The sequence below is a fragment of the Schistocerca serialis genome, chromosome 8, assembly GCF_023864345.2.
Source record: "Schistocerca serialis cubense isolate TAMUIC-IGC-003099 chromosome 8, iqSchSeri2.2, whole genome shotgun sequence".
Lineage (NCBI taxonomy): Eukaryota > Metazoa > Arthropoda > Insecta > Orthoptera > Acrididae > Schistocerca > Schistocerca serialis.
The window spans coordinates 486,053,129-486,629,844 of NC_064645.1; the positions used below are offsets into that span (position 1 = coordinate 486,053,129).

The 576,716-nt window shown below is 43.3% G+C and overlaps 2 protein-coding genes, 3 non-coding genes and 1 pseudogene across 5 annotated transcripts; 3 read left to right on the forward strand and 3 right to left on the reverse strand.

Moving 5' to 3' along the window:
* Positions 1-16,386: 16,386 nt before the first annotated feature.
* LOC126416109 (cholinesterase 1-like) lies at positions 16,387-362,415 on the reverse strand. Its single transcript, XM_050083619.1, has 12 exons — positions 362,192-362,415; positions 197,355-197,525; positions 124,688-124,876; positions 106,998-107,142; positions 83,474-83,659; positions 72,957-73,153; positions 62,263-62,449; positions 52,636-52,719; positions 52,452-52,546; positions 34,967-35,084; positions 34,718-34,838; positions 16,387-20,925 (listed from the first exon to the last, which is right to left on the reverse strand). The coding sequence occupies exons 1-12, from the start codon at positions 362,213-362,215 to the stop codon at positions 20,688-20,690; spliced, it is 1,755 nt and encodes a 584-aa protein (XP_049939576.1). The 5' UTR covers positions 362,216-362,415; the 3' UTR covers positions 16,387-20,687.
* Trnat-ugu (transfer RNA threonine (anticodon UGU)) lies at positions 61,341-61,414 on the reverse strand. The gene has a single exon. It is a non-coding gene; the product is annotated as a tRNA-Thr (tRNA).
* Positions 69,761-69,879, forward strand: LOC126417769 (5S ribosomal RNA; annotated as a pseudogene).
* Positions 362,416-388,578: 26,163 nt separating the features above from the next.
* On the reverse strand, positions 388,579-388,652 carry Trnat-ugu (transfer RNA threonine (anticodon UGU)). Its single transcript has one exon. It is a non-coding gene; the product is annotated as a tRNA-Thr (tRNA).
* Positions 388,653-495,179: 106,527 nt separating this feature from the next.
* Positions 495,180-495,254, forward strand: Trnas-uga (transfer RNA serine (anticodon UGA)). Its single transcript has one exon. It is a non-coding gene; the product is annotated as a tRNA-Ser (tRNA).
* A 6,717-nt stretch (positions 495,255-501,971) lies between these two features.
* On the forward strand, positions 501,972-525,520 carry LOC126416242 (structure-specific endonuclease subunit slx1). The gene is made up of 4 exons (XM_050083856.1): positions 501,972-502,169; positions 513,008-513,059; positions 513,426-513,611; positions 525,028-525,520. Exons 1-4 carry the CDS (start codon positions 501,991-501,993, stop codon positions 525,379-525,381), a joined length of 771 nt encoding a protein of 256 aa, XP_049939813.1. The 5' UTR covers positions 501,972-501,990; the 3' UTR covers positions 525,382-525,520.
* Positions 525,521-576,716: the final 51,196 nt, after the last annotated feature.

A 576,716-nucleotide genomic window follows, 5' to 3' on the forward strand; every position in this document is an offset into this window, starting at 1 on the left:
ATTCAGTGAGGTACAAAAAAGGTACATAATAGGTAAGCTACATGAGATTGCACATCATGCGTGTACAGTAATTCCATCCTGTATGTCTGATATCATGCCTATCTTCACACAGCTGGTAAGTACATATATGACCAACTTTGACTTTAGAGATGGTGTTCAAAATGATCATTTGGATCTGCAAACACTTTACTACTCTCTGGATCATTCTTTGCTGGACACTATGCAGCACACCTGCATCCACCATTACTGAAGCAGCATGCATATGAAATATTAGGTTGTATATATCCATGTGTGGAGTACTATAAACTCATTCCTTTAAGTGTCCACACAAATAAAAATCTAGTGAGTTAAGGTCCAGGGAATGTGGGTGCCAGAATGTTGTACCTCCATGACCAGTCCATTTCCCTGGAAACACTTCATTTAAATAGTTACACATGCTCATTCCAAAGTGTGGCAGTGCACCATTGTGCTGAAACTATAGCTGTTGCTGAACACCAAGTCAAATGTTTTCTAATGTGTCAGGCAAAATATTGCAAATGATACATGGACGCATTCAAATTGGCCAGCAATAGGTAAGGCCCCAAAAGCACAATAACAGCCCACAGGTTTATGCCAAAGCATGCCTGAAAGCCATGTTCATGGGTGACATGTTTGTCCTGTTTTGACCAAAAATGATTGTTGTGTAGGCTGAAAATACGTTCACAAGTGAAGTTAGATTTGTCAGTCCTCTTCATGTTACTTATGAAATATTCGTTACCTTCCATTTGGTGCAACAGCTGTTCGCAAAACTATACTCATTGAATGTGGTCTTTTGGCTGCTGGTGTTAACGTACAATCATGGCCCTTTGGTTCTGAGTCGAGTGCAAGGACTGAACAAGAGACTTCAAAGGTTGTGTGGCAAGCTAGGTTGCAACTTCCTGGGCTTGTGCCATAGGGTTGAGAACTGTAGGGTCCCTCTAAATGGATCAGGTGTGCATTTCACATCAGAGGCTGCTAGTCAGGTAGCTGACTGTGTGTGGGGTGCACACAGGGGTGTTTTTAGATTAAGTGATTCTCCATTCAATCCAGATAACAATAGCTACAGGAATCCCAGAAGCATCATTGTAAGATCAAAAGAAATGACTCCCACATGTGTGAGTATTAAAATCATAATGATAACCTGCCAAGGCATTTAAAACAAAGTGCCAGAGTTTGAAGCACTCTTAAAAAACAGTAAAGTTCACATAATACTAGGTACAGAAAGATGGTTGAAATGTGAAATTGATAACAGTGAGATTTTTGGGATAAAATTTAAATTTATGTCAAAAGGATAGGCAAACAGGAAATGAATGTGGTGTATGTTTGGTGGTAGGCAATAAACTCAAATCCACCAAGATAGGAATTGAAGTTGCATGTGAGACTGTTTGGGCAAGACTCAGTATCAGGGGTTGGCATAAAATGATAATTGGATCCCTCTATTGCCCACCAGACTCATCTCCTGATGTAACAGAAAACTTTAGAGTCACTTTACTTGTGTGTTAGTTTCCTGAATCATACTGTAATCATTGGTGGAGACTTTAATCATCTGACAATTAATTGGGAAGATTACTATTTTGTTAAAAGCAGATGTGATAAAACAACCTGTGAAACATTACTAAATGCCCTCTCCGAAAACTACCTAAAACAGATAATTATGAACCCCACTCATGGTGGAAGTATACTGGAGTTAATGGTAACAAATAGACCTGACCTCTTTGAGGATGTCCACATGAAAACTGGTATCAGGGACCATGATGCGGTTGTGGAAAAATGATCACCAAAGTACAAAGGATAACTAAAGCAAACAGAAAGATGTATATGCTCAGGAAACTAGATAAAAAACCAGTAGTGTCATATCTCAGTGAGGAACTTGAAACTTTCAGCACAGGTCAGGAGCATGCATAGGAACTGTGGCTTAGTTTAAAAGAATAGTTCATATTGCACTGGATAGATATGTACCCAGTTGAACAGTCCTTAATGGGGGAGAAACTCCATGATCTAGAGTCACCGTAAAGAAACTTCTAAAGAAACAGAGATTGCTGTATAACAGGTGTAAAACAAAGCATAGGTCTATAGGTAGAGACATGCTGAATGGGACACATTTGGCTGTCAAGAGAGCAATGCATGATGCCTTCAATGACTATCATAGCAGAATGTTATCAAGTGATCTTTCACAGAACTCAAGGCCGGCTGCTGTGACCGAGCAGTTCTAGGCGCTTCAGTCCGGAACCGCGCTGCTGCTACGGTCGCAGGTTTGAATCCTGCCTTGGGCATGGATGTGTGTCATGTCCTTAGGTTGGTTAGGTTTAAGTAGTTCTAAGTGTAGGGGACTGATGACCTCAGATGTTAAGTCCCATAGTGCTTAGAGCCATTTGAACCACAGAACACAAAGAAATTCTGGCCATATGTAAAGGCTTTTAGTGACACCAAAGATAGTGTCCAGTCCCTGGTGAATGAGACAAGAACTGAAATTGAGGGTAGCAAAGCAAAATCTTTGTTTTCAAATATTCCTTTAAAAATGAAAATCAAGGAAAATAGCACCAATTTAATTCTGTCAGATTCTATACTAAATTTGCCGCTGAACTAGTCCCTCATCTAACTATAATCTGTCATAGATCCGTGGAACAAAAACACCACACCCATTTCTTGGAAAAAAAGCGCAGCTCACATCTATCTACAAGAAGGGTAGCAGGAGTGATCCACAAAAGTACAATCCAATATCCTTGACATGGATGTGTTGTAGAATCTTAGAACACATTCTGAGCTCAAACATAATGAGGTATCTTGAACAGAATGACCTTCTGAACACCAATCAGCATGGATTCCAAAAACATTGGTCATGTGGAACTTGACTCTCACTTTTCTCACATGACATACTGAAAGCTTTGGATCAAGACACTCAGGTAGATGTAGTATTTCTTGATTTCCAAAAAGCATTTGATTCAGTATCACACCAACGCTTTCTGTCAAAAGTACTGTCACATGTTGTATCCAGTGAAATTTGTGACTGGATTGAGGACTTTTTGGCAGGGAGCATGTAGCGTGTTATCTTGGATAGAGTGTCATAGACAGGTATAGAAGCAGCTTCGGGTGTACCCCAGGGAAGTGTGTTGGGACACTTGCTGTTCATGTTATATGTTAATGACCTTGCAGACAATAGTAACATCAGGCTTTCTGCAGATGATGCAGTTATCTCTAATGAATTACTATCTGACAGAAGCTCCATAAATATTCACTTGGGTCTTGATAAGATTTGAAAGAGGTACAAAGGTTTGCAGCTTGCTTTAAATTTTAAGAAATGTAAAATTGTGTACTTCACAAAATGAAAAAATATACAAGGGTGGCTTGAAAAGTTCTCGGAATCACCATGAGAGTCAGTGCTAGCGCAACGAGTTGTTCACATGATATTCATTGAACTGTTGCCCGTAAATATATCCCACGTCAGTGCTCCTGGAAGAGAGCTGTGGCGGAGATATGGTTCTGTTGTTGTTCCCACATAGTAATTTGTGAAGATGGAAAAAATTGAGATTTGAGGAGTGATTAAGTACTTTATAAAGAAAGTTATGAAAGCAAAGGACATTCATGTTGTCTTCCAGAATACACTGGGGAACTCTACTCCTTCATATTCAACTGTTGCCAAGTGGACAAATGGATTTAAATTTGGTCAGGAGTGCTTAGATGATGATCCACACAGTGGTCGATCAAGATGTGTCACTACTCCAGAAATCATTGCAAAAGTGCACAAAATGGTCATGGAGGATCATCAATGGAAAGTGCGCAAAATTGTTCATGCTTGCCAGATGTCATCTGAAAGAGTATATCACATTTTAACTGAAGAATTAGAAAAGAAAGAATTATCTGCAAGATGAGTGCCGTGACTCTTGATGCTGGATCAAAAACGCATGTGCCAATGCCATGCAACGTTACACGAACTAAGGTATGAATTGTTGCCACACCCACCTTATTCACCTGATATGGCTCCGTCAGACTTCCATCTCTTCCCAAAACTGAAAATTTTTCTTGGTGACGGAGACTCACTTCAGATGAAGAATTGATGGCCGGAGTTGACAACTATTTTGCAGGCCTGGAGGAATCTCATTTTCGCGATGGGATCAAGGCACTGGAACATCATTGGACCAAGTGCATTAATCTACAAGGAGATTACTTTGAAAAAAAAGTTTCAGTGATCTAAGTACTTTTTTCTATTCCGTTGCAAGAACTTTTCAAACCACCCCCATAGTATCCTATGATTATAATATCAATATGTCACTGATGGTATCAGCCAACTTGTATGTAACACTTTGTAGGGATATTAAAAGGAATGATAACATAGGCTCAGTTGTGGGTAAAGTAGGTGGTAGACTTCAGTTTATTGGTAGAATACTGGGGAAGTGTAATAAGTCCACAAAGGAGATTGCTTACAAATCACTTTGCAAGCCATCCTAGAATATTGCTCAAGTTTGTGGCACACAGGTTTCAGGTGAGTGTCCTGGCACTCACCTAAAGATGGCTGGACAGTTTTCAGCTGAAATATTGAGGCAGGATGTCAACATGATCCAGCCGCAATCCTGAAACCTCATAGAATATTCAGTACAACAGGAAAACTTCAAGAAAAATCAAAATGGTTGCAAAAAGACACTGATCAGTATCTCTTTGTGTGTATTCATCCAGATGGAAACACGTAACCAGTATTTTTAAAAGTGCCAAAACTGAGATACTTAGATGCTTCACTTGGTGTATATTATATGCTTCTAAGTAACAATTCATCAGTGTAGTAGTAGATGTTATCAAGAGTAAACCTTTTTCAGTTTGCTTTTAATGTTACCTTTACTGAGTTTTGGCCATCTACCATTGTCACCAGATATTTATATAACCACAGAACTCAAAAATCTTAGCAGTTGCCCAAACGCTTTTAAGTCTAAACTGAAGAGTTTCCTCATGGCTCACTCCTTCTATTCTGTTGAGGAGCTCCTGGAAGAGCTAAGAAATTAAGCAAATTCCAGTGTTACATTCTTGATTCTCTTTATTTAAACTAACGACGCGTCAGCTGAATATGTTTCTTATATTTCATTTTATCTGTTTCTACAATCATGTTATAATTTCATGTATTGACTCGTTCCATGACCATGGAAACTTCTCCTTAATGTGGTCCCACGGAACAATAAATAAATAAATAAATAACTCTTTTCTTTCTGAGTGACTTACAGCTTTACTGAAATAGTAATGGCCATGTTTCTTTAGTTGCTATGAATGTTAATATTCCTCTTGGGTTCTGATGAGGTGTATAAAAAAATCTGTTGAGATTAAATATGAAGTGTTAATTTGTTGTCAAAACCCTTAACTCCATTAAAGAGGTATCCAAGAATTGGTCCTGTGTAAGTTTCACTGTTTCCCTCTCACATGTACAACAAATGCTTCTTTCTACTTAATAGCCAAATACAAAATACACTCAGATGTATATCACCAAAATTTGCAATGACCCTAATAGCATAAGTAGCTGAACTCAAACGTTTCAGCAGATCCTCAGTGTGTTTTTTCCAGTTCAACCCCTCATCAATTTATACACCTAGAAATTTTGAATATTCTACCTTAGCTACCAATTTCTGATCGAAGTCTATATTTATTAATGATGTCATTCCATTTACTGTGTGGAACTGTATATACTGTCTTTTGCCAAAGTTTAATAAGAGCCCATTTGCAGAGAACCACTTAACGATTTTCTGGAAAACATTGTTTACAATTTCACCAGTTAATTCTTGTCTGTTGGGTGTGACAGCTATACTTGTATCATCGGCTTAGGGTTGCTTGGGTTTAGCATTGTTACCAGGCCTGGTAGTGTAACACTTTCAGTTGTTGGGTGATCACTGTGAGGGATACAAAGGACTCACATACTCTTGTGAGGCAGCATTATCAGCACCTGACAGAGTTTGAAAGGGACCTCATTGTGATCTCCACATGTCTAGTCCATTGAATTGTGCAATAACCAGATTTGTGTGTCATTCAGATGTGGGCAGTGGCCCAACGTTGGACTGCATGGGAACAAGAAGGTAAGCATACTTGTCACTGAGGTTCCAGTCAACCATTTCTGACTACCATAAGGGAGGATAACTGTATTGTGCACCAAGCCCAGCATAACCCCTTCACTTCTGCGCCAATCATCCAAGAACAAGTGATGCACATCCTGCAATGATGTGTCATTCTGCACCATTCATTGGAGACTAGCAGCACCCTGTGGATAGACTACCATTAACACCACAACGAAGACAGCTGTGTTTGGAATGGTGCTATGACCTGGAAGCATGACTGCTCAAGAATGTCGTCATATTGTTTTCAGTGATCGATCACAGTTCTGCACTACTCCAGATGACCAGTGTTGGCAAGTATGGTGGCAGTATTCGTGAGTATGGAAGCTACCTGGAGAGAAGTTCCATTTGGAGGGGGACATTGATGTTACTCCTAGTGTCATGGTATGGGGAACTATCAAGTATGACTGTAAGTCACTGTTTGTAATGACTGAGGGAACTCAGATGGCAGAACAGTACATCACGGATACCCTGCATCCTCACGTCACCTCTCTGTCACCTCTCATACTGCTGTTTTTCCTTAGGACAGTGCTTGTCCACACATGGCATGTTTATTGATACACCATGATATATGTGCAGGTAAGTGTTCATAGAAAGTATAGAGTGTTAAAAAATGATTCATCTGATTTCATAAGACTATAATATCTTCTACAAGAATGCAGATAGGAACTTCAGGTGGAGTTTAACACACACAGGGCCTAAAAGGTTTTTATTTTCAAAAAACCTCCTGAGAATTTATATGTGAGCACATACAACCTTGGGGTGCTTTTTGCAGTTATACATAGGATGGAAGTTGCCGTAATTTGTCATTTTTCTTTCACAAATGTTCAATGTGCACTCAGCTGGATGCACAGCAAACACACAGACAATAGTCAAACTTACACCACACTTTTGAGAGCATGTCCGTAGCTACTGTCTTCACGGCTGTTATGCGGCGTCATAGTTCACACGAGTTGTTGACAGAGGAAGCACATAGATGGAGTCTTTCATGTATCATGAGATCAGGTGACTTTGGAGTTCAATGGTATAATCCCAAATCACTGTTTAGGTAACTCATTGTTAAGAAATGCTCTTACACAGAGATGCCAGTGCAGTGATTCTTTATTCAGCTGAAATCTTTGGCATGTTCTCATAACTGGAAAAAGTCGGGTCTCCAGGGTGTACATGTCTGTGATTCCTGTAGCCATCATATTTGCGAAAAAGAATGTACCGTAACTCTTTTCTTGGGAATGGCACAAAACACATGCAGCTTCGGAGAGTCTCTCTTGTGGTTGTCTATCCTATGTTGTGTCTGTGTTTCATGTATTCTTACTTCATTTAAATTGAATGCAACCTCACCACTGAACACCAAATGTGAAAGGAAATTGTCATCTTCCATCTTTACATTCACAATTAATTAAAAAAAAAAAAAAAAAGAAACACTACACATTGTTCTTTATTACCATCACGAAGGACTTGCAGCAGTTGAATCCGGTATGTGTTGAAACACAGACTTGCCACTAAGCACACACATGAGGAATGGCTAACTCTCAGCTATGACCAAGAGTATAGGTCTGCAGACTACGTGCAAAACTTTGTTGAATATGCTCCGTGTCTTGAACGAGTGCATGGGGCAACCAGTGTCTTCAGACTGATAGTGGCATTTTCAAATGCTTTGCATTGTAGGAGTTGCAGTGCCGTACTGTTCAGTTGTAACCGAATTGCCCTTGTTGAAACAGAGTATCCAAAACACCAGTTGTTTCTGTGGAGAAGTTTTCCATCATTGTTTCTACCCTAATGAAGAAACATCGTGTGTGTGTGTGTGTGTGTGTGTGTGTGTGTGTGTGTGTGTGTGTGTGTGTGTCATATAAGTGAGTATGTTTAGTACTTGTGTAGTGTGGAACTGTTAAGCATCTGCAGCTGTGGTAATACAACTTGCAGAAAGAATACCGTGTACAGCTGTACGGTAATCTTTAATGAAGCACAATCAGTTTTGTAGTGTAGTGCCACATCGTCAGGTCTACATCTGAACAGAAAGAATCTGAATGATTGTCCATATAGTCCATAAGATTACAGTCACAAAACTCTAATAATGACAATCACTAAACATACTCAACAGTACTTTAAATCATTAAAGAAATTGATGTAGGAAAGAAGGGAGACCCAGCATTCACAGGTAAAATGGCATTAGCTGGCAAACGCATATAGTCATTTAAAAAAGGGGCCTAATTGTACGTATGTCATCAAACATAAAAGAGAGGAATACCCTACAACCAAGAACAATAATAAATGGAATAGATGGACCCTGGATAATAGCCCATGCCAAATCAAGTATTCATATTTACAGATTCTCCGCCACATCCTAGTGACAGCCCCCATGAACAGTAACAATGCACCAGCCACACTGAATGCAGTGCTCCTTTTGCAAGAATTTTTGAAATGCTTGTTAGTAAGTGTTGGGGAAAATGCAGAAACCATACAATGCTGACCTAGTTAAGATCCAAGTGCAAAAGATTATTTGCCATTGGCTTCCTCAACTGTGTTAAGAAATTTAAAATGTTGCATGCATACACTGTACAATGTGATGTACACTCACACATAGTAATGTTGCATTTGTGTTGCTATTGCATCAGTGGAAGGGAGAGGGTGAAATCCAGTGCCATTGTGTTGTCTGTGATTTTCTAGTAGCACTGACTTGACTGCTGAGCCTTCTTCTTATGATGGCCAGATCACCGCCAACAGTGAGATAGTCTCACATCATTAGACACTGAGGTGTGGTTCAGGATTCAGTACAGGGTGTAGAATGGGGAGAGTAAATTGTTCTGTTACCCTTACTGGTTACACTCTGCTAATGAAAATTTCTTACACTTCTTGGACTTTATTCATTTGTGGGTTGGATGACACCTCATTTATGTAACTGAGTAACCTGAAGCTTGGATACGACACAAGAACTTGACATTTTTGAATAACCAGTATTTTGGCACTGAGAAAAAACTACAACATTACAAATTTTACCATCTGGTGAAAAATGAAACAAGGTAAGAGTTTAACCTCCAGTTAATGACAAGATCATTAGTGGGAGATCATATGCTCAAATGACAAGGATGAGGCAGGCAGCCTTTTCAAAGTAACCATCCTTTCGCTAATCGTGGAATGAGAGTTCACAGCTCTAGCTACTTCGCCGTGTCACTCATTGCAGTCTGAAGATGAACTTAGGTCCAAAACAGTCTACTGCAAAAGAAGTTGTTCATTTAATAAACCTTGACTGATTGAATTGCATACATACCTCCTCATGAAGATAGATTTAGGTATTAAACTAATTATGCCTACATGAATAGTTCATGCTACGAAACAGTGACTGGCAGCACTGCTGTTATTGTTGTGATAAGTCAAAAAATCATGGATTTTATCAGTGAGCATGGAAGCAACCTGCACTACTGCTAAAGCGATGAATTTGCACATATACTGTGCAAGACACCTTACAGTTAGTAGCACTGGTCGATCACCATTCTCATCCTAGTCAAACTAGATGTGTATGTATGAAGTACATTTACTTTTTTTTTTAATGTATAGCACAACGTGTCCAATATATTTGTAAAAGTGATCTAGAGATGAGAAAAACTGCTGCTGCTGCTGCTACTACTATTAATGCTAGTATTACTATTGCTATAATTACGTTACAGGTCATGATGTGTCTTTATTAAGCATTGTGGGTATGAGTCCCCTTAATGATGAATCACAGGATCTACATATTAATCTGAGTATTAATATCGCATACATTGAGTTTTTTTTTGCATCAGATTGTCAAAATATGGGCCTAGGTTGCTATCATAAGACAGCAGCAACAGGCACGCAATGGTTCACATCTAGGCTTCTTTTGTTGACAACTGAGGAAGGTGTCATTAGGAGTTTCTGTAAGCTGGACACAGTTATCTCTTGTGAAGATCCTCAATGCTCATTGAATGCTGTTACCTACGTTACTGAACCAATCCAAATGGTAGAGGGTTTTCACAATGTCATTTGAAGCCTATATGATATTACGACTAAACTAACAGTAACAAGATGGCCTTCTTGGAGGAACCAGTTGGTAGTTGACAGAGAAGACTACCGTATTTACCCGAATCTAAGCCGCACCTGAAAAATGAGACTCGAAATCAAGGAAAAAAATTTTCCCGAATCTAAGCCGCACCTGAAATTTGAGACTCGAAATTCAAGGGGGAGAAACGTTTTAGACCGCACCTCCAAACCGAAACAAAGTTGGTCCATTGTAATATGAGACAATTTAGGTCGAATGAATGACGATACAGCTACAGCAGTTTGATGCGTATGGTAAACTTTACCACGTAGTCATTGCTATGCTTCAGGTGCTCCGTCCGTATTTATACTAGAGAGCCTTTTTCACATGCTTCATCTGGTTTGAATTGATTGCTTATTTTTCTTTGATCTGATAAGTGCCGTTCTCTTTGTTATAGGTGTTTCCGTCACTCTAAGCTCAAAATGCATAATTGTACTGTGCCATGCATTGTCGCATTCTGATAATGCGTGTTTACGGCCTGTCGCCGCTCGCGTCATGGCTTGCTTTTGTGCACGCTACCGCCGCTTACAATTTAAAAAAAGAGAGGAATCGTCTCATTAGCGAAACAATGGCAAGAGACTGCTATTTGTTGTTACTTACACTGCCGCTTTCTTTGATAATGATCAACAAAAACCAAATAATAGACTGCATGATAGATGTGCTGAACGAAAGTTTAGCGAAAAATTTTCTCCGTTTGAAAATTTTTGCAGACGCCACTTTAGTACATTACACTCTGCACAGAAATTAGTCATCTTAGATTTAAAAATCTAGTCAGTTGCTGTGCTTCATTTCTAACTGTATTACTATTTGGCATAGGAATAATACGAATATAAACATGACATGATATGTACACTCCTGGAGATGGAAAAAAGAACACATTGACACCGGTGTGTCAGACCCACCATACTTGCTCCGGACACTGCGAGAGGGCTGTACAAGCAATGATCACATGCACGGCACAGCGGACACACCAGGAACCGCGGTGTTGGCCGTCGAATGGCGCTAGCTGCGCAGCATTTGTGCACCGCCGCCGACAGTGTCAGCCAGTTTGCCGTGGCATACGGAGCTCCATCGCAGTCTTCAACACTGGTAGCATGCCGCGACAGCGTGGACATGAACCGTATGTGCAGTTGACGGACTTTGAGCGAGGGCGTATAGTGGGCATGCGGGAGGCCGGGTGGACGTACCGCCGAATTGCTCAACACGTGGGGCGTGAGGTCTCCACAGTACATCGATGTTGTCGCCAGTGGTCGGCGGAAGGTGCACGTGCCTGTCGACCTGGGACCGGACCGCAGCGATGCACGGATGCATGCCAAGACCGTAGGATCCTACGCAGTGCCGTAGGGGACCGCACCGCCACTTCCCAACAAATTAGGGACACTGTTGCTCCTGGGGTATCGGCGAGGACCATTCGCAACCGTCTCCAAGAAGCTGGGCTACGGTCCCGTACACCGTTAGGCCGTCTTCCGCTCACGCCCCAACATCGTGCAGCCCGCCTCCAGTGGTGTCGCGACAGGCGTGAATGGAGGGACGAATGGAGACATGTCGTCTTCAGCGATGAGAGTCGCTTCTGCCTTGGTGCCAATGATGGTCGTATGCGTGTTTGGCGCCGTGCAGGTGAGCGCCACAATCAGGACTGCATATGACCGAGGCACACAGGGCCAACACCCGGCATCATGGTGTGGGGAGCGATCTCCTACACTGGCCGTACACCACTGGTGATCGTCGAGGGGACACTGAATAGTGCACGGTACATCCAAACCGTCATCGAACCCGTCGTTCTACCATTCCTAGACCGGCAAGGGAACTTGCTGTTCCAACAGGACAATGCACGTCCGCATGTATCCCGTGCCACCCAATGTGGTCTAGAAGGTGTAAGTCAACTACCCTGGCCAGCAGGATCTCCGGATCTGTCCCCCATTGAGCATGTTTGGGACTGGATGAAGCGTCGTCTCACGCGGTCTGCACGTCCAGCACGAATGCTGGTCCACCTGAGGCGCCAGGTGGAAATGGCATGGCAAGCCGTTCCACAGGACTACATCCAGCATCTCTACGATCGTCTCCATGGGAGAATAGCAGCCTGCATTGCTGCGAAAGGTGGATATACACTGTACTAGTGCCGACATTGTGCATGCTCTGTTGCCTGTGTCTATGTGCCTGTGGTTCTGTCAGTGTGATCATGTGATGTATCTGACCCCAGGAATGTGTCAATAAAGTTTCCCCTTCCTGGGACAATGAATTCACGGTGTTCTTATTTCAATTTCCAGGAGTGTATATTTTTCCGCGTTGTCTCACTCTAGTTTCGTAGTTTATTAGGAAGACAGGATTTAAATGAGATAGCAGGAAACACGAAGGAATACATGGCTAAATGTTTACATTCGTATTATTCTTATGGTGAAGAGAATACTGCATGTGATTCACAATTCATAAAAGTTCCTATTAGCAACCATCTCTTGTCACAGGTAGGAAAAAATTCAGAACGTAGAGTTGGCCATAATGACAAACATCCCAGTCGGATCTTCGTAGTACATTGAGAGGCTGCTACATTCGAAGATGAACAATACGGGATTTGTATTTGCTTCGTTGGATAATGTATGAAAATGCAGTGGTCGAAACTCGGTGCAGAGAAAAAAAGTTAGTTGTGGCGGCACCTACCAACATTTTTCAGAACCTCCGCTTTCTTTGCACTCGATTCTAAGCCGCAGGCGGTTTTTTTGGATTACAAAAACCGGAAAAAAGTGCAACTTAGATTCGAATAAATACGGTAACTTGCAGGAGAGTGGGCAGCACAGTGTCAATAGGAATTTTGTAATTGGGAAAAATACCATTCACCCTATAACCACAGTGCTGATCTGATTGAGTGAAAGTCTGCGTGTTGTAGAATTTTTTGAAGATGTTCTATGGGCAACTAAATGGGAGTTTTGTTTAGAAAGGGGTGTTGAAGTTATTTGAAATCCTGTCAGGTGCATATCCAATGTCTGGGTCTGGAGTAGGTCACAGTGTGATCCCCTCTTCGGGCCCCCCTCAAATGTAACTTCCTTTTAGCTCCACTTACAACAAATTGCAGATGCACAGGATTTTGATAATAATAAAATAAAACTTATAAAATGAACAATGATGGAAAAGACAGATTGCTACTTGCTGTAAAGAAGACACATTAATTGCAGATAGGTGTAATTAAAAGACACTTATATAAAGCTTTCAGCCACAGCATTCATCAGTCAAAGAGAGACACACACCATCCACACAAACAAACAAGCACATCTTGTGCACACATGACTGCCAACTCCAGCATCTCAAGCTGGAATGCTGCTTGCATCCCACATGATAGTAGCATTGTGGCCCGAGATGCTGGAGTTAGCAGTCATGTGGGTGACCTGTGCATGCTTGCATGTGTGAATGGTGTGTTTTAATTGTGCCTGCCTGCAACTTAATGTGTCTTCTTTATGGTAAGTAGCAATCTGTCTTTTCCTGCCAGAGTTTCCATTTCTTAAACTTATAAAATGATTTAATATGGTAATAATATTTTGTTTATATCAGTGGTAAGAGCATCACTTTACCAGAAACTTCCTGGAAATTGCAATTAAAAGAAATGCATCATTTGAAATGCAGTCATCCAAAAATTTGAAAAGACCATGTTTCAAGCAATTGATTTAAGAACTATTATAGCAACACACACTTAAAATTTCATCACTGACATACCTGATGTGATATAAACATGGAGTGAGCACTCAGAGTTATCGGTAATTCGGTAAACACTACTGTTGTGTACAGATGTCTGCATACTATTGCTATGTGAAAGTATTAATCTGGAGTGGGATACTGGTCTTTTACAGTTGTTTCTGATTATGTTCCAGAAAGTTAGTCCTTCTCTTATTATTATTTTTTTCTCAGTGGATAGTATTTCCCTTTCTGCCATGCCTCACTGAAATGCATGTGGTTCACCAATTCAGAAATAATTGTAAATGCATCTACCGATTGTAACTTCACACTTTAAGCTTAATTATTTACCACAACTCTATGGTGGAAAAAGGTGTCTTTCAAATGCTAATCTTCACTACTATCAACCCTGTGGGATGCAGGTGTGGTTTGAAGAGGGTAGGGGAGGGTGGAGGGGGCATTGCCATAGGGTCATCCACATCTACACTGATACACTGTCATACACAGTACAGCACCTGACAGAGAGTACCCTGTACCACTACTAGCCATTTCCTCCCCTGCTCCACTCACAAATAAAGTGAGCAAAAAGCGACTATCTATATGCCTCTAGAAGCTATTAGATTGCCAACCTGCAGGTAGGTTACTGGAAATTTTCCTCACTGACATCTCCCACAAAATGATGAAAGGCAAGAAGTTTATCAGTTACTACATTTTCGCTGTTCATGCAGTAAAACTTCATAAGGCATAATATTGTCATTTATTAATTCTTGACTACAAACTCTATCCACAACACATTTTGCAGACAGTATCCATATATACCACTGAATGTACCTGCTAAATTACATCATTGTGTGACACACAGTTCAGGATATATAATTCCATAAACATTGAGATGCATGAGAAACTAGCTTTTCTTAAAATGGAGCTGTTATATACATGGGAGTCTAATTCTTTAAAGAACTGGGGTAGATATTACTGGCAATTTTCTGAATTATTATTTCATGGACATTATGTTAAAGCAATTTATTATTCACTAATGTAAACAAATTATTATTATTATTATTATTATTACTGTACATTAAAGTATCTTATTCTAACTGTACAATTTATTGTCATCATATTAAAACATTGTATATATTTTATTGCTGTTATTACTAAAATTCCACATATCTGTGGCACATTAAAAGTGGCAGTTGTGAGCAGAGAGGGCAGGGGTTGGCGGCAATACAGAAACAAACTATGACCCCACCCACCAAATATACACCCTCGAACTTAATCCTGGATCCACATGTGTAATTAGTGCACAGTAGAAGTAATGTATGAAACTGGCATGCTCCCAATTAAACTGAGCTTGCACATGTAACTAAAGTGATACTGTTTGAGTGAAACCACTAAATCTGTATGTGCAATCATCCATATTGTGGTGTTATAACTTGAGAGATGTCACTTTTGGCTGTGCCACTAAAAGTTGACTTATTTCAACTTCAGATATTACTAGTCAATCTGAGTATAGAAACTAATTTTCCCTGGCCAACAAACACCACTGATGTCATGGCTGCATGATTGACTATTGGCTGGAGGGGGCCAAATATTTTTCCCATTCACAATTCAACTAATATTAAAATTGCTAATAACAAATTTTCTTAATGTTGGAGCCATTATTTTCAAACTGTCCAGAAAGCGTGCCAGTATGTAAGAACATCAACTGTCCATGAGATTCAAGGAATTGGTACCCAAATAGGCTTGGTAACCTAAACCTCAAAGGCTGAGCTGCATTGCTGGTATGGGGCCACAAAAACTGTTAACGCTTCTCTCTAAATTATGTTGGCCTCAGGAACTTTTCCGCCTACCACTGTGAGGTGGTACCTAAGGAACAGGAGCTCAGATCTGATCTCCAGATCTCAGTGCCTTGAAGACAAAGATGTAGGACATTTCTCTTTGAGTAGTTGCTGCAGCATGGAAGTAACTGCCATCTTAAAGTTACTGCCACCTTAGAACACAGTTGTCTATCCATGACCTCGGAAGCCACTATGTTTGTGCACCAAGTAGCAGTCGGGTAACATGACAGGTGACTGATAGTTTGTAGCACATACAGTAGCTGCTCTTGTTCAGTCACATTGAGGGCATCAGGGGTGAGGGGCGTCTGTGCTCTCCACTCCGCCTCCCCCTCCCCTTCCCCCTGCCTCCAAATTCTCAGGAAAAGGAAAAAAAAATATAGTGTAGTCAGGTTTTTTTTTCTTCAAGAAAATGATTTAAAAGTTGCTGTTACACAGTTTTTAACTTTTTTGTGGCTACTTACAAGTTGCCATTTGTACTCCAAGATATTAAAAATACTCCATACCCCCAAGTCTTGCCCCCCACCCCCAACCATCCCTGTTATGAAATACATCAGCAGTTCGACACCATCCACTGCAAGTAGGTGATGAAGATGAATGCCTATGTCGTCATTGGACAGCGGCTGAGTGACACTCTTGGCATACTTCATTCTTGTTATCATGACTGACATGATGACAGCCACAATTGCTGTAACACTGCATTATGACTGAGTGATAAAATTCCAGTCACTGCAAGTTGGACAAACGTTTAATTTATTATTGCTGCATTCACAACCAGTACATAGAAATGTAAACATTTTACCTTGTACAATAACATTCTAGCAAACATGACAACAAAATGATGGGATTTATGTTATGGTAACAGAAACATGATATTCTCTTCTGACCTTTTATTTATAAACTTGCTGACTTGTCATTCGTCTTATGGGCCCATTATAATCAATTCGTGCAGTGCCCTGTGGAAAAGACATGCTCCTATATAAATTACATTTTAGTTAGATAAGTACAATTGATTGGCATATAACAAAGACTGTTTGTAGTTTCCCAGTCTCTTCTTTTTTAAAAGAGGAGAAAATTAAAGAACTACAGTGACTGAGACCATGTTGTTCACTACTGGGAGAATATCTAATTTCTGATAAAGGCACTTCAATCTGCTCATAAATGGAGTATGCAGACAACTTTCTGTAGGCTAGGTGCACAATAATTTCAATTGGACTTACCATCTTATTGGGACATGAAAATCTAAACGCCATCTGTATTTCTTACTTAGTACTTAAAGACAAAATTAATGAATGGAGATCTGTTTTTATAAATTTGCATAAAACATTATACCCGTAGCTCCTTATTTGGTACAGAATAATTAACAACATTGTTGATAATAGTGTTTAATATTCACATGTTTGTGCATGCCATCCATTCTTGAACACTATATTTTTTATTTATATTCTTCCTATTTAGTCCTTAGTGCAGCTTTACTTCTATAAAGTATATGGCATTAATTGTTAAAGTAATTGATTGCCTGAGGGGGTAGCGGAAAGTGGAGGAAAAGAAGCCCGGCTCCCGTATATACTGCAATGAGGGGAGAACGAGCCATGCCTGCCTGTGTCGATGTTAGTACCCCTACCTGCCGTTTATGCTTCCATGAAAGAAGTAGTCAGAGAATGAGGTAAAAATTGCTTAATTGTTATTTGTAATCGAAAGTGAAATTGTCTTACATATTAACATGTTTAATAAGATCGTAACTTCAACAGTTATGTACACTTATCACAAGGGAAGGAAACAGTTTGAGGTACAACTAATTAACAAGCAGACAACAATGGATATCTCACCCAGTACTGCCAGCTACCTAACACTGGCTATAACCAAAAAAGCTGACTATCAGCCAAGCACTTCCAACTTCTGTAAATTTCTACCAGTTCAGAACTAGGAAGCTGATACACCAATTTAAAGTTAACACACTGTAATGGCAGGCAATATATTTCCAGTTGAGGCCATATTGAAAACTGAGTCACTAGAATTTTTAGCTCAGTTGTGGAAATCAGTTAACTCAATATAAACTGGAGAGAGAAATCACAGGTGTAATCTTCCAGAAAAAAAAGTTATGGATGCGTCATACTAGTGAGGACCATTTTGGAGTTGTTAGTAGTGTTTGTGTTAACAACTTTCAAATGATTGTTACTCTTAAATTTGATATAAAAAGTCAAGATGTGTAACATATAGATGCAGTAATCAACAGATAACAGGAAGTGATATTTATGTCCACAATGAAGTTCCATATGCTATATAACTGCAAGAAAATTATCTTTGAGAAAAACAAATAATGCTATTATGAAATGTAAAATATTTTTAGAAATCCTCATTTGCACCAAGAATTAAAAACAAAACAAAAACTATATTCATCCTGTACTCAGGGAATACTGGAGACCATCAAAATAATATGACATCATTTGTAATGATCATTTTGTAAAATAGAGCTACTTACATACAATAACCAACAGTTAATTTACAGCTGCTGAAATATGATGATGCAGCTAGTTTATTCAGTTTTGTCGACCATTGGCAACAGAAAATCAGTCAGACTAGGTAATTACATTTGCCAATGTTTGACACAAAGTTGTAATTAGTTGTGTATTGCAATGAAAAAAAAAAAAAATTCTCTCTCTCTCTCTCTCTCTCTCTCTGATCACATCCTTCTGTCCCTCTCTCTTTCCATCAGCACCTCTCCTCCACTTCCTTTTCTGCCCGCTCACTACCCGTCTACACCTTCCACCTTCCACATGCATCTCCCCTGCCCTCCCTCCTTTTGTTTGTCCATTTCGTCCTCTGCCTCACACTGTCCATCCCCTCCTTTGTCCTTCTCAACCTGTCCCCAGCTCTTATCAACCAAAGCGTGGTTTTAACACCACAGTGCTTTATTAGGCATGTTCCTACTGGTGGTTATGTGGTTATGTGCCATTGTCTGCCTCTGGCCTTTGAACAGATGGACCCAACCAATTACAGAGGGATCTACAGCTTAATATGGTCTCCAAACAACACTACAATTAGGCATTTTTTGCATTAAAAAATATTGCCAAACATGAAGGAACTGATATGTTACGAGTAAAAATTGTAGGAATAACTGAGGATTGAACCTAAGACCTTTGGATCTGTTATTGTATTAACATCAAAGCATTTTTCATTGTTTGCAACTAGTTTGATTTATTATTTAGGTTGATTATTTAGGATTATGTATAAAGTAGGCACTGGAAAATAAGCAATGATTGAGTAGTTTTGTTGCCTAATGACATATACAGATATTTTTTGTAGGCATAGAGAGAGAAATGTTTCCATCAGAAATGACTATCAGGATCCAAAGGTGGTCACATTAAAATGATTTATTGAATCTTCACAAATCATTTGGTGAAATAATCATATGAAAAAGTTATGAGGTTACTGCTTCCCCCATTTGGTATTGATATGCTGTCTCATGACTCCGATATGTAAAGTGGAAGGTAAACTCTCTTGTACAGAAGTAAGATTTCTGAGGAAGTGATTACAGTAGATTTTCAGCAATATAATGAAAATTACATCTGAAAATGAACATAACAGTTGTGAAACTGATCTTGCAGAGGAGAACTCGCAGATACAAATCAATATTAACAGTGAACTAGAAATTAAACTGGGACATTGTTGGATAGTATCAGTAAAATCAAATTCACTGCCATCAAGCCTTTCTCCAACCAAAAAGTTTAACAACATATAAAGAAGAAACAACATAATACACAAGTGAAATATTTACAAATGTTTTTAAAATTAATTAAAGAAGAATTTGCATAGTGGTACATCCATAAATTTCACTGTAAACTTTCCCAATTTTTGCTTTAGATTCAAAAACTATGAGATACAAAAAAAGATATTTAAAGACTTGGCAGATTGCTGCTGATCTTAAAAAGAAGCTCTGTGCTTTCATTAAAACTGAAGGAGCTCCACTAGAGAAATGTGTTTAATGGATGGGAATGTAAGGTGTTCTGTAGTGTTTTAAGATGTGTGGGTATAAGCAGAGGGATCAGGTGGACAGAGATGTGAATAGGTGTTGGAGTGGATGGTGGGGAGACAGAAAGGGAGTAGGAGTTGGTGTGTGGACAGTGCCATAGTGTGAGCAGGAAGAGATAGGGAAGATGGAGAGCAAAGGGGAAAGGAGAAGCCACACCTGGGAGGAAGAGGAGGGGAAGGAGATGAGTGTATGCTGCAGGAGGGAAAGAGTTTTAGTTAGTAGGATGGATAATTACTGGAGTGAGTTTCATTGTCTGGGAAGAGATTATGACTTGAAATCCTGTCAACAATGAGGTAATTAGAGGTGGAATGCAAGCTCTGACTAAGGATATCAGCACTGGCCTGTCAAAGGAACCATCCTGGCATTCGCTTTAAGTGCTTTAGGGAAGTCACGGAAAATCTAAATCTGGATGTTAGATGAGGAAACAAACTGCCGTTCTCCCGCATACAAGTCTAGTGTTTTATCGCTGCGCTATCTCACTCTGTCATTCTTTAGGAGAGGTAGTCGACTGAAATTTTTGGTACGGGAGTGGCAGCATATTGGGATTGGAAATTATAGGCTATGCAATACAGTTGTTAGAGTCAAGTTTGCAGATAGTAGTGTTCAATGTGAGGAGAGTGGGAATTCAGTGAGATGGTAAATGGACTCATGGGGAAGGTAAAGGGATGAGGAAAGTGAGGTGGAGTCTGTCGTGTTTAATTATTTGGATGGAGTGACAGAGCTTTGGTAGAGTGGACATCTGTGCAACATTGGCATAGGTAGGATATAGGTTTTGTAGGTGTGGAAGGATGCAATCCCACATCGACGTCGTGCGTAACGGCATCTCCTCGTGGAGTAGTCTCTCCAGTTTAGTACTGAGCTCCCTGGCGTTAACTACAGCTCACGACGCCACTGCTGACTGAGCCTTCACGACACTCGCTGCTGTGGATCTCCGTCTCCAGACGCTGCGAGACTTGCGTACGGTGGCGGGCAGCAGAGCCGCCCCATTGGCTGCGTTGCGCCGGTCACCGCGAGAGGAGCTGCCGCAGCGCCCCGCACAGCACGAGCACGGCGACGGTGGCGCCAGCGCGGCGGCTGCCGGACCTGCCGATGCCCTCGGCGCGCGTCACGTTGAACTCGCGCGCCTCGAAGTCGCGCTGCACGCGGAACGGCCAGTCGACGCGCAGGTAGGGACCGCCCCGGGGTTCGTACGGCGGCCACTGCGGCACGCCGTCCACCCGGCTCGTGTTCGGCGTCGGGTCCCTGCACAGTGGGGATGGGCCAAATTGTCACTTTCCGCTATGTGAATGCTACCTTCCGGTCACTGATTCCTAGTTGCGATTTGTCACAGTTTAAAATCGCAGTTCACGAATTCTGAAGTTGTATCCCTCCGTACCCTACCAACGTTGAAATGCGATTTATCTGATTCTGACCACTGTGAATGGTTTTCTTGAAAGCCTGCAACTGTGAAAGCCATGGGTTTGTTTATAAATAACTTTCTGCTACCAGTCACGATTTTGTTTTATTTATGTTTTACACGACGCGTTTCGGGAAATGGTTCTCATTGAAATAAACAGTTCACATAATATGCAAAAAACTGGTGATTTCTTAAACTGGGGAACAATCAAGAGTGGGGTGCCGCAAGGTTCGGTCTCGGGTCCTCTGCTGTTCTTAATAATGTATTAATGACTTGCCATTCTATATTCACGAAGATGCAAAGCTGGTACTTTTTGCCGATGATACAAGCATAGCTACCACACCCGACAGACAAGAATTAACTGGCGAAGTTGTAAACGATGTTTTTCAGAAAATCATTAAGTGGTTCTCTGCAAATGGGCCCTCATTAAACTTTGACAAAACACAGTATATACAGTTCCACACAGTAAATGGAATGACCCCATTAATAAATGTAGACTTCGATCAGAAATCGGTAGCTAAGGTAGAATATTCAAAATTTCTAGGTGTATGCATTGATGAGGGGTTGAACTGGAAAAAACACACTGAGGATCTGCTGAAACGTGTTTGAGTTCAGCTACTTATGCTATTAGGGTCATTGCAAATTTTGGCGATATACATCTGAGTAAATTAGCTTATCACGCCTATTTTCATTTTCTGCTTTCGTATGGCATTATATTCTGGGGTAACTCATCATTGAGTAAAAGAGTGTTCATTGCACAAAAGCGTGTAATCAGAATAATTGCTGGAGCTCATCCAAGATCATCCTGCAGACACTTATTTAAAGAGCTAGAAATATTCACTGTAGCCTCACAATATATATATTCACTTATGAAATTTGGTATTAACAATTCGAACGAATTCAAAAGTAATAGCAGTGCACATGGCTACAACACTAGGAGAAAGGATGATCTTCACTACTGAAGGTTAAATCTAACTTTGGCTCAGAAGGGGTAAATTATGCTGCCACAAAAGTCTTTGGCCACTTACCTAATAGCATCAAAAGTCTGACAGATAGCCATATAGCATTTAAAAGGAAATTAAAAGAATTTCTTAATGGCAACTCCTTCTACTCATTAGATGAATTTTTTGATATAGTAAGTGGGTAATTTCCCAACCCCCACAAAAAAATTATTGAGTGTATTGTAATATTTTGTCTAATGTAATGTCTTTTATAGACACCTTTTATTAACCTGACACGTTCCACATCATTACGAAGTGTCGCATTCATTATCTATGGAACAAGTACTAATCTAATCTAATCTAACCTAATCTATTTTCAGGTGTGTATTACTCTGTACTATACCATTTTTTTTGTAATGTTTTCGATGTTTGACGTTCTGCTTTGCTTTGTTGACTTTATTGCAATACATAAAAACCGCTCAATTTTTAGTTTAACTACATATTACCATCAATACCTAACGAAAAATTGCGCATTTGTTTATATATTGCAGTAAGCAACAAAACAAAGCAGAACCCCACACATCGAAAAAATTGCGAAAACCAAGAAATACACATTTGAAAATGGGAGTCATATCCCGAAACGCATCGTGTAAAACATAAATAAAAGAAAATCGTGACTATTACCAGAAAGTTATTTATAAACAAGCCCATGCGATTTATCACCATAGATGTTACTGTGTGGTTAGTCACAACTCGCAATTAACACGTGCCTTTGCTTGTATACACGGTACGAGAGGTACTGTGTCTGCGCGGGTCATGTACGTTTCACACTACTTTTTTGCAGAAACTGACGTAATCGTGACCTAGTGGCGCTGTGAACGAGACCCGGCACGAGACTATTTGTCGATCGCTATAGCGCCGAGCTGATGTTTACGGACGTGAGAATCTCACAGCTGTAACGAGAACTCTTTGTAGGAATGTGTTGGTGATAGCGCGACGTGCGAGTATACTATGTGATTAAAAATATCCAGACACCCCAAAAGGATACGTTTATCATATTAGGTGCATTGTACTGCCACCTACTGGCAGGTACTTCATATCAGCGACCTCAGTAGTCATTAGACATCGTGAGAGAGCAGAATGGGGCGCTGCGCGGAACTCACAGACTTCGAACGTGGTCAGGTGATTGGGTGTCACTTGTGTCATACGCGTGTACGCGAGATTTCCACACTCCCAAACATCCCTAGATTCACTGTTTCCGATGTGATAGTGAAGTGGAAACGTGAAGGGACACGTACAGCACAAAAGCGTACAGGCCGACCTCGTCTGTTAACTGACAGAGACCGCCGACAGTTGAAAAGGGTCTAATGTGTAATAGGCAGACATCTATCCAGACCATCACACAGGAATTCCAAACTGCATCAGGATCCACTGCCAGTACTACGACAGTTGGACGGGAGGTGAGAAAACTAGGATTTCATGGTGGAGCTGCTGCTCATAAGCCACACATCACGTCTATAAAAGCCAAACGACGCCTCTCTTGGTGTAAGGAGCTTAAACATTGGACAATTGAACAGTGGAAAAACATTGTGTGGGATGATGAATCACGGTACACAATGTGGTGATCCGATGGCAGGGTGTGGGTATGGCGAACGCCCGGTGAACGTCATCTGCCAGCGTGTGTAGTGCCAACAGTAAAATTCGGAGGCGGTGATGTTATGGTGTGGTCGTGTTTTTCATGGAGGCGGCTTGCACCCCTTGTTGTTTTGCGTGGCACTATCACAACACAGACCTACATTGATGTTTTAAGCACCTTCTTGCTTCCGACTATTGAAGAGCAATTCGGGGATGGCGATTGCATCTTTCTACACGATCGAGCAACAGTTCATAATGCACGGTCTGTGGCGGAGTGGTTACACGACAATAACATCCCTGTAATTGACTGACCCGCACAGAGTACTGACCTGAATCCTACATAACACGTTTTGGGATGATTTGGAATGCCGACTTTGTGCCAGGCCTCAACGACTGACATCGATACCTCTCCTCAGTGCAGCACTCCGTGAAGAATGGGCTGCCATTCCACAGAAACCTTTCAGTATCTGATTGAACGTATGCCTGCGAGAGTGGAAGCTATCATCAAGGCTAAGGGTGGGCCAACACGATATTGAATTCCAGCACTACCGATGGAGGGCGCCACGAACTTGAAAGTCATTTTCAGCCAGGTGTCCGGATATTTTTGATTACATAGTGTATTTGTGACAAGGATGAGTATGAATGTTATTGTTCGTCGTTTCGTTTTCAGCAATCTAAGCTGTCCTCTTAGGCCCCTCCCTGACCACACAGTCGGAAACCGACACGTGTTCGGAAATAAACAGCGAAGTATCTTTGGTTCAAATGGTTCAAACGGATCTGAGCACTATGGGACTTAACTTCTGGGGTCATCAGTCCCATAGAACTTAGAACAACTTAAACCTAACTAACCTAAGGACATTACACACATCCATGCCCGAGGCAGGATTCGAACCTGCGACCGTAGCGGTCTGGCGGTTCCAGACTGTAGCGCGTAGAACCGCTCGGCCACTGCGGCCGGCAAGTATCTTTGACGAGGAAGAAAATGATTTTTTTCTGTTCGTTTCACATGCAGCGATGTAAGGCTGTCCTCTTATGTTCCTGCGTAAACAAACTCTCAGTCGGAAATCAGCAGCTAAATACTTATTTCATCTTTCGTCCTCTAATCCGACGGAAATGTTAAATCACAACACACTTGTATTACATTCGTAACAAACTCTCAGGCTGTGTTAGCAAAGCTAAGATGAAAAAATGTTAGCATGTAGCGGGATGCGAACCCATACCCTTTCACTGCGGAAACCATGACGATACCCATTACAATGAGGCTCCATCATACGACTTTTATCTCAAGTCTTCATTATCGTAATTTTTTTCAGGCGTTGTATCGTTGTTGCGTTGTGAACTGACATTTAATGATACGAGTGACTTGTCTGTGATACATTTTCATTGCGCCATTGCTTTAAACAGCATACTGGGGCACACAAAGTACGAACAAGGGAACCTCCCCATCGCACCCCCCTCAGATTTAGTTATAAGTTGGCATAGTGGATAGGCCTTGAAAAACGGAACACAGATCAATCGAGAAAACAGGAAGAAGTTGTGTGGAACTATGAAAAAAATTAGCAAAATATACAAACTGAGTAGTCCATGTGGAAGATAGGCAACATGAAGGACAGTGTGAGCTAAGGAGCGCCGTGGTCCCGTGGTTAGCGTGAGCGGCTGCGGAACGAAAGGTCCTTGGTTCACGTCCTCCCTCGAGTGAAAAGTTTACTTTTTTTGTCTTTGCAAAGTTATGATCTGTCCGTTCGTTCATTGATGTCTCTATTCACTGTAATAAATTTAGTGTCTGTGTTTTGCGACCGCACCGCAAAACCGAGCGATTAGTAGACGAAAGGACGTGCCTCTCCAATGGGAACTGAAAAAAATTGATCGCAAGGTCATAGGTCAACCGATTCCTCCACAGGAAAACACGTCTGATATATTCTATACGACACTGGTGACGGCATGTGCGTCACATGACAGGAATATGTTGTCGACCCACCTAACTTGTACACTTGGCGAATGGGTAAAAAGATTCTTCTACCTTGCCCGATTTAGGTTTTCTTGTGGATGTGATAATCACTCCCAAAAAAGTGATGAAAACATAACGGACGGACAGATAATAATTGTCTGAAAATAAAAAATTGAACTTTTCACTCGAGGGAAGACTTGAACCAAGGACCTCTCATTCCGCAGCCGCTCACGCTAACCACGGGACCACGACGCTCCTTATCTCATATTCTCCTTGATGTTGCCTATCATGCGCATGGACTACTCAGTTTGTATATTTTGCTTATTTTTTTCATAGTTCCACACAACTTGTTCCTGTTTTCTCGATTGATCTGTGTTCAGTTTTTCAAGGTCTATCCACTGTGCCAACTTATAACTAAATCTGAGGGGGGTGCGATGGGGAGGTTCCCTTGTAAGTAGATGAATAGCCGGAATGCACGCAGTTAACACAGGGGTCGTTCACACGAGCTCGAAAAGTTGAAAGTCCTCTAGTCATGTAATAACTGCAAAATACAAGGCCCAAGCTTTGGACTCGTACAAACAGTAATGTGAAGTCTACCCGACCTGGGCTGCGCTCCTTCCAAAGAGATAATTTGGCTTTATCGAAAGCATCGTCGTGATCGCGGTAGCCATTACAGCAGACGAATTAAAGCAGAAGCTTTTTATATGTTCAGCTGATTCGTTCACTGCAAATCTGGAAACTATTGTTGTCCTTTCTTTTTTTTGAAAGTTTGAAGCTGCCCACTTCGTACTCGTTACTTACATTGCGGTATGTAGTGCGAAAAGTACTTACGAATCTCATCAGATGCTAAATAAATATACTGGTTGCGTAAAGTATGTTGTAATTTGTGCTAAAAATTACAACTGTTGCTGTATTTTCTTTCTTTAAAGGTGTGAACCTGTCAACTACATACTAGTTATTTACATAGTGGTATTTATCACATAAAAATCTTGAGAGGAAGCTACCTCACTGAGAAGTAAATGTGCTGGTTGTGTGAAGTATGCTCTAATTTGTGCGAAAAATTACAGTTCACTGCCAGGAAGGTAATTCTTGCTTTGCTCTCGAAAGTAAGTGGAACAATGAGAAAAAATACCAGCGGGAATACGCCTTTACCACTACCAGAATATATTTCGTCTGCATATTTGCTTAATTTGAAGACATTCTTGTTCGGGAAAAAAATCTGCTAAAATAACTAGCTTGTAAATTTTCTTTTATACTTTATATGCGGCTGACTAAAGTCACATTTTAATTTTTTCTCCCATGTGTCAGTCCTTTTTATGTTTTTTGTTCTGACAATGAATGGTAGCTTGTTTTTTCCAGATAATCAACTCGTTTTGAATATTCAGAATTGTAAATTATTGACGATGACAAGTCCCAGATGCTCTCAGAAACGTGAAAGTGAATAATAAAATTTTCCCCGGTGGCAAGACAAGAACCAATATTTCTATAAATACAGTTCCATCTCTTCATTCCCTATATAAGATGCCGACCATTAAACCACAGTAACAGAAGAAAACTTGACACTTTGACCTGTGCCGTACACCTCATGAGAACTGTATACACAGATAACTCATTATCTAAAACTTAACATCAATATCTTTTCGAGAGATCCTCAATGTGCTAGAGTATTGGGACAGCATTTATTTATAGGACATAAATTATAATGTGGCTATAATACGAAACAAATTAAATATGAGACTGACGAAATCCAGTATGGCTTCAGCTGGGTGCTTCAGCCAAAGTTTATCTTTGAAAGGAGACACAATACCTCTCGTACCATATATGTAGATAAAAATACGTGCTAATAACAGCGACTGGCAATATATTTGCTAAATGGTATTTCTGGCCAGGTGAACTGTATCAATGCAACGGAGAGTGATATGTTCTCGCCAGTAAAGCGCGCAAATTGTCAACAGTGTGTCATTGAAGCCGTTATGCAACTTGAAAGAGGCGATAAGTAAATGTGAAATACTCCTAAATTTTCTGCTAAGTGGTTGTATTAAAGACTTCGTTACGTGTTTTAAGGTTGATGATATGCATGTGGAAAGAGTGGGAAGTACAATTTAAAGTTGACATTGGGAGTAATTTGAGTGTAGTGCTTGAATATACATACAGAAGTTTACCGTTACCTGTGTACTGTAGTGCTATAAAAAATGCATAAGTTATGCAGTGGATAAATCCTGGTACGTTTCGTCGTTTATGTAGATTTATTTGTATAACACACATGAAAGTACTGGTCTGAGTCTTGTAAAGTACCTAAAATATATTTTCTGAATTTACATTGCAGTTTTAGTTTTTATGATGAAAAGTGCATTGCGTGTGCTTAAATATGGCAATGTTTCTGATGTTGCTCGTATTAATTAAGGGCGAAACGGTCAATAAAACTTACTGGGAGAGACTTGTGTCTGCGTTTGGCCATATGATTACATTTTCATTTATAGAATGTCCCTTGTGTCTGTATTCTGAATTACATTACACACTGACAGGTTAAAGCGTGAACAAAATTCTCTACACATCTGAAATGAAGTCTCGTAACTGCTTCGTATTCTTCACTATCAGATTGTCATAGACCGACGTAATTGCCAATTTCTTTTCAGTGTCCTATAAAAATTCATATCAGTTTGCATTATAAAACACAAAGGATAAATATCATTCTTGGAAAGCGTGTTCATATAACATTTTCAAAGTCAGTCTGATTATATACGGTACATTTGATCAGAGATTCCTGTATCAGTTACGTTACAATCATCGATATCGGCGATTTATGAATGAGGAAAGAAGAACAAAAAAATGTTTTCGGAAAACAGATGCCATAATCTTTTTGCACGAAAGGAAGGCTTATCAATCATGTAAATTTTATCTACAACGATATAGACAACAACCGTAAATGTCCCGGCACACAAATCGTATCAAAGGGAAACGTGAAAGTGCTGTGAATCTTCAGTACTTGACACCTCTACAGGAAACACGTAGAACGTTCCGTATGTACAACTGCGTGTTGTACGGCGCAGTTCCCAGGCAACAGCTGCAAATATGTATCAATACAAAGCGCTGTCACTATGCAGAGGATTCTTCAGTACTTTTTGAGGAATGTACTATTAATCATAAAAATGGAAACAACTTCACCAACATGTAGAAAGTACCTCAGCAGGAAAATTGTTCTGAAACACTACCAATGATTTGAGGATGAGCCGATAAACAAAATTTGCAATCTTACAGTAAGGTGCGACACCATTCGGTATTGGACCCACAAATCAACAGCATTAGCATTATCAATGCTAAGCACGTTTCAAAATCACACACAAAGAATGTGACTGCTACCCAATTTTGAACAACAGTAAGAAAACACCAACTAGGGATGGGAAAAAATGGACCGTTTAAAACAGATGCCATTATTTTAGTTCTAAGCAACCAATACTTTACGATTTTGTTTGGTCTCGGTTGTAATTGTCTTTTTTAATATTTTACTAATAACTGGGTAAAAAACAGGCCTATCAATTTGCGACAGCAGTGCAAAATTTTTTTTGTTTCCGAATGATTTTTTTTACAAGTGATTAATCGGTATTTGTAAAATTTCCGTTTCTAGAAAATGGGAAAAGCGATCAGCACTACTTTAATAGATACGACGACAGTTAGGAACTAGCAACAAACAGATGGCATAAGAATCAGGGCAGCATTGCGGAAATAATGATGTTCGGTACACGTGTACGCACAAGACTTGTTTCCGCCTGGTTTAGATGGTTATCTCCCCGTCGTCACTGGACGGTGGCTGTGTTGCAGAACGACACCATCCCTAGTTTCGAAGTATTTTAAGAAGTGTCGTAGCAGTGGAGTAAAAATGTTCAAATGTGTGTGAAATCTTATGGGACTTAACTGCTAAGGTCATCAGTCCCTAAGCTTACGCACTACTTAACCTAAATCATCCTAAGGACAAACACAGACACCCATGCCCGAGGGAGGACTCGAACCTCTGCCGGGACCAGCCGCACAGTCCCTGACTGCAGCACCTAAGACCGCTCGGCTAATCCTGCGCGGCAGCAGTGGAGTACAATGCTTCATTTACTGTAAATGAGTAGAAAAGGGAGGGGCACAACAAGCCTGCGACGTCTTATAAGGAGAAAGCATCCACAATGTTCCTTGGAAGGGAAGGGAATTTTATTGATGTATCATAAACTTGGGATAGTAGCCGAACCCTTAAGTTGAAGGTGAAAAACTTACACCATTCAAAAGTGGCGATGGAGGACGCTTCCTTCATCTTCACCACCTTTACTGGAGACAGTGAGACCGATTTCTGCCACAACCTCAACCCCATAATGACCGAAGCCTCCCACTCCTTTACTTTCATTAGAATTTTCCAGTCTTTGTTTGCAGTCTACGTTTATTGGTGGAAATAACGGCAATAAAAAACCGAAAATCGGCTATTTCAGAAACGGGTAATTTTGAGCGGTTTTAACAGTCAGGTTAATCTGGAAACAAAAAAAGCGATGCAGCTGAAAACCTATTGTTTCAGCTATAACCACCATCCCTAGTATCAACCCAGTACTGGGCTTCCACATTTATATAGATTACTCTAATAATCCAGTATTTAACAACACCAGTTTAGAAACCCATCTGCAATGACGGTCAAGTGCTGTGTGTATACCGATGGGTCCATATACACCGAAGCGCCAAAGAAACTAGTATAAGGATGCGTATTCAAATACAGAGATATGTAAACAGGCAGAATACGGTGCTGCGGTCGGCAACGCCTATGTAAGACAACAAGTGTCTCGTGCAGTTGTTAGATCGGTTACTGTTGCCACAATGGTAGGTTATCAAGATTTGAGTGAGTCTGAAAGTGGTGTTATAGTCGACGCACGAGCGACGGGACACAGCATCTACGAGGTAGCGATGAAGTGGGGATTTTTCCGTATGACCATTTCATAAGTGTACCATGAATATCAGGAATTCGGTAAAAAATCAAATTTCTGACATCGCTGCACCCGGAAAAGGATCCAGCAAGAACGAGAGAAACGACGACAGAACAGAATCGTTCAACGTGACATAAGTGCAACCCTTCCGCAAATTGCTGCAGATTTCAGTGCTGGCCCATCAACAAGTGTCAGCGTGTGAACTATTCAACCAAACATCTCCGATGCGGACTTTCGTAGTCGAAGACCCACTCGTGTGCTCTTGATGACTGCACGACACAAAGCTTTACGACTCGACTGGGTCGTTAACACCGACATCGGATTGTTGATGACTGCAAACATGTTGCCTGGTCGGACGAGTCTCGTTTCAAATTGAATCGAGCGGATGGGCGTGTACGGGTATGGAGACAATCTCATGAATCCATGGACCCTGCATGTCAGCAGGGGACTGTTTAAGCTGGTGGAGGCTCTGTAATGATGTGTGGCGCGTGCAGTTGGAGTGATAGGGGACCCTTGATACGTCAACATACGACTCTGATAGGTGACACGTGCATAAGCATCCTGTCTGATCAACTGCATCCATTCATGTCCATTATGCAATTCGACGGACTTGGCCGATTTCAGCAGGACAATATGATAGCCCATACGTCCATAAACGCTACAGAGTGGCTCCAGGAACACTCTTGTGAGTTTAAACACTTCCGCTGGACACCAGACTCCCCAGATATGAACATTATTGAGCGCATCTGGGATGCCTTGCAACCTGCTGTTCAGAAGAGATCTCCACCCCGTCGTACTCTTACGGATTTATGGACAGCCCTGCAGGATTCATGGTGTCAGTTCCCTCCAGCACTACTTCAGACATTAGTAGAGTCCATGCCACGTCATGTTGCGGCACTTCTGACTAATCGCGGGGGCCCTACACCATATTTGGCAGCTGTACCAGTTTCTTTGGCTCTTCAAAGCATAATGACCGCGTTGGCTGTGTTTATGTAGGCTACAAAAATAAAAGGAGCGGACTGTTCCGTATACCGAAAGAAATGTCTGTTTACACAGAGGAATTCTTAGCCATTGAAAGAGCATTAAAATGCTGTAAGATATGTTATATGATGATCCAAGTTGACCATTACGTAATGATAACGGACTCTCTCCGGCTTGGAAAAATTAACATCAATTGTAAAGACAAAGCAATCTGCTATTTGCCATATCAGATACCTGCTCCTGTATCAGAATTACGAAGAAACACTACAGAATTTGTATGCCTGATAGGAGAGGGAGTCTTAGCGTAAGTAAAAGTAGGTCGGGTCGTGACTCGTGATTGGATAGCTCTGTCGATGGTTGGCTGCAAAGGGTAAAGGTCTCAAGTTTTAGTCCTGATTAGGTACACAGTTTTAATCTGTCAAGAAATTGCATCAGTTATATGTGCCAAAGGTCTTAGTGGGATTGTGGGGAGAGACAAGGAAGGTCAACTGCTAAAGAAGACAAGAAGGAATGAAATACAAGACATGTGACCTCTAGCTGGAGATCTTACTGCTGCAGACAGCTACATAGCAGAAGCAAATGGAGTAAGGAGTGGAAGATTGGAGATCTGTATAAGAGCGTCTGTTACAGGCCCTGTACCTGGAATGCACTATGGTCTGCCACAAAGTGGAATACGGAACGTAACTTCGCTGGCTAATGGAACAATAGGCTGTTCACAATGAGTATCAGTAGACCGAACGATAGCCGCTATCGACAACATCTCCACAGAACTCATGTCATACCATCACCATGCTGATCCAGGAAATCAGTCACATATTACTTAAGCCGACCTAAACACGAAACAAATTAGAGTGGCTACATACGAAGCTGTTTACAAGAAACAAGAACATCTCCTAGAATGTATTGGTACTCTCGATAACAGTGAATTTATAAACTTCGTATAATTCTCGTTGTAAGTAAGCATTAAAATCTATCTGAACAGTTCGTCTGTGTGTGTGTGTGGGGGGGGGGGGGGGGGGAGCGTGCCTGCATGTTTATTTCGCTTATTGAGAAACTGGTTTGTTAACTTCAGATACGGAACCATTTGGTCACTTAGCTTGCTTATGGACTATAGGAACTTGTTGAAAGGAAGTCCTGTAATTTTGAACAGGCTCTGCTGGTGTACCCAGAATAAAATAGAAGATTATGTAAATTTACTCCAAAGGATTTTATAGGTGTGATTTATTACACTTATTATTACAACGTCATATAGAACAATCGAGTTGATCATTGAACATGTGTTAGATTAGAGGGAAAACAAACAGTTGAAGGAACAGGCAAAGATGCGAGAGAGGGCAAGGTGTTTGATATATGACAGCCAAAAATCGCTTGATTTTAAGACCTTTATTCCAATTACTAATTTCGACAGATTGGCATTATACTGTATAAAACGAAAGTAGGTAATCGGTAATCTGCTCAAGATACAACTGCTCCCTCGCCTTGGTTATTTTGTTTGACTAGGGTTGGATGGCTCACTGAATCGTATGTTTAGGATATAAATAAAAAGATCGTCGTCTACAGTGGGCGAGCTCATCGGCTGTTGTGGTGTAATTAGAGCCTTGTAGTACGTAATGACAGTCTAAGAGAATTACGAATGTTTGTTACCACTACGTTTTTCCATACATGTAATTTACATTGGTGAAATGCGCCATATCTTTGTATATGAATCAGGCGTAAAGATTTACCTTTTTGATTCCTATAGTACATAATATGCTTTCTAAATTATGTAAAAATTTTCAGGAGAGTAATTTAAAAATATTTCGATATACTGTCAGTCAATACAATGGTGTCACCTGACTTCTACATGGCAAATTACATGGGCTCTGCAGCACCTCAGTTTCGTTCACGTGAGGTCGTCGACATGGCTTATAGATTTAACCCTATTGGTGCTATGGACGTTGTACTTTTACCTTTTATTCATTTCACATCCCATATGGGAGCATTCTGTTTTCCAAGCGACAAACCTTATGGAGGTTTTAATGTATTTACACTTTGTTCTCAAACTGTCGACGGCACATTTATGTGAACATATATGCAAATCCTTGAGCACCATGCACTGCGCCTTGCTTATCGCATCCGTCTCCCGTCCCCCACGCGGATCCTTTATGACCTGATTCCCTTCCCCCACCTCCTCCTGTTCCTTGAATGAATACAGATCCTATACGTCTCCCACAAACTGGATTCCCCCCATCCTTTGGTTTCCCCCATCCTCTCCCTCCACAGCCCGTTGCCGCGCCTGTATCACAGTGTCCCGTTTAGTCTCCATCTCCACACGTTCCATACCCTCACCCAAGGTGGCTTACCCCAACTCCCCCTCCAGGATGATGTCTTTGTGCCTTCAATCTACCCCTCCTACCAGCTGTAATCCCTCCTTCTTCCCCCCCTCCTCAGGGCTCCCTCTCTCCCTCCCTCTCCCCGTTCTCTTCTTCCTCATTTTCCCCTGCTGACCACCTTCTTTCTCCTTTTCACCCCCCCCCCCCACCCCAGGCTTTTGGCTCTTTCTTTCTCCTCTACACCGCCCCCCTCTTCCCCCCTCCTGGTTTCCCCTACTGTCTCCCCCCCTCCCTTTTCTTCCCCCCCCCCTCTTACCTTTCACCTGGTGGTAGGTCCCCTTCGGTGCAGTGATTTTTAACATTTACGTTGTGGTGTCAGTGTTTCTCAAGTGCCGTGTACAGTGCTACGTTCCACCAGCACCGACAGCGTCGCCAGGATCAGTCATTTTTGTTCCCACTGTGGTGTTTCTCTGTTTTCGTGTCGGCTCACAGTCTATGTTGTTTTTAAATCTACCATTTATACTCATCTATTTTTGTTCTTGTTTATTCACCAATTTATACCATTCTATGTTATGTGTTCTTTCCTCATTTGACTATGTTTGTCTGTAACTCTCTTGGCTGAAGAGTGGCGTAATGTGCCATTGCCAGCCTGCCCCATTTTGGGGAGTGAAATAACAATAAAGAAAAAAAAATTGGAGGTTTTTGTAACATTTGGATCATCCCAAAAGATGGTTGTTTCTTGTGAAGATCGCCTGTTTTCATTTTATGCAATGTAATGCTAATCTGAAGATGAGAGCAGGTTTCTGTTGAAACTAGTAATTCGATTAAAGGTCTTAAAATCAAGCAAGGTTGGTTTTCATAAAAAAACTTACCCATAGATGATGAAGTTCGCGTGCAGATGAACGAGCCTCCTCGAAACCTTTTCATCTTCTTCAGACAGCCTGAAGTCTGACCTGGGTGAAAGGTACAGCACATCCATACCATGTTCGACAGCTGAAACACAGAGTTTATCCAGAACTGTGTTAAACATGATCAGTGTGTGGAACATGAGTTTGAGGTATCATGTGAAACTCTGAAACTACGAGGAAAATGTGTGATCTACTTGTGAAAAAAACCCTTACCTTGATTGGGGAAATGGCCCACATGATTTAGCGTGTACACATACGTCCTTCCACCGTGGTTTGTGTTGCAGTTGGCTGACTTTATCATGGGACCTTTAAATTTAGCCGCACCGATGAACTGAAACACAGAAAGTGATGAATATGTCTGTGTTGATTGTGTCGGTAGGCACAAACGTAATTAAGCTACAAGATCACGAACTACAAAACATTCTAGGCACATTCTATGTGGAGCACAATCAGATCTTTAAGCCAGTTATCTTAAGGGTTTATATGGGTTCAGATATATGCTGGAGTGGTTCCAGCAGGCAGTATCAGAGCTAATAATCACCCACTCCTTTGTTGACCTATGTTAGTGCGCCATCTGCAATGAAGGATATTTTGTTCTGCGAAATATTCTCAGGAGTGCTTTTGACCAAGTTTAAAGCACGTCATGTCCTGGATGAAGGCTAGTCCAAAGGTAAGGTCCGATGGATTGCGAAATGGAAACCACTGCCAAAATCCGATGAAGCTCTGCACACGTGTGTTGGACACTGTTTCTGGTATGCCAGTCGATCGTGTCGCTTTGCTCGTTTCAGTTCCGAGCGCAAACGTCCACGTAAAAATATCTTGAAAGTAGTGCCTCCCGCCAAGTGTGAGTGCCTGTGAGAGATTTTGCCTGATTTCATGCAGCCCATACAACACAACTGTCAGGCGTTTCCTTCTTCGTGACAGTTCTTGGCTGCACCCTGCAGGGGTAATGAAGAGGCTCCTGCCGCGTTTTCGATGGGAAATGTTTGATCACCCACCATACAGCCCAGACTTGGTCCCCTCTGATTTTCATTTCTGCTCACACGAAACGTCGCCTATGAAGACAACATTTTGGCATAGACAAGTTGCAGATCAATGTAGTATATTGGCAAAAAGCACAGGCGGATGCCTTCTATGACGAGGGTACTGGAAAGTTGGTACAATGTTACGACAGATACCTCAATCGGAGCGGCGACTGTGTAGAGAAGTAGCTGGAAGGTATAGCGAACTGCTGCAAATAGAACATTTTGATTTTCTCTACGGTTTCCATTTCACGACCAATCGGACCTTACTTTCCGAAAAGCCCTAGTATGTCAAGTAAGATGAAAGCATTGCAAAGATTCACGTAAAACAATGAGAGATTAAAGACTGATGCAGATTAGCTTCAAATGAAAACAGGGGGAGACTGAAGGACAAAATTTAACAGTAAATCACACATCTGTAAATCTAATTCCTCCGTCGGCAAAGGGTTTTTGAAATTACTCCAGAAAATTCAGGTTCTTTGTCCAACAGCTTAGAGAACTGAAAAGTTCTGAGTCGAGTTCCTTCACCAAAGAAGACGCAGTAAATATTCCAGAATTCGAGTCAAGAACAGCAATCAACATAAGTAACTTAGAAGTAGATATCCTCAGAGTAGTGAAGCAGCTTAATCACTCTACAAAAGCAAGTCTTCCGGTGTAGACTGTACACAGGTAGGTTCCTTTCAGCGTGTGCTGACGCAACAGCTCCATACTTAACAATCATATACAACCACTCCCACGACTGAAGATCCGTACCAGAAGACTGGAAAGTTGGACAGGTCACATCAATATCCAAGAAAGGCAATAGGAGTAACTCATTAAATTAAAGCCCCAGATCATTAAAGTTGATATGCAGCGGGCATTTGGAATATACACTCATGCTCACAAATTAAGGATAATTGCAGAATGTGGTACCACACAACGTAGCACTACACAAAACTGGTGCTAATAGCATAGGCACATAGGGAACACACGCGACACAGATCTGTAAGTCCACGGTATTGGTGATAATTGGGAAAACCGTCCCGAAACACATGCGCTACAAAATGCCACTGTTTCCTGCGCATGTACCCCGACATCAATATGGGATATGGTCACCATGCACACGTACACAGGCCGCACAACTGGTTGGCATACTCTGGATCAGGTGGTCGAGAAGCTGCTGGGGATTAGCCTCCCATTCTTGCACCAGTGCCTGTCGGAACTCCTGAAGTGTCCTAGGGGTTTGAAGACGTGCAGCGATACGTCGACCGAGAGTATCCCAGACGTGGTCGATGGGGTTTAGGTCTGGAGGACAGGCAGGCCATTCCATTCGCCTGATATCTTCTGTTTCAAGGTACTCCTCTACGATGGCATCTCGGTGGGGCCCGCGTTACCATCCAATAGGAGGAAGGTGGGACTCTCTGCACCCCAGAAAAGGCGGACATACTGGTGCAAAATGACGTCCCGATACACCTGATCTGTTACAGTTCCTTTGTCAAAGACATGCAGGGATGTACGTGCACCAATCATAATCCCACCCCTCACCATCAGACCGAGTGCCTTTCAATCAAATCGCGTGCTTATGGAATAGAGTCTCAGTTATGCGACTGGATTCGTGATTTCCTTTCGGAGATGTCAGTGTTCGTAGCAGTTGACGGACACACTTCGAGTAAAACAGAAGTGATTTCTAGCGTTCCCCGAGGTAGGTCCTCCGTTGTTCCTTATCTATATAAATGATTTAGGAGACAATCTGAGCCGCCGTCTTAGGTTGTTTCCAGATGATGCTGTCGTTTATCGCGCAGTAAAGTCATGAGAATATGGAAACTAATTATAAATAAGATACACTCCTGGAAATTGAAATAAGAACACCGTGAATTCATTGTCCCAGGAAGGGGAAACTTTATTGACACATTCCTGGGGTCAGATACATCACATGATCACACTGACAGAACCACAGGCACATTAGACACAGGCAACAGAGCATGCACAATGTCGGCACTAGTACAGTGTATATCCACCTTTCGCAGCAATGCAGGCTGCTATTCTCCCATGGAGACGATCGTAGAGATGCTGGATGTAGTCCTGTGGAACGGCTTGCCATGCCATTTCCACCTGGCGCCTCAGTTGGACCAGCGTTCGTGCTGGACATGCAGACCGCGTGAGACGACGCTTCATCCAGTCCCCAACATGCTCAATGGGGGACAGATCCGGAGATCTTGCTGGCCAGGGTAGTTGACCTACACCTTCTAGAGCACGTTGGGTGGCACGGGATACATGCGGACGTGCATTGTCCTGTTGGAACAGCAAGTTCCCTTGCCGGTCTAGGAATGGTAGAACGATGGGTTCGATGACGGTTTGGATGTACCGTGCACTATTCAGTGTCCCCTCGACGATCACCAGTGGTGTACGGCCAGTGTAGGAGATCGCTCCCCACACCATGATGCCGGGTGTTGGCCCTGTGTGCCTCGGTAGTATGCAGTCCTGATTGTGGCGCTCACCTGCACGGCGCCAAACACGCATACGACCATCATTGGCACCAAGGCAGAAGCGACTCTCATCGCTGAAGACGACACGTCTCCATTCGTCCCTCCATTCACGCCTGTCGCGACACCACTGGAGGCGGGCTGTACGATGTTGGGGCGTGAGCGGAAGACGGCCTAACGGTGTGCGGGACCGTAGCCCAGCTTCATGGAGACGGTTGCGAATGGTCCTCGCCGATACCCCAGGAGCAACAGTGTCCCTAATTTGCTGGGAAGTGGCGGTGCGGTCCCCTACGGCACTGCGTACGATCCTACGGTCTTGGCGTGCATCTGTGCGTCGCTGCGGTCCGGTCCCAGGTCGACGGGCACGTGCACCTTCCGCCGACCACTGGCGACAACATCGATGTACTGTGGAGACCTCACGCCCCACGTGTTGGGCAATTCGGCGGTACGTCCACCCGGCCTCCCGCATGCCCACTATACGCCCTCGCTCAAAGTCCGTCAACTGCATATACGGTTCACGTCCACGCTGTCGCGGCATGCTACCAGTGTTAAAGACTGCGATGGAGCTCCGTATGCCACGGCAAACTGGCTGACACTGACGGCGGCGGTGCACAAATGCTGCGCAGCTAGCGCCATTCGACGGCCAACACCGCGGTTCCTGGTGTGTCCGCTGTGCCGTGCGTGTGATCATTGCTTGTACAGCCCTCTCGCAGTGTCCGGAGCAAGTATGGTGGGTCTGACACACCGGTGTCAATGTGTTCTTTTTTCCATTTCCAGGAGTGTATCTGCACAGTGCAAAACTTGGTAATAGATCCTAAATAATGAAAAGTGTGAGGTCATCCGCATAAGTGTTAATAGGAATCCATTAAACTTCGAACACACGAGAAATCAGTCAAATCTAAAGACCTTAAATGCAACTAAATACCTAGGAATTACAGTTACGAACAACTTAAATTGGAAAGAACACATAGAAAATGTTGTGGGGGAGTCAAGTCATAGTCTGCGATTTATTGCCAGAACACTTAGAAGATGCAACAGATCTACTAAAGAGGCTGCCTACACTGAGCTTGACCGTCCTCTTTTAGACTACTGCTGCGTGCTGTGGGATCCTTACCAGATAGGGTTAATGGAGTACATCTAGAAAGTTCGAAGAAGGGCAGGACGTTTTGTATTATCAAGAAATGGGGGGAAGAGTGTCACAGACATGATACAGGATTTGGGGTGGACGTCATTAGAACAAAGGTGTTTCTTGTTGTGGAGGGGTCTTCTCACGAAATTTCACTAACTTTCTCCTCCGAATGCGAAAATATTTTGTTGACTCCGACTTACATAGGGAGAAACGATCATCGCAGCAAAATAAGGGGCGTCAGAGATCGCACGGAAAGATATAGGTGTTCTTTTTTCCCGCACGCTGTTCGAGAGTGGAATAACAGAGAATTTTTGCGAAGGTGGTTGGATCAATCCTCTGCCAGGCACTTAAATGTGATTTACATCATAGCCATGTAGATGTAGGTGTAGAAGAAGTAAGAAAATTTAAAGCCTAAATGATAGGTTCTGAGTTTCACAATTTTTTTCCCGATAACTATCACCCTACGGTATCTCTGCCTGACCGTCATTTTCATTTAAAAATCGGGAACTGGTTAGGAAAAATCATGTACTAAATGGGAGGAATCTAGGCCCACGCTGACGGCATCAACCCAAAATGAGCGTATTAAAAATTTACTCTCGGAACTTAACGTTCTTTTTGTGAAACCTTGCTATATTATTTAATAACTAACTATTCCATGCAGATTGTAACCATTCTGCAATCTCCATTGCGCAACTAACGCATGAAAACAAAAAAATTGAGGCGGGGAGAGATATTTGCCTTCGTCTTCTCAAAGAAAATATCCAGGCGTTCCCCTCAATCGATAAACCACATAAATTGGAACGAGAATTTGTACCCCATTCCTCTCAAGTGCGAGTCTTGCGCTTTAATCACTGTCCCACCAAGCTTCATAGAAAATCATCGTGTGTGTGAAAGTATTCAATAAGTTATTTTATTGTCACACCATTTATCAACGAAAGATTTACGAAAGTTACCCCAATAACAGAATGTATTTTCTTGCACATTGGCTTGCAGAGTATATCCGCTAAATTATTTTTAAAAAAATTGGCAGCTATGAGCTCCTTCTTAAGCAACAGGTGACAGTTTATATCAGGATAAAACAGATATTCCTCAGTGAAGGAAGATGGAACTGGTGTGCCTCAGGGCTCGATCTCAGTCCATTTCTTTTCATCTTAGGAGTAAATAATTCTAAGATTAATTAAAGTTGAAAGACTATAATCTGTCTGGCTTTCCTTCTTCAATTAATAAGCTAACACTGTCTGATCATTGTCGTGACTGGAGATATGAGGAACACTTGATCCTCATAGCTTTATTTAACTCTGATTACCGCGCTTCATTCTGAGTATTGTATTTGATAAAAAAAAGTTGCAGGTGTTGTCCGAATGAACTTATATCGCTTCGGCCAAGGGAATTCATGGGAACGTTGCAGTACGTTTCGACAGGAGTTGTGGAACGACCGAGGCACACAAGATTGGGAATAACGGGACAGTCTGCTCGCCTCTCACACTCAGAGGATTAAGTCACTTTCTGACGCGGATGACAGAGCCACACGAGTGAGGCTTAAGGGAGTCTCGTATCACTCAAAGGAAGTCGGGGTTCTCGGAGTTGTGGCTTACGGTACTGTCCGGTGCCCGGCCAATTGGTTTTCGGTCTTGGCCCACCACCTGATAACAAATGGGCATACCTCACTGTTCTCGAAGAGGTCAGGCCAACTGCTGTGGGTACGGGACCTGCTGGAGTTCCCAATGAGTTCGTTTGCCTCTCGCCTCTTGACGTAGGGCGGGAATTTCTGCAACAGAGCTTGAGAGACGGGTGTACCCTGATTGGTCCTCTATTCCGCAGCGGGGAATTATTTACCATTGTCGTACCACTGAACAGATGTAATTAACGTTTTGCCTGATTGGTGTTTGCTGGCGCAAACGGGGGAGTCCGGTGCAGAGACGCATGATCGTGGACACACTTTGGTCGGTCGTCTTAGAGGTCACTTCACACGCTCGATCGCTGAGGGAGCGACCATTCTGGTGTTCTGCGGTGGGACGTCGTGCTGACGACTTAGCCCCATGCGCAGATTTCGGGCTGGTGCAGATTTCGTGCTGCCCCACATCTTCACGTCCAGCGAGACGACAAGAGACTGGCGAGCGTTCCGTGCACCACCAGCTCGTTAGGTGGGAGTTCACCGCTTTATAAGGCTACATCGACACCACAGTGTCGTTAGGTTCCCGTTACAAAGCTAGGTTATTTTCAGTTTAGTTCGGACAACCCGTCACTGCGTAGCCAAATTCGGATTCGTAGTGTTTATTCACGTCACTGAGGGAATATACAACTTGAATCCCTTATCCTCCCCTGCACGTCATACTTGAGCTGGTTAATTGTTTTTCATGTTGTTGTTGTTGTGGTCTTCAGTCCTGAGACCGTTTTGATGCAGCTCTCGGTGCTACTCTATCCTGTGCAAGCTTCTTCATCTCCCAGTACGTACTGCAGCCTACATGCTTCTGAATCTGCTTAGTGTATTCATCTCTTGGTCTCCCTCTGCGATTTTTACCCTCCACGCTGCCCTCTAATACTAAATTGGTGATCCCTTGATGCCTCAGAACGTGTCCTACCAACCGATCCCTTCTTCTAGTCAAGTTGTGCCACAAACTCCTCTTCTCCCCAATCCTATTCAATACCTCCTCATTAGTTATGTGATCTACCCATCTAACCTTCAGCATTCTTCTGTAGCACCACATTTCGAAAGCTTCTATTCTCTTCTTGCCCAAACTGTTTATCGTCCATGTTTCACTTCCATACATGGCTACACTCCATACAAATACTTTCAGAAACGACTTCCTGACGCTGAAATCTATACTCGATGTTAACAAATTTCTCTTCTTTAGAAACGCTTTACTTGCCATTGCCAGTCTACATTTTATATCCTTTCTACTTCGACCATCATCAGTTACTTTGCTCCCCAAATAGCAAAACTCCTTTACTACTTTAAGCGTCTCAAATCCTAATCTAATTCCCTCAGCATCACCCGACTTAATTAGTCTACATTCCATTATCCTCGTTTTGATTTTGTTGATGTTCATCTTATTTCCTCCCTTCATGACACTGTCCATTCCGTTCAACTGCTCTTCCAAGTCCTTTGCTGTCTCTGACAGAATTACAATGTCATCGACGAACCTTAAAGTTTTAATTTCTTCCCCATGGATTTTAATACCTACTCCGAATTTTTCTTTTGTTTCCTTTACTGCTTCCTCAATATACAGATTGAATAACATCGGGGAGAGGCTACAACCCTGTCTTACTCCCTTCCCAACCGCTGCTTCCCTTTCATGTCCCTCGACTCTTATAACTGCCTTCTGGTTTCTGTACAAATTGTAAATAGCCTTTCGCTCCCTGTATTTTACCCCTGCCACCTTCAGAATTTGAAAGAGAGTATTCCAATGAACATTGTCAAAAGCTTTCTCCAAGTCTACAAATGCTAGAAACATAGGTTTGTATTTTCTTAATCTAGCTTCTAAGACAAGTCGTAGGGCCAGCAATGCCTCACGTGTTCCCATATTTCTACGGAATCCAAACTGATCTTCCCCGAGGAGTTTTTCCATTCGTCTGTGAAGAATTCGCTTTAGTATTTTGCAGCCGTGACTTATTAAACTGATAGTTCGGTAATTTTCACATCTGTCAACGCCTGCTTTCTTTGGGAGTGGAATTATTATATTCTTCTTGAAGTCTGAGTGTATTTCGTCTGTCTCATACATTTTGCTCACCAGATGGTAGAGTTTTGTCAGGACTGGCTCTCCCAAGGCCGCCAGTAGTTCTAATGGAATGTTGCTTACTCCCGGGGCCTTGTTTCTTTCAGTGCTCTGTCAAACTCTTCACGCAGTATCGTATCTCCCATTTCATCCTCATCTACTTCCTCTTCCCTTTCTATGACATTGTCCTCAAGTACATCGCCCTTGTATAGTCCCTCTATATACTCCTTTCACCTTTCTGCTTTCCCTTCTTTGCTTAGAACTGGGTTTCCATCTGAGCTCTTGATATTCATACAAGTGGTTCTCTTTTCTCCAAAGGTCTCTTTAATTTTGCTGTAGGCAGTATCTATCTTACCCCTTGTGAGATAAGCCTCTACATCCTTACATTTGTCCTCTAACCATGTCTGCTTAGCCATTTTGCACTTCCTGTCGATCTCATTTTTGAGACGTTTGTATTCTTGTTTTTCATGTCAGGTTCGTACTGTCAATCTGTTGGTTTTCTTGTGTACGAAGTCGAACTTTTCTAATAAATCACTAGTTTATTTTGATTTGAATTTCATTTAAAGTAGGTAGTGTTCCCTTCATCTCCCTTTCATGGTTTTTAAAACATATTAAACAACTGATTTTATAACAATTCTCTATCTTAGGATCTCAAATTTGGCCAAATTTCAGATGGCGTATTTCCATTATGTTAAGTGTATCAACATTGGGTATTGTTGTGTTGGAGCCTAGATACACCAGTAACGATTCCTAAGTTCACTCGTGCAGGGTATTGCAAAGTAACGTAAAGGAAACCAGTACAGTTGTGAGTCAAAATTAAACTGGGAGGAATATATCAGGTATTCTTGCAAGAGAATAGGTCAAGCGTATCATCTCATGAGGAAACTGATAGATGCATTCCGTAACGAATATGTGATGCTTTGCTCTTTTCCAGTCTCACACCTCCTCTGACACTGATAAGAGGACAATCCTGTTATACCAGTGAAATACAACAAAATTAGAAAAACGTAATCGGAATACCGAACAAATTGAATCCTGCAGAAAACCGTACTCCACTCTGTATTAAGTAGAATGTACTGACTGTCATAAACCCATATATCTGTACAGCATTACTTTATGACAAAAGCAAAGTGAGTCTGACTACAAAGATCATTTATCATCACAACACTAGAAGTAAACTGGACTTCGATAACTGTGGAGACTGACTCACAAAGAATCAAGTGAAATAGAGGGTTCAAATTATTTAATAAAATTCTAAAATCTGTTAGATCCTTGTGATGTAATGTTTTTAAAGTTAAAATGCATCATTTGTTGCTGCAACACTAATCTACAGAGCAATAGAACTTTCTGACGTAATACAGAAGTTGGTTTTTACAATATTGATAAGGAAGTTGGTATTAAATTTTAAGATTTTTCCTGTAAAGAGATCCTTTTATTTAGTTGTTCATTTAATACCTAAACGTATATAGCTCTAAGGGGTCACTGGTTGATGAAAAATCTTGAACCCTGTATCCAGACTCAGGTTATAAGTTGGACGGTGCATCTATGTGTCATCCAGCCTGCAGAGATATGGCGCTCGTACAAGCTTAGCAGAGCCCTCTGTTTTGTGATTAAAATTCTGTGTTCCGCAGAGCTCAAGAAGAGAAGAGTCAAACGGAACGAAACTGTTAAAGGAAATGCCAGAAAGTCTCGTCAACGTCAAAGCGTGCAATACCTACACACGAGTTCAAACGGACCAGTCGAACTCTTTACGTAAAATCGGTTTGTTGTACTGAGATATTTCGGCTCGCAGGGCATGTTACTAGAACAGTGATGGAAATGTGGAGGCAGTGGGTAGAAGAGGGTCATACACAGAAATAAAAAAATGGTATTGGACCACGCAATGTGAGCGCACACGAGATTACTGCACCTCTGTCACAGTTTTGATGGAAACTAGAGAACTGAAGAGCCTGTGTACGTTTCTGTGTCGACTATTCAGAACCGTCTGCCTGTTAGTCTGGCGGCGAGCACAGCAGTGCCTCCATTCTCGTTGTTCCGAAACTACAAACACGTAAAAATGCAATGGCGAGGCTATTCTCGTCGCTTGTGTGCAAAATGCAGTGTTTGTAGACGAAACCACAGCTCCGCACTAACGTGTAGTGAACAAAATACGAACTTAACATGTAAAAGAACAGATTTATGTCATGATCCAGGACTTGCGAGGAGAAGCACAGAAAAAGAAAAAGTAACACCCTCAAAGACTGTTGTTAGAAAATGAAACACCTACAACCGTCCTCGCGCGACCGCTACGGTCGCAGGTTCGAATCCTGCCTGGGGCATGGATGTGTGTGATGTCCTTAGGTTAGTTAGGTTTAAGTAGTTCTAAGTCCTAGGGGACTGATGACCTCAGTACTTAAGCCCCATAGTGCTCAGAGCCATTTGAACCATTTTTTTACAACCGTCCTTATTTTCTTATATACTGTGTAGCTACCAGTCCCAGCGCTTCAGTGCGCCATCTTTAGGCCTTAGTTGATGCTGAAGGGGTTATCACAATCCATACATACGCTGCATCGGTGACCAACATAACTGGTGTTATGCAGACTATCTGTAACTGTGATGTCTGCACTCCAACCATCAACTGACAACTGTGCTGAGATCACAGTTACAGATAGTTTACTTAAACCAGTTATATTGGCCACTGATGCAGCCTATATATGGGTCGTGATAACGCGTTCAGCATCAACTAAGGCCTGTAGATGGTGCACTGAAACGCCGAAACTGGTATCTACACAATAAATAAGATCATAAGGACGGCTGTAGGCCTTTCATTTTCTTACAATAGTAAACGGCTGTGGTTCCCAAGACCTCCAGTCGAAAGGGTGGACGTACAAAAAACTCAAAGTGTATGTTCAGTGTCACCAGGGTATAATATGCCCTGGCTGTAATGTTAGTGATTCATTTGTCACGGTCATCGCTGTCAGATGGCGTTCAGGAGGACTGTCTGTGCGCCCTGTTTCGACCCTGCAAGCAGTAACTGTGCTGAGTTTGGAGATGAACAGCGTTTGGGACGTCCATTCTAGGTTACAACCATGCCCCAACGGCGACTATGTACTACTGTTGAACAGCTTCAGCTGTTTGAATGGGGGCTGGCTGTGGGCCTGCGAGAAGCTGTATGGATGTATCGCTGGATTGCTGCACAAGTTGGGCGCAGTGTATCGATGGCGTATCGCTGCTTTCGACAGAGGTCTGTGGAACATTTCCGCACGTGTAGACCAGGTTCTGGACGCCCGCCGTCGGCGTAGTACAGAGGCACATCAAGATCGACGCATAGTACAAGCAGCGGTGGCTGACTGAACATCATCGAGGGACAAAATCCAGGAATATGTTGCACCTGCTGAGCAATCAGGGACCGGTGGGAACCGTCTGCATGGAGGAGGATTACGATCATTTGCGTGTTTGGCGAGGCTACCACTGACGAACACCCCGACACAATCAAGCGTGGCTACTCTGTTGTCGTGAAAGAGTTGACTGGAAAGTGGACCGGCACTCTGTTGTTTTCCGTGATGATAATGGGTTCTGTCTGTATGCCAGTGGTGGACGTTCACGCTACTACTGCTACCGTGTGAAATCTGATGGGACCTAACTTCTAAGGTCATCAGTCCCTAAGCTTACACACTACTTAACATAAATTATCCTAAGGACAAACACACACACCCATGCCCGAGGGAGGACTCGAATCTCCGCTGGGACCAACCGCACAGTCCATGACTGCAGTGCCCTAGACCGCTCGGCTAATTCCGCGTGGAGGACGTCCACGTGTATTGCGTAAAGCTGGTGAGCTGATTATGTTAGAGTGCATTCGCCCACGATACACAGGTCAGGTCCCATCCCAGGCCTCATGGTATTGAGGGAGGTGGCATCACTTACAACTCGCCGTCACATCTGGTGCATCTGCAGGGTAAAGTAACGAGTGCCCGCTACATTGCACTGGCTGTTATCTCCGCGCTACTGACATTTCAAAAAATGGTTCAAACGGCTCTGAGCACTATGGGACTCAACTGCTGTGGTTATCAGTCCCCTAGAACTTAGAACTACTTAAACCTAACTAACCTAAGGACATCACACACATCCATGCCCGAGGCAGGATTCGAACCTGCGACCGTAGCAGTCGCACGGTTCCGGACTGCGCGCCTAGAACCGCGAGACCACCGCGGCCGGCTACTGCCATTTCATCGACAGAGAGACGATGTGCTTTTTCAGCAGGACAATGTACATCCACACACAGCTGCCGCGACACAAAATGCTCCCCATGATATAAGACAACCGCCCTGGCCAGAAAGATCACCAGATCTATGGCTAATTGAACACGTGTGGGACACAGTGAAGCGGGCACCTTCTCGTTCTCCAGGGCCCGAAAGAGCCACTGCCAAATTATAACAAAAGTCGCAAGATGCTTGGGACAGTCTATCGCAATATGCCATCCGGCACATTTACGATCGTTTGCGTGCTAGAACACACGTCAGCACTGCCGCCAGAGAGTGGTACACAGTGTATTGATGCGACTGTTTGGGCCCTCTTAACTGTGACATGTGTGGTTTCATTTGGCCTGAGTTCGTTATCATATACTCCCACAGTGATGAAGTACCTACTGCGGTATCCGCCGCTATCCGGTCGGCCGCACTTTCAAATTACGCCGCCGCGTTTCCAACAGCCGCCACCGCTGCGCGAGGGCGCTGACACGGACAATTACGCCTCTGCCGATGAGATGCGAACATAACCTCTCCAGAACTCCAGCGGCAGGTGAATTTAGGTTCGAACATTCATTTACTGAGCCTTTTATGCGTTTACCAGTTGAATAACATTTACAGACTATCGTAGTGGCTGGGGCTTGTGATCTACTGAATAATGATTGTGTTGAAGTTTTACTGATTTGTGAAACCGAGCGAGGTGGCGCAGTGGTAAGACACTGGACTCGCATTCGGGAGGACGACGGTTCAATCCCGTGTCCGGCCATCCTGATTTAGGTTTTCCGTGATTTCCCTAAATCGCTCCAGGTAAATGGCGGGATGGTTCATTTCAAAGGGCCCGGCCGACTTCCTTCCCCGTCCTTCCCTAATCCGATGAGACCGATGACCTCGCTGTCTGGTCTCCTTCCCTAAAACAACCAACCAACCAACTGATTTGTGAATCTGTGTTACGCGTCCATGTGTATAGCACAATACTAACATCTCATCCTCTTTCTGAGCTCAACATCTCACTCATTATAGGGGGATGCTGACTCAGTTTTTCAGGATAGCAAATGGGAAGTTGCGGTACAGGAAATGGCCGAGAGATCTCCAGTGTGTGTGTGTGTGTGTTTGTGTGTGTAGTGAGTGAAGTGTTATGAAATAATGCCTGTATACCGCGTGCAGTGACTGATAGTGAGATATGAATGTACAGCGTGGCATTACTTAATTTAATAAGGTATTTGTAAAAGAAGTACTGTATACCAGGAGTAGATCTAATGATTATGTCTAACAAGAAGTCTGTAAATATATGTGTATACGAATTAGCTTATTTTATATTGGTCTAAAGTTGTAAATACTTTGACATGTCCTATATCCTTGTAAAATGAGATCTACAGATGAATAAAACTACTACTACTACTACTACTACTATGCATCAACATTCAAAGCTACTATTAGCAACTGACGCTGCAACTACAGCAACAAAAAGCATTCCGTCTTCAGGCCACAAGCGGCCCATCGGGACCATCCGACCGCCGTGTCATCCTCAGCTGAGGATGCGGATAGGAGGAGCGTGTCATCAGCACACCGCTCTCCCAGTCGTTATGATGGTTTTCTTTGACTAAAACCGCTACTATTCGGTCGAGTAGCTCCCCAATTGACATCACGAGACAACAGCGCATGGCAGCCTGGAGGGTCACCCATCCAAGAGCCCGAAATGCCCGAGAGCGCTTAACTTCGGTGATCTGACGGGAACCGGTGTATCCACTGCAGTAAGGCCGTTGCCCACAGCAACAAACACGTGTCTTATTTTTACTATTTGATATAGTATGTAGACTAAAACAATATCTGATTTCTCTGCTCATGAAGAGCATCTGTTCCTCGCTCCTGTATCGACTAAAGAACCACGCGGCGTGCAAGGAAGTTACAACACCTGTCATCTCACGTGTCAGTAAAATGACTTGGTCCTTGAAAGTTTTGCATTTTTACGGGCAGTGTGGACCTCAACATGTTGTTCTTAATGAGAAAAAATCGTCAGATATGGTAAGGATAATTTTTGGGAGTACTACAGCACCGTTACTTTTTACATATAAATGATCTACTGAGTAATGTCGAAGAGTCCTTGAGGGTGTTCGTGGACGATGATGCTGTCTAAATATTGCAACGCTAGAAGACTAGCCAAATATAGGAAGACCTGCAGAGGATCGGCCATTGCTGCAGAAATTGCGCGTAAACAAGCGAAGCAATTCGCTACTGTTGATTACCCTATTGGTGATAAATCGCTGGAAACGTAACGACCGTAAAATACCAAGGAGTAAACGTCCAGAGCGACCTGCAGTGGGATCGCTACATAACACTAGTTGCAAAAGTGGAAGCTAGTCCTAGATTCATTGGAACAGTCTTGAAGAAACGTAATTCATCGGGGAAAAAACTGACTTCAAAACAAATTTAAGAGAAATTTGTTGCGTCCTCCCAAAGAAAACCTCCATTTGTTTAGGATTTGGAAGAGCTGCTTGGAACATACAAGGCAGATTTTAGCCTAAACAAACTTCACTCAAAATGCTGTAAACCATTACGACCGATCTACAATTGTGAAACATGTCATTTATTGGAAGAAAACTTATTGCTGAACTCGGACGGATTAAAAACCTGTTTGAAGACATTATTTGCGTCATCGTCCTAAGTATGACATTTCCAGTATCCCCAGTGTCCTCAGAAGCGTAATTAGGCATCTTTCGGGGACTTATAACTTGCTTAATTCAGATCAACAGCGACGCAATCGAGACTCGGCCATTCACTCATCGATGTTTACCAAGACAGAGCTGCGAAAAATAACGTTAGGAACGTTGTGAAAGAATTTATTTCCTAAAATGTGGAAAGAAAAACTAAGGTTGGAAAATTCTACATAACAGTTTTCAGGCCTATAAAGAAATAAAATAAATGTCTTCCTCTTTTTGAAAGAAATGATGTTTATTTTTTATCAAAGAACAGTGTTTCTAAAACAGCACTAATATAATAATAATAATAATGATAATCAGAGTTAATACTATGGCGAACTGATATTCCAGTGCAGAGTAAATCTGACGTCTATTTCATATGCAGTCTCACAGCAAAAGATAAATAATGTTCCCCAAGATTTATGACGATTTTTTCTTGAAAAATGTAGTTACCAAATAGGTTATATTGCTGAAACAAATACAGGAGGCGGACAAAAATTTGGAACCACCAAAAGCACTGCACATTACATGGCTAGTACGGTGTGGGAAGCCTGTTGATATACAAAACATCTACCACGCGTCTACAAATGGACAAATAAAGGTCCTGTGTTGTTTTTCAAGAGAATCGTATACCATTCTTCCTGTAAAACAGCGGCAAGTTCAGGTTACGGTGCTGGAAGTGAACAGCGATGACGCACCTTTCTCTCCAAAGCATATCAAAAAGGCTCAATAACACTGAGGTATCGTGACTGTGGTGCCTAGAGGAAGTGCTACAGATCATCCTTATGCACACAAAACCAGTCCTCAACGAAGCGAGCTATGTGAACAGGAGCCCTGTCGCCTTGAACACTGCATCACCATTGAAGAAGAAACATTGTAGCGTGGGATGGACTTGATCAGCCAAAATGGTCAAATAAACCTTGACAGTAATGCGATCTTGCACAGTAACCACGGCACGCATGGAATACCAAATTATGGCCGCCCAAATCATCATCCAACACACGCCATGTTTCACTCCTGGGACGTAAAATTGTCCAGGAGTTGGAAACAGTGTGAAACAAGACTCATCCATCGAGCGAGGGGGCGCAGTGGTTAGCACACTGGACTCGCTTTCGGGAAGACGACGGTTTAAACCTGCGTCCGGCCATCCTGATTTAGGTTTCCTGTGGTTTCCCTAAATCACTTCAGGCGAATGCCAGGATGGTTCCTTTGAAAGGACACGGCTGACTACCTTCCTCACCCTTGTTCCCTAGCCCGATGGGACCAATGACCTCGCCGGCCGGATGCGTCCGAGCGCATCTAGGCACTACAGTCTGGTACGGGGCGACCGCTACGGTCGCAGGTTCGAATCCTGCCTCGGGCATGTATGTGTGTGACGTCCTTAGGTTAGTTAGGTTTAAGTAGTTCTACGCTCTAGGGGACTGATGACCTCAGAAGTTAAGTCCCATAGTGCTCAGAGCCATTTGAACCATTTTTGAACCAATGACCTCGCTGATTGGTCCCTTCCCCCAAATCAACCAACCAACCAGGATTAGTCCGACCAAATGACTTTCATCCATTGCCCCATAGTCCAGGTTTTCTGGCTTCGGCATCACGTTTTCCTATTAAAGGCATTTGCATCACTTATGAGTGCCTTTGGAATTCCAAATCGTACTCCAATTGCCTGCTTATGGAGCTCCCTTCATGTTGCTTTGGTGCTGACAATGTTCTCGAGTGCGACGTACAGTCCTACAGTGACGTCGTCAGTTGTCGTTCTTTTATTTTTCGTAGCAATCCTCTTCAACGATCGTCTCTCACGATCACTCAGCTCACATTTTCGTCAGCGTCGTGACTTACCGGATGTTGTTTTTCTGCTTTTCCTGTATGCAGTATAATCTTCGACATGGTGCCTCTCGAAACACTAAACTCGTCGACTACCTTGGTTACGGAAGTACCCACCGTATGGGCACCAACAATCTGCCCACGTTCGAATTCACTCAGCTCCGACATAACGCGCCCACAACGACACAGAACACTGTTCTGACCACGACTGACACTAGCAACGTGTTGACGAGATTTCACAGGTTTTGTTCGTTGTAATATAAAACAGCGCAACCCGCAGGCTTGTCTAGCAACTGCATTTATGTTCAAGCATGCATATGTCGCGGCGTTTCCATATTTTGTTCCAACTCCTGTCCGTCTAATTCATATTAGACGATATCAATTGACAGGGCTGCTTACTCACTCTAAAAAAATAGTACACTACTTTATGGATGCCTGGATAAATGGGAGTTTAAAGGTCTGTAATTTTGAATGGTATGACTGTGAATTTGGACGAAATGTCCATTTACGATTAGACATAGAAATTATGGATAGCCGCAAAAATAGTTACGCCTGTTGTGCTGGTGGACATTCTTAGTGCGTGCGAAGCACGACAGTAGAAGTATCTTGACAAGCTCTGTACTCACGTCCGTCAGGGCGATGAATATGTCCTCGGTCCTGTTATAGCCATTCAAGTACTTCTCGTACAGGGCGTCCGCGATCACCGGGTCGTACTCAGTTTCTGCATCAGAAAAGTGTGCTGCATATCATCGTTACACATCGTGCTAGCAACGCGTTCGTCTCGCTGTCCGAGACTTGTAGTGGACTTACTCAGGCTCTCCATTAGGAAGGACTGCATCCGGTATAGCCGCTCTCTCTCCGTCACATTTGAGTTCATCCATACGTGAAGGCCATCTGAAAGGGAAAAAAATGCTTTTATCATGCAGTGCAGATACTACATTCGTACAAAAAGAAAATATTGCACTGAACAGAAGTGAAGTTGTCTACTTTGTGATGCTTATTAGACTTTGAGAGACTTTTGTCTCAAATCCTGATTGGTATCGGTATTTCACAGAGGAGAAAACAGCATTTCTCACAAAAGATTTTTGTGAACTAAATGGAGGACATAACAAATGCACTAGGTGTTTCGTGTACAGACAGTCCCTAAGTGAACAGTGAAACAGCAGAAGAGAGATCCAGTGCAGCAGTCATCAAACTTCTTTTCTCACGAGCCTCGTAGTTCCATTACAATACATTCCAATACACGTAGATCTATTGTGGGATGCAACCTCGGGACACTTGTGCACCGATCTTATTACTAACTGCTAACCTAAATAAATAACAATGTTACGAGCCGCCTACAGACTAGTTATTCTCAATGGCGCGATAAGTTGGCCGACTGCCCCCAAGAAATGATCGTTAAAAGTCGGCATCTTCAGGAACACTTCGTGTCGACTGCTCTCTGTTTCACAGTTGTGCCACCTTCAGCGACTCCACGTTGTGCTACTGTACTGCCTGACGAAGTGCTGTTGTGTTGCCAGTGTGACCGGATGAGTAACTGATCAATAGCAGTAACTGTGCATTTATTTAAATGCATTATGCAATCTGAAACACGATCGCAAACGTTATGAATTTCATTTTTCTTCTACACATCGTGTTGTGTAACACTAGTCTTAATTTAATTTTATATTCCTTGCTACAAACATGTCTCGAATTTGAACATGTCCCTCTCTATACTGCGCAATCATGTATCCATCTTTCTTCGGTTTGAAATTTATACCACAGCTCTTGGATGGTACGAGTCGCGCACGCCCGCAAGTTGTCAGCACTGGAAGACGAACAGCAAAGCATTAGCCCGCTCACACCTTCTAACTACGCAGTAGCTGCGCTACTTACCCCTTTGTCTCTGAGGTAAGCTGGTAACTTTACTTTCCTAACAGCCGAATTCAAGAACGGCAATTAAAATTACGCACGTGTAAAATATTATGGGGTATTTATTTGTTACTGAGCAGGAAAACTATACTTAAGAATATCTTAACGTTGGTTGACATTTTTGAATTCGGCTGTTAGCTGCTAGATTCAAATCTCTATAAAATACGACTGATAACCGCAAGCCTCACCAATACTTGATTCCGGCTGCAGTTTGATGACCACCGTTCTAATGGATGAAAGTTTCGGCAGGGTCTTATCAGCAAAGAACACAGTAATCCCTCCAGAGTTAATGACAGTAATCTTACAGTTTTTTAAATACACTCCTGGAAATGGAAAAAAGAACACATTGACACCGGTGTGTCAGACCCACCATACTTGCTCCGGACACTGCGAGAGGGCTGTACAAGCAATGATCACACGCACGGCACAGCGGACACACCAGGAACAGCGGTGTTGGCCGTCGAATGGCGCTAGCTGCGCAGCATTTGTGCACCGCCGCCGTCAGTGTCAGCCAGTTTGCCGTGGCATACGGAGCTCCATCGCAGTCTTTAACACTGGTAGCATGCCGCGACAGCGTGGACGTGAACCGTATGTGCAGTTGACGGACTTTGAGCGAGGGCGTATAGTGGGCATGCGGGAGGCCGGGTGGACGTACCGCCGAATTGCTCAACACGTGGGGCGTGAGGTCTCCACAGTACTTCGATGTTGTCGCCAGTGGTCGGCGGAAGGTGCACGTGCCCGTCGACCTGGGACCGGGCCGAGGCGACGCGCGGATGCACGCCAAGACCGTAGGATCCTACGCAGTGCCGTAGGGGACCGCACCGCCACTTCCCAGCAAATTAGGGACACTGTTGCTCCTGGGGTATCGGCGAGGACCATTCGCAACCGTCTCCATGAAGCTGGGCTACGGTCCCGCACACCGTTTGGCCGTCTTCCGCTCACGCCCCAACATCGTGCAGCCCGCCTCCGGTGGTGTCGCGACAGGCGTGAATGGAGGGACGAATGGAGACGTGTCGTCTTCAGCGATGAGAGTCGCTTCTGCCTTGGTGCCAATGATGGTCGTATGCGTGTTTGGCGCCGTGCAGGTGAGCGCCACAATCAGGACTGCATACGACCGAGGCACACAGGGCCAACACCCGGCATCATGGTGTGGGGAGCGATCTCCTACACTGGCCGTACACCACTGGTGATCGTCGAGGGGACACTGAATAGTGCACGGTACATCCAAACCGTCATCGAACCCATCGTTCTACCATTCCTAGACCGGCAAGGGAACTTGCTGTTCCAACAGGACAATGCACGTCCGCATGTATCCCGTGCCACCCAACGTGCTCTAGAAGGTGTAAGTCAACTACCCTGGCCAGCAAGATCTCCGGATCTGTCCCCCATTGAGCATGTTTGGGACTGGATGAAGCGTCGTCTCACGCGGTCTGCATGTCCAGCACGAACGCTGGTCCAACTGAGGCGCCAGGTGGAAATGGCATGGCAAGCCGTTCCACAGGACTACATCCAGCATCTCTACGATCGTCTCCATGGGAGAATAGCAGCCTGCATTGCTGCGAAAGGTGGATATACACTGTACTAGTGCCGACATTGTGCATGCTCTGTTGCCTGTGTCTATGTGCCTGTGGTTCTGTCAGTGTGATCATGTGATGTATCTGACCCCAGGAATGTGTCAATAAAGTCTCCCCTTCCTGGGACAATGAATTCACGGTGTTCTTATTTCAATTTCCAGGAGTGTATATAAATCAAGGTTGAGACTTTTACACTCTGTATGCAGTAATATAGTATAGTGAGCCCACCTTGTTTGAGCTTCTATAGCTACGAGACCTGGTCGAGCAAACGCTTTAGTTAACCAGTACTTCCCTGAATCTACTGACGACAAGAACAAATGAGAAACCTCGGTTAGTGATACAATAATTCCATCACTGGTCCATGGAACACCCAGTTGGGTGTGTGTGGCCTGGTGAATTCCCGGAGAAAGGCTTTTAGCTGAGTGGAGACCTTATTGACAATGGTGTGAAGCAATGTACATGTTTTTGCTTTTTTTGTACTCGTAATGTTGTCAGAATGCACGCAGGTGCTTAGAAAAAGATTTTAGCCACACGAGATTTTTTGACGCGCCTTGGCGCAAAACACTGTTTTTTTTAATACCTAAACTTATTTTGGAGGGATCTCTACTATCAACAGTGCACCATTATCATGAAAAACTCGTTAACTAAGCATTATGATATGTTGAAATAACGTTTTCCTCTTTTGTCCCTTTTTGCATATCACCGTACATGCTGTGTTTCTGCATAGAGTGTGGCACCTTTAACATTAGCGCCTTGTCTAATTGCAGATTGCTATTGCTGTCTATTTTTTAATTTTTCGGGGAAACTGTGAATTTTGACTGTAAAGGGTGCTTAGGCGACTGTAAAGAGAAGATGATTTGTCAGATCTTTTATAACAGGTGTGTTGTTACTGTGAACTGTGTCATCATTTATTACTTTTGGAATTCTACTGATGCGTTTTATATATATACCAATTTTCGGCCAATCATTTCCACTATCCACTGTTTCTTCTCTCTCTCTTTTTTTCTTTTTTTTTTTTTTTTTGCACGACATATATATCTGTTTCAATTGTGTTTCGATGGTGGGTCTGTTTCATTACATATTCTGTGAAACTGGAATATGAATGTCACTCCTTAGTGCTCTCGTGTCACCTGTGTACCTGCTTATGAAAAACTTACATGTTTGACATGTTTGTCCCACCTAGTGAGAGTGGTTTGTTCCTGCATTGCTAAATTTGTCTGCGATTCTATTGTTAGCCCTTGGACTTGCACATGTTGTCTGCTCTTGAGGCTAAGGTAAGCTTTCAGAGGCATTCTGTTTAATCTGTCAAGTAGGAGTGTAAAGGTAGATTATTTATAACGAGATCCATGTGTAGTGAACGACTGTTCTATTGTCTATGGGCTTCCTGTAGACGAAAAACTCAGATTAATTATTTTTCTTCGTTTTCCATGAAATTCGTATTCTTACCATTTCCTTTACAGTATAAAGCATATCTTTCGTTGAGGCATGTCTTCTAGCGGTTCTGTATTTCACATAAGAGACAAATTATCTCATTAACAGACTGGTACAAGTACGTTATTTTGTGTTACATTGGATTCACACTGTTGTTAGATATTTTGTTGTCAATTTGCTCCAGAAAAATTCTGGCATAGCTCCTATTAATGTAAGATACCTCAGGGAAGCAGCGATTGCTCTGGGCTTGCTCATCTGAGTCTGCTAATACCAGGACGCGTTAGAGATAAGATGTGTAATTTGAAAGCAGATGTAGTTTTAACTTAATAGCGTATAAAAATTTGTAAGGCATATTCCAAGTAGATCAGCAACGTACACGATCTGAACTGTTCTCATCAAATACACTGAGCGAGGTGGCGCAGTGGTTAGCACGCTGGACTCGCATTCGGTTCAGTCCCGCATCCAGCCATATTGGTTTAGGTTTTCCGCGATTTTTCTAAATCGCTTCAGGCAAATGCCGGGATAGTTCGTTTGATAGGGCACTACCGTCTTCCTTCCCCATCCTTCCCTAATCCGATGAGACCGATGGCCTCACTGTTTGGTTTCCTCCCACAAAACAACCCCCTCATCAAATACACTGGGGTGAAAAACTTAAGAACTAAAGTAAGTTTCACATTCTGTGTCACTACCACGTAACACAGATCGACGAAACTTGCCCCGTACTTAGAAACAAGTGCTATAGTGTAGTACAGAAGGTAACAGAAAGAAATACGCAATGAGACGAACAGAAACGACACTCTGATTCAAAGACAATAATTACACTGAAGTCATTGCGATTTATGATGCTCCCTGGACATTACAAAAGGCGGAACATGGTTGTTAATGCGATGTGTGATCAGAGCGGGCATGCTCTGAAATGTGCTCGCATGCTGGCCACAGAGTCAGTTAGGAGTTCTTGCGGTAGGGCGTTCCATAGCCCCAGCGCGGTTGACAACTGGTGGAAGGTATCCCCTCGTTCCAAGATCTCCTTGATATGCGCTGTTCGATGTCTCATATTGTCATAAAAAAATGAAATCAGGGCTAAATGCACCCCTGAAATGGAAATGAGCGTACGGCATTGCGGGCCAGGAGTCCCCCATTCGGGGAAGTTCGGCCGCTGAGGGCAAGTACTTATTGCATTTGACACCACATTGGGCGACTCGCGTGTCGGAGATGGGGATGAAATGATGATGAGGACAACACCCAGTCCCTGAGCGGAGAAAAACTCCTGCCCCAGCCGGGAATCGAACCCGGGTCCCTTGGTGTGGCATTCCACAGCGCTGACCACTCAGCAAACGGGGCCGGACAAAATGCACCTCTTAAAAGACGCACACGGGAAAGGGGTACACGGTAACATTGACCGGCGAGTGTATCGAATTCAGAGATTTGGTGGTAGGTACGTCCATGCAACACTTTGCCTTCCCACGCCATAACACCTCGAACACCGAAACGATCACCTTCGATATTGTTCCTGGGTGCAATACGTATCCTCAGCTGGCGAGAGGTGAACACAGGTAATGAACCCAGGAACACTGTCGAACCTGACAGTTTTTGTGGTGCAGGTGTTGTGGTGTAGGGAGACTTCATATTCACGATCTTGACAAGTTGTAACGGGACATTCTCCTAGCATTACGTTTCCTCAACAGTAGTTGAGGTTGTCGATACCAGTATTATTTTCTTTCGAATTTTGCACAGGTCAGTATTATCTCAGTTAATTTTCTGAAAACTTTCATGTAATTTTATACACAGTATGTCATATTTCAAGCTAAAATTTATGAAAAGGAATTACTTTATCAAATATTTTAGTTTCGATGCCATAGTCGATAAATACTAGTCCTGAAAGTACAATTAAAATTATTTTATTAAGAAACATTCGAAATTACGAATTATTTGCACATTTGAAATTTCTATTATTAACTACACAGTCCTGTACTGTTTACTATGTTTATTTCTGGATTCATTTATGAAATAATAATCGAAATTAATAATGTAACGAAAACTAGTAGGAATTCATTCTTTAAGAAAAGTTGTAAACCCTCTGGAATATTGTTATTTTCGCTGAGTGAGAGAGTAGTAAGCTTGCCTCTGACGTGATGGGACGTATCTTTGTATGATAGGTGCGAACAATGTAATTTCGATTTTGTTAATGTGAAAAATCAAAATACCGTATGGATATACTAAAATGTGAGAAAATCAGTGGAAAATATATCTACAAAAAAAAAAAAAGATTCTGCAACAACAATCTTCCAATTTATTTAGTTCAAACCAACCGTGAGGACCTGATGTTAGATTTTTAGCTTCAAGAATCAGACCCCTAGACAAGAAGAACTGGAGCCATCTCAACATGACAAGGTAAGTAAACTCGAAAGTTTATTGTAATCTTCGCTCCTCTGAAATCTTCATAAAAGACATTGCTTATTAATTACTTGGACTGGGCATTGTTTAATGTGGAGAACAGATGGAAGGAGGGGGGGGGGCGAGATTACAAAATCAAGCTACAAAATAATTCTTTGCTATAAGGTTGTTTCAGAAAAATCATTTGCAGAACATTAGCAACCAAAATTATTCCCATGCAAGGAATACTATGTTGCTCTTCTCGCCATTGGATGTGGCAGTACACTTGCTTTTCAACATCATTTATAGTTCACCATTTTAATTTAGCTTTGCTGCTTCTTTGCTTACTGTGCTCCACTTTCGAAAGAACGTTTACACTATCAAGGTAAGTGCAAGAACAGTTCAGGGCCATAGTCATACAGCTACACTATATATACAGAACAATGTTGTTACACGGTTAATCATTGATTAGGTCACATAACTTGCATTCAGTTTGAAAGTTAATTTCTTGCTATACAAAGTACATTTCAGTGAACAGAGTGATATATCCGTGTGTGAAACTTTTTCCATACTCCGAGTCTTATTTCGCAAGTTAGGTAAGTAAACTAGAAATGGACTTTTATTAAAGTAATTTGGATAATTTATTTGACAAAATTTGGTAGTTCATTTGATGTGTAACTTTTGATGGGTTTTATTTTGGCTTATTATTGGGAGTTAGTTAATTAGTTACGTGTTCCATTGATCAATTTTACGGTAACCGTTATGATGTGAAACGTGTCAAGTGCATAAGAAATGGACACATGAATGAAGGTTCTTTTTTTATTTTTTTAAGCCTAAAATTTTTATTACCTACCCCATTCCCTGAAATGGCACAAAATGCATATATTATACCTACAGATTTATTCAAGAATTGATCTGTGGTATAGAAGAAGTTTTCAAGGAGATAAGATTTCAATTTCTTTTTAAAACTGTTGCTAATGTCTATCATCTGGTAATTTATCGAAAAGATTTACGGCAGCATATTTTACTCCTTTCTGTGCCAAAGACAGGTTTAGTAGAGGATAGTGTAAGTATTTCTTTCTTCTGGTATTATAGTCATGAATGTCACTGTTGTTTTTAAACTAGTCCATGTTGGTGAGAGCAAATGTCATTACTGATTAAATGTACTGTGAGGCTGTTGTAAGGATTCCTAACCTTTTGAAGAGATGCCTACGAGATGTGCAACTATGAGTCCCACAAATTATTCTAACCACTTTCTTTTGAGCAGTGAATGCCTTTTGCCTAAGTGTTGAGTTACCCTAAAATATTATTCCGTATGAATCCAGAGAGTGAAAGTATGCAAAGCATGTCAGCTTGCTAATTTCTATATTCTCAATATTAGCAATTATTCTGATTGCAAGAGTTGCTGAACCTAGTAGCTTTAGGAGATCAAAAATATGGATTTTCCAATTACGATTCTTATCTATATGAATCCCCAAAAACTTAATATCCTCTACCCTGTCTACTGACATCTGTTGACGTGTTATATTTATTGAAGGAACTGTACTCCTTGCAGTAGAAAATTGGATGAACTGTGTTTTTTCAAAGTTTAGAGCAAGCCCATTCGCAGAAAACGAATCAATAACATTATTTGCGTCATTTTCTATTAGAGTTTATTTTACTGGATTAGTAATGATGCTTGTATCATCAGCAAACAGTGTCAGTTTAGCTTCTTGTTTCAGATGAGAAGGGAGGTCACTCGCATATATTAAGAACAGCAGGGGGCCCATGATCGAACCCTGTGGAACACCTAATATAATTTCACCCCAGTTAGATGAAGTGGGAAACTTCCTTAAATCACTTAAACCATATAAAGAAACTTTTTGTTTGTTGTTGTGTAGGTATGACTTAAATCACTCATATACTGTTCCAAATATACCATAGAATTGTAATTTCTGTAACGTTGTGTCGTGGTTCATGCAATCAAACGCTTTGGATAAGTCACAGAAAATTCCTATTGTAACATTTTACAAGTGTCGGCTGTGACGTCAGGCAACACACCACTGTTCACTCGATTTCGCAATACAGGCATAAGTAACACATTTTTAAGTATATATGAAGATAGTAACTGTTCTCGAAAGAACAGATATCATTGAAGACTGTGCAGCTTCTCTAGAATAAATGATAAAACCCTCAACCGCCGACAGGTGTTATTGATATACCTCGATGGTGACAGTTGAAAATGTGTGCCCCGACCGGGACTCGAACCCGGGACCTCCTGCTTACATGGCAGACGCTCTATCCATCTGAGCCACCGAGGACACAGATGAATATCGCGACTGCAGGGACTTATCCCTTGCACACTTCCCGTGAGACTCACATTCCCAGCTGTTCACAATCTACATACGTAGTGTACCTAATAGATATTTGCCCATCCACTCATTACTCGCAACCACTAAGATGACGATTCCCGCAAGAGTCCGGGCAACCTGTGCGCATTCGCACAGACGAAGGTCAGTGGCCTGGTAGCCTTTAACTATACATGAAGATAGTAACTGTTCTCGAAAGAACAGATACCCTTGATGACCGTGCAGCTTCTCTAGAATAAATGATAAAACCCTCAACTGCCGACAGGTGTTGTTGATATACCTCGATGGGGACAGTTGAAAATATGTGCCCCGGTGGGAAGTCGAACCCGGGATCTCCTGCTTACATGGCAGACGCTCTGTGTGCTCGGTGGCTCAGACGGACAACTGGCACGGTAGCTCAGCGTGTTCGGTCAGAGAGCTGGTTGGCCTCTGTAATAAAAAAAACTGAGTCGAAAGGTCAACAAACGAACTTTAACGTACGTCATGCGACGTCCGCAACGAACAAACACAACGATCAACAATGAACAAAAATGAACAAAAATGAAAAAATAAAAAAGATGGATAGAGCGTCTGCCATGTAAGCAGGAGATTCCGGGTTCGAGCCCCGGTCTGGGCACACATTTCAACTGTCCCAATCGAGGTACATCAACAACACCTGTCGGCAGCTGAGGGTTTCAATTAATTATCATACATTTTAATTAATTTTGTGTACACCCACTCACAGTCCACATACATATAAAGATCTTTTTTTTTTAAGCAGAAAAGTTACAAGCGGCAGCAGTGAATCAGAGGTGACGTACGGCCCACGAAGAAGTGTCCGTCGTGCTTGGTGACGCCGACCATCATGGGCCGCCCTCGGTAGGCGCTCCAGGGCGCGCACAGCTCCCGCGGCGAGGCAGGCAGCACGGCGGGGGAGCGCAGCCGCCTGTCCTGCTCCACCGGCGTCACGCCCACCAGCGTGTCCACGTCGTTGTCCCAGAACGACATCTGTGGAAACAGCAGGCGAGCACGAGGCCCGCGTGTTCATCAGCGAATCACACAAGCACCGGGGCTGTGTTTAGGGTCGACAGGTCACTGAGCTGCACCTGTGGTACGGGCCCCGCCAGGGGAAATCACACTGATGAGACAAAACATGGTGACCAACTCGTTAATAGCTTGTTTGTCCGTCTTTGGAACGAAATACATCACTGTGTCTGCTTACCAGGGATCCAACAATTTGTTGGTTTGTGGGGGTATTGAGGCGCAGCGCCGTATAACGATCCTCCCTTGGAGGCGGTTAAGTGGGAGATGTGTCTCAGAGCCGGATAGTGACAGATGGTGACGCGAGACTGGACGAGCACGTAGTTTATGTATCAGCCGATAGAGGACAATATTGGATAGGGGGACTGTGATTTTAGTTTCGATTGTGCCCACTAGAGTGCACTACAGTAATTGAATGTTTTTCATAAACTGTTCTAGTATTGTATTATATCTCTTTTTATGTATGTAAAATGTTGTAAATGTGTTTTAGCAGTATGAATGATACGTGAGTGTGGTTTAAGGTTAATATGGAGATAATTGTTTAACGAGTTATGTAGTAGGATATAGTGTGGGAACATTTCGAAGAAGTATGGATATGGACAAAGGGGATTTTTGTAGAATAGATTTGTAAAGTAAGTTTATGGTAAAGGGAAAGTTAATTCAGGTATAAATAACAACATTAAATAACTTTATTCATAAGCAAAACTTCAGCATATTAGATAATAACGTCGGTAAGAAGTGCAGTCGTGAGGTTTACTATTTTGCGATTGGTTATGGATGAAAAGCGCGGACTGACGCGGGAGAGTGTTGTTTTGCTATTGGCTGTTGAGTAAACTGACCACTGGTAAAGCAATATTCTTCGCGCGCCTTTCTCCGCTGGTAGAGAACACTTAGAGTATTCTAAGGAGGGGTCGAAGGCTAGCCATGAAAGAGATCGGACGTGTGCAGTAGTGGTTCCGATGGAAATGATAAGTTGCCGGATCTAGCTGTGTTTCATACATCAAAAGTGTTGGAAAGTGACGGAATAATTATGCCGATGCGTGTGTAGATATTTCGGAATATTTAAGTGAATTTTGTGACGAGATAAGACATATATGCCGCGTGGCGTATTGAGCAGGTCGGTGGCTAAAAACTGTGACTGCATTTGGTACCGACAGACTTAATATTTGGCGAGCATTATCAATCAAAAACGATCAGTATTTTTGTAGCTATTACGTTTTCGGGAAATGCAATACCATAAACTTGCTAACGTGAGTGAAAGGGATTCTGGTCATACCTAAAGCACACCAGTGGCAAGACGCAATCAATAGCTTCACTACGCGATAACAACGGTGAAGTCACTGATGACAGTACCACAAAAGCAGGGTTATTAAACACGCTTTTCCGAAACTCCTTCACCAAAGAAGACGAAGTAAATATTCCTGAATTCCAATCAAGAACAACTGCCAAGATGAGAAAAATAGAAGTAGATATCCTCGGCGAAGCAAAGCAGCTTAAATGACTTAATAAAGGCAAGGCCTCCTGTCCAGATTGTATACCAGTCAGGTCCTTTTCAGAGTGTGGTGATACAATAACTCCATATTTAGCAATTATATTCAACCGCTCGCTCACAGAAAAATCCGCACCCAAAGACTGGAAAATTGCTCAAGTCACACCAGTACTCGAAAAGGGAGATAGGAGTGATCCGCTGAATTACAGGCCCATATCACTAACGTTGATTTGCAGTAGGGTTTTGGAACATATACTGTGTTCGAACGTTATGGATTACATCGAAGAAAACGATTTACTGACACACAGCACGGATTCTCAGAATATCGTTCTTGAGGAACACAAAAAAATGGCTCTGAGCACTAGGGGACTTAACATCGGAGGTCATCAGTCCCCTAGAACTTAGAACTACTTAAACCTAACTAACCTAAGGTCATCACATACATCCATGCCCGAGGCAGGATTCGAACCTGCGACCGTAGCAGTCGCTCAGTTCCAGACTGAAGCGCCTAGAACCGCTCGGCCACTTCGGCCGGCTGAGGAACACAACTAGCTCTTTATACTCATGAATTAATGAGTGCTATCGACAGCGGATGTCAAATTGACTCCATATTTTTAGATTTCTAGAAGGCTTTCGACACCGTTCCCCACAAGCGTCTTCTAACCAAACTGTGTGCCTATGGAAAATCACCTCAGTTGTGCGACTGGATTCGTGATTTCCTGTCAGAAAGGTCACACTTCGTAGTAATAGACGGAAAGTCATCGAGTAAAACAGAAGTAATATCCGGCGTTCCCCGAGGAAGTGCTGTAGGCCCTCTATTGTTCCTGAACTATATTAACGATATAGGAGACAATGTTAGTAGCCGTCTTAGATTGTTTACAGATGATGCCATCATTTACCGTCTTGTAAAGTCATCAGATGACCAAAATGAATTGCAAACTGATTTAGATACCTGTATGGTGCGAAAAGTGGCAATTGACCCTGAATAAAGAAAAGTGTGAAGCTATTCACATGAGCACTACACCTACATCTACATCTACATCCATACTCCGCAAGCCACCTGACAGTGTGTGGCGGAGGGTACTTTGAGTACCTCTATCGGTTCTCCCTTCTATTCCAGTCATGTATTGTTCGTGGAGAGAAAGATTGTCGGTATGCCTCTGTGTGGGCTCTAATCTCTCTGATTTTATCCTCATGGTCTCTTCGCGAGATATACGTAGGAGGGAGCAATATACTGCTTGACTCCTCAGAGAAGGTATGTTCTCGAAACTTCAACAAAAGCCCGTACCGAGGTACTGAGCGTCTCTCCTGCAGAGTCTTTCACTGGAGTTTACCTATCATCTCCGTAACGCTTTCGCGATTGCTAAATGATCCTGTAACGAAGCGCGCTGCTCTCCGTTGGATCTTCTCTATCTCTTCTATCAACCCTATCTGGTACGGATCCCACACCGGTGAGCAGTATTCAAGCAGTGGGCGAAAAAGTGTACTGTAACCTACTTCCTTTGTTTTCGGATTGCATTTCCTTAGGATTCTTCCAATGTTATCTCAGTTTGGCATCTGCTTTACCGACGATTAATTTTATATGGTCATTCCATTTTAAATCACTCCTAATGCGTACTCCCAGATAATTTATGGAATTAACTGCTTCCAGTTGTTGACTTGCTGTATTGTTGCTAAATGATAAAAGGGTCTTTCTTTCTATGTATTCACAGCACATTACACTTGTCTACATTGAGATTCCCTGCACCATGCGTCAGTTCGTTGCAGATCCTCCTGCATTTCAGTACAATTTTCGATTGTTACAACCTCTCCATATACTACATCATCATTCGCAAAAAGCCTCAATGAACTTCCGATGTTATCCACAAGATCATTTATGTATATTGTGAATAGCAACGGTCCTACGACACTCCCCTGCGGCACACCTGAAATCACTCTTACTTCGGAAGACTTCTCTCCATTGAGAATGACATGCTGCGTTCTGTTATCTAGGAACTCTTCAATCCAATCACACAAATCGTCTGATAGTCCTTATTCTCTTACTTTGTTCATTAAACGACTGTGGGGAACTGTATCAAACGCCTTGTGGAAGTCAAGAAACACGGCATCTACCTGTGAACCCGTGTCTATGGCCCCCTGAGTATCATGGACGAATAGCGCGAGCTGGGTTTCAAACGATCGTCTTTTGCAAAACCCATGCTGATTCCTACAGAGTAGAGTTCTAGTCTCCAGAAAAGTCATTATACTCGAACACAATACGTGTTCCAAAATTCTACAACTTATCGACGTTAGACATACAGGTCTATAGTTCTGCACATCTGTTCGACGTCCCTTCTTGAAAACGGGGATGACCTGTGCCCTTTTCCAATCTTTTGGAACGCTACGCTCTTCTAGAGACCTACGGTACGCCGGCGGAAGTGGCCGTGCGGTTAAAGGCGCTGCAGTCTGGAACCGCAAGACCGCTACGGTCGCAGGTTCGAATCCTGCCTCGGGCATGGATGTTTGTGATGTCCTTAGGTCAGTTAGGTTTAACTAGTTCTAAGATCTAGGGGACTAATGACCTCAGGAGTTGAGTCCCATAGTGCTCAGAGCCATTTGAACCATTTTTGAACCTACGGTACACCGCTGCAAGAAGGGGGGCAAGTTACTTCGCGTACTCTGTGTGAATTCGAACTTGTATCCCATCAGGTCCAGCGGCCTTTCCTCTTTTGAGCGATTTTAATCGTTTTTCTATCCCTCTGTCATCCATTTCGATATCTACCACCATTTTGTCATCTGTGCGACAATCTAGAGAAGGAACTACAGTGCAGTCTTCCTCTGTGAAACAGCTTTGGAAAAAGACATTTAGTATTTCGGCCTTTAGTCTGTCATCCTCTGTTTCAGTACCATTTTGGTCACAGAGTGTCTGGACATTTTGTTTTGATCCACCTACCGCTTTGACATAAGACCAAAATTTCTTAGGATTTTCTGCCAAGTCAGTACAGAGAACTTTACTTTCGAATTCATTGAACGCCTCTCGCGTAGCCCTCCTCACACTACATTTCGCTTCGCGTAATTTTTGTTTGTCTGCAAGGCGATGGCTATGTTGATGTTTGCTGTGAAGTTCCCTTTCCTTCCGCAGCAGTTTTCTAACTCGGTTGTTGTACCACGGTGGCTCTTTTTCATCTCTTACGTTCTTGCTTGGTACATACTCATCTAATGCGTATTGTACGATGGTTTTGAACTTTGTCCACTGATCCTTAACACTATCTGTACGCGAGACAAAACTTTTGTGTTGCGCCGTCAGGTACTCTGAAAAGTGCTTTTTGTCACTTTTGTTAAACAGAAAAATCTTCCAACCTTTTTTAATATTTCTATTTACGGCTGAAATCATCGATGCAGTAACCGCTTTGTGATCCCTGATTCCCTGTTCTGCGTTAACTGTTTCAAATAGTTCGGGTCTGTTTGTCACCAGAAGGTCTAATATGTTATCGCCACGAGTCGGTTCTCTGTTTAACTACTCAAGGTAGTTTTCAGATAATGCACTTAAAAAAAATTGTCTGGATTCTTTGTCTCTGCTACCCGTTATAAAAGTTTGAGTCTCCCAGTCTATATCCGGCAAAGTAAAGTCTCCACCCAGAACTATAACATGGTCGGGAAATGTACTCGAAATATTTTCCAAATTTTCCTTCAGGTGCTCTGCCACAACAGATGCTGAGCCATGGGGCCTATAGAGACACCCAATTACCATGTTTGAGCCTGCTTTAACCGTGACCTTCTCCCAAATTATTTCACATTTCGGATCTCCGTCAATTTCGTTCGATACTATTGCACTTTTTATCGCTATAAACACGCCTCCCCTTTCACTGTCCAGCCGTTCTCTGCGGTATACATTCCAATCTGAGTACCACCGCCGGCAGGTTTAAGCCTCACTCGGCTCCAAACCAGAGGACTACGATCGGTTCTGGGAACGATACTACAAATAGTTAGCTCAGATTCCACCTCGCGAGTGAGGCTTTCAACCTTCACCAACTCCGCCAACCGCCTGTATGAACTGAGGATGACCTCTGAACCCAGACGGTAGGAGTCATTGGTGCCGACATGAGCAACAATTTGCAGTCGGGTGCATCCAGTGCTCCCTATCGCCGCCGGCAGGGCCTCCTCCACATCTCGGATGAGACCCCCCGGCAAGCAGACAGAGTGAACACTGGCCTTCTTCCCCGACCTTTCCGCTATTTCCCTAAGGGTCTCCATCACCCACCTAACGTTGGAGCTCCCAATCACTAATAAACCCCTCCCCCCGTGTGCCTGCTCGGACCTTGCTGAAGGAGCGGCCACATGTCCACTTACGGGCAGAGCGGGCGATGCCACACGGCCAGCCTCCACATTGACCCCCCGCCTCGTGCGCCGCGAACGCCGCTGAACCCAACACTCCCCTTGGGGAGAGGGTGGGCCAATCGTGCCCGGTACCCACGAAGATGTCTCGACAGCAGGGAACGTGGGTGAAGCATGTAACACCTGGGGTGTACCATGCGACGCACCAGACTCCCCACTGCCGCTACACTCCGCGGCAGCAGCCTGAAGACGGCCATCAACACGTTTAGCTGTTCGTGAACATTGGCGAGCTGCGTCTGTACACAGCAGTCACACATCCTATCCATCCTAAGAAATCAACAATTTACTGTAGAGAGTTAATCAACTTTTAACTAGACTGCTAATTCACTAAAGGCGGCTGATAGCTGACTAAACTGTGGTTACTTGACACTTCTTGTTGGAAACAATGAACATAAGCACTATCTGTCTCTGGACTGTATTCAAAACAAACACGAAATCTATGGAACACTATAACTAGTACTCGAAAATTAAAGCTTCCTAAAAGCAAAAACACACGGAAGAAGAAGTGAGAAGTAAGAAAAACACAGTTAATACTTAAATTAACGTAGCTCGGTGCACGTCAGATGTGAAGCAGACGGCAGTTACGGCGAAAAAAAAATCCACTAAATTACGCGATAACTCACACAAATCTGAAGGCTGTAAATTCAACTGAATACTTAAGGACTACAACTACAAATAACCTAAATTGGAACAATCACACAGATAATTTTGTGGGCAGAGCAAACCAAAGACTGCGATTCATTGGCAGAAGATGCAACAGGTCTACTAAAGAGATTGCTTACACCACGCTTATCCGCCCTGTTCTGAAGTACTGACGTGCGGTGTGGGATCCGCATCGGGTGGGACTGACGGATGACATCGAAAAGGTACAAAGAAGGGCAGCTCGTTTTGTATTATCGAGAAATAGGGGAGATAGTGCCACAGCCATGATAGGTGAATTGGAGTGGCAATCATTAAAACAAAGACGTTGTTGCAACGGGATCTTCTCATGAAATTTCAATCACCAGTTTTCTCCTCCAATTGCGAAAACATTCTGTTGGCACCCAGCTACATAGGGAGAAATGATCATCACGATAAAATAAGAGAAATCAGGGTTCGCAAAGATATATTTAAGTGTTCGTTTTGCCCGCGCACCGTTCGATAGTGGAACGGTAGAGAGACAGCTTGAAGGTGTTTCATTGAACCCTCTGCCAGCACTTTACTGTGAATAGCAGAGTAATCACGTATATGTAGATGCAGATGTAACAAGACCCTACGAGTTTTGATACCATTTGCAACATCCTACATATGTGAGGTCGTTTTTCAGCGTTGGGAGTCATCATCACGAAATACAGTTCTCGACTGAATACGCAGAAGGAAGTGCTAGACGTAATTTCCAATATGGCGAGATTTGAAGAGCTCTTGATTATGAAGAAGCCAATGGCCTTGCCACAGTAGTAACACCGGTTCCCGTCAGATCACCGAAGTTAAGCGCTGTCGGGCTTGGCTAGCACTTGGATGGGTCACCGTCCGGGTCTACCGAGTGCTGTTGGCAAGCAGGGTGCACTCAGCGCTCGTGAGGCCAATTGAGGATCTACCTCGCTGAGAAGTGGCTGTTTGCTGATATCGACGGAACTGATTTGATACTATGGAAGTTCAGATGGCTATGAGCACTATGCGACTTAACTTCGGAGGTCATCAGTCGCCTAGAACTTAGAACTACTTAAACCTAACTAACCTAAGGACATTAACACACATCCATGCCCGAGGTAGGATTCGAACCTGCGACCGTTGCGGTCGCTCGGCTCCAGACTGTAGCGCCTAGAACCGCACGGCCACTCCGGCCGGCTACTATGAAAGTGGGCGCTATTATTTGCAGTGGAAGAGCAAACAGTGTGGGCGCCAGAAACCGACGGTGCCACCTCGTCTCTATTTATAATGTTATCTGCCAAGAGTCTCAGCTGATCCCATTAAAACTGTCCCAATAACTAGACGCATCATAAAACATTCCACACCCCTCATTAAGAGAGTGTTCCACCACTACGTATTTCGCATATTTGTCAGGCTGCATTAATCATGTATGGCGATAGTACTCAGTACATCCGTCGTGAATGATGCGAATGATTTAGCTAATATACGTTTTCACACAATGAATAGATTCTTGTAAACGTCGGGCTTCCTCAATCCTAGGTCATCTTTTACTGAGCCAAGGAGGGCTCTAATATTGGCTGGCGAACGAAATAAATTTTGGTATTATATCATCCTAAAATCAGTTCTCTCCTGAAGATATTCCCGCAGCATATGGTAAGAAAGCCGCTGATCTACACGCATCTTGTACTGTTTCCGGCGAGGGTCAAATCTCGAAGGCACGAAGGATCTGTTTCTCTATGTAGCCATTTTGCACTAACACGTGCTTGATGTGCTGCATCTCTTGTGTCAAGCCTTCTGCGTCTGATATGGAGTAAGCCCTCATTTCGAACATCCGCAGGACTCCGATACTTTGGTAAATAGAGACAAGAGTTACGCTTTAAGTAAGATTTGGAACCCTGTTTTATCTGACAAAACAACGATCGAATGTATCGGCAGTGGTTCTCGATAACCATTCATCGTTTTTGCTATCACTTGCGCTAGAGGGCAGCAGCGTCGATTTCTGGCTCATACGCTGTTGTGCTGGTCTTCCCCAGCATAAAAGAAATGGCTGCCATTGATGGCATCGATCACTTCTAGCCAACAGCGCTCTCACGTGAAGCTCATGGCCAGATGGATCGTGATAGTGTTAGGTCTAGATGATTGCATGACCTGGCTGCAAACGTGACTAGAATATCATTGTTGCTTTTTCAGCAGTTTTCTGTTTAGATACTAACCTAAGCAGAGGGGACAGTAGATCTTTTAGAATGACCACCATGCAAGTCTGGGTGGGGAGTGGCTGCACTCAATATCTACAAAAAGTGCGAGTGTAGGCTTCAGTTTGAAGTGGCACTTCCCCTCCAGGGCTCAGCATTTCCCCTACAGCGCCTGTCTGCAACCCCCACCACTCTCCGGTGCTCTCCCCATGTGCCCTACCGATTGTCTACCAGCAACCTTACTCGTCGTCAAGGTTCCAATGGACCACAGCTGACCCTAACAAGGGAGAACCACTGCAATGTGTAGCACACACATCATAACCCTTTCACATCAGCTTCTGCCATCCGTTAACAGGTAATGGATTCCCTGAAACTTTCAGTGTCATCCTACCCCGCTGGTTACAGACAGGCAGCAGCCAGTGTAGGGAATTACCATCCCACATGTAGGCTGTCGTTAAAACAACAAAACAAACGGCTGCGTTTGGTGTCCTGCCTTGACCGGGAAGCATGGTCTGCTGACGAATGGAGTTGCACTGTGTTTAGCTACGAACAACGAATCGTCATTCTGCATTTTCCTGGACGACCATTGCCAGTGAGAATGTCAGGGCCCCGGGTAGGTCCCATTCTTCCAATGCTTTGCAGAGACATAGCAATGTTAGTCCTGCTGTCATGACATGGGGTGCCATCAGAAATGTCTTCAGGTCAGAGCTGATAACGATTGAGGGAACTCTGACAGCACAATGGTACATCCTGGACATGGTGCATCCTCTTGTATAATATAACCTCTCATGTGAAAGTATCGTGATGCCATTTTCCAACAGGACAATGCTCGTTCATATGTGGCACATGTCTCTAGGAATTGTTTGCGTGATGTTGAGGTATTCCTGTGGCGGGAGGGATCCGTAGACCTGTCCCCAATAGAACGCTGGTGGAAAAGGAGCAGAAGTTCAGATTAGGAAATCATGGGGAAGGAAATCGGCTGTGCCCTTTGAAAAGAACCATCTCGGCATTTGCCTGAAGCGATTTAGGGAAATAACGGAAAACCTAAACCAGGATGGGTAGACGTGTGTTTGAACGTTGTCCTCCCAGTGCGAGTCCAGCGTGCTGACCACAGCGCCACCTCGCTCGGCCAACACGCGGGGAACCTGCTCGGATGTTCACTCTGTCGCAGTGCCAGGACTTCGAGGAACAGCTACAGCAGTTGTGGGTCAGCTTACCTCAAGAGAGGATACAGTGGCTTCTGATACCTTTCCCAAACGAATCAGTGCAGGCCAGAGGGCGAGCAACGTAGTACTGATCACTGCAATCATACTGCCAAGTTCTGTGTGAATTTGACTTCGATTTTGTGATCACTGAAATAACATCACACACCCTCTCAACGTCTGAAGTTTCATTCCGTTTCGTCCCCTCCTTTTTTCAGCCAGTGTATTTTATGTTATGATACCACCTGCGACTACGGCCTCCTTCACTGTGATACTACTAAAACCGTTTTAAGATGGCGTGTACATACGTGGCATTGCTCTTAAGAACTCCCACTTTCTCATACTATACAGATATGCATACAAGACCAGCAGTTGCCTAGTGCTACGCATGAATCAATCAGCTGGTTGTACGAGACAATTTAACTTCATAATTCGTGAACACTGGTAATAGCCCCACTTTTATGGAGTACGAACTACTTTAATGTTGTTTTACGTGCAAAACGTTTCCAAAAAAATCTAAAAGCTTCCCACGTTATCTTTTTTTCGAAAAGAAGACCATAGAAATGACAGTTAGAATAAATACTTGCTGCGTGTTCCATGTAAATATCGGAGAGATTTGCGATGGGGACGGAGCGCAGACAGCCGACCATCTCCTCGGGTCTGGTCGAGTTGCAGCCCGCGAGGCGCGCGATGTTCTTCGCCGCCCTGATGGCGTCCTCGGGCTTCTCCATGGCCCACGCCGCGTGCGCAGACCCGCTCATCGGCAGCACTTGGTGGAACAGCTCTGCAGGCAGAGGGTCACAGGGGTAATGTACGTACTGGGAATCTCGCTGCAGACTTGCAAAGGTAATCAAGTACGGGGTCCCACAGGGTTCGGTCTTGGGTCCTTTACTGTTCTTGATATACATTAATGACTTACCATTCCACACTGATGAAGATGCAAAGTTAGTTCTTTTTGCTGATGATACAAGTATAGTAATAACATCCAAAAACCAAGAACTAAGTGATGTAATTGTAAATGATGTTTTTCACAAAATTATTAAGTGGTTCTCGGCAAACGGACGCTCTTTAAATTTTGATAAAACACAGTTACAGTTCTGTACAGTAAATGGCACAACTCCAGTAATAAATATAGACTTTGAACAGAAGTCTGTAGCTAAGGTAGAATTTTCAAAAATTTTAGGTGTGTCCATTGATGAGAGGTTAAACTGGAAGCAACACATTGATGGTCTGATGAAACGTCTGAGTTCAGCTACGTATGCTATTAGGGTTATTGCAAATTTTGGTGATAAGAATCTCAGTAAATTAGCTTACTACGCCTACTTTCATTCACTGCTTTCGTATGGCATCATATTCTGGGGTAATTCATCGTTGAGTAGAAAAGTATTCATTGTTCAAAAACGTGTAATCAGAATAATTGCTGGAGCCCACCCACGGTCATCCTGCAGACATCTATTTAAGGATCTAGGGATCCTCACAGTAACCTCACAGTATATATATTCACTTATGAAATTTGTTGTTAATAATCCAACCCAGTTCAAAAGTAATAGCAGTGTGCGTAGCTATAACACCAGGAGAAAGGATGATCTTCACTATGCAGGGTTAAATCTGACTTTGGCACAGAAAGGGGTAAATTATGCTGCCACAAAAGTCTTTGGTCACCTACCAAACAGCATCAAAAGCCTTACAGATAGCCAACCAACATTTAAAAATAAATTAAAAGAATTTCTAGATGACAACTCCTTCTACTCATTGGCTGAATTTTTAGATATAAATTAAGGGGGAAAAAAACTTAAACATTAGTGTCATGCAATATTTTGTGTAATGTAATATCTTGTACAGACATCTTTTATTAACCTGACACGTTCCACATCATTACGAAGTGTCGTATTCATGATCTATGGCACAAGTATTAATCTAATCTAATCTAATCAGCACACGGAGAATAGAGATATTATGCAATAACTCACTTATCTTGCTAAATATCTGTACGCTAAGGTGAAAAAAGTCGTGGGATACCTGCTAAAATTATGTCGGACCTCCCTTTTCCCGACGTAATGCAGCAATTCGATGTGTCTGGACTCAAAAAGTCGTTGGAAACCGCTGCTGAAACATTGAGCCATGCTGCCGCTATAGCCTTCCTTAACTGCGAAAGTGTTTCCGGTGCTGGAATTTGTGCACGAACTGGCATCAAGATTATGTCTCATTAGTGTTATATGAGATTTACGTTTGGTTACTTGGGTAGCCGAATCATTCGCTCGAATTGTTCAGAATGTTCCTCAAACCAATCGCGAACAGTTGTGCTCCAGTGACTGTCACTAATAAAATAAATGGCAGTAAATAGTATGCAAGTGGCCGAACATAACAATTTTCAGTCAATGATCGGTTAACTTAGACCAGAGGACGGAGTTCATTACATGTAAACACAGCCTACACCACCATGGAGTCACCACCAGCTTGCACAATACCTTATTGACAACTTGGATCCATGGCTTCGTGGTGTTTGCGTCACACTCGAACCCTGCCCTCTACTCTTACCAACTGAAATCCACATCTACATCTACATGGTTACTCCGCAATTCACACTTAAGTGCCTGGCAGAGGGTTCATCGAACCATTTTCATACTACTTCTCTACCATTCCACTCTCGAATGGCGCGTGGGAAAAAGGAACACCCAAATATTTACGTTCGAGCTCTGATTTCTCTTATTTTATTATGATGATCATTTTCTCCCTACGTAGGTGGGTGTCAACAAAATATTTTCGCATCCGGAAGAGAAAGTTGGTGATTGGAAATTCGTAAATAGATCTCACCGCGAAGAAAACCCCCTTTTGTTTTAGTAGCTACCACCCCAACTCGTGTATCATATCAGTGACACCATCACCCCTATTGCGCGATAACACGTAACGAGCTGCCTTCTTTACACTTTTTCAATGTCCTCCGCCAATCCTACCCGGTAAGGATCCCACACCGCGCAGCAATATTCCAGCAGAGGACGGACAAGTGTAATGTAGGCTTTCTGTTTAGTGGATTTGTCGCATCTTCTAAGTGTTCTGGCAACAAAGGGCAGTCTTTGTTTCGCCTTCCCCACAATATTATCTATGTGGTCTTTCCAATTTAAGTTGCTCGCAATTGTAATTCCTAGGTATTTAGTGGAATTGACAGCCCTTGGATTTGTGCGATCTATCGTATACCCAAAATTTATCGGATTTCTTTTAGTATCCATGTGGATGACCTCGCACTTTTCTTTGTTTAGTGCCAATTGCCACTTTTCGCACCATACAGAAATTCTCTCTAGATCATTTTGTAATTGGAATTGATCGTCTGAAGGTTTTACTAGACGGTAAATTACAGCGTCATCTGCAAACAATCTAAGGGGGCTTCTCAGATTATCACCTAGATCATTTATGCAAATCAGGAACAGCAGAGGGCCTATGACACTACCTTGCAGAACGCCAGATATCACTTCTGTTCTACTCGATGATGTACCGTCTATCACTACGAACTGTGACCCCTCTGACAGGAAATTACGAATCCAGTCACACAACTGAGCGATACTCCATATGCACGCAATTTGACTAATAGTCGCTTGTGAGGAACGGTATCAAAAGCCTTCTGGAAATCTAGGAATATGGAATCGATCTGAGATCCCTTGTCGACAGCACTCATTACTTCATGGGAATAAAGCGCTAGCTGTGTTGCACAAGAACGATATTTTCTGAATCCGTGTTGGTTATGTATCAATAAGTCATTATGTTCAAGGTGATTCATAATGTTCCAGTGCAGTATATGCTCCAAAATCCTGCTGCAAATTGAGGTCAGTGATATGGGCCTGTAATACAATGGGTTACTCCTATTTCCTTTATTGAATATTGGTGTGATCTGTGCTACTTTCCAGTCTTTAGGAGCAGACCTTTCGACAAGTGAGCGGTTGTATATGATTGCTAAGAAAGGCGCTATTGGGTCTGAAAGGAACCTGTTTGGTATACCATCTGGACCGGACCACTTGCCTTTCTTAAGTGATTTGAGTTGTTTCGCAGCTCCTAAGATATCTACTTTTATGTCACTCATGCTAACAGATGTTATGGTTTCGAATGCTGGAATATTTACTTCGTCTTCTTTCGTGAAGGAGTTACGGAAAACTGTATTTAGTGACTCCGCTTTAGTGGCACCGTCATCGGTAACATTTCCATCGCTATAGCGCAGTGACGGTATTGACTGTTTTTTTGCCACTGGTGTACTTTACATACGACCAGAATCTCTTTGGGTTTTCTACCATTTTTTGAGACAATGTTTCATTTCGGAAACTATTAAAAGCATCTCGCATTGACGTCAGCACTAAATTTCGAGCTTCCGTGAAACTTAGCCAGTCTTGGAGATTTTGCGTTCTCCTGAATTTGGCATGAATTTTTCGTTGCTTCTGCAACAGTGATGTGACGTGTTTTGTGTACCATATTGGATCAGTCCCGTCTCTTATTAACTTATACGGTGTGAATCTACCTATTGCTGTCGATACTGTAACTTTGAATTCGAGTCATATCTGGTCTACACTTACATAATTAGCTTGGAAGGAATGGAGACTCTCTCTTAGGAAGGTATCAAGCGAATTTTTATCTGCTGTTTTAAATAGATACATTTTGCGGGACTCATCCGACTGGGCCACGATTTTTCAGTGGTCTAGGATCCAACCGATTAAGTCACGACACCAGAACAGACGCTGCAGCAATTTCGTGCTGCACTCGCATCGATCGTCTGCTACCACAGCCCATTAATGCAAAATTTCGTTGCACCGTCGTAACGGATACGTTCGTCGCACGTCGCACACTGATTTCAACGGGTTCCCGGGTTCGATTCCCGGCGGGGTCAGGGATTTTCTCTGCCTCGTGATGACTGGGTGTTGTGTGATGTCCTTAGGTTAGTTAGGTTTAAGTAGTTTTAAGTTCTAGGGGACTGATGATCATAGATGTTAAGTCCCTTAGTGCTCAGAGCCATTTGAACAATTTTTTTAACTGATTTCAACGGTTATTGCACACAGTGTTGCTTGTCTGTTAGCACTGAGAACACTATGCAAACGCCACTGCATAAATGAAGTCAGTCTGCCACAGCGTTGTCTGTGATAAAAGGTATTGCCTGAAATTTGGTATTCTCGGCACACTCTTGACATTGTGGATCTCATAATATTGAATTCCCTACGATTTTCGAAATGGAATGACTCATGCATCTTAACTCCCACTCCGCGTTCAAAGTGTATTAATTCCCATCGTGCAGCCGTAATCACGTCGGAAACCTTTTCACACGAATCACCTGAGTACAAATTGCAGCTCCGCCGATGCACTACTCATTTATACCACGTTACGCGATGCTACCGCCATTTGTATATGTGAATACCGCCAACCCACGACTTTTGTCAGCTCAGTGTAAACTGAAATTTCAAAACGTTACAATATATTAAATAAATTACAGTGATTTTGGAATACCAAAATGTCTTCCTTCAAACAATAATAATCATCACGATCAACCACAAGTTATTAACAGCTTATTAAAAACAGACAAAACGATACTTGTAAAAATCTACTAATTAACGGCAATGAGTCATTGATTGAAATTCAGTGTCTTTCCATTAAATGAAATATTTGTTATAAAAGTAATTTGATATCATAAAAATGTTCGTAAAGTATTCCGAATAGATATGTAAAATAGCATATAATGTCCAGTAATCACCAGAAACGCTAATGCTATCTGGAATGATTATAAGATCTGAATTTTGCCTGCGGACTTACATATACGGGTGGTAAGAACAGTGAAATAATTACGGAAGTTAAAGCTTGACAGTTGCGTCGTGAGATCGTAACTAGAAATTGAGTATAATTTTTTTAAATTACAGTCTAGAGACATGGCTTATTTCCGGATGGAGGGAGAACATTGATAAGGTTAAACGGTATGATTGAGTACGTATTAACAATTACGGTTGCTGGAACAGAGATCTTAGTAGGCGCACCATTTCCAAGACGTGTTTTAATAAAAAAGACGTTACTACTAGACACGACGTGAAAACCTTTCGTTTCTACTATCTATATAATCTGATACCTTTCTGCGACTGTATAATAAGTAAATTGAAAGGTAGTCTTGCACGTCGATTTATGCGTTTATCAACAGACCTGCTACACTTTTGAGCCCAACCTTCCTAATTTGTGCAATATACATAGAATAAAAACAAACTACCAGACGAAACTGAAGAAAAATTCGTAGAGTGGAGCGTCGTATGAAAGTGTGACATGAGCGTTTGAAAATCAGACTGTGGTGCTACTTGTGAATCATATAAATTAAATGAAGAGATGCAATGTAAAGTGAGGCAATATTAGAAATACTGGCCGGAGAAAGAAGTATGCAGAAAATCTGTATGGGAGGAAGAGAGAAGTTGATCATTTACATGCTAAGGCGGCCATGAAAAGTGAACTTCCAGTCATCACATCAACGAAGGACGTAGAAAATCGCTCAACAGGGGAAAGGTGTGTGATAGGATACCCGTACGTATCTATATAGATTATGGGAAAGTCTTTGCTCTAAATCTAGCAGAATTTTATCGCGCGTCGCTGGTGCGACGATGCACCCTAAACAACTGGAAAATGCGTAGGTCATTCCCATTTTCACGAAGGTATCTTGAACACATGTGCATAGAAAAGGCCTGCACATTAAGCACAGCTGACTGAGGCGCCGCTAGTAGTTTATTATATACTTTTCCGAAAGGAATGATTGAATTATAGTAAACTAATCATGTCAAAAAAGATTCGAATAAAACTTTCACGAAATTTGACGGCATTCGTACTTGCGGATTACTGTGCATTGCTATTCCGAGAGGCAGTCGTAAAATTCAGAGCACTACTTGGTTTTCATTCGAATACTTCCTCCGACCAACTGTTGGCTCTCGACACGTCTGTAGATTTCACTTTAATGACTGACTGCCGCGCTGAAGATCCTTTAAAAAACCGCTAACCGTAAAACTCATTGTCGAACCCAGTGGTGATAACGCAAAGAGGTTTTATTTGTTCTTATGAAGTTCAAGAGGTAGTAACGGTGACTCACAAGGTGAACAGGTAGGTGAACAGTTAGGCGCCTTTTCCTAGATGACCTTGAGGCACTTGACTCTGCACCACATTGTCGAATACTGAACAGTGTAAGTTCACACGGAGTATCCCAAGCTGGTATGTTGTTGCATCGAGGTATAGGTGAGTTAATAGGACACAAAACGTTATGCTGGACGACAAATGCGCAATAATAATGACTCAGGACAATAATAATTAATATTATCGATCGAGAATAGACGAAAATAATACCTTTCAACTACAAAGTAATCATTATTGTGGATACCCGCAAATATATCTGTAGATAGCTGCATCGGCGCAGGTTTTCATCGACCAAGTATGAAGGGCGTTCAGTTAGTATTGCAACAGTTTCTCTGCTCGAAGAATTTCGAATGAAGATATGTAGACCTTATTGTGGGACACTGTGGAGTATTCCCGCTTCAGGTCCTATAGTTTCATGAAGTTCCCATACGTAGCGGCGCCATATGTAGTCTTCACAATTACATTTGTAAGAGAGGTGCTTTCAAAGCAGAGAGCGCCGGCCAGGGTGGCCGAGCGGTCCTAGGCGCTACAGTCTGGAACCGCGAGACCGCAACGGTCGCAGGTTCGAATCCTGCGTCGGGCATGGATGTGTGTGATGTCCTTAGGTTAGTTAGGTTTAAGTAGTTCTAAGTTCTAGGGGACTGATGACCTCAGCAGTTAAGTCCCATAGTGCTCAGAGCCATTTGAACCATTTGAAAGCAGAGAGCTGTCATTGAACTTCTTTTGGCGGAAAACGCACATATTTTTAGGCGCTTGCATAATGTACGCGGGGACGTGGCAGTGAAAAAAAGCACGGTTAGTCGTTGGCTGAGGCGCCCTTCATCATCATAACAGGGCCGGGCAAACCTGTCCGATCTGTCGCGTGCCGGACGGCCGCCCAGAGCTGTGACTCCTGAAATGTTGGAACGTGCGGACACTCTCATTCGATGCGATCGACGGATGACAATCAAACATCTCGCTGCTCAACTAGACGTCTCTATTCGTACTGCTGACACACTCGTCAACTACTCAAAGGTGATGATGTTTGGTTTGTGGGGCGCTCAACTGCGCAGTCATCAGCGACCGTACAATGTCCCAATTTTTACACAATCCAATTTTTTCACAATCCAATCTAGCCACTGTCAGGAATGATGATATGACGAGGACAACACAAACACCCAGTCCCCGGGCAGAGGAAATCCCCAACCCGGCCGAAAATCGAAAGAGGCAGCCTGTGATCCAGGGACAGCAACGCTAGACACTAGACCACGAGCTGCAGACCTACTCAAAGGTGTGTGCCCTTTGGGTTCCTCGCTGTCTAACAGAAGACCCTAAAGAGCAGCGAACGACCATCTGTGTGGACTGCTTGCACGTTACGAGGCTCATCGTGATAATGTTTTCGTTGAACATCGTAAAAGGTGGTGAAACATGGGTTCAGCACATCGACCTGGAAAGAAAACGGCAATACGCTCAATGGCGCCACTCCACCTCTTCTCCGAAGAAAAGTCGCATCCTCAGCCGATACAATCACCGCGACCGTCTTCTGGGACTCTGAAGGAGTTATTCTGTTTGATGTCCTCCCTCATGGTGCAACGATCAACTCTGATGTGTATTGTGCTATGGTAAAGGCCATTTAATTTTTAGTTCTGGGCCCCGGTTTCTCTACGGCGCAGCTTATAGACCTTTCTCCAGGTCCCTGTTTTTAGCTGCCTTGTATTCCATCGTCCGCCCCCGGTAGCCGAGTGGAAGCCGGCACGGTAGCTCAGCGTGTACGGTCAGAGGGTTTGCTGCCCTCTGTAATAAAAAAAAAAAAACTGAGTTAATGGATCAAGGACGAACTGAAACGGGTGTCTTGCGACGTCCGCCTTGAGCAGATACAACGAACGAAAACGAAGAAAATGAGATTAAAAAAAACCGTGGTCAATGCGACGGAATGTCAATCCTAAGGGCCCAGGTTCGATTCCCGGCTGGGTCGAAGATTTTTCTCCGCTCAGGTACTGGGTGTTGTGTTGTCCTAATCACCATCATTTCATTCCCATCGACGCGCAAGTCGCCGAAGTGACGTCAAATCGAAAGACTTGCACCCGGCCAACGGTCTACCCGACGGGAGGTCCTTGTCACACGACATTTACATTTTATCCTCCGTCGACTGGGATTGACGTGTAGTCGTTTTTAACTCCTCTTCGTGTCTTAGTGTTCCACAGTTTTGACAGCGTATGACCCTAGTTGTTTTTGCGCCCGAAACCAAAAGAAACAAACAAACCCTCAGGAAACAGAAACAAAAACGCAAACGAAATTCTCCTTCCCCATTACAACTCAAGGCCTCACGCAATTTTGAGCACCCAAGAGGAGATCACAGAGTTTCAATGGGCTGTTCTTGCTCATCCACCCTACAGTCCTTCCAACTTCCATTTGTTTGGCCCGATGAAGGACGCACTCTGCAGGATGCAGTACGTGGATGATGGGGAGGGTGTTGATGCAGCCAGACTTTGGTTCCGACGTCGACCAGTAGAGTGGTACCATGCGGTCGTACAGGACCTCCCATTAAGGTGGCGTTAGGCCGTCTACATCTACATCTACATCTACATTTATACTCCGAAAGCCACCCAACGGTGTGTGGCGGAGGGCACTTTACGTGCCACTGTCATTACCTCCCTTTCCTGTTCCAGTCGCGTATGGTTCGCGGGAAGAACGACTGCCGGAAAGCCTCCGTGCGTGCTCGAATCTCTCTAATTTTACATTCGTGATCTTCTCAGAAGGTATAAGTAGCGGGAAGCAATATATTCGATACCTCATCCAGAAACGCACCCTCTCGAAACCCGGACAGTAAGCTACACCGCGATGCAGAGCGCCTCTCTTGCAGAGTCTGCCACTTGAGTTTGCTAAACATCTCCGTAACGCTATCACGCTTACCCTGTGACGAAACGCGCCGCTCTTCTTTGGATCTTCTCTACATCCTCTGTCAACCCGACCTGGAACGGATCCCATTCTGATGAGCAATACTCAAGTATAGGTCGAACGAGTGTTTTGTAAGCCACCTCCTTTTTTGATGGACTACATTTTCTAAGGACTCTCCCAATGAATCTCAACCTGGCACCCGCCTCACCAACAATTAATTTTATATGATCATTCCACTTCAAATCGTTCCGTACGCATACTCCCAGATATTTTACAGAAGTAACTGCTACCAGTGCTTGTTCCGCTATCATATAATCATACAATAAAGGATCCTTCTTTCTATATATTCACAATACATTACATTTGTCTATGTTAACGGTCAGTTGCCACTCCCTGCACCAAGTGCCTATCCGCTGTAGATCTTCATGTATTTCGCTGCAATTTTCTAATGCTGCAACTTCTGTGTATACTACAGCGTCATCCGCGAAAAGCCGCATGGAACTTCCGACACTACCTGCTAGGTCATTTATATATACTGTGAAAAGCAATGGTCCGATAACACTCCCCTGTGGCACGCTGTGTTCTGTTTGCTAAAAACTCTTCAATCCAGCCACACAGCTGGTCTGATATTCCGTAGGCTCTTACTTTGTTTATCAGGCGACAGTGCGGAACTGTATCAAACGCCTTCCGGAAGTCAAGGAAAATGGCATCGACGTGGGAGCCTGCATCTAATATTTTCTGGGTCTCATGAACAAATAAATCGAGTTGGGTCTCACACAATCGCTGTTTCCGGAATCCATGTTGATTCCTACAGAGTAGGTTCTGTGTTTCCAGAAATGACATGATACGCGAGCAAAAAACATATTTTAAGACACTCGCAGATTTTGTTGTAAAATAGGGTTTTGTAGCCAAATGAGTGGGGAATAATATGGTGTACTGGAATCCAGAATAAAACCAACCTGCTTTCAGAAAAAAAAGTGTTGCACTACTTATTGAACGCCCTTGTAGTTACTAGTGCGTATGTCCGCCGATACATCCGCTTCGACGCAGGTCTCTAGCCGTGGTATACGTTAGGACGGAACAGGTGGAGAGGGAGACTCACGCGAGGCGACGGGGCTGTAGGCGAGCAGTTCTACGGCGGCCGCCCCCGCGCTGCCCCCGGAGATGGTGACCCGGCCGGGGTCGCCGCCGAAGCTGGCGATGTTCTGCTGCACCCAGCTGAGCGCCGTCGTCATGTCCAGCAGGCCCATGTTGCCCGGCGCGTCGTCCGTGCCCACGTACAGGAAGCCTGCGCCAACCACACTCACTCACTGGCTGCCACTCACTTACTTGCTGACGGCATTACACACTAAATTTGTGAGAATGTTTGAAAGTTGCTTTCCTAAAAAATTATCCAAAAGATCCATCAGACAAACAAGTAAGTTGTGGATAAATAAGGGAATTAAAATATCATCTAAGAGAAAGAGAAAAATTTTCTGTAATGGTTTGAATGAGTCAAGATCTGACATTACTTGCATACTACAAAGAATAGCCGGCCGGAGTGGACGAGCGGTTCTAGGCGCTACAATCTGGAACCGCGCGACCGCTACGGCCGCAGGTTCGAATCCTGCCTGGGGCATGGAGGTGTATGATGTCCTTAGGTTAGTTAGGTTTAAATAGTTCTAAGTTCTAGGGGACTGATGACCTCAGCTGTTGAGTCCCATAGTGCTCGGAGCCATCTGAACCATTTTTGAACTACAAAGAATATTGCAGTATTTTAAGGAAAGTTATTAAAATAACCAGAAGTATGCTTGTTCCGATACTGATAGAAATAAATACAGCACTTAATAGGATTAAAACTATTGGGTTGTCTCATAAGTTCGTTAGTTTTTCTCTCGCGTTCCACCTATGTTGTTGTTGTGGTCCTCAGTCCAGAGACTGGTTTGATGCAGCTCTCCATGCTGCTCTATCCAGTGCAAGCTTCTTCATCTCCGAATAACTACTACAACCTACATCCTTCTGAATCTGCTTACGTATTCGTCTCTTGGTCTCCCTCTATGATTTTTAACCTAAACTCTTCCCTCCACAACTAAATTGGTGATCCCTTGACGCCTCAGAACGTGTCCAACCAACCGATCCTTTCTTCTAGTCAAGTTGTGCCACAAATTTCTCTTCTCCCCAATTATTTTCAGGAGTTCCTCATTACTTACGTAATCTGCTCATCTAATCTTCAGCATTCTTCTCTACCATGTGGGTTAACGAGCATTTCGCTCTCATTTAAGTATGTGGCCGAAAGAGTCAGCCTTCAGGAATTGTGAAACGAACCCAGTAGAAGCCTTTTGAGGCCAAGGAGACGTAGCAGACGTATCGGAGTTGTGTTTCGCGATGATCGAACTGTGTCAAATGGATATGCGCTGGAGTGTAACAGTAACTCTAAATACGACCACTTTCGCTATTAGTTTGTTCTCTGAATAAAGTTTATTCTAACCAAATCGCAACTGTGTGGTCTACATCATTTATGGTCGTTAATTTAGTTCTCGATATTATTATTACTGTTACTATATGTTATATTAACTTCGTATTTCGCAAACTTGCCATCAGGCAGACAATTTAACTAAAGGGTCACAACTGTCTAATTTGGGACGTGTAATGCGACACGTGCGGTTCACCCCATAGACGAGTTTGAGCAAAGACATTTAGACGAAGAGGAACCGCATGTGAGCTCGAACATCTTTGGGATGTTAGCTCGCAAGCACCACATTTCGAAACCTTCTACTTCCTTCTTGTCTAAACTAGTTATCGTCCATGTTTCACTTCCATATATGGCTGTACTCCATACAAATACTTTCAGAAAAGACTTCCTAACACTTAAATCTATACTCCATGTTAACAAATTTCTCCTCTTCAAAAACGCTTTCCTTGCCACAGCCAGTCTATACTTTATATCCTCTCTACTTCCATCATCATCAGTTATTTTGCTCCCCAAATAGCAGAACTCATTTACTACTTCAAGTGTCTCATTTACTACTCTAATACCCTCAGCATCACCTGATTTTAATTCGACTACATTCCATTATCCTCGTTTTGCTTTTGTTCATGTTCATCTCGTATCCTCCTTTCAAGACACTGTCCATACCGTTCAGCTACTCTTCCAGGTCCTTTGCTGTCTCTGACAGAATCACAGTGTCGTCGCAAACCTCGAAATTTTTATTTCTTCTCCATGGATTTTAGTTCCTACACCAAATTTTTCTTTTGTTCCCTTTACTGCTTCCTCAATATAAAGATTGAATAACATCGGGGATGTCCCACCTATAGCGCCTGCATACCTTTCACCCGCCGTGCCTGCCGGGGTAACACAGCTGCCTAACCGCACCTACGACGCAGAGGTCAACAAGCTGATGCGCCATTGGATACGTCAGTGTGTGTTTGTGCCTGGCGTTGCATGGAACAGCGTGGACGTTTGTTTACAAGCTGTGGAATGCAAGAAGCAACATTTTCCTCATCTCATGCTGTTTTACTATAGTAAGGAAAAATGGTATAGTCGATTCCGAGCTGAGAATTTCGCCGTAACAGACAAACCTCGACCTGGACGGCCAACGGCTACACACGTGGAATGCCATGACACGATAGTCAACAATCCACGAAAGATGACGCTGGTGTTGGCATTGGATCTCAGTGTCGCTTGTGTTAACTGTAGCCAGGAACTTGAAGAAGCTGGGTTACGTAAATATTTGCGCTGTATGGGTTCCTCATGAACTGAGTGAAGTAACTTAGCGCGTGACCACCTGTGACTCACTATTGAGACTCAACCAGGATGCTCCTTTTCTGGAACGGCTGGTAAATGGAGATGAGAAGTGGATCGAGTACAACAACGCCCGGAGTGAGTAAATCGTGCCACAAGACAGGGCAGCCACCACTGACCGTTCCTAAACCAGGGATGCATCCGCGAAAGATTCTGTTATGGATCTTCCGAAGACTATCACTTCCGAAAAATACTGTTCGCAATTAGATCGTCTCAAGGCAGCCATTGTTGAGAAACGACTGGATTTGGGACAGAATGTCGTTTTCCACCACGACAATACCAGACCACTTACCTCTACGGTGACCCATCAAAAGCTGTGTTGTTTTGAGTGGCATATGTTACCCAATCGCCGTATTCGCCAGACATTGCCCCTTCCGATTTTCATCTATTCACTTTCCTGCAAAATTTCCTGAATGACAAACACGTCACCTCCTTGTGGAGAACTGCAGACTGAACATTGAAAACTTCAACTTGAAAACTCAAAAATTTTGGAAGAATGGCGTTTATAAGTTTCCAGAGAAATGCCAATGTATTGTCGACAATAATGGTGTATATTATAGGAAATAAATAATTTATTTGCAAAACCGATCTGCCTTATTTAGTTTATTATGCAAGGCCTTGTGTGTGAAGTGCGTAAGCAGACAGTCTGGCAACGACTCTGTCGTAGATGTGCTGCAGGGAGGTGTGTTTCCAGGAGTTCTGTGTGACTGCACTTGTTACGAAAAGCAAACGAACTTATGAGGCAACCCAATATATATGACATCGTCAAACCGTAGACAGAACAGCCAGTCAGTGTAGAAGATCCCATAACAATCGTTAAATTGTAATGTTGAGACTGACAATTCACAAGTTACAGATACTTTTAAAAAATCGCTTTCTAAACGTAGCAGCAAATATAGGATTAAATGGTTAAGTCGAAGAAACAAGAGAATATATTACAACTTCAAGCCATTAGCAGTAGCACAAACATTCTTCACTGAAATTAATATAATAATAAAAATTCTAAAAAACAAAAGCTCTTCTGGGGTTGATGATATTTCAAACAGAATTCTGAAACTTTATTCCAACTTCATAACTAATGTCCTTATTGATATATGCAATGCACGTTTGGTACAGGAAATTTTTCAAGATCAGTTAAAATATGGAGTTATTAAACCACTTTATAAGAAATATGACAAGAAAGATTTAAACAATTATCGTCCAGTTTCTTTACAGACATCTTTTTTCAATATATTTGAGAAAGTAATGTAATCAAGAATAGTCACACAATTAAGTGGAGACAGTTTACTTAGCCTATCACAGTTTGGACTCCAGAAAGGTTGCTCGACAGAGAATCCTATACATTTGGTCATCAAATAGTACAAGCCTTAAATAATAATATATCGCCTGTCGGTATTTTTTGTGGTGTCTTCAAGGTCTTCCTTTGTGTGGATCATGATACTCTCTTTAAAAAACTTAAGTCTTATGGAATTAGTGGCTTTACAGACAGCTGGTTTGAATCATACTTAATGAACAGAATGTAAAAATGTTGTACTGAATAATTCAGCCAATGTGGAAAGACCGAAAATTTTAGTTACTGGGGTAAAATCACAAAGAGAGTTCCACGGGTTTCAATTTTGGGTCCATCCTTATTTCTTATATATGTGAACGATCTGCCATTTAGCATTCAACAGGCAAAATTGGTACTTTTTGCAGATGATACTAGTGCTACAATTAGTACTGTTACAGAGAGAGCAACAGAACAGTTAGTAAATGTTTTTTTCCAAAGAATTGTAAAGTGTTTCTCTGAAAATAGACCCTCCCTAAATTTTGAAAAAAAAAACACGCTACGTTCAGTTCTGTACAGCTAATAGAGTCATACCAACAACTGATGTAACACGTGAATAGGTGTCAGTATATAGAATAGAATGCTCCAAATTTTTGGGTGTAAATAGTGATGAAAACTTGTTTTGCAAGAAGCATATCACTGAGCTTTTAAAATAATTAAGTTCTGCTACTTTTGCTCTGCATATAATAGCTAATCTTGGAAACAAACACATCAACCTCCTGACATATTTTGCTTATTCCCACTCAATAATGTCATACAGAATAATCACTTGGAAAGAAAGTAGTGACTGCATAAAAGCCTGCAGTAAAAATAATATGTGTTTACCTACGGATGTGATGAAGGTACCTCTTCAAGGAGCTACGCATTTTAACTGCGCCGTCACAATACATATTTTCGCTAATGAAGTTCATCATAATTCGAGAACAGGAAAGTGCATAACTGCAACACTAGAGGGAAAAATGATCTTTATTACCCATTGTTAAAGCTGTCGGTGGCTCAGAGAGGAGTTCAATATGCAGCAGCAAAAAATTCTAATTATTTGGCCAATAACATAAAATGTCTAACACGTAGTCTTAAATCTAATTTAAAATCAATTCTCCTGGACAACTCCTTCTATTCCATTGACGAATTTTAGTTAAGAAAAAAACTTGTTTTAAGTGTAGTTGCATGAGTAGGAACAAAATGATAACGTGTTTATTAGTAGTAACACTAATCACGTACACTTATCCTGTAAACTGACTCGTTTCACATCTTTTCGATAAAAATAAATCGTTCGAATGATATATGGAACATGTAATTAACCAACTAAATGCTCTATTATCAACGAATTGAAATACACAGGCTGTGGCAAAAAATATGGAAACGCCAAAAACACAGCACATTACCATATCTAATACGGTGTACAAAAACCGTTGCCACTGAAAACAGCTTCCAGTCGTCTGGAAATGGATAAATATAGGTCCAGTATGGTTTTCAAGGGAATCTTATACGATTCTTCCTGCAAAATAGTGACACGTTCAGGTCCAAATTGCTCTGAGCACTATGGGACTTAACTTCTTAGGTCATCAGTCCCCTAGAACGTAGAACTACTTAAACTTAACTAACCTAAGGACATCACACACATCCATGCCCGAGGCAGGATTCGAACCTGCGTCCGTAGCGGACACGTTCAGGTAACGATGATGAAGATGGATAGCGATAGCGCTCTCTTTTCTCCCAAGTAGACCGCAAAGGCTCAATAATAGTGTAATCTGGTGACTATGATGGCCAGGGGAGGTACGACAATTCATCCTCGAGGTCACAAAACCAGCACTGGGCGATGCGAGCTATGTGAACAGGGGCCTGGTCGACTTGGAACGCAGCATCACCATTGGGATGGACCTGATCAGCCGAAATGGTCACACAATCCGTGGTAGTAATGTGACTTGGCAGAGTATCCATGGGGGCCCCTGAATACCACGAAATAGCTGTCCATTTCATCAGCGAACGCCTATCATGTTTCACTCTTGGCAGTAAACAGATTGTAGGCTTGGGATGGCGTACGCCAGACATAAACTCGGTCTGAAATTGGAAGCCGTGCGAAACAAGATTTATTCGACCAAATGACTTTCTCCACTTGCTCCACCGTCCACAAGTTACGGCTTTGACAATACGTTTTCCTTTTAAGAGAATTTGCAGCACTGATTTGTCGTTCTGGAATTCCAGCACGCTCTGCGGTTCCCACCTTATAGAGCTTTATGCATATTATAAATGAGATAGTATACAATCTTTTAATTGTTCTACTTCAGAAGAAAGGTGGCAACAATGGGCAAAAATGTCTACCAACCTCCTCTCCGCAATGTACAAGTTGTTGTTGTGATGGTGGTTGTGGTCCTCAGCCAGGAGATTTGTTTCATGCACCTCTCTGTGCTAAGTCAGTCCTGTGCAAGCCTTATCATCTCTGTGTAACTATTATAAACAACATCCAACTGTGCCTGCCTACTTGAGCGCTATCTACAGTTTTTACCCAACACTTTCCACCATCAACAAACTGACTTCCTTTAGTCGGGTTGTGCCATAAGTTTCCTTTTTCCCTCAGTTCAATTATGGACCTCTTCATTAGTTATTCCATCTTTCCAACAAAGCTTCAGCATTCATCGGTAGTGCCATATTACAAACACTTCTCTTTTCTTCTTGTCTTAACTGTTTATATTCCCCATTTCGCTTCGGTACAAGGCTACACTCCACAAAAATAACTTAAGAATGTATTGTCTTATAACAAAATTTATGTTAAATGTTAAAATAATTCCGTTTTTCTGAAAACTCTTCCTACGCATTGTCTACATCTGCCCCCCCCCCACCCCCGCCCCCTCTTTCCCCTGGTTTGGCCAACGTCACTTACTTCACAGCCCGTATAGTAAAGCTCAACTACTGTTTTTAGTGTCTCAGTTCCAAAACTTATTCCTTCAGTGTAGTCTGATCTATTCGATCACATGCCCTAGTTTTTCTTTTTGTATATTCATATTACAATCTCTTTTCAGTACTCTATCCATTTCGTTTATCAGCTCTTCGAAGTCCGTTGCAGTCTCTCTAAAATTACTATCTCCCCGGCGACCCGCACACATTTAATTTCTTCTCCTTGGATTTTGATTCCCTTCCCAAATTTCTCCTTGCTATCCTTCACTGTAAGCGCAGAGTTCAGATTGAATAACATCGGAGTTCGGTTATAACAGTGTCTCCCAGCTTCCCCAACTACTGGTTCCCATTCATATCAGTCGACTCATATAAATAAAATCTAGTTGCTGTATAAGTTCTAAAAAAAGGTTTCGCTCTTTGTATTTTGTTCCTGCAGGATTTGAAAAGCTATATTCCAGTCAACACAGGCAAAATCTTTCTCTAAAGCCACAAACGCTGTGAACGGACTTTTATCTTTCTTCGATCTGGCTTCTGATACATGTCATAGCGCCAGTATTGCCTAGCGCGTTCCACCATTTTTTTTTCTAAGGATGGCTTTCATAGGACTTTTCATTCTTCTGTAAATAGTTTTTATTTAAATGTTGCAGCTGTCACTTGTTAAACCTCTCTTGTTTAAGATTTACTCCGAAGCAATTCTCAGGAAAGTGTTGGCGGAAGAAAGCAATGGGATCATTATATATGGAAAGCTAAGTAACAGTATTACGTACGCAGATGAGGATAGATAATTTAATCTCGCGCAGTGATGAGTTTAACATGTTTGTCAACACTTCCAAGTCCAAGGTTGTCGTCTTCTCTAAGAGAACAGTGCAACCAACCTTGTCAATAATAGGAAATAAGATTGAACAAGTATCCTCCATGTAGCACTTGGGCACTGTGCAGTCTGACCGCAAGAAAGAGATCAGATCTAGAATAGTACAGGCCAGGAGACAATTTATTAGCATCAAGAAACTTTTCATAACATCTGCTCTTAGTCTGCAACGGAGAATGCGTGTTCTCCATTTTTCTCTATGGATGCGAAAGCCGGATCCTTGATCTACAGAAAAGAACTGATGCTTTTGAAATGTATCTGTATCGCAGTCTCTGACGCATACCTCGGGTGCTGAAAAAGAAAAAGTCTTTCATTCTATGGAAAATCAAAAAGAACTACACTCCTGGAAATGGAAAAAAGAACACATTGACACCGGTGTGTCAGACCCACCATACTTGCTCCGGACACTGCGAGAGGGCTGTACAAGCAATGATCACACGCACGGCACAGCGGACACACCAGGAACCGCGGTGTTGGCCGTCGAATGGCGCTAGCTGCGCAGCATTTGTGCACCGCCGCCGTCAGTGTCAGCCAGTTTGCCGTGGCATACGGAGCTCCATCGCAGTCTTTAACACTGGTAGCATGCCGCGACAGCGTGGACGTGAACCGTATGTGCAGTTGACGGACTTTGAGCGAGGGCGTATAGTGGGCATGCGGGAGGCCGGGTGGACGTACCGCCGAATTGCTCAACACGTGGGGCGTGAGGTCTCCACAGTACATCGATGTTGTCGCCAGTGGTCGGCGGAAGGTGCACGTGCCCGTCGACCTGGGACCGGACCGCAGCGACGCACGGATGCACGCCAAGACCGTAGGATCCTACGCAGTGCCGTAGGGGACCGCACCGCCACTTCCCAGCAAATTAGGGACACTGTTGCTCCTGGGGTATCGGCGAGGATCATTCGCAACCGTCTCCATGAAGCTGGGCTACGGTCCCGCACACCGTTAGGCCGTCTTCCGCTCACGCCCCAACATCGTGCAGCCCGCCTCCAGTGGTGTCGCGACAGGTGTGAATGGAGGGACGAATGGAGACGTGTCGTCTTCAGCGATGAGAGTCGCTTCTGCCTTTGTGCCAATGATGGTCGTATGCGTGTTTGGCGCCGTGCAGGTGAGCGCCACAATCAGGACTGCATACGACCGAGGCACACAGGGCCAACACCCGGCATCATGGTGTGGGGAGCGATCTCCTACACTGGCCGTACACCACTGGTGATCGTCGAGGGGACACTGAATAGTGCACGGTACATCCAAACCGTCATCGAACCCATCGTTCTACCATTCCTAGACCGGCAAGGGAACTTGCTGTTCCAACAGGACAATGCACGTCCGCATGTATCCCGTGCCACCCAACGTGCTCTAGAAGGTGTAAGTCAACTACCCTGGCCAGCAAGATCTCCGTATCTGTCCCCCATTGAGCATGTTTGGGACTGGATGAAGCGTCGTCTCACGCGGTCTGCACGTCCAGCACGAACGCTGGTCCAACTGAGGCGCCAGGTGGAAATGGCATGGCAAGCCGTTCCACAGGACTACATCCAGCATCTCTACGATCGTCTCCATGGGAGAATAGCAGCCTGCATTGCTGCGAAAGGTGGATATACACTATACTAGTGCCGACATTGTGCATGCTCTGTTGCCTGTGTCTATGTGCCTGTGGTTCTGTCAGTGTGATCATGTGATGTATCTGACCCCAGGAATGTGTCAATAAAGTTTCCCCTTCCTGGGACAATGAATTCACGGTGTTCTTATTTCAATTTCCAGGAGTGTATTATCATTGTAAAACAAAGAAAAACTCAATATCTAGGATATATTATAAGAGGCAAAAGATATCAGTTCTTATAACTCATCATTGAAGGGAAAATAAAGGGGAGAAGGTCTGCCGGAAGACGAAGGAACTCGTGGCTGAATGACATTCTGAGATGGTACAATTGCATGCCAGAAGATGGCTTCCATCCTCCAGCGTCACATCCAGAGCTGGATACGTGGACCGCTAATTTCCTCCAGAAGAACGCGCCTTAATAAAAAAAAAGGAAGGGATATTGGTTTTAACTTCTCGTCGACATCGAGATCACTAGAGATGGAGTACGAACTCGGACTGTGTCAAACACGGGGGGCAAATCGGCTGTGCTCTCTCATAGAAACCATCCCGGCATTTGCCTGTAGTGATTTTGGGAAATCACGGAAAACCTACATCTTTATGAACGGACGCGGGCTTGAACCGTCGTCCTTCCGAATCCGAGTACAGTGTGCAAACTACTGCGCCACCTCTTTCTGTACGCGCCTGAAGACGAAGAACTTATTAAACTGATGCTTCGGCATTATTCACACCTGTCAGCACCTGCATTCATTAGAAGTGGAACTATTATATTCATCATGAATATCGGTATTTCGCCGGTCTTATATATCTTGCAGACCACGTGGAAACGTTTTGGATCTCAACAATTCTGGGAGAGTATCACCTAATGCAGGAGCCTATCTTATCTTCATGTAGTTTAATTCCTCTTCCCTTTCTAAATAATGTCTTCAAATCCGTTTTCCTTGTATTATTTTCTTACATATTACTTTCACCTCTAAGCTTTCCCTTCTGTGCATAGTACTTGCTTCTCATTTGGGCTCTTGATATTCATACGTCCGCTTCCGTTTTCTCCAAAGGTCCCTCTAATTTCCCGACAGGCGGCATCTATATCTCCAACACTCATGCGTGCTTCTACTGCTTTTCATTTCTCCTCTAGTCATTTCTGCCTAGCCATTTTGCACTATCTGTTAATATTTTCCTCTATCGTCTGCTTCATTTGTTATATTTTTATGTTTTCTCTTTTCGTCAGTTACAACCAATGTCAGCTGCGTTATCCACGTGTTGAACTGGGCGTTGCTTTAATGAATGGCGCTGGTGTTAACTTTGTGCTAGGTCGGTTGGTGGCTGTAGTTATTTGCTAAAATTGCTGGCAAATGGGATCGGATCCATTTCATACTTACAGGCATAGAGGTTTCATTCTAGAACATGATTTTGGCTGGAATAATTGCACAGCAGAAAATTAGAGAACACCAGGATAGCAGGTTCAATAAATTGACAGAAAAAAGTCATACACTTGGAAAACAAGACAGTTGTATTATTCAATAAACGACGAGATTTTCACAGAAAGAAATCAGTGACAAATGACAGCACTCTTCACTGCACTAAACAGGCCGAAATATTGGAATGGTTGGAAAGAGAAAGAAGACATAGCAAGAAGGAGGACTGTTGTGGAGAACTGAACTTCCAACACAGGTTCTTTGCGTGGCATGAGTGCGAGTTCTGGAGGGGAAGTGACGGTATTTGGTGCTGCGGCAGCTGCATCGGCGGCGAATTACGAACAACATCGGGATGCGGTTGGTGAAATTACTATTCTGTAACACATGGCTTAATGTGCAGAGGTATACTTGACATCCTCAGCTCGCTAACAGTTGCTAAACATTCCTGTATCATAAAACAGCCAAAGATTGATTGATTATGCTAACGCTTTGTTTTAACGGTCCATCTTCTTTGTTGTATAACATGTCACCACCAAGATGAAGCGTAGCCACGTGATCTAAAGGCGAGGTGTGCTCGCTGTTTCACTAGGTCAGACTCCAAAAAACAGGAGACTGCCTAGCTCTGCGACTCTCTATCGACGATGGTGCCAGCGCCTATAGCTTCCCTATGGTCCTGGGGGACCGTTTTATGGTGCAAGGGCAGCTTGCCTGACAGACCTGCAACCCCTCTCACACCTGTGATATGCAAGTGGCCTAAGATGGAAGGGGTTATATCAGCCGACGACAGAACTTAAAGCAAGTGCGATGACTAGGCAAGCAGGTAGCAGTGTGAGCTTCGCTAGTGGTCGCCGGCAATGTGGACCCGTTTGCTTATGAGGGCCCCGTGATCGCAAATAGTTGCTCTAGTATCACTACGTGGGCTGGATATTTAGGACCGTCCGTTGTCAGTGTCCTTCGCCACCAGTACTGAGGGTTGGCTTCTGAATCAGGAATGACTGGGGCTTGGGCATCAGCTGTCAACCTTATCTTCATACAACATTCTTCTACAAAATGAACCATAGACCTTGTTCTGTTTCCAAATGAATAGTAAAGTTTGACTGTTTTATCATTCCAGCCTTTAGCGTAAGTTCCGTCTGATATAAATTCCAAGCTAATCACGAACTTTCACAAACTATTGTAGTCATCAGATTTTCTCCGACAGAGGAGTATTTTGATTTAGGTAGTTTTCAGTACAAATGTTCTGTATCATCTGCTTGGTCTCTGTTCTCATGGCGCCTCATCCAGCGCGAGACACATCTGGTGCCACTCACAGTGTGTAATGAAGAGGACCTTTTAACGAAAGAGCCACGTTCAAACCGCACATTGGCCCCTTCTCGTTAGCCACCATCTTGTCGATATTAATTAGGCAATAAACAACTAATGCTATCAGGGTGTAACTCCGAGCAGAGTGCTTTCTGTACCCGGAGAAGTCTTGATAACTGTATCACAAATTAAATTACATAACAATCTTTCTTTAATTATTGCTGATTAGACGATACGAGAATTTACGGAAAGCTCTCGATATTTGAGGTGCTGCACAAGGAGTTATTGAGATTTGTCTTTTTCCTACTTGATCCTCTGCTTACCTCAAAATTTCATCTCTCAAAGTTATCCATTCGCTTCTGTTTCCGTTCCGCTGTTTCAATCAATATTTGTCTAATACTTTCAACATCATGTAGTTATTTCAGTCTACCTCCTTAATTTTCTACCTTCGTGTCATTCCTTCAGTTATAAGGTGCAGTACCTAACCAAAGAATTATGGTCAGAGTCTTCATCTGCTCCTGAAAGTGTTTTGCAATTGAAAATTTGGTTTCGAAACGTCTTACTGCTGAGTAAGCTATCTAAAACTTAAGTGTCTCCACGTCTCTTGCACGTTTACAACTTTCTTTCATGGTTAAATTGTGCTGTTGCTGTAAATAACCTACGGGTCAAAATGAAAGTGCCGGCCGCGGTGGCCGAGCGGTTCTAGGCGCTTCAGTCCGGAACCGCGCGACTACTACGGTCGCAGTTTCGAATCCTGCCTCGGGCAGGGATGTGTGTGATGTCTTTAGGTTAGTTAGGTTTAAGTAGTTCTAAGTTCTATGGGACTGATGACCTCAGATGTTAAGTCCCATAGTGCTCAGAGCCATTTGAACCATTTTTCAGAACGAACAGTGATCTACACAATTACGATAACAGAAGAAAAAATTCCATTCATTGTTCCACATTAAGGTTGTACTTAGCACAAGACGGGGTGCACAATGCTGCAACCAAAATTGTTGATTAACTACACAATGATATAAAATGTCTAAGAGATAGTAAAATTTATTTTGAAAACAAACTAAAAAAGTTTCTACTGGATAACTTCTTCTATTATGTAGAAGAGTTTCTATTTTTGTAATGTGTCAAGGTGGTGCGTAGGAATTAGTAATACAGATCTGTATTAAAGAAGATTGTAAATTTTCAGCATGTAGCCATATCTGCGTATGAATGTGTGATGTGAATGTAAAATGACTCGTTCTACAACATTACGATAAATCGTACTAATGATCCTTGGAATATGAAACGAAATAACTAATTAATTCTGTGCAAAATTCTACCATACTCTTTCCCTTTCCACTCATATTCCCAGTGCACATTCTATTACCCTGCGTCCTCTTCTTTTATCCTACTTTTGAACGTCAGCCCTCACCACAGTTAAATTTTCGTCAGCCCTCACCACAGTTAAATTTTCACTTCCTTAACTATGTGAATAATTCGTTTTATCTCTCGTTTGTTCTTTCAGTCTCTTCTGAGGAGAAAGTAGACATATGAACGTATACTACCGAGGTGGCAGTTGGTTTTGCATCTATCTCATCTATGGTAATGCTTTCATTAAGTTTTATTTTTCAAATATTAGTTTCTTATCACCAAGTACTCTACATTAGGCGCCCCCACATGTTCAGTAACACGGTCAAACCATCAATATATTGACTGTCTGAGGGGGTGTATTAACGTGTTATCAATATTAGAAACTTCCGTACCAATATTCTCAGTATTGTCAATACGTACTGAGAAGTGAAGTTCAGAATAGATGGTTTGACAGTATTCACCATTCAGATGCTGGTAGAGCTTCTTCAAACAGCCACATTGCGTTTGAGTGCACTGTTAATTTTTTTCAGTTTGTTCTTATGCGCATCATTCCTCAGAATCCGTTTTCAAGTAGTATTTTAACGAAACTGGGTTATGTAGGGGTAATCACTATATTTACCCCTTTAGGGTGGTCAGTGCAGGATTCGCTATGCCACTCCTTTCTCTGTTAATCTGAAAACGTAGTAGACCTATTAGCTTGTTAAATTACAGGGCGGTGTGGAAAAGGCTTGCACTTCGAGAAGTATGTCATATTTATAGAATAACTGGTAAGACATCTGCGAAGTGCATGTGAGCCTCACTACATTATCATAAAATGTAAAAAATATTTTACGTTCATTAACTGCATACATAATTGCAGGACAGATATAATTACTTCACAGGTCTCAATATCAATTCTGCTAATTCTGTTTGTTGATATTGCAGCACTAAGCTTCAAGTAATCCACTGACCTGCTCGTCACCAGGCTGCGACTGCAATGTCCACTCCAATTAACTTATTTTTATTCTCCATTTTATGTCGTATCAACATTAATAATTTGTCATAAAACGCAGGAATCATCTGAGAGTAGTTTATGAAATCTTTTGGGTCCGTGGTTACGTTTTCATTCAATAAATTAACATACGAGAAATTCGCTCCTTTTTTCAGCCACTGTTGGGCCCATTTCATCTTTGTCGTCGTTTTCTGTTGTTTACTAACTGTAGCTAATATAACAGTGGCATATGTTTTCTTTTGCGCGTTGGACATTTTGTTGTCGTTGTTGTTGTCTTCAGTCCTAAGACTGGTTTGATGCAGCTCTCCATGCTACTCTATCCTGTGCAAGCTTTTCCATCTCCCAGTACTTACTGCAACCTACATCCTTCTGAATCTGCTTAGTGTATTCATCTCTTGTTCTCCCTCTACGATTTTTACCCTCCACGCTGCCCTCCAATGCTAAAGTTGTGATCCCTTGATGCCTCAGAACATGTCCTACCAACCGGTCCCTTCTTCTAGTCAAATTGTGCCACAAACTCCTCTTCTCCCCAATTCTATTCAGTACCTCCTCATTAGTTATGTGGTCTACCCATCTAATCTTTAGCATTCTTCTGTAGCACCACATTTCGAAAGCTTCTATGCTCTTCTTGTCCAAACTATTTATCTTCCATGTTTCACTTCCATACATGGCTACACTCCATACAAATACTTTCAGAAACGATTTCTTGACACTTAAATCTATGCTCGATGTTAACAAATTTCTCTTCTTCAGAAATGCTTTCCTTGCCATTGCCAGTCTACATTTTATATCCTCTCTACTTCGACCATCATCAGTTATTTTGCTCCCCAAATAGCAAAACTCCTTTACTACTTTAAGTGTCTCATTTCCTAATCTAATTCCCTCAGCATCACCCGACTTAATTCGACTACATTCCATTATCCTCGTTTTGCTTTTGTTGATGTTCATCTTATACCCTCCTTTCAAGACACTGCTCTTCCAAGTCCTTTGCTGTCTCTGACAGAATTACAATGTCATCGACGAACCTCAACGTTTTTATTACTTCTCCATGGAGTTTAATACCTACTCCGATTTTTTCTTTTGTTTCCTTTACTGCTTGCTCAATATACAGATTGAATAACATCGGGGAGAGGCTACAACCCTATCTCACTCCCTTCCCAACCGCTGCTTCGCTTTCATGCCCCTCGACTCTTATGACTGCCATCTGGTTTCTGTACAAATTGTAAATAGCCTTTCGCTCCCTGTATATTACCCCTGCCACCTTTAGATTTTGAAAGAGAGTATTCCAGGCAACATTTTCAAAAGCTTTCTCTAAGTCTACAAATGCTAGAAATATAGGTTTGCTTTTCCTTGATCTATTTTCTAAGATAAGTCTTAGGATCAGTATTGCCTCACGTGTTCCAACATTTCTACGGAATCCAAACGGATCTTCGCCGAGGTCGGCTTCTACCAGTTTTTCCATTCGTCTGTAAAGAATTCGCGTTAGTGTTTTGCAGCTGTGACTTATTAAACTGATAGTTCGCTAATTTCACATCTGTCAACACCTGCTTTCTTTGGGATTGGAATTATTATATTCTTCTTGAAGTCTGAGGGTATTTCGCCTGTCTCATACATCTTGCTCACCAGATGGTAGAGTTTTGTCAGGACTGGCTCTCCCAAGGCCGTCAGTAGTTCCAATGGTAGTTGTCTACTTCCGGGACCTTGTTTCGACTTAGGTCGTTCAGTGCTCTGTCAAAGTCTTCACGCAGTATCGTATCTCCCATTTCATCTTCATCTATATCCTCTTCCATTTCCATAATATTGTCCTCAAGTACATCGCCCTTGTATAGGCCCTCTATATACTCCTTCGACCTTTCTGCTTTCCTTCTTTGCTTGGAACTGGGTTTCCATCTGAGCTCTTGATATTCATACAAGTGGCTCTCTTTTCTCCAAAGGTCTCTTTTAATTTTCCTGTAGGCAGTATCTATCTTACCCCTAGTGAGATAAGCCTCTACATGCTTACATTTGTCCTCTAGCCATCCCTGCTTAGCCATTTTGCACTTCATGTCGATCTCATTTTTGAGACGTTTGTATTCCTTTTTACCCGCTTCATTTACTGCGTTTTTATATTTTCTCCTTTCATCAATTAAATTCAATATTTCTTCTGTTACCCAAGGATTTCTACTAGCCCTCGTGTTTTTACCTACTTGATCCTCTGCTGCCTTCGCTACTTCATCCCTCAGAGCTACCCATTCTTCTTTTACTGTATTCTTTCCCCCATTCTTGTCAATTGTTCCCTTATGCTCTCCGTTGTTGTATTTTAAGCTTGTAAAATCTCGTTGCCAAATGCCAATATTATTGATATAAATTAAATGTATTCGCAATTGCGAATGGGCAACCATCAGCTGTATAATGAAAGGACGACAGTAAAAATCTGCGCCGGACCGGGGCTGCCCCTGGATTTCCCGCTTGTAGGAAGTAGCCTCATTACAGCCTGTCGGAGCTCGTCTCATGGCCAGGCTCCATCTCCCACATGTCCTCAGCCATACGTCTACAATCTACCGGGTGATCAAAAAGTCAGTAAAAATTTAAAAACTTAATAAACCACTGAATAATGTAGATAGAGAGGTAAAAATTGACACACATGCTTGGAATGACATGGGGTTTTATTATAACCCAAAAAAAGCATTGCTAGACGCGTGAAAGATCTCTTGCGCGCGTCGATTGGTGATGATCGTGTGCTCAGCCGCCATTTTCATCATGCTTGGCCTCCCAGGTCTCCAGACCTCAATCCGTGCGGTTATTGGATTTGGGGTTACCTGAAGTCGCAAGTGCATCGTGATCGACCGACATCTCTAGGAATGCTGAAAGATAATATCCGACGCCAATGTCTCACCAAAACTCCGGACGTGCTTTACAGTGCTGCTCACAACATTATTCCTCGACTACAGCTATTGTTGAGGAATTATGGTGGACATATTGAGCATTTCTTGTAAAGAACATCATCTTTGCTTTGTATTACTTTATTATGCTAATTATTGCTATTCTGATCAGATGAAGAGCCATCTGTCGGAAATTTCTTGAACGTTTGTAGTTTTTTGGTTCCAATAAATCCCCACGTCATTCCAAGCATGTGTGTCAATTTGTATCTCTCTATCTACATTATTCCGTGATTTATTCAGTTTTCAAATTTATACTGACCTTTTGATCACCCGGTATAATCGTGCATATATTATGTATAGCATATTCCCGTACAGAGGAGACTTTTTCTTGAATGTTGCTTGCCCGGTGTGGGCGGATAAATACGCGGCTTGCACGTCTGAAGGAACATTATATTGTAATTAGATACACCACAGACACTGCAATATCGTGTTTATCCGCCGACACTGTGAATATACATAATGGATGTACGAGTACTGGTCGTGAACGCATGGTTGACGACACATGGAAGATTGTGCTGTTCGTAAGTCGTGCTCGGATAGCCAAATGTAAGGCGAACACTCGCGATACGCGGGAAATCCGGGTTCGAGTCCATTTACGGCACAAATGTTCATTTTTGTCATTCCATTATACTGCTGATGGCTGTCCATATTCGCAGGTACGAATACATTTCATGTGACTTCGTAGGCTTTCCTGGCGTAATAAGTGTTGAAAATCTCTTCAGTTTTCCTAAAATCAACTCGATTCAATATTTGGGGGATCCAACTGCTAGCCATCTTCACGAGAACGCTGCTTCTGCTGATGAGTCCCGCTGAGAACTGACGTCAGGCTTTTTTTTCCCTTTATTGTCATTTCAGCTCCCTACCAGGGGCAGGTTGGCAGCAGGATAGGCGCTGCTCTTCAGCCTAGAGGTTTTAAAATCAGATAGGAGGACATTTAAACCAATAAAAAGGAGAAATGGTTGAACATAAACAGGAGGGAACATAATGGGAGAAATTTTTTAAACAAAAACCGCACACTGTCAGAATTAAAACACAGAGCCAGACACAAGTCCAAGTGTGGCAGGAACATGAAAAATTTCATAACGATTAAAACAGCCATGTGAATTTTTTAAACAAAAACCGCACACTGTCAGAATTAAAACACAGAGCCAGACACAAGTCTAAGTGTGGCAGGAACATGAAAAATCTCATAACGATTAAAACAGCCATGTGACGGGCGGCGCAGCGCAGAAAAACTACTGACGTCAAAACTATACACAAGTCGAGCGCACGATTAAAAACCACACTACTTGATGACACTCTAGAACTTCACAGAACACAACACTGATGCAGCACACATGAAAATTAATAAAATCTGGGAGGATACGAGAATGATGGGAATAGGGGGGGGGGGGGAGGGACGTTGCATCGAAAGGGGAAATAGAAGGGGAATGTGGGATGGGGTGGGGGGCGCACCGAAGGGTACAGGGAGGGAAAGGACGTGTGAGGAAAACAGCGAAGGGAGTGCAGAGATTCAGAGGAGGGAGGTGGATAAACCGCTCAGGGGGAAGGAGGGGATGGGAAAGGCGAGTCCTGGGGAGGGGGAAACAAGGCTGGGCTACAGTTGGGAGGAGGGATAGACATCAGAGCAAAGTTCATTATCTGGGAGTGAGAGGTGCTGAAATTGCCCTAACAAAAGATACAGAGGTTTTGGAGGTGGAGAGAGGCAGGGATACAGTGATAGAGGTGCAGCAATGGACAGGGTGTGGAGAGGAAGGGAGACACCAGGGCAGGCAGTGTAAAGGATTCGGATACGTTGGAGGAAAAGGAGCAGATGGGGGAAGGGGAAGAGTTCGTACAGGATCCGTGTGGAGAATGGAAGGCGGATATGGAAGGCAAGGCGGAGTGCATGGCGTTCAAGGATTTGGATGGCTTTATAAAAGCGGGGGGGGGGGGGGGGGGGGAGGGGCAGAGATCCAGGCAAAGCTGGAAAAACAAAGGAGATAGGACGGTTTAGGGATTTGTAGCTGTGGAGGATGGTGGAAGTATGCAGTCGCCAAATCTGGTCGAACAGGAGTTTTAGGAGGGGGAGGCGGGGTGCAAGCTTTCTGCTGGATGTCACATCTGGAGTCCAGGTCAGGTGACGGTTGAGGGTGAGGCCAAGCTTCAGGCAGCAAATCGACGTCGTATATAGGCCCCCATACCGTACACGGCTCATGTGGCGCCGATCACGGTTGCTACCCTCCAAGACTGGGCAGGTGGCGCCGCCCTTAGTAGAACACCGGCGGCATCGATATATCGAACTCAGAGACAACTTTCGAACACTCGGAATGGCCAAACCGAAGAACGTTCTACTTTGATGCGGGATAGTACAGGATTGTCTCTATTAATTAAATTATCCGCCAACCTAATTTCAACTGCCTCTTTATAAACACTGTTCCAAAAACCGGAAGTATTGGCAACTACCACAGTTTCATCAAATTTCATACTGTGTTTCCTATTTAGGCAATGTTCTGCTACAGCCGATTTTCCCGACTGTTGTAGCCACGTGTGAAGGCGACGTTCCGCACACCTGTCATGAACTGTGCGAATCGAACGACCGATGTAAGGCTTCCCACATTGACACAGAATTTGTATACACCGCGTTTCCTAAGCCCCAAATCATCTTTCACAGAGCCGAGTAGTGCCCTAATCTTGGAAGGTGGACGGAACACACTCTTAATGCTAAAATTCCTTAAAATTCTTCCAATCTTAAACAATATGCCGCCAGCATAAGGAATAAAGGCCACCGACCTTGGTTCGTCTTCCTGCACCTCTGGTGATGGTCCAAACTCTATAGCGCGACGAATCTGCTTCTCAGAGTATTCATTTTCCTTAAAAACAGCCATCAAACGCGCAAGTGCTTAACTGTCCACATCGGAAATGGCATATGCTAAGGACGCCACTGCGTTGGTGTGGTGGATGACAACTCTTAGAATTCAGATACCGATCTGTGTGCGTAGGCTTTCGGTGAACACTATCCCCCAAAGTACCACCTGGTTTTTTGTAAACCATAACGTTCAAAAGTGGAAGCATCTCATCACTTTCAACCTCCATGGTAAATTTAATGCTGGGATGAAGACAGTTGAAGTGGTCCAAAAATCTATTAAGAGCATCACGTCCATGTCGCCAGACGAAAAAAGTGTCATCCACATATCTCCAGAAGCACATTGGTTGCAAAGCCAAGCTCCTCAGTGCCATATCCTCGAAGTCCTCCATAAATAAATTGGCGACTATGGGTCATAAAGGACTACCCATAGCAACTCCGTCATAGTGTTCAAAACCGTTGCCGCCAGATAAAAAATACGTGGATGTCAGTACATGGCGACTACACCAATTTAGAATTATATTAATACCTTCATCTGCTAACGGGCGTTGATATATATCAACGGGGACAGGTGAAAATGTGTGCCTCGACCAGGATTCGAACCCGGGATCTCCTGCTTACATGGTAGACGCTCTATCCATCTGAACCATCGAGGGCACAGGGGACAGTGCGACTGCAGGGACAATCTCGCCCACTCCTCCCGTGAGACCCACATTCTCACCTTGTATGCCCACACACTACATTCGTAGTGTCCCACATCAACACACTCATTACTCGTGGAAGACATTCTTACCAAGTCCCGTAAGAGTTCGGGGAGTATGTGTGCATCCGCACAGAAGAAGAAGGTCATGGTCGGTATTGCCTGAAATATATAGTTATATGTCCCAAAGAACAGACACCATATCCATATAAGTATATAGTTATGGCAACACCTGCCATGACCTTCTTCTTCTGTGCGGATGCACACATATTCCCCGAACTCTTACGGGACTTGGTAAGAATGTCTTCCACGAGTAATGAGTGTGTTGGGGTGGGACACTACGAATGTAGTGTGTGGACATACAAGGTGAGAATGTGGGTCTCGCGGGAAGAGTGCGCGAGATAGTCCCTGCAGTCGCACTGTCCTCTGTGCCCTCGGTGGCTCAGATGGATGGAGCGTCTGCCATGCAAGCAGGAGATCCTGGATTCCAGTCCCGGTCGAGGCACACATTTTCACATGTGCCTGTTGATATACAGGGTGTTACAAAAAGGTACGGCCAAACTTTCAGGAAACATTCCTCACACACATGTAAAGAAAAGATGTTATGTGGACATGTGTCCGGAAACGCTTAATTTCCATGTTAGAGCTCATTTTAGTTTCGTCAGTATGTACTGTAGTTCCTCGATTCACCGCCAGTTGGCCCAATTGAAGCCGGCCGAAGTGGCCGTGCGGTTAAAGGCGCTGCAGTCTGGAACCGCAAGACCGCTACGGTCGCAGGTTCGAATCCTGCCTCGGGCATGGATGTTTGTGATGTCCTTCGGTTAGTTAGGTTTAACTAGTTCTAATTTCTAGGGGACTAATGACCTCAGCAGCTGAGTCCCATAGTGCTCAGAGCCATTTGAACCATTTTTTTTGGCCCAATTGAAGGAAGGTAATGTTGACTTCGGTGCTTGTGTTGACATGTGACTCATTGCTCTACAGTACTAGCATCAAGCACATCAGTACGTAGCATCAACAGGTTAGCGTTCATCACGAACGTGGTTTTGCAGTCAGTGCAATGTTTACAAATGCGGAGTTGGCAGATGCCCGTTTGATGTATGGATTAGCATGGGGCAATAGCCATGGCGCGGTACGTTTGTATCGAAACAGATTTCCAGAACGAAAGTGTCCCGACAGGAAGACGTTCGAAGCAATTGATCGGCGTCTTAGGGAGCACGGAACATTCCACCCCATGCCTCGCGACTGGGGAAGACCTAGAACGACGAGGACACCTGCAATGGACGAGGCAATTCTTCGTGCAGTTGACGATAAGCCTAATGTCAGCTAGAGAAGTTGCTGCTGTACAAGGTAACGTTGACCACGTCACTGTATGGAGAGTGCTACGGGAGTACCAGTTGTTTCCGTATCGTGTACAGCGTGTGCAGACACTATCAGCAGCTGATTGCCCTCCACGGTTACGCTTCTGCGAATGGTTCATCCAACAATGTATCAATCCTCATTTCAGTGCAAATGTTCTCTTTACGGATGAATCTTCATTCCAACGTGATCAAATTGTAAATTTTCACACTCAACATGTGTGGGCTGACGAGAAGCCGCACGCAATTGTACAATCACGTCATCAACACAGATTTTCTGTGAACGTTTGGACAGGCATTGTTAGTGATGTCTTGATTGGGCCCCATGTTCTTCCACCTACGCTCAATGGAGCACGTTATCATGATTTCATACCGGATACTGTACCTGTGCTACTAGAACATGTGCCTTTACAAGTACGACACAACATGTGGTTCATGCACGATGGAGCTCCTGCACATTTCAGTCGAAGTGTTCGTACGCTTCTCAACAACAGATTCGGTGACCGATGGATTGGTAGAGGCGGACCAATTCCATGGCCTCCACGCTCTCCTGACCTCAACCCTCTTGACTTTCATTTATGGGGGCATTTCAAAGCTCTTGTCTACGCAACCCCGATACCAAATGTAGAGACTCTTCGTGCTCGTATTGTGGACGGCTGTGTTACAATACGCCATTCTCAAGGGCTGCATCAGCGCATCAGGGATTCCATGCGACGGAGGGTGGATGCACGTATCCTCGCTAACGGAGGACGTTTTGAACATTTCCTGTAACAAAGTGTTTGAAGTCACGCTGGTACGTTCTGTTGCTGTGTGTTTCCATTCCATGATTAATGTGATTTGAAGAGAAGTAATAAAATGAGCTCTAACATGGAAAGTAAGCGTTTCCGGACACATGTCCACATAACATATTTTCTTTATTTGTGTGTGAGGAATGTTTCCTGAAAGTTTGGCCGTACCGTTTTGTAGCACGCTGTATATCAACGCCCGTCAGCAGCTGAAGGTATTCATATAATTCTAAATTCGTTCTAGACGACTGTAGGTCATCAATGGTGTCTGTTCTTTTGGACATGTCCGAAAGAACAGACACCATATCCATATAAGTATAAACTTCACCAACTCTTCATCCAGTTTTTCATGTTTTCATAACGGCTGTTGTTGGAATAATTCAGAATAACGCAGGCACTGCGATACAGGAATGTTATTGATGGAGTGACAGCCGCTTAACTGCGTGGAAGGTTTGATAAGCAAGTATTGTTTGTGCGTGCCCCTGTAGGACGTCGTGACTGACCTGGCACGAAGAGGCGGTACTGGACGGTGACGAGCAGCAGGTCGTGCTCCAGCATGAAGCCGGGCCGCGCCAGCAGCGGCGACCCCGCGATGTAGGAGCCGCCGTGGATGTGCACCAGCACCGCCATCCGCGCCCCGGGGTCCAGCTGCAACACGGCGAGCGGCGCGGGTAGCGAGCAGTCTAGGCGCAGTGCAAAGTGCGGCGAGCGCGCTGGGCAGCCACTGCGACAGCTGACGGGTAGCGCGTTTGACGTCACGAAGCCACAGCGAGTCTTGCACGAAATCCCCACGAATTCTTTCACATCTAGTAGGCTACGGCCGAGTTTTTTTGTAACGTCTTGCATGTTTCCCGCACTCCATCACTAGTAGAAAATATAACGTAAGTTTCAAGAAAATATTAGGTACTAATTCTATGAGTAAACTCATTACGTAAATCCTAAGAAATTTTGGTCTTATGTCAAAGCGGTAGGTGGATCAAAACAAAATGTTCAGACACTCTGTGACCAAAATGGTACTGAAACAGAGGATGACAGACTAAAGGCCGAAATACTAAATGTCTTTTTCCAAAGTTGTTTCACAGAGGAAGACTGCATTGTAGTTCCTTCTCTAGATTGTCGCACAGATGACAAAATGGTAGATATCGAAATAGACGACAGAGGGATAGAGAAACAATTAAAATCGCTCAAACGAGGAAAGGCCGCTGGACCTGATGGGATACCAGTTCGATTTTACACAGGGTACGCGAAGGAACTTGCCCCCTTCTTGCAGCGGTGTACAGTAGGCCTCTAGAAGAGCGTAGCGTTCCAAAGGATTGGAAAACGGCACAGGTCATCCCCGTTTCAATAAGGACGTCGAACAGATGCGCGGAACTATAGACCTATATCTCTAACGTCGATCAGTTGTAGAATTTTGGAACACGTATTGTGTTCGAGTATAATGACTTTTCTGGAGACTAGAAATCTACTCTGTAGCAATCAGCATGGGTTTCGAAAAAGACGATCGTGTGAAACCCAGCTCGCGCTATTCGTCCACGAGACTCAGAGGGCCATAAATACGGGTTCCCTGGTAAATTCCGTGTTTCTTGACTTCCGCAAGGCGTTCGATACTGTTTCCCACAGTCGTTTAATGAACAAAGTAAGAGCATATGGACCATCAGACCAATTGTGTGATTGGATTGAAGAGTTCCTAGATAACAGAACGCAGCATGTCATTCTCAATGAAGAGAAGTCTTCCGAAGTAAGAGTGATTTCAGGTGTGCCGCAGGGGAGTGTCATAGGACCGTTGCTATTCACAATATACATAAATGACCTTGTGTATGACATCGGAAGTTCACTGAGGCTTTTTGCTGATGATGCTGTGGTACATGGAGAGATTGTAACAATGGAAAATTGTACTGAAATGCAGGAGGATCTGCAGCGAATTGACCCATGGTGCAGGGAATGGCAATTGAATCTCAATGTAGAATAGTGTAAAGCGCTGCGAATACATAGAAAGAAAGATCCCTTATCATTTAGCTACAATATAGCAGGTCAGCAACTGGAAGCAGTTAATTCCATAAATTATCTGGGAGTACGCATTAGGAGTGATTTAAAATGGAATGATCATATAAAGTTGATCGTCGGTAAAGCAGATGCCAAACTGAGATTCATTGGAAGAATCCTAAGGAAATGCAATCCGAAAACAAAGGAAGTAGGTTACTGTACGCTCGTTCGCCCACTGCTTGAATTCTGCTTACCGGTGTGGGATCCGTACCAGATAGCGTTGATAGAAGAGATAGAGAAGATCCAACGGAGAGCAGCACGTTTCGTTACAGGATCATTTAGTAATCGCGAAAGCGTTACGGAGATGATAAACTCCAGTGGAAGACTCTGCAAGAGAGACGCTCAGTAGCTCGGTACGGGCTTTTGTTGAAGTTTCGAGAACATACCTTCACAGAGGAGGCAAGCAGTATATTGCTCCCTCCTACGTATATCTCGCGAAGAGACCATGAGGATAAAATCAGAGAGATTAGAGCCCACACAGAGGCATACCGACAATCCTTCTTTCCACGAACAATACGAGACTGGAATAGAAGGGAGAACGATAGAGCTACTCAAGGTACCCTCCGCCGCATACCGTCAGCTGGCTTGCGGAGTATGGATGTAGATGTAGATGTTGATCAAATGTGCACTATGCTTACCTTCTTATGTTTTGATGATTCCATAATGCAATACAGCTTGACTTTTTTGGGGTAACCCATCAGGCCAGCTAAAGTTTTGCGAATCTAAAAATCGTTTGATATGAATAATTTATGGTGTGAAATCAAGGAACATTTTGCAGAGGTCTGTTTAGGACTGGGGTACTAACTACAGCTTCCCACTACATGTATTCCTTAAAGGTTCGCTCTAAATTAAAAAAAAAATTCTAAGTTAATGCGGATTAGTAGGAAAAAACCATTCTGTAACATTCCAATACAGCATTAGTAGACTGCTCCTTGAAACAATCGCATCTACCAAATATCTAGGAGTAACGTTGTAAAGCAGTATGAAATTGAAGGAGTTCATCAGGTTGGCAATAGGGAAGGTGGCTGGATGACTTCTTTTTATTGGGATAATATTTGACGAACTATAGCTCATCCATAAAGGAGACGGCATTTAGAACGGTAGTGCCACCTCTTCTTGAGTACTGTTCGAGTGTATGGGATCCCCACCAGGTCGGATTAAAGAAAGACATCGAAGTAATTCACAAACGTGGTGCTCGGCTTTTTACCGGTAGAGTTAATTAGCACGCAGGCGTTACGAAGATGCTTCGTGAATTTCCCCAGCAGCGAAAACGACATTTTTTCCCGTCGCACTAGTGAGGAAATATAGAGAACCGGCATTTGAAGCCGTCTGCTGAACGATTCTACTGCCGCGAATGTACTTTTCGCATGAGGACTACGAAGATAAGATAAATTAGGGTTCGCAGAGAGGATTATGCACACTAGTTTTTCTCTCGCTCTACTCGCGAGCTGAACAGGTAAGGAAATGGCACCCTCGGCCATGCATTGTGTGATGTATATGTAGAAGATTCAAAGTCACTTAAGCTGTTGTAAAGGTGTCAATTAATCGTAACTTTGGAGAGACTCGTTGGGCAACGAGCTGTTTTGGTAATCAACAATAAAATTTCTCCTACACGCGTTGCAGGACTGGCATTATGAGAAGAAAGGCTACAGCGGAGAAATGGCTTCTTCTTCCAGGAGAACTTGTGCGAGTTATGGAAGGTGGGAGATGAGGTACTTACGGAAGTAAAGTCGTGAGGTAGCTCGTAAGTCATGATTGGATAGCTCAGTCGGCAGAGTTCTTGCCCACGAAACTTAATGGTCCCAAGTTCGATTCCCGAACCGACACACACTTTCAATCTGCCAGGAGGTTTCAACTGAGAAAACTGTGTAATGTGTACAACACTTTTCGAGATATTACGAGTTACGTTTGAAGCTATTTTCCGCACTGGGAAATTTCACCCATTTGTTAGAACAGATTTTTGTCGAAGAGTCACTACAAATATATGTGAACTTCTGTGTTCTTACGTGATTTTTGTAGGAGATAGACAGTTCCGAGCCTTTTTCGTGGTCGCCCATAAGGGAGCACTCTGGCATAAGCCTGTAGACAAATGGATCTCAAACCTCAGATGCCAGCTGATTTAAGTCAGACTGTACGCTCAGGACGAATAAAATATTTGTTTCAAAATGATTCATTCGAATTCGCAAAACTAGATCTTCTACATCAATGAAGATAGACACTTGAAGTGATTCTTAGCTTACGCATGGAAACTGAAAGTATACTATGGCATCAGTTATAGGTTGCCATTTCATGTTGTTGGTGCATGAGTCTGCCAGGTGCAGCTAATTCGGTCACTAGTTCATTACCCAGTGTCAAGTCGAGATGGTGCTCACACCCAACAATTGGTGTTTTGCGTTGTCCTTTTCAACAGGTACAGTTAACTTACAATTGTGCAGCATGATTTGCGTCGAGAGTAAGGCAACAAATAGTACGTCAGCATAGCATAGGGGGTGATGGCAGCTTGTCCGAAAGAGAAGACCTGCCGAAACTAATAACGAGGCAGAAAAATCTGCTTACAATTTGGGCGCCAGACTGGAATAATTTAGTTACGAATATTAAACAATATAGTCAATAACCACAGACGAGGACAAAGGAATAAATCTCCTTATAAATTTCCTGTATTAATTGTGTTTTAATAACCTTAAAAGCAAAAGTTTATTTATATGTATAAACTTTTGTTGCTGGCGTGTTGCTGAGCAGGAAATAGAAGAAGATGGCATGAGGCTTTTCGAAAATCTAACACTGAAATTTGTTACGCTAAGAAGTACGTCTTGGCCACAGTTTGGTATGGGACACGTGACGTGTCGCTTATGAACTTTTCATTATACGAGGTACTTTGATGTTGTGAGTTGATAGGTTTGTTTATACTTGAGATAGAGAATAGAGACTTTAGAACTATGACACATCACGATTGTTTTTTAGTAATATATAGACCTGAAGTGATGATCAGTTTTTAGTTTTGTACTTTGCAGTTCTAGAGAATGGTACACTTGGCTTGCTCAAATAAATATCGATTAATGGCATCCCTCTTTATTACTAATGACAACTGCAACATAACCCAGAAGTCAAATAATCAGCTTCATGCAAATAATTTTATTTTCAGCCAGTAAATGCTATATATGTGACAAGGAGTAACACAATGAGTGGTATGTACATCGCCGAGACCAGACCAACGCCAGCACAAGGTTTTAGCACATATAAGTGCTTTATCCAAACCGCAGCTCCCTTTAACTTCGTGGCGTCACTTTTCTTCCCCCACCACCCATTAGCATCAGAAGAAAAACAAACCGCCATCATCTTGATTTCAACGCTTCCGAAGATTTTGATAGTTTTCGTACATATACTTGCAAATTGCGAAAATACGCGGTTTCAGTGAGACATCACATTCAAGATTCCACAAAAATGCGTCGTTTTTAGTACAGTTTGTTGTACTACAGTAGCCGGAAGTGTAACTTTTGTACATAAAATCTTCATGAGCACATAATAGTTAATTTATGTTCTATTAAATGAATTCATGTTTCTATTACATGATGCATGGACAAGATTTGTGTATAGGTAAGAAAGTGTTACTGAGTAATTAATGAAAGGTAATTTGTAGTTTCACGGAAAATCTCTTAATTCGAGAAGTGGTGAAAATTAATGCAATACTTGCAATATATTCAGAGTCTAGTACTAGCAGCTTTAATGCTCTTAAACACTTGTCCAATGTGTATGAGAAAAGAAGTAACATATTTTCCGTTGGCAGTATAATTACAGATTGAGTGTAGCTAAGGAAATCAACTAAATTACAATGTCTTTTAGTGCACTTGCACAGAGCGTAACTCCAAAATTCAGTAAAAAAGAAGTTCCATATTTCATGGTATTTAGACGATGTGGGATGCAAGAGTGAAATGAGACTTTAGGGTGTCGTAAATAGTATCCAACATGTCACTCGAGAACTTTAAATTTTTACTTTTGAGAATGTTGTATAAGTATTGGAAAGGTGATAAGTAATCGTTACATGTCAAATATCAAAGTATCACTTCTAGTTTCACTAGGGCCAGGACTGCCTCTCAAAAGTATTAGATTTTTTAATAGAGTTTAGAGCCCGAATCACAGCCCTACGAGTACTTGAAACTGGCTTTTGTTACTCGAAAGTGTTTCAAGAATTGGTCTTCGTACTCGAATGCTACATCCTCACAAGTCTGTTCAGTGCCACAATGTTATCTGTGCGTAATGTCCACTTCGAAATCCAACAGTTGTGCATTCTCTTCTTAATATTATATTCTGAGCTCGGTTCTAATACTGTGTCCGTAAAAACAATCCCAGCTGGGGCCATACTGAATATTGACAGGACCGTGCGAAAACAGTAGCGCCACTGCCAATGACGTGTCAACCGTCATACCACCTACTGTGGCATCACATTTGTTATCTGTGGAAACCTGGCTTAAGATAGAGGTAGATTGTACAACTCTGATGCTTGTTGCAAGTACACTAAATACTGCAGGGTGCACCCGGAACATGGCTGGATTCATTCAATTACCGTTTTCAGTGCTTCAGGTGGATGTGTTGTTTCTAGCAGGCAACAGTGGTGCACACACGTCTGGTTTTTCCCAATGTGCTCTCCAAGATGTACGCCAGTTTTTCTGGCCAGCAATTTCACAAAACCCGGCTTCCACTGATTGCGATGTGATGCACAATGGGATAGCTCGTGACCCCATCAATCTAAGTGACAACATCCCTTTCCCAAATTTGTAAACACCTCGAAGTAGTGCGTGACACTGTGTTACAAGATGACATCTGATACATGTGGTGTTGTCTCTCTGGAAGCTGCGTTGGCTGCCGTCGACACGCTTCTAGCTAATGCTCAAAGTTGCGGTGACGTCGAAGCGCCAATGACGAGACCTGCGACACCTTTGGTGCCGCTGGAATCCCCTGGTGACCCGGACGTCGCTGCGGCTTCTGATACGCAACATCTGACCTGTCCGTCCTCACTCTAGAGTGGGTGGCAGACAGTGGTGGGTCCGCGTGTCACTGGGCGGAAGTCGAAAGGGGGAGGAGGCCGTGCGGCTGGCTCCCTACGTCTTAGCAACAGGTATGAGTTGCTACCCAGCGTTGATGATAACTCTGAGCCAGCGGTCGATTTTGCTGTCCAATCCAGACAAGTACAGAGGGTGGATTTGCTTGTCATTGGGAGCTCAATGTTAGGCGGGCGATGGAACTCCTCAGGGAGATAGCAGGCAAGGCGGGAAAGAATTCCAGTGTGCATTCGGTATGTTTGCCGGGAGGTCTCGTACGTGATGTGGAGGAGGCCCTTCCGGCGGCTATTGAGCGCACTGGGTGCAGCCGCCTGCATGTAGTGGCACATGTCGGCACGAATGACGCCTGCCGCTTGGGATCTGAGGCCATCCTAGACTCCTTTCGGCGGCTGGCTGATTTGGTGAAGGCAACTAGCAACGCACGCGGGATGCAGGTTCAAAAATGGTTCAAATGGCTCTGAGCACTATGGGACTTAACTTCTGAGGTCATCAGTCCCCTAGAACTTAGAACTACTTAAACCTAACTAACCTAAGGACATCACACACATCCATGCCCGAGGCAGGATTCGAACCTGCGACCGTAGCGGTCACGCGGTTCCAAACTGACGCGCTTAGAACCGCACGGCCACACTGGCCGGCCGGGATGCAGGCTAAGCTGTCTATTTGTAGCATCGTACCCAGGGTTGATCACGGCCCTCTGGTTTGTAGCAGAGTGGAAGGTCTAAACCAGAGGCACAGACGACTCTGCGACAGTATCGGATGCGAATTTATCTACCTCCGCTATCGGGTGCAGAACTGAAGGGTTCCCCTTAATAGGTCAGGCGTGTACTACACGCAGAAAGCGGCATCTAGGATAGTGGAGTACGTGTGGCGTGCACATGGGGCTTTTTTATGCTACTGAACCCCTCCCTTGGGATCAAAGACGACCTCGGAGAATCTTGGTCCTCACAGATCAGAGATAGGAAAGATTAATATGATTTTAGTAAAGGATTTAGGAAAGGTCCCAGAATTAGTATCGCATACTGAAGGTGATAACGCACAGATAGTATTGGGAACAGAAAGTTGGTAGAAACAAGACGTCAATTACAACGAAATCCTAAGTTGCAAATTTCAGAGTATCTCGGCAGGCAGCATCAAATATTCGGTGATGAGGACGAAGATGTGGAGAATAAATGGAAAAAATTCAAAGGCTTAATATGTTCCAGTAAGGTTTTAAGGGATGGGAAAGATCCACCATGGTTTAATAGCCGTGTTAGAAAGGCGCTGCGTAAACAAAGAGCGCTTCTTCTCCGATTCAAAAGAAGTAAAAACCTAGTTGATAAATAAAAGCTGAACAATGCGAAAATGAGCGTAAGGAGAGCAATGAGAGAAGCGTTCAATGATTTTGAAAGTGAGACGTTGTCAACCGATCTGAGTAAAAATCCTAAGAGATTTTGGTCGTATGTAAAATCAGTAAGTGGATCAAAATCATCTATTCATTCTCTCAACAACCACACCGAGACATAAACGGAAGATAACAGAGAGAAGGCCGAAATATTGAATTCGGTCTTCCGAAGTTGTTTCATTGCGGAAGATCGTAACACTGTGCGAACGTCGGAATGGCAGATATTGAGATAATCGATCACGGAACTGAAAAGCAGAATTTAAAAGCAACTATAGTCTCTTAGTAGTGGAGAGGCGTCAGGACCAGGTGAGACACCTATAAGATTCTATAAAGATTATGCGAAAGAACTTGCTCCCCTTTTAGCAGTAGTTTATCGTAGATCGCTTGAGCAAAGAAAGGTACCTAACGACTGGAAAAAAGCGCAGGTCATTCTCGTTTTTAAGAAAACCCTTAAGACAGATGAACACAATTATAGACCTATATCGTTGGCGTCAATCTGTTGTACAATTATGTAACATATTTTATGCTCAAGAATTATGATCTTTTTGAAAATGAACATCACCTCTATAAAAATCAACACGGATTCCGGAAACAGATCCTGCGAAACTCAGCTTGCTCTGTTCCTCCATGACATCCACAGCGCAGTGGACAACGGCGTCCAGGTTGATGCCGTGTTCTCAGAATTCAGTAAGGCTTTTAGCACCGTCCCGCATTGCTTACGGAGTATCGGAGCATACTTGCGATTGGTTCAAGACTTTCTTGCAGTATAACTCAACACGTCGCTCTTAGTGGAACTAAATCGACAGAGGTAAAGGTAATATCCATAGTAACATAGGGAAGTGTGATAGGACCGTTGCTGTATGTAAACGATCTAGTAGAAAGCGTCGGATGCTCTTTAAGGCTATTCGCAGATGATGCAGTTGTTTATACCAAAGTAGCAGCGCCTGAAGATAGTAAGAATCTGCGAACGACATGCAGAGAATTGATGAATAGTGCAGACTCTGGCAGTTGGCCCTGAACGTAAATAAATGGAACATATTGCACATACATAGGAAAAGAAATCCATTACTGTATAGCTACACTATTGATGACAAACAGCTGGAGACAGCGTCTGCCGTAAAATATCTAGGCGTATCTATCCAGAGCGGCCTTAAGTGGAGTGACCACATAAAACAGATAGTGGGAAAAGCAGACAGCAGACTCAGATTCATGGGAAGAATCTTTAGGAAATGTACGTATAAGGCACTTGTTCGCCCGATTCTTCAGTATTGCTCATCTATCTGGGATCTCTATCAGATAGGACTGATAGATGAGATAGAGAAGATCCAACGAAGAGCGGCGAGTTTCGTCACGGGATCGTTTATCTGGTGAGAGAGCGTTACGGAGATGCTAAACAAACTCCACTGGCAGACGTTACAATTTCGGGACAGCACTTTTCAGAAGACATCGAGCAACATATTACTACCCCCCCACATACATCTCGCGTATTGACCACGAGGAGGAAATTCGAGAAATTAGAGCCAATACAGAGGCTTACCGACAACGATTCTTCCCACGCACTATTCGCGCGAGGAACAGGATTGGAGGGATTAGAGAGAGGTACCGAAAGTACCCTCCGCCACACACCATTAGGTGGCTTGCGGAGTATGATATAGATGTAACAGCTCTTCCTAAAATTACATTTAATTTATGGCACTGTTTGAATCCTCGGCAAACTAAACAAAATTAGCATCTGGTAAATAACACACTGGTGATGGTACTAGATGGAACTTGCAAACGCCGCATGTATATTGACGACCTCCAGTTATACCCTCATGTAAAACTATTTTTAACTTGAAGACAGCTATCGAGGATTTCATTCTAACCTGGATGCACTATCAGAATGGGCATAGAATATAAGGGTAAAGCTCAATTCATCCAAAAGCCAAACCGTTCTGGTAAAACATTCTAGGCTCTTTAGCCCGAAATATCTGGACTTCATACCATCCTTAATCCTAAATGGGACAAATATCAGTTTCTCCAGGAGTCATCATAGATGAAAAGCTGAAATGGGCTGAGCACATAGCTGCAGTGTGCCAGAAACCGCCAGCTCCCTCCATGCCCTACCAAAATATAAAAAGCTCTTCCCTTTTGACCTGAAAAGGAAATATGTGCAAAAAATTCAAATGGCTCTGATCACTATGGGACTTAACTTCTGAGGTCATCAGTCCCCTAGAACTTAGAACTACTTAAACCTAACTAACCTAAGGACATCACACACATCCAAGCCCGAGGCAGGATTCGAACCTGCGACCGTAGCGGTCACGCGGTTCCAGAGTGCAGCGCCTAGAACCGCTCGGCCATCCCGGCCGGCGAAATATGTGCAAAAATTTGTAGTTTAGATTTTTCATTACAGTAATATAACACTGTAAGGTAGTTTGACGAAAGCTCATGGCTTCTGAAACTGGTGATGAACGCTTGCGTTCGACATATCTGTAACGTATGACTTTTTGATTATATTTTACAATTTTACACACAGTTATCCAGGCTATATAAAACAAACGCAAAGCTTTTCATACTCTCTGTCACCTCTACGGTGCTAATCAACGTATACAGTCCCTTAAATCTCTCCTCGACCTTAACGCTGTTGTCTGAGAAACACAGAAGAAACATTCATTCTCATCAGAGCAAAATCCTTTCCGTAGCACTCCACCACTCAGTCACTTCCTCGAAATTCGTTTCAGTAGGAGGAACTCGACTCTGAAATGGCTGTCCACATTATATCAAAGAACGTTTCAAAAGACAGTTACTGTCATTTCTCCTAAAACAACACTGTCTGCCTTTGTGCTGGTTCTAACTGAGTATCCTTCTTTCCACCCTGATCTTCCCATTTCTTAATACAGTCTACCTAAATTCTCTCCCTCTCAGAAAATGTGACTTTTGCACACATATAAATGCATTTTGCATATGCTATGATCATAATAATAATTATTATTTTTTCCCCTCTCGGATGAGCAAACTAAGGGCCACATGCCAATCTCAGTTTTTTGTTCCTTGTTGTCTTTTTAGCGTCCCGTACCCTAGTAGGTGGAAACGGGGCAGACTTTGTTGTCAGTCTGCCCTACTATCAACAACCACTTTTCAGTAACAGGTAGAGGTGTCAAATTAAAGTTCTTATCATATACTAAGGTCATCTAGCGATGTAAAACAATTGAAGCTTCTCAGTCACTGCTGTCAAAACATACGGTCTTCTATTTCGCGTGTTTTGAAATGCCCCAAACCGCTTCTCAAAACCTGTAGGGTACTTCTTGTTGACCTAGAATCATGAAATGTGGCAAGCAGCAAGCTTTCACAGTAAAAGTGAAGGGAAGAATCCGAAAATTATTTATCTGTGTATATCACAAGAAAAAATATTTTTTTGTCGCTTGTTATCCGACTTCAAATTTAAAATGAAAATATTCTCTAAATTCTTTGAATCCCCATGACCGATATCTTGCCAGTATCAGAGTCGATAACAGGTAAAAATCGTGTAGATTCTCGATTCCCAGGTTGGATGACCTGTCTGTATACGTTATAAAATTTGTACGGAGCACTAAGAGCGCAAGTCCTACTAGCCCTGGCCACTTTTTTTTCATCCGGTACGCTTTCATCTGTTCACTGTATTTTTTTTTTTTCCTTTTCGCCTTCTGACTACTTCATACATATTTCTTTCTCTCTTCTACCTGGGAATGCAACCACCATATTTAACACTTCTTTCCTAAACCCTTCTCTGTCAGTCGTTTCTGCAGATTTTATATTTTTCTTTTTCTAAATACTTTTTTTCCTTCACGGATTGAAATTGTTTACTTCTTATCCCACAAATACTCGAAGATATTTTTATTTAATATGCTGTCTTGCATTTGATATAAATGTCGAAAAAATACCAATCTTCTTTTTCTCATTTCTTCTGATATGTTTTCAATGTTTCTATAAATTCCATCATTAGTACGTAATCTCCAACTTTCCATAGTTTTTCGTGGGCTTAATATTATCCTAATGATCCGCTTGTCTACTATTTCTAATGTATCTAAACTATGATTTAATATTAGACATTCACCTGCATATACAGGGTGTTACAAAAAGGTACGGCCCAACTTTCAGGAATCATTCCTCACACACAAAGAAAGAAAATATGTTATGTAGACATGTGTCCGGAAACGCTTACTTTCCATGTTAAACTTCATTTTATTACTTCTCTTCAAATCACATTAGTCATGGAATGGAAACACACAGCAACGGAACGTACCAGCGTGACTTCAAACACTTTGTTACAGGAAATGTTCAAAATGTCCTCCGTTAGCGAGGATACGTGCATCCACCCTCCGCCGCATGGAATCCCTGATGCGCTGATGCAGCCCTTGAGAATGGCGTATTGTATCACAGCCGTCCACAATACGAGCACAAAGAATCTCTACATTTGGTACCAGGGTTGCGTAGACAAGAGCTTTCAAATGCCCCCATAAATGAAAGTCAAGAGGGTTGAGGTCAGGAGAGCGTGAAGGCCATGGAATTGGTCCGCCTCTACCAATCCATCGGTCACCGAATCTGTTGTTGAGAAGCGTACGAACACTTCGACTGAAATGTGCAGGAGCTCCATCGTGGATGAACCACATGTTGTGTCGTACTTATAAAGGCACATGTTCTAGCAGCACAGGTAGAGTATCCCGTATGAAATCATGGCGGTGAATCGAGGAAGTAAAGTACATACTGACGAAACTAAAATGAGCTCTAACATGGAAATTAAGCGTTTCCGGACACATGTCCACATTACATCTTTTCTTTATTTGTATGTGAGGAATGTTTCCTGAAAGTTTGGCCGTACCTTTTTGTAACACCCTGTAGACATTCTGGCTTCACTGCTGTATTTTAATGCCTTATACTTACATTTTTAGACATATAATTTTTGTAGGGGTCTTTGGTTATGCCAAAAGCCCGTCCCGTTTTATGTATCTTTTCCTCTATAGCAGCTTTTTCCAAAACATTTTCTTGGATTATCTCCCCAAGATATTTTAATTTTTTACCGTTTTCAATTTGGCCAATATCTGTTTTCATCAATTTCGGTGCAATTTGAATGTTTGTAAATAAACTGATTTTCTCATGCACAAATTCTTAAGCCGGTCCTACTGGGAATTTCTTCTAAAAGATTCATTTCTTTCCAGCAGATTTCGCGTTTTCAGAAGATATGGCAAAGTAGTCTGCAAATTATATTATTGTTTCCGAATAAGCCTATCACGACTACGCAAAGTACATAGAGGTGGTAATTTGCCTTCCTTTGAGCCCGAACTTGTTTCATTCAGACTCTGTTGTTCCAGTCCTGTTCTTTGGTTTTTTCTTCTTGGTCACTTGCCATGTAAATGCTGGAGATGAAGCTTTCATGGTTTTGGACACTCACTGGACTAATTCCTGCCAATTTCAGATCAGTTTTCATCACGCCCACTGATTTCAACGTGTGTGCTACTTTTGTCGAAAGAACTGACTGTTTCTTTTGTGAATCTGTCTGGGTTCATTCTTTTACTGCGCCCATAGAATCTAACGTCTCTGTGAATATTTGAGTATTGTTTATTTTCCTGATTACTTTTCAGTCCGTATTGTTCATGTTCGCCGGCCGGAGTGTCCGAGCGGTTCTAGGCGCTACAGTCTGGAACCGCGCGACCGCTACGGTCGCAGGTTCGAATCCTGCCTCGGGCATGGATGTGTGTGATGTCTTTAAGTTAGTTAGGTTTAAGTAGTTCTAAATTCTAGGGGACTGATGACCTCAGAAGTTAAGTCCCATAGTGCTCAGAGCCATTTGAACCATTTTTTTTTTTTTTTTTTTCATGTTCAAGTTTTGGGCCTGGCATTTTTCTTACGATTTTGCATTCGTTTTCCTCAATGTTTTCAATGTCTGTTTTCCTCTTCAAAGTAAGTTCTTCTGATCCGTAGAGGCATTCTGGCTTAATTACTGTTTCTCATTGTGGATATTCTCGGTAGGTCGGATTGCAGTTTCCATCTTTTGGCACCCAATTTCGTTTGCTTTTATTTCGATTTCATTTTCCAGAATGGTTTCGCCGAGTTTTATTGTATTTTATTTTATTTTTTTACAAGTCACGTACTCTGTCTTTTTGAGAAATGTCTGAAGACCGACTTTTTCTGCAGTTTCTTTAAAGCGTTCAGTTCGATTTTGGATTGATGAAATGTCGCGAGTTAATATTGCTTAATAGTCTGCCACTGCTAGGCAATTTATAGATAACTTTCCTCTGCCTAAAGTGATTGACTGGCCAATTTTGAGGATTGATTTCTGTTTGCTGCCGTTCTTGTATCACTTTCTCAAGAACTTAGTTTAAATGTAATGGGAGATACCCTATCTCCTTCTCTTATTCCCGTTTTTATTACTGTTTATTATATTAGAGAAGATAAACTTCTTTGCCAAGCTAGCTGAACCTTTATTGTCGATAACCGGTTTCGGTAATCAATGTTACCGTCTTCAGATCTCGACAGTCAGAGTATTGCATCTTTCTTAAAATAGCAGTAAGACTACTCTTGGTGAATTGGCAGCGACGTAACAGACTAGACCACTGATGCATCGGCATGTCAGAATTAAAACAATTATATACACAGTTTTTCATTACATACATCTGTCTTATGCCGTAAGAGTTTCGTATCTGCTAGTTCATGAGAAAGACTACTCTTGCTGCTGATGAAAAGCTCTCGGGTTTCCAGCAGCGTGGCAGTATTATAAAACCGCGACGTTTTGACGAGTGACATACTCATCAGCTTCTGGCGAAGTGTCGAGATTTTGCCGGATGCCGTCCTACTTACACTGCGGTGTTCCCCCTCCACCCGGTTTCCGTGGGCGGGTAGGAAGGGAGGGGGTGAGGTTGCAGGTGGTGGGGTTTGCGGGCGCTCCGTTCGCATCTCTGTCAGAGCATTCCGGCCCTGTCTCGCGATAGGACGGTAGTGAGTGCGTTTCGAACCAATCAGCCGGTCGGGGTGGACGAGCGGTTCTATGAGCTACAGTCTGGAACCGCGCGACCGCCTCAGTCGCAGGTTCGAATCCTGCCTCGGGCATGGATGTGTGTGACGTCCTTAGGTTAGTTAGGTTTAAGAAGTTCTAAGTTCTAGGGGACTGATGACCTCAGAAGTTAAGTCCCATAGTGCTCAGTGCCATTTTTTTCGAACGAATTGACACTTTCGCTGGATTCCAGGACCCACTCAGCTGGTATCCTTCGTCTCTGTTTACAAGATTTTCGTGAATCCAAATTTCGATGGATTATTTTATGACGCTGTCCCAGTAGTTGGCTGCTCGGCAGGGCACCTTGGTGTTCTCGAATTCAAATGTTTGGTCTTCCTTGATGCTGATTTTTGCTATCGGCGATTTCTCCATCTGTTCCACTCTCATATGCATGATATGTTCCTCGCAGCGTTTAGAAATACACTGAAGCGCCAAAGAAACTGATATAGGCATGCGTTTTGAAATACTTCAGACGTCGAGTCCATGCAACGTCGTGTTGCGGCACTTCTGCGTGCTCGCGTGGGCCCTACACGACTTTAGGCAGGTGTACCAGTTTCTCTGGCTCTTAAGTATACATCACTGCATTTGTCCAATGTACTGCTGATTGCATTCGCAGGTGATGCTGTAAATACTTCCTCGTATCTTGAGTTTAAATGGTTCCTTCACAGAGCCAATCCACCCTTTCGTCTTCGACGGTGGTCGGAAGACGGTTCTCATGTTCGATCCAGAAGCCGTCTTCCGACCACCATCGCAGTTTTATAAGATTGTCACCCGGCTGCAAACACGAGAACTTTTCATATCAGCGGCACATACTGCGAAAGTCTACATTCGCAAGGCTCTTACTGCTATTTCAAGCAATATGTAATATGCTGCGTGTCGAGCTCTGAAGATAGTGACATTGATTACCGAAACCGGCTTTGTAGAATAAAAGTTATTATTAGCGATCTTGGCAAACAACTTTATCTTCTCTAATCTGTCATCACAGATCGTCCCTTGCGGCTCAAAATGAGTAAACTAAAAAACTGTTTGTTATATTACAATTATTGTCAGTTCTTAAGTAACTATGATGTAAAGCAGACAGTACATGTAAAACCCCGCTCTGATGAAAGAGAGTGCCTGAAGGCCGTAATTTGATGGCGTTGAATAAGAAAACAAAAATAAATTCGTTTAATAAGTTTCTCTTCGGATGAGGAGGGATAGCGTAAGCCGGGAATCTTTCCTGGTTACATTTGGAAGAGTCTTGTATTGATTAGATTAGATTAGATTTACTTTCATTCCAATTGATCCGTAGTGAGGAGGCCCTCCAGGATGTAGAACAAGTCAGAAAAACAACAATACATGACAAATATTTACAAGTCAAACAAATAAGGTACTGTACCATTCCACAGGTCCCAAGGGGCATGGTCGTCATTTTTTAATGAACGCTGTATGAAAGAATCAATTTACACATACTAAGGTATTGAATTTAAAATAAAAAAGTTTTTTATTTATTTATATGGTAATAAACGTGTAATACAACCACTAAATACTTACTTACAATGAACACATTACTGCACTGAAATTGTGCAGAAGTTATCAGTTGGTTCTACTGAGAAATTTATCAATGGAGTAGAAGGAGTTGGCCACCAATAAATCCTTCTCTTAAACAGAATTTCATTGGTTGTTAAGGTTTTTATGGGTGCTGGCAATTTATTGAAAATGTGTGTTCCTGGCCGGCCGGGGTGGCCGAGCGTTTCTAGGCGCTACAGTGTGGAACTGCGCGACCGCTACGGTGCAGGTTCGAATCCTGCCTCGGGCATGGATGTGTGTGATGTCCTTAGGTTAGTTAGGTTTAAGTAGTTCTAAGTTCTAGGGGACTGATAACCTCAGAAGTTAAGTCCCATAGTGCTCAGAGCCATTTGAACCATTTTTTGGTGTGTTCCTGAATAATGCACACCTTTTTGTACAAGACTAAGTGACTTTAAATCCATGTGAAGATTATTCTTATTTCTAGTATTGATTCCATGAATTGAGCTGTTGGTTTGAAAAAGTGATATATTTTTAATGACAAATTTCATTAAGGAATAAAAATATTGGGAAGCAGTAGTTAGTATCCCTAGTTCTCTAAACAGGCTTCTGCAGGATGTTCTTGAGTTCACACCACATCTAACTGTTACTGCACGTTTTTGTGCCCGGAAAACTTTAGCTTGGCTTGATGAATTGGTTCAAATGGCTCTGAGCACTATGGGACTTAACTTCAGAGGTCATCAGTCCACTTGAACTTAGAACTACTTAAACCTAACTAACCTAAGGACACCACACACATCCGTGCCCGAGGCAGGATTCGAACCTGCGACAGTAGCGGTCGCGCGGTTCCAGACTGTAGCGCCTAGAACCGCCCGGCCACTCCGGCCGGCCTTGATGAATTGCCCCAAAAAATAATCCCATATGACATTATGGAATGAAAGTAAGCACAGTATGCCAGCTTTTTCATTTTTATATCCCCTATGTCTGACACAATTCGCATTGCTTCAGCAGTTCTGCAGTTCTGTAAAGCATCAGCCTTCGTGCAAATAGCAGTAGGTGCGCGATCGTGTGATATAGTGTGTTACCTGGAACTTTGTTCAAGTGGACCATTTCTTCGGGCTGTACGTTTTTGTTTTCGACTAGTTTGCTACAAAGCCTGCAGGCGAGTTTGTTCGCACACAGCGGCGCACTCACCGTGGGCGTGAAGACGTTGAGGAAGAGGCAGTCCTCTTGGTCCTCGTCCTCTGCGGGCTGCCGCAGGTTGGCGAGAACTTCCGGGTCGGGGTCGGTGAACCAGTCGTTGGACCAGCTGAAGGCGGGCGGGCAGGGCGGTGCGAACTGCGTCGCGTTGTACTCGCCCAGCGGACCCACCGGCTGCGAGTGCTGCGGGCACACACACAGACAAGTGTCTGGGGGACTGGCCTTTGAGTAACTGGATGTCAAGAACTTTGCAAAGCTGCGGCGTCATTCCTCAAAAACGACGCCGCTACTAGCAACTGAAAGCGTCGGCGGAAGAAACTGCTAACCAACGAGAGCATAGTTTTGAGTTATTTCTTGTTATACGAGGCCTGTTCAAAAAATTCCGGAACATTCGTAATTTCGCTCCAATGGTGTGGTGGAACGAAACGCCGTTGACAGCCCTGAGCACCCCTGTGTTTAATGCGAGACTGCCGGAAGATCCACTGTCGTATGTTAATTAGTTATTGTTCAGTGATGTATCGAATAGAACGTTGAGTAGCGCAGTTTGCGAATTTCGAGATGAGAGAGTTAGAGGAGCAACGCGACCGCATTAAATTTTGCGTGACAGATTAGAAAACATACATCTACATCAACATCTACATCTGCATACATACTCCGCAATCCACCATACGGTGCGTGGCGGAGGGTACTGTGGTGTCACCGCTTGACACCACACTTGCTAGGTGGTAGCTTTAAATCGGCCGCGGTCCATTAGTACATGTCGGACCCGCGTGTCGCCACTGTCAGTGATCGCAGACCTAGCGCCACCACACGGCAGGTCTAGAGAGACGTACTAGCACTCGTCCCAGTTGTACGGACCACTTAGCTAGCGATGCAACACTGACGAAGCCTCGCTTATTTGCAGAGAAGAGAGTTAGAATAGCCTTCAGCTAAGTCAAGGGCTACGACCTAGCAAGGCGCCATTAGCATTATATTGCATGTATCTAAAGAGTCTAACTTGTATCGTCAAGAGCGATATACAAATGATGGATTAAAGTTAAGTATTCCAGAAGCTACGTACTTGTCTTTATAGCATTCATTACGTATCCTGTTTCAGACCTCACGCCATCCTGCGTGAGCTTATAGCGCGTGCCTTTCGGCTACTTCCGAGTGGCGTGGCTGTCTTACTACGCCACAACAGGCACCTCGTACCACAACTAGCATCTCCTCTCCCTGTTCCACTCCCAAACAGAACGAGGGAAAAATGACTGCCTATATGCCTCTGTACGAGCCCTAATCTCTCTTATCGTACCTTTGTGGTCTTTGGGCGAAATATAAGTTGGCGGCAGTAAAATTGTACTGCAGTCAGCCTCAAATGCTGATTCTCTAAATTTCCTCAGTAGCGATTCACGAAAAGAACACCTCATTTCCTCCAGAGACTCCCACTCGAGTTCCTGAAGCATTTCCGTTAACACTCGCGTGATGATCAAACCTACCAGTAACAAATCTAGCAGCCCGCCTCTCAATTGCTTCTATGTCCTCCCTCAATCCGACCTGATAGGGATCCCAAACGCTCGAGCAGTACTCAAGAATAGGTCGCATTAATGTTTTATAAGCGGTCTCCTTTACAGATGAACCACATCTTCCCAAAATCCTACCAATGAACCAAAGACGACTATCCGCCTTCCCCTCAACTGCCATTACATGCTTGTCCCACTTCACATCGCTCTGCAATGTTACGCCCAAATATTTAATCGACGTGACTGTGTAGAGCGCTACACTACTAATGGAGTATTCAAACATTACGGGATTCTTTTTCCTATTCATCTGCATTAATTTACATTTATCTATATTTAGAGTTAGCTGCCATTCTTTACACCAATCACAAATCCTGTCCAAGTCATCTTGTATCCTCCTACAGTCACTCAACGACGACACCTTCCCGTACACCACAGCATCATCAGGAAGAGACACCCCAAACGATGCAGGAAGCCTGCGGTGATTGGTGCTTAATCCGTATTCGGTGTTACGAATGGTTCACACTGTTTAAAAATGGCAGGACGGAAGTTAAAGATGACCCTCGTTCAGGACGCCCTTCGGCGTCTACCGACGACGCTCATATCACGAACGTCAACAAAATTGCGCGTGCCAATCGAAGGCTGACTGTCCGAGAGATTGCAAAAGAATGTAACATTTCAGTTGGATCATGTCATGAAATTCTGACACAGCATCTTGGAGTGCATCGTGTTGCCGCCAAGTTCGTCCCACGGCTCATGAGTCAAGACCAGAAAGACCTTCACCCTGCAGACTATGAAGAGCTTTTGGATCACGCAAAAGAGAAAGAGGTGTTCCTTAAGATAATTGTAGTTGGTGATGAGACGTGGGTCTACGGTTATGATGTTCAGATCAAGGTTAAGTCTTCACAATGGGTCGAGAAAGGTTCTCCAAGACCAAAAGAAAGCTCATCAGGTCAGGTCAAATGGCATATCCAGGTTGATAGTTTTCTTTGACTTTGATGGTTTCGTTCGTAATTAATTGGAGCCACAGGGACAAACCGTTAATCGATGGTACTATCGAGACGTGTTTCGAAGCCTGCGAGAAAATGTGACAATTCATGGCTCTTGCACCACGATAACGCACCCATACATTCATCCCTGTTGGTGCACGACTATCGCACAAAAAACGAAATCACTGTGCTGCCTCACCTCCGTGCTCTCTAGACCTGGCCTCTGCGTATTTTTTTTTATGTACAAAGTTGTAACCCCCGTTGGACCTGGCCTCTGCGTATTTTTTTTTTTTTATGTACAAAGTTGTAACCCCCGTTGAAAGGACGTAGATTTTCAACGATAGAAAAGATAAAAGAAAATTCGCATACGGCGTACGAAGACTGCTTCTGGTAGCGGAAACGGCGTTGCGAGCAGTGTATTAATTGCGGAGGAGAGTATTTCGGAGGAGACCATGCACACTAAGTAAAAGGTAAGTGCAGAAAAATTTTATGGACAAAGTTCCGGAATTTTTTGAGCTGACCTCTCATGTTTGGTTAAATCTGTACATCGCAAATCACAATTCACTTACTTGTAACTTTTTCTACAAATAGTTACACTATTCGTTGAACCATTCAGTCTGAAATATGAGTAAAAAACTGTTAATAAGTCTTACAAAATTGTTTGCTTGTAATCTTGTCCCTACTATTGTGGGTTAGCACTGTCATCATAAAAAATTACCTGGAAAAGTTTTTAGAGTGGAGAGATTAGTACTCTAGCGATGCTAAACAAAAGAATGAAAAAAGACTGTTATAGTAATTTCGGGTGATTAACCATGTCAATTTTTCTGTAGTGACTGAATTAATACACTCAGTGCTTCCCAGGTTTCGCGTTCGTTTTCTTTTGCAGTAAAAACAAAACACTAGACAATCAAAGTTTCTTCCATAAACTACAGTCTGACGATTTCAGAGTTGAAACTGCAAGTCAGTGCAGTTGCAAAAACGAAACGGGGGAAGATTATGACAGTTTCCAAGTTCACAGAGGACACGACACATGCTGTGAAATTGAATTGGGCTTAAATTCTGGTGGTACACAATTTGAAAAAGGACCATCAGCAATAGAAGCCGCTTCACCACCGACAAATTGTTCTTCTCAACTTCAAGATAATCAGCAAAATGCATCTTTTACCAATTATAGTGGATGATTCCAAGGTAATGAAGAAATTAAACTAAAAAATTATAAATAGCAGGCCATGCAAGCCTCACGGCCCTGTCCCTTGAGACACTAAGACCAAATCATCGTTTAGCTGGGATTAATATTGTAATTACACTAAAACAGGTTACAAAATTGACCGATTCTGGCTAGGCTGTTCCACTACTCTAGATGCAGTATACTGTGCAGCGTGCTGCTTATTCGAATATGGAGAAAATGCATGGCTTGGTCGACAAAATAATTATTGTCAAGGTCTAAGCAAGAATATAAAAGTACATGAAACTTGCACTATACATATAAAAGCGTGTATTACATACAGCATGTGGAAACACGGTAAAACAATGAACACTCTTTTCGATGAAGGGCATGACCAAATGAAAGCTATAATTTCTAGATTACTGGATGTAAAAAGGACATTAGCTCTATGTGAAATTGTTTTATGCGGCTATCGTGAATTTGAAATAGGGAAACAGAGCCGAAATTCGTTAAATATGGTAGACCTCCTCTCCAGATATGATCCTGTTCTGAGAGTACATCATTTAAATGAAAAAAAAACTAAAATAAAATATCTGAGTCCATAAATTTGGACCGAGGTGAAACAACTATTAAGAGATAGTGTTTTAGAGTGTACCATCGGTGAAATTAAACAGCGCCCGTTCTTTTCATTATTGTAGATTCAACCTGTGTTGTTGTAAGATATTTGCACCTAGATTTAAGCAAACCAAACAAAAAGGAGTTAGAATAAAGAATTCGTTTTTGGGAAGCTTTGCAGTAAGGGCCCATGATTCTGAGACCTTTGAAAAAGAAATACAATAAACTGTAGATTATCTGCAGTAATTTGGTAGTTGAAAATCTTGGACAATCGAATTCTGTGGATAATCTGCAATTAAAGTACACAGTATCGTACCATTAAGACAATGCAACACAATTATGTTTTCCTTGGTTGAGTACAACCAGGTGCAGTAAATTCCTGAAAATCATTACAAAATTCAGAACCATCCTCATTATCCCCACTTAACCTTTCTCCATAGACTGCTATATTCTGGTTACTATGACGCTGTTTAAATGTTGTTAACCAGCTGGAAGATGCATTAAAATCTCCAATATCCATTGGTTTGAAGAAAATGTTACGGCGTGAAGTCAGCGCCGGCACGCCAGTCGGGAACGACAGAGAAGAGAAGACTGTGAGAAGAGGTCAGAAAATCGCACGCTGATCGACCTCCCTCCAGGACGACAACGCCACAGCAGCGGCCCCTAGGTGAAGGGACATAAGCGCTGCTTCGGACTGGTGGCAAGCCACTTCGATAGCATCTTCAACATTAGCCAGTTCGTTAGCCGACGCATTGTAGCCTCTTCATTAGCAATCTCTACGTAGCTCAGAGATCAGCAGTCACTGCAGTTCAGTTGACAGACTTTTGGTAGTAGCGGTCGCTAGGACCAGAAGTGTTACTTGTGTTTGTCTATTCTGAAGAAGACTGATTATTTTGTATGTCGCCCTTTTCTTGCGACACATCTGTGTAATTGCACTTGTTGATGATCATATATGAAGGACTACAACAATTCTCCGATCAAAGTTAAGTATTTGTACTTGTCTTGTTGTAATAAAACTCATTAATACAAGTTGTTTGATTGTTTGTCTGGCGAACCGAGTATGCAGGATTTCTAGACACAACAATATGGCGACGAGATGGTGCCGTCGATATAGGAACAATAACATAGCGACAAACTGTCCATCTTTCGAACGCAGAGCCACCAGCTGCCACAGATTGTCTCTGTTTTGTTTTTTCGTGGGGTTTTGTGTTTCGCTGCTGCCTTAGTTCTAACTTGTCTTTTCTTTGCAGGGGTGTGTCTACATCTTTTAACAGTGTCTCTTATAGTGTTTTTTCTATTCAGTTTTTTCCAGTGGGTGTTGCAGGTATTTTCTTTCCTTGTGGCTTATTTTTATTGCTTGCATTGTCTGTTTATTGCATATGCCTATTCCAAAATAAGCACCCCACCCCCTTCTCAGGCGCCTCAGCTGAAAGCGATAGATGCAACGCAGCTAACGTACATGTTTCAGTTTCAGACGCAGCAGATCGCCCTTCTAAACACGGTACAGCAGTTACCGTCTAAGTAGCCTGTTTATGTGTTTGTATGTTGGCAGCGCTATGTAGCGCTCTGCATTAATAACTCTGACAGCTCTGTGCTCACTCTCTAAGAGACTCTGTGGCTGGTCGGACTTCTAGTTGGAGGTGAACAGCTAGCAGTGATGGAAGTTGGAGGTGAACAGCCAGTAGTGATGGAAGTCGGGAGTGAGTAGTCAGCAGTGATCGAGGTTAGAGGTTAATAATTAACAGTGTTGGAGGTTCGCAGTATTAGCGAGAGCACATGGACTGAATGTATATCAGTCATTGACATTTGTTACTGATGATTATAAAGTTTTTGACCTGGTTATCACATTCTTAAGGTAAATACATTGTTTGCTCTGCAACAAAATCTTTTCTTTGCTAACCACATGCCTATTAGTAGTTAGAGCCTTCAGTAGCTGGCTGTATTGGCGCTTGCTGTATTGCAGTAATTGGTGTAATGCAGATTTTTGTGAGGTAAGTGACTTATGAAATGCATGAGTTATTGTTAGGATTCTTCTAATTCAGGGCCATTCTTTTGTATTAATTATATGAAGTCAGGTTATCAATTTTAAAGCAGTCAGATCGCATTATCCTTGAATATTGTGAGCAACTAATGAATAGAATAAGTTTGAGCTGTATTAATCAGGACAAATTCTGTAGATCAGAAATGGAATGATAAAGATAAGCAAAGAGACAGTACATTCTACTTCACTCAGCAATATAAGCAGTTTCAGAATTAAATTAAGAAGTTTCACCTTCTCAGTTATTTCAATTTAAGTAAAAAACTTTTTTATAAAGAAGTTTTAACTGGACAACCAAGCAACAAACGCAGCGCGCCCAACCGACCAACATGCAACAACTGTAGCTTCAAGTGCCATACCACCTTTCCGCCAGTTTAACGAAAAAGAAGAGGAGTGGCTCGAATGGTTTCAGACTTTTGTTAGTAGCTGTCGCTAGAACCAGAAGTGTTACTTGTGTTTGTCTATGCTGAAGAAGACTGATTGTTTTGTATGTCGCCCTTTGCTTGCGACACACCTGTGTAACCACACTTGTGGATGATCATGTATAAAGGACCACAAGAACTCTCAGATCAAAGGTAAGTATCTGTACTTGTCTTGTTATAATAAAACTCAGTAATACGAGTTGATTGATTGTTTTTCTAGCGAACCGAGTATGCAGGATTTCTAGACACAACAGAAAAAGTGGTCCTATTTGTCGCGTATCGGGATGGATACTTGTGTGCCCTCTGCTCTGTACTGTTGAAACCATTCCAACATGGCTTTATCCAGTTCCGCATAAATAGACATTTTCATAGCCTTCCGTTTTGACAAACTTCTAGACAAGTCAGGCCAGCTAGCCAACTGACTTATTTTGTCACTGTTTTTCTGAATACCAAGGATCGTAGCTTCACCTAGATTGAGAAATAATGCCGATATATGTGTACGAATACTGCCTTCTTCGACCTTGTGTATCAGTTCCAATTTCTGCTGTATGAATTGTTCGGCTGTAAAAATGACTATATCTTCCGCAACAACTACTTTCTATGCTGGGAGTGTTCGAGTAGCTCATTGCTTACTACACCGATTTGAAGGAAAAATTTCAGCGAAAAATAACTGTGACAAATAGGCTACGGATAATCCGCAAAGCAGATAGTCCATCCGCAGGAAACCGATAGTTTACTGTAATAACCGATTTAGAGAAGATGAACATACAACTGGGTAAGTGCAGAGTTTGAGGATATTATGGTGCTACGTCTATGAGTGGCAAATACTCAGGTTTTCAGTCAAGAGTTGAAGCATGTGTCCCAAACGGTGAGCTTATCCATTATTCAACACGTAATTTAAATCTGGTACTAAATGATTCCGTTATGAATATAGTGGTATTGAAACAGTTTTATGAGAAAATACATTCCATTTATGTTGTCTTTAGTAATTCTGTATTTAGATGGCAACAGATAAATGAAACTATGTCAAATGGCAGACTCTAAAGCAACTGTGCGTAACTAGTTGGTCTTCCAGATTTGATTCATTGTTATCAATCAAATAGAAGTTATACAAATTTTGCAGTGTCTAGCCAGTATCTTTTTAAAGATTAAAAAGGAAGCAGCGAGGAAAGAAGCTTCTAATTTGATAAAAAATATGGAAACTTTTGATTTTGTCCTGCCTTTCGTAATTAAAAGTGATGTTTTGGAAAATATTAACCTAATATCCAAGCTACTGCAGTCCCCTATTCTGATGTGCAAAATGCATTTGAACTCCTTCGAACTTCAAGAAACAATCCAGTGACACTAAGAAACAATTTTGAAGTTTTAGTAGCAGAAAAGAAAGTCTTAGCGAAAGTTGAACTTAGAACGTATCCATACAGTGAAAAAAGTTTTTGACGAGCTGTCTGGAGATCAGAGAATTGTGGTTACACTAAAGTCTTTTGTAGTCACAATTATCAGTGCTTCTGTTGATATTTTAATTCATCAGTTAAACAAACGGTTTATCAGCCTACGCGATGTTAACGATTATTTTTCTTTTTTACATATGGTTCAACTTTTTAAGTTAGAAAAAGTTGGTAGAAAGCACGAATCAGATTTAACCATAAATCTACCACATGAACGTATTAGCCTAGAAACACTCATAGCGAAAGAATATGGAAATAAAGGAAACATGTTGCCAATCAAAGATGCAGCAAAATCTTTGTTTCTTAAGAATACATTTCTACCAAGTGGTCTCCCCAATTTATGCATAGCTCTTCAGCTCTCTCGGCTCTGCCAGACACTTCTGCTAAGGCAGAAAGATAATTTTCTAAATTGAAGCTAATCAAAACGTTTCTTACAAAACTCGACTGGCAGCATGGCGACGGGCGTTATGGTGCAACTTCGACTGCACCGGTCCTCTGGTCGTCGAGTTCTTCCAGCGTACAATGACAATCAATGCTCAGAGCTATGAAGACACTTCGCAGAAACTGTTACGCGCCATTGAGTCATAACTCCCGTTGGACGGAACCAGAAATTGCGCGATAGCGCCCGCCTCGTCACTGCCAATAGGACGAAGGCTACGCTTGACCTATCTGGTTGGGAAACACTGCAACATCACCCACATAGTCGCGAACGCTTATCTTTGGCGACTTGAAGAAAGACATGCACGGACGTCGGTTTCCGTTGGGATCACGAATTTACTTCAAACTTTGTACATCTTTAGTAGACGATTAAAGCAAGATAATTTGCAGTTAGTGAGGTCCTCTATTCTGGAAATTCCGAGAAAATTGCAAGAGGAGTTTTACGCGTCTTTCACGTACCTGATGTATGTTTGTGTAGGTACAGTACGTTAGAGTTCAAGGTGGTCAAGTGGTTAGCGTTCAAGCTAGATAAGACGAACTTCTATGAGGTGGCGGTTCGACTCCCTCTGAAAACTTTACTTTTGTAGTTCAAGTGAAAATTCTGTGACATTAAAAAAATTGCACCTACACTATTCGTTCTTGCTACATTAGCAACGTTTCACCGCTACGCAGGTTAACTGCCAAATGAGGCCTGCCTCTGTGTCTGCAGCTCGAGGCGTCGAGGTGCAGAGTGCTTCCGGGTACCTGACCAGATTGCATGTATAAGGGATTTCGCAAACCACGACAGGCATACATTTTCAGGAAAACACTGTGCGCTTCTTCCTTTGCTTATTGATAGCTATAAACACATTCGTCCTAATAATTAAATTTAATTACACTCCTGGAAATGGAAAAAAGAACACATTGACACCGGTGTGTCAGACCCACCATACTTGCTCCGGACACTGCGAGAGGGCTGTACAAGCAATGATCACACGCACGGCACAGCGGACACACCAGGAACCGCGGTGTTGGCCGTCGAATGGCGCTAGCTGCGCAGCATTTGTGCACCGCCGCCGTCAGTGTCAGCCAGTTTGCCGTGGCATACGGAGCTCCATCGCAGTCTTTAACACTGGTAGCATGCCGCGACAGCGTGGACGTGAACCGTATGTGCAGTTGACGGACTTTGAGCGAGGGCGTATAGTGGGCATGCGGGAGGCCGGGTGGACGTACCGCCGAATTGCTCAACACGTGGGGCGTGAGGTCTCCACAGTACATCGATGTTGTCGCCAGTGGTCGGCGGAAGGTGCACGTGCCCGTCGACCTGGGACCGGACCGCAGCGACTCACGGATGCGCGCCAAGACCGTAGGATCCTACGCAGTGCCGTAGGGGACCGCACCGCCACTTCCCAGCAAATTAGGGACACTGTTGCTCCTGGGGTATCGGCGAGGACCATTCGCAACCGTCTCCATGAAGCTGGGCTACGGTCCCGCACACCGTTAGGCCGTCTTCCGCTCACGCCCCAACATCGTGCACCCCGCCTCCAGTGGTGTCGCGACAGGCGTGAATGGAGGGACGAATGGAGACGTGTCGTCATCAGCAATGAGAGTCGCTTCTGCCTTGGTGCCAATGATGGTCGTATGCGTGTTTGGCGCTGTGCAGGTGAGCGCCACAATCAGGACTGCATACGACCGAGGCACACAGGGCCAACACCCGGCATCATGGTGTGGGGAGCGATGTCCTACACTGGCCGTACACCACTGGTGATCGTCGAGGGGACACTGAATAGTGCACGGTACATCCAAACCGTCATCGAACCCATCGTTCTACCATTCCTAGACCGGCAAGGGAACTTGCTGTTCCAACAGGACAATGCACGTCCGCATGTATCCCGTGCCACCCAACGTGCTCTAGAAGGTGTAAGTCAACTACCCTGGCCAGCAAGATCTCCGGATCTGTCCCCCATTGAGTATGTTTGGGACTGGATGAAGCGTCGTCTCACGCGGTCTGCACGTCCAGCACGAACGCTGGTCCAACTGAGGCGCCAGGTGGAAATGGCATGGCAAGCCGTTCCACAGGACTACATCCAGCATCTCTACGATCGTCTCCATGGGAGAATAGCAGCCTGCATTGCTGCGAAAGGTGGATATACACTGTACTAGTGCCGACATTGTGCATGCTCTGTTGCCTGTGTCTATGTGCCTGTGGTTCTGTCAGTGTGATCATGTGATGTATCTGACCCCAGGAATGTGTCAATAAAGTTTCCCCTTCCTGGGACAATGAATTCACGGTGTTCTTATTTCAATTTCCAGGAGTGTAAAAATAGTAGGTAACCAAATAACATGAAATTCACTGAAACTTCATGCAAATACACGTGTTTTTAAAGTATTATACCTCTCAAATGTTATGTAAATTAAATAATATGACCAGTGATGGAAAAATATAGATTAAAAATACTGCTTGAGCGGTAGTCGAACCGTCGCCTCATACACATTCGCGTTACGTAGCTTTCTTTTTTTCCATTTTTTTAAGGAGCCTTCCCCGCGTCTAAAGGGAGGTCTGGGGCCAAAGTGGGCCACGATATCTCGTTCCCACCCTCCAGGAACCAAGGAAAGCGTAGGTAACGTGGAGTTGAAGTATAATGAGCATCATTTATTTATTTATTTTTATTTTCGTTCTTTTTTTAGTTTTCTATTTTTTTGTCAGTAACACCACCGAGAAGATCAGGAAACCGGCGTCATGCGAGGAGAAGGGCGCAGCAAGACGTCAGACTAAGAAGAACATTCCGATTACCGGTTAAAAGTGTGGAAGGGACGGGGATCAACTCTTCATGTCAGGAACACCCCAGCTCTGGGGTGGATTAAGGAAAACACTGCAGAGGAAATCGGAGAAAAATTGTGTGTATTGTGGATTGCGGACAAATGCACAGTGGCGCTCATTAAGGAACTGCCAAAAGTCGAGGCTACATTTCTCGCCATCAGCAAACAATTAGTGTGCTGCGTGTCTACAAATCCACCTCACATAGTTCGTCTTTTCTTGCGGGAAGTATCCCGCGTCCGGAAAGAGGAGCACTTGAGTAGGTATCTGATGAGGGTTCGTATGGGTAATTAGGGACAACATCTGTCGCACCGAAAACCAGACACCTCTCGCCAATCTGCACACCAGGCGGTGCTCATCTGTGTCCATGACGTCACAATCGACATACAACGGGGTGTCTGCGAGGTGAATCCTGTGTAGGCGTGATCAGCATACTTGTTTCCCATTGACAGTAAGGTACCATGCAGACTGGACATCAGTGTCAACATGAAAAGCACACACCGATCGCCAAACTGCACGCGAGTCTACGTGGGGAAGCTTCGCCGACCACAGTCGGTGGCCTGTGCTGCTGCAGCAAACCATAGATAGCCTTCGTGGATGTCAGTTGCACCTGCAGTGTCACGGTACGGACGTAGCTCAGTTCAAGGAAAAAGTGGCGGAAGTAAAAGAAGGGCGGCGCGACTTCCGGAAGTTGGATAGGTGCTGCGAGAGAGTGTGGTGCAAGGGCCTCCAGCAATAAGCTAGTAAGGCACGTAGGACTACGGCGCCACAACGTCATGTGAGAACCAATGAAAAGGGCTACCGCTTTGTCAGGCACATGACACAGACCTAAACCGCCCCTGCACCGTTGGAGGGTGAGGGTTTCGTACCTTATCTTGAACAGCAGGCCGTGGCAAATAAACGAACGCAATGCTGCCACCATGCGGCGGGCCATGGATGGAGGAAAAGGAAGTGTCTGTGCCGCGTGGGGGATACGTGACGCCAAATATGTATTTACGTATTGTGTGCGTTGCAGGAGATCGAGTGCTCGTAAAGGGTGATCTAAGAGCCTAGCTCGTAGTTGGGAAAGTAGACGTCGGCAGTTGAGGGCAACTGTCCGCCACAGATCACTTGCGAATCGAGTCCTAAGCATCGGAGAGTATCAGCTACACGCAATGGAGTAGCACTGTCCGCAGGAAATAGCTTGAACGCTAACCACTTGTCCACGAATAACTGCAAGGTGCGGCCCCTACCACAAATACATGAGTTACGCAATAGACGCGTAAAACCTCTCTTGAGATTTTCTCGGAATTGCCAGAATAGTGGACCTTACTACTTGCGCATTACGTTGTTTCAAAGGCCTACTAAAGCTGTACAAAATTCCAAGTAAATCCGCGATCCCAACGTCGTGGTCCCTCTTGTTAGACGGTTTCGGTCACAGCTAAGCAGTGTGTCTGCCGTGTTTGAAGATGTCGGTCATTTGCGCAGATGAAGTGACGGGGGAATTTCACGATATCCAATGCCTCGCTCGAGAACCATTTCTACGATTAGCCCGTTGGGAAAGCCTCAGGCAACCCAAAACAACATTCAAACGGGATTTCTGAATGAGAAACCAGCTGCGTAATCTTTCCGTCTACACAAGGTGTAACTGACGTTACACCTACATATTTTGACCGGTGCGGTAACTGCTAATAATTTGCACATCCAAGCATGAAGTAAACTCCGTACTAATTTGACATTTGTTGCACGCCACCATTGTTGTTGTTGTTGTTGTTGTTGTGGTCTTCAGTCCTGAGACTGGTTTCATGCAGATCTCCATGCTACTCTATCCTGTGCAATCTTCTTCATCTCCCAGTACCTACTGCAGCCGACATCCTTCTGAATCTGCTTAGTGTATTCATCTCTTGGTCTCCCTCTACGATTTTTACCCTCCACGCTGCCCTCCAGTACTAAATTGGTGATCCCTCGATGTCTCAGAACATGTCCTTCCAACCGATCCCTTCTTCTAGCCAAGTTGTGCCAACAAGTTGTGGCACAACGCCACCATTATTGTTCTGAAATTTTTAATGGCCAGCAGCGTAATACTGCCGCGTACTGCTGCGAATAGAAGTGAGAGTCCTCGTGAAACTCTAGTTCTTGCTAGACATTTATCTCGTTTGTAACGCTCGTTACAAACAAGTGTAGGAGCAGCGGAGGCAGGCCGAGATGGAATAAAAGCAGCAAAGACGGGGCAGATTAGCGCCGTCCTACACGGGTGGCTGTTGTTGTGCGGCCAGCGGTCTCACGTTTCTGGCGGAGCGACTGTTTTCTGGAGGGGGGTCAAATGACTAAATAGAGACATCCGATGTGGCGCAACACTTGTCTTAGCCGCACACGTGTCAGCTGCCAATAGCGCTCCCTGTCTGCGTAGTCGCTAATGTGTTCTCAGACTGCAATCTAAAACACGTCCTTAAATGGACCATGCTCTGTTCTCCTTAATTCTCAATTTGTCACCCTCATAATGTTTTCCATCTTACTATCAACCATTCAACAGCAAAAATGTAATTTTTGTGGCGTATAGTGCAGGCTATGGCTGTCGGGTTTGGTTGTGTCCCATAAACAGCCTGGAATTAGTTTACTGAAAAATGGACATGAGCATAGCTTAATCCTTTCAACAGACTGAATTTTTTTCTCTATAGACAGCTGAAGCTCAATTAAACTGTTGATAACCTTTTCATGTTTTGGGTTCACAGTCATTTAACCCTTTCATGGCCCGTGAGAAACATGCTTCCCACTACAATGAACTCTCTCCTAGTCCCGTGGGATTCACAGTTCCCACCTCTGTACGGTGCTACCACCTAGTGAACAGTATAGGGTACTGCTTCCAATCGGAAGTTCCGCCGTTTTTGCTGTACCTTCGCGCAGAGGCATTGTATAGCTGAGTGTTGCTCTGTAGAGGAGCCTTTCAGTGCTGTTTGCGTGACATGTGATTTTTTTCCTCAAAGCTATAGTATAAGGTAAATACTTTTGATTTACCCAAATTTATGAAGGAAAAGGTAAAATTGGAACGAGGAGAATTCCAGTTTGAAACAAAAGGAGCCATTTCTGCAGTTAAATGGATGGATATCCTTCCATTCGCTTTCCTGTCCTCAATTCATGACCCATGAGAAACAGCAACAGTGAAAAGTAAAAACAAGGATGGTACTAGTACAGAGATTTCTTGTCCTGGATTTGTGGCAGAAAACAACAAAATAATGTGTGGTGTCGATAAGTTTGATCAGTTACGAGAAAGGTATGTTATTGGCAGACGTTCTGTAAAATGGTGGCACAGAATATTTTATTTCCTGGTGGAAGTTGCTGCAGTGAACAGTTTTATCCTGTGGAAAATAAGAAAGAAAGTGGACAGCATGATCAGCTCACATACAGGATCCATCTAGCCAGACAATTGATCGCTGTCTTCTCATCCCAAAAAAGGCGTGGACAAAAATCTGTCTTCCTGCAAAAAGGGGTAAAGTACCTGAAGATTTTCGTCATGTGGCTGTAGGGGAGCATCAACCCATTTTAGGAGAAACCTACTGGACGTGCCGTCATTGTAGTACCAATTCTGCGGAAAAGAGCACTCGCTGTGTATGTACATATTGTCAAATACCACTTTGCATAGACCCATGTTTCAGAAAATTTCATGGCGAGTAATTGTGAACAATCATTGTAACAAGAGAAGTAAATTTATCAAATAAATATGACATATATTGAAAAAGTTGTTTTTGTCATTTAACTCCAAGGAAGGGCGGTGGGAAGAATACTTCCCACCTTGTTGTGTGACCTCACATTCACAGTTGGAGCAAATTTGATATTCTGTATGATAAATATACCCATCTGTTAACTACTATCTGCTCTTCATTCATTAAATAAAACTGCTCAATAATTTTGCCCACGAAAGGGTTAATAATATCTGAATGATATTTCCGTCGTTTGACTATACAACTTCTTTATTTTGTACACTAATCAGCCAGAACATTATGAACACCGACCTACTATCGGTATAAACCCGTCCAGGCGATAGCAGCATCACTTGGCTAGGAATAACTGCTAGTCAGGCACACGCATGGTGCATGTAGTATCAGTGAGCGTGCCGTACTTATGTAGAATTGGGAAGGCGCACAATCAATCTGAGTTTGACCGAGGGCAAATTGCGAGGGCCCGCAGGCTCGCCACGAGCATTTCGGAAACTGCACGACCTGTCGGGTGTTCGAAGAGTGCTGTGGCGGGTGACCTCAGCGCTTGGCGAAAACACGCCTTGGGATTGGGTGGCCACCCCTCATTACAGACGTCAGACGTTGCAGGCTCGGCAGGCTAGTAAAACAGGACAGGCGGCGATGTGTGGCGGAACTTTAAAATGGTTCAAATGGCTCTGAACACTATGGGACTTAACACCTGAGGTCATCAGTCCCCTAGAACTTAGTATTACTTAAACCTAACTAACCTAAGGACATCACACACATCCATGCCCGAGGCAGGATTCGAACCTGCGACCGTAGCGATACCGCGGTTTCAGATTGAAGCGCCTAGAACCGCTCGGCCACACTGGCCGGCGTTGTGGAACTAACGTCATACTCTAAACTGCGATGTCTGTAAGTGCGTCTGAACACACAGTGCAAGGAACACTCCCTAACGATGGGCTTCCGCAAGCGACTATCCACACATGTGCCATTGTTAACAATACGACATCGGCAACTACGACTAAAATGGGCACATGACCACCGGAATTGGATGTTGGCGCAATGGCAGAGCCTTGCATGATACGATAAATCCCGATACCTTCTTCATCATGGCGATGGGAAGGCACGAATCTGTCGTCTTCCAGGGGAACAGCTCCTTGACACCTGTAATGCGGGACGGAGACGAGCGGAGCCTCCATTACGCTCTGGGGAACACTCACGCGGGCATTCATGGGTTCAGTGGAGCTCGTGCAGTACACCATGACGGCCAAGGAGTATCGTACACTGGTTTCAGACCACGTACACCACTTCATGGCAATTACGTTTCGCGATGGGAGTGCCATTTTCCATCAAGATAATGTGGCATGTCACAAGGCCAAAAGTGTGATGGAGTGGTTCGAGAAACACAGTAGTGAGTTCCAACTGAAGTGCTGGCTCCCCATCGCGCCAAATCTGAACCCGATCGAACACATCTGGGATGTGACTGAACGTGTCGTCAGAGCTCATCGCCCGGAATTTACGGGAATCAGGTGTCTTCTGTGTGCAGATGTGGTGCAAACTCCCTCCAGTGACCTACCAAGGCCTCATCGCTTCCATGCTACGACGCTTCTCCACTGTTACCGGTGCCAAAGGTGGACATATCGGCTATTGGTTAGGTGGTCATAATATTCTGACTGATGAATGTTGACTATCACGATTTCGGCCTTAAACCATTATCAAGTACAACTGAGTATAATTAGACTGTGTTAAGTGAAATCATCGTCAAGATCTATTGAACTGGGTGTCCCAGCGTGTAGATAAGTACAAAATCAACGAAACGTATAGCAGACAGGTAGCGAACATGTTTTCCAGCCATAAAACAATTGAGCCAATTGGGGAAGGATGGGGAAGGAAATCAGCCATGCAGTTTCAAATGGACCATCGCCTTAAAGTGGTTTTGGGGCATCGCGTGAAACCTAAAACCAAATAGCTGAGAGAGGATTGGAATCTCCCTCCTGAATATGAGTCCACTGTATATCTCACTCGGTCAACATTTTTTTTTTTTTTTTTTTTTTTTTTTTACAGTAGTTTGACTAACGTCGTATATTCAAATGGTTCAAATGGCTCTAAGCACTACGGGACTTAACATCGGACGTCATCAGTCCCCTAGACTTAGAACTACGTAAACCTAACTAACCTAAGGACAGCATACACATCCGTGCCCGAGACAGGATTCGAACCTGCGACCGTAGCAGCCGCGTGGTTCCGGACTGAAGCGCCTAGAACCGCTCGGCCACCGCGGCCGGCTTAACGTCGTGTAGTCTCGCTGCAACGGTGTAGCGAAACAAAGGAAACACAAGATAACAGCGATATACATTTATTCACTTTGATTGGCCACTATAAAATTTCAGTAACATTAATAAAGTGGCTTGAAACTGTCAGCTAAGGTATCTTTCTGAAGTGACCGAAGCGTTGACAACACACGTCTTTGGACCGCCTTGAAATACGGCGCAGGCAGCTACGCTCTGCACAAAGTCTGACTCTCTGTTAAGGTGTTTCGCTGAAGAGATGCCTTTCGTTCACAGGCATCGGTGACATTTTCCTAAGTGTTCCGTTGTGTTCGTCACTCAATTTATGTCGCAAATACCTGTAAAAGACACGCTTTTCCAACACTCTGCGAAAGATGCATCGACACTGTCCTGGCTAACACCAAATCCTCCATCAATAGCCCATTTGTTGGCAGCACTTGTGTGTTATCTGTTCGATGTTGTTCGCCATTGCCATTTGTCAGCAGACTTATTTCCCCACTGAAAGCGGCTGGACTAACAAATACGGTTCGTTCTCATAGCTTTGGTTCCATGCAGTTGCACCAACATAGCAGATGACTCCATCGACGGGTCTTTCGTTTTCTAACAAACCAGAGTGTTTATTAGTTGCTAAATTCCTCTATGATGCAAGCCTTCATTCTGACTGTGTTACGTTGGCCTCAGCTAACGAATCTGTCCCACGGTAGCGTGTTCGATGGATCGCGGTTCTTCACTACGCTTCTCTCCGTGAACATATGTGTGCATACACTTTTAAAAACGTCGTCATTTACATATCAGACCAACAATCGAAATTTTAAACTCATTTTAAGAAATTTTTTCTTATTCTCAAGAAATGTTTCAGCATCAAGAAATGCCTGCAATTTTCGTCATGATACTGGTCTATTCTTTCTTGCTGATGCTGCCCTCCATATTGTCGAATTTATTCACTTATTCTACAAATAATTACAGTTATTTACAAGATTCTCTCCGCGTTAGCTAGTTTAAAATCCACGAGCTTTCGACCGAGTACTTCTCACCCATTTGCAAGTGGTGACTGGCTTTTGGTTGCTTGGTTGCTGCTATCGTCGTTATACAGCCTCGCAGCCTTCTCTGACGTCACTGGTGCTCGCTCCAGCGCGACATAAGGTAATGTTTTCGTTGGGCGCCCGCCGCGCCGCCTTCAACCTTCCGATAACCGGGACCCAAGCCGTGCTTATTTGCAGGCCGCCGTCTTTATTGAGCGTATTGTCACAAATTTTTATCTCGATCGCCTCTTTTATTATGGCACACAAAAAGTATGATAACGCGAGAGTGTGCTTAAACAAATGCACAAAAGGGTCGTTTCTTGTATGACGGAGAATATTTTAATCAGACGAACGGCTTCGCGATGCGAAGCCCATTAGCTCCAGTTATAACCAACCTGTTTATGAAGTACGTTGAGGACATCGCCCTGACCAAGGCTCCTGCAAAGCCTGGTTGCTTTTATCGTTGCGTCGACGACACGTTCGTTGTTTGATCTCACAGACGTGAAACACTGTGAGAATTCTTGCACAACGTCAACAATACAAAATCAAGTTCACGATGGAGGTAGAGACAGATAGTACCTCGCCGTTCCACGACTTCCTGTCTGAGCCACAGAGTTTACCGAAAATTCACTCACACACGGACCGATATCAGCACGCTAACAGTTATCGCGATCCGTCACAGAAACGTTCTGCTCTGAGGACGTTGGTTCATCGAGCTGAAACCGTCTCAGACTCTGAGAACCTGCCGAACGAACTGCGCCTCTTACGGAAAGTACTCAGGGACAACGGCTACAACAACCGCCACATTTCGCAATACACCTTTCCGAAAACACGTAATCGGACGACCGCGAGGAGGACTAAAAGAAGCTTGCGGTTTTTGCCGTTCTGTGGCTCAACAACAGGAAAGATTATCCGGCTCCTAAAGAGGCATAAAGTCGGTTCTGTCTTCAGGGCTACAGCAAAAATTCGATAACTAATGAGGCCTGTGAAAGACGATGAAGGCCTCAGAATATCAGAAGTATATAAAATACCACATGGGATTGGACATTTTTGTATCGGACAGACTGCGTACTATTGAACAGCGCTGTATAGGTATCCTGGGAAATCAATAGTGACAGAGCATGCTGTAGGAAACCGACGTCCTGTTGCATTCGACGAGACATCTTTTGTTACACGGATTAACAGTTCCTGGGATAGCGTTATAAAAGCGCAGCAACCAAAAAGACAGTCACCACTTGACAATGGTGGAGGAGTACTCGCCCCAAGGCTCGTCGCTTTTAAATCACTTTACAATTTCATTTTTGTAACACACGACAGAAACACAACTTCACTGATCTACATTTACATTTATACTACGCAAGCCATCCAACGGTGTGTGGCGGAGGGCACTTTACGTGCCACTGTCATTACCTCCCTTTCCTGTTCCAGTCGCGTATGGTTCGCGGGAAGAACGACTGTCTGAAAGCCTCCGTGCGCGCTCTAATCTCTCTAATTTTACATTCGTGATCTCCTCGGGAGGTAGGGGGGAAGCGATATATTTGATACCTCATCCAGAAACGCACCCTCTCGAAAACTGGACAGCAAGCTACACCGCGATGCAGAGCGCCTCTCTTGCAGAGTCTGTCACTTGAGTCTATCAAACATCTCCGTAACGCTATCACGGTTACCAAATACCTCTGTGACGAAACGCGCCGCTCTTCTTTGGATCCTCTCCATCTCCTCCGTCAAACCGATCTGGTACGGATCCCACACTGATGAGCAATACTCAAGTATAGGTCGAACGAGCGTTTTGTAAGCCACCTCCTTTGTTGATGGACGACATTTTCTAAGCACTCTCTCAATGAATCTCAACCTGGTACCCGCCTTACCAACAATTAATTTTATATGATCATTCCACTTCAAATCGTTCCGCACGCATACTCCCAGATATTTTACAGAAGTAACTGCTACCAGTGTTTGTTCCGCTATCTTATAATCATACAATAAAGGATCCTTCTTTCTATGTATTCGCAATACATTACATTTGTCTATGTTAAGGGACAGTTGCCACTCCCTGCACCAAGTGCCTGTCCGCTGCAGATCTTCCTGCACTTCGCTACAATTTTCTAATGGTGCAACTTCTCTGTATACTACAGCATCATCCGCGAAAAGCCGCATGGAACTTCCGACACTATCTACTAGGTCATTTATATATATTGTGAAAAGCAATGGTCCCATAACACTCCCTTGTGGCACGCCAGAGGTTACTTTAACGTCTGTAGACGTCTCTCCATTGATAACAACATGCTGTTTTCTGTTTGCTAAAAACTCTTCAATCCAGCCACACAACTGGTCTGATATTCCGTAGGCTCTTACTTTGTTTATCAGGCGACAGTGTGGAACTGTATCGAACGCCTTCCGGAAGTCAAGAAAAATAGCATCTACCTGGGAGCCTGTATGTAATATTTTCTGGGTCTCATGAACAAATAAAGCGAGTTGGCTCTCACACGATCTCTGTTTCCGGAATCCATGTTGATTCCTACATAGTAGATTCTGGGTTTCCAAAAACGACATGATACTCGAGCAAAAAACATGTTCTAAAATTCTACAACAGATCGACGTCAGAGATATAGATCTATAGTTTTGCGCATCTGCTCGACGACCCTTCTTGAAGACTGGGACTACCTGTGCTCTTTTCCAATCATTTGGAACCCTCCGTTCCTCTAGAGACTTGCGGTACACGGCTGTTAGAAGGGGGGCAAGTTCTTTCGCGTACTCTGTGTAGAATCGAATTGGTATCCCGTCAGGTCCAGTGGACTTTCCTCTATTGAGTGATTCCAGTTGCTTTTCTATTCCTTGGACACTTATTTCGATGTCAGCCATTTTTTCGTTCGTGCGAGGATTTAGAGAAGGAACTGCAGTGCGGTCTTCCTCTGTGAAACAGCTTTGGAAAAAGGTGTTTAGTATTTCAGCTTTACGCGTGTCATCCTCTGTTTCAATGCCATCATCATCCCGGAGTGTCTGGATATGCTGTTTCGAGCCACTTACTGATTTAACGTAAGACCAGAACTTCCTAGGATTTTCTGTCAAGTCGGTACATAGAATTTTACTTTCGAATTCACTGAACGCTTCACGCATAGCCCTCCTTACGCTAACTTTGACATCGTTTAGCTTCTGTTTGTCTGAGAGGTTTTGGCTACGTTTAAACTTGGAGTGAAGCTCTCTTTGCTTTCGCAGTAGTTTCCTAACTTTGTTGTTGTACCACGGTGGGTTTTTCCCGTCCCTCACAGTTTTACTCGGCACGTACCTGTCTAAAACGCATTTTACGATTGCCTTGAACTTTTTCCATAAACACTCAACATTGTCAGTGTCGGAACAGAAATTTTCGTTTTGATCTGTTAGGTAGTCTGAAATCTCCCTTCTATTACTCTTGCTAAACAGATAAACATTCCTCCCTTTTTTTATATTCCTACTAACTTCCATATTCAGGGATGCTGCAACGGCCTTATGATCACTGATTCCCTGTTCTGTACATACAGAGTCGAAAAGTTCCGGTCTGTTTGTTATCAGTAGGTCCAAGATGTTATCTCCACGAGTCGGTTCTCTGTTTAATTGCTCGAGGTAATTTTCGGATGGCACTGTCAAGAATCACGTGACGTGATGGCTGTGCGGAGCTGAAAAACGGCCTGACCATCTGGAAGGGATCAGCACACTGGTCTATACAAATGGAATAACACAGCGTTGTCAGATCGCTCGTACTGCTGTCAGTCTCATTAATTTTGTATATACGGTGTACAAGCAGGTAACGTGCAGGTACATACTGATAATTTCCACATTCAAATTTTAATGGTTTTTGATAGTCTCTGGTAACACGAGGAAAAAAATTGTAGGTACAGCGTTATTCATACAGTATTTGGGAGTGAGACCACTTAGCGACTCCCCACAAACTTTGCAGATAATTGCAAACCTTCATGAAAAATGTTGTCGCTGACACGCCCACAAAATGATGAAAACAAATTAGTTCCGCTCTTTCTGCATTTTTGCTGTTCATGCAGTAAACCTTCAGTATCAGATATGACGAATACCAGTGACTGCACCTGCAGAATTATATCATTGCACTATACATGGTTCCACAGACATGGCGCCGTAAGTAAGGTGCGTGAGAAACTAATTTTTGCTTAAAAAGAAAACCCATCAGGCTTCTCTGTTTTATGCAGAGAAGTCCCAAAGTTAGAAAATTGCAGCGAAAACCAGGAAGAGCTGCAGAGGATCGACGGTTGGTGCAGAGAGAGGCATTTGACGCTAAACATGAACAATTGTAGGGTATTGCGTGTACATAGTAGGACTGTTGACATTTTTAAAAATATCCGGAATTCGATATATCGATATTTAAAAAGAATCATCATTCTCGGCTCTCGATAAACCGTAAAAAGTATCGCTACATCTATATATCGACGGAAAAAATATCGACGTGCTGGCCTATAAAAAGACCTGCTGCACACTGTTAATGCATTGCCGGTTTTAGAGCAGTAAATTTAAGTATTGATTTATTATTAGATATTCTGTACATCAACAAGCTAGCAGCCTGCCTATCCCTCTCAGAGGAAGAAAGGAAAACATGCACATTCACGCTTGTCGCTAACCTCTTTGCTGAAAATGGTAACTGCATGTAAGTGGCACAATAAAAGGTGTGTGGTGGGTGTGTCGTTCGATTTCGTCACATCTGGATTTGTCCGGAACACTTCATGTCGACTTCCTTCATTTTCATTTCCACCAACGGCAGTGATCTAGCTGCTGCAGTACCAAAATTGCGTGGTGGAGCTAAACGTTGCAGTTTCTGTAGCTAGTGCCGAACGCCGATTGTATCAGATTTTCCCCTCACACGTCTCCGCCCACGCAAAGAACAGTCTTGTCATTTAGATATTTGATCATCATTTTTAGCAGCTGTTATTTGAAGAATGCCTGTGTGAAGAAACAGCACATTAGCTGCAATCGGACTTCTTTTGTGCCACCTATACTTGCTTGCTTCACACATTCAAAGAGAAAGATTGGACGTTATGAAAGCTGAAAAAGTAGTAAGACTCCCTCAAACATTGAAAGTAAAATTATGTTCTGCTACAGTTTCAAAAGAAAAGCTCAAATATTTACCGAAAATTGTGAAAAAAATGTAATATAAAATGAAAATACCGGCACCTGATGTTGCCTGTTTCTTATCGATATGTCGGAAGGAGAAATATCGCCAAAATATATCGATATCTTCTGGAAAATGTATCGATGTATTGATATTTCATCAATAGCGCTAGTACATAGACAGAGTGACCCTTCACTGTATATTACACGCAGAACAATCACTGGGAGCACTTCCTTCCACATAATTAACATCTTGGAGTATGCGATGGTGAGCTTAAAGAGTGAATGACTCAACGATACGCCTTTCCTATTTACTGAGATATTGAAGCAAACACTATTTTTATTCTAGATAAGATTTTCTGGCGAGACGTCGGCATCTTCAGGTGCGCCGTACACACTGTGTTTTCCGCTCCTGGAGACACCGGTCAGTTGCGCCGATGAAGCATTGTGCAAACTGCACAACGACATCCGATGTCTCGCCAGAGAACCATGTTGGGAAAGCGTCAAGCAGCACATACATTTTTATTGTTTTTGTACGGAGCTTTGCCCACTTTAAGGGCTATCGAAAGCTGTTGAATGAGTAACTATACATCGATGAATAATGGTTTTCGTAAAACTAATCGCCTCATGTGCTAAATGTGAAAAGCTGGTGACACAGTTCACTGTAACTTCTGTCGGAATGTAAACGATACCCAACGATGCTCGGACAGTTTCCTTGCCTGTCGCGCCCGAAACTTTTCCTTCAATTTTTGCAAAAAGCTTATCCGAAAAAATTAAAGTGTGTTCAGCTGTTGTTGTCTACTTTTCAAGAGATCTAGAATTTAGTGTGAAAGTACACAGTCTAGCAAAAGTGCGTTTGCTACAAAGTCTCCACAGACAAAAATTCTGAAGGTTGAAAATGCAGCGAGATATCATTTTATGTCCTATCACCTACCAGAAACTCACATTTCGATACCTAAAACCGTTTAAGAAATATCAAGAGTTGTTGTCATATGTAGGATCTTCTTCAGAGGATGCATGTATGAAAAAAGAGCGTAAGATTAATGTTATAGCAATATTAAATAGGACACTGATATTGAGGAAAATGATACGTAAGTTCTACCACACTTCCTGTGTAATCTTCTTGCTGACGCGCAGTTGAAACGATCGTGAAAACAGTAGACAATTCAATGTTTTTTTTCTCTTTCTTGTCTTGTGAAAAAAAGTTAAATCATTCAATTGTCCGCACAACTGTACTATTCTGACGCAAAAAATACCTTTATCCAATGTTATGGAATGGAAGTGACATAAAATTACATAAGCAGATACGAACGCAGATGATGATGATGTGACGCATCAAACCAGTCAGAATAGGCTTTTGCAGCCAATCAACCATTGTCTCAGCCACTTTCTTATCATATGATAGCGATCACAGTTCCTGCAGTTGGCCGTTAGAGGTATGACACCTTGCGTAGTGTGTATATTGAAACGTGTCTGGACTTGTACACCGTTATACTAGTTATGTTCCTGTCAGATTAAATGTCAGCAGACACGAGAACATTTCAGATCACAGACTTTTACTCAACACGAACTTACAAGAGAATTACTTTTGGATTGTTGTATTCATCAAATGCTCTTGGTGTCATAAATACAGTACTGGCCATTAAAATTGCTACACCACGAAGATGACGTGCTACAAACGCGAAATTTAACCAACAGGAAGAAAATGCTGTCATATGCAAATGATTAGCTTTTCAGAGCATTCACACAAGGATGGCGCCGGTGGCAACACCTACAACGTGCTGACATGAGGAAAGTTTCCAACCGATTTCTCATGAACAAACAGCAGTTGACCAGCGTTGCCTGGTGAAATGTTGTTGTGAAGCCTCGTGTAAGGAGGAGAAATGCGTACCATCACGATTCCGACTTTGATAAAGGTCGGATTGTAGCATATCGCGATTACGGTTTACCGTATCGCGACATTGCTGCTCGCGTTAGTCGAGATCCAATGACTGTTAGATGAATATGGAATCGGTGGGTTGAGGAAGGTAATACGGAACGCCATGCTGGATCCCAACGGCCTCGTATCACTAGCAGTCGAGATGACAGGCATCTTATCCGCACGGCTCTAAGGGATCGTGCAGCCACGTCACGATCCATAAGTCAACAGATGGGGACGTTTGCAAGACAACAACCATCTGCACGAACAATTCGACGACGTTTGCAGCAGCATGGACTATCAGCTCGGAGACCATGGCTGCGGTTACCCTTGACGCTGCATCACAGACAGGAGCGCCTGCGATTGTGTACGCAACGACGAACCTGGGTGCACGAATGGCAAAACGTCATTTTTTCGGATGAATCCAGGTTCTGTTTACAACATCATTATGGTCGCATCCGTGTTTGGCGACATTGCGGCGACCGCACATTGGAAGCGTGTATTAGCCATCGCCATACTGGCATATCACCCGGCATGATGGTATGGGGTTCCATTGGTTACAAGTCCCGGTCACCTCTTGTTCGCATTGACGACACTTTGAACAGTGGACGTTACGTTTCAGATGTGTTACTACCCGTGGCTCCACCCTTCATTCGATCCCTGCGAAACCCTACATTTCAGCAGGAATGCACGACCGCATGTTGCAGGTCCTGTACGGGTCTTTCTGGATACAGAAAATGTTCGACTGCTGCCCTGGCCAGCACATTCTCCAGATCTCTCATCAATTGAAAACGTTTGGTCAATGGTGGCCGAGCAACTGGCTCGTCACAATACGCCAGTCACTACTCTTGATGAACTGTCGTGTCATGTTGAAGCTGCATGGCAGCTAGGCGTATCAAGGCCATTATTACGGCCACAGGTGGTTGTTCTATGCACCCAAATAGCGTGAAAATGTAATCACATGTCAGTTCTAGTATAATATATTTGTCCAATGAATACCCGTTTATTATCTGCATTGCTTCTTGGTGTAGCAATTTTAATGGCCACTAGTGTCTATGAAGGAAGGGAACCCACTACCACCGAAAGCACTTGCTGCTCTGAAGTGGCTTTCTTGCACGCGGCAGCCTTGTCACAGGGCCAAAATGCGTTAGACAACATCCATAGCAAAAAGTATGGAAATACATATTATCATGAATTCACAGCAATTAATTTATAGGAACTTCGTACTATATTATTGAGTTCTCTCCTTCGATCTGGGATTCCTACCAGGATGGATTAATGAAAGAGATAATGAAGATCCAACGAAGAGCGGCGCGTTTCGTCGCGGGATCGTTTAAGCGGTGCGAGAGTGTTACAGAGGTGCTCAACGAACTTCAGTGTCAGACACTACAAGATAGGCGTTGTGGAACACGGAAATGTTTACTATAGGAAATTGGAAAGTTTGGAAATTTGAAGTTCCTATGGGACCAAACTGCTCAGGACATCGGACCATAGTCTCTCACAGCACTAAACTAACTTACGATAAGGACAACACACACATCCATGCCCGAGGGAGGACTCGGACCTCCGACGGGGGGAAGCCCCGCAACCGTGGTAAGTCGCCCTAGACCGCGTGGGTACCCCGCGCGGCGCTATCGGAAATCTGAGAGAGTATGTTCCGGGGAAGAATCGGGCATTCCGTCTCTCAAAATGAACACAACGAGAAAATCCGAGAAATTAGAGCTAATACGAAAGTTTATCACCATTCATTCTTCCCAAGCGCCAGCCGGGAACGGAAAATATAGAGATACCAGGAGTATTCTCTGCGGTACACCATAAGGTGTAGAGCCTTAAGAAGGAAGTTAGCCTGATGGGATTGCGTTTGGCGCACATCGGAGGCTACCAATGTGTTACTCCAGGACCGTCACAGACGAAAATTATTCGGTGACAGTCTTATGTTAAGGGGCTCCGGAACGTCCTATACTTGCAATGTTAAAATAACGCTTATAAATTACATCTTTCCTCACAAAGTATTTGAGGTAGGAAGTTGAACTTTTTGCAGATTATTTATTGGAATAAGGGCTACAACTTAACACAGGGATTTTACAAAATTTTAGTTCAGTTATTAAAGATGATTTTTTTTCAATTGTAATGAAAATTCACAACATTTTTTTGCAATTTTTATTTATATATTCAAAAATATACATTTTTTGCAAAAAGGCCGTGTTAAATTATGCAGAAGGCACTGTGTAACATTTACTGAAAGTTTGAAGCAAATATGTTTGGAAGATCCTTAGAAAACATGTAATTAGTATGCGAAAATAAAAGTTATGGGAATTGAACGACAAAGATTGGATTAACTTTTTAGTGCATTCCAGGTCCATAGGATGGATTATCTTCATCCTCTGCAAACTCCTCCTCCAGCTTCCTCTTGTTCCTCCTCCTGTTTACTCTTGCTTGTATTTCTAGACTCTTTACAGCCCTGTCTGCAGCCCGAAGGCGTTCCTTGTCTAAGGCAAGCATCACTCGTTGTTGTGTTCGTAGATTTTGCTACCATTTTCTTCAGTTGCAGTTACTGCAACACTGTTCCAAAAGGTGGTCATGTATGAGCACTTATCACATTTCAGTTGTATTTCACTAGCAAGTCCTACGTGCTTTATTATGGAGAGTTCCAGACCAACTTCACTATAATGAATACATCTTACACAGTTTAAAAAAATTCCTTTGAGAACCGACATATCAAATATTTCATTCACATCCGATTCGCCCATAAAACATTCATAGTTTTCACTCATTGAACCAAGCTTCTTCTGTGAAGTATTTTCTTTTCCACTTTGACTGCTATGGGCAGGTGTACTTAAGAGGTTAGGTTCACTCACTTGGTTATCGTCTTTATTGTTTACAGTAATAACACATACCTTTGGCTTTCCAACATTTCTCCTTTTCTTAAAAGCCTTCAGAGGATTTCTAATAACTTTACTTTTACTCATTATTATACTTCAACAAAACAGAGACTCAAGAAACAGAATTAATTACGAATATTTTCGAGATAACGACAGAGTAAATAAACATGAAACAATCGACAATCACACCAGCGATATATATTGAACCATCACAGGTTAGCCACAACACATACTCTATCTCACATCACTAAAATGTACCTGATGAACACGGACGTTAATAATAACACCATTTGACAGCAGTTTAACAGCGCCACAGTGGGTCACGCCCATGTAGAGCACATTTCAAAAAAAAATTAAAAATATTTGTAGTCTTCGGAATTGAATAAATTATATATCTATTAAAAGGTAATAGTCCGCAGATCCAGAAAACGCAAAAAAGTAAAAATTGAACTTTTCATGATTTTGAGCCTTTCCGGAGCCCCTTAAACTTGTTGCTGTCATCACTTTGGGTGTCACCCAAAAAGTGGCACTGAACATTTACCTTTTCTGCTTGCTATGGTTAATGGTTTACTTCTGTGCTTGTCAATATAAGTGTGAGTGATAGCAGTTACCGATATTTGCCGTATATGCCTTATCTTCCGCTGGATCTGCTGCTTACTGTTGAGTACTGTGCTTAATGTATTTTAATTTATTACCTCCGCCGCTTATTCAGATAATTCAGGGAGTCAATTGAAGTGGATCACTGCTGTCTGCCGCAGCGGGATTAGGCGGAATCAGCGGCGACGAGTGAAAATATTTACCGCACTAGGATTGCAACCAGTGATCGCCTGCTTAATAGGTTGGTGCGTTAACCACTGCGCCATCCGGAACACAGTGTTATTGCAAGTGCGCGGAATACCTCGGCACCCCCCATGGCCGACCCACATTCCCACCGAGCTCGCTGCTCTGAGATTCCCACAGGAGGTCGGACGTATTTGTGCAGCCGCACTGAAGAAAGTGGATCTATTGCCCAGCTAGGCGTATCAATTTTACGAATGTGTGGTGTCCGTTCTTTTGGACACGTCCGAAAAAACAGACACCGTGCATTCATATAATTCAGAAAAAAATGGTTCAAATGGCTCTGAGCACTATGGGACTCAACATCTTAGGTCATAAGTCCCCTAGAACTTAGAACTACTTAAACCTAACTAACCTAAGGACATCACACACACCCATGCCCGAGGCAGGATTCGAACCTGCGACCGTAGCAGTCCCGCGGTTCCGGACTGCAGCGCCAGAACCGCTAGACCACCGCGGCCGGCCTCATATAATTCAGGAAGTGCCAAAACAGAACTAAGTTTTAGTAGTACTTAACTACAACTATCTTTTATTTATATTCTGCTGTAACGTTTCAAATAGTTACAGAGAGAGGCAATTAAACCTTGGGAAGAATTCAACAGTATTCAGATCAAAAATGCCAGCAAATTTGAAGAAAGCAGTATTTGATCAATGCATTCTTCCTGTGATGACGTATGGCTGCGAGACATGGACACTGAACTCATATACAAAAGGGACACTTAGCACAAAGAGCCATGGAGAGATCAATGCTGGGCTATACAAGAAAGGATAGGAAAAGGGCAGATGACATCCGGTCTGTGACGAAAGTTAAGGACACCTTAGAGACAGTAGGTTCCTTGAAATGGCAGTGGGCTGGCCACGTCGCAACAAGAAAAGACAACAGATGGGCGAAGCTAGTACTGGAGTGGAGTCCGAGAGAGCGCCGGAGGCCTAGAGGAAGACCACCAGACAGATGGGACAAAGACATCAAGAAAATCGTTGGTAACACCTGCAGAGAACTGCCCAAGACCGTCCCACTTGGAGAAGACTGCTGAAAGCCTACCTGAATCCACGACTCGAAGAGGCCACATCATTTAATGATTGAATTGGCTGATGATGATGATGATGAATTAAATCAGTTATAATTGGCATCTCCCGCCTTTTATACAGGAAAATCTTACTAGTTGCTTAAATTGTTGTTTTTGCTCTTTTTAACTATGGTTACTTCTCTCTGTTATACGAGGGCGTACAGAAAAGTAATGCCTCCAAATTATTTATGTGGAAAGTCTTACTGTTTTGTAAGTAGAACAAACATTATTAACGTTCTACAGCTTTACTATTGATGACTACATCTGTATGTCTCAATATAGTCACTTGGCATTGAACACATTTGTCCCAGCGAAAGAACACTTTGTTGATACCGTCACTGCAGAATGTCTGACTTTGCTGACGGAGCCACAACCTAACCTCTGCTTGCACAGCTTCATCACTAAAGTGAAGTCCTCGAAGGCGTTCTTTAAGTTTTGGGAACAGGCGAAAATCGGATGGGGTCAAGTCGGGACTGTATGGAGGACGATCCATGACAGAGAACCCAAGGAGATGGATTGTTGCAGATGTTGTTGTGGTCTGGCGTTCTCGTGCTGGAGGAGAAATGCTCAACGTGCGGACGAACTCTTCGAATTCGAAAATCGATTACAGCAGGCTGTTTCTCACGCACCGATATTGTTACGTTACACACCGCCATGTTACACGCTGCAGTTCGGAGACCTCTGGGGGCACAGGACTGTAAATACGTAGGAATGAAGAATAAAGATGTATAATGTTAACAACGTTTCTTTTATTTAAAAAGCTCTACAACTTTTCACATAAAAAGATTAGATGTGTTACTTTTTAGCACGCTCTCGTAATTCTGTATCATTCATTATCATTCTCACTAGCTGTTATTACTATTTCACGACTCCAGTGGAGCTTTTTATGTGAACATAATTATTTCAGAAGGGTATTTCTTTAATTATGCCGAAGTAAAAGTTATTGATTAATAAATTCATTAGGGTCGCTTATTAATTTCGCAAATATTTTATAACATACGAAATGAGTAAATGTTGTTCTATTAAATGTTGAGATCTGCTTTCTAAGAAATTGTTGTTTTTGAAGAAGGTCAGACTAATAAAATTTTTGTGCAAGTGTCGTGGTTAATACTTGTGCTTATCTGTCTACCACTTAGCACATTTTTAGGACTACTGGAGTTCGGGAATTGGTCATAAAAACAATCCTCTAATCTTTTTGAATGAATCAGTGTGAATGAAAGACTCAACTATAGACACTCTTTCATTTGCAGAACATGCATACTTTACCTGAATAAATTAGAGATTGTCAAAAAGACACTCACAGCTCTTTCCGACTTCTTCCAAACCATCATTTTTCAAGATCAATATTAGCACTAGTCGTTATTATAAGAATATACAGCCTACAGTTGCAGGTTAACTTTATCGTTTACCTAGATTTCAACGTTAGTAATAACGTCTTCTTCAGAACCTGCAAAAAGTTAATATTATAATGTGCTAGTAAATTATATTAGATATGGTCATCCTACAGGATGCAACGTGTAGTACCTACATAAAATATTATTTAAGTGTTTGCCTAAAACAAGCCATGTCCGAAGTCAACTTTATAAAACTTGATGCATAACCATAAGGTTTTGTCACTTTATTAAACAAGCTGTAGCAAATTCGCTTTAAGCCCGTTGTATGGGCCTCGTCGTGTGACTAGAGACTTAAGACAGCGAGGGCTTCGCGGTCTGCATCGCAGATGGCGGTGCGCATGCTCGAGACGTATAGAATCAAACATTTTTGCTATGAATTAATTTTCTACTTTACTATTGTAAGTTAATTACAGTATCCAGCATGACTACGTTTTACATTCTACTACAGAGCCTTATAAACTGACCAACAAATCTCGTATGAACATCTGTAGGAAAGGTTCTATTATTACAGAAACTGTAATGGTCACATGCATTATGAATTATTGTAAACCTAATATAGGCTGGAAGCTTTCGAAGTATACCCTATTTTTTTTAGATACAGTTGATCGTTCAGTAAATTGTCTCTATCTGTAATTAGGTGTGCATAAATTTGTAGTTCCTCAAGCGCGTCGAGTCTATAGCCCTTAACTTCATGATATAGTAGCTCTATGTCACGTAAAGGTTTAGGTGTATGAGCCCTTTGCACCAGATGTTCCGCAAAGGCTGACCCCCGTGTTCCTACGCCCTTTACTGGAAGATGTTCTTTAAACCTTACTACTATAGCTCTACCTGTTTGACCTATGTAATAACATGGGCAACCATTACACATAATCTTATATACGCCTGATTTCGCTGACTTATCACAGTCTTTCTCAAGGGTATGAACCAAATTTCGCTTTAAACTATTACTCGTCGAGAAGGAAATTTTAAAACCTGAATTTTTCAACAGGTGCCCTATCTTGTAGGAGACATTACCTATATAAGGAACCGACAACCATTTCTTGATCTGATCTTGGGTTTGAGTATTTGTGTTTCCTAAAGTCTTTGTCCTTTTTCGCGTTTTCTTATGATATAATTGCCTCACTCTCTTTGGATCATGTTTTAGGCAAACATTTAAATAAAGTTTTTATGTAAGTACTACACGTTGCATCCTGTAGGATGACCATATCTAATATAATTTACTAGCACATTATAATATTAACTTTTTGCAGGTTCTGAAAAAGACGTTATTACTAACGTTGAAACCTAGGTAAACGATAAAGTTAACCTGCAACTGTAGACTGTATATTCTTATATAACACAATATCAGTTGCTGTCGCTGCATAAAAATGTTAAAAATCACCACTAGTTGTATCAAAACCGTAAACTGATTTCTTATTGTGACCATAACGCAGTCCATATTTGGCAATGAATGGCGAAAGCGAAATATTGGTCGTGTCTTCTCGTTATAAATACTTAAGCACAGAACCACCAATGTTAGGAACGCAATCCTCAGCAACGATTCTGTCTTAGACTGCCAGATGAAGGGAACGTAACTCCCTAAACGCATTGCTGAGGATCAGCAGTTGCACGCTGAAATACTTACAACTGTTATTTTCACAACCGCTACCTCCCATCCTTAAGATGGACAATATTAGGATCGTGTCTTTTCGTTTGAAATAGCTGGGTAAACTGTTTATGTGCTTCTGATTCGTTATGCGACGCTTAATGCTGTTGAGACGAAATCAGATTTGAAAACACGCACGGGATAAACACGGTCCAGTTTCCGGGACCAGCTCTCGAGGACCAGATGCGAACAGCGGGGTCGGCCGCCGCCATCTGATCCGAACATAGAACCCGCAGACTATTATCGTTCTGTTTTTTGGCCGTCCTTAGTTGTTTGTCTGGCGTCTTGCCTCGCACCCGCGATCATAAGACACCGATCGATGGTGTAGGTACGTATCGCTCCGGATGGCGTGAGCATTATACCACAGCTTCAGGAAACCGTCTCATATTCGCCTGTCGTGTCGAAAGTGATTTGCGAACTCCGAAATTATTAGCTAAAACGATTCTCAACGAACGACGCGGCACCTAGAAGAAGCAGCCCACATGCTCGTTCGGTCATTCCGATCTCCGTTTTCTGTGATCGCCCTAAAAGCACTTCAACGGAGAAAATTTGCTCACAAGGAGAGGTATCCAGTGGTGAGATCGACATTTTGAAACCATCTGTATGTTGACGTTGGTTGAGATCCCAGGTATCACACAGTGCAGCCATTCGAGTGATTGTTCAAAAAGTAATTCGGAATTGTACGTGACACTCAGTAACGCTGGATAGGATAACAGCTTTACCTGTAAGAGGGTGTGGGTTCTGTTCTCGTCAGGCGTGTTAAGTTTGTTTCATTTTAATATCTTCATCGTAATGACTTTGATCATCATTTTTATTCAGTTATATGATTTGAATGTAATTTTTTATTTCTGTTTCTTTGTCACATCATATTAATCATAATATGAACTTCTTCATTTGCTCTCATTTATCTTCCTATCATTCTTTTTCCAATTGAAACCTACGTTCATGTGTTTCTAATTAAATTTACGTATTACTTGTATTTTCGACTTTTTCTTTTGTTTTATCACCCTGTTTTTTCTTCCACATTACGGCATGCGTATTCAAATACAGATATATATAAATAGCTAGAATACAGCACTGCGGTCGACATAGCCTATATAGGACAACAAGCGTCTGGCGCATTTGTTAGATCGGTTACTGCTGCTGCAATGGCAGGCTATCAAGATTTAAGTAGGTTAGAATGAGATGTTATAAACGGCTCACGAGCGATGGGACACAGCATTTCCGAGGTAGCAATGAAGTGGGGATTTTCCCGTACGACCGTTTCGCGAGTGTGCGGTGAATATCAGGAATCCGGTAAAACATCAAATCTCCGACATCGCTGCGGCCGTAAAACTATCCAGCGAGAACGGGACCAACGACGACTGAAGAGAATCGTTCAGCGTAACAGAAGTGCAACCCTTCCGCAAATTGTTGCAGATTTCAATGCTGGGCCACCAAAAAATGTCAGCATGAGAACCATTCAACGAAACATCATCGATATGGGCTTTCGGAGCCGAAGGCCCACTCGTGTACTCTTGATGACTGAACGACAGAAAGCTTTACGCCTCGCCTCGGTCCATCAACACCGACGTTCGGCTATTGATGACTGGAAACATGTTGCCTTGATCGGACGAATCTCGTTTCAAATTGTATGGAGCGGATGGAAGTGTACGGGTAGGGAGACAACCTCATGAATAAATGGAACATGCATGTCAACAGGGGAATGTTCAAGGTGGTGGAGGCACTGTAATGATGTGTAGCGTGTGCATTTGGAGTGATATGGGCTCTCACATACGTCTAGATACGACCCTGGCAGGTGGCACGTACGTAAGCATCCTGTCTGATCACCTGCATCCATTGATGTACATTGTACATTCCGACGAACAATGCGACACCCCACACGCCGGGAATTGCTACAGAGTGGCTCCAGAAACACTCTTCTGAGTTTAAACACTTCCGCTGGCCACTGAACTCCCCAGACGTGAACATTAGTGAGCATATCAGGTATAGTTCAGGTATAGTTCAGAAGAGACCTCAACCCCCTCGTACTCTTAAGCATTTATGGACAGCCCTCCAAGATTCATGGTGTCAGTTCCCTCTAGCACTACTTTAGACATTAGTCAAGTGCATGCCACGTCGTGTTGCGGCACTTCTGCGTGCTCGCGGGGGCCCTACACGATATTAGGCAGAGTTACTAGTTTCTTTGGCTCTTCAATGTTACATTCCTCATTTTGTCTCAATTCTGTTTTACTTATAAACCTATCTTTCATTTGTTGTTGTTGTTGTGGTCTTCAGTCCTGGGACTGGATTGATGCAGCTCTCCATGCTACTCTATACTGTGCAAGCTTCTTCATCTCCCAGTACCTACTGCAACCTACATCCTTCTGAATCTGCTTAGTGTATTCATCTCTTGGTCTCCCTCTACGATTTTTACCCTCCACGCTGCCCTAAAATACTAAATTGGTGATCCCTCGATGTCTCAGAGAATGTCCTACCAACCGATCCCTTCTTCTAGTCAAGTTGTACCACAAGCTCCTCTTCTCCCCAATTCTTTTCAATACCTCCTCGTTAGTTATGTGATCTACCCATTTAATCTTCAGCATTCTTCTGTAGCACCACATTTCGAAAGCTCCTATTCTCTTCTTGTCTAAACTATTTATTGTCCATGTTTCACTTCCATACATGGCTACATTCCATACAAATACTTTCAGAAACGACTTGCTGACATTTCAGTCTACACTCGATGTTAACAAATTTTTCTTCTTCAGAAACGCTTTCCTTGCCATTGCCAGTCTACATTTCATATCATCTCTACTCCGACCATCATCAGTTATTTTGCTCCCCAAATAGCAAAACTCCTTTACTACTTTAAGTGTCTCATTTCCTAATCTAATTCCCTCAGCATCACCCGACTTAATTCCAATACATTCCATTATCCTCGTTTTGCTTTTGATGATGTTCATCTTATATCCTCCTTTCAAGACACTATCCTTTCGGTCCAACTGCTCTTCCAAGTCCTTTGCTGTCTGTGACAGAATTACAATGTCATCGGCGAACCTCAAAGTTTTTATTTCTTCTCCATGGAGTTTAATACCTACTCCGAATTTTTCTTTTGTTTCCTTTACTGGTTACTCAATATACAGATTGAATAAAATCGGGGAGAGGCTACAACCCTTTCTCACACCGTTGCCAACCGCTGCTTCCCTTTCATGTCCCTCGACTTTTATAACTGCCATCTGCTTTCTGTACAAATTGTAAACAGCGTTTCGCTCCCTGTATTTTACCTCTGCCACCTTCGGTATTTGAAAGAGAGTATTCCAATCAACATTGTCAAAAGCTTTCTCTAAGTCTACAATTGCTAGAAACGTAGGTTTGCCTTTCCTTAATCTTTCTTCTAAGATAAGCCGTAGGGTCAGTATTGCCTCACGTGTTCCAACATTTCTACGGAATCCAAACTGATCTTCCCCGAGGTCGGCTTCTATCAGTTTTTCCATTCGTCTGTAAAGAATTCGCGTTAGTATTTTGTAGCTGTGACTTATGAAACTGATAGTTCGGTAATTTTTACATCTGTCAACACCTGCTTTCTTTGGGATTGGAATTATTATATTCTTCCTTAAGTCTGAGGGTATTTCGCCTGTCTCATACATCTTGCTCACCAGATGGTAGAGTTTTGTCAGGACTGGCTTTCCCAAGGCTGTCAGTAGTTCTAATGGAATGTTGTCTACTCCGGGGACCTTGTTCCGACTTGGGTCTTTCAGTGCTCTGTCAAACTCTTCACGCAGTATCATATCTCTCATTTCATCTTCATCTACATTGTCTTCCATTTCCATAATATTGTCCTCAAGTACATTGCCCTTGTATACACCCTCTATATACACCATCCACCTTTCTGCTTTCCCTTCTTTGCTTAGAAGTGGGTTTCCATCAAAGTTCTTGATATTCATGCAAGTGGTTCTCCTTTCTCCAAAGGTCTCTTTAATTTTCCTATAGGGAGTATCTATCTTACCCCTAGCGAGATAAACCTCTACAGCCTTACATTTGTCCCCTAGCCATCCCTGCTTAGCCATTTTGCACTTCCTGTCGATATCATTTCTGAGACGTTTGTATTCCTTTTTGCCTGCTTCATTTACTGCATTTTTATATTTTCTCCTTTCATCAATTAAATTCAATATTTCTTCTGTTACCCAAGGGTTTCTACTAGCCGTCGTCTTTTTACCTATTTGATCCTCTGCTGCTTTCACTATTTCAACCCTCAAAGTTACCCATTCTTCTTCTACTGTATTTCTTTCCTCCATTCCTGTCAATTGTTCCCTTATGCTTTTCGTGAAACTCTGTACAACCTCTGGTTCTTTCATTTTATCCAGGTTGCATTTCCTTAAATTCTCACCTTTTTGCAGTTTCTTCAGTTTTAATCTACAGTTCATAACCAATAGATTGTGGTCAGAGTCCACATCTGCCCCTGGAAATGTCTTACAATTTAAAATCTGGTTCCTAAATCTGTCTTACCATTATATAATCTATCTGATACCTTTTAGTATCTCAAGGGTTCTTCCATGTATACAACTTTCTTTCATGATTCTTGAACCAAGTGTTAGCTATGATTAAGTTATGCTCTGCGCAAAATTCTACCAGGCGGCTTCCTCTTACATTTCTTAGCCCCAATCCATATTCACCTACTATGTTTCCTTCTCTCCCTTTTCCTACTTTCGAACTCCAGTCACCCATGACTATTAAATTTTCGTCCCCCTTCACTACCTGAATAATTTCTTTTATCACATCATACATTTCATCAATTTCTTCATCATCTGCAGAGCTAGTTGGCATATAAACCTTTACTACTGTAGTAGGCGTGGGCTTCGTGTCTATCTTGGCCACAATAATGCGTTCACTATGCTGTTTGTAGTAGCTAACACGCACTCCTATTTTTTTATTCATTATTAAACCTACTCCTGCATCACCCCTATTTGATTTTGTATTTATAACCCTGTATTCACCTGACCAAAAGTCTTGTTCCTCCTGCCACCGAACTTCACTAATTCCCACTATATCTAACTTTAACCTATCCATTTCCCTTTTTAAATTTTCTAACCTACCTGCCCGATTAAGGGATCTGACATTCCACGCTCCGATCCGTAGAACGCCAGTTTTCTTTCTCCGCCGGCCGCGGTGGTCTAGCGGCTCTAGGCGCTCAGTCCGGAGCCGCGCGACTGCTACGGTCGCAGGTTCGAATCCAGCCTCGGGCATGGACGTGTGTGATGTCCTTAGGTTAGTTAGGTTTAAGTAGTTTTAAGTTCTAGGGGACTGTTGACCATAGATGTTAAGTCCAATAGTGCTCAGAGCCATTTGAACCATTTTCTCTCTCCTGATAACGACGTCCTCTTGAGTAGCCCCCGCCCGGAGATCCGAATGGGGGACTATTTTACCCCGGAATATTTTACCGAAGAGGACGCCATCATCTTTTAATCATACAGTAAAGCTGCATGCCCTCGGGAAAAATTACGGCTGTAATTTCCCCTTGCTTTCAGCCGTTCGCAGTACCAGAACAGCAAGGCCATTTTGGTTAGTGTTACAAGGCCAGATCAGTGAATCATCCAGACTGTTGCCCCCGCAACTACTGAAAAGGCTGCTGCCCCTATTCAGGAACCACACGTTTGTCTGGCCTCTCAACAGATCCCCTCCGTTGTGGTTGCACCTACGGTACGGCTATCTGTATCGTTGAGGCACGCAAGCCTCCCCAGCAACGGTAAGGTCCATGGTTCATGGGGGGAGGACCATTTACCTGTGTTATTTTGTCCATAGTGCAATAGGTACTTAGGTTATGTTTTGAATGTTTGTGTGACGATTACTGTGCAAAAAATTGCAAATCCGGTTTAAAAAAATACGTTTTCACACCACTGCATAAATGTAAGTAGATTATTTCGTCTTTTGTTTTTTAAGTGATGGCTCGGAATTTTCAATCAAATAACTGAATATTATAATAGATAAATATAATTACATTCATATTCACAAAAGTTCCGATTGGAAAAGGGATGACATAAAGAAAAATGAAAGAAATGAAAAAATTCATACAGTGAGTAAAGTTATGTGGCAAGGACATAGAAATAAAAAAAAAATTACATTTAAACCAATTAATTCAATAAAAATAATGTTCGAAGTAATTTCAATTAAGATTTAAAAATAAAAAATTGTGTATTTGAATCATTAACCTCCTGCATCGTCGTGCCTGTAAAGCTGTTATCCTATCCATTTTATCCGTTACACCACGCAGCGGTTTTCACACCACTGAGTACAACAAAGAATTCCGAATTCTTTTTTCGTCACTTACTCGTAAACGAGGGCCCACCAGCGTGAATCGTTACAGTCTGCGATACATTGTATCTTAACCTACATCACAGTACAGATAGCTTCAAAAAGTCGATCGCGTCGCTGGGTACCTCTCTTTGTCAGTGTATTTACACTGGATTCGTGTGCTGGAGGACGACAGTTATAATCTCTGTCCGGTCATAGAGACTTTTCCGTGATTCACTTGATTATCTCAATACAAAAGACGTGATGGTTCCTTGGAAGGGTCACGGCAGAATCCTTTCACCATCCTTTCCAAATCCCAATTTATGCTCCAATACTAATGATCTCGTCGTCGACGGGACATTAAACAGCAATTTTTCTTAAAAAAAGTACAGCTTCGAGCAACAGGCGAAATAGGTACTTCCGGATGACCATTATAGATTTTATTCCTTGTTTTGTAAGGTTATCCATCTGTAATGACCTCACAGTAGACCTTGTTTCTTTTCTTCCACACGTCTTCAGCTGTATTCCTTGGGTGGTCATCAAATTTTATCTGGAAACGCATACGTAACAGGACGCCTAAAGACAAGTCAACGTGAGGCAGGACGTGATTATGGAAGCACTTGAAACCAAATGTGCTGTTTTCTCTCTGGGTCATTGCGTTATTGCACTCCGTCTTCAGGCCACAAGTAGCCAATCGGGACCATCTGACCGCCGTGTCATCCTCAGGTGAGGATGCGGATAGGAGGGGCGTGTGGTCAGCACACCGTTCTCCCGCTCGTTATGATGGTTTTCTTTGACCGGAGCCGCTACTATTCGGTAGAATAGCTCCTCAATTGGCATCACGAGGCTCAGTGCACCGCGAGAAATGGCAACAGCACATGGCGGCTGGATGGTCACCCATCCAAGTACCGGCCACGCCCAAAGGCGCTTAACTTCGGTGATCTCACGGGAACCCGTGTATCCCCTGCGGCAAGGCCGTTGCCACACTGCGTTACTGAGCCGATATTAACTAGCTTTGAAATCTGCTATTTGCACTTTATTATTATTTAAACATATCACTATATTTCCCAGCTTTGGTTGCTACTGTGCTGCTGTTTGTATTTTTTAACGTATTTCGGAATGAGAATCTCAGCCGAGCAACATTTTTTTAACCTCGTACAGTATTAAGAATGGGTTTTGCGTAGTTTAGTTTTAGGATTTCTGAATGTTTTATTCAACGTTTTAATTAATATTATAACGCACATACTACAGACGTATCAAATCGAAGCAGTGAGAAAAATTCGTGGTACAACTTGAGTGAAAGAAATGACCCGTTGATAGGACATATCGTAAGGAATTGTCAGTATGGCTATGGAAGGAAGTGTGAGGACTAAAAAATTTTAGAGGGAGCCAAGGCTTCGTCACACAAAGCTGGTTCAAATGGATGGAAGTTGCAGTAGTTACGGAGTGTGCAGAAGTTGGCGTAGGACAGACTAACTTGAAAGTTACATCAAACCTATATTCTCACTGAAGAATATACAAGATTTAATGTGTTTTCTGAGAGAGCTAGTCGTCCCGAGCCGTCTTGACCCAAAATGTACTTTCAACAGTAGTTTGAAAACCGCTTGTAGTAAATTAACGAATAGTGAACTAAAGCTACACGTTCGTCAGAATTATTACCATACAGCACGGCGCTATGATGAAGTGTCCCTTCAAGAAGAGCAAATCCTGAAATTACCTTTTAGCTCTGGAAACAAGCTCGTTTACAGGACGAACTAGGAAGAAGTAAGCAAAAAGGAATAAATACGGTCGCCTCTGTGGTATGTACTGTCTCTCACCATTAATACAGAACAGACACATTTTGCTTGGAAAGAAAAGAGGTGACTGGCTGAGAGTTTGGCAGCTAACATTATGGTTTTACAGGTCGCGTGGTCTGATATCCCATTTAATATTCACATCTCAGGGCAATACGATTAGAAGAATCTACTCCATTTGATTTTCATGTAGTGCTGGATTTGAAGTAAACACGTAAGAGACATACATCGCACATACATAATAAGCTAATGCAGCATTTACAATTTTTAAATGAAGCATTCAAAGTCAAGTTGTTGTCCCTGAAAGGTGTTAGATATACAAAACGCAACTGGCTCTTATGACCGTGAATCATGAATTGAACTGTGAACCATGAACCGGTATAGGCGTGTAGTAATATACACAGAAGAGCCAAAGAAACTGGTACACCTGCCTGATATCGGGTAGTGCCCCCGCGAGCACGTAGAAGTGCCGCAACACGACGTGGCATGGATTGGACTAAGTCTGAAGCAGTGCTGGAGTCCGTAAGAGTACGAGGAGCTGGAGATCTCTTCTGAACAGGCATCTCAGATATGCTCAATAATGTTCATGTCTGTGGAGTTTGGTGGCCAACGGAAGTATTAAAACTCGAAATAATGTTCCTGGAGCCATTCTGTAGCAATTGTGGACGGTTAGGATGTCGCACTGTCCTGCTGGAATTGCCCAAGTCCGTCGGAACGCACAATGGACATGAATGGATGCAGATGATCAGACAGGGTGCTTACGTACGCTTCACTTATCAGAATGGTATGTAGACGTATCATGGGTCCCATATGCACATGCCCCACATCATGACATAGCCTTCACGAGCTTGAACTGTCCCCTCCTGAGATGCAGGATCCATGGATTCATGAAGTTGTTTCCATACCCTATCTAAGGCGCTGCAGTTATGGGCTGTGCGGCTGGTCCCGGCGGAGGTTCGAGTCCTCCCTCGGGCATGGGTGTGTGTGTTTGTCCTTAGGATAATTTAGGTGAAGTAATGTGTAAGCTTAGGGACTGATGACCTTGGCAGTTAAGTCCCATAAGATTTCACACACATTTGAACATTTTTGAACATCCATACCCTACACGTCCATCCGCTCGATAAAATCTGAAACGAGACTCGTCCGACCAGGCAACCAACATTTTTCCAGTCTTCAACAGTCTAACGTCGATGTTGACGGGCCCAGGCGAGGCGTAAAGATTTGTTTCGTGCAGTCGTGAAGAGCACACGAGTGGGCCTTCGGTTCCGAAAGCCCATATCGATGATTGGTTCGCATGGTGACACTTGCTGATGGCCCACCACTGAAGTCAAGCAATTTGCGGAACGGTTGCACTTCTGTCACGTTGAGTGATTGTCTTCAGTCGTCGTTGGTCCCGTTCTTGCAGGGTCTTTTTCCCGCTGCAGCGATGTTAGAGATTTGATATTGTACTGGATTCCTGATATTCATGGTACACTCGTGAAATCATACAGGAAAATCCCTCCTTCATTGCTACCTCGGAGATACTGTGTCCCATCGCTAGTGCGCCGACCATAAAATCATGTTCAAAATCTTTTACGCCTTGAAAACCTACCATTGTAGCAGCAGTAACCGTTCTAACAACTACGCCAGACACTTGTTGTCTTATATAGGCGTTGCCGATCCCAGCGCCGTATTTTGTATGTTTACACATATCTGTATTTGAATACGCATGGCCGGCCGGAGTGACCGTGCGGTTCTAGACACTACAGTCTGGAGTCGAGCGACCGCTACGGTCGCAGGTTCGAATCCTGCCTCGGGCATGGATGTGTGTGTTGTCCTTAGGTTAGTTAGGTTTAATTAGTTCTAAGTTCTAGGCGACTGATGACCTCAGATGTTAATTCGCATAGTGCTCAGAGCCATTTGAACCATTTTTTTGAATACGCATGCATATACCAGTTTCTTTGGCGCTTCAGTGCAGATGGCAATGCTTTCGGTTGTCTGCTGCTTGTATCTTCCTTCCTTCATCTGTTACGCGTTATTCTGCTGCCAGGCAGCAGAATGCCTCCATTTCCTCTACAACGCGGTCCCTAGTTTCCTTTTTTGATCGCAAATCTCATTTCTGCTACACATCTTTACATTCTACTTTTTGTGTTTTACTCTCATTCCATTTTATGTGCTCATTAGACAATCAACAAGTCCTGTATTTTATCCCCACCTTCACAGAGGACAGCAGTATCACCAATCTTATCATTAATAAATTTTTACTCTGGCTTTAGACTCCAGTTCAGAACCATTCTTTTATTTACTATGTTCTTCTTCAATGCACAGGTTGAATACAACGGAAAATCTGCCTCTAATCTGAGCCATTCTCTTGCGTTCTTCCATTCTTATTGTCCTCTCTCGCGTGTAGTATATATTTTATATTACCTGTCTTTCACTGAAGCTTACACCGTCTTTTTATGGGGATTCTGAATATGTCGCGCTATTTTACGTTTTAGATAGATTTTCTATGTAAACAAATCCTGTGAAAGTGTCTTGATTTTTCTTATCTTGCCTCCATTACGATGCCCATACTCAGAAATATGTCTCTGGTGCCTTTAACTTTCCTGCAGCCAAACTGACTGTAAAGCGTCACTAAACATTTGAATGTCCTACTAGTTTTCCGATTCCTTCTCCGTCCGACTCACATTAGCCACCTGGCGCACGTAACCGCAGTCCCGCCTATCCACAGTCCCCGCCCGTGTCCTCGCTAATTTCAGATTCCCGCTGGAGGTCGAGCGTGCCGAGATAGTCTGCGCATTTTCGATAAACACTGTGTTCAGATGGCGCAATGGTTAACGCAACTACCTAGTAAACAGGAGATCCTTGACTTGGGTCTCGGGCCGGCACACATTTTCGCTCGTCGCCGCTGATTCCGCATAAAGTCCCGATGCACTGTTATCAGTAGTTCTTTACCTCTCCTTTCCTTTCTCCCCCTCCACTTCCAGTTTATGTAAATAGTGTATGTGTGATAATCTGATAATAGTAGATTTCTCTAGACCAGAAATGCCCTTTTCCCCAGTGCTAGTCTACCTTTTATGTCCTTCTTCCTCCGTCCGTCATTGGTTCAAAAATGGTTCAAATGGCTCTGAGCACTGTGGGACTTAACAAATGGTTCAAATGGCTCTGAGCACTATGGGACTTAACATCTGTGGTCATCCGTCCCCTAGAACTTAGAACTATTTAAAACTAACTAACCTAAGGACATCACATACATCCATGCCCGAGGCAGGATTCGAACCTGCGACCGCAGCGGTCACGCGGTTCCAGACTGAAGCGCCTATAACCGCACGGCCACACCGGCCGGTGGGTCTTAACATCTGAGGTCATCAGTCCCCTATAACTTAGAACTGCTTAAACCTAACTAACCTAAGGACATCACACACATCCATGCCCGAGGCAGGATTCGAACCTGCGACCGCAGCGGTCACGCAGATCCAGACTGAAGCGCCTAGAACCGCTAGCGTCATTGGTTATTTTGCTGCCTAGGAAGCAGAATTCCTTAACACCAACTACTTCGTGACCATCAGTCCTCAAGTTTCTCGCTCTTCTTATTTATGCTACTACTCATTACTTTCGACTTTCTTCCATTTACTCTCAGTCCATATTCTGTACTCGCTAGACTGTTGTTTCTATTCAACAGATCCCAGTTCTTCTTTACTTTCACTGAGGATAGCAGTGTCATTACACCTAGAATTTTGAACCCACTCTTGAACCTATCTTTTATTTCCGTCACTGCTTCTTCGATGTGTAGATTGAACGGTAGGGGCGAAAGACTACATCTCTGTCTTACACCCTTTTCAATCAGAGAACTTCTTGATCCTCCGGGCTTATTGTTCCCTTTTTGGTTCTTGTACATATTATATATTATCTGTGTTTCCCTACAACTTACCTCTCATTTTTTATCAGAAATTCGAACATTTTACACCATTTTACATTGTCGAACGGTTTTTCCAGGTACACGAATCCTATGAACGTGTCTTGATTTTCCTTCATTCTTGCTTCCATTACCAACCACAACGTCAGAACTGCCTCTCTGGTTCCTTTACCTTTTCTAAAAGCAAACTGATTGTCATCTAACAGATCCTCATTTTGTTTTCCATTCTTCTGTATATTATTCTTGTCAGCAACTTGGATGCACGGGATGTTAAGCTGATTGTACGGTAAGTCTCGCACCTGTCAGCTCTTGCATTCTTCGGAATTTTTTCGGAAGTCAAATGGTATGTCGCCACACTCATACATTCTACACGCCAACGTGAATAGCCGTTTTGTTGTCCGATTTCGGAAATTCTGATGGAATGTATCTCGTCATTTATTAGTACTTCCGCATCCCACTTCTTTGCGCGCTGTTCCTAGATACGGCTAACAATCCAGTATCTGATTTCGAAATCTCTGTCTGACCATGATGTAATCTAACTGAAATCTTCCCGAATCACCCTGCTTTTCCAAGTATACCTCCTCCTCTTGTGCTTCTTGATCAGAGTTTTCGCTATTACTAGCTGAAATTTATTACAGAACTCAAGCAGTTTTTCTCTTCTCTCATACCTTGTCCTAAGCCCATCTTCTCCCGTAGCCCCTTCTTCTATTCGTTCGCCTACAACTGCATTCCATTCCCTAATGACTATTAGATTTTCATCTCCCTTTACGCGCTGTATTACCCTTTCAATATCCTCATACACTTTCTCTGTCTCTTCATCTTCAGCTTCCGACGTCGGCATGTATACCTGAACTATCGTTGTCGGTGTTGGCTTACTGTCGATTCTGATAAGAAGTACCCTATCACTGAACTGTTCACAGAAACACGATCTCTGCCCTACCTTCCTATTCATAACGAATCCTACTCCTGTTATACCATTTTCTGCTGCTAATGAAATTACCCTATACTCATCTGACCAGAAATCTTTGTCTTCTTTCCATTTCACTTCACTGACTCCTACTACCTCTAGATTGAGCTTTTGCATTTCCCTTTTCAGTTTTTCTAGCTTCCCTACCAGGTTCAAGCTTCTGAAACTCCATGCCCCGACTCGTAGGACGTGATGCTTTCGTTGGTTATTCAATCTTTTTCTCATCATCACCTAGCTGATATTCCTGAGACGTATTGAGTCTCGCCTTTATCTACGATAATTATGTAGGCTGAAGCTATGACTTAATATTTGTTCCAGCACCAGGATACGAACTCGGGTCTCCTGCTTACTCAGCAAATATGCTATCTGCTGCGCCACACTGGCACTACGGGTACTAGAACTGCATGGACTATTCTAGCACGCCCCCCTCAGCGATACAGATTACAATTCACGCCTCAGCCCATTACTATTCCCCTTCTAAACTCGCATCAGTACTGCAGAGGGTCTCCAATATTGGAGCAGCACCTTAGCAATGAGTAAGTGGGGTCTATCCCGCCTGTACCTCAGATGTACGTGATTAACACTGAAGCGCCATAGAAACTGGTATAGGGTTGCCTATTCAAATATAGAGACATGTAAACAGGCAGAATATGGCGCTGCGGTCGGCAGCGCTTAGATAAGACAAGTGTCTGGTGAAGTTGTTAGATAGGTTACTGCTGCAACGGCAGGTTATCAAGATTTAAGTGAGTTTGAACGTGGTGTTACAGTCGGCGCATGAGCGATGGGACACAGCATCTCCGAGGTAGCGATGAAGTGGGGATATTCCCGTACGATCATTTCACGAGTGTACCGTGAATATCAGGAAGCCGGTAAAACATCAAATTTCCGACATCGCTGCGGCCGGAAAAACATCCTGCGAGAACGGGACCACGACAACTGAAGAGAATCTTTCAGCGTGACAGAAGACGTGTCCAATATCATTGTAAGAAATGATCCACGGACAAATAAAGATAAAGAACACTACCAAACCTTCCCGAAATTGCTGCAGATTTCAATTCTGGGCTATCAACAAGTGTCAGCGTGCGAACCATTCATCGAAAAATGATCGATATGGGCTTTCGGAGCCGAAGGCCCACTCGTGTAGCCTTGATGACTGCGCGGCACAAAGCTTTACGCCTCGTCTGGTCCCGTCAACGCCAACATTGAATTCTTAATGACTGGCAACATGTTCGCTGGTTGGACGAGTCTCGTTTCAAATTGTATCGAGCGGACGAATGTGTACGGGTATGATGACAACCACACGAACTCATGGACCCTGCTGACACGACTCTGACGGCTGACATGTACATAAGGATCCTGTCCATTCCGGCGGGCTTTGGCAATTCCAGCAGGACAATGCGACTGCCCACACGTCTATAATTGCTAGAGAGTGGCTTGAGAAACAGTCTTGTGAGTTTAAACACTTCCACTAGCCACCAAACTCCCCAGACATGAACATTATTGAGTATATCTGAGATGCCTTGAAACGTGCTCTTCAGAAGAGATCTCCACCCCGTCGTACTCTTACGGATTTATGGACAGCCCTGCAGGATTCATAGTGTAAGTACCTCCAGCACTATCTGAGATATCAGTCGAGTCCATGTCACATCGTGTTGCGGCACTTCTGCGTGCTCGCGGGGGCCATACACGATATTAGGCAGGTATACCAGTTCCTTTAGCTCTTGAGTGTATTAATCATATACAGACATATTGAGTCTCACAATTATGTACGATAATGGTGTAGGATGAAGCAATAAACTAACATTTTTACCAGTGGTGAGACTCAAACCAGAGTCTCTTGATTAATAGGCGGATACGCTATCCGCTGCGCCACACTGGCACTACGGCTAACACAGACGATTTCGCTCAATGCTGAGGTGGTCTTCCAATACCAGAACCTCTGCAGGACTGATGCGAGTTTAGAAGGGGAATAGCAATGGGCTGAGGCTCGAATTGGAATTTGTGTTGCCGATGGAGACGTACCAAGATAGTCCGTGCAGCTATGTTACCTGCAGTTCAGTGTGGCGCATCTGCCTTGGAAGCAGGAGACGAGGGTTCGAATCCCGGAACTGGTACAAACTTTAGTTCATTGCTTCACCCAGCATCATTATCGCAGATTATATAAATAGTTCGTAGGGTGATGTGCCAAACTGACAATTTCTTACGATATGTCCGATCAATGGGTCATCTCTTTCACTCAAGTATTGTCACATTAAAGGTAGCACACCAGGTCGCAGGATGTTTGTGATGTACCATTGTGCTGGTGTCTCCCCAATCGCTACCATCCATGATTTGAAATGTTACACGACGGCTCTTCACACGATGAGGGCAGAAGCAACATTGCTATGTCTGCCTAAAACATTGGAAGCAAAGGACCTCTCCTCACGTCACCGACATATTCGCTGTCGACGATCGTCCAGGGTAGAGTGCTATTGACAAGGGATTTCAGATCGATTCCGTATTCCTGGATTTCCGGAAGGCTTTTGACACTGTACCACACAAGCGGCTCGTAGTGAAATTGCGTGCTTAAGGAATATCGTCTCAGTTATGTGACTGGATTTGCGATTTCCTGTCAAAGACGTCACAGTTCGTAGTAATTAACGGAAAGTCATCGAGTAAAACAGAAGTGATTTCAGGCGTTCCCCAAAGTAGTGTTATAGGCCCTTTGCTGTGCCTTATCTATATAAACGATTTGGGAGACAATCTGAGCAGCCGTCTTCAGTTGTTTGCAGATAACGCTGTCGTTTATCGACGAATAAAGTCATCAGAAGATCAAAACAAACTGCAAAACGATTTAGAAAAATATCTGTGTGGTGCGAAAAGTGGCAGTTGACCCTGAATAACGAAAAGTGTGAGGTCATCCACATGAGAGCTAAAAGAAACTCGTTAAACTTCGGTTACACGAGAAATCAATCTAATCTAAAAGCCGTAAATTCAACTAAATACATAGGTATTACAATTACGAACAACTTAAACTGGAAAGAACACATAGAAAATGTTGTTGGGCAGGCTAACCAAAGGCTGCGTTTTATTGGCAGGACACTTCGAAAATGTAACAGACCTGCTAAGGAGACTGCCTACATTACGCTTGTCCGTCCTCTTTTAGAATACTGCTCCACGGTGTGGGGTCCTTACCAGATAGGACTGACGGAGTACATCAAAAAAGTTCAAAGAAAGGCAGCACGTTTTGTGTTATCGCGAAATATGAGAGAGAGTGTCATAGGAATGATACATTATTTGGGCTGGAAATCATTAAAAGAAAGGCGTTTTTCGTTGCGACAGAATCTTCTCACGAAATTCCAATCACCAACTTTCTCCTCCGAATGCGAAAATATATTGTTGACACCCACCTACATAGGGAGGAACGATCACCACGATAAAATAAGGGAAATCAGAGCTCGTACGGAAAGATATAGGTGTTTATTCTTTCCGCGCGCTATACGAGTTTGGAATAATAGAGAATTGTGAAAGTGGTTTGATGAACCCTCTGCCAGGCACTTAAATGTGATTTGCAGAGTATCCATGTAGATGTAGATGTAGATGTAGAGTAGACCTGCGGTTCGCCGCTGAACACATTGCAACACCATTCATCAGCTCAAAACTCAGCCGTCTGCGTTGTTGTGTTGTCAGCATCGTATGCGTGGGATGGTAATCGCCTAATCTGACTGATGCTAGTCTCCATTGGAGCAGGTTGATACAGAATGGCGCAGCGAGTCCATTAGTTCTTGTCTGGTGGCAGGCAAATGTAAGAACAGCACTCCTTCTTTCTGGTGGCCCCAGCGACATTGACGACGGATCTGCTTGGCCTCACGTTCCCCTGCATTCCAACATCGCACCACTGTCACATACGAATGTTCTACATATATCAGTACTGCACGATTCGACGAGTCGGCCAAATGGAGACCCAACAATGAGGCCCTACTCAAAGTGTGCCATCTGCTGATAACTCTGTTTCAAAGGACAACGTTGGCATCTCCGTGTGTTTCACAGGGATCACTCAGTACCTGACACTCTTCACGCCCTTTATATACCCTACCAGGACTGGCAACAATACTAAAAACCGATAACAGTAACGCACTCTGGTGGCCGTTGTAGTTGTCACAGATAATTACAACTCTAATTTACAAACCCGCTGACAGTGTATACGTGTACGAAGTTACATTGATATCCGACCGTATCTTCTGCGTGCTTCACGTCGTTCACCAGGCAGTGCATATCATGCAGGACATGTTTTAACACATTAGGGAAACGATTTAATATCGTGTCAGCTGTGCGACTGAATACGCGATTTCCTGTTAGAAAGGTCAGAGATCGTAGTAATTCACGGATATTCGCCAAGAAAGTGTTATAGGCTCTCTGCTGTTCCTAGTTTATATAAATGATTTTAGAGATAATCTGAGCAGCCATCTTAGATTGTTTAGAGATGATGCTGTCATTTTCCGTCTATCAAAGTCATCTGACAATCAAAACCAGTTGCAAAATGATTTAGACAAGGTGACTGGATGGTGCAAGGAGTAGCAATTTTCAACAATAAAAGTTGCCAGGCCCTCCACGTGAGCAGTAAAAGGAATCCGTTAAGTTTCGCTTACGTGATAAAGCGCACAAATCTAAAGGGTGTCAATTAAACTAAATACCTAGAGATTACAGTTACGAACAACTTAAACTGAAATGATCACATGGATAATGTTGTGGGGGAAGACAAACCAAGACTTGGTTTTATTGCCAGAACGCTTGTGACATGCAACAGGTCTACTAAACAGACTGCCCACACCACACTTGTCCGTCCTCTGCTAGAATATTGCGGTGTGGGATCCTTACCGGATAGAATTGATGGACGACATCGACAAAGTTCAAAGAAGGGTCACTCGTTTTGTATTATCGTGAAATAGAGGAGAGGATGTCACCGATATGATAAGCGAGTTGACGCGGCAGTCATTGAAACAAAGATTTTTTCGTTGCGGTGAAATCTGTTCACGGAATTTCAATCTCCAACGTTCTCCTACAAATGCGAAAATATTTTGTCGTCACTCATCTATATAGGGCGAAATGATCTTTGCATTGAAATAGGAGAAATTAGCGCCTGCACGGAAAGTGTTCATTTTCCCTGCGAGCTCTTCGAGAACTGAATAGCAGAGAATTAGAGTGAAATTGGTTCGATGAACCCTGAAATAAATGAAATAATCGTATGGCATTGTTGGTCAGAATGTCCCAACCGTGTTCGACAACCAACAGCAAGTCTGATTTCAGTCGGTGCCACATTGGGCGTCTTGCGGCCGGGGATGAGGATGAATTGATGATGAGGACAACACAACACCCAGTCCCCGAGCGGAGAAAAATCTCCTGCCCGGCCGGGAATCGAACCCGGGCCCAGTGCATGGGAGGCATGTACGTTACCACCCAGCTAAGCAGGCGGACTTCAATGAACCCTTTGCTAGGTAGTTAAGCGTGAACTGCAGAGGAGTCACCGAGATGTAGATGTACAAGAGAGAGTCGAAGACGGTAGAGTTGTAGGAGAAGATCGACATTATATTATATGCAGCAATTAATTGACGGTATTGTGTTTAGATGCTACTCTGAGTTGAAGAGGTTATCAGAAGAGAATAAATCGTGGCGGCCCGTATCAGACCAGTCAGAAGACAGAAGACTGACAACCGAACAAAAGAAAGCTGTACCATAATCACGCTGGTACTCGACTGTTGTTGTGCAACTTCCTACGATGAGTATTGACCGTAGTGCATCTCTTAGAGTGATTCTGTAGTCTGCGATAAAAAGGGACAAAATAACTAACGGACAAAAATCTGATATAATATGTGGCAGGAACCTATGAATCAGGGCGAATTAGATCGAATTATCAAAGTGGCTGTGATCGTCAGAAGACACTTCGCAGAAACACAACAGCAGTCACCCTGTTCGTCGTGACTACGAAGTGTTACGCTTTCGGACCCTCTGGCTACAATTGTGTACGTGAACTTTTACTGTGTCTTGGCTGCAACACAAAATATTTTTCCCAATGGAAACCTGAGGTACACATTTCTGAATGTTCGACCTTTTCATCATGCGTAAGTGCTGCCAACTGTTGGGCATCACTAAGAAAATATCAGCAAGTCAATGTAGCGGTACACAGCACCTCATGACACCCAGAATACAGGGATGTGGCTGGTTCGCTATATTCCACAGTATAATTATGTGGTTATTTTGCATGGTAATTGTTGAACGATCATAGTACAGTAGAGAATATTTCGCAATTATTTATTTTAGTCCAAAAATGAAACCAAGTGAACAAAATATGTTTTGAAAAGGAGTACATATTTTTCTATAAATCTTGCATCTAAAATCATTAAAATAGACCACCTAAGACCATTGTCATATAAATAAAAATTTTCGTTCCTCCAGAAAAAAACTGGTCTGAAACGGTTAAAGTGAAAGAGAGGTGGAGGTCATTTGGGGAATGAGACCAAACTGCGAGGTCATCGTTCTCATCGGATTAGGGAAGGATGGCATTAGCCTGAGTGATTTAGGAATATCACGGAAAACCTAAAGCATGATGGCCGACGGAGGGATTGAACCGTCGTCCTCCCGAATGAGAGTCTAGCGTGCTAACCACTACGCCACGCCTGTCGCTTAGTGAAAGAGAGGACCGCCTGTGGTCGGTTTAGGAAACGGCCGCATGGGATTCTTCGACCAAAACAAATTAATCCGTTAATTTTATGCTCGAAACTTGACTTGCTGTTTGCCCCACTCAAAGAGTGGCGTTAACATGTGGCCGGAACCAGTGATACTGAATCTCGGACATAAAACCGTTTAGACGAGTTCTCATCACGCCAACTGAAACTTTTCTGCAGTTGTTTACTAAACGGAGCTACAAATTACGGGAATAAAACCGCCTCATACATGTCGTCCCAGCAGCTGCGTCAGTTCGCTTCCTAAGCACATCCACGTAAACTTCTCCCGGCGTGATTATTTACTTTTCCCGGCGACTAAAGGCCTTTCCAGAAGAACAAGCAAAGCTAGCGGATCAAGTATTGCCCTGCCGACCTGAATTACGTTGGCGTTGTGGACATAAATAATGCAATCGCTAGGAACAGTCCTGGTCTCACTACTGTACAGGGCGAAGGGAAGAGAAATTTTTCACTATACTGAGAAGTTAATGAAACTTGGAAGCCATTTCAGTAAAAGTATTAATGATCTGCCCATTGAAGGTACACTGTCGTTAATCTAAAGGCTGGTTTTAGTTTTGTCGTTCAGATATATGGAGAAATCTTAGACATTACAGAGTAGGCAAATACCGACACGCGGTATCCCAGAATGTTTGACGGATTATACCTCACGCGTTGTGCCCCTAATCTGAATGTGTGATGTTTAATTTCATTCAAACAAGAAACAGATAGATAACAGAAATATGCGGGGAAAACGCCTTAAACGAACAACAAAGTAAACCTAATTTTATTAAAATCTACTGCAAAAGCTTTATCCTTATCACCTCTGCATCAGTTTATTATTCCAGCAGTGGTATGTTATGAAATGTGGGCCAGTTTCGCACGATAGTACAAAATTTTAGGTTTCTAGTAACTTGACGAAAAAATAGTTGCTCGTTGAGTGGGTCAGATAACAAGAAATGTAATGATGCGTTATTGGAGTTGTAAGAATATACACTGAGGTGACATAAATCATGGGGCAGAGATATGCAAAAAATGGTTCAAATGGCTCTGAGCACTATGGGACTTCACTTCTGAGGTCGTCAGTCCCCTAGAACTTAGAACTACTTAAACCTAGCTAACCTGAGGACATCACACACATCCACGCCCGAGGCAGCATTCGAACCTGCGACCGTAGCGGTCGCACGGCTCCAGACTGTAGCGCCTAGAACCGCTGGGCCACTCCGGCCTGCCGCAGAGATATGCACATATACAGATGCCGACCCAAGATGTAGAAGGCCAGTGCATTTTCGGACCTGTCATTTGTACTCACGTGATTCATGTGAAAAGGTGAGAGGTGGCATGCCTTTACGATGCACACAGTGACTTGCCCCCTCTCATATTTATATCTTACTCTGAGTAATTCGATTTGGGGAAGTATAGCTGAGTATGGTCATCAAAATACTAGTATTGAAAACTCAGAAGTTATAAATATTTTCCTCTCTAATTGCATGCGGTGAAAAGTTGCTATTCCTTCACACGCGGACTTCCGACGCAGCATCTCTCGTCACTCGGGTGGTCCGGTGACAGGCGGGTTCTGCTGATCTTGCAAGGGTTATGCCGACAGGTGTGTGGGAGCCGAGTGGGTGCTGGCCAGACGCCGACATTGTCATAAGAGCGGGGGCGACATAGCCACAGGGGCCTGAAGAAGCGGCTGGGGTTAGAGATTCCGTTACTTCGCAGAAACTTAGTGAAAACGCTTTCTGATGGGCTACGAGCGAGTGGGAATTACTTGTGTTCCCAGGCAGTCTTGGCGGACAAATTTCAGCGTTTTCTGCAAAATCATAACTGTGATTGGCTTGATCAGGGGATAGCTCCGTGACGTAGCAAAATCGGCGCAGAAATTGGCGCCGAGTATGTCCACTGGTGGAAAAGTAGTGCTTCGGCAATAGAGTGGAACTTTCCACCGGTTTTCGAGTTGCTGATTGGCACGTTTAACCACAGTCACTGTCGTGGGGGCGGGCATGTTCTGTGTTCGGCTTGTACAGGTGCTCTTGATAGAGTGGAGTCTCGCCTTTCGATCGGAGTAGGTTACAGGACTGAGCTCTCGCTGCTCTGGACAGCCTACCGTTGGCTGTCTAATATACTTTCATTTAATTGTAACTCTTTGACGAAGTTGCTGAAGTTTCGACTTCAACGTAACTTTCCGAGAACAGTTGGCAATTGAGCGTTCTGCGTACAAGCGGCCTATGTTGTCCGTCTTTAGCAGTTTTGGCTAAAGTTGAATGTATCGGAGTTACTGTGTGACTTCGCTTGTTAAAATCAATCACTGTACCGTCAGTGATTATGTAGCGAGCCTTCTTCGTCTCCCTCAGAGTCGCATTTGTATTACCAGGATAATTTGTTTCGGGCTATACTCGAGACTTTATCATCACCACGACGGGACGTCAAAGCAACCAGCCATCGCTTCCGGTACGCCAGATTGTGTCCTTGCAGTTAAGAAGACAGCTTGGTAATGTATGTCCGCAGCACCGGCAGATTAGGGAATTTTGCCCTGTGATAATCAGAGCTCAGCAGAGCGCGCCTGTTCCCGTCTTTTCTTACGTGGTTCTGTCTTGGATGTTCATTGTCTGAGTTCTCACTACTGTAGCAGCAATTAATGTTGGGGTTGGCTGAGTGTTTCTCTTAAGATTTGAGTTGCAAGGAATTGGTTCCACATACCACTTGGTCATAAATGTCACATGCTAGTTTATGGACAACTCCACATTAACAGCATTCATTTGAGTATCCAATTTGACGTATTGTAAATGTTTCATGTGTTTTGTTTATTATTTTGAGTTTAGTCATAATAAATCAAATTGTTATTTTGGACAGAACTTTCATTGGTAGAGCAACCCTTTCATTTCTCAGTACGTTAAAGAAACTTTCCTTCATCAAATTAATTTCTATGAAATTAAGTTATTGCAGGTGCCAAACTCTTTTCTAGTGCACTTGCAGGCTCGATTACAGTCAGTTCGCGTTTCTTCTTAATCCATGTGCAACAGCAAAAGTTGGAGTTAGAAAAGGGGGGGAGGGGGGAAGAAACTTGGAGCATCATTTTCATATGAAGATTCTAGAAGAATTTATTGTTAAATACATTGCTTACCCCGGCCCCTCGCAAAGGTTCCCGACGTGATTATGGCTGCACAACAAGAAATCTGAACGCGGAATGGTACTTGGAGCTAGACGCATGGGATATTCCGTTTCGGAAATCGTAGGGAATCCAATATTTCGAAACCCACAGTTCAATAGCGTGCAGAGAATATCAAATTTCTGACATTACCTCTCACCACAGACAACGCAGTGGCCCACGAACGAGAGCAGGGGTATTTGCAGAGAGTTCTCAGTGCTAACATACAAGCAACACTGCGTGAAATAACCGCAGATATCAATGTGGGACGCACGGCAAACGTATGCTTTAGGACAGTGCGTCTAAATATGGCTTTAATGGGCTATTGCAGCAGACGACCGACGCGACTGCCTTTGCTAACAGCACGACAACCCCTGCAGCGCCTCTCCTGAACTCGTGAGCATATCGGTTGGTCCCTAGACTACTGTAAAACCGTGCTCTGGTTAGATGAGTTCTAATTTCAGTTAGTAAGAGCTGATGTATTCAATCTGTATATTGAGCAACCAGTAAAGGAAACAAAAGAAAAATTCGTAGGTATTAAAATCCATGGAGAAGAAATAAAAACTCTGAGGTTCGCCGATGACATTGTAATTTTGTCAGAGACAGCAAAGGACTTGGAAGAGCAGTTGAACGGAATGGACACTGTCTTGAAAGGAGGATATAAGATGAACATAATCAAAAGCAAAACGAGGATAATGGAATGTAGTCGAATTAAGTCGGGTGATGCTGAGGGAATTAGATTAGGAAATGAGACACTTAAAGTAGTAAAGGAGTTTTGCTATTTGGGGAGCAAAGTAACTGATGATGGTCGAAGTAGAGAGGATATAAAATGTAGACTGGCAATGGCAAGGAAGCGTTTCTGAAGAAGAGAAATTTGTTAACATCGAGTATAGATTTAAGTGTCAGGAAGTCGTTTCTGAAAGTATTTGTATGGAGTGTAGCCGTGTATGGAAGTGAAACATGGACGATAAATAGCTTGGACAAGAAGAGAATAAAAGCTTCCGAAATGTGGTGCTACAGAAGAATGCTGAAGATTAGATGGGTAGATCACATAACTGATGAGGAGGTATTGAATAGAATTGGGGAGAAGAGGAGTTTGTTTCACAACTCGACTAGAAGAAGGGATCGGTTAGTAGGACATGTTCTGAGGCATCAAGGGATCACCAATTTAGTATTGGAGAGCAGCGTGGAGGGTAAAAATCGTAGGAGACCAAGAGATGAATACAGTAAGCAGATTCAGAAGGATGTAGGTTGCAGTAGGTACTGGGAGATGAAGAGGCTTGCACAGGATAGAGTAGCATGGAGAGCTGCATCATACCAGTCTCAGGACTGAAGACCACAACAACAACAAGAGCTGATGGTAGGGTTCGAGTGTGGCGCAAACCCCACAAAGCCACGGACCCAGGCTGTCAACAGGAGACTGTGTAAGATGGTGGTGGCACCATAATGGCGTGTGCTGTGTTTATGTGGGATGGACTGAGTCCCCTGGTCCAATTGAATCGATAATTAACTGGAAATGGTTATATTTGGCTACTTGGAGACCACTTGCAGCCATGTTCCCAACGATGGAATTTTTATGGATGACAGTGCGCCATGTCTCACGGCCACATTTTTTTGAAAACCATTTGCACAATTCGAGCAAATGATGTGGTCACCCAGATCGTCCGATATTAAGTCTATCGAACATTTATGGGATATAATCAAGAGGTCAGTTCGTACACAGAATCCGTTATTCGCAGTAATGGACGGCTATAGAGTCAGCATGGCTCAATACTTTTGCAGGAGACTTCCGGCGACTTTTTGCGTCCACGTCATGTCGCGTTGCTGCGCTACCGCGTGCAAGAGGACGTCTAACTCGATATTAGGACGTATCCCATGACTTATGGCACCTTAGTATATACGGTGATTATACTTAAACTTTTCAAACGCTGTAGAAATAACACCACTGGTCACAATGACGTCAAATTGCAACGAAATATTATTGGAGAAGGGGGAAAACGTATGGCAGGAGAAAAAAAATAGTGTGAAAATTGATCAACAGATGGCGCTGTATGTGTCAGAATACGTAAATGAAAACACCTGTCATGTGCACGACCCACTGAAGTTGGTGTAAACACGCCGGGTACACGGCTTTTCCTCCTTTCGCATCTGCGACGTTCACAATTTCTATCTCAATGTAGGATCGCGATCTGCTTGTAAAGCTGTATTACAAGAATGATGTCTATGCACACGTCGCTTTGCAGAAGTTCCGGACACTGAAGGGTTTTAAAAAACGCGTTGGTCTGATGACTGCTGTGGGTCTGGAGAAAATGATTCGAAAATTCGAAAAGACGGTTCTTTTGGTGTGGAACCTGGTAGAGGGAGGAAACGAATTGATTCGACGTCAGTGGAAGCGGTGGCCACAGCAATGCAAGAGCAGACGAGTGGTGGTGTGCAAACGTGTAGTGCACGGAGAACTATCCGAACATTGGACATGCCCGTGAGCACGGTGCGTAAAGTCCTACGAAACATCCTTCTTTGATATCCATTCAAAATTACCCATTTGCACAGTTGCTTCCTGTTGACCTGCCAGCAAGAGAGACCTCTGCTTTAGAATTTCTTGCTCGCGTGGAAGTGGTCAATAATTGGCCGTGGCCGGCCGGGGTGGCCGAGTGGTTCTAGGCGCTACAGTCTGGAACCGCGCGACCGATACGGTCGCAGTTTCGAATCCTGCCTCGGGCATGGATGTGTGTGACGTCCTTTGGTTAGTTAGGTTTAAGTAGTTCTAAGTTCTAGGGGACTGATGACCTCAGAAGTTAAGTCCCATAGTGCTCAGAGACATTTGAACCATTTGATTGGCCGTGGAAGATTTTGTAGTAAGACGAAGTCCACTTCCATCTGACAGGATATGTCAATACACAGAATTGTGGAGTACGGGCAACGGAAAGTCCACACGCAAATAAACCAGTACCTCTTCATCCTGAAAAGGTCACTGTGTGGTGCGGGTTTACGGCATCATTTATCATAGGGCCATATTTTTTCGAAGAGACAGGTGCTTCCGGTCCCGCTACCTGTACCGTCACTGGTTAGCGCTATGAGTGTCTTTTGCGCTACATCATCATAGCAGCTCTCCAACAGCTTGGTTATGTGGATGGGATCATTTTTATGCAATATGGCGCACCTCCGCACATTGCAAATCCAGTTAAGCAGCTGCTGAAGCGCCATTTCGGAAATGCTAGAAATATCAACCGCCATTTCCCTACAGCCTGGCCGTCCCGATCACCTGATCTTAATCCGCGTGACTTCTGGCTGTGGGGCTATCTGAAAGATGTTGTGTTCAGTGTTCCGATTGCAAACTTAGCTGCATTGCGCAACACATTCTGCACGTGACCCCGGAAACACTACGATGAGTTGTGGAACATGTTGTTCCTCGATTTCATCTTGTTGCAGAAAACGGTGGACAGCATACTGAACAAGTTTCGCGCCAATCATACGGAAATGAATAATCCGATTTGATTGTGATTCATGCTTTTTATGCGATTTTTGGCCTCAGGACAATTAAAAACTGATTTTTTCCATCCGATGTGTTATGACCTCGCCGTTGTGGGTGGGCTTACATAGCTAACAGTATCACACCTGTACACCCATGCAGACTGAGCAGTACAGTTTGTTTAACAGCAAACGTACACCTTAGCCATTGTTGTATGCTTCATTTGTCATTTGTAGTCGACCACTATTAAAGTACGATGTGTACTGCGCCATCTATTGCTACGTTTTGTAACTGTTTATTTTTCTTCTGCCATACGTTTTCCCGCTCCTCCGATAATATTCCGTTGCAATTTGACGTCATTCTGACTAGGGGTGTTATTTCTGCAGCGGTTTGAAAGTTTAACTTTAATTATAATCACACTGTACATAAGAACTCCTTACGTGAAATGTCTTACAGCATAAAGCCTCAAATATTAGCAGTGGACGTTTGAGATTTGTCCTGGAACGACGGAATCATTTTATGCAGACTTCGTCGTTTATGCTGAATTTGGTTTATGACCTACCAACAAAGCATTTGTTTCATTTACAAGCATGCCTTTGACTTTAAAATTTCTGGCAGATTAAGATTGTGTACCACACTAAGATTCGAACGTGGAGTCCTCTCTCTCGTGGAATACTGTTTCCGACTGAGCTATGCTGGCACGACTTAGAGACGTCCTCAGATCTTCAGTGATGCCAGTAACTCCGCCTTACTTTCCGAATTTCACAAGAGTTATTCCTTATTCCCCATTGTACTAGCACTACTAGAAGATACAGTAGGTTGAAAATAAAATAACTCCATCCACAGGACATGGCGGGCCCATCGGTACCGACCGACCGCCGTGTCATCCTCTGCCATTGGCGTCATTGGATGCGGTATGCAGGGGCGTGGGGTAAGCACACAGCTCTCCCGACCGCTGTCAGCTTTCGTGACCTGGAGACCTACAACTCGGTCAAGTAGTTCCCCAGCTGGCATCATAAGGCTGAGTGCACTTTCTTCCAGTCCTCCTAGCAAGGAAAGATCCCCGGCAGTACTGGAAAGCTGCAGTAGGAGACTGGGGAAAGATGGCTCAGACAAGCCCTGGGTGTTGTTTCAAGGCTATTCCGCTACTGTGTAATTCAATGTGGATTTCTTTGTTTCATTGGCAGAAAACTAACGTGTAGAAGGTCAGAGAAAGTGGAACCACTGGTTTCCAGACATCCAACATGTGGCGTCGTTCCTTACACGACCTCAAGCATTGCTTAGCACTGACCACAGAAATGTAATGTAAATGTCGTGTGACCAGGGCTTCCCGTCGAGTAGACCGTTCACCGGGTGCAAGTCTTTCGATCTGACGCCACTTCGCCGACTTGCGCGTCGGTGGGGATGAAATGATGATGGTTAGGACAACACAACACCCAGTCCCTGAGAGGAGAAAATATCCGACTCAGCCGGGAATCGAACCCAGGCCTTTGGATTGACATTCTATCGCAATGGCCACTCAGATACCGGGGGCGGACGACCACAGAAATGCAGAAATGTGTGGCCTATGAAGAACTGGTCGACCATTGCACTCCCGGTGGACAGTTACTGTGCCATCTTGATTGCTGACAGCACTTGTGGACTCATGATTCCTTTCGCCGAGTTCATACTATCTATTACAGCTGCTCTCCGTACGCTCGATGGTTCCTGTCCGTCAGTAAATGAGGTCCACTTTCTTGCTTTAGCTGTGATGCTTCCTTCGCGTTTCCACTCCACACTCACACCACCAACAGTGGACTTCGGCAACCTTAGAAGAGTTGAAATGACTCTGATGGAGTTGTTTACTCAAGAGACTTGCAATGAGTAGTCAACGCTGGAAATCACTGAACGCTCCTGATCGACGCAGTTTAGTGTTAGTGGTTTTCTATTGAAAACGAAATACTCCCTGTCGCCTTTTATACTAGCAGATCCGCCCTCTAGTGGTCAGTTTCGCACTGCATAGGGACGCCCGGATACTTTAGATTGGATATTGTAAGTGGCACATACAGTCAGTAACGGCGTGTATTTAAAGTCCACAATGGACACTGACCCGGGATTCGAACTTAAGACTTATATCTTGCTTTGTCAAAGGTAGGCTCGTTAGCAAAGTGACTGAAACAGAGACTGCAGAAATGATGCAGTTATTTGGACGTTGGCGTGCTGCCATATGTGTACAAATGGTGATGAAGCGTAAGCAGACGACCAAGACACACCTGATAACATGTGTCGCAAGAACTCTTGCCTATAAAGAACAGCACGTCCAAATGGGACACTGGAGACACATGTGGAGAAAGCGCAACTATACTCTCGGACGAAGAAAATGGCACAATTATCCGGATGGGACGGAAATTTGTAGATGTGATGTACATGTACCGACAAACGTATGACTACTATTTCACAAAAATTGGATGACTTATTCTGGAGAAAGACCTTCATCAAACTGAGCAACTCACTAATGCGTTGGTCCACATCTGACCCTTATGCAACCACTTCTTCGGCTCGGTATTGATTGACGAGATATTGGATATCCTCCTGAGGGATGTTATATCAGATTGTGTCCAATAGGCGTGTTAGATCGTCAAAATCCCAAGCTTGTTGGAGTGCCCTGGCCATAACGCTTAAACGCTTTCAATTGGGGAGAAATCAGGCTACCTTACTGGACGAGGAAGGCTTTGGAAAGCACGAAAACAAGTAGAAGAAACTCTCTCTGTGCGTGGGCGAGCATTGTCTTGCTGATGTTAAGCGCAAGATGGCTTGTCATGAAGTCTACGAAATGGGGCGTAGAATATCATCGACGTACGGCTATGCTGTAAAGGTGCTTCGCATTACAGCCATAGGAGCCCTGCTATGAAAAGAAATGGTGCCCCAGACCGTCACTCATGATTGTCGGTCAGTATGGCGTCTCCAGACACGTCTTTGACAATTTCATTAACTGGAGTAGAATTTTCTTCAGTCTTGAGTACCACTTCGACCGAGCCCCGATGACAAACGAAGACGTGTCTGGAGATGCCTCGGACAGTGGTGGAGTACCAATCAGACTGTCGTCTGCCATACGGCCCGACGGCCGGTGCCATTTCATTCCATAGCAGGATCCCTCTGGTTGTCATCCGCGGCAACCTCACAGCACAGCGGTATGTTGACGATATTTTACGCGTCGTTTTGTTGCTCTTCATGGCAAACCATTCTGCCCTTACATTTCAGTAAAATAATTCCCGCTCGCACACGGCGAGAGTTTCTACAGCTAGTCTTAGTGCTTGCCAAACTGTACCTTGGCCAGCAAGGTTGTAAGATGTCCCCCCAACAGAGAATGTTTGGAGCATTATGGGCAGGGCCCTCCAACCAGCTCACGATTTTGACTATCAAACGCGCCAGCTGGACAGTATTGGGCTCGATATCCCTTACGAAGACATCCAACAGCTCTATCAATCCAAATCGAATACTGCTTGCATAAGAGCCAGACGTGGACCAACGCATTAATGACTTGCCCAGTTTGTCCTGAACTCTACATTTGTTTGTCTCTATATGAACAACACATTTACTGATTTTCATCTCTTTGAGATACGTACCTCGTGGCGCTTGTATTTTTTTCCTTATAGTGTAGTTCTGCAGTGATCTGCTACCTCACGGTGGCTAATGGATGCCTTTAATGGCTAACTTATTTCATAAAACTGTTGCAGTTATGAGAAATGACAATGAAATAAAATGTAGTTTTCATTTAATTGGTGAGACAAAGAGCATGGGGCAGCGAAGCACGAAACATGATATTTGTTAAGATTGATGCTGCCTTGCGATGAATGTCTGTTCGGACGAATTTCAAGCAGACATCAACATGTATTTTGTCGCTATTTTATTCTCACGTTAAACACATAACAGTGCATGCCACTCAATGTCTCTTACTTTTCTTTCACCAAAGCATCAATTTCCGTAAACAGATAGCTCGAAGATCACCTTTCAAGATTAAGTGCGTTAGGGACCTTCTATGGATGGATTTCGATCTCTTCTTTGCAGAAAGAAGTTGCTCTCAGAAACGTGTAAACTGAAGCGCCAAAGAAACTGGTATAGGCATACGTATTCAAACACAGCGACATGTAAACGGGCAGAACAAGGCGCTGCGGTCGGCAACGCCTATACAAGACAAGTGTCTGGCGCAGTTGTTAGATAGGTTACTGCTGCTACAATGGCAGATTATCAAGATTTAAGTGAGTTTCAACATGGCGTTATACTCGGCGCAGGAGCGATGTGACACAGCATCTCCGAGGTAGCTTGAAGTGGGGATTTTCCGGCACGACCATTCCACGAGTGTACCGTGAATATCAGGAACCCGGTAAAACGTGAAATCTCCAACATCGCTGCGACTAGCAAAAGATCCTGCAAGAACGGGACCAACGACGACTGAAGAGAATCGTTCAACGTGACAGCAGTGCAGCTCTTCCGCAAATTTCTGCAGATTTCAATGCTGGGCCATCAACAAGTGTCTGCGTGCGAACCATCCAACGAAAGATCATCGATATGGGCTTTCGGAGCCGAAGGCCCACTCGTGTAAGCTTGATGACTGCACGACACAAAGCTTTACGCCTCGCCTGGGGCCGTCAACACTGACATTGGACTGTTGATGACTGGAAACATGTTGCCTGGTCGGACGAGACTCGTTTCAGATTATATCAGGCACATGGACGTGTACGGGTATGGGGAAAGCCTCATGATTCCATGGGCGCTGCATGTCAACAGGGGATTATTCAAGCTGGTGGGGGCTCTGTAATGGTGTGGGGCGTGTGCAGTTGGAGTGATATGGGGCCCCTTATAGGTCTAGGTACGACTCTGACAGGTGACATAAACGTAAGCATCCTGTCTGGTCTCCTGTATCCATTCATGTCCGTTGTGCATTCCGACGGACCTGGGGAATTCCAGCAGGACAATGCGACGCCCCATACGTCAAGAATTGCTACAGAGTGTCTCCAGGAACACTCTTCTGAGTTCAAACACTTCTGCTGGCCACCATACTCCCCAAACATGAACATTGTTAAGCATATCTGGGATGCCTTGCAATGTACTGTTCAGAAGAGATCTCCGCTTCCTCGTACTGTTACGGATTTATGGTCAGCCCTGCAGGATTCATGGTGTCAATTGCTTCCAGTGCTACTTCAGACGTTAGTCCAGTCCATTGCCATGTCTTGTTACGGCACTTCTGCGTCCTCGCGGGGGCGCTACACGATATTAGCCCAGGTGTACCACTTTGTTTGTCTCTTCAGTGTAGATACAAAGTTGTAACTACAAACATCGATGGAATCATAACTAAAAGCTTGTGACGTTGTGGGAAATTGTATCAAACAATGTTTTTATACTAGTCTACAAGACTTATTTTATTATGAAAGTCATAACTAAACTGCCTGTCTCAGTGCAAGTCTATAAGTTGTAACTGTAGCTAGGCTTCCCGCACGGTCTGATACACACTAACGAGGCAAAAGCCGTGGGATAGCAATACGGACATAGAAAGATGGCGGAAGTATCACTCAATCACCTACACAAGGTAGAAAAGGGCAGTGCTTTGGCGGAGCTGCCATTTGTACTCAGGTGATTCATGTGTAAAGGTTTCCGATGTGATATTGCCGCACGACAGAAATTAACAAACTATAACGCGAGAAGTTAGTTGGAACTTCACGCATGGGACATTTCATTTCGGAAATCATTACAGAACTCAGTACGCCGAGATCCACACTGTCAAGAGTGTGCTGAGAATACCAAATTTCGATCGTCACGTCTCACCACGGACAAAGCACTGGCCGACGTCCTCCACTTAATGACCGAGAGCAACGGCTTTTGCGTGGAGTCGTCGATGTTAAGACACAACAACACTGCGTAAAATAACTGCAAAAATCAATGTGGGGCGTACGACGAACGTAGCCGTTTGCGCAGTGCAGCGAAATTTGGCGTTAATGGGATATAGCAGCAGACGACCGACGCGAGTGCCTTTGCTACACTCATCGGCTGGAGCCCCTCTCGTCGGCTGGTAACTATCGCTTGCACCCTAGACGACTGGAAACCCGTGACATGATCAGAGGAGCCCCGTTTTCAGTTTGTAAGAGGCGATGGAAGAGTTCGACTCTGGCGCAGACGCCACGAACCCATGGACACAAGTAGTCAACAAGTCACCGTGCATGCTGATGGTGGCCAGATAATGGTGTGGGCTTTTTTCCCGTGAAATGGACCGAATGCTCTGGTCCAACTGAAGCGATCATTTGACTGGACATTGTTGTGTTCGGCCAGCTGGAGGGCATTTGCAGCCATTGATGGACGTCACCAAACTTGTCCAAATGGCTCTGAGCACTAAGGGCCTTAACTGCTGAGTTCATCAGTCCCCTAGAACTTAGAACTACTTAAACCTAACTAACCTAAGGACATCACACACATCCATGTCCGAGGAAGGATTCGAACCTACGACCGTAGCGGTCGCGCGGTTCCAGACTGTAGCGCCTAGAACCGCTCGGCCACATAGGCCGGCACCAAACTTGTCCCCGAGTGATTGGTCTGAAGAACATTTTGGACAATCCCAGCGAATAATTAGGCCACCAACATGCACGACACGAATCTCATCGAATATTTACGGTACTTGGTCGAAGGGTCAGTTCGTTCACAAAATCCTGCACCGGCAAAAATTCACACATATGGCTCAATATTTCTGCAGCGGGCTTTCAACGTCTTGTAGAGTGCATACCAGGTCGAGTTGATGCATTACGCCGGGCAAAAGAAGGTGCGTCACGATATTGGGAGGTATCTCGTGACTTTTGTCACCTCAGTGAAAATTGATATTGGTGTGTCTGGCCTCCGCTTTGAATTTCCTAGCACCGCCCTTAATGTCGCTTTTCGTCGACTTTAAAAGAGCTACTCTCCGCTTCAATCACTGTGCCGTTATGTACACTACTGACCATTAAAATTGCTACACCAAGAAGATATGCAGATGATAAACGGGTATTCATTGGACAAGTATATTATACTAGAACTGACATGTGATTACATTTTCACGCAATTTGGGTGCATAGATCCTGAGAAATCAGTACCCAGAACAACCACCTATGGCCGTAATAACGGCCTTGATGCACCTGGGCATTGACTCAAACAGAGCTTGGATGGCGTGTACAGGTACAGCTGCCCATGCAGCGTCAGCACGATACCACAGTTCATCAAGAGCAGTGACTGGCGTTTTGTGACGAGCCAGTTGCTCGGCCACCATTGACCAGACGTTTTCAATTGGTGAGAGATCTGGAGAATGTGAATGTGCTGGCCAGGGTAGCAGTCGAACATTTTCTGTGTCCAGAAAGGCCCATACAGGACCTACAACATGCGGTCGTGCATTATCTTGACGAAATGTAGGGTTTCACAGGGATCGAATGAAGGGTAGAGCCACGGGTCGTAACACATCTGAAATGTAACGTCCACTGTTCAAAGTGCCGTCAACGCGAACAAGAAGTGACCGTGACCGGGACGTGTAACCAATAGGACTCCATACCATCACGCCGGGTGATACGCCAAAATGGCGATGACGAATACACGCTTCCAATGTCCGTTCACCGCGATGTTACCAAACACGGATGCGACCATCATGATGCTGTAAACAGAACCTGGATTCATCCGAAAAAATGACGTTTTGCTATTCGTGCACCCAGGTTCGTCGCTGAGTACACCATCGCAGGCGCTCCTGTCTGTGATGCAGTGTCAAGGGTAACCGCAGCCATGGTCTCCGAGCTGATAGTCCATGCTGCTGCAAACGTCGTCGAACTGTTCGTGCAGATGGTTGTTGTCTTGCAGACGTCCCCATCTGTTGACTCAGGGATCGAGACGTGGCTGCACGATCCGTTACAGCCGTGTGGATAAGGTGCCTGTCATCTCGACTGCTAGTGATACGAGGCCGCTGGGATCCAACACGGCGTTCCATATTACCCTCCTGAAGCCACCGATTCCTTATTCTGCTAACAGTCATTAGATCTCGACCAACGCGAGCAGCAATGTCGCGATACGATAAACCGCAATCGTGATAGGCTACAATCCGACCTTTATCAGAGTCGGAAACGTGATGTTAGGCATTTCTCCTCCTTACACGAGGCATCACAACAACGATTCCCCAGGCAACGCCGGTGAACTGCTGTTTGTGTATGAGAAATCGGTCGGAAACTTTCCTCATGTCAGCACGTTGTAGGTGTCGCCACCGGCGCCAAGCTTGTGTGAATGCTCTGAAAAGCTAATCATTTTCATATCACAGCATTGTCTTCCTGTCGCTTAAATTTCGCGTCTGTAGCACGTCAACTTCGTGGTGTAGCAATTTCAATGGCCTTAGTGTATATATACCTGCGTTTGAAACCGCAGTGGACTCAACACATTTTTTTGCTACGAAGACGGCGCACATTTTTCACTTCTCCTGTGTCATATAATGACATGTGAGAGCCTGTTTTACCACGAGGGCTGACTACGCAGGCGGCGAGCGAGACTGAGCGCTCGTGTTCGCTCGGCCGTGTGCTGGAAAGGCCTACCCAAGAGGTTATTTCAAAACTGTTCCACTGCAGCTGCTGTTACAATTATGTTACAGAAAATAAGAGAAAGTTTTAACTTCAATAAACCGCCACACTCATTCATCAGCTGATGGGCGCGGCTGGAATTTTGTGCCTCGGGGGAGAAACGAAAACTTTAAACATTCGGTGCTTCCTCCAATACATTCGTTAGTAATAATGTATCCAAAGCCCGTCACATTCTCATAGCACTTGAAAAGTCCAACACCTTCTTTGTAATAATGAATGTAAGCTTACTGAGAACCGCAGTATTCCTAGCATGAAATTTCCACTCTGCAACGGAGTGTACGCTGATATGAAACTTACTAGCAGATCAAAACTGAGTGCGGGGCGAGATTTGCAACTCGGGACATTGGTCTTTCGCAGGAAGTGCTCTTCCACTGACTTACACAAGCACGACGCACGACCTGTCCTCACAGTTAGGAGACGAGGTATTGGCAGAAGTAAAGCTGTGAGGAGAGGCCGTCAGTTGTGCTTGGATAGCTCTGCCGGTAGAGGATTTGTCAGCGTATGGCAAAGGTCCTGAATTCGATTCTCGGTCTGGCACGCCGTTTTAATCTGCCAGGAAGTTTTCAGTATTTCTATCCGACCATATCTTGACTCTCGTCCTATATCAATATCAAATCTGCTAATAGTCCCTTGTCACGTTATTCTGTATGTATATGAAGGGTTCAAATGGCTCAGAGCACTGTAGGACTTATCATCTATGGTCATCAGTCCCCGAGAACTTAGGACTACTTAAACCTAACTAACATAAGGACATCACACAACACCCAGTCATCACGAGGCAGAGAAAATCCCTGACCCCGCCGGGAATCGAACCCGGGGACCCGGGCGCGGGAAGCGAGAACGCTACCGCACGACCACCAGCTGCGGACAATTCCATATTTCCAGTGGAGAATTCTGGCATCTGAAGTTCAATTGCAGTGCCAAGTAGAGTACATTTCTATGTCATTTCCTGTCTCGTGGATCTCTCGTATTGATTTGAATCCTTGGTCTGCTTGTGTCTGTCGGTAATTCACACGCAATATTGAAGGAACCTCATTTTAGGGGTATTGTCATATGGTCATGTTCTAGTTGTAATCATTCTAAGAATATTGTTGATTAATCAACTAAGTAAATTTGAAGATTTGTTTGGTTAAAATTGAAGCACATCTCTAGTTGTTTTAGTCATTTGTATATAATTTTGTTTAGGAAAGTTGACTAGCCAAACTTTAAAAGATCTCTGTGCTTACCCTTAATCTGTTCCTCAGCTGATTGGAAGTAATGAGAGTTCTGATGGGAATCGTATGGACATTTGTACTATTAAAGTAAAGCTCTACCTGATTATATTTACCTAGTTATATTCAAATTTCAAGTTTTACGGGTCTTTCCAGAATGAGATTTTCACTCTGTAGCGGAGTGTGCGCTGATATGAAACTTCCTGGTAGATTAAAACTGTGTGCCAGACCGAGACTCGAACTCGGGGCCTTTGCCTTTCGTGGGCAAGTGCTCTACCAACTGAGCTAGCCAAGCACGACTCACGTCCCGTCCTCACAGCTTTACTTCTGGCAGTACCTCGTCTCCTACCTTCCAAACTTAACAGAAGCTCTTCTGCGAACCTTGCAGAACTAGCACTCCTGAAAGAAAGGATATTGCGGAGACATGGCTTAGCCACAGCCTAGGGGATGTTTCCAGAATGAGATTTTCACTCTGCAGCGGAGTGTGCGCTGATATGAAACTTCCTGGTAGATTAAAACTGTGTGCGGGACCGAGACTCGAACTCGGGGCCTTTGCCTTTCGTGGGCAAGTGCTCTACCAACTGAGCTACCCAAGCACGACTCACGCCCCGTCCTCACAGCTTTACTTCTGCCAGTACCTCGTCTCCTACCTTCCAAACTTAACAGAAGCTCTTCTGCGAACCTTGCAGAACTAGCACTCCTGAAAGAAAGGATATTGCGGAGACATGGCTTAGCCACAGCCTAGGGGATGTTTCCAGAATGAGATTTTCACTCTGCAGCGGAGTGTGCGCTGATATGAAACTTCCTGGCAGATTAAAACTGTGTGCCGGACCGAGACTCGAACTCGGGGCCTTTACCTTTGGCGGGCAAGTGCTCTACCAACTGAGCTACCCAAGTACTACTCACGCCCCGTCCTCACAGCTTTACTTCTGCCAGTACCTCGTCTCTTAGCTTCCAAACTTAACAGAAGCTCTCCTACGAACCTTGCAGAACTAGCACTCCTGAAAGAAAGGATATTGCGGAGACATGGCTTAGCCACAGCCTAGGGGATGTTTCCAGAATGAGATTTTCACTCTGCAGCGGAGTGTGCGCTGATATGAAACTTCCTGGCAGATTAAAACTGTGTGCCGGACCGAGACTCGAACTCGGGTCTTGTTCCGGTTAAAGAAATTTATTTGTTATTTGTCAAAGTGATCTGGCCTTGTAACGCAGTCTCCTGTATTATTGTGATTGTAATTTTATAATGCTTCTGATTGCAATAAAATATGTAGCAACTGCAACGGATTACTATTGTGATTTTGGTGTATCACTACCATTAAACATTTCATTGCTCTCGAGAGAAGTGTGCGTGCCGCCCGCAATAGGAGACACTGAACGATGGAAGAGCGAGGCCTCGATACCGCAGGAACCAGGAGCACCTCTGAAAACGTCGCGCGCAGCGCTGGACGAAACGTCAGGGACGACCGTACAAGTCAGAAGATTCGCCAGCGGCTGCAGAGAGAGCCTGGACTACGTGTAGCTCCTTACAGGAGTGTACTAAAGTGCGCGTCATTTATGACGGCGGCCGAGTTTAGGTTCGTTCGGCGCATCCAACGCCACAAAACAGTGTCAGCCAATGAACAGAGAACGACGTTGCCAGAGCTCGACTGCAGTGCAGTGCGCGGACGAGTGTCTTTAGTTTTAGAAACGTTCAGTCATAAATAAAGTAATTGAACAAAAGCAATCTCTTGATAGCAGACTTTCTTTTATAGAAAGTTTGGAAAAAGCATTCTTTATACCACTTGCTTCATATTCTATTAATTAATTAAACCAAACAATCAATAAGCCTCCTAATACAGGCGATAGCAAAAAAAAGGTGTTAATATCATTCTCACTAATAAAGAACAGCGGTAATTGTTTATTTCCTATTGTACTTCGACGAAACGTGAGTAATTCATAGTCATACCAACAGTATTTGTCGATATTGTGCGTGATGTTTTTGAGTCCTTCTGGAGAATATTTAAATGATGAGCTGCAGTAGTGTAATGGTTAAGGTAGTACACTACTAAACAAAAGGTTCTGAGTTCAAACCTTGCTCATTGTTTACTATTTTCTTTATTTAAAAACAATATCGAAGTGTCTTACTTCATGAATTTTATTCCTTTGATTGTCATTTTTTTGAAATTTCTAGTTCTTTGTTTCTTCATTATAATCATAAGTTTTCGGTTTTTCTAATTTTGTCCTCCAATATTTCTTTTCACAGCAATTAAAAACAATGAAGAGGCACACACACAATATTCATGTTATCTGTTTTGTTTGTATATCTTCTTTTCTGCAGTCGCTGTTTTACTATTCATATTGAAATATATTGTTTGCGACAGTATTATTATTTAGAGCAGAATTTCGGCTCATACGTTGCCGAGCTACTTGATTGTCTGACGCAATTCTTTGCTTCGCTGCTTTGGCAACATCATCATATTCAATGTTTTCGGTAACTGATCTATGTTTTGGCAAGTATTTGGTGTCCGTTGTGACAAATACAAATTTTTTGCGCACTGCGCCTCACTGATAATATATTTTAGTTTGTACGTTTTATTACGTCCACAACTCAGTTTTGCGTACTTCGCCAATTTTGTTTTAATCAGAACTTTTTAGAAAAAAGCGAAATGACTCTGGTATAAATAAAACTTTTATTACAGTCGCGAATGACGGAATATTTCTCAATAATACATACGACACCTATCTGGTACTTAAATTAAATGAGATATTTTTATACAGAAAATTTTATATGAAATTTAGCTATATTGTCCACATTCCATTCTCAACTTTCTGGCAACTAAAACGGACCATACGGAAAGTATACGCTATGGAGTTTTACCTGTGCAAACTCTTTAAAATTTCGTGAAATGGTTTACTACGTTTAATGCTGCACAATAACAGCGTTGAACATCGAAACAAAATTAAGTCGTTTATGGGGGGAAGGTATCAGTCAAAAAGATGTGTAAAAATCAAATTTTTGGGCCAAATAGTTTTTGTGAAATCGAATGATAAATGTGTCAAAGCAGTCGGAACACCATGTGTCTGCACAGCCGAGCAGTGAAGTGATGACAAAATCGCGCACAGCGCGGAATGCGGGGAGCACGTCTCTGTAGCAGCGAAAGGGTTAATGCGGCCTTGATGGCTTTACTTCATAAACTGCGCGCTCCACCTAAAGCTAAGTTTGGGAACTATACTATACTATGGCGCTGCTTCTCTTGGCGCGTGCGTCGTTTGCAACTGGCAACGCAGCAATCTCCCGCGCCTGGGCGGGCATGCGCGAGCCGCCAAGATAAAAGAATTCAACTATAGCTACAGAGCTGGTAGAGGCAGCCGTCCTGTACTGACCTTGAAGCGCTCACTGGAGGGCGCGGAGGCGTACCGCACGCCGCGGAACTCGTACACCGGCCGCCCCGTCCTGGCGGTGGAGGTGGCGGCGCCCAGCAGCCGGCTGCCGTCCGGGAGGCGCACCCACACCTCGGAGGCGGCGGGGGCGGCCGCCAGCAGCCACGCCCACACCTGCACAGCGGGGTGGTCGCTTAGTGAGTCTGCGGCCAGTGACGAAAAGAGCCGGCGGAGAGTGTAGGAGAATGTGTAAGGTGTCAGGCAAATCCAACACCTTCCATGGAAACCCTGACATAATGGCAAATCCGGCAATATGTCACATAGCTCCGAATAAATCCTGACATTAAATTAACCAAAGTAATACCAGCAACGAGTGAGCAAATGGAATACCACAGACTAACACAGGAACGTCTAAATGCATGTCATACCTTCCCACCGTGAAACAGACGAAGTTCCGAGGGGAGAAACGAGAACAGAAGGCGAGAGCAAAGCCGTGTAGGCTAGAAGGCCCTACGATAAGAGCGGGACAATGGGACACCCGCATCGCCGGCCGACCGCCAAGAGGTCCATCCCCCACCCCATGTTAAAAGATAGAGCCCTCCAGAACAACAGTATAGATCTTACGATAACACTAAAAGGGCCACACCAGCTGCAAGTTTTAGAGTGTGACTATACGCGTCCCTGTTACGTAGCAGCCGGCCGAAGTGGCCGTGCGGTTAAAGGCGCTGCAGTCTGGAACCGCAGGACCGCTACGGTCGCAGGTTCGAATCCTGCCTCGGGCATGGATGTGTGTGATGTCCTTAGGTTAGTTAGGTTTAACTAGTTCTAAGTTCTAGGGGACTAATGACCTCAGCAGTTGAGTCCCATAGTGCTCAGAGCCATTTGAACCATTTGTTACGTAGCAAACATTAAAAACAGTATCCCACCACGAAAAGTATAACGTTTCTCATTGGATAGACAGAATTTTTGTAGGCGGAGCTTAAGGTTAACATTGAGACCCTGATTGGTCAGATGAAAACACAGCCAGATAGTTTTTTTAAACCAACTTCGGTAAATTGTAGTAAGGAGAAGTTAGGAGAGAGTTGCTTCCGAGACGGCGAGGTGAGCGGAGCTGTGCTGCCCGCCGCCCCCTGACGAACACCGACAAGGTAATGAACGCACGCGATGCCGCATAAGAGCGCACAAGGCTTCACTCAGAACTGCAGAAGTCTCATGTGTCACATCTCCTTTTTACATAATACTAGTGTCGATCGTCAATTAAACTTCGTGATATTCACATTTGCTACTTGAAGTTAAAATCTGAAACGGGATGATTTTTCTGTTATAGCCACATTAGCCACTGTAATTTACGACAAGTTAAATAAGTAATTAAAGATAATTGAGGGTCACTGTATACCATTTTTGATAGTTTTCTCTTTTATGAAACTTAATTTAATCCTAGATTATAGATGTGATATGGCATAGGTCATCCTTCGATCCATTATAGAACTTGGAAACCCATTCAGGGAATATTCGTTCCCATTTTTGTTGAACGCAGTTGGTTTTTATCATCCTGTATTAAAATATTTCCTTTTATCAATAGCACGATTTATAAACAATGTTTTGTGAGTAGCATAAAAATTCCAATGGTAAACTTAACTGCTTTTTCGACGTTATTTTACCAGCTAACTAAACATAGGAAAGCCTTGAACCCCTTCCACTAAATTTAGTTAGTATTAAGATTCTTTTACAGGGAGTGCAGTGGAGCTGAAGCTGAAATCATTAAGTATTGGATTATATCATCGCTAGTCTCACTGAACTCTTCTGAACTCTACATGTCATGTGTGGTCTGGCGTTTCCTTACCAGCAACAGGTCCCAGGTCCAAACTAGTCAATTCCCTAAAAAACACGCTCAGAGCGTCGTTGCGCGAAAGTGGTAGGGAGACACGACTTAGAAAAAACAGACACCACGCAGAATGTTAGAAACGGTTTCTTCCCCCAGGAGAGTGTGCTGGATCCAGTATTAAATGACAAACACAGGGTGAATCATCACTACGAACGTGGGTGCACTCAGCGACTGTCATCAGGTTTATAAATGACAGAGCACAGCGATCAGTCGTCCTTTTTTGCAGGTTTTATTTGGAAAACCCACATTTCGGCTAATGTCTAGCCATTATCAATCCGCTGTTTTCTAGTCTTAATGCATGTCAGTGAATGACACCCAAACAACAGGGAACTGACATGCATTGAGACTAGAAAACAGTGCACTGAAAATGGCTAGGCACTACCCGAAATGTGGATTTCCCAAATAAAACCTGCAAAAAAGGATGACCGATTGCTGTGCTCTATCATTTATAAAACAGGATGAATCATCTAAAACTACCATCGCAAATATTACGGAAGTGGAAAGTAATGTGAATATGGGTTTATGACTCGACCTATTTCCATATATTTTGTTTTTTCTTATTTACCAAGAAAGAAAGAGAAAAACTGAATGTTTTCGAAAGAGAAGTGGCGAGGAAAATCTGGGGACCTGTGTTGGAGAATTGCGTATGAAGAATTCGAAAGAACAATGAAATTTATCAGTTAATGAAGCAACCCACTGTCGTCCAGAAATTAAAAAGTGTGAGAGTGCAATGCACCGGGCATGTGGCTAGAATGGAAAACAACACAGTTCCGAAGAAGGCGTTTGAGGGCACTCTCTAAGCAACAAGACCATTGGGGACCTCGCACACGGTGAAGGAAGAGGTAGAGAAGAACGTCGCACCATTAGCAATTACCGCAGGATGGAGAGAGGGAGCGAGAGGCAGAAGAAGATGAAAGCAGAGTGTTGATGCAGTGTTTGGACTACAGGGCCTGTGAGCTCTGAAAACGGGAAGAAGAAGAAGAAGGAAAGAAGTGCTGAACTGCGGGTTCCAAAAAATGGACTGGTACTCAGGGCTCCTTTTGTTAACCAATTAACATTCTGTAATAATGCAAAGTGTATTTTTTGTGCAAACAAACACTTTTTTAAAATATAACAATGCCTATTGAGACCAACAAAATAAAAGAAGGACAAATTAGAATATCAGTGGTGTTCGCGGCAGGTTTCTACTGTAGTCGTATTTCGAAAAGTTTCGACACCGACACTATGTTTACTTGGAGTGTGCTTGCGTGTTCCTTGAGCCCATTACGACTTGATAGTCAGTGTTTGGAGGTCCAACCAGTATGTCGTGAGCGGACGATGGAACTTACCGAAACAGAAAAAGCTGAATGTTGATAGTGTGTGGAGAGAATAGAAAGAATGCAGATCGTTTTTGTATGGTGTATGTGGTAAGATATCCCGATAGAAGTCAATCATCTCGGCAATTATTTATGAAACCTCTTCAGCCAATTACGTGAAATTGGTAGAGTAACACCTAGACAACGTGTAAGTAGGCTGTTTATGTTTTCTCTATGTAAGTAGGCTGTTTAGGTTTTTTTATTGGTAACGCCACCTCTGTATGACAATCACTGGCTGTGCTGTGGGCAGTCTGTGTCTGCTTTGCATTGTTGTAATACTCGCCATTGTAGTGTTAGGCAGCTGGCTGTGAACAGCGCGTAGCGTTGCGCAGTTGGAGGTGAGCCGCCAGCAGTGGTGGATGTGGGGAGAGAGATGGCGGAGTTTTGAAATTTGTCATGAACTGCGATATTTATATATGATGATATCAAGGTAAATACATTGTTTGTTCTCTATTAATATCTTTCATTTGCTAACTATCCCTATCAGTAGTTAGTGCCTTCCATAGTTTGAATCTTTTATTTAGCTGGCAATAGTGGCGCTCGCTGTATTGCAGTAGCTTGAGCAGCGGAGATTTTTGTGAGGTAAGTGATTTGCGAAAGGTATAGTTTAACGTTAGTCAGGGCCATTCTTTAGTAGGGAATTTTGAAAGTCAGATTGCGTTGCGCTAAAAACATTGTGTGTCAGGTTAAGCACAGTCTCGTGTAAAATTGTTCAAAGGGGACGTTTCATATGTCGACCCTTAGCCGAGGATACCTCACTGGAATCTTCTGATTTTTTCTTGTAGTTTGTGTAATTAGTGTAGATTTTGTTTATTGCTAGCGCGTAATTGTAGAGAAAATCTCCTTTGTAGTTGCAGTCTTTCATTGTTGTACAGTAAAACAGTTGTGGCATGCATGTAGATTTGCACCAAGTATTTCGCAGCTGCAATTAACTAGATATTATTTTCAGTGCTATGTTAATGTGTTCTCTTATTTTTGATCTTCAAATTGTGCTTTTCTGCGTTGTCGTGTGAAATATTGTGACAATTATGGCGTGTGAAAAACGTAATACTAGGCTCCAAAGTAAACTGAGAAATGACAGTGAAGACGAAAGCAGTGTGTTAGCGCCACCGAGTAGTGAATTAACTGATGTTCAAAGTAGTAATTTGGTAATTGTGAATAGGGAAATGGAGCGGGCTGCAAACAATGGTGTAGACAGTGAAACAGGTAGTGAACAGGGAAGCATTATCGATCGATCGGTCGGCAACAGCTCGCCTCAGGAATCCGAAATGACAGGACACAATTTCGCAAATACTGTAGATTCAGGTTTTGGGTCATCACCGTTTTCTCAAATAAGTCAAGACACATTTTCTGCTTGTCAAAATGTGAATGTTTCCGGTGCAAATGCACTGCCGAAAAGCGTAGAGAAACAGATTCCAGACACTAATACATTATTATTGCAATTAATGCAACAAATGGAACAAAATCAGAGACAAACACAGCAAAAGCTTAAAAAGTTAGACACAGTGGAACAAAATCTTAAAAAGTTAGACGCAATGGGACAAAATCTTCAAAAGTTAGACACCACACTTGAACAAACACGTGAAGATTTAACTAGTGAGTTACATAACATTGAATCGAAATGTCAAAAAGTCTGTAATGACATAAAAACACAAATTTGTGAGCATTTTCAACCCATTTTTTCGCGGCATGAAAATGTATTACAGAATCACGAAGCAGCCATAAAAGAACTGCAAACCATTGTTCATGAAAATCACAACACCATTTGTAAAAATTTTTGTGGGGAGCATGGGGGCTATGTAAGTAGGCTGTTTATGTTTTCTCTATGTAAGTAGGCTGTTTAGGTTTTTTTATTGGTAACGCCACCTCTGTATGACAATCACTGGCTGTGCTGTGGGCAGTCTGTGTCTGCTTTGCATTGTTGTAATACTCGCCATTGTAGTGTTAGGCAGCTGGCTGTGAACAGCGCGTAGCGTTGCGCAGTTGGAGGTGAGCCGCCAGCAGTGGTGGATGTGGGGAGAGAGATGGCGGAGTTTTGAAATTTGTCATGAACTGCGATATTTATATATGATGATATCAAGGTAAATACATTGTTTGTTCTCTATTAATATCTTTCATTTGCTAACTATCCCTATCAGTAGTTAGTGCCTTCCATAGTTTGAATCTTTTATTTAGCTGGCAATAGTGGCGCTCGCTGTATTGCAGTAGCTTGAGCAGCGGAGATTTTTTGTGAGGTAAGTGATTTGCGAAAGGTATAGTTTAACGTCAGTCAGGGCCATTCTTTAGTAGGGAATTTTGAAAGTCAGATTGCGTTGCGCTAAAAACATTGTGTGTCAGGTTAAGCACAGTCTCGTGTAAAATTGTTCAAAGGGGACGTTTCAAACGTAACAGAAGGAAACAGTTGACGGCAGAAGAGGGGGAAACTAGTGTTCTTGCAGCTGTTGCAGTTGATCAGCACGTTAGCTCCAGTGCAATCCCACAAGAAAGCGGCATGAGTCAGGTAAGTGTCCTACACATCCTCCATCTACATAGGTTCCATCCGTATCACGTCTCTCTCCATCAAGAGCTGCATGGAAACGATTATGATAATCGTGTTAACTTCTCCACATGGCAATTAAGACAGGATACTGTAGATATATCACGTAACTTGTTTAGTGATGAAGCCACATTTACCAATCATGGCCAGGTACACCGCTGAAACTTGCACTGTTGTCCCACTGACAAACCCTTTTGGCTTCATCAGGTGGAACGTCAGCGTCCAAGGAATGTAAAAGTGTGCTGTGGCACCGTGAACTACCAGCTCATAGGCCCGTTTTTCATACACGGAACACTGAACGCGCACAAGAATCGCAGCCACCTAACATACCATGTTCCACGGATGCTAGAAGACATTCCTCTGCAGACTAGGAGGAACCTGTGATACCAACATGATCGATGTCCAGCCCGTAGTCCACGAAGTAATACAGAATATATTCACGAATTGTTTACAAATCGCTGTGTTCGACACAGAGGACCTCTACCTTGGCCGGCCTGTTCCCCATATTTGACGCCTGTAGAATTTTTCTGTGGAGAAAGCTGAAAGATGCTGTCTGCAAAGACATACCAACTACACTCAACGATATGCAATGACTTATTGCTTCAGCCTGCACGGACGTCTCCGCTGAAAATGCGAGCACGTGTGCAGCGGTCCTTACTGAAAGTATGTGTTGCCGCTGCCGGCGGTAATTTTTAACACAACGTGTTGTGGTCAACCGTCTCGTTACTGGCCAGAATCTATATAACTAGCGTATGCACTTCCGTTGTTCATTAGTACCATAGGTATTGTACAAGTGTCAGTGTCGGAACTTTTCAGAATACGATTTCTCTTAAACGACTCGCACTAGAATCCTGAAACTAACACCGCTGACATTCTAATTTACCCTAATTTTAATTTGTTAATATTTGATAGGGAATTTTCCATTTCAAAACTTGTATGTCTGCACAAAATATACATGGGGTGAGATCCGGTCATAAGCAGGCCACGCTACTGGACCGCTCGTGCGAGTCATCGACCACGGAAGACACGATCGAGATGTGTCCGGACGTTAACGGCGAGGTGGGCTGCAGCACCATCATGTAGCAGCCACTTAACCTTTCGAATCATTAATGGCATTTCTTCCAGCAGGGGAGGCAAAGTCCCCCGCAAGAAACGTAGATAGGTCCGGCCTGTTAGGCGGTGTCGAAGGGAGACTGGTCCCAAAATACAGTCGCCAATTGTCCCGGCCCACACTGGTAAAGAAACTTATAAACTGTTCCCGATGTGGAAAAACTGTCGCCAGTAAGCCCTGCACACGCTGTAAGTTCAAATGTTCAAATGTGTGTGAAATCTTATGGGACTTAACTGCTAAGGTCATCAGTCCCTAAGCTTACACACTACTTAACCTAAATTATCCTAAGGACAAACACACACACCCATGCCCGAGGGAGGACTCGAACCTCCGCCGGGACCAGCCGCACAGTCCATGACTTGAGCGCGAGACCGCTCGGCTAATCCCGAGCGGCCACGCTGTAAGTCGTAAGGGTAGTAACAATTGTCATGGAGAATGTTCCACACGCTCGTGTGGTTTACCCTGTGGACTTAACATCTGAGGTCAGCAGTCCCCTAGAACTTAGAAGTACTTAAACCTAACTAACCTAAGGACATCACATACATCCATTCCCGAGGCAGGATTCGAACCTGCGACCTAGAACCGCTCGACCACACCAGCCGGCCATTATCTTCCAACTCTGGTGTCGGAACATTTCGGGTAAAGTACTTCATGATTTCCTGCTTCCTGAAACGACCCTGTCTGAGACAAACGGCGAAAAACTGCTGTAAACATTGAATGCTGTGGTTTTCGTCGGCGGGGATAGGCCTCCTGACACATCCTTGCTGCCCGCCGCCCGTTGCCATTTGCCTTTCCGTAAGTGAACACCATGTCGGCTAGCTCTCGATTCGACTACGGAACCATTAGTACAGCTTCGTACCACATACACTACACGATCAGTCAGCAAGAGAAGTGAATCGGACACAACATCACCAATTAGTATGGTAGGAGAGGGCGCTAGGGCATGACGTATAAGGAACAGTACCACCCTCTTGGAGGAAACCATGCATGCTATAGCTGTGGTTGCGTGGTACAGCGCCTATTAGACCGTAGTCTCTGTAACAAAGTACCATTGAACAAATGGTCTCTAGCATGGATACCATGCATTTTAGAACATAAGTTCATTAGAACTTTTTTGTTCCTTATCTCTCATCTATCAACCCCTAGAGTTCGTACATGGTGGAAAAAATCACCCACTATACACAACCTAAAACAATATTCATTTTTAATATTTTGTAGTTAACTTTATAGGAGACGACCAACAATTGCTCTTAATAAACGCTTTTCATGGAAAAAAGAGATCCTCTCCACCGAACTGTGGCTCACAGTTATCTGTGTCCGTATCAGATAGTACAACTGGCGCGCCTGTACAAAAGAACAGTAACATTAAAACGAATCGTTGCGAGACTATCAAAAAGCACGAAAATACATTCAAAAGCCATTTATGGAGGAACGCAACGAGAGGTACAATAACGGTCAACAATCAACACACACACATACACACACACACACACACACACACACACACACACACACACACACAAGCCATTTATGGAGGAACGCGACGAGAGGTACAGTAACAGTCAACAATCAACACACACACACACACACACACACACACACACACACACTCAAGCCAAAATTGGTGGTACCTACTAATTGTGAAATTTCCTTTTCAGTTATATCGGAAGCTTTGTTTTCTATTTTGTCTACGAAAAGCATTCCAGTACACTTTATCTCCACATTTATTTTTTCCTGTTCACCCAGTCGATATATTCAGCTGCCAAAACGCAACAGGTTATATGATTCTATTATTTTAGACCTATTTTAGCTGATTTTCATGCGTATGCCCTATTCTGGAGTATTGCTGTGCGGTGTAGGATCCGCATCAGGTGGGACTGGCGGATTACATCGAAAAAGTACAAAGAAGGGCAGCTCGTTTTGTATTATCGCGAAATATGGGAGATAGTGTCACAGATATGATACGTGAATTGGAGTCGCAATCATTAAAACAAAGGCGTTTTTCGTTGCGACGGGATCTTCTCGTGAAATTTCAATCACCAGTTTTCTCCTCCGATTGCGAAAACATTCTGTTGGCACCCACCTACATAGGGAGAAATGATCATCACGATAAAATAAGAGAAATCAGGGCTCGCACGGAAAAATTTAAGTGCTCGTTTTTCCCGAGTGCCGTTCGAAGGTGGAACGGTAGAGAGACAGCTTGAAGGTGGTTCATTGAACCCTCTGCCAGGCACTTTATTCTGAATAGCAGAGTAATCACGCAGATGTAAGTGTAGATGTAATTCTTTCGTTAATTGTCACCATAATACAGTTGCTTCAAGTATTTTCAGTTAAACGTATTCCTTCTTCTTTTTAACAAATGGCTCTGAGCGCTATGGGACTTAACATCTGTGGTCATCAGTCCCCTAGAACTTAGAACTACTTAAACCTAACTAACCTAAGGACATCACACACATCCATGTCCGAGGCAGGATTCGAACCTGCGACCGTAGCAGTCGCGCAGTTCCGGACTGCGTGCCTAGAACCGCTAGACCACCGCGGCCGGCTTTCTTTTTAACAGTTTAGAAATCTGAAAACTTGCTCTAAGGCTGCTGAGAATGGATGTGACGACATGGGGAATCTCGTTGTCTGCCTTTTGTTTCAGTTCCGAATTTTCGATCCCGATGACCTTTAATGTCAGCCGTAGCACAGATATTTATATTTTTCAGTGTAATTAGATTCAGTCACTACCTCGTTTTTCATGGGATCTTGGAACTGAGATGGAAACTTTCCCAAAATCCATTAACCCCGCGAGAAGCGGCAATTGACAGTCGTTTCTCCGTCTTATAACGTGATTGATGACTTGCAAATGATCAGCTGCCCTAAATCTACTCTTAAAGCTTGATGGTTGAATTTGCCCCTTTCGCTGGAACACGAGGGCAAGAACATTGCAATGAACTGCTGCTTCCGCACTAAAAAGCTTAGCGTTAATAGAAACCTCGAATGCTTTGAAGGAGGAAAATAAGAAACGGTTCGCGTCGTATCAGCAGCGGATCGCCCCTTGCTGCGTCGTCAGAGGCCAGCGGGTACATCTCATCGTGGCGGAAGCGGATGGAGCCGGGTCGCTGCTGAGGGCAGCCGATGACGTCAGGACATTCTGGAGGCCGTCTGATAGACCCACCACTGTGTTTCGTGTTCTGCTGGAAGCCAAGTTGACTCAGAACCGTCCGTTCCGTAACGGCGTATTACGCATTCGAGGTTACTCTTCAGTTCAGACCACCACTGTAGAACTAAACATGTAGTGGAATGGTTCAAATGGCTCTGAGCACTATGTGACTTAACTTCTGAGGTCATCAGTCCCCTAGAATTTAGTACTAATTAAATCTAACTAACCTAAGGACATCACACACATCCATGCACGAGGCAGGATTCGAACCTGCGACCGTAGCGGTCGCGCGGTTCCAGACTGTGGCGCTTAGAACCGATCGGCCACCCAAGCCGGCCAAACATGTAGTGGAGCTGTATACGACAGGGATCTTACGGTACCATACCTTCGCACAACATTTTAAACTTGATGTTTGTTTCACCCGTTGAATCAGCGTTAATATCGCTAGTACAAGGTGAAATGTTCACTAGGTTAGAAAACGACGATATCGAATCTTCTTCCAATCCATCTGTGGCATCAATCAGCAAACCAGTGTTTAATAGTATTAGTTGAAAACAGCCTTGGTTGCAATTTTAGTTTTTTTTTATTTATCAACTACGCGTTTCACCTTATTTAGGCATCTTCAGGCTGATCTACATAGAAAACAGAGAACAAATACACCTATTTAAGGATCGCGATGGCGTTGTGCAGACTTGGGTAAACTAAAAGCATGTATAAACAGATCAAATACTGAAAGAGCAAATACCTTAAGTTGGTATTTCTTAGGACGATTCTTTAGACAGTATAGCTAAAGGACATCGTCGAGTACATGAGGCCAACATCGCTTTCGTTAACCTCAGTAAATACTAGAAGTATAAAATAGTAAAAACTGATAAGAGAATTGACCAATCATCGGACACTCAGAAATGCAATCATATTGCCGAAGCCTTATGATAAGGCCTTAACCTTTCTAAATGGACACCAGTGACTTCAAGACCTGCATAACGTTTACACGTTCACAGGAGCAAATAATAGAATAAGATGGGGCTTAAGTAGTAAGCATAATGCACCGTCGTGTGCTATTACTGACGCCTAATACAGGATCACCTCAATAGGTGGCGGTGTCACGCAGCTGCAGGAAAGAATGAGAGATCGTAAACCCGATATACAGCACCACTAAAACTATATATATATATATACATATATATATATATATATATATATATATATATATAACGCACATAAAACATTAATAAGATAGAAATGCTAAAAGCAACAGCTGTGCATTAATTTATTCAAAAATTGTAACGGAGTAAAAATACAAAAGAAGGCGGTAAATTTAAAATATAATACCAGGGTGTATAATACATCACACAGATGCGGTGCCTAAACAGGTATTACGTATCATATATCACTAGAACGAGAACATTACTAACACATAACCATAATTTTGGATGAAGGGGCCCACCTATAACACGCAATACTGCGTCATACGGAGCAAGAACTTCTAACTAGCAAGAAATTCTTTTTATAAAAATACCAAAGTAAAATTATTATGCTTGAACGATACACACGAGGGTGGGAGGAAGACGTAATGCGGGTGAGCTTTTTTCAATTTCCATTTTATACTTACATTAAATTGTGTAAGATACGTCGACATTTGAAGCGACAAACTCGCAATATCATTTTCTAGTCAAAGTACTCTAAGGGCTTGGCTAACATAAGGTGAAACACGTAGTTGATAAATAAAAAAAAAAAAACTAAAATTGCAACCAAGACTGTTTCCAACTAATTATATCGAATCTTCTTGAAATTATTGATCCACATACAACAGTAGAATGGCTTTAAACGGAAATAAAATTAATTGTAGAAGGAAAAGTATACTGGCATTGCAGAATGACGTTAGCGAAAATAAAATTAAATGTAGAATGAAAAATATGCTGGCATTTTCAAAAGACGTAAACTGGTACAATATTTATTCTTCGACGAAAACTCGAAAAGAATGGATTCGAAGCATTCATGGTGTGGTGCTAAAGTGCCCATGTGTCAAAAGGCTGAATAACCACCTTTTGCAGCTCTAGACGTGCAGAAAGAGTCTATGAGGTTCTGGAAGGTACCGACAGATATGTGGTACGATGTGGATTCCATGCCATGGCCCTTTTGCGCAAGGTTTCTCGGTTGAGAATCCATGACGCGAACAGCCCGGTCGAGGTGGCACCGCAGTTTCTCGACTGAGTTTAAATCTAGGGAGTCTGCTGACCAGGGAAGTACGTCAAACTCATGCTGGGATTCTGCGAACAACATACGTACACTGTGAGCAGTGTGATACGTTGCATTGTCCTGCTGGTAGATGCCATCGTGCCGAGGGGAAACAAACCGCATGTAGATGTGGACTGGTCCCCAAGGATAGATGCATAGTTGTGTTGATCTACTGTGCCTTCCAGAATCGCGAGATGACCCAGGGAATGCCACAACATTCCCCAGACCATAACGCTCCCTCCAGGTTGCTTACAAACGTTTCACGTCGAACACGCCAACGACCATCTGTTCGATGGAGCATAAAACGTGAGTCATCTGGAAAGGCCAGCCGGCCGCGGTTACTACGGTCGCAGATTCGAATCCTGCCTCGGGCATGGATGTATGTGATGTCCTTAGGTTTAAGTACACTACTGGCCATTAAAATTGCTACACCACGAAGATGACAGACGTGAAAGTTACCGACAGGAAGAAGATCCTGTGATATGCAAATGATTAGCTTTTCAGAGCATTTACACAAGGTTGGTGCCGGTGGAGATACCTACAACGTGCTGACATGAGGAAAGTTTCCAACCGATTACTCATACACAAATAGCAGTTGGCAGGCGTTGCCTGGTGAAACGTTGTTGTGATGCCTCGTGTAAGGAGGAGAAATGTGTACCATCACGTTTCCGACTTTGATAGCGATCGGATTGTAGCCTGTCGAGATTGCGGTTTATCGTATCGCAACATTGCTGCTCGAGTTGGTCGAGATCCAACGATTGTTAGCAGAATATGAAATCGGTGGATTCAGGAGGGTAATACGGAACGCCGTGCTGGATCCCAACAGCCTCGTATCACTAGCAGTCGAGATGACAGGCATCTTATCCGCATGGCTGTAACGGATCGTGCAGCCACGTCTCGATCCCTGAGTCAACAGATGGGGACGTTTGCAAAACAACAACCATCTGCATAAACACTTCGACGACCTATGCAGCAGCATGGACTATCAGCTCGGAGACTATGGCTGCGGTTACCCTTGACGCTGCATCAAAGACAGGAGCACATACGATGGTGTACTCAACGACGAACCTGGGTGGACGAATAGCAAAACGTCATTTTTTCGGATGAATCCAGGTTCTGTTTACTACATCGTAATGGTCGCATCCGTATTTGGCCACATCGCGGTGAACGCACATTGGAAGTGTGTATTCGTCATCGCCTTACTGGCGTAGCCGGCCGCGGTGGCCGTGCGGTTCTAGGAGCTCCAGTCCGGAGCCGCGCTGCTGGTACGGTCGCAGGTTCGAATCCTGCCTCGGGCATGGATGTGTGTGATGTCCTTAGGTTAGTTAGGTTTAAGTAGTTCTAAATTCTAGGGGACTGATGACCACAGCAGTTGAGTCCCACAGTGCTCAGAGCCATTTGAACCATACTGGCGTATCGCCCGGTGTGATGGTATGGGGTGCCATTGGCTACACGTCTCGGTCACCTCTTGTTCTCATTGACGGCACTTTGAACAGTGGATGTTACATTTCAGATGTGATACGACCCGTGGCTCTACCCTTCATTCGATCCCTGCGAAACCCTACATTTCAGCAGGATAATGCACGACCGCATGTTGCAGGTCCTGTACGAGCCTTTCTGGAAACAGAAAATGTTCGACTGCTGTCCTGGCCAGCACATTCTCCAGATCTCTCACCAATTGAAAACGTCCGGTCAATGGTGGCCGAGCAAGTGGCTCGTCACAATACGCCAGTCACTACTCTTGATGAACAGTGGTATCGTGTTGAAGCTGCATGGGCAGCTCTACCTGTACACGCCATCCAAGCTCTGTTTGACTCATTGCCCTGGCGTACGAAGGCCAGAGGTGGTTGTTCTGGGTACTGATTTCTCAGGATCTATGCACCCAAATTGCGTGAAAATGTCAGTTCTAGTATAATATATTTGTCCAATGAATACCCGTTTACCATCTGCATTTCTTCTTGTAGCAATTTTAATGGCCAGTAGTGTAGTTCTAAGTCTAGGGGATGAGCTCAGATGTTAAGTCCTATAGTGCTTAGAGCCATTTGAACCCTTTAAAAACGCCACCTGTCGCCACTCGGTGAAAGTGCATTTGCGGTACTGGCGTGCAAATTCCAGCCTTCGTCGCCGATGAACTGCAGTTAGAATGGGTGCACGAACAAGGCACCTACTGCTGAACGGTGGTTGGTGGTGCCTTGGTTCATTTGGGCGGTCAGTTGCTCAACAGCTGCACGTCTGCTTGCCCCTCCAGCTACACACGCTTCATATACCCTCCAGTGCTAGTGTTGCCACCTACCGTCTGTGACTGATTATTGCACGTTGATGTAGAACATAGGTGGTGCTCACATTACGAACTGGACCGTATACAAAATAATGCAAAAATTAAGTATACCAAGGAGGTACTTCACACAATGAGTGAAGGAAGGAAAATGAGGAGAATTCTACACTCCTGGAAATGGAAAAAAGATCACATTGACACCGGTGTGTCAGACCCACCATACTTGCTCCGGACACTGCGAGAGGGCTGTACAAGCAATGATCACACGCACAGCACAGCGGACACACCAGGAACCGCGGTGTTGGCCGTCGAATGGCGCTAGCTGCGCAGCATTTGTGCACCGCCGCCGTCAGTGTCAGCCAGTTTGCCGTGGCATACGGAGCTCCATCGCAGTCTTTAACACTGGTACCATGCCGCGACAGCGTGGACGTGAACCGTATGTGCAGTTGACGGACTTTGAGCGAGGGCGTATAGTGGGCATGCGGGAGGCCGGGTGGACGTACCGCCGAATTGCTCAACACGTGGGGCGTGAGGTCTCCACAGTACATCGATGTTGTCGCCAGTGGTCGGCGGAAGGTGCACGTGCCCGTCGACCTGGGACCGGACCGCAGCGACGCACGGATGCACGCCAAGACCGTAGGATCCTACGCAGTGCCGTAGGGGACCGCACCGCCACTTCCCAGCAAATTAGGGACACTGTTGCTCCTGGGGTATCGGCGAGGACCATTCGCAACCGTCTCCATGAAGCTGGGCTACGGTCCCGCACACCGTTAGGCCGTCTTCCGCTCACGCCCCAACATCGTGCAGCCCGCCTCCAGTGGTGTCGCGACACGCGTGAATGGAGGGACGAATGGAGACGTGTCGTCTTCAGCGATGAGAGTCGCTTCTGCCTTGGTGCCAATGATGGTCGTATGCGTGTTTGGCGCCGTGCAGGTGAGCGCCACAATCAGGACTGCATACGACCGAGGCACACAGGGCCAACACCCGGCATCATGGTGTGGGGAGCGATCTCCTACACTGGCCGTACACCACTGGTGATCGTCGAGGGGACACTGAATAGTGCACGGTACATCCAAACCGTCATCGAACCCATCGTTCTACCATTCCTAGACCGGCAAGGGAACTTGCTGTTCCAACAGGACAATGCACGTCCGCATGTATCCCGTGCCACCCAACGTGCTCTAGAAGGTGTAAGTCAACTACCCTGGCCAGCAAGATCTCCGGATCTGTCCCCCATTGAGCATGTTTGGGACTGGATGAAGCGTCGTCTCACGCGGTCTGCACGTCCAGCACGAACGCTGGTCCACCTGAGGCGCCAGGTGGAAATGGCATGGCAAGCCGTTCCACAGGACTACATCCAGCATCTCTACGATCGTCTCCATGGGAGAATAGCAGCCTGCATTGCTGCGAAAGGTGGATATACACTGTACTAGTGCCGACATTGTGCATGCTCTGTTGCCTGTGTCTATGTGCCTGTGGTTCTGTCAGTGTGATCATGTGATGTATCTGACCCCAGGAATGTGTCAATAAAGTTTCCCCTTCCTGGGACAATGAATTCACGGTGTTCTTATTTCAATTTCCAGGAGTGTATATAGAAGGAGCTTCAGCATGACAGAATATGTGTTAAGATATCATGGAATAACTTCCGTAGCACTAGAGGGAGCAGTAGTGGGGGAAAAATGTGGGGAAAAAAAAGATTGCAATATATTCAACAAGTAATTGCGGACATTGGGCGTTAAGTGCTACTTTCAATTGCAGAGCTTGGCACAAAAGAGGAAATCGTGGTGGTTCGCATTAACCCATTCGGAAGAATGGAGACAGAAAAATGCCTCTACCTAAGTAATACTCAGGGAGAAGGGTTTGAAGAAATTTTTTAGATTCTACACAGAAAACTACAAAGAGTTCTTCTTACGGGGCAGCATTATTCTGTTCCTGGTCGCGCAGCACGGGGCAACAGTAGCTGGATTGGATTGTCTTGGGGGAGGAGACCAGACAGCGGGGTCATCGGTCTCATCGGATTAGGAAAGGAAGTCGGCCGTTCCCTTTCGAAGGAACCATCCCGGAATTTGCCTGGAGCGATTTAGGGAAATCACGGAAAACCTAAATCAGGATGGCCGGACACGGGATTGAACCGTCGTCCTCCCGAATGCGAGTCCAGTGTGCTAGCCACTGCGCCACCTCGCTCGGTGGCAACAGTAGTTATGGAGTTTCTTCCCTTTTACTCTTTTGACACGGAACCTTTGATTCCGCGACAACATTGGGCCGAGGATGACCTCAGAAGATTAAGTAATTTTATGATAGAACTTTAAATCTTCCGCAACCGGTCGTGTACACAGTAAAAGATTGAGGTTTAAGCAACTGTTGTGCGGTTTCTTCATTTTTCAAAAGACACAGAAAACCAGTTGTTACAATTTCGTAACTAGGTTTTAGTGAGGTTTTCGACATCCCTCATCAACCGTAAACCAGTTACAAGGTTTTTGAATAGTTTTTACGCACTGATGACATTTGAACAACCGCTGTCCTTGTTCTTATACTCCGACGTCTGCTGTCAATCTTACATGATATGTAACCTGCACACTTGAGCAGTGTCCGATTATGGTCTGAACAAGTGGTTTTTAATCAATTGCTCTCGTGAACTTAATAAAATTTTGCAGTACCCTAGCGGTATATTGCTTTAATTGCAGCTAAGCCTATGAGACTGCTGCACGTCATATCCCTATACGTTCCTATATCCATGAATGAGAAGACACCTAGTTACCAGTCCCCGTACGAAACTGATAGTTTTGATGCTGTATTATATTTCCTGGTGTACTGGTATACGGGGTGAACCAGAACTCCAGCGCCAAAATTTCGCAGGCTCACCATGGATATTTTCTGAGAATTTTGGTATAAGGGACCCTTAGTCTCCGGTGACTCATTACGGAGTGATGATGTAATTATGATCTGGACTTCTGATTCAGCTTGTTTATGGGTTAGCACCGAAGCTGGCTGAGATAACAATAAAATAAATCTGCGTTGTTACAGAATGCAATCATTATCTTTCTGTGGCTGAAGCTCGAATCTAAACTATGTGCCTCTCTACGTTGGATTATCGTTTTTGTGATTGGTGTGGACCATTCGACAATATCCTGGTACAGACACTACAATGAATAAACACGGTGATCGCTGAGATAACAGTAAAATAAACCTGCGTTGTTACAGAATGCAGTCATTATCTTCCTGTGGCTGAAGCTCGAATCTAAACTATGTCCTTCTGTACGTTGGATTATCGTTTTTGTGATTGCTGTGAACCATTCGACAACATCCTCTTACAGACACTACAAAGAGTAAACAATGTGGTCGGATCGCGTGACATCGAGGTTGAATGCTTTCGTAACTCTTTCACTGAGTATCTACGGAACTCGTTGTTAGTATGAACTCTGGGTTAAGGAAAAAAGATTAAACGAAAGAATTTATCGGTGTTCAGTAAAAGTCATATAAAGGATGTATCTGAGCATTAGTACTTAAAACACATCGAGCAAATGAAAATGGCAATCCGTAGGTACGTTTGTGGAGGACAGCATGAGATTTGTAAACAAGACGATGGTCGGTAGTAACAGACACATATGAAGATCAGCTGTTCCATTGCATCAGCGATCAACCCCTCAGCATACAGTGCTAAGCACCGGCTGCATATACATACCATTACCGAACGAGGGTGTTTCGTGGCCGGCCGATGTGGCCGAGCGGTTCTAGGCGCTACAGTCTGGAACCGCGCGCCCACTACGGTCGCAGTTTCGAATCCTGTCTCGGGCATGGATGTGTGTGATGTCCTTAGGTTAGTTAGTTCTAAGTTCTAGGGGACTGATGACCACAGCAAGTCCCATAGTGCTCAGAGCCGTTTGAACCATTTTTTGGTGTTTCGTGCTAATGACATCATACGTATCCAGTAAGAGTGGGGTTCTAATAACAGTCCGGTCATCCATATTTAGTTTTTCCGTGATGTTCCTTCAACATGACCACATGGTCGACTTGCTCTCCAATCACTAGGCATACAGGCAGGCATGATGTTAAACTGTAACTTTATTTGGAGCATTCGAGCATAACACCTAAGAGCCAAACGGGAATTCATTAGCGGAAACAGTTCGTTCGAGCCCGCATTTTTGATGGACGACGACCGTAAAACAGTTGGTTGATTAGAGAAGTCGTGGCACTTGCTCCTCACAGTGGACACATGTCTACGCCATTGTATCCACTTTTATGAATTTCGTCCTTTTTGGAGCGAAACGTCCTAAATTATGTGCGGTTTTAGGCCATTTAATTTTGACAGGGATCTAGGGAAATTTATTTATAGTAGTATTACTTTACTCCATGGCCCCACCGAATTAGTAAAGGGAATTCCCTCGTACTCTTATTGAATTCAATATAAGTTTAACCTATTATATTAATTGTGCTACTACTGTTGTTAAAGGTGACATCGAAACTTCTTCGTATTATACCAACAACAATCGCTTGAAAAGTTGACCGATTACATCTGCTGTATAAAAGTGTAATCGACAAGTAGCATGAAATCTAGAGTAAGTCTGAGAAAGATGTGTTTAGCAATTTTAATTTTTTGGTGACAAAAAGCAGCACGCAAAAAGCAGACAATGAAAAGAAACTTCAAGCTCTCATCGCAGTCAGGCATTTTAGGGCTGAAGGTGAGAAATAAATAAAAAAAACTGACAGCTGAAATGTGCTGGAATAAGGTACTAAGCTCGAAATATCACTGTGTCATTTTTATTAATGAAAACCTCTAAGTTATCATTTCATTTTTACTAGCAGTTCCATCTTCAAATACCGAGGTGGAAAAATTATTCAGTGTTCTCAAAAACGTAAAAACAGACAAAAGAAATAGACTTAATAATGAAATCCTTAATGGGTAGCTTCACACAAAACTGGGAGGCTAGAAAGCAATTGCTCGGTTTCAGAATCCAACTGTGTCATGATAAGTACAGCAAAAAGGAGTATAAGGAATGCTTCAGTTTCTAATCCTGTAAATCTGCGAATTTATTGTATAGTGTATTATAGGCAATCGGTATTATGAAATACGTGAAATAATATAACGTTTGTTATGTTATGTGCCCTAAATCAGGGGGTTTTTAAAATTTTCGGGGTGTTTTAGGGGTAATTCTGAAAGAATCTATGATAAAACCAAAATCGTAAATGGAAACACTGGTCTACGCAGTCAGGGGGCAATGGATCATCGTGCATTAGGTCCACGTTGCGCGTACAGCTATCGTTTGATGTGTGGACTAACACTGGTCTTTGGAATTATGTTGCTCTTTCATTCAATTTCGACATAACAGCGAAGCGATATCGAGTGTAGAAAATGAGCTAACTAGTTACAAGGAGATCAGATTAACGCTTAATTGCAACAAAACTTAATACAAAAAATTTCTGTCACGGAACTCTTGTAAAAGGGCGTTTTATTGTTCGAGGTTGTCAAACAATAAGTGACGTTGGGTATTTTACATTATTAGGATTGGAGATAGATGAATATCTTTCTTCGAAGTATCACGTTCAAGATCTTGTGAAAAAACTGAACGCTGCTATCATTACTAAAAGAATCTTCTCCACCGTCTCTGGCACTGAAATACGATAAATTAATTGCTTTGCTTATTTTCACTCTGTTATCTCATCTGATGTTACATTTTGGTGCGACTATGTGTACTCGCAAGAACATTCTTAGCCCAGCAAAGGGCATCAGTTGGTGCAAGCCGTTTTTCAGTTGTTTCGGAATTCTAGCTCTGATGTCCCTGTAAATATACACTGAACCGCCAAAGAAACTGATAAATGCATGCGTATTGAAATACAGAGATATGTAAACAGGCAGAATACAGTCCTGCGGTCGGCAACGCCTGTATAAGACATAAAGCGTCGTGCGCAGTTGTCTGTTACTACTGCTATAATGTCGGTTACTGCTGCTACAATGGCAGCTTATCAAGATTTAAGCGAGTTTGAACGCGTTGTTACAGTCGGCGTGCGAGCGACGGGACACAGCACCTCCGAGGTAGCGATGAAGTGGGGATTTTCCCGTACGGCCATTTCACTAGCGTACCCTGAGTATCAGTATCCGGCAAAACATGAGATCTCCGACATCGCTACGGCCGGAAAAAGATCCTGCAAGAACGGGACCAACGACGACTGAAGAGAATCGTTCAACGTGACAGAAGTGCAACTCTTCCGAAAATCTGCAGATTTCAATGCTGGGCCATTAACAAGTGTCAGCATGCGAACCATTTAACAAGACATCATCGATATGGGCTTTCAGAGTCGAAGGCCCCCTCGTGTACCCTTGATGACTGCACGACACAAGATTTACGCCTCTCCTGAGCCCGTCAATACCGACACTGGACTGTTGATGACTGGAAACATGCTGCCTGGTCGGACGAGGCCCGCTTCCCTTCCGCCTTCGCTACAGATAACACCCGGCACATTGCAGTCGCGGCAAGCCCCTCTGTTATACACTGAAGCGCCAAAGGCCGGCCGGAGTGGCCAAGCGGTTCTAGGCGCCACAGTCTGGAACCTGTAATATTATTGGTATTTCCGTCCTATGAAAGTTTTGAGTACCCTTGGAAAGGCATTCACCTATCAGTATATTAAATGATCAACTTATAAGATGAGACATATTCTTTGAAAGACATTTGTTTTGTATAATTTACATTACTGTAAAGATGCGCGTCTAGCGCGGACGCTAATACATCGATTGCGCAGTCAAAGAAACATTTTAACAGAAGCCGAACTGTCGTTCCGGTTTGATCTAAATAAAAGATGACAGTAAAAAAAAAAAAAAAAAAAAAAAAAAAAACTTTTGTAGATCTTCAGATTTTAATGTACAGCTGCTTGTAATGTGAAAACGTAAAGGAGGTCGACTCTAAGTTAAAAAAAGTGAGCGGTCTTGCCAGCGTGCGGACAACATTATTAATTAATAAAATTAAAGTAATTTATGTTCGAAACTGTAAATCAGCAAGCTATTGTTATCGGAGGTGTTGAATAGTGCAAGAATTGTTTTTAACGAAAGGAGAAAAGTAATGACTGTAATTTGTGACAAAAACGTGAACCAAGGAGACTCCACAGGACAGGCTGAAATCTGATCGCACCATACTGTTAGAAAAGTACTTATGTAAGTTATATTGTTTATAAATAAGCCCTAATTTGCTAGTGAGAATTGTTTGAATATATTTAGTGTTTACCAGACTTCTTATTCTGTTCTTTTCCTTTATACTTTTTTATTCTCCATGCCATACTATTTTTATAAATGTCAAACAGCCTTTACTACAGCAGAGAATACTGCGGCATCCTGGTCGTAGACAGAAGGCCGCTCCTTGTCTTCTATACAACTCATAGCTGCCCCATCTATTAATAATTTCATTTGCAAATGCATTTTTTTTACTATTCATTGTTAAAGGTCCCTTAGGTAATTATAAAATTCATACTGATTACGTAAGGAAATCCGGGTTGTTCTTTTCCAAATAATAGAAGTCTTTGCGTAATCAAAAACCAGTCTCCTTCTGACAACGATCAGGAGCCGACCAGAAGACGGACGTCTTCGACCGCTTTCGTGTCTCCTGTGGCAAAGCTGTGCAAAACTGGGAACACGACATTCTAGTATGAAACACACATTTAAATTGAAAGAATTGATATATATTTAATAGTAATAATTTTTTATCATACTAGATGTGGCGCCCGAACAGGGACCAGAAAAAAATTTTTTAATCTGTTCTGTTATTGTTTCATGACATCATCCGATGGACATCGGGAAGCCGTAAAGGAAGTACTGAACGAAACCGAGGAAGTATTACAAAAAACAAAAAAAAATCGCAAGATAACAGCAGTGCGCAAAACGACTGATGCAAGTACGGTTTTCATTACGCTTAGAATCTCGCGTCTTGTATAAAAAAACTGATTTCCGGAATTTCTTTCCTTACTGCTTCATTTTACCCTATCGCTGTTATTTCCTTGCAGAATTGCTTATTTACGTAGTTAGAATTCATTTCTGATCATCTCTTCATGCAAAGTTTATTTGTTAGTATTATGAGCATCTTCATTGTTGCTACGGCTAAGAACACAAGATGGATGCCATAATAGCAGGATTCAGTGTCTAGTAGGTGTTTGTCACTTATTTTCAAAGTTAGGTGCCATCTTGTCTTCTACCCGGTATAGCTCTGCAATTGTCACCTACCGCGGTGTGACGTTTGACTATCAGGAAGCGTCGCAGCGTGCGCATCTGAGAGTTGACGATCGGCGTGCTGCGAAAGGTTTCTTTGAGCAGTTACGTCATAAACTTGAAAATAAACATGTCAGATGACAGAGGCAAGCCGACAAACAGTGTGGATGACGTCGATGACACAGTTGTCAAGTCATACCCACTACGTTCGCGAACGGGAACAGGCAGACCCGATTCGCGAATGGAGAGAACGGCAGACGATGGTGATGTGCGTGACGTATCGCCACAGTAATCATCGTCACAGCAAGCGGGAGAAAATTTGATGGTTGAAATGATGAGAATTTTTTTTTTCAGGAAAGAGAACAGGAGAAACTGGAAAGGGAAGCTTATAAATTACAAGAACAACGTGATAGAGAACAGGAAAAACTGGAAAGGGAAGTTTACAAATTACAAAAACAACGAGATAGAAAAGAAAGGGAACAAAAAGAAAGGGAAAAGGAACGGGAGACAGAGCGAAAATGGTTTGACCTAAATACCATGATTGGTACAATGAAAAATAGGTTAGATAATATTGATGGCAACTTAGAGGCAAGAATAAGAACAGTCACGGTGGAATATATCTCGGAATTAAGTACTAAAGTTAATGAAAGGATAGAAGGTATTCTGCAGAAGGTAGATGCATGTGAGAGCACAGTAAGTAACGTGCACAAAGACATCAAAGTACAAATCGAAAGTTGCTAGGCAGTTACAACAGAAGTTTCAAAAAAATCCGCTGAGGTCAGAGCTAAAGTAAACAAGCTTGCAGACAATGTCGTCACACTGCAAGGCCAGGTCAATGACCTGACACAGGCGCTATCCGAAATAAACATTGAAAAGAGGGTGAATGATGCTGCAGCCAACGTACGTTCCACGATAGGAAAAGAATTTGTAGAATGGGTCGAGACTAAGGAACAGTACATAGAAAACAAGGTTCAACACGACTTAAAAGAAGCTATTAAGTCAGCCACAGTTGAAGTTTTAGCTGCTCCAGGTACATCAAGAGATACGATTCTCACTGAATTAGGAGAGATTCGTAGAGTTTTTCATAGAGATCTTCCCGAGTGGAAACGACACCTCACTGAGGAAATCGAGCAGTTGAAACAACAAGTCAATAATTTTCCTAATGACAATAGAAGTGAGCATTCACACTTGCTTTCTTCAGAACATGAATACAATAACAATCCCGTGTCTCGTGTAGAATTCTCTCCACTTGTACATGGACACAGCAGTAAGAATCCGTTAGTACGCAACCAGAAAAAAAAGAAAGGATACCTATGTTAAATCCTTGAACACTTATGATGGCATCATGCCACAACCAAGTTTGTTAATGATCAAGCAACTGTGAGTAGCTTTGACGACTTAGTGTGAAACGTATATAATTCTAAGTGCCTTATGTTATGTTTGTTTTGCTCCCTACAAGGAGAGATCCTTAAATACTTCATTCACTAAGTACGTAAATCCAATAATATTACGACTGCGCGTGAGTCGTAACGATCTTTCAGACTCATTACTCCTCACGCGGGAAGCGATGTAATATTATTGGTATTTCCGTCCTATGAAAGTTTTGAGTACCCTTGGAAAGGCATTCACCTATCTGTATATTAAATGATCAACTTATAAGATGAGACATATTCTTTGAAAGACATTTGTTTTGTATAATTTACATAACTGTAAAGATGCGCTTCTAGCGCGGACGCTAATACATCGATTGCGCAGTCAAAGAAACATTTTAACAGAAGCTGAACTGTCGTTCCGCTTCGATCTAAATAAAAGATGACAGTAAAAAAAAAAAATTTTTTTGTAGATCTTCAGATTTTAATGTACTGCAGCTTGTAATGTGAAAACGTAAAGGAGGTCGACTTTAAGTTAAAAAAAGTGAGCGGTCTTGCCAGCGTGCGGACAACATTATTAATTAATAAAATTAAAGTAATTTATGTTCGAAACTGTAAATCAGCAAGCTATTGTTATCGGAGGTGTTGAATAGTGCAAGAATTGTCTTTAACGAAAGGAGAAAAGTAATGACTGTAATTTGTGACAAAAACGTGAACCAAGGAGACTCCACAGGACAGGCTGAAATCTGATCGCACCATACTGTTAGAAAAGTACTTATGTAAGTTATATTGTTTATAAATAAGCCCTAATTTGCTAGTGAGAATTGTTTGAATATATTTAGTGTTTACCAGACTTCTTATTCTGTTCTTTTCCTTTATACTTTTTTATCCTCCATGCCATATTATTTTTATAAATGTCAAACAGCCTTTACTACAGCAGAGAATACTGCGGCATCCTGATCGTAGACAGAAGGCCGCTCCTTGTCTTCTATACAACTCATAGCTGCCCCATCTATTAATAATTTCATTTGCAAATGCATTTTTTTTTTACTATTCATTGTTAAAGGTCCCTTAGGTAATTATAAAATTCATATTGATTACGTAAAGAAATCCAGGTTGTTCTTTTCCAAGTAATAGAAGTGTTTGCGTAATCAAAAACCAGTCTCCTTCTGACAACGATCAGGAGCCGACCAGAAGACGGACGTCTTCGACCGCTTTCGTGTCTCCTGTGGCAAAGCTGTGCCAAACTGGGAACACGACATTCTAGTATGAAACACAGATTTAAATTGAAAGAATTGAGATATATTTAACCTAAATAAATAATAATTTTTTTTATCATACTAGAAACCGCGCGACCGCTACGGTCGCAGGCCCGAATCCTGCCTCGGGCATGGATGTGTGTGATGTCCTTAGGTTAGTTAGGTTTAAGTAGTTCTAAGTTCTAGGGGACTGATGACCTCAGCAGTTAAGCCCCATAGTTCTCAGAACCATTTGAGCCATTTTTTTGAAGCGCCAAAGAAACTGGTAGAGGCATGCATATTCAACTACTCAGCTATTAAGCTGGCAGAATACGGCGCTGCGGTCGGCAACGCCTATATAAGACAACGGCCGCGCGGGGTAGCCGCGCTATCTAGGGCGCCTTGTCACGGACTGCCGAGTCCTCCTTCGGGCATGGATGCTTGTGTTGTCCTTAGTGTAAGTTAGTTCGTTAGATTAAGTAGCGAGTAAGCTTAGGAACCGATAACCTCAGCAGTTTGGCCCCATAAGACCTTACCACGAATTTCCAAATTTCTATAAGACGACAAGTGTCTGGCGCAGTCGTTAGACAGCTTACTGCTGCTACATTGGTAGGTTATCAAGATTTAAGTGAGTTTGAACGTGATGTTATAGTCGGCGCACGAGCGATGGGACACAGCACCTCCGAGGGACAATGAAGTGGGGAATCTGGTAAAACATCTAATCTCCGATATCGCTGCTGTCGGAAAAAGATCCTCCAAGAGCGGGACCAACGGCGACAGAAGAGATTCGTTCAGTGTGACAGAAATACAAGCCTTCCGCAAATTGCTGTGGATTTCACTGTTGGGCCATCAACAAATGTCGGCATGCGAACCATTCAACGAAACATCATCGATATGGGCTTTCAGAGCCGAAGACCCCCTCGTGTACCCTTCATGACTGAACGACACAAAGCTTTACGCCTCGCCTGGACTGTTGATGACTGGAAACATGTTGCCTGGTCGAACGGGTCTCGTTTCAAATTGTATCGAGTGGATGGAAGTGTACGGGTATGGAGACAACCTCATGAATCCATGGACCCTCCATGTTAGAAGGGTACTGGTTAAGCTGGTGGAGGCTCCGTAATGGTGAGGCGTTTGTGCAGTTGAAGTGATATGGGACCCCTCATGCGTCTAGATACGAGTCTGATTGGTGACGCGTATGTAAGCATCCTGTCTGATCACCTGCATCCATTCATATCCATTGTGCATTACGACAGACTTTGGCAATTCCAGCCGGATAATGCGAACCCCCACACGTCCATAATTGCTACAGAGTGATTTCAGGAACACCCTTGTGAGATTAAACACTTCCGCTGGGCACCAAGCTCCCCAGACATGAACATTTTTGGGCATATCTGGGTTGCCTTGCAATGTGCTATGCAGAATAGATCTCCACCCCTCGTGCTCTTACGGATTTATGGACAGCCCTGCAGGATTTATGGTGTCAGTCCCATCCAGCACTACTTCAGACATCAATTGAGTCCATGTCACGTAGTTTTGTGGCACTTTTGCTTGCTCGCGGCGGCTCTACACGACCACACGGGTGGTGTACCAGCTTCTTTGGCTCTTCAGTGTATATAGGATTTGTAGTTAACAGTATTGTTAGAAGTATTGACTCACTCAGAAAAAAACGGCAACTTTCATTCAATGAACAGCTGCACATGGATAAACACTTCGTTAAGTATTGTAGAGACAGGTATACACTATTCGGTTGGTTTCAATAGGGCAGGCATGAGCAATAACCTCTCAGTCATCTTTTGGAAAGCATGACAAGGAGGATACAATCGTGTTTCAGTGCAGTGGGACGAGCAACACAATACTCAGTGATACGCAGTAGGTTAGCTTGATTTTACAGATTTGCGAAAAACACGTACGTTGTTTTATTTATAATCATAAAAAATTAGATTCTCAAAAAAAGGGTCTCTAAGTAGATCACAGTCCTTACAAACAATCTTGGTTTGATTTCTGAGGAAAAAGCTGACAATGAGTGAGTTCATAAAGCATTTTTGATCAGTAAATACACTGAAAGAAACTTTTAATTTACAAAATACGGTCGAGGTAAATGTTCGAGGTTCTTAATTTTAGTAATTAGTGATCGTTTGCCATATTAGCGGTATTGGCCTGGAGTAAATATTAAGTACCGTAGAGACAATATTTTCAAATGCGTAAACCGCCACTCAGGACGACCACACGCGTGTGTCGAAGAGACGTGAGGTGACTTGATCTTCGCAGAGCCATGCAGGGCTATCGACAATGTACAGTGAGTCAGATCACGGGCGAATTGAGTACGGGTGGTCAGGAACCAACGTCATTCAGAATAGTAGGGAAACAAAACCACCGTATGGGCTCCATCTGTCTAGAATGAACTCTTGTCCACCTCCTTTAAAAAGATTAACAGTCCACTAACACTGTGAATGGTTGAGGTGTATAAACATAACCTTTAGTATGTGATATCTACGCTATTTCACAGCACAATGCTGTGATCCAGCTGGAGCTCATTAGAGACGTGCGGACAGCTGTACGAGCGAATAGACATTTGCGTCATATGACCTCGTGATGAACTTTTTATTGCCGTGCAAAGTGGATGACGCCGAGCTCGTAAAATATAATCTCAGAGGTGGCATTCGATAACCTTCTTATCATCGTGTCACCATTCAGAATAACCAACAGCAATAAGAACTCTGATATCTTGTTCGACTGTATTTCTCTCTAACACACACACACACACACACACACACATACACACAACGTGATGAGAATGTTTCTTGTTGATACTCTAGTATTTTGCTCTTATCGTCGTACAATCTTTAATTAGAATCCGTACTGCCAACGAAACAATCAGCTACCTAAGTCCTCTTCAATACAGCCACATTCACTGCCAGTTCCGTGAAATTCGAATTGTCTTATCATTATTTCTCGCTTTGTCAGCGCCCCAATAAAACGTATCTTCCGGTTCCTGAAGGGCCTGCTTGCTATACTTACGTGTAAGCTACCGCATAATTTCAGCAACTTTTCCTCACTGTCTTTCGTTTCTCTTACTTCATAATTTCCCACTATAAGTTTCCCTGACAACACTGCGCTCCAGTCAGACATTATTATCTATATAACATTCTTCATAAATTCCTTATTATTCTTAATATACCCTCTTCGTCAGTGACTAATGTTATGGATATGTTACCTGATAGGCCCAAGAATCCGGGCCTTGTTTTCTTCTCATTTCACGTTATAGATCCGTCTACATCTAACTTTACCTAAGTATCCCTCAACTGTAATTTTCCAGTTTCTCCACAACACTAAATATAATCATTTTCATATTGGTCGCACATTTACGTGTTGGTAGTCCCTATCTGGTGCTGTAACGGTGACACTACTTTCGTTCGAGAGTTTCCTGCAAATAAATAGATCTTCAGGTGAGCAAAGCTGCAGAATATCTTGTGAATATATATTACCATTCCCTTTTTTTCACTTCGTCAAAGTATTTATCACTACAAATGGTACTGTGAGTACACTGGTTAGGTTTTTATGTTGGTAACGTCACGTAGCGCTCTGTATGAAAATTACTGGCTGTGCTGTGTGCAGTCTGTGGAGGTTTATCAGCACAGTAATTTATAATTTTCCAAAGGGGACGTTTCAGTACCTTCCCCTACACCACAGCATCAAAAGCAAACAGCCGCTGCTCTGCCTGTCCGTCAGATCATTCATGTATACAGGGTGTTACAAAAAGGTACGGCCAAACTTTCAGGAAACATTCCTCACACACAAAGAAAGAAAATATGTTATGTGGACATGTGTCCGGAAACGCTTACTTTCCATGTTAGAGCTCATTTTATTACTTCTCTTCAAATCACATTAATCATGGAATGGAAACACACACCAACAGAACGTACCAGCGTGACTTCAAACACTTTGTTACAGGAAATGTTCAAAATGTCCTCCGTTAGCGAGGATACGTGAATCCACCCTCCGTCGCATGGAATCCCTGATGAGCTGATGCAGCCCTGGAGAATGGCGTATTGTATCACAGACGTCCACAATACGAGCACGAAGAGTCTCTACATTTGGTACCGGGGATGCGTGGACAAGAGCTTTCAAATTCCCCCATAAATGAAAGTCAAGAGGGTTGAAGTCAGGAGAGCGTGGAGGCCATGGAATTGGTCAGCTTCTACCAATCCATCGGTCACCGAATCTGTTGTTGAGAAGCGTACGAACACTTCGACTGAAATGTGCAGGAGCTCCATCGTGCATGAACCACATGTTGTGTCGTACTTGTAAAGGCACATGTTCTAGCAGCACAGGTAGAGTATCCCGTATGAAATCATGATAACGTGCTCCATTGAGCGTAGATGAAATAACATGGGGCCCAATCAAGACATCACCAACAATGCCTGCCCAAACGTTCACAGAAAATCTGTGTTGATGACGTGATTGCACAATTGCGTGCGGATTCTTGTCAGCCCACACATGTTGATTGTGATAATTTACAATTTGATCACGTTGGAAAGAAGCCTCATCCGTAAAGAGAACAGTTGCACTGAAATGAGGATTGACACATTGTTGGATGAACCATTCGCAGAAGTGTACCCGTGGAGGCCAATCAGCTGTTGATAGTGCCTGCACACGCTGTACATGGTACGGAAACAACTGGTTCTCCCGTGGCACTCTCCATACAGTGACGTGGTCAACGTTACCTAGTACAGCAGCAACTTCTCTGACGCTGACATTAGGGTTATCGTCAACTGCACGAAGAATTGCCTCGTCCATCGCAGGTGTCCTCGTCGTTCTAGGTCTTCCCCAGTCGGGAGTCATAGGCTGGAATGTTCCGTGCTCCCTAAGACGCCGATCAATTGCTTCGAACGTCTTCCTGTCGGGACACCTTCGTTCTGGAAATCTGTCTCGATACAAACGTACCACGCCACGGCTATTGCTCCGTGCTAATCCATACATCAAATGGGCATCTGCCAACTCCGCATTTGTAAACATTGCACTGACAGCAAAACCACGGCCCTGATGAACACTAACCTGTTGATGCTAAGTAGCAGTCAACGTTACCTGTGAACATGTATATAGACAAATAACATATTTAGTCGTTCTTACAACAGTAGCAGCTTACGTTTTTTGTATAGATGCCTTTATCAGTTTCAGTTTTAAAATACAAGGTCCAGTTCAAATGGTTCAAATGGCTCTGAGCACTATGGGACTTAAGTGGTCATCAGTCCCCTAGAACTTAGAACTACGTAAACCTAACTAACCTAAGGACATCACACACATCCATGCCCGAGGCAGGATTGGAACCTGCGACCGTAGCAGTCGCGTGGTTCCGGACTGAGCGCCTAGAACCGCTAGACCACCGCGGCCGGCCAAGTTCCAGTTAACATCATATCTAAATCTATTACGTTTAGTGATCTGGACACTTAATATAAGGAATGTTCTGATTCACTTGATCCTTATTTTAGTGCACAGCACTGTGAAGCGTACGTGTCGTTAAAGCCTAATGCTACTCCTTGCTTTTTCGGGGCAATGCCCGTGCCTTTTGCCGCGAAGAAAGGAGTCAAAGTTGAAATTGTCGTTTGAGGCGTCAGCTGTTTTGACACAAATGGCATCTAGGCAACGGGAAACTCTACGGTGGTAACTAAAAAGCCTAACGGCAGAATTCGGACCTGTGGCAATTTCAGAGCATCTATCAATGCTTGATGTAATGTAAATGTTTATTCAGTTCAGCGTCCAGAAGATGTATTGGCTAAGTTATCAGGATGCCATTTCTATTCTAAGAACGCTTATGCTTATCTGTAGCTCTCCTTCGATGCAGAATCGAAGCCTATTATGGGTATCAATACGCTTATCGGCGTGCGTGTTGGTATTGTGATCCCACAGTACTTATACAGAAGGTAATACAAACCGCGAACTATTTGGATGACATTACATTCACTCGGTGTTGTCTCTGGGTCCTGTCTTGAAAGAACTGTTTTCCGGATTGGGGGGTGAGGGGGGGGACTTCTTCCTCGTTCCAGTCCTTCCAGGACGAAGCGTCTCTGCTATCAGATGAGTATCTTAACGCAGACAAGTGTAATGTGCTGCGAATACATAGAAAGAAAGATCCTTTATCAGTTAGCTACAATATTGCAGGTCAGCAACTGGAAGCAGTTAATTCCATAAATTATCTGGGAGTGGGCATTAGGAGTGATCTAAAATGGAATGGCCATATAAAATTAATCGTCGGTAAAGCAGATGCTAGACTGAGATTCATTGGCAGAATCCTAAGGAAATGCAGCCCGAAAACAAAGGGAGTAGGTTACAGTACACTTGTTCGCCCCCTACTTGAGTAATGCTCACCGGTGTGGTTGATGGAAGAGATAGAGGAGATCCAACAGAGAGCAGCGGGCTTCGTTACTGGATCATTTAGTAATCGCGAAAGCGTTACGGAGGTGATCAACTCCAGTGGAAGACTCTGCAAGAGAGACGCTCAGTAGCTCGGCACGAGCTTTTGTTGAAGTTTCGAGAACATACCTTCACCAAGGAGTCAAGCAGTATATTGCTCCTTCCTACGTATATCTCGCGAAGAGACCATGAGGATAAAATCAGAGAGATCAGAGCCCACACAGAGACATACCGCCAATTTTTCTTTCCTCGAACAATACGAGACTGGAATACAAGGGAGAACCTGTAGAGGTACTCAAGGTACCCTCCGCCACACACCGTCAAGTGGCTTGTGGAGTCTAGATGTAGATGCAGATTTAGAATCGGCGATATTTGCTGGGCTTAAAAGGCGCGTAGGGCGTTGGGACCCCCACCCTCCCCTTCCTAGAGTAGTGGTGAAGAAATGAGGTACTCACCCTACTGTCTGTCCAACAGCTCGGTCGGTCAAGGGCTGGTGCCACAGACTTTATTCTTTAATTCTCTCCCGGGCAACCAGTCAGCAACCCTTCAACAATTTACAATTGTTGTTCAAAACACATACAGTTAGTGGGCCCAAATAGCAAAACTTTTTCAACTACGTGTTCAGAACCTCAGCAAACTGCAAAACAGTGACCTCAAGCCCATGTATGCCCATGCTGAAGCAAATGACAATACCCCACACACAAAAATCTGAGAGAGCCCCAGTAATTTTTGACAAAGATAAATTACACACTAGTGTGCAACACTTAAGGACGAAAGTAATTTATGCATGTTGAGTCAGTCCCAAACAACTGCTGTCACTCGATAACACTTGGATTATGTTGTTGCTGTTGTGGTCTTCAGTCCCGAGACTGGTTTGATGCAGCTCTCCATGCTACTCTAACCTGTGCAAGCTTCTTCATCTCCCAGTGCCTACGGCACCCTACATCCTTCTGAATCTGCTTAGTGTATTCGTCTCTTGGTCTCCCTCTATGATTTTTACCCTACACGCTGCCCTCCAATACTAAATTGGTGATCCCTCGATGTCTCAGAACATGTTCCACCAACCGATCCCTTCTTCTAGTCAAGTTGTGCCACAAGCTCCTCTTCTGCCCAATTCTATTCAATACCTCCTCATTAGTTATGTGATCTACCCATCTAATCTTCAGCATTCTTCTGTAGCACCACATTTCGAAAGCTTCTATTCTCTTCTTGTCCAAACTATTTATCGTCCACGTTTCACTTCCATACATGGCTACACTCCATACAAATACTTTCAGATACGACTTCCTGACATTTAAATCTATACTCGATGTTAACAAATTTTTCTTCTTTGAAACACTTTCCTTGCCATTGCCATTCTACATTTTATATCCTCTCTACTTCGACCATCATCAGTTATTTTGCTCCCCAAATAGCAAAACTCCTTTGCTACTTCAAGTGTCTCATTTCCTAATCTAATTCCCTCAGCATCACCCGATTTAATTCGACTACATTCCATTATCCTCGTTTTGCTTTTGTTGATGTTCATCTTATATCCTCCTTTCAAGACACTGTCCATTCCGTTCAACTGCTCTACCAAGTCCTTTGCTGTCTCTGACAGAATTACAACATCATCGGCGAACCTCAAAGTTTTTATTTCTTCTCCATGGATTTTAATTCCTACTCCGAACTTTTCTTTTGTTTCCTTTATCGCTTGCTCAATATACAGATTGAATAACATCGGGAATAGGCTACAACCCTGTCTCACTCCCTTCCCAACCACTGCTTCCCTTTCATACCCCTCGACTCTTATAACTGCCATCTGCTTTCTGTAGAAATTGTAAAAACCCTCCCTAATTGGATTATACAGAGAAACAATTACTACAATATACACTGAAGAGCCAAAGAAACTGGTACACCTGTCTAATATCATGTAGCGCCCCCGCGAGCACACAGAAGTGCCGCAACACGACGTGACATGGTGGACTCAACTAATGTCTGAAGCAGTGCTGGAGGGAACTGATATCATGAATCCTGCAGGGCTGTCCATAAAACCGTAAGAGTACCAGGGGTGGAGATCTCTCCTGAACAGCACGTGGCAAGGTGTCCCACATATGCTGAATAATGCTTATGTCTGGGGAGTATGGTGGCCAGCGGAAGTGTTTAAACTCAGAAGAGAGTTCCTGGAGCCACTCTGTACCAATTCTGGACTTGTGGGGTGTCGCATTGTCCTGCTGGAATTGCCCGAGTCCGCCGGAATTCTCAATGGACATGAATGGGCGGAGGTGATCAGACAGGATGCTTACGTACGTGTCACCTGTCAGAGTCGTATCTGGACTCTACCAGCTTGAACAGTCCACTGCTGACATGCAGGGTCGATTGATTCATGAGGTTATCTCCACACCCGTACACGTCCATCCGCTCGATACAATTTGAACGAGACTCGTCCGACCAGGCAACGTGTTACCAGTCATCAACAGTCCAACGTCGGTGTTCACAGGCCCAAGCGACATTTAAAGCTTTGTGTTGTGAAATCATCAAGGGTACACGAGTGTGCCTTCGGCCCCGAAAGCCCATATCGATGATGTTTTGTTGAATGGTTCCCACGCTGACACTTGATGGTCCAGCACTGAAATCTGCAGCAATTTCCGGAAGGAATGCACTTCTATCACGCTGAACGATTCTCTTCAGACGTCGTTGGTTCCGTTCTTGCAGGATGTTTTTCCGGCCGCGGCGATGTCGGAGATTTGATGTTTACCAGATTCCTGACATTTACGGCACACACGTGAAACGGTCGTACCGGAAAATCCCCACTTCATCTCTACCTCGGAGACGCTGTGTTCCATCGCTCGTGCGCCAACTATAACACCACATTCAAACTCTTAAATCTTGATAAGCGGCCAGTGTAGTAGCAGTAACGTATCTAATAACTGTGCTAGACACTTGTCTTATATATGCGTTGCCGACCGCAGCGTCGTATTCTGCCTGTTTGTATATCTCCGTGTTTGGGTACCCGTGCCTACACCAGTTTCTTTGGCGCTTCAGTGCAGCACAGGAAGTAACCGAAAGAAATACGCAGTGAGACGAACAGAAATCACACTTTTATACAAAGACAATAATTTCCCTGAAGTAACTGCGGTTTATGATGGTTCCCTGGACATTACAAAAGGGTGCGTGGTCACCTCGGACGGAAGCGCATGCTCTGCAACGTGCGTCTATGCTGGGCTCAGAAGTGGTAAGGAGTTGTGCTGGGGCGTTGCATTCCTCCACCATGATGGCTGACAACTGCTGGATGGTACTTGGTGTACGTGGACGTAGTGCAGCACGGCTCCCCAACGAAGCCTCTACGTGCTTGATGGGATTTAAGTCGGGAAAACAGGCAAGCCAGTTTATTAGCCGAATATCCACTCGTTCTAAGAGCTCCTCAATCTACGCTGATCGACGCGGTTGCGCATTGTCATCTATAAAAATGAAGCCAGGGACGAATGCACCTCCGGAAAAAACGAACATGTTGAAACAGTAAAATATCGTTCGTAAAATGAAGAACAAACCGCCTTCAGTCACAAATTGTGTTTATTTACTGCACTATGCATTTCGAGCCCTGGAGGCTCATCTTCAGTGCTTTTTAGTGATTTACATCTGGTTTTTTTTAAGTTGTTTGCAGTTTAACATTGTATGATGTCTGCTTCTGTTGTGCAGTTGGTATACACAATACACATCTTTAATTTTGTAGTACATACAAAATTATGGGTTCAAATGGCTCTGAGCACTATGCGACTTAACTTCTGAGGTCATCAGTCGCCTAGAACTTAGAACTAATTAAACCTAACTAACCTAAGGACATCACACACATCCATGCCCGAGGCAGGATTCGAACCTGCGACCGTAGCGGTCGCTCGGCTCCAGACTGCAGCGCCTAGAACCGCACGGCCACTCCGGCCGGCCATACAAAATTAAAGATGTGTATTGTGTATACCAACTGCACAACAGAAGCAGATATCATACAATGTTAAACTGCAACAACTAAAAAAAAAAAAAAAAAAAAAAAAAAAAAACCCTGAACCTGATGTAAATCACCAAAAAGCACATTTAAGATGAGCCTCCAGTACTCGAAATGCATAGCGCAGTAAATAAACACAACTTTCTTCATTTTACGAAAGTAAAACAGACGCGGACGAAACACTGGAAAAAATGGATAAAATTAAGTAAAATACACTCCTGGAAATGGAAAAAAGAACACATTGACACCGGTGTGTCAGACCCACCATACTTGGTCCGGACACTGCGAGAGGGCTGTACAAGCAATGATCACACGCACGGCACAGCGGACACACCAGGAACCGCGGTGTTGGCCGTCGAATGGCTCTAGCTGCGCAGCATTTGTGCACCGCCGCCGTCAGTGTCAGCCAGTTTGCCGTGGCATACGGAGCTCCATCGCAGTCTTTAACACTGGTAGCATGCCGCGACAGCGTGGACGTGAACCGTATGTGCAGTTGACGGACTTTGAGCGAGGGCGTATAGTGGGCATGCGGGAGGCCGGGTGGACGTACCGCCGAATTGCTCAACACGTGGGGCGTGAGGTCTTCACAGTACATCGATGTTGTCGCCAGTGGTCGGCGGAAGGTGCACGTGCCCGTCGACCTGGGACCGGACCGCAGCGACGCACGGATGCACGCCAAGACCGTAGGATCCTACGCAGTGCCGTAGGGGACCGCACCGCCACTTCCCAGCAAATTAGGGACGCTGTTGCTCCTGGGGTATCGGCGAGGACCATTCGCAACCGTCTCCATGAAGCTGGGCTACGGTCCCGCACACCGTTAGGCCGTCTTCCGCTCACGCCCCAACATCGTGCAGCCCGCCTCCAGTGGTGTCGCGACAGGCGTGAATGGAGGGACGAATGGAGACGTGTCGTCTTCAGCGATGAGAGTCGCTTCTGCCTTGGTGCCAATGATGGTCGTATGCGTGTTTGGCGCCGTGCAGGTGAGCGCCACAATCAGGACTGCATACGACCGAGGCACACAGGGCCAACACCCGGCATCATGGTGTGGGGAGCGATCTCCTACACTGGCCGTACACCACTGGTGATCGTCGAGGGGACACTGAATAGTGCACGGTACATCCAAACCGTCATCGAACCCATCGTTCTACCATTCCTAGACCGGCAAGGGAACTTGCTGTTCCAACAGGACAATGCACGTCCGCATGTATCCCGTGCCACCCAACGTGCTCTAGAAGGTGTAAGTCAACTACCCTGGCCAGCAAGATCTCCGGATCTGTCCCCCATTGAGCATGTTTGGGACTGGATGAAGCGTCGTCTCACGCGGCCTGCACGTCCAGCACGAACGCTGGTCCAACTGAGGCGCCAGGTGGAAATGGCATGGCAAGCCGTTCCACAGGACTACATCCAGCATCTCTACGATCGTCTCCATGGGAGAATAGCAGCCTGCATTGCTGCGAAAGGTGGATATACACTGTACTAGTGCCGACATTGTGCATGCTCTGTTGCCTGTGTCTATGTGCCTGTGGTTCTGTCAGTGTGATCATGTGATGTATCTGACCCCAGGAATGTGTCAATAAAGTTTCCCCTTCCTGGGACAATGAATTCACGGTGTTCTTATTTCAATTTCCAGGAGTGTATCTACTGTGTTCAAAGATTTGGAGATCAGTGCGTCCATGCAACATTGTGCCTCTGCGCTCTGTAACACCATTACCAGCAAAACGATCATGTTCGACAGTGTTCCTGGTTGAATGACGTTGAGCAGTAGTAAAGTTAGCTTTGAAAAGCGCGCCGCAGCGTGTAGCGTGAAGCAGTCGCTCTCCGTTTTCTGGGGGTGGCGCCTTTGTCGTAATTGAAGGCTTCGGCGTCTCCCTCTAGCGGGAAAGGGGAAAAGTACGCGGTTCGCGTGGGTTTAAGAAGTGGCTGTAGGCTCTCGTGGAGAGTTGGCAGTCGGGGCATCAAGAAGCGACTTCTCTTCCGGTGCTAGAGGGACAGCACGCAGAGCGCGGCATCAGCGTAAGCGACGCGAGCAGCGGCTCCGTGGTATGGGGCGTTAACTGCTCGTCGCGAAAGGAATCTTCCTGAGCGTGAATCCGCAAGGGGCCTAATCAGCAGTTCGGCCATATGCTGCCGACCGGCGAGGAGGTTCTGAAAATCGGCGCGCCTTCCTGCGTCCGTTGAAACGGCTGGCAGCGGGCGGCTCGGTAAAGCATTTGGAGGTGCTGCGTTGGTTCAGTCCTGGATCGTAACGCACCAGAAGTTGAGTGTTCATTGTAACAGACTTTATGAAGTTTAATCGAATTCAATTTATTTATTCTTGTCAATTATACCAGCCGTACTGTTTTTGGGGGGAGGTGGGGGATTTCCCGCCATTCATTCTCGTCTGCCCATCCGCCAGAAGGTGGTAATATTATAAAAGGCGGTCCGTTTGTCCCCTTTTGAGACCGAAAGGGCGGGGGGGGGGGGGGGGGGGGAGTCAGAGTAAAGAGTAAATCTGTGGTTCGGATTGCTTCTTTCCCCTCCCAACTTACCTACGGGTTTATTCGACTGTTAGCCTCTGCCATGTCTGTGAAAGTCTAAGGCACCAATGGCTGTACTGTTTAAAATGCAAGGCACTAAGACCTGATCCATTCTCTCGCCTGCCAGAACTAGTATTACTAGACTCACGTGTAAAAGGTACTCTAAGAAAAAAAAAGTCCTTTTGCGTCGTGGTAAAAACTAGTCAATTGCATAAAGAGTTCCTGCTCATTTGGAAGCGGTAACTTACGTAAATTTGTGTTTATGTATATTTGGCTATATTCAAGCAAGGTTAATGTACGCCGTAGTGGATTTTTTATATTGTTTCTAGTCAGCAAAAACTGTTGTGTGTTTTTCCAATTCAATACCTTTTAAGGCTTTTACTCAGCGTGCTTATGTGTTTTATACAGGTAGTTGGATATTAGTGTGTTTTCTTGCCATGCAAAAGTTTGCCATTTCATTACGGGTAGAAATTGTTGCCTTGAAAGGAGAATGTTGTAAAGGTTCGCAAGCCCAACCTGGCGAGCGTGTGTGTTTGCCGTAAGTTAACCGGCAGAAATTTGTAAAATTTGTTTTTTATATAATTTGGAAATGTTAATGTTATTAACTGTGAATGTCCCCCCGTGTGCATGACTCATGCGTTTTGGTTTTCCTATTTTGAGTACTTTTGTAAACAGGATTGTCTTTAAATGTTGCAGACAAATTAGATTCTGCGCCATTTAATGAATGGAGTGAAATTCACCTGTAATTTAGCTGAGTTTGAAATATTATACAGCGTCGCGGTGTATATGTTAAATTGTTTGCCTGTACTTGCCTTTTACTGGCGTGAAATTTTTTATAATAATTTAATAATTTAAAAGTCCTTTCCTATCGTAAATTGTGACTTATTTCTTAAATGATTGTTGTTTTTTTTAAAAAAAAAAATATCGTAAAGTCTTGCACCAAATTTGAATAAAAAGTGTTACTGAAAATTGTGTGTAATTTCACCAGTTATTCCTTGTCACCTACTTCCACTTTACATTTTGTGTACTGATTGAGATTAATAACCTTTGGTGAACCAGTATTAATTTTACGGTTCAGACGTGTTCTCAACTCTCGCCATATGAGGGTAAATAATGCACCCAGAAACAGTTTCAGACGTAATCGTTTTGGCAGTCATGGTGTTGTGGTGAGCAGAGGCATAATGTAGCATGGATACACTTATCTCTAAATCTCTGAACACGGTAAATTCACCAGTGATTGTTATTATGACACTGTTAGCCTTCTCTGTATGCGTCTTTGCAGGCGTACTTTCGGCCCTGACTTCATTTCCGTGGGTGACAATGCGCGACCGCATCGAACTGCGCAGGTAGAGGGACTCATGGAACGAGAGGATATTCGGCTAATGGACTAGCCTGCCCGTTTCCCCGATTTAAATCCCAAAATCCCGTTAAGCTCGTGGAGTATGCTTTGGGGACTCGTGTTGCAGCTCGTCCACATGCACGAACGGCCATCTAGCAGCTGCTAACCACGCTGATGGAGCAGTGGAATGCCTCAAGAACTCCTTACCTACCATGTGGCCAGGATGAGAGCACTTTGCAGAGCATGCTCTGCTGTCCATGGTGATCAGACACCCTAATCCGTGTCTCGCCTTTTGTAATGTCCAGGAGACCATCATGAATCGCAGTGACATCATTATAATTAACGTCTCTGAATAAAAGTGTAATTTCTGTTCGCATCAATGAGTATTTCTTTCAGTTACTTCCTGTACTACCATGTAGCAGTTCTTTCTGTCTACGGTCTTAGTTTCATCGAACTAAGTTACTTGTCAGTGACACAACAGGCGCGTTACTTTCGTCTTTAAGTTTTGCATAGCAGGGTATAACAAATTTATACTAACTGTTGGACAGACATAATATTCTCTGAATCAGTTTCGGAATAAGGGATAACAATCACTGATTCGCCTACTGTCCGGCAGCGTTCTTGAATCTATGATGACGAGGTCTGCGCCATGCTTGGCTTTATTTACATCAGAAAAACTTTTTTATCCTGTCGACGTGTTGCAAGTCAGGACAGCCGGTGTTCTGCCACGTCAGCTTCCCCAACAGCACGATGGAACCGACCCGGTACGACGGTTATCCCCGTGCCCTACTCACGATCAGCCATGTTACTGAGTGCTTATCGGTTTTACTGATCTGTTCCAGGGGGCTACGTGGTTACGTATAGTGGTCACTCGCCGCCTACTTTATGCTCGTTATCCGTATGCCGCTAACGACATCAGAAGCCACAGTCCGGGCACTAGTGACAGTCTTTGTCATTAAGGAAAGGCCAAACATCAAGGTATCCAATGGTGCACTTCAAATCGCCCGTGTTCCTATGCTTTTGTTAAAGGAACAGCGTAATATATCAGACGATTGTTCCTCTTCCTCATGTGTCTAATCTGACCACAGAGTAGTTGATTCAGAGCATTTAAGATCCAAATAAACAAGACGATGGTGACGTTTAAGGAAATCCTGGCAACATACCCCATTTCACGACCATAGCCTCGCCAAGATGTTGCCTGGGTTCGGATACCACACACTTTTTGATATCCTGCGCCCAAACCAGCAAGCCAAATCCTCACAGCCATTACCATATTACCACAAGGGCTCTGGGGTCCCTATGGTCATAGATTGGAGTGGTCTCGGGGGTCAGACACCATGTATGAAATAGCAGCTGGACAAGAGCACCTTACAACAGGGTAATCACCTCTAGCTGCGACATTTAACTTGCATTACGCCCTCATCGCTTCCTCATCAGGGCCTAAATAGTCAGCACGTTGCTGCTACTGCCAAGTATACCTCCCAGTCAGTCTAGATCCAGACCACAACCTCCCAGACCTCTATACACTACCGACTGGTGTTCCTAACTTCCACTCCCAGCGGGGCATGGGAATAATATCTGTTTCCACTGTAAGCACACTATGGGGAGCTTTTGTGGACCGAACCACTCCATCTGCTTTGGAAATCCCATCTCTACCTGAGACGTTTCTCACACTACCAATTGTCACTGAACTGCTAGCACTGTAGCCCTCCCACCCCCCTTCGCCCTCCCCCCACCGCCCCACGCCCTTCTCTATCGAGGGAGGTGTCGCATTGTGAGAACACTAGACTCTATCAGCCATAGAGATGTCCATTTTCGCCGATTTTCCTAAATCGGTTAAGACAAATGTCTGGATAATTTCTTTGAAAGAGCACGGCACATTTCCTTCCCTATCCTTCCCTATCTCGAGCTTGTGATCCACATTTAATGATAGGGCGTTAAATCCTAGTACTCCTTCGTTTCCATCTACAGCGCTAGATCCACTGCCACCCCAGGCAGTATTCCCCGTACGGACCACATCAGCGATGTGGCGACGTGCTTAGAGAGCAGGGACGACAGTAATGTGTAATAGACTATTACGCTTGCGGCGGTCTCTAGCGCTCGTGGTAAACACGTCGCATTGGGTTTGCTGTTGGTCCGTTACAGGAAATAAATACCCAACCTTGAAGTTGGATCGGTGGACTCTATTTCTCCTTTGAAGCTTACGTTACAGTGATATCCGATTACAACAGTTACCTCACTTTCTGGATCTGGCTCTTTGATAATGGAACTCTGACTGTCTGTGCTGTGATTAAAGACGATTGTGCATTTTCACTCGTACTGGCTTGAGTCGTAACGTTTGCTCTCTTCAGTGTTTTCGGCCATCGACTTAACTCGAGCTTGGTATACACGCGTTATGGTTCGCGGCAGTGACCTACCTACGACATAAACACATCCCACACCGTAACCCCGCCAATGCCACTTCTGCGTCGACTATTACTACCGATTTAACATTTCTTAGTTGACCAATGTATTATGGACCAAGCTATAGGATCTTTTATGTCTTTACCGACGAGATGGCGTTCGTATTGTGCTGTAGTCATGTAGCGTAGTATATTACCTTGTCGTATCTGAATATGTTCCACATCACTATCATTTCAAGACGCCCTGTGCGAGCTGACGTGTTGCAGTACGAGAGACCTTTTTCTCGAAGTGAGATAATTCTACACCATTCGAGCTAAACGAAGTTTGCACTTTCAATTCGCTACAATAGAAAACTAACTGTGTTTCATGAAACAGCGACCTTTCCGTTCACAAAAGACAGAACGCTCGTGGATCGACGTCTAAGCCACCTTCTTGTAACCTAAATTATTTATTGTTGGTAGTCTGTTCTTCGCATCCTTTAGTTTAATCATCCAGGTAAGTATTGCTAAGCGTTATAATTATCACAAGAAACTGATAAATTACCAACAAAATGATGAAGAATGGTTGCCATATTACAAGTACCATAAAGTCTGAAGTATATAATGTATTACTTAGTCAGGGCACTTTTCTGGAGAGATTAAAATATTCAGTTGTCACACCCCTTCACAAGGAAACTGGTACGAATAATTAGCAACCTGTTTTATTGGTAACATAATTTTCTAAATGTAATGTACATAATATAATGTCCCATCTTCGTAAGAATAATATATTAGCAGATCACAGTCGGGATTTCAGAAGCTTTATTCAACTGATAACGCCATCTCCGCATTCACTCATCAACATTTCACAAGAATTAAATAACGAAATAGACGTATTTGGTATTTTCTGTACCCTAACCAAGGTATTTGATTGCGTAAATCACTTTTATTACAGAAAAAAAGAATTTCTCGAATCGGTGAGCCTCGTCATAGCTGAAAAAATGAATGCGGAAAGATGTGCTTCGTAGTTCATCAGAAAGAAAATACTGTTTTGATTTGGAGGGAGGGCGAGGGGAAAGATTCAATAATGGAGTTCCACAAGGCTCAATATTGGTTTCTTTGTTGTTTTTCACGTATGTTGATGTCATTTAATCACGTCAGGAAGAATTAGTTCGTTTTCCGGATGACACAGGTATTGTAATCAATACCAAAGATCGTCTTGTAGACAGCTGTTTACGGAGGTACGTACAGTATTTTAACTGCTGCGTCACAGCACGTATTATCTGTCACGAATTTGTCGTTAACAGTTCATTACGGTTTAGAAGGAATAATGACTTCCATAATGATAACACTAGGAGAAAGAAATACCAAATACTCTTGATAAAAATCAACTTTAGCTCAGAAAAGCGGCAATAATGCTGCTTTCGATATTCTTTATGACTTGTCCATTATGAATAAATATTTGGCAGAGTGCAAAGCTATGTTCTGGGCAGCTCCTATCGCATAGAAGAATAATTATTTAGAAACTTGTTAGTATTAGAGGGATAGTGTTACGTACTTATTCGTACTTGTGTTACTAGACTAAAAAATTTTGTTTTCTGCTGTGTGATTTCGTCTGTAAATAATCAGCGTGCAGTCATATTTAAATTTCAATTACTTTAATATTCTGTAAACTTACGGGTTACTATATATCGCACAAAGTGACTCATAGAACATGTAATTAGACAATTAATTGACAAAACTAGCACGAAACGCTCATTTACAATGTGCTCGTCTGTTTAAATAGCAGTTGCGACTGAGATGTCTGAACTATGCGAGCCTGGTGATTACTATTTGTCCGCCAAGTAAAGTACTGTACGACTTGACACATGCCACATATGCTGACGCCGTATTCGTTTACTACCTTGTAATGCTGACAGAAATGTCACGGTTCTTACAACATCCGAATGCAATCCACAAGAACATCCAGTTTACGATGGAAGTAGAGAAGGATGGTTGCTTGCCGTTTTTGGACGTCTTGGCTACTAAGAGAGTGGATGGGTCATTAGGGTATTCTGTCCACCGTAAGCCACCTTTACCTGCAAGCGTCGAGTAGTCATCATACTGCACAAACTACCGGCGTCCTTAGAACGTTGGTGCACCGGGCTCATGTTGTTTCTGATGGAGACAGAATGGTTACTCTCCACATCAGATTAGAACATCGCTAAGAAGGAAGAAACGTGACCACCTACAAAATCAAGAAGGAGCTATTCAAGTGCTCGGCGTTCCTTCCATACGTCGGCAACCGTTCATCTAAAATAGGCAGGATTCTAAGGAAACATCAAGTTAAAGTGATCTTCCGGCCACCGGCGATGATTAGTGCCCTTCTCGATTCAGTAAAGGACGATCTGGATCTGCGGAAGGTCGGGATCTATAAAATTCCTCGCCAGTGTGGTAAAGCTTACATCGGTCAGACGACACGCACCGTACGTGAAAGGTGCGTTGAACACGAACGCCACACTCGCCTTTCGCAGCCCAGTAAGTCGGCCGTAGCTGAGCACTTATTACCACAGGACACGCTATGGATTTTTCTGCCACGAAAATCTTGGCCCCAACGAAAAATTTCTGGGATTCAGTAATTAAAGAATCTGTGGAGATACGCCTAGTGCAAAATCTTATAAATCGTGATGGCGGTTTTCAACTGGACAAGGCTTGGGACCCGGTGATCTCTCTAATTTCCTCCGAGAGAAGACATTTTATTCATTATGACAAGTCTGGCGACATCTGACGTCTGTTGTTAGCGGCGCAGGCGCGCATTCCGATAGACGGCGGACATGCAGTTTTCATCTTTACGCATACGCCTGTGCGCCACAGATAGAACCGTACCTCCAGAGAGCGCGGATTTCGAGAGAGGACGCTCCTGTGACGGAGGCCAATGCGCATGCGTTTTCGCGCCATGATTTTTCTGTAAAGTTGACTCCGGGAACTTGCAGTCTCCTGTGACGGATACTCACCTGATGATGGCTGGACGATTGCCAGCCGAAATATCGTGGCAAGGAGTCAACATGATCCGGCTGCAATCCCGAAATCTAATCGAACATTCAATACGCCTGGAAAACTTCAAGAATCACAAACTTTGGGATGTTTTGAAACACCGGCTTCATGCCAGGCTTCACCGACCGACATCGATCATCGATACTTCTTCTCAGTGAATCACTCGGTGAAGAATGGGCTGCCATTCCCCAAGAAACCTTCCAGCACCTGACTGAACGTATGCCTGCGAGAGTGGAAGCTGTCATCAAGCCTAAGGGTGGGTCAACACCATATTGAATTCCAGCTTTACCGATGGAGGGCGCTACGAACTTGTAAGTCAAATTTCAGCCAGGTTCCAGATACTTTTGATCACATGGTTATTTACTGTCCAGTGAACCCATTTCTTGTCCCTTATAATACGACACGGAATCATTTTTTTGGGTTACTCTCTAACGTAAGCAAAGGTTTAGAGTCATAAGCGTGTAATGCAAATTATTTGTTGTGTGAACAGAAGAACGTTCTGCAGATGTCTGCTTACGGAGCTGGGGACACTAACTAACAGTATCAATATTGTTATTGTTATTTTCCGAAGAAGCAAGATTCGTTGTAGCCATACAAGTGATGTAAAATAAAAAAGTGACGTTACTCTAATGTACTTCGCGCAGACTTGGAATCTACTACTTCAGCCGTTTGCGCTAAGCCGCTCCTGAACGGCGAGCACCGCCATTGGTATTCAACAAGATCGTAAAACGTGGAACTTCGATTCTCGCAGTCACTAGAGAATCAAACCGTTCTAGAGCAGCATTATTTACTTCTAAGTATGAGCTACAATCGTGCGACGGTGAGCGAAACCGAAGACTCCTTGGGTGTATGATGGACGCAAAGACGATAGCCGACAACTCAGTAGAGAGCAAACATTAGGATCGGAAGTAGCGTCGGGTCAAATGCGTGCCAATGAGCAAAGACGGTGTCTTCTTCAACACCAACACATGGCAACTCACAGATTTTCAAGTCAAAGTCAAGAAATCAAGATAACAGTCGTATTCGAGATTCGGCGCGTGGAGGCTTCAGGAACGAGATGCGATCTGCCGATACAGCTACCGTTCCAGGTATTTTTCTGTTGTCGAGGGCAAAGGCCATTCCCACATGACGACTTAGACGCGACCTCTGCGATACTCGCATGTTTGCATCGATAAATAAATGATCGATGGGATCATTGTTATACATTCCCGCGCAAAACTTTAGGACGAACATGATGTGTCACTGCCAAGTAACACACCTCGACGAAACTTGGATCATAACTGCTGCAGTCTAGTATAGGAGGACCCCGAGAGAAGTACGCAGTGGGACGAACAGAAATAACGCTTTTATTCAAAGATAACAATTACACTGAAGTCACTCCGATTCATGATGGTCCCCTGGGCATTACAAAAGACGGGACATCGTTCATAATAGGGCGGGTGATCACCACAGACGACCTGCAGCGTGCAGCCATTCTGGCCACAAGATGGTTAAGGGGTTCTTGTGGTAGGACTTTCCATTCTTCTACCAGTGCGATCAACGACTGCTGGGTTGTCATTGATGTATGTAGACGCGGTGCAATACGTCTCCAGAACGCATCTCGCACGCGATCGATAGGATTTACGTTGGGGAGGACAGGCACTCCATTCCATTCACTCAATATCATTTCGTTACAAGAGCTCGTCCACCAGCGCTGCTCGATACGGTCGCACATTGGCATCCACAAAAATCAAGTCAGGGTCGAATGCACCCCTTAAAAGCCGCACGTGAGAACCAATGTCACAATAAAGCTGACGGGTGGGTGTACCGTGCTCAAAGATTTGGAGGTTAGTACGACCATGCAAAAACATGAATCATCACACCACAAAACCTGGACCACCAAAACTATGATGTTCGACGTAGTTTTGTACACTGAAGCGCCAAGGAAACTGGTATACGCATGCGTATTCAAATACAGAAATACGTAAACAGTCAGTGCTGCGGCTGGCAATTCCTATATAAGACAACAAGTGTCTGACGTAATTTTTAGATCAAAAAAATGTTCAAATATGTGTGAAATCTTATGGGACTTAACTGCTAAGGTCATCAGTCCCTAAGCTTACACACTACTTAACCTAAATTATTCTAAGGACAAACACACACACCCATGCCCAAGGGAGGACTCGAACCTCCGCCAGGACCAGCCGCACAGTCCAAGACTGCAGCGCCTGAGACCGGTCGGCTAATCCCGCGCGGCTAGTTGTTAGATCGGTTACTGCTCTTAAAATGGCAGGTCATCAAAATTTAAGTGAGATTGAACATTGTATTATAATCACCGCACGAGCGATGGGACACAGCATCTTCAAATTAACGATGAAGTGGGGATTTTTCCGTACAACCATTTCACGAGTGCACCGTGAATTATCAGGAATCCGGTAAAAAATCAAAACTCTGACATCGCTGCGGCCGGGAAAAGATCCTGCATGAACGGGATCAACGACGACTGAAGTGCAACCATTCCGCAAATTGCTGCACATTTGAATGCCGGGCTATCAAGAACTGCCAGCGTGCGAACCATTCAACGAAACATCATCGATATGGGCTTTTGGAACCAAAGGCCCACTCGTGTGCCCTTCATGACTGCACGACACAAAGCTTTACACATCGCCTGGGCCCGTCAACATTGACATTGCGCTGCTGATGACTGGAAACATGTTGCCTGGTCGGACAACTCTCGTTTCAAATTGTATCGAGCGGATGGACGTGTACGGGTATGGAAACATCATGAATCCATGGACCCTGCATGACAGCAGGGGACTCTTCAAGCGGGCGGAGACGCTGTAATGGTGCGGGGCGTGTGCACTTGGAGGATATGGGACCCCTGATACGTCTAGATACGACTCAGACATGTGACACGTAAATAACTGTCCTGCCTCAACACCTGCATCCATTCATGTCCATTGTGCATTCCTACTTACTTGGCCAATTCCAGCAGGACAATGTGACACCCCACACCTCCAGAATTGTTGCAGAGTGGCTCCAGGGACACTGTTCTGAGTTTAAACACTTCCGCTGACCACCAAACTCCCCAGACATGAACATTATTGAGCATATCTTGGGTGCTTTACAACGTGCTGTTCAGAAGAGGTCTCCATCCCCTCGTACTCTTACGGATTTATTGGTAGCCCTGCAGGATTCATGATGTCAGTTCCCTCCAGCACAAATTCAGACATTAGTCGAGTCCATGCCACGTCGTGTTGCGGCACTTCTGCGTGCTTGCGGAGGCCCTGCACGATAGTAGGCAGGTGTACCAGTTTCTCTGTCTCTTCAGTGTATGCCGAGATGAACGCAGGAACATTGTCGCACATGATCGTTTTGGTGGTCGAGGTGTTATGGTGTGGGGAAGCACAATTTTTCATGAGCGTACAGATCGCTAAATCTCTGAACATGGAAGCATCCTTAGGAAATGCAGTCCGAAAACAAAGGAAGTAGGTTACAGTACACTTGTTCGCCCACTGCTTGAAAACTGCTCACCGGTGTAGGATCCGTACCAGATAGGGTTGATAGAAGAGATAGAGAAGATCAAACGGAGATCAGCGCGCTTCGTTACAGGAGCATTTAGTAATCGCGAAAGCGTTACGGAGATGATAGATAAATTCCAGTGGAAGACTCTGCAAGACAGACGCACAGTAGCTCGGTTTGGGCTTTTGTTGAAGTTTCGAGAACATACCTTCACCGAGGAGTCAAGCAGTATATTGTTCCCTCCTACGTATATCTCGCGAAGAGACCATGAGGATAAAATCAGAGAGATTAGAACCCACACAGATGCATACCGATAATCTTTCTTTCCACGAACAATACGAGACTGGAACAGAAGGGTGAACCGATAGAGGTAGTCAAGGTACCCTCCACCACACACCGTCAGGTGGCTTGCGGAGTATGGATGTAGATGTAGATGTAGATCAACGTTATTTTAACGCTGTACTGCTTCCCCATGTGCTCCTTTTCGAGGGCGTATTCGTCCCTGACAACATCAATGACGGTGAGAAGGTGCAGGAATTCTTAGAACGAAAGTATATTTGGCGAATGGACCGACCTGCCCGTTTCATCGACTCAGATCGCATCGATCACATGTGAGTTGTGTTGGGGATACGTTTTGCGTGCACCAACGACCGTACGGCGCAGATGGAAAAATGGAACACCCTACCACAATAACTGCTTATCCACCTTGCGGCGAACATGGGAGGTCATTACGAAGGACTGCCGTCCTTGGTGGTCCCACACACCATTAAAAACCATGTCCCCTCTTCTGTAACGCACGCAGAGCCATCACGAATTGCGGTGATTTCAGTGTAATTATTGTCTTTGAATAAAAATATCATTTCCGTTCGCCTCACTACGCGTTCCTTTCAGCTACCTTCTTTATCTTTCTATGTATGGTCCAAGTTTCATCGAGTCAAGTTACTTGATAGAGACAATTTATGCGAAAGTTTCTTTCGTCCTTAAGTTTTGCACACCAGTGAATTTCGCAATGAATGTATCATAATGATTATCATTATTATACTGCTTCTTTCCGAAGAAAAATTATTCACTTTAGTGGCACGATTGTTGTTGAAAGCAGAAATGTAAAAAAGTGGAACTAATTTAACTGCGATAAGCATGGTTTTAAATAATTTTGAAATAGGTTTATTTGGTTGCTTAAGCTACTGCCTGGGGGGCAGTGGAACACAGGTAAAAGTTCTTTAGAAAAGTGCAAAAGTTTGATGGTGCTGGAGGTGGAATATTCGATCCAGTTACTCACTGCATAGGTATGTAATAAACCCGCGGAAGTTCCGTAGCCATCATAGCTATCTCCTGCAGCGATGCGGCTTCGCGACGATGTATAGAATCAGCATGAAACACGAGTTGTGGATGGAAAAACAGAAGTCAGGTAGAAATATTGCGACAAAGCCTGTCATTTTCACTGACGTCCCGATTGTGGCAGTATCTAAATGACTGTCAGGTATATCCACAGTCTATTAAACGTGTAGTTTCGTCACAGCCTACGACAATAAGCAGAGGCAGTCGCAAATAGAAGTTAAAAGGTGTACTGTCTAGCCCACTTTTTCTGCATCAGCGACCACGTTCTGGTCCCCACAGGCATTTAAGAAGCCTGACGTATACTGTTGCCCATACAGCCATTTGCTGTTCCATCTTTAACTTACTGTCAAAGACGGAGAAGTTTAAAGTATTTCTAGAGTAGTCTACGCATTAGGTGTTGCTGCTTTCACTGTTACAATCCAAATACTGGCGAGGTATCTTCCAAAATATACAACCTAATTATGAGACACACTTGGATGCCTTCTAGAAGCTGAATAACAACATCAGGCAGCTGTTATGCAGAACATCCATAGGTGATATTCGCTCGTACTAATTGTGGATAACTGGACGGATGTCGTGGGCCATACTATGGTTAATTTCACAATAACCGCTCCGGATCCAGTTCGGTACAAGCGCATTCGTTCTGGAAAGCAAAAGGAAGCTGTCCAATACCATATGGGTACTATCACACATATTATTGATAAGATGGGTATTGAAAAGTTAGTCGGTGTTGTAACAGACAATGCAGAAAATACGCTGGCAGCAGGCAACATTTTACCCCAACGATATCCACACATCGCCAGCACAGGCTGCGCAGTTTTGAAACATAGCCGTGTTCTGAAGGTAACACTGGAAGTTGAGAGAAAGCACCAAAAAAGTACACCATCTATAACAATCAAACTTCCATCTCGAAAGCGATGGGCTGCTGTAATACTAAATTTTCATAGCTTGTTAAAGAAGCAATACTAGAAACGATTGTTTTTCTCAGCGTAAATTTCAAAAAGGCCATGAAGACCGCCATGATAAAGGAAGAAACATGGCAGAAAGTGGAAGACGCTTCGCAGTTCCTGAAACTTATACGTGATGTCATATGCGAGCACGAGGAGACAGTGCCGTTTTATGCATGAGCTTTTTACTGTGATTTCAGGTAAAGCAGAGGGAGTTCTGAACGAGAGTAAAGTATTTTCAGCAGAAGACCAATCGGTTACAAAAGGCTTCCATGAAGTTAACGTGCAAAATGATTCACACAGCAGTAATGTCTCTGGACGCCCGTATAATAGAGGAGCTGTTACTGCAGGCGAGGAAAGTCAAACAGTGGCTTATATAACAAGATCATGTAAGTTGCTTGAACTTAATTCCAGGGCTACTGTAGCAAATCTAGCCGAATTTCTACTTGGTGTTGCTTTCTTCTCCATATATTGTTTCTGAGCTACTACTTACCACATTTCTCTATCGAGCTTGTGGCGAGGGGTGCGCACAAAGCAACCTTTGTGGGCACCCAGGATTTTAAATATACCACCAACACCAGCTGCGGTAGAACGAAAGTTGTCCGCTTATTGTCGGATTCACACAAAATTCCAAAACAGGTTGGCTCCAATACGGACAGAAAAACTGATATCAGTGCAGTGGAACTTCAGATACAATTGCGACCGATTAGAAATACATGGAGGCGCCAAAAGTCATGGAATACCTCCTAACATCGTGTCGGGTCTTCATTTACCCGGCGTAGTGTCGCGAATCGACGTGACATGGACTCAACAATTCGTTGCAGAAATATTGAGCAATACTGCCTATATAGCCGTCCGTAATTGCGAAAGTGTTGCCGGTGCAGGATTTTGAGCACGAACTGACCTCTCGATTTTATCACATAAAATGTTTGGTGGGATTCATGTATGGCGATATAACTGGCCAAATCAGTCGATCGCAATTGCCCAGAGTGTTCTTTAAACCAATCGTGAACAATTGTGGCCCAGTGACATGGTGCATTGTCATCCATGAAAATTCCATCGTTGTTGGGGAACATGATGACCATGAATGGCTGCAAATGATCTCCAAGTAGCCCAACATGACCATTTTCAGTCAATGATGGGTTCGATCGATTCCATATAAACACAGCCTACACCATTATGGAGTCACCACCTTGAACGATGTCTTGTTGATGCGTCCTTCGCTTCGTGGGGTTCGCGCCACACTCGAATCCAACCATCAGCTGTTACCAACTGAAATCTGGATTCATCTGACCAGGCCACGGTTTTCCTGTGATCTAGGGTCCAAATGCTATGGTCACAAACTCAGATAGACCCCTCAGGCGTCTTTCTGTTAGCAGAGGAACTCGCAACTGTCGTCTGCTGCAATAACTCATTGACTCCAAATTTCACCGCACTACCCTAACGCATACGTCAGTCGTACGTCCCACATTGATTTCTATGGTTATTTCATGCAGTGTTGCTTGTCTTTTAGCACTGACAAGTCTAAACAAAACCCCGCTATTCTCGGTCGTTAAGTCAGGGCCTTCGGTCAAAATTCACTAATCTCGGCACACTCTTGACACTGCGGATTTACGAATATTAAATTTCCTAATTATTTCCGGAATGTCCCAAGCGTCTAGCTCCAACTACCATTCCGCGTTCAGAGTCCGTTAGTCCCCGTCATGCGGTCGTAATCATATCGGAAACCTCTTCACATGAATCACACGACAGCGCCCCCAATTAATTTCCCTTTTATACCTTGTGTACGCTATACTACTGCATCTGTATGTGTGCGTATCGCTATCCCATGACTTTTGTCACACCAGTGTTCAGGAACCATGAGGAAAAAGAGCTGAGTGGAATGACCATCTGTATATTCCATTCTGCTGTCATATTTTCTAGATCAAGTTTCGGGCTTTCAAAATAAAATGATGAAAGGATGTGGTGGCCCTCAATTACGCACCGTCCGACTCAGAGTTGCAATATTAAAGTTTCGGCTGGTTTCGTTGTCTAGGGGCTGCGATACGTAGTTGCCGCGTTACAAGCCAAATACAGCTGAGTCTACAATATACGATAAGAATACACACCTGAATCGACTGGTCGAAGTTCCTATCACTCGGCAATAGCGAATTTTGAACGTAACATAGACGTTTATAAATGAAATATTGCAATTAAATAAAATCTGCAGGGTACTACCTTAACGACTTTAAATTATGAGTACGATAGTACAAATACTTTTGAGAATTCGGTATATTTCTGCAAAACACTTATTGGTGTCGACGGTCCAGCAGTTAAATAAAATATAATTTGAATAACAGGGAAACAATAGATTCCTACTGCACGCAATTAGCTATGAACAACCACTAGCCAAGGAAATCTCACAACTGCACAAGTCGGCACTCCGAAGTATTTCTATCTGCCGCGACCGCGCGCAAACCGCTCCACTCTCCAAGTACTTCCCGAGACTGTGCGCCCGTCGCGCCGTCGCGTCCAGCACTTCTCGTGTCCTGCGCCACTGTCCCTCGCGCCGCACTCTCCCAAACTCCTCTGTCCTCTCTCGAAACGATGCTCTTCTCCCCCTCCCATCTCTGTGCTATCTAAAACACAGTAAATATTTAACCAATTTCCTCAAATCGGATGAAGCGTTTATATTTTAGAAATCCGTTGCTGGGTGTTACTTGTATAATTTAGCGTCAGATACTAAACTTGAAACTAATAAAGATATTGAAAATCTGATTACACAATCAGAATCGTCGTGCAAATAATAGTAATGTACATGTTTCTTTTTGAGATATCATGATTCATCTGGCTACTATTAATTTCTATATGAACTGTGAAAGGGCTGCCATTAAGGTTTCACGAAGTCCACCATCTTTGGCACTCCCATCGTGTCTCCTTCATCAACACAGCATCACCATGGAATACCCAGGCACGTGGCTGGACCAGCCGTTGTGCGGAGTCACGTGGTTGCTAAGATAACGTTCAGCACGATGTTGTCGCTGCCGGGCCGCGGCTTTGACAAGTGTCCTGTGCGGCCGTCCCAACTCCAAACATACAATATTTCCAGGGCGCCACAACTGACCCGTTACCTCACAAAGTGCAAAACTGTTGCCCTTAATAAAGGAGACAAACAATTTAAATAACATTTTTGAATTTAAAATAACGGTCTTTCACCTTATCTGGCAGGGCTAATGCTGGCATTCGATGGGTGGATCTCTCATACGATATTTGAGCTGTTCCAGGAATTTCTCTGCCATCTACCCGCAAGAGCAAAAGGAACTCGTACACCTATGTAATATCGTGTAGGGCCCCCGCGAGCATGCAGAAGTGCTGCAACACGACATGGCATGGACTCGACTAATGTCGGTAGTAGTGCTGGAGAGAACTGACACAATGAATCCCGCAGGGCTATCATTAATTCCCTAAGAGTATGAAGGGGTGCAGATCTCTTCTGAACATGTAGCAAGGCATCCCAGACATACTCAATAATGTTCATGCCTGGAGAGTTTGGTGGTCATTGGAAGTTTTTAAACCCACAGGAGTGTTTCTGGAGCCATTCTATTGCAACTCTGGACATGTGGGGGCATTGGGCATTCTCCTGCTGGAATTGCCCAAGTCAGTCGGAATGCACAATGGACATAAATGGGTGCAGCTAATCAGACAGGATGCTTACGTATGTGTCTCCTGTCAGAGTCGTATCTAGACGTATCAGGTGTCCATGTCACTCCAACTGCACATGCCCCATACCATTACAGAGCCTCCACCAGCTTTAACAGTCCCCTGCTGACATGCAGGGTCCATGGATTCATACCTGTACACGTCGATCCATTCGATACATTTTGAAACGAGACTCGTCCGACCAGGCAACATATTTCCAGTCATCAACAGTCCAGGCGAGGCCTAAAACATTGTGTCGTGAAATCATCAAGGGTACACGAGGGGGCCACGGGCTTTGAAAGCCCGTATCGATGACGTTTCGTTGAATGGTTCGCATGCCGACATTTGCTGATGGCCTTGCAGTGAAATCTGCAGTAGTTTGCAGAATGGTTGCACATCTGTCACGTTGAACGATTCTCTTCAGTCGCCGTTGGTCCCGTTCTTGGAGGATCTTTTTCCGACAGAAGCGATATCGGAGATTAGATGTTTTACCAGATTCCCCACTTCATCGCTACCTCGGAGGTGCTGTGTCCCATCGCTCGTGCGCCGACTATAGCACCACGTTCAAACTCACTTAAATCTTGATAGCCTACCATTGTAACAGCAGTAAGCGATCTAACGACTGCGCCAGACACTTGTTGTCTTAGGGTCTATAGAAATTAAAAAATTTGCGGTAAGGTCTTACGGGACCAATCTGCTGAGGTCATCGGTTCCTAAGCTTACGCACTACTTAATGTAACTTAAAGTAACTTACACTAAGCACAACACACACATCCATGTCCAAGGGAGAACTCGAACCTCCGACGGGGTGAGCAGCGTGGTCCGTGACAAGGCGCCTAATACCATGCGTCCACCCCACACGGCCGTTGTCTTATATAGGCGTTGGCGGCCGCAGCGCCGTATTCTGCCTGTTTTCATACCTCTGTAGTTGAATACGCATGCCTATACCAGTTTCTTTGGCGCTTCAGTGTGTAACAGAGGGGCTTGCCGCGACTGCAGTGTGGAGGGAGTTATCTGTAGTGAAGGCAGAAGTGAAGCGCCGTCAGCCAGTGCGAAGCCAGTTACAGATTGTCTAGGGACGAGGAAGTCAGCGCACTGTCTGTCGGCTGCAATGCGTTGCGGAACAACCAGCCAGTGTACGGAGCCACCGTGGTGCGACCGGTTAGTCAAGATGGCAGCGCCGAGCCTCCGGCAACGGTTGCGTGCCATCTGTGTGTGATCTGCTCGCTGTTGTGTATGGAGTACGGCATCCGGATGGATGGTTCGCAGATACCAGCAACGAATGCAGTTTGTGTGCCCACCATTTTTCTCTGCCGTGTACGGAGTATGATGCCCAGACGGATGCTGCCGAATTACAGGCAATGAGTGCAGTCTCGCTGCCTGCCGTCTTCTGGCTGCCGTACACAAAATATGGCGAGTCGGCGCACGACATTCTTGTCGTGCTCGGATGGATGCAGAGGTGACGGGAAGATATTAACACAGTCTAACTAACATACACAGTCACGAAACTCACTGCTGTGATAATTGTTACCATCTGACGATGCGACACTAGCGCCCCAAGTGGCGAGAAAGCAGACGTAAAACTACAATTTCTTTTAATTATTTTTCTAGTTATTTAGCGAAATAGTTATTACAGTTTTGTGTTCCAAGCGTTAGTGAATTGTCAAGAGACAAAATTGCCGAGCCGCTCTTATTGAGTGCAATTGTAGCTTATTCCGCTGAAAACGAGAGAATATAAAGCTCTTTGACTGGAACGCTGCTCCGTCACAGACGGCATTTTGAAGGCTACATTATCGCTGCCACCTATCGGAACTTCATGAAACTATATGGGCTGAAACTGGAATATTCCACGATGCCCTACAACAAGGAAGTAGAAGAATATATTTCTTTTGTTGTCTGTTACGACAGATACTTTCCTTGGCACATAATAACTTTTTGGGGAGCCTTATATTTCGCACAGTCTTAACTTCACTCGATTCCTTAATATATTAATAGTTTTGTAAATGTAGTTACTTTTGCATCAAAAGAAAATGTGTTGCAGCTTCTTGCCGTTTGTGGCTCAGATGCAGCAGCAATTGTGGAACTGGTTTCTTCTGTCTAGGGAAACAGTTTTATTTTGTCTGCTCATTTATTATCATGTCTGTGTGATTTTTTCTTCAGCTACTGTTAAGGTAGCTTATCGGCTGGATTAAATAATATAGGAATGCATTCCATACACGTTTCCTATGATCCACTGTCACTGAATTGACTGGAAGCTTGCTGAAGAAAACTTCACGTTTTCGAGTAGCTAGATATGTGATGCCTTCCTGTAAAAGGTCAGGTCTTCTGCTGATCACTAGCAATTGTTTTGTTCATGAATCCGCCGGGCGGATTCATGTCGAGGTCTGGTGTGCGGAACAGCCTGTGGATGGTTTTAAAGTCGGTTTTCCACTTGCCCCTCGGCGAATGCGGGCTGGTTCCCCTTATTTCGCCTCAGTTACACTATGTCGGCGTTTGCTCTCTGTCTCCACATACGCGTACACCATCATTACTCTACCGCGCAAACATTTGGGGTTAGATCCGTCTGGTATGAGACGTTCCTGGGGAGAGGGGAGTCCACTGGGGGTCGAACCGCACAGTAACCCTGGGTTCGGTGTGGGGCGGAGGTGGGGTGAGTGGACTGCTGTAGCCTGTTGTGAGGTTGTGAACCACTGAGGGCTACGGCAGGGGCGAAGCCTCTCCGTCGTTTCTAGGTCCCCGGTTCAATACACAATACACGATACAATTGTCTTGTACGCAAAGAACACGACGTTCTCCAGTGAACGGTCTGAAGGTTACAAGTAAATCGTAAACAAACTATTCTGTAATGTTGCGGTTCACACCTCCTAGGGTCGTTAGGAAACCTTAAAAAAGGCAAATGTGGTGTCTTCTTGTTGTTGCGGCAATTTATTGCACTACAGACGCTCCCACTCGTAACAAAATATAATCAATAACGATTCGCTTTCTCTTTCACCAGATCTCGCCGAACTCAGCTTCCCGGCACCTTGGCGCGCTGCAGTCGCAGTGAGTAACAAGAGAAAGACACAATGTCTCGACCGTTATGTTAGACTGTGATAATGCGTGGTTTGTGCCTGTGGTTGCGAGAGGACCACAACAGCGATCGCCAAGTCAGTTCATTGTCTTTTGTTCACCGAGCATCTCTTCTGGTAGAGGCTACCTGTCTGTTTTCTTCATTACTGCTGCATACCAGTTAAGCAGGATATCTTGTACCTAAACTGTGGGTTAATAGTGTTAAAGCGACATTTTGTGGCAAACAAAGTGTTGATCACTTTGGAGTGACGCTGCTTAGAAGACAGTGTGGTTCGTCGTTGCATGAACGACAGTATTTTAAGCTGTCTTACTGCCGATTACGGTGTTGTCTTTGCCAGTGGTGTCTTTCGGACATGTTCGCACTTACTATTGTGTCGCGTTAGTGTTTCTTATATTGCGAATTTGTGTTGTGAAACTAGTTCCTTAGTGTAATTCTATCCACCACAAGTGAGGTGTTCGTTTACAATGACAGGATTTTTCCTCGCACCTCCCCTGTTTTAGTTAATGTAAGATTTGGCTTCCCTTGTTCATTACGTATATCTTTAAATGATGTAAGCAAATCTGATGTTTTTAAGTTATGAAGTGGTCCCCATTGTTTTATTTTTTTCAAGGGTTTGTTCAATGGTAGAGCCAAGGGTGTGGGTGCGTACAGATGGTGCGATCTACATAAGAGAATTAAATTTTAGCTTGCTGGCAACAAAGTGATTGTTTTTATATCCGTTCGCCTGTTTTAAAGTTCAGAGTGCTTGTTGCACTAAGGCTGTGTGACGCTTTTAAGATCTGTGAAATAATTTGATACATGTTTCATGTATGTTTAATATGTGTGTCGACGAGTTTTTTTACAGGCATGGAGAACTAATTTGTAAATTTTTCTGTGATTGGCCAGATCAAAGATTTATTTAACTTATTGGATAATGTGACCAAATTCAGATGGCAACTAAGTTTTGTCGTGTTTGACGTTTGTAAAGTCGCTCTTACCACCAAATGTAATTCGGTGACTATGTTTATTGATAAATATAACTTGGAACTATGTCCAGTAAGGAACTCCCCCGTATGTGATTTCTAAAATTAGTCTGAAACTATTTGGGGAAATCATAAAATCCGCGTGGCTGTACAAGGCACTGACAATCGAAACTGTGTAACATCTGTCCCGGAATACCTGTCCATTGTCTTCATTATTCCGCAGATTCAGTTCCGTTGTCAAGTAAATCTGTGCAAATAATGAAAACTAGCATTCGCCAATATTTACGTAAATTTATCAGCAAGTGCCATTCGTGAAGTGCTCATTCGTATTTGTAACGACAGGAATTGTATGGAACCTATGTAGTAACATTAGGGGTGCCCTTTAATTTGTGTCGGAACGAAAGATGTTAAGTTCCCTACGTGATCACTACAAGCCTCCGTCCGCAAATTGCCGCTAGACGAAGTACTACGAAGGGTTACTCTTCGGAGCGCACTGCCTCACCTGGGCTATAAAAAGTCTTCAAAGCGCAGTCACCGAAGCGAAATGCGTTGCACCACCACACAAGAGGCAGTTTACCAACAGTCCGTGACTATCTTCACCGTCTGAGTTTCGAAAAATTGGGGCTTCGTCACGAAGTCTGACAGAGGGCACCTTGAAGTGGTAATTTCCAGTCCACAAATTAAATAAACCAACATTTCAGAACAGCACTCGGGCCACTTCAGTGTACTCACGCATTCATCTTAAGCGATGTAGGGATACCAAGGGAAAACTACGGATCTGAACCACACACCTCCCAAGTGAAGGTTCAATGTCTTAACCACTCCGTCACCAAACACTATATTATTTTCATATAACTTCTCCTAATTGAATGATCATTTTGCGTTCGTGTCGTTCTGTTTCGTTTTAGACATCAAAGCGGAATGATTTAGCTCAATTTATATCAAGCAGACGGTAATTTTTCGAAATGTAGTTGTCTATTTGAAATGCTTTCCAGTAAGTACCTTCAACTTCCCGTTTAGTAGTTACTAACTGTGAACTATAGTGTAGTCTAAACGAGTTTCGCGTAAAATTTATATATTCGATGACGTAAAATACGATCGAAGCGGGAAGATCATTTTATTTATCTGTAGATGATAATACTTTAATAGCAAAATCCATGAATTAACCAAATATAGGCAGCATTTGATTAATTACTTTCTTGTTTGAGAAAAGGCCACTGTTTGGCTTTGTTAGCAAAGAAATACAAATAGTTATTAATGTTCCTGTCTGTTAAGCTGAACACAAATCCTGTGAATGGTTTAAGTTTATGTAAAATGATAATATAGAAATTGGTTACACAAACAGCATGATTTACTTCCCCGCAAGAACTGATAGAGTTGATAACTATATGGGTCGATGGTGTATTTCTCCTTATCTTGTTGGACCAACGAAAATGCACTGTCCTGCTCTGAATATGGTTCAACAGCACCTTTGAGACGCCTAACGAGACAAAACATTCTGTCAAATCCAGTGGACTGAATTTATGGTTAAAAAACTCATTTACATATCAAATTGAAAAAAATTAATCATTTGATTACGATAGCCTCACTCAGCCTATTGTAAATAACAGTTCTCAACCAAATTGTGCAAAATGTTTTCATGGTAAAAATACATCAAATTATTGAATAAGCTCTGAAACGTGAAGCAGTTATATAAATGTTCCTTCTTTATTACCTCCATTCTTTGGCGGAATCCTTCTTTTTACTACTTTCTCTCGGCCTCAATATCTATCTCTCTCACACACACCCTGCTCTCTTTTTCTCTCTGTCTATCGATTTTATTTTTTTTAACGTCCCGAAAGCAAGGCACCAGGATTTCTTAATGTCTATCGGTCATGCTGCCAGCCTTACGTTTGACGTTAATCAGAGGCTTTTCCTGCTAATGAACTTCATCGGCTGTCGTTTTTCGTCGTTGGCTTTCACTAAAAGAAGCACTTGCTTAACAGCTTCGTGTAAAAACTAAATCAGCGTTCCTGTCTTTATAAAAGGAGTCAGCTTTCTTAGACTAACATGTTTGATCACCTACCTATTTGTGTAAAACTTTTCAGGTCAGTTTAATGAGCAAAATAAAAAGTAAAGAACCAATTTATATTTTGGACGTGCTCAGTCTGACATATCGTGAACCCGAGAGAAGTGGGTGCGGGTCTAACACGTGTTATCGTATTCAGCTTAAATCATATGTCCAGCCATCCACATCAGGGAAACGCATAGACGTTTCTCTATGCAAAGTCACTGGCTATGTCTTTCCTCGGTCCTGCCCCTTCCAAGGTTATGATCCTGTCTCTTCTGAAATCGTTACCGACAGGTCATTGAAATCTAACATTCCTTTGGTATTGCGCTAACGATGTAATAACCAGCTGAAATACATTATCACTAGAATTTAATAAGCGTTCTTCGAGAATTTTTCAGAGAGAATGTTGTTTTCGTTTTGCTTCTCCAGAAAAGACGTTTTGATGGCTTTTCAACATTCGTTATGTCTCTGATTGGTTCATTTCTTACTTTTACTTTTCTTGGTACAATTTCTACATAACCTCTGTTATTGATATTATTATCTGTAGTAGTGTAAAGCTACATTTTCCACTCTCGTTAATGTGTCCATCCGTGAAAATGCTGAATAACTACCTTTTGCAGCAGGGACCGATGCGAATTGTCGAGAAAGGGAGTCAATGAGGTTCTAACAGGCACCGACACCGATGAGGAGCCACGCCGACTCCTCTGCCGTGGCCAGCTGCACTAGGTTTGTCGGTTGAAGGGTTCCATGGCGCAAACAGCCCGATTGAGGTGGCCCCGTAGATTCTGGACTGGGTTTAAATGCGGGGAGTTTGGTGGGCAGGGGATTACGGTAAACTCATCGTGGTGCTCTTCAGACCTCTCATGTACACTGCAAGCATGTGTTTCGAAAAAGACGATCGTGTGAAACCCAGCTCGCGCTATTCGTCCACGAGACTCAGAGGGCCATAGACGCGGGTTCCCAGGTAGATGCCGTGTTTCTTGACTTCCGCAAGGCGTTTCAACAGTTCCCCACAGTCGTTTAATGAACAAAGTAAGAGCATATGGACTATCAGACCAATTGTGTGACTGGACTGAAGAGTTCCTAAATAACAGAACGCAGCATGTCATTCTCAATGGAGAGAAGTCTTCCGAAGTAAGAGTCATTTCAGGTGTGCCGCAGGGGAGTGTCGTAGGACCGTTGCTATTCATAATATATATAAATGACCTTGTAGATAACATTGGAAGTTCACTGAGGCTGTTTGCGGATGATGCTGTAGTATATAGAGAGGTTGTAACAATAGAAAATTGTACAGAAATGCAGGAGGATCTGCAACGAATTGACACATGTTGCAGGGAATGGCAATTGAACCTCAATGTAGACAAGTGTAATGTGCTGCGAATACACAGAAAGAAAGATCCTTTATCATTTAGCTACAATATAGCAGGTCAGCAATTGGAAGCAGTTAATTCCATAAATTATCTGGGAGTAAGCATTAGGAGTGATTTAAAATGGAATGACCATATAAAATTAATCGTCGGTAAAGCAGATGCCAGACTGAGATTCATTGGAAGAATCCTATTGAAATACAGTCCGAAAACAAAGGAAGTAGGTTACAGTACACTTGTTCGCCCGCTGCTTGAATACTGCTCAGAAGTGTGGGATCCGTATCAGATAGGGTTGATAAAAGAGATAAAGAAGATCCAATGGAGAGCAGTGCGCTTCGTTACAGGATCATTTAGTAATCGCGAAAGTGCTACGGAGATGATAGATAGACTCCAGTGGAAGACTCTGCAGGAGAGACGCTCAATAGCTCGGTACGGGCTTTTGTTGAAGTTTCGAGAATATACCTTCACGAGGAGTCAAGCAGTATATTGCTCCCTCCTACGTATATCTCGCGAAGAAACCATGAGGATAAAATCAGAGAGATTAGAGTCCATACAGAGGCATACCGACAATCTTTCTTTCCACGAACAATACGAGACTGGATAGAAGGGAGAACCGATAGAGGTACTCAAACTACCCTCCACCACACACCGTCAGGTGGATTGTGGAGTATGGATGTAGATGTAGATGCAGAAGCTGTGTGACACGTTGCATTGTCTTGCTGGTAGCTGCAATTGTGCCGAGGATAAACAAACTACGTGTAGGGCTGGACATGGTCCCCAAGGACAGATGCTTTCTTGTGTTGAGGCATTGTGCCTTCCAATATGACGAGATCACCCAGAGAATGCCTGAACCCTTCCAACGAGTTAAAAAATGAAACGTCGGATCAAAGTGCCTCGAGCCGTCTAAATTTCCACTTGTAATTTTATTTGAGCAACCAGTTTCAGCGCTACATTACGCCATCTTCGGGCTCCGTGGCAGGCGTTAGGAAGAAACCGACCTCTGATCCAGTCAAATTAAGGGGCAGCATTCAGTGACTGGTATCCGTAGATTTTTGATACAGTGATCCCTTCGCTCATCACTTGCCGACTTTTAGACAAACATTCCAGAGGTGGGATTTTCTACACGTCGGTAAGGGGGCCTGAAGATGGCGTAATGTAGAGCTAAAATTGGTTGCTCGAAGAAAATAACAACCGGATATTTAGACAGTTGAAGGCATTTTGATTTGTCATTTTATAGTGAACAGCCGAGGTCTGGCAACAATATGTATTAAGCCTAGTTTACATGACAACATTGGGTTGCGCCACTCGTTTCGTGCAATAAGTTGCACGAAAATGGTTTCATATTTGACTGTAGACGCAGCGAAACCAGTATACACTTCAGTTTCGCGTTTTTCTGGTTCCTGAGTCGTCTCTGAAATGAAAGTTTTGGCAGCTGCGCGTCGCAAGAGCTGTGATGGAGTTAAAGCTTGTTGCGTGGAATCGCTGCATAAGAAAAAAATAAGAAACGTGTTTCAATTCATGACTGTATGAAGAAAAGACGTCAACTCGGTTGCTCAGCATCCTTGCTGAAATAATTTATAAAGGAGCACCCAAGAAGTTCTTTTAATTATCTTAGAATGTTACCAGAACTTTTCACGTTCTTTTCAATTTCTTTTGAATAGAGTTAATTATGTGATAAGGAATAATGATACTGTAATGCATGAAGCACTGTCACCAGAACTGAAATTACATATCACATTGCGTGTATTACAATCGAGAACACTCGGCATGCTATTAGATGCGGTTTTAGATGGTGATGACACTTTTTTATTAACACCAACAATTATTAACATTAACAGTAATAATTATTAACATTAATAGCTGTAATTATTCGAAGCAGCCCGCATTAAGAAGAGAATGGTTTTCAGACTGCTTTCTTGAAGATAGATCTATACAGGGGCAATATTCCAAAATTGAAACATATGTGAATGGGGAGCACTGCTGCGACGTTTTAAATGGATGAATATTGAATAAGAACGCAGCTTCTGGATCTGCGTAACCTTCAATCTTGTCAACAATAATCCTCAAAAAAAAAAAAAAAAAAAAAAAAACGTTAGCCAGCTCGAACGATGGGATTTTAGTCTTGTAGACGAGAGCATTTCCACAGCTAGAATTCTATTTGCTTGTATTTTTCTTAATTCAGTAGTATATGTGCTCCTAATTCAATAAATTTTGCCCTGCAGTTCAGATATTGTCAAACTATCTATGTTCTGATCGCACGTGAAGGTCTCAGGAGCTGCAGTATGTTGCTTATTTCTGTAATCAGCATCACTGAAATCCCACAAACACCTATGCAAAGCATAGATATGCAGAAAGCCAACAGTATTCTCCGTTCCCCATTTCGTATTTCAGTTTGTCTACACTCTAAGAACACACATAACCTCAAAGCTCATACAACTAGCGTCGTAAACTTGGAACACGCCGAAAGTGATTAGTTTCACCGACGAGTTGCGCAAATGCGCGGCCGTTTCACGCCGCACACGCCAACGGCCGTCTGTCCGATGGAGAATAAAAATACGCGATTCATCTGAAAAGGCCACATGTCACGACTCAGTGGATGTCCAGTTGCGATAATGGCTTGCAAATTCCAGCCTTCATCACCGACGAACGGCAGTCAGCCTGGGAGGATGAACCAGCTGTTCCTGCTACGGGAGCCGAAAGCCCTAACACAGCAACATTCGCTGAACAGTCGTCGAGAAGACGCTGTCGGTAGCCCGTTTGTTCATCTGGGCGGTCAACTGCTCAACTTCTGCAAGTCTCTGCAGCCGTCGTTCGCCCATGGAATCTATGGCGCGCGCTGCACCACAGTTGCCTCAGCGCCAGGTTTGGATAGCAATGTTTTGCCATGAACGATATACTTCAGCCACGGCGGAATACGAACAGTTTACAAACATAGACGTTTCGGAAATACCTCCACCAATGGCCCGAAATCCAATGAGTGTGTCCTTTAGGACTTCAGATAAATCTCCCCATTTTCGAATTACAATGATTACACTGTTTTATGCTTTCCACAGCCACACTTTATATACCCCCCACTGCTGGTGCTGCCACTTGCCGTCTGTGAGTGATTATTGCACGTTGACTTTGCACGTAAGTAGTGATTACATTAATGTGAGTGAATCGTGTACTAGTACTATTATACGAGGTGCGACAATAAAGTAATGAGACTGATTTTCTTTGAAAGATGTGGCAACCCTGCAGGCTTGCGTAGGCACAATATCTTTGGCCCTAGTCTATAAGCTGCTTCTATTCCAAGCGGAACATCGATGCAACTGCTCAGTCGTGACTTGTACTGTAATAATTTAACACGTGTTTGTGTCTCTCGTCACGGAAATGGAACCGTATAATATTGCGCAACGGTATGCCATTTCTTTTTGCGCTAAACGGGTAAGAACGCGACGACAACTTACGGTAAGCTTCAGAAGGTTTTTGGAGAGGAGGTTATGTCAAGAGCTCAAGTTTTTCGTTGGCATAAAACCTTTAGTGGAGGCAGAACGAATATTGAAGATGAAGACCGCAGTGGACGACCATCAACGTCACGGACAGATGTCAACTTGGGCAAGGTGCGTCAACTCGTACGATCTGATCGAAGATTATCCGTGAAAATAATTGCAGAAGAACTGAACATCAATCGAGAATCCGTTCGTCTAATAATAACTGAAGATCTTGGTATGAGAAAGATTTGTACAAAAATGGTCCCCAAAAATCTCACACCACAACAGCGAGAAACACGGAAACATGTGGCAGCCGATCTGTTAGAGCAAACGGAAATCAATCCAGAATCGTTGAACCGTGTTATCACTGGTGATGAAAGTTGGTTTTTTTCAGTACGATCCAGAGACAAAACGCAAAGGTTCGCAATAGTGCTCAAAGGGATCACCCAGACCAAAAAAGCTCGCATGTCAGTCGAAAGTGAAATGCATGCTTGTGTGCTTCTTTGATTCCAAGGGAATTGTTCATAAAGAGGGTGCCTGCTGGACAAACAGTTAACCAATATTACTACAAAAAAAAATTTATAAAGACTTCGTAAAAGAGTTCTTTGTGTCCGTGCGAACATTGCTGATAATTGGATTCTGCTAAAAAAAAATGGTTCAAATGGCTCTGAGCACTATGGGACTTAACATCTATGGTCATCAATCCCCTAGAACTCAGACCGACTTAAACCTAACTAACCTAAGGACATCACGCAACACCCAGTAATCACGAGGCAGAGAAAATCCCTGACCCCGCCGGGAATCGAACCCGAGCGCGGGAAGCGAGAACGCTACCGCACGACCACGAGCTGCGGACTAAATGAAGTTTGTTCATTGAATAAACTCACTATATTGTTCCAAAAAGTTACTAAGACGCTTGAATGGCTATTACATAGCAACAGTATAGTGTGGCTGCGTCTTACTTTGCGGAGTAGTGTTTATCACGAAACTGATTATTGGCAACCGGCTCTTCTTTATTAGAGAACAGCGTGAATATATTTCGGCCATACACTATTCTTCATTACTTGCAAGACCTTCTTGCGACCGTATACTGTACCCACATACAATGGGGTGACAAAATTCATGGGACGACGATATGCACACATACCGATGGCGGTAGTATTGCGTACACAAGGTATAAAACAAAGGTGTATCGTTGGAGGAGACACTTCCACTCATGTGATTCATGTGAAAAGTTTTCTGACGTGGCTATGGCTGCACGATGGGAATTAACAGACTTTGAACATTGAATGGAAGTTAGAGCTAGCCTCAGGGAACATTTGATCTCGGAAATCGACAGCGGATTCAATATTTCGAGATCCACATTGTCAACAGTGCGCCGAGAATACCAGATGTCAGGTATTATCTCTCTCTATGGACAACACAGTGGCTGACGGCGTTCACTTAACGACCGAGAGTAGCGGTGCTTGCGTAGAGTTTTCAGGGCTAATGGACAAGCAACACTGCATGAAATAATCGCAGAAATCATTGTGGGACGTATGACCAATGAATCGGATAGGACAGTGCGGCGACATTTTGCGTTAACTGACTATGGCAACAGACAACCAACGCGAGCACGACATCGCTTGCAGCGCTTCTCCTGCCCTCGTGACCATATCGTGACCACGAGCTGCGGACTTGGATTCTGCATCACGATAATGCGCCATCCCATACTGCTCTATCAGTACAGCAATTTTTAACCTCAAAACAAATTTCAGTACTACCACAGCCATCTCATTCACCAGATATCGCTCTGTGCGACTGTTTTCTATTTCCTAGAGTCAAAACGGCGGTCGAGGGACACCATTTTCAAACAACACAAGATGTCCAAAAAGCTGTGGCGAGAGTCTTGGAGGATATTACAGAAGATGAGTGCCCGAAATGTTACCATCAATGGCAGAAGCGCTGGAAAAAGTGTGTGCTATCAGAAGGGAACTACTTTGAAGGAGACAACACTAAACTTGACTTAAACGGTAAGCAACATTTTTTTCACATCAGTCTCATTATTTTATTGTCGCACCTCGTAAATTCATAGTCAGTACTGTTAATATAACACGTGTCATACGAATTTTAATACCTTTTCTTATCCTTGAAATCACTCCATGATGTTGCGCCGGTTAGCGGCGCTGTCTTAGGCACCTTGCCACAGCTCGCGCGGCTTCCCCCGTCAGAGGTTCGAGTCCTCCCTCGGGCATGGGTATGTGTGTTGTCCTTAGCGTAAGTTAGTTTAAGTCAGATCAAGTAGTGTGTAAGCCTATGAATCAATGGCCTCAGCAGTTTGGTCCCACAGGAACATACCACAAAACATCACTCCATGATTTATGTATTAAATACTAATAGCCATGTAGTATTTACTTTTTAAAATGGATTTCTGTATTTTCCATTTGTAAGAACTACACACAAATCCCCACCATTTATTTCTGCACACATGCAGAACGTACATAAAGTAAAATTATAAAGTGTGTATAACATCTACTAGCGGTAACAGACTGATGAAAGTTTACACTAATACAGCAAAGAAACTGGTATAGGCATACATATTCAAATACAGAAGTATATAAAATGGCAGAAAGCAGCGCTCCAGTCGGCAGCGCCTATATAAAACAACAAGTGTCTCGCCCAGTTGTTATATCAGTTACTGCTGCTACAATGGCAGGTTATCAAAATTTAAGTGAGTTAGAACGGGGTGTTATAGTCGGCGCACTAGCGATGGGACACAACATGTCCGAGGTAGCGAAGAAGTGGGAATTTTCCTGTACGACCATTTCAAGAGTGTACCGAAAATATCGAGAATCCGGTAAATCATCAAATCTCCGACATCGCTGCGGCTGGAAAAAGATCCTGCAAGAACAGGACCAACGACGGCTAAAGACAATCGTTCAGCGTGACAGAAGTGCAACCCTTCCGCAAGTTGCTGCAGATTTCAGTGCTGGGCCATCAAAAATTGTCAACGTACTAACCATTCAACGAAACATCACCGGTATGGGCTTTCGGAGACAAAGGCCCACTCGTGTATGCTAGATGACTGCACAAAACAAAGCTTTACGCCTCGCCTGGGCCCGTCAACACCGATATTGCATTGTTAATGACTGGAAACATATTGCCTGGTCGGACGAGTCTCGTTTCAAAAAATCATCGAGCGGATAGACGTGTACGCGTGTGGAGACAACTTCATGAATCCATGCACCCCACATCTCAGCAGGGGACTGTTCAAGCTGGTGGAGGCTCTGTAATGGTGCAGTTGGACTGCTATGGGACCCATCATACGTCTAGATACGACTCTGACAAGTGACACGTACGTAAACATCCTGTCTGATCACCTGCATCCATTCATGTCGATTGTGCATTCCGATGGACTTGGGCAATTCCAGCAGGAAAATGGGACACTCCACACGTCCAGAATTGCTACAGAGTGTCTCCAGTAACGGAGTTTAGACACTTCTGCTGCCTACCAAACTTCCCAGACACGAACATTATTAAGCATATCTGGGGTGCCTTGCGATGGACTGTTCAGGAGAGGTTTTCACCCCCTCGTACTGTTATGGATTTATGGGCAGCCCTCCAGGATTCATGGGGTCAATTTCCTGCAGCACTACTTCAGACATTAGTCTACTCCATGCCACGTCGTGTTGCTGTACTTGCGTGTCCTCGCGGGGACCCTTCACGATAGTAGGCAGGTGTACCAGTTTTTTGGCTCATCATTGTAGAAGTACGTTCTGTACCAACCAATAAGTACACAACAAATATACGAGAGGCCACCACCAGACAATCACAACTGCACGCCTGGTGTCTCTCGAGTCTGTGCAGCTGCCTCCAGATGGCGCCCACAATCCGGACACCTTTCTGGTTCAAATGGCTCTGAGCACTATGGGACTTAACATATATTGTCATCAGTCCCCTAGAACTTAGAACTACTTAAACCTAACTAACCTAAGGACAGCACACAACACCTAGCCATCACGAGGCAGAGAAAATCCCTGACCCCGCCGGGAATCGAACCCGGGAACCCGGGCGTGGGAAGCGAGAACGCTACCGCACGACCACGAGATGCGGGCACACCTTTCTGCTTCCGCGCTAAGTTCTTCAGTGCACCGTACTCGTCTGCTGATAATGTGGACAGCCGCTAAAAAGTGCACCTTCAACTGCCCGACTATATTGCTTTCGCCTTGTACTGGTGGAATATGGATTCTTCCGCCGACAGGCACAAAACCCAGTGCACTGTGGACACTCAGACAGTGTCAGCCGACAATTAACTGTCAGTGCCTGTAGCCGGCTCAGTACAGTCCCTGCAAGGCCACATTCCGATATAGCAGTCGTCATTTACTGAGTAAATGGACAATCAAGAGTGCCTGCATCATTACTGTCAGTTATACATCTGCCTACTATCGTGTAGGCCGTAGGGCCCTCGCGAGCACGCAGTAGTGCCGCAACACGGCTTGGCATGGACTCGACTAATATCTGGAGTAGTGCTGGAGGGAACAGACCCAATGATTCCTGCAGGGCTTTCCATAAATCCGTAAGAGTAAGAGGGGGTGGAGATCTCTTCGGCACATGGCAAGGCATGTCTAATATGCTCAATCATGCTCATGTCTGGGGAGTTTGGTGGCAGGCGGAAATGTTTAAAATCACAAGAGTGTTCCTGGAGCCACTCTGTAGCAATTTTGGAAGTATGGGGTGTCACATTGTGCTGCTGGAATTGCCCAAGTCCGCCGGAATGCACAATGGACATGAATGGAAGCAGTTGATTAGATAGGGTGCTTAAGTACGTGTCACCTGTCAGAGACTTACCTGGACGCATCCGGGGTCTCACATCACTCCACCTGCACACGCCCCACACTATTACAGAGCCTCCACCAGTTTGAACAATTCCCTGCTGACATGCAGGGTCCATGGATTCATGAGGTTGTCCCCATACCCCAACACGTCCATCTACTCGATACGATTTGAAATGATACTCGTCCTACCAGGAAACATGTTTCCAATCAACAGTCGAATGTTCGTGTTGGCGGACCCAGGCAAGGCATAAAGCTTTGTGTCGTGCAGTCATCAAGGGTACACGAGTGGGCATTCAGCCCCTAAAGCTTATATCGATGATGTTTCACTGAATGGATCGCACGCTAACATTTGCTGATGGCCCAGCACTGAAAACTGCAGTGCCGGTCGGAGTAGCCGAGCGGTTCTAGGCGCTACAGTCTGGAACGGCGCGACCGCTACGGCCGCAGGTTCGATTCCTGGCTCGAGCATGGATGTGTGTGATGTCCTTAGGTTAGTTAGGTTTAAGTAGTTCTAAGTATAGGGGACTGATGACCTCAGAAGTTAAGTCCCATAGTGCTCAGAGCCATTTGAACCATTTTTGAAAACTGCAGTAATTTGCGGAAGAGTTGCACTTCTGTCACGTTGAATGATTCTCTTCCGTCGTCGTTGGATCCGCTGTTGCAGGATCTTTTTCCGGCCGTAGCGATGTCGGTGATTTGATGTTTTACTGTATTCCTGATATTCACGGTCTACTAGTCAAATGGTCGCACGAGAAAATCCCCGCTTCATCGCTACGTCGGAGATGGTGTTCCCCATCGCTCGTGCTCCAACAGCACGTTCAAAATCATTTAAATATTGATGACCTGCCCTTGTAGCAGCAGCATTTTTTTTTTTTTTTTTTTTTTTTTTTGGTCATCAGTCTACTGACTGGTTTGATGCGGCCCGCCACGAATTCCTTTCCTGTGCTAACCTCTTCATCTCAGAGTAGCACTTGCAACCTACGTCCTCAATTATTTGCTTGACGTATTCCAATCTCTGTCTTCCTCTACAGTTTTTGCCCTCTACAGCTCCCTCTAGTACCATGGAAGTCATTCCCTCATGTCTTAGCAGATGTCCTATCATCCTGTCCCTTCTCCTTATCAGTGTTTTTCACATATTCCTTTCCTCTCCGACTCTGCATAGAACCTCCTCATTCCTTACCTTATCAGTCCACCTAATTTTCAACATTCATCTATAGCACCACATCTCAAATGCTTCGATTCTCTTCTGTTCCGGTTTTCCCACAGTCCATGTTTCACCACCATACAATGCTGTACTCCAGACGTACATCCTCAGAAATTTCTTCCTCAAATTAAGGCCGGTATTTGATATTAGTAGACTTCTCTTGGCCAGAAATGCCTTTTTTGCCATAGCTAGTCTGCTGTTGATGTCCTCCTTGCTCCGTCCGTCATTGGTTATTTTACTGCCTAGGTATCGGAATTCCTTAACTTCATTGACTTCGTGACCATCAATCCTAATGTTAAGGTTCTCGCTGTTCTCATTTCTACTACTTCTCATTACCGTCGTCTTTCTCCGATTTACTCTCAAACCATACTGTGTACTCATTAGACTGTTCATTCCGTTCAGCAGATCATTTAATTCTTCTTCACTTTCACTCAGGATAGCAATGTCATCACCGAATCGTATCATTGATATCCTTTCACCTTGTACTTTAATTCCACTCCTGAACCTTTCTTTTATTTCAGTCATTGCTTCCTCGATGTACAGATTGAAGAGTAGGGGCGAAATGCTACAGCCTTGTCTTGCACTCTTCTTAATACGAGCACTTCGTTCTTGATCGTTCACTCTTATTATTCCCTCTTGGTTGTTGTACATATTGTATATGACCCGTCTCTCCCTATAGCTTACCCCTAGTTTTTTCAGAATCTCGAACAGCTTGCACCATTTTATATCGTCGAACGCTTTTTCCAGGTCGACAAAGCCTATGAAAGTGTCTTGATTTTTCTTTAGCCTTGCTTCCATTATTAGCCGTAACGTCAGAATTGCCTCTCTCGTCCCTTTACTTTTCCTAAAGCCAAACTGATCGTCACCTAGCGCATTCTCAATTTTCTTTTCCATTCTTCTGTATATTATTCTTGTAAGCAGCTTCGATGCATGAGTTGTCAAGCTGATTGTGCGATAATTCTCGCACTTGTCAGCTCTTGCCGTCTTCGGAATTGTGTGGATGATGCTTTTCCGAAAGTCAGATGGTATGTCGCCAGACTCATGTGTTCTACACACCAACGTGAATAGTCGTTTTGTTGCCACTTCCCCCAATGGAATGTTATCTATCCCTTCTGCCTTATTTGAGCGTAAGTCCTCCAAAGCTCTTTTAAATTCCGATTCTAATACTGGATCCCCTATCTTTTCTAAATCGACTCCTGTTTCTTCTTCTAACACATCAGACAAATCTTCACCCTCATAGAGGCTTTCAATGTATTCTTTCCACCTATCTGCTCTCTCCTCTGCATTTAACAGTGGAATTCCCGTTGCACTCTTAATGTTACCACCGTTGCTTTTAATGTCACCAAAGGTTGTTTTGACTTTCCTGTATGCTGAGTCTGTCCTTCCGACAATCATATCTTTTTCGATGTCTTCACATTTTTCCTGCAGCCATTTCGTCTTAGCTTCCCTGAACTTCCTATTTATTTCATTCCTTAGCGACTTGTATTTCTGTATCCCTGATTTTCCCGGAACATGTTTGTACTTCCTCCTTTCATCAATCAACTGAAGTATTTCTTCTGTTACCCATGGTTCCTTCGCAGCTACCTTGTTTGTGCCTATGTTTTCCTTCCCAACTTCTGTAATGGCCCTTTTTAGAGACGTCCATTCCTCTTCAACTGTACTGCCTACTGCGCTATTCCTTATTGCTGTATCTATAGCGTTAGAGAACTTCAAACGTATCTTGTGATTCCTTAGTACTTCCGTATCCCACTTCTTTGCGTATTGATTCTTTCTGACTAATGTCTTGAACTTCAGCCTACTCTGCATCACTACTATATTGTTATCTGAGTCTATATCTGCTCCTGGGTACGCCTTACAGTCCAGTATCTGATTTCGGAATCTCTGTCTGACCATGATGTAATCTAATTGAAATCTTCCCGTATCTCCCGGCCTTTTCCAAGTATACCTCCTCCTCTTGTGATTCTTGAACAGGGTATTCGCTGTTACTAGCTGAAACTTGTTACAGAACTCAATTAGTCTTTCTCCTCTTTCATTCCTTGTGCCAAGCCCATATTCTCCTGTAACCTTTTCTTCTACTCCTTCCCCTACAACTGCATTCCAGTCGCCCATGACTATTAGATTTTCGTCCCCCTTTACATACTGCATTACCCTTTCAAGATTCTCATACACTTTCTCTATTTGTTCATCTTCAGCTTGCGACGTCGGCATGTATCTATCGTTGTCGGTGTTTATCTGCTGTCGATTCTGATTAGAACAACCCGGTCACTGAACTGTTCACAGTAACACACCCTCTGCCCTACCTTCCTATTCATAACGAATCCTACACCTGTTATACCATTTTCTGCTGCTGTTGATATTACCCGATACTCATATGACCAGAAATCCTTGTCTTCCTTCCACTTCACTTCACTGACCCCTACTATATCTAGATTGAGCCTTTGCATTTCCCTTTTCAGATTTTCTAGTTTCCCTACCACGTTCAAGCTTCTGACATTCCACGCCCCGACTCGTAGAACGTTATCCTTTCGTTGATTATTCAATCTTTTTCTCATGGTAACCTCCCCCTTGGCAGCCCCCTCCCGGAGATCCGAATGGGGGACTATTCCGGAATCTCTTGCCAATGGAGAGATCATCATGACACTTCTTCAATTACAGGCCACATGTCCTGTGGATACACGTTACGTGTCTTTAATGCAGTGGTTTCCATTGCCTTCTGCATCCTCACGTCGTTGATCATTGCTGATTCTTCCGCCTTTAGGGGCAACTTCCCACCCCTAGGACAAGAGTGCCCTGAACCTCTATCCGCTCCTCCGCCCTCTTTGAGGGGGCCGTTGGCAGAATGAGGCTGACTTCTTATGCCGGAAGTCTTCGGCCGCCAATGCTGATTATTTCTCAAAATTTAGGCAGTAGCGGGGATCGAACCCGGGACCGAAGACGTTTTGATTATGAATCAAACACGCTACCCCTACACCACGGGTACGCAGCAGTAAGCGATTTAATAACTGCGCCAGACATTTGCGGGCTTACATGTGCGTTGCCGACCGCAGCACCGTATTCGGCCTATTTACATATCTCTGTATTTGAGTACGCAGGCTTATACCAGTTTCTTTGGCGCTTCAGTGTATTAGTGTAGGACGTCAAGCGCCATGCATCAAACTGTTACCAAGTTAACTAAAAGTTACGTAACATTCCCTGAATAATTTTATTGATTGTACTGCCACATTTCTGTACTAGTGCCACATTGTCAAACACGTATTAGTAAGCGTACAGTTAGCCACTTTAAAAACTATAGTGGTAAAACCACCTTTTCTGCTACCAGGGGTGACTGGGTTGAATGAAAAATATCATTCAGTTGCAACATTCACACCAAAGTAAAAGTATTATGAGATCCCAAATGGGCCGTTTGCAACATAACTGCAGATGTATGATTACAGGCCAACGGTTTAAGTATGAAGTATTGTCCTAGGTAGTATAAATTTAGGTGAGCTGAGAGTCTATCAAGTTCCCATTTAATTGGACTGAAATTTCACCCATGGCCTACCTCAACAGGCAATACAGAACAGATTCAGCTCGTTGTATGTTACAATTTACTGTACACTTTCACCTGGTTAAGGAGATGTTCCACATGGTGTAAGATGTCAACAGAAACTAAGAAGTCTTTTGGCTAGTATGGTGATTTGCACCGATTGGGCCAACAGAGAGGTAGAACGCTCCCCAGGAGCCCATATACGAAAAATGTCACGAGTAGAATGGCCCTCGTAAATGTCTTCTGGATGTTGATTCTTAAGGAAACGAATGAAAGGTTTAATTAATTAGAAGTGGTTCATCTCACTAATGAATTGAAAGTCTTCGGTCAATTGGACCCCAATTTATTACAATTACTCCTCAAGAACACTTACATAAACGGAAAAGCAATAAATTATTCGTTAATATGATTAATAAAATGTATAGTGAAAGAAACGGCCAATTGTGAACACTGAAACAAATTCAGAATCAGAGCTGAACGTCGTCACAGCTCGCCATCTCGAAAAAGTTGAGCTTGCTGTGATTGCCCTGATCATGCTAGAAAGATGTGTGATGTCCGCAACATACAGATGACAAAGGCTGCTTTGTCATGGAGGAGCCCTCGAATACCTGACCAAGTGTTAAATCACGGGACCTAACAAAGTTTAAAGGCAATGCAGCGAAGAACCCGTAACTACTCTCCTTCCAGAGTAGCCTGTGCTACCAGATACTCACACTGTAGTTAACCAGTTGGAGAGTGGAATCCTGTGTATACGACTGAGCCTGCTGCTAATGCCATTCATCAGCCGCTGTGTGACGGGCTGGCCCCCAGAAATGCAAGTCTGTCTTCTGCTCCATCCCCAAAGTCAGAGTGTCCTCTCAGAATCCACTTCTCTATATCTCCAACGCCAGAATGTCGGCTTCCGCGCATCTGTCCACAGAGCCTGAAAAATTTTAACTTCCCCTTCTGCTCTGCACGTGTTCATAGGACAACAGGACGAACCTGCGCAGAGGCGACGGACTGTGGATACACCAGATTTGGAGGAGTGGTCTCTATAGAATATTTAGACAAACCTTAGTATAAGCGCCAGGCAAGTTCATGCCAACTTTGTGTAAGCCAAATTAGACGAAATCGTCGTCTGTGGGCTACAGACACAGCACGCGGTCAAAGGAACTTTCATTCATCAGCGCCATCTACTGTGGCAACGCTGCATTTCCAGACACATGTTCATACGACATTTTTTCCCTATATTTCCAGTCAGGAACCCGTCCCTGCAGTTTGTGCACTTTGTCGGTTTTATTCAAGTTCATCCTGTGTTTGTAGTGTCATGTAATAAGGTGCGACCACCAAGAATCCTTTTCTTTTTTTTTTTTTTTTCAGTGTGGGTGCACACCGAGCCCTATCTCTTGCGGGAATCCGAAATGGCGAGTGAGAGGTTGACGGGTAGGTCGCACTACGCTAGTTGTGTGTAGCAGGCTGGGGATTTGGGTCAGATGGGAAGCGTGGCCGAGGCGGTTAAACGGGGTGGGACGAAAAAAGGGGCCGACTTGGAGCAGGAGAGGCACTACATTACATTTTGATTTCCACTGTCTATACTTTTACAAATAAATTCATAGAACTTTTTCAGCATGACCAAGAAAGATTCAGTATTCACATTCATTGCAGTGGTAATTCAAAAACGTAACAAAATAAATATTTTTACATGTGAAATATCATCATTCTTTCACTTACTATTGGCTGCATTTGTTGCTATAGGTACACTTTTCTTCATAACTAAGAGATATTCTTCGATGAATTTTGCACAGCATACAAACCATACTTACAGGTGTATTAAATTCTAGAATTTATTTAAGTTATTAAAAAATGAATGAACTTTTACATTTTAAACTTAATGTTTAGAAAAAACTCAAATTTCATAGTTAATTATCTCAGTTTTTACCACAGTTTTTAATACATCTGGAGAATTCTAGAGTTTTGCATTAAGGAGTTTGTGTTTAACAAGTACAGCAAGTTTGAAAGTAATAGGATATTTATTTTGGATGTTACATGTACCTAAGTACAGATATTGGTGTTTTGCGGAAAGTGGCCGTTAAAGTTTCTGTTTACATTTGGCATTCTTTTAGAACTGTCCAGCACCACAAGAAGGTTCTTTTTCATCTTCTAAATCAGTTTTATTCCTTTTCACGTTCCTATGATGCACTCTTCTCGATTTTATGACCTCCAAGAATGATTTATCTGCTTTCACTACACGCTCTGTCTATCGCATACAAAGCTTTGATGCAGTTCACTCCGGGCTTAATTCCCATTTTCTCTAAAACATATTTCCTGCTTTGCACACCATCATTAAAACATGAAACTGCATCATAAACATCAATAGCAAGTGCCTTTGTTCCCACAAAAATGGTTTTTGGAAATCTTTCCCATACACATTGGTTAAAAGTTTCATTTGGGTTTTGGGTACCGCCATGAAGACAATTAATTCTTCAATAAGTTTTCATATGCAAGGTCCCTGAATATATGTTTAATGGCTTCCATTACAACAGTTGGTAGAGACAGAAAAATGCTGTGTAACGGGGTGTGGCTCTGCAACTTGGTACACTTAAGACCAAATATGTTTTATACATAAAACTATTCAGGAAGATGTGCACTACAAAATATGCATGAAGGTGACTGCTCGCATGAAGTAGAAGGTAGGAGATCAGGGTTCGAGTCCTTGTCTGGCACAAATTTTCGCATGTTGCCGCTGATTGTGAAAAATCCCAACCATGATTCATAATTTGAAAAGCTTTTGTACTAACTAGGACAATATCTTATAATGAACTGAGTGGTTACCCGCGACCAGACATTCGCAGTCTTCTCGCAAACGGCGCGTTTGCTGACATATGTTTAATTGACCAGTTTTGCTTCAGTTGTCGTATATTTTCAGCTGTTAATTACGGTACACGCTTTACATTTAAAACTCGTATGCTTGCTAGAGGCGGAACTGACCCGGCGACCTCCGCTTTCCGAGGCAGTGGTGCTGCCCACGAGACCAGGGAAGCAGCTAGCCGACAGTTCCGTCACCGTAAAATAACCCGTTAATCGATATGCTGCCGTCTTGTCACGCCCTTTTCCTCGTTCACTCTAGGTTGCTAACTCTTGCCGCGCGATCTTCCGCTCGCCTTAAGTGCTTGTGGTCGAAGAGCGCTAAATATACAGTTTCGGTTTATACAGAGAGTGACAGCACGGCCCCATTTTCTGCAACTGAGCTAGCGTTTCTCCGCAGTGCTAAATCCTAAGGTATATAAACGGATAGCTCTTCTAAATTGGTTTCCATTCCGCAAAATTACTACCTAGCAACAAGGCACGCCGGCTTGAAAAACAAGATTGAATTGCGAATTATTTATATAATTACAGTTCCTCAAGGTCGCTGAGCTTGCCTTTATGTTTCTCTTTTGAATTACGAAACACTCCTGCCACAGAATACTCTTCCACCAAAAGTGCTTACAAGACTGTCGTGGCTCTTCTTTAATATACTGCTGGATTGTGAAAATGATTACCAAGGAACGACGGAGAGGACATGAAGGGCAGCAGTTTGATAGCAGCGTCACTTGGCGAGCGGTGACTGCTGTCGGACAAACACATGGTGCGTGTAGCATCAGTACGCGTGCTGTCCGTGTGTTGGATGCGGAAGGTGCGCCATCTGTCTGAGTTTGACCGAAGGCAAATTGTGACGGCTCGGAGGCTCGGCACGACCATTTCGAAAACTGCACAACTTGTCGAGTGTTCGAGGAGTGCAGTGGTGAGTGTCTTCAACACGTGGCGATATCAAGGTGAAAGCACCTCCAGACTTTCTGGGGTTGGGCTGCCACCCCTCATTACAGATGTCGGACGTCGTAGGCTGGGCATACTGTGTAAGTAGGCTGTTTAGGTTTTTATGTTGGTAACGCCACGTAGCGCATTGTATGAAAATCACTGACTGTGCCGTGTGCAGTCTGTCGCTGGTTGACATTGTTGGAATATTCGCTATTGTAGTGTTGGGCATTTGGATGTGAACAGCGCGTAGCGTTTTGCAGTTGGAGGTGAGCCCGCAGTGGACGTGGGGAGAGAGATGGCAGGGTTTTCAGAGTGGACGATCTGGACGTGTACTTATCAGAAAAAGAAAATTTGTAAGACTGGATGTCATGAACTGATATATATGAATTCTGAACACTATTAAGGTAAATAAGTACATCGTTTGTTCTCTATCAAAATCTTTCATTTGCTAACTATGCCTGTCAGTAGTTAGTGCCTTCAGTAGTTAGAATCTTTTATTTAGCTGGCATTATTGGGTCTCGCTGTATTTCAGTAGTTCGAGTAACGAAGATTTTTGTGAGGTAAGTGATTCATGAAACACAAAGGTTATTGTTAGTCAGGGCAATCTTTTGTAGGGATTATTGAAAGTCAGATTGCGCTGCGCTAAAAAAAAATATTTTGTGTCAGTTTAGTGATGATCAGAATAAGTAAAGAGAAAACTTTCTCAGTACGTTGAGTATTACTCAGCTGTTTCTGTATCAAATAACGTAAGAGTTTTTCCAGCACGGTCATTCATCATTTTTCTAAGGGGACGTTTCAACTGGTAAACCAGGTCAGGCGGCAGAACTAGCATCAGACATTAATGCTGGGCAGAGTACAGTGTACCGAACACTCCTAACGACGGGCGTCTGCAGCCGATGACCATGCATGTACCAATGTTAACACCACGACATCGGCAGCTGCGACTGAAATGAGCACGTGATCAGACGAATCTGTATACCTTCTTCATCATGTCGGTGAGAGACCTCAAATCCGTCGTCTTCTTGAGGAACAGCTCCTTGACACCTGTACTACGGGATGGAGATATGCTGGCAGGGCTCCATTATGCTCTGTGGAACATTCACGTGGGCATGCATGGATCCAGTGGAGCTCGTGCATGTCACCTTGGCGGCCAAGGAGTGTCTACACTGGTTACAGACAACGTACAACCCTTCACCACCACCGTGTTTCCTGATGGCAGTGGCATTTTTCAACAAGTTAATGTCACAAGGCTAGGTGAATGATGGAGTGGTTCGAGGAACACAGTGGCGAGTTCCAATTGATGTGCTGCCCCCCTCCCCCCCCCCCCCCCCCCCCCAAATGGCCAGAATTAATCCCGATCGAACACATTTGGAATGTGACTGAATGTGGCGTCAGAGATCATCGCCTGCCTCCCAGAAATTTACGGTTATTAGGTGACTTGTGTGTGTAGATGTGGTCCCAGCTCCCTCCAGCGACCTACCAAGGCTTCAGTACTTCAATGCCACGACGCGTCGCCGCTGTTATCCGTGCCAGCGGTGGACATACTGGCTATTAGGAAGGTGCTCATAATATTCTGGCTGATCAATGTATAAGTTGTCAATAAAACTTGCGCCATTTAGGATCGTTGTTTCAGAATGCTCTTATGTTAATTCGACTCACGAACTTACCTTTTCTACGACGAGAGAGCAAACTACTGGTATACACATAACACGCGTTAATTAATGGACGTTCCTGTCTCCATTCACAATATATGCCTACTACATGTTCGCTTGGTTTTTCTACCCTATAATGTTAGCAACTATCTATATAATTAATCAGTTTATTGCAGCGTACAAAGAGCCCTTTCTTAGTTTCCGTATTCCACCTGTCGAAAAAAATGGTTCAAATGGCTCTGAGCACTATGCGACTCAACTTCTGAGGTCATCAGTCGCCTAGAACTTAGAACTAATTAAACCTAACTAACTTAAGGACATCACACACATCCATGCCCGAGGCAGGATTCGAACCTGCGACCGTAGCGGTCACGCGGTTCCAGACTGAAGCGCCTTTAACCGCACGGCCACACCGGCCGGCTCCACCTGTCGAAGTTGATCACTAGACTCATAGCTTCATAACATTGGACACAGTCGTTTCTAGACCAGGATTTCTTGTCTGAAGTTAATGCATGTCGTTCTCCAGCATCCCTATAAGTTTGTATTATCCTCGTGTGAACACCCTGTAGTTACATTGTTAATCAGCCTTCACTGAAAGAAAACCGGATTTTTAGTTCAGTAATCTCCATGGCGTTCTCCAAAAATGCCAGGACTCAGGAATGCTACGACAAAACCATACGATTATACTATGTTCCATCGGATGTTCCGCCGACTTGTTGATATCCGTTTTCTGCGAGATACTTCGAAGACCGACCCAGATGTCTTCTTCAAATGTTGCGAGTTGTGTCGTAATGCTCAACCACTACCTGTACTACGACTAGACAGTGAAGAACGCTCCCTGACAAAAAAAGGGAGCAGCAGATGAAATAAAACTTTACGGTTTGAGAGGGTATGTGATGTTATTGCAACGATTACAGTATCGAGTAAAACTTACAAAGAAATCTGCAGTATAAGCCTATTTATCAGTATGAGGTTGCACGTCCTCATGGCCTGGATACATGCACTGATTCGGTTGCGAAAGGTGTCATTAAGCTGTTATACCCTCTACTGAAGCAAGTTGGAGCACGACTGCTGTAACTGGTCGTTGATATCCTGAATACTGGGACTGGGGTGGAGTTGACATCCGATCTGGTCACACACATGTTCTATCGGGGACGGATCTGGGGATCTCGCAGATCATTGGAGAACTTCATCAACACCTACACATTTCACAGAGACCAGTGCCATGTGTGGACGAGCTTAATCCCGTTGAAAACCACCACCGCGGTGCTGTCGCATGACAGGTAAGCACATGAGGATGCGGGATTTCCGTGACGTGTCGTTGTGACATCAGAGTTCTCTCAGCCACTGCCAGCCATGACGTGAAGTCAGACGCGATGGCTGCCCACACCTCGACGCCAGCGCTAACACTATTGTGCCTCTCCAATGCCTTGCAAGAATTGCACTTCTCTCCAGCTCACTTCCGCGTTCACCAGCGATGGTCCTTCAGAATAGTGCAGAACAGTGATTCACCACTGAACACAATGCGGCACCGAGCGTCAGCAGTCTATGGTTTCCGGTCATGGCATCATGTTAGACGTTGCCATTTGTGTTGTTGTGTTAACAGCAGCCTACACGTGGGGCCGTAATTTCCTGGTCCTGCCGCTGTTAGTCTCTGGCTAATAGTACGGGACGACACCGAATGTTGCACAGAGTCCATTACTTACTCTTAGGTGACAGGCAGGGATGTGGTTGGTTGGTTTATGGGGGTTGAAGGGCCACACTACAAAGGCCATCGGTCCCTGCAGGGATGTGAAGGGGTTACGGTTTTCTTGTTGCACAATAAGTAGATCATGCAATGTGGTGGTCAGCAGTAATCGACCGGAACCATGTTGACAAGCGTGCCTGGTCTCATGTTCCCATGCAGTCCAGCATCGGGCCACTGTCACATGCGAATGTCCGACAAATCTGGATGCTGCACGATTCGACTAACTGGCCAAATGGACACGCACGATGAGGCTCCTTTCAAACTCTGTAAGGTGCTGATAACTCTGTCTCACACGACTACACAGAACGTCCGTGTCCTTCACAGTGATCACTCAATGTCTGACGCTGTTCGTGCCCACTCGTATACCTAACTAGAGGTGTTAACAATGCTAAATACGAAAAACATTAATGCACACATGCGGCTGTTCTACCCCTAATAGAGAATTCCAGCTCTAATCATTTAGATGCCCGCCATAGATGTGTACTTGTACAAACTTACATTGTCATCAGACCATATCTCCTGGATGCATCACTTTTTTGTCAAGCAGTGCGTTACTGGTGTCGTGCTGCTCTTTATAGCTGAGTTCGACACCTGGCGGCCGATACACTCTTTTATGCTAATTTGTTGGTGTTTCGATTCTTTGCAGCCTACATCGTTACTCTGTGGAACGCACATTCTCCCAGGATTTCCAGCTCTGATGGATGAGATGGTCGGCTAGAATAAAACGAGTGCCAGATCCAAAGCCTTACTTAAATTGAGACCTCCGTTGCAATTTATTAGGTTTCCAGACACAGATTTTGTCCCAGTAACTTGGCGTCCCCAACACAATACTGGTCTTGTTTCACGATTACACTCAAGGTAGTGCTTAGGGACAGCTGGCTTTCTTTCTTGTTTAGTCCGCAGCTCGTGGTCTAGTGACTAGCGTTGCTGCCTCTGTATCACGGGGTGCTGGGTTCGGTTCCCAGCTGGGTTGGGAATTTTCTCTGCCCAGGGACTGGATGTTTGTATTGTCCTCATCATTTCATCATCATTTGTGAAAGAAGCTAGATTGGACTGTGTAGAGATTGGCACTTTGCACGGGCATTGATGATCACACAGTTGAGTGCCCCACAAACCAACCACCATCATTATCTTTGTTATTTTAATTGAGTGTGTCATCTACATCATATTCCGCAAGCCACCTAATGGTGTGTTGCGGAGGGTACCACTATCTGATCCCTCAAAGCCCGTTACATTCGCGAATCGTGCGTGGAAAGAATGATTGTCAGCGAGCCTCTGTACTGGCTCTAATTTCTCGAATTTTTTCCTCGTGGTCAATACGCGACATTTATGTGGGGGGACTGTAATATGTCGTCCGACTCCTCTTGAAAAATGCTGTTCCGAAATCTCAATAGTAAATCTCTCCGTGATGCAGAACGCCTCTCTTGTAACGTCTGCCAGTGGAGTTTGTTTAGCATATCCGTGACGCTCTCTCGCCAGCGAAACGATCCCGTGACGAAACGCGCCGCTCTTCGTTGGATCTCCTCTACCTCATATATGAGTCCTACCTGATAGGGATCCCTACCTGAACAATACTCAAGAATCGGACGAACAAGCGCCTTATAAGTCACTTGTTTCGCGGATGAGTTACATTTCGTAAAGATTCTTCCGATGAATCTGAGTCTGGTGTCTTCTTTTCCCATTATCTGTTTCCTGTGGTCATTCCAGTTAAGGTCGCTCTGGATAGTTACGCCTAGATATTTTACGGCACACGCTGTCTCCAGCTCTTCGTCCTCAATAGTGTAGCTGTACAGTAATGGATTTCTTTTCCTATGTATGCGCAATATGTTACAGTCTTTTTTACGTTCAGAGTCAATTGCCAGAGCCTGCACCATTCATCAATTCTCTGCAGGTCATTCTGCAAATTCTTGCTATCTCCTGGCGTTGTTACTTTGGTATAGAAAACTGTAGCATCTGCGAATAGCCTTAAAGAGCATCCGCCGCTTTCTACTATATGATTCATATGTATTTTAAACAGCAACGGTCCTATCACACTTCCCTGTAGTACTCTGGAATATTACCTTTACATCTGTCGATTTAGTTCCGTTAAGAGCGACGTGTCGAGTTCTACCTGCAAGAATTCAATCGCAGGTCTGCTCCGATACTCCGTAAGCTCGTGTTTTTTTTTTTTTTTTCTTTAAACGGCAATGCGGGACGGTGTCTAATGCCTTACTGAAATCAAGGAACACGGCATCAACCTGAGCGACGTTGTCCTCTGCGCTGTAGGTCTCATGGAGGAGCCGGCCGCTGTGGACGAGCAGTTCTAGGCGCTTCAGTCCGGAACCGCGCTGCTGCTACTGTCGCAGGTTCGAATCCTGCCTCAGGCATGGATGTGTGTGATGTCCACAGGTTAGTTAGGTTTAAGTAGTTCTAAGTCTAGGGGACTGATGACCTCTGATGTTGTGTCGCACAGTGTTTAGAGCCATTTGAACCATTAAGTGTACATATTGTCAATAAGTCCTTTGATGTGAAGAGCATTCATAATTCTTCAGCATAAAACATGTTCCATAATTCTACAACAGATTGACGTCAACGATATAGATCTATAATTGCGTGGATCTGTCTTACGACCTTCTTTGAAAACGGGAATGACCTGCTTTTTTTTCCAGTCGCTAGGTACCTTTCGTTGCTCAAGCAATCTAAAAATGGTGCAAATGGCTCTGAGCACTATGGGACTTAACATCTGAAGTCATCAGTCCCCTAGAACTTAGAACTACTTAGACCTAACTAACCTAAGGACATCATACACATCCATGCCCGAGGCAGGATTCGAACCTGCGGCCGTAGCGGTCGCTCGATTCCAGACTGAATCGCCTAGAACCGCTCGGCCACAGCGACCGGCTCAAGCAATCTGCGCTAAATTACTGCTAGAAGGGGAGCAAGCTCTTTCTCATAATCTTTATACAATCTGATAGATATCTCATATGGTCCTGAAGCCGTTGATGTTCCTTGCACATCTTCTCTACTGTTCTAATTGTCTGCCATTTGGACAGCATTTGCATGTGTTACATGACCCTTTGATTGTCAGCAGTGGAGAGTGAAATGAGACGTCAGGACGACATTAGATTTTGTCAATTAACTTCCTTATTCTGGCCCTCGCCTTGGTACATCAGGAAGAGCTTGATGGAGGCATCCAGTCGTCTCATATAAAACAATAGACCTCTGGCATTCGTGACAACACAGAGAGTGGCGCCTAGTATGGTGTCTCTCGATTGTCTCTGGCTGCAACAGTGATGACAGCAAGGAGGCGCAGCTGACGGTGACAGTAAGTGAGCAGGCGGGCGGCTCCTTCATGACTGAGGGCAGGCTGCCCTGTCTTGTGGTCAAACAGCGCACCCCCTACTGCATTTCACTCCGGGTGTCATATGCTCGTGGTGTAGGCTGTGGTACTGAGACAGTAATGACTTAGTACTCGAATGGCTGAGTACTTATATGCTTCAGACTATGTTCGTTTAGGGCTTAAGGCACATAATCTAAACACTTCTGTGGTGGTACTTGAGGAAAGGCTTCTGTCCTTCTGCTAACACACTGCAGCATTGGCTGTTGCTTCACCTCACCTTGCTGGCTCCGCTCCACAATGCCAGCCGCCCATGTTTTGCTTTGCAACACATGACACTCTCGCCCAGCTGCAGCTGGCTCTATTGCAACTCACTTCCGCTTTGGCGAATTTTTTTTTACCAAATACGTTCGATATGCTGCAAATAGAATGCAGTACATATCCGGCTTTCTGAATCGTACATCATCTGTAACATTACAGAGAAGACTTTTAACCTTTGTTAGAAAGTAAGAAAAACAAAGAATTCTACATTTACGTACGAGTCTACCATAAGCGATTCTTGAGTTTTACTTTTCTTTCTCAATCTCGGTCTCTTCATCAGGCATTGTTGATGTTGAGTAAGACATCCGTCCAATTAATTGTTGTTATTACCCATCCTTCGGAACATTATTCGTAGCTGTCATAATTCTTCAGAGGGGCTCTTCTTGTCCAACCACACTCAAACTCCAAGTGTCAGTGTCTTTAGCGCGGAAATTCTTTGTGTCGGATAGTGATGGCACAAGGCCTGCAAACAGAGGCTAGTGCGCATGTCCTAGGCATCCGTCCCTTCTTCTCTTAATTAAAAATAGTATGGTTGGCGTCAAGGCAGCGAGTACGAAATTTGCAGAAAAATAGAATCGGGAGCTCGACAGAGCACTCTGAAGCACACAATTAATCAATCAAACAAACGAAACTGACGTCGTAACATGATAAGAAATTCTTGCAGTCGCTTGAACGGATTTGAGTAACAACTAAAACGACTGCAAACGGTTGAATACACTACTGGCCATTAAAATTGCTACACCACGAAGATGACGTGCTACAGACGCGAAATTTAACCGACAGGAAGAAGATGCTGTGATATGCAAATGATTAGCTTTTCAGAGCATTCACACAAGTTTGGCGCCGGTGGCGACACCTACAACGTGATGACATGAGGAAAGTTTCCAACCGATTTCTCATACACAAACAGCAGTAGACCGACGTGAAACGTTGTTGTGATGCCTCATGTAAGGAGGAGAAATGCGTTTCCGACTTTGATGAAGGTCAGATTGTAGCCTATCGCGATTACGGTTTATCGTATCGCGACATTGCTGCTCGCGTTGGTCGAGATCCAATGACTGTCAGCAGAATATGGAATCGGTGGGTTCAGGAGGGTAATACGGAACGCCGTTCTGCATCCCAACGGCCTCGTATCACTAGCAGTCGAGATGACAGGTATCTTATCCGCATGGCTGTAACGGATCGTGCAGCCACGTCTCGATCCCTGAGTCAACAGATGGGGACGTTTGCAAGACAACGAACAGTTCGACGACGTTTGCAGCAGCATGGACTATCAGGTCGGAGACCATGGCTGCGGTTACACTCGACGCTGCATCACAGACAGGAGCGCCTGCGATGGTGTACTCAGCGACGAACCTGGCTGCACGAATGGCAAAACGTAATTTTTCGCATGAATCCAGGTTCTGTATACAACACCATCATGGTCGCATCCGTGTTTGGCGACATCGCGGTGAACGCACGTTGGTAGCGTGTCTTCGTCATCGCCATACTGGCGTATCACCCGGCGTGATGGTATGGGGTGCCATTGGTTAGACGTCTCGGTCACCTCATGTCCGCATTGACGGCACTTTGAACAGTGGACGTTACATTTCAGATGTGTTACGACCCCTGACTCTACCCTTCACTCGACCCCTGCGAAACCCTACATTTCAGCAGTATAATGCACGACCGTATGTTGCAGGTTCTGTACAGGCCTTTCTGGATACAGAAAATGTTCGATCAAGGCCGTTATTACGGCCAGAGGTGGTTGTTCTGGGTACTGATGTCTCAGGATCTATGCACCCAAATTGCGTGAAAATGTAATAACATGTCAGTTCTAGTATAATATATTTGTCCAATGAATAACCGTTTATCATTTGCATTTCTTCTTGGTGTAGCAATTTAAACGGCCAGTAGTGTAATTGTCTCCTGTTCCTACCAAATACGAGTTCAGATTGGAACTAAGGAGTGCACTGATGTAGCCAGGTTCGACTACACTTTTAATGCGTTTGTCATATTTATTTGCCGAGCGCTACAACACCTCTTTATTTCAAGGAGAATTTCATTCAATATCCGTGACTGCAGACAATTATTTGGAAGCGACCGTAACCGCTCTCTGGCAGCGGAGAAACCCACACCGGTCGTTCCCAGTGGCTCGCCTTTTCTGTGTTTGCCGGCGAGTTTTGCTACTCGCAGTATTAATATGCCTGCGATTCAGAACTGCAGCGAGGGCCAGGGATTTCAGCCAAAGCCGGGCCTCTCGGCAGGACGAGACTTTTCAGGCTGGCCCGCTTTCACGAAACGGACACAAAAGAGGTCTTTACTTCCGCCCTGAATGAAGAAGACGTGACGTGGCTACTGGCAGACGCGATGTGCCCTGCCCAGCCCTGCTGAGTGCTGCTGATGTCATCTCGTGTACATGCGGAGCAGGCGTCCGAGCGCGGTGCTCCAACTTTTTTCCTTCTTTCTTTCGCACAGACGAAACAATGGGCTTGGCAGGAAATCTCTGTGGAGTCTTCAACTACACGTAAACGCGTAGGAATTTCGAACGACGTGTGTTCCCTGGAATGAACGTTTCGAAATGTAAGCTGTTTTGCCCGATGCTGTGTGTCCACGTACGTATATCTTAGACATATTGTGGCTTCAAAATCACTTACGTTACAAACAGCAACCGAAATTATTTTCACAGCAATCTGGACGAACATCTCTTGCTTCTATCAGTAGTGAGGTGAATCGAAAATACACTGCTGAACATTAAAATTGCTACACGAAGAAGAAATGCAGATGATAAATGGGTATTCATTGGACAGATATATTATACTAGAACTGACATGTGATTACATTTTCACGCAATTTGGATGCATAGATCCTGAGAAATCAATACCCAGAACAACCACCTCTGGCCGTAATAACGGCCTTGATACGCCTGGGCATTGAGTCAAACAGAGCTTGGATGCAGTGTACAGGTACAGCTTCCCATGCAGCTTCAACACGATTCCACAGTTCATCAAGAGTAGTGACTGGCGCATTGTGACGAGCCAGTTGCTCTGCCACCATTGACCACACGTTTTCAATTGGTGTGAGATCTGGAGAATGTGCTGGCCAGGACAGCAGTCGAACATTTTCTGTATCCAGAAAGGCCAGTACGGGACCTGCAACATGCGGTCGTGCATTATCCTGCTGAAATGTAGGGTTTCGCAGGGATCGAATGAAGGGTAGAGCCACGGGTCGTAACACATCTGAAATGTAACGTCCACTGTTCAAAGTGCCGTCAGTGCGAACAAGAGGGGACCAGGACGTGTAACCAATGGCACCCCATGCCATCACGCCGGGTGATATGCCAGTATGGCGATGACGAATACACGCTTCCAATGTGGGTTCACCGCGATGTCGCCAAACACGGATGCGACCATCATGATGCTGTAAACAGAACCTGGATTCATCCGAAAAAATGACGTTTTGCCATTCGTGCAGCCAGCTTCGTCGTTGAGTACACAATCGCGGGCGCTCCTGTCTGTGATGCAGCGTCAAGGGTAACTACAGCCATGGTCTCTGAGCTCATAGTCCATGCTGCTGCAAACGTCGTCGAACTGTTGAAATGGTTCAAATGGCTCTGAGCACTATGGGACTTAACATCTGAGGTCATCAGTCCCCTAGAACTTAGAACTACTTAAACCTAATTAACCTAAGGACATCACACGCATCCATGCCCGAGGCAGGACTCGCTCCTGCAACCGTAGCGGTCGCGCGGTTCCAGACTGAAGCGCCTAGAACCGCTCGGCCACATCGGCCGGCCGTCGAACTGTTCGTGCAGATGGTTGTTGTCTTGCAAACGTCCCCATCTGTTGACTCAGGGATCGAGACGTGACTGCACGATCCGTTACAGCCATGCGGATAAGATGCCTGTCATCTCGACTGCTAGTGATACGAGGCCGTTGGGATCCAGCACGGCGTTCCGTATTACCCTCCTGAACCCACCGATTACATATTCTGCTAACAGTCATTGGATCTCGACCAACGCGAGCAGCAATGTCGCGATACGATAAACTGCAATCTTGATAGGCTACAATCCGACATTTATCAAAGTCGGAAACGTGATAGTACGCATTTCGTCTCCTTACACGAGGCATCACAACGATGCTTCACCAGGCAACGCCGGTCAAAAATGGTTCAAATGGCTCTGAGCACTATGGGACTTAACATCTGTGGTCATCAGTCCCCTAGAACTTAGAACTACTTAAACCTAACTAACCTAAGGACATCACACACATCCATGCCCGAGGCAGGATTCGAACCTGCGACCGTAGCGGTCACGTGGTTCCAGACTGGAGCGCCTAGAACCGCACGGCCACATCGGCCGGCACAACGCCGGTCAACTGCTGTTTGTGTCTGAGAAATCGGTTGGAAACTTTCCTCATGTCAGCACGTTGTAGGTGTCGCCACCATCGCCAACCTTGTGTGAATGCTCTGAAAAGCTAATGATTTGCATATCACAGCATCTTCTTCCTGTCCGTTAAATTTCGCGTCTGTAGCACATCATCTTCGTAGTGTAGCAATTTTAATGGCCAGTAGTGTAGTTGATAATACTTACGTGGAAAACCTGGAAACTGGAGAATTCGCTGAGAAATCTAATTTCCTGTGTAAGTCAGGCATGAAAATGTCAGTAAGATTTGAGAGACTCTGGGATGTGTTGAGATGATCGGTGACGGCAAGAAATTTAATGAGACGTTCTGTTACAAATCATTCTGAGATCCAGCCTCTGAAACAACTGCATTTGAAGTCGCATACAGGAAAGGTGAAGAAATGCATTGCATTGGAACAACTTGCGGCTGCGTATGGCGCTGTCAGATATCTCAGGCATCTTCGCTATTGTACACGCGTTCTCTTGCTTAAAGTCCGTTTCCATTGCATGATTCAGATTGATGCGGAATGTAACGTCCGGATGACATTTCGTCGTTTGCACAAAAACAATTCCGGGTTTTTTATTTTAGCATTATACCTGGTGACACAAAAAAACGAGAATATTTCCAGAATCCAATAAAACTAGAAGTAATGAAGGAAAGAAATTGCATTCATAGTAATTGAAACCGTACAACTTTTCCATTTACGAAACAGTGATGGCATTTATCATTTTCTAGAAATAACGTTCTTTAGATGGCGTCCTCCTATACGAATACATTCGTGAAATCTGCTGTTGAGATTCCTCGTAGACCGATAAAACATCTCAGCTAGGTTATTGTGAATTGCATCTCGAATTCTCTGTTTTAACTCATCCAAGGTTCTTTTTCAAGTCGCGTAGACTTTGCTCTTGCGGTAGCCTCACAAGAAAAAATCACAAACGGATAAATCTGGCAATCAAGGGGGCCAGGGAATGTTACCGAATCGTGAGCTCACACGGTTGCCGATCAATTCTCGCACATATGCAATTGATTGCCGTGCAGTGTGAGATGTAGCTCCGTCAAAAAAAATGTTCAAATGTGTGTGAAATCTTATGGGACTTAACTGCTAAGGTCATCAGTCCCTAAGCTTACACACTACTTAACCTAAATTATCCTAAGGACAAACACACACACCCATGCCCGAGGGAGGACTCGAACCTCCGCCGGGACCAGCCTCGCAGTCCACGGCTGCAGCGCTTTAGACCGCTCGGCTAATCCTGCGCGGCGTAGCTCCGTCCTGTTGAGACCAGTATTCTTGAACGTTTGGCAAGTTGTTCAATGCAGGTGTAACGAAAGTTCGTAACATCTCCCCGTAATGACCGGCATTGACAGTTATTGTGTTTCCGTGTTCATTTGCGAAAAAATACAGTCCGATAATTCCATGTGATGAAACGCCACACTATACTGTCACTTTACTAGTGTGTAAAGGGCGCTCATGAGCGTCATTAGGATTTGTGTTTGGCCAGTGTTTGTCACATAACCTATGAGATGAGAATGTGCCTCATCTGACATCCACAACTTGGTTTAGAAAATCATCGTCATTGTTTATTTTTGTTATCATTTGTTGACAGAATCCTAATCGTGATCGGTGTCCTTTAATTGTTGCAGCATTTGTAGTTTGTACGGATGAAGTTTTAAATCAAGATTAAAAATCCCGCGAACTCTCTTCCGGGACATTCCAACCATTGCTGCTTGCTTACGAATTGAACGCCGTGGGCTCCGAAAGACAGACTCGGGTACAACATCAACGTTCGCTGGAGTACGCACACACCTTGGTCGTCCTGTTCATTTCATCTTGAGGGCAGATCCAATCACTTCAAAGTTATTAATCCAACATTTTTATCGCGTGTTTCGACAAAACGGCATCATGACGTCCTACATTAAAAAAACGTCTAAACTCCCTCTGCGCCGCTACCAAACTATCACTGTTTTTATAAAACATTTTTATGACTGACACACGCTGTTGACCGTTCCACTGATCCATGATTACTGAAATGGCGACTGTTTACTCGCTATCTGCACGAGCCCGCATTGTTGCCACCTGCCCATGGCTACCACTACTCATTTGAAACATTCCCGTTAGTCTGTGTCACCCTGTATAAATACAGAACTATATTTGAACAAGCATGTTTTGGTCATCTGCACTGCACATTCAGGCCCGGATTCTTTTTCTCTAATTTCAGCTCAAAGTAGTACTTTTCTGATTTCCTCGCAGTGCCGTGTACCATTGCACGTATTCTTCTATCTACACTGCGCAACATAATTGAAGGGTCGCTTTGTGGTGCCACGCGGGGCAGCTGCGCGGTCTAGGGCGTCTTGACATAGTTCGTACGGCTCTCCCCGTCGGAGCTTCGAGTCCTCCCTCGGGCATGGCTGTGTATGTTGTCCTTAGCGAAGTTAGTCTAAGTCACATTAAGTAACGTGTAAGCCTAGGGACCGATGACCTCAGCAGTTTCGTCCCTCAGGAATTCACACACATTTGAACATTTTTGACTGCAGAAACATGTAGCTTGCAGGAGCTGCTGGACCGCTGTATCCTATTCTTTTTACCTCCCTACTCACGGTAATTCTGCTAGGTGGACTGCGGGTACCATTGTAGAACTCACGAATTATTTCTTTGGCTGATTGCAAGCCTAGTAGCGATTTTTTTCTTTTCTTTTATTATTGGCTTTCGAGCTGTGCCCGTTCAGCTGTTCCAGTAGTGTACTGTCAGTTATGAGGATACGAAAGTAAGCACAACACGACACCTAGCCTGCAATCGGAGAAAATCTCCGACCCGCCGGGACTCGAACCCGGGTCCCATTGCGGTCTTGGTTTAGCTGCGGTTCTTCCTTCGCACTGTCTCTTCACTCACACACCACTTGGGCAGCTTTTGCACGGTTGAAATGTCCCTGATGGATCTGTTACTCAGATGATGTTCACTAACTACCCGCCCAATTAGCCGGCCCCGGATTGAATTCTTTCGATGGATTAACGACGAGGGGTCGGTGTGCGAGCCATCCTGCATGTTGTATTAGGCAGGTTTCCGAAAGCCACTAGGTGTATATCGGGTTGGTCCCATGTTCCGTCTCAGATACAAGCTACGTAAGCTTTCAGAATACTTTCTCACACTTATACGCAGAATTTACCTTATACGGCGACAGATTCGGTGCACTGCTTCTGTCTTCGAAATCAGAGGTCTCCTTATCGACCTATTCTGCTCTTACTGCTTCTGAACAGACAATACTCCCTGTCAGTTATACGGTGACAGATTCGCTACATTTGCTTCTGTCCTGGGAAGTGAACAGGAGACTGATGGTCTTAAACACTCTGTCCGAATCAGAATTCAGTGATTATTACATTCGAAATCAGGGGTCTCCTTATCGAGCCGTTCTGCTCTTCTTCTGAAAAGACAAACTCCCTGCCTCATTTTATACCTGCGGGTCCGACTCTCTTGAAATATAGCGGCCAGTTCCGCGTCATATAGGAATGTCCGGATACTTTTGATCAGACAGTGGATGTTTGCAGCCCTTTTAGCCCTTTCACCCCTCCTCCCTTTTCATTCTGGCTGAATCAATATATAAACACAGTTTGCAGGCAAACAGAACCGGAAATATGCGAGTGACTCCGAACGACATTTACAGGCAATGGATAATCCATATCACTGGCCACCAGCATAAGTTAAAACTTACAGATGAAAGATTGGTGCGTTTGTAGGCTGCATATTAATATACTTCATTTAATCTGAGGGATGAGCTAATTTGGACTTTGCGTCGTTGTCAAACACACCTGTGACATCACCTTATGTATATTCATGTTTTACATTGTGTAGCTATCGAATTCATCTTACGTATCTCTTAGTACCATACACATATAGCTGATACCGCGTGCGTGCTTGAAAATGACGCAAAGTTGAAATTAGCTAGTCACACAAATGAAATAAAAAACCATTTACGTACAGTCTACAACGGACTACGTGGTTTAATAATAAGAATTTTGGCAGTAGGTTGCGCAAAGCTTGGTTTTCTTTTCATTTGTGAAATATTTATAGGCTGCGGATCCATACGAAAACAGAATTTTAACATTTGTTTTTGCGTGGGGTCCGCCTTTAGCAAAACACAATTTTGTTTGTTGTCCCAGAATTTTAATAACTTAAAACTGTATGAAACTTAAGTTGATTCATGACAGACATCGTAGTTTTGACGGGGGGCTTCCTTGACGCCGTAGGAACGTTGCGAGCCATCAGACTAAAACAAGCGGCGTCACCTGACGTTGGGCAGAAGTGGCATCTCTGTGAACAGTTTAGGAAACTGTATGAGTTAGGCCAGTGACTCCGATTTTTCGATTTTATTGAATAATATGTTGGCAGTACTGACTAAAACAAGTGCAAGCTGTCTTTGTTTTAGTACTGAACAATAATATACATTACACAAGCTTTTATTTGTTATTAGTAAAATTAAATCACCATAAAGATAATAGATAAAATGGATTCGTATACCTTGCCAGGTCGTACTTCGAACTGACATGCGCAGTGGTTACGTACTTGTTTTTTCTTTCCTTTTTATTTTGCTCTTTACCCTCGTATCGTCCGGCTTCGTATCTGAGAGGTCAGTGCGCCTGACTCCCACGCGGAGGATCTGGATTCGAAACCTGGTACTGGCTAAGGATGTTTTCTATTACATGGTGGGAGGACTCGAACGTGGTGCAGTTAGCTTCGGTAACGGCCGGAAGAGCGGTGCGTTGAAACTCAAGCGTCTCCTTATCGCATTCTCCTTATCGCATGCAATGATGCCATTGGCGTAGACTGACACGGCGGTCGGTCGGTACCGTTGGGCCCGTAAGGGCCTGGGGTTGAGTTTACTTTTACCATCTTGTTAGTAAAGAATAAGTACGAATGTATGTAAGGATACGAAATAAGATTCTAAATTTTTTGTGTTTCAAACACGTAACAATGTAGTCTGGGTTGTGACATCTTTCTACCAGAACAAGGAGCGATCTCTGTAACGCTGAGACGAAACAGAGTGCGGGAATCAGTTACACCAATAACTGCCGACAGAGAGCAATTCTGGACCCAGACGAGCGAGGTGGTGCAGTTTTTAGCACACCGGGCTGGCACTCCGGAGGACGTCGGTTCAAATCCCCGTCCGGCCATCCAGATTTAGATTTCCTTTAATTTTGCTAAATCGCTCCAGGATAATGTCGGGATAGTTCCTTCGAAAAACGCAGTGCCGATTTCCTCCTCCAACCAATCCTTATCTAACCCTATGCCCCATTTCTAATGAACGCGCTGTCGATGAGACGTCACATTCTAATCTTTCTTCCTTTTCCGGATCCAGAGACAATAAATAGTACAAGTAGAATTACATGGAGCAATGAAAAGCTCTTTTAAGTGACAATGTGTATTAACTAAGAGAGCAACGAACGTTTTGTTAAAAGACCAAGAAAAGTTTTCAGGAATAGATTTGTCAGAAAAAAAGCAATGGATTTCGGTGAGCTAGTTAAGAATATTCTTGTCTAAAAAGGGGGGAGTAAGTTAATGCTTTTTTTGGTAAGAAAAAAAGCAACTTTTGTATTGTTTACGAGGAAAAATAGCTTAGGTTTAGCTATTTAACTACTGGAAAATTTTTTCAGATCCATATTCGAATGTATAATGAATCTGTAATCCATTTCAACCTTTGTTTCAATCTAGATCTGTATAATCATGGTGCTAAACAAACCGAAATGTACTTTTTCATTTATACACACACACACACACACACACACACACACACACACACACACACACACGCACACACACAATATTTCGACAATATTTCGTGCACTCGTGGTCCTGGGGGAGCATCTTAGAATAGTTACCGGGTTCAAAACACGCCGCCGCTTAAATTTTGATTAATAATCAGCATCGGCGGCCGGAGATTTCCGGTATAAGAAAAAGTAACCGTCATCCTGTCAACGGCTTTGTCAAAGAGGGTAGAGGAGTGGACGGAGGTTTAAGGCACTCTCTTGTCCTTTGGGTGGGAAACTGGCCCTAAAGGCAAAACAATCAGCAGTGATTAACACCATGAGGATTCAGAAGCAATGGAAACCACTGCATTAAAGACACATAACGTTTAACTACAGGACATGTGACCAGTAATTGATAAAGTGTCATGATGATCTCTCCACTGGCAAAACATTCCGGAATAGTCCCCCATTTGGATCTCCTGGAGAGGACTGCCAAGGGAAAGGTGACCATGAGAAAAAGATTGAATAATCAACGAAAGGATAACGTTCTACAAATCGGGGCGTGGAATGTCAGAAGCTTGAACATGGAAGGTAGAAAATCTGGAAAGAGAAATGCAAAGGCTCAATTTAAATATAGCAGGCATCAGTGAAGTTATATGGAAAGAAGACAAGGCTTTTAGTATTCGTTATGAATAGGAAGGTAGGCCAGAGAGTGTGTTATTGTGAACATTACAGTGATAAGATTGTTCTTATCCGAATCCACAGTGAACCAACATCGACAAAGATAGTTCAGGTATACATGACGAGGATGCAAGCTGTAGCTGAAGAGACAGACAAAGTATATGAGGATACTGAAAGGGTAATACTGTACGTAAAGGGAGATGAAAATATAGTCGTGGGGGACTGGAACGCAGGAAAGGTTACAGGAGAATATGGGCTTGGAACAGAGAATGACAAATTTCACCTATCAATAGTGAATACTCTATTCAAGAATCACAGCTAGAACAGAAGAGAATCGAAGCATTTAAGATGTGGTGCTACAGACGAATGTTGAAAATTACGTGAACTGATAAGGTAAGGAATGAGGAGGTACTACACAACATCGAAGAGAAAAGGAATATATGGAAAACCCTGACAAAGAGAAGGGACAGGACGACAGGACATCTGTTATCAGGCAATGACTTCCTTGGTACTAGAGGGAAATGTAGAGGGCAAAAACTGTAGAGGAAGACAGAGATTGGAATACATCCAGCAAATAGTTGAGGTCATAGGTTGCAAGTGCTACTCTCAGATGAAGAGGTTGGCACAGGACAGGAATTCGTGGCGGCACCAAAATACGCAGCTCAAGGTCATATCCGCCACGTGACGTCTTCAGACGCTTAGCGCTGTGATGCGTCCTCTTGATAACGTCTTTGCCACATACACAGTAGCAGTAAAGGAGATTAGTACCGACTGTATGTTCAGCATTCCCGTGCGGTATCGTGTGTTCAGGTGTGGATTCGGTCTTCCAGGGGAAGGTACATTGACTTGCCTTTCGTAGTGAGTGCAGTGCAGTAGCAAGGACCAACGTGTAGCGCCACAGTGGTCGGTCGGCGTAAAGGGCGACAAGATATTCGAAAACGAGCAAAAATTGTCGTATCGAACGTACTGAAATATTTCTACTGATCTGACCAACAGTGGAGAAGTCAGGAATAAGATAAATTTTGCATAAATTCGTAAACAAAGCAAAAGCTTGTTGTATGTAGAAATCAGCTGCATGTCGTACTACCAGTACTGTAACACGGCTGAATCTCCAGATGTGAGCACGTGTTTTGATTCTCCGAGAAAGGGGTATAAAAGAGAACGGAAATTTACAGAACGATTTCAACAGAAAGCTTGTGTATAGAACTACACTTCACTATTACGGCACAGGAAAGTATCCGATCGCTAGAAAAATGCATTGTTTTCCATGAAAAAAAAAATTCCTCTTGCTCAGAGACCTCCGTTCTTCATCTTTCTCGCTCAGTTGTATTGCAGTTGAGACAGTGTAACAATGGATGAAAATGTTAATGGAATTCAGAGAGACTGAAGCACGAGGGAACATCTTGCGTAAAATGCACTTTGTAGGCTGAAGACAACAGACCTTTAGTACACTTAGATAAAGCTTGGGTTTCACAAAACTATACGATCAAACATACACTGATGTCAAAAATTAGAGCAACAAACCGTTATTTCCCAGTCCTGTGTTTAGTTCACGAGATAATCGTACGAACTGCCAATCAGATATCCAGACGATCTTGTTCCGCACGGAAGATGGCATTCCGCTTAGCGGTCAACCATGCCAACAATGACGTCAGGGCACCTATGTAACAAGGTAGTGTTTGTCGGGTAGTCCCACCTCCACAATCGCTGTGTACACAGTCACAGACGGTGCAGTATGGCACAGAGAAGACGCCTACCATACCCTCTGCGGTGGAGGACCATAGAAAGAGTGGAAGCAGGGCTGTTGGAAACTGATGTGGCCAGATGGCTTAACGTGAATCGTTCTATTGTTTCTCGGATGTGGCGACAGTTTATAGAGACCACGTATGTCATCAGAGGAGAGGACCGTTATTTGGCTGTAAGGCCATGGCAGCACCGCCTTACTACGCACGGACACTGACGTGCGAGCTCGCAGCATCCATTGTACGGGTCGTATCGATGCAGATGGTGTGTAAAGGCTTCGGCAGAATGGCTTTTACTGTCGGAGACCTGCTGTATGTCTATCTCTGACGCGTCTTCACAGAAGGGAACGTCTATGGTGAAGTGATCAATGTGCCACTTAGGCGGTCGAACAGAGCGCCAATGTTGTTTTGACAGATGAGCCCCAGTTTAGTCAGGAGAGAGATTCTCGATGAACTCTCATTTGGACTGAACGTGGAACACGGCTTCATGACCCAAACATTGTGGAAAGAGACCAATACCGAGGTGGATCCCTAATGGTGTGGGCAGGGATTGTGTTCACTACTTGAACCCCTGTTCATGAAATTATACGAGTGAATCGACAAGGTTTAACTGCTCTCAGGTATCGTGACGAGATCCTGGGACCTCATTTGCGGTTTTTGCGAGTGCTGTGGGCCCAGACTTCGTATTGATGCACTATAAATGCTCGACATCAAAGAGCACGGGTGGTTGACGTATCCTTGGAAACGGAAGATATTGCACGCATGGCGTGGCCTGCTCTCTCTCCCGATTTGAATTCCATAGAGCATGTCTGGGATGCACTAGGGAGATTGCATGCATCGCGTCAGCATCCACCAACCGCTCTCCAAGCTCTGCGGAAAGGATGAGCGTTATTGCTTGAACATGAGGCTGATGACATTATTCACAGAATGCCCCATCGTTGTGAGGCCTGTATTGCTGCCAGAGGGGGTCACACCCAATACGGAGCACATTAACCAGTTGTTGGAATGTTTGTGAAAATCCACTAAGTTGGAGAAAACGAAGAACATTTTTGTGTACTGTTATGCATGTTACAGTTGTTTACGTTCTGAACTGTGTTTGGACACCAGTGTATTTTGTTCGACTTCAATGGAATGTCTGACGTTGTAGCTTCTTCACTGTTGGTCAGATCAGTAAAAATATTTCAGTACGTTCGATATGACAATTTTTACTCGTTTTAGAATGTCTTGTCGCCCTTTACGCCGACCGACCACTGTGGCGCTACACGTTGGTCCTTGCTACTGCACTGCACTCACTACGAAAGGCAAGTCAATGTACCTTCCCCTGGAATACGGAACACACACGTGAACACACGATACCGCACGGGGATGCTGAACATACAGTCGGCGCTAATCTCCTTTACTGCTAGTGTGTATGTGGCAACGAAGTTATCAAGCGGACTCATCACAGCGCTAAGCGTCTGAAGACGTCATGCAGCGGATGTGACCTTGAGCTGCGTATTTTGGTGACGGCTACTAATTCCTGTCCTGTGCCATCCTCTTCATCTCAGAGTAGCGCTTGCAGCCTATGCCTTCAACTGTTTGCTAGATGTATTCTAATCTCTGTCTTCCTCTACAGTTTTTGCTCTCTACAACTTCCTCAAGTACCATGGAAGTCATTCCCTGATGCCCCAACATATGTCCTATCATCCTGTCCCTTCTCTTTGTCAGGGTTTTCCATATATTCCTTTTCTCTTCGATTCTATGTAGTACCTCCTCATTCCTTACCATATCAGTTCACGTAATTTTCAACATTTTTCTGTAGCACCACACCTCAAATGCTTCGATTCTCTTCTGTTCCGGTTGTGATTCTTGAACAGAGTATTCACTATTGATAGCTGAAATTTGTCACAGAACTCAACTAGTCTTTTTCCTCTCTCATTCCCTGTTCCAAGCCCATATTCTCCTTTAACCTTTTGTACAACTTATATCGGCGTTTTGAGTGGTGGGTGCACTGATTAAGAGTGTGTAACACCGGCAAATGAAAAATTTTGGGGAGATAGGTAATATTCTCGGTCCTTTTAATCCCAGCTGTCGGAACAAAAGTCATAAGTAGCATACAATTAAGACACAAAAGACTTACAGCATTGGGTGCGAATGGCTATTGATTTAAATCAATGGGGAAATTTGAAGATTTATATCGGATCGGGATCTGAACTTCGGTATCCTGCTCACTAGGCAGACGCTCTTATCACTAAGCCATCTGGAAACAATGGGATGGGCGGGGGCAATACATTAGTAATGCACTGATAAGTTGAGAATTTAGATCTGACATTAGGCGTGCTGGGGTAGTCCATGCAGTTGTGAGGATCTCTACGTCCAGATGGTTTCGTGGTCAGAACAGCTGGCTAGTGAGCAAGAGACCTGGGTTCGAATCCCGACCCGGTACCAATTTTTAACTTTCCCACTGACTTATACGAAAGCCCACTTGCAGCCAATGTCTTTAAATCCTCTGTGTCTTAATTGATAGTGGCTGCTGGATAAGAGAAAGAACAGATACCACATATATGAGCATACAAGTACTCACTTGCTGCAGCGCACGGAGCCTCTCGTAAATAAATCTGCTTTCACAGGTTAACAAGATATAATAGTTATGTCTTAGATGTTACGAAAATTAATTTTATCGTTTCCGTAACAACTTTCTCACTGAAAAACTCTACGAGATCCTGGACAAAGCAAATGCGTCAGCGACGACATTTGTCGTTACATAGGCCAAGTTCTATGTTTCTCACCCCTTACAGTATTTTATTTCTTATCTCGAAATCGTTTTACGTTTTCGCGATACAGTATGAACCACACGCATCTATAAACTTTGATTGTGTTCACATATCTTTTCAAGTTCAAATATGTTAGTACTTCTGTTTCCCCCCCCCCCCCCCCCCCCCCCCCCACAGGCAGAAGCGAAAAAATTTTTCTTGAAAGTTCCTGGCAACGTTAGCTTTTTCTCGTAACGAGTGACAAGTATTTTCTTTTGGAAAGTATTCCACCACATTCTAGACTAGGAATAGAGACATCTAATATTTTTCCGAAATTTTTACTAATATTAGAAAGTATCGCTACCTGGCAATTCTGCAAAGACGTTGAGATGACCTTGAGCTAGCTGCCAATTTTCGTGACGACCTCTTTAGTGTGGCTACAATTCCTTTCATACAACAAGGGACGGTGTTGACTGAGAGTGATTTTTAACTGCGGAATTGACGACGGTAGGCCCACTAGTTGATGAACGGAAACCTTAGCCATTTATCACGATAACCTATTGATCACGATAAGCTACAACCCTGGACAACCAGCGACCACAAGATAAGTATACCCTCGGGATTTCGCTTTTTGTAAACTAAATAACGAAACATAGATCTCAACAGAGATACATGCTGGAAGTACTGAATGTCGTTTCACGTTAGCGTTGCCTCATCCGCCGCAGAGATGGGGTCATAGAGTTGGGCGACCTCTCGTTTGTCGTCATAATGGACCGCCAGCACTCTCTGCTCCCTTCCTTACGTATTCACCGCAGCACGAGCAGCCGTCAATCTCACGATACAGAAGCGTACGTGAGGCTCTACAGGCTGAACCCGAACCCGACCAACAGAATTTCGGAAGACGGTTCTGGGATATATTCCGAGTACGATTTAGATACCAGAGACACATGGTCACCGGTGGCTCAATACAGAGTAATAATGAATTTGCGCTTTATACGATTAGTTACCTCAGGTACCATTGTTTGTGTGAAAATGCTTTCACAGCAGTGAAAACGCTTGCGGTAGGGAATCACCAAACCGCACAATACAAAAGACAGAGTAATCCAACAATTTTCAAATTGTGTGGTTGCCGTCAGTGCGGGAACAGCAAGGCATTACGTCATTGTGCTGTTTCCGTTGCATTTAGTGAATCCATACACGACGTGCATATCGATCAGTTATTCACCAATAAACTCGCCCGAAATGCTGTGTATCATTGTTAAAATTGAACTATCACTGGCTGGCCGCTGTGACCGAGCTGTTCTAGGCGCTACAGTCTGGAGCCGCGCGACCGCTACGGTCTCAGGTTCGAATCCTGCCTCGGGATATGTGTGTCGTCCTTAGGTTAGTTAGGTTTAAGTAGTTCTAAGTGCCGTAGTTCTAAGTCCGGAACCACGCTGCTGCTTCGGTCGCAGGTTCGAATCCTGCCTCGGGCATGGATGTGTGTGATGTCCTTAGGTTAGTTAGGTTTAAGTAGTTTCTAAGTCTAGGGGACTGATGACCTCAGATGTTAAGTCCCATAGTGCTTAGAGCCATATGAACCATTTTTTAGTTCTAAGTTCTAGGGGACTGATGACCTCAGATGTTAGGTCCCATGGCGCTCAGAGCCATTAGAACCTGCCTCGGGCATGGATGTGTGTGATGTCCTTAGGTTAGTTAGGTTTAAGTAGTTCTAAGTTCTAGGGGACTGGTAACCTCAGAAGTTAAGTCCCATAGTGCTCAGAGCCATTTGAACCATGTTTGAACTAACACTGGCCGGGAAAAAAACCTGAGATATTATGCCAGCCTGAGGGCGATGAGTGAAGCGAGCATGTCATATATTTACAATATAATGACTTATGCGTTGTTACGCTTAAGGCTATTTGGAGTCATCAACGGCACTCCAAGGTAGGAAATCAGAAATGTTCAAATGTGTGTGAAATCTTATGCGACTTAACTGCTAAGATCATCAGTCCCTAAGCTTACACACCACTTAACCTAAATTGTCCGAAGGACAAACACACACACCCATGCCCAAGGGAGGACTCGAACCTCCGCCAGGATCAGCCGCACAGTCCATGACTGCAGCGCCTTAGACCGCTTAGGAAATCAGAGACACAACGCAGATGGCAGGCAAAAGTGGTAGCGTTTAGGTTACTGGAGATATATAGCAACACTAAAGCCGTGCAAATTGCAGACGCTCTGTGCAGCTGTCCCAGGGAGAAGTTTCACTTCGGAGAATTAACTTGTAACTCTATCTACCGCCTCGACGTTGTCGTAAGGCGTCACTGTAGAAGATGGCCACGAAAAGGCACGTCTTCGCAGAGGCAGCAAGCTTGATACTTGCTCCTGAGAATTGCAACGTCAGTGGGTTTACACAGGTTAGACTGCTACAGGAGCAGTCCCTACCCACAGAAGGATGGAGGGCGGGGGCAGATGACGTAAAACACTGTTTGCTGGCCATAATAGAAGTGGCAGTGACGTTTAGTTTTCAGCTGAACGCTGTTGATGCCAAACTTGGAGTTTGTTAATGTAAAATCCAGAAGCATCCCTAACAACCGACTAAATTTGGTTGGCCACGGGCGCCCTGGAGGTGCAGAGCAACTCGCCAGCTTGCTCGAAGCTTGTTAAGTGCCGGTGGATTGGTGAATCGACTATAGCAAGGAAGGAAAGGCACGCTGCCACGATTCCTTAAAACCCCATGCTTTTGTATTCAGAGGGAATTTTCAGCCAGATCGCCGACTCCGTGTGGCTTGTGGCCAGCCTCGGTAAGCTCCGACGTGTCTGTTTTCTCCCTTGGAGTGCTGCTCTCAAGTTTGTACTTGAGGTGCTGCTAGTGCTCGCTACTTCTGTTACCACCTGCGCCCGTGGCTTCACACATTGACTTCTGTTGTGCAACCAGTTGCCTCCTTTGCTTTTCCCAATGTTTAGAATTAGCTTTCAGTTTAGTAGTTAGTCTGATCACAAATAAATAGTGTTAATCATTACATGAGTCTGCTGCTGCAAGCATCCTGTCGCGTCCCAAAATCCGCATCTCTCGCAGATGCCCTGTGACAGTTTTTGGCGCCGGCCGGTGTGGCCGAGCGGTTCTAGGCGCTTCAATCTGAAACCGCGCGACCGCTACGATCGCAGGTTAGAATCCTGCCTCGGGCATGGATGTGTGTGATGTCCTTAGGTTAGTTAGGCTTAAGTAGTTCTAAGTTCTATGGGACTGATGACCTCAGATGTTAAGTCCGATAGTGCTCAGAGCCATCTGAACCATTTTGAATAGTTTTTGGCGCCGATCCAAGTCATCAACTTGCCTTCACTGGGAATATTTGTCTTTCTGCATTTGCTCGTCACCGCTCGGAAATTGCAGACTGACCTTAAATCCGCTGTCTTCCCTCTTTCCTGTGTCAGGACACGTCAGACATTATTGTTGTCAACAGGAAGTACTGTGGGTGAACGGATCAGCTTTGTACGCAAACAAATCACTCAGCACATACCGGACTATTGCGCAGATACGGGAATTGCAAGAAAATTGGGAAACACCGAGAGAAATTCATGCTTGAACAGAAATGCAGATGCTGGCCAAGCCAGCAGATAGCGCTGTCCGTGTAATGTCCTCAGTACGTTGCAAGCGTCAGTGGAGGTCAGATGATGATGATGATGATTATTAGTGTCTTAGGGTGCAGAACAGCGAGGTTATCAGCGCCCGTTCCCAAAAGTTCAATTCAGAGCCGAATTGTGAGAGAATGGGTATTGTTCAAATTGCAAGATTGGACACAGCACATCAAAACAGGGAGATAAAACTAAAAATAAAAGAGCAGTACAAACAGGTAAAAATAATTAACGGTGGCTGAGTGACTACTTACAAATAATGGGTGACCAAACCACTGGACAGCACATTAAGACTTCAATCCCAATATTTTGGGAAGAAGGCCAGACATCACACAAAAACGTAAAACTCTAGCGACACTCGCCTCATTATTAGTTAAAAGAGAGGGTAGGTCTAGTGGGAAACTGAAATCTTCCCTCAAACCCGCATATAAAACACACTCAGTTAAAATATGTCGTATCGACAGCTGTGTCCCACATGTCTGACATGTTGGTGGCTCCTCACGACGTAACAGAAAACCATGTGTCCAAGGACAATGTCCTATTCTAAGCCGTGTAAGGGCTACTTCCTCAGCGCGTCGTTGTCGGAAGGAGGTGAGCCACGGTCGGACAGAATCCTTCACCGCTCGCAACTTATTATCCCTCACGTCCAGCCTCAGTGGAGGTCAGAACAGTGTTCTGTACAGTTCCTAGTGAATAACTCGGAGCTAAGGGAATTCGAACTTGGGTAAGTTTTTGTGCTCTTATGTTGGGTACTTAAGCGGCCAATGTGGTTTAAATGTTTAATGTTTCAAGAGGCACCTTATCGGATATTTATACCGCATACGGGGAAAGAAGAGAAATATCATCCGCTAAGTCACAAAGTGAACGACGGTATGTATCGAATGATCGTGACAGATGGTCATTGAAGACGTTTGACGCGAAAAGTAAGGGGACGACAGCTGCAGAAATGAATGTCGGACTCGCGAACCCTGCCAGTACCAAAACAACATGAAGAGGGCTCCATAAGGAGGGAATTGCAGGGCGAGCCGGAAATCCAGAACAAGCATCACTGACGTAAATTCCCGTGGCGCCGAAGCCTTGAAACCTGGACTATGGAGGACTGGATGATTCAAATGGCTCTAAGCACTATGGGACTTAACATCGGAGGTCATCAGTCCCCTAGACTTAGAACTACTTAAACCTAAGTAACCTAAGGACATCACACACATCCATACTCGAGGCAGGATTCGAACCTATGACCGCAGCAACAGCGCGGTTTCGGACTGAAGCGCCTAGAACCGCTCGGCCACAGGTGCCGGCGGAAAACTGGAAGTAAGTAATTTCACCTGATAAGTCTTAATTCACACTCTTTCCAACATCTAGCCGAGTTCACGTCCCGAGAGTGTAACATGGCGGTGGCTAGGTGACGATTTTGGCAGCATGGTATTCCATGGGCCCCAAGGTTACTATGTGAGGTCGCATTACTACCAAGGGTTATCTGACCATTTTGGCTGATCATATCCATCCAATGGTACATTGTTTGTTCCCCAATTGTGACGTTGTGTTGCAAGATCTCCCCTGTTCACACAGCTTGCATCGACCATGACTGATTTTGTGAGCACGAGAATCAATACCCTGGCCACCACAGTCAACAGATCTCAATATTGCTGTTCCTTTTTGGTCTGGTTTGGAGAGAAGGGTGCGCCATCGCGAACGACACTCATCACTGTTACCTGAAGTTACTACTGTCTTGCAGGAAGAATAGAACGAGATTCCCTTGAAAACCATACAGGACCTATATTGCACCATTCCGAGACGACACGAACATGTTTTTAATGCCATCGGGTTTCCTACACTGTATCAGGCATAATGATGTGATGTGTTTTTGGTGTTTCCATATTATTCTCCACCTCCTGCATCTTCAATACACTCTACAGAAATGGTAAGAGCAGGAGAGGTTCTGTGAAGTTTGGGAGGTAGGGGATGAAGTGTTGGCGGAAGTAAGCTGTGAGCACGGATCTTGAGTCGTGCGTGGGTAGCGCAGTCAATAGAGCACTTGCCTGCGAAAGGGAAATGTCCTGAGTTCGAGTCTCCGTTCGGCACACAGTTCCAATCTGCCAGGAAGTTTCAGCATATCAAATGTTACTGTAGTTCTGAAATCAGCAATGGATGGTCTACAGATTGTTCCAGTCCGGCTGCATAGATCTGGCCATTTCTTCGCATAGTCCAAACACTTCAGTAGCGGCTGTTATATAAAAAAGAATGAAACTTGTCGATCCTCTTCGCATAACCCCGCAGAAATGGTCCTCTTTCATCTCTAATTGAGGCATGTTCGTACGGTCACTGATTTCTAAAGCCGGTCATGGTTTTTCCTGAAACGTTTCAAGGATTTTGCAGCCCCCTGTCCCCCTCTCAGCAACCCCCGCCGCTCCTCATTTTATACGCCGTTGATCTAAAAGTACTGAAGATTAAACGCACAGATAAGGTGAGGAGGAAAGAGGTTCTAGCAGGGTGAACAAAGGCTTTCGTCAAAAGAGGAAACAATTGTGTGCAGCACTTGCACTGAGACGTAGCCTGTATAATTAGCTGCTCAGAGGATACGAAGAGCAACGGACAACAAACTCGTAGGGGAAGAAATACGTGAAAAAGTACAGCAAAGTTTTTAACGCCTATTCCAAGATTATGTGGAGACTAACATGGAAGATAAAATAACTGATCATACTACAAATTTCAAAATTTCAAAATGGTTCACATGGCTCTTAGCACTATGGGACTTAACATCTGAGGTCATCAGTCCTCTAGACTTAGAACTACTTAAACCTAACTAACCTAAGGACAGCAGACACATCCATGCCCGAGGCAGGATTCGAACCTGCGACCGTAGCAGCTGTGCGGTTCCAAACCGAAGCCCCTAGAACCGCTCGGCCACAACGGCTGGCATTTAAAAAGTGATCAGTACAATTGACAGAATGCATCAATATATGAAACCTTAGTTTGTAGCAACGAACATTTTTTTTTTTTTTTTTTTTTTTTTTTTTTTTTTTTTTTTTTTTTTAGCATCCGCGCTAGTGACTTACATCTGCTGCAATTACGAATGTATTGCAAAGTAATTATTCAGTGCAATCAAATAAACAGTTTCCAACTTGTTTCCAATTTCACACAACGATGTCTAACCACCAATGTTAAAAGCTAATGGCCGAGTTAGTTAACACATGCATAAGAGTCCGTATACCCTAGAATTCCCCTCCGTCAGTAACAAAATTATTGAAGTCAACATGGGAAATTTAGTTTCTGCGGTCCTTGCAATAGAGCGTTTGCGATATCATGCCTATTAATGCAACCGAGATATGCTTGGTGTCTTCCTCATCATCATATGCACACCTGCGGATTGTATAAGCATTTTATCGTGCAAATGTATCACGAATCATCCGTGATTGGAGGTTAGGAGTGCAGTGCTGGTCCTTACGCGCCTTGAACATCGGCAGTTGTCATAACAAAGACGCTTTGGTAGCGAAGGACACATTCGTCTGTAAATTCTTTTTCTCTACCCCTGCCCCCTCCAACCCCTTTCTCCCGAAGGACCCCTACGAATTTTCTTCATGACTTCTATAGGTGTATCTCCAATGCAGAAATACGTACCAGTTTGTTTCCTTTAATGCGACATTGTGCCATTAACTATTAAAAAGTGATTTCCCGTTGAGAAATGGTGTTGACAGTTCCTGTGTGTCGCTCACTATGGCTGAATAGCCTTTCAGCTTCATGAGAGTAAGTGCTGACCTGGAATCCGATTATATGATAATGAGCTCTTCCACCTGTTGTTAAGCACATTGGAGACCCAGCAGAATGTCTGTCAGCTGTTCTGTTAGGATAATCGTTTCCTGTGGCTGAATATCTTTTCCTTTCCTTTTGGCAACAGGATCTCAGTATATGAGCGTGGCGATTCTCCATCTAAAGATGTATTAGTTTGCACGAATACTGCGTCGCAGTCGGTAGAAATGAGGTCTAGTAGGAGGCTCCCAGCTGAAAAACGATGAAAAAGCTGTAGTTGCCATCGAAGTAGAGCTGTCGTTGGTTTCAGCTGATTCTGGTGAAATAAAGACTTGCAACAACCCTACTTCCGTTACGAGTAGAAGGTTGTGTTTGTTCTACCAATATTTTGAGATGAACCACACGTCAGTTACTTCAAGATATTCGGCAGGAAAATATTTCCCGTCGCTCAAGTTCGTTTAGTAAGAATTACTCACTGAGATCATGAAGTTTATGAAGCAGGGGTTGGTTCACCTTCAGCAGTAGGGCGTTCATCGCGTGAATACCATAGCAGCAAAGCACATTCTCAGAGCTTTGTATTGGCGCCTGTCAAGGTAGCGTAATGTTGCATTAGAAGTCGAATCGAATCACAAGCAAGCACAATCAAAATAAACTCGAACAAAATCACGCAGTATACGTAGTCCGACCATTTGGTCTACTCCTTATTCGACTTCCATTAGGGAAGCAGAATATTAACTGCTTTTTCGCAAGCTTCATCAATATGTTTAATGCAAGGATTTCATCGAGGCTATTTGTCAATGAAAAGACCGGTATATTTGACCGCTCTGTGAACTTGGAACTCATGTGGTCATAGGATTTTTCGACCTGGAAAAAGCGTTCGACAATGTAAAATGGTGCAAGATGTTCTAAATTCTGAGAAAAATAGGGGTAAGCTATAGGGAAAGGCGGGTAATACACGGTATGTACAAGTACCAAAAGGAAAATATAAGAGTGGAAGACCAAGAACGAAGTGCTCGAATTAAAACTGGTATAAGACAGGATGTTGTCTTTCTCCCCTACTCTTCAATCTATACATCGAAGAAGCAATGAGGTAAATAAAGGAAAGGTTCAGGAGTGGAATTAAAATTCAAGGTGAAAGGATATCAGCGATAAGATTTGCTGATGACATTGCTACCCTCAGTGAAAGTGAAGGAGAATTATAAGATCTGTCGAATGGAATGAACGGCAGTCTAATGAGTACAGAATATGGACTGAGAGTATATCTAATATAGACGAAAGTAATGAGAAGTAGCAGAAATGAGAACAGCGAGAAACTTAACGTCAGAATTGGGGATCAAAAAAATGGTTCAAATGGCTCTGAGCACTATGGGACTTAACATCTGAGGTCATCAGTCCCCTAGACTTAGAACTACTTAAACCTAGCTAACCTATGGACAGCACACACATCCATGCCCGAGGCAGGATTCGAAACTGCGACCGTAGCAGCAGCGCGGTTTCGGACTGAAGCGCCTAGAACCGCTCGGCCACAACGGCCGGCAATTGGGGATCACGATGTAGACAAAGTAAAGGCATTCTACAACTTAGGCAGCAAAATAACGCATGATGGACAGAGTAAGTAGGATATAGGAAGCAGACTAGCATTGACAAAAAGGGCATTCCTGGCCAAGACTAGTATCAATGATAGGCCTTAATTTCAAAAAGGGCTCTGAGCAGTATGGGACTTAACATCTGTGGTCATCAGTTCCCTAGAACTTAGAACTACTTAAATCTAACTAACCTAAGGACATCACGCACATCCATGCCCGAGGCAGGATTCGAACCTGCGACCGTAGCAGTCGCGCGGTTCCGGACTGAGCGCCTAGAACCGCTTGGCCACCGCGGCCGGCAGGCCTTAATTTGAGGAAGAATTTTTCTGTGAATGTATGTTTAGAGCACAGCCATTGTAACGTGGTAGTGAAACATAGTCTGTGTGAAAAGCAGAACAGAAGAGAATTGAAGAATGCTGAAAATTAGGTGATCTGATAACGTAAAGAATGAGGAGGTTCTCCGCAGAATGGGCGAGGAAGGGAACATATGGAAAACAATGATAAGAATAAGGAACAGGATGATAGGACATCTGTTAAGGCAAAAAGTGATAACTTCCGTGGTACTAGAGGGAGCTTTACAGGGTAGAAACCGTAGAGGAAGACAGATTAGAATACATGCAGCAAATAAATGAGAAAGTAGGGTGCAATTGCTACTCTGAGATGAAGAGGATTGGTGACGAAGATAAGTATTACAGTAGATTTTAAAGAGAAAAAATGAAGAGTAGGACACTCTAAGAAGACAACGCTTACTGCAAGATGCTTTAGAAGGAATGGTGAAAGGAAAAAGAAACATAAGGAAAAGATACCAGTTGATAGAAAAGGTGAAAGTGCAAAACTTTTAATTAACATAAAAAAGAATAGCATAATACAGAAAGATGGAGAGCCAGGTCGGTAGTGGAAGCGAAAATTGCGTGCATAGGGTGCAGAATGAGTGCGTAACATTTATTAATTAAAAATAAAATAATTTCTCTCAATCAAAATTGAAATAATCTTATGCCACAGAGTGGAAGTACCATAAAAAACGAATTATAGGAGAAGCAGATGCCAGACTGAAATTCATTGGTGGCATCTTAAGGAAATGTATATCATCCACGAAGCAAGCGGCTTAAAATTTATTCAGATTTTTGAGGATTGTTCTTGGGGCTGAAACCCATGCAGGGCTAAATTCGTGCAAGAAATAGAGAAAATCCAACAAGAAGCACCACCTTTCGTCACGAAATCATTTGACTACAAGTGTTTTCTGAAGCAAACCGAGCATATAACTGCCAAAATGAAACGTTGTTTGTAAACTATATTTGTTACTATCGAAATATCAGACTTTTTTCTAGTAATCGGCTAGTCTGCGTACTGCTGCAAATATGGTTCGAGATTCTAGTGTTCTGGCATTATTTTTATAATATATTAAACTTGCTTATACTCCTTGAACCTTGAAACTTCTTAGACTAAAACAGGTACAAGTGCAAAAACATTTTTATTTACTGTGCTTTATTCTGAAGATTTTTTGATGCAACATAGATGATACTCATAGTACAATACATGATTCATTATTAAATTAGAATATGTGCGTAATTAATGCAAAATTACTGTAACTGAAAAACAATAGGTAAATAACGAATAAAATAAAAATACCAAAGCTAAAATATATTGGTGTGGTTCCAACACATTCCGTACGAGGGATTATTCATCGTCACTTTCTGTAATCCCACTCACAGTAAGTACCATAAAATAGAATGAGAATCATTTCCTTCTGTGGTATCTCTGAAGAATGTCTTTCCTGGGGCAACACTCAGGCTGTACCATCGTGTTGTGTATTTTCAGCCTTCTTTGTCCCCTTATTTGACCACGTCCTCATCTTTCTCCTTACATACTGTTACAGATCTCTTGATAAATTGGAGGGCTGTAGTTCTTTATTTCCTAAAGTTTTTTCCACTTCTCAAATTTTAGGTCATACTCATCTTAATGCAGAAGAGGCATTGATGGACGACCCACTTTTGTGTCTGCTAAAATCCACTTCAATAAACTCATCATCACGTTTTAGCGAATACTTGAACAGCAAGTTAGAGGACTTTCTTTACTGGTTCCGATTCTACTAATAAACCTCCATTGTATTTTGTTTCCTTGAGTGTTTTTACCAACTTTGTCCTTTGCTGTGGCATTTATGTCGTTAATTAAATGAAAGTTTTCGATTTCCAGTACATAAAACTTTAGGCTCACCGTCTTCAATGTTTCCATACTGCCTTGGGGAGAGGATAGATATTTCAAGTCTTTCTTTGCGTTATCACATCTCACATTCAAGGAACTTGTAATCCGTTGTGTCAATATGCTGAAAAAGTGGCTCTGAGCACAATGGGACTTAATTTCTAAAGTCATCAGTCCCCTAGAACTTAGAACTACTTACACCTAACTAACCTAAGGACATCACACACATCCATGCCCGAGGCAGGATTCGAACCTGCGACCGTAGCTGTCGCGCGGTTCCAGACTGTAGCGCCTAGATGGCTACACGTGATAATACTGCCCCCTATGTACAGAGTTACTTTTACACCTTTTTAAAAAAATCACAATGTATCGAGAAATAGCATAACATTTTAAATTGAGAAATTACATATAAAATTAGTCCCCACTGTAATAAAGCGTTAAAAGTAAAATCGCAGCCGCGCGGGATTAGCCGAGCGGTCTCAGGCGCTACAGTCTTGGACTGTGCGGCTGGTCCCGGCGGAGGTTCGAGTCCTCCCTCGGACATGGGTGTGTTTGTTTGTCCTTAGGATAATTTCGGTTAAGTAGTGTGTAAGCTTAGGGACTGATGACCTTAGTAGTTAAGTCCCATAAGATTTCACACATATTTGAACATTTTTGAGTAAAATCGCAAACATGTTTAGCAAAGTTCACACTTTGCCGTTATATACAGTTTATACCACTAGGAAATATGTTCTTTACTACCTGTACATACATAAATTCGAGTTTTTAATGAAGTATTCACAAATTTGAAAACGGGCAAGACTTTTTTATACATGGTATGGCAACCAAGTCAGTCCATCCAAAATATATCCAGTATGAATAAGTATATTGAGGTTCGGTTTTCGCCAATATATCGAGAACAATATGATAAATTTTCTGACCATCGCAAGTAATATTTGCCGTTTATGGTCTCAAAATTACGATACTGAATTTGTTATTTTTTTCTAATGGAACTACATACCTTTCTCTGTAATACTGGAAAGAAGCTTCCAAGAGAACTTCAACGACATAGCATGACTTGATGAAATTCTATCAAGATAACATCGCCGCAAACTACTGTCCCACTATTAGGAGAAGAGGTTCCACAAACGTCTGTCTTATTATACCAAATGTAAGCAAACAGGTACGGTTCGTGTGTTCATTATGACAACTGTCATGTTAAGTATTCGAAATGTTGACCTTGAACATTGCTACACGCTATAAAGTAATGCTGGAGAAACGATATTGCACGTTGAATTTCATGCGGAGGTAACGGCAGCACAGTCCCGTATTATAAGGCGTTTCATGTCTTCGGGAGTCGTCGGTGTTTCCTTATAGAACGCTTGTTTTAATTTTCGCCACAGATAAAAAATACAGAAGTGTTAAACCTGGTGAGTGTGCAAACCACTTTGCTTTTCCTGACCTGCCGTTCCAGTGTTCTTCATATGTTCCATTGAGAACATCTGTCTATATGTGTGCGGAATGGGAAGGACATGCGTCTTGTTTGTACCATCCTAATTGCCTTCTGTCCAGTAGGATGTATTCCAATAACTGCTGCAGCAGCATATGTTTCGAACTCGAGATACTCGAGTGCATTTCGATTCCCATCAATAAAACAGGGACTAATGATACGCGTCTTCAAAAATACGTACTAAACGTTGATAGACCAAGATCGTTGTTTTTATCCACTTTTTTCAGTCAGCGTGGATTTTCAACTGACGATTATTGCATATTGCGAAGAGTGACTTGCCCAAGTTTTGTAAACTATGATTCTTGCTTAAACAAAATTCAGCGTAGATATGATGTTAAGAAGAACTCCTCTCCAGTTGGTAAAACTGTTGTTTATTAAAAAAACCACCGATTTCGCGGCTTTAAGCCGCATCATCAGGTGAACAATGTTAAAAGATCATAGGCATAACTATCGCTCCTTGTCAAAAGTTATATTAGTTTGCGTAGATATACCGTACCCCGTTGCACTTCCAGTGCACAGCATTCGGAGAACCGTCAGCAAGTTTGGAATTCATTGCTATGAAGCTGTAGATACAGCGACATGTGAAGAGGATGAACGGCAATGGAAATGACTGTTCGCGGAACACTCGTTTGGTTGATCCTTCTCGTGCTCTGAGATGCCTCTTAGTGACTTTAGCATTTTGTGCTACTGCTGCTAAAACGTTAGTTTAAATTCTTTCGTCAGTTGCTCTTCTTTTCCCTTGGCGTATTTTATTCTCCACGCTTCCACTTTTTTGGTAATGTTTGCACAGACAGATCGTCAGTGGTTGGTACGATCTGCATACTCTTCAGCACACAACCGCGCCGCTGCTCCAGTAGCTATGAACTATATTCACTTTTTTGACTGTCGTATACATTGTGAGTGTCTCAGCAGTTTTATGAGCTAGTTATGTCGCTGCTACACAACAGAACATGACCTGATGGGCTTCAAGCGCACAGGTAAACAGAAGAACCATACCTGAGTTACATGTTTGCTTCCATTTGGTATAACAGGCTAGACATTTGTGAAACCTCTTCTCCTGATGGCGGGACAGTGGTTTGCGGCGCTGTTGTCTTGATACTATTTGATCAAGTTACATACTTGTTACGTCGTTGAAGTTCTATTGGGAGCTTCTTTCAAATGCCACAGAAGGAAGTATATAGTTCTATTAGGAAAAAAACAAAGTCGTTGTCGTAATTGGGCGGCTATAAACAATAATTATTACTTGTGAACGTCAAGAAATGTACCATATTGTCCGTACAACTTGGCGAAAACCGCACCTCGACATACTTTTTCATTCTGGACGTATTTGTGGTAGCCTGTCTTAGATATTTCACCCACAAGAACAGGCTGAAGTTCCATAACGTCGACATATAATGAATTAAAAATAGCTCCAATCCCTCGGTTTTCAGGAGACTTGTCGTTGGTTGTGTGTAAAAATGCTAGAAACGGCAGTCCCCTCTCATTTATATCCCACTGGCGCTCTGCCGCACCGGCAGCTTGTCTCGTAACTGGTTGAAATGAACGGCGACTCTGTAGTGCGTTAACAGCCCGCTCTATTCCTGGAGGAAGCAAAAAAAAAAAGAAAAAAAAGAAAAAACCTTGGCCACTACTGAATGAGAGACTCATGGAAATAAAAGGGATGCCATGAACCGGGATTCGCGTAAAATCGTTATGAATATCTGTTCTGTAAAATTACTTCCAGCAGTTTCTGCAACATTTTATGTCTTCTGGTAAGTAAAACATCAGAACATTTATAATCAGTAAATATACAGAAGGAAATCGTAGACCATAAGGCTGTTTTATAGCATCAGTAACTACAAGTATTAAAAGAAATTTTAATAAAGGTAAGATAAAAAAAAGGAAAAGCTGGTAAGTCACCTCAGCACTCAGCATCAAACATTCAACTGTGGGGACGAATATGTAGAGCATGAGTAAGTGAAATTCTAAAACGTTGTACCAGGTAGTGTATGTGAAGAGAGAAGTTGTGAGAGATGCGTGACATCGGCTGCAGTTCAACAACAGTATTGGAAGGCTGGTGCGAGACAAAGATAGCTTAACAACCGATTTAAACGAAGTCAAAGTATTGTTGACAAAAAGTCGTGTTGACAAACAACAGTCGAAAGAGGCTGAAATGAACGTAAGGACAATGTTGTGGGCCTACGTAATGCCAAAATCATTTATCGAAACGCTCAGCGATCGTACTAAGAATAAAACAAACCATGCCAGACAGAAGGACAAAATATTCAATTCGGTTTCCCTCAACTGTTGCACTGCTAAAGATAGTAATAAGAGCCCTTCTTTCAATCATCACATGAACGCTGAACTAATAGATGTTGAGAAAAGGGATTTATTTATTTATTCGTGTCAGAGGCATTTACGATGTGTAAAATAATGTACGATATTTACATGTCGTGTGTATATATATTTACAAGACAATTATTTACACTTTTGCCGCCCAGAAGTTAGCGATCTCTATTGCATTTGGCACTGCATGTAGCAGGTCTTCTGTTGTGCATGTTGCCGGACATTGGGTACACTGGAGCAGGTGGAAAGTCGTCTGTGTTGCTCCACACTCACAGAGTGGCGGTTCCTCTAGGAAACCCCATTTAGTCAGATTGCTCCTACATTTCGTGACGCCCGAGCGTAGTCTGTTGAGGGATCTCCACGTACTCCAATTCTGTGTAGCCGGGTGGTAGTCTTTCGCTTGGTGTAATCCATCCCACAGTACTGGTAAGCCTTGCACGCCATAGTTCGATTCGGCATTGCTGTGGTGCCCCAACTAGAGCCTCGGTAGATCTGAGGAAGCTCTTTCTGGATTTTGGTCGTGGGTTTGCTGGTTGATAGCCATACAGGGGGTGAGCTTCAGAAGTTTCTGATTTTTTCTTCTCACTTTTTGCCGCTAACCCTCGGCGGATGTCGGGGGGGTGCAATTCCCGCGAGGCTGTACAGTTTATCCAGAGGAGTTGGCTTCAGGCACCCGGTGATGATACGACAAGTATCATTAAGAGCGACATCTACTGTTTTGGTATGGCAAGAATTGAACCACACTGGGCTTGCGTATGGCGAAATATAAAAATCAACTACAGTCACTCAACAGACGAAAGACAGCTGGACTGAATGAGAGCTCTTCGATTTTATATAGACCACACGAAAGGCCTCCTCATGTAGCTATAGTTTATCTTACGTCGCTGAAGCAACTCAAAGGATACCAGGCAATAAAAAAACGTATATATCATATCTGTTTTCAAAAAAGGTCACCAGACAGATGAAGCTAACTTAGGCTTCCTTATTTATGTATCAAATATTGGAGCAGCAACCGAAGGAAATAATAAACAGCCAATCAGTAGCAAACTGGAAAGTTTATTTAAACTGCTGTGCCACGGTTTCAGCACCTATAAAAATTTCTTTTTTTTGTGTTGCATCAATCTGTTGTGGAATTACGGAACGCATTTTATTTTCAAGTATTATTGCACTTTTCTAGATCGAAAATCTCCTCCGTTGGAATAAAATATCGTTCCGTGATCAGATACCTTGTGAAATTCTGGTATTTCGGTTCCTGCGTGAGATCCAGAAGGCAGTAGGTGACTGCACCCACCTTAATGCTGTTTTCCTCGAGTTCCGGAAGGTATTCGGCAAAGATTCGCACCGTCGCCTTTTGCACTGGTCAGCCGGAACACTATGACCACCGATGCACTATCGATATAAACCCGACTAGGCGACAGCAGCGTCGCCTGGCGAAGAGTGACTGCTAGTCACAAACACGCACAGTGCGTGTAATGTCCAGTGAGCATGCTGTCCGTGTGTTGAATGGGTAAGGCGCACGATTTATCTGAGTCTGACCTAGGGCAGATTGTGATGGCCCGGAGATTCGGCATGAACATTTCGAAAACTGCACGACTTGTCGGGTGTTCGACGAGTGCTATGGTGGGTGTCTCCCACACGTGGCGAAACCAAGGTGAGACCACGTCCAGACGTCGTGGGGTTGGGCGGCCACCCCTCATTACAGATGTCAGACGTCGTAGACTGGGAACACTAGTAATACAGGACAGGTGGCGAACTGTGGCGGAACTAACACCAGACTTGAATGCTGGGCAGAGTACAAGTGCGTCGCCGCAGCCGACGACCCGTGCATGTGACAATCTGAACACCACGGCGTCGGCAACTACGACTGAAACGCTCATGTGACCATCGGCACTGGGTGTTGGCGCAGTAGCAGAACGTTGCACGATCTGATGAATCCCGATACCTTCCTCATCATGCCGATGGGAGTGCGCGAATCCATCGTCTTCCAGGGTACAGCTCCTTGACACCTGTACTGCGGGACAGAGACAAGGTGGCTGCGGCTCCATTATGCTTTGGGGAACATTCACGTGGGCATCTATGGGTCCAGTGGGGTTCGTGCAAGGCACCATGACGCCCCAGGGGTACCGATCATGTTTCCCGACGGCAGTGGCATTTTTCAGCAAGATATCCATGTCACAGTGCCAGGAGTTCGATACAGTTCCGCACTGTCGCCTGATAAAGTAAGAGCCTACGGAATATCAGACCAGCTGTGTGGCTGGATTGAAGAGTTTTTAGCAAACAGAACACAGCATGTTGTTATCAATGGAGAGACGTCTACAGACGTTAAAGTAACCTCTGGCGTGCCACAGGGGAGTGTTATGGGACCATTGCTTTTCACAACGTATATAAATGACCTAGTAGATAGTGTCTGAAGTTCCATGCGACTTTTCGCGGACGATGCTGTAGCATACAGAGAAGTTGCAGCATTAGAAAATTGTAGCGAAATGCAGGAAGATCTGCAGCGGATAGGCACTTGGTGTAGGGAATGGCAACTGACCCTTAACGTAGACAAATGTAATGTATTGCGAATACATAGAAAGAAGGATCCTTTATTGTTTGATTATATGATAGCGGAACAAACACTGGTAGCAGTTACTTCTGTAAAATATCTGGGAGTATGCGTGCGGAACGATTTGAAGTGGAATGATCATATAAAATTAATTGTTGGTAAGGCGGGTACCGGATTGAGATTCATTGGGAGAGTCCTTAGAAAATGTAGTCCATCAACAAAGGAGGTGGCTTACAAAACACTCGTTCGACCTATACTTGAGTATTGCTCATCAGTGTGGGATCCGTACCAGATCGGGTTGGCGGAGGAGATAGAGAAGATCCAAAGAAGAGCGGCGCGTTTCGTCACAGGGTTATTTGGTAAGCGTGATAGCGTTACGGAGATGTTTAGGAAACTCAAGTGGCAGACTCTGCAAGAGAGGCGCTCTGCATCGCGGTGTAGCTTGCTCGCCAGGTTTCAAGAGGGTGCGTTTCTGGATGAGGTATCGAATATATTGCTTCCCCCTACTTATACCTCCCGAGGAGATCACGAATGTAAAATTAGAGAGATTCGAGCGCGCACGGAGGCTTTCCGGCAGTCGTTCTTCCCGCGAACCATACGCGACTGGAACAGAAAAGGGAGGTAATGACAATGGCACGTAAAGTGTCCTCCGCCACACACCGTTGGGTGGCTTGCGGAGTATGAATTTAGATGTAGATGTAGTGTGATGGAATGGTTCAAGGAACACAGTGGCGAGTTCCAACTCATGTGCTGGCCCCCTCGGCTCGCCGGATCTGAATCCGATCAAACAAGTTTGGTATGTGATTTAACGTGTCGTCAGAGCTTATCGTTCCTTCCCCGGAATTTACGGGGATTAGGTGACTTGTATGTAGAGATGTGGTGCCAACTCCCTCCAGCGACCCACCAAGGCCTCATTGTTTCCAAGCCACGACGCTTTGTCGCTGTTATCCGTGCCATAGGTGGACAATACAAATACGATAGTGAAGGGGAAGGGGAAGAATGTGAAGAGAATAATGAGAAGTTTGCTTGGTTTAAATGGTTCATATTGCTCTGTGCACTATGGTACTTAACATCTGAGGTCATCAGTCCCCTATTCCCGGGTTCGATTCCCGGTGGGGTTAGGGATTTTCTCTCTGCCTCGTGTTGACTCGGTGTTGTGTGATGTCCTTAGGTTAGTTAGGTTTAAGTAGTTCTAAGTTCTAGGGGACTGATGACCATAGATGTTAAGTCCCATAGCGCTCAGAGCCATTTGAAGCATCAGTCCCCTAGAACTCAGAACTACTTAAACCTAACTAACGAAAGGACATCACACACAACCATGCCCGAGGCAGGATTCGAACCTGCGACCGTAGCAGTCGCGCGGTTCCGGACTGAAGCGCCTAGAGCCGCTCGGCCACAGCGGTCGGCAGAAGTTTGTTATAAATTCTTGTACACAGAAAACGAGCAACGTGTTCCTGCTTCACTAGAAGTTTGGAACCGTGGAGTAAGAAATTCACGGTAGTTTGAAAGACATAGGATGATAGATAACAAAACCATTCTTTTTTTCTCCTTGTTTAACCATCGAAATAATGGTTCTGAAGGTCGAAGTTCCATGGCGTGTGGCGTGTTCTGTGTTAACTGCAAATATTTGGGGCAAAGTGACGGTGGATGTATTTTACAAATGAATAAAAATCTTTGTAATATATTCTGTTTCATGATGTTAGTTGTGAGGGTACAGGTGAGCTTTAGACATACTTCTCGGAATGTCTAAACGACCCGCGTCTGTTGAGATAACTGACAGTCAGACCACTCCCCATGGGCTCATGACCATTTAGTAAAAGATGTCGCACAACAGATAACTAATAAGACAGGGATGGTCTTAGGAAATATGAGACATGGGCGTTGCACCTCACAAAACTAACTACGGAATGAAACAGTGGTCCACATTAATCCCTGTTTATTACCTGCTAACATACCTGAATAATAAATTATTAGCGGACAATTTCGATCATACGAAATGCAGAGAGTAAGAAAATTACCTGTTGTTGACGTGGACAGTGTTGATCTAACACTTGAATGCCCTAGCAAACGCTGGCTATACAGTGAAGGCTTTCACGACCGGATGTCACAGCTGCTGCTGAGTCTTCCGGGCTGTATGGTTGTGCTTTGGACACCTTCGGAGGTGCTTCTGGCGACGCTGAGTCTTGCTGAATGACGAGTCGGACATAACAGAGCGACGCAAAACTGTGCCAAGTGAGCATGGTCGAGTTTACTTTTGATCAGCAGAGATAATCTTCGTCAAAGATAATGCTTAACTATCGATTGTCGTCTGTCAAAACTAAAAACTTATTTACCGATACTGCAGAGCCGTTGTCCATCCATAATTGATTTTCGCTGTTCCTTCTTTCCTGTTAAAATTATCACTATGCCTCTATATTTCGGCGGCTTCTCTATCAGTCGTGGATAGTAGTTTAACGTAGTATATAAAATTTTGGTTTCGGAAAATTTCACTTAATGATTTCATGACTGAAGAGCAAGGTTGATTTTTCTGTTTTCCGTAGTCGGCAAAGACTTTTATGTTCTTCCAGTCTTGTATTCACGCTTCTTTTGGTAGTTCCAATGTAGACCTGTCCACAAGTACACGGAATCTTACATACCCCACTTGCTGACAGAGGAGGACGTTTGTCCTTTACAGATCAGAATGCTTGACACATTTCCTTAGTTGGTTTGTAATCCAGTTTGATTTCGTGTTTCTGTAAAATGTTGCCGACCTGATCAGTTACTTTTTTCGGTAAAAGGGGGAGAAACTATGTTCTTCCATCAGAGTGATTTTACTGGTACGTAACAAAGTTATTTATTTCTTTATCGTATGGCATACATCATGAGTTATTGTATCACACGAATAGCGCTACATAATAAAGATTACTAAACTACTATATACCAACATTTCAACACAGTTCTACAGCATAATATAACACAAATGACAACGGCTGTAGGCGAATATCAAAGTCTTTTGTATAGTTTATCACACAACACGTCACTGTTTGAAAATTTTCGAAAGGACCGTTGTAGGCACGTGAGGGACATGTTGACACAACACGAGCAACTGTCTGTCGTTTCGTACCACAGTTACAAGATGGCGATGAAAATTTGCCCCATTTGTGGAAAGTGTCTGCACATCTTCCACGGCCCGTTCGAATACGGTTCAGGGTAGTCTAAATTTCCAGGGACTGGTCAAGCTCAGGGCGTTTCTGCTGCATGCAAGGCATGATTGTTTTGCTCCTCACGGCATTTGTATTTATCGATGGCACTGAATACACTTTCAGTAAGAGTCATGACTGTGATAAGAGTGGTATACTTTCATCTTAAATTTTTTCGCTCTACAAGGATTACGTCATTCAATATTCGAAGGTCGGGGTTATCAACTGTTTTCTGATCTTCACGCTGTAGGGCACTTTTCCGTCTTGTTTCAGGAAGTGGAATGTGATTCAAGATGGCAGTAGATCTGATTGATCCATTAACAGTGCGTAAGGCTCTGTTAAGTTCTACATCTATGTTTTTCACACCGGACTACTAAGCCAGAAGCACAGTACTGTGGTGCTGAGTACGCCAGTCCAAGTGCCGATACTCGAAGAGTATCTGCTGACGATCCCTAAATAGTGCCACAGAGCTTGTGAAAGCTGTTATTTCTGCTTTTGAGCCTAGCAGATGTTCGTGCCAAGTGCTCCTTAAAAGAAAGTGTCGTGTCTAACGTAATACCACGGTATTTCGAATACATGTTACGACGAAGTTTGTCTGCATCATAATAGACACCAAGGGCTCTGTGTGCCAATCTATTGAGCAGGTGAAAATATGCTACAGTTGAGGTTCTTTGTACAGTAAGTCGGGTGTTCAGTGCTTGTGTTGGTTACTAGTGAGAGAATGTGCTATGTGAATGATCGGAGTTGGTAAGTGCTTTTACATCAGGGACTATGTGTTACGGATACGATAATGCAGCACAGAGATTTCAACCAAGAACTTGTTTTATTTAATGGCTTCCGTCAGACCAAAGACAATGAACCCTCTTTTCAATTAAGAGACAAAAGCATTTTCTGCACCCCACTACCACGTATAATGCAGTCTTTTAAACAGCATCTCCAGGTCGAACCACATTATACGCCGCTTGAGAGCATGCAGTGGTTCTGAGGAGCTCACTCAGCTAAGTGAGTTAAGTTCAGCTAAATGAAAGAGACCGCGCAACCGCAGCACTTCCTCGGAAGGTAGCGGCCTCATATTAGATCATGGAGACATTAGCTAGCAGGAGCGGTGTTTAACGAAAGAGGTGGCTCGATCGAATTAAAGCCAGTACATTGCAATTGTTTCTGTGGAAGCTGCGGGTGTGGAGTTTTTGTGTGACTTTTAACCTACTGACTGTGACCTGTTATCCTGTTTTGTCTTTGTAGAGATTGTCAGCGGAACTTGCTAAGCACCAGCTTGAGGAAGTTTATTGACTGCCAGCGATATACGGTTTCCAGTCCCATGTCGGATCTCGGGATCTTTCTGAATGCGGTGGACTGGAGAAAGAACATTAACCATTGACTCCGGAGCACTGACAAGTTTACCCGTCTCTGGGGTGTCAAAGAAAAGATGGTGACCTTCGTTACGACTGCATTATAAGTGCAGCTGTGCAGAAGATTAATCCCGTTTCTCCTGTTTCGCCAATAAACTTTTCCTAGTTAATTTTCAGTGCAGTACACTATCTCATCAAGAGTATCCGACACAGTAAGTGGACATTAATACTGGGTGTGTCGACAGTTTGCCTTTAAGACGACTTCAGCTCCGGTTGGACATTTTCAATGATGTGTCTGGCTGTCTGTGGAGGAATGGCTGCTCATTCTTCCTCAAGAATCGAAACCAGAGAAGGTACGGATTTTCGACGATGAGATCTGGAGCGAAGTTGACGTTCTGGCTCATCCCAGAGGTCGGTTCAGCTCGGCACTCTTGGCAGGGTATTCCATTTCAGGAATGTTATTATGCACAAATCACTGCCTTACAGAAGCTGCTTTCTGACAAGGTGCACAGTCATTCAGATATAAACCGTTCCGGCGTAAAGTCAAGCGCCGGCACACGGTTCAGGAATGTTAGAGCAGAGAGGGCTGTGAAGAAGATATCAGCCAATTGCACGCGGACCGAATCCTCTCTAGGACGACAACCCGACGGCAGCGCCCTCGACACGAAGAGGACATAAGCGCCGCGCCGCCTGTACGAGGCCCGGTTGAAGACTGGCAGTTCTACGACTCCCACAGCACTTGTATAGCAGCGACTTAGGAATTGTATTACTTCTCTTGTATTACGAACTGTATATACTCAAGAGATTTCCTATTTTTTCTGTCGCCCTTTGTTTGCGACACATCTGAATTTCACAAAGTGAAGTATTGTAGTCATTTCCTTTTGTAATAAACTTCATTAATACGATTTTCTTGAATTGTTGTCTAGCGATCCGAGAAAGGTTTCCTAGACAGCCCATCTCTGAGAGCAGTCAGGATACACCATAAACAATCACGGTATACGAACTGATGCTCTGTCGTAAGCAGTATACAATGCTGAAATATGTGGTCATATCCCACCGCATTTAGCTTTGTCTTAAGTGCGATAAGTGAATCACTCTCTAACCACGAAAAGCACTCCCATACCGCAAGACCACCACCTCCTTACTTCACTGTCGCCACTACACGTACTCCAGGCATCCGCCAAACCCAAACCCTTTCATCGGATTGCCACAGGATATAGCGTGCTTCATGTACGTCTACATCTACGTCATATTCAAATAAATGTTCAAATGTATGTGAATTCCTAAGGGAACAAACTGATGAGGTCATCGGTCCCTAGACTTACACACTACTTAAACTAATGTACGCGAAGAACAACACACACACCCATGCCCGAGGAAGGACTCGAACCTCCGGTGGGAGGGGCTGCGCAATCCGTGACATTGCGCTTCTAACCGCGCGGCCACTGAGCGCGGCACGTCATATTCCGCAAGCCACCTAATGGTGTGTGGCGGAGGGTACTTTTTGTGCCACTAACTGAGCCCTCCAACCCTGTTCCACTCGCGAATAGGGCTTGGCAAGAATGATTGTCGGTAAGCCTCTGTACGGCTCTAATTTCTCGAGTTTCTCCCTCACTGTCACTACGCGAGACGTATGTAAAGGGAAGTAATATGTTGTTCGACCCTTCCCGAAAAGTGCTCTCTCGAAATTTCAATATTAAATCTCTCCGTGATGCACAACGCCTCTCTTGTAACGTCTACCAATGAAGTTTGTTGAGCATCTCCGAAATGCTGTCGTACTGACTAAACGATCCCGTGGCGAAACGTGCCCCTCTTCGTTGGATCTTCTCTATCTCTTCTATCAGTCCTATCTGGTAGGGATGCCAGATAGATGAGCAACACTCAAGAATCGGTCGAACAAGCGCCTTATAAGCCACCTCCTTCGTGGATGATTTGCATTTCCTTAAGATTATTCCTATGAATCTGAGTCTGGCACCTGCTTTTCCCACTATTTGATTTATATCGTCATTCCACTTGAGGTCGCTCCGGATAGTTACCACTAGATATTTTACGACAGATATTGTTTGTCATCAGTAGTGTAGCTGTACAGTAGTGTATTTCTTTTCCTACATGTGCGCAGTATGTTACATTTATTTACGTTCGGAGTCAACTGCCAGAGCCTGTGCCATTCATAAATTCTCTGGACGTCATTCTGCAAATCTTTACTATCTCCTGGCATTGCTACTTTGTTACAGAAAACCGCATCATCTGCGAACAGCCTTTGACAGCATCTGATGCTTTCTACTAGATTATCTGTACAGGGTGATTCACCAAGATATGCAGATATTTCAATATGTTATTCTACAAGTAAAACTAAAGAAAAAAGTTCATATAAACATAGGTCCGAAAACGTTTAGTTACGGAGTTACGGCTAATAAAAGATTTTGCCTGAAATTTAGCAACTTCGCTAATATGAAGCCATCGCAAAACTGTATGAGGTTAAACTTTTGTTGTTATTAGTCTGATGAGTCTAATAAAACATGTCCCAGACATGCATCTGCAGTAGTTTTCCAGAACATCCAGAGAAGCAAAGATTATTATTCAAGTACATTTGTTTACCTTCCATTAAGAATGTAGAAACGTTTATGTCATTGTTGGCAACCGTTAGTGAGTTATTTCAATCGTTTCCTAACCTTGAAACGAGTTATTTTTCTGTATTGTTCAATGAAAGAACGTAATAACAACAGTGTCTTTAAGTGAAACCACATAGTAACTGTTGTACTTTGTACATTATTTATGAAATAGGGATGCCAGATCAAATTTACGACAGACGAATACGCCGATATTGTGTTTATTTATGGCAAATGTGATGGTAATGCTAATGCTCCAGTTAGCGAATATCGCGTACGTTATCCAACTCTGAGCATTTCTAATGCAAGTGGAGTATTTCGAATGTTACGGGAGACAGGTTCTCTACCTGGCGTTCGTAATCAATACGAGCGCTCGATAGCCGATGAGGATATTATGGATGCTGTTCAAAGTCGCCCGGGTACCAGTACGCGACGTATCTCTCAACGATCAGGCATTTCACAGTCTAAGATATGGCGTACACTGAAGCACACTAATCTGTATCCTTACCATAAACAAAAAGTGCATCATTTACATCCGGTAGATCCTGACCTTTGTTTGGAGTTGTGCAACTGGTTAAATACTAATCGGCAGTTACAAAAAAATGTTCAAATGTGTGTGAAATCTTATGGGACTTAACTGTTAAGGTCATCAGTCCCTAAGCTTACACACTACTTAACCTAAATTATCCTAAGGACAAACACACACACCCATGCCCGAGGGAGGACTCGAACCTCCGCCAGGACAAGCCGCACAGTCCATGACTACAGCGCCTTAGACCGCTCGGCTAATCTCGCGCGGCACGGAAGTTACACAAACACATTTTATTTACTGATGAGGCACAGTTTTCTGGGGATGGTATAAACAATTTACATAACGAGCACATATGGTCTGAAGCAAACAACATGCAACAATGCAACGCAAGTTCCAGCAGCGATTTAGCATAAATGTGTGGTGTGGTATAATCAAGACACACTTTATTGGACCATTCATTTTCCCAGGACGTCTAAATGGCGAGACGAACTTTCAATTCCTTCAAGAAGAACAAGAAGAGATTTCCCGCTTGGTCGAAGATATTCCACTTGCTACGCGATTGCAAATGTGTTTTCAACATGACGGCGCGCCTCCACATTTCACCAAATGATCACTTTCCCCAGAAGTGTATCGGTCGTGGTGCTGCACGTCTGTGGTCACCCTGGTCGCCCGATTTAACGCCAATGGATTTTTGTGTACGGGGATGGATGAAAGACATAGTTTATGAGGGCAACGTCAATAAACGTGCAGCGTTACTTGCTCGCATTATGAATGCAATAGACGAAATTAAGAACAGCCCTGTAAAACTGAAACGCGCAGCAAAATCTGTTTGTACACGTACAGCTAAATGCATTGAACTCGTTGGAAACATTTTTGAGCATTTATTGTGAATGTATTGTGAAACTGTATGTACACTGTACAACTTCCTTAACACTGAGCTTTGTTTTTTCCGGTTTAACATGAATTCACTGTGCTATGGTATTAATAAAAGCAGATTACGTGACACCTTCATACAGTTTCAGTTAACGTTATTACCATCATTTTTCCAAAATTAAATTCTCTACAACTTCTGTTGAAAACTTTGTGCAACTGTCTGGAATTTTAGAAACAAATTGGGCTAAGTAGTTAATAAATTTAATATTTTACGAAATTACTTCTTTGCTTCTCTGTATGTCCTGGAAAACTACTTCATATACACGTCTGGGACATGTAACAACAAAATAAATGGAAATAGTGCTTTACTTCAACCTCGTACGGTTTTGCGATGGTTTCATTTTAGCGATGTCGCTAAATTTCAAGCAAATTGTTTTTATTAGCCGTAACTCCGTAACTAAACATTTGCAGAACTAAGTTATATGAACTGTTTTCTTTAGTTTTACTTATAGAATAACATATTAAAATATGATTTTTGTGAATCACCCTGTATATATTGCAAAATATAACGGTCCTATCACACTTCCCTTGGGTACAACGGAAATGACCTTTACATCTGTCAATTTTTTTCCGTTAAGAGCGAAGTGTTGAGTTCTGTCTGGAAGGAAATCTTGAATCCAGTGGCAAATCTGCTCCAATACTCGATAAACTCATACTTTTTCACTAAACGGCAGTGCGGGATGGTGTCAAATGCCTTCCTGACCTAGTAGATAGTGCCGGAAGTTCCATGCGGCTTTTCGCGGATGATGCTGTAGTATACAGAAAAGTTGCTACATTAGAAAATTGCAGCGAAATGCAGGAAGGTCTGCAGCGGATAGGCACTTGGTACAGGGAGTGGGAACTGACCCTTAACATAGACAAATGTAAAGTATTGCGAATACATAGAAAGAAGGATTATTTATTGTATGATTATACGATAGCGGAACAAACACTGGTAGCAGTTACTTCTGTAAAATATCTGGGAGTATGCGTAAGGGACGATTTGAAGTGGAATGATCATATAAAATTAATTGTTGGTAAGGCGGGTACCAGGTTGAGTTTCATTGGGAGAGTCCTTAGAAAATATAGTCCATCAACAAAGGAGGTGGCTTACGAAACACTCGTTCGACCTATACTTGAGTATTGCTCATCAGTGTGGGATCCGTACCAGGTCGGGTTGACAGAAGAGATAGAGAAGATGCAGAGAAGAGCGGTGCGTTTCGTCACAGGATTATTTGGTAAGCGTGATAGCGTTACGGAGATGTTAAGCAAACTCAAGTGGCAGACTCTGCGAGAGAGGCGCTCTGCATCGCGATGTAGCTTGCTGTCCAGTTTTCGAGAGCGTGCGTTTCTGGATGAGGTATCGAATATATCGCTTCCCCCCCTACCTCCCGAGGAGATCACGAATGTAAAATTAGAGAGATTCGAGCGCGCACGGAGGCTTTCCGGCAGTCGTTCTTCCCGCGAACCACTGCTAAGCGATTGTAGTTGTATTTCTATTCCGCGGCAGGATATCTCAATATCTGTCATTTTGACGTTCGCACGACGATTGAAATGAGGGACCGTGTTACGATCTTCCTCTGTGAAACAATTTTGGAAGACCGAATTCAGTATTTCGGCCTTCTCTCTGTCATCTTCCGTTTTGGTGCCAGTGTGATCACTGAGTTAGTGGACAGATGATTTTGACCCACGACCGAAACCTCTTAGGGTTTTTACTCATATAGGTTGACAAACTTTTCGCTTTCAAAGTCACTGAACGCTTCTCTCATTGCTCTCCATACTCTCATTTTTACTTCGTTCAGCTGTTGTATGTCAGCTAGGATTTCACTTCTCTTTAATCTGAAGTGAAGTTCTCATCACTCAAAATTACTCGTTTCCAATAGTCCAATGTTCGGTGACGTCGCACTTTACGCCACTTCGAGCATCACTTTGTGCTGACTACAAAAATGTGTGGTTTACGAGAAGCAGCTCGATCGTCGTAGCCCATTCTTTTTAACTGCCTACTCGCACTCACTGCGATAACGGTACTGCTGGTAGTACTTTGGAACTCCGCTGATTTCATCAAATCTTCTACAACCACCGCCCTTAATGCTCGATAGTCCCTATGCGCCAGCACATCAGACACGCCTGGCCTTAGTTCAGGTGTAGTTGTTGCTTCGATTTTCCAGTTCACATTCACATCAGCAACATTCGACGTGGGGACCTTAAGCAGTGCTGGAATGTCTCTTATGGATTTGTTACTCGACCGAGATCCAATGGCTAATCCACTTTGGGATCGATGATCTCGCTGTCTGGTCCTCTCCCCCAAATCGACCAAGCTAGTCCACGTTCGAAGTCATTGGGCTCACACGACTGACCAGTTCTTCTGTCTTTGCTTCTCTACTGATAACACAGCACACCTTGGCTCTTTTTAATATTCAGGGGTCCGCCTCCCGTTACGTCTAAAGGTCAATACCGCATTACATACTGATGTCTGGATACTGCTGACCAAATAGGCTACAGTAGGTCGCGTAATTAGCCTCGCGCTCCAACTGCGCGTGTATTCTGGCCGCAGCTGCAAGTGAATCTTCGCGTGACTGCGGCGTAAGCCCTGATGACAAGATGAAGGAACGTTTCAATATTAGGCACTTTTTGCCGCTGGGCTAATGATGTTCTGACCGTACACGCTCGACCTTAATTTTCACTTTCACTGACGTCATTTGAACCCACACAGTACTCACAATGAATTTGACCGCGACGTTATTTAGTGGCAAGATCCAGAAAACATTTACAGCATACAGCATCCACTAAACTTCGGGCTTCATTGGATACCAGTGAACCTATCGCTGCCCTGTAGTGTGTAGGTCACTAATCACTCAGGCATCGGCATGTGTTTGACACAGTCGTTTCCCATATGAAGTTCGCTACACACTCGTCCTGAACAATTGTCACTGTATCGCGTTCGGTCAAATCCGTCATTATAGTTTTGACGATATCTATCTGATCCGTATGAGAAACGTAGGCACTGAGAGTTGAAGGCATTATTTTTGGCTAGGATATGGAAAACAGTGCTGTTGTCAGTCAATCCTGACATTACGTCGACCAAACATCATTGTTAATTTGGAGACCTTTCGAGGTGAGTTTTGGTACAGTCTGGAGACTCGCTACACTTTTACGTTCAATTTCTCATACAACAATGTAAGACGTTACATCATTCTCGTAAGCAATATATCTATGGCGACTCCACCTCACTATGGCCTTTGCTCTTCTGGTTGCCTATAAGCAGGGGCAGAGGCTAGAGTTAATCCCAAAGCCAATTACCTTGTATGTGTGCTGTCATCAATATGGAGTCTGGCAGGAATTTAAGAATGAAATTTAGTGGATAGTGAGAAATTCAAAAATCGAAGGTGTTGTATTCTGGGAAACTTATAAATCAAGAACGGTTCTGGTAAGCACTGCTAAAATGCAAGATGACAGGAAATTAAAAAAAGGAAATCCGAGATGGCTGATGTATACCAGTTGTACTTTGCAACACCTCCCATTCGCCTACCCTGCTTTATCCTCCAAACAGAGGTCAGTACGTCACAGACCATAAAAGTGAAACCGCTAATCACAAGGTAGCCCCATAGCAGCCATCTTGACCCTGCTCAAAAACATTCGAACGCCCTGAATTTTTTGATGCCATATTCGAAATTAAAAACGTGTGTACTTGCTGTATTTCCACATCTAAAAGTACTTTACAGCCAAAATAAAATGAAACAGACAGTCACAGTCTAGTCATCTTGGTCGTGCTGAAAATATCCTGATACTCAGAATTTTTTTTTTCTTTTTGCACTATGTACAAAAGTGATTATCTAAAAAATTATGTATAGGGTGTAACTTGCAGTATTTCCACATCTAACAGTAACTTTACAGACCATTATAATCAAACTGCCAATAGCCATACAGCCATCTTGGCCATGCTCAAAATTATCTGAATGCGGAGATTCTTTTGTGCCATTTTCAAAAGTATTTATCCAAAAAGCAGCACTTGTGTACATGTGAAGATTGATTTCTCTACCATAGATGGTGTAAGACACAACGTAACCTCAAATTACATAATTCTAAACTGTTCTATGACTAAAAAAGCTGAAAAAACTGCTTTAACGTTTATGCACTACAAAATGAACTCAGTCACGTGTTACCGTAAAGGAACTGAATGATTTCTCTTGTGAGATTTTTTGTTTGTTTGTATGTACAGATTTATTTTCTTTATCGTATAGATATTACAAGGCAAGTTGGCAGGCATTAGCATAACTGAATTCACTGGCCAAGAATTCTGCTTGGTCGAACAGTTCTTGTCTTGCTGACATCCACTGCATTTGAGTGTTGTCTCAGCACAATATGACATGTATGCCACATTGCAAACCACACATGGTGACTACTGTTGATCTAACTTACAACTTAAAGTGCACTTGTTAAAGAGAATTAACAGAGTAAACAATGATATTCCAAAGACTATATACCTCAAAAACTCTACTCTAAAACTGATTTCAAACACAAACATTATAGTGACATCATGCTAGGGTATTAACTTCATCTTAGAATTCAAAACGTTTGCCATCTTCCACGGTCACACAGTGGATATTATGTTACACTTCTACCAAATACCATACTGAGCAGTGGTAACCAACATTCATACAGGTAAGAAAGAAACAAGGTCTGCTATGCTTACTACTAATCACATTCAAAGTAAGGCAGTGACTTAACCTTACAGTACAAGATGCTTGTCATTTTCTGCGGATAATATTAAATCATGCTGTCACTCAGTGAAAACTACTGTCTTTGAACTGGTTATTTCCCAGAAATTTTACATCAGAGTTGTACTACAACTTGCTATGGGATATGTGCTAATGGGAGTGTCGGCTACCTGGGGAGAGGTGGGTGGGAGGGGGATGTCAGCTACTGAGGCATCACCTACTGGGGATAACAGCTGCTGAGGGCCTTTTCCCAGTGAAACTGGTTAAAGGGTAACAGTTAATAGGTAATGGTAAATAGCAAAAAGTAAATAGGTAAAAGGTAATGGTAAATTGTAAATAGGTACAATGTAATAAGTAATAGGTAACAGGTAACAGAAAATGAATGGCAAACAGCAAATTGTAAATGGGTAATGGGTAATAGGTAATGAGTAACAGGTAATGGTTAATGGTAAATGGCAAATGGGTTAAGCATTAAAGGAAACAGTAGCAAATTGTCTCATTTGTCTTGGGTGTGACATGTTGCAGGTTGTTATTCCACAATATACATTGCTGCTGTCACTAATGAAATTGGAACGGACTGGCCCATTGTTGTTGTTGTTGTTGTGGTCTTCAGTCCAGAGACTGGTTTGATGCAGCTCTCCATGACACTCTATCCTGTTCAAAAAACGGTTCAAATGGCTCTAAGCACTATGGAACTTAACATCTGAGGTCATCAGTCCCCTAGACTTAGAACTACTTAAACCTAACTAACCTAAGGACATCAGACACATCCATGCCCGAAGCAGGATTCGAACATGCGACGGTAGCAGCAGCGCGGTTCCGGACTGAAGCGCCTAGAACCGCTCGGCCACAACGGCCGGCTCCACTTCTAAGTTACTCATGTTGGCAGCTGTTCTTGATTCGAATTCTGGAACATTTACTTCGTCTTCACTGGTGAAAGAAGACATGGCGACCACTCACAATAAGCGTGCAATCTGGGTTCCAGCCCCAGTCTGGCACAAATTTTCGTGTGTTACTAATAGGTAGTATATCTGTATCCAATACATCTGATGTCAAAGAAATCACTACCAGCAAATAAAATACGTAATAATTTTTGTCAAAGTCGCCTATGTCAGCGGAACTCCTCATTTGCGGCCCGCATAGTCGCTGGAATGATTCCTAATGCGTCTCTGCTCCGCTTATAAGATATCCAGTCTCAGAGATCGCAATGTTACCAGACCGCGTACAGTGCCATGGCGAGCTGACGTCATACTGAGTTGGCCACTGTGCATGGTGGTGGTTACGAGAAGGATTACTGACTTACAAGGGTACTGTCCGATCCGAAATGTCGAAACCCACCCTGCAATTTTTCACATGGAAACAATAAATCGGAAGAAATGCACTGCAAAAAATTTATCTGCTTAGGCGCACTGCAAGTATTTAAAAAATGTTAAAGTTACTTAGTTTTGCCACACGAAGTACCGCTTATGATAGCGGTTTGTGCAGACCATCCTGCCTGGCGCGCGGTCAGGCGAATAAGCAGACACAGCCGTGACAAGAAAACGTAGCGCTGCTAATGCGAAGTCCAAGGTACACGCACTCAGGCGAATTTCAAGCTCTCAAACGGTAGCACAAATGTCTCGAATCGTTAATTTTTTCAGTATCTTGCACTTCATATTGCCAGATAAACTATTGCAGATGTAATTGTTACACAAGTGAGCGGCAGAGAAATTAAAATCAAGGCTGTGCATCACGTTCCATTACAGACTACTTCCATCAGTCGGGAGACTGTAATTTATGGACATGAAATATTTTATAAAAAATCTTGTAGTATAGTCCTTTTAAAATTTTTAAATAACGTATATTGTATTAACAATGGAACAGTTTCTTGTTCATTCCTTGTAGCTTTAGGAACATACGAAACAAACGAAAAATACGAAAACAAACGTTTCTTTTACACAAGACACAGCGGCAAAATAAAAATTAATGCATTCAGGCGCTTCACAGCAATTACTAGTTTTATTTAGAGAGAATTGGGATGAAGTAAGCAATGGTCGTGGCCGTTGTTCTGCATAATGTGTTGCGTACCAGGTATACTTGATCAAATTCGTAAAATATGGTGATGCAAATTGACAATGGAGAAATGAATACAGTTAAACATACTGTTACTCTGACAAATCTGTCATGACAAAGAATTGTCGGTAATTATAGTGTCTGACAGTCTTCTGAAAAATGGTTTACACTCTAGAAAAAATTGTTTGTTGAGGGGCTGAATCATATTATTAGTTCCTGGTAGAAGCCGAATTGTATTAACAGTCCTCCGAAAGACAGACTATGTCCAGTCCAACAGTCCAACAAAAACAATGAATTATTTTCTGTGGTTTGTAAGAAGATGTTTGAGATGTAGTACTGAAAATTATTCTCTTCCATTTTCCAGATTTTGCTACGTCGATTACAAGATTTTTGCAAGTAAACAAGACTTTTTTTTAAGTTTTGGTCCTAATTTGCACTGATTTTCCTGAGTACAGGAAAAAGCCTGTGGAAAACTGTAATCCACGTACTTACCACTGGCACTGATGAATACGAATATAACACAGCATTCATCGACTGCAGAAATTTCCCTGTCTTTTTTTTCGCTCAAAATGATAAACTGCGGTTTGCATGCAGTTCTTGTAGGAAACGTGACGGATTGACTTTATGAACAGCATTCTAGGTGATAACAAGAAGCTACGAATTTTTCTATATGTTAGCTATTAATGACATCTTCTGTACGCATTTACTTGAAGTAAACTTCGTAATTTTGCAACTTTCTTTTCCTTAAAATATTCTGAATCTGTTTAAACAGGTCGAAGAAGCCAGGAAATCAGTAATTTTCATTCCTCTGGACATTCAGAAGCCTAGTCTCGTAGCTCTCCCTCGATAACTGTGCACTGACACTCGTTAGCAGTTCTAAGGCTTTCCAATACTTGTTCTTACACATTTCTGCGAGTTTCATTTTGGTACACATTTTCTATTGTGTGTAAACCATTCGTCCTTTTATATAACTCACGTTCAGATGTTACGAAACAAAACTGTAGACAGCAATTTTAAGCGTTTTCTCCCTCCTTCTGTTAACTAAAAAACGTATAGCCTTCTTATTTTGTCACTAAAAGCTATTACCTCCCATATTTTCCTTGGGCTAGGAAGTTACTGTTTTTTTTTTTTTTTTTTTGCGGTAGCACAACAATCACCTTTCGCATCGCAATTCAGTAATCATCAGACTTACTTTCTCTTTCAGCTGATGTTCCACAATTTCTAAGGAAATGTGGCCATCTTTTGAATACATGTCCAAGATATTAATTAATAAGTAACATGTATGGTCGTCCTCAGGAGAGGATTTCTGTTGCACACACGTTCTTATTATTTCATCTTTACGAGGATGGTAACATTAATTGGATACCACATTACTGTGAAACTCTGGAACTTGCACAAAGACGGATGCTATTAGCAAGCGTATACGAAGAAAGCACAAAGATAACTAACTCAGTTCTATTTCCACTACTAACATTTAGCGATACCTCAAAGTCAACTGCTAATTGGTTCAAATGGCTCTGAGCACTATGGGACTTAACATCTCAGTTCATCAGTCCCCTAGAACTTAGAACTACTTTAACCTAACGATCAGGACATCACACACATCCTTGCCAGAGGCAGGATTCGAACCTGCGACCGTAACGGTCGCGCGGTTCCAGACCGAAGCGCCTAGAACCGCTCGGCCACACCGGCCGGCAACTGCTAATTATTATGGATATTAAATGAGTTACATATTCGAGCGAAAAGTAACTATCAGTGAAAATTGAAATTGTGTATGCAAGTTGCTATTACGTTGTACCATGTTATCTGTTTACTGATGTGCGGTCAATCAAGGACATAAGCTTGTTGTTTTGTGCATGCACTGTCTGCCGCAGCTACGGTAGCGATGTACATTTCTCCAACTGCCTGAGGAGCTACGAATTTGGCAATTTTCAATATTTAAAAAAATTCTTGCAGTGTGTCTTAGGAGTTAAAATTTTGGCTGTTTCTTTCGCTGTCTTCTTCCTGTATATAATTTTGCTATATTGTTTATACGGATACCTACCTTTCAGCTGTCCATGCGATAGATTGTCCCGTAACAGTCTTTTAGAATGGCATCGATACCACAACTGTTGCTAGGTAGCTAGCTTATTACCTTGTCGGTGTTTTTGTCAATGACGATGGCGACTAGGCTTTACTGCTTTTCTTTTTTCTTTTGACAAAATCTTTAGAAATGGGTTCACCTACTACGCGGAAGTTCCTAAAGATATAACAGTAAAATTTGAAGGCAAAAGTCTAAGCTGAAAGACATTCCGAACAAAAGACTATATTCTATCAAAAATCTATATTAGCATCAGGTGCTGATATAGGTTACTCGCTATAAATATCGTAGTTGTAATATCGCCGATAAATGTACAGGAGACACGAAAGATAATATAACGTAGCAGATTCTGAATCATCAGTCTTCTGACTGGTTTGATGCGGCCCGCCACGAATTACTCTCCTGCGCCAACCTCTTCATCTTAGAGTAGCACTTGCAACCTACGTCCACTATTATCTGCTGGTTGCATTCCAGTCTCGGCCTTCAGTTTTTACCCTCTATAGCTCCCTCTAGTAACATGGAAATTCTTCCGTGATACTACATCTTAACAGATGTCCTATCATCCTGTCCCTTCTCCTTTCCTCTCCGATTCTATAGAGACTCTCTTCATTCCTTACCTTATCAGTCCACATATTTTCAACATTCGTCTGTAGTATCACACCCCAGATGCGTCGACTCTCTTCTGTTCTAGTTTTCCAACAGTCCACGTTTAACTACCGTAAATGCTACGCTCCAGACGCAACGTTTTCAGAAATTTCGTCCTCAAATTAAGGCCTATGTTTGATACTAGTAGACTTCTCTTAGCCAAGAACTGACATTTGCCAGTGATAGTCTGCTATTGATGCCCTACTTACTCGGTCTGTCATGAGTTATTTTGCTTCCAACCTAGCACAATTCCTTAACTCCTTCTACCTCTTAACCATCAATTCTCATGTTAACTTCCTCGCTGTTCTCATTTCTGCTACTTCTCATTACTTTCTTTTTTCGTCGATTTACTCTCAGTCCATATTCTGTAATCATTAGATTGTTCATTCCATTCAGCAGATCCTATAATTCCCCTTCACTGAAGGTAGCAATGTCATAAGTGAATCGTGTCATTGATACGCTTTCACCTTGAATTTTAATTCCACTCCTGAATTTTTCTTTTATTTCCATCATTGCTTCTTAGACACGTAGATTTAACAGTAATTCCACTCTTAAATTTTTCTTTTGTTTCCATCATTGTTTCTTCGATGTGTAGACTGAACGGAAGGGGTGAAATACTGCATCCCTGTCTTACACCCTTTTTAATCCTAGCATTTCGTTCTTGGCCGTCCAGTCTCAAATGGCTCTGAGCACTATGCGACTTAACTTCTGAGGTCATCAGTCGCCTAGAACTTAGAACTAATTAAACCTAACTAACCTAAGGACATCACACACATCCATGCCCGAGGCAGGATTCGAACCTGCGACCGTAGCGGTCACGCGGTTCCAGACTGAAGCGCCTTTAACCGCACGGCCACACCGGCCGGCGTCGTCCAGTCTCATTTTACCCTCTTGGCCCTTGTACATGTTGTATATTACCCGTCTCTCTCTATAGCTTACCCTATTTTTCTCAGAATTTCGAATATCTTGCACCATTTGACACTGTCGAACCCTTTTTCCACATCGCCATGCCTATGACCGTGACGTGATTTTTCTTCAGTCTCGCCTCTGTTATCAACCGCAACTTCAGAACAACCTCTCTGGTGTCTTTACCTTCCCCACAGACAAAATGATCGTCATCTAACATATCCTCTGTTTTCTTTTCCATTGTTCTATACACTATTTGGCGGGTCTTGCCCACTCGTTTCGTATAGGGTGCCTAAGGGATGCTGCGTTCTCGGAATGCTATATAACAATTCAAGCAAATAACATCAGTAGTTCTATTTCTATAACGCAGATTGACAATACGTAACTTTAATGTACAAAGGTGTCTCAAGCGATGGGCGACATGTGATATAAATCCGAGCGAGTCCTTGCTGTACACAATGTTCCAACAAGCAAGTCTGTCACACAGTTTGTGGATCACTACTAACTGTTCTTGTAGCACTCACTGCTAGGCCGGGCTATGCTCCGCGAATACGTTCCCCTAACGTCCGGCCTAGGCTGGCAGGAGCGGTGCTTATATTCACTTCTTACAGGTGTCGCTCCTGTCGTGGCGTGGTCGTAATCGGCGCACCATTGGCTGACGTCGTTTCACCGCCTTCTCTGGTCTTTCGTTCTTCGTCTTCGTTCCGGCGCTTGTGATTTCACCAGCACACTATTGTTGTCAGCATCGAGGATGCGTGAGATAATTCTCGCACTTGTCAGCTTATTTTGCCGAAAGTCAGGAGGTATATCGTCAGACTCGTACATTTTACACACGAACGCGAAAAGCCGTTTTGTTGCCACTTCCCCCAATGATTTTAGAAATTCTGATGAATGTTATCTCTCCCCTCTGAGTTATTTGAACTTAATTCTTCCAGAGCTCATAAAGCCAATCCAGAACTGTGTACTACGTGCGGCACAGCCCATGCCAAGAAGAATCCATACTCTTAAATCATACCAGACCCAAAGCCACTATTACACATAGTTCAGTATTATGACTTTTAAAGTTTTATTCCCAAGGATTCAAAAGATAGTTCAACATTAACAGAATTTTCCGTCGGTGCATGACAGAACACGATGAGAGTACTAAATGGGGGATACTTTCCTAATGTTCTGCGAAATTGTGTTTATTTAGTCACGAACCAGCTTTCTGCGTCTTTGGCAATTGTCAGGCGACAACTAATTCAGTTGTTAGTTTAAAAAAAAAATCTTCTTCTCTGTCTTTCATTGATGCAACTGTGCGTTGTTGGTGGAACACTGTACATTTAATTAACTAAAAAAAAAACATTTTTAGCGTTGTTTCACAAACTTTATTGCCGGCCGCTGTGGCTGAGTGGTTCTAGGCGCTTCAGTCTGGAACCACGCTGCTGCTATGGTCGCAGGTTCGAATCCTGCCTTGGGCATGGATGTGTATGATGTCCTTAGGTTAGTTAGGTTTAAGTAGTTCTAAGTCTAGGGGACTGATGACCTCAGATGTTAAGTCCCATAGTGCTCAGAGCCATTTGAACCATTAGAACAAACTTTATTATTAGTATACGGCCTAGGTTTCGGAGTATACATCCATTCTGTAGTACACAACTGAAAATGGGCTTATAGACGGAAACCTAAATCGCACACTGTTAATAGAGTTATATGACCAGTTACCCTTTTCCCACAAGTACTTGTCTTTCATACCAGTCTGATGTCTTTTGACATATAAATAAGTTTTTGTTCTTGAAAATGGCCCAAGATGGAAATCTGGATTGTAGAACAACAAATTAAAAACTACTACAGTCAAATGGCGGCAGCATCATTAAAAAAATTTACAATTACTGTGGCTCCAGACAAGATAAAAAATTTCTATTGGGCCCGCTGCTCAGATTTAAGGTTGTTGGCATATGACAGCTAGTGAACTGAGTTGCTCCCGCCAGCAGTGCACTAATCGGAAATCGAGCGAGGTGACGCAGTGGTTAGCACACTGGAGCCGCATTCGGGGGGACGACGGTTCTAATGCCCACACGGCCATCGAGATTTAGTTTTTCCGGGATTTCCCTAAATCTCTCCAGGAAAATGCTGGGATGGCTCATTTCAAAGGCACGGCTGATTTCCTTCCACATCCTTCCCTGGTCAGAGTTTGCGCTCCGTCTCTAATGACGCCGCTGTCGATGAGATGTTAAAACTTAATCAATTTTCCCACTTTACAGCAATGGGAACCTGGGATTGTCGGCTGCCACTCTGTTGCCACTCCTGCTGCACAAAAACATAATGTCTGCCACTTCTCAAGTAGAACCTTTTCCGGACTCGGAAATTTTACCTATTTCAACTCCGGCCATAATTAAAATTAAGATGGTTCAAATGGCTCTGAGCACTATGGGACTCAACTGCTGAGGTCATTAGTCCCCTAGAACCTAGAACTAGTTAAACCTAACTAACCTAAGGACATCACAAATATCCATGCCCGAGGCAGGATCCGAACCTGCGACCGTAGCAGTCTTGCGGTTCCAGACTGCAGCGCCTTTAACCGCACGGCCACTTCGGCCGGCTTAAAATTAAAAACACATTTATTTACATGCTTAGAAGCACTGTGGATATCTATACCATGCGTAAATTACAGATTTCTAGGTGATTTTTTCTAGGAGATAAGAGCTTTCAAAGCGACTTTCTATAGCCACGGAGCGCCGTGGCGACTGACTGCACACAACGTCGCAACTTCGGGCCTTAAACGTCACATGGCAACTAATTTAGCCGCAGCTTTCTATACTGAAGAGGTACAGGGCGTGGTCGTGCGGTAGCGTTCTCGCTTCCCACGCCCGGGTTCCCGGGTTCGATTCCCGGCGGGGTCATGGATTTTCTCTGCCTCGTGATGGCTGGGTGTTGTGTGCTGTCCTTAGGTTAGTTAGGTTTAAGTAGTTCTAAGTTCTAGGGGACTTATGACCACAGCAGTTGAGTCCCATAGTGCTCAGAGCCATTTGAACCATTTTTGAAGGTACAGGGGTTGGACAAAACTATGGATATACGGCAATAAAAGCATGCTTGAATGTAAGTGCAGATGCTTGCCAAACCTGCAGGTGTGCTGTTTCTTGTATTTCACCACAACGGCACCTGTGCAGTGTCAATAGGCTGTAAGTGTCAGTCGTGGTCAGAACGCTGTTCCGTGTAGTTGTGAGCGCATTACGTCACATTCGAACGAGGGCAAATTGTTGGTACTCATATGATGGGTGCTCCCGTAACCAAGGAGCCCGAAGTGTTTGGTATTTCAAGAGGCACCGTACCGAAGATTTAAACCGCACACACGGAAAGCAGAAACGAAGTCGCGACACGGGCGAAACTGCGTGTTGAGTGACAGTGAGTGACGGTCGTTGAAGAGGACTGCTTCGAAAAATAAAAGGACGACAGCTGCAAACGCCATTGAAGAACTAAACGTCGCATACGGGAACCCTGACAGCGCCAAAACGACGGGGAGGGGGCTCCAGAAATAGAGGACGGGAGGAACAGCTAGAATTCCAAAACCACTCATCACTGATGCAAATGCCCGCAACATGAAAACGCTGAGGAAAGGTCATACAAACTGGACTGTAGGGCAATGGGAGAAAGTCATTTGGTCATATGAGCCTTGTTACACATTGTTTCCAATTTCTGGCTGAGTGAAACATATCGGGGTATTCCATGCTCCCCATGGTTGCTCTGCAATGTCGTATTACTGCCATTGTTTGTGTGACCATTCTGGCTGCTCAGGTCCATCTCATGGTACAGTGTTCGTTCCTGAGTTGGTGACGCTGTTTCAGACGGCAGGACCCTGCTCACATATCTCGAATCTTAAAGGACTGTTTTTTGTGAGCACGAGGATGAATTGTCGCTTCTCACTTGGCCGCCTCAGTCACCAGATGTCGATATTATGGAGCCTTTGTGGTCCACTTTGGATGGGGAGATTCGTGATTGCTGTCCATTTCCAATATCGTTACCTGAGCTTGCCACTATTCAGCAGGAAGAATGGCATAAGATTGCCTCTAAAAGCGTACAGGATCTATATTTATTCATTCCGACACGACTGGGAGCTGTTTTGAATGTCAACCGTTTTCCTACACCGTGTTAGGCATGATAATGTGTTATGTTTCGTAGTGTTTCCATATTTTTGTACACTGCCAGTAGTGACGCTTGCTGTGGCAGAAATAGCCTTTCCTGGATGTTCGCTACACCTCCGTACATCAAAATTATGTTTCCCGTCTAGCAGCACACAGCAGCGTGGAGGGATGTACGTATATTCTGTTGGTGTGCATTTACGTGCATTAATTATATTAATTACTAATTTCTGTATCCCCTGGAGACTTAATTAGCTTTTAGTGAACCATAAATCCTTCTGTGCATGCCTGTACACTCGCAGGCTCCACGTCCTTTGCTGAAATACTGCAGTTCATTTAATTTCAAGGCAAACCGATATTATAAGGGAGACAACTTACAAGCAGATCACACCAGGCAAGGAATAAAACAATATAGCTACTGCCCGTGACGACCACATAATTAATAGTAATAATGAGAAGGGTCCTGTGCAATAAACAACGACGTCAATTTACGTGATTTATTAATCTACAAACAGTGGAACACGCCAAACTACATTCTTCTCTCCCATACGGATATAATTCGCAAATCAGAACCCAATTATTCCAGAGAAGACACAGTTAGTTCATGTTGGTTCGGCAGGAATCTGGCTGTACATATAGTAAGGTGGCCTACAAACAATTCCACGCGCCAGTGTTTGCGCTAACAACGGGTCTCTATATTATTAGACTGCTATCACGGTACCCGACACCTGTTCCAAGACTGGCTACCTAATGGGCTGCCAGAGGCAACAAAATTTTGATTTTCAATATTTTGCGTAATTATTGACCAAATTTAAAATGTTGATGTAGGGAACTCATTAAGAGGTACAATCTGATGTTAAATTTTAACATTTTTTTGTCATCAGTCTTCTCGCTGGTCTGATGAGGCCCGCCACGAATTCCTCTCCTGTGCCAACCTCTTCATCCCGGAGTAGCACTTGCAACTCACGTCTTCAATTATTTACTGGAAGTAATGAAGCAACTTAAATCACTTAATAAAAGCAAGTCTTCTGGTCCAGACTGTATACCAATTAGGTTCCTTTCAGAGTATGCTGATGCATTAGCTCCATACTTAACAATCATATACAACCGTTCACTCGACGAAAGATCCGTACCCAAAGACTGGAAAGTTGCACAGGTCACACCAATATTCAAGAAAGGTAGTAGGAGTAATCCATTAAATTACAGGCCCATATCGTTAACGTCGATATGCAGCAGGATTTTAGAACATATATTGTGTTCGTACCGACTAAGGTCCAAAGCGAGGGGAAAGATCCACCGTGGTATAACAATCATGTACGAAAGGTACTACGGAAACAAAGAAAGCTTCATCATAGGTTTAAGAGTAGTCGAATCATAGCTGATAAGGAAAAGCTGAACGAAGCGAAAAAGAGCGTAAAGAGAGCAATGAGAGAAGCATTCAACGAATTCGAACATAAAACATTGGCAAACAATCTAAACAAGAACCCTAAAAAGTTTTGGTCATATGTAAAATCGGTAAGCGGATCTAAATCCACTATTCAGTCACTCGTTGACCACGATGGCACCGAAACAGAGGACGACCGAAGAAAGGCAGAAATACTGAATTCAGTGTTCCGAAACTGTTTCACTGCGGAAAATCGTAACACGGTCCCTGACTTCAGCCGTCGCACGGACGCCAAAATGGAAAATATTGAAATAAACGATATCGGAATTGAAAAACAACTGCTATCACTTAGTAGCGGAAAAGCATCCGGACCAGACGAGATACCCTTAAGATTCTACAGTGATTATGCTAAAGAACTTGCCCCCTTTCTATCAGCAATTTATCGTAGATCGCTGGAAGAACGTAAAGTACCTAGCGACTGGAAGAAAGCGCAGGTCGTTCCCATTTTCAAGAAGGGTCATAAATCAGATGCGAATAATTATAGGCCTATTTCGCTTACGTCAATCTGTTGTAGAATAATGGAACATGTTTTGTGTTCTCGTATTATGACGTTCTTAGATAATACAAATCTCCTTCATCATAACCAACATGGATTCCGCAAACAGAGATCATGTGAAACTCAGCTCGCCCTATTTGCCCAAGAAATTCACAGTGCCGTAGACACTGGCGAGCAGATTGATGCCGTATTCCTGGACTTCAGGAAGGCATTTGATACGGTTCCGCACTTACGTTTAGTGAAAAAAATACGAGCTTACGGAATATCGGACCAGGTTTGTGATTGGATTCAGGATTTCCTAGAAGAAAGAACACAACATGTCATTCTTAACGGTTCAAAATCTGCAGATGTAGAGGTAATTTCGGGAGTACCGCAGGGAAGCGTGATAGGACCTTTATTGTTTACAATATACATAAATGACTTAGTTGACAACATCGGTAGCTCCGTGAGGCTATTTGCAGATGACACGGTTGTCTACAAGAAAGTAGCAACATCAGAAGACTCGTACGTACTCCAGGAGGACCTGCAGAGGATTAATGCATGGTGCGACAGCTGGCAGCTTTCCCTAAACGTAGATAAATGTAATATAATGCGCATACATAGGGGCAGAAATCCATTCCAGTACGATTATGCCATAGGTGGTAAATCATTGGAAGCGGTAACGACCGTAAAATACTTAGGACTTACTATCCGGAGCGATCTGAAGTGGAATGATCACATAAAACAAATAGTTGGAAAAGCAGGCGCCAGGTTGAGATTCATAGGAAGAATTCTAAGAAAATGTGACTCATCGACGAAAGAAGTAGCTTACAAAACGCTTGTTCGTCCGATTCTTGAGTATTGCTCATCAGTATGGGACCCTTACCAGGTTGGATTAATAGAAGAGATAGACATGATCCAGCGAAAAGCAGCGCGATTCGTCATGGGGACATTTAGTCAGCGCGAGAGCGTTACGGAGATGCTGAACAAGCTCCAGTGGCGGACACTTCAAGAAAGGCGTTACGCAATACGGAGAGGTTTATTATCGAAATTACGAGAGAGCACATTCCGGGAAGAGATGGGCAACATATTACTACCGCCCACATATATCTCGCGTAATGATCACAACGAAAAGATCCGAGAAATTAGAGCAAATACGGAGACTTACAAGCAGTCGTTCTTCCCACGCACAATTCGTGAATGGAACAGGGAAGGGGGGATCAGATAGTGGTACAATAAGTACCCTCCGCCACACACCGTAAGGTGGCTCGCGGAGTATAGATGTAGATGTAGGTATTGAATTACCTCGAAGAAAACGGTCTATTGACACATAGTGAACATGGATTTAGAAAACATCGTTCTGGTCAAACACAACTAACTCTTTATTCACATGAAGTGTTGAGTGCTACTGACAAGGGAATTCAGATCGATTCCGTATTTCTGGACTTCCGGAAGGCTTTTGGCACTGTACGACACATGCGGCTCGTAGTGAAATTGCGTCCTTATGGAATATCGTCTCAGTTATGTGACTGGATTTGTGATTTCCTGTCAGCAAGGTCACAGTTCGTAGTAATTCACGGAAAGTCATCGAGTAAGACAGAAGTGATTTCTGGCGTTCCCCAAGGTAGTGTTATAGGCTCTTTTCTGTTCCTTATCTATATAAACGATTTGGGAGACAATCTGAGCAACCGTCTTCGGTTGTTTGCAGATGACGCTGTCGTTTATCGACTAATAAAGTCATCAGAAGATCAAAGCAAACTGAAAAACGATTTAGAAGAAATATCGGAATGGTGCCAAAAGTGGCAGTTGACCCTAAATAACGAAAAGTGTGAGGTCATCCACATGAGTGCTAAAAGGAACTCGTTAAACTTCGGTTACACGATAAATCAGTCTAATCTAAAAGCCATAAATTCAACTAAATGCCTAGGTATTACAATTACGAACAACTTAAATTGGAAGGAACACATAGAAAATGTTGTGGGGAAGGCTAACCAAAGACGGCGTTTTATTGGCAGGACCCTTAGATAATGTAACAGACCTACTAAGGAGACTGCATACACTACGCTTGTCCGTCCTCTTTTAGAATACTGCAGCACGGTGTGGGATATTTACCAGATAGGACTGACGGAGTATATCGAAAAAGTTCAAAGAAAGGCAGCACGTTTTGTATTATCGCGAAATATGGGAGAGAGTGTCACAGAAATGATACAGGATTTGTGATGGACATCATTAAAAGAAAGGGGTTTTTCGTTGCGACGGAATCTTCTCACGAAATTCCAATCACCAACTTTCTCCTTCGAATGCGAAAATATTTTGTTGACACCGACTTACATAGTGAGGAACGATCACCAAGAAAAAATAAGGGAAATCAGAGCTCGTACGGAAAGATATAGGTGTTCATTTTTCCGCGCGCTATACGAGATTGGAATAATAGAGAATTGTAAAGGTGGTTCGATGAACCCTCTGCCAGGCACTTCAATGTGATTTGCAGAGTATCCATGTAGATGTATATATTCCAATCTTCAGCTCCCTCTAGTACTATGGAAGTTATTGTGTGATGTCTTAACAGGAGTCCTAACATCCTGTCCCTCCTTCTTGTCAGTGTTTTCCACATAATTGCTTTCTTCGCCGCTTCTGAGGAGAACCTCCTCATTCCTTATCTTACCGGTCCACCCGATCTTCAACATTCTTCTGTAGCACCACATTCCTTCCATTTCCGGTTTTCCCACAGTCCATGTTTCACTACCATACAATGCTGTGCTCCAAACGTACATTCCCTGAAATTTCTTCCTCAAATTAAGGTCCATGTTTGATACTAGTAGACTTCTCTTGGCCAGGAATGCCCTTTTTGCCAGTGCTAGTCTGCTTTTGATGTCCTTCTTGCTCCGTCCATCAAGGGCTATTTTTCTGCCTAGCTAGAAGAATTCCTTAACTTCATCTACAGTACTTCGTGACCATCAAACCTGGTGTTAAGTTTCTCACTGTTCTCGTTTCTGCCACTTTTCATTACTTTCATTTTTCTTCGATTTACTCTCAATCCATAGTTTTTTCTCATTAGACCGTTCATTCCATTTAACAGGTCCTGGAATTCACTGAGGATAGCAAAGTCTTCACCTTGAATTTTTATTCCAGTATTGATCCTTATTTTTCTTTCCATCATTGTTTTTTCGATTTATAGATTGCACAGCAGGGGCGAAAGACTACATCCCTGTCTTACACCGTTTGTAATCCGTGCACTTCGTCCTTGGTTTTCCACTCTCATTATTCCCTTTTGGCTCTTGTACATATTGCATACTATTCGTCTTTCCCTATAGCTTATCTCTATTTTACTCAGGATTTCGAACTTCTTGCACCATTTGACACCGTCGAACGCTTTTTCGACGTCACCATGACTATGAAAGTTACTTGCTATTTCTTTAGTCTTGCTTCTGTTATGAAACACAATGTCAGTATTGCTTCTCTGGTGCCTTTACCTTTCCTAAAGCCGAACTGATCGTCATCTAACAGAGCCCCAATTTCTCCTTATCACAATAAGACTATTATTACAATTAAAAATGCCTTTAATAGGTTCCACAACGAAACATTGTCTCGAAATTTGGTAGAAAATCCGAAGAAATTCTGGTCGTATGTAAAGTACACAAGCGGCAAGACGCAGTCAATACCTTCGCTGCGCAGTGCCGATGGTACTGTTACCGACGACTGTGTCACTAAAGCGGAGTTACTGAACGCAGTTTTCCGAAATTCCTTCACCAGGGAAGACGAATAGAATATTCCAGAATTTGAAACACAAACAGCTGCATGAGTTTCTTAGAAGTAGATACCTTAGGGGTTGCGAAGCAACTCAAATCGCTTGATACGGGCAAGTCTTCAGGTCCAGATTGTATACCGATTAGGTTCCTTTCAGATTACGCTGATACAATAGCTCCCTACTTAGCAATTATATACGACCGCTCGCTCAACTATAGATCTGTGCCTACAGATTGGAAAACTGCGCAGGTCGCACCAGTGTTTAAGAAGGGTAGTAGGAGTAATCCATCGAACTACAGACCTATATCATTGACGTCGGTTTGCAGTAGGGTTTTGGAGCATATACTGTGTTCAAACATTATGAATCACCTCGAAGGGAACGATCTATTGATACGTAATCAGCATGGTTTCAGAAAACATCGTTCTTGTACAACGCAGCTAGCTCTTTATTCGCACGAAGTAATGGCCGCTATCTACAGGGGATCTCAAGTTGATTCCGTGTTTCTAGATTTCCGGAAAGCTTTTGACACCGTTCCTCACAAGCGACTTCTAATCAAGCTGCAGGCCTACGGGGTATCGTCTCAGTTGTGCGACTGGATTCGTGATTTCCTGTCAGGAAGGTCACAGTTCGTAGTAACAGACGGCAAATCATCGAGTAAAACTGAAGTGATATCTGGTGTTCCCCAGGGAAGCGTCCTGGGACCTCTGCTGTTCCTGATCTATATAAATGACCTGGGTGACAATCTGAGCAGTTCTCTTAGGTTGTTCGCAGATGATGCTGTAGTTTACCGTCTGGTAAGATCATCCGAAGACCAGTATCAGTTGCAAAGCGATTTAGAAAAGATTGCTGTATGGTGTGGCAGGTGGCAGTTGACGCTAAATAACGAAAAGTGTGAGGTGATCCACTTGAGTTCCAAAAGAAATGCGTTGGAATTCGATTACTCGATAAATGGTACAATTCTCAAGGCTGTCAATTCAACTAAGTACCTGGGTGTTAAAATTACGAACAACTTCAGTTGGAAAGACCACATAGATAATATTGTGGGGCAGGCGAGCCAGAGGTTGCGTTTCATTGGCAGGACACCTAGAAGATACAACAAGTCCACTAAAGAGACAGCTTACACTACACTCGTTCGTCCTCTGTTAGAATATTGCTGCGCGGTGTGGGATCCTTACCAGGTGGGATTGATGGAGGACATCGAAAGAGTGCAAAAAAGGGCAGCTCGCTTTGTATTGTCACGTAATAGGGTAGAGAGTGTGGCAGATATGATACGCGAGTTGGGATGGAAGTCATTAAAGCAAAGACGTTTTTCGTCGCGGCGAGATCTATTTACGAAATTTCAGTCACCAACTTTCTCTTCCGAATTCGAAAATATTTTGTTGAGCCCAACCTACATAGGTAGGAATGATCATCAAAATAAAATAAGAGAAATCAGAGCTCGAACAGAAAGGTTTAGGTGTTCGTTTTTCCCGCGCGCTGTTCGGGAGTGGAATGGTAGAGAGATAGTATGATTGTGGTTCGATGAACCCTCTGCAAAGCACTTCAATGTGAATTGCAGAGTAATCATGTAGATGTAGATGTATTTACCTTGCGGTGACGAAACTGACAGCGCGCCAGTACCCACACTATATTCATCCAGTATTTGAGAGTGAGAGAGCTTCGCGACTACCAACAAACTTACCACATAATTTTGAACGTTCACGAAACTTTTTCTCCGTAACGCGTGCTACAAAATAACGAAAGTAAAAAAAAGCGCTGTTGCATACTACATTTTCGTTTTTCACGCAGTCAATCTTCAGCACCAGACATGATCTTTTTATTACTTCTTTACTGCCGACGCTATCCGCAAAACATAGTTTGCAGACTGTACCTACATACAGTACTGAATGTCTCTCCAAAATTATACCGTTGTACGCCACATTAGACACTGACATACATGGAGAACTAGCCCCTGCTTAAAACGTAGCGCAAATTACCCAGAGTATATTCACCCGGTGTTCCATAACGTAAGCACTTAGTAACTGCCAACAAACTTTAGGCATACTTTCAAACCTTTCCTCAACTTCTTTCTCGTTTTCGTGGCTAAGATCAAATACCTGACACATTAAGGCCTAATGTACACTGGGTGCGTAAACCTGCGACAAAGCGTCGCACCAATTTTGCACTACAATGTACGATTAAAACAAACACTTGCAGAGGAATGGAGGCGCAGCTACTGTGGTCAAACCGGTCGCCCGTTGTCGCGCATTTTCACGCGACAAGGTTCAAATCGGTATGAGTTTTCCAAGCCAGTCGCACGACACAATGATGGACTGCAAGAAGCCAATCAGCATGGTGCGAGCAGCAAGCTGCTTGGGAGGCAGGGGGGGGGGGGGGGGGGGGACAGACTCCTCAGCTGTTACTTTCGAGCTGTGAAGGGAAGTAGCATTGAACTGCGAAATGCAGCTCACTTCCTTTCCTCTCACGTGTTTAATGACCAATGGAGGATTGTAAAAGTGATTTTTCCTGGTTTGCTCCAGATTCTTATAACCGTTTTGTTTGATACACTTCCGACAAAAAAAGTGAAGAACTCAGGTGGGATGGAGAAAACGAAACGAAACTTCAAGTGTTGGGATGCTGTGTATCATTATTTCACTGATTACAAAATCGAGTCACATTTACAAAGAACTCGGCGCTATCAGTATGACCTCGCAGCCTCTCTGGCCTGGATGCATGCCCTGATTCGGATGAGTGCAGTGAAGCCGTTGCATCCTCTGCTGGGGCAAACTGGCTCATATCTGTTGTAATTGGTCTTTTTTGTCCCGGATACTAGCACCGGGACAGAGTTGACATCTTCGCTGGTCCCACGTATGTTCTATCGGTTAGATCGTGGGATCCTGCTGGTCACGGTAGTACCTCAACCCACGCAGACATTTCATAGACACGTGTGGCACCTACGAATGCATGCTCTCGTGGCGATGTCTATTAATAAAATAATATCAGGTTTCAAGAAACGTGTCAAGTGGTTAATTGCCCACTAGTTTTCGGCAGAATCTTCTCTGCTAATCTGAAGTGGCTGACTCTCATACCTCGGGATCCAACATCCAGAATAGTGAGGAAGACTTCAGAGCTTCTCAAACGGTCGTTGCTAGAAGAGAGTATTATTAAAAACATTCTCCCTCAGGCAGCCAGACCATCCACGTTCTGCGTTCTACCAAAGGTGCATAAGAAGGATACACCTTCAATGCTTACAGTGAGCACCGTTAGACTTGATTTATTACGCTTTATTAGTTTTCCCAAAACTTTTATTCTTGCTTGTTTATTCACTTTTTTTTTATTATATGCAAGTTTTGTTAGATTAGGTGTTCTTTTTGCAGCACTTCTATTTAATTATTAAGTGATCTTGGACTTAGCAATTGATTTAGTATCGGCATAATTCGTGCCAGCAGCCGCGGTTATTCTTTTGATCGGATCGCCGACCTACAGACTTGGCAAAACATTTGGCCAGCCTCCTCTCGACGCACATTTAATATGCGCGCACCACATAAAGAATACGGCGGACTTCATCGAACGAATTAAACGTCTACGTCTTGGTGAAGGGAATATTATGGTTAGTTTTGACATGGTTTCGTATTCAGACGACACCATCGTGGGTTTATTTAAACATATCCACACATCATCATTTTTTTTTCTTTTTATGGTGGAGAATATTTGAACTAGACGGACGACTTCGCGATAGGGAGCCAGTTAGTTTTAGCCAACACCTTTATAGAGCATTCTGAGGACGTCACCTTGGGCACGACTCCTCCAAATCCTAATTGTTTTTATTGCTACATCGACGATACCTTCGCCATATGGCCTCAAGGGCGTGAAAAGGTGGATGAGTTGCTACAAAACATCAACAATATCAACAACCACATGCAGTTCACGGTGGTCCGCCCCCGGTAGCTGAGTGGTCAGCGTGACAGACTGTCAATCCTAAGGGCCCGGGTTCGATTCCCGACTGGGTCGGAGATTTTCTCCGCTCAGGGACTGGGTCTTGTGTTGTCCTAATCATCATCATCATTTCATCCCCATCGACACGCAGGTCGCCGAAGTGGCGTCAACTTGAAAGACCTGCACCAGGCGAACGGTCTACCCGACGGGAGGCCCTAGCCACACGACATTTCATTTCATTTTCAGTTCACGGTGGAAGTAGAAGGGGCGTTTCCTTGCCGTTCGCCGGCCGGAGTGGCCGAGCGGTTCTAAGCGCTTCAGTCTGTAACGGCGAGACCGCTACGGTCGCAGGTTCAAATCCTGCCTCGGGCATGGATGTGTGTAATGTCCTTGGTTATTTAGGTTTAAGTAGTTCTTAGTTCTAGGGGACTGATGACCTCAGATGTTAAGTCCCATAGTGCTCAGAGCCATTTGAACCTTGCCCTTCCTGGAGTTCTCCGCCGTAAACCCAGTGGACGTCTCAGTCACAGCGTTTACCGCGAGCCCAATCACACAGATCGGTATCTGCACGCCACCAGCTACCACCACCCAGCACAGAAAGAATCTCTTCTAAGGACCTTGGTACATCGAGCTGAAACCGCCTCAGACGCCGAAAACCTGCCGAGGGAGCTGGGACACTTACGTAAAGTTTTCAAGGAAAAGATGAAACTGCTTGCGAAATTTGTCTGTTGTTACTTCATGTAAGACGCGAAAGCAGAAGGCCTCCGAAGAAGATTGCGTTTTTTTTCCGTTTTGTTGGATCAATAACAGGGAAGATTACTCTTCTCCGGAGGAAACATTAATTCGACACATTCTTGAGGTCACCAGCAAAGATCCAGCAACAAATGAAGCCTGTGAAAGACTATATGGGTCCCAGAACAGCTGGAATATATAAAATACCGTGTAGTTGTGGGCAGTTTTATGTCGGTCTTACTGTCCGCACTATAGGACAGCGCCGCATAGAACATGAAATGTGTTTCCGCCAACGCTATCACGAAAAATTAGCTGTAGCAGAGCACGCGCTGGAAAAGGAACACCGAATTGCATTCAACGATACTTGTATGATTAAACGGACCAAAGGCTTTTAGTTCAGAGTAATAAATGAAGCAATAGAGATCAAAATATTAGGCAATATCCTCAATAAAGTCGATGAATTGCAGCTGAGTATGGCCTGGGATCCTGGGATTGGGGAGTTGACGCGGGCGCGGCGGTCGCGCCACAAAAACATAGCCGTATATGGTGCGGGACTGGACACCAGTGATGTCACTGGCGGCGGCGCGGCTGTATAAGAACGGCGGCGGCATCCACACGACAATCAACAACTTGACTGTGGTAGAGGAGATCTCTGCCGAAAGCTTGCGGGCAGTTAACCACTTGATGTGGTTTGAAACTCAAGAATAATTTATATGTATGGTATTGGTATTGGTTAACGACGCCGGCCAGCCTGGATGTGGTTTTTAGGCGGTTTTCCACATCCCACTAGGTGAATATCAGGCTGGTTCCCACGTCCCAGGTCAATTCCTCGCCTCGCAGACATTTGAAAACGTTTGCACTATTTCATGGTTTACACTAAATGCAGACAGCTGAGGCACACTGCTCCCATCCTGGGGGGTATGGGGTGGCAGCAGGAATGGCATCTGGCCACCCCTTAACCATGCCAAATCAGACCTTAACCATGTCGACCCTGTGCAAAATGTGGGACAAAGGCACTAGGAAAAGAAGAAGAAAAAGATTGGTGGACGACCACTGTCCTATTGAAAAATTACGCCGCAATACTGTCGCATGATAGGAAACACACAAGGACGTAGGAAATCAGTGACTTATCTTAGTGGCGTCAGAACCCCTCAGTCACAGCAGCCATGAACAGTAGTCACATCTTATGGCTCCCTACATCATGATACCAGGAGCAACACTGCTGTGTCTCTCAACAACATCGGAAGAATGGGACTGCTGCTTAAGTTGCAGCCATATCTGTCAACATTGGTCATCTGGGGGTATGGCTGAACTGCAATTCTTTCGCTTCCTGATCAAGGGACCACTCCAAACACAGCCGTTTGTATCTTGGATTTAGTGGCAGCCTGAGCAATGGTACAGGAATTCCCAAACCTGGTTACTGCCAATCTAAAACGAAGAGTGTTGGGTGACAGAATGTTCCATGAAGTACATTACTTGTTGCTGGATGACAGGTGCAGATGAGAAGGGGTTACAATGTGTTTGATGCACAATACGCAGTCCTGGCAGGCATGGTCGACTGGAGCCTTGACGATGCCTACTCCCACGTTCTCATGCAGTACAGCATCAGGTCGCTGCCACATCCAAATACACCGCAAAGCTGGATACTGTACGATTTGACCAGGTAGCCAAATGAAGGCCCACAATGAAGTCTGTTTCTAACCTGTCGGCGCTGATAGCGCTGTCTCACACGTGTACGTGACATCTCCGTATTCGTCACAGTGATCACTCTACATTTAACGCTGTTCACACGCCTTATATGCCCTTCCCGACCTAGCTACAACACTAAACACGAACAGCAGTAATGCTCTCTGAGGGCTGTTCTACCTGTCATGGGAAACTGCAAGTCTACAATCATTTACAAACCCGCCGATGGTGGATATGTATACAACGTTACATCGACATGTCTTTGGAATGACTCACTTTTTTCACTAGTCAGTGTATTTAGATAATTACGCAAATAATTCTCGGTGATGTTAAGGAGCAGATGTTGTCTGATGAGTTCTGTTCCCCTTCCAGAGCTAGTGGAAGACGCCAAACCTGAAGACGTGTATGCGAGTGGAGCTAAAATGCCAAGTAGTTTCTTAGACCACTTCTGAGGCAATCTCACAAGTATACGTTTAATCCTATTTCATTCTAGACCGATAAATATTAAACTAATTTATAATGACTAAAACGAGGACAAGTAAACTAAGGTTATAAATTTAATTAGAAGATGCATTTATATAAGCAATGTATAATATCATTTTAGCTAATGGTGAATTAACTGTCGTGTAACGCCTTTGCTGCTGTCCTCTGCATTGCCCTGTCGCAGCATTTTATTTCATGTAAGTATCTCAGTGCATAAGATCTCGTTCTCATCCATTCTTGCTTCCACCTTTTGCTTCTTCGTCCTACAAACCCTGATGTGTCCATTGAATTCATAAAAAGTAATACGGAAAAAGACGTGACAATCTCGCTAGCAAAAAGGCCGACTGCACTGGTCTGAACGGAAGATGGTTCAAATGGCTCTGAGCACTATGGGACTTAACATCTGAGGTCATCAGTCCCCTAGAACTTAGAACCACTTAAACCTAACTTACCTAAGGACATCACACACATCCATGCCCCAGGCAGGATTCGAACCTGCGACCGTAGCGGTCACGCGGTTCCAGACTGAAGCGCCTAGAACCGCACGGCCACACCGGCCGGCTGAACGGAAGACATCGTCAGCAAAGGACGTGATGTTGTCGCGCTATAACGTGTTCCGCGATACAGTGCGACGATCTTTCGCATGTGATTCTTCAGTTTCTCCCGGCGTATTTGTTGTTCGAAAGAAGTGTCAAAGATGACCTCGGTTTGACGAAGGCCGGCATATACCAAATTCCCTGTGAGTGTGGGAAAACTTATATCGGACAAACAGTACGCACCATCGAAGCCGTTGCCGAGAACATCAAAGGCACACTCGATTGAAATATCCAAATAAGTCGGCGGTAGCAGATCACTGAGTGTCCGAGAAACACGAGGTGGATTATGAGCGTACCAAGATCCTGGCTCAGACCTCTAAATATTGGGACAGCGTTATAAGGGAGGCTATCGGAATTCGCACCAGGGAAGATCTTATCAACCGAGATTGGGGCTACAATCTCAGCAATTCTTGGGTCCCGGCACTGAATGTAATTAAGAAGACTGTCAGCAAGAAGTACGAACTGGCGACCAGGGCGGACGTAGCAAGCACATCGACGTTACGACAGATTCCGACGCCCACGTCTTCGCGACCGACGGCGCGCGGGCACGGATGGTGAAGAGAGCGGCCCGCGGGGGGAGAGGATTTAAATCGGCCGCCCGCCGTCAGGAGCTCAGTTCGTCAGCGCACCTGACGATGGCGACATGTCTGATCGCCGAAATATTGTACCCGTTGGAAACTATGAACCGGCAGTATACCCGTGGACTGGTTCGAGCGATCTGTCGCATATTAACGCCTCCAGTGGACACCTAGCCTAACTCATCTGTAAAGTAGTCAGATATCTGAAACTGTTTTATGCAAGGGAGTTCGATTCTTTAAAGAATCCGAAGTTGATTGGTACACATGAGTCGCTTAGATTGAAATGTAGGCCCGCAAATTTACCCCTCCTCTACGTGAAAAATTCTCGAGTTATCTTCTAATTAACCTTCATATTTCAAATAACGTACCTTTAGACACAACTGCTTAAATAGTTCCTAGCTTAACTTTCACGTGCTCATGTCCTTCGGCACTGTCCCGAGGTAACTCAGTCGATCTCATCTTCCATCTCGAAAACCATTGCTGACTTCGCGTGCTCGCTACAGTAAGCATTTTCGGCGCGACACGACAATGCCCCAACCGGCAGAGATGACCCATAACAACGAAACATACGAGATGGTAAAGCTCACTGGCTAATGTATGCTAAGTCAAAGAGTACAAGTGTCAAAGATATTGCGCTTTTACAGGCTGCATCGTCACTGATTTAAAAGTGTATGATCACATCTCATGAACCTGAGGCCTAGAGGTAGCGCTTTCACTAGTAATCAAAAAGTCTCGGGATGGAACCACGCCATTGCTTCAATTCTGGATAAAAATCATCAGCAATAGCTGTCGAAGATTTCCGGCATAAGAAGTGACCCTTGTTCCGAAAAAGACTTTGTCAAAGAGGGCGGAGGAAGAGACAGGGAAACTATCCATAAAGGTGCAAGAATCAGCAATGGTCAACGGCATCAGGATGTAGAAGGCAATGGAAACCATTGCATTAAAGACACACAATGTGTATCCACTGGACATGTGGCCTGTAATTGAAAAAGTGTCTTGATCATCTCTCCGTTGCCAGAAGACTCTAGATTAGTCCCCATTTGGGTTCCCTGGAGGGTACTGCCAGAGAGGAAGTGACATTAAGAACATGATGGAATAAGCAACGAAGGGACAACATTCTATGAGTCTGAGCATGGAACGTTCGAAGTTTGAACGTGGTAGGAAAGCTAGAAAATCCGTAAAGGGAAATGCAAAGGCACAATCTGGGTATAGTAGGGGTAGTGATGTGAAATTGAGAAAGATAAAAATCTCTTGTCAATGAATATGAGGTAAAATCAACACCAGCAGAAAATAGTATAGCGGAGTAGGATTCGTTATGAGTAGGACAGTAGCACGAAGAGCGAGCGACTATGAACAGTTCATCGATTGGGTTGCTCTCGATAGATTCGACATCGAAACAACGCCGACAACGTTAGTTCAGGTATACCTGCCAACTTCGCAAGCCGAAGATGAAAAAATATGGAAAGTATATGAGGATACTGAACCGGTAACTCACTATGCCAAGGGAGATGAAAACCTAATAGGCGTGGGATACTGGAATTCGTTTGTAGGGGAAGAAATGGTTACTTGAGAATATGGGCTTGGCAGTAGGAATGAGAGAGGTGAAAGACTGTGTTCTGTAATAAATTTCAGCTAGTAATAGCGAATACTCTGTCCCAGAATCACAAGAGGAGGAGGTATAAGAGGGAAAGGCCGGGAGACACGGGAAAATTACGTCATGGTCGGACAGGATTCCTAAATCAGATATTGAATTTTAAGGCATACTCAGGAGCAGATGCAGATGGAGACTACAATTTAGTAATGATGAAGAGTAGACTGAAGTTTAAAAGAATCGTCCGGAAGATTCAGTGTGAAGGGAAGTGGGATACTGAAGTACTGGTGAATGATGAGCCGCATTTCAAGTTCGGTAAAGATGGTGTTACTGCGATAAGGGATAATACCGTAGGAAGTTCACCTGAAGAGGCGTGGACATCTCTAATGTTGAGCATCAAAGATAGGTACAAAGAAAGTAACTCCGGAGAACAGAAGAAATATCTCAGTTGACCGACGAAAGAAGGAAGTACTACAATGTTCAGAGAAAAACAGGAATCCACGATTATACATTACGTAGGGAGGAAATAAATAGGACGTGCAGGAGAGCCAAGGACAAATGGCTGAAGCAAAAATATAAAGAAATTGAAAAAAATGATCGTTGGCAGGACTACCTCAGCATATAAAAATTCGAAACAGCAGTCGATCCCATTAATGCAAGGATGGTAAGATTAAGAGTGCAATGGGAATTTCACTGTTGAAAGCAAAGGAGATAGTGGTTAGGTGGAAACAGTACACTGAAGGCTCTATGACGGGGAAGACTTGGCTGATGACATGATAGAAGAAGATGGTTCAAATGGCTCTGAGCACTATGGGACTCAACAACTGAGGTCATCAGTCCCCTAGAACTTAGAACTACTTAAACCTAACTAACCTAAGGACATCACACACATCCATGCCCGAGGCAGGATTCGAACCTGCGACCGTAGCAGTCGCGCGGTTCCTGACTGAAGCGCCTAGAACCGCTCGGCCACCGCGGCCGGCGATCTAGTATCAGAGTCAGCACTGGAAAGAGGTCTGGAAGAAATGAGATCAAATAAGGCAGAAGGGATGAATAACGTTCCATTTGAGTTTCTCAAGTCGTTGTTGGAAATCGCAACTTAACAATTATTCAGTTTCGTGTGTAGAGACTATGAGACAGTCGATGTACCATCAGTCTTCATGAAAAATATCATTCACATAATTCCGAAGACTGCAAGGGCTGTCGAGTGCGAGAATTATCGTACAATCAGCTTAAGAGCTCATGCTTCTAAGTTGCTGACAAGAGTAATATACAATCAATGGAAAAAAAAGCTGAGGATCTGTTAGATAACGATCAATTTGGCTTTAGGAAAGTTAAAGGCTATAGAGACACAGCCTTGATTTACTTGATAATGGAAGCAAGACGAAGAAAAATCAAGTCACGTTCTTATGCTTTGTCGACGTGGAAGAAGCATTCGACAGTATAAAATGGTGCAAGATGTACGAAATTCCAAGAAAAATAGGAGTAAGTTATAGGAAACTGCGGGCGATACACAATATGCACAAGAACCAAGAGCTGATAATAGAACTGGGAGACCAAGAACGAAGTGTTCGGATTGAAAAGGGGTGTAAGACGGGAATACAGTTTTCACCCCTAATGTTCAATCTATACAACGAAGAAGCATTGACGGAAATAAAAGAAAGGTTCAAGAGTATGATTAGAATTAGGAGTGAAAGAGCATCAGTGATAAGATTCGCTGATGACATTGAAATGTCTAATGAGTACAAAATATGGGCTGAGAGTTAACCAAAAAAGAAAAAAATATTGAGACGTAGCAGATACGAAAATAGCAAGAAACTTAACATCAAAATTGGTGGTCACAACGTAGACGAAGTTAGGGAAATCTGATTCCACGGAATCAAAATAACCCATGACAGACGAGGCAAATTGGACACAAAAAGCAGACTAGCAAAGGCAAAGAGGCCATTTCTGCCATTCCTGCAAAAGAGAATTCTACTGGTATCAAACATAGATCTTAATCTGAAGAAGGAATCTCTGAGAATGTCGGTATGGCGCGCAGCACTGAATCACGGATAGCGGGAAAACCATAATAGAAGAATGATGCAGATCAGGGAGACTGCTAAGGTAAGGTATGAAAAGGTTCTCCGCAGAATCGCCGAAGAAAGGATCAGGCGGAAAATACTGACCAGAAGAAGACATACGATTATAGGACAAATGTTAAGATATCTGCGATAACTTCTACGGTAATAGAGGGAGCTGTAGAGGGCAAAAACTGTAGAGGAAGACAGAGTTTGGAATACATCCAGCAAATAATCATTGAAGACATAGGGTGGAAGTGCTACTTTGAGATGAAAAGGTTGGCACCATGAGAGGAATTCGTGGTGGAGAGCATAAACACTGAGAAGACTTATGACAAAAAACGAAAAAAACGCACTCTAACACTCACAATCGCGAATCTCCTGCTGATTTTTTAATTACTGTGACAGGTACACTCGAAGTGGATAATTAACCTACACTGTTGAATACGATATAACATGAATGGGGATAGTGTCGTGTGTATTAATTAGTAATACACTTTGTACAAAAGTCAGTGTACGTAGCGCAATAAACTGTAGCAATAACAAAAAGAAGACACAAAATTTGTCATGCTACAGGTTTCATGAAAACCAGGATGGATCTTTAACGATAGCACCTTACAGGACGGTTCAGTTACGTTTTTCTTGTAAGCTACAGACATTTGTTGAAGAATGACGTTTCTTTTTAAGAACAGGAAATATACAGTAAACAACAGAAGACATGAATTGCAGAAAGCTGTCATATATGTACAAAATAACATGAGATATTGTTGGCTACGCTTCGAAAAACAACCACAGTTTATAAATGCATAAAATTTTGAGACATGCACAGAAAGCATTATATACGTTATTTAACGTACCAGATAAGCTACCATAACTGTAGCTGAAGAGAAAACTACAATACAAGAGTGATAATGAAACGAAAAAAATCAACAATAAATTTGTTTTCCGCCACAAAAGAAATCAGTTTCGCAATTGTTGTCACAAGAGTGAAACATTTTCTGTACTATCGTCTTTTGAAGAAAAAGTAATGGCATCGCACAAATATTCGTGAATTGAAACTGGAGTAGAGCGCAACAACCGGAAAATCTTTTGCCTTCGAGCAAAATTGTTCCGTCACAAAGTGCCGGTCATAAGAACAATCAGCAAATGAAATATATGCTTCTCATTTATGAACTAATTGTATTCTCTTGCTTTCAGTGGGTTATACCCACTTTCGAGAGTATTGTTTCATGAAGATTTTTTGATTATGACATTTCACTTTTCACTCGTTTCAATTTATTTTGCGATTATTCTGGTATCTTGATATTTCACTAACGATTGGGTCGCAAGCTTGTAATAACTATTTTGTAAATTAAGTAGATAAAGGATTAAAAACAAACAGTCTTGTGGCACACACGACGTAAAGTGACGACTGGCTGTCTTATCGCTGGGAGCATTAGTGCGTCTTCAACTATAAGAAGGTACCAAAGTCCACAGCACTGAATGTTACGATTGGCCAGCGGCCTTGGCGCCGGGCTAACACCACTTCTTGTCAAATCGCCGAAGTTAAGCGCTTTTCGGGGTGGGCTGCCACCTGGATCGGTCACCGTCCGGGTCTGCTGAACGCTGCTGGAAAGCAGGGTACACTCAGCCCTTGTGAGGCTAATTGAGGAGTTACTTGACTAACAAGTAGCGGCTCCAGTCACGAAAACTGATAACGGCTGGGACAGCGGTGGAAGTCCCATGCGGCTTTTCGCGGATGATGCTGTAGTATACAGAGAAGTTGCAGCGTTAGAAAATTGTAGTGAAATGGAGGAAGATCTGTAGCGGATAGGCACTTGGTGCAGGGAGTGGCAACTGACCCTTAACATAGACAAATGTAATGTATTGCGAATACATAGAAAGAAGGATCCTTTATTGTATGATTATATGATAGCGGAACAAACACTGGTAGCAGTTACTTCCGTAAAATATCTGGGAGTACGCGTGCGCAACGATTTGAAGTGGAACGATCATATAAAATTAATTGTTGGTAAGGCGGGTACCAGGTTGAGATTTATTGGGAGAGTCCTTAGAAAATGTAGTCCATCAACAAAGGAGGTGGCTTACAAAACACTCGTTCGACCTATACTTGAGTATTGCTCATCAGTGTGCGATCCGTACCAGATCGGGTTGACGGAGGAGATAGAGAAGATCCAAAGAGGAGCGGCGCGTTTCGTCACAGGGTTATTTGGTAACCGTGATAGCGATACGGAGATGTTTAACAAACTCAAGTGGCAGACTCTGCAAGAGAGGCGCTCTGCATCGCGGTGTAGCTTGCTGTCCAGGTTTCGAGAGGGTGCGTTTCTGGATGAGGTATCGAATATATTGCTTCCCCCTACTTATACCTCCCGAGATCACGAATGTAAAATTAGAGAGATTAGAGCGCGCACGGAGGCTTTCAGACAGTCGTTCTTCCCGCGAACTATACGCGACTGGAACAGGAAAGGGAGGTAATGACAGTGGCACGTAAAGTGCCCTCCGCCACACACCGTTGGGTGGCTTGCGGAGTATAAATGTAGATGTAGATGTAGAAGCCTATCGGCAGAGAGTGAATGTGGTCTCGCGTGTTCACTTTCCGGCTCGCAGAACACCCTAAGTTACTTTCTGTTAGAAGCAAAGTGAAAACAAAAAAATGTATCAAGTATATGCTGTTTAGCTACCAGGGGATATTAAACAACGTGATTGTCGTTCTTGCAGTTTTGCTCATTACGAAGATACGAACAGCAGTATGACCTATTTCTATAGCCCGCTATATTTATTATTCAGTAATCCACTTTCACACCTATCACAGTATGCCACGCACGTAAACATGACGCTACTGAAAAGGTAACACAAATCTCACTTCAACTGTACTCGTAACGTAACTCGTCCACTTGCTGGAGTTGACAGTAAACAAATGGAAACACAAGGAAATGAACGTCCGTGGTTCAGTTGACAATCTTCAGTAAAAAGTTTTTGTGAGTACAATGTTCACTAACGAAGAGAAGACAGAAATGTTCGTCTGTCAAGAATGTATCAGCTGAAACGTCCCGTTTCCTGAAGCGTTATAAAAGGAGGAAAAAACATCCGTTAGGAAGGTGGGGTCTTGTCAGAAGATCGCTCTCAGTGGAGTTGCCCTCCCAGAGTAGCATTACGCCTACCACCAATCAAAATAAAAGAAAAGTAATGACGATGCAGTTTTCAATCAAGTACTGCTTTAATGCACATGACATGTCGTTACTAATACTGTATGGTCCAACATTTACCCGTATTCTGAATAAAAGAACAATATGGTAATTGCTATTCAGCTAACCTGTGTCCGTCACGAATGAGTAGCATTTGTACATTCTCTTCGCTGGTGTAGGTTGTATTTACGGAAACTTTCAACTGAAGACTGCTGCCTGAATGACCAATGTTCAGTTTTCTTGTGTTTTCGTTTGTTTACTATCAACACCAGAAAGTGAACGACTTACTATACCGCATTAATGTACACTGCGTGCTGGTACTGGAAGAATGATAATCGGCTTTGTGTTACGTTTTTAATGGTGTCATGTTTACGTGTATGGTACCCTGTGATATTTATCTGAACAGGTCTTGATGGAGGGATGTGGAATACCGACGATAAATATTTAAACGAGATGTACCGCTGTTCATATATCTGTAACGTACAAAATTATAAGAAAGGCAACCATGCTAGTTTATATCCTCCTAGTAGCTAAAAAGCATTAACTTTATACATTTTTCGTCAAATGTTTGGGCGGAGCGAAAACAAGGCTCCATAGGAGTTACACAATGTAACCTGTCTATGTGTTGGAATTTTCATAGGCATATGAAGAGTGGCAAGTGGTCAAATGAGCTATCGAATTGACCAGTGTGACGTCTAGTTCAGTTTAACGGCTTCAAAATAATCAAGGTAATTAAGAAAAACTTAATAACTTGAGGGAAAACCCAATGTTTCACGAACAGATGCTGTAGCTATATAAATGAAGTGTCAAAAAGTTCATCTCTTCCAGGCCTAGCTAATTTGAGCAAAAAAGTTACAATGATCTAAAAATTGTGTAATTCTTTCTTTCATGTTGAAAAATAAAATATATATAAAATTACAGTATAAATAGCAACCCTTCTACTTTCTCTTGATCTGCATATTCTTAGACTCGATATTTAAGTGCAGGGTGACCTAGGAAGAATGATCAATATTCAAGGATGTGACAGGAACGATCATTACAAAGCAAATAATTCTAGTAAATGAGGGGCATAAAACTCATACCTTAAGAGCTACGAGCCACTTCCTCATCTTAGATAGTGTGAAACAAATCTTTTGTCCTGCAAGCTGTTCGCTTTCCATATTTTCGGAGGAGGCTGTGTGGACCAAAACAAGAACAAATTTTCGAGTAAACATGGGCTCTAAAACGCATACCCTAAGGAGTGTGAGCTCTTGGTCACCTCTGTTGATGTAGAACACATCTCTCCTACTGAACGAGTGCTCATAGCTGTTAAGGCACACGTTTTAGATCCAATGTTTACTAGACACTTTTTTGCTTCGAATGATAATTCCTGTCATGTTCCTGAATATTGATTATTCGTTGTGTGACACCCAGTACATTTTATTTCGTGCTTTCTGAATAAAAACATAAAACAGAAAAATTGAGAAAAACACGGTCAAATGGTTTTTAAAATGGTTGTCTGGAAGTAAGAAATGATATAGATTAGAGAAACCATTTGCTGTACGTGACTTCGAGCATCATTCAAGGGCGTGTCAAATGTTTTTCCAATCTGTTTTATTTCTTACTTTAAGACAAATGATTTCACAGCTGTAGTTTGGATTAATTGCTTGAAAATAATCAGGGTAATTAAGAAAAACTAAATAACTTGAGGAAAAACTCCAATATTTCACGAACAACTGCTGTAGCTATATAAATGAAGAGTCAAAAAGTTCATCTCTTCGAGGCGTAGCTAATATGCGCAAAAATGCTACGCAGATGTAGAAAATGTGAATTTTTTTTGTTTCGCGTTGAAAAATAAAATAAATATCAAATTACAGTATGAATACGAACTTCTCTGCTTTCTCTTGATCTGTATACTCTTAGACTCGATATTTAAATACAGGGGTCCAGGAGGAATGATCAGGACACAGGGGCATGAAAGGAATGATCATTCGAATCAAATAAGTCTAGTAAACACGGGCTGTAAAATACATACCTTAAGAGCTATGAGCACTTCTCCATCTTAGATACTGTGAAACAAATCTCTTGTGCTGCAAGCTGTTCGCTTTCCATATTTTCGGAGAAGGTAATGTGTACCAAAACAAGAAAAAATTTTCGAGTAAACATGGACTCTGAAACGCATACCCTAAGAGGAATGAGCACTTGTTCATCTCTGCTAATGTGGAACACATCTCTTTCACTGAACAAGTGCTCATAGCTGTTAAGGTACGCGTTTTAGAGTCCACGTTTGCTAGACACTTTTTTGCTTCGAATGACCGTTCCTGTCATGTCCTTGAATAGTGACCATTCCTTCTGGGACACGCTGTATGTTGTATTTCGTGCTTTCTGAATACAAAATAGAAAATAAAAAATTGAAAAACGCTGTCAAATGTTTTTTTGAAATGGTTCGTCTAAAAGTAAGGAACGATACAGATTAGAGACATGTTCGATGCGCCTTGTTTGCTGTATGTGATTTCGAGTGTCATTCAAACGAGTGTCAAACGTTTCTCTAATCTATTTTATTTCTCACTTTAAGACAAATGATTTCACAAAACATTTGGCAGCTTTTCTCCATTTTTTATTTTCCTTCTGGACAAAGAGTTTTTCGGGAGGGGTGGAGGGGAGGCAAGGTAACGAGACAGCCTGCATATCAGCAATATCATGTGCCAGTGTTTGCTTCGACGAAGGGCGGTGAACTCACCAAGCAGATAGCGAGCGGGGCCATGGCTGGTGGCGAGGGCTTGCGTGCGACACTTGGTGTTGTCGAGGTGGGCCCTCGGCGTCCGTTGCCAGCGGCAGCTACCAGCGGGCCACCATCCCACGCCGGCGGACCTTGTAAGCGCGGACTCTGGCCCGACCTCTTCTCCCTGCTATCCGGAGCGCCGGTGTCCACTGAGAGGCGCCGAGGTAGTGCGCGGCACCCGGCGGCCGCTGCGCTCTTTGGCGTCTCCTCCTCCTCCTCCTCTTCCACCCCTTCCACCTCGATCCCCCCTCCTGCTCCTCCTCCTCCTCCTCCTCCTCCTCCACCTCCGCCCCTCCCGCTCGGTCGCCTGCGACGCCAGCCCTGCCGCCGGGGGGGTCTATTTTGTCACCGCCGCTGGCCACGTGGCTATTTCGGACACCGCGACGCTCTGATCGCCAAAACTAACGACGCTACACTCCTCCGCCTCCCACCCACCCCCATCTCTGGCTCTCTTTTTTTTTCTTCTCTACCTCTTAGACTCTTTTGCCTCTTCTAAGACTGTTTAGCCGCAGCAATCGAAGAGACAATAAATTACGACACTTGGCACGCTTTCCCGTGGCCGTTGACGTAAGTAAGAGAAGTGGGAATTCCGATCGATTCCGACCAGGGAAGAGGAGACACACATTTCTACGAGGGAGAAAACAAAATCGTCTGCTATTATATTCGTAATTATCACTTTGGAACCGTCTAATTACAACTGAATAAAACGAATTTTTCGTGCCCTACACGTTTCGCCTTTGTTATTTGAAATGCATCATCAGTGGCCTGAAACATATACATACGATGGTTGCAACTCTAATAGTCGATACTATTTATTTACAGCTCGTACAAAATAGATACGTGTTTCAAAATTTTACTGACTTTCAAAGTAGTCACCAGCATTGTGTATAACCCGTTGCCAGCGATGTGGATGTCGTAGGATACTCTTAGCAGTGCCAGTTGTGTTGATAGTTGGAGCGGCGCGGTCTATTGCCCGACGAATTTGTAGCAGTTCTGAAGTGAATGCCGTGAAGTGTTTCCTTCAGTTTAGAAATCGAGTTGAACTCACGAGGGCTCAAGTCATGGGAGTGCAGTAGGTAGTATAGCACTTAGCAGACCCATCAGTCAAACAAATCAGTAACAGCTTGCTCTGTACGTGCTTAAGCATTGTCCTGCAAAATGAAGGTCAGGTCCTGCAGAAAGTGTCATCACTTCTGTCTCTATGCTGTTCATTTTTGAAACACAACCTACGACCAGCTTAGAGACAGAAGTGATGATACTTCCTGCAGCACCTGACCATCATTTTGCAGGACAGTGCTCAAGCACGTAAAATTCAAGCTGTTACTGATTTGTTTGACTGATGGGGCTGTTAAGTGCTATACCACCTACTGCACTCCCCTGACTTAAGCCCTAGTACGTTCAACTCGATCCCCCCCCCCCCCCCTCCCCCGGTAGCTGAGCGGTCAGCGCGACAGATGTGAATCATAATGGACCGGGTTCGATTCCCGCCTGGGTCGGAGATTTTCTCCGCTCAGGGACTGGGTGTTGTGTTGTCCTAATCATCATCATTTCATCCCCATCGAAACGCAAGTCGCCGAAGTGGCGTCAAATCGAAAGACTTGCACCCGGCGAACGGTCTACCCGACGAGAGGCCCTAGTCACGCGACATTTACATTTAGTTCAACTCGATTTCTAAACTGAAGGAAACACTTCACGGCATGCACTTCAGAACTGCTACAAATTCGTCGGGCAATAGACCGCGTCGGTCGAACTGTCAACACAACTGGCACTGCTAAGAGTATCCTACGACTTCCACATCACTGGCAGTGGGTTATACACAATATTGGTGGCTACTTTGAAGGTCAGTAAAATTTTGAAACACGTATTTATTTTGTACGAGCTGTAAATAAATAGTTGCCACTATTAATGTTCCAACCCTCGTATTTGTATTGGCGATGTACACTCCTGGAAATGGAAAAAAGAACACATTGACACCGGTGTGTCAGACCCACCATACTTGCTCCGGACACTGCGAGAGGGCTGTACAAGCAATGATCACACGCACGGCACAGCGGACACACCAGGAACTGCTGTGTTGGCCGTCGAATGGCGCTAGCTGCGCAGCATTTGTGCACCGCCGCCGTCAGTGTCAGCCAGTTTGCCGTGGCATACGGAGCTCCATCGCAGTCTTTAACACTGGTAGCATGCCGCGACAGCGTGGACGTGAACCGTATGTGCAGTTGACGGACTTTGAGCGAGGGCGTATAGTGGGCATGCGGGAGGCCGGGTGGACGTACAGCCGAATTGCTCAACACGTGGGGCGTGAGGTCTCCACAGTACATCGATGTTGTCGCCAGTGGTCGGCGGAAGGTGCACGTGCCCGTCGACCTGGGACCGGACCGCAGCGACGCACGGATGCACGCCAAGACCGTAGGATCCTACGCAGTGCCGTAGGGGACCGCACCGCCACTTCCCAGCAAATTAGGGACACTGTTGCTCCTGGGGTATCGGCGAGGACCATTCGCAACCGTCTCCATGAAGCTGGGCTACGGTCCCGCACACCGTTAGGCCGTCTTCCGCTCACGCCCCAACATCGTGCAGCCCGCCTCCAGTGGTGTCGCGACAGGCGTGAATGGAGGGACGAATGGAGACGTGTCGTCTTCAGTGATGAGAGTCGCTTCTGCCTTGGTGCCAATGATGGTCGTATGCGTGTTTGGCGCCGTGCAGGTGAGCGTCACAATCAGGACTGCATACGACCGAGGCACACAGGGCCAACACCCGGCATCATGGTGTGGGGAGCGATCTCCTACACTGGCCGTACACCACTGGTGATCGTCGAGGGGACACTGAATAGTGCACGGTAAATCCAAACCGTCATCGAACCCATCGTTCTACCATTCCTAGACCGGCAAGGGAACTTGCTGTTCCAACAGGACAATGCACATCCGCATGTATCCCGTGTCACCCAACGTGCTCTAGAAGGTGTAAGTCAACTACCCTGGCCAGCAAGATCTCCGGATCTGTCCCCCATTGAGCATGTTTGGGACTGGATGAAGCGTCGTCTCACGCGGTCTGCACGTCCAGCACGAACGCTGGTCCAACTGAGGCGCCAGGTGGAAATGGCATGGCAAGCCGTTCCACAGGACTACATCCAGCATCTCTACGATCGTCTCCATGGGAGAATAGCAGCCTGCATTGCTGCGAAAGGTGGATATACACTGTACTAGTGCCGACATTGTGCATGCTCTGTTGCCTGTGTCTATGTGCCTGTGGTTCTGTCAGTGTGATCATGTGATGTATCTGACCCCAGGAATGTGTCAATAAAGTTTCCCCTTCCTGGGACAAAGATTTCACGGTGTTCTTATTTCAATTTCCAGGAGTGTATCTGGTAATAACTATGCAACCAGACGCTTTTTTGGTTTGTCGATACGAACATGTTTTCGAGACACTGCGGGCTTATGCTTAAATAAATCGTATAAAAAAACTAAAAAGGAACTGGTTTCATATTTTATTACCAAATAAATCGCCAATTTAAATCACAGTCCCAGTTCGTCATTCACAGTGGATATACTGAAATATACATATTTGTGTTTGTACTACTTTGTTTTACATGCTTCATATTGTTAATTGAGGCTGTAAACAATTCTGGCGCCTTCTGAATTTCTATGACGCAATAATAGTTTTTATTTTATTTGGTATGGCGACAAGGATATATTACATAGATTAAACAGCAATGATGTTAGCGGTAATACAATATATATAAATACGCAAGAAATAAATTATATTCGCGAAATTTATTCCCAGTTGCGAATATAGACTATTATCAGCTGTGTAATGGAATGACGACAGTGAAAATTTGACCCAGAACCCGGATTTCTCACTTATCGCGAGCGGTCGCCTTACCATCAGGCTACCCGAGCACGAATCACGCCCACACCCAAACTTCCATATGTCGTCAACCATGTCTCTACAACCTGTTCTCGTACATCCATTATGTATATTCCCGTACGGGCGAGACATTTGACTTCAAAGTCGCTTATCCGGTGTCGGCGAGTAAATGCCATATTGCATCGTAATTTGGAGTAACACAGGTATTGCAATATCGTAAATACCGTAGTCGATAAGACAATATTGTCCACGTGAATAGAGTAAATTTGAACAACACCTGGATTAATTACAAGTAAAAGAAATAAAAAGGAAATTTTATAAACAGAATATGTATTCTAAGTTTGTGATGGATGGGAAAGTTCTTTAAATATTCGCAAGCAGTTGGTTATAGTTGGATATCTAAAGTTTCTATACACGAGACTGCCTCCTCAGAGAGTTCATATATGCTGGACAGAGTTCCAGCAAATTTACGCGGAGGAAATTCTGTGACTATGTGGCGTATTATTTATCGCTGGTGTCCGCCGTCGCACTTGGCACTTTCAGCGATTCCCCACTTGTGTTTCAAGTCTTAGCATCTTCCGTGCTTGGTGCGTATGCGATTTAGGGTGATCCACAACCTCCTAAGTAGGAGGCTCGTGTGGGATCGACATCGAGACCTTGAGATTTAGGATTGGCTGCGAACCACTCGTAACGCCATGCAGTTTCTGGCTGGAGTCCTTCAGAAATAAGCCTTTTCCCAAGTCTCCAGGAGGGCTTCCTAGACTTCGATCCTTGCCTTTGAGTGTCATCACAGTCATGGTCTAGAGGGAGCTCGGCATTTCTGGAGCGTTTCTGGAACATTTCTCCCATTCTCTAACTGTTTCAATATACACACAAATTTTGTGGATGCTGCTCTACATTTGTTCTTGTTCGGGTTTTGGGGCCTTTCTTCTACTTACTGCCATTCGAAATTTCACAGCAGGAGGAAACTAACACTCATTTACTTCATGTTATGTTCTGGAAGGGAAAACTTAAAGGTGGAAGAAGTATATAGAGGATCTATACAGGGTAGATGACCTTAAAGACAGTTTTATAGGAATGGAAGATGACGTAGATGAAGACGACATAGGAGATTGATACTGCGAGAAAAAATTGGCAGAGCACTGGAAGACCTAAGTCGACACATGACCCCAGAAGCAGACGACATTCAATCAGAGCTACTGATAGGCTTGGGGCAGCCTGCCATGACAAAACTTTTCCATCTTGTGCACAAGTTGTGTGAGGCAGGCGAAATACCCCCAGCTCTCAAGAAGAATGTAAAAATCCTAATTTCAAAGAAACGAGGTGCTCACATGTGCGAATATTACAGAACTATCAGTCTGATAAGTCATGGTTACAAAATATCAACACGAGTTCTTTACAGAAGAACGAAAGAACTGGTAGAAGCCTCCTTCGAAGAAGGTGAATTTGGATGTCGGAGAAATGTGGGAACACGCGAGGGAATACTGACCCTACGGCTTATCTTAGAAGATAGATTGCCGGCCGCGGTAGCCGAGCGGTTCTAGGCGCTTCAGTCCGGAACCGCGCGACTGCTACGGTCGCAGATTCGAATCCTGCCTCGGGCAAGGATGTGTGTGATGTCCTTAGGTTAGTTAGGTTTAAGTTGTTCTAAGTTCTAGGGGACTGATGACCTCAGATGTTAAGTCCCATAGCGCTCAGAGCCATTTGAACCATTTAGAAGATAGATTAAGGTAAAGCAACCCTATGTTTACGCCATTTGCAAACTCAGAGAAAGCTTTTGATAATGTTGACCGGAATACTCCCTTTAAAATTCTGAAAATAGCAGGGTTAAAATACAGGAATCGAAATGTTATTTACAACTTGTAAAGTAAACAGGCGCCAGTTATAAGAGTTGACGGACATGAAAGGGAAGGAGTGGTTGAGAAGGAAGTGAGAGAGTTATAGCTTACTGTCGATGTTATACAGTCTGTACATTGAGCAAGTAGTAAAGGAAACCAAAAAAATATTTGCAGTAGGAATTAAAGTCCAGGGAGAAAAATTAAAACTTTGAGGTTTGCCGATGACATTGTAATTCTGTCAGAGACGCAAAGGACTTAGAAAAGCGGTTGAATAGATTAGACAGTGCCTTGAAAGGAGGACATAAGATGAACAGTAAGAAAAGCAAAACAAGGGTAATGGAATGCACTCGAATTAAATCAGGTGTTGCAGACGGAATTAGATTAGGAAACGAGACACCGAGAGAGGTGGCGCAGTGGTTAGCACACTGGACTCGCATTCGGGAGGACGACGGTTCAATCCCGCGTCCGGCCATCCTGATTTAGGTTTTCCGTGAGTTCCCTAAATCCCTCCAGGCAAATGCCGGGATGGTTCCTTTGAAAGGGCACGGCCGACTTCCTTCCCCGTCCTTCCCTAATCCGATGAGACCGATGACCTCGCTGTTTGGTCTCTTCCCCCAAACAATCCAATCCAAAGGAGACACTTAACGTAGTAAAGGAGTTTTGTTATTTGGGCAGCAAAATAACTGATGACGACCGAAGTATAGAGGATATAAAAAATATAGCCTGGCAATGGCCAGAAAAACGTTTCTGAAGAAGAAAAATTTTTTAACATTGAATATAGATTTAAGTGTTGGGATTTAAGTGTTAGAAAGTCTTCTCTGAAAGGATTTGTATGGAATTTGGTCCTGTATGGTAGTGAAGGATGGACGATAAACAAATTAGACAAGAATCAAATAGAAGCTTTTGGAATGTGGTGTTACAGAAAAATGCTGAAGATTAGAAGGCTAGATCACGCAACTAATGAGGAGGTACTGGATAGAATTGTAGATAAAATGTTATGCGTGTACTACGTGGTACTTCCTGGGGAGCGGATCGGATCACCATCCATCGTTTGTACCCATCCCTTGTCCGTTCTAAACTAGACTATGGATGTTTCGTTCATGCACCTGCTCGCCCGTTCATCTTACGCCGTCTTAATACAGTCAACCATAGTGGCCACTGGCGCCTTTTACACTAGCTCGGTTGAGAGTCTCTGCTGCCTAACTACTGCTGCCTCCTCGGCAAACAAACATACCGTTTGTCTGCCACCCATCCTATGCCTCCTTCTTCGATGACTCCCTTGACCGCCAGTATGGCGCGCGTCCTCTGTTACCGCCCGGAATTCGGTTTCGGCTGTTGGTCCTACAGCTTAACTCCACGCTACCTGTTACGTTCCCGATGGGTGCGAAACCTTCGCCACCTTGGCTTTTCACGAAGGCTTGTGTTCGTCCTGGACTTCATTTGCTTCTTAAGGAACTACTCTGGATTCGATCCATCACTGTAAGTTTCTCGACCTTCGCACTCAACTTAGCGATAGTACCCTGTGTATACTGATGGCTCTCGGACTGGCCGTGGTATCGGGTGTGCCTTCGTCATTGGCACCGACGACTTTGGATATCGGCTTCTGGAACACTGCTCCGTATTTGCAGCAGAGCTCTTCGCCCTCTATCAGGCCACACAGTACCTCCGGCAACACAGGCTTTTTAACTGTATTATAGGCTCCGATTATCTCAGTGCCCTTCAGACCCTCTGTGCGCTCCACACAGTCCATCCCTCTGTGCGACTTGTCCAAGAAGACTTCCACTTCCTCACTCTTGATGGGGCCGCTGCAGTGTTTATGCGGGTTCCTGGTCACGTCGATCTGACGTGAAACGAGGCTACTGACGCTCCTGCCAGGGTTGGAGTCCTCCTACCTCGGCCCCATAATTCTTCCATTCCTTCTGACGTCCTTCGTGTTGCCGTCTATCGGCAGGTGGTATCACTTTGCCATCACCATTGGTCCTCTCTTCATGGGAACAAGCTCCGGGCAATTAAACCTCTCCCAGCGATTTAGTCGATCTCCTCTCGGCCCTATCGCCGCGAGGAAATCATTTTAGCTAGGTTGCGTATTGGGCAATGTCGTTTTAGCATCGTCATTTGATACGTGGTGATACCCCCCACTATGGGCTCATTGTCATCAACTTTTGACGATTGCCCATTCGCTGACCGAATGCCATTTTTTAACCACTTACATTCTAGTGTCTGAGTTATCGGCAGTTTTAGCAAACGACGCGCGGGCTGTCGGCTGCGTTTTTCTTTTTGTCCACCGTAGCAGTGTGGCGAAGGACATTTAATCTGTATTTCGGACCTCCGTTGTCCTTACGGCGTATTTTGTGGACCTTTCTCAAAGAGGAAATCCTTGTTCTTAGCTCTCTTTTCTTACATCGATTGGGCTTAACGTGTAGTTGCTTTTAACGTCTTTTTTCTGTTAGTGTTCTAAGGTTATGTCATGGGCGCGTATGACGTCAGTTGTTTTTGCGCCGTAAAGGAAAACAAACCACCTGACTAGGAGAATGTATCTGTTGATAAGGCACATTCTGAGATATAAATCACCTATTTAGTATTGGAGGAAAGCGTGGGGGTAAAAACTGCAGAGGGACACCAAGACATGAATACACTAGGCACTTTTAGAAGTAGTTATTCGGAGATGAAGAGGCTTACACAGGATGGAGTAGCATGGAGAGCTGCATCAAACCAGCCTTCGGACTGAAGGCCACAACAACAACAACAGCAAGAAGTATTTGTGTCGTTGACAATGTTTGCATATTATTGCCAACTATCGAATAGGCCCTACGTGTTTGAGATATAAATAACACACTTTGTGTGTGTGTGTGTGTGTGTGTGTGTGTGTGTGTGTGTGTGTGTGTGTGCGCGCGCATCACGTGCGTGCTAGTTTTGTTAGTTCTTTTCAGATTTCATCAATGGAGTGTGTGAGAATTTGCATTTGTTTTAAAATAGGTAGATGTCAAAATTAATACTTTTATTTTATTTACGTCATCATTCTTTTATTAAGTTTAGCACAGATTTTGTGTTGACATTTCGAATGGCAGTGACCAGAAGAAAAACATCAAAACCGGAACAAGAACACCTACGAAATTTGTAAATAGAAATTTAAGCTACTATTACGTTATAGGATATCAGAAAGTGACAGCATTGTTCATAAGCTTAATCTACAATGTCCTGTATGTGAAGCAAAATAGTACGAACACAAATATGTATATGCTTCTGGCCATTGGTGATACACTTCAAATAATAAAAGCGAAGCGCGTGTGGCACTAAAGATTCGTTTTATTCAGTCGCAATTTGACGGATCCAGAGTGATAATTGTCAACATCATCCCCATGGACGCGCAAGTCGCCGAAGTGGCGTCAAATCGAAAGACTTGCACCCGGCGAACGGTCTACCCGACGGGAGGCCCGAAGTCACACGACATTTTTTTTATTGTCAACGTAATATTACATGCAACTGAAGATGAGAAGCCGAAAAGTTAGGGATTTTATAATATTTTCCATTCTCCTATTTTACTGAAATAAATAAGCGGACAATGGTTCCAACCATAGCGGGTCTGACTTTACAGCATGCCGTCTTGCGATGTCTAAAAAAAAAAAAATGGTTCAAATGGCTCTGAGCACTATGCGACTTAACTTCTGAGGTCATCAGTCGCCTAGAACTTAGAACTAATCAAACCTAACTAACCTAAGGACATCACACACATCCATGCCCTCTTGCGATGTCTCCTTGAAGCGTTACAGTCCTGTAAAGTCGAGATCCCGAATCTGTTTCGACTCAGGAACTTTTGTGAGTTTTAAAAGTGCCGATAGTACATGATGCTGCACATGTTGGTGAGGCTTAACGAAACGAAGACGAATGGCAAGATAAAGTAAGGGCTAGAAGGGAAGCATGAAGATCGAACAATAAAAAATCAAAACTAAAAGAATTTTTTAAAAAAATGGGTGATGTGACACTGTTCGATCTGGTAGCTGAGCAGTCTGATTGCCATGTGGAGGATCCGCGTGGAATTTCCGAAAGTGCTAGAGATTTTTCTTTGTTGGGGGTACTGGAAAAGGCTGAGGCCAACTGAGAATCTACTTGAACGACAAGTAGCGTCTCCAAAGGTCTGGAAGCAAGACAAAGGCCAGGGGAGCGGTTTACTTAACCCATGCGCCTTAATGCTGTGGTGTTGTACCTTCAGTTCGGGACAGCTATGAAGGTCTCCACGCAACTATAACCTGTGCAAACTTTGCATCTTCAAATAACTACTGCAGCCTACATCCATCTGAACCTCTAGATCTACATTTACAAACATACTCCGCAAGCCACCCTGTGGCGCGTGGTGGAGGCTACTTTGTACCACTACAAGTGATTTCCTTTCTTGCTTCATTCGCAAACAGAGCGAGAAAAAAAAAAAAAAAAGAAAAAAGAAAACGACTATCTATATGCCTCCGCACGAGACATAATTTCTCTTATCTCCGTGTTCAATTTCCTCAATAGTGTTCCTTGAAAATAACGTCGCATTCCCTCCAGCGATTCCCATTTGAGTTCCCGAAACGTCTCCGTAATACTTGCGAACTTCCAAGTAACAAATCTAGCTGCCGGTCTCTGAATTGATTCGACGTCTTCCTTTAATCCTACCTGGTAGGGATCTCAAATACTTGAGCGGTTCTCAGGGCTAGATCGCACCAGTGTTCTATACGCCGTCTCCCTTGTAGGTTAGTTACACTTTACCAGAATTCTCCCAATGAAACGGCAGCTAGCCGTAAGTATAGAAAAATGTAAGTTAGTGCAGATGAATTGGAAAAACAATCCCGTAATGTTCGAATCCAATGTTAGTAATGCTCTGCCTGACAGTCACGTCGATTAAATATCTAGGCGTAACGTTGCAAAGCAATGTGAAATGGAAGAAGTAGTAGGGAAGGTGCCTTACCGATTTACAATATTCATGTTATTCATGTTTTAGTCTCACTCTACGATCCCCTCCATAGACATCTCCCCCCCCCCCCCCCTACACACACACACACACTTCCCTTCAGTACTAAATTGGTGATCCTTTGATGTCTCATAATGTGTCCTATCATCCGATCCCTTATTGTAGTCAAGTTGTGCCACCATTTTCTTTTTCTCGCAATTCTGTTTATTCCTTTCTCATAAGTTACGTGATCTACCCATCTAATCAAAATGTTCAAATGTATGTGAATTCCTAAGGGACCAAACTGTTGAGGTCATCGGTCCGTAGACTTACACACTACTTAAACTAACTTAATCTAACTTATGCTAAGAACAACATACAAACGCGTTCCCGAGGGAGGACTCGAACCTCCGGCGGGAGGGACCGCGCAATCCTTGACATGGCGCCTCTAACCGCACGACCACTCCGCACGGCCCCATCTAATCCTCCCATTATTCCATACCACCACATTTTAAAAGCTTCTCGCCTCCTCTTGTCTAAGCTATTTATCGTCCATGTTTCATTACCACATAAGGCTACACTGCAAAAAAATACCTTCAGAAAAGACTACCTAATACTTAAATTTATACTGCTGTGGCCGAGCAGTTCTAGGCGCTTCAGTCCGGAACCACGCTGCTGCTACGGTCGTAGGTTCGAATCCTGCCTCGGGCATGGATGCGTGTGATGTCCTTAAGTTAGTTAGGTTTAAGTACTAAGTATAGGGGACTGATGACCTCAGATGCTAAGTCCTATAGTGCTTAGAGCCATTTGAGCCATTTAAATTTATACTAACGGAAATAATCGCAGTACCAAGCAGGAACTGTGAGACATGAACGAAATTTGGCGTCAGTCGCATCCACTTTGAGGATGCAAATTAAGTTTGCTTTAAATACACGCTGTAATGGGCGTCAAATGCCTTCGACATTGAACGTACTGACCTGATGTTAGTCAAGAATGAATAGAGCTATGAGTCCATAGTGCTTAGAGCCATTTGAACCATTTAAATTTATACTGACGGAAATAATCGCAGTACCAAGCAGGAACTCTGAGACATAAACGAAATTTCGCGTCAGTCGCGTCCACTTTGAGGATGCAAATTAAGTTTGCTTTAAATACACGCCGTAATGAGCGTCAAATGCCTTCGACATTGAACGTACTGACCTGATGTTAGTCAAGAATGAATAGAGCTATGAGTCCATAGTGCTTAGAGCCATTTGAACCATTTAAATTTATACTGACGGAAATAATCGCAGTACCAAGCAGGAACTCTGAGACATAAACGAAATTTGGCGTCAGTCACATCGACTTTGAGGATGCAAATTAAGTTTGCTTTAAATACACGCTTTAATGAGCGTCAAATGCCTTCGAGACTGAACGTACTGACGTGATGTTAGTCAAGAATGAATAGAGCTTTGAGAAGCTGGATATTCCTTCTGCAATATTGCAGAAAGTTTTGGGAGGAATTTAGGCACTGTATATGATAGCTGGCAGAGGTGGTCACGAGAATGTACGGCCGCAGGAAGACTGGCCAGCAGGCGGCCACATGGCGCTACCAACAGGGAAGACCAGCTGTTTGGCGTGTGGCTGTGGCGCATCGTACTGCGTCTGCAGCAGCAATTCGAGTGACAGTTGGCACCACAGTGACACAACGAACTGTTACAAATCGGTTACTTTGAGGACAGGTCTGAACCAGACGCCCTGTAGGGTGCATCCCACTGACCCCGAACCACCGCCATTTGCGACTTCAGTGATGTCAAGCGAGAGCACATGGAAGGGTGGAGTGAAAGTCTGTAGTGTTTTCTGGTGAAAGCTGGTTCTACGTCGGTGCCAGTGATGGCCGTGTGCTGGTTAGGATGAGGCCAGCTGAGGACTACAACCAACCTGTCTGTGTGCTAGACACATTGGACCTACACCTGGAGTTATGGTCTGACAGCAGGAGCAAACTCTTGGTTATCCCACGCACCACGACTGCAAATCTACACGTCGGTCTGGTGATGCCATTTATGAACAGCATTCCAGAGGTTGTTTTCCAACAGGAAAACGCTCGTCCACATACCGCTCTTGTAACCCAACATACTCTACAGAAAGTTAACATACTGCCTTGGCCTGCTAAATCATCAGATCTGTCTCCAATCGAGCACATATGCGACATCATCGGACGACAACGCCAGCGTCATCCACAAACACCATTTAGCGCCCATTTATTGACCAGCCAACTGCAACAAGCATGGAACCCCATCCCACAAATCCCACAAACTGAAATCCGGCTCTTGTACAACACTGTGCATGCACGTTTGCATGCTTGCATTCAACACTCTGGCGGTTACACCGGTTATTAATGTACCAGCATTTCACATTTGCAGTGGCTTATCTCACGCTTACTTTAACCTATTATCTTGCTTATGTTAATCACTTAAACATGTTACCTAAACAAATGTATTCCCAGAATTTCATTGCTCGACATTAATTAGTTTTTGGTGCTGCAATTTTTCTTCCGTCAATGCATGTGTTAAGAAGTTCCTGTTTTTGATAAACGCTTTCAAAAAAAAAATGGTTCAAATAGCTCTGAGAACTATGGGACTTAACATCTGAGGTCATTAGTCCCCTAGAACTTAGAACTACTTAAACCTAACTAACCTAAGGACATCACACACATCCATACCCGAGGCAGGATTCGAACCTGCGACCGTAGCGGTCGCGCGGTTCCAGACTGAAGCGCCTAGAACCGCTCGGCCACACCGGCCGGCGGCAAACGCTTTCCTTGCTATGACTAATCCATTTTATATCCTCTCTACTTCGGTTTTTAACAGTTGTTCTTCTCCAAAAATAGGAGAACCCATCTCCTACTTTTAGTGACTCATTTCCTAATTTAATTCCCTCCTCATTGCCTTACTTAACTTGATTATATCCCATTGCCTTTTTTGCTTTTCTTGGTATTCGCCTCATAACCTCTTTTCAAGACACGGTCGATTCCATTCTTCTGCTCTTCCGAGTTTTTTTCCGTCTCTGACAGAATTACAATGTCATCGATAAACCTGACAGCCTTTTATTTTTTCTCCCTAAATTTTAATTTCATTTTCCAAATTTTTCTTTGATTTCGTTTACTATTTGATCAATGCACTGATGGAACAACATCAGGGACTGGCTACAGCCTTTTCTCACTCTCTTCTTAATTTAACGCCCTTCTATTCGTACAGAAACCAGACTGCAGTTTTAACAGTTACAAATGACCATTCGCTTCCTGAATTTTATCTCTAATACTTTCGATATGTAGAGTGTAGCCCAGTTAACATTCTGAAAAGGTTTCTCTAAATCTACAAACGCTATAAATGTAGATTTCCTTTGTTCAACCTAAGATCTTCTAAGATTAGACGAAGGGTCAGTATTGCCACGCGTGTTCCGACATTTCTGTGAAACCCAAATTAGTTTTACCCGAAGTGGGCTTCTACAGTTTTTCCATTCTTCTGTAAATAATTCGTGTCAGCGTTTCGCAAGCATTATTTATTAACGGTTCTGTAATATTCGGACCTCTCAGAACCGTGCCTGCTTTCTTTGGAATCGGAATTACTGCATTCTTCATGAAGTCTGAAGATATTTGGCGAGTCTCAAATTTTGTACACCAGGTGGAATTGTTTCGTCATGGTTGGCTCACCCAAGGAGCACAATAATTCTGAGGACGTGTCTACATCGGGAGCCTAGTTTCGAATTAGGTCTTTTAGTATCCTGTCAAGTTTTCTCGCAGTGTCATAACTTCCATCTCATCTTCACCTACTTCCTCCTCATTTCCTTCGTAGAACCCCATCTCCATATTCCTTCCACCTTTCAGCTTTCCTTTGTTTGCTTAGTACTGACTTGCCGCCTGAGTTTTTGATATTCATACAACTGCTTCTTTTTTTTCTCCAAAAATCTCTATGTTTTTCCTAGTTATTTGTGCTCTTACATTCTTGCATCTGTCCTCTAACCATTCCCTCTTAACCAGGTTTCGCTTCAAATGTTCAAATGTGTGTGAAATCTTATGGGACTTAACTGCTAAGATCATCAGTCCCTAATCTTACACACTACTTAACCTAAATTATCCTAGGACAAACACACACACCCATGTCCGTGGGAGGACTCGAACATCCGCCGGGACCTGCCGCACAGTCCATGACTAGCGCCCGAGACCGCTCGGCTAATCCCGCGCGGCCACGTTTCGCTTTCTGACAATCTCATTTTTAGATGACAGTATTCCATTTCCCCTACATGATTCTCTGTATGTCTATGTTTCTCCCTTTCGGCAGTTAAATTCAACATCTCCTGCGTTATCCATGGTTTTCTACAAGATCTTGTCTATTTGCCTTTTTGATCATCTGCTGCCTTCGATGTTTCATCCCTCAAGACTACCCACTCGTCACCTATAACATTTAATTTCTCTGTTTCCCTCAATCGTCACCTAACGCTATATTTGAAACTTCGAACAACTTTTCGTTGTTTCAGAGTATCCATTTCGCCTATTGTGCCTTTCTGCAAGTACCTTCAGTTTTAATCTGCATTTGATAACCAATAAATTATGATCGAAATTTCATATATGCTCCAGAAATGTTTCGGAGTTTAAAACGTAGACCGGCCGGTTTGGCCGAGGGTTCTAGGCTCTTCAGTCTGGAATCGCGCGACCGCTACGGTCGCAGGTTCGAATCCTGCCTCGGGCATGGATGTGTGTGATGTCCTTAGGTTATTTAGGTTTACGTAGTTCTAAGTTCTATGGGGCTGATGACCTCAGAAGTTGAGTGCTATGGTGCTCAGAGCCATGTGAACCAATGCATAGTGCTCAGGGCCATTTGAACCATTTTTTAGAACATAGTTTGTCTCGTCTTACCGTTTATGGTTTATCTGAAACCTTCCGGTGGCTCCACGTCTCTTCTACATACAGAGTCTTATTACTTGACTCTAAAATCATCAGTAATGACTAAATCATGCTGTGCGAAATTCTGCGAGGCAGGTTCTTTTTTATTTCTTTCGCCAAGTCCATATTCTCCTATTATGTTCCTTCTTTCCCTGCTCCAGTCACCAATCACAATTAAATTTTGATTTCACTTAATTACCTGGATAATTTCTTTTATTTTACCACACATTGTTTCAATCTCTTCATCTTCTTCGGTACTAGTTGGGAAGCAAGTGTTGGCTTCGTGTCTCTCTCGGTTACGATAATGCGCTATGTCGATCATAGAAGCTTACCCGAATTCTTATTTTTTAATTATTGTTAGGCCTGCTCTCGCATTATCACTATTTTATTTCATATTTATAACCCCGAACTCACCTGCCCATAAGTCCTGTTCTTCCCGCCTCCACACTTCGCTAAAACCCACTATACTTATCTTCAAGTTACCCATTTCCCTTTTTAAATTCTCTAACCTGCCTTCCATATTAAGAGATCTAATATTCCACGTCCCGACCCGTGGAATGCCAGTTTAATCTTTCTTGACGACGATATTCTCCTAATCCTCGCCCGGAGATGCAAATAGGGGACTATTTTATCTGCGAAATATTGTACCCAGGAGGATGGCATCATCATGTAACCACATCATGTAATCGTACGGAAGAGCTGCATTCTCGTGGCAAAAATACTGTCTGTCGCTTCCCCTTGTTTTCAGCCGTTCACAGCGTCACTACAGGAAGGCCACGTTGGCTAACGTTACAAGGCCAGAGCAGTCAATTATCCAGACTGTTGTCCGTGTATCTACTGAAAAGGCTGCTGCCTCTCTTCAGCAACTACATGTTTGTCTGGCCTCACCACAATATACCGTTCCGTTGTATCTGTATCGTCGAGGCACTCATGCTATCCCACCTGGCAAGGTCCATAGTTCATGGGGTGAGTACCCTTTAATACCACATCCAAACGGCGCTATATGGAAGAGAGTGACATGACGTTGGATCGACATCGCGTAGTCCGCTATTGCCTAATCACGGAGTTACCTTTTTTTAAAATATCAAATTACCGAATAGTTCAGGGTTTAGTCCACGGCTATTGCAGATGTGGAAAAAGTTACATCATGGTTAGGAGTCAACGTTAAACTGCGGCCTCCCATAACAGTCTGGGTAAATCAGGTCAAAGATCGGAGGAAACAGTAGAACATACCACCTCCAATAGGACCATTCTTATCAAAGCGCTTTGGTCTCCCGAACAACTATCGTGACAAATTGTATCTACTGTGTGTGGTCATTGGGGCAGTATCAGTAACAGAAATGAATATGTGCAGTTACCCACAAAAAAAAGGTTCAAATGGCTCTGAGCACTATGGGACTTAACATCTGAGGTCATCAGTCCCCTAGAACTTAGAACTACTTAAACCTAACTAACCTAAGGACATCACACACATCCATGCCCGAGGCAGGATTCGAACCTGCGACCGTAGAAGTCTCGCGGTTCCGGACTGAAGCGTCTAGAACCGCACGGCCACCGCGGCCGGCAGTTACCAACAATCGGGCACCTATTTTGCGTCTCCTGGAAGTGTTTAGAGTTGCAGTAGAAGAGAATCAAAATTACAGCGGTTGGCAAACTTAGTCGTAGCCATTTATCTAAGTAAGAGAAGTAGGAATCGCGAGCATGGGTCGGGGTATGGGGAGGGGAGAGAAGGGAGGAGTGGAGAAAGACGTTCGTGCGAAGGAGAATACAAAATAATCTGTATTTGCTTGTTTCACTGAAAAATAATAACTACGGTCCTAGTTCTAGAGGGGCGCAACTTACTTGTCGTCCGCGTTGTCTCCCGAGTTCGACTACCACCTCGGGAACGTGTGCACGTTTTAAATGGACCACTACTAAGTGACGCAGTGTGTGTGTGTGTGTGGGGGGGGGGGGCGGCCGGAGTGGCCGAGCGGTTAAAGGCGCTACAGTCTGGAACCGCACGACCGCTACGGTCGCAGGTTCGAATCCTGCCTCGGGCATGGATGTGTGTGATGTTCTTAGGTTAGTTAGGTATAAGTAGTTCTAAGTTCTAGGGGACTTATGACCACAGCAGTTGAGTACCATAGTGCTCAGAGCCATTTTTTTGTGTGTGTGTGTGGGGGGGGGGGGGGGGGGGGGTTGGTGTGTGGTTGGTGGATGGGTGGTTTTGTTTGCAGAATCACGCGAACGGAGTGGGTCGTAGGCGAAACGGAAAGAGAAAGCAAGGTCTAGAATAAAAGGATGGAGAAAATAAATAGAAAAGTGGTAAGCGTCAGACTACCAAACTATAGGTTCAGGGTTTAAGACCTCAGCCGTTGCATAGGTGGTGGAAAACTTGGATCGTGATTTGGAATCAACGTAAGACTACGATTCAAAGGTCGGAGGAAGGCATGGGCATAGCACTTAATATCAGCAAGGGTACTATATTAATTCTCCTGCCCAACTCTGCTTCTCGATTATTCTTTCTCAGTCTGAAACATGAAACGAGAAATCATGTGTGGACCAAGAAAACGTAATTAGCAATAGGAGTGCAACATTAAATTTTTGGTAATGAAACAATCACTAGTTTGTTTTGACGTGACAAGCATTTTATACTTCGTCTTAAGAATAAAAGCTGGCGAAGTGGCGGCTTGCGACGACTATTGACAAAAGAAAGTGCAGTCATAGCTAGACTTTTAACTCGTAAAACGATCAGTTTTCAAAAAACTCGAGTGTATCTAGTTTGTATAACTCTCTCTCTCTCTCTCTCTCTCTCTCTCTCTCTCTCTCTCTCTCTCTGTGTCTCTCTTTCTCGAACGTAAACGCAATGATGTTGCCACACCATCCCGAATGTTCTAAAAAAACTATTTAATATTGAAAAGGCAATATTTTATTTACTTGAGATAATTCTCGTACTTAGTTACATGGCTACCGACATTTAGGTCATTAGCATATTAATCTTGTCAAGACTAACTATATATGTTGACTAAGATCATTAAACTTCTGTTTACTAAAGTCTATTATATACATCCGTTCAAGTACCTTTAGTGGATTCAGAAAAAAGGTATTAACGAAACTGATAGCAGTTTGTGTTCGTTGGATACGCTGCTCTGTATCTCGTAGAGCAGAAAATGTCAATAAGACGGTCGCCGTAGAATTCTGTATGCTCCATATCGCTGCAGATGCTCTTCCCTGTGATGCTAGAACTTGAAAAAGGATTCAACGGAGCGCTTCAGATTGGACACTGCCATGCAGTGCAGTGCTCTTCATGGAGTAATGATCACTGGTCTACATCAGGAGAAAATTTATTTTTGATGGAACGACTTCAAGGGAGAAAATTCTTCAACTTGTAAGGCCGCTATCATTCGTCACGGATTTCAACTGCCTAAATACTGTCTATGTATAACGGTAATTACAATATCTCGTTAACTTTTGTCGAAGAAAAGTATTTTACCTTGTTAAATATCTTGGATTTATTCATAGAACGGCGTAGCCCAATCCAGAAGAAAAGTAAAATTATAATTAATTCTTCTAGTTACATACAATGAATCCGAGATAATCTAGCATCCCCGAGTAATGCAGCACTTGTAAGAGTTTATATATTGTTATCGCTGCTTGCGAACTACTCGCAATCGGAAGAAATGTTGATTTCAATTGTTCCGCGAAAGACGCCGAAAGTCACAATTAGATAAATTGTCTCTCAGGTTTGCGATCTGTATTAATACTATTTCATGGCAATACGTTTCAACTTATGACAAATTAGTAGACACATCACGTCATTATATTTTATCCAAGAGATAGAATACTGTAGAGAGGCAACACCGCGATCAGAATTAAGCAAACTGAATAACCCTCCGTCATGTTTTTGGAAGCCAAAACAAAGAAGTATGGTACATGATAGTGCGTAAGGTAATTACGAAACCTAGCCTAAAATAATAAATTCACATATCCACGTAAAATTAAACATATGAAACTTCTTTCCGTGCTGGTGTGTAACACAAATGAACACAACCACCAACAGATAATATTTTTAAACAGTGAGCACATGAAATGAGATATATTCGTAGTTTTCCTGTTTACGTGCATGCACGCTCCGCAAACTTTATGGATGATTTCGAAAAGAAATTAGGGAACTGCATATCTTACAATTTCGCACACGTACTACCTCGCTTTTAAAACAACCACAGAATGACAGAGAGGAACAGCACAGGACCTCTCAAAGGCTAGAAGAATGAGACCTCTCCTCAGATCGCCCCCATAACCGCCGGCGATGATCATCTTGGGTGTTGCAGAATCATGATTAATCGTTGAACATAATGGGACGCCCTTGAACAATAGTCTATGCTTCCTGACGCTACCACTGCAAACCCAGTCGTCTGTTTTGTTCTGTTAACTGCAGCCTGCGGATGAGACGGCAATTCACTAGTCCGGCTACTGCTAGTCGTGAAAAATGGTGCTGGACGAAGGAAAATGTTGCATGGAGTCCATTTCTTGTTCTTGGATGGCAGGCGCAGATATGAAGAGGACAGGATGTGCCTCTTGCACAATACGGCGGTTTTCTCTTGTGGGAGTGAAAGGTGGTTGAACGTAATCTTAATATCGAACACGTCTTCCCTCACGTTTCCAACATCGTCCACTGTCTCATCCGAACGCCCTACAAATCTGGGTATTGCACGATTCCATCAGCGGCTAAATGGAGACCCACAACGAGGCCCTTTTCAAACTTTGTCAGGTGCTGAAAACACTGTGTCAAGGGAGTACGCAGTATGTCAGCGTCCTTCACAATGATTACTCGATACCTGAAACTATTCGCGCCTCTTATCTACCCTACCATGCCTGGTAAAAACACTGAACACGAACAGCACTAATGCACCCTGGTGGCCTTTCTACCTGTCACAGAGAACTGCTGTTTAATCATGTGCATACACACAGTGGTTCGAATGTAGCCACGAATGTGATGTCCAAAGTACGGTTCGAGCCCTGTCACACGTTGTTTATGCGTCAACAGTGGTAAATGTACACTGTGTTGCCAGCGTTGCCTCTCTCATTTAATGAAATGATAAATCGACCCCTAGCTACAAACAGGCGGTGATATACATCATGGGGGACATGTTCAAAATGTGGGCCCCAACCGGGATTCGAACCCGGGATCTCCTGCTTACATGGCAGACACTATCCATCTGAGCCACGGGCACAGAGGATAGAGCGCTTGAAGGGACATATCCCTTGTACGCTCCCCGTGAGACCCACATCCACATGTCCATACCACTACAATCGTAGTGCGCCTAATAGATGTTTGCCCATCACACTCATTACTCGTGGCATATTAATCTACCAAGTCCCGTACGAGTTGGGGCATAGCGTGTGCGTTCGCACAAGAAGGTCAACGGCCGGGTAGCCATATTTTAACCATATATGAAGGTAGTATCTGTTCCCGAAAGAACAGATACCATTGATGACCGAGCAGCTTCTCTAGAGTGAAATGGTAATTAAATAGACACCCTAGCTGCAAACAGATACTACCTCCATATATAGTTAAAATATGGCTACTCGGCCGTTGACCTTGGGCGAACGCACACGCTATGCCCCAACTCGTACGGGACTTGGTAGATTGATCTGCCACGAGTAATGAGTGTGATGGGCAAACATCTATTAGGCGCGCTACGATTGTAGTGGTGTGGACATGTAGGGAATGTGGGTCTCACAGGGAGCGTGCAAGGGATAAGTCCCTGCAGGCGCTCTATCCTCTGTGCCCTCGGGGCCTCAGATGGGTAGAGCGTCTGCTATGAAAGCAGCATATCCTGGGTTCGAGTCCGGGCCGGTGCACACATTTTCAACATGTCTACAATGATGTATATCAACGCCTGTTTGCAGCTAGGGTGTCGATTTAATCATCATTTCATTCTAGAGAAGCTGCACGGTCATCAGTGGTATCTGTTCTTTCGGGAACAGATACTACCTTGATATATCTCTCATTCAACGTGTTTACTGACTAAATGTGAAAGTTTTTTTGCAGACATTATCGACATCTTACTACTAGTTCAAGGCCCTATCGCAGTGGTCACACCGGTTCCCGGCAGATCAAAGTTAAGCACCGACGGTTGCGGTCAGTACTTGGGTGGGTGACGGTCCGGGTATGCCACGTGCTGTTGACAACTTTCCCCTTGCATCTACGGCAGAGAGGTCTGATGTGGTAGTACCGTGAAATCCCTGATCACTAATCTTTGCGCCAGAACCCTGGATTACATTCCAAACCTCTCCGCAGTATCTCGTGAAATGAGGGCATGTGGCGCTGTTGATGGTGATCCATCCGTTGAGTGGGTACGCTAGACTCGGCGCCCCCCCACCCCCCCTCACCATCTCTTGGTGCTATTTGCGAGTAGTTTGATTGCTGGAACCGCGTTTCACCCTCTCCCTCCTCTCTTCGGTATCCAACAAAAACAAACATAACACGACACTACACACCCGTTACAGTCACCTACGCTTAAGAACTCAACTTAATCAACACACAGCGCTTATACTTCACGAAGGAAAGATGGCGACGGGTGCGAAGAATAGGAAACGCGTTTCCAATTCAGGCAGCTCAACCTGCCCTTCCGGATCTCCTAGCCATTCACGCCACACGACTTCACTTGTTCATGCATCAAGTGAAAGCAGTAACGTTACTTCATCCGTGACGGCATGAAAACTTCGCTGCTCTTTTCGGAAATATCGATGAGGAAGGAAACAGCAACTACCCTCACAATTTTTGTGTAGGTCATTTATTTTTCTGTAATCAGTTCTAGGTCTAGGCCTATCATCAAACCCCAGCGGGGATTTCTCGTAAAAATTCCACAATAAAATCATTGCTCAAGGTAAATATATGTAAAATTTCTACGAGAAATTTTCGCTGCTATATGACAGTAACCCTAGATACGCAACTACAATGACGGAAAAAAAATCGCAACACCGAGAAGTGAGTCCCGGTTGGTGCACACATTTTCAACATGTCCCCAATGATGTATATCAACGCCTGTTTGCAGCTAGGGTGCCGATTTCATTATCATTTCACTCTAGAGAAGCTGCACGGTCATCAATGGTATCTGTTCTTTCGGGAACAGATACTACATTCATATATGGTTAAAATATGGCTACCCGGCCGTTGACCTTCTTGTGCGAACGCACACGCTATGCCCCAAGTCGTACGGGACTTGGTAGATTAATCTACCACGAGTAATGAGTGTGATGGGCAAACATCTATTTGGTGCACTACGAATGTAGTGGTGTGAACATGTGAATGTGGGTCTCACGGGGAGCGTGCAAGGGATAAGTCCCTGCAGGCGCTCTATCCTTTGTGCCCTCGGTGGCTCAGATGGATAGAGCGTCTGCCATGTAAGCAGGAGATCCCGGGTTCGAGCCCCGATCGGAGCCCACATTTTCAATATGTCCCCAATGATGTATAGCAATTCCTGTTTGCAGCTAGGGTGTCGATTTAATTATCATTTCACACCGAGAAGTATGTGTCCGACAAAAACGAAAGTTAGTAGGCGTCGTTCTACATCTGAAAGATGATGTCTGTTCTAATTCTGTGCCAGTCGCATAAGAGTGGCCCTAGTAGCGGCACTAAGAGGATGCAGAAAATAGCTTTGATTAAAAATACCTTGTTACGGTCGTGAGCGTTAGATACCTTTGAGATTGGACGTGGTGAGCTGATGTTAGTCACGAATGCCTTTAAGCCGACAAAAACGCCATTATCAACATGTCACTGAGTTTGAACAAGGTTCTGTAGTAGGATTACGAGAAGTTGGATGTTCCTTCAGCGATACCGCACAAAGAGTTTACAGGAATATGGCAACTTTATATGACTGCTGGCAGTGGTGGTCAAGAGAATGTATGGACGCAAGAAGAACGGGCTCCGGACGGCCACATGGCACTACCGAGAGGGAAAACCATCGTATTGAGCGTATGGCCCTGGTGCATCATATTGCATCTATAGTAGCAATCTGAACAGCAATTGGCACCACAGTGATACAACAAACTGTTACAAATCGATTACTTCACGGAAAGCAACGAGCCAGACGTGCCCTGTAGGCTGCAATCCACTGACCCAAAACCACCGCTATTTGAGACTTCAGTAGTGTCAAACGAGAGCTCATTGGATGGCAAGGTGAAGGTGTGTTGTGTTGTGTTTTCTGACGAAAGCTGGTTCTGCCTCGGTGTCAGCAAAGACCGTGTGTTGAATAGGAGGAGGCCAGTTCAGGGCCTGCAACAAACTTGTCTGCTTGCTAATCTTGTGCTGCCATTCATGAACAGCATTCCAGGGGGAGTTTTCCAACGGATAACGATCGTCCACACACCGCTGCTGTAGCTCAACGCACTCTACAAGCGTCCACATGTTGCCTTGACTTGCTTGAGTACCATATCTATGCCCAATCGAACACATACGGGACATCATCTGAAGATAACTCCAGAGTCGTTCACAACCAGCATTAACCGTCCTTGTGTTGACCGATCAAGTGCAAGAAGTGTGGAACTCCATCCCCCAAACTGACATCCGATACCTGTACAATACAATGCAGGCACATTAGCATGCCTGCATTCAATATTCTGGTGGTTACATCGGCTATTAATATACCAGCATTTACATTTCCAATGGCTTATCTTGGTCTTATATTATCCCGTGTTTTTGCAATATTGATCACTTACATATGTTACCTAAACAAATGCGTTCCCGAAATTTTATTACTCATTATTTTTCTGGGTTGCGGTTTTTTCCGTATTGTAGTTACGGAGAACAAATCATTCTTTCAAAGATTGGCTGATTGCAGTTCGCTTCACCAATGATGATTTTGAAAGAGATAATTTGCGTTAACTCGTCGCCATAGCCGAAGCAGGAAAACTTTACATTGTGACATATTTTTACTTGTAATGACCAAATGGTCGCGATTAATGACCGACAGACGTTCGGAAGGAAAATTGGAAATTTGTGGTAAGGACTGTGGGACTAAACTGCTGAGGTAATCGGTCCCTAGGCTTAGGCACAACTTAATCTAACTCAAATTAACTAACGCTAAGGACAATACACACACCCATGCCAGGGGGAGGACTCGAACCTCCGACGGGTGCAGCAGCGTGAACCGTGACAAGAGCCCCCCATAGACCGTACGGCTACCCCGCGCGACACATTCGGAAGGTTAGCATTTTGTATCCTGACGACAGCGGTGAAGTTAAGAACAGAGGACTAGCTCAAGTGGAGGACTGATAGAGGATATTGGCCCAGGCCTTGTTGAAGGATCCATTCCAGCCTCGAACAACCGCGGAAAACCTAAATCAAGAGGATCGGATGAGGATTCGAACGCGGTGCTCTCCCAATACGAGTGGAGTGTTTTACCTAATGTGCTAGCTCACTCGATGCTTACAATCGGGCCTCTTTGAGATAACACCATGCGAAAATGACCCGTGTCTGCCCGATGACGATATACACTAAATGCTGGCTACACACGAGAAGGTCGAAACTGCATGCTCTTGAGAAATGTTGTTTACGCGTTCCTTCTATCTTTTAATTCATTTTTTGTTCCTAAGTATAACACTGTCGACATAACAGTGACGCGCCAGCTTAGCTGGAACAGGAACGGGAAAAATACACTGCTAGCCATTAAAATAGCAACATGATGAAAACGGGGCACAACAAACGTGATACTGGCATGAAGCGTATTACATGCTTGGATACGTAAATGATTAGCTTTTCAGCTCAACCACGGAAATTATATAAGAGTAATGCTATCTGTATCATGAATACAGGGTGAATCACCTAAAACTTGCTTCATAAATACTGTGGAAATGGAAAATGCTATTGAGGCGATGTTTTCACAGAATGAATTGGTAGACAGGGGCTCGTATTGTTAGCCAATCGACAGATTTTTAATGATACTTAGAAAGTGTACGAGGGTTGGAACTTAAATAGTAGCAACTATTTATTCACAACCGATACAAAAGAGTTACATGCTTGCACCTGTTACTGTCCTTCAAAGTAGTCACCAGCGTTGTGTAGAACCCGTTGACAGCGATGTGGAAGGCGTAATATACCGTTAGCAGAGCCTGTTCTGTTGATGGTGCGAATGGAGGGGTGTAAAGTTATGGTGATTCTCTTGTACGACTGTGACGGTGTTACCCTAACGCATTACGTTCCTCCACGGCAGACCGTCAGTGCATAGTATTACTGTTCGTCTCTGGAACATCACCTGCGACCAGCTTTGCGAAAGAAGCGGCGACACTTTCTGCACAACCCACCCACCATTTTGCACGACAATGCGCGGGGGCATACAAGACAAGCTGTGGTTGCTCTGTTCGGTCGATGGGACTGGGAAGTACTGTACCATCCACCATACTCCCCGGACTTAAGTCCTTGTGACTTTGATTTGATTCCGAACATGAAGGAACCACTTCGTGGCATTCGCTTCAGAACTGTTCCAGAGATTCGACAGGCAGTAGACCGCTCCATTCGCACCATCAACAGAACAGGCTCTGCTAACGGTGCACTACGCCTTCCACATCCCTGGCCACGGGTGCTACACAACGCTGGTGACTACTCTGAAGGACAGTAACAGGTGCAAACATGTAACTCTTTTGTATCGGTTGTGAATAAATAGTTGCCACTATTTAAGTTCCAACCCTCGTATTTTTGTACTGACATACACTTTTTTAAATGGAGTAATGCTTATTAAATGAAGACTAACTGAAAACCTCAGCTGCCGACAGGTGTTATTGATATACCTCGATGTGGACATCTGAAAATGTGTGCCCCGACCGGGACTCGAACCCAGGATCTCCTGCTTACATGGCAGACGCTCTATCCATCTGAGCCACCGAGGACACAGATGAATAGCGCGACTGCAGGGACTTATCCCTTGCACGCTTCCCGTGAGACTCACATTCCCAACTGTCCACAATTCTACATATGTATTGTACCTTGTACACATTTGCCCACCTACTCATTACTCGCGCACGCTTTGGCGATTCCCGTAAGAGTTTGGGTAACCTGTGCGCAATCGCACAGACGAAGGTCAATGGCTGGGTAGCCTTTAACTATATATATACGAAGACAGTAACTTGTTCTCGAAAGAACAGTTACTGTTGATGACCGTGCAGCTTTACCCTGGAATAAATGATGACTAACTGAAAACCTCAGCTGCCGACAGGTGTTGTTGATATACATCGATGAGTCTCACGGGAAGCCTGCAAGGGATAAGTCCCTGCAGTCGCGCTATTCATCTGCGTCCTCCGTGGCTCAAATGGATAGAGCGTCTGCCATGTAAGCAAGAGATCCCGGGTTCGAGTCCCGGTCGGGGCACACATTTTCAGCTGTCCACATCGAGGTACATCAACAACACCTGTCGGCAGCTGAGGTTTTCAGCTAGTCATTATTTATTCCAGGGTAAAGCTGCACGGTCATCAACAGTAACTGTTCTTTCGAGAACAAGTTACCGTCTTCGTATATGTAATGCCTACCGACGTTTACAAAAAAAAAATGCTCTGATCACTATGCGACTTAACTTCTGAGGTCATCAGTCGCCTAAAACTTAGAACTGATTAAACCTAACTAACCTAAGGACATCACACACATCCATGCCCGAGGCAGGATTCGAACCTGCGAGCGTAGCGGTCGCTCGGCTCCAGACTGTAGCGCCTAGAACCGCACGGCCACTTAGGCCGGCTGATGTTTACAAACTATACCTATAGTTATAGTAGAGTAAATTAGAATGTCGGTGGTATTTGTTGCAGGATTTGAGTGCGTGTCGTTTACGGGATATTGACTTTCCACACCGACACTTATTCGTGCCATTCGACCTGCTTAGTTGCTAGGTATGATGTTGCTTACAGTGTGCTTGTGTGTTGTTGGGGAGCATTGCGATTCACTAATGAGTTAGTGTTGGACAGTTTAAGCAGTAAGTGGTAAGTGGGCGATGGTATTTACCAATGCAGAAAAATCTGGCATGCTCATGATGTATGGAGTGATGTATGGAGCGTGCAGGAAGAATCCAGTTCGTTGTTGTACGGTGCATGCGGCAAGAATCCCAATAGACGTCAACCATCTCGGCAGTTATTCGTCAACCTCTTCAACCAGTCACGTGAAAGTGGTACTGTAACATCTAGACAACGTAACAGAAAAAAACAAATGACGACAAATGAAGGGGACATTAAATGTTCTTGCTGATTCTGCAGTTGATCCGCACGTCAGCTCCAGCGCAATCACACGAAGAAGCGGCATGAGTCAGGCAAGTATCCTAGCACGCGTTCTTCATCTACATAGGTTCCATCCCTGTCACACCTCTCTCCACCAAGAGCTGCATGGAAACGATTAAGAGAATGCTGTTTACTTCTGTACACGTACGTTGAGGCAGTATATTCCACATTCATCATGCATCTTGTTTAGTGATGAAGACACATTTACCAACCACGGGCACGTAAATCGCCGAAACGGGCACTACTGGTCTGTTGAAAATCTCCGTTGGCTTCGTCACATGGAACGTCAGCGTCCATTGGGAGTAAACGTGTGGTGTGGGATAGTGAACCATCAGCTCATACGTCCGTTTTTCATAAATTGGACGCCGAAGCCTCCTAATAGACCATTTTCCACGGATGCTAGAAGACGTTGCTCTGCATACTTGGCGGAACCTGTGATACCAACATGATGGCTGTCCTCCCCATAGCGCACGAATCACCATAGAATGTCTTCACGAATTGTTTGCAAATCAAATCGTTGGATTAGGTGCAGAGGATCTGTACCTTGACCAGCCCTTTCCCTGAATTTGAGGCTGGTAGACCTTTTCCGTGGGGAAAGCTGAATGTCACTGTTTACAATGACATACCAACTACTTCTGATGATACGCAAAGACGTATTACTGCGGCCTGCTCGGACGTTTCTGCTAAAATGCTAGCACGTGTGGAGCAGTCGTTCCATATAAGACAGGAAGCTTGTATTGCCGCTGCCAGCGGTAATTTTGAACACAACCTGTGATGGTCAGTTCTCTTGTTACTGGTCAGAATCCACATACTAGTGTATGGACTGGTGTTATTCTTTAGTGCACGCTACTATAGGTATTCCACAAGTGTCGATGTGGTAAATTTCAAAATACAATATCTCGTAAACGACTCGCACTGGAATACTGCAACAAGTACCACTGACATTCTAACTTACCCTACTTTGAGTTTGTTAATGTCAATAGGCAATGTTCCATTTAAAAAAGGGTATGTTTTCACAAAAAATACACTTTCTATGTATTATTACAATCTGTTGATAGGCTAATAATTCGAGCCCCTGACTACCAATTCTTTCTGTGGAAACCACACGTCAATAGCACTTTCCATTTCCACAATATTTGCGATGTAATTTGTAGGTGATTCACCCTGTATAAGGAAAGATTGTGCAGCAGCATTCTCATTCAGAAACCGCACTGCAGTGTTGGTTGTTCGTTAGAAGACGGTTTTATGTTTCGTACAAGAAGGAGAACGCACGTGTCAGAAGTTCGATATCGGCAAGATCGCGGCCTATCGAGACAGATGTTCCGCGATTTTGCTGCTCAGGTTGATCAACATCCCACGACTGTCACGTGAATATGTAATCGACGGCTTCAGGAAGCCCGTACTCTACGCCACACGGGGTCGAGAAGACAGACATATTGTTCGCTTGCCCGTGCACGATCATACATTCTTGTCACGTATTCAAGTCTGAAAATGGACTTGCATCCAGCAAAACATCAACAGCACAGTGCGATGACTCTTGGAGCACAATGGACTATCAGCAAGGCGGTCATTGTTGCAGCTTCGCTTAATGCGCCAATAGAGAGAGGCATCCCGACAATGGTAGGCCCAACGGCAATAATGGATACAGACGTGGCACCATTTCGGTTTTTCAAAGAAGTCCTGGTTCTGTTAGCTAATACAGATTGGCTTTTTTTTTCAAGTTTGGGGAAAAACATTTTTGGGGGCAATTTCTGGAAATGGAAAACTTGAGGAAATTTTTGGGGAAGGAAATTTCGGTACCAGAGAAATTGAGGAAGTATTTTATCTGCCTAGCGTTACTATTGAAGCCATCTCTGATATTTTGCTTCAAACAATCGTACTTTGTTTTTCAGATATTGACTAGATGTCATTCTATCGTCAAATCAATCGATACATCTTTGCTTTTGTGGGAGACTTTAGGCTCACAGTGCCGATCCCTCTCCGTGGCGTCGCTATAACGTGCACATGGCCAGTTTCGACCGTTTGAGATATCTATCGACTTTCATGGACGTATCGAATTCTGAGCAGACGCCATATCTTATTTTGTTGTTTTACTTAAAGCTTGAATTTAATGGGTTTTACATTATAAACTATTTCCTAAAAATACATACTGTTTCAAATAATGAGGCTCTTTCCAAAACGCGTCGGCTTTGGGACGATTTATTATAATTATAGGGAATGACAAATCGGCCATGTAGGTAAAAAAAACAGTTATAGATTTTATATGTTCTCAGTAGAGTAGTGGATAGAGGGTGTCTAGTTGTGAAGTTCGATATAGGTGGTGCGCCAATGGCAGTAGAACAACGAAAAAAATTAAGAATGCAAATGTGGCGCCCCTGGAGCATTTTTTCGTTTTTTTTTTTTCTGGTGAGCCTATTGCTTTTATTTACAAATTAAAAATTTTAGTTTATGTACTATAATTTTTTGTACATACAATAATTTTACGGCCCTAAACACATACTTTCACCTCCGCACTGATAACAAGCATAATAGTTTAAAGGAATATATATTTGGGGAAATATTGTCTGCTACGGGGGAATTTCGAAAACTCAATTTGGAAACGCTGGGCTCTGCGTACAACAGTGCAGTGGGCACACCCGTGTGTGGAGGCCCCGAGGAGGTCGAACGTAGCGAGATTGCATTCGTCAACATCATGCGGACTCAGCACCTGACATGGTGGTATGAAGTGTCATCGAGTACACAGCACGATCACCTCTAATCTCGACCACACAGTCATTTATTAAAAGTATGGCCGATTTCGACCTCTACTAGTAGGACATATTCAGATAATGTACCATCCGGCAGCACACTGGACTCGCATTCGGGAGGACTGTAGTTCAAACCCACGCAGGAGCGATTCTAGAAATCGGTCAAGAGGTGGGGGTGGGGCTAAGGGGAGGGGGGGATTGAGTAGAATGGAATACCGCTTAACAAAAGGAGAGTTCGGGTCTTCCACAGGCAAATTGGTAAAATTTGGTGTTGCATAAAGAAGTTTTTGGTAACTGCCTTGGAGTTCAGGGTAAAAAAAACTTATTTTAAAATGGGAGATTTTATAAATTACATAAGCCATAAAAAAGCCAATTTACAACAAATAAGTTTTTGGTAACTGCCTTGGAGTTCAGGGTAAAAAAAAAACTTATTTTAATATGGGAGATTTTATAAATTACATAAGCCATAAAAAAAGCCAATTTACAACAAATAAATTTTGTAACAAAATTCACTGGATATTTTGTCTTCTGTCCAATTTGTCATGCTCATTCGTCTCCGTTTTTTTTTACTGGATTTTCAATGTCCATATCTCTTTCTTTACGAATATTTGCAACACACAATCTATTTAGTCTCACCTGCCCCATTGTGGTACGCAAATAAATCTTTGTTCGTCTCAAAGTAGAGAAGCTTCGTTCAGGACTGCTTGTGGTGACAGGAATAGTCCCAGATATTTGAAGTAAAATACGAGTATGTGATTTTGGGAAAAACTGCTTGTCACAGCTCTTTAAAGCTTGAGTTTCTGTTTTCCGTGATTTCCCTAAATCGCTTCAGGCAAATGCCGGGATGGTTCCTTTGATAGGGCACGACCTACTTCCTACCCCGTCCTCCCCTAATCCGATGGGACCGATGACCTCGCTATTTAGTCCCCTCTCCCGAATCAAGCAACAAACCAACCAACCACCTACCAGCCGGCTGACGGTGATCCTTGCAACACTTGTGCTGACCCCATTCGCAAAAGTGCTGTTGTTTTGCGACCGGGTTTATCGCATCTGTTTCAGGAGTCTTCATAGTCAGCCAGATGGAACATTAACTGAAGATGATCTGCTACTAGAGGCAGAAACCGGTCGTATTTTTAATAAATGATTGTGCGAGTGAGACTTTTTTTTTTACTAATTTTACTTATCTGAAATATCAATGTTAAATTCCAATAATGTTCGACGACTGTTCGTAAGGTTTCAAAATACGACGACAGTCGGAATCTAAGGTCCAGAAACACTCGAAAATATTCGAAAGTTCTTCTACAGTCGGAATATTTCTAAGTTCCTGGCGACTAACTGGAGGCCACTGTGCGGCTGTTTCACAGCTTATCTCCCAACACTAGCAAGTATGTCCCTCGGGAACCACAGCCAGCTACTGCCCGCACAAACGTCGCTCTGTTTCTGTTTATAGTTGAGGTGATGGTTTTTCAATCCCTTTTAAGCGTTTAATTTACATAGGTGTCTCTTGTACACGTCACATTACTCACCATTCTAATATCTATCTCGTGATGTGGTTATAAATTCACTGTGACTATTATATCTCCTATAATCTGTATAGTATTGAAATCATACAATCCACTATTGGGTGATTCAGCTGCCCCTGCCACTGAGTTATATGCAACACGCAATGTCTTCAAACATCACGTAAAAGAGTTTCACGTTCAATCGCTTGCTATGTGCAAACTATTCGTCCTACAGAAAAAATGAACAAGACAATATTTTTAGGAATTTTGATGTAGTTAAATTTTGTATTGGAATAAGTTTTCGCTGGAGGCCATGGTTTTCAGATACTCAAGAAAAGCGCGTTTGGAGGTCACTTTTGTTTTTCTTGTATAGTTCGAGAATTACCTGTATAGCCTCTAGAGAAAACAGATACAAACACGGAATTTAACTATATAAAATTTATATTAAATTTCCCACGTAAAGGTCCTCTTCATTTTTTTGGGTAGTGTGGGCCGGCTGGTGGAATTAATACTTGTTAATATAATGTTTGGTTTGTAATGTAGAAAAGATGCATTTCCCGGCCGATGCACCAGTTGTGGGGCGGCGGGTGGATTTAATTGCTGTTAATGAAATGTTTTGTTTTTCCCAGCCGATGCGCCAATTGTGGGGCGGCTGGTGGAATTATTGTTAATTGTTTAAAATGTAGTGTAGAAACACTGCATTTCCCGGCCGATTGATCATATGTGGGGCGGCGGGAGGAATTAATTGTTATATAAATGTTCCTATTATTTATGCTGTCTTTTGCCGTTCTCAACACTGGCTCTCTAACTACAATATTGGCAACCAGAAAGTGATTAGCAAAACGTGAAGCCTGTAATTAGAATTCCTAGTGCCTACTTCATCTGAGAAATACACTTATAGCTACAGCTAATAGCTCTGAGGAATTAGGAGATTGTCTGGGATACATAATCAAAAACGATCCTGTAAAAACGTTCTCTATATTCTGAAAGTCACAGATAAAAAAAAAAAAAGAATCCACACAATCCAACTACCAGAGCAGTTCAGAGTCTAATGCGCTGATGCAACAATAACTGTCCAAATTAAATGTTTAAGTGAATGCTCGCCATAATTTGATGATAATGTTCATCAAACGCCACGCTAAATAATGGTAGTATGTCTGTCCCGTGGCGGCACGTGAAAATACGACATACGCAAACTGAAGATAGATCATTAAAGTCATCCCAGAATTAACACTTCACTCGAAAACGATTTCATGGTTACGCGTATCCCGATTAATTTAATACGGCATCCGAGGCTGTTTATAGCAATGATACCGACGCGACGCGACTCCCGGCACAGGTGGTGTGCTATTCAGCGTCTGGAGAGAACTGGGGCCTTCCTTCCTCGCGCAGCGTTCTTATATATAAAGCCGTGGTGCGGACGGCTAAGGGAACGCCTGATCAAAATTGCTCTACCGACTAGCCGCTGGGCTAGTAATGCACCACTTTAAGTTATTGCATAAATCATCGCTTCCTTTGCTGATGGCCGATGAAGCTCTCAATTTAAATGTGCAATCAGCACACAGGTAAGTAATCATAATAAAAGTCTGACGTGGCTAAGTCAAATATTTTGGGTGAGAGAATTAATTTAATTACACTACACGCAGTAGACGAGCTCTGAACTTGCCCTTTGGAGATACGCTATCGCTATAGTTATATAGTTATTGAGTTGAAACTTCTCACATCTTTATGATTATAGCGGATCTCCATTCTACTTAAATTTAAACATCCTAGCCTTATTTATTAGCCTACTTAATCTATCTTGCTTCCTTAATTTATAAGAGAAAAACCAGAAGATAATGAATTTCAACAAAAATTTTAATTTGTGGGATCCAGAATACTGTTTCTACAAAATTATTATGAAAAAGGAATCTAAATATAAATTTTTAAGTTTCTAGCTCTTTTCTGTTGCGCCAATGATTTTTACAGAAAAACGTCCAAATTTCGAAAATGGTTAAAGTTATTGAACTGATATTCATCACATATTGATTTAGTATTACTCCTGACATGCTAGAAACGTTTCAGGTTATTTACTTGATTTTTAAAGTATTGCGCAACATTTATGACGTCAGAGCTAGGCTGGCACACAATAGAAAGACTGATGTGAATTTTATACGGCGTGAGTAGGCTGCTTCCCTATAGTAGGACTAATGGTTTGCGTGTAGCGAGCGGGAGAATATTAAAATCTTATGCGTGATATCTGAAGGCATTGTTGAGTTACATAAAATTCAGCAGTAGGAGTCGCTGAACAACCATGTATAAAACTTTGCAGAAAAGCAGGTCACTTGAAAATACTATTATCACATGTTGAGGAAGGGTGAACATCAGCTTTTACACGGCGGCTGTTACTGGCAGTTAGTGCTGTTTTTAGGTACTGTTTTGGGGGTCGCATTTACAATCACCTTTTTTCATACAGCCTACTATCTATTTTCTCAAGTCAGATTGAGCGCCCCATAAGCTGTAGCATCTCCATCGACGTATCTGTACCTCTACTACCGCATGCTGCTTCGGTTTTCCTATCCTCAATTAACATTGTTGTTGTTGTTGTTTTTTGGGGAGGACACCAGACAGCGAGGTCATCGGTCTCATCGGATTAGGAAAGGACGGGGAAGGAAGTCGACCGTGCCCTTTTCGAAGGAACCATCCCGGCATTTGCCTGGAGCGATTTAGGGAAATCACGGAAAACCTAAATCAGGATGGCCGGGCACGGGATTGAACCGTCATCCTCCCGAATGCGAGTCCAGTGTGCTCACCACTGCGCCACCTCGCTCGGTCAATTAACATTAACAACGTTTTTTACTGACTTCACTTGCAAAGTACTGAATAGTTTTAATAACGCAAAAATAAATATTAAATCGCAACTTTTGACACTAGAACAACATTTTACAACAAGTCTCTTTTAAACCATCGCTAATCTCTGTACAATTAATACCACAAATGTTATTAATTTTTAAATTTACAATTAAATGTGCATATTTATGACTTTGTTGCTACAAAACCAAGTGTGGTGTGAGTTCCAGCAGAGGCTCATGTCCTTCGTCCTGATGAGACCTTCAGTTTCATAAGATTAACTCTTACACAGTTTCGCTGCTTCAAACATCTCGTATTGCGGCTGTGGTTTTAAAATGACCGTTACGCAGCCGTATGCATTCAAGCGTGTTTCCAGTAAGCCCCGAGCCTCGTACCTCGACAAACACGTTTGTTTGCAAATCACGTGATGAATACTGTCGTCTAGAGGCCGAGCCGCCTCTGACTTGTGCGCCCCGGCGAGCTCGCGCCGGATGACCACGACCCCTTGTCTGCGACCCGCCTGTGTGCCGCGGTGCCTGATATCGCTCAGTGGTCAAAGGGCCGTACCGTCACAATGCGTTCTCATTCGGCAGACCGCATTGCTCAGGTGACCCCGAGACGAGCAGAGAGACATAGAGAGGTCAAAGCGACCCTGGCAATTCGTTTTACTGCCCAGTGCAGACCACCTTAGCAGTCTTTCGCTTTCAAAAGAAGGTAAGAGTCGTACCACGTAGAATGTTCTATCCTCAGTTCGTTTACAAGAGATAATATACTACTGGCCATTAAAACTGCTACGCCACTAAGATAACGTGCTACAGACGCGAAATTTAACCGACAGGAAGATGATGCTGTGATATGCAAATGATTAGCTTTCCAGAGCATTCACAAAAGGTTGGCGCCGGTGGCAACACCTACAAAGTGCTGACATGAGGAAAGTTTCCAACCGATTTCTCATACACAAACAGCAGTTGACCGGCGTTGCCTGGTGAAATGTTGTTGTGATGCCTCGTGTATGGAGCAGAAATGCGTACCATCACGTTTCCGACTTTGATGAAGGTCGGATTGTAGCCTATCGCGATTGCTGTTTATCGTATCGCGACACTGCTGCTCGCGTTGGTCAAGATCCAATGACTGTTAGCAGAACATGGAATTGGTGGGTCTAGGAGGGTAATACGGAACGCCGTGCTGGATCTCAACGGCCTCGCATCACTAGTAGCCGAAATGACAGGCATCTTATCCGCATGGCTGTAACGGATCGTGCAGCCACGTCTCGATCCCTGAGTCAACAGATGGGGACGTTTGCAAGACAACAACCATATGCACGAACAATATGGACTATCAGCTCGGAGACCATGGCTGCGGTTACCCTTGAAGCTGCATCACAGGCAGGAGTGCCTACGATGGTGTACTCAACGACGAACGGGGTGCACGAATGGCGAAACGTCATTTTTTCTGATGAATCCAGGTTCTGTTTACAGCATCATGATGGTCGCATCCGTGTTTGGCGACATCGCGGTGAACGCACATTGGAAGCGTGTATTCGTCATCGCCATACTGGCGTATCACCCGGCGTGATGGTATGGGGTGCCATTGGTTACACGTCTCGGTCACCTCTTGTTCGCATTGATGGCACTTTGAACAGTGGACGTTACATTTCACATGTGTTACGACCCGTGGATCTACCCTTCATTCGATCCCTGCGAAACCCTACATTTCGTCAGGATAATGCACTACCGCATGTTGCATGTCCTGTACGGGCCTATCTGGATACACAAAATGTTCGACTGCTGCCCTGCCCAGCACATTCTCAAGATCTCTCACCAACTGAAAACGTCTTGTCAATGGTGGCCGAGCAACTGGCTCGTCACAATACGCCCGTCACTACTAACGATGAACTGTGGTATCGTGTTGAAGCTGCATGGGCAGCTGTACCTGTACATGCCATCCAAGCTCTGTTTAACTCAATGCCCAGGCGTATGAAGGCCATTATGATGGCCAGAGGTGGTTGTTCTGGGTACTGATTTCTCAGTATCTATGCACCCAAATGGCGTGAAAATGTAATCACATGTCAGTTCTAGTATAATATATTTGTCCAATGAATACCCGTTTATCATCTGCATTTCTTCTTGGTGTAGCAATTTTAATGCCAGCAGCGAATATGTACTCTAGTACTCACAGGAAGCAAATGCAATTAAACTGTCATTAATCAAAGAAATGTTTATGGTTTCCTTTTAAAATTTGTGGTAGGGTAAATCATCGAACTGCCACAACTGTTACGAGGGAAGTGGTGATTTTTTGGAAAAATAAATATTAATTCCGACTCAGAGCTGAGAAAATGCTTATCTACGTACCTACATTCTCCGCAAGCCACCATGTGGAGCGTGGCGGAAGGTACCATTTACCACAATTAATCGTTTCCCTTCCTGTTCCACTCGCAGGCAGAGCGAGGGAAAAACGACTGTCTATATGCCTCCTTCCCAACACTACTTTCCCGTATGTATGCTCGCGGAAGTAGGATCGTTCTGTAATTTGCTTCAAATGCCGGTTCTCTAAAGTTTCTCAATAGTTGTCCTCAAGAAGAACGTCGCCTTCCCTCCAGAGATTCCCATTTGAGTTCCCGAAGTTCCTCCGTAACTCTTGCGTGTTGTTCGAACATAACGGTAACAAATCTAGCAGACTGCTTCGATGTCTTTCTTTAATCCGACCTGGTGAGATTCCCAAACATTAGAGCAGTACTCAAGAACACATCAATCACACCGGTGTCCTATATGCAGTCTCCTTTGGAGCTAGACTACTCTTTCCTAAAATTGCCTAATAAAACGAAGTCGGGCATTCGCCTTCCGTACCACAATTCTCACATGTTCGTTCCAATTCATATCGCTTTGTGATGTTACGCCCAGATATTGAAACGTCGTGACTGTGTCAAACAGGACACTATTAATGCTGTACCCGAACATTACGAATTTGTTTTTCATACTCATCCGCATTAACTTAACATTTTTCTACATTTAGAACGAGATGGCGTTCATGACACCAAATAGAAATTTTGTCTGAGTCATCTTGTATCATCCTACAGTCTGTCAACTTCGACACCTTCCGATACACGACAGCATCATTAGCAAACAACCGCATATTGCTGCCCACAGGTCATTTATGTATATAGAGAAGAAAAGCGGTCCTATTACTCTTCATTGGGGCACTTCTGACGATATCCCTGTCTGTGATGAACACTCACCGTCGAGGAGGACATACTGGGTTCTATTACTTAAGAAGTCCTCGAGCCACTCGCATATCTGAAAATCTGTTCTGTATGCTCGTATTTTCGTTAACAGCCTACAGTGGGGTATCGTGTCAAATACCTTCCCGAAATCCGTAAATACGGAATTTGACTGTTGCCTTTCATCCATAGCTCGCAGTATATCATGTGAGAAAATGGCAAGCTGAGTTTCATGCGAGTTACCTAAGTCAGAAACCTTGTACGAATAATGGAGGAAACTTCAAAACATAACTGGAAGATGGTTCAAATGGCTCTGAGCACTATGGAACTTAACTACTTTGGTCATCAGTCCCCTAGAACTTAGAACTACTTAAACCTAACTAACCTAAGGACATCACACACACCCATGCCCGAGGCAGGATTCGAACCTGCTACCGTAGCGGTCGCGCTATTCCAGACTGTAGTGCCTAGAATCGCTCGGCCACTTCGGCCGGCTAACTGGAAGATGAACGAACCTCATAGCAGAAAAGAAACTTTTTTTTTTCAAAGATTGAGAGCACAGTACTTGTTAGTGCTTTGAATGTCGTTACGATTTTAGAAGATAGCCCGTTTCTGTTCAGTCAGTTTTTGATGCATGGAATCGACCTCCAGTTGTTTGGCAAAGAGAGCGTCCGAGGGATCAGAGGCAGTCTTTACGAGATGGGAGTAAAGCGACTGTGAAATTCAACAGTTCACGAAGTTATGTATGTTACGTTATACCCTGAAAGGAACATAACTGGTATACAGTCTTTACCGGAAGACTTGCTTTTATTAAGTGATTTAAGTTACTTCACTACTCCGAGGATATCTACTTCTAGGTTACTCATGTTGGCAGCTGTTCTCGGTTTGAATTCTGGAACAATTTCTTCGTCTTCTTTGATGAAGGAATTTGGGAAAGCTCTGTTTAGTAACTCTGCTTTAGTAGCACTGTCATCGAAGGTATTTCCATTGCTATCGGGCAGAGAAAGCGTTGACTGTCTCGCAGCTAGCATAATTTACATACGACCAGAATCTCTTTGGATTTTCCGCCAGGTTTAGAGCCAGAGTTTCGCAGTGGAAACTATCGTAAGTATCTCGCATTGAAGCTTCTGTAAAAGTTCCCCAATCTTGAAGGTTTTGTGTTCGTTTAAATTTGGCATGCTTTTTTCGTTGTTTCTGCAAACGTGTTCTGACCCGTTTTGAGTACCAAGAGGGTTCAGTCCCGTCGACTGTTTATTTGGTATACATCTCTCAGTTGCTGTCCCTCGAGATGACTGGGTGTTTGTGTTCTCCTCATCATTTCATCATGATTCATGAAAGTGGCGAGACTGGGCTGAGCAAAGGTTGGGAATATGTACGGACGCCCCACAAACCACACATCATCATCATCATCATCATCATCATCATCAATTGCTGTCGATACTTTTTCTTTGACTCAAGCCACATCTTGTCTACACTTACATTATTAATTTGGAAGGAGTGGAAATGTTCTCTAAAGAAGGAATCAAGTGAACTTTTATCTGCTTTTTTGAATAGGTATTTTTTGATTCTTTTTGGAAGAGTTTGGAGTTACAACATTCTGTGTCGCTACGACAACTCTGTGTTCACTAGTCCCTGTATCCGTTTTGATGCTCGTTATTAGTTCAGGGTTGTTTGTTGCTAAGAGTTTAAGTGTGTTTTCGCAAACTTTTACTATTCGAGTGGGGGGCTCATGAACTAACTGCTCGAAATAGTTTTCAGAGAATGCATTTAGCACAATTTCGGACGACGTTTTATGCGTACCTCCGGATTGAAACATGTAGTTTCGTCATCGTATCGAGGGCAAATTAAAGACACCATCAACTATAAGTGTATTAGTCGGGTACATGTTTGAAATTAGACTCAAGTTTCCTTTGAACCTTTCAGAAATTGTATCGTCTGAGTTGGGAGGACAGCAAAAGGATCCGATTATTATTTTATTCCGGTTGCCAGGAATGATCTCTAGCCATACTAACTCACAGGAACTATCTACCTCAATTTCGGTACAAGATAAACTACTTCTAAAAGCAACAAAAACGCCACCGCCAACTGAGTTTAGCCTATCCTTTCTGAACACCGTTAGGGCCTTCGCGAAAATTTCGGCTGAACGTATCTCCGTCTTCAGTCAGCTTTCAGTGCTTTTAACGAGTCGGGCATCAGTGCTTCCTATTAGCGCTTATAGCTCTGGTACTTTCCCAACACAGCTACGACTACATACAGCTGTTACACCAATGGTTCCTGAATCTACTTTCTTCTTGTGTCCGGCCTGCACACTTTGCGACTGACACCCTTTTTCTGTTTCCCCGAAAGCGTATAGTGGACTCCTGACCTTTTTAGTGGAATGATTAAACAATGTAGCTTAAAGGGAAAAAAAGCAAAAAAAGTCGAAATGGTCGTAAGCTTATCGTCGTTTTTAGATGGCCGAGTAACGAAATAACTAAATAATAATAACAACTAATATACTACGTAAAATCTAACTTCTACATATCTTCGGTAAGGTAATATTATCAGTTTAATAAATGCTGCAAACAGCTTTCTCCCTCATGATAAATGGTGACAACGGCTTAAGAATTACACATCTACGTGTTTATGACAAGTTTTGATAACACCTGTTAAATGAAAATATGTTTCAGATTTTTTACTTATTCCACAGTCATAGGACCATTTGTCTTAAATCCTCGAAACGAACATTTTTCTTGCAAAATTATATGTTTCCTTGTTTTATGATAGCTCTTGCTACCTTGAGAATCTCCTTACTATGGATCTATGGATCCCGGAAGATACGAGAAGATTTCAGTTAGATTTCATCATGGCCAGAGATTCCGAAATCAGGCAGTGAATTGTAAGGTATACCCGGGAGCAGATACGGACTCAGGACAGAGTACCGTAATGATGAATGGTCTCCTGAAGTTCAAGAGAATAGTCAGGAATAAGCAATGCACAAAGAAGTAGGGTATGAGAGTACTAAGAAATGAAGAGGTACGCTTGAAGGTCTCTAAGGCTATAGATACGGAGATAATCGAATAGCTCAGTAGGCAGTTCAGCTGAAGAGGAATGTACATGTCTAAAATGTGCACTCACAGACGTTGGAAAGAAAAATATATGTACAAGAAAAGTAATTCCGAAGAAACCATGGGTAACTTAATGAATACTTCAGTTAATCGATGAAAGAAGGACGCACGGAAATTTTGAGAGAAATTCAAGAATACAGAAATACAACTTACTTAGGAATGAAATAAATAGGAAGCGCAATGAAGCGTAGGTGAAATGGCTGCAGGAAAAATGTGAAGAAATTGAAAACAGAAATTATTGGTGGAAGGAATGACTCAGTATATAGAAAAGTCAAAACAACTGTCGGTGAAATTAAAAGCAAGGGACGAAACATTGAGAGTGCAATGGGAATCCCACTGTTAAATGCAGAGGAGAGAGCGGGTAGATGGAAAGGCCTCTGTGAGGGGGAGAACCGGTCTGATAACGTGATAGAAGGAACAGGAGTTGACGAGTAAGAGATAGGAGACTCAGTGTTAGAATCAGAATTTAAAAGAGCTTTGGAGGACTTAAGATCAAATAAAGGCAGATGGGACACATAATATTCCATCAGAATTTCTATAGTCATTGTGGGCAGTGGCAACAAAACGATTATTCACGTTGGTTTGCACAGTGTATAAGACTGGCGATATACCATCAGACTTTCGGAAAATCATCACCCACACAATTCCGAAGACTGCAAGAGCGAGAATTATCGCACAATCAGCTTAACAGCTCATGCATCCCAGTTGATGATAATAATATGCGGAAGAATGGAAAAGAAAATTGAGGATGTGTTAGTTGACGATCAGTTTGGTTTTAGGAAAGGAACGCATCAGAGTGGCCTTTCTGACGTTGTGGGTGATAATGGGAGCACGACTGAAGAGATATGAAGGGACGTTCTTAGAATCTGCTTACCTGGAAAAAGCGTTCGACAGTGTGAAATGATGCGAGATGTTCGAAATTCAGAAATGAATGAAATGATCGTATGGCGTCATTGGCCGGGAGGCCCCAACCGGGGCAGTTCGGCCGCCGAGTGCAAGTCTTATTTCAGTTGACGCCACATTGGGCGACTTGCGTGCCGGTGATGAGGATGAAATAATGATGAGGACAACACAACACCCAGTCCACGAGTGGAGAGAATCTACAACCCGGCCGGTAATCGAACCAGGGCCCGCTGGCATGGGAGGCGTGCACGTTACCACCCAGCTAAGGAGGTGGACTTCGAAATTCAGAGAAAAATAGGAATAAGCTATAGAGAAAGACGGGTAATATACAACATGTACAAGAACCAAGAGGGCACAATAAGACTGGAAGACCAAGGACGAGGTGCTCGGGTTAAAAAGGGTGTAAGACATGGATGCTGCCATTCGCCACTAGTGTTCAATCTACACATCGAAGAAGCAGTGACGGGAATAAAATTAACATTCAAGAGTGGGCTGAAAATTCAAGGTGAAAGCATATCAATGATAAGATTCGCCGATGACTTTACTATCCTCAATAAAAGCGAAGAAGAGTACAGATCATAGATTGCAAGTAAATCGAAGAAAGACGAAAGTAATGAGAAGTAGTGGAAATGAGAACAGAGAGAAACTTAATATCAGAATATGGGGATCACCAAGTAGACGAAGTTAAGGAATTGTGCTACCTAGGTAGTATAACAACCTATGACGAGAGCAACAAGGAGAACATAAAAAGCAGACTAATACTGCCAAAAAGGCATTCCTGTCCAAGAGAAGTCTACCAGTATCAAGCTCAGGCCTTAATTTGAGAAATAAATGTCTGAGAATGTACGGTTGGAGCACAACATTGTATAGTTATCAATCATGTACTGTGGGGAAACTGGAACAGAAGAGAATCGAAGCATTTGAGATGTGATGCTACAGAAGAATGTTGAAAATTACGTGGACTGATGGGGTTCTCCACTGAAATGACGAGGAAAGGAATATATATGGAAAACACTGACAAGACGTTGGGACAGGCTGATAGGACATCTGTTACGACATCGTGGAATAACTTCCATGGTATTAGAGGGAGCTGTAGAGGGTAAGAACTGTAGAGCAAGACAGAGATTGGAACACATCCACCAAATAAATGAGGACATAGGTTGCAAGTGCTACTCTAAGATGAGAAGGTTGGACCAGGAGAGGAATTTGTGGCGATCCGCATCAGTCAGAACACTGATGACTCAAAAAAATGGAAGTAAACGTATATTTAATCCAGCGTAATCGGAATGAGAAAGCTGATACCACCTCTGGGCCCGAAAGTAGATGACAGTCCGCTTTGTTTCACACTTATGGGACTCTCCAAGTGTCTGTAGTTATTACACTTAGGACGACAGACACACAGAAACATTGTGTTGCTTAGCATCGGTCAAAACACAGGGTTTCTTTTGGAACAAGTTTAACAGTTTCACTGTCTGCCTTGCATTGGTATGTTTCTACTCTATGTAAGGATGCAGTTCGAACCTTTGACTAATTTACACTGTTAAATTAGAGAACTCCTGATGCATAAGGAAACAGAAATACACTCTAATGAACTAGACAGAAATCAAAGATCTGCCGTCGCTGACTTGCATTTCACTATATGGTAACTATTTATGTAATACAATCCAGATTGCTGCTATAGCAGTGATGGATCCGTTTCCACTAGAATACGATCTTCAGACCATCTACGAAAGTTACATAATATTTTTTGTTTTATTATAATGTTGTTAATCATATTTTCGGATATGCAATTGTATTACAACGTGGTGGAAGTTTAGAACTCTTATTTTATTCGCTGTTTTGTGGTTTGCTCGTGTTGTTAATGGTCCTTTCTCGTAATTTTTATAATCTGACGTTTTAACGTCACATCTTACAGATTGAAATTCTTGACAGTTGTCCAAAGGTGCTGTATAATTACCGTTGCTGTGGTGTGTTGCTTTTATAATTTCGGGCTGTCTGTATGATCTTTGTAATCGATGTGTCTGTGGATAGTTTTATTTGTCTATTCGTTATCCTTGGTTAGGAAATCAATAAAATTTTCTATGAAATGTTTATGTTATAAATCCGGTTGTTCATTTAAAATGTCATCATGGCGCTGCATTGTGAGTATGCAGATACCTATGTTGCCAAGTACGTTCTTCGTGAAACCTTCAGGTAAACTGCGTAAAATTTTCATTAACTCAATTTGTTCTGCTTTGTGGATATCGTTCTTTAGATGGTTGAAGAATGTGCATGGATTATTGTCGCTAATTCTTCTGTGCTCCCGATATCTTGTAGTGAACTTGCGCCCTATCTGTCCTACTTAAAATTTATTGCGGTCCAGACGTTTGATTTTGTATATGCCTTGGTTTGTATATATTGGTAATTTTGTTTTTCGTGAAGTCTATACCGGATATTATTGTTGGTTCTATACGCGAATTGCATACTTGTGTTCTTCATTAGTGCATTTACTTTCTTTTATATTGTACCTAAGTCTTTCTTTGGTGTTTCTCTGGACAATTTCACAAGGAAATAAAATTGTCCAGAAAAACACGAAAAAATCTAAACAAACTTATACACCTATAACATATTTAGGTACAACATCAAATCAGTTACACGTACTAATGGAGAACACAAGTGTCCAATTCGCGTATAGAACGAACAACAATACCGGTATACGTAATCTTCACTCAGGAACAACGAAATTATCAATACACACAAATCTAGATATACACAAAATCAGTCCGAATATCAGGATTTGCAATAAATTTTACGTAGGACAGCAGGGCCAACTACCGGTACATTATAAAATATTGAAAGCACACGAAAGTTAGCTAAAATAATGCATTTATATTCTTGAACCACCTCAAGAACGATATCCACAACATAAAACAAATGGAGTTAGTAATGAAAATTTTACACATATTACCTAAAGGTTTAACAATGAGCGTACTTGAAGAGAGAGAAATCCACATACACGCAATACAAGGCCCTATGACATTTTAAATGAACAACCGGATTTAAGAAATAAACATTTTGTAGAAAATTTTATTGATTTCCTAACCAAGGACAACGAATAGAAACAAACAACTACCCACAGACACGTCGATTATAAATTACCATACACACAGCCCGAAATGATAATAGCAACACACCATAGCAGCTGTGATTGTAGGGCGTCTTTGGCCAACTGCCACAGTTCTCAATCTGTCAAATCTGATGATAAATCGTCAGATTAAAAAAAATACCTGAAAGGACCGGTAACAACAGGAGAAACCCACAAAACAGCTTATAGCGAAGGAGTCCTAAACCTACACCACGTTGTTTTACAACACAGAGGAGGGGCCCCCAGGGGCTCAGCATTCATTTGCTGGGTACGGGCTTGGCGACCCCGGGGTTCCTGAGCTGGGGACTGGTAAGCGCCGCCAGTCCCCTGTCACCGTAACCTCTGAGCATACTTCAGCGACCACCGTTCGGCGCGGCGGTGGAACGTTGTGTGTCTCAGGGAATGGGGATCTTGGCTTGACCGCCTGGATTGCGAGGACGGTAAACCTCTATAAAAACCACTCAATCTTACGGTGTGCTGCGCGCCTGTAAGATGCATGGCTGTTGGGGTGGAACAGTCGCAAGCGGGCAACCTCTGGGGCACCTGCCGCACCCCAGTTGTATCAGGCTTACCTAGGCACGCGGGGCTCTGTCTAGGTGGACTTCTAGTTCCCTATCTGCTCGTGGGACAGAGATGGATCCTTCGAATTCCTCTTTTCCTCCTCCCAGCGGAAAGGATGGGCCGCTGGAAGGTTCAAACACCCAGTCTCTGAAGAGGGCTCGTGCAGTTAGTCCCCCTGACTGCAGCACATCTTTGACAAGTCAAGTCTTTAGTAACAGAATGCATTCTGGTAATCAGAATGTGTTTCTCATTGTAAAGCGGAAGGAGGGTAGTTTTGAGAAGGTTTCGCCCTTCTGTATACAAAAGGGTCTGGAAGGCATCTGTGGCTCCTTAAAATCAGTGAAGCGTTTGCGTAATGGGACCTTGCTCGTGGAAACTTCCACTTCCCAGCAAGCCACTAACCTGCAAGCTGCTAAATGCCTTGGGGAGTATGCCATAGACACTGAACTGCACAGCACCTTGAATTATAGCAAAGGTGTTGTGACGTGCCGGGATCTAGTCGACATTCCCAAAGACGAACTGCAACGTGAGTGGGCTCCGGAAGGTATCGTTGATGTTCAACATATCATGAAGAGGGTTGATGGCAATCTTGTGAAATCCGACTCTTTTATTCTGACCTTCAGTAGCACGATACTTCCAGAACATATTAAAGCTGGCTTCCTTCGCCTTAGTGTGCGGCCTTATTTCCCGTCTCCAATGCGCTGTTTTAAATGCCAGCGTTTTGGGCATACCACCTTCGGGTGTAAAGGCGAAGCGACTTGTGGCAACTGTGGTAAGGCTGCTCATGAAGGAGTTGGTTGCTCGTCTCCAGCCAGATGTATCAATTGCTCTGGCAACCACCCTGTGTGGAGTAGGGACTGCCGAATATTTTTAGAGGAACGCAAAGTCCAGGAAATAAAAACAACCAAGCGTATCCCCTATGGTGAGGCCAAGAAGATCTATAAGTCGATGCAACCTCCCACATTTGCTACAACTTTTGCATCCCTGGTTCAGAAGCCTACTCCAAAAGTCGATGCCTCGACGCAGACCGAGGTGGTGAGTGTTGGCACTAACACCTGCAGCTGTCAGTGCACTTGCAACGCCGCCAGTGTTTCAGAGCCAGTAGCCCCTACTCGACTGGCAGACAAAGGTACAGTGGCGAAATTGGGCCAGCCCCTGGCGCCTCCAACAGCTGCGGCTGTTCCCAAGCCCAGTGCGCCAATTACCACTCCCACATCCGCTCCCCCAAAGCCCACCAAACCACAGAAAGCTCCTGTACAGCAGCACCAGCGGGTCAAATCCCGTGGTAAACCATCTGACCATGCGGATGTTGTTTTACGTGACTCTTCCCCAGAGTTGATGGAATACGATGTATGTGTGGGGCAATCATCTCACCCCACGCCTACTCCTCCACCTGCTGCGGTCTCCCCGCCTCGTCGGAGAGACAGGATGAAGGTGCTACCCCCATCATAGATGGCTCCCATACTTCAGTGGAACTTGCAAGGGTTCAGGACGCATGTGGAAGAACTTTGTCTCCTATCTCAGGATAGACCACTGTGCCTATGTCTCCAGGAGACGTATTTCAATCCATCATACTCCCCTGAGATACGAGGCTATACGCTCCACAAAAAGGACGACCTGCGTGGAGAGAGAGCTAGAGGAGGCGTAGGTATTTTCGTCAGGACGGACTACCACTCCTCGCCTCTCTCACTTACGACGACTTTACAGGCTGTCGCTGTGTCCGTGCACGTGCGTCATCCATTGACTGTATGTTCCCTTTACTTGCCCCCACATGATGCACTCGATGAAGCGGCCCTCGCCGACCTTCTTACACAGCTCCCCCAGCCATTCATTATTTGTGGTGATTTTAATGCCCACAATGTGCTTTGGGGCTCTGCAATTACCTGCCCCAGGGGTAGAGCAATTGAGAGGCTTCTCCTGTCATCCTGTGCCTACTTGCTCAATGGAGGACAGAGTACTCATTTCTGCACAGCGACTGGGTCGTTCTCTGCCATTGATCTCTCACTTTGCTCTCCAGCTCTTGCCGCCAGTGCTCACTGGGAAGTGGTCGCTGACTTGCATGGCAGTGATCATTTCCCAATCTGGATTCACCTGCCAGATGGCGTGAGCCCCGAAAGGAGACCACCACGATGGGTGCTCAGTGGAGCTGACTGGACACTTTATAGCCAGTTGGCCCAATTCGAACACTGTGCGAATGTTGAGATGTGGGCGGATCATATTACCAACACGGTCCACCACGCTGCTGCGGCATCCATTCCACAGTCCACGGGCCACTGGAAGAGGCCACCTGTGCCTTGGTGGAGTGCCGAATGCCGCTCTGCAATCAGGACCAGGCGTGCAGCTCTGCGTCGGTTCAAGTGTCGGCCGACTGCTGAAAATCTTGCAGCCTTTCGGGTGGCGAGGGCAAGATGTCGCCGCATTATTCGTGAGAGCAAGAAGAGGTCATGGCAGCAGTTCCTGAACACCATTAATCGTTCCACCAACAGTTCCATTGTGTGGGAGACGATCAGGAGAATTTCTGGCAGAGGCGGGAGGTGCCCCATAGCTGCTGTAATGAATAACGGCACTCTCCACACGGATCCGCGAGACATTGCCCAGACTATGGCAGCGTATTTTGCCACAGTTACTGCAACAACCAGTCAGGATCCAGGTTTCCAGCGCCATAGAGCCGTTGCTGAGACATGTAGTCTGGACTTCCAGTCCACTTCTCATGAAATTTACAACTGCCCATTTTCTATGTGGGAGCTGGATTCTGCATTGTCTGGAGCTCGTGACACATCCCCTGGTCACGACAGAATCCATTACAGTATGCTATGGCACCTCACAGTGCGCAACAGAGAAATCCTCCTCGCACTTTTTAATGCCATTTGGGCGTCGGGTCACTTTCCTGACGCGTGGCGTGAGGCAGTTTTAATCCCTTTCTTAAAACCTGGGAAAGACCGCACGAGCCCAAGTAGCTACCGTAGTATTGCCCTCACTAGTTGCATATGGAAGACCTTGGAGCGGATGGTCAACCGCCGCCTTGTCTGTATGTTAGAATCCCGGCAACTCCTTAGTCGCTTTCAGTGTGGGTTCAGGAGGTTTCGTTCCACCTTCGATAACCTTGCCCTCCTGGAGGCGGCTATACAACAAGCTTTCCTCCGCCGTCATCACCTTCTAGGTGTATTTTTCGACATCGAGAAGGCCTACGATACCACTTGGAGGCGTCTCATCCTGGAGCAGCTTCACGAATGGGGTTTTCGTGGTTGTCTTCCTCTTTTTATTCAGTCTTTCCTCTCGCCACGATATTTTAGATACCGAATTGGTGACGTCCTGTCTGATCGCTTTGAGCAGGAGAATGGTGTCCCTCAGGGTAGCGTTTTAAGTGTGACTCTCTTTGCCATCGCTATTAATAGCATTACGTCCATAGTGAAAAGTCCTGTCCAGTGTTCTTTGTTTGTGGATGATTTCTCTTTGTTCTGCTCTTCCTCAAGCCTTGCAACGACAACTCGTCAGTTGCAACTTACGATTAGGCGTTTGGATGACTGGGCGCAGAAGAGTAGTTTTAAATTTTCCAACGAGAAGTCTGTATGTGTTCTTTTTAACCGTTCTCGTTCGATTTTAACCTTTCCTGAGTTGCGGTTGAGGGACACTATTCTTACTTTTAAAGACACGGTGAGATTTCTGGGGCTCATTTTTGACTCGAGGCTCACGTGGTTACCTCATCTTAAAGACCTGAAACGGCGGTCGCTTCAGGCTTTAAGTATTTTAAAATGTCTTAGCCACAGTACATGGGGAGCTGACAGGACTTGTCTGCTCCAGTTTTACAGGGCGTTTGTGCGATCTCGGCTCGATTATGGGTGCACGGTGTATGGGTCTGCGAGGCCTTCTTACTTAAAGTTGTTGGACGTTGTGCACCATGAAGGGCTTCGGTTGGCCACTGGGGCATTCCGAACTAGCCCCATACCAAGCCTCTGTACAGAGGCTGGTGAACCGCCACTTCATATGCGGCGACGGCTACTTACAGTGCGCCAGGCGTATAAAACTTTATCCACACCATACACCCCTGCATACCATACCGTTGCTCAGCCTCCTCTGCCACGGTTGTTTCATAACCGGCAACGTGCGACGCAGCCCTATGGGATTCGCGCACAGGATTGCCTCGCTGTGATGTCTATGGCTGGTCTTCATGTTTTACGTCGCGGTTGGAGCAGATCTCCACCTTGGCTCCTCCGGAGACCCAAACTTATTTTAGATTTGACTGGTTTTAAGAAGGATGGCACACCAGATTTTACGTTCCAATCTCTGTTTTTTAACATTTTAGATGTGCATCACGGTTTCACTGTTGTTTATACTGATGGCTCCAAACAGGAGACTTTCCTTGGCTGTTCTGTGGTGTTCCCTGACCATGTTACCCGGATTCGCCTCCCTGCTGAATATACCGTTTTCGCAGCGGAGCTCCACGCGATCCTGAAGGCACTGGAGCTGATGCATCGTGTTCGGGGCGATCGATTTCTTCTCTGCTCCGATTCTCTTGGTGCCTTACAATCACTGCAGAACCTATACCCGACTGAGGAGATGGTCCAGCTGATACATGACCAACTGTACTTGCTCCAACGGCGGGGTAAAGAGGTATCCTTCTGCTGGGTGCCTGGTCATGTCGGCATATGGGGCAATGAACAGGCTGATCGGGCTGCCAAGGAGGCCTGCAGAGAGCAGGATGTGGTCCAGTGTCCTATCCCCTTGCAGTCAGTCATCGCTGCACTCCACAGGAAGTGCATGGAGTTGTGGGAGGACGAATGGCTGGCGGTGACGGCCAATAAACTGCGGTTGGTAAAGTCAACCACTCGGCCGTGGCGTTCCTCCTGCCGGCTGCTCAGGCGGGAAGAGGTAGCCCTCACACGTCTTCGGATCGGGCACTGTCCTCTGACGCATAGCTATTTATTACGGCGGGAGGATCCTCCGTTTTGTGCTGCTTGTGGTGTGCACATCTCTGTCCGACACATTTTAACAGACTGCATTTTATACCGTGATGCAAGGGCAGAAGCACAAGTTTATGGGGATCTGCCTTGTGTTTTAGCTAACGATGAGACGTGTGTGTCTAGGGTTTTTAAGTTTTGTGATGTGTCTGGACTCTGGCCTAAACTTTTAGGCTGGAGGATTTAGTGTATTGCAGAGTGGCTGACTCCTCCCAGTTTTTCCTTGCAGTCAGCCAGCCACTTCCATCTGCTACATTGTTTTAGCTCCCTCTCCCTTTTTCTTCCTGTGTTGTCCATGTTTTACTGCTGACGCCCTGCTTCATCCCACGCTTCGGTGTGGGTGAGCACATATTTTCCAATGATTGTTCCCCGTGTTTTTGGTTCCGTTTTATGTAAATGTCCTGAGTTTTTTTCTTGACACCCGTCTCACTATGATACTGAACGGGCGCTGAAGACCTTGCTGTCGTGCGCCCATAAACCCCTCTACTACTACTACTACTACTTACAACACAGAGTGACAGCGACCACTTGTAATAGATAGAGGAAAGTACCACATTCGTATATCCGAAGATATGATTAACCAACATTATAATAAAATAAAAAAGTTATGTAACTTTCGGAAACTGTCTGAAGATGCCATTCTAGCCGAAATGGATCCATTGCAGTAAATACACCGTTAAACTGCTATAACAGCAATCTGGATTGTGTTACATTACGTCTCTAAGAGACATCTATGCTGCGGGATCATTGAATCAAAAATAGCAACCATTTATTTACTTAACTTCTTCCATATTTTCCTTAGCTATCTTAGTATCTGACGGTGATTTGGATTCCCCGCCCAAGCTGTCGTATGGATGAAAGGTCAGAGATGCTTGTGCTTCATACCATGCCCACAGCTTGAGGCTGTGGAGGGCGCCACCACAACCGTGTGTCACAGGGACAGATCCAGTGATGCAGGAGCGCTTATAAATACTGTGGCCCGCACCTTTCCTGCAATTGTAGCTATGCTCAGAAGCCTTCGATATGCGCCATTAATAGTTGAATAATTGACCTATGTCTGTTTTTATGTTTTCGGTTTGGGTCTCTACTTGAAGCGCTGAACATGTTTATGGCGACTTTCACTACGCTCTGGACTTTGGTTCTGGCTTACAGTTCACTTAGTGAATTCGCAGTCATAGACCTCAGGAATCATCTGTTTGTTCTTGATCTCTACGTCACTGCCAGTGCGAGTGATCATAAATTGTGTTCTACCTACGCCCAGTAGGATAGAGAAGGACGCCTACTTCCTCATTGTGCTCCTATTCACTGTGGGGCATGGATCCTTTCTAAAGGTTTGGCAGCAGCAATTGCAGCTGCGACAGTAACAACAGCTGCAGCAACACCGACAGAAACTAAAGCAGTGGGAACTGCAATGGCAACAATATAACAGCAACAGCATTAATTGCTGTTACAACTACTGCAAAACCAACAAGTATTCAGCCGCAACATCATTGCCTTCCCCTCAACCATTCTCTTGTTTCGACGAGTCTAACAAGAATTGGGAGGTCTCTTTACGCCGTTTTCTTCTTCACTGCAACTCCATTCAATTAATTCAATTAACTGAAATGGACACTCTTATTTTCTTCTACTGATAAATTGTTCAAAATGACGAGAAAACTATGAATGCTTTCGGATGCCAGAAGTTTGAAATTTTCTGATGTAGTTGCAACTAGACTCAAATTTAATCAGTATAAGCCGACATAGCCTGCTTACTTGCATAGCCTAGCACGCTCATTTTTCGCGTAAAGAGTGCGGGTCATAGTATGTAGAATGATTAATCATTGATGTTATACGTCTATATCCTGATAGAGAAGTAAATGCAAAGGCTTTAGAGTCATCTGATTCAACCATGAGCGATGTATTAAAAATTCACAAAGCTTACAAAGTAGCAGCGTCAGTGCAAAGCTATATTTCACGGCACTTTTGGTGTCAACTTCCTTAGTAGTTGCTGTTGTGTTCCACAATCAATCGACCATAACCAATCAACAACATCTGATTTAGCGAACACCTAGTCTTCCGATAAAGATCCCTACACACGCACCAGTTTATCAGTCGGCTGGCGATCGATCAATTTCGTGGCAGCCTATACACATCCCGAACGGCCGCAATCAGTGATTACAGCTCCAACCTGTTGTGATTTGTTTATCCTAAGTTGATCGAGTTTATGTTCTACATGATCCCGCTTGGTTTTACACAGAAACGAAAACAGGGTTTTGCCTTGGCTGTTTTAGAGGTAACGAGGCCGAAAAGAATCGAGAGAAAGAAGTGGCTAATGGAAGGAAAAATTTCATCCACGTTCGGTCAGTTAAGCAGCTAGGAGCCCACGATTTTCGCAATTATTCAAGAATGGATCAATCTTGTTTCAGAGCTGCTGAGCACCCAACCATTCTGAACGAGAAAGAGTACAGTCAGGAGAGAATCTGTAAGTTGCGAGGAAAAGCTGTTAATTACATTACGATTTTAAGCTACTGGCAGAAGTTAAGAAGACCTCAAACTCAGTGTTGTATCATCTTTTTCTTTAGCACTTGTCTCACCTGGTGACAGGGTCTGCTAAGTGGATTCGCTGTAGCCATCTTGTTTGATCGTGAGCCATATCTGAATGAAGATTTACAGCCTTCGTTACGTTGTGCAGAGTCTCCGTTTATCGCTGTCTAGATCGTCCTTTGGGTCTTTGTCCCATGACTTACACTGTGTGTGCTGCTTTTGCGATGGAATCACCCCCTAACCGCAACACATGTCCAAACCATCGAAAACGGCTTTCTTGAATTTTCTTCTTGATCGGTGCAACCGCGAAACGTTTCCTGAGAGTGTCATTCGAAACGTGATCCAGTCGAGTGATGCCACCTGTCCATCTAAGCATCGTAGTCTCCATGACGCCCAATCGTCATTCTGCCCATTTTGTAGTTGACCAACACTCAGTGCCGTAGCGAACAACAGGAAGGATGACAGCCCGGTTGATCTTTGACTTCAGATAAGCCTTAATCCGACGATCGCATGTGACGTCTGTTGGCGTTCGCCACTTCATCCAGGCTGCCTGAGTCCTGGTGTTGACCTCGTCAGCAAGTTGGCCATCCCTAGAGATTGTAGAACTGAGATGTTTTAATTTTTCTAATCTTCGTAAATCTTCACCGTCAATGTTGATGATCCCAACTTCTCACCGAACTGATGTACTCAGCTTTCCCTTCCTTTAGCCGCAAGTCATATCGCGCTAGTCGGTCGTTCCACTCCTGTGTTTCGTGCTGAAGATCAAACTCGTTCCATAGTGAAATTTTCACCCTGCAGCGGAGTGTGCGCTGATATGAAACTTCCTGGCAGATTAATTCTGTGTACCGGCCCGAGACTCGAACTCGGGACCTTTGCCTTCCGCGGGCAGGTGTTCTACCATCTGAGCTACCCAGGCATGACTCAGACCCGTCCTCACAGCTTTAATTCCGCCAGTACCTCGTCCCCTACCTTCCAAACCTTTCAGTGGTGGATGTAAAATGAATTTCGTAGTTACAACGCATAAAAACAACCCCCACCACTGTAGACACTGCTCTGTCTTTTCTGGGAGCTTCGACTGATGCCCAAAAATCGATGTTAAGCGATGTGGTCGGTTAACAGGTGGAGTTTACTGAAATGCAAATACGCATTGAACTATTGCAAAAGCCTCTTTCTCAATCTGAGAATAGTTCATTCGCACCGCTGTTAATGGTTTGCTGATATAGGCGATTGGTCGTTCAGAGCCATCTAACAATGTATGGGACAAAATGGCTACAGTCCCGTAGTGGGACACATCCATCGCGAGTGTCAACCACAGCCTCGGCATATGTGGCATCAGGAATTGAAAAAACTTTCGTCAGTAAGCCAACAACACAAATTTGACGCCACGTTTTCGCAGATAATTGAGCAGGCGCGCGATTTATACTGCTTGGGAAATAAACTGGATAGCAAGATAATCTTGCCTGAAAAAGACTGTAACCGTCAGAGGTTACCACGTGCTGGAATTTTTATTATTGTGCCTATGTATCTGTGTGTGGGCGTAATGCCATGGCCACTCGGCATGTATCCCAAGAATTTAACATTGGAGGCGGAAAAACTGCACTTGTTCAATCGACAACATAAGCTGTGTTCCAAGAGCCGCCTGAAAAGTAATTCAAGGTTCCTACGTTGTTCCATGTGCGACGCTCCTGTGCCAATTATATCGTCTAAATAAATAAGAGATATGGGATATCATGAATCAAGGGCTGTAAGTATTAAGTGGGTGCATAACTTCGTAGCGTTTTTGTTTTGCAATTTGGTATTCCAGTTGCTATCGGTTTGTTTATCGATCGTCATTATTTATTTGTAGTTCACTGTTGCTATTTGAGTTTACGTATTGTCATTTTGTCATTTGGAGATAGGTATCGGAGCTGTAGACTCTAGAAAATGCAGAAAATTTGAACATTTCTAAGATATTCTTCTGTTTGTGTTCAATAGAATGGTGACAGCAGCATAGGCAGCCATAAACGTTTGCACATTGTACGGGGATAATGCCACTGGACAGTGCACGGCAAGAAAATTGTTTTCTCCTTTTAACGAGGATCTTTTTACGTTAGTGACTCTCCATGTTCAGGAGCGCCTTCGTGGTTTCATGAAAATCGTTTAAACGCGTTAATCCACAATTATCCACGTTAGTGTACTTGAGAACTGGCAAATGCGGTGAACTGTGATCATTCCACCATCGTGCGACATTTGCATGCTGTGGGGAAGGTTCAAAAATCGAGTGTATGGATACTGTACGGTGTAAGCCAAAATCACAATAATCATTGGGTGGCCATAAGTGCATCTCTGCTTGCTCGCCATCTGTTGGTTCGTGAACACACTGTCTAACCCCATCCTGTATCGTTACTGTTGTCTTTATGGTAACATAAGGAAAAGAAAGGAATGACTGGGCCCAAACAAAGCAGCAATTCTCCCTACAAAGGCCTGGACACATCCATAGAAGATAATGTTGCGCATCTATTTGAACAGTCGTCACTGGTGTGGTGTACTACGAATTACTTCCTCGAGGTGTAAACATCACTGGTTACATTTATTTTCAACAACGGAGACATCTTGCAGTCGTAGTCCAAAAACAACGACCAGGAATATACGAGTACATAATATAATACACTACTAGCCATTAAAATTGCTACACCAAGAGGAAATGCAGATGATAAACACGTATTAATTGGACAAATATATTATATTAGAACTGACATGTGATTACATTTTCACGCATAGATCCTGAGAAATCAGTACCCAGAACAACCACCTCTGGTCGTAATAACGACCTTGATACGCCTGGGCATTGAGTCAAACAGAGCTTGGATGGCGTGTACAGGCACAGCTGCCCATGCAGCTTCAACACGATACCAAAGTTCATCAAGAGTAGTGACTGGCGTATTGTGATGAGCCAGTTGCTCGGCCACCATTGACCAGACGTTTCCAATTGGTGAGAGATCTGGAGAATGTGCTGGCCATGGCAGCAGTCGAACATTTTCTGTATCCAGAAAGGCCCGTACAGGACCTGCAACATGCGCTCGTGCATTATCCTGCTGAAATGTAGGGTTTCGCAGGGATCGAGTGAAGGGTAGAGCCACAGGTCGTAACACATCTGTAATGTAATGTCCACTGATCAAAGTGCTGTCAATGCGAACAAGAGGTGACCGAGACGTGTAACCAATGGCACCCCATACCATCACGCCGGGTGATACGCCAGTATGACGATGACGAATACGCGCTTCCAATATGCGTTCACCGCTATGTCGCCAAACACGGATGCGACCATCACGATGCTGTAAACAGAACCTGGATTCATCCGAAAAAATGACGTTTTGCCATTCGTGCACCCAGGGTCGTCGTTGAGTACACCATCGCAGGCGCTCCTGTCTGTGATGCAGCGCCAAGGGTAACCGCAGCCAAGGTCTCCGAGCTGATAGTCCATGCTGCTGCAAACATCGTCTAACTGTTCGTGCAGATGGTTGTTGTCTTGCGAACGTCCCCATCTGTTGACTCAGGGATCGAGACGTGGCTGCACGATCCGTTACAGCCATGCGCATAAGATGGCTGTCATCTCGACTGCTAGTGATACGAGGCCGTTGGGATCCAGCACGACGTTCCGTAATTATCCTCCTGAAGCCACCGATTCCATATTCTGCTAACAGTCATTGGATCTCGACCAACGCGGGCAGCAATGTCGCGATACGATAAACCACAATCGCGATGGTCTGCAATTCGACCTTTATCAAAGTCTGAAACGTGATGGTACGCATTTCTCCTCCTTACACGAGGCATCACAACAACTTTTCACCAGGCAACGCCGGTCAACTGCTGTTTGTGTATGTGAAATCGGTTGGAAACTTTCCTCGTGTCAGCACGTTGTAGGTGTCGCGACCGGCGCCAACCTTATGTGAATGGTCTAAACAGCTAATCATTTGCATATCACAGCATCTTCTTCCTGTCGGTTAAATTTCACGTCTATAGCACGTCATCTTCGTGGTGTAGCAATTTTAATGGCCAGTAATGCACATATAACGGCAAGGAAGACTGTGAAAAGTGATGCTTCTCCACGAAAACGCCCACCCGCGTTCTGCTAAGCTATCAAGTAACACTATACAGGAGACGTGTTGGGAAGTCATTCCGCATCCACCTAATTCACTGGTGTTGTGACCTCCGCTCTCTGTCGAACAACCTTCAAGGAATTTCTTTTCCGGGTGAAAATGCTCTCCGAACATCGCTCGGTGAGTTCTTTGCCTCAAAAACTAATGATTTCTATAGTCGCAGAATCGATAACTTACCCCAGCGTTGGCAGACTGTTGTAAATAGTGAATGAGAATATTACTGAAGACTAAAGTCTTTGTTATACTATCTGTTGCGTTTATTAAACTCACGAAAAATGCTACGAACTAAGGCACCGACCCAGTATGAAAAGCTACCAAGTGCATTTCTTAGCAACGGCTGGAATGGCGGTTGGTCAGAACTGACAGTGAATAAACTAATTAAAATACATTTCTGTCGGTCTGGATCCACGTGGAAATCGTGACCACTAACTAGCGAAAAGAAACGTAGAGCCACATAAACATCACATAAACCTTAATATCATGTTAGTAAACCACGTAAACCATCTACTACATTGGAACCACAGTAGTGATCACGATTTACAAGTGGATCTAATCCGCCAGAAAAGTCTTTTACACGGTTTATTCACCATGAGTTCAGAACAACCGCCTTTCCAGCCAGTGATATGATATGAGATGCTCTTGATAGCTTTTCATTAAGGTTTAATTAAGCCTTAATCAGGCGAAAGGCGTTATGCGTAATAAAAATAACTTTTCAACTGAGACTGTTTCATTACACAATCATGAAAAACGGTTGCTGTACCAATCAGCCTGTCATGGAGTGGAATGATTTTTATGTAGAAAGGTATTTCTGCTGAACAAGAGCGACGAAAACAGATTTCAAACTAACTGAGTGATCAAAATGAAAATTTTATCTTTAGCACTCTAAATTGTTGAGCAGCAACGGTCAAAGTTGACGAGCATTGTATGATACGGCTTAGTCAGTTAGGTGCCGAGCAAGGTTCTGGGCGATGAGAAGGAATTGCCATGGTTCGACAGTCGTGTTAGAAATCTCCAACGAAGTAAAAGAGAGCTTTACTGCAAAATTAGACGTATCCAAAACTTCAAAGAGAAAGAAAAACCGAACGAAGTGAAATTATTATAAGGAGGTACATGCGTGAAGCGTTCAACGAAATCCAAATTAAAACCCTATCTACCAACTTGAGAGAAGGTCCTAAGAAGTTTTCGTCTTGTGTTAAATCAGTAAATCGATCGAAGCCATCTGTCCAGTCATTCTGTGACTACAAAGACATCAAAACGGAAGATGGCGGAGAGAAGCTTGAACCAACAAAAGAGCCCTCTTTCGAATAATACTTAATATTGCTCGCCAGTTTGAGATCCGTACCAGATAGGATATATAGAGGAAACAGAGAAGATCCAATAAAGTTCGACATGTCTCGTTACAGGTTCATTTAGTAATCATGAAAACGTGACGTAGACGCTCAGCCATCTCCTATGGCAGACACTGCAAGAGAGGCGTTCTGCATCATGATGTGGGTCACTGTCGAAGTTCCGAGAGCGTACGTTCCCAGAACAGTCAGCCGATATATTGCTTCCTCCTGGGTGCACTATCTGATCGAAAGTATCACGACAAACTTAAGTATTACGGATTTGACCACTAGATGTCACGAGTGACGGACCTCGCCAGTATAAAAGGAGGCGGGGAGTATTGTGTTGTCAGTAGAGAAACAGTAACAGCACGATGGGTCGGTCGGAAGAGCTCGCTGACTTCTAACGCGAACGTGGCCAAGTCGTTGGACGTCATCTGAGTAAGAAATCCGTCAGGGAAATTTTAAACATTGTAAAGCTGCACAAGTCGACTGTCGGTGATGTGATTGCAGAGTGGTAACGCGAAGGAACATCCCCAGCTAAGCCAAGACCAGGTGGTATGTGTAATGGTAGTGACACATCAAAATCACAATAGTAAACCGTTGTAGTTGCTACATATGTTATTACAATCAAAAGCATTGTAAAATCACAATCACAATAATACAGGAGACTGCCTTACAAGGCCAGATCACTTGGGCAAATAACGAATTTCATTAACCGTAACGAGACCCATAAAACTTGAAATTTGAATATGACTAGGTAAATATACTCAGGTAAAGCTTTACTTTAATAGTACAAATGTCCATACAATTGCCATCAGAACTCTCATTACTTCCAATCAGCTGAGGAACAGATTCAGGGTAAGAACACAGATCTTTTAAGGGTTGGCTAGCCAACTTTCCTAAACAAAGCTATATACAAATGACTAAAACAATTAAGGGGATGCTTTAATTTTGACCAAACCAATCTTCAAATTTATTCACTCAGTTGAATAATCAACAATATCCTTAAAATGATTACAACTAGAACATGACCATGACAATATCATTAAAATGAGGTTCCTTCAATATTGCGTGTGAATTGCCGATAGACACGAGCAGTCCAAGGATTCAAATCAATACGAGAGATCCACGAGACAGGAAATGACATAGAAATGTACTCTACTTGGCACTGCAATTGAACTTCAGATGCCAGAATTCTCCACTGGAAAGATGAAATCACGCAACAGTGACAACATAACCCAAGATGTAAAGGAGAGGACAGGGCCTTAAATATCTCTCTGCCCTCGTGGTGCTCTGCGCCCAGTATGCTCGCTTCGACTGCTGCCAATTATCTGTAACGCAACACACATCAACGGCAGACAATATTCTAAGACATAAGCTACACAATCTTATCTAGAGAACAGGTGATCAGTACAACTGAATAGAAACAAATTAGCCTCCGTGAGTTACTTGGCCACTGCCAGCCCTTAAACTTTGATTAATAAGTTCGCTAAAAATCATACCCTAAAGTTAAGATGACAAGAATCATGTCGGCGGACATTTACATGCCAAACTACCAAATGAACTACAAGGTAGAATAGAGGACGTCTCTCGGCGTGTTTTGAAACGCCAGAGCCGTACTTACACACTACTCGTTGCACTTCTAGCTACGTCTTTAACCACGATTCATGTCGGTTGGTTGGGCGTAGCCACACTTCCTCAACTGCCGTCAAGATAGTTAGTCACGACACCGAGGTAACCAATAAACAACTAAAACAATTCCACAGGATTTTTAGTACACTGGCATATTCAATTAAGCCGCACACAACCCACCGAAGCAACTTGGCGACTCCAATTCCATCGGCCGGCGTAGCTGATAACAGACTCGAAGGGGCTTGTCCTTCCGACCTCTAGGAAAACCAAATCATCATGGGCGGCGGATCTGTCCTCACAACTCAACACGCCGTAGTCGCTGGCCCCGCTCCTTCGTTGTCCGACTCGTCCTCTTCCGTTCTGCCTACGTACACAGTCTCACGTGACTCTCGTTCACCGACGTTCCAGACACACCTCCCCAGCAGAGCCGTTAAATCCGCGCCGCCAAAGATGAGCAGGAGGCAAATAAGCATCGAAGTCGACTGAAAGATCAAAATGACGATCGATGGAAACCGGCGCCAGAAACACACCGGCTCAACAGGCATACCTCATGCACTGACGAATAGGGACCGTCTACCATAGCGAGGAGGTGGCGGGTACTACAGAAAATTGCACGAAATGAGCGAAAGGAATCATTCGTGAGTTGCTAGCTATCCAGCTAATAAAAGACTGTGCGTCGTGGATTAAAAAGAATGGGATACAATGACAGCACCTACTCATAACCCTGTGGTTAATGCTAACCGACGCTGGACGCGATGTAAAGAGCACCGCCACTAGAGAGCGGGTGACTGGAAACGAACGATTCGGAGTGACTAGTGCCGCTACACCTTGTGGCAATCCGATGGAATTGTTTGCATTTGGCTCGCGTCTAGAGAACGTTATCTGCCATCATGTGTGTTGCCAATAGTGAAGTACGGAGGAGGTGGTGTTTTCGGCCATTATGTTGTGGTCCCTTCGTTGCGCTTAAGAAAACGCTAAATGTGGAAGCACATGAACACATTTCACAGCATTTATGTATTGCGTATAGCAAAAGTAAAGTTCGGAGACGATGACTGTATGAGCATAACAATCCACGCTGTCATACAGCATCGTCTGCTAGGCAATGATTTGTGGACAATAACCTTCCCGACCTGAATCCAGTGGAACACCTTTGGGATGAGTTAAAATGTCCACTTCTATCGAAATTCCAGTGTCTAATATCACTACCTTCACCCACTACTTCCTCTTTTTTGGAGTGCCGTTCCTCCACAGACATTCAGATACCTCGTTGAAGGTATCTCTGACACCACGTTAATGTCTACTACTAGGTGTGCGTAAACCTTTGATCAAATAGTGTATATCTAGAGAGACTCGGGCTCACACTGAAAGGTATCTGTATAGATTATGAACCGTATCATTGGAAATCATGAACTGTACCTACTAAAATTCCGTGAACAATATACGATTTTAATTTACCAGACGGAGCGACTGTGCGTTCTGTTCTCTGTCACACAATAGATCTGTTCATAGGGAATGTATTTTATAAAACTGAAATTTTGTTTAGCAAGCAATTAAATAAATAGGCCTGCATGAACTGCACAAGGGTCAAACGCTGTAGAATCTATCCTATGAAACAGAGATTGGAATACGTGGAATAAAACATCAACATTAAAATTTAATTTAAACTAGATTTAATACTTATTTTACGTAATCAGACTACAAAAGTACTACTCATTTATATAAAATCATAATGGTTGCTCGCGCCTGCTTTAAATAACCACATGCGTGGAACAAATAAACAGCTATTTTGCCTGATGTGCTTGTAAATCATCAGAGTCTTATAAAATAGGAGTCACTTAATGCTAAGGAATCAGACACGCACTTCAAATTCATACTAACACCACGCAGTAGATAGAATAGGAACTGGAAAAACTACAACATGCACCACAATCACATATAGCCGGAAAAATGTTTTTTTTTTTTCCACCGGCTTAACGCAAAATACGGAAAACTCAAGCCGTGGAACTGAACGAGAACTACGATCCGAAATGCAGATCAGATCGGGAATACCTGTAAAACAGCACGCACGTGAAGGCAATGTAATTTAAGCTCCACAAGTATAGAATAAGAACTGGATACCGCGACATACTGGCTCTTTCGTTTTTTAAACAAGTGGCCCTAGCCACACAAAGTTTGACCAAGAAAAAATATAAAAATTTCAAAAAGTCGTTTAATCCGTGGGAGGAACAACACATATAAGTAAATTATCGCGGAATAATTGCATTATAAAGCATATACCGAGAACTGAAGGTTCTTCAAAACAACGGCGAACTCGTAGGATTGAGCAGGCAAAGGCACTCCCACTAACGAATGGAAATTACAGAATACCGATGAAATTGGTGAAACAAAAGTAGAAATAATATAATAAACTCAAACATACGCACATTCGCTCTGGGAAACACGAATTCTAATTGAGACTAAGCAGAGTTCGCACTCCAACCTCCCACATTTCTAGTTCTGGTTGAACGAAGTAACTATCTGTAAAATCGAAGTTACAAAAAACTCTACGACTTCCCATTCCGAATGAAATATTTCGCTTGGTTGGAAAGAACTGAAGTCAGAAAATAAGTGGATTAAAATTTCGACCAGGCTGAAACTTAAACAGACTCAGTTACCATACTCACAACTGCAAACGAGCTGCCACGAACAACTCCTCTCTTCAAAATCCCAGATCAGAGTATGCAGCAGCCTGAGCTAATCGGGATCCCGACATACAGGTAGCGGAAGTTGTCAGAAAACACCCTTACCGCACCTTGCCAACTTAAGGACAATAGCGCTTCGATTAGAAAAGAATGAAATCTCTTTGCCACTCTTCAAGTGTACACAAGTAATGGATTAACTGCCACAGTAGAAGACAAGAAGTTTACCCGCCACCAGACGTTATGAAAATTCAACATACGTACGCATTCACTCACTTTGTCATTCTTATGTGGTATGAATGGGAAACAAGAGTGGTAGTACAACATAAATACATTGTAATTAATTGTGGGGAAGATATAGGAAGCACAGATGCGAAATAAATCACTACATGGATATAAAATAAACGTAGAATAAACATGAATTCAGCGAATGTATAAAACTGTGGATGATTGGAGCGCGCTCAGCTGCCTATTATTTCTCCTGGCATGTTTACTGAATGTAACGGAAGCATAAGGTGCTAATGGACATGTGAAACGACGTTAAATTTTATTTAAACACTAGCTTAGCGCCCGCTGCTTCGATCACGTGGACTGTATGGCCTGCAGCGATTTTTTAAATTTTTATTTAACTGAATTTTCATGTTGTTCACGAACTGCAAAACCTTCTAAATTGTTCTCGCTAATTAAGGTCATGCAAGCATGACCTTTTCCGAATGTTCTGACCAAAAAGAGATTGTGGTAGCTGGAGTCCGAAATTTGTTAATCACGCCTTTTGCGTTCTTGTCGAGATATTTCCATCATAACTTTTATCCCCTAACAAATATTTCTTTATATCTAACCGAGATGTGAAATACCAGTTTTCATAAATTTAGCTTTAAATTTTTTTAATGTAATGAAACATTTTCTTCAAAATATCATCCCCTATTCCACTCCCTTACGGTTTGCATTTCCACTAACATTGAAACACGGATTTCTAAATTTCTAGCCTAGAAGTGAAATACCAATTCTCATAGATGTAGCTTTAAAAATGCCTTAGTAGTTCTTTAGTAATAATTTACTTTCAAAAGAACTTTCACGCACTATCACTTAGTGGTTAAATTTCCAAAAATTCTGAAACACTACATTTATTCCTGACAGAAACCAAATAACAGTTTTCGTAGTTCTAGCTTCAAAATCGCCTTAATAGCAATATACTTTCAATAAGCCTTTCATCCCCTATTTCACCACCTTAGCAGTGGAATTTCGGACAATCCCTACTTAAATGATGTTTATACGAGTATTACAAGATCCACACCCTCGCCGAACTGCAAGTTTTTATCCTTAGCCGTTTGGGCTGGGAAACGATGAATCAGTGAATCAGTCCGTCTCGACCCATTAGAGGTTGAATTTCCAAAAACAATGAAACATATTTTTTCATCTCTAACCGAGACGCCAAACACCAATTTTCATAGATTTAGCTTCAAAAATGCTTGCACAATGAAATATTTCCAAAAAAACTTTCATTCCCTGTTTCACCCCCATAGGGGTTGAATTTCCAAAAACAGTGAAACACCCGTAATATTTTTTATTTCTAACTGAGAAGCCAAATTTAAACGTTCATAGATTTAGCTTTAAAAATGCTTTCATAATGAACTATTTTCATAAAACATCTCATCCCCTATTTCACTCCCTCAGGGGCTCAGTTCCAAATGCATTTAAACATTTTTTTTATTTCTAACCAAGAATACAATTATCAGTGTCCATGATGTAGCTTTTAATAATTTAGTAGTTCTTTAATACTGATACATTCTCAAAAAAACCTTTCACCCGCTGTTTCACCCCTATAGGGTTAAATTTCCAAAAATGCTGGAACATGTACATACTACTTTATTTCTGACCAAGAAACCAAATACCAATTTTCGTAGGTCTAGCTTCAAAATTGCCTTAATAGCGATAACGTTCGGAAAAAAACGATCTCCTATTTCAGTCCCTTAGGGTTAGGATTCCGAAAAATACCTTCTTAAGTGACGCCTACAGTATAAGATTCTCACATTTTAAGTTCCTATCCTTAGCAATTTGGGCTGGGCGATAATAGTGAGTCAGTCAGTCAGGCCACTGCCTTTTATATATAAAGTTTATGAAGGGGCTAATATGGATACCCATCTGTTGGAGGTTTACCAACAATCGTTCTTTCAGTGAACCAGTGGCGACTCGAATGAGAAAGAGGGTATAAGGGGGTAGTGATAATGGTATAGAGGTTACACTTCGCAAGGCTGCTTGAGGATATAGGTCTAGACGTGGACAGTACAAGTGTAGGTGGTATGCTCTTTCCTTTCGCTGACTTCCACAGTCTCATATAGGGAAACGCGCAGTTTAATGTGGACTGCGCTTCACGACGGCGCGCGCCATTTTCCACGTTAACCAACAACACCAGGGGTGAATAGAGTAACAAAAAATGGTTCAAATGGCTCTGAGCACTATGGGACTTAACTTCTGAGGTCATCAGTCCCCTAGAACTTAGAACTACTTAAACCTAACTAACCTAAGGACATCACACACATCCATGCCAGAGGCAGGATTCGAACCTGCGACCGTAGCGGTCGCGCGGTTCCAGACTGTAGCGCCTAGAACCGCTCGGCCAATAGAGTAACAAGTACACGATATAAATCCTAGGACTAATCAGGAATTGCACCTGAGTGTCTCGAATTCGTAGTCAGGGACTTTAACGCTGAACTACCTCCTTAATCTCACCAAAATCCAAACTAATGGACCATTTGAGTGATGGTATGGAAGCTGTTGGACGTCGACTGGGACAGTGAGTGTGATTCTTCATTATGAATATGTTTGCACTCTACAGCGGGAGGTGTACTGATCTGAAATTTCCTGGCGGATCAAAACTGTTGCCAGACTCGAAACTGGAACCTTTGCCTTTCGCGTACAACGGCTCTACCAACTGAGCTACCCAACCACGAGTCACGACAGGCTGCTTTTAGTCGTTCTTGGATATCTCGATCGGTTGAGCACTTACCCGCGAAACGCAGAAGCCAAATGTTCGAGTTCCCTGTCTGGAATTCAGTTGTGATCCCTATATATATTCCCCTTTTTTTTACTCTTTATACCTATATAAATACTGTTCCTTTGTTATAAAAATGTATCTACCTTCTGTCAAATAAATGTTGAAATGATATTATTTAACAAGCTGATCATTCTGTTTGCTTGTAATAAGATTCCATACTCTGGTTTGGAGTAGTTTAAAACAGTTTACTTAGAGATGGTGGTTTGATAGATGTTCAAAGTCGATACCAAAAAACCTCGTGCAAGCAAGTGTTTACGATGCCGCGCACAAAAACAGCTCGTGGGAAACGAAGGCTTCCTGGAAATGGCCGGTTAGCTCTCATCTGATGTCTTGGTAGGCCCATCTCAATACCGAAACACATGTCTCTGGAGAACAAAAAATGGTTCCAATGGCTCTAAGCAGTATGGGACTTAACATCTGAGGTCATCAGTCCCCTAGACGTAGAACTACTTAAACCTAACTAACCTAAGGACATCACACACATCCATGCCCGAGGCAGAATTCGAACTTGCGACCATAGCAGCAGCGCGGTTCCGGACTGAAGCGCCTATAAACGCTCAGCCACAGCGGCCGGCTCTGGAGAACAAACGCGTTGAATAAAAGCACTAAAGGCGTCGCAGCAAAATTGCACGTCGAAAGGCACCTATTCTTCCTAGGAGGATTTCTCCCAAGGACGAACAGATAAACACGGAAATTTCCGATGGCAACATATTTCTGCAGGAATGCTAGGTACAGATTGCTGGTTAAAACCCGAAGTTGACAGTACTCGTATTTTTAGGTAAAATGTAAGTGTATCGAAAGAATAGGCTAATGGAAAATTGAGGTGATGCACTTGTCGCAGTAGACAAGAAACTCAAATCCATCGAGACAGAAATTGGAGCTGCATGCGAGATTTGGGTAAGGCTTAGTGTCAAGAGTGGCCATAAAATTATAATAGGTGTTGAATCCTGCCTTGACGCCAAATATGTGGGGTCTAGGAAACCTGACTTCTCGGATCGCTAGACAACATTCAAATAAATCGTATTAATGAGTTTTATTACGAAATGAACAGTGACAATACTTAACTTTGACAATAACACAGAAATGTCGCAAGCAAAGGGCGACATGCAAATAAGAAATCTCTTCAGTATATACAAATTTCTGAGTCGCTGGTCTTGAAGTGCCTAATCTTGATGCTGCTGTAGATGTGGACAGCGACCATTCGGGAGCGGCGCTTATGTCCTTTTTCACATAGAGGTCACTGCTGTCGCGTTGTCGTTCTCAAGAGGGGTCGGTCAGCGTGCAATTGGCTGACGTCTTCTTCACAGCCCTCTCTGCTGTCTCTCGTTTCCGACTGGCGTTCCGGCGCTTGACTTTACCGTAACAGTAGGGTCCCTCTATCGACCCCTGGTGAAATCGAAAAGTTAACAAAACGTCGGTTCGCTTGTACCTAAGTTCCCTAATCATACTGTTCTTGTGTACATAGTTCCGCGTAGTCAGCGTGGACACAACTTTCCCACTAGAGTGCGCCCCGCTAAGCACAACAGCACAGGCGCAGCGCTCGTCCGTCTCCGCACTACGAGATGGCGCTGCCTTAGAGACGGACCAAATTCTCCTTCCGCCGATCCGCGTATTAATATGTAACGCAGCCAATGAAATTGCTGCTAACGTAGAACCTTTTCTCCTTGCGGATCACACTCGCACAGTGATACCTGAACGCGCGAGGTATTATAATGAGTGTACAGACCTCCGATTAGTCAGTCTGCATTATTCTCTACCAGTCTATAGTCAAGTTTCAGTCTGCACCTAAGAAGATTATCATATTCCTGTACATAGCCATGAAGATAAACGTATAGACACTTTGTCAAGTATCAGAGATATGTGAGAATAAGATTAACGTACCAAGACCAAAGGAACTTCAGAGTGTCAATTGTAAACAGCATCCAGAATCACGTTATGTAATGTCTATGCTTTTTATTATTTTAATAAATGTGTGTGAAAATTAATCAAGTTCTGTTTAAAGTTGTTCACTGTCAATCTGCTACTCTAAGCGTGCAAGTGGCATTTCTATCGTCTGACCTAACGGCAGAAGATAAACACGCCACGATAAGACCACGAGACATATTGCTGACACTCGCCTACTTCGCTAGAGTGACGAGCCAAATAATCTGATGGTGTGTGTACTGAAGGTCTTACAGTATGCACACCACAACTGTAATCATTGGAGGAGGGTTTAATCATCCAACAATCAACTAGGAAAATTACAGTTTTCGAAACAAATTCGCTGAATGCAAATATCTTGGCAATATTCGATATTTGTATTAATATCAGCACTATATATGAAGTCTTCACGGGTTGTCAGCCGAGCAGCATCATCGTCTCGCAGCAACGTTTCGATGGAATGCGTCTCCATATTCGTCTGAGCGATGATGGAGACGCATTCCATCGAAACGTTGCTGCGAGACGACGACGCTACTCGGCTGACAACCCGTGAAGACTTCATATATGAATTAGCCGAGAAAGCCTGCACTCACATATAATATGAGCACTCTCTGCCCATTTCAGTCCTTTTCTGTTCCCACTGTACGCTGATATTCGTAATAATGTTCTTTCATTGCTAAACGTTGTACTTCATTGACGACTGTGCTTTCGGATTGGGACTTCATTCTGGCTGTGACGGAACGATACATATATGATGGTCTATCGATTAACGTCGATAGAAAGGTTACAGAGACAGCATCGACGATTGGTCAGAGACTGATAAACGCAACTGAAGGTAAATAAATGTAACGTATTACACATAAACAGGTGAAAGTAAACATAGTTGTCGATAAACCAGTGGGAACAGTAACGATTATGTCTACGAATCCTGCCTATTCGGTCGGCGGCGGCGGTGGCCGAGCGGTTCTAGGCGCTTCAGTCCGGAACCACGCGACTGCTATGGTCGCAGGTTCGAATCCTGCCTCGGGTATGGGTCTGTGTGATGTCCTTAGGTTAGTTAGGTTTAAGTAATTCTAAGTTCTAGGGGACGAATGACCTCAGATGTTAAGTCCCATAGTGCTCGGAGCCATTTACTCGGTTCGCTAGACAAACAAATAAACAACTCGTATTAAGGCTCCCAGGTAGATGCTATTTTTCTTGACTTCCGGAAGGCGTTCGATACAGTTCCGCACTGTCGCCTGATAAACAAAGTAAGAGCCTACGGAATATCAGAACAGCTGTGTGGCTGGATTGAAGAGTTTTTAGCAAACAGAACACAGCATGTTGTTGTCAATGGAGAGACGTCTACAGACGTTAAAGTAACCTCTGGCGTGCCACAGGGGAGTGTTATGGGACCATTGCTTTTCACAATATATATAAATGACCTAGTAGATAGTGTTGGAAGTCCCATGCGGCTTTTCGCGGATGATGCTGTAGTATACAGAGAAGTTGCAGCAATAGAAAATTGTAGCGAAATGCAGGAAGATCTGCAGCGGATAGGCACTTGGTGCAGGGAGTGGCAACTGACCCTTAACATAGACAAATGTAATGTATTGCGAATACATAGAAAGAAGGATCCTTTATTGTATGAGTATATGATAGCGGAACAAACACTGGTAGCAGTAACTTCTGTAAAATATCTGGGAGTATGCGTGCGGAACGATTTGAAGTGGAATGATCATATAAAATTAATTGTTGGTAAGGCGGGTACCAGGTTGAGATTCATTGGGAGAGTCCTTAGAAAATGTAGTCCACCAACAAAGGAGGTGGCTTACAAAACGCTCGTTCGACCTATACTTGAGTATTGCTCATCAGTGTGGGATCCGTACCAGATCGGTTTGACGGAGGAGATGGAGAGGATCCAAAGAAGAGCGGCGCGTTCCGTCACAGGGTTATTTGGTAACCGTGATAGCGTTACGGAGATGTTTAACAAACTCAATTGGCAGACTCTGCAAGAGAGGCGCTCTGCATCGCGGTGTAGCTTGCTCGCCAGGTTTCGAGAGGGTATGTTTCTGGATGAGGTATCGAATATATTGCTTCCCCCTACTTATACCTCCCGAGGAGATCACGAATGTAAAATTAGAGAGAGTCGAGCGCGCACGGAGGCTTTCAGAAGGTCGTTCTTCCCTCGAACCATACGCGACTGGAACAGGAAAGGGAGGTAATGACAGTGGCACGTAAAGTGCCCTCCGCCACACACAGTTGGGTGGCTTGCGGAGAATAAATGTAGATGTAGATGTAGAAGGAGTTTTATTTCGATAAGACAAGATACAATACTTAACTTTGACAATTACACCGATGAGTGGCAAGCAAAGGGCGACATACGAAATAATCAGTCTTCGCAGTGACTGCTGATCTCTAACTGACAAAAGTAGGTGCTGAATGGGTATAAGTCGCTATCGTTGACGCTGCTATCCAAGTGGGCCCAGTGCTTATGTCCTCTTCACACAGGGGCCGCTGCTGTCGCGTTGTCTTCCTGGAAGGGAGGTCGGTCAGCGTGCAATTGTCTGACTTCTTTTCACAGCTTTCTCTTTCCTGTCGTTCCTGACTGGCGTGCTAACGATTGTCTTTACACCGTAACAGTAACAATTGTAAAATCCGTAGCAGTAGCCATCCGAGGTGACCTACGGTGGAAAGGTCAAATGGTTCAAATGGCTCTGAGCACTATGCGGCTTGACTTCTGAGGTCATCAATCGCCTAAAACTTAGAACTAATTGAACCTAACTAACCTAAGGACATCACACACATCCATGCCCGAGGCAGGATTCGAACCTGCGACCATAGCGGCCGCTCGGCTCCAGACTGTATCGCCTAGAACCGCAGGGCCACTCCGGCCGGCGGAAAGGTCACATAAAACCACATTCACGTTCATAATAACAGAACACCTTGAACGACTAGAGACAGGATGTTCATATTCCTGTGACAGGTACGTTAGTATGTTCTGCAGAAATGATTAGTATTTCAATCACCTCGGTTCAGCATGTGTCCTGTTGCCTAGTAGGCACAGCGTCCGACGTGAGTGATAGCATCGACCATCCAGAGCAACCTCAAATGGAATGACCACGTAAAACAGATAGTGGGAAAAACAGATGCAAGACTCTGATTCATCGGAAGAAACTTAAGGAAATGTAAATCATCCACGAAAGAAGAGGCTTATAAGGCGCTTGTTCGCCCGATTCTTGAGTATTGTTCATCTGTCTGGGATCCCTATCAGATAGGGCTGATAGAGGAGACAGAGAAGATCCAACGAAGAGCGGTGCGTTTCGTCACCGGATCGTTTAGCTGGCGAGTGAGCGTTACGGAGATGCTAAACAAACTCCACTGGCAGACGATACATGAGAGACGTGCTTCACGAAGAGATTTACTATCGAAATTTCGGGACACGACTTTTCAGGTGGAGTCAAACAACATATTACTTCCACCCACATACATCCCGCGTATTGACCACGAGGAGAAAATTCGAGAAATTAGAGTCAATACAGAGGCTTAACGGCAATCATTCTTTCCACGCACTATTCGCGAGTAGAACAGACTTGGAGGGATCAAAATCCGAAAACACCCTCCGCCACACACCATTAGGTGGCTTGCGGAGTATGATGTAGATGTGCACTACTGGCCATTAAAATTGCTACACCACGAAGATGACGTGCTACAGACGCCAAATTTAACCGACAGGAAGAAGATGCTGTGATATGCAAATGATTAACTTTTCAGAGCATTCACACAAGTTTGGCGACGGTGGCGACACCTGCAACGTGCTAACATGAGGAAAGTTTCCAACCGATTTCTCATACACAAACAGCAGTTGACTGGCGTTGCCTGGTGAAACGTTGTTGTGATGCCTCGTATAAGGAGGAGAAATGCGTACCATCACGTTTCCGACTTCGATAAAGGTCGGATTGTAGCCTATCGCGATTGCGGTTTATCGTATCGCGACATTGCTGATCGCGTTGGTCGAGATCCAATGACTGTTACCAGAATATGGAATCGGTGGGTTCAGGAGGGTAATACGGCACGCCGTGCTGGATCCCAACGGCCCCGTATCACTAGCAGTCGAGATAACAGGCATCTTATGCGCATGGCTCTAACGGATCGTGCAGCCACGTCTCGATCCCTGAGTCAACAGACGGGGACGTTTGCAAGACAACAACCATCTGCATGAACAGTTCGACGACGTTTGCAGCAGCATGGACTATCAGCTCGGAGACCACGGCCGCGGTTACCCTTGGCGCTGCATCACAGACAGGAGCACCTGCGATGGTGTACTCAACGACGAACCTGGGTGCACGAATGGCAAAACGTTATTTTCTTCGGATTAATCCAAGTTCTGTTTACGGCATCATGATGGTCGCATCCGTGTTTGGCGACATCGCGGTGAACGCACATTGGAAGCGTGTATTCGTCATCACCATACTGGCGTATCACCCGGCGTGATGGTATGGAGTGCCTCTTGACCGCATTGACGGCACTTTGAGTAGTGGACGTTACATTTCAGATGTGTTACTACCCGTGGCTCTACCATTCATTCGATCCCTGCGAAACCCTACACTTCAGCAGGATATTGCACAACCGCATGTTGCAGGTCCTGTACGGGCCTTACTGGACACAGAAAATGTTCGACTGCTGCCCTGGCCAGCATATTCTCCAGATCTCTCACCAACTTAAAACGTCTGGTCAATGGTGGCCGAGCAACTGGCTTGTCACAATATGCCAGTCACTACTCTTGATGAACTGTGGTATCGTGTTGAAGCTTCATGGGCAGCTGTACCTGTACACGCCATCCAAGCTCTGTCTGACTCAATGCCCAAGCGTATTAAGGCCGTTACGGCCAGAGGTGGTTGCTCTGGGTACTGATTTCTCAGGATCTATGCACTCAAATTGCGTGTAAATGTAATCACATGTCAGTTCTAGTATAATATATTTGTCCAATGAATACCCTTTCATCGTCTGCATTTCTTCTTGGTGTAGCAATTTTAATGGCCAGTAGTGTAGATGTATAAAGCGCGAATGGCGTCCTGTGGTATACGAGGTGTGGCTAGAAAAAAACCGGACTAGTACTGGTGAAACAATAAAACGAATGCAATAAGGCTGAAAGTCGCGTGGCCTGTCACGTGACTCTCGCTCCGCCTACTGCTCGAGTTTCATCTGCCTCCTGCACTCAGTCTGCCCGTGGCGTCTGTTTTAAGTAGTTGACGTTTTGTCTGTGCGTCGGAAAATGTTGAGTGTACAGAAAGAACAGCGTGTTAACATCAAATTTTGTTTCAAACTAGGAAAATCTGCAAGTGAAACGTTTGTAATGTTACAACAAGTGTACGGCGATGATTGTTTATCGCGAACACAAGTGTTTGAGTGGTTTAAACGATTTAAAGATGGCCGCGAAGACACCAGTGTTGACACTCGCACTGGCAGACCATTGTCAGCAAAAACTGATGCAAACATTGAAAAAATCGGTAAACTTGTTCGACAAGATCGCCGTTTAACAATCAGAGCAGTGTCTGAGTTAACAGGAGTTGACAAGGAAAGTGTTAGGCAGATTCTTCATGAAAGTTTCAACATGAACAAAGTGTGTTCAAAAATGGTTCCAAAGTGTCTCACAATTGAACAGAAGGAACGCCGAAGAATGATTTGTTCTGACATCCTGGAAAACATTGAAAGTGATCCCACCTTCTTACAAAATGTTATTACCTGCGATGAATCGTGGTTTTTTACTTACGATCCCGAAACTAAACGCCAATCGATGCATTGGAAAACTCCTGGTTCTCCACGACAAAAAAAGCACGAATGTCAAAATCGAAATTCAAGGGAATGATGATTGTTTTTTTTGACATCAAAGGGATTGTGGACATTGATTGGGTACCAGAGGGACAAACAGTGAATCAGCATTACTACATTAGCGTCCTGGCTACCCTACGTGAGCGTGTACAGAGAAAACGGAACGATTTGTGGAGAAAAAAGTCATGGATCCTTCACCAAGACAATGCCCCAGCTCACAGTGCGGTGTCAGTGAAGACGTTTTTGGCAAAACACAACATTCCCATCTTAGATCATCCACCCTACTCACCTGATTTGGCCCCCTGTGACTTTTTTCTTTTCCCTAAAGTCAAGTCAGCTTTGAAAGGAACTAGATTTGAGACTGTTGAAGCAGTAAAAGAAAAAGCGACGGAAGTAATGTATGGACTTACCGAGAATGATCTGCAGCATTGCTATGAACAGTGGAAAATTCGTATGGAGCGATGTAGAGACCGAGGAGGAGAGTACATTGAAGGAGATAACATGAAATTGTAAATAATTGTAAATAAATGTTTTTTCCAGCATCAGTTCGGTTTTTTTCTAGCCGCACCTCGTAGTCATCGGTGCTGCATTCACCTGGTCCCAAAGTTCCTGTGTGGTAGTATGCACTGGGTCACAGCGCTGCAACCGTCGTTTCACCATATCCCACACATTTTCGATTGGCGACAAGTTTGGTGATCTAGCGGGCCAGGGCAAAAGGCTGACAGCCTGCGACGTCAAGAAGGCACGCGTTTGTGCAACAACGTGTGGTCGTGCGTTGTCTAGCTGAAAAATGGCGTCTGGGACGTTGGGCAGAAATGGTATGGCTACAGATCGCAGGATGTCATTCACGTAGGTCACACTGGTCGTAGTGCCCTGGACACGCACCACCTGTGATTTGTGGTTGTACCCAAAAGCACCCCACAATATGAGGCCTCGAGGTGGCGCTGTATGTCTCGTGCGAATGCAGTCACTGTGACGTCGCTCCCCCTTTCTGCGGGAGACCAAAATGCGGTCATCATTTTCAGACAAATAGAATCTGGATTCGTCCAAAAACACTATCTGATACCATTCCTGTCCCCAGCGACGTGGTTCCATACGCCACTGCGTGTAGTATGCATTCGTCGAAAGTAAGCGGATAAGTGGACGACGCCCATGTAACCCAATCCGTAATAAACGCTACGGACTGTCCCCCATGATAGTGTACGATGTGTTCCACTGTCACACTGTTGCGGCAGAGCCGAGGGAGGCGCAGATCTGTCTTGCAATGCTATTCGGATGAGGTGCCAATCTTCTCGGGGGGTGGTCTGGTTGGTGCGACCTGAACCATCTCGTCGTGTTCTACGGCCTGCCGTGAACCATTCTGTACAGACCCGTCGCACTGGCAAAAAACTTCTTCCCACACGAGCAGCAATTTCCCGGATAGATGCATCACATTCCTTCATACCAATAATGCGCCATCTTTCCAATTCACTGATTTGTCGGTATGGTTCGTGCATACGTCTGCGAGGCATCCTGCACGTCTGCTCAAGTCTCACTGATCCATCACATTCGGTTTATAGCGACAACGAAAGCAGCAAGCACATTCTACCGGTAGGTGGTGTTGCGGCACGATATCGATGTCGGCCTTGAACCCGCTGGCCGACATGGTTCAAATGCTAATCATTTCTGCAGAACATACTATTGTACATGTCCTGTGAATATGAAAGTCCTATTTCTAGGCGTTAAAACTGTGCTGTTTTTTTCTGAATACGAGTGTAATTGCATTAAAAACAGACTGACACTGATGGGAAAACTCTTGCGCAAACACGGTTACACTTTCAAAGAAGTGGCTTGCAAAATACTCGTGCGACCTAATTTTGTGTATTGCTCATCAGTATGGATCCTTATCGCTTGGGTTAATAGAAGGCACGGAGAAGATTCAGCGAAGTGTGTCGCATTACGTCACGGGTTCGTTTAGTGGACGCGAGAGCGTGACGGAGATGGATATCAAACCGCGGTGAATGGCTCTGCAGGAGAGAGGCGTTGTGCGTCACGAAGAAATTCTTCTTCTTCTTCTCTAGTGTATATGTCTTATGACAAGTTTTAACTGGGGACTCTCCATTGTCCCCTGTTCTGAGCATCGTCCTTCATCCGCTTGCAAGTTCGTCTTCTTCTGTCACCCATTTCTCTTCCTGTATCTTCCTCTCATTCCTTCCACTTTTTCCCATATGATACTTCGTTGCAGACAATTCCTTCGTAGCATATGTTGCACCTGTCTCATTCATCTTGCTCACCAGATGGTAGAGTTTTGTCAGGGCTCTTCCAAGGCCATCAGTAGTTCTAATGGAATGTTGTCTACTCCCGGGGCCTTGTTTCGACTTAGGTCTTTCAGTGCTCTGTCAAACTGTTCACGCAGTATCATATCTCCCATTTCATCTTTTTGCAATTTCTCATGTCCTATATCCTTGTAAAAAGAGATCTACGGATGAATAAAGCTACTACTACTACTACTACTACTACTACTGAAATCCGCAAATTAACAAGAAAGAGGGGAACGGCAGTGGTAACAGAAGTGTAGATGTAGATGAACGCAGAAATATTAGGATGGAAATGTTAGAACGTATTTGGCTTTAGAAAATGCACGTTAGTGCATGGTTCTAGAAGGAGATATAGAGATAAATTTAATTGATTTGCAAATGGCAGCTTGAGCACATTATGTTGAGAACAGTGAAGACTGACTTCAAATGTAGAAATTTTTCTTTTTTTAATGTATATCCACTAGTGTACAACGTTCTTGTGAACGATCAGCTGCTTATGAGACAGAGGGTCTCGGGCTAATTGTCGGCACCACCGACGCTTTTTTTTTGGTTGGGATGAATCAGTCCCGCGAGAACAATTGAGGAGACATTTCAAGGAGAAGAACGCAGACATTAAAGGCCGCTAAAGTTTTGTGCTAAGCACTTTCCTTCCCCATTGACGCTGCACGGTAGAGAACGACACATTGTTCGATGGGCAGTACGTAAACACAAGGTCTGATTATGGAGTAACATTGTTGATTAAAGTATGATAGTAGCAAAAATGATGTTAGGAGGAAGCCAAGATCATGGAAGACATGTGACTCGACTGACTGTATTCGCTATTTTTTTTCGAAATGACTGTGTGGGTAATTAAGATTAAAGAAAAGGCAGTGAATGTTCAGATAAATGTCGAGAAAGTAAACAGCATGAAATTCACAGATGATATCGTGAGTAAAAGTGAATAAAAACAAAAATATTTGATTCTCAAAACAGGCCAGAATAGATCTGAAAAGTAAGGCGATGCAATTGGACAGTAACATAAAAAGACGTATCTACTCTAAGGATAGTGAAACACAAAACAAGACTTCCGGATTATGTATTGAGGCATAGGAGTTTTTAGGAAAACATTACGAATTTGGATCTTACCACTAGGAAGAGGAGAAAGACTTTTGGAAGATTACATGGACGATGTGAAGGTAATGATGGTAATGTAGTTACATTCAGACTAACGATATGATTCTATTATAAGGGACTGCGTTTAGCGGGAAATGCTGATAACATTATTGTGGGATACTTGCGGAGACTTATATGAATAAATTTAACTTATTGGCGTTGAACAGATGAGTTGGAAAAGAAAATCAACTTACTGCTGACGCAGACGAAGCACCTAGACCGTTGACTTACAGATTAGTTTCACTGGGTTTGAGGAAGACGTCCTTCGCACGTTCAAAACACGTTAGTCACGGAACTTCACGTGCAGTGTTATTACGCCTTTTCGCGCAGTAGAGTCACTAAACCTTGAAGGCTGTTATGTAAGTTACACACTAAACACTATTTGCCGCTCACTAGGGAGTAATGAGGGTCACAGAAAGATGACCTTCATTTGTAAATTAGTTTTTCCTTCTTACAGAGCACCCATTTTTGTGACCCGTCGAATGCAGTGCAAGAAACGAAAATATTCCTCTTAGTTAAGAGAAAAACGCTTAGCCACGTGCGACATCGAATGATGTGCTCGCTGGTGGTGATATGTACCGGCGTTTATTTACTACAACCCATCGCAAGATCTCTGACAGAAGTATCTGGAAACAGTACATCAGTATTGGTCTGCGTCCCTACCGCATTCATAGATCGGAGGAAACATTCATTTCCAATGATGTCCAGAAGATAAGTGTTCTGTAAAGAGGTACCGTGCGCAACCATTCAAAATTGTGGCTACGATTGAACCACAAATAAGAACTGTGCTACCCGTATAGTAATGGAATACTGTCTGCTTGAAAAGACTCACGGTCCACAAAGGATCAGCAGCACTGTAAGATGAACGGTGTCTGCTTTAATCAGTCATCCTAACATACGTTCCATTTATTTACATGTGGATCGCTGGAACCCTGTTTTGCTTTTGTTTTGGTAACACACTGATCGATTTCCACATTTTCTCTGCTACATCGCCTACAATTAGGCCTTTGCCTGTGGTCTTTCGAGCGAGTTTTTGGCTCTGCCAATGAATAATGAGGGTGTGATCGCCTTGCTTGGTGAGGCCAGTTTTCGAAACGAGGAAGTGCCAAGCAGTTGAATGTAGCAATCCGTTGAAGTGTGTTTGTTGCTGTGGTTGCGAGCAGGCAGACAGTATTAAGCAGGAAGTGGTCGCTAGAAGTTGTATGTGACAGTTCTCTGATGTACAGTATTTTGCTTTGGCACTGCTGTAGACAGAATGCGTGGGACTGGTATGGAACGGTAATGAGCTTCGCGACAGTAAGATGCACCGAAAAGGAGAGAGTGTGTTACACATGAGTGCAGAATTACTTAGTACACATAAGGTAATGTGTACTTTTTCTATATGACTTGGTGTGTTACATTAGAGCGGTGTAGCTGCTTAGGTGTTCTTGTCGAATATTTAGTAGACTGGCACTAACTGCACTTTTATCGGTTTCCATGCCACGTTAAGCATGTGTATCAATTTTTACCGCTCAACCTACATTATTACGTCGAGTATTAAATTTTCGAGTGTTAATGGAATTTTTGGTCACCCCGTACACCGTTCGTCCAGACGTTCCGAGACTGATTTCATTCCCAGCGTATAAGCAACGTCAGCGCACTAGCCTCGGTGTCAGCTTGGAGTAACAACTGCAAACAACAAAATGTGCCGTCGTCCAGTCATTTGTGAGCTGACGGAGTTAAGTAGTGGGCTCGCGGCCGTTGCGTGTCAGTGTTGCTGCTACACAGATCTTAACGGAGCAACGTCTCTAACTCAAGTGTTCAAGAAATTCCCCAGAATGTTCCGAAGAAGAGAAATGTGGGTGCAAAATTTGTCCAGCACACCTTGAGTCTTGAAGAAACGGAGGACCCTACGACCACTGTCGCGAGTGAATCGAAATGAAAAGTGTATAAAATTATTTCTGGAAAAAATCACAGTGTGTTACGACACTTGATATTATTAATACGAACCTGCCACAAAACGACAATGCACAAAAATTCACTTCAGGGTTCAACGCTTTGACGACATAACCTACATTCAGGCCAATGGGGACGCGCGAGTCGAACAACATCCGAAAGAAGGATTTTTGTAACAGTTTCACATGGTTTTATGAACATTCTGTGCGTTATGTTCAACTGGAGGAAGGCTGTTACTTCCATCGTGAAGTTTACAGCGAAAAGTCGCAAAGTCGCCATTTGAACAATATTTTTCGCACTAGATTACTTGCTCATATTGACTCAAGTTAGACACATACACACTAGCGTTGAAAAATTAATTAAGAACCATGAGGACGGTTCTCACACACAAGAAATGTTCATTGGGAGCCTGTGTAATATCGACCAATAGCGGCTACTCCATGCCAGAACTGATATCTAGCCTTTACCGCACTATGAAATATAACTATGCCCACAATGCAATCGCCTCCCAAGATGATACATATTCAGGATGTCTGATAAGTCAGTCCTTATAGTTAAACAGTTATAATTTTTCTTATTTATGAACCATTTTTCTTAGAGCTACTTTTGTTAGAAACAGCACTCCTTGCGGTTGTTTTTAACACTTTTCTTCCTTTGTTTCAGTTGAAAAATGCCGCCTGTGTTGACTGTGGAAGAACGGACCAAAATAGCAGCTCGTTACGAGGTCTGGGGATCTTTGGTGCGAGTACAAAGTTGGTGAGTGCTGAACGAGGGATCCATGCAACACTGAAAACAGAAACTGTTAAAAATTGCCATTCCAAATTTCTAACAACAGCGAGCGTCACCGATGCAGGAAGACCGGCAAGACCATCAACTAGAGAATGTTGACAGTGTTCACAAAATGTTCAGGAGGAGTCCTAAGAAATCACTGCATCAAGGATCTCGCGAAAATGGTCTTCCACGGTTCGCAGTTGCAACGATTCTTCAGGAAGATTTCACTTTTACGCCGTGAAATGCACATTTTGTGCAACAGTTGTTTCCTGATGAGTCTGACAGAAGAATGGAGTTAGGAGAAATTTTCTTGGTTTGGAATGATAATTGGTCTGAATCTTTTGAGAACTTTCTGTGAACTGATGAGGCAGTTTTCCACATTGGCGGATTTGTAAACAGGCATAACTGCCACTATTGGGCAGCCGAAAACCCACACTAATGTCTTGAAAAAGCACAGGGGCATCCGAAGGCGACAGTAGCGTGCGGTATCACGTCATCCGAAGTTGTTGGTCCTTTCAACCTGCGGAACACAATGAGTGGCGAAAGGTACCGGTAAATGGATGTGTATGGCCAGTAATTTCACAATGGAGCAAACCACAGCTTCACTTCATGCAGAACGGAGCACCTCCACATTTAGTAAATGGTGTCCGCGAATGGCTGCAGGTCGTCGGACTGGCGGACGTGGTGCACATGAATGGCCTACTTGCAGACCTGATTTAACGTCTTGAGATTTTTTCCCTGGGTTTGGGCTCAGGAGGAGGTTTACAAGAGAAAACCCCGGAACTTGGATCAATTGGAGAGAGTGGTCTCTGATCTGTTAACCAATACTCCACGTAACTTGTTGCAGGTAGCATCATTGCGCATACCAGTCCGATTAAAAAAATATGTAGAGAATGCTGGAGCTTGTGTGGAAGTTTAAAATGATGTTAAGCACAACCTCAAGGAGTGTTGTTTCTAACAAAAGTATTTCTAAGAAAATTGATCATAAATAAATAAATTAGAACTGTCCAAAAATAGAGAGTGACTTGAAACTTCCTGGCAGATCAAAACTGTGTGCCGGACCGAGACTCGAACTCGGGACCTTTGCCTTTCGCGGGCAAGTGCTCTACCAACTGAGCTACCGAAGCACGATTCAGACCCGGTACTCACAGCTGTACTTCTGCCAGTACCTCGTCTCCTACCTTCCATACTTTACAGAAGCTCTCCTGCGAACCTTGCAGAACTAGCCCTCCTGCTTCGGTACCTCAGATGGTAGAGCACTTGCCTGTGAAAAGCAAAGGTCCCGAGTTCGAGTCTCGGTCCGGCACACAGTTTTAATCTGCCAGGAAGTTTCATATCAGCGCACAATCCGCTGCAGAGTGAAAATCTCATTCTAGAAACATCCCCCAGGCTGTGGCTAAGCCTTGTCTCCGCAATATCCTTTCTTTCAGGAGTGATAGTTCTGCAGGGTTCGCAGGAGAGCTTCTGAAAAGTTTGGAAGGTAGGAGACGAGGTACTGACAGGAGTAAAGCTGTGAGGACGGGACGTGAGTCGTGCTTGGATAGCTCAGTCGGTAGAGCACTTGCCCGCGAAAGGTAAAGGTCCCGAGTTCGAGTCTCGGTCCAGCACACAGTTTTAATCTCCCAGGAAGTTTCATATCAGCGCACACTCCGCTGCAGAGTGAAAATCTCATTCTAGAGAGTGACTTACCAGACACCCTTTAGTATTAGGACAAACTGTGTTTTACAGACTCAGAGCAAAAGTCCATCACTGTGTCTCCTGCTCATGCTAGGGCCAAGCTGGGTCCCTGCGTTGTGCAACCAAAAATATCGAGACTGGACCAGTAATGAATGAAGGCATGTAATGTTCACATACAAAGCCCGCTTCAGTTTTCAGAAGAATTCTTTTTAATAATTTTATGTGTGCAACTTCCTAAACTCTTCCACCACTTTTAGTGTGACCCAATCTGTGCTGGCGTAAGGTGTCGCCAGCACACAGGTCGGCAAAGATGTAGTGCGGAGATCGTTAGTAGGCACTGGATCAAGTGTGCCTGTCACAAGAGAAGCCAAAGACACACCGACAAGCAATATGCCGCCAACGCCCTCTCGACAGTAAGTACTTAGACCGCCGCCGCTGACCGGAGGGTCGTACTGACTCACTCACGCTACGACATTGCACAGCGACCAGATCGAGACAATCAGCGAGAAAAATGTTTGTAATAGCAAGGTTACCGATATTGTCTGCAAGAGGACTATTACGGATGAACTTGTACCACAACACATGGACTCTATTAAAGTTAAGTAGCACCTATCTCTTTATGGAAATAAAGAACCGTGTTAATCCACGTGTGCATTTGTGATGTACAAAGAGGATTCCGGTCACCGATAATAACATCCTCTCCCTTGCTTCCAATGGTACAAGACTCTACAGTGGCGACGAGGCTGGGATACTACAGTCGCGATGAGGACACTACACAATCCTGCTACGAAGGTAATCAAACATTAAGCATCAGTATGAGACAATCCATATCTAGGTATCAGCAGTGAAAATTGCAGTCTATACATAAAAGCTTTTGGGCACTCAGATCATTACAGTCAGATAATAAAGTTAATGGTGGGTTGTAAAATCCTATGAGACTGCCCACCTGCAAAAGGTACATCTCTAAGCCTAAAGTACATACTTTTTCATGCAAGAAGTCGGGAATATCATACAAAAATTTTACAAAATAAGAAGTCAGAGAGCCTATATGGGATGAAAATTTCTGTTCTGAGGGCATTTATGGATAATATACAAACTCCGTTAACGAACTGAACTGGTAGGGAGCTAGGGTGTGGAAGTAGTAAGATGCTGAGCGCAAATGAAATAATCTTTACGGCTAATTCTTTATTTACCACAGAGGCCAAACTTCAGATTGCTGGAACAAGCGTGTTCACCACAGGCGCCGAACTTTCAATTACAAAGACAAGCAATACTTATCCACCACAGAGGTCAAACTTTAAATTACAAAAAACAAGAAATACTTATTCGACACAGAGGCCCATCATTAAGTTACAAGGTCAAGCAGTATTTATTCGCCACAGAGGCCATGTTGAAAAGTTCTCATAAACACTCCTATACATTGGCAGAATTTCAAAGTCACAGCCTCTGTAATAGACAGCAACAAATAGCTGACACTTAAAAATAATATAGACATTTGTGAGGAAGGCAGACCAGAACTATCAAGACACATCCAAAATTTTTGAAAATTGTTGGAGAAAGTCAGCGATCACAAAGTAACGTTTGAAATTAATTATAAAACGGTCTAGGTCGCAAGGCACGTTTATTGAAGGTGACCGGTTTCGATCATCACATAATCATCTTCAGACCTTCAACTGCAGTTGACTGTCGTCATTCAGCGGTTCGTGCTCCATGCACAGCCATTCTCCATCAATATTGTTGAAGGTCTGAAGATGGTTGTGTGATGATTGAAACCGGTCACCTTTTAATAAACGTGTCTTGCGACCTAGACTGTCTTATAATTAAATTTCAAACACATACTTAAGACTAAGAATAGAATTTAAAAAAAATTATATACACGGCTGTGAAGCAGCCAGAGGAGATTGTTACCTCACTAACATACTCATTCAACGAAAGTAAAAATTTTAGAATATTGTATACGTCTGTGAAGCACACTGAGGAGACTGCAGTAATAGAACATGTGACTTCCAAATTACAAAAGGAAGTGCTGACAAATCACCAGGTGTTACCAGCTACTGTTAGGAGCAACAAGTAAAGGGCCTAGAGCACACAATTAGGCAAAAATAGTAACCGGCTCGATTTCGACCAACACCGCAGATAGTTGCTCAATTCAATACAGACTATAAAATATACACACAAAATACAAATTAAGTTCCCATAACGAATGAACAACGTGCAACAAGCGGGCCCCCCAAACAGAGCAGAGACATGAGAGCATAAAACTGATCTGGTTTGGCCCACAAGTACTAAAAATAAAAACTATGTAAAAGTTACTTAAATCTAGGGAATATCAGATTCTAAACTTACAAAATACACGTACCTACAGTGCTCAATGAGAACAATATTTTGAAAGTGATACCCTCGTACAGTTAAATAAATGTTTGACTTAGGTTCTCACCGCCAGGATACTGATCCACAATAAAGGCATCCTCCAAACCACGACCAGCAGAATGATCCGAATCAGTTTATGGCAAGAGCAACAAATGACCCTTAGAAGTATTGAACAGGAGAGTGTGTCGTTGATCGCGACTAACAACGCAGACAAAAAACTGTTCTCAACATTGTTGCTGTATCAGGCCAAAGTCAATGATGCATGGTGTTTGCTGCCACGTTCACCAACCAGTGAGGCAGGGAACGGTCCTGAACGCAAGTTAACAGTTGGTTAATAATAAGCCGGCCGTAGTGGCCGAGCGGTTGTAGGCACTTCAGTCTGAAACCGCGCGACCGCTGCGGTCGAAGGTTCGAATCCTGCCTCGGGCATGGATGTGTGCGATGTCCTTAGGTTAGTTAGGTTCAAGTAGTTCTAAGTTCTACGGGACTGATGACCTCAGAAGTTAAGTCCCATAGTGCTCAGAGCCATTTGAACCATTTTTTTTGTTAATAATAATAATAATAATTCGCATAGCTCAACATCCAGGTGCAAGTCTTTCAATTTGACACCACTTCGGCAACTTGTATGTCCTTAATCTACCCCAGTAATCCACTCGGAGGAGAGAGGAAACGCCGGCCGCTGTGGCCGAGCGGTTCTAGGCACTTCAGTCCGGAACCGCGCTGCTGCTACGGTCGCAGGTTCGAATCCTGCCTCGGGCATGGATGTATGTGATGTCCTTAGGTTGGTTAGGTTTAAGTACTTCTAAGTTCTACGGGGCTGATGACCTCAGATGTTAAGTCCCATAGTGCTTAGAGCCGTTTTTGAAAGAGGAAACATTGAGAGGTGGAGCCTAAATTCAGGGCATACTGAAAATATCCGCGGTGCAATGGCACTTCTATCCTGCGACCTCTACACGCGCGCATGAAAAACACACACTGTTCAAAATATGCACCAAGCCCCCAGTTTTAAAGCTACGGCAACGTAATTTTGTACCTTACTTTACACTGAATTAACACATTTATTGTTAAGTTCCTTGGATTATGTATATTTATCTTCTTTTTATGGAACTTAAAAAAGTTAATAAAAGTAAATGTTTCTTCCTCCCAGAAACTATTCAAAAGATTTCTACAAAAAATTTTCTGTTTAACCTCTTCGCACATAGTAATCTTCTCTCATGAGGTTTTTGAATATATTACGAGAATTTTTATAATTTCTTAATTATAATTCTGTAAGCATAATATAAAATTCATGCAAACCCAAAGTTCTAAGCACTTTGCCGCACATCTCAGCTTACACTCAGAATTTCAAAATTTACTCTTGAGACAACATTTACTGGGTTTATAGAAATAAGTGCGGAAAATTTCATAATCCTAGACTCTGTAGATTCTGAGAAAAAGGTACATAAACTTTAAAAAACATAATTTCCAGGAAATGCCATTTAATGTCCAACGTAACATTTTTTTTTTTTTATGTCACCTCTTCACAAAGCCCCAGATTTGTACTCACGGTCCTCTTTCCCTTCAAAGCTTCTCTTCTACTTTCTTGTTTCCTCTTTTCTTTCCCTTAACAGTTCTCCAAAAGGCTTTCCAGGGGCGGAGAGGCGCTGTGAATCTATGTTTCACGGGATGTCTTCAGTGAAATTCACTATCTTAAAGTCCATTCTCTCTATTACCACCAGCCTCCCTACATTCCCATCAATAAATACAAGAACTGCATCATAAGTTGTAATTATGACAACTGCAGCAGATGAAATTGGGGCCAAACAAGAATTGCTTCTTCGTAAACAAATGAGCTGGTATGTTATTGCTTCTAAGATACGCAACAAAGTCACAGATAATCTATAAAACCAAAGTATATGTCAAAGCCTTCTGGGTGTACCTGTGAAACTTTTCTTGTAAGCAATCCACAGAGTCGTTCATCACCGAGCTAGTATTGCATTGTTGCTTCAAAAAGTGGGCGTGGCAGGAAGGTGGCGTCACACAAATAATTATTTTTCAGGCACTTCTGATTCGATTTCATCACTGAAACTATGGGAACTTCAGTCAGCTTCAAGAGCGCCCCCCCCCCTCCCCCCATTAATTTCACTGACATGAAATGTTTGGAATCTATGACAATAAACTGAATAAAATCCATTGTGACGAACGCTCAGAAAATGTTGAATGCCATTGTAATGAGACCGATAGGGATGATGCAGCAGTAAAGCAATGGACTCGTACTCGGGAGGACACCAACTGAAATCCCCGTCCTGCCATCGATATTTAAATTTTTCGTGATTTCCCAAAATCAAAGCAGTTGGTGGAATTCGAACAAGAACAGCGAAATTTTCCGGAAAAGGTATGGCCAGTTTTTTTTCTGGGATGCATATATGATTGTTCTTATCAGCTACCCTGTAAACTGTTATACAGTAGGTAGCGAATACTAGACAAGCCTTCTCAATCACTTGGAAGAAAAAGATCCTGAGAAGATGTCTAGTTTGCAAAGGTAAGGAAACCGCCATTTATCAGAACAGTGCACCTTCCTGCAAGAATTGATAGGAATAACCTCTCTGAACACCCGGTTTAGCATTCTCTGACTTTTTCCCTTCGTACATGTATAGAAATTTGTGGCTATACACCATTTTCAGTACGGTTAAAGAGTGATGGCAGTCATAGATAAATTTTTTACACCTTCAGGAATCTCTCCTGGGGATAGAATATATTCTCTGAAGCAACTGTGCCCTCAATGGTGCCTATGGACAAAAATAAGTGAAATTTTGACCTTAAATGTAAGCATTTCACTGCTACGTCGAGAACGTCTCACCTTGGGCTTGTATCGAATATCATCTCCTTTATATTGACCTACCCTGGTAATATAAAAAGTATTCCTAATGACAAAGTTAATTACGTTCCACAATCGTGCAACAAAGATGTGTGGATCTGAATTCCCGCTATAGTATCCCTGTTCTACAGTGGTTTTGTAAAACACACCAGAGACTCAAGGAACGGCAGGACTGTGCTTTGATGCGCATAAGCATTGTAAAAAGTCGCTGAAAAAATTTACATTGAACTTATGACGTAGGACATACAGCTTCTTATGGACACTAGCGTCCCTGTGGTTAACGACACTCTCCTAAAAAAAGCACAGTTTAACAGGCCGGCCAAATATCTCACGTTGTTAATATAAATGTGTGGTACCAAAGAGCTGTCTTAACCTCTATTCAGTATACAACAGTCACTATACTTTTCTTCCCACTTATATTAAACTACTAGTTGAAGATGGTCCAGTACGCGCTGTGGAACCTGACACGATCTGTATAAAGTTCGATACGTAGTCTGCATAAATGTTGGTTTGTTGTCAACAAACGATGCGATAAGGTGCAACATTCCTACCCAATGGACTGACCACAATCGTGATGCTAATCGCCGTCATTCCACGACACACTGTAGAGTAACTTGCAAGTTGTCTGTTTCCTTTATTGCCACGTGAATCTTTCAGTAGTAGGCTTTTCAGTAAAACAATAAACGTAACGAGTCTTAATGATACAACAGTACTTGGTTAACATTGCAGAGCATTCTTAAAATTTGTTGCAGTCATTCATCATGGAAAATTTGAAAAAAAAATGTTGGTCACTCACTGAGTGAGCTGGAGCTAAAGGGCTATGAATGTCGTAACTGGCACTATGCTCCAATAAAACCTTCGTAAATATTCTCGTGGCACTGATTCCCTTCTAAATGCTGTTATCAGCATGTATACAAACTGCGTCATACTGAACTCTTGAACGGAATAGCCCAGTAATACCAATTTCGTAATTTTGAAAATCAAAAATGATAATTACCTTTAAGACAGCAAGAAGCTGAAAATAAATAATTTACGAAATAATAAGGAAAAATCTGATTCGTGGATTTTACGCTATAACATGTTTCTGAATGGTGTTGTCACGGAAACAACAGTACTTGGTTAACATTGCAGAGCACTCTTGAAATTTGTTACAATCATTCATCACGGAAAATTTGAAAAAATCTTAAAAATATTGTTCTAGCGCTTTCCTTTCAATAGAAATTCGTATAAACAAGTGACAGTTTTTATTTTACTGATTGAGTAAATAAGTAGAAAATAATGAAGAAATGTTGATCCCTCAGCATACTAAAGCTCGATCAGAAATTTTCTGTGTTTACAGTTATTATCAGAGTAATTTAGATAGCGAGAGATGCGGTTTCGCACTCCAGCAGGCACTTTTTGTGATGTACAAGCTATGAACGATGTGAAGAAAATGTTTATACCAGCACCAAAACTGCAAAGATAGATGTCAAGCAGGAGAGTGGTCGGCGGATAACTCTATCTTTTTAACATAATAGTCCGAAAGACGGCCTTGATTCGCAGTCTAACGTAACAGTCCGACGCTCCATCTGTATTTTGTTACCCACAACGATAGCAGCACCCCAAGCGGCCAGCAAGCGATATTTTTGTTTTCAATATCGCAAAAGTGCGAATACCATCGTTTATATTGATTTTTAACATAGTTGATACAATAGGGACCGCATGTAATGCAATAAAAATAGACAATAAGTAAAAAATGACAGCACATTTGTCTTTCTTAAATTTCGTAAGGACCCTGGGAAGTTTTAAAAGGCGCCCTACAGGGCAGTTTATTTCTGATTATCTTGAAAGTACAGATATTTACGGTAGGATGTCGTTCTCCTTTAATATCAAAAAATTGCTAGTAAATACATTCACATCTGACCTTTTGCAGAAAGATGTCGTACATTTTCCCGACATTGCGAAGTTCTGTTCGCTACACTTTTATCCAAATCAGTGAATGTGGAATGTAGTAAACATGTACGTAAAGTTATAATTTCATTATTTAACATACAAAATAGCCACCACACTGAAGGAAAGCCACACAGAAATGATAATAAAACTCAAAAGGAAATAAAACTGTTTCCTAACATCGCAGAAACCTATTCCACAATAGTTGCCACACCTAAACCACAAACGACAAGAACCTTTAACATATTCACTTTTGTCACTTTTGTCACTTTTGTAGCAAAAGTAATTACATTTACAAAAGTATTCATGAATTAGAGAGTGAAGGGTAAGAATGCGCGGATAATTAGACTCCATCAAAAGTTTTGAAGTGTCAAGCGAAGTACCTGTCATAAAAAGAACAGACAACAACAAAAATAGATACTTCTTTAGCATGAAATATGTGTTTCTATTCTCTTGCTTTCAGTGGTATGAGCTGCAGTTAAACATAGTTTCAAGTATTTCTTCATGAGTAAGTTGTAGTGTATAGCATTAAATCAGCAAGATTTGGCTGTTTTTACATTTTTCACGATAGTTTATGTCTCTTGGTAATTTACTAATGCATGGAACGAGAAACATAACAACTATTTCGTTAATTAACATTGCTCTTACGGAGCAAGTAACTCAACTTTCGCACCAGAGAGTGTGGCGACTGTATTTATTGTTGAATTATTAGGTTACAAGACACAGAAATAGCTTCAGTTTGCACAATGATTCTCGTCGTACATGCATTTGGAGGGTTCTGGGCTGATTTGGGGAGACGCCGCATCCATCGGTGAGCACAAACGAAAGGGAGGGGGGGGGGGTGAATGGGGTAGCCAAGAAAGGGCACTCGCCCCTTCCTGGATTCTACGGTGCAGATTTCTTATCCAGAGCAAAATTATAACGCATTTTTTGTAATAGATTGTCTGCAGTTCTACTACGCAGAGTATGACGGGAAATTACCTTGGGATTGTTTTGTGGTCACTCTTCACTGGAAAGAAAGCCGTTTGCGTGGCGTGGTGGAGGCTTTTGTTCTGTTTTGCAATCAAGGCGGATATGAACCTTTACAAAATAGATACGAAATACAGTCCCCAACTTTTTTAAGTCACTTCGTCGAACCCACCCTTACCGAGTTCAGAAAAAAGGACTGCTCCAACACGTTTGCGTGCAGAGACTTTCTCCAGTTCCCTGGTCGACCGCCTGTCTCTTTTCTTACCTCACTAGCAAGTCGTAATCGGGACTGTCTCAGCACAGGAGTCGCACAGCCAATCGGTTGATAATAACTGTTTAGCACATTGACCTAGGTTTCGACACCTCGAAAGATGCCTTCATCAGAATGAAATTTTGAGAAACCGTAAAATTACATTGCGAGAAGACAGTGGTCAAAGTTAAGAGCAGATATGCTCAAGTCAAAAAATAAATAAAACACGCCCCAGTCTTTGGCACTTATGCCTAGCTAAGAGCAACATCAGTCTGATTTTGTTCCTAGCTAGGAATACGTGCCAAAGGCTGGAATGTGTTTTATGTTTTGACTTGAGCATATCTGCTCTTAACTCTGACCATTGCCTTCTCGCAACGTAATTTTACGGTTTCTCAAAATTTCATTCCGATGAAGACATCCTTAGAGGTGTCGAAACCTAGGGTAATGTACCAAACAGTTCTTTCCAACCTGTTGGCTGTGTGTCTCCTATGTTAAAACTTATATACGGTTACTGAGAGACATCCTTGTGTAAAACTGTAATAAGGACTGTATTACACCTAACCAACATCCATCCCCAATTTGCACCAAGACACCGACTTCTCCTGCCATACAGCTCAGTTAATCACAGCAGAGTTTATATTTTGTTTGTGCACTACGTGAACCTGTAGTGGCTGCTGCCACTAAATTAAGGTTTCCACGGCAGGTCGGCTGAAGTAGGCTCTGAAGAATATTTGCATGCTATATTATGCATATCAAACAATACACAGGTAAATTCAGCTATTAAATTTTGGACTCCTCAGAATAGCCACCCTCTGCTTTCATCACTGCCTTACATATTTTCGGCATGCGACGGGTCAATTTTGCCAGCGATTCAGTTGGAATTAGTTGCAGGACCTACCACAAGTGTGTCTCGCCCATGATTCTCCGTTTTCGGATCCTCCTGTCTAACTCATCCCATAGCGGCTCGTTTAGGCTACAATCAATGGCCTGCAGAGGCCATTCCATGCTCTTAAAATTTTTCTGAACATCTAGAAATTTCACATAGTTCTGACACAAATGGGATGTATCTTTCGGGTAGTTGTCTTGCTACAAGACAAACCCTTTTCTAATCACACAGAAACCATATGTCTTGGCGTGTCACTGGAGAATAACGTGATAATCCTTTTGGTTCATTTTTCCACCTACTTTCACTGAATCTCCAACTTTATTCCCTCCAAAAGATCCCCGTACAATCACCAAACCCCCTCCACGCCTCAAAGTTGGAATTACACACAGGATTCAAGCGTTCATAAGGTAAACGGCATACGAATTTACGGCGTTTACCTCCAAATGTTACGAACTTGGATTCATTAAGTCACTGGTTTCCAACCTTTCTTAGACTACTACCCCTGACTGCAGCTAGAGTTTAGCTAATACCCTCGCCCCCAGCCCCCCGTCCCCCTACATTATCACCAACTTTAGCACCTAATTAAACTGTAGAATGAAATTCTTTTCTAGGAACACTTTTATTTTTAAAATGATGAAAGATGAATAATATTTAATTTGTGTGTGTGTATGTGTGTGTGTGTGTGTGTGTGTGTGTGTCTGTGTGTGTATGGGGAGAGAGGAGGGGAGGGGGGGAGGTGTTGGAATGTATGATCAAGGAATTCGTTGTGCATCAGAAATGCGACCCACAAATCCTTCTCCTTGACCTGCACACTGCAACCCCATTTAAAATCAGACAAGTTCAGATGTGTGCACTATACTTGCTACCCGTAAATCACTTCATTGCTGCACTCCTTACGGCTGAACTGGCTTAAATGGGAAGATGTCAGGCTCTTAATGCTTTATGTCTGACCAGTCACTAACAGTAATAGTACTAGTAATAATAATAATAATAATAATAATACTGTGTACAGCACTATGGTAACAATGTAGTAGTATAGTAATGAATCAAATTCTGAACTGCTGCAGATACTATCTACAACTTGAAGAAGACATTTTCTTGACATATTTAGCATTTGTTACGTATATGTCTCACTTTCATCATCAGCGATCTACAGTACAGAGCACATCAAATGTGTGTAGTGGGTGGACTACACGAGGAACCTGTAACCTCCACCGCATTAACGCTACTAATTATTGATAACTTACACGAGGGCCGTTTTTTTTCAACTTCCGATAGGCTATAAATAAGAGACAAGTTCATAGAAAACAATTATTTTATCACCAAAAGTTTTGTACACTTATGGTTACTTTTCATCATAACCACCGAAAAGATTGAGACATTTATCGCAACTGTAGACAATTTTTGCAATGCCCTCTTCAAGAAATGTTGCCACCAATGATTGCAAATGAGCATTGACATTGTTTTTGAAGATCTTCGTTGGTTCGAAAGTGCTGCCCTCTTAGCCACGTCTTCAGTTCAGGAAAAAGGTGAAAGTCGCTAGGTGCCAGGTCAGGACTGTAAGGCGAATGATCGAAAATGTCCCATTGAAATTGTTCAAGGAGCCGTTGGGTTGTACCAGCAGTGTGTGGACGAGCGTTGTCATGGATGAACACAGTTCCTGAAGTCAAATGCAAATTTGGAGGAGGAGGAGATTAGTGTTTAACGTCCCGTCGACAACGAGGTCATTAGAGACGGAGCGCAAGCTCGGGTTACGGAAGGATGTGGAAGGAAATCGGCCGTGCCCTTTCAAAGGAACCATCCCGGCATTCGCCTGAAACGATTTAGGGAAATCACGGAAAACCTAAATCAGGATGGCCGGAGACGGGATTGAACCGTCGTCCTCCCGAATGCGAGTCCAGTGTGCTAACCACTGCGCCACCTCGCTCGGTCTGCAAATTTGGCCATTCGAAACAAACGAAGAGCAATTCTGAGTGAATACGTGGCTAGGAGGGTAGCACTTTAAAACAAACAGAGATCTTCAAAACAACGTCAATGCTCATTTGATATCATTGGCGGCAAAAATTTTTGAAGAGGGTATTGCAAAGCTTGTCCACAAGTAATATAAACGTCTCAATCTTTTCGTTGATTATGTTGAAAAGTAACCATAAGGGTACAAAACATTTGGTAATAAAATAATTGTTTTCTATGAACTTGTCTTTTATTTATAGCCTATCGGAGGCTGAAAAAAACTGCCCTCGTATAATCGATATTAGTGTATTTCAGAATTGTAATAATAATAATGATCTTTTCAAAATAATTTAGTTTTTTGACTGAAACAGAATCGAACAATTTAGTTTTTAACACTCAGAACATTTTACTTTACCCCTCTAGGGGTATTTACCCACAGGTTGGGAACCACTACATTAAGTAAATAAGAATCTCTACCAATCCCCTGCGCCGGCCAGTGTGACCGAGTGGTTCTAGGCGCTTCAGTCTGGAACCGCGCGACCGCTACGGTCGCAGGTTCGAATCCTGCCTCGGGCATCGATGTGTGTGATGTCCTTAAGTTACTTACGTTTAAGTAGTTCTAGTTCTAGGGGACTGATGACCTCAGATGTGAAGTCCCATAGTGCTCAGAGCCATTTGAACCATTTGAACCAATCCCCTGCTGTCCACTGATGGTGCTGTCTCACTGTTGACTGCCCAATACTCAACCTGGCGTTCTGATATTTCCCTCAATGCGCCTGAGCGAGGACGATCACCATAGAACGCTATGTCTCGATGTCACTGATGAAAATCTTCAATTTCTTTCGTATATGTCAGACATTATTACCTTATTAGTTTAAATTGGTTACCTTTAACCGTGAATCATATGGAATCTGGCACATTGGGGCTATTTTCAGTTACTTACGTTATGTGTGCCACCTTCTGTCGCAGTGTGTACTAATACTGCTTTCACACAAGAGGAACTACAGCCGGACAGAACTGTAAACACTGTACCTCTACGCGGTCGTGCCGTCTATTGGCGCTACCTGACGTGTTTAGTAGAACTGCTTGGACAGGTAAACTCAGTTTATGTGAAACTGAGCAATGGCAATAAGTATTAATACGTACACTCAAGAGCCAAAGAAACTGGTACGCCTGCTTAACGTCGTGTAGGGCCCCAGCGAGCACGCAGAAGTGCCGCAACACGACGTGGCATGGACTCGACTAACGTCTGAAGTAGTGCTGGAGGGAACTGACACCACGAATCCTGCAGGGCTGTCCATAAATCCGTAAGGGTACCAGGGGGTGGAGATATCTTCTGAATAGCACGTTACAAGGCATCCCAGATATGCTTAATAACTTTCGTATCTGGGGAGTTTGGTGGCCAGCAGAAGTTTTCGAACACAGAAGAGTGTTCCTGGAGCCACTTTGTAGCAATTCTGAACGTGTGGGGTATCGCATTGCCTTGGTGGAAGTGCCCAAGCCTGTTAGAATGCACAGTGGGCATGAATGAATGCAGGTGATCAGATGGGATGTTTACGTACGTGTCATCTGTCACAGTCGAATCTAGACGTACCAGGGGTCCCATATCACTCCAACTGCACATGCCCCACCCCATTACAGAGCCTCCACGAGCCTGAACAGTTCCCTGCTGACATGCAGAGTCCTTGGATTCAAGATGTTCTCTGAATACCCGTACACATCCACCCGCTCGATACAATTTGCAAAGAGACTCGTTCGACCAGGCAACATGTTTCCAGTCATTAACAGTCCAATGTCGGTGTTGACAGGCCCAGGCGAGGCGTAAAGCTTTGTGTCGTGCAGTCATCAAGGGTACGTGAGCGGACCTCCGGCTCCGAAAGCCCATATCGGCGATGTTTCATTGAATGGTTCGCACGCTGACACTTGTTGATGGCCCAGCACTGAAACCTGCAGCAATTTGCGGAAGGGTTGCACTTCTGCCATGTTGAACGATTCTGTTCAGTCGTCGTTTGTTCCTTTCTTGCAGGATCTCCTTCCGGCCGCAGCGATGTCGGAGATTTGATGTTTTACCGGGTTCCTGATATTTACGATACATTCGTGAAATGATTGTACGGGAAAATCTCCATTTCATCGCTATCTCGGAGATGCTGTGTCCATCGCTCGTGCACCGACTATAACACCTCGTTCAAACTCACTTAAATCTTGATAACCTGCCATTGCAGCAGCAGTAACCGATCTAACAACTCCGCCAGACACTTGTTGTCTTATATAGGCGTTGCCAACCGTAGCGCTTTGTCGAATCTGAAGTGGGTTTTTTTCTTTGTTAGAGAATTAGGCCAGTTTCATACTGCTTAGAACCTAAGACAAAGGTACAATCATTTTCTTTTTATCTTCCCATAACTTCTTCATGCGTTGGCTAATGGCATGTCTGTTCATTCGACATCACCCTCCTAAGTTGTAATTTTCGTTGCTGGACAGAAAATTTTGGAGTATTGGTCAGTAGCCTGGTACTTCCCTGTTCTGTACGTACGTTAAGTTTTCTCAAGTACTTTCATCATTCTTCCAGCCATCCTGTGGTGTTTTTTAACATTGAAATTAAGTTAAAAATTTTCCTCATTAGCTTATTCTTATTCACTCTGTACATAACGACCGTAAAATTTTAATCTCCACTTTCTTATTGTGTCTGTGATTGTTTCTGTATAGATCTTCATTTCTCCTCGTCGTCGTCACCTTTGTTCTCTGTGGCCTAAATTTTTTCTGAGTATTTTCCTTTCTTTCTCTTCCATTTCTTCTTGTTCACCTCTTTTATTCAGTGTTACCCATTCAGATCCGTAAAGTGCTTCTTGCTTAAATACTGTTGCATAGTGTTTAATTTTTACCTGGCATGGTTCAAACGGCTCTGGGCATTATGGGACTTAACATCTCAGGTCATCAGTCCCCTAGAACTTAGAACTACTTAAACCTAACTAACCTAAGGACATCAAGCCGTAGCGGTCGCGCGGTTGCAGACTGTAGCGCCTAGAACCGCTCAGTAATAAAAGCAATCAGCAGATTTTTTTACGAGATCTGCAAGTGGAGGAAGTCAAGTCTCATATAAATTACTTACGAATGAATGAGAGTGCATTTCATATTTGCTCAGTAAAGTGGCTCCTCATATTACAAAACAGAATACTCAGTTCAGAAACGCTATAAGTGCACAAGACAGGATCACCGTAACACTGCGATTTCCTGCTACAGGAGAGAGCTATTCTAGCTTAACAATACAGCACTCCAATGCCACAGAGCACATTAACCAAAATATTTCAAGAAAGGAGTGAAGCCATTTATAAAGCAATGAAGGAGGAATATCTGAAGATAAATAAATGTGTAGTACACACATTATGGGCAGTAAGAACTATTTTTACGTGTGAACAATTTAATTAATAGAATTAGTGTTCAAACAACTACAAACTTAATAAAAGGTGCGAAGCAGATGAAGCACTTTCTAACTTGTGGCATCCAGAGTTCAAAAATAGATAGAGTAGAATGGAGAGCTAAAAAGTTTTTACTTTATTTTAAAGTGTTTCCTTCTCCTCTATTCCGGCTAGCTGAAAAGCTGCCTGATGTTTCCAGATGTAGAAGCGGATGGCTGTAGCTGTGATTGTGGATTTTAAATCGTCTGCATTATATCCCACCTGCCCACAACACACGATTAATAGCGTACGTTAAGCCCCTTGTTCACGCCCCAACCGAGTCAAAGCAAGGTTATTAAAAAAATGTACTCCAAGCGGTTACATTTCACACGGCAGTGAACAGAAGACGAGTGATTTTTGTGATCAAATCTACGGCGAGGCCCTTGATTTGATCATATTTCTTTGACGAAAGGCGAGATTCGACGAAGTTCCCTATTACACTATCAAATTTCTCTGACATAAATATTTGACATATCAACTTTGACAAAGAAATATGGTAGTGTAATACCAGCGCCACATCAGAGATCTTTGTCAAAGAAATTTGACGAATATTTGATCATATCTCTTTGTCAAAGAAATATGATAGTGTAATACCGGCCTTAGACACGTCTGGCGACGTCGCCTTCTACTGAACACGCTAAAGACCTTAGCGGCCATGCGAAACAGACGTTTCACACATCGTGCGATTCGTGACGGCGATGGCTCATCTTTCGCAGTAACAGGCGTCATCGCCCCAAACTAATCTAATGCCCGCGTGCCGTCGGTTATGACCGGCCTAGATGAAGCGGTGCCACAAACAAGCCACGCCATCTGTCATCATTCTAGCGTCCATTGTGCTCAATTTAGAGAGGAGAGGCGGCACGATATAAAACGAAATGGTACGTTTCGCTGCTGTTTTGTAATGCGCGGGAGCTTTTATGTCTTTAGCAAGGAAGTTTACTACTTTGCCTGCACAGGCGTAGTACTATATTGTTTGTGCTTGACAAAATGAACACTGCGTCACGTAAGTTACGCATGTGTCTCACTGCATCAAATTCAGTCATTCGCTCAATTATAATACTGTTTTATTCGTTCTGTTGTTAGCGGCAACCACTTCCACATCACATTACAAAATATGTTCTTGACCGTACAATAATTTTGTCAGTACAACGCATAGACAATAGTTTGATATGAAAATGGTTTCTAGAAACAAAGCGGGTACACCTGTGTAGTAAGAGACTGATTTCATTGCTGAACTTTTTTTTTAAATACTGAGGAGACATTGTCCTCGAGCATGCAATAATTTTTAGTACGAATCAGAACAGAAAGACAAGGTAGGAGGTTCACTAACTGGCTCAGATGTGGCACTGTTTCTGTGATGTTGATAAATGTTATATTAGTGTGTGTGTGTGTGTACATGGATTTAGTCCAGACGTAGTCCAACCCGAATGTTGCCATAACAGCCAACATTAAAAATGCAAAAGATATAATTTCATTTAAAACTGCAATCACTCTTCCCCATTTTCATTCATATTCGCCTAACCAATCATACCAAATCACGAAGAATGTAGTATTGTCAAACTTTTATTGTTACAATATACCGTTAAAATCCTAACTGTACTATAGAATTTATTATCTATTTGTTACTGGATTAATTAATGCAAAGACCAATTAATAACAATTTGATGTATCCCTGTTATCTTGCCCAACACTATTCAAGGCATCCGCTTTGTCTACAGTGTGATGCTCCATTATTTTGATGATTTGTTTTCTAGAAAAAAATGTGTGTGAAATCTTATGGGACTTAACCGCTAAGGTCATTAGTCTCTAAGCTTACACACTACTTAACCTAAATTATCCTAAGGACAAACACACACACCCATACCTGAGGGAGGGCTCGAACCTCCGCCGGGACCAATTTGTTTTTTCCAAGGATATCAAGGTCTACCGCGTTTACATCTGTTACGTGGTTTCCATTAAAAATGGATCTGCAGTTCTCTCTTTCAATCCTAAGTACAGTATCACGGTTTCATTTGCCCCCATTCTAGCTGTTACTTCGTCATTAGTTTTTCTCGGTTTTTGAAATTTGGCGCTCCTCCACAAATAATTCGTTTTCACAGCTATTAGTCTTCTTCTGAGGTCAGCGTTTAAAGTCCGTAATTCTGATCAATACAATAGACAGATTCAACCATCAGCCCACACACTCTTTTCTTATTGTTGTTAGAAATGTTCTTTCCCCATCAAAAAGAATTCATACACCCTATTAACTTTCTACTTTGTTGTGTTCTGTATTGCTCAATACAAAATGGCTCTGAGCACTATGCGACTCCACTTCTGAGGTCATCAGTCGCCTAGAACTTAGAACTAATGAAACCTAACTAACCTAAGGACATCACACACATCCATGCCCGAGGCAGGATTCGAACCTGCGACCTTAGCGGTCACGCGGTTCCAGACTGAAGCGCCTTTAACCGCACGGCCACACCGGCCGGCGCTCAATACACTTTCGTCAATAGATGCCCTTACATATTTAACTCTTCCTACCTGTCTCATAACTGTTGCATCACTGATTTGTATTCCAAGTCTAGTGTCACTATTCACTACTCAGTATTCTGTATGTATTAGACGTATCTCTAGTCCCTATTTGTCATATTTCTGATATAAACTTCGTATAATTAAGTCAAGAGCTTATTCATCTCGTGTTGGAGTGCTTTGATCATCAGAAAAAGTTAACGAAAACACCTTTACATCCTTAACAATGATTTCCATTCTTACACAGCTATTCTTCAATCGTCGAAGAGCAACTTCAGTGCAAACTTATGTCAGCCACTAGCGCCCATACATTAGTTTGTAGGGGGGAGATGGGTGTAACACTTGTGGGTACGGAGTACTACTAATGTTTTGGAAGACGAATGGCGACTTGTAGTTAGCCATAAAAAGTTCCAGATTCGATCCTTTTACAAACCAGAACAATACCAAATTTAAATAATTTTCTTGAAAGAAAGGCGCCTGACTGCACTACATTTTTTTCCTTTCCCTGACATTTAAACGGGGGGGGGGGGGGGGGGGGGGGGCCTCACCAGATACGTGTTGGCTGGTCATTGGAACTTAACCCGAGGCGGAACTCATCACTGAAGACAATTCTTCTCCGATCAATGAGATTCCCGGCCGAAGACGTGTCTGGAGACGTACTGGACAGTGGTGGGATTCCAACCAAACTGTCGTCCGTCATACGGCTCGACAACCAGAAGTGATGGTCTGGCGTATCATTTCTTTTCATGGCAAAACCACTTCGGCTGTCATCCGCAGTACCCTTACACCACAGCGGCGAAAGTCTACACCCAGTTATGTTGCCCTTCAAAGCAAGCGCCGAGAGTTTCTACGGCTTTTCTTCCTGCCCTGGCCAGCAAGGTAGCTGGATCTTTCCCCAATTGAGAAAGTTTGGAGAATTGTGGGCAGCGCCCTCCAACCAGCTCTGGCGTCCGACGACCCGACGCTCCACTTGGACAGAATTTGGCAAGATATCCCTCAGGAGGACATCCAACAACTCTGTCAACCAATACCAAGCCTAATAACTGGCTGTATAAGGACCACAGGTGGACCAGGACGTTATTGATGTGCTCTGCCTGTGAAGCTCTTTATCTTGAATATATCATTCAATTTTTGTGGAATTGTAATAATTTGTTTGTCTGCACATGTACATCACTTTTTTTGAGCGTGCATTAAAATATTTTCCTTATCAGTTAGGGGGCACGTCAGGTATCACGAAACTTTAAATATATTCGTCTCATTGTTTGCAACATAAAGAAGAATTCAGCTAGTAAATTAAGCTCTGCACTCGTGTCTGAATGTAAAATACATCCGGTTAAAATGTAATCTGTACACCACAGAGCCGGCCGCGGTGGTCTCGCGGTTCTAGGCGCGCAGTCCGGAACCGCGCGACTGCTACGGTCGCAGGTTCGAATCCTGCCTCGGGCATGGATGTGTGTGATGTCCTTAGGTTAGTTAGGTTTAAGTAGTTCTAAGTTCTAGGGGACTGATGACCACAGAAGTTAAGTCCCATAGTGCTTAGAGCCATTTGAACCATTTTGTACACCACAGACATCCCACAGTTGGAGGGTCCTCCTGCTAGAACAGGAAGCTATGCGTCACTGGACGATGACGAGTGACGCCTCTCTGGCCAGAAGGACGTATACCACGACCGATACAATGAGAGTGAGTTTCAACTTGAACTGGCGAATGACGTTGGTTGAAGTCAGGTTGTTGTGTTTCTTTATCCCAGTGTACCAAATGATATATAATGCATCATACACTGTAGAGCCAAAGAAACTGGTACACCTACCTAATATCGAGTAGGGCCCTACGCTAGCACGCCTCAACACGACGTGGCATGGACTTAACTGATGTCTGATACAATAAGAAAATGGACATTAAAATTTTTACTGTCGTTATGTAAGAGCGAATGACAATAAGCTAACGAAGAAAATTTTTAACTTCATTTCAATGTTAAAAAACACCACGGGATGGCTGGAAGAAACATGAAAGTACTTGAGAAAACTTAACGTACGTACAGAACAGGGAAACTACAGGCTACTGATCGATATTGCAAAATTTTCTGTCCAACAACGAAAATTACAACGTATGAGGGTGATGTCAAATGGACAGAGACATGCCATCAGCCAACGCATGAAGAAGTTCTGGGAAGATAAGAAAATGATTGTACCTCTGTCTTAGCTTCTAAGCAGCCAATAATTGGCCAAATTCTCTAAGAAAAAAAAACATACTTCAGATTTGACAAAGCGTTTCGGTCGGCGACGCCTATATATGACAACAAGTGTCTGGCGGAGTTGTCAGATCGGTTACTGCTGCTACAATGGAAGTTTATCAAGATTCAAATGAGTTTGAACGTGGTGTTGTAAACGGTGCACGAGCGATGGGACACAGCATCTCCGAGGTAGCGATGAAATGGGTATTTTCCCGTACGACTATTTCACGAGTGTATCGTGAATATCAGGACATCAAATCTCCGACATCGCTGCAGCCGGAAAAAGATCCTGCAAGAACGGGACCAACGACGACTGAAGAGAATCGTTCAACGTGACAGAAGTGCAACCTTCCGCAAAACAGTTGCAGATTTCAGTGCTGGGCCATCAACAAGCGTCAGCGTGCGAACCATTCAGAGAACGACACGGGCTTTTGGAGCTGAAGGCCCACTCGTGTATCCCTGAAGACTGCAAGAGTCAAAGATTTACCCAGATTTACGCCTCGTCTGGGCCCGTCAGCACCGACATTGGACTGCTGATAACTGGAAACATCTTGCCTGGTCGGACGAGTCTCGTTTCAAATTCTATCGAGCGATGGACGGGACGTGTACGGGTATGCAGACAACCGCATGTATTCATGGACCCTGCACGTCGGCAGGGGACTTTTCAAGCTGGTGGAGGTTCTGTGGTGGTGTGGGACGTGTGCAGTTGGAATGGTATGGCAGGTGACATGTACGTAAGCATCTTGCATCCATTCATGTCCATTGTGCATTCCGACAGATTTGAGCAATTCCAGCAGGACAATGCGTCACCTCATTCGTCCATAATTGCTACAGAGTGGCTTCAGGAACACTCTTCTCAGTTTAAACACTTCCGCTGGCCACCAAACACCCCAGAAATCAACATTATTGAGCATATTTGGGATGCCTTGCAATGTGCTGTTTAGAAGATACCTTCACCCCCTCTTCCTCTTTCTCCCTCTTACGGATTTATGGCAGTCCTGCAGGATTCATGGTGTAAATTTTCTCCAGCGCTACTTCAGGCGTTAGGCGAGTCCATGCCACGTCGTGTTGCGCCACTTCTGCACGTTCTCTGGGACCCTACACGATATTAGACAGGTCTACCAGATTCTTTGGCTCTACAGTGTAGTACTCCATCCACGAACGTACACGACCCGATAGCTCATGTGCACGCCGCTTCAGCAATGTTGGGTGCAGGTGTGTTACGTAGGGGCTAGCAAAGTATGATCCAGCGATTGGCGAAGTGTTTGCAAGTGCAAAGTGCTCGCTTTGAACATATTCTCTAAAGTGAACGTTGCTCGTATGTGCACTGCCTCTGTGAAGATAAGCCTGAACATGAAACGTACAGAATGGAATTATTGTGCGTAGCATAACGTGCAGTCTAGAGTTTTTTGTACCTCATTGGATAGAAACGATTTTACTGTATCCACTATTATTTTCTGTTGGCTTTGTTCGTGCCATGGATGAAACAAAGTGGTCGTTCACGTCTGTTCAAATGGTTCAAATGGCTCTGAGCACTATGGGACTTAACATCTGAGGTCATCAGTCCCCTAGAACTTAGAACTACTTAAACCTAACTAACCTAAGGACATCACACACAGCCATGCCCGAGGCAAGATTCGACGGTCGCGCGGTTCCAGACTGAAGCGCCTAGAACCGCTCGGTCACTGCGGTTGGCTTTACGTCTATAAGAAGTTCATGTTATGTCTTAATGTTTAAATAAACACAATAGTAACAGAAACAAAAACACAAGATACCGCATGTGGAGGTGTAAAGTGGTTGCAATTTCATGCTTTAACTGAAAAAAATAGTTTGGCGTGAACGCGACTCGAACATAGTCGAGTCCGCACATCATTCCCCACCGCACTGCCTCGTTTCACTGAGCTCATGGGACAGTTCCAGCCCAGTGCAGACGACAAGCTGCCTGTTTTTGGCCACGTTGCACGCAGTTACAGCGTTGCCAGAGCCTCATTTTTAAAATAGCTTTTCTATTAAGCCTAACGCTGGGACTAGGTTTTCCTAGATATACTTTTCTACTGAACTGGAATGAGGAACCGAACGCCGACAGCCAAATGCGGATTTTTTCTTTACCCTGTATATATAGTATATAAATATCAGGTGTAGAAGTATGATATCGGGATCTGGTTGCAATATTTACATATCTGTTGTTTGAAACGCACAGAATGGAATTATTAAGCATATCATAATGCGCAGAGTTTTTTGTGCCTCACTGGATGCAAACGATGTTACTGTACCCACTATTTTATTCAAAATAATTTCCATTGCTATTTATACATTTCTCCCACCTCTCCGGCAGGCTATGAATGCCACGCGAAAAAAACAATTCTTCTTTTGAAACGAACCAGTCATTTTCGCACATTTTCATACGAACTGAGGTGTTGTTCATAGAGAGCGTGTCCCAGTGATACTAATACATAATAATCGGACGGAACCATGTCTAGAGAATAGGCCGCATGCCCTATTATTTCCCAACTGAACGCCTTGATCGTTTCCCTGACCTGTTTTGGTGGGTGTAGTGCGGCGTTATCTGACTTTGTGTTGCCTTTTCCCATATTCCGCTCGTTTTTTCACGTAATGCTCGATTTAAATCGGTCATCTGCTGTTGTTAGCGATCAATGTTAACGGTTTCACCAGGTTTAGCAGTTCCTAATAGATGACACTATTCTGATCCCATCAAACACTGAGCACAGTGGCTCTAAGCACTATGGGACTTAGCATCTGAGGTCATCAGTCCCCTAGAACTTAGAACTACTTAAACCTAACTAACCTAAGGTCATCACACACATCCATGCCCGAGGCAGGATTCGAACCTGCGACCGTATCAACCGCGTGGTTCCGAACCGAAGCGCCTAGAACCGCTCTGTCACAGCGGCCCGGTTACTGAGCACTGTCTTCTTTCCAAAGCGATTTGGTCTTGCAGTGGATGTTGATAGTTTGCCTGGATTCTCCCTCGATCTACAAAGCTTAGGATTCTCAAAATATATCCATTTCTCATCACCTGTCACTATTCTTTGGAGAAACGACTTTCTTTTGTATCTGGCGAGCAGCATTTCACAAGCGATCTTTCGATTTGCTTGCTGTCTTTCATTTGGTTCGTGTGGAACCCATTTTCCCACTTTCTGCTCCGTTCCCATAACTTTCAACCGAAGACAAACGGCTTTCTATGTCACATTCAATTAATCCACGAGTTCCTGTTGAGTTTGAGTATCATCTGCATCCAATAAGGCCTGTAGTTCCTTATGACGAGGAAAGATCGGGCAAGCCATCGTCGTCAACAACTGTGGACAGTTTGGAACTCATTGAGGGTATGCTGATGGAAAACAGACGAATCACTGTGGACGAAATTGCCAATACTTTACATCCCAGTCATGGTTCAGCGTATGCCATCTTACACGACAGGCTAAATTTTCGGTAAGTGTCTGCAAGGTTAGTACTGAAAGAATTGTCAGCGCAGCATAAGGCACAAAGGATGGACATCTCTCGTACACATTTGGGACGTTATCATCGCGAGGGAGATAGATTTTTACAGCAAATCGCTACTGTACACAAAACGTGGGTACACCATCACGAAATTTAAACATTAACCATTAGCTGGTAAGATTATGCTAACACTATTCTGCAACATGGAAGGTGTGGTAGCCGTTCATTGCACCCCGGGAGGCGGAACTGTGAACAGCAAGAACTATTGTGATGTGTTGCGAACTAAACTGAAACCTGCAATCAGATCGCGGAAAACTGCAAGATGGCGTAATGCTGCAGCAAGATAACTCTCGGCGATTTTCTGCCAAACGGACAGCCGAAACAATAAAGGCGTAGGAATTCGCATTGCTGGAACATCCACCATACAGTCCAGACATGGCTCCAAGAGATTTCCATGTGTTTCGACCATTGAAAGAAGCGCTCAGGGGAAGAAGATTTGCAACCGATGCAGAAGTCATTGACGCTGTGCAAAATTGGTTACAGGAGCAAAAAAAAAATTTTTCCGACGGAATCAAAAAAATTACGAAACGTTGGACTAAATGCGTTGAAGTGCAGGAAGGTTATATAGAAAAATAACGTATGTTTCAGTTTTCTATCATTAGAATAAATATTCCTTTTCTCAGAAGTCCCTTTACTTTTTGACTCCACTTCTTACGTAAAATACAAAAGGCAAACGTTGTTGGCAAAAATCTCGAAAAGTTCTTGATCTATTTCAGATTTTTGCGCACTGCTCCAATAAACATTCAGACGGACATAGGCTGTATATTGTTTTAAACAACACTGATCAAGTTTTGTGTTAACAGCGACTGTGGGGGAAAAAAATGCTGTGCTGTGCTGTGAAAATGAATGGTTTCGTTTACTTCGTTTTAACTACAATATCAGGGCATATAAACCATTAGAGTGTTCCTCCTGTACCCATTGCTTCTGCTTTCATGTAATTTTAAGCAAAATCTACATACATAACAGTGTGCTGTTTCGTTTATATTCCTCACAGTCGATTTAAACAGAAAACGGGAAAGTTGCATTTATGTCATATCGGCTAATGATTAGAATGCTGATGCGGAATCTGAATTATCCGATACTTTTTAATACTACACGTTCGCAGGTTAGACCCACGTCAAATAGTGTCGTTGAGTCTACTGTCGTAGCCGCACGGGTTTAGCCGAGCGGTCTAGGGCGCTGCTGTCATGGACTGCGCGGCTGGTCCCGGAGGAGGTTCGAGTCCTCCCTCGGGCATGGGTGTGTGTGATTGTCCTTAGGATAATTTAGGTTAAGTAGTGTGTAAGCTTAGGGACTGATGACCTTAGCAGTTAAGTCCCATAAGATTTCACACACATTTGAACATTTTTTCCTACTGTCGTAACAGTTGCAGCAGCTAGAGATGTCTGTCTCATACCCCATATACCAATGATGCCAACTGATTTACCCGTTCATTTTAAGCACCCTCAGTTTCGAATCAAGATTTCCTTTGCAACACGAACAAAGAATGCTGAAAGTCATAGAGAGTGAGGAAGAGGAGGTGAACAGAGGGTTGCGGGGGGGGGGGGGGGGGGGGGGGAGAACGGCAGAGAGACGGAATAGGAGTTGGTGGACTGAGAAAGGGAGGCAGGATGAGAAGATGCACAGAGAGGAAAGGAGGCGATGCACAGAAAGGGGGAAGGGGGGCGATGGAGTTAGGATGCACATCCAGTTCCCAAGCATACTTAACAATTGCGAATAATTCAAAATGGTGCAAATGGCTATAAGCACTATGGGACTTAAACATTTGAGGTCATCAGTCCCCTAGACTTACTACTCAAACCTAACTAACCTAAGGACATCACACAGATACATGCCCGAGGCAGGATTAGGCGATAAAACGGTGGCTTAAAGTGTAAAACGGTGGAAAAATGCGGAAAGTTAAAACAGAAAGCAAAAGGGGTTGGCAATGTTAATCAATTACACAGGAATCAGACAAGTAACATAGTAGACACACAATTAAAAAACATGGCGACAGTCTGGTTTCTGTTCGCAAGAGATAAAAAATTATACCCAGCGACAGTATGATGGCCGTTCGCAACACTTCCCAAAAGACACAACACGGAAAACACACTGTAAAACACTCACTGTAAAACACTGCACGAAAATGGCGGCACAAAGATGACACTCCCGAGTCAAAGGCAGAAGGGGGGGGGGGAGACCTGGAGGAGGAGGAAAAACAAGGAGGGAGGAGAGGAAAAAACGAAAAAGGGGGGGGGGGGAACCAAGGAGGGAGTGGACTCATAAGGGGGGAGAGGGGCAGGGCAGACACGAGAGGGAATGAGAAGAGGCAGAGGAGGGAAATGCAAAAGGACTCGGGGGAGAGAAGGGGGCAGAGAGAGGGGAGGTGGGGAAAAAAGAGGATGGAAGGGGGGGGGGGGGTAGAGGGAGCCTGGGAAAAGGACAGAGGAAAGGAGGGGGAGTGAGGATCAGAGTTGATAGGAGGGATAAATGGAGGGAGAGAGGGCATCATCGGGGAGGGGGAGTTGATGGAAGCCACCTTGGGAAAGGAGATGAAGGGTGTAGAGATGGAGGGTAGGGGGGACACAACAGTGAAGGCATGGCTGGGGGCGGGGATGGGAGAGGAGAGGAGCAACCAGGGGGTGAGGGGGATCAAGGCGGCGGGAGGTGTAGAGTATGCGGATATGTTCGAGGAATAGGAGCAGATGGGGGAAAGGAATGAGTTCATAGAGGATCCGTGTGGGGGACGGGAGATGTATACAGAAGGCGAGGTGGAGTGCATGACGCTCAAAGATCTGGAGGGACTTACAGAATTTGGGGGGGGGGGGGGGGCAGATATCCAGGTGGGACTGGCATAACAGAGGATGGGACGGATTAAGGATTTGTAGGTGTGGAGGATGGTAGAGGGGTGCAACCCACATGTCCGCCAAGAGAGGAGTTTGAGGAGTCGGAGGCGGTTGTGGGCTTTGGATTGAATGGAGCGGAGATGAGGGATCCAGGTGAGGTGACGGTCAATGGTGAGGCCAAGGTAGGTGAGGGTGGGGGTGAGGTGGACAGGATGGGCGCAGACAGTAAGGGAGAAATCCAGGAGCCGGAAGGAGCGAGTGGTACGACCTACGATGGTTGCCTGGGTCTTGGAAGGATTGATTTTCAGGAGCCACTGGTTACATCATGCAGCAAAAAGGTCAAGGTGATTCTGGGGAAGGCGTTGGGACTGTTGTAGGGTAGGAGCGAGGGCGAGGAATGCCGTGTCATCAGCATATCGCAAGAGGTGTACTGGAGGGGGAGGGGGGTTGGGGCATATCTGCCTTGTACAGGAGGTAGAGGAGAGGGGGAGAGGACAGAGCCCTGGGGCACACCTGCAGAGGGGTAGAAGGTGTGGGAATTGGCATTATGGATGGTAACATAGGAGGGGCGGCGGGAGAGGAAGGAGGCCATCAGACGGATGTAGTTGATAGGAAGGCCATAGGTTTGGAGTTTAAACAGGAGACTGGGATTCCAGACATGGTCGTATGTGTTTTCAAGGTCGAGGGAGACGAAACTGGCAGAGCGACGGGAGTTAATCTGGAGGGAGAGGAGATGAGTGAGGCGGAGGAGTTGGTCATCGGCAGAGAAGGAAGGTCGAAAGCCACATTGGGTGTTGGGGAGCAGGTGGTTATGGCGGAGGTGGTGATGGATGCGCTGGGAAAGGATGGATTCCAAGAGCTTGCTGAACACCGATGTGAGACAGATAGGACGATAGGAAGAGGCATCAGATGGAGGCTTGTTGGGTTTGGAGAACATCAGGATATGGGAGGTTTTCCACAGGTCGAGATATTAGCCAGTGGAAAGGATGACATTGTAGAGGGTAGCAAGGACTGAATGGAAGGAGGGAGGGCAGAGTTTGAGGTGGCAGTAGGTAATGCAGTCATGGCCGGGAGCAGTGTTGCGTTTAGTGCAGAGTGTGAGGCTGATGTCCTGTGTAGTGATGGGAGTGTTGAGTTCAGATGGTGGTGTGTGACCCAAGTGCTGGGAGCTAGGAGCACGGGGAGAAACAGAGGTATTCGTATGGTCCATGACGTCAGGGAAGAGGGAATAATCAAAGTTGGGATCATCTGGGATGGAAAAAACATCTGAGAGGTGAGAGGCAAAGTGGTTGGCCTTACTGAGGCTGTCAGGAAAGGGACGTCATCAAGGAGGAGAGGGTACTGGGGGGGTGGGGCGGTTCCCAGTTATGGCGGTGGAAAGCAGACCAATACTTGGAAGAGTTTATGAGGAGTGTGGTGTTGAGTTGTGTACATGTCTGGCGCCAGGCACGGCGTTTCTTCGCAGTAAGCAGGTTGGGTATGTGTTGTTGTAATTGCCGATAGCGGGTAAGTGTATCCCGGTCATGAGTGCAGAGAAAAGAGCAGTAGAGGCGGCGGGACTCTCGAAGGAGAAGGACGGCCTGTGGAGGCAGGACAGGGCGGTGATGGTGGATGGCTTTGGTTGGGATATGGGTGGCGACGGCGTCAGACAAGGTATGGTGCAGGAAGGCAGCAGTGCGAGAGATGTCATCAGGAGATTGGAGGGTAAGGTCATGGCCGTCAACCTGGGTGTGAATGGAGTCCCGGTAGGCATCCCAGTTGGCATGGGAGTAATCATGGACAAGTTTAGGAGGGACGTTGGGGTGAGGAGCATTGCGGGGATGGCGACCATTAGAGATAGTGAGGAGAACAGGAGCATGGTCACTGCCAATAAGGTCAAGGACATCTGTGGTGATGCGCCCAAGAAGGTTGGGTGAGGCAAGGACCATATCAGGAGTGGTGTTGGATTCGGGTCGGGTGTGCTGAGGCAGGGGAACCAGGTCTCCCTGGAGGGTGGTGAGAAACTGATGCCACCGATGGAGGTCGGCAGGATCACGGCTGTGGATATTGAGGTCGGCGGCAATCACATAGGTGGAGAAGGTGCGGTCAATACGGGCCAGGAAATCGTACGGGATGGGGGTGCGAGGGCGGACATAAATGGTGGCACAGGTGATGGTAATGGTGGGGAAGAAGAGGCTGAGGGTGAGATGCTTGGCAGGATTGTTAAGGAGAGGTTGGAGCCGGACAGAGAGGCGCTTGAGGTGACCTCTAGCAACTCCACCACGCGCCAGAGGGTACGGGTTATCGATGCGGTGAAGGGTGTAAGGAGCCGTGGAGATGGAGATACGGGGTTGAAGGAAGGTTTCATTTAGGATGAAGGCATCCACGCGGTGCTGACGGAGGGTGTGGAGGAAGAAGAGTTTGTGGGTGGGCAGGGAGCGAATGTTGTGGTACAGGATATGGTAGGGTTGTTGTACCATGGGAGGGGAGAGTTAGACGAGGGTGGTGAGGGGGGTGAAGGTGAAGTGGGCCTGGTTGTGGGAGTATGTGGCATAGGTGATAAGATGGAAGATGGAAAGGGCAGCGAGGGCGATTTGGGAAAGGGTGTGGGAGCACTGAAAGGGGTGGATGTTTTGGAGCACAATGGTGATGAAACAGATGATGTCCTCTTCAGTAGATGGAGGGCAGAGTGAGTTGTTGGGGTGGATGGGATCATCAACAGGACGGACAAGGACAGTGAGCTCAGGGGTGACTGGAGGAGGTTTTGCTTTACACTTTGAGGAGTAAGTAGGATGTGGTTCGTTACAGGTGTTGCAGGAGGGGGGAGAGGTGAGGTTGGGGCAATTCTTGAGGAAGTGTGAAGCTTTGCAGTGGGGACACGTAGGGGGGTTCTTGCAGGGCAGAGGTAACATGGTTGTTGTATGTGAGGCAGCGTTGGCAGTGGTAGGATTGGAATGTAGAACGGGAGGGGTCCACCTTATGATGGCGATTGTAGATGAGGGCTTCCTCGGTGAGGACACGGTCAATGGAGGAGGAGGATTCAGTGAATATCCACATGAGAAAAGTCAGCCCGGCATCTTAGTTTGTATATTTTGCTTATTTATTTCATAGTTCCACACAACTTCTTCCTGTTTTCTCGATTGATCTGTGTTCAGTTTTTCAAGCCCTATCCACTGTGCCAACTTATAACTAAATCTGAGGGGGGTGCGTTGGGGAGGTTCCCTTGTTAGTGTATTAATCTCTTGGCCTCCCTTTGCGATTTTTACCCTCCACGCTGCCCTCCAATACTAAATTGGTGATCCCTTGATGCCTCAGAACAAGTCCTACCAACCGATCCCTTCTTCTAGTGAAGTTGTGCCACAAACTCCTCTTCTCCCCAATTCTATTCAATACCTCCTCATTAGTTATGTGATCTACCCATCTAATATTCAGCATTCTTCTGTAGCACCACATTTCAAAAGCTTCTATTCTCTTCTTGTCCAAACCATTTATCGTCCACATTTCACTTCCATACATGGCTACACTCCATACAAATACTTTCAGAAACGACTTCCTGACCCTTGAATCTATACTCGATGTTAACAAATTCCTCTTCTTCAGAAACGCATTCCTTGCCATTGCCAGTCTAGATTTTATATCCTCTCTACTTCGACCATCACCAGTTATTTTGCTCCCCAAATGGCAAAACTCATTTACTACTGTAAGTGTCTCATTTCCTAATCTAATCCCGGCAGCATCACGCGACTTAATTCGATTACATTCCATTATCCTCGTTTTGCTTTTGTTGATGTTCATCTTATATCCTCCTTTCAAGACACTGTCCATTCCGTTCAACTGCTCTTCCAAGTCCTTTGCTGTCTCTGACAGAATTACAATGTCATCGGCGAACCTCAAAGTTTTTATTTCTTCTCCATGGATTTTAATACCTACTCCGAATTTTTCTTTTGTTTCCTTTACTGCTTGCTCAATATACAGATTGAATAACATCGGGAAGAGGCTACAACCCTGTCTCACTCCCTTTCCAACCACTGCTACCCTTTCATGCCCCTTGACTCTCATAACTGCCATCTGGTGTCTGTACAAATTGTAAATAGCCTTTCGCTCCCTGTATTTTACCCTTGCCACCTTTAGACTTGAAAGAGAGTATTCCAGTCAACATTGTCAAAAGCTTTCTCTAAGTCTACAAATGCTAGAAACGTAGGTTTGCCTTTCCTTAATCTTTCTTCTAAAGTGAGTCGTAAGGTCAGTATTGCCTCACTTGTTCCAATATTTCTACGGAATCCAAACTGATCTTCCCCGAGGTCCGCTTCTACAAGTTTTTCCATTCGTCTGTAAAGAATTCGCGTTAGTATTTTGCAGCTGTGACTTATTAAACTGATAGTTCGGTAATTTTCGCGTGTCAACATCTGATTTCTTTGGGACTGGAATTATTATATTCGTCTTGAAGTCTGATGGTATTTCGCCTGTCTCATACATCTTGCTCACCATATGGTAGAGTTTTGTCAGGACTGGTTCTCCCAAGGCTGTCAGTAGTTCTAATGGAATGTTGTCTACTCCCGGGGCCTTGTTTCGACTCAGGTCTTTCAGTGCTCTGTCAAACTCTTCACGCAGTATCACACCTCCCATTTCATCTTCATCTACATCCTCTTCCATTTCCATAATACTGTCCTCAAGTACATCACCCTTGTAATGTATCACGAAGCAAATACCGTCCGCACTGGCGGAATGTTACGTGCTACCACGTACTTATACGTTTGTGACTATTACAGCGCCATCTATCACAAAGCGAAAAAAGTGGTCCAACTAAAACATTCATATTTCTTTACGTACTGCACGAATATGTAATAAAAATTGGGGTTCCTATTTAAAAAAACGCAGTTGATATCCGTTTGACCTATGGCAGCGCCATCTAGCGGGTCAACCATAGCGCCATCTGGTTCCCCCTTTAAGCTAGACGAGTTTCGTTCTTTGTAGATTTTTCGTTTGATACTTATTTCGTGAGATACTTGGCCCGGTCACTACCAATGGACCACCCTGTATAATACATAAGTAAGTATTTATCTATACTAATATACAAAGAGCGAAAAAATTTTCTGTTTTAGGGCGTTGCTGCAGCGCATATACATCGTAACGCGAGTCCGATGCGGGTATATAAGCACCGACTCGTAAGCAAGCGATTAGTGTGGCATTCGTGTCTTTCTGGCGTGCGTGCGGTAAGTGCGAAAACGTAAATGAGCAATGGCGACGTTATTACCAAGAGCGTCGAGACTGGACCAGTATGCTGCTATTAATTTTCTTGGCTACCTAAAGACGTCCTTCTGAGAATATGTGTGGGGCAGCACGTCTCTCGAAAACCAGGAAAACAGCGACAAGGGATGCTGCTGCAAATGTCGTAATTCACAAGTCACGCCAACTCAAGTGGGAGTACCTGCCCTATAGTCCTGATCCCTCCACATACAATGTTCACACTTCGATACCTTAAAAAAGGCCTGGAAGGGTCGACGATACCTATTGGACGAGGAGGTGCAGCAGGCAGTTACAGACTCCTTCACGCAGCAGAACATGGTGTTATACCAAACGGACATCTTCAGCCTGGTGGTTACCTCAACGCTCACGGCGATGTTTGCCTGATTGGCATACCGAGTCTGGACTATACTGCCTTCGAACAGAAACACTCTGATCACCCCTTACATAAGGACGAAACGTTATTTCCAAAAATCTCAAAAAGTTGTTGACCGATTTACTTCAGATTTTTACACGATACTCTGACAAACCGTCAGGCGTACATAGGCTATATCTTTTTTTGAACAACAATGTACAGGTATTCTGTGGAGATGGGTCGTTCGCGAAGTAACGGGTTCAAAGGAAGGGTTCACCAAGATGACCGGAACGAACGAGGAACAAATTCTAAGGTCTTTCATAGTTCACTTCGGTCGGGGCTTTCTACTTATATTTCTCGGGAACGGGAAACGGCCGGTCTCGTTCCCGCTACGGCATGTCGGCCTATCTCGTTCCAGCCTCGGTCTCGTTCCCGTCCGTCTCAGTCCCGGTCGCGGCTTTCTACTTATAGTTCCCGCGAACGGGAAACGGTCGGTCTCGTTCCCGGAACAGCGCTTCGGCCGGTCTCGTTCCAGCCTTGGTCCCGTTCCCGTCTGTTTCGGTCTCGGTCTCGCTCCGCCGCACTCGTCCTTCTTCGCGTGGCCATTCGTCGCAGTTCCACCGCCGACTGTTCGTAATTAGTTCAGTATCGAGTTGTTCGTTTCGTTCGCTGCGCACACCCATTCTAGATTTGTCTCAAACCTTCTTTGAACTCTGAACTTCTGGTTCTTCTCGTATTCTACCCAGCGTCCACGACCGGTAATTAAAATGAATTTTGTAATTACGTAAATTACATAAAAATTACGTTGTATGTAATACATACATCTTTTCAGGTAACAAAACGACATATCAGCTTATTTCACTATTTCGATAAACAGCAGAAGAAATACTTGCAAAAAGGCAAGATTTTTTTGTTGTTACACATGTAAAGGAAGTCGGCACGGCAGACACGAGTGCCATTTTCCGTCTTTTTTTTATCCAAGGTAAAAGGTCATGTTCATTGTTGTGGAAGGCAGACCGACTTACAACCGAATGAACCCCGCGCTCCATAATCGAGTGTCTGCTGTCACATTTTGTAAAGAGAATATGATAACTTCTACAATATTATTTCAGTGGTACAGGGCGGCGCACGAAAAATCGGCCCCGAATACCAGACTGCTCATTGTCGCCCACCAAGTCATCAATTGTTTCGAAGTTGTTGTTTGCATTAGCTTATTTGTTATTTCTTCACTGGCTAATTATTACATGTTTATCTATTCTGCTCCTAGCGGTCAACAAATCGTGCGTGCCGGCCGCGGTGGTCTAGCGGTTCTGGCGCTGCAGTCCGGAACCGCGGGACTGCTACGGTCGCAGGTTCGAATCCTGCCTCGGGCATGGGTGTGTGTGATGTCCTTAGGTTAGTTAGGTTTAAGTAGTTCTAAGTTCTAGGGGACTTATGACCTAAGCTGTTGAGTCCCATAGTGCTCAGAGCCATTTGAACCATTTGAACCAAATCGTGCGTAATTGGCGAGCAGTCTGTACTTGGGGCCTGGTTTTTCGTGCGCCACCTTATATTATTTCACTGCGATCAGCCACATAACGCTTCAGTCGGCTAAACGAGAGGTTTTGCACAATCATGAAAATTACAAGTGTGTGAGAATTCTGTTATGAATCAAAACTCTGTACTCCAGGGAGGAGGCAAGTGCCCCCTCTCTTGGCGCCTTCCATCTTCAGTCACCTATGCTACTAATTTTCAATTTTTCGTAAGAACCATATACCAAGCACCAATGAACGGTGAACGAGTAAAAATGAAAGTTTCCGAAAAAAGAGCGATCACCAGTGAACTAGTTCCCAAGGATGAACGAGTTTGCCTATCTCTAGTATTCTGTTAAAAGCGACGGTGAGAAAAGATGCTGCGCTGGAAAAGAAAGCTGTTTCATTTCCGTTCTTGCACTCAGTTTTAACTACGATATCGTGGCATTTAAACCATTAGACAAACTGTTTCTCCCGTATATTCTTTCTCCATATAAAGGGTGATTCAAAAGTAACTGTACACACTTCGTGGGTTTCATCAATGCATCAAAATAAGAGTAAAATGTTAAATAAAGTTTTGCCTGCCACTGCTTTATTTCGGAATTATGCTGTAGATAGAGATCACAAGTGCAACAGAAAAAACACAAAACTAATTCTTCTCAGAAAGCAACATCACGAAGGGACTCGGAATTCAACTCAACTACGTACTGTACAATTATCGTAAAACATGTTCAAAATGACGGCTATGTAGATAAAGACAGTGACAAGCTGGACGTCTTACCGCTCTCAAAATGTTACACGCAGCGCTCGTCTCATTCTGCACAGTTGCACAACCATTTTCAGTTCACTGCTGTAGATGTGCTACATTCTCCATTTCAACACCATACACTACGTCCTTGAGACAGCCCCGAAGGTAGAAGTCCAGGGGGTTAAGATCTGGAGGTCTGGCGGACCAAGCAACTAGTCTGCGCGATTTGTCCACTTATCGAGATAAGCAATAACTGAGATACTCTCTTGCCACCCGACTGAAATGTGCAGGGCACCATCGTGAATAAACCATAACATGGATCGTGTAGCGAGCGGGACATCATGAAGCAGACCATCCAGTTCATGTCTCAAAAGCTGTCGATATACTCTGCCAGTCGGAGGATGTGGCGTAACATACTGTCCGAGTAACTCATTGTCCACTGTAACACACTACATGTTCACTGCAAAACAATGTTGATATCCTCGTACTGTGGTTACGCGAGGACGTGCTCCACAGCGCCATAGAGTACAACAGACCACAGCGAAGTCAAGCAAACAAAGGTATTTCTTACCAAAATCAACCAAGCTGTGTAGAGGGGTGTACAAAGCAACGTCAGTCGATATACAGGGGAACACGACAATTCAAAAGCTTGTAGTAGTCAATGTCGTAACGCCTACCACAAACGACATCATATATCATAACTTGGAAATAAAGCAATTTCATACGAAACTTTCTTTAATGTTTTACTCTCATTTTGATGCACACATTACACCCACGAAATGTATACAGTTGCTATTGAATAACTCTGTGTATAATTTTAAAGAAAAATTGTGTACACAAGAATGTATAATGAAATAATAAGCTACCAGTTGCATAAAAGAAATTTAAATTTTTTTACCAGTTTCGGGCATTTAGTGCCCTTCTTCAGGTCATGCCTATCGCTTCATTTGCGAGTGTGTCAATAATGTGCATACAGCACAATGCCATGGTCCTAAAAAATGTATGCAGGGGCAATAAGTAATATAATACTGAGTCTATTAATACAATAAGAGCTCTTAGGCCCCTATATCAAGGCTTACTGCTCCTGCATATATTTTTTTAGGGCCATGGCGTCGTGCTGTATGCCCTTTATTGTTGACACTCGCAAATAATGCGACAGGCACTAAATGCCCGAAACCGGTAAAGAAGTAAAATTTCTTTTATGCAACTGGTTGCTTACTATTTCATTATATAAGACTATAGTTGCTGAAGATAGATAAAATACTAAACATAACAATGTGTTTTTTTGTCCTCTCCCTCACCTTCGGTTTTACAGAAAACAAGAAAGTCGTTTTTGTGAATTATCGATTATGTTCAGAATATTACTAGAGAATCTGCATCGTCTGATACTGTAATTTTACCCATCCGCAGATTAAAGCAATGCAAAATGCTGTCACTCAAGCTGCTGCCCTAACAGATCCAGTAGCTGGAGAGGTGTCTTCTTTCTGCAGCTCTACTTTTATGCAAAGGCGTTACCACTTCTCATCTTTTTCTGGTATGTAACAATGAGACGTCATCATCTCCCTCTTTCAATAACATCGCAATAACAGCGACGGAGTTACCAGACACTGGCCTCGCGTAGTTTTTACAAGCGGCTGCACTGCTAGTTTGTCGCTGCGGTCCACTACGCATCGACTGTAGGCGGCATCGTTGCCGTCCGTCTTCTGCAGTTGTGATCGGTGACTGTAGCCCTGATCGGAATCGTACCTTAATGGTTCATCATTGTTCCTTCTTCATAAAACGTTTTTTTTCCTCTTCTTCAGTACAAGCTTTCCCTTTGAAATCTGGACGACATTTGGTGAAACCCGTTTCTTCTTTTTGTTAAAACCTATCTTGGGCTAATAATTTTCATGAAATTTCAGTGTCTTCCGCAAATTCCTGATTACCTTTCATTCATAAAAACGCTTCTTCCAAATTTTCCTCTTGATCTGAGAAACCATAAAATTCCACTTCAATGCTCTACTCTCCTCTTTCACTTTGGATTTACTCTTCAGTACTTGGGAATGGTAATACCCCTTTATTTACAGTTCAGTAAACTCTTTCTGTTCTCTATTTTCAGTTGAGTATTCACCATTCAAAAATTCTTTGAATATACAGTCCCTGGAGTCCATAACCTTTCTCGTCTCTGGCTTGCAGATCCTAAATACAGGGCCATGTAGAGTGTATTCAAAAAGAATGCCTTTTTCTGCCTTTGTGGATAATTTAAGTCGACGGCTTCGTTTGGGTATGCGAATGAAAACTTCGCATCCTATACGTGTAAATGTCGTACACTAGACTCTCTATCTGTCCACAGTGCGTAAGGCGTTTCTTCGTTGTTGTTGCTGTTTCTAAGACTTTTGCTTATGAATGCTGCAGTGTACGTCTCAGACGAAGAGCCGTTCGGTAAATTGCTTCCTAGCAACTGCGACAGTGGATCCTTTAACGTTCTAGTGAAGTGTTCAGCTATATCATTTTCTTGTGTTGCTGTTACAAAAGGGACTCTAATATGGTGCCCGTCAGTGTCGCAAGGACCCACAATCGCCTGCTGGGAACAGCGGACAAATTGAATAGCGTCTCGGCGGCCATACTAGTGGTAATCTTTGGCGCGAACTTTGAATGTATTTACGTCGCCTGTGATTATTATTCGTTTTACTTTGATTCGTTTTACTTTGATTTAGATCACGGCATAATGCCTCATTTAAGTGCGCAACTAAAGAATAACTTTTTAGCTTTTGAACAAACACACTGAGTCCATGTTTACCTATTTATTTTACGTACTAATAGGAATTTTCCATAGGTACAAATTAGGTAGTGGCCTCTCACATTTTTCGCAGTTTATCAATGATGTATTTACATAATATGCATCAAAATTTAATGAAGCTTCACCGCAGTCAGTGACGTAATCAGATTTTACTAAGCAAATCTAGATATCGACTATTAAATATCTGTCATCAGTTTATTACCATAGGAACAAGATGAGATTCATGTGTCAAGCAGTAAACCATTACAAAACTAGTTTTTGTAGCAATGTTGTTGTTGTTGTTGTGGTCTTCAGTCCTGAGACTGGTTTGATGCAGCTCTCCATGCTACTCTATCCTGTTCAAGCTTCTTCATCTCCCAGTACCTACTGCAACCTACATCCTTCTGAATCAGTTTAGTGCATTCATCTCTTGGTCTCCCTCTACGATTTTTACCCTCCACGCTGCCCTCCAATGTTAAATTTGTGATCTCTTGATGCCTCAGAACATGTCCTACCAACCTGTCCCTTCTTCTTGTCAGGTTGTGCCACAAACTCCTCTTCTCCCCAATTCTATTCAATATCTTCTCGTCAGTTATGTGGTCTACCCATCTAATCTTCAGCATTCTTCTGTAGCACCACATTTCGAAATCTTCTACTCTCTTTTTGTCCAAACTATTAATCGTCCATGTTTCACTTCCATACATGGCTACACTCCAAACAAATACTTTCAGAAACGACTTCCTGACACTTAAATCTATACTTGATGTTAACAAATTTCTCTTCTTCAGAAACGCTTTCCTTGCCATTGCCAGCCTACATTTTATATCCTCTCTACTTCGACCGTCATCAGTTATTTTGCTCCCCAAATAGCAAAACTCCTTTACTACTTTAAGAGTCTCATTTCCTAATCTAATTCCCTCTCAGCATCATCCAACTTGATACGACTATATTCCATTATCCTCGTTTTTCTTTTGTTGATGTTCATCTTATATCCTCCTTTCAAGACACTGTCCATTCCGTTCAACTGCTCTTCCAGGTCCTTTGCTGTCTCTGACAGAATTACAATGTCATCGGCGAACCTCAAAGTTTTTATTTCTTCTCCATGGATTTTAATACCTACTCCGAATTTTTCTGTTGTTTCCTTTACTGCTTGCTCAATATACAGATTGAATAACATCGGGGAGAGGCTACAACCCTGTCTCTCTCCCCTCCCAACCACTGCTTCCCTTTCATGCCCCTCGACTTTTATAACTGCCATCTGGTTTCTGTACAAAATGTAAATAGCCTTTCGCTCCCTGTATTTTACCCCTGCCACCTTTAGAATTTGAAAGAGAGTATTCCAGTCAACACTGTCAAAAGCTTTCTCTAAGTCTACAAATGCTAGAAACGTAGGTTTGCCTTTCCTTAATCTTTCTTCTACGATAAGTCGTAAGGCCAGTATTGCCTCACGTGTTCCAATATTTCTACGGAATCCAAACTGATCTTCCCCGAGAACCGCTTCTACCATTTTTTCCATTCGTCTGTAAAGAATTCGCGTTAGTATTTTGCAGCTGTGACTTATTAAACTGATAGTTCGGTAATTTTCACATCTGCCAACACCAACTTTCTCTGGGATTGGAATTATTATATTCTTCTTGAAGTCTGATGGTATTTCGCCTGTCTCATACATCTTGCTCACCAGATGGTAGAGTTTTGTCAGGACTGGTTCCCCCAAGGCTGTCAGTAGTTCTAATGGAATGCTGTCTACTCCCGGGGCCTTGTTTCGACTCAGGTTTTTCAGTGCTCTGTGAAACTCTTCACACAGTATCGTATCTCCCACTCCATCTTCATCTACACCCTCTTCCATTTCAATAATATTGTCCTCAAGTACATCGCCCTTGTATAGACCCTCTATATCCTCCTTCCAACTTTCTGCTTCCCCTTCTTTGCTTAGAACTGGGTTTCCATCAAAGCTCTTGATATTCATACAAGTGGCTCTCTTTTCTCCAAATGTGTCTTTAATTTTCCTGTAGGCAGTATCTATCTTACCCCTAGTGAGAGAAGCCTCTACATCCTTACGTTTGTCCTCTAGCCATCCCTTCTAGCCATTTTGCACTTCCTGTCGATCTCATTTTTGAGACGTTTATATTCCTTTTTGCGTGCTTCATTTACTGCATTTTTATATTTTCTCCTTTCATCAACTAAATTCAATATTTCTTCTGTTACCCAAGGATTTCTACTAGCTCTCGTCTTTTTACCTACTTGATCCTCGGCTGTCTTCACTATTTCATCCCTCAGAGCTACCCATTCTTCTTCTACTGTATTTCTTTCCCCCATTCCTATCAATTGTGCTCTCCCTGAAACTCTGTACAACCGCTGGTTTAGTCAGTTTATCCATGTCCCATCTCCTTAAATTCCCACCTTATTGCAGTTTCTTTAGTTTTAATCTACAGTTCATAACCAATAGATTGTGGTCAGAGTCCACATCTGCCCTGGAAATGTCTTACAATTTAAAACCTGGTTCCTAAATCTCTGTCTTACCATTATACGAGGGTCAGTCAAAAAGTAATGCCTCCTATTTTTTTTTCTACGTTTAATTGTCAGGAAATTTAAATGCAATTACATAGGTTGAAAACCACAACATTGAGGATCATTTTGTCATTTTTCAATGTAATCTCCGCCCATCTCTACAGTTTTGGTCCATCTTTGAACAAGGGCATGTATCCCAGCACGGTAAAAATCACAGCTCTGCTTCCTAAGCCATTGACGCACGGATGTTTTGACGGCCTCCTCATCTTCAAAATGAATCCCACGATGAGCTTCTTTTAGTGGCCCGAACAGATGGAAGTCTGATGGTGCCAGGTCAGGGCTGTATGGGGGATGAGGCAAAACTTCCCATCCAATTTTGACAATCTCGTCAGAGGTGTGACGACTGGTGTGTGGTCTTGCATTGTCATGCAAAAGAAGAACATCTGCCATTGATTTTGTTGGGCGAACTCGCTGAAGACGTGCTTTAAGTTTGTTGAGGGTTGTGACGTATTGAACAGAATTTATTGTGCATCCCTGCTCCAAAAAATCAACCAGAATCACACCCTCTGTATCCCAGAAAACTGTTGCCATAACTTTCCCTGCCGATCGCACAGTTTTGATTTTTTTCTTCCTCGGCGAGCTTGTGTGACGCCACTCCATTGACTGCCTCTTTGATTCGGGTTCAAAAAAATGCACCCATGTTTCGTCCCCGGTCACAATTTTTTTTCAGAAACTCATCTCCCTCCAAACGGAAGTGCTGCAAGTGTTGGGAGGCTATTGTTTTCCTTGCCTCTTTATTCTGATCGGTTAACATTCTTGGAACCCACCGTGCACAAACTTTTGAGTACCCCAATTGTTTAATAATCGTGATCACACTGCCTTTACTAAGAGAAATAATGCGACACACTTCATCTGCAGTCACCCGACGGTCACCACGAATGATGTCATCAACTTGCTGAATGTTGTGTGGAGTCACTGCACTCACCGGCCTGCCGCTCCGCTTTTCGTCAGTCAACAGTGTTTGCCCTTCAGCTTCCTAACAACGACGAACCCATCGTCTAACAGTGCTGACATCCACTGTCACCATACACCTTCTTCAGTCTTTCATGAATGCGTATGGGCGTTTCACCTTCTGCATTCAAGAATTCAATCACACAACGCTGTCTCAAACGAACATCGATGTCGGCCATCTTACAAACTTCTGCTGTGCTGCCACCTGTTGACACAGAAAGTTACTACTGCAGTGGATTGCAGAAGAAGGTTTGAGGAATGGCGCCAAATTCAAATTTTTCACTTAACTTAATTTCTTTAAGTAGAAAAAAAATGGGAGGCATTACTTTTTAACCGACCCTCGTATAATCTATCTGACACCTTTTAGTATCCCCAGGATCCTTCCATGTATACAATCTACTTTTATGATTCTTGAACCAAGTGTTAGCTATGATTAAGTTATGCTCTGTGCAAAATTCTACCAGGTGGCTTCCTCTTTCATTTCTTAGCCCCAGTCCATATTCAACTACTATGTTTCCTTCTCTCCCTTTTCCTACTGACGAATTCCCGTCACCTATGACTATTAAATTTTCGTCCCCCTTCACTATCTGAATAGTTTCTTTTATTTCATCATACATTTCATTAATTTCTTCATCATCTGCAGAGCTAGTTGGCATATAAACTTGTACTAATGTAGTAGGCATGTGCTTCGTGTCTATCTTGGCCACAATAATGTGTTCACTATGCTGTTTGTAGTAGCTTACCAGCACTCCAATTTTTTTATCCATTATTAAACCTACTCCTGCATTACCCCTATTTGATTTTGTATTTATAACCCTGTATTCACCTGACCAAAAGTCCTGTTCCACCTGCCACCGAACTTCACCAATTCCCACTATATCTAACTTTAACCTATCCATTTCCCTTTTTAAATTTTCTAACCTACCTGCCCGATTAAGGGATCTGACATTCCACGCTCCGATCCGTAGAACACCAGTTCTCTTTCTCCTGATAACGACGTCCTCTTGAGTAGCCCCGCCCGGAGATCCGAATGGGGGACTATTTTACCTCCAGAATATTTCACCCAAGAGGACGTCATCATCATTTAACCACACAGTAAAGCTGCATGCCCTCGGGAAAAATTACAGCTGTAGTTTCCCCTTGCTTTCAGCCGATCGCAGTACCAGCACAGCAAGGCCGTTTTGATTACTATTACAAGGCCAGATTAGTCAATCATCGAGACCGTTGCCCCTGCAACTACTGAAAACGTCGCTGCCCCTCTTCAGGAACCACACGTGTGTCTGGCCTCTCAACAGATACCTCTCTCTCCGTTGTGGTTGCACCTACGGTACGGCCATCTGTATCGCTGAGGCACGCAAGCCTCCCCACCAACGGCAAGGCCCATGGTTCATGGGGCGGGGGGGGGGTTGCAGCATTATGGCAGACAAAAAGACTACTAGAATTGTGTATTTTGTAATATGCATTGTCTGTATTTTTATTTTATGACGAAAAGTGCATTAAATATGGCGAAGTGCTTCCCCCAACTCACGACTAAATTATCACCTTTCGTCCTAACCTACCACAGTTTATGCCTGACTGTGGTATTTTCATCAATATCCGAGCTTTCTGATATAGAGGTGAGGAAAGTGTGCCTAAATCGTGTTTTCTTCTTGTATTGAATTTATATTTGTCCCAGAAAATACGTGGAAGAAAGAAAATACAGACCAGTCTAAAGAAGTTGTGAAATCAGTCCAAGATTATTACACAGCCAATTGCATTTTATAACAATAAAACATTTGCTAACTCAAATCTCCTGGTGCCTGCATATCAGTCTCTTCAGAAGTTCTACAGTTAAAATATGGTTCACAAAAATAATTTACTTTCTGCTGTATATGGTTCGGACAACGAAAGAGAGATGGAACAGAGTCATCTTTCAGCCTTCGGCAATTTACGTAGTTTGCAAGGAAACAACTTTCTTCGAAATGATCAGAACATAAAAAATGATTTTCTGTTGGTTGGAAGCCTTCCCTCCAGACAGCGTTTAACCACTTTTGTAATTGCAGTGGTTTTGAAACAGGAAACCTGGCAATAAATGCACGACCATTGTATCAATATTATGTTATAAACGAAGTTGTCAGGTATGTGCATTAACATACAAAACTTCTAAACATAGCCACTTACCTGTGAAAGGTAATATTGGTTCCTTCCTGGAATTTATTTGTACAAGTAAATGCTGAGCAGCTCTTCACCATTTTTCTTCTGTAAACTGGAGTATGTAAACTGTACAATTACGCGTAAAAAATACTATGTGCATACGCCAATGAATGTAGAACGTTCGACCTCTGTTTTACAAACCACAATACAATTCAACTCGCCACACTATTACCATTACAATGGCGTCCAGCCGCAGGTTCAGAATATCCCGCGACTGCAGCGCCCTCGGGAAGTCTAGTTATTTTTACAAGGTCTTTACAGTGCCCAGAGGAGTCTTAAAGCGCAGGATTACATTCAGCACAGCAGAACGAAGCGTGTCCGTACCTCTCTTGACATGCTGCGCTTCAGATCAGCACATGTGTGTGTTCACCTGGTAAAATCTATCCTTCAGGTAGCTCCACGACCAGAAATCACACACACCGAGCGAGGTGGCGCAGTGGTTAGCACACTGGACTCGCATTCGGGAGGACGACGGTTCAATCCCATCTCCAGCCATCCTGATTTAGGTTTTCCGTGATTTCCCTAAATCGCTTCAGGCAAATGCCGGGATGGTTCCTTTGAAAGGGCACGGCCGATTTCCTTCCCAATCCTTCCCTAACCCGAGCTTGCGCTCCGTCTCTAATGACCTCGTTGTCGACGGGACGTTAAACACTAACCACCACCACCACCACCACCAGAAATCACATGGAGTGAGATCAGGCGATCGTCCCGGCCAAGCATTTGGTAACGATCGGCTGATAATGCGATTGTTTCCAAATATGTTTCGGAGAAGCAGGTGAACTTCACGAACGATGTGCGGTGGGGCCCCATCTTGCATGAAAACTGTTGAGTTCAGTGCATCTCTCTCCTGTAGGGCGGGTATGACATGCTGGCAAAGCATATCGCAGCAATGCTGGTCAGTGACACTGCAATCATTTGGCCCTTGAGCACCAAAAAAGTGTTGTGTTAACTATTAGGACAGGGAAAATATTAGTTGCTAACGACTCACCATGTGTATCAGGAAGGTGACATAAAACAAGTGACCGGAAGGTGAAGAAATCAACCTTCTGTGGGATGTGTGTATTACACTTCACAAAATGGACATCATTCAAAAAAGAATGGGCCGATGATGGACGTAGCCATGAAGCCACACTATATGGTGACACATACACCATACAGAGGAACTTCATGCACAGTGACTGGAGGTGAAAGTTCCCACACTTGGCAATTCTGTGTCTGCACCTCACACGTCAGAGAAAAATGAGCTTCGTCTGTCCATAGGAAGGTCCAGGGCCAGCCCTCCTCAACTTCAGTCCTTGTGAGAAACCGGAGAGCTAAGTCAACTTGTCCTTGTGCGTCCTATGGTGCAAGCTGCTGTACGATATGGATCTTATACAGATACCATTTGAGAATGGTTTGAAGCACCTTCCATACAGTGGAGTACAGGATATTCAACTGTCATGACACGGCACGTGCACTGCCTGACGATCGGGAATTATGTGCATCGTTATATGCCATAGCAACAGCAATTTCATCAACCACCTGTGGTGCAACCGGTCGGCAGCCTCTTTCCGGAGAGACGCCCAGTTCTCCAGTTGACTCGAACTTCTTCATCATGCTCCGCACAGCTCCATAATCCTTTCAACCAGCGATATTCTCGAAGTTCAGCTGCAGCATTACTGTTGTTTTGATAAGAGAGGTTCACCAATAACGCCCTGCTCCTTTTGTCCAAGCTCATGTTGACACGTCAACAAGTGGACGGCGACTGGTCAGGTGTGTGAGACTATGAATCACGATGACTGATCACGGCGCCTGGTGGCCATAGTTGGAACTGGACGGTGGAGCTGTGACGCATGGAAATCATGGACCCCATACTCTCTACATTAATGCTGCCAAGTCTGTTGCTCGTACGGTAATTAGCTTCCGTGTTATAACGTGTTAAATAGGGAAGTATAATTATAAACACTCGGTAAATGAGTTTCGTTTTCTTAATAAAGTGATTATTTTAAAAGTGTCTTCTATCAGTCACCAATACGAGGGTACTTTAGTTACTATCTTTTGAAAACTTCCACTTCTTCTTACAATCACCTGTAAATGGAAGCTATATTAGTTACACGTTTTCGTGTGTTTCAGATTCTTGGCTACAGACGGAAGCTACTGGTCTTTGCCGTTTGCACATCGTATGACACCAAATCACATATCAAAAATTGTGAAACATGTACTGAAGATTTTAAGAATAAGACTACTGGCTACATTAATGCCACCTTCTGCTGTATCAGATTCCAGATGTACTGAACTCGAATTTTGCCATAAATGGAACATACCTAATTGCGTTAGTGGTACAGATGGAAAACATGTTCACGTAAGAGCACCAGAGAAGATTATAATTACAAAGAGTTCTTTTCAGTTGTTTCGTTGGGTATTGTGGATGCAAATTGTAAATTCATTGGCGTTGATGTTGGCTCTTACAGAAAAAAATCTGACAGGGGGATATTTCAAAAATCGGCTTTGGGGAAGGAAATAGGAGCAAAGGAGTTTAATATCCCTCCCCCAAACTGTTTGCTGCGCACAACTGCGACGTTTCCCCATTTTCTTCTGGGACGAAGCGTTTGCTCTTAGTAATTGTATGATCAAACACTATTCGAGAAGAGCTGCTACATCGCAACGACATAAACAAATCTACAACTATAGATTATGTTGTGCTCGTCCCGTGAAGGAAAACGCCTTTTGGCTATCAAATCTAGTGTTTTATAGTCCTGTTGCTGGCCACGTCACACGCCATGTGACGCAGTTTGATTCAGGTGATCGTTGACTACAGGACTCCAACAGTCAGTGCAGTGGCAAACGCCAAGACGAGAGTAACGTACGCACCTGTAGCAGTAGCGGCAGTGGCGGTTGTCTGGTACTCAGTAATTTAGTTTAGTTTATGTTTTCTTTCACGTAGTTCTGCGAAGAAGTGAAATGTACCAGTGTATTCCACAGTGTAAACTAGTGTTTACCAAGTTACTATAACAAAGAACTCCTTGAGTACGAGGTCGCAAGTTCAGTCACTAAGGCTTATTTGAAAGTGCTGTGTTAACATTTGGGACAGCCGGCCGAAGTGGCCGTGCGGTTAAAGGCGCTGCAGTCTGGAACCGCAAGACCGCTACGGTCGCAGGTTCGAATCCTGCCTCGGGCATGGATGTTTGTGATGTCCTTAGGTTAGTTAGGTTTAACTAGTTCTAAGTTCGAGGGGACTAATGACCTCAGCAGTTGAGTCCCATAGTGCTCAGAGCCATTTGAACCATTTGAACAATTGGGACAGGAAAAATATTAGCTGCTAATGACTCACCATGTGTATCAGGAAGGCAACAAAAAATGAGTGTCCGGGAGGAGCAGAGATCAACCTTCTATGAGATGTGGGCTACACTTCACAAAATGGACATCGTCAACGTTCAAGAAATATTCAAAACAAACCATTAACTGGCACCATGAACACCCAATGCAAAATGGCGGACTACAGTGATCACAAAGGTTCGCACCGTCAAGATCGAAGGCAAACTCCTCGCGAGCCATAAACGTGGCCGGCCGGAGTGGCCGTGCGGTTCTAGGCGCTACTGTCTGGAGCCGAGCGACCGCTACGGTCGCAGGTTCGAATCCTGCCTCGGGCATGGATGTGTGTGGTGTACTTAGGTTAGTTAGGTTTAATTAGTTCTAAGTTCTAGGCGACTGATGACCTCAGAAGTTAAGTCGCATAGTGCTCAGAGCCATTTGAACCACAAACGTGCAGGACGTCCAGCTGGCATTCACCCTTACACAATGCGTATAGAATCACATTGTTGTAACGGAACGACGAGAACTGATGGAATGTGATGACATGCAACCGAATGCAAAACAGTCTGTCGTGGAGCTTATCGTGAAACTAGCTATGGTTTAAGGCGCAGTTGCAGATAGTGCGATAGACACGGAAGAAACAAACTTTCAGAGATTTAATTTGTCCAGTGGTTCCAGTTGATGTCACACACTTTTGAGGAGGCATAGTTTTCTCTAAAGAAGTATAATTTTTATACGCAGACCACGAATGAAGCGAAAGCAAGTTATTGTGACCAGCTATTGACCACAAGCAGTGCTCATACAACAGCTGTATTTCTCTTACGCTCATTTTCTCATTGCTAGATCACGCTTACAAGAAACAACCGTAGCAGGCAGAGAACTTCCAACTACTCGCAGCACAGTAAATAACTTTTCAGCCAGTTTACCATCCAGATTAACAGTCGGCATAACTGCGTACGAATGCGTTAAGGCACTGATGTTATTTGATCTTGATACAATACTCTGGGTACTTCCAATTCTTAGGGTTACTTTCATACACATTTCTTCTTGAAACCCAGATTGGTTGGAGTTCAAAACAAATTCCTTAGTGAACTATGGGATAAGTTTTTTTTTTATATCACCTACAATTTCTCGAGTCGATTCCGCAGTATATTGTGCAAAGTGAAGTTGGCACTTTGTTTCAAATTTCCTTATCTTACGTCTTCCAATTCTTTATCGCTTTTTGAAGCTATGCAAGCGTCCACTGCTTCTCTTGAAAACACTATAATCTACGTCGCGCATAGTTTGATGAGCATAACGTAGAAGGTCAGCCGCGCAGGGTAGCTAAGTTAGATTAGGTAGTGTGTAAATCTAGGGACCGATGACCCCAGCAGTTTCGTCCCGTAGAAGCTTACCACAAATCTCCAAAATAACGTCGTAGGTCGCTATCATGCAATCCTGTAAATTGTATGGAGCATCCTTGAAACGCATAAATACCATTTTTTATAACAAGTGTGCATTGTTCTTTCTTGAATATCCGTAGTTTTCTTATGCACTACACAGTCATATTGTTACGGATTTATTTGAAATCTATTGATTTTTTTATTATTATTATGCTACAGATGGTCTTCCATGTAAGTAATTATGTTTACTACCAGCTCCTTGGACAAAGATTGTCCATACGTTTCACTGGAGACGGGATTTGTGGCTCTCTGTCTGACAAGGATGATGGCTACATGGATCGACACCTGTCTCAATATCAGTTTCACTTGTTAAGGACCTATCGTCAACATTGCACTCCTTATGTACATTGTCCGCACAGTCGAGCGTATACGACGCCACACATTCCGCTAATTCGTTTTGTAGAAACGCTAATATTTCATCTGCCACTTCTCTCTCACTCTGCGACCCTTGAGTTCCTTTCTGATGAACTGTCAACTTCGTGCGTGACATGGAGGAGGGCCTGCCAGTGGCTATCGAGCGCACTGGGTGCAACCGGCTGCAAATAGCGGTACGTGTCGGCACGAATGACGCTTGCCGCTTGGATTCTGTGGGAATTATCGGCTCGTTTCGGTGGATGGCTGATTTGGTGGAGGCAACTAGCATCGCCGCGGGGTGGAGACTACAGTGCCTATTTCTAGCATCGTACTCAGGATCAATCGCGATCTCTGGTGTGGAGCAAACGACTCTGCGACGGTATCAGGTGCAGAATTATAAGGTTCCCTTAATAGGCCAGGTGTTCACTACCTGCAGGAAGTGGCTACTAGGTTATTGGAGTACATGTGGCGTGCGCATGTGGTTTTTGTTTTGTTTTGTTTTTTTACCCCTTGGGATCAGACGCAAAGTACGTGCCAGAATCGAAGTTACAGCAGCCACAACGTTATCAGAGAACGCTCGTCCTCGCATACCGGATATAGAAAGGGTTAATATGATATTAGTAAACTGCAGGAGAATCCAAGGAAAAGGTTCCATAATTAGTATCGCTTATTGAAGGTTATAATGCCCAGACAGTATAGGAAGAGAAAGTACACTGAAACCAGAAGTTAATAGCAACAAAAGCCTAAGTTCAGATTGGAATATTTGTGGCAAGGATAGGTTAGTCGCGGTAGTAGCGGCGTATTTATTGCAGTAAAAAACTCGATAATAGCTAGCGAGGTTATCACGGGTTCCGAAAGTGAATTAATGTGGGTGAAGGTGAGCATCAAAGGGCGGTCAAAAATGGTAATCGAATGGTTTTATAGACCGCCTGGGTCTGGTGTTACAGTGGTAAAGCACTTCAGAAGGTTCAAATGCCTCTGAGCACTATGGGACTTAACTTCTGAGGTCATCAGTCCCCTAGAACTTAGAACTACTTAAACCTAACTAACCTAAGGACATCACACACATCCATGCACGAGGCAGCATTCGAACCTGCGACCGTAGCGGTCGCGCGGTTCCAGGCTGTAGCGCCTATAACCTCTCGGCCACTCCGGCCGGCCACTTCAGAAGGAATCTGCAGAATACTGTTAGTAATTTTCCTGCTCAAGCTGTAAGCTGTTGTAATGGGGGGGGGGGGGGGGGCGAGAGAGGGGGCGACTTCGGCCTGCCATGTATAAATAGGGAGAACCATGCTATCAAAAGTGGTGCCAGAGACAGGAACTTGCGTGACATTATTCTGAATATCTTGTCCGCAAAAAAAAAAAAAAAAAAAAAAGAGAGAGAGAGAGCCACTTAGCGAAAGTAACGTCACAGACCTCAGAACAACAAACTGACCCATACCTACAGAATCATTTAACACAGAAGAGTGTGTCAGTAATCAGAAGACTGTGGTAGCAACAATGACTATGGTTTTTAAATGGAGTGTTGAGAAAGGTAGGGGGGTACTTTTGCTTAGCAAGAGTAACAGGATACAACTTGTAGATTATCTGGTAATCAGCGTCAAATATTCAATGAGGAGGACGAAGATATGGAGCAAAAATTGAAAAAATTCAAAGCCATAGGGCAATTTGCCTTAGACAAGTGTGCTGCGAACGATGTCTTAAGAGATGGGAAAGACACACTGTGGTTTAATAGCCGTGTTAGAAAACTGCTATGTAAACAAAGAGAGCTTCATCACAGACTCAAATGAAGTCAAACATTAGCAGACAAACAAAAGCTGAGATAAAGAGTTCAATGACTTTGAAAGTAAAATTTTGTCTATCTATCGCTGGCCGGAGTGGCCGTGCGGTTCTAGGCGCTACAGTCTGGAACCGCGAGACCGCTACGGTCGCAGGTTCGAATCCTGCCTCGGGCATGGATGTGTGTGATGTCCTTAGGTTAGTTAGGTTTAAGTAGTTCTAAGTTCTAGGGGACTGGTGACCTCAGAAGTTGAGTCCCATAGTGCTCAGAGCCATTTGAACCATTTGTCTACCTATCTGAGTAAAAACCTCAAAACGTCTTCGTCCTATGTAAAATCAGTAAGCGGTTCGAAATCCTCTATTCATTCACCCAGTGACCATACGGGCACCGAAACGGGAGATAACAGAAAGGAGACCGAAAAACTGAATTCGGTTTTCCATAATGGGTTCACTGCGGAAGATCGTAACACGGCGTCCCCCACCTCCCATTTTCAACCGTCGTACGAACACCGAAGTGGCAGATATTGAGGTAACCGATCGCGGAATAGAAAAGCAATTACAATCGCTTAGTAGTGGAAAGACATCAGGACCAAATGATATACCTGCGAGATTCTACAAAGAGTATGGAAAGAACTTGAGCTCCTTCTAGAAGCGGTTTATCATAGACCGCTGGAGCAACATAGAGTACCTAACGACTGAAAAGAACGAGCAGGTCACGCAGGTCATTCTCGTTTTCAAGAAAGGCGGTCGGACAGATGCACAGTTACAGACCTATATCGTTGACGTCAATGTGTTGTAGAATTATGGAACAAGTTTTATGCTCAAGAATTACGACGTTTTTTGAGAACGAAAGTCTCCTCTATAAAAATCATCACGGATTCTGCAAACAGAGATCCTCCGAAACTCGGCTCGTTCCGTTCCTCCATGAGATCCATAGCGCTGTAGACCACTGCTCTCAGTTTCATTCCGAGTTTCTTGACTTCAGGAAGGCATTTGGCAGCGTCCTTCATTGCCGGTTAATGAAAAAATACGAGCCTATCAAGTATCTAACCAGATTTGCAACAGGATTCGAGACTTTCTTGCGGATAGAACTCAACACGTCACCCTTAACGGAACGTAATCGACAGATGTAAAGGCAATTTCCCGATTACCTCGGGGAAGTGCAGTGGGATCGTTACTGATGAATTCTTCTCGGGTTATCAGCCGAGAGGTGCCGTCGTCTTGTCGCGTCGTCTTGGCCAGAAGATGATGGGTACCAAACTCATTGAAACGTTGCGACAAAACGACGCCACCACTCGGCTGATAACCCGAGGAGAATTCATCAGTGGAATACGCCGAGAAAGACTGCAATCGCAGGGATCGTTACTGTTTACAATACATATGAGTGATTGGTTCAAATGGCTCTGAGCACTATGGGACTTAACAGCTGAGGTCATCAGTCCCCTAGAACTTAGAACTACTTAAACCTATCTAACCTAAGGACATCACACACATCCATGCCCGAGGCAGGATTCGAACCTGCTACCGTAGCGGTCGCGCGGTTCCAGACTGAAGCGCCTAGAACTGCTCGGCCACTCCGGCCGGCCTATGAATGATTCTTTAAGGCTGTTCGCAGGTGATGCGATTGTCTATAGGAAAGTATCGGTTTCCAGAATGACACGCAGGGGATTGATGAATGGTGTAGTCTCTGGCAGTTGACCCTGGGCGTGATTAAACGTAACATATTGCGCATACATAGGGAAAAAATTCCACTACTTTACAACTACTCTATTGATCACAAACTTCTGGAAACAATAACTGCAATAAAATACCTAGGAGTAACTATCCAGAGCGACCTTAAGTGAAATGACCACATAAAACAAACAGTGGGAAAAGCAGATGCCAGATTAAAATTCATAGGAGGAGTCTTAACGAAATGTAACTCATCCACGAAGGTTACACATAAGGTGCTTGTACGACTAATTCTTAAGTATGACACTTCCTGGCAGATTAAAACTGTGTGCCCGACCGAGACTCGAACTCGGGACCTTTGCCTTTCGCGGGCAAGTGCTCTACCAACTGAGCTACCGAAGCACGACTCACGCCTGGTACTCACAGCTTCACTTCTGCCAGTACCTCGTCTCCTACCTTCCAAACTTTACAAAAGCTCTCCTGCGAACCTTGCAGAACTAGGGAAGGATATTGCGGAGACATGGCTTAGCCACAGCCTGGGGGATGTTTCCAGAATGAGATTTTCACTCTGCAGCGGAGTGTGCGCTGATATGAAACTTCCTGGCAGATTAAAACTGTGTGCCCGACTGTAAAGTTTGGAAGGTAGGAGACGAGGTACTGGCAGAAGTAAAGCTGTGAGTACCGGGCGTGAGTCGTGCTTCGGTAGCTCAGTTGGTAGAGCACTTGCCCGTGAAAGGCAAAGGTCCCGAGTTCGAGTCTCGGTCGGGCACACAGTTTTAATCTGCCAGGAAGTTTCATATCAGCGCACACTCCGCTGCAGAGTGAAAATCTCATTCTGGAAACATCCCCCAGGCTAAGGCTAAGCCATGTCTCCGCAATATCCTTTCTTTCAGGAGTGCTAGTTCTGCAAGGTTCGCAGGAGAGCTTCTGTAAAGTTTGGAAGGTAGGAGACGAGGTACTGGCAGAAGTAAAGCTGTGAGTACCGGGCGTGAGTCGTGTTTCGGTAGCTCAGTTGGTAGAGCACTTGCCCGCGAAAGGCAAAGGTCCCGAGTTCGAGTCTCGGTCGGGCACACAGTTTTAATCTGCCAGGAAGTTTCATATCAGCGCACACTCCGCTGCAGAGTGAAAATCTCATTCTGAATTCTTAAGTACTTTTCATCAGTCTGGGATCACTGGTAAAAGAGGTAGAGAAGATCCAACGAAGAGCGGGACCTTTTTTCACGGGATCGTTCAGTCGGCGCGAGAGCGTTATAGACATGCTCAACAAAATCCAGCGGCAGAGGTTACAGCGAGGTGTTGCAGTTCACGAAGAGGTTCACTATTGAAACTTTGAGGGAACATTTTCCGGGAACAGCCGGACAGCATATTACTTCCTCCTACATACATCTCGCGGAGTCACCACGACTAGAAAATTCTATAAATTAGAGCTAACACGGAGGCTCACTGGCAAATCATTCTTCTAACAAGCCATTGGCGAGTGGAACAGGTGGCGGGAAGGGGGGGGTCAGTTAATGGTACCTCCGCCACACACAGTTGGGAGGCTTGCAGAGAATGATGTAGACGTAGATATTATCAACATGTTTACACAGTTTGCTATGTGACGGTTACCTTAAAGAGAAACATACTCCATTTTATAGTTATAATGTTAATGAAACGACCAGCCAAAACAACATGCTTAGCATTTCTCGATTTGGAGGCTTTATAAAAGTCAATGGATTTGAAAATAGAGACAAAGATTTCTTTTGCAGTATATATGGTTCTCTGGCTGGCAAGTGGTTGCCGTTAACGACAGCTGTAAATAACGGTTTATGTAAAACAAAACGTACGGACTCTTGCCTTTTTGATATTCTAGTGTAATAACTGTCATAAACAATGCACATTTTAAACTATTCGTTAATAAACAACAGCTTTAATGTATTTTCCTCTTTTATTTCACTGCTGCGTTACAACATTCCAGATTTTATCTTTTACTAAAACATTTATGTATCTTTCATATCCTGCGCCATAAATGACAGAATATTTTACCACACTGTTTATTAATTTTTCTTGATCTGAGCTTGAAAAACTTATTTTCACCGATGAATTCAGTTTATTTGACCAGTAAATGCAATCTGCGGCTGCTCACTCTGAAGATCACTGAATGATACACAGCTGACATACCAAAAGAAGAGGTGGAATTAATGAGGCTTCATGCCTGACATTTAATGGAGCATTAAAGAAACTGACTACCTGGAGACTTATAAAGCTTGGACGGTGATAAAGCCACCATCTAATAATTCCAATGAAGAACAGATGGGTATTAAAATGAAGACAGTTCCTCAAAAGCATATTGTTATAGTTTATTTACTTGCGAAGGGCTTTAGTCAAGCAGAAGGTGTGACCACAACAAGATTTGTATCCTGTCTCAAATTTTGAAACAACTCGTCTACAGACAACAACCACTGTTGAGAAAAGTCGGCATATTGATCAATTTGATGTGAAGGATGTATATCTACATAGAAAATTAAGAGGAAATGTATATATGTTCCAGTCAGAGGGTTTCATTAAGAAGGGCCCAGAAATTTTGGTCTGCCAGTTAAACAAGTCAATATATGGACTAAAATTTAAATAACTCACTAGAAAAACTGGGATTTATCCAAAATGATACACTCTGCCAGAAAAAAATAGCACACCAGGAAGGACGATGTCGATTTTGAGCTGACGGTGGCCGGTGCCACTTATGGGATAAAGATGTACTGAGAATGGTCCCAACGTCATCCGCCAATAGATAGCATAGTGGCATAGCTACCAGAGCCCCATCTGTCTGTACCCTTTAATAAGGAATGCTCACAGCCAAAAGGCCAGTGTGGTGCAGATGAGTGAAGCAAGCAAGCAACCATGCCATGGAGAGCCACTCATACTTCCTCCAGCCAACTGAGTGAATCTGAAAGGGGTCGAATTGTGGGCACATGAGTAGTGGGGTGATCCTTTCAGTGAATTGCCACTCAAGTCGGGTGCGCTGTATCAGTTGTGCAACAATGCTAGCGTCAGTGGTCACATGTACACTCTCAAACTCGTAGGTGAGATTCTGGATGTCCACATAGCACAGACGCCTGAGAGGATCATCATATTGTAAGGGGAGCAGTGGCAGATCATACAGCTACCACAGCACAGATAAGAGATTGTGAACACAGATGTGTCAACACGAACTGTTTCGAGCCAGTTGTCAGCAGTGGGGCCATGAACACTCACATCTCTAGCCCATCTTTCACTCACACCATAGCATTGGCTTGCACAGCTATACTGGTGCCATCAAGAGATCTCTTGGAAGTTGGACTAGCGCACCTCTGAATGCAAGTGATGGTCATTTGCGAGTACAGTGTAGACTTGCTGAGTGCTGTCTTGTACGGCTCATTTGTCCAAGACACACTTGCCCCATCCCAGGCCTTATGATCTATGATGCGATAAGTTACAACTCTCCTGCACATTTGGGGTTTCTGCAGGGGATGCTAACGAGCACTTGTTACGTGCAGAATGCTATTAGGCCTATTCTTATGCTGTTCTTGTAAGTGGAAGGAGTTGTGTTGTTCCAACAGGATAATGCTCACTCATGCACTGCCTTTGGAACTCAATGCTGTGCAAGACATGTAGCAACTTCCCTGGCCAGCACGCTATTCAGACTTGTCTCTAGTCGAACACATGTGAGATATGATTGGACAAGAAATGACTCACACGACTCGTCAACCAACAGCTCTCAAAGAACTATGTGAACAAGTCAAGGAGCCACGGTGTAATGTATCCCCCAGGACCGTATTTGCCATCCGTATGATAGACTAGATACCTGAGTCTGTACCTGTGAAGGTTACACCACATACTAATGTGAGTGTTTCAGCATGTAAATGTAATCATTTCATATACTCCATACACACTGTTGCAACAATAAATCTTAATGAACTGGAAACCTCTAAAAGGGTGTACTATTTTTCTCTAGCAGTGCAGATACATGTGTATCGAATTTAAGTTCAAAGGAAGGTAAAGTTTTTTTGCATGAAGATGACATGCTTGTATTTGCACAGAATGATGAGGCAAAAGATGAAAACCCTCCTAGGAAGTCCCTTGAAATCGAGGATATGGGCTTGGTGACACACCAGATAGGAATGATATTAGGAAAAATTCCTCTAACAGCTGGTAAAACTTCTTTATTGAAACACAATTGGTTTTCCGGTCTAAAGCTGCATTATCTGGTGCAACCTGCAAGTAAAAACCAAAGTACCATGTCACCAGATTTTGTGGATTTTAAAATTAATAAAGTAGTGGCTGAAATATACCCACAATGTTAAAAGATGTTAGGCGTACCCATCGCTCCTAGTCAAAATTTACTATTCAGTGAATATTGTCAATACTATAGCAAGCAAAAGGAATAAATACACGCTCTACTCATTTCGGAAAAATTGCTCATAGATTAAACTTGCCATGTTTTAAAATTTGTTTGCATCTAAAAAGAAAAAGAAAAATATTTTATAGTGAGAGGACGCTAAAAGTTTTTAAAGGGGCCAGATTGGGAATAAAAATTGTCGCTGCTAACACCTGTTATGAGTGAAATTTAAAAACAATGGAGATAGAACAATTAGTCCTCCTCAAAAAGAGTGTATTAATCAACCACTTGATAGATATGGACTTCAAAATACTAAAGGAACCAAGACCCAGATTTAAATGAAAGCAAATTTGCTTGATGAGTTGAGTATGAAGTTAAAAATCTTCTATATTGTGAGCTTATTGGTGCAGTTCTTTACTTTTCACAGAGGAGGCGACCAAACATAGCTTTTTCTGTGGCAAAGTTGTCAAAATATTCGGAATTTTACATGAACTATTGGAATGCAGCAAAAAGGGTACTAAGGTGTCTAAAGGAAATAGCACATAACAAACCCCAATATTATCCCACTGGTCAAATACTTGAAACATTCTACAATGGTGATTGTAATAACTGATCATATGACTGCAAGAGTATTACCATATATATATAATAAAATTGGTAGGATCTCCAGTGTGCTAGAAGAGTATGAAACAAACTGCAATTGCTTTGAGCACAATGTAATCAGAATAAGTGTCAGTGGCAGTCTGCACAAGAGAGGTGATACAAGGAAGGTGGTATGAGAGAGGTAGCATGTATTAGAAAGCTATGGAAGAGCCTTGACCTGAAAGAAATGATTGAAGGGTCAACACCTGTGTGGTGTGACAATCAAGCAGTAATTATACACTCAAAATATGATACAGATAAGTCAAGAACAAAATATATTGCCATAAAACACCATTTCATAAGAGTGAAAGTAAAGGATGGAACAACTGACATCTGATACACTTTGATGTATAAAAATCAAGCAGACTTTTTAACTAAGCCACTGAATCAGAATATACACAAATGTAATTGTAAAAAAATGTTAAATAAAGAGAATGATATGAAATGGTATATGTGACGAGAGTTTACTTTTAGATATTGTTTCAAGGGGGAGGGGGAAGTATGGTGAGTTACAGCTAAGCTAGTGCATGAGGGCTTCTTTATTTGTTCCATTTTTGTGATTGCTTTATCTTTGAGGTTGTAGTTGTTTAAAATTACAACAAAGAGTCAAGAACCTTTTGTTCTGTTAAAAAGTGTAGTTAGTCTCTCTGCTTTAATGTTGTATGCTACTATTCTTTCAATAAATATTAAAGTGTATAATACGAGAGTACAACTGTTTTTTCTACCCAACAAAATGCACCATTGGAAATCATAAACATACTTAATTGGTCAGTGTCATCCAAGACGGTTTCAGCTGAATTTACCAATTACTTTCTTACACCATAAGGGGAAGTAGAATGGCAGTACGGACGCCTCAGATTTGAGCTGAGTGTTTGTGTAAACATTACATTTGTAGTAAAACTAATTAATGAATATTGCTTGAAAAAATTGAAGAGTGACTAAAAGGCGATCTGATGGTGATATAGATTGTCCCATTTTTGATTGTACAATAACAGTTTGATGTTCGAAATTTAAGTATACGACATTCTCAGTAAGTCTTTTATATGGGCAATGTCCACTGATTTTATTTCATTCAATAGTGCTTCTTGATAACACATATATGCACACACCGGTATTCATTTATTCAATGGGACTTTTTTCCTTAAATTAATTTTTGTCGCCATTTTCCTTCAGTAAAAATAATGCAGTGACAGTGACGCCTGCTCTGGTTTTTAAGCACAACATTTTAATTTTTCCACTTGTCTATCTCACAATGCGGTGCTAGTGGAAACACTTCTGCAAGTACTTGCAGCATGTTCCTGGAACTAACTTGCCCAACTCACTTGCAAAAATAAACTTATGCATGTTTTTACTCTAAAGTGTCTGCATCAGTGGGTACTTGCAGAAGTGTAGTTGACACATGCACGGTGGTAGTCTATTTCTTTGTATTTGTGTGTATTTACTTTGATCGTTTTCTTCTAGATGCAGGCCGCAATCTCGATCAATTTCAGTAAAGACATCGTTAGATGGAGCTTATTTTATTCAGCACAATAAAAAATTAATTATGTAACTTAAATTTTTTTTTAGATGATAATACTTTATGACTATCCCACATAGCCAGTACAGCACATACTACACTGACTTATTTTGTTTAGTAAGTAACATTTGACAGAAAAACAGCATCAACTGAACCTTAGGATTCAACAACAAGCAAAACCACATAATTTTAATAAAGTTATTCTTGAAATAAAACAGCGTATTATTACCATGGTAGTTGACACTATAGATGGCCCAGTATTATGAATGAAGTTATGGGAACTCGCTTATTATATTTTATCCAATAAATAATATAATTGCCAAGTTATGTAACGAAAAAGATAAAATAGAAACAAAAGTAAACAACTGTAACCATGCTAAATGCGGCAAAGTTACTTTTGTATAGCCAGCTATGTGTCCGCTGGCGAAGTGGATTAGTAATATCGCCACATACTAAACTCTCTATTTTAAGAACCACAATATCGCATTTATATCTTTCCAGTAATCATTATTCAACAAGCGAAAAGAGTGTCGAAGTTGTTAAAAGAAAAGAAAAAAATCCTTGACGTCTATATTTATGTGCTGCTCCATGACTCTGCTGTCAATATCTTTATTCTTGGCTTGTGTGTAACTTCTGTTTTTTCTTTCAGTAAATATGTTTTTTTTCGTATCCAGGGTGTAATTACAAAGCTAATAAAATGTTTTCTTGCCTTTAAATAATATTTTTCATCAGAAGTCTTTCCCAAGAACATTTATGATAGACACATGAGCAATTGTTGTACACTCTCTCCGTCCGATTTTTAGGGAACACACAGTGCAAACGTCTTGATTTATCTGAGTTTTGCCGTGCCACGCTGAATAAAACACGATTTTTTGGAATGATGTCGTTCTTCGAAGATATTCAGGTCGACCACCGATATTATAATCGAAGGCATTGAGATAAATAACGTCTTTGCATTTGTTTACAGTTTTTCACTACGGTATTGCCGCGAAATATGAGTTGTGATGATGTCGTAGAACAGTTTTATGGAGTTTACCTGTTATACTGCATGAACCCGAAATATAAAGGAAGGACGTATATTGGCTACACAGTGGATCCTAATAGAAGAATAAAACAGCATAATAAAGGAAAACAAGCAGGTGGTGCTTGGAGAACAAATAATCATGGACCATGGTAAGCCACCATTTCGTGGTTTGATATCCAGTTTGTATGTATCTGAAGAAAGTGATTGACATCAGTAAATCCCGTGTAGTTTATGCGTTCCATAAGTTACTTTAAACAATGTCTGTGCATGTATTTATAAACAAGGACAAGTGTGAATATAAAACTAAAGTAATTGACACTGGTTTCCCTGATCACAAGGGTATCAAATTGAGTTTAAATGTCACATTTTACAAGGACCCTGTTGTCAATAACAATTACAGAGAAAGGAGATTTATAAAAGATGACAGCATAAGAGTTTTTAATTACATTCTGGGAAATAACAACTGGGGCAGTGAATCAAGTGGTGATGTCAACACAAATTTTCATTCATTCCTTGAAAGCTACAAACACTGCTTCGATGTTGCGTTTCCTATAAAAAGAGTCAAAACTAAACATAAAACCAAAACATGGGTTACACAGGGGTTTAGAAAGTCACCAGACACACTCAGAAAGTTAAATAAATCAGCCAGGAAGAATGTAGCACTGAAAGCACATGTGAAATGTTATAGAAGCCTGTACAAGAAAGTAATAATTGCAGCTAAGAAGCTTGATGATGATTCATATATTGAGAAAGGTAACAACAAAATGAAGTCAACTTGGGAGGTAATAAATAAAAATATAGGTAGACACAAAAGAAAAGATAACAGCTTTGTCATTAAAAGTGGGGGTAAAACTGTTAAGGACCCACGTCAGATTGCCAACATGTTAACAAACATTTCACAAATATAGCCATAAATTTAATTAAAACTAAATGCAATTCCAATAGCAGGGTAAAAATCCCCATGAATGACATGACAAATTTCCCTTATCCAGTAAATGAATCAGAGGTACTAAATGCTATAAATAAGTTAAAAAATAAAATACCATGTGGGTGTGATGGGATTCCTGACAAAGTCATTAAGCAAAGTGCAAGAAACATAGCCTCGCATCTCACTGAAATTATAAATGAATCTTATATGACAGGGGTGTTTCCATCAAAACTTAAAATGTCAACTATAAAGCCACTTTACAAGTACGGTGGTAAATATGATGTTAGTAACTTTAGGCCTTTATCAATGTTGTCAGGTTTCTCAAAAATAATAGAAAGGATAATGTATCATAGACTATACAAATTTCTTATTAAGAATAGAATATTGGTTAATGCGCAAAAAGGTTTCCGTAAAAATAAATGAACTGAAACTGCTATCTTCAATTTTTTGCAACTTGTTCGAAATTCCATAAATAGAAAGGAATTAAATTGTGGATTGTTTTTAAACTTATCAAAGGCCTTTGATGTCTCCGACCATAAGTTACTGCTTACGAAGTTATATGCCTATGGGATACGTGGAGTTGCCCACAAATGGTTTGAATCATATCTGTCGGACAGGTATCAGAAGGTGGAGATAAGCCATGCAGATAGGACATATTCATCAAGATTCGAGAGAGTTTTGTACGGAGTACCCCAGGGATCTGTATTAGGGCCATTAGTGTTTTTAATATTTATCAATGACCTACCAAGTCAACTATCTGAAGCAGAGGCAGTACTGTTTGCTGACGATACAAGTTTGTTTGTTAAAGCAAATAGTGAAGCTGACTTACAGGAAAAAGTCACATTAGCAACAGATGAAGCAGACAGATGGTTTAATGAAAACTGAATCATTGTGAATGCCAAAAAAAAACAACGTGAATCAACTTCAGACATATTACAAATAAAATAAAAACTAACCTTACAGTAGAAATGGGTAAGTGTAAGATTGAACAACCATCATACACTAAATTCTTGGGAGTATGAATTGATGAACACTTAAGATGGGAAAAGCATGTAATATTATTGAACAAAAAATTAAGTCAAACATGTTATATATTTAGAATGCTTAAAAGCTCATGTAATATTAAAACAGTGTTGTGTGTTTCTTTCTCATTCATGCACAATTTATTAAGATACAGTGTACAGTTTTGGGGGAACAACAGTCTAACAAAACATTCATTTAGACTACACAAGAAGGCAGTCAGAATAATAAAAGCTATAGGATATAGAGACTTGTAGGCATGCTTTCAAAGAATTAAAAAATCATGACACTACCATCCTTATACATATACGAAAGCATATGTTTCTTAAAAGAACATGAGGAATTTTTTACATTAAACAGAGAATTTCACAACTACAAAACAAGGAATAGGAATGATTTCCACAGAGAAATTCATAAAACAGCTATGTATCACGAAAGTGTACTATACCAACCCAAAATCCTCCACAGTGCTCTCCCCAAAGAACTAAATATAATACCAAAACTGCACATATTTAAAAGAGATTTAAAAAACATGTTATTGAGCAATAGTTTTTACAGTATTGAAGAGTTTATGAATCATTGACAATAAAAGTGCAGTTAATATTTCCCTGACATAATAAATATGTGTAATTGCTCACATTTAAATACTTGCTGTTTCTATGAAAGTGTGAAACAGGGTTCATGTAAGAATGAAAATAATCTTTGATGTGAGAATCACTAGCTTTTTTTTTTTTTTTTTTTTTTTTCTTCTACGTTGTTATCCTGCTTGTATATTTTAATGTTAATGTTCTTATAGTTCTATTAAAATTGTAATGTCTAAGTGACAAGTAAATTCAATTACAAATTTTCATGTGCATGTATTTTAAATTGTAATGTTTATTGGCAAGTCCTATGTCATTTTGATGATGTACTACAAGGACGCTAATAAATTGAATTGAATTGCAGTAAGGCAGTACAGGTGACCCATACAATGAAGGCTTTCGTGAACGAATGCCTTAGTTGCTAATGAGCCTTCCGGTTTGTATGGCCATGGTTCATGAAACATTTCCGTTCCGTTGTTTTTTGTAACCATTTCAACTATACTCGTTATGTGCTTTGGGGATAGTTAATGGACCCTTCATTGTATTGTTCAGTTGTGGTTGGTCATATGCCCACTTACCTGCTGTGAAGTGTCAGGTGGTGTGTATTTCAAGTGAGTAGTTGTGATGAGTGCTTTGTTTAGTGCTGTAAGTTTTCGTGAGTCAATAGTCGAGGATGAAATAATGCCTACAACGTTATTATAGAAGCAGTGGCCTCACTGAGTTAGAGCACTGCCATAAGTACTAAATGTTCCCATTAACTGAAAAACAGCAGAGGCGTTTCAGCTTTAACACAAGACATTGGCACAGAGCTTGACAATTCCCATTAAATCATATAGGCCAACTGAACAAAACTTTCTTCCGTGGCTAGTATTCCAACTGGGTACCTCGACCTTGCATTGAGGAAGGTGCAGTGGCTCATTTGACCTGATTGCCACGCCCCCCCCCCCCCCCCATAACCACATGATGCCAAGAATCTAACAGAAAATAAAATTAATTTCAAACACAATGTTTAATCATGTTTGCCGGGCAATTCGTACTTTATAGAAAGAGTAGCTTAAGATTAATGTTAAGACAGTCATGTAAGTTACCATATTTTTCATTTACAAAGTGTGTTATGATTTTACACATAGTCAGAGGTTGTTTTTATGGGCCTTGGAATATACCAACTGCAGTCTGGTTTGTGCACAAGTTTTAGATAATGTCTGTCCTTGTATTTTCGGCGTAATGAGTTGTAAAATATGCTGAAATATAGTAATAATCTTAATGACTTAATAGCCAGTAAAAACTGTAAATTTGTGGATTACATTGAATAGTCCTGCTTGAAACTCCAGTTCTATGGGAAAATTTGTTGTATTTTAACAGTATCATTCATAAAAACTAGGCTCATGTTTATTTTATTTATTTATTCCATATTCCATTAATCCGTATTATGATACATCACAAGGATGTGGACCGAGTCATGATTACATAACATAGATATAATACATGTATATAAAATGACAAAAATGTACCATAAAATGATGAGTAAACTTGACAGTTAAAATCAAATCAAGGGTATAGTTCAAGTAACATAAAACAATTACTGAAAATGAAAATATAGTACATTCTCCAACTTACAGTTAAGATGAGTTATAGCAAAACACATCAAAACAAAGTTTTAAGAATATAAATACCAATGGCAATACGATTTATAAAAAACAAAAACAAAAAAAATTGCTTTATCTGCAGGTACTCATCAAGAGAGTAGAAGGAAATTACCATTAGGTATTCTCTTAATTTATGTTTAAAAGTAGGTAAAACAATTAATATGAACTTTAATATCTGAAAGAAGCAAGTTGAAAATTTTTGTGACAGAATAATGAACACCTTTTTGTACAAGACTTAAATGTTTCAGATCCCTATTAAATCTTTTTTTGACATAGTATCATGATCATGACATTCACTATTAATTTTAAGAAGAGACTGGTTATTAGAAATATAAATCATCAAAGAAAATATGTATTGAGAGGTGGCTGTTATTATTTGTAATTTACGGAACAGATTTCTGCAACCATATCTTGGATGAACACCGCTCATGATTCTCACAGCTCTCTTATGTGCAGTAAATATTTCTTTGGCTAAAGGCTGGTTACCCCAAAATATTATGTCATATGACATGATAGAATGAAAATAACCAATGTAGGCAGCTTTGATAGCGTCCACATCACCAACGGGGCTGATTACACACAGAGCATAAGTTGCCATCTATGCAAGTCTAGGATGTGCACAGACCTGTTCAACTTGCCATCAATTATAATGCCCAAGAACTTAGATGATTCAGATCGTAGTATATTTACTTTACCACTGTTTAAGTGGCATACTTCATTTTCTTGTTGCGATGTATGAAATTGCATAAATTGAGTTTTTTCAATATTTAGAATTAGTCCATTGCACTTAAACCAGTGTAGGATGTCAACAAGTATGTCATTATATTTATTTTCTAGGTCATTGATGGTTTGACTTTCAAGCAGAATAGTGGTATCCTCTGCAAAAAGAGTAAATTTACACTCTGTGTCTGTACAAAGTGGGAGATCATGGATGAAGATAAGAAAAAGCAAAGGTCCCAAAATGGACACTTAAGGCACTCCACACATTCATGTACCCCAATCAGATGAGACAGATCCATCATCGGCACCATTAATTTATCACCTTCTGTTATCTGTTTTGTAGATATGATTCAATCCACCTACCAATGCTACCTCTCAAGCCATCTCTAAGAGAATGTTGTGGTCTACACAGTCAAAGGCCTTTGACAAGTCATAGAACCTTCCAATAGGTGACATTTTATTATCTATTAACCCTAAAATTTCATTTGTGAGAGAAAAAATAGCCTGCTCAGTTGACCATCCGTTTTGAAAACAAAACTAGTTTCTGTTGAGTATGTTGTTGTTAAGATGTTCTACAGTTCTCTTACACATTAGCTTCTCCAATACTTTTGAGAAACTGCTTAGTAGTGATATTGAACGGTAGTGGGATAAATTGGTTTTGTCATCCTTCTTGAAGAATGGTTTCACAACAGCAAGCTTTAATCTCTCTGGCAACACCTTTCTGCATACACTCATTAAAAATGTGACACAGGACTTTGCATATGTGGTCACTGCAATGCTTCAGAATTTTAGGTGAAATGTTGTCAAAACCTCTGGAATTGTTATTTTTTAAGACCTTGATGGTATTTTTAACTTCAGTAATAGTGACAGGGGCAATACAAATTGGGTCATATGTGTTTGGGATTAGCTCTTTGTAATAAACACATAACAGCATTTAAGGAATCCCTACCACATACATGTTCTGCTGCAGTTAAGAAATAATTGTTCAATATGTTTGATACTGTTGCATGATTATGAATAACCTCATCATTACAGCTTATCTGTATGGTATTAACATTCTTGTTACTCTTGCCACCTTCATAACATTTTAGACTAGGCTACTTTTATTTTGTTCTTGGATTTGTGGTTATCATGTATATACGAACAAACATGGCAGACATACATGTTGTGCACCGAGAATCATCTGAAACAAAGCCACACCATGGAGACCCCCCTCCCCTCCCCATCCCCCCCCCCCCCCCACACACACACTCACGGCAGAGGAAATCTACATCACATGAGTTCATAATTATTGTGCCAGCAAGGTGGTTGTAGGCGCTGACAGGTGCGAGAAGTGGGCGCATTGGAATCTGCGGTGCAAGGGTCCCGTGGTTCCAGTGGCTGTGCAGGCGGAGACTTCGGCCAAAGACAGGTTGGTGAGTGACCACACCGGTTTCAGTCAATTAACAGACACAGTCTGCGGTCGTCCGCATAGGTGGATGACGAACGTGTTCGCACTGCGACGTAGCACACAGTAAGGGCCCGAATAAGGCAGCTGCAAGGTTGTTCGCACAGTGTCGTCCCGCAGCATCACAAAGTTGCACAAAGCAAGGTCCTTGTGGACAAACACAGGCAGGTTGGAGTGAGGACATGGAAGGGGGGGGGGGGGGGGGGGGTGTGGAGACATGCGACGTGTGTACAAACCCATTCAACCAGAGCAGGAAGATCCACGGTAGCAGCTGACGGTAAATACTCAACGAACTTGGTGGGAAGGAGGAGGGGTTCACCATATAGAATCTCAGCGACCAAGGCATTCAAGTCTTCTATATGGGCCAAGCAAAGACCCAGCAGAACCCACCAGAGGGCCTCAGACCATAGACCACCATGCCACATAAGTGTGGCCTTGAGCGTGCGGTGCCACCATCTGACCAGGCCATTCGCCTGTGGTTGGTAAGTCGTGGTGTGAAATTTGGCAAAGCCACAGAGTTCGCAGAGTCGTGCAAAGAGGGCGAACTCAAACTGCCGTCCCTCGTCGGTCGTGAGAGACGGGACAGCCGAAACGAGCAACCCACACTGAGACGAAAGAACGGGCGGTGGTCTCAGCCGTGATGTCAATAAGAGGGACCGCCTCGACCCAGCAGGTCATGCGGTCGATGATCGATATGATGTATCTGTCATCCTCGGAAGGGGGAAGGGGTCCAACAACATCGTTATGGACATGCCAAAAACACCCCTTTGGAATGTCAAACTTGCCCAATGGAGGTTGATTATGCTTGCTGACCTTGGTGCGCTGGCACAAGACGCACGCATGGGTCCAAGTGTGGCAGTCGTGCTTCACGGCGGGCCAGACGAAGCGCTCTGTAACCAGCCACGTTGTGGCTCGCATTCCAGGGTGGGCCAAGCCGTGCAAGGCAGTAAAGACCCCGTGACGAAGGGGGTTAGGGACCAGGGGGCGGGGTGTGCCCGTAGAAGTGTCACAAAGGACAGAGATCATCGACCCATGTAGTATATGGGGCTGGACAGAGTGTGATGACTCATTGTCTGAAATTCACTGTATATCATCGTCTTCGGTCTGAAGTCGGGCAAGCTCCTCCAGATTCAGCGGTGCGGTTAGCGTGCGGATGCGGGAAAGGTAGTCCGCCACAACGTTCTCCGCGCTGCAGATATAGCATGCGTAGTCCATATGGTGGAAACGCCTAGGCGGAAGGTCCTTAGCTTATGTATGGCATCCACAAGTGGCTTGTGATCTGTATAGATTGTGAAAGGTCACTACAGAAATGCTTAATCACCTCGTAGATTGCAAGGAGCTCACGGTTGAAAGCCGACCAATTACGCTGTCTCTTTTTCAGTTTCTTTGAAAAGAAGTGGAAGGGTTGGGTGGAGTCACAGTGTGCTGTAGTAAAGCAGTGCCCACAGCTTAGTCATGGTGTTAGTTGTGATCAGACATGGCCCTCAGGATCAGGGTGGGCAAGTGTGATGGCCTTGGCAAGGGCAGTTTTAAAGTTACCAAATGTGTCAAGCATGGGTTTGGTCCACTCCAACTTCCGTTTCCCAGTGGTGTTTTTGCCGAAGAGGGTGTTGGTGAGGGCCATTTGGATGGAGGCAGCCTAAGGAATATGGCAGCAATAAGTTAGCCATACCCAGGAAACGCCGGAACTGAGCATAATCCTTAAGGAGAGGGAGATCAAGTATGGTTTTGACATGAGAACTCGTCGGTTGGAGGCTATCGGCATAGAGAATATGGCCTAGGAAGGTCACTGATGTGGACCACAGATGAGATTTCTCATGATTGATCACCACACCATTGGCAGTGAGGGTCGAACGAACCGCATCGAGGTGAACTTGATGCTCCTCAATGGAGGAGGAAAGATCAGTATATCATCTAAGTAAGCATAAGCAAATGGCAGAGGGAGCAAAATGGAATCAATGGACCGCTGCCATGTTTGCGCTGCATTTTTCAGTCCATAAGGCATGTAACAGTATTTAGAGAGGCCAAAGGGTGTGATGATGGCTGTCTTAGGGATATCCGGTGGATGCCTAGGGATCTGATGGTATGCCTTGGAATAATCTGAAACAGAGAAAAATTTAAAACCATATAGTAATTGGGTTATATCCTGTATATGAGGAACAGGATAGCTATCAATAGTGGTGCGAGTGTTACGGGACCTGTAGTCCGCGCACATGCGTAAGGTGCCGTCCATCTTAGGAACAAAGTGAAAGGGAGAAGACCAGTTGCTATCGGAGGGGCAGAGGACACCCAGAGCAAACGGATTCTGAAGGATCTGCATGGCGCGCAGAAGTTTGGATGCATTAAGGCGCCGGTCACAGGTTCGAATCCTGCCTTGGGGGCTTGGATGTGTGTGATGTCCTTAGGTTAGTTAGGTTTAAGTAGTTCTAAGTCCAGGGGACTGATGACCTCGGATGTTAAGTCCCATAGTGCTTAGAGCCATTAGAACCAGTAAGGCACCTGGCCTTATAACGTACAGGTGGACCGTCGGTGGTGTGAATCCTATGACAAGTGCCATTGTTGTTGGCTGATACTCGCATAGGAGGGTCAGCAATAGGGGTCAAGAAGCTATCCGCAGGCAACGTCGGTTCACTGACTTTGGTGAACAGGGGCAGCGTAGGTGGGGTGTCAGCTGTAGTCGGAGATGGAAGATGCGATGCAGGAGCGAAGCATGCAGATGCAACTTGTAGATTTGTCAGCAGCGGTGAGAAAAAAACAGCAGGTGGTGAAACACTCGACACAGGAACAGATTGGCGAGAAGACACTGTAGAGGCGTGTGATGGACCGCCTCGCTGCATGGCTGCAGACAGGTATGGTACACCGTGCATGTGGCAATTCAGCAGAGGCGATGTGGGCGTGTAAGGCATCATTTTGGGTGCAGTGATAGTCGATTTGTTAGCGCATGTGTGACAGATCAGAGAGCCGTGTAGTAATGCACTTGATCAGGGAAGCACATGTGGAAAGTATAACCAAGGAGGCGGAGAGCGAAGTTGTGCTGCACTCATGTGAGTAGGGAACAGTAGAGCCAGATGCGTAGCAGCCTGGAGGTCTGCTGAAAGTTCGTGATGGTGTAGGAAATCCAACCCCATCAAAGGTTCACCCACATCGGCAATGTGGAAGGTCCAAGGGTAGATGTGAACCGGTGATAGGTGAAGAGACATCTTTACGGAGCCATGGACCACAATTGGGGGGGAGGGGGGGGAAGCTGCTACGATACTGTGCAAATTAGAACGCAGGTAACAGCGTAGATGAAGGATAAACCACAATATCTTTAACAGGAAGATTGTCCACATTGTCATTAGGGGTCTTGCACTGTCCATGTTGTGGCTGTTGTTGTGCTGCCACGCTGGGCGGTGACAATGTTGTTCCAGATAAGGTTAGGTGGCCACCAGTGTGGCCGGGCGTAAATAATTGTTCACTTTTAGCCAAATTCGAAGTAGGTACACTTGTCCATTCATGGTTGCAAGCATAGTTAATAGTGCCCATTACACTTGCACCGAAAGACACTAGTAGATCCGTTGTGGTGGAAACAATATGGGCTGGCACACGAAGTTCCTAACTAACGAAAACAAGCACAGTATAACTTGCAATGAGATGATGGCGGTGTCGGGCTAACCACTGTGGTTATCATATATGGTCGGTAGGCAATAACACATGTTAAGTAATGAATACGCATTTATTAATCACAGGCACAATGACCAAACATGGCAGAAGTAAAAGTTGTGTACCGAGAATCATCTGGAACAAAGCTGTCCAACGAAAATAAGAGTCAAAGATAGGGCTCTGCGCCAGAGATGCCAAAGATTTATCAATTTCTGACTTAATATACAAGCTCCTGGATTTGTTTACCACCCTTTTTAAAATTTTACAATATAGTTTATAATGAGACCTATCAAAGGGATAATTTGATACTGTTAGTGAGGCATGTAGCTTCCTCTTAGTCCTACAAGAAATTTTAATGCCTTCAGTAATCCAAGTTTGTCTTTTTTTTCCCGCCCCTTTGGAAGGCCATTTCAAATAAGAAGAAAATTCATTTAAAAAAAGGTTAAATTTAACATTAACATCTGATTTACTATACACTAGATCCCAGTCCATCTTTGCCAAATGGTAATTAAAGGCAGACATAGTTTCAGTGTTTGTAAGTCTGTAGGACCTATATGTGGGGGAGACTTTGTTGCACAAACTAATGTTATTGACTTTAAGAATTTGTCCACCATAGCCTGACAGGCCATAAATTACTTTGCTTACGCTTGCACTGTTGACTCTACTCTTGTCAATGGAAATATTATCTAAAAGGCTTACACAATTTTGTGTAACTCTAATGGGCCAGTTAACCATAGCAGTCAAGTTGTAAGAATTCACTAAATGGTCCAGCTCAGTCTTAAGGTGGTTATCGGTTAAGATGCAAAACTTCCCTGCTTTTTTTAATAGCATTTTCCCCCAAATGTGGGATGGTCTTACTTAATATTCACAGGAAATATCTACATTTCTTTGTGATATGACCGTACTGTTGCTGTTTGTTAGTTGATACTAAAATGTATGTACTGTACTTCAAAAAACTCTCACTTTTAAGTGAAGTGGTAATAAGATGACTCTCTTCTTTCAGGGAAATGGTACTGATTGTTCATGGTTTCCCCAATGACATTTCAGCTTTGAGGGTGAGTGTTACAAATAGAAGAGTTAATAAGTTAATAAGAACTTCCATAACAATTATAGTATATGCTGGTATGCCGTTCCCCAACATTGCACTAGGTGGGATGTAAACACCTATTGAAGTGGTTCGGGTGATGTAAAGTTGCTGTACATAAAATATTTTCCTCGTCTGTGAGTATAAGAATCATATTGTGCCACTAATTGTTTAAACTACAGGTGTAAGTGGTACTGCAAGAGTTGAATTGGAGAACTGATTAGTAGAAATAGCAGTGTTTTAATACGTAGCCTACCTATTCCAAGGTTTGTTCTTAAACTGACTCAAATTTATTAACATAGGATATTATTTATGTGCAGTAACTTTAATGTTGCAGTTTGAATGGGCGTGGCAACACCCAGATAGATCAAGAAGATTGCGCCACGTGTCAAGTAAAAGTCGGATAGAGAAAGTGTATGACTACTGCCTTCGTGTTCTGTCAGAAATGTTACGTGTGGGTCCTTGGAAAAGACTTCCATTGACTGTTCGCTGGTTGAATCAGGATTATTGTAAAGATCTAAAGGTGAAATTGAGATTCTTTACAGATAGAACAACTACCTCATACTGAATGGCTATAGTGACAGATTTCATGTTTAGTTTGCTGTTTTGTTTCTGGAATAACTTAACTTTAGTTGTTTGCTGTTGCTTTTTGTAGAATCCTAAGGTTCAATTGATGCAATTCTCCTGTCTACTGTTTGTGGACTACTATTGTAGAATGTGTTGAACCAAATACAAAGGGTAATCATAGTATTGCCACTTTGAAAAGAATTAAGTTAGCCAATTATTATTATTATTATTATTATTATTATTATTATTTTACCTGTCTGCAGGTAAATGTCTGCAGTTCTGATACACATTGGAATCCCCGTGCCACACTATCGTAGCACGTTTCTAGGAGAGCCAAGACAAAAATCGCAGCCCATCTCCACTTTATCAGAGGACTGCATCTTTTTCTTGTCCCTCTGGTGATGTGTTGTGGTATTCTTTCATCAAAATTTCAGCGTATGACAGAACTGAAGATGTATATCTGCAAACAAACAATACATTACAAGGACTGTCCAGAAAGTAACAGATGTTTGGTCTATTGCGACAGTGGGATGGGCTACAGCCACCCTCTTGGTGCCATAGCATTCCTACACTCAGTACAGATCCAGCAGCAGTAGTGTGAGGTCTGTCTCTCTCCTACTTTGCCTCCTGTGATGTGTTAAAATGTGCACTGCAATAAAAACAATCCTGTCACCTGTGAAGTACATTCTGTGATTAGGTTTTTGTTGGGAAAAAACTGCTAACCGGTTGAAATTTATTGCGATCTTTGTGACGTGTACGGAAAAGGAATAATGAGTGGAAGCTGAGTGAAGCAATGGGGCATAGATTTTTAAAATGGCCTTACCATTGTTCACGATGAGGACCAAAGCAGTAGTCCTAGCTTTGTGACTGATGAAAATCAACAAATAAATTTGTGGAAATCGTCATTTCATTGTTAAGGAACTTTTGCGACATTTTCCCCAAATGTCATCATAGATATAGGGGAATGAAATTGTGGCAGAGAAGCATGCTTACCAAAAATGTTGTGCTAGGTGGGCTCCCAAACTCCAGTTTTTGAAGGCAGATGTCTAAAGAGATGGTATTTAAAAACTTGTGCCACAGTGTGATAAGTGCCTCAGTTTTAATGGTGATTATGTATAAAAGTAGCTGGAGAATGTACCATTAAAAAGTATATAGTAAAATTTGATTTTTTCATATTGTTAATTATTCCAAAAAGACTGTTACTTTCTGGATAGCCCTCATAATTATGCAGCTTTAATTTTTTGAGGTTCATTTATGTGGATGATTTGGCTTTGGCCACTCAAGAAGTCTTGAAGCCAGTGAAGAGGTACTCTCTGCAGACTTAAATGCAATGCATGAATACTTCAGAAAATGGAGAGTAACTCCAAGTCAAATGAAGACCAGTGTAAGCTGCTTTCAGCTTAACAACTGAATGGGCAATGCGAAGTTAGATATCATCTTAATTGCCAAATCCTCCACACCAAAACTTTCCAGAATATTTGGGAGTAACTCTTGATAGAAGCTTTGTAAGAAACACACAGAAGGCACTGTACCAAAGCTGTATAAGTGACTGTGGGGCACAACAATGAATACCAAAGTACAAAGGGCCTCTAAAACAAACAGAAAGACTTATGTTATCAGCAAACTAGGCAAAGTAGTGGTATCATATCTCAAAGAGGAAATTGAAACTGTTAGCTCAGGTCATGAGCACGTAGAAGAACTGTGGATCAAGTTTAAAAGAATAGTTGACAATGCAGTGGACAGATATGTACCCAGCAGAGCAGTTCATGGTGGGAGAGATCCTGCATGGTGTACAGACTACTGCATAATAAGTATAGAGGGCTATAGATAGAGAGATGCTGAATGAAATGCATTTGGCAGTTGAGAGCAATGTGTGAAGCCTTCAGTGACTAATGTCACAGAATATTGTCAAAATGTCTTTCTCAAAACCCAAAGAAATACTGATTGTGTGTACAGATGGTAAGTGGCACCAAAGTTAGTGTCCAGTCACTCATGGACAAGACAGACAGAAGTAGCAAAGCAAAAGCAGAAATGCTTAACTCAGTGTTCAAATCTTGCTTTACAAAGGAATACTCAGGAGTATGGCCCCAATTTAATCCTCATACCACTGAAAAGATGAGTGAAATAGATATTAGTGTCAGTACCATTGAGAAACAAGTCAAATCATTAAAATTGAATGAAGCCCTGGTGCTCTGTGTAATGCCCATCAGCTGCTGTACACAATTTGTGGCTGAGCTAGCCCTCTAGTTAATGGTAATATATTGTAAATAGCTCAAACAAAAATCTGTGCCCATTAGCTGGAAGAAATAATGGATCACACTTGTCTGAAAGAAGGGTAGCAGTAGTAGTCTGCAAAACTACTGCCCAATGTCCTTGACATTCATTTGCTGTAGGATCTCAGAAAATATACTGAGCTCAAACATGAGGTATCACAGACAGAACAACTTCCTCCGTGCCAACCTGCATGGGTTTCCAGACTAAATAATACCCAATTCACAGTTTTCTCACATGACATCCTGAAAGCCATGGATCAAAGCAGTCATGCGAGTGCAGTATTTCTCAATTTCTGAAAAACATATGACTCAGTACCACATCTATGTTTATTTTCAAAAGTACAATCACATGGGGTGTCAGATGAAATATGTGACTGGATTGAGGATTTCTTGGTAGGGACAACAAAACATTTATCTTGGATGTAGAGTCGCCGACAGATGTAGAAGTAACTTTGGGTGTATGTCAGGGAAGTATGTTTGGTCCCTTACTGTTCATGTTGTATGTTAATGACCTTGTGGACAATATTAATAGTAACCCCATTCTTTTTGCTGATGATGCAGTTATCTACAGTGCAGCAAAGTCTGAATGAAGCTGCTCAAGTGTTCAGTCATACCTAGACAAGATTTCAAAGTGGTGCAAAGATTGGCAACTTGCTTTAAATGTTCAGAAATGTAAAATTGTGCTGTTTGCAACATGAAAACCACACAGTATTTTATGAATATAAAATCAGTGAGTCACTATCAGAATCAGTAAAATGCAATCAGTCTACAAGGGAAATTGCTTACAAATCACCCGTGCAACATGTCTAGAATATAGCTCAAGTATGTTGGACCCATGCCAAATAGGACTAATGGTTGATATTGCACACACACACACACACAGAGAAGGGCGGCACAAATGTTCACAGTTTTGTTTGACCCAAGGAAGAGTGTCACAGAGATGCAGAAGAAACTTAACTGTCAGCCTCTTGAAGGCTGACAGAAACTGCCCTGAGGAAGTCTTCTAATGAAGTTCGAAGAACCAGCTTTGTATGACGACTCAAGGAATATACTAAGGTGCCCTACACCTCTCTTTCACAAGGGTCATGAGGACAAGTTTAAATTAATTACAGCACCCCCATAGGCATTTAAACTATCGTTCTCCCTGCACTCCATATGTGACGGAAGAGGAAAAAGCCCTAATAACTGGTACAGTGGGACATACCCTGTGCCATGCACTTCACAGTGGTTCACAAGATTATAGATGTAGAAGTAGAAGAGCTACAACACTATCATATTCTTCCTTAGGATTCCACTACTTTGCTACTGGATACTGTGCTCCAGTGTGGCTTAATAATTCTCGTGTGAGAAAAATCCATGTTCAGCTAGAAGCAACAATGAGGACAACAACAGATTGCAGCAGATCTACTCTTGATTAGTTACCACATTGAAGCTACATTATACCACCAGATCTTCGAAGACAGGATGCCCTTCTCAAGGAATATGAAAAATTAATCAAAATTCCCAAACTCCCAATCCACTCTGATGCGCCTGCACTTACAAGGACCGATTAAAATGCAGGAAACCACCTCACATATTGACGGAATCACTGCAAGTAGTGGATTTCAACATATGCAGGCAGTGGTCAGAAATGTGGAATAACATTGCCCATGGGGAATATCAAACCACTGTAAACCTGACATGAGACCAAATGACATGGCCCCCAAGGGGTCCACAACTCTTTTGTGGATACGTGTGTGGCAAGCACGGGGCCCCTAGCTAGTGCAGTTCTCCTTCCTTTCTGGGCTGCCCTACCCCCCTTCCCCATCCCTCCTCGTCCCCAATCCTTCCCCCACCCCCACCCCCCTTACCTCACCTACCGCCCCTTCACACTCCCTCTTCTTGGGAGTAATGTATCGGGCCTTCGTCCGGAGACGGACGTTTGAAAACTCCAGAATCCTGTTTCCTTTGTTTTTCTCCATCCTCATGCTTTCTTTCTCTATTGTTCTTTCCCTACGTTCACTCTTTTCCTTGCTTTCATGCCCTTACTTCTATCTCTGCCTCATTCTCCTTGCCCTATTCTTCTTGTCTTCTTTTCCGTGTCTTATTCTCTGCTTCGGTGTTCAAGATTCTTTATTCTATCCCTCTTTCTCTGTCCTCTCTTTTTCCTCCCTGTGCGTATCTGAAGGCCAACCCACGCGCTCGCACGCGTAGCCTGTGATGGGGTAACGCGTAATTCCCCGCTCTGGGTAGACAAGTAAGGCACACATGTACCCCCTGGTAAAGGCCAGGCCCAGGGAGGCGTGATTGCCTGAGTTGTTACCTTCCAAACGTGCTGATTGGTCCCTCCGTCCGTTTCTCGGGAGGTGTGACCTGAGGTGTGAACAGTCACCTAAGGCGGGAGTGCCCTCTGAGAGGGCCCCCACAAGGAAGGAGCGCGCCATCGGAGACACTGGCGAACATGGGGGATTCATCCACAATGGATTGCTCTTTTTCTTCTTCCCTGTCTTCTGCCCAAAAAAGAAAGCTAGATGAAACTCCTGTTCTGAAAATTCTACCACAAGCACCGAAGTTCCTTGTTCTCACAAGATCTGACTGTCACGATTTCTCAACAGTCAACCCTTTCGTCATTCAGGGTGTAGATGCAATTGCAAGACCAGTGAAATCTTGTACTCGGTTGTGCTACGTTACTTTGCTGTTGGAGACAGAGAGCGCCTTCCAGGCCCAAAAATTACTTCGAGCCACTCTCTTACATACATTTTGTGTACGGGTGGAGGCCCACCGCACCTTGAATTTGTCGCGTGGCGTGGTGTATACCAGGTCACTCGATGGACTAACTGTTGAGGAGATTCTGTCTTTCCTCTCCAATCAGGGAGTGACGGCCGTCTATCTGCTCATGAAAAGGGTCGACAAGGACCTCGTACCAACCCGAACCATATTCCTGACATTCGACAATGTGCAATTGCCTTCACAAATTAAAGCAGGTTATGAGATCATTTCTGTTTTGCCGTATGTACCCAGCCCTACAAGGTGTTACCAATGTCAGCAGTTTAACCATACACGGCAGTCTTGTTCAAGTGCGGCTTAATGCGTTACCTGTGGCAGGGACGCCCGTGAGGGTGACTGTCCACCTCCGTCCCCTCGTTGCATCAACTGTATGGGCGACCATGCTGCCTCCTCTCACGACTGCTTCATCTACAAAGATGAGAAAAGTATACAGGAAATTCGAGTGAAAGAGAAGGTGTCAGCCTCGGCTGCTTGCCAGTTATTCAATAGCAGAAAGTCCGCTGTGCTTCCGGCAGGTAAATACAGTACTGTTCTCGCCTCTCCTCGGCCTACCAAAGAGATGGCTACACAGACATGCGATCTAACATTTAGCGATTCGGTCATCAGATCGGCCAGTGCTAAGATCGCCCGATCAACGTCTCCTCTTCCTCCCACCAACCCTAAGGCTCAAACATCATCATCTGCTACTGCTAAGACAAGGACCTCTACATCAGATGCTCGGACCTTCAAAAAAGAACCGACACATGAAGATTTCTTGCGTGCACAAACTTCACAGCCATCAACTGTTCTTTCGACAAAACATACTTCTTCAAAGAAGGCTCATAGAAAAAAGAGTTCTCCATCTCCGCCGAGGCACGTTTCTTCTCCTGTGCCACCCAGCAGTTGCCGTCCCCGGCCATCTTCAGTTTCGCCAGGCCGCACCACTGGTTGCCGATCATCTGGCCTTTCATTGGCAGAGGAAGGTGCCCCTCCTGACCAGCTCAGGAAGGTGGCAGACACAACTGTTCAGTTGATGGACCGTGACTCACCATCTATTGATTGCAGCAGCAGTGCTCCCTCAAAGCCAGGCCCTCAGCGGCCATCGAGGTGACCCTTTCTTGTTTCTTCTTTTTCTTTTCGTTTTCATAATGACACTTCTTCAATGGAATATTTGCGGCATTCGGTCCAACCGAGAGGAACTAAAATTGATCTTTCGAATGCACTTCCCGCTTGTTGTAGGTCTCCAAGAAACGAAGTTCCGCCCATGCGATCATATTGACCTGGCACACTATACCTCTTTTTGATCTACCCCCAGTGGCAGGTATTCTGGCTCATGGAGGGGTCATGTTGCTAGTTCGGGATGATGTGTACTACGATCCAGTCACATTGCACACAGATCTGCTGGCAGTTGCTGTCCGAATTACTCTCCACACTTTCACATTTTCCATTTGTACTGTTTACACTCCATCATCGTCTGGCTTTACTAGGGCAGATATGATACAACTGATTGCTCAGCTTCCTACACCATTTTTGTTGATTGGAGACTTTAATGCCCACCATCCCCTGTGGGGCTCTCCAGCATCCTGCCCAAGAGGCTCCCTCTTGGCAGACCTTTTCAACCACCTCAATCTAGTCTGCTTAAATACAGGTGCACCTACCTTCCTTTCGGATGCAACGCATACCTATTCCCACTTGGACCTCTCAATATCCACTATCCACCTTGCACATCAGTTCGAGTGGTATGCTCTGTCTGACACATACTTGAGTGACCATTTCCCCTACGTAATCAATCTCCTGCATCACGTCCCTTCTCCACATTCCACTAGCTGGAACATCTCCAAAGCCGACTGGGGGGCTTTTCACCTCCCTGGCGACCTTCCATGATCAAAACTTCTCCAGCTGCGATAGTCAGGTCGCATACCTCACGGACTTTATTCTCACTGCTGCTGAATATTCCATCCCTCATACTTCCTCTTCTCCATGTCGAGTCCCAGTCCTCTGGTGGACTACAGCATACAGCGATGCTATTCGTGGTCGGCAATGTACTTTACGTACCTTCCAACACCACCCTACGATGGCGAACTGTATCAGTTACAAACGACTGCGTACACAATGTCGTCGTGTTATCAAAGAAAGCAAAAAGGCTTGCTGGGTGGCTTTCACGAGCTCATTCAACAGTTTTACTCCTTCTTCGATTGTCTGGGGTGGCCTGTGCCGGCTATCTGGCACCAAGGTCCACTCCTCGATTTCTGGCGTGACTGTAGCGAATGAAGTCCTTGTGGATCCTGAGGATGTCTCAAATGCCTTCAGCCACTTTTTCGTGGAGGTTTCGAGCTCTGCCCATTACTACCCTGCCTCCCTCCCCTGAAAACAAGCAGAGGAAGCACCTTCTTTCCAGTCTTTGATTCGTGAAAGTTACAGTGCCACCTTCACCGTGTGGGAACTCGAAAGTGCACTCGCCCGGTCCCGATCCTCTGCTCTGGGGCCCGATGGTATCCATATTTAGATGCTGAAGAACCTTTCTCCTGCAGGTAAAGGCTTTCTTCTTCGCGCCTGTAATTGCATCTGGACTGAAGGTCATGTTCCCACACACTGGCATGAGGCAACTGTTGTTCCCATACCCAAACCAGGAAAGGACAGTTATCGCCCCATCTCCCTTACCAGCTGTGTCTGCAAGGTGATGGAGCGCATGGCAAATTCTCAATTGGTTTGGCTCCTTGAATCTCGGCGCCTCCTTACCAATGTCCAATGTGGCTTTCGTCGGCGTCGCTCTGCTGTTGACCACCTAGCTATCTTGTTGATCTTCATTATTAACAACTTTTTGCGTAAGTGCCAGATGGTGGCTGTGTTCTTCATGGTGGCTGTGTTCTTCGATTTGGAGAAGGCTTACGACACCTGATGGAGGGCAGGCATTCTCCGCACCATGCACACTTGGGGCCTTCGTGGTCGCCTCCCTCTTTTCATTAATGCATTTTTAATGGATCAAATGTTCGGGGTACGTGTGGGTTCTGTTTTATCAGATGCCTTTTGCTGGGAGAATGGGGTGCCCCAGGGCTCCGTTTTGAGTGCGTCCCTTATTGCCATAGCTATCAATCCAATAATGGATTGCCTTCCAGCTGACGTTTCAGGCTGCCTTTTTGTGGACGGCTTTACGATCTACTGCAGCGCTCAGAGAACATGTCTTTTGGAGCGCTGTCTTCAGTGTTGTCTAGACCGTCTATATTCCTGGAGTGTCGCTAACGGTTTCCATTTTTCTGGCGAGAAAATGGTCTGTATGAACTTGTGGCGTTACAGTTTCTTCCACCATCCTTTCATCTCGGTCCCGTTGCTCTCCCATTCATGTAGACAACAAAATTTTTATGTCTTACATTTGACAGGAAACTTTGCTGGTCTCCACATGTGTCTTACGTGGTTGCTCATTGTACCTGTTCCCTAAATGTCCTCCGTGTTCTCAGCGGTACGTCATTGGGAGCAGATCGAATGGTCCTGCTTCGCTTATATCGGTCCATTGTCCGATCAAAGCTGGATTATGGGAACTTTGTCTACTCTTCTGCCCGGCCGTCCATCTTACGCTGTCTAAACTCTATCCATCATCGGGGGTTACGTCTGGCGACTGGAGAATTCTACACCAGCCCTGTTGAGAGTCTGTATGCCGAAGCTGCCACATTTCCGCTTAACTGCCGGCGCAATATGGTGCTTTGTCGGTACGCCTGCTGACTGATGTCAATGCCTGACCACCCATCATATTTCTCCTTCTTTGACGACTCTCTTGACTGCCAATAAAGGCTGTATGTCTCTACTCTGTTACCTCCTGGAGTTCGCTTTCGTTGCCTGCTTCAGCAACTTGATTTTACCCTCCTTACGACTTTTCGAGTGGGTGAGAGCCCAACGCCACCTTGGCTCCAGGCTCAGGTTCGCGTTCACCTTGAACTCAGCTCGCTCTCAAAGGAGAGGAACGCGGATTCGATATACCGCTCGAGGTTTGTCGAACTTCGTTCGAGGCTTGCTAATAACGTCTTTATGTACACAGATGGCTCCAAGACTACTGCTGACGTCAGATGTGCCTTTGTCATTGGAGATGATACCTTTCAATACCGACTCCTTGACCAGTGTTCAAGCTTTACAGCTGAGCTCCTTGCACTCTGTCAGGCTGTTCAGTATATCCGCCGCCATCGTTATTCTCCCTATGTCATCTGCTCTCATTCTTTGAGCACCATTCAGAGTCTCCGTGACCCATATTCGGACCACCCTCACATGCAACGAATTCAACGGTCCCTTCAGTCGCTAGCTGATACCGACGCTCGTGTCCTCTTTTTTTTTTTTTTTTTGTGAATTCCTGGTCACGTTGGTGTGCCTGGAAATGAAGCTGCTGATGCAGCGGCCAAGGCTGCTGTCCTCCTGCCTCGGACGGCTTCCTTTTGTGTGCCATCAACTGATGTTAGTGGGGTTCTTTGTCGGCGTGTTTCATCATTGTGGCATGAGGCTTGGTCCTCTCTCCATGAAAATAAGCTTAGGGCCATCAAACCGATCCCGACGGTTTAGACGACCTCCTCACACCCTTCCCGGCGAGAGGTGGTCATTTTGGCCAGGTTTCAGATTGGGCATTGCTGATTTAGCCACCACTACCTGTTGTCCGGTGACCCTGCCCCGCAATGCCCCTGTGGTCATACATTGACGGTGCGCCATGTTTTATTGTCCTGTCCCCGTTTTATTCACTCTCGTGCTGTCCTGTTTCTGCCGTGACCTTACAGGAATTTTTTGCTGATGACGCTCGAGCAGCTGCTCGTGTCCTTAGTTTTATTACATTGACGGACTTGTCCAAAGACATCTAATTCTTTTATTTTGTTTATCTGCGTCTTTGTAAGTACTTTCTGGTGTTGCCCCCTTGCATTTTTCTACGCTATTAGTGCACTAACGTTTGTGACTGCGCGCTTGGAAAACAGTAGAATTCATATAGGCCATGGCATCTTTATAGAAACTCTCCATTGGTCGGGAAAGACTTATCTCATTGTGACTGTGGCAGCAAACATCAGATCAACAAACACATTGTGACAAGCTGCAGCAGATGAGCTACCCTGTAAATCTAGATTATTTCTTTGAAGTGACAGAAAAAGCCTTTGAATGGATTAAAAACTTAGATATTAATTTGTAGAAATATTTTTTTTTTAAATTTCACTATTCCTGTACATTAGTTGCACTTCAGTTTATATTGTCATGCACTGAAAAATAACAAAATTTCTTGGGGTGATAATACTTTGAATACCCCTCATATGCAGTGGGGTTGGGTTAACTGAAGCGTTAGATACCCCTTTGCAACTGGTTAGACTATGTATCTTATAGCATATCAGTTAGAAGCCTAATTTTGCCATGCTTGTCTGTGACGTACATCAGAATATGTGTTGAATGTTTCTCATTGATTCTTGTGTTATTGCATAAGAAGGAAATTTCCTTGAAGGTTCTAAGTGGCCTCCCCAATCCCTTGCCTACACTTGAATAGTATCCTTTTTTTTCTGAAGAAGGAAACTGGGTCTCTTACAGTTACTTTTGCAGTTTCTTTATCTTTTTGCATGTCTGTTGCAAATACTGAGATTTGTACTTCCTGAAGGTAAGTACTGGCCATCCCAAATGATTCTTTGTGAACTTGTTAGACATTTCACATATTAGTTTATTCCTCCCATTTCCAGAAATTTTGTGTTAAAGGAAACAATTAACATGCAGATGTTTGAATAGAGTGTAAAAGTACTATTTTTTTACTTGCTGATAGAGCAGTTTAAACATTTAAGAACAACAAATGGTTCATTTAGCACATACTTCTCTTGTGGTTCAAGCTGTACTTTTTCTACCCGTGTCTTCCAATTCGGAAACAACATTCTGCTGAAGTTATCATCAGTTGCACACTGTGCATGTATTTAGTGAAATCAGAGAGAGAGTGTAGAAGAATTGTAAACATAAATAATCCAACTGTAGCCTACATATTCCAGTTTTGCAGAGACTGCTTTCAATTAGTGAACCAAGAACACTTTTAGGAATACAGTTACTATTATTCAGCAAAATTGGTATCTGATTTCATATAGTTTACTTTTCCTCTGTAGACCAATGAAAATGGTATTAGACGTGCATACATGTAGTTCAAAGCCAAATGACTTGTAAATAAAAATTGTATAAAGCTTTCATAATACAAGTATGGAATGTAAAGTTTTAAGATAAGCATGAGATAACTTGTAGAAAAATGTGAATTAAAAAGTGGAGACTTTTAGATGTGTGAAAGGGAATCTAAATATAGGTGGCAGAACAAATGTTATAACATCTTTATTATATTTTGGTTAATTGTTTCCTTTTTTTTCTTTTTTATAGGCTGTTCCACCTCTGCACATGCCAATGTCATATGGACCAGTTGTGAGTGCCAAAGTAGTGAGTGCTGACAAGGCGTCAGATCCAGAGAGCACACTGCCGCTGTGTTTATTCTGTCATGATGCTGTCTCTGATGCCAGCAGCCTTTCTTGTGTTACTCCAGGATGCCCCTTGATTGCACATATTATTTGCCTTGCTCAGCACTTCTCACAGCCTGGCCAATTATTGCCTGTGGAAGGCAATTGCCCATCCTGTAAGAGCAGCATGTTGTGGGGGGATCTAGTACGTAAGAAGAAGGGATGCTATAGTAACCTGACAGCTGCTCCTGACCCTATTTCGATCATTGATTCTCCATAAAGCTAAAATCAGTTGTGTGGAAAATATGAGAGAATTCACAATATCTTTCTTTCTGACAAGTGATTTTCGTATGAGTGCATAAACTTCTGCTTCTCTGTTGAAATGCTCAGAAATAAAATAAAGATGAGTGTTTAGTGAATCAATGTTTGAAAAGATATTTTAACTTGCTGAGAGTTGTGCGATGTGTTCATCTTGGATTAAAATCAAAGACAAATGCTTAAGTCTGTGTAAAACTTCTGTAAATGCTGGTCATGGAAGACTACATTAGAGTTAATATACTTCTTGTAGTTTCAAACATCTTTCCTTCATGTCATATGCGTATCATCCTGAATCCATCATTTTCTTTCATTTGTACAAATGGAAACATAAAATTACTATTACTGGCTGTTCCAGCTTTGGCTGTAGTTATGTGATTGATGAATTATCTTAGTACCGTGAAGATGGGACACTGCCTAAACATGCAATAAAATTTAAGTAATATCACAATAAAATAATCATTTTGTGTCATCTGTCAGTCTTAGAATTAGAAAATAAGTTGAAACTGCCTGCTATGAATTATTACTTTATGGAAATGAAACTGTAAATAAATTAGGAGTAAAACATCTTAGAGAATTCTAGCAGAAGTAAAACACTTCTAAGAAGGTTTCTTATGATACTCTTGTCATATGTATAGACAGTTGCTGCTGTAAAGTTGTAACTCTTTGACGAAAAAAATAGTTACACCATGAAGTAATTGTTTAATGACATGGTTTCCAGACTGCACAAGAAAGATCTAAAAGGACCATGATACACTACACGTAGACAACTTGAGGATAATTGAACTGACTCTCAATGGTGAAGGTTTATTTTATTGTTATTGTTTGTTCCATATGCACGCACCACACGCCTGTACCATCGCAGACAGCTTTCTCGCATTTTCTTCTGGATTGGTGCAATCCTAAAATGTTTCCGGATAATATCATTTGAAACGTGGTCCAATCGAATGATGCCACCTGTCCATCTAAGCAACCTTATATCCATGCCCCTCGTTTGTCAGTCCAGCTCTTTTGTAGCTGGCCAATGCTCAATCCCATAGAAAGCAGTGGGATGGATGACAGATGATCCTTCATCTGACGATCTTAGGTGACTCCTGCTGTTATCTACCACTTCATCCAGGCTGACTGGATTCTTGTTGACATCTTCTGCAAGCTGGCCATCAGTAGAGATTGCTGATTCGAGATACTTAAATTTTATTATTCATGGTAGTCCTCCTCTGTCAGTGTTGATGGTCCCAGCTTCCTGTGGATCCGACGTTATGTATTCAGTTTTCTTTTTGTTTAGCCATAGGCCGTATCGCACAAGTCAGTCATTCTCCTCTTGTGTTTGGTGCTAAAGATCAAGCTTGTTCTCCGCAGCCAACATGACATCATCAGTGTGGAGAGGTGCCATATTCGTGTCGTTCAGGTCTGATGTGGCAGTGTCCATCACAAGAATGAACAGCAATGGTGATAAGGCTGACCCTTGGTGTTCTCCTACTGTGATGCAGAAGTAATTAGACGCTCATGTAGCCACTTGGACATGGCTACTTGGTTCAACAGAAAGAAGCTGTAGCCAGTTAACAAGGTACTCTGCAATCCAAAGTTTCGAAGCGCTGGCCAGTTAAGATCATGCAGTACACAATCAAAAGCCTTTTTGAGTTCTATAAAAGTGAGGTGCAGTTATTTGGATTGCATCAGTCTTGCCACAATTTTTCACAAGTCCGTCTTGGTTTCTAGTGATTTGGGCTAGCTAGTTAATCCTTTTGTTGAGGTTCAAAGATCTTAATCACTTGGCTTAGTAGTCTGACCAGGTGGTAATTAGAACACTCAATGGGGTTGCCTTTTCTTAGATTGGAACAGTCATGCTTTGCTACCCGTCTTCAGCTATTCGAACTTGTCTGATCTGGTTGAAAAGATATATCAGCCAACCTGCCACGTTCCATTTTTGAGAGCACCATAAATCTGCTGGAAAATAATCAGCACTAGTGGCTTTCCCTCTCTCCTTCTCCTTCAGAGTAATCTTGACTTTGGTAGCATTAACTTCCTTGACTGGTCCTTCAACAACTGACATGATGGGTATTGGTGGATGGGGAAATTGCTTGGGCGAAACTGTCTAAAAGTAGCTCCACCAGCGTTCCCTTGCTTTTTCCAGTTGATCAGTAGCTCACCCATTTTGTTGTGACATAAAAATGTTGGACCAATTGCACGAATCTCCGTCGCATCTCTTTGAGCTTGTTTGTAAGCATTGCAATAGTGTTTTGTCTGCAAGAAACTCACGGTACAATTGTTTCTTCTTGCATACAGCATCCTAAGATAAGATACTTAATTGTCACCTAACATGTTTTTATACAATCATTCGATTGAGAACATTGGTGACTTGTCAGCCTTGAACCTAAGTTGTTACAGTATTTTATTTACTACAGGAAATACGTAATACATACATTGCTTATTATAATAAAAATACAACATTATACAGGGTGATTCAAAAAGAATACCACAACTTTAAAAATGTGTATTTAATGAAAGAAACATAATATAACCTTCTGTAATACATCATTACAAAGAGTATATAAAAAGGTTTTTTTTCACTCAAAAACAAGTTCAGAGATGTTCAATATGGCCCCCTCCAGGCACTCGAGCAATATCAACCCGATACTCCAACTCGTTCCACACTCTCTGTAGCATATCAGGCGTAACAGTTTGGATAGCTGCTGTTATTTCTCGTTTCAAATCATCAATGGTGGCTGGGAGAGGTGGCCAAAACACCATATCCTTAACATACCCCCATAAGAAAAAATCGCAGGGGGTAAGATCAGGGCTTCTTGGAGGCCAGTGATGAAGTGCTCTGTCACGGGCTGCCTGGCGGCCGATCCATCGCCTCGGGTAGTTGACGTCGCGTATGGTTCGCGGGAAGAACGACTGCCGGAAAGCCTCCGTGCGCGCTCGAATCTCTCTAATTTTACATTCGTGATCTCCTCGGGAGGTATAAGTAGGGGGAAGCAATATATTCGATACCTCATCCAGAAACGCATCCTCTCGAAACCTGGCGAGCAAGCTACACCGCGATGCAGAGCGCCTCTCTTGCAGAGTCTGCCACTTGAGTTTATTAAACATCTCCGTAACGCTATCACGGTTACCAAATAACCCGGTGACGAAACGCGCCGCTCTTCTTTGGATCTTCTCTATCTCCTCCGTCAACCCGACCTGGTACGGATCCCTCACTGATGAGCAATACTCAAGTATAGGTCGAACGAGTGTTTTGTAAGCCACCTCCTTTGTTGATGGACTACATTTTCTAAGCACTCTCCCAATGAATCTCAACCAGGTACCCGCCTTACCAACAATTAATTTTATATGATCATTCCACTTCAAATCGTTCCGTACGCATACTCCCAGATATTTTACAGAAGTAACTGCTACCAGTGTTTGTTCCGCTATCATATAATCATACAATAAAGGATCCTTCTTTCTATGTATTCGCAATACGTTACATTTGTCTATGTTAAGGGTCAGTTGCCACTCCCTGCACCAAGTGCCTATCCGCTGCAGATCTTTCTGTATTTCGCTACAATTTTCTAATGCAGCAACTTCTCTGTATACTACAGCATCATCCGCGAAAAGCCGCATGGAACTTCCGACACTATCTACTAAGTCATTTATATATATTGTGAAAAGCAATGGTCCCATAACACTCCCCTGTGGCACGCCAGAGGTTACTTTAACGTCTGTAGACGTCTCTCCATTGATAACAACATGCTGTGTTCTGTTTGCTAAAAACTCTTCAATCCAGCCACACAGCTGGTCTGATATTCCGTAGGCTCTTACTTTGTTTATCAGGCGACAGTGCGGAACTGCATCGAACGCCTTCCGGAAGTCAAGAAAAATAGCATCTACCTGGGAGCCTGTATCTAATATTTTCTGGGTCTCATGAACAAATAAGGCGAGTTGGGTCTCACACGATCGCTGTTTCCGGAATCCATGTTGATTCCTACATAGTAGATTCTGGGTTTCCAGAAATGACATGATACGCGAGCAAAAAACATGTTCTAAAATTCTACAAGAGATCGACGTAAGAGATATAGGTCTATAGTTTTGCGCATCTGCTCGACGACCCTTCTTGAAGACTGGGACTATCTGTGCTCTTTTCCAATCATTTGGAACCCTCCGTTCCTCTAGAGACTTGCGGTACACGGCTGTTAGAAGGGGGGCAAGTTCTTTCGCGTACTCTGTGTAGAATCGAATCGGTATCCCGTCAGGTCCAGTGGACTTTCCTCTATTGAGTGATTCCAGTTGCTTTTCTATTCCTTGGACACTTATTTCGATGTCAGCCATTTTTTCGTTTGTGCGAGGATTTAGAGAAGGAACTGCAGTGCGGTCTTCCTCTGTGAAACAGCTTTGGAAAAAGGTGTTTAGTATTTCAGCTTTACGCGTGTCATCCTCTGTTTCAATGCCATCATCATCCCGTAGTGTCTGGATATGCTGTTTCGAGCCACTTACTGATTTAACGTAAGACCAGAACTTCCTAGGATTTTCTGTCAAGTCGGTACATAGAATTTTACTTTCGAATTCAATGAACGCTTCACGCATAGCCCTCCTTACGCTAACTTTGACATCGTTTAGCTTCTGTTTGTCTGAGAGGTTTTGGCTGCGTTTAAACTTGGAGTGGAGCTCTCTTTGCTTTCGCAGTAGTTTCCTAACTTTGTTGTTGTACCACGGTGGGTTTTTCCCGTCCCTCACAGTTTTACTCGGCACGTACCTGTCTAAAACGCATTTTACGATTGCCTTGAACTTTTTCCATAAACACTCAACATTGTCAGTGTCGGAACAGAAATTTTCGTTTTGATCTGTTAGGTAGTCTGAAATCTGCCTGCTATTACTCTTGCTAAACAGATAAACCTTCCTCCCTTTTTTTATATTCCTATTAACTTCCATATTCAGGGATGCTGCAACGGCCTTATGATCACTGATTCCCTGTTCTGTACATACAGAGTCGAAAAGTTCGGGTCTGTTTGTTATCAGTAGGTCCAAGATGTTATCTCCACGAGTTGGTTCTCTGTTTAATTGCTCGAGGTAATTTTCGGATAGTGCACTCAGTATAATGTCACTCGATGCTCTGTCCCTACCACCCGTCCTAAACATCTGAGTGTCCCAGTCTATATCTGGTAAATTGAAATCTCCACCTAAGACTATAACATGCTGAGAAAATTTATGTGAAATGTATTCCAAATTTTCTCTCAGTTGCTCTGCCACTAATGCTGCTGAGTCGGGAGGTCGGTAAAAGGAGCCAATTATTAACCTAGTTAGGTTGTTTAGTGTAACTTCCACCCATAATAATTCACAAGAACTATCCACTTCTACTTCACTACAGGATAAACTACTACTAACAGCGACGAACACTCCACCACCGGTTGCATGCAGTCTATCCTTTCTAAACACCGTCTGTACCTTTGTAAAAATTTCGGCAGAATTTATCTCTGGCATAAGCCAGCTTTCTGTACCTATAACGATTTCAGCTTCGGTGCTTTCTATCAGCGCTTGAAGTTCCGGTACTTTACCAACGCAGCTTCGACAGTTGACAATTACAATACCGATTGCTGCTTGGTCCCCGCATGTCCTGACTTTGCCCCGCACCCGTTGAGGCTGTTGCCCTTTCTGTACTTGCCCAAGGCCATCTAACCTAAAAAACCGCCCAGCCCACGCCACACAACCCCTGCTACCCGTGTATCCGCTTGTTGCGTGTAGTGGACTCCTGACCTATCCAGCGGAACCCGAAACCCCACCACCCTATGGCGCAAGTCGAGGAATCTGCAGCCCACACGGTCGCAGAACCGTCTCAGCCTCTGATTCAGACCCTCCACTCGGCTCTGTACCAAAGGTCCGCAGTCAGTCCTGTCGACGATGCTGCAGATGGTGAGCTCTGCTTTCATCCCGCTAGCGAGACTGGCAGTCTTCACCAAATCAGATAGCCGCCGGAAGCCAGAGAGGATTTCCTCCGATCCATAGCGACACACATCATTGGTGCCGACGTGAGCGACCACCTGCAGATGGGTGCACCCTGTACCCTTCATGGCATCCGGAAGGACCCTTTCCACATCTGGAATGACTCCCCCCGGTATGCACACGGAGTGCACATTGGTTTTCTTCCCCTCTCTTGCTGCCATTTCCCTAAGGGGCCCCATTACGCGCCTGACGTTGGAGCTCCCAACTACCAGTAAGCCCACCCTCTGCGACTGCCCGGATCTTGCAGACTGAGGGGCAACCTCTGGAACAGGACAAGCACCCATGTCAGGCCGAAGATCAGTATCAGCCTGAGACAGAGCCTGAAACCGGTTCGTCAGACAAACTGGAGAGGCTTTCCGTTCAGCCCTCCGGAATGTCTTTCGCCCCCTGCCACACCTTGAAACGACCTCCCACTCTACCACAGGTGAGGGATCAGCCTCAATGCGGGCAGTATCCCGGGCAACCACAGTCGTAGTCCGATCAGGGGATGCGTGGGACGAGCTGGCCGTCCCCGACAAACCCCCATCCGGACCCCCACAGTGATGCCCATTGGCAACAGCCTCAAGCTGTGTGACCGAAGCCAGCACTGCCTGAAGCTGGGAGCGAAGGGATGCCAACTCAGCCTGCATCCGAACACAGCAGTTGCAGTCCTTATCCATGCTAAAAACTGTTTTGCAAAGAACGTCTGAACTAATCTACAGAGAGCGCAAACAAATCGACAAAATTTAAACGGTTATTAAAATACAAGATTGCCTAGTAAATGCAGTAATGCTGCTACTTGCGCACTGCTGACACTGCTCGGCGGCGGAAGGAGACTAAGCGAAATTACACTATTCAGGTACTAAAACACGATGCTACACTCTCAAATACTATAATACGCCCGAAATTTATGAATTAAACAATGCAAGAACCAAAAACACGCAAAGAAATTAAGAATTAAACTATGTAACAAATGAGTGAGCTAGGAGTATACGACTTGCTGCTGCAGCTGCTTATCCAACGGCGGCAGGGAGCACACTGACTGCGACCAACCGACACTGGCCGTTCAAAACAAAACAGTAGACAAACGACTACGCGAATTTACACTATTCAGGTACTAAAACGCGATGCTACAACTCTCAAATACTATAATACGCCCGAAATTTATGAACTAAACAATGCAAGAACCAAAAACACGCAAAGAAATTAAGAATTAAACTACGTAACAAATGTACGGACAGATAAGTGCCAATGTGGTGGTGCTCCATCCTGCTGAAATATGAATTGTTGTGCTTCTTGTTCGAGCTGAGGGAACAGCCAATTCCCTAACATCTCCAGATACTGTTGTCCAGTTACAGTAGCACCTTCGAAGAAAAAGGGACCAAAAACTTTATTGGCTGAAATGGCACAGAAAACGTTCACCTTAGGCGAGTCACGTTCATACTGAGTTGTTTCTCGCGGATTCTCAGTGCCCCATATACAGACATTGTGACGGTTGACTTTCCCATTAGTGTGGAAAGTTGCTTCATCGCTAAACACAATCTTTGAAATGAAAGATTCATCTGTTTCCATTTGAGCAAGGATAAAATCACGGAAATCGATTCTTTTAATCTTATCAGCTGCAGATAGTGCTTGAACCAATTTCAGATAATAAGGTTTCATAACTAACCTTTTTCGTAGGACTCTCCATACAGTTGATTGTGGAATTTACAGCTCTCTGCTAGCTCTGCGAGTCGATTTTCCTGGGCTGCGAACAAATGCTTGCTGGATGTGTGCTACATTTTCATCACTCGTTCTCGGCCATCCAGAACTTTTCCCTTTGCACAAACACCCATTCTCTGTAAACTGTTTATACCAACATTTAATACACCACCTGTCAGGAGGTTTAACACCATACTTCGTTCGAAATGCACGCTGAACAACTGTCATCGATTCACTTCTGCCGTACTCAATAACACAAAAAGCTTTCTGTTGAGCGGTCGCCATCTTAGCATCAACTGACGCTGACGCCTAGTCAACAGCGCCTCAAGCGAACAAATGTACAACTAAATGAAACTTTATAGCTCCCTTAATTCGCCGACAGATAGTGCTTAGCTCTGCCTTTTGTCGCTGCAGAGTTTTAAATTCCTAAAGTTGTGGTATTCTTTTTGAATCACCCTGTATTTTAAATCTTTTCGTAACTCATCGAATCATTATCATAGCCTTCGCACACCTATATGAAGTATGGATGTACTGAACGAGATACAAACCACCATTCAAACTATTATTCTATATATAAACATGAATATACAGTGAACGTGTATACTTTGTATCTATATGGCTTCGAAAGTATACCATTTGTACTTGTATCTTTACTCCCTATTCCTATTTATAAATTCTTCTAAACTATAACATTGCTTTTTATTCATTTAGAAATTCTTCTAGGCTATAATAACATTTGCTTTTTAGGTATGTGCCAATGGCCTCCAATGTGGATTCCCCAAGTATTGACCTTACCTTATTTCTGATCTTCAGAGCCATGTAATACGGAGTATTTTCATATACTGTGAGTCGGTGACAAGGTAGCATGTATTTCAATTTATGTCTAGTTTCATAGGCATGTGTGAATGTATTTCCTTCAAACAGATGCGAGTTTTTCTGTTCAAAGAGAAGTAATTCATATATGAAGATGGAAGGGAGAGCCATGAAGTCCAGGCTTTCAAATAGTGGTTTGCATGAATGTCTACTATTGGTTCCTGTCATTGCTCTGATTATTTTTTTATTTTTATTTTTTAGTTTGAAGACTCAAAGGAGGTTTGTCTTTTCAGCACCCCAAAATATTATTCCATATCTTATAAGTGTTATACAGTTTTCTTTACCGTTAAATCCGTTACTTTGTGTAGTACCCTCATTGCATAAACTTAACTATTTAATCTCTTCAGTAAACTGCCCACACGGTCGGTCCATTGCAAGTTTTTATTTAAAGTTATCCCAAGAAATTTTACAGAATCAACTGTGGGCAGTTCTTTACCTGAATATTCTATTTGTGATATACATTCAGTTGTTTGTTTGGTCCTGAAGTGTGTGATTTGGGTTTTTTCAAGATTTAATTTCATAGCATTATCTTTTATCCATTGTTCAAGTTCTTGTAGAGTTTGTTTCGTGGTCCTTACTAATTCATCAGTGTTTTTGCAGCAGACTACAGCAGTTGAGTCATCTGCATAACATATTGTATCTGTATTTACTTTGCTAGGCATGTCATTTATGTAATATAAGAACAGAAGTGGTCCTAATATCGAGCCCTGGGGCACACCTGCTTGAATTTCTTTCCAGCTAGAGCAAGTTTTCTCTCCCTTTTGATGTATCACCACCCTTTGATATCTGTTTTTGAGATAAGATGAAAACCATTGGAACAGTAGCTTATGGTTTACTGTGTCAAATGCCTTTGAGAGGTCACAAAAAATACCAGATACACTTTGTTTGTTGTCAAGGCATTTACTTACTTTAGAGATTAGTTCATTTACAGCTTGTAAAGTGTTTCGTCCCTTCCTAAACCCATATTGGTTATTGAGAATAATATTACCTTCCTTATTGTACTTTTCTAATTGATTACATACTATTTGTTCAACTATTTTAGAGAAAACTGGGGGTATAGACACTGGGCAGAAATTTACTAAATCGTCTTGTTTTCCATTTTTGTAGATTGGACAGACTTCAGCATATTTCAGTCTGTCTGGAAAGCAGCCCTCATGAAATGATTGGTTTATTATTTTACAGAGTTGACGGGCAATGCTGTCACTTCCTGCCTTTATGATATTTGTTGGAATTTCATCCCAGCCCACAGATTCAAGATTTTTTAGGGATTGTATGATGATAGCTACTTCATGACATGATACTGCAGTAAATTTAAACTCTCTTGATTCCTGCAGTACTGCATCAAGTCTTATTTGTGGAAGTAAGAAGTTATGAATTTTGTTCGTGGTTATGAAGTACTCATTAAATTCTTCACAGATGTGCCGAGTGTTAGTAACAGTTTTCCCACCAATTTCTAGTTTGTAATTAAAATGTTTTGTTTCTTCAGTACCTGTTTCTTTCTTGACAACCTGCCATATTGCTTTTGATTTATTTGAGGCATTAACTATATATTTACTGTTTGCCAATTGTTTTGCTTGTTTACCGGTAACCACCCGATCAAATATTTTTTTGTATTTGATTTTGTACCTAATAAATTCAGCATCATGGTTGGTTTTTGCTTCCTTATGCATTTCCCTCTTTCTAATACTAGAGATCCTGATACCTTCCGTAATCCATGTCTTACTTTTTTTCTATTTATCACATATTGATACGAGGGGAAAGCATTCATTGAAAATGTTCTTGAATGTTGTAATTATTGTTTACTGAACACTGGTTGCTAAAGGTCGAGTGGGTTTCCTTTAATTTCAGGATAAATGTGTTTATATTTGGCTGGCTGAAATTTCTGACCAATTTCACTGTGGGCCTATATGTTTTGTCTATGTATGGTAATGACATAAAAAGTGCTGAGTGATCAGATATTCCTAAGTCTAATACTTGTTTTTCTGTATTCCCATAATTTTTGCTGCTCACTATATTATCAGTGCTTGTGGCAGAAGTGGCTGTTACCCTGGTGTACTCAGTAAAATTTAGTGTTAAGCCGGGGGTTTGTAGCCAACAAATACTTCAGGGTGGTAGCAAATCTGTTTTCATCTCTTATATCTATATTAAAATCAGAACAAATTACAATCTTTTTATATGGTTTCCATACCTGCAACCTACTTAGCAAAGTTTCAAATTTCTCTAGAAATGCCCTAGTAGCCCAATATTCCGGAACATGATATATGCTTATGATTAGTAAACCGTATTCAGACAGCTCAATGCAACAGCTTTCGAATACCTGTTCCTCATTTAAACAATCGAAAGTCGTTTTGGCTTTGAAGTTTTGTGTCTGTTCAACTAATATACATGATCCCCCATACCCCTTTTTTCTGCAAAAACTCGATGCTAACTTGTATCCTGTGAGTGGATTTAGTAGCTTGACATTGTCCCATTTAAGCCAATGTTCATTCAAACATATGACTTTTACAGAGTTAATTTGCCCTATGAGTAATTCTAAGCCATATAGTTTGTTCATCATTTCTCCCGACGCACCACCTGTGTTTAAGTGCATTATGAAGCTATTTTTACTGACTAAAGAATTTACAGTATCTATTAAACTGTCGGCAAAGTTTACACCTATGTGAGTTTTTACTGCAAATTTATGGTCCCTCACTTTGTTAGTTCTTTCGGACCTAATCCCATAGGCATTGGTCCGCCGTATTAGTTTCTCTGTGAAGGAGCTTCCATTGCAATAACAGGTCTGTTTTCGTTATCATGAAGATATCTGTTCAAGTACATCGTTAATGCTTGCAACTAATCTTTCCCTACCATGTTTGTTGTGATGCATTCCATGGCGTGTAAAACAGTTTCTTTCGTAAGTATCAGTATCTATGAGCTTTACATTTACAAATTTGGCACAAAAGCTTTTTAACTTATAATTCGTTCGTCGAATTTCTTTGTTAACACACGACCAGTCTGGAAGATCATACCTTTGTGGGAGTGTTGTTACAATTGCGCTTGTAAAATGCAGGAACTGCAGCACTGTGATCAGCTTCTTAACAAAGGCCGTGGCTTCATTTCTGTAAACATTGTTTGCACCTCCTATTATCACCACATTGTCTTTTTTTGTGAGTTTTGAGCAATCTTCGTTAACACTTTTTTACCACATTTTCAAAACTGGCACCAGGCTTTACAATGCCTGAGGTTTGAACATCCTTATTTACACTGTTTGTCAAGATTTCCCGAATGTTGCGGCCGTAACTGTCACCAAATATTTTCACAGTCTTCTTCTGTTGTATCTTCTTCATGGAATCGTTTTTACACAACGCTGAGAAGACTTCTTTCGATGTTTGTCTCCATAATCTTCCTTAAACGAGAAATCGTCTTCTCTTACCGAGAAGGAGTCTCGTTTGTTTACACTTGGTTCCTTGTATTGAAGATGTACCTTTGCACCACATGTACACTTATTCTTCAGAGTAGCGTATTTGTTGTTTAGAGTAAGTAAATCACTTTGAAGTACTCTGATTTTTTCTTTTTCCATGATGGTGTTTCTAAATTTGTTTTCCACGGCATCACTAACACGTGAAACAAGTCCATATGTAGTCCTCGTTTACAAATTTTATGCTTAATTTAGTGCACTTCTTGGGGAACCAGCGGTGACAGCCTTTACACCAAATACCTTTAATCACTTTTTTGTCGCACATCTTACAATTGTTAATACCTTTATAGTCACATTTATCCGAGCTGTTCTCATTTACTGTTTTACCGTGCTGCGCCATCTTACCTTAAAATCATCTGGGTTAAAGCAAATAAAAAGTCAGCAGTAATGGTAAATGTAAAGGGTTATACATATAAAAGAAGTGGATGTTGCATCGAGTAATGCCATTCAGTATTATTTCTCTGTCATTTTGACACAGTTCCTCTCTACACTAACAAGTGCATGGCACTTCCCTGTTGGTTTGCCTTCAGTCAACTATTGTCTTGCCAGAGAAAACCAGCACAGTTTGGAATTGGTTTCAGAATGTTTATTGTATTTCCCTAACATATTCATATGCCCTGCTGTCTTGCTCTTATTGACAGTGTTCTCCTTTATCAATGGAATATGAATATAAATCCTTAAGTATTCTTTGGATCAAATTAATATTACAAATATTAACAAAAATATGCAATTCACTTGATCTACATTTATTAATACCTTACTGAAATCATATGAAATCACCTTTATCACAACACGTGCATGCAAATAACATGCATTACCAAGAACTGTTTCCCCAGTTTTAGAAATGGAACTTTCAGATGTAACTCTACGGTTAGTACCATTATAGGATTATGTAAAAATCCCTGTTACATGTGATTTATTTTGATGTAACTCTGGGCTGAAAGAGGACAGTTGTAAAAAATTCGTATTCAATTTGGAAAATATTTCAGGTCTTCAATAAGTGAAAGAAATATTCCTTCTTGTAACCTCATCTTTTCGTCCTGAACATACTTTAAAGATCATATTTATTGAAAGCATTGTAGCATCCAAAACATAGCGTATTAGGTCATTTTAAATGTTGTATGTATGTATGTTTATTCTGAGTGTCTCACTTTTTCAAGTCATCTGAGAAATTTCCTCCGCTGTTTCAATATATATCTGCAATTACATTTTAGCTGGAAAACAGCCCAAACAAATACTTCTCCTCACATTTCCCATATGACATACATTGCAGAAATCATCATTATGTTTCTCATTACAATGTTTCCATTCAATAGAGTGCTTCTAGATTAGTCTAATGTCATGTTCAGTTTAACAGTACATGTTAACAGGGACAGTACAGAGGAAAAATACCTAGTACTCCAGCACTGACTGAGTAGCAGTCCTACATGACATAGCACAGAGACAGTGTGGGGCAGGTTGGCATGAAACATGGCAAGTCAGGCACATTTAAGATGATTCTGCAGGACAACTTGAAAGTGGTAACTTTACTAGGCTGCATTAGTACCGTTATTTTATCCCTTGCTTTCACTATGTTGCTAACAGAAGATATTGAAAGGCAGGTAACATTTCTTTGCCATGTCTTTGTTGCCTGACTTTCCCTGTGTTGCATAATAGCCCATACCACGCTATATCTATCATACTCTGCATAGGTAGAAATACAAGTCATAACAAATTGCATTGTCGGGGATGTGGAGGCCAGTAGAATGGAAACAGGCAGGTCCACAGGTGAATGGAAAACGATCATCGCAAGATGAATGAGTAACCAACACAAGTCCAAAGTGTAACAAAGTTGTCTAACCATGTAACACAACCCAGGGGAAAATCCAAATCTCCGAGCGTAAGCAGGTAAGGTCAAAATAGTGTAGGCTTCAGACACTTGCGAGAAGCTGACTGCAGTCGCTGAGCTGTGGTGTATTGGTAAACCAGCATTAGATGGTGGCGCCACCTCGTGTGCTTGCAATGAGGGCCACGAGTAGTGGCTGCCATCTGGAGCCTGAGTATCTCTGACCTGTTTGCTCTGTGGATACTTTGGCTAGGCAGGGAGTCTGAATCACCTTAGGATCCTAAAATGCCACTTAAAATAAAAACATTTCATTTGTAGTAAGAAACAAACTGGCCTTTTTCATTGTGCTGGGCATCACATGAACCACATTGTAAGCTAGCCAGTTAATAGTGAAGTTAGCTTCCTCCGCTTCAAATATTATTCCATCATTCCACTTTCACTCTGTGCTCTGCATACATGCCATTGAATAATCAAGCCCATATTTTTATTTCAACTGCAGCTGTTTATTGTTCACCATTCATTACCACAAATTTACGCCAACTTTGTAAAGTATTAATTTCTGACTATCCTTCCTGTGTACTCATCTCAAACTCTCTCTCTCTCTCTCTCTCTCTCTCTCTCTCTCTCTCTCTTTTATGCTCTCTGTTAGAACATTTAGACCACTGAACACACAACAGTGCATACGCACTGAAGATTCGGAAAGTCAAAGATACTCTCTAAACTCTTCAACTAGCTACAGAGTCTTTACGAAACCACACAAAAACATAGTATAGTACTATTCATACTGGGACAGACATTTGTAATGTTTCAATATGATTACTGGTATTTGAGCTGACCCCATCCTCACATTGCGTAAGCAGAGTTGCTGTATCTGTGAAAAAAATTGGGAAAATGTGCTTGACTACTCATAGGAGAGTGATCTGGTAGGGGGTGATAGCAAGTCTAGTGCACCTAGATCATTTTTTTGTAATCTGTTATAATAACAAATGCATGACATTTTGCAGAGTTAATGAATATCACTGTAGGTACTACTTAATGGAGATAGTACTGTATTAACTTCCAACCTTCTTGCACTTGTAAAAAATTTTCTGTAGCTTTGCAAATAGCCGTTGTTCAAGGTGGCACTGTACCTAGGTCCATCACATTTGTTTCTAGAGAAGGAGCCTTACTTCTAGAGTCGCTATACAGTTTTTACTTCAAAACATCATCATGAAAAAGATAGTTGCTACTCACAATATAGCGGAGATGCTGAGTCACAGAAAGGCACAGTAACAATATTGTATTTAATATTGTTACATCCCATCCTGGATTTTCCATTGTTCTGTTTTTACTTTAATGTTATATACTTATGCACAGGTATTATATAAAAACCAACAAAGTTACTTTTCAAACACACTTTATTTCTGGAAAAAAGGTAGAATGAAAACACTTTACTGCAGTTTTTGGAAGTTTGCTTGCAATTGTTGTAATACACCATTCTGTCTCTTGCTATTTTACGGCAAAAATTATTTATTAAACTTACATAAGTGTAATGCAACATGAGACAAAAGTAAGTTAGTTCTTAATAAAATAACAATTAAATTGTCCTATAAAATAAAATAATTACCCTAAGCCCCAAGAACTAGTTATATCAACCACTCTTTACACCTACTATTGTGTAGCACATGTTCCCAATTTTTATTGCTTCATCTTATTCTCCTGGTTGTTTTGGTGGGTAAAATCAGATCCCAGACATCTACCGAGTCAGAATCAGTCTCTGAGCTGTCTTCAAGAGAAGCTGAAGAACCAGACACAGATTTCAATTTTTTCTTTGCAGGACTTGACTTAAGTTAATTCCTTTCACTCCAATGTGGAGCATAGGGCACATATTAGAGCTCACCATCTGACCCTCTTCGTTGACACCTTCTTGATGTTTCTCCAGGAGTGGCCAACGGCTGCCACCTCAGCTTCAACAGTCCTGTGCCACGTCGACCTCATTTCCATTTCTATTTTTATTATCACATAACATGCCTTATACAATCAAAGGTTGTGACATAGGTGACTTGTCAGTTTTACACTATATAAAAATAGACAATAAACTAATAATACATATGGTGTAACATCTTCAAAGAGGTATTTTAATTACAATTATAATGCATTGTTGCCATTCAAGAAATCTTCTACACTATAGTAACATTTATCTTTCAGATATTTTTCCGGATCTCTTTTGGTACCCTTTACATTTGGGTCATCCATACCTTTCCACATTTTATTTGCAAATTTCATGCACAAATAGTATGGGGTTTTTTCATATGATTTTAACTGGTGGTTAGGTAGCATGTAGCTCGTTCTATATCTAGTATCATATTGATGCAAGAAGCAGTTGTCCTTAAGTAGTAGTGGGTTTCTTTTCATGAAAGTGAGAGTTTCATAGATGTATATGCTTGGAATGCTCATTAGATCTAGTTTTACAAATAAAGGCTTACAATGTTGCTTTGGTTTTGCTCTCACCATTGCTCGGATGATTATTTTTTGTCGTCTAAAAGCTCTAAGTAAATTTGTCTTTTCAGACCCCAGAAAATTATACTATACCTAATGACTGAAATGAAATATGCGTTATATACAGTTTTTCTTACAGCTAAATCAGTAATACTATACTAGATATTCATAATATATACAAGGCTGTTCAGTCGACCCAGAATGTTGTCCACATGGTGACTCCATAATAGGTTTTTGTTGACTAATATGGCAAGGAATTTGACACAGTCTGCAGTCTCTAATTTTTTGTCCATATACCTTATAGACTGTGCGGATTGTTTTGTCATGAAATGAACAATTTCTGTTTTTGTAAAATTTAATGTCAAGTTATTGTTTTTTAACCATGCCTCCACTTCCCCAAGTGTTTTTTCAATATGACGAATTAGGTCTACCTCATTTTTATAACAGACTACAGCTGTTGAGTCATCTGCATAGAGGATAGTATCAGATTGGATCTGGCATGGCATATCATTAATATAATACAGAAAAAATAGTGGCCCTAATATTGAGTCTTGTGGAATACCTAATTGTGTTTCCAGCCAGAGAGAAATTTCTTGCCATTGATGTTAATAAGTACTCTTTGTTTTCTGTTTGCCAAGTATGATGACATCCAGCTAAGAGATTTGCCGTGAAAACCAGTGTGCCAATTTTTGGAGAAGCAGGTCGTGATTTACTGTGTCAAAGGCTTTGGACAGGTCACAAAAGATGCGTGACACACACATTCTATCATCAAGACATTTGCTGACTTTTGTGACTAATTCATTTATTGCATGGATTGTGCTGTGGCCTTTTCTGAAACCATATTGACTGCATAAGATAATGCTGTTAGATGAATTGTGATTTTTGATCTGATCACATGCAGCTCTTTCAAATATTTTTGAGAAAATTGGTAACAGTGAGATTGGCCTATAGTTGCCCAATTCATCTTATTTGCCTTTTTTTGTACTGGCCAAACTTCTGCATATTTTAATCAATCCGGGAAACATCCCTCATCAAAAGATTGGTTGATTATGAAAGAGAGTGGATATGCAATACTGTGACGGACTATTTTTATTATTTCAGAGGGGACCTCATCCCACCCCACAGATTTTGAATTTTTTAGGGACATTATGATTTTGATGACAATCTGAGATGGAAACTTGAAATAAATTTAAAATATGGGCAATTACTGTCTGTCATATTGGGCTTTGTTTTTGGTGGCGAACAGTCACCAAATTTGTTACAGTTTATGAAAAAGTCATTGCATGATTCACAAATGGCACTGGGTTCTGCTGTAACAGCTCTACCATTTATCACTATTTTAGAAGGGCATTTTCTCTCTGCCTCACTGCCAACTTCGCTTCTTATAAGTGTGTTGATGTGGTGTAATGATGTTGATGACAAGAAAACACACAGTCCCTGGACAAATAAAATCTCTAGTCTGTCTGGGAGTCAAACTTTGTTTAAAAAAATCCTAAAATTTTCTTTCAGTTTCCCTTTTAAAATTTCTCTCTTATTGCATTTACATTGAATTTCTTTTTCATGGTAGCAGTTTGTTTTGTTTTTGTTCATAGGATATTTACCCTTGCATTTGACAATCATCAGCAGCTAATAATTTTTTCACTAGCTTACGTAAGTTTCTACAACACAGTAATCTGAGAATACGTTGACACTTCACTGCTGCTAGTTTGCTAGTGGAATCTTTATTATATTTCAGTTTTTGGGGGGCTACATTTAATATTTCAGGGGGCTATATTTGATGTGGAATATGCGACACACAGTTCTCATAGGGACAGTGCATACAAAAACACTTTATGGTTATAATATAATTATCGTTTTAGCAATATTAAGCATTTGAAACAGGTACTGTGATACATAATCTGAAATAAACAAAGGGAAACACACATTGTATGGGTGTTTTTTAGTGGTAATATTTTTGACACACATTTAATTTATGCATGTGGAAATTAAGAAAGCACAACATTTTTGGTGAACACGTGATGGAATGTACCACACATTTTAGGCCAAGAGAGAATATTTATTTTCCATTCGCATTTCTCCTTTATTTGCTACTCACCATTCACTGGCACTGCCTTGGTTTTTCTTTTGCATTGGTAAGTATATTTTTTTAAATCTGACGGCTGTGGTCCAAGAAGGCTATGGGTTTGATTTCTACACGGGATATTTTATGGGTTAGATTCTGAGGTATGTTCATCATGTCAAGTCTGCTCTTCCCCGTGCTGTAGAAGTATGTAAACTTGGTTGTGTGTGGGTGTTTTATTGTGCACACATTTCTTTGTTGGATTTTTCTGATGGCGTCTTCTAAATCCATACACATTTTTGGTGTCTTTACTTGATCTTCTTTTGGTGTAACACAGTTGAACTCGCCTCCAAATAGTAAGTTGTCCTGATATTCAGGGATCAGACTACAGATATCTTGTCTGAAAGATCTGGCCCTTGGTGGTTGATTTCCACTGCCAGATGAGGCATATAAGTTTACAAAAAGCATATTGTGAATTTTTGGAGATATTCGTCGTATATATGCCAGTCTTTCAACATTTCCATACTCACTGTTGTCTACTGCCCAAATTGCTATCTCCGTCTCCTTTAGAAAAAATATTTATAGTCACAGAATATTAAAGAATAATGCATTTAACACATATAAGGTAAACTTTTGTTTTTAAAATTATTTGTATTTTCAAAATAGCTTTGTGACTCTGAGGTCATAGTGAGCACTTATATTTCATGTTCAGTCTTGTATGAATATTCTACTATTCCCATTAAAAGATAACACTCCAGCTGTACGTTACAATAAAATTGTAAGTAAGTAAAGAATAATGGAATAACAATAACATGCAGAAATAAACAAGTTAAAATTGATTTTAACGCTTACCATATTTACTCGAATCTAAGCCGCACTCGAATCTAAGCCGCACCTGAAAAATGAGACTCGAAATCAAGGGAAAAAAAAATTCCCGAATCTAAGCCGCACCTGAAATTTGAGACATTAAATTCAAGGCGAGAGAAAAGTTTTAGGCCGCAGCTCCATATCGAAACAAATTTGGTCCATTGTAATATGAGATACAATTTAGGTCGAATGAATGACGATACAGCTACAGTAGTTTGGTTCGATTCGTAAGCTTAGCAGTTAAGCTTTACCAGGTAGCCATTGCTATGTGTCAGGCACTCCGTCTGTATTTATACGGATACCCTTCCTTTTTCACGTGCTTCGTCTGGTTTGAATAGATTGCTTATTTTTCTTTGATCTGATAAGTGCTGTTCTCTTTGTTATAGGTGTTTACGTTACTCTAAGCTGAAAATGCATTATTGTACTGTGTCATGCATTGTTTGTTGCATTCTGATACTGTGTATTTACGAACTGTCGCCGCTCGCGGCATGGCTTGCTTTTGTGCGCACTACCGCCGCTTACAATAAAAAAAAAAAAAAACAGGAATTGTTTCATTATCGAAACAATGGCAAGAGACTGCTATTTGTTGTTACTTACACTGCTGCTTTCTTTGATAATGATCAATAAGAACCAAATAATAGACTGCGTATGATAGAACATGTTCTGAACGAGAGTTTAGTGAAAATTTTTCTCCGTTTGAAAATCTTTGCAGACGCCACTTTTGTACATTACATTCAGCACAGAAATAAGAGTCATCTTAGATTTAAAAATCTAGTCAATTGCCGTGCTTCATTTCTAACTGTATCATTATTAGGCATAAGAATGATACGAATATAAACATGACATGATATGTATATTCTTCCGCGTTTGCTGTTGTCTCTCACTAGTTTCGTAGTTTATTAGACAGACAGGATTTAAATGAAATAGCAGCAAACACGAAAGAATACATGGCAAAATGTTTATATTCGTATTATTCTTATGGTGAAGAGAATACTGCATGTGATTCACAGTTCATAATAGTTCCTATTAGCAACCATCTCTTCTCACGGGTAGGAAGAATTCAGAACGTAGAGTTGGCCATATTGACAAACATCTCAAACATTCTTTCCAGTCGGATTTTCGTAGTACATTGAAATGCTGCTACATTCGAAGATGAACAATACGGAATTTGTATTTACTTTGTTGGATAATGTATGAAGGTGCAGTGGTCGAAACTCGGGGCGGAGAAAAAAAGCTCGTCTTCCACCTTTTTTTTTAATTTATTTACTGACGCAGAGATTTTGCCGCCAGTATTTATCTTTGTGCCTGCAAAGCATGCCTGTGTAGCGCTACATACATTCGACGGCAGAAGTTAAGTTGTGGCGGCACCTACCAACATTTTTCAGAACTTCCGCTTACTTTGCACTGGATTCTAAGCCGCAGACGGGTTTTTGGATTACAAAAACCGGAAAAAAAGTGCAGCTTAGATTCGAGTAAATACGGTAAAACAGAAACATAGGCTGATAGTATATAATTAGGAACATCCAGTCTGAGAGACCTGATTTTTCCTCTTCCATATATTTTCATAGTTTTAACAGTTTATTTGTGGGTTTAGGACAATATTTTTATATGAAACATTAAACTGAGCTATTTTTTAGTTTTATTTATTCAAAATTAACAAAGTTACTACATAAATTGTTACTGAGAAAATAATATTGTAACTGTTTATAAAAACCAACATTTATTCAATTTTGATTACACATGTGGTACAAACTTTCGGTCTACACTCCAGACATATTGGCTTGTTACACTGAACACACTTGTAGGAAGTCTTTCTGTCTTTGGAAGATGGACACTTGGAGCAGGTTATCCTCTTCTCAATTTTATCACTTGGAACTTGACCATCTCCTATCACAACAGATTCCTCTTCAAGCAGCTCTTGCTGTATGCGGTCCTTGAAATCACAAGGCAGATTCGGAATGGTGAGCCCTCATCTGATGTGCAGTTCTGTCAGAAAGTGGGCCAATGTTTTGATAAACCTCACCCTTTTGATAATAGGGTTTTGTCGATAGCACAAGTATGAAACTGTTTACACAACTTATGTTTATAAGTAACTCATTTGCAAAACTGTAGAAAACTGATCCAACTGGTCTAGATTTATCATACATGAATTCTGCTGGAATAACAGTTTGATGCCGCCCGCCCCCTCCCGGTTCCAACAAATGTCAGTGACCTTTTTCTCAGTTCTTCTACCAGTTCCACGAATGAAAACCAATTATCTGCAGTGACATTTGTCGGCCAGGTTGGCCGAGCGGTTCTAGGCGCTAGAGTCTGGAACCGCACGACCGCTACGGTCGCAAGTTCGAATCCTCCCTCGGGCATGTATGTGTGTGGTGTCCTTAGGTTAGTTAGGTTTAAGTAGTTCTAAGTTCTAGGGGACTGATGACCTCAGAAGTTAAGTCCCATAGTGCTCAGAGCCATTTTAATCATTTTGCAGTGACATTTCTGTTTGAACCTTCAATTGGTTTGCGTAGGCACACTGTTGATTGTGTAGGTTCAGCTTTACACCAATTTTCAACTTTGACAGTGCACTGGTCTGCTTCATATTTCACCTTCTGTGCTGTTTCTGCAGTTATACAGACTGCAAGATCATCTGCAAATAAGTAAGTCCTAGTTGACAGTCCAACTATGTTACATGGTAAGTCATTTATATAAATAATAAATAGGATTGGCCAAGTACAGAACCTTGTGGGACACCCATGCCCACAGGTAAGTAATCTGATTATGCACCATTAAAAACCACCTTCTGCACTCTATTACTTAGATAAGATTTTATCAATTCCAGAGCACTTCCTGTAAAGCCATAGAATTGCAGTTTGTTCAATAAGATTTCATGAGACAGTGTCGAAAGCTTTTGATAAATCAAAGAGTTTATTCTGAACCATTAGCTTGCTTTCTAGCTGCTTCACACACTGTGTTAAAAGTGATAAGGCAGACTTAACAGCTCTAACCCTGATCTGAAGCCAAATTGACTATCAGTGAAGATTTTGTTTTCTTCAAAGTATTTTACTATTTGATTATTTAATATAGTTTCTATCACTTTAGGCAAGATTGGCACAATTGAAACAGGCCTAAAATTATCGCAACTTAAGAGGCTGCCTTTTTTGTGTATTGGAGTGACTTTAACAAACTTTAGTGCCTTTGGGAACTGAGCCTCCAAAATACATGTATTTACTACATGTGTTATCAATTCTGGCAGTTGAACTGAATCACACTTTAACATGGCTGAACTTAAACCATAAACGTCATTACTAAAACTGTTCTTCATTTTCCTCAGTATATTAGTAACATCCTGTATCTTATCCAGTTTAAAGCTAAATATACTTTCAGGCTTTGTGGTGTTTCTCAGGTAGTATTTATGGTCAGTGGCTATATTGGAAGTGCCAATCACCTTTATTATTTCTTGCACCTTCTCAGTGAAGAATGTATTTAACTGTGCAGCATTCAGATTACTGCTTTCAGCCTGTGAAGTCATTTTCCTGTTGCACTGACTGTTAATGATATTCCACATTGCACGTGTCTTATTTTCAGATGTTAGTATTATATCTTCATTTTTTTTACACCTAGCTTCCTTCAAGGCCTGTCTTAAATACTCAATGTCAATTTTTTCTAGTTCAACTACTTACTGAACTCCTGTGAACCAGTTGTTAAAATACAGTTTGTCGACTTGTCTCTAGGTATCACAGAATCCAAGTGCAGAACATTATTTTCACTCACCCCTACATCAGGTAAGGAAGGATCATGCTCTGCTTCCCCCAAAAATATCTCTAAATTATGTGCTATGCCATTTGAATCATAAAAGACAAATGCTTTGTAATCCCATTTTTTAGGTTTATTTTTCACATAATTTTTCAAGCTATGTTTTCCCTTGAAAGTAATAATCTCTTTGTCCACAGTGAAACATTTCACTCATAGGGATATTTTAAATATTTTCAACCAATGGGCCCAGAATGGATCTGAACTTCCACAAGTTGTCAGCTGGATCTATATTTTTATTGTCATTGAAATTGAGTCCTAATTTTAGCTGCTCTCACCTATTGTGGCTCATTATATCAACAACATTTTGAGTGATAGTAGTAGTAGTTTCCCAATACATATGAGACGATGGAAGCCCATAAATGGACATTGACATACAACAGACAAAAAATCGTTCAATTTCATATTTATTAGTGCTACCTGGTTTTGAAACATCTTTCTGTATTGTGTATAAGTTGGTATGATGTACAGTATTATACAGCAACTGTCTGTAGAACACAGGTAGCCATGGTTCTTCCAGTGCACAAAGAAGAGGACTCTCCCATAGGACAAATAATGTGATTGGTAGTACTTCTTCAGCCATAATTGACTTGAACTTTATCACTGCTGTTCTCGTTATCACTTTCATTATTCACAAGTACACAATTATCACTGTCCTCTGCACTGTCATTATTGCTCTCAACTATAATTATGTTTCTTTGGCAATTTTATACTATCTCAGTACCATCCTCACTATCTGAATCTAAGACAAAATCTTCTTATTCATACCCAGAAATAGGCCAACTTCATACTCCTCACCTTTTTTCAGTTTTCCAAAGAACTTTTTGAAATCCATGACTTTGTAACAAAGTGATATTATGATTCCATTGGTCTCCATTAGACTTCAGAGAAATGGACCTGAATTCACTCATAAAACATGCAACATTTATACTTATATGAACTACAGTATTTTAATAATAAAGAATGATACATTTATTACTAAGTGTTTCTGTTTCTTGAAAAATAAAAATGGAATCATTGTAAATAGTAGCTAAATTAATCAGCACAGAAAGCCGCCAAATGAATGCAACCAAATATTCAGTGCCACCTTCTGACAAAAATACTAACTTAGTGTCAGTACCAACAACCTAAAGGTAAAGCAGCAATATTGTAGCACTCAAGTCACAGTGGGCAAGAAAGGAATAACCCTCCTGTAAGGAAATATAATGATGAAATTTGACATGACTACAGAGTCACAGTGGGCACTAACGTGTTAAAATGGGTGTGCCACATTTCACTTCTGGATCTATGTTAAGTATTACATTATATCCAACAATTTCTTCTATATTGTTACAAATTCTGGTAATAATGCTATGTCAGCTGTGTCGTAGTGTAGGAATTACACTAGAGAATTTGTTTTTGTGGGCAGTGTAATTTTATTGATATTATGAGTGGCTGGAGCTGTTCCTTCTCCTCTCACTCCTGTTCCTATTTCTGTTTGCATTTGTTTCTTCTGGCCATTTTGTGCCATATTCTTATCAGTGGGAGTCGGTTTCATTCCCCCCCCCCCCCCCCAAGAGGTTTTGCAATGACATCACCATCTCTACTTGTTTTTAATATTTTCTTGGGCTTGCATAAAAAGTTCTTGCTTTACTTGCCACATCAAATTTGGATAATATCCCGAGCTTTCGATGACTACCTCTGTCATCTTCGTCAGGGGTAAAGCTGACTGTCGTGGACCGGTGAGGCTTCCGCTTTTATAATTAGTGGATGGCTTCTCATTGGCTGTATGGTGTCACGGTGAAAACGGCGCATGCGGAGATGGTGGCCTCTATGTCCATAGTTTTTGTTTGCATGCTTTATCCAATGTTGCTTGCAGTGCCATCCATTGCAACAGGTGGAGAACTGCGAGGAATGTAAGAAGTCTCCCTCTGCACTCTTTCTTTATCAACTGCGTGCTTCCGTGAGTGCATATCCAGAGTCTCTATTGAAATTATTTTCACATGGTCTAATTTCAGTTGCTTCCCTGATGACAGAGTCCCAATAGTTTGAAGCATGAGCAAGTATTCCTGTTTCATCAAATAGAATATTATGTTTATTTAACAAACTGTGTTCAGCCACTGCTGATTTTTCTAGATATACCTGTATTTCAGGTGACGCTGATGTTCCACACAGCGATCGGCAACAGTTCTTATAGACCGGCCCACATAATTTTTGCCACATTCGCAAGGAATGCTGTAAATTCCCGGTACTCTCAGGCCGAGATTATCTTTCGCGGGTCACAACATTTCCTTAATCTTCCTGGGTGGCTGGAACACTGATCTGATTCCCTGCCGGCTCAGGACTCTACCGATCTTGCTGGTTGTTGCACCGCAGAATGGTAGGGGCGCTATGTGTTGGTCCTCTTGATCTGTTCGAACAGCATCCTTCCTAGGTTTCTTTGCCAGAGTAGATCTGGTATCATGTTCAGAATATCCATTTTTTCTGAATACTGTCATTATATCGTTAATCTCGGAGCCGAGGTGATCCTTGTCCGAAATAGTCCTTGCTCTGTGTACCAAGGTATTCAGCATAGCTCTCTTGTGGACTGGGTGGTGAAAACTATGTGCATTTAGATATAAATCTGTACGTCAGTTTTCTGTACACAGAATGTCCAAGACGACCATCTGAATTTCGCTCCACCAGCACATCTAAGAAGGGTAACTTCCCATCTTTCTCCACGTCCACTGTAAATCTTACGTTCTTGTGTGTACCATTCAAATGATCAACAAACTGCTGCAGTGCCTCATTGCCATGTGGCCAGATTAAAAATGTATCGCCAACATATCTGAAGGAGCAGGATGGACGTAAGGGAGCACTGTTTAACGCTCGTTCCTCGAAATCCTCCATGAAAAATTTAGCTATAGCTGGTGACAGTGGCGAACCAATGGCTGTTCCATCAGTCATTTCATAATATTTTCCACCATACAAAAAATAGGTGGTCATCAAAGTGTGTCGAAATAACTTCAGTATTTCAGGAGAGAAATGAGCAGCCAACAGTTTTAACGTATCTTCCACTGGTACCTTTGTAAACAAAGAGACCACATCTAGGCTTATTATGATGTCATTCAGACCTATCCTCATCTGCTCTATGATGTCAACAAACATTTTTGAGTTATTAATATGATGGCTACAGTGGCTGACTATAGGTGCTAATAATTTGGTTAAGTATTTTGCCAACCGATATGTAGGAGACCCAATAGCACTAACAATAGGTCTCAATAGGACCCTATCCTTACGGACCTTGGGTAGACTGTATAACCTGGGTGGCCTTGCTGCTCTTGGTTGTAGATTCTTGACCAGTTCTTCTGGGAGGCCAGAGTTCTTCAGTAGCTCCCCTGTCTTCGTGCTAAGTGTTGCTGTGGGATTCCGTTTAAGAATCCGGTATGTGGTATCTTCCAATAATAGGGCCATGTTCTTATGATAATTGGTAGCATTGAGGATAACTGTGGCATTCCCTTTGTTGGCTGTTAGCACAACTAACTCTTCATCCTTCCCCAACGATTTCAATGTCAGTTTCTCCATTCTGCTTACACTGGACCTAGGAGGTTTGGCTGTTGCTAAAATCCGACTAGTGGCAAGCCTTACCTCATCTGCTGCCACTTCAGGAAAGTGCCGAACCACTTGTTCTGCTCCACTGATAATCTCGGCCACTGGTAGCTTTTGTGGAGCTGGAGAAAAGTTCAGTCCCTTACTGAGAACTGAGATGGTGACATCATCCATTTCCTTGTCGGAGAAGTTGATAACAGTGTGAAGTGCTTCGCTGGACCCAGAAATTCCTTTTACACGGTTAAGGCGTACAAATTTTTGCTGTTTTGCTGTAGTCTTGCTTAAATTAGCTCACTGATGTGCTGCCAAGGTCATGTCTACCCATTCCCAGTCCCAAGGTGACAAAACTGCAGACAAAAACAGATGGCAACTATATAAGGAGTGAGCGTTGGCATCCAGTTCATACCTCGTATGATGTATCCTCTTCCTGACAATCGCATGACTTGTCTTCCGCAAAATTCTATTCACTGCAGCAGTTTGTATGTGATGTTTGACAACTGTGAAATTTGGTACAACCTCCTTGTCACAACAACTTTGTAGAAAAACCAGCTTACTCAGCAGCTGTGACTGTTTCAAGCACAGCTTCTCCAGTCGACTACCACTGCGCGCTACATCCTCCCCGTAGAGGAAACTAATATGACTATGAAGTCTTTCGTGACATAGAGTCCTTGCATAAAAAGTTCTTGCTTTACTTGCTGCGTCAAATTTGGATAAAATCCCAAGCTTTCGATGACCACCTCCATCATCTTCATCACGGGTAAAACTGACTGTCGTGGACTCGTGAGGCTTCCGCTTTTATAAGCAGTGGATGGCTTCTCATTGGCTGCATGGCATCACGGCGTGTACAGGGGTGGTGGCCTGTATATCCATAGATTTTGTTTGTATGCTTTATCCAGCATTGCTTGCAGCGCCATCCATCGCAGTTATCAACTGCACACTTCCATGCATTGCTAAATGCATATCCTGAGTCTCTGCTGAAATTATTTTCACATAGTCTAATTTCAACTGCTTCTCTGATGACAAAGTCCCAATAGTTTGAAGCGTGAGCAAGTATTCTTGTTTCATCAAATAGAATCTTATGTTTATTTAACAAACTGTTCTCAGCCACCGCTGATTTTTTCTAGATACCTGTATTTCAGGTGACGCTGATGTTCCACACAGCGATCGGCAACAGTTCTTATAGACCGGCCCACATAATTTTTGCCACACTCGCAAGGAATACTGTAAATTCCCGGTACTCTCAGGCCAAGATTATCTTTCATGCGTCACAACATTTCCTTAATCTTCCTGGGTGGCCGGAAGACTGATCTGATTCCCTGCCGGCTCAGGACTCGACCGATCTTGCTGGTTGTTGCACTGCAGAATGGTAGCCGTGCGATGTGTTGGTCCTCTTCATCTGTTCGAACAGCATTGTTTCTAGGTTTCTTCACCAGAGTAGATCTGATATCACAATCAGAATATCCGTATTTTCTGAGTACCGTTGTCAGATGGTTAATCTCGGAGCTGAGATGATCCTTGTCTGAAATAGTCCTTGCTCTGTGTACCAAAGTATTCGGCATAGCTCTCTTCTGAGCTTGTTAGAATTTTTTCCTTTATATAGCATGAATCACGTAGAACTTGCACCAGAGTGCGGAAATGGAAAGTGCTATTGATGTGCAGTTTTCACAGAATGGCTTGGTAGTCAGAGGCTCATATTGTTAGCCAATTGACAGATTGTGCAAATGTACACTTTTTAAGTGGGACAATGCATATTGACATTAACAGACTAAAAGTAGAGGAAATTAGAATGTCAGTGGTGTTTGTTGCAGGATTCTAGTGCAAGTCATTTATGAGATATCGAATTTTGAAACCTTCCCACACCAACGCCTGTACAATACCTGTGGTAGCACACACTAAAGATCAACACAAGTTATGTGGATTCTGACCAGTAATAAAACAATTAATCACTAAAGGTTTTGCTTGAAATGACCACTGGCAGTGGCAATACACTCTCCCAGTCCGGTATGGAACAATTGCTGCACACATGCTAGCATTTCAACGGAGATGTCTGAGCAGGCTGCAGTAATTAGTCATTACATATAATCAGATGTAATTGGTATGTCCTTGTAGACAGCATCATTCAGCTTTTCCCACAGAGAAAAGTTTACAGGCATCTAATCTGGGGGAATGGGCCGGCATCCGATCCCACAATTTGGAAACAATTCATGAAGATGTGCTTTGTGCACTATGGTCTGGACAGCTATAATGTTGAGACCACAGTTCCTCCTCGTCTGCAGAGGAAGTCTTCTAGTATCTGTGGAAGACAGTGTGTTAGGTGCTGTGATACCTGTGTGCTTTCAGTGTTCTGTCTATGAAAAGTAGACCTATGAGCTGGTGGTTCACTATTCCACACCACATGTTTACACTCCTTGGACGCTAACATTCCATCTGATGAAGCTGAAGGAATGATTTATGTCCCCTTCTGTATTCCTAACAGGCATACATGCCCAAGTGGTGTGCTAGTTAAGGAAAGTGACAATGAATGACGGGGTGTGCTGGAAGAGACATGCAAGCTGATTAACATATTAACCCAAAAGCTAACAATTAAAGCAGAATTCAACGAGCTAATACCTCTTAATCAAGGTAGGCCCTCGCTCGGGCTGACAGCTCTGGACCAGGCGGACTATAAATGACGTTTGTTCAGCATCATCTGGTGGCACGGGAAAACCCACTACAATGGCACACTTGGCAGCAAAGGGGTGCCAAAATGGTCGGGGGTAGAATAGTAATAAATCCACTTGTTACTCATGGTTCACACTGCACTATTTACACTACACTGCACACAGTATTCCAATTGCAAACCAGGTGCTTGGCATCAGGCTTTGTACGCCTGTAGTCAATAGAAGCACCTCGAGGAGATGCAACTCAGAAAGGCAGCACGGAAAAATGGGGTAGCACTCCTGTTGTTAAACAAACTATGACAGAAAACTGACACCGAGCACTGGATAAGAATTTTGCACTTCACGCATACCCTGGCAAAATGCAGCAGAGAGCAACGTAAGTCAGATGGTGTTAGGCGGTTGAGCTACCAAGAGCATGACTGGGACTGTTGCCTCATCGAAGTGGAACAAAAGATTGCTCAAGCGATGGTTCAGCATGCCTTGTGTTCGGAAAGCATGTCCGTCTAAGTCTCCATCCGAGTGTGTTGGGGAGCCTGGTTTTCAGTCTACACAGCCCGTTGTCTGCTGCTACAAATGGAGGCAATGGAAGGAGTTGCCACAAAGCCAGTGGGGATTGTTAACAGACCAGTAATGCATGTTTCAGTGGTTTACCTGGTCTTGCTTGGTAGCTGTTGCTTCATTACTAAACAACCTACATGATTCATCTAGAGTATCCTGTCTTGATGCCATGTACAGAAGTTGACATGATTCTCATAATTATTTCCATGCAGCTCTTGATGGAGAAGGATGTGATAGGGATTGAACGTATGTTGATGGAGAATGTGTAGGACACTTGGCTGACTCGTGCCACTTCTTCATGCGTTTGCGTGGGAGCTAATATGCGGATAATTGCAACAGCAACAAAAACATTAATTTTCTCCTCTTCTGTCATCGCTTGTTTCCCTCTGCTACATTGTCTACATGCTACACTGATCCTTCACAAACATGGGTGAAGAGGTTGATAAATAACTGCCGAGCTGGCTGACACCTGTTGGGATATCTTGCTGCATACAACGTACAAGAGTGAACTGTATTCTTCCTACACTCTCCATACACCATGAGCTTATTGGCTTTTTCTGCATTTGGTAAATCCTATCATCCACTCACGACCTAAAGCTCCAACTTTCGCACACTAACTGACTAGTAAGTTCCAATGCGCTCGAGGAACATAAGCACACTGTAAGAAAACATAACAACATAGCAGCTAGCAACTACATAGACTTAATGGCACAAACAAGTGTCAATGTGTAAACTTTACACAATACGCTATCTCGTAAATGACTCACACGAGGCTCTTGCAATAGACACCAGTGACATTCTAATTGACCCAACTTCAATGTCAATAGGCAGACATTATTATGTTTGAAAAAGTGTGTGTTTGTAAAACAAATACTAATAGTACTATTACAATCTGTTTATTGTCTAACAGTACGAGCCTCTGCCAACCAATCCGTTCTGTGAAAATCACACATCAATAACACTTTCCATTTCCACAATATTTGTAGTGCAAGTTTTTGGTGATTCACCCATCATACTGCTTTCTGGTCATATATTGCTGTTTGTTGGAATTTCCTATATGTGTTGTCTTGTATTCCTCTTTTGTTCAGCTGGTCTTTTGTTTGTGGGCTGCATTGGCACACAGGCCGATCTCAGCTGCAGGTCATTTTCCTCCAAATTGTCCTCATTAATCCATCTTTTGTCGCTTACAGGGTCTGTGATGGCTTCCGCTGCAGGGAGAGGTACATGTGTAGCTATTGCTGCAGGTGTGACTGTAGGAGGTACTGTTATGCTTGCCCCTTCTGGCTACCAACTGGGTCTTGCATAGTTTTTTACCTCCTCCTCGTGTGATTGCTCGGGAGTCACCTTTTCTTTCAATGAGAGTCTCCAGAAACATTCCCATACATTCTGAAAATCTTTATGATCTCCCCATCTGGCACTTTGAAGAATAGATTGTACACTTTTAAATTCCTGAACTCATAATTTGAGTGTTGAATCATCACGTCTCTAACTAACATGTCTCTGTGTCAAAATTTCCATATAGAAGTGTTTGTTTTTGCTAATCTCTCAGTTTCAGCAGTGTTGTCTGTCTTTATGAACAGTGAGTTAAACAGAAACTCCAGCTGAATCTGTTCCAGAGGAACTTTCAGATCATCTGTTATTCAGTTATGAATTTCAAAAGCAATTGGTCTTTCAAAATTTCGACCCGGACCCCTTCCATGGTGTTCAGCTGTGCTGACAGCTCAGCTATGGAGGTGGACTTGCAACCATAAGATTTCATGGGGATGTGAGTACACTCAATAGCGCCTAAATTAGATTAGATTAGATTTACTTTCATTCCAATTGATCCGTAGTGAGGAGGTCCTCCAGGATGTAGAACATGTCAGAAAAACAACAATACATGACAAATATTTACCAAATAAGCTAATGTACCATTCCACAGGTCCCAAGTGGCAAGGTCGTCATTTTTTAATGAACGCTATATGAAAGAATCATTTTACAAATACTAATGCACTGAATTTAAAATAAAAAAGTTTTTTATTTATTTATAAGGCAGTAAACGTGTAATACAACTACTAAATACTTATTTACAATGAACACATTACTGCACTGAAATTGTGCAGAAGTTATATATATATATATATAAGGGAAACATTCCATGTAGGAAAAATATATCTAAAAACAAAGAAGCTGTAACGTACCAAACGAAAGCATTGGTATGCTGATAGAGACAATATAACCAATAAAAAAAAATTACACAAATTTCAAGCTTTCGCAACCCAAGGAAGGAGAGGGAAAGACGAAAGGATGTAGGTTTTAAAGGAGAAGGTAAGGAGTCATTCCAATCCCGGGAGCGGAAAGACTTACCTTAGGGGGAAAAAAGCACAGGCAGGTATACACTCGCACACACACACATATCCATCCGCACATATACACACACACAGGCAGACATATGTAAATGCAAAGAGGTTGGGCAGAGATGTCAGTCGAGGCGGAAGTACAGAGGCAAAGATGATGATGAATGACGCGTGAGGTACGAGCAGCGGCAACTTGAAATTAGCGGAGGTTGAGGACTGGTGGGTAACGGGAAGAGAGAATATATTGAAGGACAAGTTCCCGTCTCCGGAGTTCTGATAGGTTGGTGTCAGTGGGAAGTATCCAGATAACCCGGACGGTGTATCACTGTGCCAAGATGTGCTGGCTGTGCACCAAGGCATGTTTAGCCACAGGGTGATCCTCATTACCAACAAACACTGTCTGCCTGTGTCCGTTCCTGCGAATGGACAGTTTGTTGCTGGTCATTCCCACATAGAACGCTTCACAGTGTAGGCAGGTCAGTTGGTAAATCACGTGCGTGCTTTCACACATGGCTCTGCCTTTGATCGTGTACACCTTCCGGGTTACAGGACTGGAGTAGGTGGTGGTGGGAGGGTGCATGGGACAGATCTTAGACCAGGGGCAGTTACAAGGGTAGGAGCCAGAGGGTAGGGAAGGTGGTTTGGGGATTTCATAGGGATGAACCAAGAGGTTATGAAGGTTAGTTCACCACAGGATCAACATAGCTCAGCTTTAACCAACACTTTTTCGACTTTCTTCACACCAGATCTCTAGTTGCTTTCTAGTTCACCTTTATATCTCCTCACATATTTTTATTTTCATCTCAGCCTCTGTTACACTTTCCACAGTCTAATACCATGTCACCCTCACAACATCCCCACAATGACCCCATTAAGTTTTATTTACATTCCCTCTGCAAACATGCCTTCGCCCTAGCCAGATTACGCTCCCATATTTTATTTACTCAGGCTTCTCTGACATTTGGCATTACCCCCAAAGGCCTCACACTTAAAGTTCCCATCTCTGGCTGTAACCCGTCTTTCCATCAGTCCCTATACCAGTTCCAAACTGAACAATCCATAGCCCTCACCTGCCTACTCCTTCACCTACACATCAACTCAACCAATGAACACACCCATCAACTCCTATCCTTAATAAAAGTCCTTAATCTTTCCTCCCCACATCCACACTGGCTGTTCAGAGCATCCTCCTACAGGCCAACCGCAAATTAGAACAGCATGCCACCCTCCACCTCAAAAAACTATCCAATCTCCTGGTTTCCCACCTCTGGAAAGGCAACTCACTCACCCTCCACAACCTTTCCAGCAAACCTCAACCTCCTCTCATTGCACACAGACCCAGTCTCTCCGATCTACTCAATCTCCCACTTCCAGCTCCACTCCCCCTAAAACCTCAAAATTCTAACCAACACAATCTGGAACCACAACACCCCAATTCAGTAGTTAACCTTTCCTCCAAACCTCTCTCCCAATCCGAAACATCTGTCCTATCCAAAGGCCTCACCTTCAGCCCTACTCCCAGATTCAACCAAACAGGCCTCGTCAAAGATTTACTGGCCTACATTCGTACTCTCTGCTGGAAATATCACTTTGCCCCGAAGAAAAATAATCCTGATCCTACTCCTAATGATCCATCTCCCCAAGACACTATCCAAATTGAACCCTGCCTGGAACAGTTCCATCCTCCGTCACAGCGGGACCCACCTCCTCTTCCTCAAAATCACCCTCTCCAAACCTTTCAGGAATTTCTCGCTTCCAGCCTTGCCTCTTAATCCTTCTTGAAAAACCTTAATCCTACTCCCAACATCACCACAGCTGAAGCCCATGCTATCCGTGATCTGAAGGCTGACTGATCCATCGTCATTCTTCCGACGGACAAGGGTTCCACGACCGTGGTACTTGATCTTCGGGAGTATGTGGCTGAGGGACTGCATCAGCTTTCAGACAACACTACATACAAAGTTACCTAAGGTAATCCCATTCCCGATGTCCAGGCGGAGCTTCAAGGAATCCTCAGAACCTTAGGCCCCCTACAAAACCTTTCACCTGACTCCATCAACCTCCTGACCCCACCGACACCCCACACCCCTACCTTCTACCTACTTCCTAAAATTCACAAACCCAATCATCCTGGCCGCCCCATTGTAGCTGGTTACCAAGCCCCCACAGAACGTATCTCTGCCTACGTAGATCAACACCTTCAACCCATTACATGCAGTCTCCCATCCTTCATCAAAGACACCAACCACTTTCTCGAACGCCTGGAATCCTAACCCAATCTGTTACCTCTGGAAACCATCCTTGTAACCATTGATGCCACTTCCTTATACACAAATATCCCGCGCATCCAGGGCCTCACTGCGATGGAGCACTTCCTTTCACGCCGATCACCTACCACCCTACCTAAAACCTCTTTCCTCATTACCTTAGCCAGCTTCATCCTAACTCACAACTTCTTCACTTTTGAAGGCCAGACATACCAACAATTAAAAGGAACAGCCATGGGTACCAGGATGGCCCCCTCGTACGCCAACCTATTTACGGGTCGCTTAGAGGAAGCCTTCTTGGTTACCCAGGCCTGGCAACCCAAAGTTTGGTATAGATTTATTGATGACATCTTCATGATCTGGACTCACAGTGAAGAAGAACTCCAGAATTTCCTCTCCAACCTTAGCTCCTTTGGTTCCATCAGATTCACCTGGTCCTACTCTAAATCCCATGTCACTTTCCTCGACGTTGACCTCCATCTGTCCAATGGCCAGCTTCACACATCCGTCCACATCAAACCCACCAACAAGCAACAGTACTTCCATTATGACAGCTGCCACCCATTCCATATCAAACGGTCCCTTCTCTACAGCCTAGGTCTTCGTTCGCCTCATTTCTGATTGTTTCCTTTCTAGTTGTTTGATTCATAGTTTTAATGAATCTCATTTTTGTTGTCTGAATTGTGGTCTTTGTTTAGTAGGGTACATATTTCTAAACCATATGTTAGGAATGGTACAAAATAAATGTGATACACAATCGCTTTTGCTTTTCGTGGCATTTTATCATCCCAGAGAAGATTCCTGATTTAACTGAAAAAATAGGATGCTTTCTGCACCCTGCTGAGTAGTTCCTTCTTAATAGTGTTATCTTTTGAGATCATGCTTCCTAGGTACTTGAAATGTGAAACAGATTCTACTTTGACTACTCCTAGAAATATATTTGGGGTTTTTCCTTGCCTGTTGATGGTAATTTCTTATTGTTTTACTTATTTTTAGTCTGAAATTTTTGAACGTTTTGTTCCAATCATTTAGTTTCTTCAGTGCTTCAGCTTCTGTCTCTCCCCATGTTATCAAATCATCAGCAAAAACCAGGGCATTTGTTTCACTGTCTATTTTCTTGAGGGATTTTATGATCTTGTCCATTACTATTACAAACAGGAGTGGTGATAGGGCACTTCCTTGTTGGACACCTCTCTTTGTTTCAAACCATTCTGATTGTCCATTGCCTATCTGGACACAGCTGTAACACTTTTGATACAGCATCTTGACTTTATGGATTAGGTACTTTGGCACCTTTAGATCTTCGAAACATTCCCATATCTTGTTTCGAGGAAAACTATCACACGCTTTTTCAATGTTCACAAATACAATCACAAAATTTCTTCCATATTTCCAGTACTTTTCTGTCAGCATTCATACTGCAAAAATAAGATCCATAGTTCCTTGGTCTTCCCTGAATCCACGTTGTTGTTCCTCAAGTGAAGGTTCTACTATCTTTCTAATTCTCCTTTCTATTGCCTTTTTTAACAGCTTCAGGGTGTGTGACAGCAGTGTGATCCCTCTGTAATTTCCACATTTTTGTTGATTGCCCTTTTTGAACAGGGGGATGATGACAATTTTCTGGGATTTTGTTTTCTTTCCCAATCACTGATAACACTGTATATAGTCAATTTAAACCTAATATACCAGTTGCCTTTATCATGTCTGAGCTGAGATCATCAAAGCAAGCCGACTTTCCATTCCGCATGCTCTTTAATGCTGTTTTTACCTCACACCATGTTAATGGGTGTCCGGTGATTCGGACTTCATTAATTACTCGGCAGTCGTTGATGGTTGTGTTGTCCCCATCTCCATTTTGCAGCATTTTGAAGTACTAATTCATTTCATCCCTGATCCCTTCCTCTGTTCGTATCAAGTTGCCGTCACCTGTTTTCAGCGAAAGGATGTTTACATATTCATTTCATTTACTTTATAGTACTTTGTATAGTAATTTCCTATTTCCCTGACAGTCTTCCTCTACCCTTGTAGTAAAGTCTTCCCAGCACTTTCCCTTTTCTTCCTGGATCAGTCTTTTTACAACAATGTTCTTTCTCCGGTATTCCTGAGCTAGATGTTCAGTTGCTAATTCATTTCATCTGTCATTTGTTTTCTGTTTTTTATGGTCTAATTTTCTTTTCAGCACTTTCCTGTCTTTTACTGCTGACTTTACCTGATCATTCCATCAAGGCATTGCCTCCTCTTTTGGTGTGTCACTTGTTTTTCCACAGATGTCTGTGGCTTCTCTAAGAGGGATTTCTTTGAATAAGGACCATTCTTCTACTCCCTCTTTCTCAGTTTTGGGTAATTTGGCTGCTATTCTTGCTTTATACTTTCTCTTCTTTTCCATGTCCTTCAATAACAAAGTCTTAATGTATAGCATTATTTTTTGTTTAAATTTTGGCACTTGAACATCTTTTAGGCCCCCCTGCGGCTCCAGGGGTTAGAATAGGCTTGAGGTATCCCTGCCTGTCGTAAGAGGCAACTAAAAGGCGTCTCACACATTTCGGCCTTTATGTGACGGTCCACTGTAGGGTTTGACCTCCATTTTTCAAAATTTTCCCGAAGAGTGAGCCATTTGGGGGAGGGCGCCTTACATGGTGCATAGTGTCCATCATGCACTGAGACCTCTCGCATCCTTTGTCAACGTGGATCTGCACGTCCACTCATTCTCCAACTGTTTGGTGAAGTCACCCTCCTGGGTGCGTTCTCCTCCATCCTCTGTGCAGTATCACTTTCTGCACTGATGACCATGATGGACTTCTTAGCTCTTTTGCACCTGATATCTAGCAAGGTAGCCAGTCTGTTGTGGTGGGGCCACCATGTACCCTGTTGGTTGTAGCCCCCTGACCACACAGCGATCGCTCTGCTGATGCCTGCACCGTTAACTCCCCACATATGCCAAGGAGTAGATGCCCATCACCCTGGGGCATTGAGACTCCCGGCAATGGCCATTCTGTCAGGTGGCCTTTGCTGCAGCTGGGTAGTGCCTGTGGGGAGGGCCCCTGGTCGGAGTGGGTGGCATCAGGGTGGATGACAAGCCATGAAGCATAGTACATCATCTCTTGCTGGTGGTCAAACACCAGCAGTCTCTAACGGTCAAGATCTAACTTCAGTGCTAAGGAATATGACACAAAATCGTCGCCCCCCCCCCCCCCTCGTCCCTGGCCTCACCCTGGTACCTCTTATGTACGAGAATTGATGGGGGATCTTTCTTGTCAATGAAACCTCAGTTTTACGTGGAGCATTTAGATGACAAGTTTGGGGAGGTGGAGTGCTTGTCCAAAATGCGGTCAGGGTCGGTCTTGATTAAAACAGCATCCTCTGCCCAGTCATGGGCACTACTCACCTTTGACAAGCTTCCCCTAGCTGTTTCCATCACGCCCCATAAGAGCTTAAATATGAACCAGGGTATCGTATTTCACAGGGACCTTCTTTTGCAGTCTGACGATGAGCTGTGCGCCAATTTAGAACGGTGAGGTGTCCATTTCATCCAGCCCGTCCACTGGGGTCCGAGGGATAATTAGGTTGCCACCAGAGCCTTCGTCTTGGCCCCTTCAAGGGTGATACATTAGCCGTGAAGGTCAAGGTGATGGTCTACTGCTGTGATGTAAAGCCATATATCCCTCTCCTGATGTGGTGCTTTAAGTGCTAGAAGTTTGGCCATATGTCTTCCCACTGTATTCCAGCGTCACCTTTGGGATTGTAGATGTCCTTCACATCCCACTACTCCCTGTGCCCTGCCTCCCTTCTGTGTCAACTGTGGAGCGCACCATTCGCCTTGCTTGCCAGACTGCAGGATTCTCCAGAAAGAAAGAAAAATAATGGAATACAAGACCCTGGACCGACTGACCTACAGTGAGGCTAAGAGAAAATATGAGAGAGTACATCCTGTGCATGTGACGTCAACCTACGCTGCTGCTACGAAAACGGTTCTACCGTTCTAAGAGCTATCGGACTCCACATGCCCCCTTGATAGGGGGGGGGGGGGGGGGGCACTTCCCTCCCTGTTGCTCCTGTACAACCTACTTCAGGAGCAACATCCCCCCATCCATCGGGGACATCAGTCCTCACTTCTCAGCCAGAGAACATCGTCTCACCAGGAAAGGATCCCTTGGGTGGTAGCAGGTGACCCTGAGGTGTAGACTGCCTCATTGAGTGTTTCGTGCCTTCCCAGTCTCACGATCATTGTAATCCTCCAATGGAATTGGGCAGTTTTTTCCACCACCTGGCTGAGCTAAGGCAACTGTTAAGCTTTACACCTGCTTTCTGCATTGTCCTCCAGGTAACCTGGTTCCCGGCAATGCGGACCCCTGCCCTCCATGGCTATAAGGGATATTACAGGAACCATAGTGAGTATAATAGAGTGTCAGGTGGAGTTTTGTGTCTATGTCCTGAACTCAGTGTGTAGTGAACCTGTGCTCCTTCAAACCTCTCTTGAAGCTGTGGCTGTCAGGATAGGGACGACGCAGGGAATAACTGTCTCCAATGTTTATATTCCTGCAGATGGTGCACTATCCCTGAACATATTGGATGCACTGATTGATCAACACTCTAAACCTTTTCTACTTTTGAGAGATTTTAATGAGCATAACCCCTTGTGGTGTGGTGCCATGCTTACTGGCTAAGGCAGGGAGGTCGAAAATTTACTGTCACAACTCGACCTCTGCCTCTTAAATACAGGTGCCCCATACATTTCAATGTGGCACGTGGTGCATATTCGGCCATTGATCTCTCGGTTTGCAGTCCTGGCCTCCTCCCATCTAGCCACTGGAGAGCACATGATGACGTGTGTGGTAGTGACCACTTACCCATCTTTCTGTCACTCCCCTGGCATCATGCCCATGAACGCCTTCCCAGATGGGCTTTAAACAAGGCAGACGGGGAAGCCTTCACTTCTGCTGTCACCGCTGAGTCTCCCCCACATGGCGCCATCATTGTTGTCATTTATCAGGTCACTATAATGATCGTTTCTGCGGCGGAAAACTTGATTCCTCGTTCTTTAGGGTGCTCCTGGCGAAAGACAGTCCCTTGGTGGTTCCCAGAAGTTGCTGAGGCAATTAAAGAGCATTGGCGAGCTCTACAGCGACATAAGCGGCACCCTTCCCTAGAGCACCAAATAACCTTTAAGCGGCTCCATGCCCATGTTCGCCAGCTTATAAAATGACAGAAACAGGAGTGTTGGGAGAGGTACGTGTCGACCATTGGATGCCATACATCACCTTCCCAAGTCTGTACGAAGATCAGAGATCTTTTTGGGTACCAGACCCCAACAGGTGTCCCTGGCAGTAACATCAATGGCGTGCTATCTACCGACACAAACAGGATTGCTGAGCACTAAGCTCGAGTCTCTGCATCGGAAAACACCTTCCAGCCTTTCACACCCTCAAACAACAGATGGAAAGGGAAGTCCTCTCGTTGACTACACACCACAGTGAATCCTATAATGCCTTTACACAGTGGGAGCTCCTCAGCCCCTTGCACATTGCCCTGATACAGCTCCTGGGCCGGATCGAATCTACAGTCAGATTATTAAACGTCTCTTGTCTGACTACAAGCGACATTTCCTTGCCATCTTTAACCAGATCTGGTGCAATGGCATCTTTCCATCACAATGGCAGGAGAGCACCATCATTGCGGTGCTCAAACCCAGTCAAAACCTGCTTTATGTGAATAGCTACCGGCCCATCAGCCTCACCAACTTTCTTTGCAAGCTGCTGGAATGTATGGGGTGTCAGCAGTTAGGTTGGGTCCTGGAGTCACGTGGCCTACTGGCTCCATGCCAGAGCAGCTTCTGCCAGGGTCACTCTACCACTGATAATCTTGTGTCCCGCAAGACAGCCATCAGAACAGCCTTTTCCAGACGCCATCGTCTGGTGCCATCTTTTTTCACTTACGTAAAGCTTACAACATGACCTGGCAACATCATATCCTTGTCACATTGTATGAATGGGGTCTCCAGCACCCACTCCCGATTTTTATCCAAAACTTTCTGTTGCTCCATACTTTCCGTATCCAAGTCGGTGCCTCCCATAGTTCCCCCAGTATTCAGGAGAATGACGTTCTGCAGGGCTCTGTATTGAGTATCTCTCTATTTTTAGTGGCTATTAATGGTCTAGCAGCAGCTGTAGGGCAATCAGTCTCTCCTTCTCTGTGTGTGGATGACTTCTGCATTTCATACTGCTCCTCCAGTACTGGTGTTGCTGAGCGATGCACCGGCCATGGTGGCCGAGCGGTTCTAGGTGCTTCAGTTTGGAACCATGCGACTGCTACAGTTGCAGGTTCAAATCCTGCCTCAGGAATGGATATGTGTGATATCCTTAGGTTAGTTAGGTTTAAGTAGTTCTAGGGGACTGATGACGTCAGATGTTAAGTCCCATGGCGCTCAGAGCCATTTGAACCAGCTGAGCGGTGCCTACAAGAAGCCATTCACAAGGCGCAGTCATGGGTTCTACCTCACGGCTTCCAGTTTTCAGCCATGAAGGAATGTGTCATGCATTTCTGTATGTGTCGTACTGTTCCTCCAGAGCCAGAACTTTACCTTAATGATGACCCACTCACTGTAGTGGAGGCATATCGATTCTTAGGACTGGTTTTCGATGCCCAATTGACTTGGCTACCTCACCTTCGTCAGCTTAAGCGGAAATGCTGGCAGCACCTCAATGCCCTCCGCTGCCTGAGCAACACCAACTGGAGTGCAGATCGCTCTACGCTGCTGCAGCTCTACAGAGCCCTTGTTCAATCCCGCCTTGACTGTGGGAGTCTGGTTTATGGTTCGGCGGCGCCCTCAGCATTGCATTTAGTCGACCCAGTGCACCGCTGTGATGTTCACCTAGTGAAGGGAGCTTTTACAACGAGTCCAGTGACCAGTGTCCTGGTGGAGGATGGAGTCCCTCCATTGAAGGTTAGGCGTGCACAACTGCTGCCAGTTACATTGCAAACGTTCGTAGTTCTCCTGCACATCCGAATTACTGTCTCCTTTTCCCAACCACGGCAGGTCATCTCCCGCACCGGTGTCCCAGGTCAGAGCTTTCGATTTGGGTCCCTTCTGTCTGAATTAGAGTCCTTCCCGTTAGCACCTCTCCTCGAGGTCCATTCACATACACCTCCGTGGTGTACACCTAGGCTGCAGATTCTTCTGGACCTATCACAGGACCCTAAGGACTCCGTTAACCCTGCCGCTCACCACTATCACTTCCTCTCGATTCTCGACATGTACTGGGGCCATGAAGTGATTTACGCCAACAGCTCGATGGCTGATGGTAATGTAGGCTTTTCGTATGTTCGTGGAGGAGGTATTGAAGAGCACTCCTTGCCAGATGGCTGCAGTGTTTTCACTGCAGAGCTGGCGGCCATATCTCGTGCTCTTGTGCACATCCGCTCATGCTCTGGCGAGTCATTTCTCCCGTGTACTGACTCCTTGAGCAGCCTACAAGCTATCGACCAGTGCTACCCTCGCCATCCTTTGGTAGTGTCCATTCAGGAGTCCATCTACACCCTGAAACGGTCCTGTCTTTCAGTGGTGTTTGTGTGGACTCCAGGACACGTCTGAATCCCAGGCAATGAGCTCGCCAACAAGCTGGCCAAACAGGCTATGCGGAATCTGCTTCTGTATATGGACATCCCACGAAACTGGCCTGCGTTTCAGTGTTTTTGGGCTTTGGGAGACAGAATGGCATAACAGCACACACAGCAAACTGCATGTCATTAAGAAGACTACAAATGTATGGAAGTCTTCCCTGCAGTCCTCTCTCAGCGAATCAGTTTTCCTCTGCTGGCTCCACATTAGCCGTACATGGCTAATGCATGGTTACCTCCTCTGTTGCAAGGGCCCACTCGTGTCGCTGTGGCTCACAAATGATGGTCGTCTGCCTCTTGCTGGACTGCCCACTGTTAGCCGCTCTACAGCAGACGTTTAACTTTCCCAGCACCCTACCTTCGGAGATGAGCGACAATGCCTCAACAGCAACTTTAGTTTTATGTTTTACTCGTGAGGGTGTGTTTCATCATTTGATCTAAGTTTTAGCACATGTCCTTTGTCCCTCTGTGTCCTCCACCCTAGTGCTTTTAGGGTGGAGGTTTTAATGTGTTGCAGAGTGGCTGGCTTCACGTTTTTATTCTCATGGTCAGCCAGCCATGGTAAATCTACTCTCTTGTTTTGATCTGTTCTACATGTTTCTTGCATCTCTCTGTGGTTTTCTTGTCCGATTTTGCCCATTTTAGTGTCTGTTGTCCTTCTGTCATTGTTGTGGTTTTCTCCTTTTTTCCAGCTGTGTTTTGTATGTCTCGCTTATTTTACTCCCACTCTTGTGGAATTATTTTTATTGGAACAAGGGACCCATGACCTAGCAGTTTGGTCCCTCCCCCCGCTTGTAAACCTACCAACCTTCTTTTAGGTCAGCAGTTAATAGTCAGTGGTCACTGTCTGGGCACCCACTGAACATCTGTAACATAGTGACTACCTTTTCTGTCAGTGATTATCAAGTCTATCATAGTGTTGGGCATACCATCCCACGTGTATCTCTTTATCTTATGACTTTCCCTCTTCTGATATTACGTGTTCTTTATGGCTAAGGTGTTCCACACACAGAAATCAATTACGTTCCCTCCTTCCGTGTTTCTGTTCCCATAACTATGAGGACTGATAATGTTTTCACATCTTAGTCTTTCTTTACCAACTTGAGCATTCAGATCACCAATAATGGTGGTGTCATCCTCTGTTATTACTTCTTAAAGTTCATTAAGGAAATACTCTTTCTCCTCCATGGTGCAATCATGTCTGTGGTGCATATACTTGCAAAACAGTATGTTGTGTATTACCAGCCCTTAGTCTCATCTGGATGATCCTGTCACTCACGTATTTAACATCTGTCTGTATGTCTTTATCTTTATTGAGGACGAGGCTAACTCCATTTTTGGATTCATTGCTGTTATCACTCCAGTATAGCACATCCGTTTCTCAGTGGTTTCTCCCCATAGCTTTTCCACTTTGTCTCACTCAATCGCATTATCCTGAACATACACCTGTTCGTAAGATCTACTAGTTCTTCACATTTGTTGGTGAGAGTGAGGTTATTGTGTGTACCAATTTTCAGTCGTTCATTTTTGGGAGGGTTTTGTGTCTTCTGGTATCTTCAATGAGCATAAGGTACTTGAGCGTCATTACTTCGAGCACTACTAGAAGAACTGTCATATCTTGTGTTTAATTCATACATCCATCCAAGGCTTGGTTTAGTTTTGAAAGCATAAAAGATAACCTATCATTGAAGAGATAACCTGTCATTGTACTTTTTTTGAAACTCCCGTAACCGTTGCCTTCCACCACTTTTATTTTCCAACTGAGGGAAGTTCACAATTTTATTATTTACCTTTGCAAAGTCATATGCCAATCTCATTACTGGAGTTTTTGATAATCCATAGTGTATGTTTGCTGCGAGAGTTAAATAATCTATTAGTAACAACTCCTCATCATCAGTGAAGACCTTTTTCAGTGTTTTGGGGGATTTATATGGGTTGAGTTACCAGATTCCTTGAACTTATTAAGATGGAAAATTAACACTGGTTTCTTCAAATCAAAATGTTGTGTTAATTGATCAGTAGTCTTTTTTTTCTCAAACTAACTTAATAGAGGCTCCCAGATCATCGTTGTTTATCATCAGATGTTTAACACCAGTTCTGCTTGTAGGCACCATTGAATCCAAAAATATTTAAATTTTCTTCTTACATAATGCTAAAATTACTGTAAGTAAAACTTATTAAGTGGTGGTGTACGTTTTGGCCTGACTAGAGGAACACCACCTTGTTGTGCTCAAAGGTACATCATCAGCCGAACTTATGTTTCAGACATGCTACAATTTTTCGGTTACTCCAGTCACCTTAGAAGTCCTAACAATTAATTTATTTGCATATATGTATTACTTATTCTTGTTAAAGTAACAATCAAAAGAAGACAAGTCAAAGTTATTAAAGAAACATTCACAAGCAAAATAATTACTTTTTGATGGAACTGGAAAAATATTTTTCACTCCTTGCAAGTCAAAAATCTAACTGCTACTGAGGTTTTGAAGTTGCCTCTAGTGGAAATGTTACACATTAAGCAGAAAAGTTTATAACATTTCAAACAATGGAAAATCCAGGATGTACTGTAACAATACCAGAGAAGGAAAGTTGCTACTCACCATATAGCGGAGATGCTGAGTCGCAATAGTCACAATAAAAAGAATCACACGCTCATAGCTTTCGGCCATTAAGGCCTTTGTCAGCAGTAGAGACACACACGCACACACACACAAATGCAAACGCAACTTGCACACACGTCTACAGTCTCAGAGAGCTGAAACTACACTGCGAGCAGCAGCTCCAGTGCATGATGGGAGTGGCGACTGGGTGGGGGTAGGGAGGAGGCTGGGGCGGGGAGGGGGAGGGATAGTGTGGTGGGCATGGCGGACAGTGAAGTGTTGCAGTTTAGACGGAGGGCAGGAGAGAAGGTGCGGAGAGGGGAGGGGGTAAGTAGCAGAAAGGAGAGAAATAAAAAGAAATTAAAAGACTGGGTGTGGTGGTGAAACGATGGCTGTGTAATGCTGGAATGGGAATAGGAAGGGGGCTGGGTGGGTGAGGACAGTGGCTAACAAAGGTTGAGGCCAGGAGGGTTACGGGAACGTAGGATGTATTGCAGGGAAAGTTCCCACCTGCAATTGGTGTTGGTGGGAAGAATCAGTAGAAGCAGTGTTCAAGCAAGATCTGTTTCAACTTTACATTAAATGTACTAATTGTGGTAGACATTTTAAGTAAGAAGGCATATGGTTATATAACATAACTCCAGTGTGATGCACTCCTCTTTTACATAAGTTTGTGCTTACTGTATCAGTATTTTCAGACTTTTGAAAAGGGGTCTACTGGAGTCCCTGCATTTATTTAGACTCCATTATCACCATGATAATCTTTCTCTGTATTCTAAAGAGGTGACCGAGACATCTAACCAATGGCACCCCATACCATCACGCTGGGTGCCAGTATGGCGATGACGAATAAACACTTCCAGTGTGCGTTGACTGCGATGTCACCAAACACGGATGCGACCATCATGATACTGTAAACAGAACCTGAATTCATCCAAAAAAATGACGTTTTGCCATTCGTGCACCCTGGTTCATCATTGAGTACACTATCGCAGACGCTCCTGACTGTGATGCAGCATCAAGGGTAACCACAGCCATGGTCTTCGAGCTGATAGTCCACGCTGCTGCAAATGTTGTCGAACTGTTCGTGCAGATTGTTGTTGTCTTGCAAACGTCCCCATCTGTTGACTCAGGGATTGAGATGTGGCTGCATGATCTGTTACAGCCATGCGGATAAGATGCCTGTCATCTCGACTGCTAGTGATACGAGGCCACTGGTATCCAGCGCAGCGTTCCGTATTATCCTCCTGAACCCACTGATTCCATATTCTGGTAACAGTCATTGGATCTCGACCAACGCGAGCAGCAGTGTCGCGATATGATAAACCGCAATCATGATAGGCTACAATCTGACCTTAATGAAAGTCGGAAACATGATGGTACGCATTTCTCCTCCTTACACGAGGCATCACAACAACGTTTCACCAGGCAACGTTGGTCAACTGTTGTTTGTGTATGAGAAATCGGTTGTAAACTTTCTCTATGTCGGCACGTTGTAGGTGTCGCTACCGGCGCCAAGCTTGTGTGAATGCTCTGATAAGCTAATCATTTGCATATCACAGCATCTTCTTCCTGTCGGTTAAATGTCGTGTCTGTAGCATGTCATCTTCGTCGTGTAGCAATTTTAATGGCAGGTAGTGTACTTGTTTGTTTTTTGTACAGAGTTCAGTATTGTTATTTTCTTGGGGAAAGCTATTGTTAAAAAATGTTCAAATGTGGCCATAAACTTATCACATTTTTATTGGTATTATTACAGTTGCATACATCATTCCAATTTTCACCTTTCAGGAGAAAACAAAAAAAAATTCCACCTATTTTTATATTGAAACTCCGTACAGTGCATATGGTTTTTCGTGATTAGGCTCAAAGACCATTCCAAAAGGATTTGTATTTCAAAATATAGGCGGGCGCACACACACACACACACACACACACACACACACACACACACTATACTACCACCAGCAACATACATTCTACATATGGATCATGAAAATAAAATATGAGAAATTAGGGCTCATAGGGAGGCATATAGACAGTCATTAAGTTTTACACTTCGACCCTGGCCTATCAGCCCGGAAGTTTTAAGTGTTTTAACACATTGTTCAACCTGTGTCTGTAAACTAACCTCATCCATTAGATAGTAGGTACTACTGCTGACTGACCAGACATGCAGTTATGTTCTAAGCAACAAGAAAAAGCATCATATTATTACCTACACAAATAATTAAAAAAATTTCCACAGATATTATGGAAAAAATAATTAGGAGGTTCAGTAAACTAGTGGTTCATTCTTCCCCATTTGAATTGTTTCATTGTCCCCCAGTACACCAATCAGAGGAAAACTCTTTAATGTTATCCAATGGTTTTTGGCATTTGGTATTGTGGTTATAAATAATCAAAATCCATGTATTCAAAAATCGTGTATTAACATATGATTTCCAAGGGAATAAAAATAGTAATGAAAAACACAATGAATGAAAATACATTTTTTATCATACAATATGAAAAGATGCTCCAAAACTCAAACAACTGTTTTCAGTTTCAGGCAATCAGAGGCAAGTGGTGATACTCATATTTCCAACCTCCCTCTTCTCTAAACACTGAATATCCCTGAATATTGATCTAAATATTATTGTTGTTGATTCACTGTTTCCTATGGTTCACTGTTCCCCTAGTTCCTGTGTCTTGCTAGTTGAAGTCTCATGTGTTGTAGCTTTGACATATTATCGTAAAATATTTGCCTAATATTGGAACAAGAGGCTTGTGATCAGCTTCTAACATGAATTTCAAGTAAGTGATAAAGCCCTTAAAAGGGCATGTGTCAGAGGAAGCATGCACAGACTGTGGTGGAGGAGGTATTCTCTTACTCCTCAATCTGTGTCCCGTTTCCCTCATGAGCTTTCAAGGTTTTAGAAGTGTGTGTGACACTTGGGGATTTCAGTCATCTTTTCTTTAAATTTTATTTGTTTTGCATAGTTTTACTCCACTGTCATTAATTCGTTTGATGTCATCATGGTCTTTATAAATGCTGTCAGCAGGCAGTGTGTGGTCCAGCCCCTCTGTGACGTATGTGTCAAACAACGCTGACTTTTCATGGTAACTGAGAATCCCAATGATCGCATAAAATTTCTGTTTGAATGTCCTTGTTAGGGTTGCTGTATTATATTATTTTCCTTTCTCCCATATCTTGGAAGTTACTGTGTACAGCTTTGATCTATTTTACCAATAAATAGCTCTGCCACCCGAGGGACACAATGGGCTGTATTGTCTGAAGTGCTGTGACAACACTTTTTGAAGTAATAGTTTTTTTTATTTGTAGATTGCCACTGTACCTTACACCACCTTTGCTGCTATTTGACGTGTTGCCGTTTATTCTTAAGTCTGAATTGTAATCCTCTTGAAATTTCTGTTTGAAGAATGTATTCTTCTCATCCTGTCAGCACATCATTAGACTAATCTTTAAAAACACCAGAGGGAATTTGAGTCAGCTTTGCTTTCACTTGTTCACTTTGTTTCACAAGATTAGTTTCTGATTGTAGATATAAATAATCATGTACTTGCAGTGCATTTGTCATTTTCTGATCATTGTCATAAACCAATGTGGACAGCAACATACTTTCTTAGAAGCTCTTGCTCAGATTATAGATGATGTGGGATTTGAGGTCATCTGTTTCTTGGTACATGAGCAGCTGTCTATGGGAGTGAAATGCGAACAGGGTCAAGCTGCGATTTTTCAAGTCTCTGTGGTTGGAGTCAGTATGGAGTGACCCGGATGTTAGACTAAGAAGGTAAACACGGCCATAAGGAAATGATGCTCTGCCTCACTTACTTGTCTGGTTTTTATTGCTTCTTTGCATGTTTGCAATGAACACACAGAAGAGGACTGACACTAGTATAAAACTTCAATAAGTGTAAAACAGATGAGGCTTACTACATTCTCCACTCAGTTACCAGAGCGAATGTCCATCCCATCCTATAACTTTGATTCAGGTAGACACTAATGTATGGTATTACAAACCACGAGCCGTGGAAGTGCCAGATTATTTTGCTCTAATTGAACTGTTAGGTTCAAGTTCTTGTCACAATGGAAGTGACATACAGACAAGGGTACATGCAGACAGATGTACGATGGAAACCAATAACCCTAGTCCAGAGGCATGTACAGGCAAGTTTTGCAAGTCCTCCTTAGTGTACAAGCTTAACTGAATATAAATCTCACTTACATAGGATTTGCTGTAGGCTGTTGGTCATTCAAGGCTGCTCAGTATGGAACTCTTCGTGGCCTGGAACTCTGCTGCATGCTGGAACTCTCTTTTCTCAATGTTTGATGGCCTCTGTGTATGGAATTTGGGACTGTTTATTTAGAGATGGGACATGACTTTGCAACTTATTACTTCCAATTCACAGTCAGTGAGTGTGAAATTGGCAGATTCTCAATGCACATGACCTCTAAATGGACTGACGAAAGCGGCTTCCACTGTATGTCGCCACCTAAGTTACAAGATGTACAGCTAATATTCATACATAGATGACTTTCTTTTTCTGGCAGCTCCTCATGATTTGGTGATTACATCGTCAACAACTATGACGATTTGGCTATGAATGAGTCTGTCATTCAATGCACCAAAATTGTTGGTTGAACATCGCTCACTCGTAAGTTAGATTCCTTATTGACATAAAATGGTTAACAGAAAAAGCTTTTACTACTTCCATGTATTCTTTGCATTGCTCTTCCTTTAGACCAAATGTCGGAAGTATATTTTCACCTTGTGGACCCAAACAGTTAATTAATGAAATTATCTGTTGAGCTTTGAACTTTAAATTAAATCCTGAAGCTTGAAATTTTGTGATTCAGTGAAACCATTCCATTGGACTACCAAAATTAAATGATTCTGGTGGTTGACAAATTCTGTGCTCCATGTTTAGGTATTTTCATTGTGCACACAAAAGGTTTGTAGAAATTTAGTACTTTTTCTAACCTTGATTACTGCTGGATTTGATTTATTCTTCTTGTTTTACAGCTGCCTCCATGTATTATACACTAAAGAAAGAATATTGCATCATGATCAAGTAAACATGAGTTTTTTTATTACCTTCCACATCAGTTGTTTCCAAAGCCTTCCCTTAGATCACTTCAGAATATACATATAAACACACCCATGTGAGGCAATGGAAATGATAGAAGATATGCAGTAGGCTTTCATGATGATTACTTCACCAGTTACCAGTTTGTCTTTTGAGTAGTCCATGTCCTGGGACAGTCAGGTATCTAAATCTGGCATCTAGGGTTGGCCACTCCACACTGAATGTACCAGCTATGTCAGTCAGACTAACAGCATACGCTACTGTTTATTACAGTTAAAAAAGTTTATGATCTGATGATTGTTATGTCTTTGACTTATCTTTTCTGAAACCTTATCAGTTCTAAATGTTGCAATCAGATAACCTCAACTTAACTTTACCAGTATGGTACTTTATGAACCGTGCTGGTCGTTCACATGGGAGGGCACTGGTACTTCACCATGACCATCAGCAATAATACGTAGAGGGGTACTACATTAATTTCTTAATCTGCACCCATTACTTTTGAAGGTTTCCTTCTCATAATTTTTTTAAATTTATCATTTGCACATTTGTTCAGAGCTGTGATACAAAAACATTTTTGTTTAAATATTAGACAAATTGGCAGCATGTCAACTTTTAAAGATTTATTGAAATCTGAGATATTCTCAAAATACAATACAAATTAGATAAAAGAACAGCAACAAAGCAAAGAAACGCGTTCATTAGCTGATAATTTATGGTAGAGTAATTCTTCAAGCTTGCGTGTAACCAAGGAGGAGAGAGCTAGTGATAACATGGTTTTCTGTAGCCTCATCAAAAAAAAAATTAACACACATTTCTGCTATTTATGTCTTAAGTCAGCAAGGTAGGTGAATCTTCTTTGAGGGAAATTTTGGTAGTGAAGTTCTTGAGAAAAGGTCATCTTACATCCATTAGTGTGTCTTTCTGTACATATTAGACACAATTTTCATCATTTTGTTTTTCTTCTGTTCTCGTAAGTAACTCAACTATTTGTTTTTGTCTTCTTTTGGTAAATAATAACCCTTTACTTGCATAATTTACAATTGCATAGCCCTAGAGTGTATAGCAACCAGTGGTTTAATTTTATGTTATAAACCATAAGCAGATTGTACAAACTGCAATCTGTGGCATATGAAATAACCTATTCAGTAAGGCTGTCTCAAGACCTATGTTTATAACTCACATTCCTCTCGTAAGGCCACATTTTTTGTGTTTCATATATGTGCTGCTTTCATGCTAGGTTAGTTCAGTGAATAAAGGCCTATGTTGTTGGCACTTATCCTCATGTTTAAGTTTTACAAAGATATATTGCTGTGAAGCATGGTCAACATTGCTCATCCACTTTTCTGCGTATCTCTAAATCATCCTAACATGAATTCTAAACAATTGAGAGCAGAGAAGTAAAATGGAAAGAAACAAATATTTGGGGATAATTGTTCAGGGTGCATCAGTGGGATCTCCACAGGCAGAAAAATCAAACTAAACTGTCTCTGCTATTCATCCAGGATTTCCAGGCAGTCTCTGATATAAGTGCACAAAACTTGCAATGGTAGTGCACTGCTGAAGTAAGAAGTAAAGGCACACAACATTATAC

What these genes read in the sequence shown, in the direction of transcription:
- LOC126416109 (XM_050083619.1), bottom strand. Translation starts at nt 362,215, where the DNA reads ATGGCCCCGCTCGCTATCTGCTTG. An exon ending in CCCCGCTCGCTATCTGCTTG is followed by an intron (nt 197,526 to 362,191) that starts GTGAGTTCACCG and finishes CCCGCTGTGCAG; the next exon opens with GTGTGGGCGTGGCTGCTGGC. An exon ending in CGGACACTTCTTCGTGGGCC is followed by an intron (nt 52,720 to 62,262) that starts GTACGTCACCTC and finishes TTTCCCTTTCAG; the next exon opens with ATGGCCTTCACGTATGGATG.
- LOC126416242 (XM_050083856.1), top strand. Translation starts at nt 501,991, where the DNA reads ATGAGTTGTGATGATGTCGTAGAACAGTTTTATGGAGTTTACCTGTTA. An exon ending in ACAAATAATCATGGACCATG is followed by an intron (nt 502,170 to 513,007) that starts GTAAGCCACCAT and finishes CTCTTCTTTCAG; the next exon opens with GGAAATGGTACTGATTGTTC. An exon ending in ATTATTGTAAAGATCTAAAG is followed by an intron (nt 513,612 to 525,027) that starts GTGAAATTGAGA and finishes TCTTTTTTATAG; the next exon opens with GCTGTTCCACCTCTGCACAT.